At 38.8% G+C, this 548,336-nt stretch overlaps 7 protein-coding genes and 1 long non-coding RNA gene across 66 annotated transcripts; 3 read left to right on the top strand and 5 right to left on the bottom strand.

The window, feature by feature from the left end:
* Positions 1-31: 31 nt before the first annotated feature.
* Positions 32-98,180, bottom strand: OSBPL11 (oxysterol binding protein like 11). 2 transcript variants are annotated; one of them, XM_082699864.1, is made up of 14 exons: positions 97,198-98,177; positions 62,996-63,064; positions 51,827-52,002; positions 50,859-50,938; positions 49,126-49,302; positions 46,130-46,331; positions 41,357-41,502; positions 34,485-34,625; positions 27,311-27,568; positions 27,070-27,253; positions 24,034-24,220; positions 14,537-14,719; positions 5,175-5,328; positions 32-974 (listed from the first exon to the last, which is right to left on the bottom strand). In XM_082699864.1, exons 1-14 carry the CDS (start codon positions 97,392-97,394, stop codon positions 909-911), a joined length of 2,220 nt encoding a protein of 739 aa, XP_082555990.1. In that variant the 5' UTR covers positions 97,395-98,177; the 3' UTR covers positions 32-908. The 2 variants fall into 2 exon arrangements, with proteins under 2 accessions (XP_082555990.1, XP_082555989.1); XM_082699863.1 differs by having other exon boundaries at positions 27,070-27,568; positions 97,198-98,180.
* Positions 98,181-141,291: 43,111 nt separating this feature from the next.
* LOC309848809 lies at positions 141,292-143,506 on the top strand. Its single transcript, XR_014303304.1, has 2 exons — positions 141,292-141,659; positions 142,941-143,506. It is a non-coding gene; the product is annotated as an uncharacterized lncRNA (long non-coding RNA).
* A 16,057-nt stretch (positions 143,507-159,563) lies between these two features.
* Positions 159,564-245,350, bottom strand: LMLN (leishmanolysin like peptidase). Of its 3 annotated transcripts, none has more exons than XR_014303006.1 (17): positions 245,062-245,350; positions 232,596-232,693; positions 231,682-231,712; positions 230,770-230,852; positions 230,152-230,269; positions 227,637-227,815; positions 223,574-223,679; positions 220,362-220,456; positions 215,549-215,666; positions 213,901-214,008; positions 210,166-210,242; positions 196,275-196,385; positions 185,593-185,725; positions 183,188-183,347; positions 180,544-180,674; positions 175,807-176,192; positions 159,564-163,607 (listed from the first exon to the last, which is right to left on the bottom strand). XR_014303006.1 is itself a non-coding variant. In XM_082699911.1 (17 exons), the coding sequence occupies exons 1-17, from the start codon at positions 245,278-245,280 to the stop codon at positions 163,507-163,509; spliced, it is 2,079 nt and encodes a 692-aa protein (XP_082556037.1). In that variant the 5' UTR covers positions 245,281-245,350; the 3' UTR covers positions 159,564-163,506. The 3 variants fall into 3 exon arrangements, 2 of the variants coding, with proteins under 2 accessions (XP_082556037.1, XP_082556038.1); XM_082699911.1 differs by having other exon boundaries at positions 175,982-176,192; XM_082699912.1 differs by lacking the exons at positions 159,564-163,607; positions 175,807-176,192 and adding an exon at positions 177,885-177,964.
* A 15-nt stretch (positions 245,351-245,365) lies between these two features.
* On the top strand, positions 245,366-302,317 carry DRC9 (dynein regulatory complex subunit 9). 6 transcript variants are annotated; one of them, XM_082700108.1, is made up of 11 exons: positions 245,366-245,450; positions 262,158-262,226; positions 263,296-263,563; positions 269,009-269,223; positions 272,149-272,277; positions 278,761-278,842; positions 288,769-288,930; positions 290,135-290,209; positions 299,856-299,987; positions 300,684-300,785; positions 301,852-302,317. In XM_082700108.1, exons 2-11 carry the CDS (start codon positions 262,219-262,221, stop codon positions 301,987-301,989), a joined length of 1,311 nt encoding a protein of 436 aa, XP_082556234.1. In that variant the 5' UTR covers positions 245,366-245,450; positions 262,158-262,218; the 3' UTR covers positions 301,990-302,317. The 6 variants fall into 6 exon arrangements, with proteins under 6 accessions (XP_082556234.1, XP_082556231.1, XP_082556236.1 ...); XM_082700105.1 differs by lacking the exon at positions 245,366-245,450 and adding an exon at positions 252,592-252,785; XM_082700106.1 differs by lacking the exon at positions 245,366-245,450 and adding an exon at positions 252,595-252,762.
* On the bottom strand, positions 248,901-252,583 carry RPL35A (ribosomal protein L35a). Of its 3 annotated transcripts, none has more exons than XM_082700730.1 (5): positions 252,287-252,583; positions 251,509-251,556; positions 250,934-251,086; positions 249,613-249,757; positions 248,901-248,967 (listed from the first exon to the last, which is right to left on the bottom strand). In XM_082700730.1, exons 2-5 carry the CDS (start codon positions 251,517-251,519, stop codon positions 248,944-248,946), a joined length of 333 nt encoding a protein of 110 aa, XP_082556856.1. In that variant the 5' UTR covers positions 251,520-251,556; positions 252,287-252,583; the 3' UTR covers positions 248,901-248,943. The 3 variants fall into 3 exon arrangements, with proteins under 3 accessions (XP_082556856.1, XP_082556857.1, XP_082556858.1); XM_082700731.1 differs by having other exon boundaries at positions 252,242-252,332; XM_082700732.1 differs by having other exon boundaries at positions 252,251-252,329.
* A 964-nt stretch (positions 302,318-303,281) lies between the features above and the next one.
* On the bottom strand, positions 303,282-424,398 carry LRCH3 (leucine rich repeats and calponin homology domain containing 3). 23 transcript variants are annotated; one of them, XR_014302881.1, is made up of 21 exons: positions 423,921-424,396; positions 371,822-371,966; positions 369,768-369,894; positions 366,606-366,711; positions 362,912-363,048; positions 361,519-361,628; positions 352,069-352,162; positions 350,977-351,097; positions 346,081-346,229; positions 342,061-342,137; positions 336,329-336,380; positions 335,778-335,927; positions 332,982-333,032; positions 331,433-331,486; positions 326,980-327,051; positions 325,046-325,094; positions 324,439-324,505; positions 322,596-322,714; positions 321,822-321,959; positions 312,404-312,481; positions 303,282-306,228 (listed from the first exon to the last, which is right to left on the bottom strand). XR_014302881.1 is itself a non-coding variant. In XM_082699415.1 (21 exons), exons 1-21 carry the CDS (start codon positions 424,312-424,314, stop codon positions 306,106-306,108), a joined length of 2,403 nt encoding a protein of 800 aa, XP_082555541.1. In that variant the 5' UTR covers positions 424,315-424,394; the 3' UTR covers positions 303,282-306,105. The 23 variants fall into 23 exon arrangements, 21 of the variants coding, with proteins under 21 accessions (XP_082555541.1, XP_082555538.1, XP_082555527.1 ...); XM_082699415.1 differs by having other exon boundaries at positions 322,596-322,663; positions 324,439-324,546; positions 423,921-424,394; XM_082699412.1 differs by having other exon boundaries at positions 324,439-324,546; positions 423,921-424,392.
* A 4,586-nt stretch (positions 424,399-428,984) lies between these two features.
* On the bottom strand, positions 428,985-462,512 carry FYTTD1 (forty-two-three domain containing 1). Its single transcript, XM_082700443.1, has 9 exons — positions 462,317-462,512; positions 456,557-456,685; positions 446,025-446,173; positions 439,911-440,023; positions 438,265-438,361; positions 437,765-437,826; positions 435,984-436,058; positions 434,619-434,745; positions 428,985-431,809 (listed from the first exon to the last, which is right to left on the bottom strand). The coding sequence occupies exons 1-9, from the start codon at positions 462,420-462,422 to the stop codon at positions 431,711-431,713; spliced, it is 957 nt and encodes a 318-aa protein (XP_082556569.1). The 5' UTR covers positions 462,423-462,512; the 3' UTR covers positions 428,985-431,710.
* Positions 462,510-529,688, top strand: RUBCN (rubicon autophagy regulator). 27 transcript variants are annotated; one of them, XM_082698999.1, is made up of 22 exons: positions 463,056-463,134; positions 491,059-491,212; positions 501,561-501,647; positions 502,954-503,128; positions 503,756-503,862; positions 504,941-505,097; positions 505,727-506,260; positions 507,583-507,627; positions 509,717-509,812; positions 510,518-510,633; positions 511,346-511,556; positions 512,060-512,164; positions 514,710-514,784; positions 521,019-521,079; positions 521,820-521,952; positions 522,830-522,975; positions 523,517-523,581; positions 524,073-524,311; positions 524,849-524,910; positions 525,380-525,533; positions 526,608-526,701; positions 526,925-529,688. In XM_082698999.1, exons 2-22 carry the CDS (start codon positions 491,174-491,176, stop codon positions 527,101-527,103), a joined length of 2,880 nt encoding a protein of 959 aa, XP_082555125.1. In that variant the 5' UTR covers positions 463,056-463,134; positions 491,059-491,173; the 3' UTR covers positions 527,104-529,688. The 27 variants fall into 27 exon arrangements, with proteins under 27 accessions (XP_082555131.1, XP_082555132.1, XP_082555125.1 ...); XM_082699010.1 differs by lacking the exon at positions 463,056-463,134 and adding an exon at positions 474,501-474,767 and having other exon boundaries at positions 501,564-501,647; positions 512,063-512,164; XM_082699009.1 differs by lacking the exon at positions 463,056-463,134 and adding an exon at positions 474,501-474,767 and having other exon boundaries at positions 501,564-501,647.
* The last annotated feature ends 18,648 nt before the right edge of the window (positions 529,689-548,336 follow it).

Below are 548,336 nucleotides of genomic sequence, written 5' to 3'. Positions count from 1 at the left end.
ACTGGGTATTAACCTACGAGTGAAAAAAAGGTAAGGAAAAAGTAACAGTTTTATTCTTTAATGTTTGCTATGTTCTTTAATGCCTCAGTTCTTGAGAAAGGCCAAAATCTCATCATATTGACATGAACACATTTAAAAAAATTGTCTCTCAAGTGTAGTATTTAATAAAACTAGGTACTGAAAAACTGTTCTGAAATTTTTCAAGTCAATGTTGTTTTCAAGTATATTAAAATGCTCAGAAGAAAAAATCCTCCATGGTTATAATTCTAATCAATTTATAAATATACTTTTTAAAAGAGAGTTCCAACAGAGGTGGAGAATGGATAAGCTCCTCAGACACAGGCACACAGTCTCTTTGAAGGAACAGAATGCCTTGTTACTACAACCTGGTTGATTTTTTTAACACTGATTTCAGGCACAATGGCTGAATCCACTTCTGGGTCATCGTCCTCCTCCTCCTCTTGAGTTTGTAAGAGTAGTGAATACTTCAGTTACTGACAGAAAGCAACACACAAACTCTGATAGAGACTTCACTTCTCACTATAAAGAAATCAAAATCACTGAGTTCTCACTGTTGTGTGTGTCTTGCTGCCCCCCTGCAAAGACAGGGGATTCGAACTGAACTTTAGGAGCGGGGACTGGATAAAAGATTAATCACCTAACAATTCCCGTGAAAGGTTTTTAGATGATATTGCTCGTGTCACGTGAACAGGTTGGTGAGAGGCCCATCGTGCTTCTTCAACACTTTGGTCTTGCTGCCGTTCTACGGTGCCTTCACAGGTACATTCGTGTTCAGCTAGATTCAGTCTGTGCGATCAGGAAGCAGGTCACTCAGTGCAATGACTCCATTCTGGGAGGGTTTAGGGTAAACAGAGAAGTTCATTTGGTCGAGTCTTAGATAGCGTGTGTCACTCTGCTGGTTGTGCTGTTGGGATTAGTTTCCAAAGGGGTTTATGATAAACCCAGCCGTCACCCTGAAACAAGCAAAAAGTGTATTAAAGAACGGTTCCTCTAATAGTTTCACAATCGGTGACCAAAACTAGAAGCAACACCTTCCCTGAGGTGGAATTCTATTCTCACATTTAAAAATAAGAATTTTTGTGACAGAGAAAAAAATCTGTGCTTAAGACATTACATGATGCCAATGGTTTAGCTAGGATTAGGGGAGAAGTTCTGGTGGGGGCCCCTAGTTGATGCTCAATGATCACTTTTTTTTTTTTTTTAAGATTTTATTTATTTATTTGACAGAGAGAGAACACAAGTAGGCAGAGAGGCAGGCAGAGAGAGAGGAGGAAGCAGGCTCTCTGCTGAGCAGAGAGCCCGATGCGGGACTCGATCCCAGGACCCTGAGATCATGACCTGAGCCGAATGCAGCGGCTTAACCCACTGAGCCACCCAGGCGCCCTCAATGATCACTTTATTTGCAGGATTCATTTGTAGCAATTCTGCCAGTTTGGCCAAGACGCTGCACACTGATGGGCACCAAGCAGGCAGAGCATAAAGAAATGGTCAAGGTACTAGCTGTTCTCTCTACCTCAACCAGCATCTCTAGTATCTGAGTACTGTGTCCTAGTTCTCTCCTGACTCTATTCCCATTAGTTTTCTCTGGCTCCTGTGAACAGAAAGATACCGCAAGGAGATAAAAGTTAACAGTCAGAGAATGAACTAGAACCAGGGGAATACCAAGTGAGGAAAAGAAACCCATGAAGCTATATACTGGGGGTGCAGGACTTGATAAAGATTACCTGAGTTCCGTGTTCACAGGACTAGGTGAAGTAACACATCCTTAATGCATACTTCCTTCAGTTTACTTGTATTAAAAATTTTCTTAAAAATTTAAATACATGTAGGGCACCTGGATGGCTCAGTGGATTAAGCCGCTGCCTTCGGCTCAGGTCATGATCTCAGAGTCCTGGGATCGAGTCTCGTGCATCAGGCTCTCTGCTCAGCAGGGAGCCTGCTTCCCTTCCTCTCTCTCTGCTTGCCTCTCTGCCTACTTGTGATCTCTGTCAAATAAATAAATAAAATCTTAAAAAAAAAATTTAAATACATGTATTTTATCTTGTTCCTAAAATGACTTGAGGCTGGCAATTACTTGGTTTCTAGTGACAAGGACTCATTCTCTCCTTGACTACATTTCAGTTGGACTACTTTGAGCTCTCTTCTCGACTAGGCCTCAACCATGGCCTACTGAGCTCAATTTTAGCAAAGAATTCTGATAAGCCAGTTAGCCAAGTATCCCCCCGACCCCAAATCCTTGATTTTGAAACTCTTGTTTTCCTACCCTTGATATGTAATCAAGTTCCTCTCTCCCCACCCCAATCCTTGATATCTAACCAAGATTCTCTTTTCTACTCACTCCCTCACATTTCCACTTATTCCTGTACTCAGCGCTGAGTTCAATTCCTCTTCTCTATTACAATAGTCCTGAATGAAAATTTTCTTGATGTTTTTAGTAAGTATCAAAATAATTCTTCTTTAATAATAGCAACCATTAGGGGCATTTGGGTGGCTCAGTAGGTCAAGTGTTCTGCCTTTGGCTCAGGTCATGAATGTCAGGCTCCCTACTGAGCGAGAGGAGTCTGCTTCTTCCTTTCCCTCTGCTGCTCCCCCTCATGCTCTCTTTCTCCCTTGCTCTCAAATAAGTAAGTCTTTAAAAAAAATAATAGCAACCATTAGATTGTTTATATTAAATCACCTGGTTGGTAATTCTCAACTCCTTTAGTACTGTTCTTTGAAAAAGATGTCAATTAATTACATCACAGAATGCCAGATTGGTATATCTCCAAGAATAAATGAGAAGTCTCAACTTTACATGTCATGTTATTAGCAAGAATTAGGGTGCTTATCTTTTAAAATTTCATTAGTTGTTATTTTTCTTTTTTTAAGATTTTATTTTTGAGGAATTTCTACACCCAACATAGGGTTCAAACTCACAACCCTGAGATCAAGAGCTGCATGCTCTACTGAGCTGGCCAGGCGCCACTATATCTTTTAGCCATTATAGCCCCCTGCTCTCGACTCCCAGAGTTCACTTTTAATGATTTACAGAAGTCCTCCTTTAGAAATTCTCCTCCTAGAATCTACTCCTGGTATATCTGCCTTTTTTTTTTTTTTTTAATTTTATTTATTTATTTGACAGACAGAGATCACAAGCAGGCAGAGAGATAGGCAGAGTGAGAGAGGAAGAAGCAGGCTCCCCGCGGAGCAGAGAGCCTGATGCGGGGCTCGATCCCAGGACCCTGGGATCATGACCTGAGCCGAAGGCAGAGGCTTTAACCCACTGAGCCACCCAGGCACCCCTATCTGCCTTCTTTGAAATGAAAAAAAAATCCAAAGCTACTGGACTATAACATTGAATAATAACAATAAAGTTTTATTTTTTCATATAAAAGACTAATGTGAAGTATTTTTCCCTTTATTATTCCTATCCATGAAAATGGCCAGTATTTTTTTTTTTTTTTATGATTTTATTTATATATTTGACAGAGAGAGACACAGCAAGAGAGGGAGCACAAGTAGGGGGAGGAGGAGAGGAAGAAGCAGGCTTCCCACTGAGCAAGGAGCCCAAGATGCGGGGCTCTATCCCAGGACCCGGAGATCATGACCTGAGCTGAAGGCAGACGTTTAACCGACTGAGTCACCCAGGTGCCCCGGACAGTATTCTTAATACTCAAAAATTAGAAAAATAAAGGTAATGAAGCCACTATAATAAACTATGGATTTTTAGGGTTAATAACTATGCAAAAATCAACATCAAATTACTTTTGGCAAAGTCCTCCTGATGGACCAATATTAAAATTCAGTGGACTTTAGACGTGTTTATTGACAAGAGAACATTTTTTTCCTCTCTTTTAAAAATATTTTACTTATTGGGACGCCTGGGTGGCTCAGTTGGTTAGGCAGCTGCCTTTGGCTCAGGTCATGATCCCAGCGTCCTGGGATCGAGTCCCACATCGGGCTCCTTGCTCAGCAGGGAGCCTGCTTCTCCCTCTGCCTCTGCCTGCCATTCTGTCTGCCTGTGCTCGCTCTCCCCCCCCCCCCCATAAATAAATAAAATCTTTAAAAAAAAATTTTTTACTTATCTATTTTAGAGAGAAAGGGAGAAAGAGAGAGCACTTGCAGTGGGGAGGGACAGAGGGACAAACAGACTCCCCGCTGAGCAGAGAGTCCAATGCGGGACTCAATCCCAGGAACCTGGGATCATGACCGGAGCTGAAGGCAGATGCTTAACTGACTGAGCCACCCAGGTACCCTTTTATTTTCTCCACCTAACGTGGAGCTCAAATTCACAACCCCGAGATCAAGGGTTGTATGTTCTTCTGACTGCGCCAGCCAGGCAGCCTGACAAGAAACTTTTTTTGGCGTCAGCTCTGGTCCACTATTCACCTTTCTCTGAGTTCTACCAGAAAGTAATAAACAAAACAAGACAAAACAAAACAAAAATCTTTAAATTTAGATAAGATTCCATAAATCATTTAGTCCAGCTGCAAAATCAGTGCATCAAAGTCTTCCATGTAAGCCATGGTCTCATATAGGACTAATGATGCATTACTATAAAATGTACTCCCTTATTATTGGATATTTTTGATTGTTGTATAATTCCTTCTTATTCTAAACTCAAAATTCCTGGTAGGGTAGGCCTAACTCAGAATTGCTATACAAACTGATAAAAAATTTCTACAAGATAAAGCATACACATATCTGAAGAAGATTACAACAAATGGCCCTAATTTCGGTTTTCTAGGCTAAACACCCCACTTTATTCTTTTTTCCTTAAATGTCAAGATTCCAGCCACTTCATTACCCTTTGTATAGCTCTTTAAGTTTCTCATGTCTCCCCTTAAAATGTGGTCTCTGGAAGTAAACAAAGAGTTTCAGTGTTTTTCAAAAGGTAATAAATTATAAATTGTATCCTCTATTACTGTGATTGAGATTATGTTATTAGCATTTTTGTTTCTGACCAATTTAATCCTGAAATCTACCTCATCTGAACTGCTGCTAAACTATTTTACCTTGGCAAACTGTGAAAAGCTCATGAAAAAGCTCCTCGTTAAGCTGGACTAGTTTCAGAAATAAAGATGTATAAGTGATAACAATTCAAGAAAGCCTAATAAGCTAAAGTCCTCACTAAGTAGATAATGAGTTTTAGTCTGAAGACACGTAGGACAAACCTCTTTAATAAAATACTTGGTTTTCCAGGGTGTGCCTGTTTCAGTTCGATGCCTTTCTTCAGTCCTCTGGCGTTCTTCCAAGGTACGTTTATGCTCCGTGGCTTTATCAATTTCAGATTCCCTCAGAGAGTCTGTCACATTTTTCCACAATCGCCTAAAATCAGAAAAGCCACAGATCTTACAAGCATTCTTTAAAAAAAAGATAATAGAACTGATACCCTTGGAATTAAAAGTAATTTAAAAAAACTTTGTCTCCTGATTCAGATATATAGTTTCATGTATATGAGTTACGAAACCATGGAATAATAGTATGGTGCTGATATTGATGTCCAAGATGCCGCTCCTTCTGCTTTTTCTTTTCAAATAAAAAATAGTTTGTATTATATAAAGTAATAGATTTTTATTTTTAAGACACTTAGGAATTAATAAGCAAAAAGATAAATAAATTTTTTAAAAGCTGAAAGTTTAGAGACTTCTACTTCTGGACATGATAAGAATGTGGGGACCAGATTTAATCCTCCTGCCTTTAATCAGCTAGGAAACCAGACAAAATATATTGAAACAATGGAGACTACAGATATTGAGCAAAAGGCAAGTACAGGACAGTGATTCCTGAGAGTAGGAAATAGATAAGGAGAGTCCTACGGGTGCTCCAACTCACTGGCTAGAGTTTATTGGCACAGCAGAAGAAGGAAAGCTCAACTAACTCCAAGCAAGAGAAAACTGCCCAGACAACTCTGGGAGAAAGAACAGTCTGTTCAACAAATGGCGCTGGGACAAACAGATATCTAAAAGCAAAAAGAGGACCTCAGACCCTCACCTCAAAAGGAAACTTTTACAAGAACACACAGGAGAAAATCTCTGAGGCCAGGTTAGGCGAAGATTTCCTAGATACAATACCAAAACCCTACTCCATAAAAGAAAACATCAACAATCTTATCTCAAAAAAATTAAAACCTTTTACTGAAAAAAACTCACTACAAAAATTTTAAAATAAGGAACAGACAAGGAGAAAATATTTTCAAAACACATATCCAATAAAGGATTTGTATTCAGAATTCAAAGAATTCCTGCAACCCAAGAGGACAATCACACATTTCACCAAACAAGATAAACAAATGTGTAATTAATTAGCACATGAAAATATGTTCAACATCATTAGTCATTTGGAATATGCAAATTAAAACCATAATAAGACTATTTCACACCACCTAAAAGGAGTAGATGGGTATAAGGTAGGCAATAACAAATGTTGATAAGGATGTATGTGGAGAACTGGCACACTTCTACATTGCTGGCAGGAGTGTAAAGTGGTGTAGCCACTTAGGAAAATAGTTCGGCAGTTTCCTGGAAAGTTAAATGTAAAACTTCCAGACAATCCAGCAATTAACATTTCAGATATTTACCCAGAGAAATGAAAACATAGCCACCCAAACAAGAATGTTCATAGTGGTATTAATCATCATAGTCCAAAACTGTCAATGTCCACCAGCTGGTGAAGGGATAGACAGACACAATGTGGTTCCATATGATGGAACACTATTCAGCAATATAAAAAATGAGCTACTGATACATGTTGTATCTTAGATGAACCTCAAAAACACTATGCTAAGTGAAAGAAGCCAGGCACAAGATATCACATATTATATATTCCATTTATCTGAAGTATCCAGAAAAAACACATTTACAGACAAAAGTAGGTTCCCTGAGAATGGGGATGGGAATGGAATGGACATTAGCTATAAATGGGAATAAGGGTCTTATGGGATGCTAAAGGTTGTGAAACTGATTTATGGTGATGACTGCATTGCTCAAGAAAGTTGCTAAAAATCACTTATATATAAACTTGAAACAGGTGAATTTTATAATATGTAAAATATATCTTGATAAAGTTTTTAAGTATTAAAGCAGAACTTTTAGTATTAAAAAAGCAGAGTTTTAGTATTAAAGCAGAATTCAAAGCAAGAACTATCACCAGGGGAGCGCCTGGGTGGCTCTGTCATTGGTATCTGCCTTTGGCTCGCGTCATGATCCCAGGGTCCTGGGTACGAGCCCCGCATCAGGCTTTCTGCTCCATGGGAGGTCCTCTCCCACTCCCCCTGCTTGTGCTCTCTGCCCTCTCCCACAGTGTCTCTGTCAAATAAGTAAATAAAATCTTAAAAAAAAAAAAAGAAAAAAAAGAAAAGAAAGCTATCGCCAGGGATAAAGAAGATCATTTCATAATGATCAGAGTTCAGTGCATTAAGGGGACATACAATCCCAAATGTGTTGTCCCTACCACAGAGCTTCAAATAACATAAAGACTTAGACAACTATGAAGAGAAATATGCAATTATAATTGGTAGTTTCAATAACTGACCTCAACTGATGAAACAAATACACAGAAAATTAGTAAAACAAAGAGTACTAGAAAAATACTATCAACCCAGTTGAGCTAATTGGTATTTACAGAGTACTGTCACCTAACATCAACTGAATACACACTCTTGTCAAGTGTCCACGAAATGTTTACCAAGACAGAATGTATTCAGGGTTATAAAACAAATCTCAATAAAATCTGAAGGACTAAAACCATACCAAGTATATCCTTGGCCAAAATTAAGTTAAACTAAAAATGAATAGTGGGACGATAGCTGGGAATTTTCCAAATATTTGGATATTAAATAATGTATTACTAAATAACTTCATGAGTCCCCCCCCCCCAAAAAAAAATCAAAGGAAAATCAGGAAACATATACCAAAAGTTTGAAATAGCTAAAGCAGGCTTAGAGAGAAATATATTAAATATTTATATTAGGAAAGAAGAAGAAATCGGTCTAATGAGGGGTCAAACTATGGCTGGCTACCCAAATTTTTATTGTAACACAGTGGTGTCTATCCTTTCAAGGTCTGTGGCTGCTTTCATGCTTCAGTGGCAGAGCTGAGTAGTTGTAGTAGAGACTATCTCACCCACTAGGCCTAAAATATTTACTCTCTGGGCTTTTATAGAAAAGTTCGCTGATCCCTGACCTAAGTTTCCCTTTTAAGAAACTAGAAAAAGGAAGAGCAAATGATGTACCAAGCATAAAAGAGGAAATAAAAAAAAGAGCAGAAATCAATGAATAACAAAATAGAAATATAGACAAAAAGCAATGAAATAAAAACTGGCTCTTTGAGTAAAATTAATAATTCTTTAATAAATAATCCTTAATAAAAATCTTTAAACCCATTGATAGGAAAAGAAAATATTACCAACATAAAGAATGAAAGCGGGACATCACTATAGAGATCCTACACACATTAAAGGAAAACTAAGGAATTATTATAAACTTTATGTCAATAAATTTGACAAACTAGATGTAGGTGAAATTAATCAATTCCTTAAAAGACATAAACTACCAACCTTCAATTAAGACAACCTCACTATCCCTCTAAAGATGATGAATTATATAGAAATAAAATAAAAACTCCCTCAAAGAAAACAACAGACCAATATCCCCCATGAATGTAGATATAAAAAATTCTTAATAAAATTTTAGCGAAGAGAATCCAACAGTATCTCTTTTTTTTTTTTTTTTAAAGATTTTGGTTTTTTAAAATTATTTATTTGACAGAGATCACAAGTAGGCAGAGAGGCAGGCAGGGAGAGAGGGGGGAAGTAGGCTCCCCGCTGAGCAGAAGGCCCGATGCGGGGCTCGATCCCAGAACCCTGGGATCATGACCTGAGCCGAAAGCAGAGGCTTTAACCCACTGAGCCACCCAGGTGCCCCTCCAACAGTATCTCTTAAACATTTGTCTGCTTTAGTAATAGCTGGATTCTTACAAATGTTTCTACATTCAACCTGTTCTATTATTTTAGTTTAATTAAAAAAAGAAAAATCTAGGGGTGCCTGGGGGCTCAGTGGGTTAAGTGGCTGACTCCTGGTTTCTGCTCAGGTCATGATCTCAGGGACCTGGGATCAACACCTGCATTAGGCTCTGTGTTTAGTGTGGAATATGTTTGAGATCCTCTCTCTCCCTTTGCTCCTCCCACCCCACCAAGTGTGTGTGTATGCATTCTCTCTAAAATAAATAACTTTAGGAAAAAAAAAGTACACAGATGAAGGAAATCCACAGAGAATAAATGGTAACATTGGTGGCACTCTCTAGAAAATAATAAATAAAAATAAGTCTTAAGAAAATCTGGCCTCACATAGATACAGAGTTGGAAAAGAGAATATTTTAACATACTTCTCAAGTAATTTAATTCTTTGGTATTGTATTAAATTCACCAGGTGGTAGTTTTTTATTCTTATTTATGTATTTATTTACATAATCTTAACCAGGGTCTGTGTTGCACAGAGACCGATATGGGCCTCAATCTCACAACCCTCAGGTAGTGACTTGAGCCAAAACCAAAAGTCCAACATTTAACCAACTGACACACCTGGTTACCACACCAGGTGGTAGTTTTTTAAAAGTTGCCTGCAGTGTGGAAAATGAAAGATGTCAATTAATTTCTTATATTGTGCTACAAGGAAACTCATTGGTCTAACTGGCATCATGACTGGATTTTTCTTTTTTTTTTTTAAATTTAAATTTTAGGTAGCTAACACACAATGCAATGTTGGTTTCTAAATCAGAATTCAGTGATTCATCACTTAAATACAATATCCAGTGCTCATCATAACAAGCGCCCTCCTTAATACCCATCACCCATCTAGCTCATCCCCCACCAACCTCCCTCCAACAACCCTCAATTTGTTCTTAGGAGTCTCTTATGGCATGTTTCGCTCATTCTTTTTTTTTTCCTTTTCCCCTCTCTCATATGTTCATCTGTTTTCTTTCTTAAATTCCACATACGAAATTTTCCAAATTCTGATTTTTGTCTTGAAGCTTAAATAGTTTTTCCAGTTTAACTGAGATACAAATGACATACAGGACTGTTACATAAGTTTAAGATGTACAGCATAGTAAATTGACTTATATACACTGTGAAATACTTACCACACTGAGTTTTGTTAACATTCATCATTGCATATAAATAAAAAAGTTTTTTTCCCTTGTGATTAGAGTTCTAGGATCTACTCTTTTAACAGCTTTCAAATATACCACATGGCGATGTTAACCATAGTCATCATATTGTACACGACATCCCCTAGTACTTGTTTACCTTACAAATGGAAGTCTGTACCTTTTGATCACCCTTATCCAATTCTTCCACTGCCCAACCCCCACCTCTGGTAACCTCAAATCTGATCTATTTTCCTTGAGGTTTTTATTTTGCCTAGATTACCTATAAGTAAGATCATACAGTATTTGTCTTTCTGTGACTTATTTCATTTAGCATAATATACTCAAGGTCCCTCCACATTGTCACAAATGGCAGGATTTCCTTCCTTTTTATGGTTGAATATAATTCCGCTGTGTATATATACTACAACTTCTTTTCAAGTTAAAAAAAACTTTTTTAAAAATAATCTCTACCCCCCAAATGGGGCTCAAACTTACAACCCCGAGATCAAGAGTTACATGCTCTTCCAACTCAGCCAGCCAGGCGCCATATATACTACATATTCTTATCCATTCATCTGTTGACAGATACAAGTTGTTTCTGTTTATTTATCTACCTATTTACTTTCCACTTTCTTTTTTAAAAAATTTTTTTCACTTTATTTCTTCATCACGATATTTCCCCCAACCCTCACCCACCTTCCCTCTTGGAACCATGAGTTTGTTTTTGTTTTTAAAGATTTTATTTATTTATTTGACAGACAGAGAGAGATCACAACTAGGCAGAGAGGCAGACGGGGGGGGGGGGGGGGAACAGGCTCCCCGCCGAGCAGAGAGCCTGATGTGGGGCTCAATCCTAGGACCCTGGGATCATAACCAGAGTTGAAGGCAGAGGCTTTAACTCACTGAGCCACTCAGGTGCCCCTCATTTTGTTTTCTATAGCTAAAGAGTCCATTTCATGGTTTGTCTCTATTTTTCTCTCTGCTCATGTGTTTCGTTTCTTAAATTCCACATATATGAGATTATCATATATTTGTCTTTCTCTGACCTATTTAGCTTATTATACTTTCCAGTTCTATATACAACATTGCAAATGGCAACATTTTCATCTTTTAATGGCTAAATAATATTCCTCTGTGTGTATGTGTGTGTACGTACTATACACACACAGTGGGTTAAAGCCTCTGCCTTCAGCTCAGGTCATGATCCCAGGGTCCCGGGATTGAGGTCCCCATCAGGCTCTCTGCTCAGTGGGCAGCCTGCTTACCCCTCTCTGTCTCTGCCTGCCTCTCCGCCTACTTGTGATCTCTCTCTCTTTGTCAAATAAATAAATAAAATCTTAGGGGTGCCTGGGTGGCTCAGTGGTTAAATCCTCTGCCTTCAGCTCAGGTCATGATCTCAGGGTCCTGGGATCAAGCCCCGCATCGGGCTCTCTGCTCGGCAGGAAGCCTGCTTCCTCCTCTCTCTCTGCCTGCCTCTCTGCCTACTTGTGATCTCTGCCTGTCAAATAAATAAATAAAATCTTTAATAAATAAATAAATAAATAAAATCAATCTTAAAAAAAAAAATATATATATATATATATAGAGAGAGAGAGAGAGAGAGAGAGAGACAGAAATAATGCTCCTCTAAATATACAGGAGCATATATCCCTTCGAATTAGTGTTTTTGTACTTTGGGATAAATACCCAGTAGTGTGAATGCTGGATCATAGGATAGTTCTATTTTTAATTTTTTGAAGAACCTCCATACTATTTTCCACAGTGGCTGCATCAGTTTGCATTTCCACCAACACTGTAAGAGGGTGTCTTTTTCTCTACATCCTTGCCAACACCTGTTGTTGTATCAGTTCTTTATATACTTTGGATACTAACCCTTTATCAGAAATGTCATTTGCAAATATCTTCTTCCATTCTGTAGCGTACCTTTTAGTTTTGTTGTGCAGAAACTTTTTTTATTTTGATGTAGTCCCAATAGTCTACTTTGCTTTTATTTCTCTTACTCAGGAGACACATCTAGAAAAATGTTGCTACAGCTGATGTCAGAGAAATTATTGCCTGTGTTCTCTCTATTCTAGGATTTTTATAGTTTCAGGTTTCACATTTAGGTCTTTAAGCCATATGTTGTTTCCATTTAAATTTTACAATTAGCAAGACATACTGTCCATTGTTTTTCTTGAAATGTCATGTTCATGTCATTAATTTGTGAGAAAAATGTCTGCCCAACATTGAATTAGAATAGTCATAGTGTGCCAATCATTCTTTTCTTTTTTAATTAAAAAAATTCTTTTTAAAAGATTTTATTTATTTATCTGAGAGAGTGAGAGAACACAAGCAGGGGAAGCACCAGAAGCAGAGGCAGGCTCCCTACTGAGCAGGGAGCCCACTTCTCCCTCTGCCTGCTGCTCTCCGTGCTTGTGCTCTCACTGTCTGTCAAATAAATAAAATCTTAAAAAAAAAAAAAAAAAAGAAGTGTTGTTTCATGAAAGCAGCAGTTAATTCAGCTTCTAACTCAAACAACTGCACAAGTGCTTTTCCTCCAGATAACCACCATACTTCTCATTATCTACCACCAGCACTTTATGCATACTACGAATCTGTCAGGTAGACTATTAAAAGATGAGTACTCAATTGTACTGACATAATAAAATTAACAATCTGTACTTTAAAAAAAAACAAACATTTTATTTTTATTGAGAGAAAAAGAGAGAGAGCATGTGCAGAGGGAGGAGGAGAGAGAATCTCAAGCAGACATGCCAAATACAGAGCCCAGTGCTGGGCTCAGTCTCTCATGATCCTGAGATCATGACCTAAGCCAAAACCAAGAGTCAGAGGCTCAAGTGTGCCACCCAGGTGCCCTGGAACTTTTTAAAGGATATTAAAACAAAACAAAACAAAACAACAAAAAACCTGGCATCTTAAAAAAATGCAAGTACGTGGGCAGTGAAGAATACAATGACTTCGTGTACAGTTGTGTGCCACTGCCATGATTAGTGTGAAGACTGGCAGTGCCACCCATCACCGCTTATGTACCACCAACCCAAGTGCCACAGAGTGAAAGAGCAAATAACATCTTAGCATTATTATGAAAATAAAATTCAACCTGAAAACCTCCTGAAACTTAAGGACAGCTGGGGGTCCACAGACTAAACCTGAATGAAGAACCTCTCCTTTTGAATCACTGTATTGTAAACCTAAAACTAGTTTCACATTCTGTTAACTATGCTGGAATTAAAATAAAATAAAAAGAATCTCTCCTTTAGGATAAATCCCTAGAAGAAAACGTTTCCCTCATCATTACTGTTTTGTTTCATGATACAATCTGAGTCTTTGGTTAATTATAAATGGTTAGATTTAATTATATAATTATATAATTATAAATGGCTTAGTTCTATTTATACAATCTTAAGATGTTTAATGCTTCCATTTATTCCATTTTTCTTTTTTTAAATTGATACAGCAATCCTTCCACAAGATATAAAATTTCAACAGTTCAAAGGGGATTCTGTGGGGCACCTGGGTGGTTTAGTCGTGAAGCGTTTGCCTTTAGCTCAGGTCACGATCTCAGAGTCCTGGGATCAAGTCCCAGATCAGGCTCCCTGCTCAGAGAGAAGTCTGCTTCTCCCTTTCTCTCTCTCTGCCCCTCCTCCCCCACCACTGATTCTCTCTCTTTCTCAAATAAATAAATAAATAAATAAATAAATAAAATCTTTAAAAAAATGAGGTGGGGAGGTTTCTATAAAAGGAAGTCTCTTTCCTATCCTAGATCCCAGTACTTCTCTCTAGAAGCAACCACTATGAACACATCTAGGAAACTTCATTTATTGCCAAAATACCCTCTAGGGAGGTTGTACCAACAGTATGAAAATAACTATTTGCTCACGTTTTGTCAAAGGAGGTATTATTTTAGGGATGCCTGGGTGGCTCAGTGGGTGAAGCGTAAGCCTTCAGCTCAGGTCATGATCCTGTCCTGCATTGGGCTCCCTGCTCAGTGGGGGAGCCTGCTTCTCCCTCTCCCTCTGACTCTTACCCCTCTACTTGTGTGCTCACTCTCTCTCTCTCAAATAAATAAAATCTTAAAAAAAAGAAAAAGAAATATTATTTTAAAAACTAATTTATCTTATTGTTTAATTTCTATTTCTTTGAATTCTAAATACACTGAGTAATTTTTCATTCTTAGTGGGCCTTTTCCTCTACTTTTGAACTGCCTCTTTATGTTCTTTACTCCCATTTGGGGCATCTGTCTTTTGTGAATAATTTGTTAAGAGTTTTTCTGATAAAGATAGTAATCCTTTGACTGTGAACTGGTGAAGTGACTTGCCTAAGGCTGCAAACTATGAAAAGACTTAGAGCGTTAGACTCTTTCCGGGATGGATGTGGGGATGACATACCTGGACTCAAATGGATCTTGCTTCTCCAGAGGTCTTACTCTCTTCTTTGTTACTGCCAATTTAGTCAAGTCCACATACTTGGTCTCTCCATTGCTGTAAGTGAACTCAAGAACACTATTCCATTCACCTTGCACTCTGCATACCACAGTATTGGTGATGTTGTGCTTTACTTCACCTGTAACCCTAGAAGCAGGTAAGAAATAAAAATGTGCTCTAATAAGTGAAACTAGGCTTGTTTCTTAGTATTCTGAAACCTAAAGACATACTTTCTGAATTCTGTTTAATTTGGTTAAATAGCTCACTTCAGTTTGTCAGTGCCAAGCCAGAATGTAAATCCCATGACAGCTTACTAGATAATTTTTTCAAATAATGTCAACTTTAATCTTTTAGAAAGAGTACTGGGACTCAAACCAGAGACTAAGTTACCATAAATGGTCACAAAGTGTGATCTTTAAATGCTTGCTACAAATAAAACTATAATACTAAAACTAAATAGAAATATAAAAAAATATTAACATTTCCTTTTTATTACAGTTTTTAAATGTTACAATATTACAATTTAACTTTTTAAAAAAACTAGCCCTACTCATTTAAAAGTTTCGAGTCCCTACATTTGAAGTTCTGGTATAAGCATAATTTTATTTATTTTTTATTATTTTTTAAAGATTTTATTTATTTATTTGTCAGAGAGAGAGTGAGCGAGAGTGAGCACAGGCAGACAGAGCGGCAGGCAGAATCAGAGGGAGAAGCAGGCTCCCTGCGGAGCAAGGAGTCTGACGTGGGACTCAATCCCATGACGCTGGGATGATGACCTGAGCTGAAGGCAGCTGCTTAACCAACTAAGCCACCCACGCGTCCCATAAGCGTAATTTTAAATATAGACACCAGATAAACCAGTAAGAGGCAGAAAAATTGAAAAAAAAAAAATAAAAATTTTAATATTCTCTTGCCAAAAGAGAAAAATTAAAAGAGTATGGGCATAAAAAATTATCATCATCAACAGAGAACTCCAAGAGAACTCAAACACTATTATTGTTGAAAGTTTAATGAAGAGTAAGTTATCCAGCTAGGTTATCAACAGACAGGATGTGGCTCAGATGAAGATCAGAATAAACAGGTCTAATTATTTTTATTAATTTTTTTTAGAGATCTTATTTACTTGTCAGAGAGAGAGCAAGAACTGGGAGCGGCAGGCAGAAGGAGAAGCAGGCTCCCTGCTGAACAAGGAGCCTTGGGACTCGACCCCAGGACCCTGGGATCACGACTTGAGTTGAAGGCAGACACTTAACTGACTGAGCCATCCAGGAGCCCCTGGTTGAATTATTTTTAATGAAGCATTTTGTGTTCACTGTAGGACACAAGTAACAACAGGGTCAGATAAGACAGAGGTTCAGAACTTAGAGAATAGTGGGCAAATGTTAGGGTCTAATCAGTGCGTGACTGTGGTTTATCTGGATTCAAAAGGCAGTCCACAAGACCAAAGCCCAGTGGTTCAGGCTACAGGAAGCAGTATTTGTCAGGAATAAGTCAAGGTACTAGGAACCAGAAGGACACAGCGAAACATAAGGAGCCCATCCATGGTTTTCAATCCGGAGAAGTTAATTAAAGGTCTGCAAACTCAGAACTCAAAGCAGAGATATAGGGACCAATAAGCAAATGATCTATGAACCAGATTTTGGAGATCGAGGTAGGAGGGATTTGGAATCCAAGAGCAAACCAAACGTCCAAAATCAAAAGCTATGCATAATGACAGCTCACTGGACACAAAGAAGACCATGGCTACAAGTCTGCTTGATTACAGCACAGATGGGAACTTGGTTATACTTCAAAGCATATGAACTTAAATAAGTCCACGTGGAGGGTTTCTTGCCTGTTTCTTGTGACATCCGTGTTTCCTCTCTGACCCCACTTGCCAACATTGTTCCCTTCTTTGAAAATCTGTTTCTAACCAAACAGGATATGAGGAGATGGCACTGAGTACTTTATCCGTTCCCTTCTCCATCCACACATACACAGAACCAAATTCTGAGAATTAAGGGACCATCAAATATTCCTCACTTGATCTTTTACTGCCACAGCACAATCTCTCAAGTCATCATCTCCCGCACACGCCTTCCCACTGGAAAACAGCACACACTTGGTCCCCATGCCAAGTTACGTGGGGTCTGTGCTGCTTGGTGCAGCTACACGGCAAGAGCAGCACGAAGAGGGCTAAGGCGGGGAACAAGAATCACACATACTAGAGGGATGGGGAACATGCAAAAGCAACACAAGGACGAAGGGCCTCACCTCATTCTGCTTATAGTAATTGTTCCTAACAGCCTAATGCAGGGCTGGCAAACTTCTTCTGTAAAGGACTGGGAATTAAATACCAGGATTTGCAGGCCAAACTGTCTCACAACTACTTAACTCGGTCACTGTAACATGAAAGCAATTATAGCCAGTAAATAAATGAATATCTAAACGTATAAAACACATAGATCTAGGGGCAGCTGGGTGGCTCCGTCAGTTAAGCATCTGACTGCTGATCTCAACTCAGGTCTTGATCTCAAAGTCACGAGTTCTAGCCCTATGTTGGGTAAAAAAAAAAAGAGAAAGGGCATGTAGCTCTAGACCTTGGTACCAACCAATAACACAGACTATGTGGCCCATAAGATACTAAGAGCTGAATCTTAAGCTATCATCCTACTCATCTCTAAACTGGGAATAATTTGGTAATTGATAAGGCATTATTCTCTCACTTTCTATAAATATGACAACAAGTTAGCCTTTTAGATGGTCTAGACTCTGTCTCTACAGCTATTTGGAATACCAGAAAATCACTGAATATATTAACTTGGCTTCATATATAAAGTTTTCCTTGACTGCGGTGCCTGGCTAGCTCAGCTGGGGGAGCATGCAACTCTTGATCTCAGGATTGTGAGTTCGAGCCCCATATCAGGTGAAGAGATTACTTAAAAAAAAAAAAAAAAAAAGTTTTTACTGATTGAAAGTTAAGATTTTTAACTTTGGGTTTTATTGATATATATATATGTATATATATATGTATAAAATACCCACATGAAGGATAATTACATTTTATGCAGAACTACTGAAGGAGACATTGCCTATTTGTGTTTCTAAATGTCACTTATATAAGGATAGCTGCAACAAATCCCTTTAAATTTTAATACCAGGAAAACAGTTTGTCTCTCTTGAAAATGTGATAGGCTTCCTTTATCAAACAATGAGAGGTATGTTGAGCATCAAGTTTCCTTTTTTACTTTAACATGAGTCAGAATTAAATTTTCTTTTCATGTATAATAATTACCTAATCCCTCCTCCATTGCTATGATTATTATAATAATAGACCTTTTAAATATATGACATTTTTCCAAAAAGCCTTACAAACAGTTTCCAAAGATAGGGTGCTGGGTTCTAACACTACACTGAAAGTTTCTTGAAGGCAGAGGTAGCCTTTCTATACTGTACCTCCAGTAAGCAGGAAAGTGTGTCACTTGACAGACAGTTCACATAATCTTAGTATCATTCCACTAGACAGACAGATGATAGAGTGCTATTTATCTGTACTGCTAATTCCGACCTCACTTTAGGATGACTTTATAAAATCATCATCATCCTGAAGTGAGTGTGGAAAATGGGATCAGGAGATAGACACGGACAAGAGGAATAGTTAAGTAGGCTCACTTGGCTGCATTGGACAGAGTTGTGGAAAATGAGGGAGTAAGGGAAGACAAGTGGAAGATAATATATTTATATCAAATGCAGACAGCAGATAATGTGTCTGCTCTGATTATAGATAGCAGTAAAAAACTAGGCTGTCTGAGGAGAGAGGCACACCATTAATAAAGGCATAAAAGAAAACCTTCATTATAATATTCTTGTAAAATCAAAAAAGAAAAGATATCAAAAACAGAAAAGACAGTTTCTAATAGGAATTTTTTTTTTTAAAGATTTTATTTATTTATTTGACAGACAGAGATCACAAGTAGGCAGAGAGGCAGGCAGAGAGAGGGGGGGAGGCAGGGTCCCCGCTGAGCAGAGAGCCTGATGCAGGGCTCGATCCCAGGACCCCGGGACCATGACCTGAGCTGAAGGCAGAGGCTTTAACCCACTGAGCCACTCAGGTGCCCCTCTCATAGGAATCTTTTGAATGAGAAATTAGATGAAACCACTGGTCCTGGGAGAGATTAGAATGGAAAAAAATGAGGAAACTTTAGTCAGCTTAAAGTATCCATCAACAGTTATGGAAAGAATGTGTATGTGAATCCGAAGGAAAGAGACTTGTTAGAGAAAAGGGCAGTACTTCCAAGTGACAGAAAATCAAGTGAGTGTGGCCTTGTGGAAAGGTAAAGGGTATGGAGGGGAAAAAGAAAGCAAATATGATGACTGACCATTAACAAAACTGAAAATGTCTATTTAAAATTATTAGGGTTCTTCAAAAAATTAGAGTATGAAAACCAGGTATCAACCTGTTTTTGTATCAATACGGCTTTTAGAATATTGGTAGATGCTTCCTCTAGGAATCTAGCTGCCAAGGTGGAAGAAGCTGCAATCATGCAGAAAGGCCACATGTGGGCCCTCTGAATGACAGTCCCAGCTGGGCTCTTGGTCCACAGCCAGATCTACTGTTTCCTCCCACGTGAGTGAGCTAACCTTGGATATCCAGTGGGTCGGCCCCTTAGATGGCTGAAGCTTCAACTAACATGAAGAACATCACGTAAGAATCACCCAACCGAACCTAGTCAGTCCAGAAAACTATGAAAGATAATAAACCGCTATTTCAAACACGTATGTTTTAGAGAAAGCTATCTTAGCTGCCCTCTGACTTCTCTATATCCTGTTAGTTAGTTGACCTTAAAAGGTCAACTCTGAATGTCTAACTGGTTTCCCTTCTAATCTCTCTTCACTCCCCCTGCCCACCAGTCCATTCTTTACCTGCCACCAGATAGGTCTTTTTAGAAATAAGTACTTAAAACATATAATTTCCAGGCACAAAACTGCTTAAGGTATTCCTGCCAAAACTGCATAACCTGAACCTTTAAAAAAAAAAAAGACAAACCCACACTGAGAAGCAGTCTATAAAATTGACCTGTCATTGTCATAAGAAAAAGAGAAAGGCAATGGAAAATACCAGTCGACTCAAGAGACATAACAATAATACAAATGCACGATCCTGGGTAGGAGAAAAAAATACTGCCAATTACTGGGAAAACTGACAAAATTTAACATGGATTGTACTTAGTTATAGTATTAATTTAACATAACAATGTTAAATTTCTTGAATTTGACAACTATTCTGATTGTATGAGAGATGTGATTCTATATATTTCCTTGTTCTTAGGAAATTCAGTCTAAAATATTTTATTTTTAAAAAAATATTTATTTATTGGGGCGCCTGGTGGCTCAGTGGGTTAAAGCCTCTGTCTCTGGCTCGGGTCACGATCCCAGGGTCCTGAGATTGAGCCCCACATCAGGCTCTCTGCTCAGCAGGGAGCCTGCTTCCCTATCTCTCTGTCTCTGCCTGCCTCTCTGCCTATTTATGATCTCTCTCTGTCAAATAAATATTTTTCAAAAAATTTATTTATTTAAGAAAGAGAGAGAGAGATGGAGTGAATGCATTTGCGTGCAAGTGAGGGAAGGTACAGAAGGAGGGAGAGAGAGAGAGAAAGAGAGAGAGAGAGAGAGAGAAAGAATCCTTAAGCAGTCTGACTGATGAGCAAGGAGCCGGACACAGGGCTCAATCCCAGGACCCCAGAATCATGACCTGAATCGAAATCAAGAGTCTGCTACTTAACTGACTGAGCCACTTAGGTGCCCTACACTAAAATATTTTAAAGTGTCAGGAAGTCTATAACTCTCAAATGTTTCAGGAATAATAATAATAATGATAATGATATGTATATAGAAAAAGATTCTGACAAAGCTAATGAAGCAAAATGCTAACAACTAGGCAAGGGATACATGAGAGTTTGTACATTATTCTGGAGGTTTGAAATGACTTCAAAAGATAAAAGTAATTAAATAATATATATTAATTCCATGCTTAACATTTTAATTGGCTCCCCACTGCCTTCAGAATTAAGATCAGAATTGTTGGGGTGCCTGGGTGGCTCAGTGGTTTAAACCTCTGCCTTCAGCTCAGGTCATGATCTCAGGGTCCTGGGATAGAGCCCCGCATCGGGCTCTCTGCTCAGTGGGGAGCCTGCCTCTCTGTATATTTGTCACCTGTCAAATAAATATTTAATATTTTAATAAAATATTAAAAAAAAGATCAGAATTGTTAGCAAAATAGTATACTATATTCTTGTATCAGAGTTAAGAGATACATTTAAATGGCAAGGACTTAACAGGAATACAGATAAACATACTTAATTTGAAAGTAAAAAAAAAGTACTATGACTAGGGTTGGATTTTGAATTAAACATTCCAACACAACTTTCTGTACATGTGGGTGTTTACAAGCATCAGTGACCCCCAAGAGGCTGACCCTCACTGCCCTAGCGGCTGGCACCCATGTTGTTAATATGCACTGATGTACTTTTGCCTGTCACTCTAGCATTTTCATTTCACTTACTATCAACTATTTGGCAATGAGAACATACTAATATCAAAACTACCCTATTAGTTCTTCATGTCATTAAGAATGACTATCAAAGAAATGAAGATGTTAACTGCAAGAAGAAAAAAAGGAAGAGCCTGCAACAGCTGTTTTCAAACCTCTGCAGGGCTCTCCTAGGAGAAGGAAGGGGATAAAAACTGAGTGAAGTTCTAAAAAAATCTGATCTAAGAGTTCATATCTAAGAGATTATGTTAAAGGAGTAATATATTAAAGGAATAGGTACAGTTTGAAAGGGTGGACTAGATTCTATCTCCAAGAAGAGAGAAACTCACTCATAATCATATTTCCAAAGACAAATATGCAAAACTTTATGAATAACTTACTATGTACACTGTATAGATGGAACAGAAGGCCCAAAACAGTACAGTTCTATCAAAAAACTTACAGCCATATTGGGGGAAATAAAACAACTCAATCAGGAGAATAAGCTTGTATATTAATAATGTTTTTTAAAATGTTTTTACAGTTAGTATGAGTCCTGCAGGATTTCAGGTAACACATACATATGCACATACACATATACTCTCAGAATTAAGTTTCAGGGACCAGAAATAGTTTGCAAAAAGACAACTAAAATCACTCCATGACTCCTTATCCAGAAAATAATACTTATAAGAGAAAAAAATAAGCAACAGGCCACTAAGAAATAACTTAGTGTCATGATAATAAAATAGTGCTGGCTTGGGAAGATTTATCACGGTAGTTGTTTCCCCTAAGCATTCTACTCAAGCATATAGAGAGACTGAGGAATACTTTCACCAAGGTAAGAATGTTACAGGGATATAGGTTTCAGCTCTAACTTCATATAAATAAATAACATATAAATAAAGGGAGTCTGAATGGACTGCCTCTCACTTACTGTGAGTTTTGTGTGAATAATAAATGTTTGAAAACACTGAATTATCAGTTTTCAGACATGTTGCAAAGGGATATATGCACCTAGTAAATGTTGGTCTACAACGTCTAGTTTTAAGGTGTGAATCCTGTGATTATTATAATGAGCAGAGTAAGTTGAAGCACATAAAGCAAAGTGTTAACCACAATAATACCTTCTCTAAGGGTAAGAGATGACATTTTGACGTCTAGTGGTTCTGTTTGGGTAATATGTGTGCATATTATAATTCTTGACGTTAGTGTTTTGAAGTCTGTATTTTTGTTTTTATTTATTTTTAAAGATTTTTAACTTTATTTATTTGACAGACAGAGATCACAAGTAGGCAGAGAAAAGCAGGCTACCTGCCAAGCAGAAAGCCCGATGCGGGGCTTGATCCCAGGACCCTGGGATCATGACCTGAGCCGAAGACAGAGCCTTTAACCCACTGAGCCACCCAGGCACCACTGAAGTCTGTATTTTTAAAGGCCCATTTGGTGTCTGGGAACCAATCAATCTCTCTTTCCACTTCTAAAATTTTTAAGTACCCAAGTGAAAGTACTAAGTGAAAAAGTAAAACAGCTATATGCAACTAGCTGGAGGGAGAGTACTTTGGTAATAACCCCTTATAACTGTTGGTCAGCACCTATTCAAGTTCAACTTCCATTTCCTATGACCCAGTAATTCCACTTTTAGGTATCTATCCAACAGAAATTCACACAGACATTCACCAAACAATGTTCTAGAAGCACCATTTGTAATGGCCCCAAACTGGAAACTACCCAAATGCCCATCAGCATTAGACTGAATAAGTGAATTGTGGCATAGCCATACAATGTAATACGGTCTTCAGTAAGGAGAATAAGCCATGCTACACATGGATGAGCCTCAAAAACATAATACTGAGCAAAAGTCAAATCTGAAAGAAAACAGTGTATGATTTCATTTTAATATATAGTTCAAAAACAGAAATAGCTAATCAATGGTGTTAGAAAGCAGGATAGTGGCTACCCTAAGAGGGAAGGGTATAAATGGTTAACGTGTGTGTGTGTGTGTGTGTGTGTGTGTGACTGTAACAGGGCATGAAGAGGGTCTCTAGGATGCTGGTAATGTTCCATGTCTAGATCAAAGTGCTCAGATTTTTACTTTGTGGAAATCATCAACAAGAGATGTATTTTTCAGTGAAGAGTTACAGACAGAGAAAACTATCCCTACTTTAGGGAAAGTCAGAACAGACATGAAGGGCTTAAGGAAAGGAGTCAGTATCCTTTTGAAGATTCTATTAGACAACCTGTCTTCACGAATGTTGGATGATCTGGCCCGTGCTGAAGAGACAGAGAAGCTGAGAAGGGGGTACAGGAACTGGCCATTTCCTGATGGGATTAGAACAAAGGCCTTATTCCATCGCTGCACTACCTCAACTATTTCATATGATTTGATACATTCTCATGCTACCTTGTACCAATAGCTGCCTTCACTGAGTCCTGGATTGAATCTGAGCCCCTTTAAGGCAGAAACTGGGCCAGAGACCAAATGTTCATTTGCTAGGAATTCTACTCTACATATTGTTACCTATTTAACCAGGAAAATTTTGTAGGAGTAGATAGATCTGTCACTCTTCTAAAAACTAGATCAGGATGGGGGCGCCTGGGTGGCTTAGTCAATTTAGTGTCCAATTCTTGGTTTTGGCTCAGGTCAGGATCTCAGGTCATGGGATCAAGCCTGGCACTGGGCTCTCCATTCAGTGTAGGCTCAGCTTCTCCCTCTCCCTCTCTTTTGCTCCTCTCCCCAACTTGCACTCTCACTCTCTATCTCTAAAATAAATAAATAAAATCTTAAACAAACCAACAAACCAACAAAAAAAAACTAGATCAGGATGCCCAGAATGTCTCAAAAAAGTAGAAATAAATAAAACTACAACTCCATCTACATAAAACAAAGCAGGAAAGAATAAGGAGTTATAAACAGTAGAATAAGAGCCAGGTATCATTTAAATGTTCTTACCGGTGTAGTTTGCCACCATAAAATGGCTTAGTATGAAAAGTGATGCTGGCTGAATACCCAGTTTTTGCACAGTTGACACTGACTTTACCACCCAGTTCTACCCAAGGAACAGTTAAAATTGACCGGGCATATGCACACGGTAGAGAAAATGTATACTCTTCTCCATGCTCCAATAGACTGAGGACACCTGAATGTGAAAACATAAAGATGGTTAACATCTTTAAAAAAAAAAAAAAAGGAGAGACAGTTATAAAATATCCATTATTAGTTTTTCTCAAGCCTAATAAACAAACATCACTATTTTGCTTCATTTTCATTTAACTTTGGATTAAACTAATTTCACTTAAAATTGTATTTGTAACATTTCTGGTAATAGTGAATCTGAGTTACATTCATTATGACTTTGCTATCCCTTTGGGGTTCATGGGACCAGAAATGTTTTAGTAGAAATAGAGCAAGATTTCCCTCTAATAGACTCTTAAAAATAAAACCTTAAATCAGATTTTAAGAATATGCTATACTGCATCATGGTATGGTCTGATAATTAATACTAACAACTTTCTTAGTTTGGGAATAATTAATATCTAATGCTGTAGAGTCACAGAACTTTGTCTCAGTTCAATGAAAAAAAGCATTCTTTATTCTATGTATATTAGGAAGAAAAAAAACTAACTCTGTCATGAAAACTATGGTCATAGTAATAACTTTGTTTGCAAAATTCTGAAGAATTTGGTGTGAGGCTACAAGAGATTGAAGTGACAGTTTTCAAACAAATATTATTAGAATAAGACTTGTTTTATATTAAGTGTTGCTATATTAAGGATGGTTTTTTAAAAGAAAAATTATAGGAAGAGAAATTACATTAATGAATAATCAACTTATACCAGATAAAGACGACACACTAAGGATATTTGAGCTACATTACTAACCCAAGCTCATTATCTGGGTCACTAGGAGACTAAATACTGAACTGAACTCTAATGGTATCTTTCTCTTAACGAATGCTCATTAACTACTCTGTTCTTAATGTTTGCAAATAAGGAAGGGCAAGAGTTATAATAAGTATTTTAAGATAGTTAATTCTTAGAATAACCAAACAGATAAACTGAGGATCTCAAGCAGTCTACTTTACATAAAGGAAAACCAACTATTTTCTTGTGTAACCTTTACAGTCTTCACAAAGGGCAATAATAAATCAAGAATTATCAAGCAATTTCATAAGGAACCTGGTTCTGGCTGTAATACATTTATATGTAATGGGAGCTGTCAGAAGACATACAGACAACATACTCGGGTATCCCTGAAGGATTTAATAGTAACTGCTGATTCATTTTAAGTTAGAAAACATAAGTTTTGATTATTTTTCTAAAAATATGTCCCCTTATAACCTGGATTTCTGATCTCTTATTCTGAAACTATATTTGCCATAAGTATCACACACAAAATCTGAGTAATTTAAAATCAGTCAGTTTTGAATGTATATGATAATAGTCTTATTAGGACAACAGATTCAAAGAATTCTAAAACCTCACTTACATCATCATTAAATGGAATTTCCCCCTAACAAATAAAAACATGTTCCTGTTAGAACAAAATTGTCTAACTCCCATTTTCTGATTTTGTTTACTTTTTATTGAGGTTACAAAAGAAATTTAATTTCTAAAAGGCATTCCACAAATATATAACAAGCACATAAATACCAAAAATCACCTATTTTAGACCTTCCTCATGATTAATGCAAGGTTAAGATATTAATGCTTTTCCTTATTTCCTGAAGTATTTCCTTCTTGAAGAGGCTACCATCGGATTCTCAGTAACAGCTAACCGTCCTCAGGGAGAGTGTGTTAAAGGAGGAGGTTCTAAATCTCACTATGCCTTAACTTTTGTGACCTTGAACATGTCTCATCACTATAGACTTGTTTTTTTCATCTATAAAATCAAACTGATTTATGAAGATCTTAGAGCTAATGGTATGAAGCTTATAAGTGAAGATAGCAAAATTCTAACAAAACATTAAGACTTTCTAAAATTACAGAAGCTTTGATTAACTTAAAACATTATTTGGAAATTGCTAAGACTCATATCACAACAGATCTTAACAATGGGGAAAACTGAAAAGGGGGATAATTTTCTTCAGAGGTATTTTAATACTATCTCAAAATGTTAGTATCATATATCATAGGCTTAATTATGCCATGCTAACACTGTAATTTTACATTCTGAACATATTATTTAATGCACAAGGGTTTTCTTTTAACATTAAGATGGTAGGGTTTCTTCTGCCTTTATATTTTTACTAACTTTGTAATGGTTTTTGTGGAAGTTTTTTGTTTTGTTTACTTTTGGGGTATTACCTTAAATTATTTTTTCATAACCTTTTGCTGAAGTAAAATTAAAGACTGGGGATGTTTTAAAATATTACTTCCTCGGAAGCTATAAAAGATCAAACTAGAAGATATTTCTAGGTAATATATTTCTTGAGTGCTTTTTACAATAATGAAAATATAGAAACAACTTCAATGTCCAAATAAAGGAAATGGTTAAATAAAAGATGGCAAATATCTCATTTCATAGGGTATTATACAGTCATCAAAACATGTTTTAAAGTATTATCAATTACATGGGAGGAAAATGAATATTTATTGCAAAAAAGCAGGACACAAAACTATATAGAGAGAACTAATCCCAAATTTATAAAACAAAAATAAAAGTACGAACATAAATACAAAATGTTAGCTAAACTCAGCCTTCTCTGGATGGAGGTATTAGGGACGGTTTATTCTCCCCTTGATATTTTTCTAAGTTTTCCAAATACTCTACAATAAAAAATTTTATATCTAAAATCAGGAAAAAAAATTAAAGAAGATAATTTATATTTCTCCATAAATATGAGGCCCCCTTCCCCACAATTCTGGAACACATTAAAAAATGGAAAAAAGTGGCACATGTAACATTTTAAATTTATATTTATCTAGCTTCCCCAAACTTAAGATTATAGCTTGATACGAAAAATTGGAGAACAGTTTTTCTACTTACCTTCTCCAACCATGGTCACGCCTATCGACATGCCTAAGAATTTGCTCTTAGTCCAGACATGCGCATTTACACACATCTTCCTTTCCGCACATTCTGCATAAAATCCTGAGACTGGAGGATGATGGGAAACCTGCTCAGCAACAAATCTGACTGTATAACAGTCTGATCCCACCTGGCTCAAAGTCTCCTCTGACAGAGGAGTGTGATTTGTGATTGCCTGGGTGGAAGAGCTGCTGACAACACTGGATGCCACCTCGCTTTTTGGCACCCTCCAGGAACAGTGAAATGTTTCTCCAATGATAGGATTGTACGGTTTCTTAGCAATGGCTCCTTTACGGCCTTCGTGAAATGAGGTAAGGTAGTACTCAACAAAACGAATCATTCTATCCTCAGCTGTGGCTCCATTAGTGATGGCTATAAATAGGTCTGGATGAGACATAAAGTCTGCATACATTTCCAGCAAGGAACGCTTCTCTAGGATAAATGTAGGAAGCACCACCTAAAACAACAACAACAAAAAATCAACCAAAGAGGAAAATTTTAATCCATGTGTGTATCTGCAGAAAACTATTCCTACCTTTCTGAAAACATTTCATTCTAGATGAGTATTAAAAACAAAGTCACAAAAGTACCTGGTCTCATTAAAAAATAAGCATGCTTAAAAGGAAATGAAAATCAAGTGGTTAAGATTAAATACCAATGCACGACCGCAAGAGGGTCAGGTAGAAGACATTTAAAAAAAAATCTTCTAACTTCTAGACTGGATATCAGGTAAATGACGACAAAACTCAAATGCTGGCCATGCCTTTTTTCCTTTCCCACTTTAAAAATAAATTACAGAAGACTGATTAAGATAGAAGATAAATTTTAATTCCCTGAAAATAGACTAAAGAGATCACCGATCAAAGCAAATACTTTAACTTACAACTTAATTTTAAGCACAAGAGAACTGTCTTTAAGAAGGGAATTTTTAATTTTATTATTAAAGATTATATTTATTTATTTGAGAGAGAGAGACAAAGAGTGTGAGTGAGAGAGCAAACACAAGCCTGGGGCAAGAGGCAGAGAGAGAAGAAGACTCCCTGCTGAACAGGGAGCCCGAGGCAGGGCTTGATCCCAGGACCCTGTGATCATGACCTCAGACACAGGCAGATACTTAACTGACTCAATCACCCAGGCATCCCTAGAAGGGAACTTTTTAAGTAGGCTCCACACCCAATGAGGGCCTTGAACTCACAACCCTGAGATCAAGAGCCCCTGCTCTTGAGGCGCCCCACAAGAAGGGAATTTTTGTCTTTTTGCCTTTCGTGAAGATGGTGCCAAAGGTGAAGAAGGAATCACCTGCTCCCCTGCCCCAAAGCAAAGGCTTTGAAGGACAAGAAAGCAGTGCTGAAAGATGGCAACAGTCATTCGCACACAAAAAAGAAAATCCACATGTTGCCCACCTTCCCATGCATGAAGACACTGCATCTCTGGAGGCAGTCCAAATATCCTCAAGAGTGCCCCCAGGAGCCAAGCTTCACCACTATGCTGTATCATCAAATTTCCCGGCTACTGAGTCAGCCATGAATAACGTAGAAGACAGCAACATACTTGCATTCAAGCACAAGATCAAACAGGCTATGAGAAAGCTCTAGGACATGGAGTTGGCCACCCTGATCAGGCCCAATGGAGACAGGAAAGCATATGATGAACGGGCTCCTGGCTATAATGCTTGGGATGGTGCCGAGAAAATCGGAATCACCTAAAGGGAAGTCCAGGTGGCTATATCTAATTTTTTCTCATTGAAAACAAAACAAACAAAAGAGGGATACTTTTAACACCTAAAGCCACGTAAGTTTAAGAAAGATTAGTTTTCTTTCTTTTTTTTTTTTTTAAGATTTTATTTATTTTGAGAGAGCGAGAGAGCATGGAGTGAGCAGGGGAAAGGGTAAAGGGAGAGGGAGAAATAATCTATAGTAGGTCCTGAGCCGAGCTCAGGGCCCGATCCCAAAACCCTGAGACCATGACCTGAACCAAGGTCAAAGTTTGACCTTTAACTGACCGAGTCACCGCAGGTGCCCTGTGGATTAGTTTTCTTCAGAGCAGAATTGGAGAGGCACTGTAAACCAGTTCAACAAATTAAGAAAGCAGTCCCGTAAAATTTTTCAAGAGCCCGAAGATGTTCATATCCATTTAGCCTAGTAATTACTCTTCTAGAAATTTAGCCTTAGGAAACAATATGAGTAAAGAAAAAGAAATGTGCAAGTAAAATTAAAATCTATGTTTTTAAACTGTGGTTCTAGCAAACTTAAAGATCGAACTTCCACTTGATAAACTTTATATCATTTAAAAAGACAGTTATAGAAAAAAAGAGATGGTTATGAAGATGATACAACTAATACAAAAGATATCACTGTTTCAGATTCATTTCATGGTGCATTGAACACATACATCTTAATTTCACTTTCTTCTGAAATCCATTAAAATTATATTAAATGTATTTTATACAAAGACAAACCTGAAGATACCAGGGAAGTAGACAAAGCAATAAAAACTTCTTTTTTTAAAGAGAGTGTGCACACGAGCTGGTGTGGGGGGAGAGGGTGGGAGAATCATAAGGCTCCACACTCAGCGCAGAGCCCAATGTGGGGCTCAATTTCATGACCCTGAGATCATGATCTGAGCCCAAATCAAGAGTCAGATGCCTAACCAACTGAGCCCCCCAGGTACCCCTAAAAGCAACAACATTTGGGGAGGTAACTAGAAAGCTGACTCTTGTGCAGTAGTTTGCAGATTCCAGAGAGGGCTCAGGAACTGACAGCATCAGGTATCTCTGGATCTGGGGGTTTACAGGAATGCTAAAATGATGACTGAGTGGAACCTGTGTGCAGAGCAACTGAATCCTTAAATCCCCTCCCCAACTACACACCTCCGGTAACTGTCCCTCTTGCATCCCAGCCAAGTTCTGGAGGTTTTGTCTCCGAAGAGTGAAACAAGGCAGCTTATTCTCTAGTTTGGGGAACATCAGGGACTTCAAAGAGAATGGATACCATACTGATAACAGGTATGAAGTAACTCTACATGAAATAAACATTAGATGCTAAGATCCTCCCCCACCTTACTCTCTTCTCTTCTACCGCTCCTAGTTGCTTTCCCCACCAAGCAGGAGATCAGAATTCCTTCTGGGGTATTTCACCAACCTGAGAGGGAAAATCTAATGATACTAACACTAGGTTCCCCCAACAAATCCAGATTACTTGTCCTGAGAAGCACAGGCTCCACCCATATGTTCAAAAGTTAAAGTCAGGTTTTTAGTTTCCCTAGACTTAAGCGTGAGCAGAAATCCAAGAAATATCAGATCTCTGAGAAAATCCCTAAACAGGATTACAAAGACCAAAATACAAAAGATCAAAAAAAATTGGGGGGGGGGCCTTAAAAATAAAGAGAATTAATATCTTCAGTCTTGAGACAATATTAGATATATGAAACAAATATGCTTTTTGAAAAACAAAATTCAGAACACTTTTAAAACATGGTAACAAAAATTAAAAATCAAGAGAAGGCTCAGAAGATAAAATTGTGAGAAAATCTCTCCACACATAAAAGAGAGAGAGAGAAATGAAGTGAAAAATAAGAGGACCAGAGCAGGGAGTCCAATGACCATGAAATAAAGATTTCAGAGAAAATAGGAAAAAACACTGGAGACAAAGTCATCAGTGAAGAAATTCAAGAAAATTTCAGAGAACCAAATTATGGCTGTCCTGCTACAAAGGCCCACCGAGTGCCCAGAGATAATTTCAAACTTCAGGGGACAAAGGACAGATTCCAAATTTTAGAGAAAAACAAACAAACAAAAGAAGTCACAAACAGAAGATGATGAACGGAAATGACATCAGTCTTTTCACCAGAATGCTGTAGCAATGAGGCAATATTCTAAAGGAAAAATTAACTGCAAGTTAGAAATTCTATCCAAACTAGGAATCAAACATGAGGACAAAATAAAGATATTTCAAACACACATTTTCACATTTTGCCTCCCACAGATCTTTCTCAGAGTTTAAAGGATGATGTGCTCCACTGAAATGAGAGGCAACCAGAAAAGAAGAAAAGAATACAGGAGACGGATGTAGCACAAAAGGACAATGAAAGGACATCCCAGGAAGAAAGCTGTAGAGCAGACACAGGGAAACTGGTCCAGATCAGAGTGATGTGATTCAAGAGACAGATGTATGGAAGACCGTCATCCATGCCCTCCATGCTGCCACTGTTACTGTCTTTTGAAATCTGAGGACAGAATGCTCAAGGGAAACTGGTCCCATCCGCACCTGTATTTGGCCGGTGGTGAGCATCTGTGGAAATGCCAACTCTCCTTTCCATGCCCTGCTGTCTGGGCTGGCTGAAGACATTCATTTCACCCAAAGACATGTTCTGGTTTCAGTCTACTGCTGAGTGTTGGGAAGTGGGTCACAGTTTGCTCAGCGGTAGAAAATACTGAGTAGATTCTTCCCTCTGTCCGCATTCCTGCTGAATGGCCAGTAGCTGGCTCACAGCAAATGCTCTAACTTTTTTAACCACGTATTTCACAAAATTCATTTAGAATTTTGCCTTCTTGTGGCTTCAGAAAGGACTCTTCTAAACTTCCTCAATGATTTATAAGATGCTAAAGCCAAGGACTCGGTTTAGCTCATCTTCTCCTAGGAGGTTTCTTCTATGAACGGCAACAGAGCCCCTCCCTTATACAGCTAAACTTGTGCTGGCTATTCACTTTTTCCTAAATTAAATAACATTGTTATGGGGGTACATATGCAGGTGGTAAAACCATTAAAAAAAAAAAAAAAGTAGGGCTCTACCTAGGTAGGTAGTAGGTTAGATCTAGGAAACACAGGGGACTACAACCAGAAGGGGACCTCAGAGCACATCCTTCTGGCAACGTTCCAAGACCTGATAGGTGAGGACACCTTTTACCATGTTCTTGAAACTGTTCACACACACAGAAGACTGTGTGTAATATATTTCACAAAGAAAGAGTGTTAACTGAAAAAAGAAAATGTACAGAACTGGAAATAAACTACATTATATGAAGAACGATTAGAGGGAATTCTCAAAATTTAAGTGTTGTGTGGTTAGGATAATGAAGTCATAGGAGATTTTTTCCTTTATTTTCTCAAACTTTCTGTGAACTGTATAATTATACTGAATCCATAATATTATTTAAAAAGGAACAAAATGAACAGTTATTACTTATTCACAACACGCAGGCTGGGACCATGGTTACCTTTCTTGCTGCTGTAGTTCCAGCACCTAGCACAGTGTCTGGAATATAAGAGGGGCTCAAAAAATATTTGTTCTATCAGTGTTTTGTTAGAAAAGAAGGTAGATGTGACTGCAGTTTAGTCACCAGATTTCTAAAAGTTGCTCAAAAAATACCGTTTTTTTAACATTATGTGAATGTTCATAATTCATGGTTGGTTAAAGTTAATGATTTTATATATAAATACTATATATGTATTTGCATCTTAATTAACAAGGAACAAATGTCGGGAAGCTGTATTATATATAGTTATCATGCCTAGAGAAAGCTTTACCATCTGGCTTACTATCATAGCACATTCTTTTCAAATGTTCTTATGCCTCATAAACCCCTATACTGTTTTTATGCCTTATAAACAAATCTACTAAAGGACAGCAAACACCAGAATAACAAAACAAACCTTTAATACCATTATTCATTTTAACTGATTTTACAGGTAACAGTCTTTTCTGAACCACTAATATTAAAAATATTTCTAGAGCAGAAATATTTCTAGAACAGAAAATGACACCCAGTTGAAATATTAAGGTTAGATAAAACAGGAAAGGTTAATGGGTTTCTTTAATAATTCCTACAATGTCTATTTCTTAGTAGGCTTTTAATTCAATCCATTTTCTTTTAAACTCCCCTGTAATCACTGCAAGTCTAAATAAAGAAAGAAATGTATTTTGATTTTGAGATGCTTCAAAGTAAACGCTAACGGCAAAATGCTTTCTATTTAAGTTACGTTTTACTTAAGTCACTTTCACTACCTCCACTGACATCAAAACCCTTAATTTGAAATATACATCCTGATGTCAATTCTGAAATTCCTCACTAATGCCAAGAATAATCCCATACTAGTAATATCTAACATACATAGGTTTGGAACCTAATTTCCTTTTCGAATTAACATCATAGGTTAACTGCTAGAATAAATGAAGATGCACTAACTAGATAGCCTGGAACTGGAAAAGACTGATGTAAAATTAAAAACTATAGACTACTGTTTCTCAAACTTTAATGTACATATGAACACATGGGGATCTTATTAAAATACAGATCTGGTCCTCTAAGTTGGGGGATGGGGGCTGAGACTCTGAACTTCTAGCAAGTTCTCCAGCAATGGTGATGCTATTAGTCTTCAGACAACAAATTTGTCTTCAACAAATCAAACTGCAAGATATTTAAAGTGATTTGATATATTTGTACACTATAAAAGAATTCCCATTTCTAGTTAATTCAGACCACACTTTTAAAGTAAGCAAGGCAACAGACCAGAGGACTGCAAAGTATGGCCTTTGGGGAAAATGTGGCCTCTGTTTTTATAAATAGCATTTCGTTGGAACACAGCCATGCCCAGTCCAACATATTATTTATGGTCGCTTTCATACTATAAAGGCAAAGCTGAGTAGTTCCAACAGAGACCTGTGTGTAATATTTATTATCTGGCCCTTTACAGGAAATGTTTGCTGACCTCTGTTACTGATAACACCCAAAATATACAATACAACACGGGAAGAGTAAAGTAGACGTGTCAAAGTCTTTCATGATTTTCTGGGATTATAGCCTTTCCTTTGGATTCTGTATACCAAATGACCTCTTTTATTTGCACAGAAACAAGATTACAGGTGTTTACTTGCCATGTGACTTCCTGCTACACAAGATAACTGTCACATTTTTTTATCAAATAAGAAATGTTGATCAAGAAACTCAGAAACCGGGGCGCCTGGGTGGCTCAGTGGTTTGGGCTGCTGCCTTCGGCTCGGGTCATGATCTCAGGGTCCTGGGATCGAGCCCCGCATCGGGCTCTCTGCTCCGCGGGAAGCCTGCTTCTCTCTCTCTCTGCCTGCCTCTCTGCCTACTTGTGATCTCTGTCTGTCAAATAAATAAATAAAATCTTTAAAAAAAAAAAAAAAAGAAACTCAGAAACTAGGGGCAGCTGGCTGGCTCGGTTCCTGGATCTTGGGGCTGTAAGTTCGAGCCTCCATTAAGGGTAAAGAGATTACTTAATAAATAAAATCTTTAAAAAAAGAGCGAGATTAAGAAACCAATTCATAAAGAATAAAAAGACCTGACAATATTAATAATTACAGGTCGTCCTGACTTACTGCTCACCGCAGCCAGTTATCCCTTTACTTACTCTCGTTAAATCCATGCCCAGCTTCAGCTGTGACAAGAGATGCAGGATGACACTACGTTGCTCTTCCACAGCTCCTAGGTCATCCTCCTTGTTATCACACGTATCCTCTACCTCATCATCTGCACTGATTTCTTCAGGTTCCTTGAAGTCAAACAAAGCAAAAGTCTAGTGTTATAAGTGCTTGCTAATACCCATAAAGAATAAAAGGTTCTTTTCTCTCAGTTTCTTTGTTCAAAAAGACTCTAGTGTTTTCTTTATTTTCAATACAGAAATTGGATTAAACAGCAAGCTTTGCAAACAACAGATAGGACAGACTTCGTTGCTAAATAAAGGACAGATTTCACAGCCACATTAAATAAAAGAAGAAAAGTATAAATAGTAGACTTGAAGACATTTATACTGGGCCTAAGTGAATCTGGATATGAGCAAAAAATCTTTCTAAAAATATAACTTCCATCAGTTGGCCATGAAACAGATTTCCTTCAATGAGTCTATTATCATTTACACTGAACATACTGTGGTTTTGCCATAAAAATAATAAATAAAATACATATATTTTGTAAACATGGGATTTTTCAAAAAGAGTGAAGTGTCTCATCTGAATCTCAGGCTTTGAGGACTGGCTACCTATTTAGGGACACCATGAATACCTATAATTTAAGTTGAAGATGCTTTGGGAATAAAATATTTGCTCCCCCCCCCCCTTTAAAAGATTTTACTTATTTATTTCAGAGAGAGAGTGAGAGAGAGAGTGCGCGAGCACGAGTCAGGGAGGAGCAGAGGGAGAGGGACAAACAGATTCTTGCTGAGCAGGGAGCCCGATGCGGTGCTCAATTCCAGGACCCTGGAATCATGACTTGAGCCGAAGGCAGACGCTAAACCAATTAAGCCACCCAGGTGCCCCAATGTTTGCCCTTTTTAAAAGCTTAAACTAGGGACACCTGGGTGGCTTAGTTGGTTAAGCAGCTGCCTGTGGCTCAGGTCGTGACCTCAGGGTCCTTGGATCTAGCCCCGAAATCAGGCCAGAGAGCCCGCTTCTCCCTCTGCCTCCCACTCTCCCTACTTGGGTTCACTCTTCTGACAAATAAATAAATAAAATCTTAAAAAAATATAAAGCTAAAATTATACAAGTAAAATTTGTAAAAGTGACTGTACATGTTAAGTCTAACTACTATAATCTATATTTTGATATTCCCTCATTCCTGGAGATGTCTGGAAGAAACCGCAGGGCTGAAGAGAATTCTAGGTGAAGGTATGGAAACCCTACGCCTGCTTATGCCATCTTAATGTCACAAAAAGGTTCTCTGCACAGCTCTTTAATTAATCAATAAATCAACTTCTTGAAAAAGTGAAAATGTTTAACCGTCATTTCAACAGCGTCTTAGTTCCAGATAATTGGTTAAGAGAAATTTCTTGTTTCTACTTAAATAATTTTAAGTAACAGTTTCAAATTCCAAGATTCTATAGAATCTTATATTCACCTCTCATGTGTATGTGGGGGGGGGGGGGTCGTGGCCCACCTGTCAGTGGTACCTCTTTTTTAACCTTTATGCAAGAGAGCATTAGTACAGCAGACTTAGGATTTTTTAAAGGAAATGATTTTGATAATGTCTCTTTGATTTTCTCTTCACACAATTAAATTCTATCAAATAAGAAGCCCATCTGTTCTCTGCAGCTAGGCAAAAACCATTCCTAATCAGGCATAAAATCAAGAATGTAACGTTCTCAAATATTAAAAATATTAGAAACAAAATATGAAACACATTAAAAGTGATGCATTCCTGCTCATTCTTTTGTCTTTTTCTCCTTTTCTCTCTTCCGTGTTACCAAGGAAACTACAATGCTCAAATTCTCATAATTTAATTAATGGTCTAGCTCATTTCCTCATGTTAAGACCATACAGACAACTACTGTTTATATATTTCAGAATTACTTCTGTTTTTACAACCTGAAGGAGAAACCCCAAAAGCTTTCTATATCCCCCTTTTCAAAGGCTAGGAAGTCTATCAAGAAGTACTTCCTGTTGCCTACTCTAAATCAGTTGTATAATATAGTCTAATAAAGTTTAAGTGTACTTGTGACTGTTTATTCACTATACAATGGGGGAAAGTTGATCATCCTCCTCTCTACATATGGATACCAAATATAATAATTACTCATTTGAGAAATGTTGAGAAAAGTCCTATTAGGTCTTGATTAAATAATGTTCTCTAACCCTCTGAAGAGATACCATTACATATGAAGTCAGAACTTGGGATACAGATTAGTAATGCAAATATAACTTTAACATTACTACTTAATACAAAGTTTACTTTGTACTTTGGAACTTCCTCTAATGAAAATAATATTAAAGAAATAAAACATAGGGGGAGACTGGGTGACTCAGTTGGTTGGGCATCTGCCTTCGTCTCAGGTCACGGTTCCAGGATCCTGGGATCAAGCTCCGCTTCAGGTTCCCTGCTTAGCAGGGAGCCTGATTCTCTCTCTCCTTCTGCCTGCTGCTCTGTGTACTTGTGCTCTCTATCTCTCTGTCAGACAAATAAATAAAATCTTTAAAAAACAAAACAAAACAAAACATAATCTGGTAGAAAAAATATTTAAGAGTACAGTTCTTGTTTTTTTATAAAAAGTCTTGTTGTTTATTGGAATAGAAAAAAGAGGAATTCTATTAATTACTGATTCTAAATCTTGGTGTAAACGGAAGAACTTGGAAGCTCTCCTTTCTTATCGAAATGTCTCTTCGTAGAGGTCATCATCCCTTTCCTAAAGAAAAGCTTAAGGTAAAAGCATTACCACAATTCAAATGAACGTGCACTGAATGTTTAATAGCCCTACAAACCCAGAATGGTTAGCAGACAGTGGCAAGAGCTGTTGAGTTGCTGGGAATTTATAATATATGGACACTGGATGGCAAAGCAAAACCCCAGTACTCCACCAAATTTATACTAACCTCATCTTTATCTTTCTGATTTCTGACTTGGGCACAAAGGAACTGTGGGCTTCGTTCTAGCCTTACTAGGATTTACTTTTTCCATCACCTGGCAACAAAATCTCCCCTACTAGATATCTGTCTCCAGCTTACATTAACACTCATATTTCAAGGCATGTGTGGTATTTTTAGAAAATCCAGGTCTATTCTCATATGCCTGAGTGTAGTGTTTTTGTAATTAAAAATAGTACCTGTGCATTTATTTCTACTTATACTCAGTGATATATGTGGTCTACTCACTATTTCAAGATTTGGAGGGCGCCTGGGTGGCTCATTCAGTTAAGTGTCTGCCTTCGGCTCAGGTCATCATCCCAGGAGTTCTGGGTTCAAGCCCCGCATGGGGCTCCCTGCTTTGCTGGAAATCTGCATCTCCTTTTGACACTGCCCACCTCATACTTTCCCTCTCAAAAAAATAAGTAAATAATTTGGAAATATAACAATGTTCTTCGCCTTCCCATCTCTGTGTCCCACCTTTAACTCACATCTCTCTAACCCCCAACATCCTTTGTATTCTCATTGGGAAGAGTGAAGATGTTCAAGTGTATAACTTACAGTTTGTAACTTTCACTTGCAAATTGCATCTCTTATCCTGATCGCTCTCTAAAACGTAGGTTTCATTATTTCTAATTGCTTTTTTTTTTTAAATATTTTTTTAATGTATTTGACAGAGAGATCACAAGTAGGCAGAGAGTTGGGGGGAAACAGGCTCCCCACTGGGCAGAGAACCCGACAAGGGGCTCGATCCTAGGATCTCGAGATCACTACCTGAGCCCAAGGCAGAGGCCCAACCCATTGTAAACATGAGCCGTGTTTACAATCATATATCCTCCTCTCAACATAAAATTCAGCATGTTCAGGGGCTCTTGGCTGGCTCAGTTGGCATAGCGTCTGACTCTTAATCTTTGGGTCCTGAGTATGAGCTCCACACTAGGTAGAAAGATTACTTAAAAATACAATCTTTAAAAAGTAAATATGTTGGGGTGCCTGGGTGGCTCAGTCTTAAGCGAATGCCTTTCAGCTCAGGTCATGATCCCAGGTTCCTGGGACAAACCCTGCACCGGGCTCCCTGCTTGGCGGGAGGCCTGCTTTCCCTCTCCCACTTCCCCTGCTTGTGTTCCTGCTGTCCCTGTCTCTCTCTCTCTCTCTGTCAAATAAATAAATAAAATCTTTTAAAAGAAGTCAACATGTTCATAAACCATATCAAATCTTTTCTCTCAAAAGGCTCTTTCCTCCTAATTTTCCTAACTTTGTGACTGACACCACAATTTTACCTAGTCATTTAGGTTCACAAACTTGGGAATTATCTTTCATCCAACCCTACAACCAATCACAAGTCCAACTGATTTACATTTGAAATGCATATTACCTATTCATTTGTCTTCATTTCTACCTCCACAGCCTTCTATCGACACTTCAATTCTAGGTCATATCATATACCAATCTTCTTAAACATACCCCATGCTCATGATTCTATCATCTATTACATAACATTAAATTCTTCCGTATGATTTTATGTTCCCTGGAGGCACAGTTTACGTTGTATTTTATGAGTGGTGGCTCCGGGATTATCACTCCCCAGAGAATGCAGCATGAATGGTCATCTGGATTTGTAAAATCCAATCACCCTATGATAATTTTCCATAATCCAGGTGCTCTGCTATATTCACTATGTTCATAACAATCTTATAAGCCATTATTATCCCGGCTTTACAGATGAGAAAATTGAAACTAAGTGGTTAATTATTGGTCCACATGTTAGTAAACGACAGGACCCGGGTTTAAAAACCATCGGGCACAGGGCGCCTGGGTGGCTCAGTGGGTTAAGCCGCTGCCTTCAGCTCAGGTCATGATCTCAGGGTCCTGGGATCGAGTCCCGCATCGGGCTCTCTGCTCAGCAGGGAGCCTGCTTCCCTCTCTCTCTCTACCTGCCTCTCCATCTACTTGTGATCTCTCTCTGTCAAATAAATAAATAAAATCTTTGAAAAAAAAAAAACCATCAGGCAAGTTTTCACAATAAGCCTTCATATCCCTGCTCCTATTATCCCTACATCGACATTATCCTACTACTCTTCTTCTCTTCAAATCCTGTGTTCTTTCAAAGCCTGATTCCAATTCCACTTTCTCTCCAAAGCACTCCTCTTCCACTCTACTCAATACATCTTTCCTTCTTTCTTTCTCTGAATGCCATATCCTAACAGCCTAAACCATGTCAATTAAGATGAAAAAAAAAATTACTTCATGTTATCCTCTCATTGTCTCCATGTATTTGTAATTGTGACTCCAGGCAGATCAGTAAGTCTCTCTAGTGAAAGAACTAAGTCTTCAAGTTTTTGTGTCTCCTCTAATTCCTAACATTGGACTTCTCATCCATTGGACATCTTAATAAATACTGTTTGACTCTAGAAATGAGCTGGTCAAGAAGTTACAGGGAAAAAAAGAAAGCATTTCGTATTTTTTTTTCTTCTCTCCTATCCATACTGCTGCCATTGTGTGCCTCATTAAGCCAAGGTCTTGGCCAGTTTTGGAAGTCTCAGTGTCAACGTACTATTTCTTTTTCTTCCTTCTTTCTTTCTTTTATTTCATTTTTTAAGATTTATTTATTTATCTGGGGGGTGGAGAGGGAGAGAGAAAAATCTCAAGTAGACTCCCAGCTAAGCACAAAGCCCAGCAGGGGACTTGAACTCATGACCCTGAGATCATGACCTCAGATGAAATCAAGAGTCAGATGTTCAACCGACTAAGTCATGCAGGTGCCTCCATGTACTTTTAAGAAGTAATTTGCTAATGGGACACCTGGGTGGCTTAGTAGGTTAAGTGTCTGCCTTCGGCTCAGGCCATGATCCCAGGGTCCTGGGATCAAGCCCCGAATTGGGCTTCCTGCTCAGTGGGGAGTCTGACAGTCCCTCTCTCTCTCTGCCCCTCCCCCTGCTTATGTGTGTGTTCTCTCTCAAATAAATAAAATCTTAAAAAAAAAAAAAGAAGTAATCTGCTAATATATAAATAACCATAAGCTGTGCATTGTTACTCTTGACTCAGTAATTCTACTTAGGACTATAACCTAAAGAAATAATCCAAAGTAAGAGGAGAGAAAAAAAAAAAAGTAAACAAGATGACATAGTGTTATTTATAGTAACAGAAAATACCAAAGAACCTAGATATTTAATAGCTTACTTCAACATTTAGAGTTTTAATTATATGGGCCAGACATAATGCTTATAAGAAGTACTGAGTAAAAAGAGCTTAAAATAAAACTATCTATGTAATTATGATTATCATTAAAAAATAACACAAAAGGCAAAAGATCAATATAATTTTTTACAGTGTTGGAACTATGACTAGAATAAGACATTCCTTAGTTTCTGAGAAATGTGGAATAAATAATACTACAAAAATATAAAACCCTGAGACCATGCTAATTGGGGTAACACCAAAAAAAAAAAAAAAAAAACTGGTTTGGGAAAGAACTTAAAACAAAAAAGACTTAATAGTAAATTTTTAAACTTGTAAATGTAATAGTTAAGTATCTAATAATGTTAAGATTTAAGAAGAACTGTAAGAGAGAAATACTGTGCAAATAATCTTATATTAGGTAAGTTAACTCTCTAGAAAAATAAAAATAATGCGAACTGCAACTTTTAAATACAGTTTTATCAAGCAAAAGTGAGCCCAAACTAAAAAAGGCACATAACCTGCAAAACACACATGTACAAGTATCATACAACAGATCACAAGTACTGTTTAAATTAGAAAAACAAGGTCTAGAGTCTCAAGAATGTCGTGCTGATGTTAGGATGACTAGCATGCCCTGACAACGAAAAGAGAACTGAACCTTTTTAGTGAGTCCTAGTTTTTACATCAAAACCGTATTTTCACATTACCGTACCCTTGCTAATGGTCCAGATTCTTCAACACACTGCTCTTCGGGGACTGCCATTGGTTTACTTTGCTCAGTTGCAAAAGGCTGGTCAGCTCCATTTTTATAGTGGTTTGATAAAGGTATCTTTGGTTCTAACCACTCGATTGTCGTTCCTGATGAAGTAAGAGAAAACTTTCGCTGAAACTTGCTCATAATCTGGAAAGTTCAGCAGATGTGGATTTTATTAAACAATTTTGTTTTGAGCCCACAAGACTAAAAGCAATTCAACCTGCTAAGAGACTCTGCAAAGCAACCACTTGTATCTCATTAGCATGAGCATCATGATTGGGTATTTTACAACACAGCAACTTGCAACTTGAAATCAGATACCTTTAAAAAAAAAATCAACCCTGAATGGGACTGAATGTCTTCTGGGAAATCTGTAAATCATAATGTATTCCTGCCCTGAATAGCTGATTTGCTACCCTTTCTGTAAAGAACACTGTCCCTCTCTCTAATGATCAAAAAACATGCAATTAGGCTTTAGGGAGTCAGAATTACAGAAGGAGCCTGGGAATCTGAAACGGCAAAATCTTCTTCCTTTTGGGACTGAACCTTATTCTCAGTAGCAATTTTCTAACCATTCAAGGTGGTTACCTTGATCTAACGTAAGTATTGCAAATACAAGTCCCTTCCTCTTGTTTTTTAATCCAATAAAGAAAGTCCATATACTTTTAAACTGAAAGGCTTTTCTACTGAATAAATAATAGCTGACCTAGTGAAAGAAGTGGTCACATTTAGAGACCTGTCATCTTCTCAGTTAATGACTCAAATGTCTCTTATTACCCTCAACTAGTTTAACAAAGTGGATTCTATGCCTAATCAATAATGGAAAATGTTCCATTTGATTTCAGAGGCTGATCTAGGTTTCACAGAAGCCTGATTATTACAGTACTACAATAAGGGATGCTCACACCACTACAGCAAAAATTACAGAGTAGGTAATTTACTCGATCTATACTGAAATGCCAGACTTCAGTGCAGGAGTAAATTACTAAGCACCTACCAGGCTACCAGAGCCTCCTGCCTTGCCACTCAGGCCAGTCTCTCAGGAAATGCCCTGGGGTGGTTTAAGAAGCCAGTTTCAAAATTCCAAAGAAATGAAAATGTTTTGCTCCTACCTTAAAATGTTTAACTCTTACGAGATCTGTTTTGAGAGACTGCTCAATTGACTGGAAACCACAACACTCTTTATCAAACTGATCATCTGGTCTCTCAGGACCCCTCTAAATCAATGATCCTTGGATGACACACATTAAGACCTTATGGGACCGAGCACTAATTTAAACTTAGATTTCATTTCTTGTCATCTCCAAATTTCAGTGAAAAGGTAACTCAGTTTTTCTTTTCACAGTTATATTTTTATTCTCAAGTGACTGACAAATAAATTTCTACAGATCTAATTTGGAAAATGACCACTTATGTAAGAAACACCAATACCGGTAAATCAATTCCACCAAATATCCATGCTCTAAAACATAGTACCAAGGGAGAACAACTTTTACTTTAAACACTTCTATAGAGTTTAAGTCTACTGCATTTTTTAAACTAAAAAAATGCAAATTTATATTGTACATGTTTCACTAATCATGGAGCAATCATTTAAAAATATAATTGTGGGGGCGCCTGGGTGGCTCAGTGGATTAAGTCTCTGCCTTCGGCTCAGGTCATGGTCTCAGGATCCTGGGATCGAGCCCCACATAGGGCTCTCTGCTCAGCAGGAGCCTGTTTCCCCTTCTCTCTCTCTGCCTGCTTCTCTGCCTACTTGTGATTTCTGTCTGTCAAATAAATAAATAAAATCTTTAAAAAAAATAATAATTGTGCATTAAGCTACACAAATGAAATTTATAAGAATTAAAACAATTATACACATTTAATTAATCAAGTATTAAGCATCTAGTATCTAGCACTGTGCTAGCTGATGTGCTTTGTAAAAATTAAGTAGCATCAACTGAAAACAAACTATCATTTTCCTGACAACATTATTATTATGAACACTAGAATTAAATCAAATTTCACAGCTTGAGGTAACTTATCCAATGTTCAACATAGGAGAAGAGTTAAGTAAAACAAAGAACTATCCTTCAAAGGAATGTAATGCAGCCAACAAAAACTCTATCAAAAGTAGGACACAGGGGCGCCTGGGTGGCTCAGTGGGTTAAAGCCTCTGCCTTCGGCTCAGGTCATGATCCCAGGGTCCTGGGATCGAGCCCCGAATCGGGCTCTCTGCTCGGCAGGGAGCCTGCTTCCTCCTCTCTCTGACTCCCTCTCTGCCTACTTGTGATCTCTGTCTGTCAAGTAAATTAAAAAAAAAAAAAAAAGTAGGACACAAATTGGAAAATATTCTTGATATTACGTTAAAAAGTATAAGATAGGGTGCCTGGGGGCTCAGTGGATTAAAGCCTCTGCCTTTGGCTCAGGTCATGATCTCAGGATCCTGGGATCGAGCCCCTCATCAGGCGCTCTACTCAGTGGGGAGCCTGCTTCCTCCTCTCTCTCTCTGCCTGCCTCTGCCTCCTTGTGATCTTTATCTGTCAAATAAATAAATAAAATCTTTAAAAGAAAGTACAAGATAAAAATATTTGTTTTCTAGTAACTATGGGATAAAACAAACAAAAACTAAGAAGGAAAGAAAATCTGGTGGGGTATGTGTTAGTTAACAGTGGCAATTACTGGTTGATAGGACAGTGCACGATTTCTTTCTTTTTGCAACTGTATAATCGTTCCTAAATTTTTTATGAGTGTGTGTTGCTTTAGTTTTTTAAGTAGGCTCCATGCCCAGATGGAGCCCAGTATGGAGCTTTAACTAACAACCCTGAGATTAAGACAGGAGCTGAGATCAAGAGTCAGACACTTAACCAGCTCAGCCACCCAGGCAGCCCAGGTGTATGCTTTTATGTTCTGAACACCCTCTCCCCTCTCACCACCCCTAAGCTTTTTGCAACTTTTCAAGGCCTTTCCCAGACCTTTTTCAGAAGTATTGGTCCATTCATATATTCTCTCAAAGTATTTTGTTCCCATTGTAAACACCACTTTCCATATTATAGTTAAGTATTTACATGTTCATTTCAAAGTAGACTATGAGTTCCTTACGGGAAACATATATAGCTTACTAGCCTATACCTATAATTGACATTAAGCATAGTTTATTAGCTTGAAATATTGATTTAGGTAGGCATACATGAGGATAGAAGCCATATTTTATCAACTCAGATCTGCCTATGGTAGGGGTGTCTGGGTAGCTCAGTCCACTGAGGGTCCAACTCTTGCTTTTGGCTCAGATCAGGATCTCAGGGTCGTGAGATCAAGCCCCACAAGTCTTCTTGGGATTCTTTCCACCTTCCTCACCACTTGCACAAGTGCATACATTCTCTAAAATCAATCAATAAAATTTCTAAAATTTCTTTCACAAGGGGAATTAATTGGGTAAGAGAACAATGAATTGTTGTGAACTATTAAAGCAATGGGGATGGGGATACCTGGGTGGCTCAGTTTGGTAAGCGGTTGCTTTTGGCTCAGGTCATGATCCCAGAGTCCTGGGATTGAGTCCTACATCTGGCTCCTGGCTCAGGAGAGAGCTTGCTTCTCCCTCGCACTCTGCCTGCTGCTCTCTGTGCTTGTACTCTCCCTCACTGTTAAATGAATAAATAAAACCTTAAAAAAATTCTTAAGAAACAAAAAACAATAGGGATGGGAGAATCCAGGAGATGTTAATATTAAAGGGTACAAACTTGCAAGTAGAAGATGAACAAATTCTGGAAATCTAATGCACACCATTGTGATATAGTCAACAATACTATAATATACACTCTCAAGCTGTTAAGAGACTAGATCCTAATATTCTTGCCATAAAAAAGTGATAATTATGTGATAAGACTGAGGTGTTAGCTTTGGTAATCATGTTGCAACATGTATATGTATCAAATCAACAGGCTGTACACCTTCAACTTACACAATATTGTGTCAACTGTATCTCAATGAAGAAAACCAAGAGTTTATTCATCCCATTAAAAAGAAAAACTCAGGGTGCCTAGGTAGCTCAGTGGGTTAAAGCCTCTGCCTTCGGCTCAGGTCATGATCCCACAATCCTGGGACTGAGCCCAGCATCGGGCTCTCTGCTCAGCAGAGAGCCTGCTTCCTCCTCTCTCTCTGCCTGCCTCTCTGCCTACTTGTGATCTCTGTCAAATAAATAAATAAAATCTTAAAAAAAAAAAAAAAAGAAAAACTCATATTTTGTCCTCACATGCAGTAACTTTATTTTCCCCAGTAGATTATTTTCAACAAATTTAAGTGCTCTCAAGTATTAACTGTATACCTTATTTTTCAAACTGAAAAGTGACTGACAGACTTGAATATCTCTGGCCCAATATGGATATAAAGAACAGTTGACTCAACCAAAAGTTAAGAAATGGTCCCAATATTTTTATTAAGGTCCACTGGATGAATAACGATGCAACCGATTTTAGCAGATTTTACTAGATGTAGATTTTGAGTTCAGTTTTCGACATGTAGAACTGAGGTCTCCAAATTCGATTATATTAAACATTAGGCCAAAAATCAGTTTAGATTTGAAAAAAGGCACAATAAGACTTTAACATTAACGTGATAATTAAAAATCAAGAGGCTCATTGTTTTTCTTTTTCTTTTTCTTAAGATTTTTTAGGAGTTAGAATTACAACAAACACATCTTTCCATGCTTTGGCCCTTAATATTAAGTCTTACTTTTTATTTATAACTTACCTGAAGACAGTGAGCCCTTCTGATGTGATGCATGCTGCAACTGGAGAATATGAAAGCAGTCGTTTAAGCAGTTCATAGTTGCCATGGAAGTAGCTTTGAGCATTAAGAGATCCTGGTCCAAGGAACTAAGATGGCCAGAAGCAGGAAGGCATTCAATTCGCCTAATTAAGTCTCTCTGTTGTCCTTCAGCATGAGACATCATCTAAGGAAAACAACAGTTCCATGTGTCCTACTCATGATGTCTGTGTACCATGTATACATACAGTTTCCATTTTAATTACCATACTCAGCTTCTGAGCCATTTTTAGGATATATTAGGCTTAGAAATCTATTTTACATTTGGCTATTCTCAATGAGCACATTTAATAATGCTTATCAATTGTGCAAAAGATGGTAATCTTTGGCAGCTGTATTTTTTCTTCAGAAGCAACAAAGCTCAAAAGCCTTGACAAACCTTTTATTAACAGTATACATTTGTACAAGTCATTAAAAACATTCTGGATCATCTTCAATAGCAGCATTAAATATTTCATTACAAAGTAAAATTAGTTCCCAATCTGGGTTCTTAACCTCTTTCTTCTCAGCACCTCTGGTCAGGCTAGGTTTGAACCTACATTGAGAACACAATGGTTTTCCTGCTTTCTTTTCTCTAATCTAACTTTCTTGTCCCATTAGCCTGATCATGAAGCAAGTACTGGATATAAACTTTCAAGTTAAAAAGAGTTTAATACACTCTGCTTTGATCAAGAGCTCTGTCCACTCTTCCTAAGGGAGCAATAGAATAACAATGCTTGATAAGCAATTCAGTATTTTAAAATGAAAACTGAATTTATTATGATTAATTATTCAATTGTGAGCAGACAGTTCTCAGATTACCTATCTTTTAGACACTATTATAATCCACACAGAACCTCTATAATGGAAAGGCTCTTTCAGCTTTCAGAGGCACTGTACCAGATGAATTTTAACACAGTTCGTCAGTGGGCTAGTGAAAGAGAGACGCAAATATCCTACCAAACAAATCACAAGTGTATAGTACTTGAAATAGTCCCTGAAAACACATGTTATAGCAATGGATCAAACATTCACCTTTATCAGAAAAAAAAAAAAGGTTTCTAAATGAAAAGTGTGGATATAAAGATATCTATATGTACACATGTATGCATGCATATATGTGTGTGCTTTGTGTGTGTAAAGTATTTTGGATACAAATGTTAGGACTAACTTCCAATAATCCAAATTTATGAATAGTACAACCACTCTTGCCAACAGCTGGGCAGTATTTACTAGAGTTAAATATACAAAATTAAATAATTTATAATCTATGATTGAACAATTACACCTTTAGATATGTAACCAACAGATGTGTGTTTAATTGCACCTGCCAACCTCTAGAGTGGAGACGGGCTGGAGGATAAATTAATCACCAAAAGGCAATGATTCAGGCAATCACGCCTACCTAATGAAGCCTCCATAAAAACCCCAAAAGAAGAAGTTCAGAGCTTCTGGTTGGTGAACACTTGGGAGTACCAGGAGAGGGGTATAACCAGAAAGGGCATGGAAGCTCCATGCTTTCCCCCCAACACCCCAACGGGCCTTATGCAACTCTTACATCTGTCTGTTCCTGAGTTCTTTATAGCAGGTTGGTCAGAGGCACAGGTGACAACATCAACTTGCAATTTGTGTCTAAAATGGGGACAGTTTTGTGGCATCTGACGTGATTTCAGGCAGACAGTGTTGAAACTGAATTAAACTGCAGGACACGCAACTGGTGTCCACAGAGAAATAGAGAGTTGCTTGGCGGTGGGAAAACCCCAACAGTTGGTGACCAGATTACAGAACTGTAGAGTGTTATAGCAGAGCAGAGGAGAAACATAGGAGTGTTTTTCCTTTACAGAATGACTGTCAGCCACTGTAGATTATCAGACTTGGAGGTATGCGGTGACATCCCCAAAATAAAAAAAAACCAAGCCTGTCACTTCAAAAAAATCCAAGGGTATTCACTGCCAATTATAAAATCTGAGCTTTAAAATGAAAAGAACTTTGGAAAACCTTTATCTGTTACCATAAGCTTGATTACTTCCCAATACTGAAAGCCTTTTCTAATGAGATTGATGAGGTCATTAATGAATGGGAATTTTCAAGGCTGCATGATAAAACAGATCAACAACTGCAAGACAGGCCTAACTCTGGGAGATGATATTTTCCAATGAATAATGCATGGTGTTACAAAATCATGCATAGGTTAAAGATAAGTTTCAAGTGCAAGACAGATAATAGATTTTCATGTAATAGAACATGAAAAGTTCATGGATATATATCAGATTCCACACTACATCTAACATTTACAAAACTATTACTGTTAAGTTTTCATGAAGCACCAAAGAAGAATAACCACAATTATCTTAAAAGGCAATTAAAATATTCCTCTACTTTCCAATCACACACCTGTGTGGGGCTACTCACTACATAGGTATCTATTTGCTCTACCAAATTTAACTCAGGAATATTTAGGATCTAATAACTACAACCTTTATTAACTAGTATTTAGTACTCAATTTGAAAAGAAACAGGGAAATGGTGAGATAAGGAAACATCGAGGATTTAACTGTTCTATTTTTGTGTATGTTTGAAATTGTCTATATAAGTTTTTTTTTTTTTAATTACTTGTTTGGCCACATAGTCTTCTCAACAGGCTTAAAAACCCTTTTGCTCATAAATGTTCCATCAAAAGAATCTGTACTTTTACTTGAGAAATGCAAGATAACAGACTGAAAAATGAGAATGTACCAAGGAAACTTAGGACAACACAGAAAAGTAACTTAGGACACAACACATAACCAGGGAATCTCTGTGACTTGAAATTGTCTCAGCATAGTAAACAGAAAACACTTCAGGGCCCCAGAAGACACAAACAGGATTTCTAATTTTTTTGTGATAAAACCAAGCAAGTTAGATCATTTTGGCATTTTAATTTGACTTCAATTCATACTTACTTCTCTGACTTCCACAAGATGATCTGGAGGTAAGTTAGCTCTTTTGTTCACTGATTGTAGTTTGGAATGTCCAACATTAAAAAAAGAAATGGCATTTTGACTTGGTCTCCTCTGGGATATAGGAGAATTACCACTAGATGCAAGTGAAAAGCTTCGTGATTTCAGAGGAGGATTATTCTGTCAGACAAACAAAGAAAATCATTCGTTTTCCGAAATTCTGGCTAACCCTTACCTATTATATATATACTTTGGCCTACACATGAACAGTTTAAAAAAATGAATTAACCTCAGAATTGACTACAAGAACATTTCTGAAAAACGCTAAAATTTAAAACACTCCAAGTTTAAACATTTGACACATCCAACAGTAAAGTAGTAATTTATTTAGAAAACTGATTATAGGTTTGTGCTGTTGAGAATATTTTTTCACATTTTACAAATACTAGAAAAGTCTAATTTCAGATTTTTAAATACCATGACTTAAGCAAAAAAATATTCAATAAAATACATTTTCTAATCTCACTGCAGGTATCTTTGGAACAAACTAGTACTTTCTGATCACTTCCAATGACTAAAATCTTGCAGCAAGAGTAAAGCTTTTGTGATTAACTTCCTGAAGACTGGGCAGCAGGCCTAAATCACAAACAACTTTTTAAAATTTACTTATGGGGAAAAAAACACAAGGGGGAAAAAAACCGCCTTTTTTTTAAAAGTCAAGCTATCACCTAGGTACACCAAGGTACAGAATCCTTCAACTATGCTGCCCAGGTATTAGTTTATAGGGATCTCTAACCTCAGATTTCAAGTATTGAGATCATCCTCTCCACCTTAAAAAATAAAAAATATTCCAAAAAGGATATGCAAATGATCACTAAGCATACTGAAAGATCCTCAACATTATTAGTCATTAGGGAAATGAAATCAAAATCACATATACCAGGATGCCTATTACAATTAAAAAGAAAAGGGCATCAGCAGGTACTGGTGAGGATGTGGCAAAACTGGAACCCTCATACACTGCTGGTAGGAATGTGAAATGGTTCGGTTACTCTGGAAGACAGTTTGGCAGCTCCCAAGAAAGTTAAACAAAGAACCACCAGATGACTCAGTAATTCCACTCCTAAATCTCCACCTCAGTGAAATCATGTGTTCACCCAAAAACCTAGACACAAATGTTATTCATAATAGCCACAAAATGGAAACAACCCAAATGTCCACCAACTGATGAATGGATAAACAACATGTGGTGTATCCATACAAGAGTATCATCTAACCAAAAAAAGGAATAAAATGATACATAAAATGACATGAGTGAACAAAGTATTATGTGTCAATGGAAGACTAAAGAACAAGTAAAACTGGGTATCTAATAAAATTTGCTTTTAACTCTGAAAAAAACTATGAGAAGTGTAAAAAGCCAGACACAAAAAAACCATTCTATGATTCTTTATATAAGAGACCCAGAATGGACAAACTCATAGAAATAGAAAATGGATGGGTGTTTGCCAGGGGCTTGGAAAGGCGAGTATGCCAGTGACTGCTCACAGATATGGGTGTTTTGGAGGGTGATGAAAATGTTCCGGAACTCAAGAGTTGTGACTGTTGCACAATCTTCTGAATAGATTAACAATGGAATTGACACTTTACAGTATATGAACAGTCTTGCAATTTAATAATATTAAAAAAATTATTTTCCCTTTTCATGCTTTAATATCATAAACGAATCCACATACCTTTCCAATAGCTTCAGTGTGATGCTGTGTACATATCTGAAGTCTGCTAACCCAATGTTGTCGCTCTTTAGCATCTGTGGCTAATAAAGAGAATCTAAAAGTTACTCACTTTTATATTTATTTTTGAAATTAACTGTGTACAGCATGAGAACAGATAACTAAAAGCCAGGGATTGGCCCTACTCTTCCTAGAGCAAATGTCCCCAGCAGAGGGAGGGAGGAAAAAGGCCAAGCACCAATTCTGTTAAGTAACACAGTAGCTGAATATGGATATTTCAGAAGAAGGATATATTACATGCAGCAAGACAGGAAGATAAGACTTGACAAATCTTAAGTTTCTCATAAAAAATATGCTCTTACTTACCGACTGAGCCACCCAAGCGTCCCTAAAAATATGCTCTTACTTAAAGAAATAACCTTTATTAAGTATTTAATGTGTACTCCGTATTTTCAGATCTCTTGTAGTATGCTCAGTTAGGATTACCATTATATTTTATGTACATTAATTAAATTAAAAAACACAAATTAAATTTACCTAAGCAAAAGTTATACTTTTAAAATGAATGTGAACATTTTAATAAATCCCAGCTATGTGTATTAGTTACTAGAAACTTCAAAGGGGGCATGCAAACCAAATCAAGAAAAGGGGTAAAATACAAATCCATGGCAGACATAAAAAATACCATTTAGACAAGCTATGTTTTTAGATTTTTCAGTAATCAGGGCTTATCTACACAAATATTTTACAGGGGCCAATTGTAAACAGTTGTTCTCTGTACTACTTGAGAAAAGTTATTTATTAAAACAGATTTCATAAATTCATAAGCAATTCTAAGATTTTTGAATATCACATGTACATCACTGATGATAGTATTTTCTATTTCCAAAACTCACATGAAAGCAGGGAAGTACATCAACTTCTCAAGGAAAGAAGAAAATCACATATTAATTCTCATATCTTGATCGTACCTCTGAGTTTATACTGTTCCCCACTGGCAGCATTCACAGTGAAGGTGTGAGAGTCCTCGTCACTAGGTGATATTACAGCTCCTGCAAGCTGCAAAGTACCTCTGGGTTTTTGATTTCTAGACTGTTCATTCACAAAGTACTCCAATAACCCAGCTTCATTGTTTAAAACAAAAAACCTGTAATGATTCAAAAAAGAAAGTCATAATTTTTAAACATTCCCGCTCGCCAAACTAAAGCAAACTAAGTATCAATCACCATACTTTGGAGTTTTTGCTATTAAAAAAAATAAAATTCATAGGGTGCCTAGGTGGCTCAGTCTGTTAAGCGTCTAACTTTTGATTTTGGCTCAGGTCATGATCTCAGGGTGGTGAGATCTTCTCTCCCTCTTCTTCCACCACTATCCTCTCCCTCTCAAATAAATAAATTTCAAAAGCTGTTCAAGAACTTGGACCCTGATTTGAGGAATTTGAGAGGCAGAGTGGGGGTTGGGGGGTAGGGAAGGAAAAATGAAACAAGATGGAATCAGGAGGGAGACAAACCATAAGAGACTCTTAATCTCACAAAACAAGCTGAGGGTTTCAGTTTGTTTGGGGACTGAACAAACTGGGGGAGGAGTTGGGGTTAGGGAGAGGGTAGTTGAGTTATGGACACTGGGGAGGGTATGTGCTGTGGTGAGTGCTGTGGAGTATGTAAGCCTGACGATTCACAGACCTGTACCCCTGTACCCCTGGGGCTAATAATACATTATATGTTAATTTTTAAAAAAGAATAAGAACTTGGAAACATGAGGTTGAATTTCCTAGGAGTTGAAAAACTGAATGAATTTAATAAATGACATAAAACCTTCAGCTGAAGGAGAGGCACTTAATGGGATGAGGCATACCACATAATGCAAAAAGGAAACAAAGATAGAATATCCTCTCAGAGGAAGATTTCTCTCCAGAATTCATTAACAGGGAAGGTAAATTGCCCAAAGACAAATGGTACTGAGAGTTTTTATTTAAAATTCACTGGAAACAAATCAAAACATGAACTCTGAGGATAACTAAATAAGAAATAAATCTGATTTAAGATTTAGTCAGTGAAATATACAATGAGAATAATGTCAAGGTAGAAAGGTTTGGTGAATGTATCACTAAATAGGTCACAACTAAAGATTACTTATCCTGTTTAAAAATGTAAAAGCTGCAACTGGAGATGAAGAAACATAAGGAACTTGAAACTAAATGACGAAATACTGATATACTTTGGAAAAGAATTTGATGTTATGATTTGGTTCCAGATTAAATACTTTATTCAGATTCCAATTTAAGTAATTCAGTAGGTTTTTTTTTTTTAATCTAAAAAGTTTCGATTTAAAAAAATTAATGTTTGAGTTCGGAGCAATTTGGCCTTCTATGTTACTGAGTTCTACAACACTAGACCATAAGATAAGAGTTCATGGTCCTAGAAGATACTGTCTTTTTTTTTTTTTTTTTAAACAGATTTTGTTTTGGGCTTTTTTTTTTTTTTTTTAAAGATTTTATTTATTTATTTGATAGACAGAGATCACAAAAGAGAGAGAAGAAAGCAGGCTCCCTGCTGAGCAGAGAGCCCAATGTGGGGCTCGATCCCAGTATCCTGGAATCATGACCTGAGCTGAAGGCAGAGGTTTTAACCTACTGAACCACCCAGGTGCTCCTAGAAGATACTGTCTTAAGCAACAGCCAACCATATCATATCAAACTGGGAGAAAATGAAATCAGCCTTTTCTTCAAGGAAAAAAAAACCAAAAAAACCAAGAAAGCAAAATTTGAAAGTGGTTGCCTGAAGAGGGAGATGCAAAAGCAAAGAACTATTGTTTTTCTTGTTCATCTTTAAGCATGCTTCTGACTTTTAAAATTATGTTCATATATTTTAATTTTCAAAATTAGCATTTTTCAGAGATTTTAAACTTTCATTTCATTAATTACTAGAAGAGTTATACACCTTTTTCACGTGTTTAATGACCACCCATCGTTCTATTTCATGAACTGTTCATCACATTTTGCCCATTAATAGGGTTATCTTTATTTTCCAAAATATTTGAAGAGATTATTTGAATTAACACAAGATAGTCACTGAAATCATCTTCAGTTTCTAAAACATAAACATAAAACACAAAATGGACATACAAATCTGCTATGGTCTGACTGTGTGCCCTGCAAATTCATTATGTTGAAATCCTAACCCCTAAGGTAACAGTATTAAGAGACAGGGCCTTTGGGAGGTGAGATGATTAGGTCATGAGGGCAGATCCTCAGGAATGAGATTAGTGCCTTTATAAGAGAAACCCAAGAGCTCTTCCTTGACCGTTCTGCTATGTTCTCACACAAGAAGTCTATGATAGGAAGAGGACCCTTACCTAACAACACTGGCACCATGCTCTTGAACTTCCAACCTCCAAAACTGTGAGAAATGTTTATTAGCCACCCAGTCTGTAGTATTTTGTTATAGCAGCCCTAATGGACTAAGAAATGAATCTACTACAAAAAATTCGTCAAATAAACAGAAAAACAAACAAAAGGTGGGTTAGTAAGAAAGCAATTTTGTCAAGATACTAAAAACCACTGAGTTGTATACTTTAAGTGGGCACATTGTATGGACTGTGCATTATATTTCAATAAAGCTGTTAAGAAAAAGAACAAACAAACAAAAATGGAAGGAAGGAAGGAATCTCTTTGCACTGTTCTAAATCTGAGTATAATTCATTTCAAACAGACAAAGGAAAATGGTCTCTTCAAAGTAGTCAAAGAAAATTTAGACAAACACTATGTTTAAAAATCTCAAGTTTGGTGTGAACACATATTTCTTATCCCAAAAGCATTTCCACAAATTTATAATATAGGAGGCAAGCACTTAAATATACAGAAATATGGTGAGGACAGATTGGTGAAGTCATAGAAATAACCAATAACTGAAGAGCATGGTGTCTACAGTTAATAACACTATATTGCACATTTGAAAATGGCTGAGAGTAGACCCTGAAAGTTCTCATCACAAGAAAAAAATTCTGAAATTACATATGATGACAGATGTTAGCTAGACTTATTGTGGTGATCACTTCATAATCTGTTGTACATTGTACACCTAAAGCTAATATAATGTTACATGTCAATTATACCTCATTAAAAAAAATGAGCCAATAACTGATCATCTTTTTCCCCCCCAAGAATATTTATTTATTTATTTATTTATTTATTTATTTATTTATTTGACAGAGAGAAAGGAAGAGAGGGAAGGCAAGCAGGGGGAGTGGGAGAGGGAGAAGCAGGCTTCCCACTGGGCAGGAAGCCTGATGTGATGATCGATCCCAGGACCCTAGGATCATGACCTGAAGGCAGAGGCTTAACGACTGACTCACCCAAGTTTCCCGATCATCTTTTTAATACCAAGATGAAAGCATGGGTCCAATGCAATAAGAGAGCACTTTGGGCTATCTTTCATTATTCATGGATTAATATTCTTTTTTATCCCTTTTATGTAGAGAAATTTTACAAGACATATAGTTTGGAGATATAAAGACAACCCACATAGTGAGGAAACTTAACAAAGCCCTTTTGTTCAGAAGGGTAGTAGACTCTTGATGGAAACATTCTGAGCAAGTTGGCCTAGCCAATAAACAAAGAAAATGTAGAAACGCAGGTTAAATGTTAACAGGGAAACAAGATTCATCATGAACCTTCTTCATATGCAGAAAATTCAGCTAAGTTGTTAAAAGAAAATGCTATTAAAATTGGAAAATAATTTTTTATTTTATGCAATTTCAAAATAACAAAGACTGGGGCGCCTGGGTGGCTCAGTGGGTTAAGCCTCTGCCTTCGGCTCAGGTCATGATCTCAGTGTCCTGGGATTGAGCCCCACATTGCAGCATCGCAGCAGCCATAGGGCTTTCTGCTCAGCGGGGAGCCTGCTTGCCACTCTCTCTCTGGCTACTGCTCTGCCTACTTGTGATCTGTTAAATAAATAAATAAAATCTTTAAAAAAAAATAACAAAGACTGTCAATTTGGGGAAATGACTAATCTTTGAAATAATCTACAATTTAAAGTGAAATATCATCAAAATGCAACTTTAATCTAAAAATATTTTGACTTAGAAATCTATCTTAAAATGACAAAAATAAACTTGAGAAGATTTTGGGGAAGAATTTAATGCTCTGTGTCTATATATGCCAGATGGGAAGTAATCTCACCCTCAGGAATTAGAAGTTAAAGTGGCAGGAAGTAGGTTCAGGAGAGGGTCTTGCTCTTCTGTACTTTCCTAGCCTACTACATTCTAGAACAAGTAGTTATTTATAGAGTATGCCCACAGTGGATTTCTCCAAGCTGCTACAAGTTGACCTTAGTCAAAACAGAAATGGATTGGAAGGAAAGGGTCTTGAATATGCCATAGGTGCAGTGCTTCTGTTAAGCTACACCAGCAGCACATGGACAAGAGTGGCTAGGCATGCCAAAGAAACTGAGCAACTAAGCCTAGGGATGTTAAACATAGTCTTAACCTATCTGTTCACCTTTGATCAGTGTACATGTTTCATGCTGAGGACTCAGTTATCTCTGCTGTACCACAGGACCTCCAGCCCATCTGACATAAAGTAAAAATGGAAAATGGGAAGGGCTTTTTTTAGGTGGGGCTACAGTTGGGCTCCTGGGTGGCTTAGTCAGTTAAGTGTGCGACTCTTGGTTTTAGGTCAGGTCATGTTCTCAGGGTTGTGGGATCCAGCCCCACCCTGGGCTCTGCACTCCCCAAAGTCAGCTTGAGATCCTCTCCCTCTCCCTCTGCCCCTCCCCCAACTCACACATGTGTGCTCTCTTTCTCAAATAAATAAAATCTTTAACAAAATAATAAGAAAGTGGGCTTACAGCAAACTGACAAGGTGAGACCTCTCTCTCTGATGGGTTAAGTCTAAAAAGTTCTGTGCTCTCTCAGTAGCAAACATGGACAAGTTTACAAGCACTGTCTAGAGAGGCTGAAAACTGGTCTCTCATATATCCGGAGGGATCATGTCCGGAGAGCCAGCACCCCTCCCTATCCCAGAATATTTGCTTGGATCTGCTAACTCGAGACAATCAATGGCCAATGCATCGTTTTTTTGTTTGTTTGTTTTTTTAAGATTTTATTTATTTATTTGCCAGAGGTCACGAGTAGGCAGAGAGGCAGGCAGAGAGAGAGGGGGAAGCAGGCTTCCCTCCTAGCAGAGAGCCTGATGCGGGGCTCGATCCCAGGACCCTGAGATCATGACCTGAGCCGAAGGCAGAGGCCCAACCCACTGGGCCACACAGGCGCCCCCCCAATTTATCTTTTTGGCGGGCTTCCTCATGTAATAATAAACACCTGCCATTTCTTCCCATGGTCTCAAGTTGCTGCTCACCTGAAATGACATCTTGAAATTACATTAAATTTGTACGTTTGTATATATATATTTTAAAGATTTTATTTATTTATTTGAGAGAGTGAGAAAGAGAGCATGAAAGCGGAGAGGGTCAGAGGGAGAAGCAGAAATCCCACTGAGCAGGTAGTCCAATGCAGGACTTGATGCCCAAGATTCCAGCATCATGACCTGAGCCAAACGCAGGTGCTTAACCAACTGAGCCATCCAGGCACCCATGTTTATGTATTTTTGGAGCTTTCTTACTCTGTTCCCCTTCTGACAGTTTCTCAGTATTATTCAATATGATATAAACAACAGTTGTTGAATATTGGGGGGGAAAGCTAACCTATCTTCTTTTAAGAAAGAGAACAAAAAATAGTGCTAAAACCAAAGTGAAATTACAATTTTAAAAATTAGTATTCTGGGGGTACCTGCCTGGCTCAGTTGTTAAGGATCTGCCTTCGGCTCAGGTCATGATCCCAGGGTCCTAGGATCGAGCCCCACATTGGGCTCCCTGCTCAGCGGGGAGCCTGCTTCCCCCTCTCTCTACTCACCCTGGTTGTATTCCCTCTTTCACAGTCTCTCTGTGTCAAATAAATGAATAAAATCTTTTTTTTTACATTTTTTAAAAAATTAACTTTCTGGGGGCATCTGGATGGCTTAGTCAGTTAAGTGTCCGACTCTTGGTTTCAGCTTAGGTCACGATCTCAGGGTCATGAGATCAAGCCCTATGATGGGCTCTGTGCTCAGTGGGGAGTCTGTTTGAGATTCTTTCTCCCTCTCCCTCTGCTCACACTGTTTCTTTAAAATAAATAAAATATTTTAAAAATTAATATTCTGTATGACATTTGAATATATAAGCCTTCAAAAAATTTCAAAAACCTAAAGTGAAAAATACAACATGAAAAGACTCCCTTGACTTGGCTTTTTTTTTTTTTTTTTTTTTTTTTAAATATTAAAGATGGGACCCCTGGAGAACTGCCCTTTTAACTTCAATAGGGATTCCCTTCTAAGTCTTCATATTCCCCTCTAAGTCTTCATGCCATATGATCTCTAACTTTCCATGTATCATTCTTATTTAGATTACCTAATGTCACTTCCAACTAAACACAACCCAAACTGCCCTCTCTGTTAAACAATCACCTTTTCATCAGTGCTTCTCCTATTCTTTTAAAGTCTGAAAATCATTCTTTTGTAAATTATGTCTCATTTTCAAGTTGTTTAAGGTCAGAAAGCAAATTCAGCTCCCATTATTTTATTGTGGCCAAAAGCAGAAGCATCCAAATGACATGTGAACTAGAAGCAGCATGATAATAATGTAAAACCATAGACTTTGGAGTCAAAACTGTTTAGGTTCAAATTCCAGTATTATCATTTTTAAAAAAATTTAAAACCAACAGTGAGATACCACATCACACCTATTAGGAAGGTTATTATTAAAAAACAAACAAACAAAAAACAGAAAATAACAAGTGTTGGTAAGGATGTGGAAATAATTGGAACCCTTGTGAACTGCTGGTAAGAATGTAAAATTAGTAGCCACGATGGAAAATGATATGGAATTTCCCAAAAAATTAGACACAGAATTACCATATGATCCAGTAATTCCACTTCTGGGTATATACACAAAAGACATGAAAGTTGAGAATTGAACAAGTATTTGTATTGCAATATTCACAGCAGAATTATTAGCAGCTAAAAGGTGGAAGCAACCCAAGCATCCACTGACAGATGAACAGATAAAGAAAATGTGGTACACACATGCAATAGAATACCAAAATCTTAAACAAACAAACAAAAAAGAGTATTAGTCAGCCTGAGAAAGGAAGGAAACTCTGACACACGCTACAACATGGATGAACCTTAAAGACAGGATGCTCAGTAAAATAAGCCAGGCACAAAAGAACAAATACTGTATGATTTCACTTACAGGAGGTACCAAGAGTAGTCTAAGCATAGACACAGAAAGCAGAATACTGGCTGCCAAGGGCTTTGGAGAAGGAGAAATGGGAGTTATTATTTAATGGTAACGTTTCACTTGAGAAGATGCAAAAAGTACTGTGGAAAGATAGTGTTGATGGCTGCACAGCAATGTATGCATTTAATGTTACTAAACTGAACACTTATACGTGGTTAAATGATAAATTTGTGTATATTTTGCCACAATAAAAGAAAATGAAAGTTTAATCCCCCTGTACCACAATTACCAATTTCTACCCTGGCTTTGCTCCTTACTGCCTGCCTTTGTGACCTTGGACTGGTTATTTAAACTCTTCAAGGTCAGAGAGAAGTTTGAGAATCCTGCGCAAAATGGACCCCTAAACAGAAATTTGTTTGCTGACTCCAAACCAACCTAAAAGCTTAATCACTACAAGTATTTTTAAAAGCCCAATGCAGGTAAACAAGTACCTATAAACCTAGTATATAAGTAACTTTTGTCTATTGTCAACACTTTGATAAAATGTTGGGGAAACTGGACAGTTACACATGAAAGAATGAAACTAGATCACTTTCTTCACCATATACAAAAATAAACTCAAAATGGATTAAATGCTTAACTCTAAGACCCGTAACCATAAAACTCCTAGAAAAAAAAACATAAGCAGTAAGCTCTCTGACACTGATCTTAGCAATATTATTTTGGATGTCTCTTCAGGCAAGGAGAAAAAAAGCAAAAATAAACAACTGGGACTAGAACAAACAAAAAAGCTTTTGCATAGCAAAAGAAGCCATCAATAAAATGAAAGAGCAACCTACTAAATGGGAGGAGATATTTGCAAATGATATATCCAATAAGGGGTCCAATACCAAAATCTTATCCATCTAAAATATATCAAGAATTCATAAAATCCAATATAAACAAAACGAAACAAAACAACCAACCCACTTAAAATGTGAGCAGACAACCTGAATAGAAATTTCTCTGAAAAAGACATATAGGAGCGCCTGGGTAGCACAGTCAAGGTTAAGCGTCTGCCTTCAGCTTAGGTCATAATCCCAGCCAGGGTCCTGGGATTGAGCCCCACATCAGGCTCCCTGCTCAGCAGGAAGCCTGCTTCTTTCTCCTTCTCCCACTCCTCCTGTTTGCATTCCCTCTCTTGCTCTCTCATTCTCTGTCAAATAAATAAATATAATCTAAAAATAAATAATAATAATAAATAATAATAAAATAATAATAATAAATAATAAATTGAAAAGACATACAGAGGACGACTGGGTGGCTCAGTTGCTTAAGCCATCTGCCTTCAGCTCAGGTGATGATCCCAGGGTTCTGGGACAGAGTCCTGCATCGGGCTCCTGTCTGCTTCTCCTTCTCGCTCTGCCCCTTGCCACCACTTGTGCGCGCTCTCTCTCTCGCTAGTTCTCAAAAAAATAAACTTTTTTTTTTTTAAGACATATAAATGGCCAACAGGCACACGAAAAGATCCTAGTACTACCAATCATTAGGGAAATGCACATCAAAACCACAATGAAGTAACACCTCACAGCTATCAGAATCGCTAGGATCAAAATGACAAGAAATAACACATGTTGGCAAACATGTGGAGAAAAGGGAACACTTCTGCACTACGGGGGGGGGGGGGGGATGCAAACTGTTTTTACAGCCACAATGAAAACTAGTATGGAGGTTACTTAAAAATCCAAAATAGGAAAACATAACTGAAGGTATCACAACTCCAGCAAGTTATATTAAAACTACAGTAACCACAACAGTATTGTGCTGGCACAAAAACGCACCCACAGGATCAATGGAATGGAATAGAAAACCCAGAAATCAACCCACAATTATATGGTCAATTAATCTTTAATGAAGGAGGAAAGAATATACATACAATGGAAAAAGTCTCTTCAACCAATGGTGTTGGGAAGACTGGAGAGCTATATGCAAAAGAATGAAACTGGACCACTTTCTTATACTACCTACAAAAATAAATTCAAAATGGATTAAAGACTTAAATGTGAGACTTGAAACCACAGAATCCTAAAAGAAAGCACAAAATTTCTCTGACATCAGCCACAGCAACATTTTTCTAGATGTCTCCTGAGGCAAAGGAAATAAAAGCAACAACAAACCACTGGGACTACATCAAAATGAAAACCTTCTGCAGAGCCAAGGAAACACTCAACAAAACTAAAAGCAACCTACTGAATGCGAGAAGATATTTACAAATGACATATCCAATAAAGGGTTGGTATCCAAAATATATAAAGAACTGATAGAAAAATTGTTGGCGAGGATGTGGAACAAAAGGCACGCTCTTGCACTGTTGGTTGGAATGCAAACTGGTACAGTCACTGTGGGAAACAGCATGGCGTTTCCTCAGAAAATTAAAAATAGAAATACCCTGTGATCCAGTAACCGCACCACTGGGCTTTTACCCCCTAAATACAAAAACAACAATGCAAAAGGATACATGCACCCCTATGTTTACTGCAGCATTATTTACAATAGCCAAATTATGGCAGCAGCCCAAGTGTCTATCAACAGATGAATGGATAAAGAAGATGTGGTGTATACACACACACACACACACACACACACACACAGGAATATTACAGTCATCAATAAGAATGAAATCTTGCCATTAGCAAAAACATGGATGGAACTAGAGAGTATAATGCTAAATGAAATAAGTCAGTCAGAGAAAGACAAATACCATATGATTTCATTCAAACAAAACAAAACAAAAGAGAGAGAGAGAGAGAGAGACTGATTCTTAACTACAGAGAACAAACTGATAGTTACCAGAGGGGAGGTGGGTATGGGGGTGGGTAAAATAGAAAAAAAAAATTAAAATTAAATAAAATTAGAAAAAAAAAAAAGAACTACCATATGATCCAACAATTCCACTTCTAGATATTTAACTGAAAAAAAAATGAAAACACTACATCAGAAAGACATATCACTCTATGGTCATTAGAGCATTTACGATAGCCAAGATATGGAAGCAACCTAAATGTCATCTTTTTTTTCCCAAGTTTTAAAAATATTTATCTAAAGTCTATTTAATCAACATACACAGTATTATCAGTTTCAGAGGTAGTTAAAATGTCTTTGACGGATGAATGGAGAAAGAGGATGTGGTGTAAATATAGAAACACACACACACACACACAAATGGTATACTATAAAAAAGAAAGAAATCTTGCCATTGATGACTTCCTGGATGAACTTAGAGGGTATTATGTTAGCTGAAATAAGTCAGACAGAAAAACAAATAATGAATGACTTCATTTATGTGTGGAATCTAAAAAACCAAACCAACAAACAAAACAGAAAGATTTATTGATACAGAAAACAAACTGGTCATTGTCAGAGGAGAGAAGGGATGGGAGAATAAACAATATAGGTAAAGAGGATTAAAAGGTACAATCTTCCAGTTATATAAAATAAGACAAAAGGATACAATGTCTGGCATAGGGAATGCAATCAATAATACTAAAGTAATTTGGTATGGTGACAGATGGCAACTAGACTTACTGAAGTGATATACATAAATATTAAGTCACTATGTTGTATACCCGAAACTAATACAATACTGCATGTCAATTATTCTTCGATTAAAGAAAATATTAACTTCTGAGGCATTTGGAGGGTGCCATCTGGACAGATGTCAACTCCTCTCAGCCTCTACAAAGGAGAACTTATCAGACTTTAAATAACCATCAATCCTTCTCTAAAAGGTTTCCCATCCATGTCTGTACAGAAGTAATTTCAGAATATAAAATTATCAGCCCCATTTCTGGTCTCTTAGGGATGTGACACAGAATAATCACTTACCTGTACTGCCACCCAGTGACAAGGTTGGTGTACTTCATTAAGTAGCCGTATACATTTTCCATGTGATCACTGTTTCAAAAGATCAGAATGCATCGAAGTCAATAAAAATTAGAAATATCAGGAAGTTAACTGAACAGCTTTAAAAACAGCTATAGATATATATGTTTTACGAATGCCTCAAACTTTCTTCAGAAGATTTACAGCCTCAAACTTTCTTCAGAAGATTTACAGCTCAACGAAGAGGTATTTAATCAACCAAATTTGATATCCATAGGTCTTTATTTTACTAGATTTCTTCAAAACAAATATAATCCCCCATAAGTTATTATATATTATTTCAAATATGAAATCATTATATAAATATAAAATTATATAAATATAAAACAAATATACTATAAATATAATTATAAATAAAAATATTTTATAACAATTCCCTACTAAAGAAATAAAATGGTTTTATGGTTGTAGAAAGCCAAAAAAGGTCTCTAAATTGAATAGTGGCTCCTCACTCTGGTAAGACACATAAGAGGCCAATCTGTTGTCTCTGATTCCTTGGGCTTCCAAAACAATCAAACTGTGACACCTCACTCCCACTCCATTTCAGACAGGTATGAGGCAAAATATTCTCTGTGAGTTTTGCCAATGGAAAGATTTTAATAAAGGCTTATTACAATTGAGTTTGTTTACTTCCTGCCCCATTTTTCACTTATTACACATATATTCTGCTATAGTGGTTCTTAAAAATGCAATATCTCATTGATATTTCTTTTCCAACATTTTAAGGTCCCTTATACTTATGAAAAGTAAAGGAGACCTACATTGAAATATCTTGTTGATACATTCATTTTTTTATTTCATGGCTTACATTGGAATTCCTTTAAAACTCACCTAAAGTTTTAATTTAACACTATAAAATACAATGGATATTCATCATTAATTTTCTTTACTATCCCTAATCACAGAGATACATGGTAAAATTTCAGCTAACCAGCATAACAGAAACTGGAAGTGTGAGGCAACTGGCAACCTTTAAAACGTGGATACATTAAAGGCAAAAACCAAGGAAGAGCTAGCTGACACAACTAACAGAACAAAGTTCAAAACAGATTTAAATTGATCCCAATGACAAATAAAAAGGGCTGAAGATAAAGACTCTCTCAAGAAAATGAAATGACCAAATATAACATTCTAGTGCTACTACTGGGGAGTGAGTAGGGGGATGCCTCAAGAATAAACTCAATGTCGAGTGTCTTTCTAATCTCATTTCTTCAAAGGGTTTGAAAATAAAGATCAAATCTACAAATAAAGAATTGAGCCCATGACTATGCTTTTTTTCTGATATTTTTCTTCTATTCTAAGGCTAGCAAGCAATACTGTCTATTAAGTGAAACTCATCAAGTCCTTTGGGCTTCATAAGGTCACTAAATCTCAAGAAGACAAAGGTTGTCTACTTCTAAAATGCCAACCCAAAGTTCTGTTATATGGTATGTCTTGTTAAAACTGACAGTATCAGCTGAATTCTCATTTCAATACTTTCTAGAGCCCATATCTAGAAGAAAGGATTCTCTGGAAACCCAAGCTCTTGGGTTTTTGCTAGAGTTCCTCTAGCTGCAGCCCAGGTCACAGTAAAGCTTTTCTTTCAGTTCCACTGGTACTTAAAAAAGCATGAAGATATTTATCTCGTCTGGCTCCCACATCTTTCCCAAGCTTCAGTCTTAAACAACTCTTTGGGGTCACAGGAATCCCAATGTTCATGGATTTTGCCCAAAAATAACTTCCCAGAGTTCTTCCTCTGTTCTTCTTTAGGGAAGCTCAGCTTCCCTCAACTGTATTTGCCTTCAAAACTTATTTCTTCACTTATATGTGGACTCTAAAAAAAATAATTAACTTTAAAATAATTTTTTAATTTTTAAGTTATCTCTACACAAAATATGGGGCTTGAACTCACAACTCTGAGATCAAGAGTGGTATGCTCTATTGCCTGAGTGAGCCAGGCACCCCAAAAATAATTTTTAAAAAAGAACTCATAAATACAGAGAACAGACTGATGGTTGCCAGGGGTGGAATAATAAGTAACATGGATGAAAGTGGTCAAAAGATACAAGCTTCCAGTTATGAAATAATTAAGTCTTGGGGATGTAATATCTAGCACATTGAGTATATTAAAAATACTACATTGCATATTTGAAAGATGCTAAGTGAGATCTTAAAGGTTCTCATCACAAGAAAAAAAAAGTATAATATATATGGTGAGAGATGTTTACTAGACACTGTGGTCATCATTTCACAATGTATACAAATCAATATGGACCAAGTTAAGCTGTGCACCAGAAACTAATATAATGTTGTATATCAATTATAAATTAGGAAAAAACTTATTTGTTCATTCTAACCTATATATTCATAACCTGAATCTTTATTTATTTATTTATTTATACATATGATGCATCCATCCACAAAGACTAAGGTGCCACCTAACCTATATTAAATATTTCTTCAAAGTATCAAAATAGTCCATAATTCACCATTTTTAGTTTTCCAAGCCCTTATAATCTAGTTTCTCTATACTAAGCCTTCATAACTATACTATGACTATTAGTACAGAATAAAAACATTACAATTCAATTATAGTTCAATTGCTCTGGTTCTAACACAATTATATTCTTTAAATGCATATGTGAACTGTGGAGAGAATCTTTCTGAAAACCTCAATATATACTTACAACTGAAAAAAAACAAGTAAAAATTTCATTTCTAAGTAACTGAAGAGAATGCCTCATCTCCATAATTTTTGTCCAGTCTCTCTTATTACTAAAGCTAATTCTCATCTTGGTCACATTTTAAGTTATTTATATCAATCATTTAATAGCTACCAATGAATTTTTAATGATACAATTCCAGTAGAATCATTCCCAAAATAAAATCAAAGTATATCCTTGTACTTCCCAGTAATGTTTTGTTGTTCAATTTTTAAATGTTAGTATTTTGTCCATGCTTGTATCCACAGAGTTAACTTTCTCACAAAAGCGACAAGGGCAATATTGATATGGCTATGATACTCAAATGTGCAATTAAGTATAACATGCAGGCCTGCTTTCACTTCATGAAATAGACATCTGAGGCTACAAAGAGTCAACTTAAGAACATCCTGTGCTTCAAAACAGCTGGACGCACTGTTGCTTCTCATCCTTCCGAGCCGCGCAAGCAGCAGATATGGAACAACTGCGCCATCTGGTGGTCAGTATAAAGAGCTTTGTGAGTGAACACCTTTTGTTCACTTTTCCCTTTCTCCTCTTCTCTCCTTGTAACAGCCTCATGTAGTACCACTAACCCTTATGCTCTGCTCCCATTTAAAATGTGTGAATTTTGAAGAGGTAATACGGCTGCAGAGTAGGGTGACCCTAAGCTTACCCCTTTCCCTGAACACAGCTGGATAAATATAAAATCACTATGAATACCCAAGAAATCGACTGGAAGTCTTATAGAACAAAGCTGCACATCTACAAACCAGAAAAACGACAAGTGAAATGTAGGAGCTGCAGTCAGTATGAGAAAAGAGCTATGGGCACTGCCCAGGGGAGGACGCCCTGACAGTGGAGGGAGCATCCAGAAAGGAGGAAGAAAGAAAGCACAAGACAAGAAAGAAAAAAGAAAAAAAAAAAAAAAAAGTGAAAACATATGCAGGGGACTGCACAAGAAAACTATTTCCCAAAATCATGGATGGGGAGAAAGGAGAGGGTTACAATACTGCCAGTTTTCTACACAGTAAAGTGCAGATTTCGAAATTTCTGAAGTCTGAGACCTTGCCAGGTTTGCACCTGGGGAACTAAGCAGTTCTCCAATGGAAGCATAGCTGAGCCCCAGCACCAGGCAGCCTAAGGATCCTCAGGGTCACACAGGGAGAAGTGGTGCCCCTGCTTAGAGTGCATTTGGTAGAGGTGACACGGCCTCTATGTGGGCAAAGGGCCTTGCAGGAGCCATGAAACTGTCCCACTCACCAGTACAGGAACAAAAACTCCAAGTGAGGGCTTCAAACCCTGGCATGAGCTGTGTGTTGTGATCTACCACAAACTCCAAACTGCTGAAACATAGCGCAGCTGTCTCCCGCGACAAGCTGCCACTGGCCACAAGGCAGGGCGACCCTCCCCCAGAGGTCTCTGAAGTGTGAAATTTTGAAACATACCTACACTTCAGATAAAACACAGGAGTGCTCACAGTTTGACAGGACAGCTAGGGCACAGGCAGGGTGAAGGCAGGGATGTGACAGAAACCAGTAACACTCACAGGGCCAATGTTTGGGCATCTGTGAAGGCTTACTGAAGAGGGGTGGCACACATTTCCCCGCTCTGGAGAGAACAGGTCAAAGCCAGCTTAATCCACCTCAGGGAGCTGAACAGCGCCACCAAGTGGAGAACCGAGCCACTACATCAAGCCCCACTCCTCTCTGCAGGAGCATCCCCACTAGGGCAGTTCCACTGAGAATCGGAGCAGCAAGGCCCCTCCACCAGAAGACCAGTACAAACCCCCTCACACACCAAATCTACTGATCACAGAGTGCTGCAAAGCTTCACTGCTAACGAAAACAGGATCCAGCATCCTTTGGGTTTTATTTATTTTACTTTTTGTTTTATTTTTTGGATACAAAAAGCAATTTTTAATGTTTTAATTTTACTATTTTATATATATATTTCTTAATTTTTACTTTTTTCTACCATTTTTCTTTCTTTCTTTATACTATCTTATTTTCTTTCTTTCTTTTTTAAAAGATTTTATTTATTTATTTGACAGAGATCACAAGTAGGCAGAGAGGCAGGCAGGGAGATAGTAGGAAGCAGGCTCCCCGCTGAGCAGAATGCCCAGATGCTAGGCGCAATCCCCCGGATCCTGGGATCATGACCTCAGCTGAAGGCAAAGGCTTTAATCCACTGAGCCACCCAAGCACCCCATCTACCATTTTTCTTTTTTTTCCATTTTTCTTTTTTTAAAAGACGTATTTATTTGTGCTCCCTTCAGCAGCATATATACTAAGGATGACATGCAAATTCGTGAAGCATTCCATATTTTACACAGTTCCCCAGTGAACTGCTGCTCTTCGTGGAGTAACTCCAAGGAACGGTATCAAAGTACAAGAATAACGAAATTGTGACATTTCACTAGAAAAATATTCCTGTAGCACACTCTATGGCCTGTGAACGAAGTTGAACTGCACCTGGAAATTTATGTGTTGTTTCTACATATCTCAGAAATGAGAAAATGTCAACTTGTGATTCCTTATAGAATTTAAAAAAAGAATTAAGATGTATTTGAGAGAGAAAGAGAGAGCATGAGCAGGGAAAGGGCAGAGGGGGAGGGAAAGAGAGAATCCTCAAGCAGACTCCATGCTGAGAACAGAGCCCAATGCAGGGCTCCATCCCAGGACCCTGAGATCATGACCTGAGCCGAAACCAAGAGTTGGCCATTCAGGGCGCCTGGGTGGCTCAGTGGGTTAAGCCCCTGCTTTCAGCTCAGGTCATGATCTCAAGGTCCTGGGACCAAGCCCCGCGTTGGGCTCTCTGCTCAGCGGGAAGCGTGCTTCCCCCCTCTCTCTGCCTGCCTCTCTGCCTACTTGCGATCTGTCAAATAAATACATTAAATCTTTCAAAAAAAAAAAAAAAAGTTGGCCATTCAACCGACTGAGCAACTCAGGCACCCCTATCTTTTGTCAATCAAGCTTTTCGTAACAAGTAGACCAAAACATACCTAGGTTCTAGCTTCCTTTATGTATTTTTTCCTTTTTCCTCGATTTTTAAATTTTAATTTTGTTTTATTTTCCTCTCTCCAAAATGACAAGACAGAGGAATAAACCTCAAAAGAAAGAACAGGAAGAACTGATGATCAGAGATTTAATCAATGTAGATCTAAGTAAGATGTCTGAACTAGAATTTAAAGCAATTATACAAATACTAGCTGGGCTTGAAAAAATCATAGAAGACACTAGAGAATCCCTTACTCCAGAAGTAAAAGAACTAAAATCTGGTTAGGCCAAAATTTAAAATACTGTAACTGAGATGCATGGAGGCTACAAAAATGAGGATGGACGAAGCAGAGGAGCAAATCAGTGATATAGAAGATAAAATTATGGAAAATAATGACGCTGAAAAGAAGAGGGAAAAGAAAGGTAATGGACCACAGAGGTAGACTTAGGGATCTCGGTGACTTATGAAAATGTAAAAACATTTGTACCCCTGGAGTTTCAGAAGATGAAGAGAGAAAAAAAGGGGTGGAAGGTATATTTCAACAAATTACAGTTGAAAATTTCTCTAACCTGTGGAAGGACACAAGCATCAAAACCCAAGAAACAGAGAGAATGCCCATTAAATTCAACAAAAGCTGACCATCACCAAGGCATATCATAGTCAAATTCACAAAATACACTGACAAGGAAAGAATCCTGAAAGCAGCAAGGGATAAAAAAGTCCTTAACCTAAAAGGAAAGACAGGTAAGGTTTGCAGCGTATCTTCACAGAAATGTGACAGGCCAGAAGTAGTGGCAGGAAATATTCAACAGGCTAAATGGGAAAAGCATGCAGCCAAGAATTCTTTATCCAACAGGGCTGTCATTCAGAATAGAAGGGATAGGGACAAGGACTTTCCCAGACAAAAACTAAAGGAGCTCATTACCACTAAACTGGCCGTTCAAGAAATATTAAGGGGGATTCTTTGAATGGGGAGGAAAGGGACCAAAAGTGACATCACCAGAAACACCAACTCTACAGGTAATACAATGACACTAAATGTGTATCTTTCAATAATTACTCTCAATGTAAATGGACTAAGTGCTCCAACCGAAAGACATAGGGGTTATCAGAATGGATTTTTTAAAAAGATCCATCTATACGCTGCCAATAAGAGACCAATTTTAAAACCTAAAGATACCTTCAGACTGAAAGGTAGAAGGGCATCTCGTGGGGCTCAGTCGGTTAAAGGTCTGCCTTTGGCTCAGGTCAAAGCCTTGCCAGGCTAGGCTCCCTGCTCAGTGGGGGGTCTGCTTCTCCCTTTCCTTTTGCCCCCACCCTACCGTGGTCATGTGCTCTCTCTCTGCTCTCTGTATCAAATAAGTAAATAAAATCTTTAAAAAAAAAAAAAAAAAGGAAGAAAGTGAGGGGATGGAGAACCATCTATCATGCTAATGTACATCAAAAGAAAGCTGGTGTAGCCATACTTAATATCAGACAAACTAGATTTTATTTTTTCTATAGCTTTTTTTAAAATCTTATTTATATCATAATTAAGGGGTCTATCATTCAAGATCTAAAAATTGTAAATATTTATGCCCCCAACATGGGAGTACCCAAATATATAAATTAATAATGAAGAAACTCATTGTGGGGCACCTGAGTGGCTCAGTGAGTTAAGCCTCTGCCTTCAGCTCAGGTCATGATTTCAGGGTCCTGGGACTGAGCCCCACATCAAGCTCTCTGCTCAGCGGGGAGCCTGCTTCCCCCCCCCCCCCACTTACTTGTGATCTCCCTCTCTCTCTGTCAAATAAATAAATCAAATCTTTTAAAAATTTTTTTTAAAAATAAAGAAACTACTTGATAACAATACAATAATGTAAGGGACTTTAACAGCACCCCCCCCCCAAGCAATGGATAGAGCATCTAAGCAGAAAATCAACAAGGAAACAATGACTTTGAATGACATACTATGGACTAGATGGACTTAACAGATATATTCAGAACTTTTCATCCTAAAGCAGCAGGATATATAATATTCTTTTCAAGTGCACATGGAACATTCTCCAGAAGAGATAACATACTGGGTCACAAATCAGCCTTCAAAAGTACAAAAAGATCGAGACCATACCATGCGTATTTCCAGATCAACAACAAGAAAAAATTGAAAAGAATTCAAATACATGGAAATTAAAGAACACCTTACTAGGGATCCCTGGGTGGCTCAGTTGGTTAAGCATCTGCCTTCAGCTCAGGTCATGAGCCCTGGGTCCTGGGATTGAGTACTACATCAGGCTCCTTGCTCAGCAGGGAGCCTGCTTCTCCCTTTGCCTGATACTCCCCCACTTGCGCTCTCTCTCTCTCTGACAAATAAACAAAAAATAAACAATAAAAAAAGAACATCCTACTAAAGAAAGACTGGGTTAACCACTAAATCAAAGAAATTTTTAAAAATACATGGAAGCAAAAATGAAAATGAAAACATAGCAGTCCAAAACCCTTGGGAGGCAGCAAAGGCAGTCTTAAGAAGGAATTATATTGCAATACAGGCCTACCTCAAGAAGCAAGAAAAGTCTCAAATACACCTTACCTTACACCTAACAGAGCTAGAAAGAGAACAGCAAATACTACCTAAAGCCAGCAGAAGGGAAATACAGATTAGAGCAAAATAAATGATAAAGAAACAAAACAACAACAACAAAAACAGTAGAATAGACCAAAAAAACCAAATTGTTGGTTCCTCGAAAGAATTAATAAAACTGATAAACCCCTAGCCAGACTTATCAAACAGAAAAGAGAAAGGACCCAAATAGATAAAATCACAAAGGAAAGAAGAGAGAGATCACCAGCAACACCACAGAAATACAATTATAAGAGAATACTACAAAACACTATATGACAATAAACTGGGCTATCTACAAAAAATGGACAAATTACCAAAACTGAAACAGGAATAGAAAAATTTGAACAGACCCATAACCAGCAAAGAAATTGAATCAGTTATCAAAAATCTCCCAACAAACAAAAGTCCTGGGCCAGATGGCTTCCCTGGGGAATCTTTTTTTTTTTTTTTTTTTTTAATTTGCCAGAGAGCAAGAGCACAAGCAGGAGGATCAGCAGAGGGAGAGGGAGAAGCAGACTCCCTGCTGAGCAGGGAGCCCAGTGCTGGGCTGGATCCCAAGACCCTAAGATCATGACCTGAGTTGAACATGTTTAACCATCTGAGCCACCCAGGCACCGCCCCCCCATTAGGAATTCTAACAGATATTTAAAGAAGAGTTAATACCTACTCCTCTCAAACTGCTCCAAAAAACAGAAATGGAAGGAAAACTTTCAAACTCATTCTACAAAGTCAGCATTACCTTCATTATAAAACCAAAGACCCCACTAGAAAGGAAAGTATAGGCCTGATGAATTTGGATGCAAAAATTCTCAATAAAATACTAGCAAATCAAATTCAACAGTTATGTTAAAGAATTATTCACCACAATCAAGTGGGATTTATTCTAGGACTGTAGGGGTGGTTCAATATTTGCAAATCAATCAATGTGATACACCACATTAATAAAAGAAAGGATAAGAACCATATGATGCTGACAATAAAAAGCATAAAAAGATAAAAAGCATTTGAAAAAAAAATAGTATGCATCTTTGATAAAAACCCTCAACAAAGTAGAGACAGATTAACACATCTCAACATCAAAAAAGGCCATATACAAAAGTCCCAAAGCTAATATCATCCCCAGGGAAAAACCGAGAGCTTTTCCTCTGTGGTCAGGTACAAGATAAGGGTGTGCATTCTCAATATTACTATTGAACATTACTGGTAGCCTTAGCCTCAGCCATCAGGCAACAAAAAGATATAAAAGGCATCCAAAAAAAAAAAAAAAAAAGAATCCAAATCAGCAGGGAAGAAGTCAAACTTCCATTATTTGCAGATGACATGATACTCTCTGTAGAAAACCCAGAAGACTCCACCAAAAAATTGCTAGAACTAATACATGAATTCAGCAAAGTTGCAGGATATAAAATCATTGTGCAGAATTCAATAAAGAAGCAGCAGAAAAAGAAATTGAGGAATCGATCCCATTTGCGATTGCACCAAAAACAGTAAGATACCTACGACTAAACATAACCAAAGAAGTAAAAGATCTGTTCTCCGAAAACTACAGAACGATTATGAAAGAAACTGAAGAAATAAAGAAATGGAAAAGCATTCCATGTTCATGGATTGGAAGAACATTGTTAAAATGTCTATACTACCCAAAGCAAGCTACATATTTAATGTCATCCCTATCAAGATGCCATAAGCATTTTTCACAAAACTAGAACAAATAATCCTAAAATTTCTATGGAACCATAAAAGACCCCAAATAGTCAAAGCAATTTTGAAAAACAAAACAAAACTGGAGGCATCATGATTCCAGATTTCAAGCTACATTACAAAGCTGTAGTCATTAAGACAGTATGGTACAGGCACAAAAACAGACTCAAAGATCAACGGAACAGAATAGAGAACCCAGAAATGGACCTAAACTACATGGTCAACTAATCTTTGACAAAGCAGGAAAAAATATCCAATGGAAAAAAGACAGTCTCTTCAATAAATGTTAAGAAAACTGGACAGTGACATGCAAAAGAATGAAACTGGACCACTTTCTTAAACCATACACAAAAAGAAAATCAAAATGGATGAAAGATCTAAATGTGAGACAGGAAACCATCAAAATCCTAGAAAAGAACACAGCCAGCAACCTCTTTGACACTGGCCGTAGCAACCCATTAGACACATTGCCAGAGGGGAAACAAAAGCAAAAATGAATTATTGGGACTTGAGATAAAAAGCTTCTGCACAGTGAAGGAAACTATCAACAAAACTAAAAAAGCGCACCTACAGAATGGGAGAAGGTATTTGTAAATGACATATATGATACAGTGTTAGTATTCAAAATCCAGAAAGAATTTATCAAACTCAACACCCAAAAAATAAATAATCCAGTTAAGAAATAGGCAGAAAACATGAATAAACACTTTTCCAAAGACAAACAGATGGCTTACACACAAGAAAAGATGCTCATCATCACTTATCATCAGGGAAATATAAATCAAAACCATGATGAGATACCACCTCATACCTGTCAGAATGGCTAAAATGAACAACACAAGGAAAAAACAGGTGCTGGCGAGGATATGGAGAAAGGGGAACCCGCTTGCACTGTTAATGGGAAAGCAATCTGGTGCCATCAGTATGGAGGCTCCTCAAAAAGTAAAGGAAACAGAACTACCCTATAATCCAGCAATTGCACTACTAGGTATTTACCCAAAGGATACAAAAATACAGCAAAAATACAAGCACCCTTATGTTTACAGCAGCACTATCAATAATAGCCAAACTATGGGGAGAGCCCAAATGTCCATCAACTGATGAATGGATAAAACTGGTAAGATATACACAGTGGAATATTACTTGGCCATCAAAAAGAATGAAATCTTGCCATTTGCAACAATGCAGACAGAGCTAGAGCACATTATGCTAAGTGAAGTAAGTCAGAGAAAACAAACAGCAAATGATCTCACTCATCTGTGGAATTTAAGAAGGAAAACAGATGAACAGATGGGAAGGGGGGAAAAGGGGAGAGGGAAACAAACCATACGAGACTCTCAAACGAGAACTGAGGGCTGATAGAGGGAGGTGGGTGGGGGATGGGCTAGATGAGTGATGGGCTAGATGGGCTGTAATGAGCACTGGGTGTTGTACATAAGTGATAAATCACTGAATTCTGCTCCAGAAACCAATACTGCACTGTATGTTAACTAAGCAAGATTTAAATAAAAAAATTTAAAAAGGGGCCCCTGGGTGACCCAGTCAGTCAGTTAAGCATCCAATTCTTGGTTTCAGCTCAGGTCATAATCAGTAGTACTGTGAGATCAAGCCCCAAGTTGGGCTCCGTGCTCAGCATGGAGTCTGCTTGAGATTCTTTCCCTCCTCCTCTCCCTCAGCCTGCTCATGCACCCTCTCTCTAAAATAAAAAAATCTTTTAAAAAATAAAATAGTGGTGCCTGGGTGACTCAGCCATTAAGTGTCTGCCTTTGGCTCAGGTCATGATCCCAGGGTCCTAGGATGGAGCTCCACATTGGGCTCCCTGCTCGGTGGGGAGCCTGCTTCACCCTCTCCCACTTCCCCTGCTTGTGTTCCCTTTCTCGCTGTCTCTTCTCTCTCTGTCAAATAAATAAATGAAATCTTTTTAAAAAATAATAAAATAAGATGTGTGACATTTTATTTATTTATTTGTTTTTAAAGATTTTATTTATTTATTTGACAGATGGAGATCACAAGCAGGCAGAGAGGCAGGCAGAGAGAGAGGAAGCAGGAGCGGAGAGTCCCATGCGGGGCTCGATCCCAGGACTCTGAGATCATGACCCGAGCCGAAGGCAGTGGCTTAACCCACTGAGCCACCCAGGCGCCCCAGATGTGTGACATTTTATAGGAGATTTTTAATGTACCTGTTAATATGAATAAAATCTGGTTGTTCAATTGGGAACACACAAGTCTGATCATATCATACTGCTATTTTGTGTTCTATGAAGTAGAAATGATGGTCCAAAAAACTAATACACTAAAAAATAAGCTATGAAAAAGTTAATTTCTTTTTCAGGCCTTCAGCAACTACACTGCTCAACAAATTGGGTATATTCCAATCTTCTAAACTTGTTAACATTCAATTGGGATTAGTACTAGAGGCTGATGGTCTGTAAAAAACAAGATTAACTGAACTATGCCAAGTGGCATTATTATAGTTAATGTGAGCCTCATCTTCTCCAAAATACGTTAATAACAATTATTTCAATTCCTAAGTCTCCATTACTATAACATACTTATTTCTTACCCCTTCTTGATCAGACCGAAGATATATAGAAGCTTTTCAAGTTAAGCTACTTTCTTAACAGTCTTAAATCCTTTCATTTCACTTCAGCGTAATTACTCAGTACCTTCTAAACACAAAGCACTCCAAAATCACTAAAAGGGATGGGGGGGGGGGGGCGTCTGGGTGGCTCAGTTGGTTGGGTGACTGCCTTTGCCTAAGGTCATGATCCTGGAGTCCCAGGGTCGAATCCTGCATGGATTCCCTGCTCTCTGTTCAGTAGGGAGTCTGCTTCTCCCTCTGACCCTCCCACTTTCGTGCTTTCTCTCTTTCAAATAAATGAATAAGATCTTTAAAAAAAAAAAAAAAAGGGAAAATAAAAAAGGCAAATTCTTTCCATCCCCAAATGATAGTCTAATATAAGAGAAATACATCTGCTTGAAGAAAAAGACAATGACAAGGGCTCCTATTAGAGGAGACACACATTGGGACTTTGTTTTTAGCTGTCACACAAATGGGAAAGGTTATTTCACTAGAGACATAGGATTCATTAAACAAAGACATAGGAGTTGATAGTGACTGAGGCTGAAATGACTGCATGGGACTGATCAGATGTGAAGTGAAAAAGAGATTGACAGTGAGAGTAAGGGTGAGACAGAAGGGGCAGGGCCATCCCCGATTTCCAGGTGGAACAACTGTGCAGATACTAATACCTTTACTGGGAAGTTTCGGGTTTGTTACAATTTCCCATGTTGAATTTCAGGGATCTGTGGGACTTACACAGGGAGATATCCAATAAGGTAGCATGATTTGCTTTGGACATATAGATTTGGTAGTCATCAGGGCGCCTGAGTTGCTCGATGGGTTAAGCCTCTGCCTTCAGCTCAGATCATGATCTCAGGGTCCTGGGATGGAGTCCCACATCAGGCTTTCGACTGGGCAGGGAGTCTGCTTCCGCCTCTCTCTCTCTCTCTCTCTCTGCCTGCCTCTCTGCCTACTTGTGATCTCTCTCTATCAAATAAATAAATGAAATGTTTTAAAAAAGAAAAGATTTCGTAGTAATCAGCATATAAGCATGTAACTAGCTTTAAAGCCATGAGAACAAATAAAATCACCCAAGGATTATAAAATGACAAGAGATGGAAAAGAGTCTAAGAAAGAACCCTAAGGAAAGTTTTAGAGGCAAGGGTGTACAGAGAAGAGTAAAAAGTGGCTGAGTAGCAGGAAGAAAACAAGGAATGTTTCAAATAAGTTCGTGGTCAAGCATGTTCAAAGGTAGTGGGGGGAGAAATAAGATGAAAACTAAGAAGTTTCTATTAGATTTAACAACCAAGACACAACAGATCAATGGAATGATGAAGGCACAGCCAGCTGGCAGTATTAAGAGAAGCCGGGAGAAACAGGACTGGTTAAAAGGACGTAGCCTTCAGACAGGGTAGTTGTAAGTACCCAAAGTGAAGGAGATAGAAAGAAAGACTCAAGACAGGAGAAAGAAAATGGGAGAGAGATAGCTTCCAGAACCCAGGTAGAGGAATTATCTTAGACTCCTTACCACATTTAACTGCAGTCAGGAATTTAAGCAGGCTGCAGTCAATCAAGCCACAGATCAAAATTTCTATCTTCTACGAAGCAAAAACTGTCCTCCAAAATTAGATTAGTTTTGGTTCACTCCCTTGATAGCATAAATAGCATGATGAAGGGAGACAGCAGCCAGCTTAGCTAAGGAAAAAGCAACTGACAACAGATGGGAGTGACTGCAACACATGTACCTCCTTCTGCTGTAAAAAGATATTCTGCAGAGCAGTGACTGCTTCTTATTCATCCTAGTGTTCCTTGCAGCACCTAGTGTACAGCCTGGAATATAACAGGTGTTTTAAGAAATCTATGCTGAATGATTTAAGCAATGGGAAGACGGAAGCAGAATGTTTCTATAAAACCACAAAACAATTCTGAGTCACTGGCAAAAAAATAAAAAATAAAAAATAAAATAAACTCACATATATACTCTAATCAATCTCAGATAAAATTCTAATTCCAACTGTGTTTTAGTCTATACTCAAAAGTATGAAGTCAAGTGAAAGGTACTCTCTTCCTGCCAAAACTTTAAAAATGTTAATGCTCTTTGCACTAATGTACAAAATTGTTGAATCACTATACTGTACACCTGAAACTCATATAACACTGTATATTAATTATTCTGGAATTAAAATTTTTAAAAAATGTTACCACTCAGAGCACTGGGTGGCTCATGGGGTAAAGCCTCTGCCTTCAGCTCAGGTCATGATCTCAGGGTCCTGGGATCGAGCCCCGCATTGGGCTTTCTACTCAGGGAGCCTGCTTCCCCCTCTCTCTGCCTGCTTCTCTGCCTACTTGTGATCTCTGTCAAATAAATAAATAAATAAATAAATAAATCTTTTAAAAAAATGTTAATGCTCTTGGGTCCAAGAAATTTACTTCCAGGGATCTAGTCTCAGAAAATGATTAGAAATGAGACAAAAATAATATGCAACTGTGTCCACTGTAGCACTATTTATAATAATTAAAATAATAATAAGAAAGAAAGAAAGAAAAAAGGAAATGGAGAGGAAGAAAACAAACAAGCTCAATGAAGCCATCAAGAGAATGATTAAGAAGTATCACAGATTGGGGTGCCTGGGTGGCTCAATTGGTTAAGCCTCTGCCTTTGGCTCAGGTCATGATCCCCGGATCTGGGGATCAAACCCTGGATTGGGCTCTCTGCTCAATGGGAAGCCTGCCTCCCCCCTCTCACTCTGCCTGCCTCTCTTCCTACTTGTGATCTCTTTCTCTAAGTCAAATAAATAACTAAATAATCTTAAAAAAAAAAAAGTATCACAGATTACACTGTATGTTAAACCCACTGGAATTTAACACTTAAAAAAAAAAAAAAGTATCACAGAATAGTATTCACCAAGTAAAATGTTCTTGAGTTTCTAACAACATGGGAAAGTATTTTAAGATTAAAAACTCAGACTACCAAATTTCATATAGTCTATAAAAATATGCACAGAATAAAACTACACAAAATAGTAACTATGGTTATCACTAAATGGGAAGAATTATGGGTGGTTTTACTTTGCCCCTTTACTGTTTCACATTTTCCAACATAAAATCATATTATTTTTACAACCAAACAGTTTTTAAATGTTCAATTATCTTGAATAGATGGCATAATTCACCTTTTCAGGCACAGAACTATTTTTATTATTAGGTATAGATTAAATTTTTTAAAACTTTCCAATGTGGCCATACAACCACTGCTCTTCTGACCATTTCCTTCCTATATGTCCTTAATTCCCAAATTAAATTACACATACCCAAAACTGGGCTGGGTGGCTGGAAGAACGGGGTAAAACCAGACTGCATTCTAAAGCAAGTTCACTTGGCTGTAAGAAGTAAAAGCATTTTTAATATAAAAACTCTCATAAATGTTAAAACAACAACAACAACAACAAAAACAAAAAAAAACTCCTTGCTCCCTCCTGACACATTTCCACATGCAGAACTTCTCCAAAGAGCTCCTGTCCTCTCTTCCCCTTTCTTACCCTGACACCTTCCACAGCTGGGCATGAATGGTTCACCCTCTTTGAGCACTTTCCCTTGGCTCTGCCTCCTACCCAAAGAAGACATTCTTAACTGCTCTGACAGAGAAAAGACCTGAGTATTCCAAACGCCTGTGACTAGGTAAATAAGCATGCCTAACTCCAGGGTGGAAATAGCAAACCTACCTTACCGCATTAACTGCTGCTGCTTCCTTCAGTGAGCTTTTCCAGTAATAAAAATATTTTTCTTTTTCTTTTTTTAAGATTTTATTTGATTACAAGTAGGCAGAGAGGCAGGCAGAGAGAGAGAGAGAGGAAGGGAAGCAGGCTCCCCGCTGAGCAGAGAGCCTGATGTGGGGCTCAATCCCAGGACCCTGAGATCATGACCTGAGCAGAAGGCAGAGGCTTTAACCCACTGAGCCACCCAGGCACTCTATAAAACTATTTCTTAACATCCATTAGAATGTCTATTATCAAAACCAAACAAAAGAAAGAAAATAACAAGAGTTGGCAAGGATGTGGAGAAACTGAAACCTTTCTGCACTGTTGGTGGGAATATAAAATGGTACAGCTGCCATGGAGAACAGCAAAGGTGGGTCCTCAAAAAGTTAAATGTCGAATTGTTATATGACCCAGCAATTCCACTTCTGGATATATATCAAAAGAATGAAAGCAGGGACTCGAACAGATACTTGTTATACCAATGTTCACTGCGGCATTATTCACAGCAGCCAGAACATGGAAACAAACCCAAATATCCACCAACAGATGAATGGATAAACAAAACGTGGCAAACACATGCAATCAAATATTATTCAGTCTTCAAAAGGGAGGAAATTGTGACACACGCTGCAACATGGACGAAACTTGAGGACATTATGCTAAGTGAAATAAGCTAAACACAAAATGACAAATATTGCATGATTTCACTTACATGAAGTACCTAGAGTAGTCAAAATCAGAGACAGAAGATAGAATAGCAGTTCCAAGAGGCTGAAGATTGGGGTGAGGGATGGGGAGTTATTATTTAATGGGTACAGAGTTTTAGTTTCGGATGAGGAAAAATTCTAACGAATTGTAGCGACGGGGCACCTGGGTGGCTCAGCTGTGTTTAAGCATCTGCCTTTCGCTCAGGTCATGATCTCAGCATCCTGGGATCACGCCCTACGTCAGGTTCCTTGCTCAGCATAGAGTCTGCTTCTCCCTCTCCCTCCACCCCTCCTGCTCATGTTCTCTCTCAATCTCTCTCAAATAAATAAATAAAATCTTTTTTAAAAAAATAGTAGTGATAGCTGGACAACAATGTGAATATACTTAGTGACACCAAACAGCACACCTAAAAAATAGATGGTAAATTTTATATGTATATTTTATCACAGTTAACAACAACAACAACAAAACCTGCCAATTTAATTACATCCTGTCTGATTCCTGTGTTCTTTCTCAACTGGCCCTGAACTCAGGATATTATTTACTGACCTCTGGAAGCAACAGATACAGAGTAGAATATAAAATTGTCATGAATTTTGAAGATAGCATAGAAAATTCTCATGGAAGTTACACCAGCAATGGACTACTTGAAATCACAAACTAGATCCACTTAAGTGACCTACTATCAGGAAGAGGGGAACCTGGGTGGTTCACTTGGTTAAACGTCTGACTCTTAATTTCAACTCAGGTCATGATCTCACAACCCTGAGATCATGACCTGAGCTAAAATTAAGAGCTGGGCTCCGTGCTTAGCAGGGAGTCTGCTTGAGATTCTCTCTGCCCTCACCTTCCCCCTCTCCCCAGCTACACTCACCTTGTGTGCACATGTGCACAAGAGAGAGGTCTCTCTCCCTCTCTCTTAAAAAAAAGAGAGAGAGAGAGAGATTACTCAGCAAGAAAGTTTGAGAAATATAGTTGTAAAATGTTTGCCTATAAAGACCAAAAAAAAAAAAAAAAAAAAAAAAGAATCCTATACATAATCTGATTGTTGGAGACAACTAAGAAATCCCTGATGTAGATAAAAGGCCAGAGCTTCAGTGATGATGGGACAGAAATAATTTCCACGGGGAAAAGTAGAAAGTCACCTCTAACATCTCAAGAAAGCTGAAAAGTTGTTTATTATAATGGAAAGAACATGGCTTAGAGCCAGAAAGATACAGGTAGGAACTCCAGTGTGACCTTGGGTAGATAAAGCATCTGGCCCTGAGTTTCCTCAGCTGTAAGTGGGGATAAGACTATGTTTTACAGATTTACAATGTGGAGAGATTAATATAGTTCAACCCATTTTTTTTTTAAAGATTTTATTTATTTATTTGACAGACAGAGATCACAAGTAGGCAGAGAGGCAGGCAGAGAGAGAGGAGGAAGCATGCTCCCCGCTGAGCAGAGAGCCTGGTGCAGGGCTCGATCCCAAGACCCTGCGATCACAACCTGAGCCGAAGGCAGAGGTTTTAATCCACTGACCCACCCAGGCGCCCCTCAACCCATATATTTTTGAAGTGTATTTCAATATGGTTAATGCTCAACAAATATTGATTCTCTCCCACTGCAGGAAGTCAACTCCTCCATAGGCAAATTCCTTTGATCTACGCTCATTTTCTAGATCAGTTTTCTAGATCTGCCTTATCTTCTTAACCTGACATTTTCAAGTCAGAACAATGGGACCTAAAAAGCTCTAAGACTTCCACTTCTTTTAAGAAATTATTACTGTTAAATGAAACAAGATGGGATCAGGAGAGAGACAAACCATAAGAGACTCTTAATCTCACAAAACAAAGTGAGGGAGGAGTGGGGTAGGGAGAGGGTGGTTGGGTTATGGACACTGGAGAAGGTATGTGCTATGGTGAGTGCTGTGAAATGTAAACCTGGCGATTCACAGACCTGTAACCCTGGGACTAATAATACATTATACGTTAATTAAAACATTAAAAAATTAAAAAAAAAGAAATTATTACTATTAATACCCAGTAGGCATTTTGTCAACAATGAACGGCCTGAGATGTTACCCTGCTTGCAAGGTAACAAGTTAGCCCAGTTTCATGGATGCTGGCAGAAGGCATGAGACTCCTGAGACAGAGACAAGAGACTTCAGCAGCCACAGCCATAGTTCCGATCACACAGGGCAATGCAAAGAGGACCAGAGATGCCTACACCGGCAGAAGGCTGTCATACAGGTGAGGAACCTTGTGTACAGGGAACCCAGATCTTTCAGTGGCCAGTAAGTCAGCCTGACCTCTGCAGCAAGGAGACCTTATGTTTATTGGATGGTAAATAAAGTGACTTTAGTTCACAAGGAAGATACTATATCTTCTAAGACTGTTTGTTATACAAATTTTGGGAGGAAAAAACAGTAAGGGACAGAGGAAGGACTGTCTCCCACAAGCATTACTATGTATTACATTATCCAACCCTGTCATCTAGCCACCAGTTCCCCTCCTCAGAGACAAGGATTTCTCTCAATTTCTTGTGTACTTCTTCAGAGATATAATATGCACCTACAAATGCACATGTACACACACACACACACACACACACACATTTATTTTTTTAAACAAATGCTTGCAATTATATGCACAGTTCTGTACCCTGCTTTTCTTTCTCTTTTTTTTCTTATGGCTTTGAACTTTTTTTTTAATATGAGAGAGAGAGAGACTCCAAGCGAGGGGAGCAGTAGAGGGAGAGGCAAACTCTCTGCCAAGCAAGGAGCCCGATGCAGGGCTCGATCCCAGGACCTCGGGATCATCACCCGAGCCAAAGGCAGATACTTAACTAAGCCAGCCGGGAGCTTTTCCCACAGTTTTCTTAGGGATCGTTTTGTACTGACACATATGGGTCTAACTCATTCTTAACATCTGCACAGTCATCCATTTTATGGCAGTATCATATAGTTAACCAGTCACCTTACGAACGGCGTTGTTTCTAGGCCTTTCACCAACTTGATCTCCAAAGAGGTTACAACCAATTTAACTCCCATCCTTTAAGGAAGAACAAGGAGCTATTTCCTCACACCAGCCGAAGGCAGCATTGTTTGCCAACAAAAATGGGGTATAGCTCTTACCTATGAACAGGACTTTCAGATGTTACTAGTAGGCTTTTCAATACCTCTTATGTTCAAAATTAAGTTTCTAAAACTTAAGTGCAAGGTAATGTTACACTGTGGAATAAACTCATAAAAGATAAACAGGATCTAGTTCTGATTTTCCCACTGACTATTGCCATGAGTGACCTTGGTCAAATCAATCTTTCTGGACCTCAGTTTTCTCATGTGTTAGATAACCCTTAACTTAAATGTGTGTACATCACTCATCTCTTAAAACTCTAAAGGTTTTTCTCAATAGGAAATTGTTATTTCAAAAGTAAAATTTGCAAATAAGAGCAACACTGCATTTATAATTAAAAATTTTTTAAGTAGAAAACTTTTTCTGGTACCATAACTTACTTACATAGTGATACTTACTTATCCCTCATATACTTCTAAAAGGTCTTCACAATAGCCATTTCAGTAAGACCAAGGCATCACAGACCTAAAGAATATTGAGGCAATGGAAGTCTCACTGCCACCCTCACTATCTACATCTATGCTCGCCTTCCATTTTGACATGTATCTCTCTCTGGTTTTATTTTATTTTTTTTTCTCTCTTTCTGTTTTAAACCATACATAGCTCCCAAATATACTCAAGAGTAACATTTTTGTCTGTAATAGAAGAATTCAAGAAATGAGTATAAAGAAATGTTTTCTTTCTTTGGACTAATTCTTTCTAAACTGAAAGTAAAAAGAAAAATGAAATCATTTTTTTTTCCTTCATATTTGAATAAACAAAAAAAGGGGGGGGACAACCACACAAGATACAACAATCAATGTTTGCTTTCCTTCATTTATTACTGGACTAAAAAGAGTTAATTCTTCTTTGGAAAATTTCATATTTATGATCTAAGTAACAACAAATTCAAAAACTCAAGCTCCCCCCTTCAAAGTACCTATAAATGTTATTTTTAAAAATGCAGAAAATAAAAAGGCTCATTCTTTTGTTTAAATAAAAGAAAAATCTTGATTTTTTTTTTAAAGATTTTATTTATTTATTTGACAGAGAGATCACAAGTAGGCAGAGAGGCAGGTGGGGGTGGGGGGAAGCAGGCTCCCTACCAAGCAAGAAGTCCGATGCAGGACTCGATCCCAGGACCCTAGGATCATGACCTGAGCCAAAGGCAGTGCCTTAACCGACTGAGCCACCCAGGCATCCCAGTCTCTTGATCTTTTAAATAACAGTTTGGTAGCAATACACACATATACATACATACATACACATACACACACACACATACACACACACACACACCCTTTCAAACTCCCTATTGCTAGGAAACAGATCACCTCCTAATTATAAATATCTATATAATCAAATGATTCCACAACTTGTATAGCTACAAACTTCTGTAAAAGTTTTTAAATATTACTTTAAAATATACATTGTATATTCTAAGATGAAAGCATACCTTTCTGGGACTCCTGGGTGGCTCAGTCGGTTAAGAATGGCCTTTGGCTCAGATCATGATCCAGGGTCCTGTTCAGTGGGAAGCCTACTTTTCCTCTGCATGCCACTCCCTCCTGCTTGTGCGCTCCCCAACCCCCGATAAATAAATAAATAGTTAAAAAAAAAAAAAAAAAAGCATCTCTTTGAATTACCAAGAATCTAACAGTAACAAAAAAAAAAAAATTAAGGGACACCTGGGTGGTTTAGTTGGTTAAGCCACTTCCTTCAGCTCAGGTCATGATCCCAGGGTCCTGGGATCAAGTCCCACATCAGGTTCCTTGCTCGGCAGGGAGCCTGCTTCTCTCTGCCTCTGCCTGCTTCTGTGCGCACATGCTCTCTCTGACAAATAAATAAATAAAATTAAAAAAAAAATTTAAGACATCAGTATTACATTTATAGAGAATATTCAAAATTAGTTATTTTAAAAATACCATGATGGCAAAACAGGATAAAATCCCATTCAAAACTGTAGCTAAAACCTCACTCATAAGATAGAAGCAAATTAAAACTACAATGAAACACCATTTTCAACATAACAAACTTTTGCATTCTCTCCATTCTAATTAATATGTTACCTTGACAAAGTGTTACCCTGACAAGGCTGACAGAAGGTAAGCACTCAGACATTAGCACTGTACACCCCAATGAAGAGAAATCTGACAATAACTATCAAAAACAAACTAACTCAATAATATCACCACTGGGTATTTTTCTCACAAATACATTTATATGCTTGCAAGATGACATGTGTACAAGTCTGGGGTCCTCTATGAGGAAATTAGTGCCCTTTTCTCTCATGTCCTCCCTCCCTCTCAAATCTGTGTTAAGCCAGCCAGTGCAAAGTATTTTGCTTTGGCAATCTGAACTAATACACACAGCAAAATACCTCTGTGATCAAACTAAAAGTGCAGCAAACATATATTTGCTTAATTCTTTAAAAAAAAAAAAATCTCTGGAGGGATACCTGGATGGTGCAGTCAGTTAAACATCCAACTCTTGGTTTCAGCTCAGGTCATGATCTTGGGGTCATGAGATTGAGCCCAGCCTGGAGTATGCTTAAGACTCTCTTTCCTGGGGCGCCTGGGTGGCTCGGTGGGTTAAGCCGCTGCCTTCGGCTCAGGTCATGATCTCAGCGTCCTGGGATCGAGCCCCGCGTCCGGCTCTCTGCTCCACAGGGAGCCTGCTTCTCTTTCTCTCTCTCTCTGCCTGCCTCTCTGCCTACTTGTGATCTCTGTCTGTCGAATAAATAAATAAAATTAAAAAAAAAAAAAAAAAGACTCTCTTTCCTTCTGACCCTCCCTCAATTCTCTCCCTCTCCCTCCCTGCCTCAAATAAATAATAAAAATAAATAAATCTTTTTTTTTTTTTTAAACCCACCCTGGAAGCATATGCAAGAAGCCATTTTTAGGTAGGAGGAGACCTGAACCAGTAGAGGATGGGAAATGATTTTTCACCTTCTAAGTATTTTTTTAATAAACTGAACATACTACCTATTCCAAAAAATTACATTAAAAATATACTTTTCATTTATGTTATAAATATGTGAAACATCTTCAAAATGATAAAGAAGTTTTCTTTGTAGAAATAATGGTACAAGGGCACCTGGGTGGCTCAGCGGGTTAAAGCCTCTGCCTTCGGCTTGGGTCATGATCCCAGGGTCCTGGGATCGAGCCCCACATCGGGCTCTCTCAGTAGGGAGCCTGCTTCTCCCTCTCTCTCTGCCTGCCTCTCTGCCTACTTGTGATCTCTGCCTGTCGAATAAATACATTTTTAAAATCTTAAAAAATTTTTTTCTAGAAATGATGGTACAGGCTCAGGCACCACTTTAAAAAGGCCTCTATCAAGGATAAGAAAGCTGTTTTAGAAGCAACTACTGGTTTCATCTCACATTTATACCATTCTCATTTGGTATAGTTGTTGGAAGTCTCCCAACTTCTCCTTCTCCCCCATCTCTTATCTCTTTGCTCTGTCCTTTTTTCTTTCCCTATTTTCCTTCTTTTTTTTTTCACTCTCTCCCCCTACCATCCTTGACTAGGTTTTCCAGCTGCAGCCAGCAGCAACCACAGACTTCAGTTTCTCCCCTCCAGGGCCCTTCTGACCAACCTCAAGAACAGCAACGGAAGTAAACGGCAAAGGCAGCCAAAACTTAAATACAGGGAGACTCTGAGTGGGAAATCATGCTTTGTTACAAGACCTAATAAACCCAAAAGAGAATCATTTCTTTTACCACCAAACTAAGTTGTTCTAAACCCAGATGGTAATGCCAAAAGAGTAATTATTAAATCAGGCAATTTGGTTTTAATTTAAACCTGATTAAGTCTGGACACAATCATTTTATTAAGCAAGATCAGTATAAGGGAAGATTCTCAGCTAGGGAAGATGTTCCCTCAAACAAAGGAAACCAAGATCTTCCCTCTCTGCAAGGGTATAATTTACATCAAGAATATTCTCCACTAGGGACGCCAGGGTGGCTCAGTTGGTTAAGCAGCTGCCTTCGGCTCAGGTCATGATCCCAGGGTCCTGGGATCGAGTCCCACAGCGGGCTCCTTGCTCGGCGGGGAGCCTGCTTCTCCCTCTGCCTGCCTCTTTGTCTGCCTGTGCTCGCTTGCTCTCTCTCCCTCTGTCTCTGACAAATAAATAAATAAAATCTTTAAAAAAAAAAAAAAAGAATATTCTCCACTATTTTCAAAAGCAAAAACAGAAGAGTTTAAAAAGACATAATTTCCAACAAATCTATTTATGGACATTTCTTCTGGAACCTAAATTATGCAATTTGAAAAGGATTAAAAAGACTAATTTGCATGTCCTAACATTAACCTATTTGTATAGTTTTGATACACTATAACTTCTATGTAACAAATGGACTGTATTTAGATCTACAGAGGAAAAATATACAACCTAAGAAATTAGAATATTCCATTATTAGCGAAACCTTCTTCCTCAAGGTTTGGTAGAGTTCTCACTAGATTTTTGGAACAATATTTTATACATGCCTCTAAGTTGCCTTTCCCTTATTTTTACTAGCATTGATAGCCAATTTCAGATAAAGAAAACAAAAGCTAGGGTACAGAAATATACATTCAACTTCCCTTTAACCCCTACAGAAAAAAAAAGCAAATATTCACAACTTCTTCAAATCAAACTCAGTCAAGGCTTGAAGACAGTAAATGTTATGTTATATTTAGGCAGATCTCCTTTCCCCATTTGCAAACAGGTATTCTTCCTTGTAACAGATATTTATAGTGGTAGACACCAGGTCTGACCATAAAAATTATTTCTAAACTATACCTTTGTAGACTTCTATCCATTAACTGAAACCCGTAATTATTTGGTAATGAGGAAAGTAGATCTGCCTGTTTGTTAATGGTGCTTAGCCAGCATGGAACCCAAAGTAAGAAAAGCAGGCCTGTTATATACCCCAATGTGCTATTCAGTTCCTCCTCTGGGTAGTTCTCTTCTGTCCATTTCAATAAACAAGTGGCATATTTGCAGATTTGTAAATTTTTCTAAAAACTGACATGAAGAATATGAAAACAATGGAAATAAGCACATTTTATACACTTTAAACATTTATTATAAAAAAAGGAAAAACCCAAAATTAAGAAATCTATTTTCCTTTCAAATGGTGAGCAAGGACCACAACATATAAATATAAATTATTTTGGAAAGAACATTTAAGGCTGATCTAATAAATTTACTTCTCAGCTTTGGTTTTTAAAAGGGTCATCATGATATAAGTTGCAAATGCAGCTGAGGCTCTTCTTTTTTTTTTTTCCTTTTTTTGTTTTTCTTTGGAAGATTTTATTTTTAAATAATCTCTACATCAGTACAGGACTTGAATTCACAACCCCAAAATCAAGAGTGGCATGCTCTACCAACTGAGCTAGCCAGGCACCTCTCTTCTCTTTATGATTCCTGCTCATATTCCTCCCCAAATAAGCCTTGGGAGTCCTTACTTTTCACTGTTGTGAATGTATACATTAATTTGGAATTAACAGGGATTCACACATGGTAGAGGCTCAAAAATATTTGCTACCTGATTTAGACCACTAGTAAATGATGAAACCACAATTTCTAAACAATTTATCAGTAATTCTTCATTCCTTGGGGGCACCAGAGTGGCTCAGTCAGGTAAGCACCCGACTCTTGATTTTGGCTCAGGTCATGGTCTCAGGGTCATGGGATCTAGCCCTGCTCAGGACAGAGTTGCTTGAGATTCTCTCTGCTCCTCCCCCACTTGCGCACACACACTCTCACGCTCTTTCTCTCTCAATAAAAATCTTTTAAAGATAATAATTATTATTAATAAAACACCTGGATTAAATGTCTGCCTTCAGCTCAGGTCATGATCCAGGGTCCTGGGACTGAGCCCAGAATCGGACTCTCTGCTTAGCAGGAAGTCTGCTTCTCTCACTCCCTTTGTCCCCCACAGCTCCTGCTCACTCTCTCTCAAATAAATAAAAGGATTTTTCTTTCCCTTTTTTTTTTTTAAAGATTTTATTTGTTTATTTGACAGAGAGCTAGAGAGCATAAGTAGGCAGAGCAGCAGGCAGAGGCAGAAAGGAAAAGCAGGCCTCTAGAGAAGCAGGAAGCCCAATGCGGGACTCGATCCCAGGATCCTGAGCCCAAGGTAAGACACCCAACTGACTGAGCCACCCAGGCACTCTCAAATAAATAAAATCTTTAAAAAAAATAAAATAATTTTTATTCATTCCTTTAGAGAGTTTATCCACTTTAAATACCTCTACACAAATAACCACCTAGAAATAAAAGTTCTTCCACTTAATAGCTACTTAGCCTTGGCCAATTCATTTGACCTCCATTTTCTTCAACTGTAAAATGGGGATAACAATGTTCTGCCTTCCCATAAGAGTTGTTGTGAGGGTTAAATGAGACAACAGACATGAAAACACTCTGGATACTATAAAGGCAATTATTTACCTTCCTAATGCCCCACATCTCTAAAGTCTAGCTAGATATGCAACTTAAACATTCTGGCAACTTTAGCTCAACATACCTAAAACCAAATGCATCATTTGACTCCCCAAATCTGTTTCTCCTGTGGATTTCTCAAAGGTTCAAATCTGGATGACTGATGCCAATTTTTACTCCCTTCCCTCACTACAACCCTCCAACCAATCACCAAAGTCTGTCAACCTTCCTCAGTTTCCTTCTTTAACAAGTTTCCTTCTTTTCCAGCCTACTAACACCTTTCCTGTATTATCTCATGTCTAGATCATTGCAACAGATCACCTAGTAGCTCCTCTTATTTCTAGACAGTTTTAGTCCCAAACCCTCAGCTTTAGAAACAAATATTCAACTGCCTACTTGTTAAATATATCTCAACAGAAGATGACAATCTAGAGTCTATTTATACTAACATCTGTAATAGGCACCTTCTTAGCCGGATCCTAGCAATCCCCACCCCACTGGTTTTCACACCCGTGTGTGGGCTGACCTTTACCACTTTTTTTTTTTAATAAAGATTTTATTTATTTATTTGAGAGAGAGAATGAGGGCAAGTGAGCATGAGAGGGGGCAGATCAGAAGCAGAAGCAGACCACCAACCCCAAGTTGAGCAGGGAGCCCGATGCGGGATAGATTTGATCCCAGGACTCCAGGTTCATGACCTGAACTGAAGGCAGTCACTCAACCAACTGAGCCACCTAGTGAACAGTGAGAAGTGAGAGGACTTTACTTCCATGGTTAAGTTACAAAAGACTGACTTCCACTTGATAGCATTCTCTTGCTTTCTCACTTCCTCTCTCTGGTGAACATGCTGCCAAGTAGTAAGATGCTCTGTGGAAAGGCCCATGCAGCCAAGAACAAAGGAGGTGGCTGGCGGTCAGTTTATGAGGAACTGAGGTCTTTGGCCAACAGGTCAAAGCAACTGCATTGTGCCAAGAGCCACGAGGTAAGCCAGGAAGCAAATTCCTCCCAGTTGAGCCTCAAGATGACTGTAGCCTTCTGAAAGACCCAGAACCAGTGGATCCACCTAAGCTTCACAACATTGTGGGATTAAAAAATGTTGCTGTTTCAACACACTAAATTTTGGGATAATTTATAACATAAAAGTAGGTAATACACTATCTCACATATTTCAAAATAAATATATAGTTACCAAAACATTTTAAAACCACACAAAAAAGTTAAGTATTTATAAAAAATAACTTTCAAGGGCGCCTGGGTGGCTAAGTGGGTTAAAGCCTCTGCCTTCGGCTCAGGTCATGATCCCAGGATCCTTGGATCAAGCCCCAAATCAGGCTTTCTACCCGGCAGGGAGTCTGCTTCCCCCCCCTCTCTCTGCCTGCCTCTCTGCCTACTTGTGATCTCTGTCTGTCAAATAAATAAATAAATAATCTTAAAAAAAAAAAAAAAACCAACACATCAAACTTTCAGGCATCTGAAAGTCCTTAGTTAAGCATCTGTCTTTGGCTCAGGCCAGGATCCCAGGGTCCTGAAATCAAGCCCTGCATTGGGTTCCCCTGCTCATTTGGGAGTCTGCTTCTCCCTCTCCGCCCTTCTCTACACTAGCTCATGAGCACCCATGCATGCACACTCATTCTCTCAAATTAATTAATTAATTAATTAATTAAATCTTAAAAAAAAAAACACCTTTCTATGGGATCAGTTGGTAGAACATCCAACCCTTGGTCTCGGGGTTGTGAGTACAAACCCTACACTGGGCATGGAAAGTACTTAAAAAATGAAATAATAAATAACTTTCTATAATTCGAAGTGAAAGGAAAAAAGGTAGAAGTGATAAGTTTTCTATATGCCTGAAAACATGTAAAAATTAAAACACAGCTAGGAAAATCTTTGTACCAAGTTTAGCAAGTAATTTAACTATACAAAATTGAATATGTTGTATATGTTTATTATATAAAGAACTAATATAAATTTCTCTGGAACTATAGTGAAGAAATCAGTAAAAGATATTGACTCCAGGGAGGGAAACTGGGCAGAGAGGACAAGTATGCAAGGTAAGCATTTCACTGTATGTACTTACTTCTTTTACCTGTTTAAAAAAAGAAAAAGGCAACAAAATATCTTTAGAGGACTATTGGTATTAAAAATATTAATTGGCATATAATATTTTAAAATATACTTCAAGTATATTAACAAGAAAAATATTGAGAAAAAAACAGAAAAATGAATAAAACATATAAGTAGACACTTCACAAAAGAAACATAATTGATCATGGGCACCTGGGTGGCTTAGTCGGTTAAGCACCTGCCTTTGGCTCGGGTCTTGATTCCAGGGTCCTGGGATTGAGCCCACATCGAGCTCCCTGCTCTGCTCACCAGAGAGCTTGCTTCTCCCTCTCCCTATGCCTGCCATTCTGTCTACTTGTACTCTTTCCCTATCTCTCTGTCAAATAAACAAATAAAATCTTAAAAAAATATATTTATATGTATATATAAAATCATTTAAAAAGTAACTCAAAATGGATCAGAGGCCTAAATGTGTTAATATAAACTCTTAGACAAAAATATATGCATTAACCTTTGCAGTCCCAGACTTAGCAACGGTTCTTAGATGTGACACCAAGTATAAGAAAAAAAATTTTTTTAAATGATTGGACTTCATGAATAGTATAAGTTTTTTGTGCTGTAAACAGTATCATGAAAAAAGTGAAAAAGTATTCCACAGAATAGGAGAAAATATTTGCAAATCATATATCTGATAAGGAAATGTATCCAGAATACATAAAAAACTCTTACAACTCAATAATAAAAAGATAAATAATCCAACTTAAAAATGGGCAAAGGATCTAATAGGCATTTCTCCAAAGATATACAAATAACCATGAGAGATGCTCAATGCTTTTAGACATCAGGAAAATGTAATTCAAAGCCACAATGAAAGACCCCAATCACTACGATAATTAAGACAAGTGCTCATAAGGATGTGAAAAAATTAAAACCCTAATACACTGCTGACAGGAATGTAAAATGGTGCAGCCACTTTAGAAAATAGTCTGGCAGTTCCTCGAAAAGTTAAACATTAAGTTACCATACGAACCAGCAATTCCATCCTAGATATACACCAAAGAGAAATGAAAGCACGCATCCACACAAAACCTGAACACAAATGTTCAAAGTAGCATTATTCATAATAGCCACAAAATGGAAACATCTCAAATGTCCACCAACTGACAAATCCATAAGTGAAATGTGGTATATTCATATAATGTAATATTATTCAACCATAAAAAAGAATGAAGTAATGATATACGTTACAGCATTTATAAACTTTGAAAACATTACACTAACTGTCTAAGTTTGCAAAGCCAAAGCCCAGGGTCTTAATCATAGGGTCTTTACTGAATTTCAACTACTCAGTAAGACATGACCAAAAATCTCCATTTTTAAAATGGGATAGTAGCAAATTACAGGTACAGTTGAATATATTGGCTCCCAAGTTCCAGAAATAGCTGAGGCCATGGAGAACAAAATAACAAACAGAAAACACACAGCTTAAGAAGATGATGGAATATCACACCAGCCTTTTAAGGAAAAGAGCCAAACAAAGATAACTGAGATAAGGAGAAACCAAAAGAAAGTAATCAAGTCAAGAAAAGAGAGGCGCAGGTGCCTGGGTGGCTCAGTGGGTTAAAGCCTTTGCCTTCGGCTCAGGTCATGATCTCACGGTCCTGGGATCGAGGCCCGCATCGGGCTCTCTGCTCAGCAGGGAGCCTGCTTACTCCTCTCTCTGCCTGCCTCTCTGCCTACCTGTGATCTCGATCTCTCTCTCTCTCTCTCTCTCTCTCGGTCAAATAAATTTTAAAAAATTTAAAAAAGAAAGAAAGAAAGAAAAGAGAGGCGCTCGGCTGGCTTAATCAATGGAGTATGCAACTCTTGACCTCAGGGGTTTTGAGTTCTAGCTCAATGTTGGGTATAGAGATTGCCTAAAAATAAAATCTTAGGGGCACCTGGGTGGCTCAGTGGGTTAAGCCGCTGCCTTCGGCTAGGGTCATGATCTCAGGGTCCTGGGAGCCAGCCCCGCATCGGGCTCTCTGCTCAGCGGGGAGCCTGCTTCTCACTCTCTCTCTCTGCCTGCTTGTGATCTCTCTGTCAAATAAATAAAATCTTTTAAAAAAAAATCTTAAAAAACAAAAAAACCACCACCAAGAAAAGAGCTGTAACAAATACACTTACAAAGAAATAAATGGGAATATGAATCTAAAAAACTCATCATTTTCACTCATATCCTTGGGGAGGATAGAGCCAACTGTTGACTCAAGCGCTAAATGAGGATTAAGGAAAAGGAGGCAGCTGAGTGTATATGACTTTCAAGAGGAAAGGATTAGGCTGGATTTTATTATTGTTGTTTTTGAAGTCTAGAGACCCAGTCTCAGGGGAAGAAGCCAGGTAAAGAGAGTAACACAGGACAATAGAGAAACTACTTGATCAATGTCTAATTTGAAAAGGGACAAATTAGATTGGGGGGTAGGTTAAGAATTAGCCTTGGACAAGCCTCATTAAAATAAAAATATGTATGTATAGAAAAGCATTTATATCTGCATGGGGAGGAGTTCCTTCTTAACACAGAGTGTTTTCCTGGATGACTTAGGTCACTGTGACTGATCATTGTACTAGGAAGTAATATAGCTGAGTCTGCATGTGAGTCTGCATGTTAATTTTTCAAATCTTCTTGGACTGTCCTACATTGTCAGTTGCCATTTTCACTGGTACATTTCCCATGATAATCTTTTTCACTTGTGCTTCTAACAGATTCTAGTTTGAAAATTATGTAGCCATTAAATAATACTCTAAATAGGGGATATTACGATTTTGAATCAAAGTACAGAAGTACTTTGTGTATGGTTTTATGACAACTTTCTCCAGGACTAAGAAACCTGTTTCACTTCTCAATTCAATCGAGACTGGGTTTCAAAAAGCTAAGAAAAACAGAAGACTGACTTCTGACTTGGAATATTACTTTATTTTGCTTCCTAAAGTCATATCAAAATATCCCTACCAAGTAACTGCTAATTTTATAGGTTAGTCTTAAGCCACAAAAAAATTAAAAAAAAAAAAAAAAAAAAAAAGGTCATGCTGATTCCAAAAGTGCGCCTGAGCATCTCACAATAACGTAATATACTTTCTTGCCCTATAGTCATTTATCAATAAAAAGTTATAATTTTCTACACTTCATTTCTGTATGCTAATATAGTCATGCATATTTCACATATATGGATATTATTCATGATAAATGTATACCCTTTACAAAATCTTGGTTTTAGTTCTTTCAAATTTCACAAAAATTTCACAACTACAAACAGCACAAGGCTGAAAAGGACTAGAATTAGGTACACAGGCAGTCAGTTAAACAAAATTCATTCCTTTAGTTTCAATACCATAAATTAGTCTGATTTCATTCACTCTAAAGATTCTGGTGATCTAGGGTGCCTGGGTGGCTCAGTGGGTTAAGCCGCTGCCTTCGGCTCAGGTCATGATCTCAGGGTCCTGGGATCGAGTCCCGCATCGGGCTCTCTGCTCAGCAGGGAGCCTGCTTCCCTCTCTCTCTCTCTCTGGCTGCCTCTCTGTCTACTTGTGATTTCTCTCTGTCAAATTAATAAATAAAATCTTTAAAAAAAAAAAAAAGATTCTGGTGATCTAGCCAATTCTATTTCTGGGTATTTATCTGAAAAAAAAAAAAGAAAGAAAGAAAAGAAAAGAAAACATTAACTTGAAAAGATTGTCTGCACCCCCATGTTCAATGCAGCATTCTTTACTATAGCTAAGCCATGGAAGCAACCTAAGTGTCCACAACAGATGAACAAATAAAAGAAAATGTGGTATATAAAATGGAATATTACTCAGCCACAAAAAAAGGGAAATCCTGCCATTTGCAACAACATGGGTGGACCTTGAGGGCATTATGTTAAATGAAATAAGTCAGACAAAAACAACCAAATACTGTATGGTCTCTTATATGTGGAAACTTAAAAAACAAAACAAAATAAAAATGAACTCATGAAAAAAAATGAACTCATAGGTAACAGAGACGGATCAGTGGTTGCCAGAGAGGGGGTGTAGAGTGGAGGGTTGGGCTGTGAACTGGGTGAAGGTAATCCAAAAGTACAAGCTTCCAGTTACAAAATAAGTCCTGGGGGTGTAATGCATGGTGACTATAATTAATGATACTATATTTTGGGGTGCCTGGGTGGCTCAGCCATTAAGCATCTGCCTTCAACTCAGGTCACTATCCCAGGGTCCTGGGATTGAGCCCCGTATGGGGCTTCCTGCTCAGTGGGGAGCCTGCTTCTCCCTCTCCCACTCTCCTGCTTCTGTTCCCTCTCTGGCTGTATCTCTGTCAAATAAATAAATAAAATCTTAAAAAAAAAAAAAAAAGATACTATATTGTGTGTTTATAAGTTGCTTAGAGAGAAATCTTAGAAGTTCTCAACACAATAAAAAAAACGTAACTACTGGGATGCCTGGGTGGCTCATCTCAATTAGGTGGCCAACTCTTGATTGCGGCTCCGGTTGTGATCTCAGGGTGGTGATACTGAGCCTGGAGTCAAACTTCACACTCAGCAGGGAGTCTGAGATTCTCTCCCTCTCCCTCTGCTCTTCCCTTTGCATGCCCAGTCCTGGTGCACTCTTGCACGGGCACGTGTGCTCTCTCACGCTTGCTCTCTCTCTAAAATAAGTAACTATATCCTTAAAAAAAAAATGTTGTATCTATATCTAGTGATGTTCTCTAGATGCACTGTGATCACTTCGAAAACACATGCAAATAAGGAATCCTTATTTGTATGTGTGAATATAATTAAGTTACATGTAAAATATAGCTCAATTAAAAAGATTTTGGATGGTTATATCCCTCTCTACTTTACATATCAAAAACAAAAACAAAACTACCATTGCTTTTCCAGCACTCTTTTCCTGTTCCGTAAATTTTTTTCCTCATATCAATAAAAATGAACAAATGTAGAATTTCTCAACAAGACAGAGCTTGTAAATGGCCCGACCAACTCAAACTGAACCATCTTCAGGCTCCCTGGTCTGGAGTATCAAAGGCAGGAGCATCTGTACCTGTGCCCCTGTATTCAAATTATTTATGCATGGCTCCCCTTTTAAGTCACAAACTGAGGTGAGAATATTCTTATTAAATGATTCCATTCAATCATTCTATGAAGGTTTCTAAGGCTAGCAAGTGCGAGCCTTTGGAGAGAGCTGAGTTAAGCAGTTCCTGCCCTCACAATCTAGCAGGAGAGGCAGGCCTGCGAACAAATTGCAACACGAGCAAAAACAGAAGTTGAGTGCAGAAAAATTAAATCAGAGGAGGGATTAACTCTAGGGATATTAGAGGAAGTTGACGGATACATTTATGTATCCTCCAAAAGGCCTTCAATAAATAACCTGTTGAATGGACGAATGAATGAATAGAAACCTTGCTAATGAAAGATGAGATCCTAGGTCTGAGATGTTGTTTCGGGAAATCAGTGGGTTACTTTACCTTTCAACAGCTGCAGAAATGAAGACTTGTTACCCCCACCTGAGGAAATCACCTTGAAGAAAGTGTCATACCTGTACTGCCAGCCTTTTGCACTGCCACCGCGGCTGCTGCTGCTGCTGCTGCTGCTGATTCCACCCCCACAGCTGCTGTTGCTGCTGTTCTTGTTCGGGGTCACCGCTGTGGCCAGGCCCTCCAGCTTCCCTTCACTCTCTGAGACTTTCATTGTTGCCAGTGGTTCACCTCCCTGCATCTTAACTCCGAAGTCCATTTGCCCTTCTTGGACGGGAGAGAACAACTCTGCAGCGGAGTTTTGTAGGTAATCTTTAAGATCTGATCTGAAGGTGATTCCAGTTACTAAATCAGGCCCGCGGCTGGAGTGGGAATCATCAAATCGTCCACGGGAGGACTACAAGCATTCCTACCAAAGGAAAACTTTTAAGAGGGCAGGGGCAGCAATGAAGACAGAGATCCTTTAAATATGTATCTCCTTCTCGGCAAAAGCAGGGAGGAAAAAACCTCACCCTGCCACACGGTTTGGTGGCATACTGGAAAAAAAAAAAAAAAAGAGGCTGAAGCAGCGTGGGGAGGTCGCGGACTCTAGCCAAGAGGGCTGGGCGAAGGACGGAGGACCATGGACCGCGACCCGAGGCCTGACCTCTGAGCTGACGGCCTGAGCCACCGCGCTCCCTCTTCTCCTCCAGCAGGTCCTCTGAAGGAGGGTTCCGTGCAGCCTGCTCGACGGTTCCCGCCGCAGCCCCCGAGACAGAGCCGCGGCCGCCCGCGCGCAGCCCGGGAGGAGGGACGGGGAAGGAGGCCGCCGGGGGCGGGACGCCGGCTCCCAGGGCCGTCTCTCCTCCGGCCCGTGGCGAGCCTCTCGGGGCGACTTCCTCCAACCCCCCGGCCCTGGGACCTCGACTGAGCTCCCAGGAGCCGGCGAGTTCCTCTCCCTCTCTCCAGCCCCAAACGTGAATGCCACAGCTGCGGCCGCCGCCCCACCCACAGCCCCACGGCGGGTCACCCACCCGCCTGCTCTTTCCCCGCCTTCCCTTCCGGAGTAGTGTGAGCTCACTTCCCCAGAGCAGAAGCGCCTGGCGCCATCTTGGCGCAGGGCACGCAGCCCTGAAGGGGGCGGGGCCTCGGGGATAGTGGTGCTTGGGCGGTTGACCCGGAAGATGGGAAAGGACGAAGGGAGAAGGAGGCTGGACAGGCAAGGAGCATGAAACAAAGAAGTGGTACATGTTGGGCGCTAGTGAAGTGTGATTTCCGGCCTTCCTAACGGGGTCCTGTCCATTCATTTGAAGGTCCATTCCAGCCATTTTTAAAAAGAAGGCTTAGAAAAATAATGTTATTTCTGTAAGAAATTACAAAAAACCTCATTTTCGTGATTTTGCAAAAAAGGCATCACGTTGGTATAGGGCAAATCGGTGTGGAAATTAGAGTTCTCAAAATCAACTTTTTACCCCAGACAACTCTTCTACACTCCTTAGACTTTGGTTTTGGGGTCTGTAAAGTAGGAGTAATTGACAGGTGATTTTTTTATATCCCATCTAATTGTAAATTCTAGTTTCTCCAGTTTCTAACAACATGACCTGTGAAGTAAATGTATACAAAATGCAAAATACTATGGAAAATGCGAAGAAGTATTACTCAAAAGTAAAAAGCTAATGCAGTAAAAATGTAGATCTATAGATAAAGCTATGAAGAAAATTACAGGAGGTGATATAAGAGACAAGTGGGATGGGATAGATAATCTGTTTTAGGAGAAAAGTTGAGAAAATTCATGTATGAGGAGATGACATTTAAGGTAAGAAATGAGGGCCGCCTGAATGGCTCAGTTGGTTAAGTGGTTGCCTTCAGCTCACCTCATGATCCCTGAGTCTAAGGTTGGAGCCCTGCCTTAGGCTCCCTGCTCAGTGGGAAGCCTGTTTTCCCCTCTCCCTCTGTCTCTTGGCTTGTGATCTCTCTGTCAAATAAATAAATAAAATCTTAAAAAAAAAAAAAAAGGTGAGAAATGAAAAAAAGATGAGGAAACTAAGGAAAAACCTAAGTTTTATTTATTCTGGGAAATGAGAGACCCTGCAGCCTGGTGAGCAAGAATGAGAGTGGCATAAAATGAGAGTGAAGAAGTAGGTGGAGAAGTCTGGATTTTATTGTAAGTGCAATGGAAAGTTATTAAAACTTTTAATCAGAGAAGGATTATGATCCGATCTATACTTTTTAAAGAAATCTGTAGTTGTTTCAACAAATATTGCTCTATTATTCTATGTAAAGAATGAAACTGGACGCCCACCACAATCATACACAAAAATTAATTCAAAATAGATCAAAGCCATAAATATAGGAGCTGAAACTATAAAACTCTTGGAAGAAAACAGAGGAGTATATCTCCATGAACTCGAGTTAGGTAAACTTTGAGATGACATCAAAGCATAAAAAACAGAAGAATAAAATAGCTAGATTAGGCTTCATAAAAATTAAAAACATTGATGCTACAAACAATACCATAAAAAACAAGTCAGAGAATGGGAAAAGAATACTTGGAAACCATATTTGAGAAGGAAGTTATGCTTACAATATGTAAAGCACTCTTGTAACTCATTAATAAAAAGATGACCCTATTTTTTAAAAAATGCGCAAAGGAGCTGAATAGACATTTCTACAAAGATGATTTACCAAAAGTCCGATGCCTAGGTGACTCAGTTGGTTAAGTGTCTGCCTTCAGCCCAGGTCATGATCAAGCCCCACATAGGGATCTCTGCTCAGTGAGAGTCTGCTTCTCTCTCTCTCTCACTCCCCCTGCTTGTGCTCTCTCTCTCTCTGTGTCAAACAAATAAAATCTTAAAAAAAAAAAAAAAGATGATATACCAAAAGTAAGTACATTGAGAGATTCTCAACATTATTATTCATCAAGGAAACAGATCAAAACCACAATGAGATGGTTCTTCGCAACCATTAGATGACTATTATAAAAAAAGATAGACAATAACCAATGTTGATGAGGGATGTGAAGAAACTGGGCACCTCACACACTCCTGGTAGAAATGTAAAATGTGTTATGTCCATACAACTGAATATTATTTGGTCATAAGAAATGAAGTGTTGATGCATGCTTCAACAAAGATAGACTTTGAAAGCATTACACTACGTGTCAAAAGCAAGACACAAAAGCCACTTCTGTGATTTCATTTATATGAAGTGTCCAGAATCAGCAAATACATAGAGGCAGAAAGTAGATTCATGGTTGCCAGGGGCCCGGAGGACGGAGGAATGGGAAATTACTGCTAACAGGTATGAGTTTTTCTGAGGCATAATTAAAATGTTTTAAAATAGACACTTTCAGGTGCCTGGCTGGCTTAGTCAGTAGAACGTGCAACTCTTGATCTCTGGGTTGTGATTCAAGCTCCGTGCTGAGTGTAGAGATTACTTAAAAATAAAATCTTTAAGGGGCACCTGGGCAGCTCAGTTGGTTAAGTGTCTACCTTCGACTCAGGTCATGATCCCAGGGTCCTGAGATTGAGCCCACATTGGGCTCCTGGTTCGGCAGGGAGACTGCTTCTCCCTCTCCCTGCTTGTTCTCTCTCTCTCTCTTTCTCAAATAAAATAAATAAAATATTTAAAAGTAAATAAAATTAAATAAACCCTTAAAAATAAGACACTTGCAGCAGTTGCACAATCTTGCGAATATATTAAAATCCACTTAATTGTAAACTTTAAATGGATGTATTTAGGGTGTATGAATTATATAAAAATGAATTTTAAAAAAATTCTCTAGTTACCATGTAAAGGATTGATCTTCATGGGAGAAAAAGAGGAAGCAGGGAGACTTGTTAGGAGACTTCATAGAAAATGAAGTGAGAAGTGATAATGGCTTGGACTAGGGTGATAACAGTGGGGATAGGGAAGAAAATGGATCCAAACTGTATGGATGTGGGAAGGCTATTGCACTGAAAGTTGATTGAATTTGAAACGGTGTAGTAATATTTTTACAGACCTTTCCAATGCCAGTCTCCTCCTCACAGTTCCGACCATGCCCCTTTGAAACTCAGGACCCTCCATAGATCTTTGATTACTTTTGGAATAAATTCCAAAATTTGGAAAAGTTTGGAATAAATTCCAAACTCCTCTGAAAAAAAAAATGGTATTGTAATAGCTACAGGATCTAGAGTTATCCTTTTAGAGTACAGTACTGATCAATATAAAGATCTCTATATAATCAATAAGGTCAGCTACCTGTAAAAGTAAGCCACCCGAAACTGTGATCGTCCAGACTCCAATCAAGGAAAAGTAGCATTGTGAAAGTATGCCTTCATTGGATCAATGACAGGTGTGAAGGAGGAACTTATTAAGCCAAGGACAAGAGACAACATGGAGTCTGGGGAAATCTTCAATTTTAGGGACCCATGAACTATTTTTTCATTTTTCCCAATGGTGATAAGACTTGGGGACTAGCCCATGCTAATCAAATGCACAACAAATGATGTGTAGCAACTGGAAAGACAAGTGTTGCTAATGAAATATGCATTCCAGAGTGTTCAGGTTTGAGTATCTACACTTTTTGTGCAAGACACTCAATAGGTTAAATTTTTATCAGACGTTTACCCAATGTTCATGGAATCAGAGGCAGGAGAGTTGATTGACCGATATTTTGTTTTTTTTTTTAAAGCAAAAACCTTTTTTGTTGTACAGTAGGGTATGAGTCTGTTTCAGTCAATATCTAAAGAGAAAGGAGAACATATGATTTAAACTAAGAAAATAAACAAATGCACTTTTTTGGAAAGCCTTCAAAGAAGGATATGTTCATCCCTGTGAAGAGTTTATTGTGCATTCCTCAGTGTTCTACCTGGATGATGGATCAATGCATCCTTCCACATGGAAAGAAGCTGCATAGCACAGTGGTCAAGAACATTTTATCAACATTCAGTTTAAAAAGCTTTACACACAGGGATACTTGAATGACTCAGTTGGTTAAGTATCTGACTCTTGATTTTGGCTTAGGTCATGATCTCAGGGTTATGAGATCAAGCCCCATGTTGGGCTCCATGCTGGGTGTGGAGCCTGCTTAAGATTCTCCCTCTCCTTCCACCTTTGCCCATCCCCTCATGTACATTCTTTAAAAAAAAAAAAAGAGCTTAACACCCGTGGTATACCAGGATATAGGACTTTTTAAAGAAGTTTCCCTTTAAGGCTTGTTCCTTGGTTTAAAAGTTGTAGGGCTTTGATATTTTGTTGTTGTTATTGTTGATGCTGTTGTTAAGCACCTTCATAATTCATGATTTTGGTTCAGGGCTAGTAATATTGTGCCATTTTCTTCTTCCTCACAAAGATTTTTATTTATTTATTTATTTGATAGAGATTACAAGTAGGTAGAGAGGCAGATAGAGAGAGAGAGAGAGAGAGAGGAGGAAGCAGGCTCCCTGCTGACCAGAGAGCCCGATGCAGGGCTTGATTCCAGGTCCTGACCTCAGCTGAAGGCAGAGGCTTTAACCCACTGAGGTACCCAGGCGCCCAAGATGGTTTTTCATATGTGTCAGACTGACAATCATTGGATACTGATTCCACTGCATGTGACCATGGGCAAATCCCCTGAGCTCTTTGTACCTATTTCCTTACTTGTAGAATGACAGTAATAAGGATATTTCTGCTATGGATTGAACTATGTTCCCCTGAAGTCTGTATATTTAATTCCTAATCCCCAGTGTGATGGCATTCGGAGATGGGGCTGTTGGGCGATAAGATAGGTTCCATGATGAAATTAGTGCTCTTATAATTGACATCATAGAGCTCACACCCTCCCTCTCTTTCTCTCTACCACGTAAGGACACAGGGAGAAGAAGGCTGTCCACAAGCCAGGAAGAAAGTTCTCAAGAAAACTCAACCATGCCAGCATCTTGATCTTGGACTTCTAGCCTCCAGGACTGTGAGAAAATTAATCTGTTGTTTAACCCACCCAGTCTGTGGTATTTTGTTATGGCAGCCAAAGCTCAGACAATCTCCCTTTCGAGGGGTTGTCGGCATTAAATGAAATGATACATGTAAAGCACTTAGACCCATGTCTGACACATAACATGGCAAGTGCTTGGCAACTCTTACCCATTGTTATTAGAAGAATAGGGTCACCTGCTTTTGTTGAAAGGTGAGAGTACCTTTCTCCTGGACAACTCCGAAGACACACCACCTGGCATATTTCTGAAGACACATTCCAACATATTTCTGTGGAAGAGCGACAGCTTTGTCTTCCCAACAAAATAGAGGTCTCCAGAAGTACCCTGATCCAGAGAGATCTGTCAGGGTCTGTAAATATGGAGCCCCAGAAGTATTAGCTGGGATCACCAGCATGCAGGTGTCTGTGAGAAAATGCAGGAGCAGATGGTCCCCATTCTAGTGGGATCCTACAGAGGCCTTCTCTGACCACTCAGTCTGGGTGGAGGAGCCACCCCTGCCCCCTACTCTGGACCCTGTTACCCTGCTTAGCTTTCCTCATGACACCTGAAATTTGCTGTGCATTTTCTGTCTCCTCACTGGAGTGGAATCCACATAAGGAAAGCCTTCATTCTTTGTCCCCACTCCTGTATCCCCAGCACTGGAACACTGCCTGACACATTTGTCGAAAGAGTGAATGAATTTACTGCAGCGGCCAATAACATGAACTTTGGCATCAGTCTTCAGACTTGGCTCTGTGCCACGTAGTGTGTTTGCCTGTGGGCACATTACCTTGGTGAGCCTTCGTTTTCTCATGTGTAAAATGGAAATGGGATAAAATAAGAAAATACATGGAAAGTTGTTAGCACAGTGCTGGTATCTAGTCAGTGCTGAGCTGGCTATTTTCATTTTCTTATTCTCACCCTGACCTGAGAGGAGGGGAGGGTGATATAGTCCCCTAAGTACTGGAGACCGGCTTTCTCTGTGAGCCTGCCACGGTGAACAGGCCACAGAGAAACTGGGCGCAGGGCAACAGGGAGCAGAGAGTGGGGAGCAGTACTGATCCCGGGATCCCAGGATCCCATGGTGAGCACTATGAGAATAAGGCTGCAGACCCACCATTCAAACAAACACACAAACAAACAAACAAAGGCAGAGGTTGGAGAGGAGGAAGGAAAAGGAAGAATTCTGGGAGGACAAAATATTCACACCACAATAGATGCTACTGCTGGGGTGGTGAAACAGTTTCAGGGGCTCAGGCAGAAATCCTTTAGCAATTTCCCACTCCAGTGGGGGTGACTCTGCGAAGGGCTCCCAGTGAGCAAGCATTTCACTGGACACCCTCCCTTTCCCAGCTTGAAGCTGATAGTGGGAGTAAAAGAAATAGACACACTCAGAACTTCTGTTTGATAGCAGGACAGAAGGTGGGGAGGAGAGAACGGACTAGTCGCTGTGCTCACATTTTGATAAAATGAACTTTTTTCTCCCCTTCTTCGCATTTCTCCCCTGAATCCCTGTTGAGCCTACAAGTATTTCACTTAAATACCCAGCAGAGCAAAATTAGCCCTTAAAACTGTATTATAAAATGAGAACACGTGTTTCTTTGAAGTGACGAGTTCCTCTTGTCCATTTTTAGACTCCTTAAGCTAGTACAGGTAGTCTTCTGCTGACAGCAGCCCATAAAAATGCAGAGTCCACTGGAGTCACGTGCCTTTCCATCACCCAGTGGTGAAAGCCATAAGAAGGGAGAGAAAGAAAAGCCAGCTGATGCTCTAGCATGAAATCACCTGGGTATGAATTCTGGGGAGCACTTACGTGGGTCAGCATGCAAATTTATTGTTCCCGTCAAATGAATCAATTGACAGGAAAGTAGCATTTTACTCGACAGGACATAAAACAAATGTTTCTTAGGGGAAAAAAACCCATCCCATCACCAAAAGAAAGCAAATACGAGAATAGCACATTTCCGTTTGTGTGCCACACAATATCACAGGGTATTACTCAGGGTTATAGGATTTAAAATTCTTCCTGCTGTGATTAAACGCATTTGAAAAACACTGATTTTTGTTTGTTTGTTTGTTTGCTTTTCGAAATTAGACTAGTTCCTTTATTGCACAACTGCTTGGAAGATTTAATTTGCTAATCTACGTCCCGAATCTTCATGACAGAGATAAAAGGTGCAATATTTTGCAACATTATTTGACCACAGAAGCCTTTTTACATAAAACATCTCCCAGAAGCAGTGTCCACAGATTTCATAGACCAGGATATCATTAGAAAGCAAGTGGCGTCTTAAGAAGAAATCCATCCATGTTAAGTTTACCTTACTGTGCATGCTTTAGTGTCCTATGCCTCCCCAGTCACCCTGCTTCTGCATGGCTTGGAATTCCTCCTGTGAGAATAATTCCCCTAGATGGTAATTTAGGTCAGATGTGCCCATAAAGCCCCTGGCTGGGAAGGAGTCACACCTTCAAGGCTCTAAGCATTAAAAAAATGTTGATGGGGGCACCTGGGTGGCTCAGTTGTTAAGCATCTGCCTTCAGGTCACGTCATGATTCCCAGGGACTTGGGATTGAGACCCATGTCAGGCTCCCTGCTCAGCAGGAAGCCTGCTTCTCCCTCTGCCACTTCTCCTGCTAATTCCAAATTAAAAAACACCAACCAGAGGGCACCTGGATGGCTCAGTCTGTAGAGCATGTGACTCTCCATCTCAGGGTCATGAATTCAAACCCCACACTGAGCACAGAGCTTACTTAAAAAAAAAAAAAATCAGTCAGTCCTCATCTGTGGCTTTACTCTTCCAAAAAAATACCAGCCTGGGAAACAAATGTAAAAGAGGTTCACAAACTTTGAATTTTCTCCATGCAAGACTGTTTGGAGATGTGTATCAAACTTGAAATCGTTGGGAGGGACAATGCTTTCCTGGAGGGCTAAACAGCCACACAGTTTGCTCCTCAGGCAGTCTAGCACTGGCACAGGGAGGAAATGCCTTGCTGCCTGGGGGAAGGGGGTCCTAAGGATCCCTTGCTGCTCTACCCTGGTACGGATGGACTGGGTTCAATCTCTTTCCCATCTGTGAGAGAAGACTCAGGATGGTGAAGTAGGAGAAAACTTGCAACAGGAAGCCAGGGGGCCAGGACGCGGAGCCACTGAGGACTGCCCACAGCAGTGGGGGACTGGGAGTGGTCTACCTGGATGGTGGGTTGCCTCTTGGATGGTTTTGTCATAGGCCTTCTTTCTAGTCTTTTTTCCAAGATGCTAACTATCTGCTCCTGTGGGTTCTGTGCTTAACGTCTCTGTGGGGTATGTTTGCATTTATGTGGTATCTTTAATGTGAATCTTTAATAAACCAAGAACAGGAAAAATTTATTTTTTTAAGGTTTTATTTTTACTTATTTGATAGAGATCACAAGTCGGCAGAGAGACAGGCAGGGGAGGGGTATACAGGCTCCCCACTGAGCAGAAAGTCTGATGTGGGTCTCAATCCCAGGACCCTGAGATCATGACCTGAGCAGAAGGCAGAGGCTTAACCCACTGAGCCACCCAGGTGCCCCAGGAAATATTTCTTTTAGATAAGAAGTCCTCCAACCCCATCAACCCAGACTGTGAGCACTTGGAGGGAAAATTACTAAATGCCATGCCCCTAACACCTAACCTGGCACAGAGTAGACCTCTGTCAATGTCTGTGGCCTGAAGGAGTGACAGGGTCCTTTCAGAAGGCAAAATACCTTCCCCGTCCTGGCTTGGCATCTCTCCACAGCATTCAGGCCAGGACTCTGCATTCAACAGGCACCCACCTGGATGTTATTTTCTGGGCTGGCTTTCCAGGGAGGTGGCTCATGCCTCTCTTTTGTCCTCAGCACCAGCAGCCCCAGTGCCAACTGTGATGATGGCATTTGTGATATTGTCACTCACAAAGTATCAAAGGATCAAATCGCCTCATCTTCCCTCACATTGGCCACCGGTGCTCCATGGAGGGTAATTTGTTTTTCTAAATACCAAACTAGTAGAGTGTCTGCATGAAAACAAGTTGCTTGTAGTCCAGGTGGAAGCAGGAGGATGGCTGAGTCTGTTACAGCAGGGAACAAAGAGGCAAGGTCATATGATAAACAGTATAAAAAGTAGCTCTTTATGATAAGTTAATTGACAAAAAATTAGAGGTTTGGTAACATGCATGGTAAACAAAATGTGTGATTACACCATGGATCGGAATTAAGTCAGATTTATCTAAAGGTTGCTTATGTAGAACCCAAAGATGAACTATCAAGAGAGTTATGGTTTCTCCTTTTCTGGGGGAGTTTAAGTTGAAGAAAGATCCCCATCTTCCTGAGCTGAAATGAGGTCTTCCCAGAAGAAAGAAGATTAAGAAGGTCTCAGATTTTCAAAGCCCACGAGTGTTCTTACTTCTCTGAAAACCTTTACTGTAGTCACTAAACAAATCCTTATTACACATGGATTCTGTGCCAGCTGCTGCTAATTGCAAAATATACAACCATAACCAAGACATAGTCTCTGCTCTCAAAGCCTACACAGAGAACCACGAAGCCAGACATTCAACAAGAAATTGAAAATAAGAGTGAGAAGTGTCAAGTTGCAGGTAGTATGGAGCCCATGAAGAAATGGGAGGGTGGGCAGCCTTTTTACTAATGTAGCAATAAGAGAAGACCTGCTTGAGAAAAAGTGACCTTCATGCTGAAAATGGAAAGGATGAGCTGAAGGCAGTGAGGCAGTCTTCTGGGTAGAGGGGAGAATGTGTCCTAAGAGGAAACAGAAGAGATATATAAGAGGAACTTAGAGTCAGGGTGGTCAGAGCTCAAAGGTGTATAGTAGAAGATGAGTCTAGGGAGGTAGTCAAAGATCAGAGACTGGACCAAGAAATTTGGACACAAGGAGAACCACCAAATAATTTTAAGCAAGGGAATTAGTTACATGATGAGAATTGGGTTGTGTAATATAGAATGCCATTATTTCCAGGCTGAGCTTCTACTTGGACCTAAGTACAGTTTTGCTCTGAATTAGGTTCTTAGGCAGCCCTATTTTTCCTTTTCCCATTGCTGGATTTCAAGTAGAAAGTTGACATGTGGTCCAACTTCCAGGTCTTGCAAGCCATAAGATACAAAAAGACACTTCCTTCAAGGAAATCTTCCCTCCAACAGTGTATGAGAAGTAAGTGATTTATTTTTGTGGTTGTATTTCACCATTTCCTAATCCCTGTTCAATCAGAAAGAGGCATGAGTTCTTCTCTTCCTCCTACGTGGCTACCATCTTTAAAGTGCTATGGCACAACCTTACAGCCTTGTGAAAAGTTGCTCAATCCAACGGGCACGGCATAAAGGGACACTCTGTTCTTTCCTTCCATCTTTGGAGGAAATGTTGTCTTTGTCATAAGCTGTTCTTTTCACGACTACTGTAGTTGTTCGTAGCTCTTTCCCTTGCAACAAAACCTGTTTTAGCTCTTTGGAGCCATTCCAAATGTTTTAGAATTTCATCCGATCTTAAACCAACTTCTCCAATGGTGTAGGAAGAGAACAGGTAAAGACATTTCATGCAGACTGTAGCTCAACAGCATCAGTACATCTCAAAGCAGCACAATAAGAGACAGCGTGCTAAGCCATGCAGGTGTGATTCTGTGCGCTTTCAATTCTGGAGAGTGTGAAGCAAGATCGATTTCCTTGTTGTTCTGGCAATTTAAATTATCCTTTGTGAATGCAGTTCTGTGGCAGGCCAAGATGGTAATTACTTGGAGCATCTGACTAGGCTGCTGAGGCCAAGGTCAGCTAGTCTTCCAATCTCCTGTCTCCAGTCTTGCCTAAGCCTGAGCCTTCCCTGCTTCTCTGACCTGTTCTCATGGTAGCATGTTCCCAATTTCACACTCAACTTTTGGTCAGGGTCCAAAGAGCCAAATGTGGTATCGACTTTGCTGGTTGAAAGAAGTCAAAGAAAGTATGACACTTACAATTATATATCTCTTGCTATGGAGTGGAAATTCTGTGATGACCTTCTGCCAGGTGAAGAGTAACAGATTTTTGGCCTCTTTAGTTGACAAGAGTCACAGATACAAATCCTAAACAGGGTCAGGTAGATGGATGCAGTCATCCAGGTGGGGACTGTAGTAAGGGGAGAATACATTTCCCATCTAAAGAGAGGACCACTACTTCACTCCAACAGACTATTACAGGGAAGGCCTGGGGAAGCTAAATCTTCCGGTTTTCTGGGAGAAATCAGAAATATGGGCTTTAGCGTGAAAGCCCCTCAAGTTTTAATTATTTGCCATTATGGCAAAAAAAAATTTGTAATATGTGGGGACCAAAACAGAGCATGTTTGTGACCACATTCAACTTGTTTGGATCACAGTTTGGGATCTGTGGTTTAGAGTCTGTTCTAGTTGCAAAAATCTGCAACTAAAGAAAAAGCTTCATATTTCTGAGAAGGATGGATGAAATCTAAGAATAAATCCTGGGAGTATCCTTTTTTTCTTTTTCTTGAGAGAGAGCAAGCAAGTGGGGGCGGGAGGGAGGACAGAGGGAGAAGGAGAGAGAGAATCTTTTTTTTTTTTTAAGATTTTATTTATTTATTTGACAGAGAGAGATCACAAGTAGGCAGAGAAGCAGGCAGAGAGAGAGGAGGAAGCAGGCTCCCCTCCAAGCAGAGAGCCCTGATGCGGGGCTCGATTCCAGAACCCTGGGATCATGACCTGAGCTGAAGGCAGAGGCTTTAACCCACTGAGCCACCCAGGCGCCCTGGAGAGAGAATCTTAAGCAGGCTCCACACCGAGCATGGAGCCCGATGCAGCACTTAATCTCTCAACCCTGAGATCATGACCTGAGCCAAAATCAAGAGTCAGATGCTCAACTGACTGAGCCACCCAGAGGCCCCTATAGTTTGACACTTTTGGAAAAGGTTTCATAAACAAAACCTTCCATTCCTGGGGCGCCTGGGTAGCTCAGTGGGTTAAGCCTCTGCCTTCAGCTCAGGTCATGATCCCAGGGTCCTGGGATCAAGCCCTGCATTGGACTCTTTGCTCTGCAGGGAGCCTGCTTCCTCCTCTCTCTGCCTGCCTCTCTGCCTATTTATGATCTCTGTCTGTCAAATAAATAAATAAAATATTTAGAACAAAACAAAAACAAAAAAACCTTCCGTTCCTCTTCTTCCTGCCATGTGTGCAGAGATGTGAAAATAGCAAGTCTACAAGTTGGCTAGGGCTACTGTAACAAAGTATGGTGAACTAAGTGGCTTGCACAACAGAAATTCATTTTCTTACAATTCTGGAGGCTAGCAGTTTGAGATCAAAGTGTTGGCAGGGTTGGTTTCTTCTGAAGCCTCTCTCCTTGGGTTGCAGATGGCCATCCCCTCTCTATGTCTTCATGGACCTGTCTACATCCTAAATTTCTTTTTTTATTTTTTAAATATTTTATTTAAAAACAATAAATATTTTATTTATTTGATAGACAGGGAGAGAGAGAAATCACAAGTAGGCATAGAGGCAGGCAGAGAAAGGGAGGGAAGCCCACTCCCTGCTGAACAGAGAGCCCTATGCAGGATTCAATCCCAGGATCCTGAGATCAGGACCTGAGCCAAAGGCAGAGGCTTAACCCCCTGAGCCACCCCGGTGTCCCCTAATTTTCTCTTTTAATAACGACACCACTCGTATTAGATTAAGCCCACCCATATGACCTATTCCAACTTAATTAGGGTCTTTTAAGATCCTATCTTCGAATATAGTCACATTCTGAGACATCCTCAGGTACTGGGGGTTACGACTTCAACGTAGGAATTTTGGAGGGACACTATTCAACTGTAACAGCAGATTCTCTCTCCTCACGTAGCCTTTCCTGGAGTGGCATGCATTTTTCCCATTGCTTTCATTTAATGGAACGAGGTAAACTGGAAACAAGTCTGGTTTTTGTGTTTTTTTTTTTTAATTTAAAAAAGATTTAATTTATTTATTTCACAGAGAGAGAGAGAGACAACAAGAGAGAGAACACAAGCAGAGGGAGTGGGAGGAGAAGCAGGCTTCCCACAGAGCAGGGAGTCCAAGTGGGGCTCCATCCCAGGACCCTGGGATCATGACCTGAGTGGAAGACAGACACTTAACTGACTGAAGGCACCCACACACCTGAAACATGTATGCATTAACTCCCATCTGTACCCAGCCTTGAGGGAAAATTCAAAGAATAAGAGATACAGAAATACAGTCTGTTCAAACAGAAAAAGAGCTTGGAGATCAGAGTTCTGCTCAGAGATCATTTTATACATGAGGAAATAAGACACATAGGGGTCCTGTGATGTGCCAGAAAGACAAGGCCATGGCCTCTCTGAACTGGAAGGGGCCTTGGGCATCATCTATTCTGTCATTCTCTGAGGGATGCCTTCCTCCCAAAATGTCCCTGCCAGATGGCTCAACTTCATTCTGCATCTGTATGTCAGAGTTCCCCATATTTCAAGACAGAAATCATGTCACCATCAATATTTTTTCTTTTAGATAAAAATCCTTGGCTCTAGGTAAAATATTGAATTCCTTTGACCATTCCTTTGAAGACATGATTTCAAGTGCTTTTACTGTTCTGTATATACCCTAATATTTGTTTTCTTACAGGGTGTGCCTAGAATCTGTAGACGTGGCCACGCTAGTATAAAGTGGATCAGGTCAATCATCTCCCTGACTGTTGATATGATGCTTCTATAATTATAACCTTATTCATCTCAGCACAACTCTCTGTTCTTGAATATCAACCTAGTCTTAAGTCCTTCACATGCATGCTACGAGAAGCCCATCCTCTCACCTAGTATCTGTGTACTGGCTTTTTTTCCCTTGTCCACTTTCATCCCACCAGGTTCTCCCCATAGCTCCAGGCTGCTGAGCTCTCTTTGGATTCGGATTCTGATATCCTCTCTATTCACGTCTCCTTTGGCATCATGTCAGCTGCAGATTCATCACATTGCCACTGTTGTACTCATTCAAGTCATGGGCAAAAGTTTGACCAGAACTGAGCCCGAGTCGAGTCTGCTTTCTGGATTCACATGGATCCAATCAATCAGAGCTCCGGTGTGGCAGATGATCTCCACTCTCACCCGGTTTGTATTTCTCCACCTATTTCAGAAGGACGTTTTTAGAGATTGGCTGAAATCCTGTGGCTGTAGATGATAAGCCTTTCCCTACCCTATGGCCTAGCAGCCTTAATTTTAAATACTCATTCAACAAAGCCGTGGCTGAGCTGAAACAGTACAGACTCTGCCATCCCGAATATCCCAAATATGTGGAGATACGAGAGGCAGACAACTGGAACACAGGCAAGAGGACTGGGCCCTTCTCTTCTCCATCAGTCGAGAGAAAAAAAGGATAGGAGAAGGGAGGGTTTTAGAGTGACCTGTCCATGAAACATAGTTGCAAGTGGATTAAAATCTCTTTGGCTAAATCTGCTTTGAGCATGCCTTTGTCCTTTCCCACGATTTTTCTCTTCTGTAAATTAGAGAAAAAGGTATCTTCTTGGGGCATCTGGCTGGCTCAGTTGGCACAGCATGCAACAATTGACCTCAGGATTGAGGGTTTGAGCCCATGTTGGGTATAGAGATGACTTAAAAATAAATCTTAAAAGAAAAAGATATCTTCTTTATATATGGGCTGGTAGTCATTTGAAACAGTCAAACATGGATCCCCCACTATAGTTTTAAGATACTTCTTAAGAATCTTCTGTTTTCTCAGGTAAGAGAATTTTTTAATTATCTGACTAATCAGGAGAACTAGGCATTACTAAATCTATATATACTAACCTGCTAGATATGGAGCTTTGCAGACATTTCTATTCTAGTCCAATGCTCAAAAGCTTCTACGCCAGCCTTGAGTTCCATAGTCTGTGATGTTGTAACTCTAATATCACAACTGACCTCCTGTCCTTATTCTTGTCTATTAGAGTTGAACCAAGAAAACTGAGCTCAGCTTTAGGTGGGGGATGCTGGGAAATATACTTGCTTTTGAAAGTATGGGGAACCCTAAAATGAGTCTATAAGGATGATACTGGGAATTCTTCATCCCTGTAGGGCTTAGGCAGAGAATTAACACCAATCTGTGAGAAATGGGGTCGGTACAAAACCTAAGGAAGGTGTGACCCCCAAACAAATCTGACGTCAACCTTGTAAGGGTTTCAGTTCTTTTCTGTTAAGATTTATTTATTTATTTTAGAGAAAGAGAACTCAAACGTGCGAGCGGGGGAGGGGTAGAAGAAAAGGAAAGAGAATCCTCAAGCAGACTCCCTGCTGAGCGTGGAGACCAATGCAGGGCTCAACATGGGGCTCCAGTCCCAGAACCTTGACATCATGACCTGAGCAGAAATACCAAGAGTCAGGCACTTAACTGAGCCACACAGGCACCCCTAGGGTTTCAGTTTTTGTGATGATTAAAGGACCACTAGTAAGAGAGCTGCCACAGAGCAGGGGAAAGTGGAGGGCCTTGTTATAAGTCAATGACCTTCTAGGAACAATGCTTAACAGCCAGCCAACAGTAGCAATGGTGGTCAACTGGCGGAACACCACTTCCTGAATGCTGCCTGGACCATCAGCTTCATGTGCTGCATTGCTCTGAAAGTCTTTTCCACTTAGCCTGATTTCTCCCCTTTCTCACCAGATTCCTCATTAGGTGCAAGCCTTCCTAGGAAAAATATATCACATTTCCATCACTTGTGCCTTCTCTTCCCAAGTGTATCCATGGGAGCTGTCGTAATCCATTTGGGCCACTCTGATAAAATAATATAAACCAGGTGGCTTAAACAACACTTATTTCTCACTGTTCTGGAGCCTAGAAGTCCAAGGTCAAGGCACTGGCAGATTCAGTGTCTAGTGAGAGTCTGCTTCCTGATCCATAAACAACTATCTTCTCACTGTGTCCTCACTTAGCAGAAGGGGCAAGAGAGCTCTCTGGGGTCTTTTTTATAAGAACACTAATCCATGCATGAGGGCTATGCCCTCATGACCTAATCACTTCCCGAAGGCCCTGCATCTTGATACCATCGCATTGAGAGCTAGGCCTTCAACATATGAATTTGGGTTCAGAGCAAGTGCTGTGAAGGGTCCTTCCCTAACTCCAACTGGATTCTGATAGGCTAATGTTATTCTCTGTAGTCCTGGGCTCAGTCATATTTTGGCTGATATTAATTGGGCCTAACGTAATGCTAGAGTTATCTTACCATCTCATTTATCCTTTAAGGCTCGAAAAATCTATTTAGCCACGCCAAGAAGATGGGCATCTAGTTTTTTAAAAGACTATTTTGAGAAGTAATCTTTGTCATAACCAATTTATTGAACACCTGTATAAGCATATTCTTAGTTAATAATAAAAAAATTAGAAGCAACCTAAATATCCATTAGTAGGATAGTGCGTTGTTCCCGAAATAGTTTCTGTATTATTTAAGTATTGGATCATGAAAATGCTTTCATATAATTTGTGTCAAGTTATCATTGGGGACTTCCAAGTAGGCCCTTTCCTTTGCTCCTGCTTTTATAATGGCTCTCACTGCTTTCTCTGTGATTATCAGAAATGAAATATGATCATGGCACTTCGGGAATTAAAGCTTTCTTGTGGCTTGTTGCTCATTATCCATTCATTAAGTGCCAAGCTCCTTGGCATATGCAGTGGCCCTCATGATCTGTCCCTGTTCTCCACAGCCCCGGCGTCGGGGCCTGAATGCTGCTTTCTAGCCACATGCAATTTCTATCAATCCTTTGAACCTGGCAAGTTCTTTCACGGCCATGTGTCTTTGCCCTTCCTCTGCTCTCTGCTTTTAGTACCTCTTTTTCTCAAAATCGAATTTGAGCATCGCCATACTGCTTTACCTTCAGAAAATTTAGGCTTGTTTGTTCCAACTGTGTCTATGGGCTCTTAGGACGCTCTGCCCAAAGCCATGTCCATATGGGTCTGCCCAAATAGATTGTGTGTTCTTGAGAGGGGAGAGTGTATTCATCTCACATTCCCCACTGATGCATGGGCCCTGTCGGAGGCTAAATAATGAACGAATGAATGAATAAAGTACTGTATGAACAAGTGTACAATTCTTCCAACGCGTGTATCTATTTGTTTCTGTTTATTTTAGGCTGGACTTGATCTTTTAAACCATACTCGCATATATGAAAATGTTGGGGGGTGCCGGGGTGGTTCAGTGGGTTAAAGCCTCTGCCTTTGGCTCAGGTCATGATCCCAGGGTCCTGGGATCAAGTCCCACATCTGACTCTCTCCTTGGCAGGGAGCCTGCTCCCCACCCCCCTCGCCTCTCTGCCTACTTGTGATCTCTGTCAAATAAATAAATAAAATATTTTTTTTTTTAAATGTTGGGCTAGGAGAAGAGAGACCCCATGCCATGCCCACTCTCGAGCTCAAACCTTCCTAAGGATGACCCTGCTCAAAATAATAAAGCCCATCTGTAGTCCTCAGTTCCACCAGATCTTCTGTGACATTGGGGACACATCTGGGTATTTCAGCTGGGATATCCTATGTCTCTGGGAGATCAGAATCATCTCGGGATTTGAGCCCAGTCTCAGTCACCCCATTCTTACTTAGTTTTCACCCCAGGCTGGCACAGGTATCTGTTTCCAAAATAATTTTGAAATATGAAAGTATTCCAAGCATGATGGGAATTAGTTTCCCTAGAATGCGTTATCTGCATATGTATGTAAATTAGCCTTAGGAATAAATAGCTAACTGAGACACCAGGGTGGCTGAGTTGGCTAAGCATCTGCCTTCAGCTCATGTCATGATCTCAGGGTCCTGAGGTGGAGGCCTGTGTTGGGCTCCTTACTCAGCAGGGAGCCTGCCTCTCTCTCTCTCTCATAGACAAATAAATAAATAAAATCTTTAAAAAAAAAAAAATGGGGGGCGCCTGGGTGGCTCAGTGGGTTAAAGCCTCTGCCTTCGGCTCAGGTCATGGTCCCAGGGTCCTGGGATCGAGCCCCGAATTGGCTCACTGCCCAGCAGGGAGCCTGCTTCCTTTCCTCCCTCTCTGCCTGCCTGTCTGCCTACTTGTGATCTCTGTCTGTCAGATAAATTAAAAAAAAAAAAAAAAAAGAAATGGTATTCCACTATCTTTAAGAGAAAAAAAAAAAAAAGGAATAAAAGCTGATGTTGATCTCTTGATGTCCCCCGTACTTCTAGAACAGCACCTGTAGTGCTTATAATTGGTTCCCTAAGCCCCACTGGAAAGTAAGCCCCATGGAGAAGCTAGGTTTCTTTGATATATAGAAAATTATATAGATCTATGTCTCATACGTGGAAGTTATGGAGCATAGCACTATTTCTTGTCTTTCTATCCCTCCTGCCTAGAGAAATGTATGGCACAATAAATATGTGTTGAATATATGAATGATTCTTCTATGAATAAGAGGACCAGGAAGACCAGCAACTCCCAGAAAAAATGTCCATCAGTTGTCAGACAAGTGAAGGTTTCATTCTAAGGTCTCCCCTATTAAATCTATGAGAACTAAATTCTATTCTACTTTCTAGACCTATTCTCTTCCTTTCTGCCTTTTGTGAGTTTAGGAGCGTGGCTCTTGCATGGAGCTGTGTGGTGGAGACAACATGGTGCTCTTGCAAGACCATGGACTGAAGTCAGACCGTTCTGAGTCTAAATCCTTGCTTCACTGTTCTACAGTTGCCCCACCCTGAGCAAACTGCATACCAGCTCCACAGATCAGTTCTCTAATCTGTTATGAGTTATGAATACTCACTGCTAGAGTTACAGGGAAGGAAAAGGAAATAACATGTGATGTTAATTAGTTTCTTACATTAGGGGCACCTGGGTGGCTCAGTCAGTTAAACGTCTGACTCCCTCTCAGCTCTTGATCTTAGGGTCGTTGGGTTGGAGCCCCTAGCTGGGTTCCATGCTGGGTGTGGTGGAGGCTGCTTACAAAAAAAAAAAAAAAAAAAAAAGAAGAAGAAGAAGAAGAGGAAGAAAGAAAAGATTCTCACATTATTTCAGGTTAAAAGAAATCTGGTCTAAATATTTCTAGACAGAAATCATCTGATCTCTGCTATTGATGGCATACTAGGAAGTTGATTAAATGCTATCTTTATAAAGTGTCCCCATGAGCCCATAGGCTTCTGCTCCCCTCCTGAATTCATGTGCCTTATGAAACCTTTTTTCTTACTCCTTTTATTTTTTTAAAAAAATTTTATCTTTAAGTAATCTCTACACCCAACATGGGACTCCAACTCACAACCAGAGATGAAATCGCATTCTCTACTGACTGAGCCAGCCAGCCACTCCTCGTTACCTTTTCATTGCACCTTTCCTTGGTGGTTTTATATTGCTTTTTACCCCTTGTGGCAGCTGATTCCTACATATGGCATCCCTGGAGTCTTATCTTTCATGTATTCTTAGTGAGTCACTTTGGTTTTCCCCCTGGATCAAATCCTAAAGACAAATCAGTAGGTAAGTATGGCTCTCCCCCAAGCAGTAAAAGAAAATGAAAAAGAAAGGAAGGAAGGAGAGAAAGAAAGAGAGAGAGAAAGAAAGAGAAAGAAAAAGAAAAGGGAATCCTCTTTGGGGTAGTATCGCATGGTTTATAGTAATGTCATGTTTTTATATTCTTTTTAGAAGTATATACCATAGTTCAAGCAGTTCAGTTTGGTTCTGTCCAAGCAGTCCCCACTTGTAGAGTAGGATCTGTATTCCAAAGTGTATTTATAAAGCCAGTTGTGTAAAACCCACAATGCCAGGGCCCAGAGAAATGAGGTTACACTGGGTCACCGCTTTCTCAGGGCAGTCTCCAAAAGTCTATCTAATCCAAACGCAGCTGATCTGGCACACTAGATGTGCTGTTCACCTAACTCAAGAACCCTGTACAGCCTTGATTCTGCAAGCGAGGGAGAGAGCACTCTGTGTTCCAGTGCTGGGTTCTGGGGACATACAGCCCTCTTCCACTCCCTCCTTGGCTGGGCCCGCAGCTAGGGGTTGGGGCTGTGCCAAGGAGGGGGCTGGGAGAAGGGCAGACAATCCTGGGCACCAGCCCCAGAAATCTGATTCTCCGCCTCAGGACATCTAGCCAGTCCTTTCACTCGCAGGAACTCTGAATAAGGGATATTAGAAATAGTAATGACGTTTGTATAGTGTTTTATAGCTTATGAACGACCTATTTTCATCCCTAATATCTCACTATCTCTTTGGTTCTTAGAACAACCCTGTTGAATCAGTTATTGTCATATGTTATTTAACAGACAGGAAAACTGAGGCTCAGAAATGAAATGGTCTTTCTAAGGCCAGTGCTGGGGAGGAGGGTAGGTCAGGAAGAGGATGTGAGAAGAAGTTCAACTGGTGCCCCAGGATGGTTGCAGCTTCTAACCAGGTCTCCTCCCACACCCACTTGGCTGTATTTTATTCATTTGCGAAACATTTAAGCTATGTGTACTAGGTGCTAGGCACTGTGCTAAGAGTTCTACAAATATTAGCCCACTTAAAATGGCTCAGTCTTAAGTTACGATTTACCTTCTTTTAACCTGTGTCTCAGTCACTATGCAAGCATCTTGGCAATGGGTGGTGACTTTAGCAACATTCCCTCACGGTCCATTTTTTTATTCAGAGGAGTTTGCGCTACTTAGGTGATCTCTGGCTCTCATATTTCAATTATCAGAGGAGTCACTCTCAAGAGCCAGATTCTTGGTCAAATAGTCTTGAATATGACGTGAGATTTTGTACGCTCAAATCTGGCAGGTCTTTCCACCACAGCATTTCTTATTTTAAGACAAAATGAACAGTTTCTAGTCAGAGCTAAAGTGTCAGCCAAAGAAATATGTCTCTTAATCCACTCTCCATTAAATATGTCTTCAGAGCCTGGCAGTTTGTGCTTGTTAGCTCCTTGACAGCATTTGACCGCCCTGAGAGGAGAGTAGCTTAGCAGTTACTAGAATGGGCTCTGAAAAATAGACCTCTGGCTTTGAATTCTGGCTCTCCTTCTTTCTATTTTGTGATCTTGGGCAAGTTGCTTGCCCTGTCTGTGCCTCAGTTTTTCTCATTTTTAGAATGCGAATAACAGGGCACCTGCCTGGCTCAGTCAGAAGAGCGTGAAGCTCCTGATCCCAGGGTGGTGAGTTCGAGCCCCATTCTGGATATAGAGATTACTTCAATATAAACAAACATGAGTGGCTCAGTCAGTTAAGCATCTCCCCTTGGTTCGGGTCATGATCTCGGAGTCCTGGGATGGAGTCCCACACTGGACTCCCTGCTCCGTGGGAAGCCTGCTTCTCCCTCTGCCGGCCACTCCCCTGGTTTGTGCTCGCTTGCTCTGTCAAACAAACAAACAAACAAATAATTAAAAAAAAATACACACAAAACCATTCCATACTATAAAATGGAAATAGTAATAGTACCAACCTTGTAATGTCATTGTGAAGATTATCCCACTCTATAGAGGAGGAAATGGAAGCTCAAGGGCACGAGCAGTACAAGGGATGTTCCCAGGACAACACAATTAGTATGTGCTTAAGCTTAAGTCTGAATTTAGAGCTGCCTGTTTCCAGATCCCCTACACTACTAACTGCAGGGATAGGTTCTACTCTGGGCCAGCTGCTCCATCAGACGTGCCATGTTGAGAACAGTTTGGGACCACATTGGGGCTGGATGGGAAAGAGTATGAGCACTTAGGCAGCAGCTCCTGTGAGGACAGAAGGGTGTATGTCATCTCCACTTGGCACATCCATGGACAGACCTGGACATCAATTAAGAAGAGAATCCCAGCCTCGGAGCCCCTCTAGGGCAGGCACGATGTCTTATTGATATCTGTCTCCCCAGCTCTCAGCAAGCACCTGGCCCAAAGCAGGCAGGAAATACATGTTGGACAACACTGAATGGAGGTGTACAGAGACCTGCCCTCAAGGATTGGTGCTCTCTGCTCTGGGTTTGGGCAGCTTCCTTTGGTTTGCCTTAAAAAGACAGATGTCTAGTCCTTAAATGAGAGATGGGGAGGCTCATATGCCCAGATTTTAAGAGCTTTAATGGCTTCCATTCTTATTTCAAGGGCAAATTTAGTATAAGAAAGATACCAATATGACATTTTGATTATAGTTTACTTGAGTCATTACAGTGAAACAACAGACAGTTTACCCAGCCTCGCCTTTATCTCTACTGTACCTACTCACTCTTCCTCTATTGCCAATTACAAAGGCAAAATAGGTATTACCTTAAGGGTGAGAAGTAAAAAGGATTGACAGGTGAGAGTTTAGAAATAACATCCTCTCCTTGAAACAGAATCAGTCTGGGACCTTTGATTCTGTTTCATTTTTCCTTCCCAATTGATTTATTTAATAAATTCTTTTTTCTTCTTTTCCTTTTTATTTTTTCCCCAGTGGTCTCCACACCCAACACGGGGCTCAAACTTACAGCCCTGAGATCATGAGTTTCCTGCTGTACTGCCTGAGCCAGCCAGGTGCCCTCCTTTTCCTGATTCAGAGAGAGGTGCCAAGTCCAGAGTGTTACTATTTCAGGAGCTTCTAGGTAAAAAGAGCATGTGACTTTCATATGCAAACTCTTCTCACCTACTTTGGTGCAGCCCAAGGTGAGTGCACTCTGGAGCACTTGCCCTTCACAGGGCTGTTTCTCTGGACTGAAATCTCTTGTCTAGTGTGCATTCCCAGAAAGACGCACATCGCCACCATCTTGTTCCTTAAATCTACAATGGTATTTAGATCCTGCAGCGTGAGGAGACTGGATTGATTGTTTTTGATGATGAAAGCAGGAGGCTGTGACAGATAACTTCTTTAATCCTTTTTTACCTCTAAAAAAAATTACTGATCACATCCTATCAGTCAGGTGCTATACTAAATGTTTTTACATACATTATTTCTTTTTTTTTTTTTAATATTTTATTTATTTATCAGAGAGAGAGGGGGAGAGAGCGAGCACAGGCAGACAGAATGGCAGGCAGAGGCAGAGGGAGAAGCAGGCTCCCTGCCGAGCAAGGAGCCCGATGTGGGACTTGATCCCAGGACGCTGGGATCATGACCTGAGCCGAAGGCAGCTGCTCAACCAACTGAGCCACCCAGGCGTCCCTTTACATACATTATTTCATTTAGTTCTCTTAACAGCCTTAGGGAGGAGGTATCATTACCTTCTTGTCCAGATAAAGAAATCTTCAGATTCTAGAAGATTAAGTGATCTGCCAAGGCTGCATAGCTCCCATATGGTTAAAACTCATCTATTCAATAAATGGCTCAGTTGTTAAACATCTGCCTTCGGCTCAGGTCATGATCCCAGGGTCCTGGGATCCAGCCCCATGTTGGGCTCTCTGCTCAGCAGGGAATCTGCTTCTCCCTCTCCCTCTGCCCCTGCTCTCTCAATCTCTCTCTCTCTTTCACATGTGCGTGTGCTCTCTCTAATAAATAAATAAATAAAATCTTGAACAAAAGATAAATCAGATGATCTACTCAGAGGGAGGAAGACCTGTTGTAGCAACCCGGAAAATCATTTCACCTCTAATAGGCTTCTGGGCCATCTCCTAAGGGACCAAGTATCAAATGAGGTAAGCAGCTGAGAGCTAGAAACATGGATTACAATCAGTGTGTAACAGTGGGTGATTCTTCTGAAGCCCACACCCCCACTGAATGCAGCAGTTAACTTCAACTTCCTGAGTCCCCCTTGCTTCTCTCATTCTGGCTTTCTCCCTGTCTCCAGCTTCCTACGAACTATCTATCCATCTCTGCCCTTTTCCTGTGTTTTTCTTTGCTGTTCCTTCTTTGAGTTTGCATGTGAAGCCTGTCAACACTGAGATGAACTGTATGTATGCATCTTGACCTCCAGAACAGTGTTTCCCAACTGAACTACAGCGCCACCAATCAACTATTTAAATCTGTTACTAGGGATCCAGGATTAAGAGAAGATGAGATGGAATCTTCCAAGTGGGAAACATGCAGCTAGATCAGGGTTTCTCAAAGTGTGGTCTGTGGATCACCTGCATTGAAGGTGTTTATGATAAGTAGAGATTCAAGGATCCCAACCCAGCCCTATTGATTTCAAATATCTTGGGATGTAGCCAAGGGTTTTGTATTTTTAACAAACCCCCTGGGAGATTTTTGAACAATACAGTAGGGACGACTGCCTAGAATAGGAATCACAAAATGGCAGCATTAAGTCAAATCCACTTGCAGACATATTTTGTTTGGGCCTTAGAGTATTTTATTTATTCGTTAAGATTTTATTTTTTTAAGGGTTAATCGTCTTTTTTTTTTTAAGATTTTGTTTATTTATTTGACAGAGATCACAAGTAGGCAGGGAGGCAGGCAGAGAGAGGAGGAAGCAGGCCCCCCACTGAGCAGAGAGCCCGATGTGGGGCTCGATCCCAGGACCCTGAGATCATGACCTGAGCTGAAGGCAGAGGCTTAACCCACTGAGCCACCCAGGTGCCCCTTCATCAAGATTTTATTTATTTATTTGAGATAGAGAGAGAGAGAGCACAATGGGGGGAGTGGCAGAGGGAGAGGGAGAAGCCGACTCCTGCTGAGCAGGGAACCCGATGTGGGGCTTAATCCCAGGACCCCAAGGTCATGATTTGAGGTGAATCAAAGGCAGATGCTTAACCAACTGAGGCACCCTGGACTTATACTGTTTTCTTCAAAAATCGGCTTTTCTGCCATCTTGAAAAAATTCTTAAGGAGGCAACCCTGAGCCAATATTCAGACGACAATCATGTAACGCTATGATAGGGACCGTAGCATGGTCACCCAGCAGGCTCTCAGTCCCCAGAGCCTCCAGAGTCTTCCATGGTGTCATGTCCTTACCTTTTGACTTGGGCTCTTCTAGGATAGATACCAGGTTTTGTCATCCATGAATCCTCAGTTCCTAAAACCATATATATATATATATATATATTTTTTTAAAGATTTTATTTATTTATTTGACAGACAGAGATCACAAGCAGGCAGAGAGGCAGGCAGAGAGAAAGGGAGGGAAGCAGGTTCCCTGCTGAACAGAGAGCCCGACTCAGGCCTCGATCCCAGGACCCTGAGATCATGACCAGAGCCAAAGGCAGAGGCCCAACCTCTGAGCCACCCAGGCGCCCCTAAAATCAGAATTATAGAAGAGAATGAATAAATGAGTGCTGAATGAATGAATGGGCACAAGTTTGATGATGTTTCCTGTGGCTTGGATAATTTAACTGTAGATTTTCAAAAAGTCTGTTCCTGGGCATAGGATGGTTGAGTGTCTCATCCTGGTTTTGCTGCTGATACATTTTTCTATTACTTACTACTCAGGTAGGATGAGGAGGATGGATTTGTCCCTAAATTCTTCCATCTCGAACAGTGTGGCTCTCTTTGGCAGCAGGTGGGCATTATGTTTCCATTCTTAAATTGTATGTGGAGAAGAGGCAATTATGAAATCCAGTCCCAGCCAGTCTCTCTCTCTAAAGCCCCATACCTCAAAATGCCATCTGCTGACATGGCGGTTTGGAATCTTAGTTGACCCAAGGAGGTGGCTGACCCTCACACAGTCGCCAAATGGCAGGTATTCATGGAAGCAGACCGGGCCAACTCACAGAGGAAGTTCAAACAGCTCGGCCTAGTGCAGAAGCTTGTCAGCCTCAGATCCCTGCTGATTAACCCTGGGACTCTCCCCTTCCCACCAACAATACTCAACCTCAACAAACAAACAAAAACAAAAAAACCCAGAAAACAACCCAATTTCCTACACTAACCCCAAGCACCATGTTGTTTTTCCCCCTTCTCTGCCCTCGTACATGCTGTTCTCTCTTCCTCAACTCACTCTGCCATCTAGTAAATTCCCACTGGGCCTCAACACGCAATGAAAGCGATGCCTCTGGGAAGTGATCCTAGCCACTGTCCCCGTCCCCTTCCCAAAGACCTAACTTTTCACTCTCTCCCTCCTCTTCCCTTGACCTTTGCCTCGTCCGTGTTCCTGCCATTGCATCTACCACAGTGCTCGCTCCTCTATGTGCTTGTTCCCTACTAGACAGTGATGTCCTTGAAGGCAAAGATGAATCTAGGAAACTTCACAGAAGCGCAACCACTGCCTGTCAAGTGAAGGCTGACCAGCCACAAACCCCAGATATGCTGAGGTGAGTCAGAGAAGAGCTGACCATTAACCCTCGCCCCGCCCTCGCTCCCCTTTCCCTACCACACACACTTCTGCATTTTGAGATGCGGGAGCTCACTGCTGATATTTAAAACAACAGATGAGGTCACCCAGCTGCTGAGCATGCTGGGTCTCAACATCAGAACTGCATGACATGGGTTGTAGGGATTCTGTGTAGGTGATTTTTTGTGGGAAGCACTTAACAATAACAGCATGGTGTAGGGCAGTATTTCCTAAACTGTTATGAAGAATCCTTTAATCCTCTTTTGGAGAATGTAAATAGACACCGTATTTAAAAAGTAATCTGGTCAAAAAAAGTTTGGGAATGTCTGAAAACTATATTCCCCTCCAAGAAAGAAAAGTTACATATGAGCATATTAAAGATTCTAAAGTCCAGTGATATGACCGTATTAAAGACTAGAAGTCTGGGGATAAAGAACATGGTTTAATTTTGTTTCACCCAGCACTTCCAAAGGACAGTGTTGAGGAAGGAATGCTGACTTGGAAGTGAGAAGGCCTGCGTTCTCATTTCGCCTCTCTCACTAATGCAGATGTGCGATCTCAAAACAGACACTTCCCCTTTTGCTGCCTCAAATTCTTCACTTGTAAAATGAAAGAATTGAAAGTGAAAATCTAAATGTCATGGTTGGATTCAATTATTTCTAACAGACTTTCTAATCCACGTTTCTATTCTGCTCCAAGAGATGAACAACTCTGGCTTTGAAGCCTTTGCTGGGGCTAAAAGCCTCACACAATGGGTACTTAGCAACCTACCCCAGGAACAGCTGGGCAGGAGCTTGGCGGTTCTCTTAATGCAGCTGTTTCTGTCAGATGGCTAGATCTGAAGGGGAATTATCTTGCAATTCTGAGCTGATGTGCCAACTCTGGGATGACTTTCAACATTGTAAGAATCAGTCAACCACTTTTCCTCTCCTCCTTTGCAAGACATTCACCATTGCAAAATCATTGCTCAGAATGTCCAAAAAATGATAGATTTGACATGAAGTGAAACTCTGAGTTAAGAAAGAGCTTTAAGAGAGGAGAGATTTGATAGCTATCATCAGTCAGGACTGTGAAAATGCCAAGTCCCCGCAGGGAGACCAGATACCCAAGAATGTAGTAAGGAGATTAAGGCCCCAAGTTCTGCTGGTTTTGAGAGAAAATACAGCCAGGCCCTTTCCCTTTAAAGTGCATTTGTGGAAAAAAAAAAGTGCATCTCACTCAAGTCAGAATTCAGGATCACAGAGTTCACGTGGACAGGTGTCAGCCCACTTCTGCTGATGGCCCTGCTAGCATGATTCACATTCAGAGCAGAGAGTCCACACTTCCTGGGCCAAAAGACAGCCCCCAAATAGGCACCGCTGAAGGCCCATTTTATACATATGCAGAGTGGCATTTCCCTATGAATATCATCTCAGTGAAGTCAGAAATACCATCACTCAGCATAACCTATAGCCAAGATTTCCTTCATGTGTAAGGTCCATCCAGGCCAGGATCCTTCCTTCTTTCTTTTCCGCTGTCCTGAAACATTGCAAAACGCTCCTATTGTTTTGTTTGTTTTAAAAATATTTTATTTACATATCTGACAGAGAGAGGGCACAAGCAGGGGGAGCAGGAGAGGGAGAAGCAGGCTTCCTGTTGAGCAGGGAGCCCGACAGCGGGGCTCGATCCCAACATTTTTGTGGAGCCCAAAGTGGAGCTTAAACCAACAACCCTGAGATCAAGACCAGAGCTGAGATCTAGAGCCAGAAACTTAACCTGTTACTAGCTGAGGACAAAGCACAAGCTGACACCCTGCCACCTCCCCCCAACTCCTGGGTGGGACATGTGGGACACTCTTTCAGGAAACTTACAATGATCTTAATGTTAATGCTTTGCTAGAGGGAAAAATACCCTTGGTTTGATAATAGCAAGGCATTCAGTACCCTGAGGTTCTCCTTTAGCATATGAAAATCTTTTAGACACCTCCTTTTTTCCTTACTTCTCCCAACCCCATAGTAATCGATTGCTCCTCACAACCCCAGGACAGCTCTTTCTGCCCACAGGTCCTGTCCCTGTGATGAAGAATAGCTGGAAGGCAGGCAGGCAGGGACAAGCCACCCGGCTATCCTCCCACCGAGGAAACCATCCTTAAAAGGATCTTACACCCCCCTGGAAGGAGCCCTCCACCCTTTCCCATGCTATAGATAGATGACAAAAACCTGATTGGATGACAGGTGCAGGTTAACCAGATTAAAACAGCCCACCAGGGGCGCCTGGGTGGCTCAGTGGGTTAAGCCTCTGCCTTCCACTCAGGTCATGGTCTCAGGGTCCTGGGATTGAGTCCCACATCGGGCTCTCCGCTCAGCGGGGAGCCTGCTTCCCCCTCTCTCTCTGCCTGCCTCTCTGTCTACTTGTGCTCTCTCTCTCTGTGTCAAATAAATCAATAAAATCTTAAAACACACACACACAAGAACAAAACAGCCCACCAACAAGTCCATAAAAACCCATGGACTTAGAAGACTTAGAAACTCCAGTGGCAACCCTCTTGGCACCCCCTTCCTCCTCAGGAGCTCTTTGCTACCGCTCAGTAAACCTTTGCTGCCCATCACTCTATCTGGCCAATCTCTTCCTTCTTCAAAGCAGTGTGATCAAGAACCACAGAGACCTACAGAGAAAAAATCTTGGAACACCCATGCTTTAATAAAACCACCAATTTGGAATGCCTGGTTGGCTCAGTCAGTTCACCGGCTGCCTTCTTCTCAAAGGGTTGAGATCCCAGGGTGCTGGGAGTCTGGGGATTTCCTTATAAGGCCAGCAGGTCCTGTTTTCTAGGGTAAGACAAACTAGCTAAAGCTGAGTTGGAAGATTGTGATTGGCATTAGGTTTCTTAAACAGGGGAGTGTTACCCTCATTGCCGGGTGTGCTGGGCCACAGGGGCAGCCTCCATTTTGTCATGGTCATGGAGCCAGAGTGGGTGTATGTGGTACTTTTAATAGGAGTTGGGTTCAAAGTTAACATTTAGAGCAAAAAGCAAGTATTATCAGAATTATCTTTGGAAATATTTTAAATCATCCCCATGGATAGTGAAATGGTCCCACTCTGAGAAGCACAGGACGGTTGAGGGACCTGGGTTTTAACTAAGGGATTATGTCGTTCATCCTATATTCCTCCAAGCCATTGATTGATTCAGTGCGTGGAATCATTGAATTTGCTATTATTTGAATTGCTATTTCTTCCCCCCCGCCTTTTTTTTTTTAAAGATTTTATTTATTTGAGAGAGAGCATGCAAACAAGCAAGCACATGCCGGTGGGGCAGGCAGAGGGAGAGGGAGAAGCAGGCTCCCCGCTGAGCAGAGAGCCCAATGAGGGACTCCATCCCAAGACCCTGGGATCATGACCGGAGCCAAAGGCAGACACTTCAAAACTGAGCTACCCAGGTGCCCTAAATTGCTATTTCCTGCTCAGAGTCTTGTTTTATTCTGTTTTGGCTAAAACTGGATTTGCGTAAGTTAAGTATGTATATGACACCATTCGGTGAAATACAGAGAAAAAGTGTCTACATTCATTCTACTGACAGAATTTACCCCTTGGGTGTGGACCAGGATTAGAGGTGCAGGAACCAAAAGGGTCAAAGGCCTTCAGTCTTCTCTGGGATGTGTTTATTGTTATTTAACAAGGAAAATGTATTCATATTTTTCTTCTGTAACAGGCAAAGATCCTTGACTCCAAGTCCCTCACACGTAGTCAGGGAAAGATAAGCATGGAAAGAAAAAAATGATACGATAGTGATAGCAGTGTGCTGTGGGAGGCTTCAGGGTGGGGGAGTAATGAATGCTTCCCTGCTAGTTAATCTCATCACTGTCCTTTTATTCTGTGCTCAGGGAGTGAGCCTTGGTGGAATGAAGCTTTGCTTATTCTGCTTCAAGGTGACCAAGATAAGGCTTGGGCAGTTTGGCGCGTCTTGCCAGGTCCCTCCCCTGCCACAGGGAAGGGCAGTTCTTTTTGTATATAGGTAGGTTAGGAGCATGGACACCAGAAGGAGATACCTGCAAGAGTTTCCAGTCTGCTCTTTTTTTTAAGATTTATTTACTTGAGAGAGAGTGTAGGTACATGAGGGAGAGAGGGGCAGAGGGAGGGGGAAATCTCATGCAGGCTCCCACCATAAGCACAGAGTCCCATGTGGGGCTTGACCTTGAAACTCTGAGATCATGACCTGAGTCGAAATCAAGAGTCAGATGCCCAACCGACTGAGCCACCCAGGTGCCCCCAAATCTGCTATTTCTTTAGCCATCACAGGGTTGTTGCTAGGGGTGAGGGGGGCCTTAGGTCGGATCACTGCAGTGTGGCTTTCCTGCAGGCTCGCCTTTGGCCACGCATTTACCTCCTCTTTGTCCTTTGTGAGGTGGAATGGACTGGAATTATTATTCCCATGTTAGAGACTTGGAACAAAAGCATAAGAATCGGAAGCAGAGTGGTATACCCAACACTGGGTTGATTGGCCCCGCATTCTAGGGCCCTGTCCCTCTAACCACCTTCCATGTTCTTACTAACCACCTCAGAAGGTGGTTATAGATCAACTGAGAATGGAACCCTAAATCCACAGTAACAGAATCACAGAAAGCCCACTGGGTGAATATTCAGATCATTTTCCTGACACAGGCTGTAATGTGAATTCTGTCTCTGGCCTAGTGGGAAAACTCAAGAACTTTTTCCTGTGAGTGAGGAACTTCTCAGTTGAAGGTTGTGCTTGGTATAGTAAAAATTGCAGGTTCTCTAGACTGAGATGGAACCCATCACATTTCACCTGTAATATACTGGACAAGTTACTTGACCTCTCTGAACCCCAGCTCTTTATCTATTGAATGAGAAAAATACTACCCACTTCACAGATGACTATGAGGAATGAAGATAAGACAGACACCTGGCCCACAGCAGGTACTCATTATCCATTAGTCCCTCCCATTCTCTGAGTCTTTCCTAGCAGGGTTCTGGCTACCAAAACATCTGGTAGGACCCAGCTGGTTTGGTGAGTTAGCCTAGCGAGAACAAGAAGACCCACAAGTCATTTGGAGCATTAATGTCCAAATCTATTGAGAGAATCTTCACTCAAATGTGCCTCTTTTTGGGAGAAGTTAGGCCTCTGAGAAAAGGAGGAAGGGGAGAGAAAGAAAGAAGGAAATCCTGAGGACATTGTTTTTACTGCCCCCGACTTTTTTCAAATACATGAAGAGAAATTAAGATTAGTTGGCCATGGCTATGGCCATCCTGTACTCATTTTTTCTTTGGATACATTTTAAGAAAGGATATAATGCTTCTTTCAGTGCTTGATGTTCGCAATGATCATGTAGTTTTTCATAGACCTTTTTCATAGAAGGTTTTCATAGACCTTCTCCCTGATGAAGGTGTTTGATGATAGAGGACTTCAGTCATCAAGATTTTCAGGCATCTGGCTCAGCAATCAATGAGATGAGGGCACAAGGCAGTATTCATATTAAGTGGTTTTCCTCTAGTGTTAATACAGGATGGATTGTGCTATTCTTGATCTTTATTTACAAATTGGCTGAAGCCCTTTGGTCATCATAACAAAATTCAATTAAAGTTGGCTGAGGGGAAAATTGAGAATTTTATATTTATCTATGTTAAAAATGATTAAGGAAGACAATTTAAGTGATATAAACAAACATTATTTCACACTTCATGAAACAAGCAGTCTCCATTCCCAAGGTTCCATAGAAGTGAAAAATGCGAGGAAGGCAGGAAACGATTATAAGATAAAGAATACAGAAAAAGCAGAAAAAAAATAGAAAGTATTGGGCTGAGGCTACATAGGCAACCTCACTTGGGGTAAGAAAGAACAAGGAGATAAGCACAGAGCCCAGAGTTGGCTTGGTGTTTGGAAATCAGCTGACTGGATATACTGTGTTTCTGGTCACGCGGAACTTTTACAAGGACAGGAAAGTAGCCTATATTCCTTTTGCTGACCTGGCAGCCTGGCCAGGAGCAGCTCCATTTTAGGCCTAGAAATTTATCTCAGTATATACATGTATATGCTATATACACATTCATGTATATGTGTATTCTATGTATGTAAATTACATATAAGGATATGTATAGGAGTATCTCATGAAACTGGAATACAAGAATCCAGTAGCGCTACAGGAAAGGGCTAGAACAGGGAATTGCATTGCCATTGGGACATCCCCCTGCAAATCTACTGGGTTCTATTCTCCTCTTCTCCCCCTCCCCTGGTGAAATATGGCTGTTAATCAGCCTCCTGAGAAAGTGATTGATGCTTACGGTTCTAACCATTTCTGAATCAGGGCAGTCTAGGTCACAAATCCCAATTCCTAACTTGGGCAGTTGTCCTTCCTGAGCCAATGAGCTATTAGAGCAAGCAGAAATGAGATACATAGTGCAAACATGGCAGGTGGAGCCTATCCATTGTGAGCAAGGAAGACACAGTCACTACAATTTAAGACCAAGAACTGGAAACCCAACCTAGACTGAGTATCTGTGTTGCATAAAGAAAGAAAAATGATTGGGACGCCTGGGTGGCTCAGTTGGTTGGACGACTGCCTTCGGCTCAGGTCATGATCCCGGAGTCCCGGGATCGAGTCCCGCATCGGGCTCCCAGCTGCATGGGGAGTCTGCTTCTCCCTCTGACCTTCTCCTCGCTCATGCTCTCTTTCACTGTCTCTCTCTCAAATAAATAAATAAAATCTTTTAAAAAAAAAAAAGAAGAAAGAAAAATGATCAAATACGAGCAAATACACCCAAAATGACCAGAATCATGACTGAGAGAAGGATAAACAAAACAGGGGCTTGGCCTCTGGGTGAAATGAGATGGAGAAAAAGAATCAGGGCCTGATGGGGAAAAAGGGGATAGTGCCAAGAGAAATCTTGAGTGTGAAACCTGGAGGTTAAGAGCAGGATTGTGCCACTGAGAGTAGAAGGGAGAGAGAAAGGACAGTCTGGCCTGGTGCTTGGTTTCGTCAAATAGAACCTCCCTTAACTACTCCCACATAAGCATTTTGTAATCCCTTCCCCTTCCAACATCCTGCTTCTAAATGGGGTCTGTGTCTCTGGTCTCTTATCTTCTTGCCTAATTAAAGGAAAGCTTTCAAAAGAAAATAGTGATGTCAAGAATAATAATAGTTTCCACTTACTAAGAGCCTCCTCTACCCCAACTGTTTCACACAGTTTCTAATTTTCACAACTTTGTGAATCAAACATTACTATCCCCACTTTATAGACCTGGAAAACGAGTCTCAGTGTGATAAAGTTACTTGTCCCAAGTCACGTAGCTACAGGGCATGGAGCACAGAGTCAGACCCAGGTCTGCTGATTGCTGCCCACCATGCCAGTGTCCTTGATGAGGGGATAAGGAATTATGTTAGTTTCCTACTGCTGCTGTAACAAATTACCACAAACTTAGTGCCTACAACAATGCAAACCTATTATCTTAAGAGTCTGGAAGTCAGAAATCCTAAAGTCAAGGGGTTGGCAGGAATGCATTCCTCCCAGAAGCTCTAAGGAAGAATGTGCTTCCTTACCTTTTCCAGCTCATAGGCCACCTGCATTCTTTAACTCATGGCCTCTTCCTCCATCTTGAAAGCTGGCCATGTATTGTGCTCAAATGTCTGTGTGACTTTGTTTCCATCTTCACATCTTCGCTCACTCTGATCCTCCTGCCTCCCTCTTGTAAGGACCTTTATAATTACATTGGGCTCACCAAAGAATCCAGAATAATCTCTCCATCTCAAGGCCCTTATTTCAGCCACATCTGTAAAGTCCCTTTTGGCATGTAATAGAACATATTCACAGGCTCCAGGATTAGGGCGTGGATATCTTTGGGGACCATTATTCTACCCCTGTATGGACATCCATCTCTTTGCTGTATCTCCAATACCTAACACAGTGCTTGTCGCATATAAGTGCTTAAGAAATATTTTGTTAAACTGAGGGGTGAGGAACAGTAAACTAGATTGACTCTAAATCTTATCCTCGCTTTTTTTTTTTTTCAAAGATTTTATTTATTCATTTGACAGACAGAGGTCACAAGTAGGCAGAGAGGCAGGCAGAGAGAGAGAGAGAGGAGAAAGCAGGCTCCCTGCTGAGCAGAGAGCCCGATGTGGGGCTCGATCCCAGGACCCTGGGATCATGACCTGAGCCGAAGACAGAGGCTTTAATCCACTGAGCCACCCAGGCGCCCCTTGTCCTTGCTTTTGTTTTAATTTTTATTTTAGTTTTTGGTTCACCTGTCTTGAAGTATGATAGGATCAGAGGGTCTAACTCCACAACCAAGCAATCCGTTCTTCCAGTTGGTCCTAGATTTAAAAACAGACAGCCCTCAACACCAGAGTGTGTCTTCTAAGGCTGAGTGCACCCAGGAGCACTGGGTGTAAATAAAATCCTCAAAGTGTAGACCGACTGCCTGTGACCTACAATGGTGAATGACCTACAGTGGAGAGGGTTTCAAAACTTTAAATTAAAAATAAACCGTGAACAAACAGACCAAATTTTTAAAAAATGGACAAAGGACTTCTTTCTTCCAAAGAAGACAGACAAATGGCCAATAAACATATGAAAAAATGCTCATCATCATTAACCATCAGGGAAATACAATGAGATTACTTCTCCTGCACTATGATGTTTATAATTTAAAAAAAAGAAAGAAAGAAATAAAAGAAGTGTTAGAACCCTCATACCTTGCAGGTGGGAATATAAAATGGTAGAGCCGTTGTGGAAGACAGCTTGGTAATTATACAAAAAGTCAAACACAGAATTCCCATATTACCCAACAATTCCATTCCTAAGTATATGATGTAGGCAAGACATTAGAGTTTGAAGCTGATGGCCAAGAAAGAATTCTTGAGCTGTCTTTGGTGCAAAAAGGTGGTTTTATTAAATCACAGGGACAGAACCTGTGGACAGAAAGAGTAGCAAAGGGGTCATTAGGGATAGTGATTATATACCTCCAAGTTGAGAGGGGGTTAGGGATAGTGTAAGTCTCTAAGGAATTTTGGAAAACAGGGTTTCCAGGACCTTGAGGGGGTTAGCTATTGTTAGGAAAAGGTCATTTAGTACCATCTAATAAAACTTTAGTCACGAGACCTGTCAGATGTATATTGGTGGGACATATGCTTGGGGGATGATTGCCGTATCTTGTCGGGTCTAATTTTAGAGAGAAGGAAATTTCCAAAGGAGTTTTTATTTTATTAAAATATTTTTTAAAAGATTTTATTTATTTATTCAAGAGAGACAGGGATAGTGCCCGATGTGGGGCTCAATCCCAGAATCCTGGGAACATGACCTGAGGTGAATGCAGATGCTTAACCAACTGAACCACCAGGTGCCCCCAAAGGAATTTTTATATGTTAAGGTAGACTTACAGGATCCTGGGAAGTGGGGGGTCAGGTTAAGATTGCCTTTTGCCCTTAGCAAAGTGTCAACATCAGGGCAGTTGAGTCCCTAGAGGAACATCACTTTGCCTCTTTAAGGACTTGTAAGTAGTAAGTTGAGCTGCAAGTAGTAAGGAAATTTAATAATTTTTCTTCTGCCTTTGCTTCTCACATCATATATACCAAAAGAATTGAAATCAGGGACTCAAAGAGATGTCTGTACACCCACGTTCATGTCAGCATTGTTCACAAGAGCCAAAATGTGGAAACACCCCTAGTGTCTACCAACAGATGAATGGATAAACAAAATGTAATATATACATGCTATTCAATATTATACGGCCATAAAAAAGAATAAAGTTCCAATATGGGTGAACTCTGAAAATATTATTTTAAGTGAATAAGCTAGACACAAAAGGACAAATATTGTATGATTCCACTTATATGAATTATCTAGAATAGGCAAATTCATGTAGACACAAAATAGATTAGGTTTACTGGAGCTAGGGGAAGAGGGGTTGGGGACTTATTGCTTAATGGGTACAGAATTTCTTTTGGGGGGTGATAAAAATCTTTTGAAACAGTGGTGACGGTCACACAATATTGTGATATACTCATTGACACTGTATTGTACAGGTGAAAATGGTTAAAATGACAGAATTGATGAGGCTATATATATTTTACACATTTTAAAAAATAATAAAAATTAATGAATGAATAAATCATAAACTTTTTTATCGGGGAAAGAAGGGCTTTCAGTGACTCAACACTGCCACAGGATAAAAAGCATAGGTCCTGTGAATCCCAAGATTCATAAAGGACAGAATTTTTTAATTATAGGGGCTTGATGGAGACAAATTACTCAGAGGCCTTTGTCATGTAACATAGGGAGCAGCTAAACTAGTTTTATCAAACCTCATCAGCCCTAGAAATGATACACATGGAACTGTTTCACAATAAATTGATTTTAGGGTTTAAGGAAATCAAGCAGGAGAAACAAACAAACATCAGATGTTCTGTCTTCCATCTCACCAGGATTTAACATGACCAGGAACAGAGTGTGCTTATGATGACAGATGATAGTAGAAAGTACAAAGGGGGGGGGGCTTTCAAGGAGCATGTGGCAAAGAGAACTGCAAGCAAAGGTCCATAAGCAAAACATTAGAACAAGTTCCATACAGAAATTTTTCATATGCAGTCATAGAAGAGAACTCAAAGCCACATAACCAGAAGATATATTTGGTCTATGCTGTGTTTAAATTAGTAGCTAATACTTAAATTCAAATTCTGTTTATAGCTCCTCTTGAAAAATCAGAAGACCTGGCAAAAGTGGGTCTACAGTCTTGCCTGGAAACTATCCCTGGAGCACTGAGAGGTGGCTGTTCCCTTGGAAGGGCTAAGTGGTCTGTAGGTTGTCCTTTGTCCAGAAAAGCAGGCTTCATTCACCCATGGGTGTTGGAATACCACAGTACTACCAGGGCCAGTCCCCCGCAAAACATCTGGCTCTTTAACATGGAAACTGTTGAAACAAAACAAACTATTGGGTAGGCAAATACATTTTCTTTGGCCTGTGTAAGGAAAAACGTGTTTAATTGGTTTAAACTTCGGTATTGAAAAAGGACTTCAACTTCCTCCATTTTTAAACAAGATTTTATTTATTTATTTGAGAGAGGGAGAAATAGTGAGAGGAGGGGGGCAGCAGAGGGAGAGGCAGGCTTCCCTGGGCAGGGAGCCTGACGTGATCCCAGAACTCTGGGATCACTTAATGGACTGAGCCACCCAGGCGTCCCTCAACTTCCTCCATTTTGACCTCTAACTTTCTAATTCTGTTCTTTCCAGCTTATCTCTCAATTCAGGCAAAAGACTCTGCAGGCAAAGCATCTCCTAATGGGAACCGAAACTACACCCTGGCAATAAGGACTGCCCTGCGCCAGCAAGCCTCCTCCTGTTGGAGGCAGGCCCCTGGCCAGGGCAGCCTCCGCCATTAAAAGATGGCGCCTGGCTAGTTGCCAGGTTAGGATTGCCTCGTGAGACTAAGCGGAACGCCCAAAGAGGAAGCAAACAGCATTGGTTGCTAGCGAAGTTGTTCGTTTAGGTGCACAGCCTGATTCGCTCCCTCCTGTACCCTGCTCGCTGATTGGTCATGTAAGCGTATATAAGTGTGTAGACTGCGGAAATAAAGAGAGAGAAGATGCATCCGAACCAGGGTTCTTGTCGTCCTTGCGGGGCGAGGGCGATATCCTCCCCCATAAGAGTGATCCATTTGACCTTCACTGCCCACCTGCACTACCCAGCAACCTTTGTCTCACATTTTCCGTATATAAACTTGGAACTATTTTCTGTATCTTGCAGACAGCCTTTGAGACTTAGTGCACGGTTTTCCCAGTGTTGGCCTCGCTGAGATAAGTTCCTTTCTTGTTTCACTACCGCTTGTCTCTCTGCCTTTGGATTTTGTCAGCGCCAAGTGGCCAAACCTAGTCTGTTTGGGACTCCCAGAGCAGGTGCTCCTGTACTCTGGGCACCCCAGCTACAGTACCCTGTATTGGTCTAGAACATTCAGGCAAAACAAGGGCAGGACTGTAAGCTTGGGACTGTGTCTGCTTATTTATAGCTGAGTCCCTCATGCTTAGAACATTACTGATGCTCATAAATACAGGAGGAGGGAATGAAGACGACATGTGGTATGCAGTAACCAAAACATTCAGAGGAAAAACAGAGCAAGCTTGCCCTAAGGGGACAGTGCTTGAAGAAAGAAAAACACAGAAGCACAAGACTTTCTGACAGATGTCACTGATTTGGGGGCAGAAGCCCACAGAGATGAGAATCATGACAGAGAACTGAGCTGGACTTAAAACTCTCCGCTTACTAGGGCACTAAGGCAAATGACAGCATCTCCACGAAGAATTTCAGTTATGTGGGGGGAAAAAGGAATATAAATAAGTAAAATGACTCCATAAACTTGTACGCTATATAGAAATGTCCTTGGTAGTAAAATAAAAATGAATCTGGGGATCTCTAGTCATGGAGATGTCTCAGTGTTTCTCTCGGATTTGTAGGGGTCAACCCAAGACAGGCTGCTTTGGCATAAGGATTATTTTAAAAGCAATCAAGATGGCTCACCTGTCTGGTTTGGCAGGGTTGTGAGTTTGAGTCCCACATTCGGTGTGGAGCTTACTTAAAAAATAACAACCCCCACCAAGACCCAGAAGATTTAGGTAAAGTTCTTTATCTCCCCCCATAGCTGCTTAAAAAGAATTTAGATAGAAGACCTACTCCAGGAAGACAGCATGGATAACCACAGTATGATATGAACTAGGTATAGTGGACAGAGGGGAACCTAGCAGGGCCTTTTTGAGCAAAGTCCTCTCTGATGTGGAGAACAAAGGCAAAAGAAAAAATTAAATTTCTTTATAGCTTACAGCCCATGGACAAAAACTTGAGACAGGCAGAGTGATCTGGAGCTTAGCTGTCTCAAAGTTAATACGTTGCTAGAGGCAAAAGACAACCTTGGCTTGTTATTAGCCTGACCTCCACTATCCTATAAAAATCCCTTTGGGAGGGGCGCCTGGGTGGCTCAGTAGGTTAAGCCGCTGCCTCCAGCTCAGGTCATGATCTCAGGGTCCTGGGATCGAGTCCTGCATCGGGCTCTCTGCTCAATGGGGAGCCTGCTTCCCTCTCTCTCTCTCTACTTGTGATTTCTCTCTGTCAAAAAAAAAAAAAATCCCTTTGGGAACTTCCTTTATCTCTCCCCTTCTCAGCCAAATACATGTCAGTAATCATCCTCTAAACACATGGCCCACTGATACCCATCTGAAGGGCCTCATGACTAAGAGTTTGCTATGCTTCATGATTTCTTTTCCTTAGTGCCCATGGTTCTTGGTCACATCGCTTGGAAGAATGAAGACGTAGACCCGATAAAGACTGGTGGGCAGCAAATCAGAGTTTATGGGCGATAGTACAAAGGTCCCAGAGAGGGAGAGGACCCGAGAGGGTTGCCACGCAAGTTCCTAGGTCTAGGGATTTTTATGAGAAGGTTGGCAGGTGGTTTTAATCTGATTAACCCCCCATGCACCTGTCATCCATCGGATTTTTGTCCACTGGCCCATCTACCTATCAGGTAGCTGTTCACTTGGGAAAGGGTGGAGGGCTCCTTCCAGAGTGGTGTAAAATCCTTTTTAAGGGTAGTTTCCTCTTAGGGTGGGGGCCCCTTGTCCCTACCTGCCTTTCTTCCGAGGATCCTTCATTAACATGATGGAGAAGGGCTACTGTGGGTCTGAGATTACCCACAGGTTCAGTTGTCTAGTGAGACAGGGGAACTAAAGGAACCCCATGAAAAACTGCTTTCTTCACTCCTTAACCTGTTTCTGTTCTTGCTAGCATCCACATCCCTGCCTTACACATGCCTCAGAGAACAGATAATGTTATGAACTTGTGAAGTTCAAGGAGATAATGACCTCTCTTTTGTTCCCGGATGCCTGAGTGGACCAGAATCCTCAATAAAAACCCCAGACCCCAAGCAAAGATAAGACTCACCTTTCCTTTCCAGGTCTCCTTGACACTGCACCTGCACTCTCCGTACCTTTGATAAACTCTGCTCTCACTTCCTCTCGCCTCACGTTTGATTTCTATCCTGTGCAAAGCCAAGAACCCTCTTGACTCGTCTTGTGGTACCTCTTCTGGACCCTTGAACCTGGTTAACCTGCATCATCTAGCATGTTTACACACACACACACACACACACACACACACACACACACACATATTCGTTCATTCATTTATCTTCCTGCTTAGTGCTCACGCTGTTTGAATAGCACTGACTCACCAAGACTGAAAAAAGCTCCATTTTGACTGATGAATTTGGGGTTTGAGGTCTCACACAGCCAACATTTTACAGCCAATGCTCCCAGACTTTTCTGGTCACCCTCCTTGCATTTGCAAAGCTGAACCAAGAAATTAGCTTTGCATGAGGTGCCCCCCAAGCCCTCCCCTTGTTCTGTAAACAGGGCTGCCCTGAGAGTCTGGCTGCACAGTCCAGAGTGAAGATACAGACTTTAGGGCTCCTGGGTGGCTAAGCCTCTGCCCTCGGCTCAAGTCATGATCTCAGAGTCCTGGGATCGAAGCCTGCATCGAGCCCCGCATAGGGCTCCCTGCTCATCGAGGAGCCTGCTTCTCCCTCTCCCTCTGCTCCTCCCCATTGCTCTCTCCCTCTCTCTCTCAAATAAATAAATAAATAAAATCTTTTTTAAAAAGACACAGACTTTAGGGAGCAGAGTTTGGTTAATTAGTAAACTATTTCTTGAATTATTTATTAAGCATCCACAGTTTAGGTATAGAGATGTGAGGGTGAACTTTACTGGATAAAGGGTCTGTCCTCATGCAACTGATGTGCTATTGAGGGTGTAAGGAGGGAGAAAAAAATAAAGAGTGATGCTTGTCAATGTCTTCTACAAATAGTACTTTTCAGATTCTAGCGTGCAGTCCAGCTGCTTGGCAAGCTCGTTGAAGCGGATTGCTGGACTCCACACCCAGAAACTGAGTCAGTAGGTTTGAGGAGGGGTCAAAGAATTTGCGTTTCTAACAAATTCTTGGGTGATACCACTCCCAATGGAGTCTGCACAAATCATAGAACTCCAAGGTCACCTGTGAGGTGAAGGATTTCGCACTGTGCTTGCTCCTGTAAGTGTGGTTCCCATGACTCCCTGGTGATCTTTATGAAAAGTACAGAAAGAAGTGAATTCTTGGTCCCTCCCCTAAAGGGAAGCTGCTCAGCTAATAAAAAAGAAGGAATTGCTTAGTTAAATATGGAGAAATGACAACGTACTGCTATGTTAAAACTTTAAGAAATTAAATACTGATGAGAAACAATTTTGTTGATTGATATAAAGGGTGTTTATAATAAAAACATTCAGTGTTATGAGGTAGGATCCTTATACTATTGGCATGAGAATAAATAGCAATCTGTACCACAAGCCTTCAAAATAATGTTTTAATTCAGTAATTCCTCTTTTGAAATGTTATATTAATAAACTAACCATTGGTGTGCATAAATTTTTTCACTTTTAGAAAAATTAAGCCATTTATTTTGAGATAATTGTAGACTCACATGCGAGAAATAAAATCTTTAAAAAACTTTATTAAGTGAAAGTCTCGCAAATGTATTTTTATTTTCTTCTTATTTTCTGAGTTCTACAAGTACCATCTATTATTCAAAAATTGTTTTACTGTGGTAAAATACGTACAATATTTTTTTTAAAAGATTTTATTTATTTATGTGACAGAGAGAGATCACAAGTAGGCAGAGAGGCAGGCAGAGAGAGGGGGAAGCAGGCTCCCCGCTGAGCAGAGAGCCCGATGCGGGACTCGATCCCAGGACCCTGAGATCATGACCTGAGCCGAAGATAGCGGCTTAACACACTGAGCCACCCAGGCGCCCCTACGTACAACATTTTTAAAAAGATTTATTTATTTTAGAGATGAAGAACAAGCACAAGCAAGGGGGAGGAGCACAGGAAGAGGGACAAGCAGACTCTGTGCCAAGGGCAGAACCCAAAATGGGGTTCAATCCCACAACCCTGAGATCACAACCTGAGCTGAGTAGGACACCCAACTGACTAAGCCAGGCAGGTGCCCCACATAACATTTTGAGTGTACAGTTCAGTGGCATTAAATACCTTTACACTGGTGTGAAGCTATCACCAGTATCCATCTCTAGAACCTTGTCATCTTCCCATACAGAAACTCTGTACCCATTAAACAATAACTCTCCATTCCCTACTTCCTCCAGATTCTAGTAACCACTGTTCCAGTTTCTGTCTCTATGTATTTTACTACTCCACAGAAGTGGAATCCTATAATATTGTCATTTGTGACTGGCTTACTTCACTTAACATAATGTCTTCAAGGTTCATCCACGTTGGAGCATGTATGTGATGCCACATTGATTATGAACCCATAAGCTACCACTAAATATAAGGCCACTTATAATAACCCTCATATTTGTGAGATGTTTCCATGTTTATAGCTATGAATTACAAAGTAAGTCTGGAGTCCCAGGCTAAAACATCTTTTGGACTGAATTTGGTGGGGGTGACCTGGTGGGAGACAAGTTAATTTAGGCTGGGGAAATGACACATTCACAAGGACAGAAGAGTGGAGACCCAAGAAGCCAGCTCACCTGGCTATGCTCAGGAGCATGATTAGGGCAATACTGAGAAAAGCATAGAAGATGCTATGGTTTGAATGTTTACGTTATCCCCAAATTAATTTGTTGAAAATCCTAATGCCTGAAGTGATGATATTAGGAGGTAACCCTTGGGAGATGCTTAGGTCATAAGGGTGGAGAAGCTCGTGACTGAGATCAGCACTCTTTCTAAAGAGGTCCCAGAGAGATGCCTCATCCCTTCTGCCCTTTGAGGTTTACAAAGAGAAGTCTGTGACCTGGCAGAGGGCCCTTACCCTACCAGGCTGGCACTCTGAGCTCCAACTTCCAGCCTCCAGACCATGCGAAATAAACTTGTGTTGTGTAAGCCCCCTACACTGTCGTATTTTGTTACAGCAGCCTGAATGGACTGAGACAGATGATAAAGGCAAAGATCGAGAGAAAAATGTACATATGAACAGTTTCCATGTAATAAGAGATGCCATTTCAAGCCAGAGGGAACTGAAGCTGAGATGGAACATGTTCCAACTACTGTTTAGAGAAGGAGGTACTGCTGATTTGTGTAGTTTGGGTGGCAGGAGGCCAGGGCAGCCATACGGAAGAGGAACAACCTCTCCAGTTGGGTTCAGATGGGCTCACACTTGCCCTGTGAGTCTCGTGGATGCACCCACACTCTACCATGCTAATCGGGATTTGTTGTGTGGACTGCATGCCAAGTTGAGAGAAGGAAACTGAATGCAACAAAAGAGAACTGTCAGAAAACAGAGCGGTCAGGGGAGGTCAGGATCAAGTATGATTTTGGAGGGCTGAACTTGAGGCAGGGTAGAGAGACCACTTTCTCAAAATGTTTGCCTGGAGTTCTGGGGCTGCTGGATTTCACTCTGGTCTGAACCAAAAGATAAAGCCTGGAGGACATAGGAGAACCTTGCTTTTTATGGCCATCACTGGGGACGGATCCAAAGGCAAAACCTAGGACAGATGCTGCCCAGTCACCCCAGTCTAGCTGGTGAGTAATGCCCTGAATTCTGAAGGGAGTCAAGAGGCTGGGTTGGGAGTTCACCTGCCTAATCTTGATTTGGTTCCTTGATATTTTCTTCACTGTTGTGTAGAACCACACAGTAAGAGAGTCGAAGGAGCTGGAGCAGATGTGAAGAGGAAGGGCTGGTGGTTAAGGGATCCATGGGGACAACAGGAAGCTCCCCTTTTGTTTCACCCTAACCGGCACAAGGATATAGTCCTGGACTGGGGTATAGCTACTGAAATGGATAGGGAAACATAGACCCAGATGAAGGGGAAATATCAGAAGATTAACAAAAATATCTTACAGCATGAAGGACTTTGGAAGCCACCCAAGGTCGATTTCCCATCTAAAGAAAATGATTACTAACATTTTTGAGAGCTCCCTTCACATTAGGGTGTTCTAACTGCTTTAAATATAAGTCCTTTAATCCCCTCCAAATCCCAGGGACATTAGGGCCCCTGTTTAGAGACAAGGCAACAGAGGTTAGGCAGCCAGCCTGGGATGGCAGATGGTGAATGGTGGAATCTGGTTCACAACCTGTGCATGTGCTCCAACACCTGCAGGTCAGCCATCGAGCAACTTGACTTTCCTTTTGGTATGAGTACTTTCAGAGCCCAACATCGCCATATACTTCTACTCCTGTGTCGCTCCATTTGTGCCCCTTAGCAAATATATTCAAGAGTCTAAAGGACAGAGCAAAGTATTTCTTTTTGTTTGTTCCTCTGTGGTTCCCTTTTGGGTGAGGAGGCACCTCTTTCTTGTTCTCTGTCCTTTTTCTACCCTTCTCCCAATGCCCAACCTTTGGAGCCTACCCGGCTTCATCCTATCACACCATCTGTATTTAGGTCAGCAGGGCCCATTTGCCCCTCATGCTGAGATTGCCAAATCCCTTTGTCCTGGACTTCAGATTCTTTTTTTTTTTTTTTTCAAAGATTTATTTATTTATTTGACAGAGAGAGATTACAAGTAGGCAGAGAGGCAGGCAGAGAGAGAGAGGAGGAAGCAGGCTCCCTACTGAGCAGAGAGCCCGCTGTGGGACTCGATCCCAGGACCCTGAGATCATGACCCGAGCCGAAGGCAGGGGCTTAACCCACTGAGCCACCCAGGCGCCCCCTGGACTTCAGATTCTTACGAGGAGAAAGGCCATATTAAAAGACAATCGCCAGGGCGCCTGAGTGGCTCAGTGGGTTAAGCCTCTGCTTTTGGCTCAGGTCATGATCCCAGGATCCTGGGATGGAGTCCCACATCGGGCTCTCTGCTCGGCGGGGAGCCTGCTTCTTCCTCTCTCTCTTTCAGCCTGCCTCTCTGCCTACTTGTGATCTCTGTCTGTCATATAAACAAAATCTTAAAAAAAAAAAGAAGAAAGACAATCGCCAAACTGTGGAAAGAGCCAAGATGCCCTTCAACAGATGAATGGATAAAGAAGACATGATCCATGTATATTATGGAATATTATGCAGCCATCAGAAAGGATGAATACCCAACTTTTGCATCAACATGGATGGGACTGAAGGAGATTATGCTGAGTAAAATAAGTCAAACAGAGAGAATCAATTATATGATTTCACTTACTTGTGGAGCATGAGGAATAACATGGAGGACATTAGGAGAAGGAAAGGAAAAAGTGAATTGGGGGAAATCAGAGGGGAGATGAACCATGAGAGACTGGACTCTGGAAAACAAACAGGGTTTTGAAGAGGAGGGGGTGGGGGATGGGTAAACCTGGTGGTGGGTATTATGGAGGGCACATATTGCATGGAGCACTGGGTGTGTTACATAAACAATGAATTCTGGTACACTGAAAAAAAATAAAGATGTTTTAAAAAATGATAAAAAGGTAAGCTTCTGGGCTCCTGGAGGCTCAGTTGGTTAAGCACCTGCTTTCCACTCAGGTCATAGGACTCAGGGACTGAGGTTCCTGCTCAGCAGGGAGTCTGCTTCTCCTTCTCCCTCTGCCCCTCCCAACGCCCCCCCCTCACAAAAATAAACAAATCTTAAAAAGACAATAAAAGATAAGCTTCTGCCTTGCTAATATTGCTTACCTTTGTTAGAAGGAACATCAATTAGGACCCAAGCAATCTGAAATGGGCTCTCCAGGCTGAAAATGAAAGTGCTAGATACACCAAAGCTGTATCCTATTATTTAAGGCAGTATTATGAGTTCAGGTCTCTGGCTGGTTCAGAGGGGAATTATAAACTCCTATTTGCCATCAGCAGCCTTCAGTTTTCATGTTACTGGTGCTGGGAAACCAGGTTTCAAACAGGTCCAAAATGGGTAGCATATGATTCCAGTGGGTCTAGGGTCACTCAACAGAGGTGCTGTTATGTGTCATATTTGAAGCTTAGCAAGCTGTTTTCCAAAGATTCTCATAGAAGTTGAATATATCTTTTTGCTGAATGAGAATGAAAGGCAGGAATGAGAATGAAAGAACAAGTTGATGAGATAGGGACAGAGAACCCCAAATGACTGCACTCTAGTCATCCTCAAAGTCATCCTTATGTCCTTATGTTCAGCAGAAATCCACGTCCAATGGATCAAGTCTGCACTTCAAAACCCACAAAGAAAGGACCTTCTCTTCCCAATGACAGCATTTAGGCTTCTGTTCTAAAGGAGAAAACTCCCTATTTCCTTTATATACATATCCTCATTCTACTAGGCCACTTTCCAGACTTCTGTCACCCTGTTCATTCTGCTCTGATTTACTCAAGTTTGCCAATATACTTTTTAAAATATGGCACCAGGAGTTGAAAGATGTTTTCCTCAGAAAAGTTATGTTGTACCCACAATGTCTGAACAAGGCAGAAGGAGACAAGAAATGGAGGTGATTTTAAGGAAGTGAGCTTGATGACTGGGAAGATGGTATTGAACAACTGTGCATAGAGGTTCAGATGTAAGATGATTTGGGGGTGGCTGTGTTTCCCGGTGGGAAACAGGAAATACAGACCTGATGGGAGGAGAGATGAAGACCAAAGTTATAGTCCTTAGCCTAGATGTAGGCAGTGGTAGCAAATCCTCTGAGGAAGGAGGATATTCCCATTTGCAGAAGACAAGGATGATCAGGCGGTGCCAGACACTTCCCCAGAGTCAGTATCATCTAATCGTCACAATTTTGTAAGGCAGGAGTTCCAGCCCTCATGAGGAGGATGAGGCTGATAAAGTTAAGTAACATGCCCAGGGCCACTGAACCAGTAAGTGGAGGGGCTGGACTCCTACTCAAGTGAGTTCTCGGGGAGTGTGATGAGAGCCTTAAGAACTTGTTCCCAAACCTAGAGAGTCAAGTATGAGTCACGAGGAGCACGGGTGCATGAAGGTTTCCCACACAGACAGAGTACAGTTTTAGTGCATAGGAAATACAGTCTACAGTTTGTTGGGAAGCTGGGTGAGCACAGACCTTAATGGTTAGGAACACAGGCTATAAAGAGACCGGGCTTCAAACCATAGCTTTGCCCCTTGCATGTTGTGTGTTCATGGGAAAATTTCTCCACCTTTCTACCTTTTCTTTGTCTATACATTGGTGTAAGTAATACCAACTTTGTAACATTGTTACCAGTATTAAATTAGATCGCTTTTGTAATGGGTATATTTCTATATATATGTAAGCAAAATATATATACAAAGTATATATGAGAAATGCTTAAGTAGTAGTAAGCATTCAACAAAGGATAGCTATTTCTTTCTATGTAACTTATTCACTTATCTTTGGCACTCCACGTTGAGCCTCTTTTTATTATTTAAAACAAGTGTTTTCTTTTTTTAAGATTTTATTTATTTATTTGACAGACAGAGATCACAAATAGGCAGAGAGGCAGGCAGAGAGAGAGGAAGAAGCAGGCTCTCCGCGGAGCAGACAGCCCGATGCAGGGCTCGATCCCAGGACCCTGGGATCATGACTGGAGCAGAAGGCAGAGGCTTTAACCCACTGAGCCACCCAGGCGCCCCTTAAAACAAGTTTTTTAAAGGATTTTTAAATAAGTAATCTCTACACCCGATGTGAAGCTCAAACTCACAAGTGGAGATCAAGAGTTACATGCTCTACTGACTGAGCCAGCCCGGTGCCTGTTGGGCCTCTTTTCAAAATGGAGAACAAGTGTGGTAGATTATAATGTGTCACTTGGCTTAGGTTGAGCTACTCTTCCCAGTTCCTTTCCATGGGTGTTTCCAGTTAGGAGGATCGGTGAGAGTTTCCGGAGATGGAGGACAGAAGTGAAGGGACAGCCGTTGTGTAGCTTGCACATGTTGTCATTTATTTTTGTGAGGAAGCAGCCAGGCCTACAACTCCTCCAGCTTCCCTGTATCCTCCTCCAGCAACTCTGGCTTCTGGGCCAGGAGTATGTGGTTAGCGCTCTGACGAAGGGTCCCAGCTTCCGCAGGGCATCCATACCATCAAGGCTGGAGGCAACAAGGACTGTCCCCGTTTCATTTCATCTTTTGGCTCCAGCACACGCCTGCTCTCTTCCACCCTAGACCCAGCTTCTCTTCCTCACTGCCTGCCTGCTGACTATATATACCTCCTCATTAGGGTTGCCAGACTTAACAAATAAAAATATAAGATGCTCAGTCAAATGGGAATTTCAGATAAACAATAAACAATTTTTTAGTGCAGGTTTCTCTATAATTCACATTTGACTGGGCATCCTGGTGTTTTGTTTTTGTTTCTGTTTTTTGCTTGCTAATTCTGGCAACTCTAAGAATGGAAGAGTAAGTGATTAGAGAAAGATGATTGCTGGGCAGAATCCCATAGAGGATAGTGACTGAGTTTACAATGACACCAATTAATACCCAGCTTTTCTCCAGCTGGGCTCAGCTGCCCAGGTGCAGGTAAGGCCTAGAAAACTGGGTTCCTCCAGAGTTAGGATTTTACCAGGTAGGTGCTGGTAAAAAGCACAAGAGAGTTTAGGGGAGAGGTTTACAAACTTGAATTGGTCACAGTGTCACTCAGAGGACTTTGTCAGAATGCAGACTGTGGGGCCCTTACCTGTCCCTGAAGTTTCTGATTCAGTAGGTCTGGGGTGGGACCCAAGAATGTGCACTTCTAATAAGTGCAGCACTTTAAGACCCACTGGAGTAGAATGAAATGGGGGGCCATGAGACTGAAAGTAGATAAGGGGAGGCAGTGACAGTGGAGGGGCTATTCCCTGTCTGCCTTCACAGTGAGCACGAGACTGTGATGGTGACTTCAGGAGGGTTGTGTTCCTTCAACCTGTTCTTTGCTCTCTAATTTTGGGCTATGCATGCATTATCCCTGTCCGTTCCTAATGCTGGCATCTGCCTCTCTTCTAAACAGGGAACTTTTGGGAACTCTGGTATCATGACACTGGTGTCCAGTGTGATCTATGCGAAGGTGGCCATTAAAACAGATGCACTGATGAAGGCAACATCAACCACAGAGGTATGGAAGTGAAGGTCACAAGATCACAAGGTCACAAGATCCCTATAGGAAAGAGACCTGTAGGAAAGGAGGATGAGAGAGGGGAGAAGGCAAGGAGAACATGTGCACAAGGCACGAAAAACCAGAATGCACAAAGAGAAAAGCAAAACCCAAACAAAGAAAATTGGACAGAGGTAAGAGAAATACAAATATACAAAGGTTAGGAAAGCAAAGAGGCTAACTGCCTCTGAGAGTTATCCCAAAGGGACTGAGTGATGAAGGAGAACAATGAGGCATCAGAAGCCACAGGGAAGATGAATAGAATCTTGTCATCTAAACTGTGTGTTCTGAGAGTGTTTGATCATGTCTCATGTACTCATTCTATACCCTACTGAAAAGTACACTACAGAGAACAAAATTGCCAAATTGAGGGCTATGAGTGTATGGGTGTAGGTGTGTCGTTTTTGATTCTGTGCTTTATTACTCATGCTGTTTTTCCTTTTGCATGTCTCATTTACAATGACCTGGCAAGATAGTGAGAGCCATCATCATCATCATCGTAGGAATAACACAATAGTGACAATAATAGCTACCATATACGAGACCTGATGCTGCTCATATAAATTATCTCAATCAGTCCTTCTTTCCTTTCACAAACCCATGCGATTGGTAAATCATCCTCCTTCTTCAGATGAGGATACTTTCCAGTAATGGGATATGAAGCAAAGTCTCCTCCCCAAATCCTCCCACCTGTCCAACACTGACAGGCCAGGCCTAAGCTCTGTATTTGTTCTGTTATGATCACATTTCTGAATTCAGCAAGGGAGACTTCCACTTGGGAGGTACAAGGGAAGGCTGGTCTGGAAATCCAGGGAAGGTGAGGGTGTGAAATGGGGAGGAGGAGAGGAGGAAATTATTAATCTTACTCAAATTTATTCCGATTTTCCACATTGTTCTCTAGGGTGTATAAATGAGAAAAGGGAAGACCTTTAAGGAACTGTTCAAACCTCCTGCTTTGAAATCACTATGATAGAAGACTGGCACAGAGGATAGAGCTCTATGGGGGTACAGAACATAGAGTAAGGGGATATTGGGGTGTCAGGGTCAGGGCTGAGGAGCTCCCAGAAGAGGAAATCCCTAAAGGCAAATAGCAATGATAGGCAAAGGGCTCCTATTCTTAATATGCATAATGCACTTACTTGCAAATCAGCAAGAAAAAGGCAAACACCTCTAATGGAAAAATGGTCAAAACTGAATATAAACATCAAAAAGAAGAAATATGGTTGACTAATCAGGATGTGAAAAAAGGTCAACAAAAAATTTCTTTTAGATGACATTCATGGTTAGTGGTTGTGAGGCGAAATGCGTTATTTAATCCAGTAGAGGGCAGTCTGCATGTAGGTATTCACATTTACTTTTATTTTTTACTGTGGTAAAATATATACAATATAAAACTTACCATTGAACTATTTTAAGTATACAATTCAGAGGCATTAAGCAAACTGACACTGCTGTGCAACGATCACCACCATCTCTAGATCGTTTTTACCATCTCAAATTGAAACTCTTCACATTAAACAATAACTCTCCACTCCCCGCTATATTCACATTTTAATATGATTTGTGATTTTATTTCATTAATTGCTCTTCTAAGAATCTATCCTAAGGAGATAATCAGAGAAATGTGAAAAACATATCTGTACAAGGATGTTCCCAGTTGAAACAGCCTACATATCCATCAATAAGGATTTGGTGGGCACCTGGGTGGCTCAGTTGTGTGACTGCCTTCAGCTCAGGTCATGATCCCGGAGTCCCAGGATGGAGTCCTGCATTGGGCTCCCAGCTTCACAGGAAGTCTGGTTCCCTTCTGACCTCCCCTCTCATGCTCTCTCTCACTATAAATAAATAAAATCTTTAGGAAAAATAGGGAATTAGTAAAATAAATTATGCTGCTCAGTCAGGTACAATGAACACAATACAGTCTTTAAAAATTATGTTGTTGATTATGTACACTATCAAGAAAACATGTCCATGATCTATTTAATGAAGGACAAAAGATGATAAAAATGGGTTTCATGACTTCATTATATAAAACTATGTATTTGTGTGTCTGTTGTACTTCATTTTCTAGAGAAAAATAAATACTCAGATCCCCAGTTGAGACAATGTCATGTTTCACTTGATTAGGAAATATATTGTCCCTTTGGCATAGATGAGTGAAATTTCCAAATGTATCTGGCTATGCAAAGTAGAATGTCTCACCTGTTGTTGTCTGACACAGAGAAATAATACCAGGTGCCTGACTGACTTCTTGACCTCAGGGTCATGGGTTTAAGCCCCATGTTGGGTGTAGAGATTACTAAAAAATAAATAAAAAACAAAACCAAAAAATCTACTTAAGTAACATGATAGCAATTGTATCATATTGGTTGGCTAGAAATATCCTTTGCTCCTCTCCATCTACTGTTGCATATTAGTATTTGAGCAAGTTATAACAGATTGTGATGTTGCAATACTCTTTAACATGCATAGGTTGGCTATATTGTCTTTAATTGACTTAGGATGCATTTCTGCCCATGCTGGGTACAGCATAACCAGGAAAATAATGTTATCTCATTATAACATTAAAATGGCAACAAATCATATCTATCTAGTAGGAATGTGGTAGTTTTTTTTTTTAATTAATTTATTTGACAGACAGAGATCACAAGTAGGCAGAGAGGCAAACGGGAAGGGTGGGGGGAAGCAGGCTCCCCGCTGAGCAGAGATCCCAATGCAGGGCTTGATCCCAGGACTCTGGGATCATGACCTGAGCCAAAGGCAGAGGCTTTAACCCGCTGAGCCACCCAGGTGCCACGGGAATGTGATAGTTTTAAAATGGATAAATACAGGAGCACCTGTGTGGCTCGCTCAGTTGGACTTCTGCTTTCGGCTCAGGTCATGATCCCGGGGTCTTGGGATCAAGCCCCACATTGGGCTCCCTCCTCAGTAGGGAGTCTGCTTCTCCTTTTCTCTCTCTGCCTTTCCCCTCCATTTGTGCTCTTTCTTGTGCTCTCTCTCAAATAAATTTTAAAAAATCTTTTGAAAAAATGGATAAATACCTCTGTTCAATAGAGGAGATATATACTGCCTTTTTTTTTTTTTTTAACAAGGAAATATCAAAGGTAGGCTTGAGATTTGTAAAATCTTGGGTCCACTTGTGACCAGAAGTGTGGCTGTGAGATTAAAGTGTTTTTGAGAACTTCCCTGAAACCACCAAAGCTTTAAGCCATCACTCTACCCACTTGCCCTGAGAAGAATCCACTGAAATTCTTACCCACAGCTCTTCCCTTGTTCTTCTAGTCTTCTATTTTTTCACCCTTCTGGTTTTTTCTCTCCTCTCCCTATTTATCTTTTCCACCAGGGTGGTTTCTACAATATTGAGGCTCTGGGAACTGGATTCACAGATAGCCAAAGCTACCCTCTGTTGAGACTCATTTTTGCCAGTGTATTCTCCAGGGATCCAGTGGTTCTTTCCACTTTCCTGGAGAGCTGTGGTATAACTGACATTATTATCACTTCACACAGTTTGGGGGTGGTGGTGTTGCAGGGTGGTGTGCAACATAGCGTTCTGGCTGAATACTTCGTGTTCAAAAAGGATGAACCCTTCCAGAGGAGAAAGGTCCAAATGGGAACAGAGTCTCTGGATGGGTTAAGAAGACCACAGTTGTGTCCCTTGGTGGGTGTTTGGCTTAGCTGTGATGTCTGGGCTGAATTTCAGTCAATGTATGGAGGAGACTCACTTAATGCAAAATTTAATGTACTCTGTAGTCACTTTTTCATTTTTATGGAAATCATGTTGGAGAGAGGTTTTGCCACCAGCAAATATTTGTGATCTGTTCCCATGATGCTATGGGGGTTTACAGAACACTAGGGAGAGTTGTCTTTTAAATACTGAGTGATGAGAAAACCAATGCATATTTTATAGAATCCGTGGACCAAAGTGCACCTTGACCAAAGATGGGTTATTTCAGCATCAGCACCAGCTCTCCCTCAAGAGCTGGGACCTACTGGTTCCACCTCTGCCAGGGACCATAGATAGAAGGAAAAAACAAATCTTTCTTTACAATCATAGGGGTAAAGAAGAATTTTCTATTTTACATTTATTAACCACCTCTCCATATGCTGGGGAAAATAACAAAAGCCACCTGCCTTCAGAGTTGCTCAGAGCATAAAGAGGAAGACAAACTACCAAACTTAGAATTACCATCCAGCAAGGGAGCAGAGGAGAAGTCTTCATCCCACACTAAGATGTGGAGGTCAAAAGGCCAGGGAAAGGCTTTCTGCAACAGGTGATACCTGGGCTGAGACTTGAGACCGAATTGAATTTGGCAAGTGTGGGCTAATGGGGTGAGTAAGGGCCTGCTCCCTGCCTCTCTTCTAATAATGCCTCTAAAGGCACCTGGGTGACACAGTTGGTTAAGCATCTGACTCTTGATTTCAGCTCAGGTCATGATCTCAGGGTTGTGAGATTAAGTCCCCTGTCAGGCTCCATGCTGAATGTGGAGCCTGCTTAAGATTCTCTCTCACCCTCTCCCCCTGTCCCTTCCTGCCCTCTAAAGAAAATAATGCTTCTGGGACGCCTGGGTGGCTCAGTTGGTTAAGCAGCTGCCTTCGGCACAGGTCATGATCCCAGCGTCCTGGGATCGAGTCCCACATCGGGTTCCTTGCTCCACGGGGAGCCTGCTTCTCCCTCTGACTCTGCCTTCCACTCTGCCTGTGCTCGCTCTCGCTCTCTCTCTGACAAATAAATAAATAAAATCTTTAAAAGAAAGAAAGAAAGAAAGAAAGAAAAGAATGCTTCTAAGTATAACCATTAATCACTATACCCTTATTTACATAGTGCTTGTCGACTATATTTGCGTACAAATTTCTGAATGCACAAAATCCCCACAATGTTAATTTGGCTACTGGATGGAAAGCTCTTTTCTGTGGTTTTGACCTGAATTCCTTTTGTGATGGACATATAGTGAAGTTCTACGTATGGTTTAGATTCATTGTCTAGATTCACTCCTGTAGGGCTGGGACGGCAGTCACTTTGGATGCCTGGCAATTTTCTGCAAGAAATTTATGGGATGTTCTTCTGCATTGCTCTAGGACCTTGTCACTAGCACTGTGCATGGCAAGCAGGGCAAAGTCACTGCAGCTGACAGAGCAGTTTCATGACTCTCTACCTACCCCTTCTTGTGGAAGAGACAACAGCTCCGATGGAGGCCAGTTCTCCAGGATTGTTCTGGACGACATTCTTACAGAACTACCATAGAACCCTTTCTCCAGTTCTTCCAAGTGTCCTATAAAACACCTTGTTCCCGTAATAAATCACTCACAGCTTAAAAAAGTGGTTTCTGCTTCTTGGAACTGAACCCTGACTGATAAATCTTTAATGAACATTTTTCCTACTTTAGAATGAATGCTATTAACTCCACTGAGAGAAAGATAAAATTTTTTTGAGCTACAATTTTTTTTAGGGGGACAGAAAAAGAGGGAGAGAATCTGAAGCAGGCTCCATGTCCCACATGGGGCTTGTTCTCACAACCCTGCGAGGGTGACCTGAGCTGAAGTCAAGAGTTGGACACTTAACCAACTGAGCCACCCAGGTGCCCCTTGAGCTATAATTTATAAAGACTCTGAGTCACAAAAAACTAGCTCAAGTCTTAAAGCCAGATCTCTCTGCTACCAAAGATTTTGCTATTATTTGCCACATGTTAAAAAACAAAATTCAGATGAGTAAATTTGAAGATCTAATTGGTTTTATTAAGCAATTCATGAATCTGGCAACATCCCATCTAACAAGTAGAGGGGAGTTCATAGGAAGGAAATTGTTAGCAAAAAGACAAGAAAGGGGGCGCCTGGGTGGCTCAGTGAGTTAAGCTGCTGCCTTCGGCTCAGGTCATGGTCCCAGGGTCCTGGGATCGAGCCCCGCATCGGCCTCTCTGCTCAGCGGGGAGCCTGCTTCCTCCTCTCTCTCTGCCTGCCTCTCTGCCTGCTTGTGATCTCTCTCTGTAAAATAAATAAAATCTTTAAAAATAAAAAGACAAGAAAGGACTGTTTTAGCCAAGTTCACCTTCATAGATGGAGAAGGGCAGAGGTCTTGTTATGCAGATTATCTCCTCTTCCTCTGGGAAAGGCCTAGGCAACAGGCGACCAAAAGATTTCTCAGGGAGGTTAGAACTGAAATTAGGTTAGGTATTATGCTCTGGTTTGGTGACTTGGCCTGGCTCAAGAGTTACCATTTTGGGTCTGTGGTTTTCTTTTTAACATACCTTATGTTGATTCCCCAAAATACACGTACACACTACATGACACACAAAATCTTCTCTGCATTGGTGGATAGTGTGTTCAAATCATCTTTTTTTTCCAGGTTTCCTTTGTTTGTCTCTGTCTTCCAAATATGCTATAAGGGGAAACCAGCTAGGGTACAATATGCCTAAAGAATCACTCAGTAAGTAGTAGTGAGTAATTTGTAGGGTCAGCCCTTTAACCCAGTTTAACCACTGACAAAGGGAGCCAAAGCAGAGCTGAAGCATGCAGCCCCATAGGACTAGGCCAACCTCAAAGCCATGCTGCTTTCTAATGATGAGAAAGATATATATGAACCTGGAAAAGAAGGGGGCTAATTTCTATTTTTTTAATTTTTTTTTTTAAGATTTTATTTATTTGACAGAGAGAGAGAAATCACAAGTTGGCAGAGAGGCAGGCAGAGAGAGAGGAGGAAGCAGGCTCCCCGCAGGGCAGAGAGCCCGATGCGGGGCTCGATCCCAGGACCCTGGGATCATGACCTGAGCCGAAGGCAGAGGCTTAACCCACTGAGCCACCCAGAAGTCCCCTTTGGGGTAGGGGGTTGAGAAGAGCCCCCTTTGGGGCTCTTTCTGAGAAGAGGTGAGTTTTGGATTTTTATGTTTGAATTCTTGTTGGCATTTGGCCATTTTGCTTTCTTTTCCATGCAAGTGTCTTCCATGACTCTTCAAAAATCTATTTCTAGTGGTTTAATAAATGACATTAGAATTGTACTTGGGAAAAAAACTAAGAATCTTTCCCCAGACCAAATGTCAAAATTAATTCCTGTTGGGGCACCTGGATGGCTCAGTTGGTTAAGAATCTGACTCTTGATTTCAGCTCAGGTCATGATCTCCGCGTTGTGAGATCAGGCCTGACATTGGGCTCCATGTTGCATGTGGAGCGGGCTTAAGATACTCTTTCTCCCTCTGTCTGTCTGTTCTTCCTACCCTCAATGCATACTCTCTTTAAAAAAAAAAAAAATAATTCCTGGCATATTAAAGAATAAAATGTACAATTAAATGTAAATAAATAAAATAAATAAAATGTAAAGAATAAAATGAATAAAAATAAATAAATAAATAAATAAAATTAAAAGAACCAGAATAAAATATAGGTGAATAGTTAAACTGGAAATAACATAAATGCCCATCAGTAGGGGCAGTAGGGGAATGGCTAAATGAGTGATGGGTACCAAAAAATCATTACAAATCTAAGTTTATAGACCTGGAAAGATGACTGTTGAACCTGTAAGTAATAACTACAAGATACCAAACACTGAGTACAGTGATATCGTTTTTATTTTTAGTAATTGTGTACCTCATCTAAATTTATGTATGTACATAATAGTCAAGTTTGAAAAGTGTTAGAAAAGAAAAAACAGGCCAAAAATTTAGTATTTTTATTAAGCCCCACATCAGTAAACCAAGACTTAATACTAACCTAACCTAATGGCTCTTTCAGCCTTTCCTAGGATTATAACCAACTAGTCAATCTGAATTACCTGGTCAGCACTAGTGAGGTAATCCACCTGATAGACTCCCATCTTTCCCCAAAGCATGGTAACCCTGCCTGAAACAATCCTTCTTTGCTAGAAATGTCCTTTCTTTCCCCATCCCCTTCTGCCTACAAAAGCCTTCCATTTTATACAGCTTTTTGGAGCTCCTTTTTATTTGTTGGATGGAATGTTGCCTGATTCATGAATCTTTGAATAAAGCCAATTAGATCTTCAAATTTAGTCAGTTGATTTTTGTTTTGTTTTAGATTAAAAACAACAACAAAAACATAATCTTTACACACAACGTGGGGCTTGAACTCACAACCCTGAGATCAAGAGTTGCATGCTCCACTGACTGAACCAGCCAGGTGCCCCTTGAATTTTGTTATTTAACAAAGACTATGTACTGAACTGAGGCCCTCCAGGTTACCTTTGGAAGGATAGAAATGGAGGGGCCAGAAGAAGCAGGAGCATTTTTACTTCTTTCTGTATATAATATTTTAAAGAGTGGTAGAACTATAAATTATTTCTATTATTTGTGCTCAGTAATTCTCTGAAGAAAAAATTCAAGCGACCTTTCAAAAGTGAAAAAAATATATAATAGGGGTAAGGAAGTTTTTCTAAGCATAACACCAAAGATGAAAACCATAGAAGAAATCATCTAAAGAGCTAAAACTTTCATCTAACAAATAATAAACTTGTAAAAGGTATTTGCAACCTAGAAAACCGTGGTGGATACTCTTGAGTTAGCTCACTCCATCTCCATTCCTTCCTCCTTCTGGGTATAGAGGGTATAAAGCTTAAAACTACATTTCTGAGATTTCCTTGCAGTTAGGATCCTGGATGTCAATTGGGTTCCGTCAGTCAGATGCACTCTCAGGATATTTAGAAGCAGCTGTGAAGCAGAGCCCATCTGTCAGCTGCTGCTGCTTCTGCTACTGCTATTAGAAACCAAGGTTATGAAAAAAAAAAGAAAGAAAGAAAGAAAGAAAAGAAACCAAGGTTATGGAGACCTCCGTCTTCAGAGGCAGTTGCAGCCACACCCAGAGTTTCAGTGTCGAGTCATCCCCTCTTTGGATACTGAAGGCAGCTGTGGGCTCAGGAAAGATACCAAAGAAAAGTAAAATCACAGAAAAGAGAACAAAAATGAAAGGAGCATAAGGGACAAGGGACATTGTTGCCAATGCCATAAAAAACACAGTGGGCAGAAATGAGAAAAAGACAAGGAAATAAAAAATTAAGGAGTAGAGAAAAAGTGGTAATACTGAGGACAAATATATACATAATTGGCATTCCTAGAGAGGAAAACTGAAAACAGAAAATAAAGATGAAATTTAAAAAAAATTAAATGAAATAAAAGAAGATTTGAATCTATAGAGTAAAAAGGCACATACTGTCCTCCAGGAAAAGCAGACTCAGAACAGTCACCAAAAAAAAAAAGCCTCCTTGCAAAAGCTTAAACCTTCAATATTCTTCAACTCTCAAACCATATGCATGGCAGACAATGAGGACTTCCTTTCTGACCCAGGAGCTTAGCTTCTAGCCACCAGACCTAACAGATGTGCTCCTGTTTCCCTCCATGTCCTATTTTATAGTGAATGGGGCGCTCCATTCCCCATGCTCTGTTCCCAGCTTCTGTCTTCTCAGAGCCTAACTTTATCGGGTGTCTCAGTCTCTTGGATCTTTAGCCTTGCTCTCTCCACTATTTCCCATGCTATACATTTTATCTCTTCATCTTCAAGTGTATAGTTCACCATAAATGCTTGCTCAATTGTCCCCATCCTTCACTGGCTCCAGGACAGACACCATGTCTGTGGGTTTCTTGTGGACCATGGGAAGGCCTGCAGGGCGCCTGACAGGGTTGATGCCCAATACATGTTGAATAGTAAGTACCCAACAGAGACTACTGCAAAATTAAATCACTAGATTCAGTACCTCCACTGAGCTTAGGTATCAGAAAGCACTCTCAGTGCACTTAAACCTGGGAGTCCAGAACAAAAGGCAGCCCCTCCCTGGTCCAACAGAATGTAGTCTGGTTGTTCCGCATTCACTCATTTTCTCTGGTCCTGTTAGCCTAATCTTTGACTAACTCCAGCACTTTTTCCTCTGTGTATAGATTCACCTTCACTGTTTCTGCCTCTGGCCTAAATGATTTCTAACTCTATGCCTTTGGCTTATTGGGCATCTGAGAGCCACAGCCAGGTAGTACCTACCCATCCCCGAGTTGACCCGCTGTGTTCCTCAGCTCCGGAGACTCCAGTCCGCTCATTTTCACTACCATGCCTCCTGGAGCATGTGCATGGGCAGCCACACCAGACACTGCCATTCCCAACCTGGAAACTGAACGGTGGTACAGAGATGGTAAAACAGCAGGAGCAGACCGAAGTGGCATGGGAGAGTCTGGTTTCTACCAGATTAGTAAATTAGTGAGGGTTGCTGGCTCCCTCCCTATCAGTCTTTGAGAAATAATGGATTGATAGGATCCCCCATACCACTTCCAATCAATGATGCCACCAAACAGATATGTACACACACTTGAGAAAACAGGGCTGTTTTGACCTGGTGATAGGGAAGCAGGAGGCATGACTACAGGCTTAAGTGGTGTGAGAGAAAAATGAGGCAAAACTGGAGAAAACCCCCATCTATGGACATACAGCATGGTGCACAGTGCTGGTGCAGGGGCTCTGGGGCAAAAATCCCAGTGGGGCAAAGCCACTAACTCACCTCAGTCTGAGCACTGACTTGCTTCAGACATTTCTTCTTCTTCTTTTTTTTTTTTTTCCCACTGTAAAGATACTTACCCCTAAGGGTTATTTAGCATCTATATAGCACTTAAGTGACTCCTTCTTCACTCCTTTGTCAAACCTATTATAAGAAACGCAGATTTTGCAGATTTTATTTACTTAATAGCAAGCATGAAACTTCACAACTACCCAATAATTTCATTTATTTATTTATTTTTTTAAGTAGGCTCCAAACTAGGCCTCATGAGCCTGAGATTAAGACTTGACCTAAGATTAAGAATTGAATGCTTGGGGCACCTGAGTAGCTCTGTCAGTTAAGCGTCAAACCCTTGATTTCAACTCAGGTCTTAACCTCAGGGTTGTGAGTTTGAGCCCTATGTTAGGCTCCATGCTGGGTATGCTTACTTTAAAAAAAGAAAGAAAGAAAAAAGAGTCAGATGCTTAACCGACTGAGCTAACCATCATGCCACACCCCACCTCGCTTTAGAATAGTTAACCTGTTTAAGATTTAAGACTCTGGAGACTGGGATGGCAAACCGTGGTGTGGTTGTATGACAACAGAGCCAACTCTATTCTTTGTGGTTATCTCACATTAAATTTTCATCACTTCAGCCAAATATATCAAAACCTTTGCTGTATACACATTCATGAACTGTAGGTGTGGCCCATGTAAAAATCTCTCCTGGAGCGCCTGGGTGGCTCAGTGGGTTAAGCCTCTGCCTTCAGCTCAGGGTCCTGGGATAGAGCCCTGCTCGGCAGGGAGCCTGCTTCCCCACTTCCCGCCTGCCTCTTGGTCTTGTGATCTTTCTCACTCCATCAAATAAATAAATCTTAAAAAAAAAAAAAAAAATCTCTCCCAAGTTGATTGTGGCCTTTTTGAAATTCACTAGGGGTGAGGGAGAAAAAGCCAGGAAGTGTTCAGATACTGTGATTTGAGTATTTCCAAATGCGATAATGTCAGAAAGTTGTTGAGTCACTGTTTCTAAATTGAAAAAAATTAACTGTTAGTGGCATTGAACCTAAGATATACTAAAGTCTGTAGGCAGAAAAATACCCATTTCTATACATACAGAATGGGAAATGTGGCTATCTACTGGAACGTCAGAGCACATATTTGGACTACCATCTCCAAATATGTCCAATTTAATTTAAACATTAACAAATGAATTTCTGAGCGAACACTTAACAAAGCTGATTTAAATAAACCCCTCTTTTTCGGCAAATCTATCAGAGAGGCTGTAGACAAAAGACAGCTTATGGATAATGCCTACTAAGCAAACTATATTTGATGAACAAATTGGAAGGTAAACAATGTAACATGTAAGAGGTAGACAGTTTCCTCTTCAGTATGCTATGCAAATAATATTGGCTTAATTCAACTACTTGAAGTAATTTATTACATATAGTTTTAGCTACTTTTATGAACTATTTAACATTTTAAAAATCCAAATTATTATTATTAAAAATTTCCACCAGGGTCTCAGCTCAGCAACTAGGTCACAAAGTGCTTGGATCCATGCACATGAAGGCATGTCCAGGACATCCTTTCTCAAACTACATTCAGGTGATGAAGAAGATTCACACCTCAAGAGTACTGCCACAATCTACTTGCTGTAACTGCACAGAGTATGGTATGTGAATGTGCCAGGGGGCTCTTGCAATGGGACTCGTAGCCCACAGCATAAAACAAAAGGGACTGGGATCATCTGCAGCCAGAGGAGCTTCCCCTGAACTGTTTTAGACTGCTCTCTTATCTACATAACTCTTTGAGGAGGGCTACTCCCTACAGCTTTACATAAAACCTGTCCCCATTCGTTAAGTAGGGCAATTCTAATCCATTAAAGTAGAAATCAAATTATTTCACAATTAACACAAATAGTGCTGTTAACAATTCCCCAAATAGTGCACATGGCTTGTGTTCTTCAACCAGGTTTTAAAAACTGATGGTAAGTAAAGACAAAATACAGATTAGTTTCCATTTTTATTAAAGTTTTTTTTTTTTTTAAACCAAGGAATACATTACACTTGAAGTTTAATAACACAAATAAAGATTAGTTCTTAAATCTTCTATTTACCAAAAATGTAAACATAAAAGAAAATAATTCATCACTTCCAACCCTATTCTGACTGAAAGTATCAAAAAAAGAAGAAAAGGAAGAAGAGGAAGAAGAAGGAAGAGGAGGAGAAGAAGAAGAAGAATTAGAAGAAGAAGAAAAAGAATTAGAAGAAGAAGAAGAATTAGGAGAAGAAGAAAAGGAGGAGGAGGAGGAGGAAGAAGAGAAAGAGGAGAAAAATAGTAGTAGTAGTAATAGTAGTAGTAGTCCTTTCAGGAGATAAGTTCTTTCTTCAGAATGAGTAGCACAATCTTATTAAAATATATTCATCTTCTAGGGCTGCAAGGACATGGCATGAATGACTAGTGCCCACTATGAAATGATCTGTGGGGTTATGACTAAAGTCCACCTCCTTTATCAGGACAGCTCAAATGCCCTCAGAGATGGCTCTTCTCTCTCCACTCAGTGTCCAAGGACATGGGCAGCACCAGGGCACTGAGCCCAAGACACTGTCATGAACATGATGCGCAAGCTGGCATACTCTAGGACACAGATCAGAGCCAGCAGTGACCTACTGAGTCTGGATGAATGTTGGTCATAGAATATTAGAGCTAAAAGAATCTGACAAGGCAGCTAGCCATTTTACAGTTGGGTCTTCTAATAGTGAGGAGAATATTGATAAAATTTTATGGAATACTCAGATATGTTTATTTATGTATCTTCCTAAAGCCATTTAAACTTCACTAATTCATGTTTCATCTTCAAATACTGATAAACTCTAAGCCAACATACTAGGCTGAAACTAATTTTAGGCATAATTTATAACATTTTAAGAACGTCTATTTGGTCTTAACAAAAATAAATATCCTTAAGAAATAAGTAAGGGAAAAGGATATTCTTCAGGAAAGTATTAGAGGAGTCTACCTTAAGACTACCTAACTGTTTGCCAGTTTCTTTAAAGCTGTCAGCTCAAGTCTGCTGACATGGCTTTTGCTGCCTTCTTGTAAATTCTGTTCTTGAAAACCTGAGAGACAAAATCACTTGTTATTTTTGACAATTGGGACCTTAATACTATCAAAATGAACCTAAATCTGAACTGAAAACTGAGGTAGTCTGGTCCATTTTTATATGCACTCCACACTTTTTGAGTCAGAGAGAGACTCCAGTCTATTGTCCCCAAATCAGCTACTTCCACCATGTCCCCCATCTCACTTCCACCATGGCTGCAGTCTGCTAGTCTTCTCGGTGAACTGCTTTTGTTAACATAAAAGGCATCCTGCCACAGGATATCAACATATAGGCCATTTTGAATTCTTCAGTTCAAAGCTGAATTCTAGCCCACTAATTCTGCACGGAAATCTCAAACTTTAAGTCTGTTTTTATACTACGGCCATATTCTAAGTGACTCAAATGCTCCTCTTAACATTTCTTATAGGTTCAGTGACCTTCTAAGTCTTCACGGGGTATACTATGAAGAATCAGTGATAAGCAACCACTCTCAAGACTTGTTGAAGAGGAAGGAAGACACCGGAGCTGTTAGTTACCCTCAGAAACTCAAGATTTCTTAGCCACATACCTTATCAAGTTCCTTATATGTGCAGAGAAAACACTAGGGTATCAGATTCCAAGCTTAATAAATATATATATAGAAAAAATGTCATCTATAATATTTTCTCCAGAAAGTCATTAGTGCAAATATAATTATATCAATAAAAAATAAAGCAAAAATATATTTCAAGTATAAAAAGCACCATGCTCGGAAACAATACTACCTAAATGGCATTACTGCACAACAGTCAAAATATAATTGAACCTACCACTGTGAATCTCAAATATATTATCCATCATACTTTTGGTGAAATTCTTTATACAACTTTGCAGGATGATTCATAATCACAATCAATATATAAGTTTAGAGTTTTATAATTTTCTTTAAAAATATACTCTATACTTTTCCTTGACCTTTAAAGTAATGTGTGACAAAGGCAGAAAACTAAGCACTGGCCTGACACCATTACTATTAACTTCTCTTTAGCTGAAGTCAGCTATGCTAGAGATCCCGAGCTTTTTCTTTCTTTCTTTCTTTCTTCTTCTTTTTTTTTTTACAATGACAAATACCTCCAATTTAAAACTGCTTGCAAATACATATTTAAAACTTATGCATTAGAAAAAGGTGACTTTCCTCTATTCTGGGTTGCAGTTTGGCTCCAATGTCAAATGGTCAGCTAATTACTTTTTAGTAATTATACTGCTTGCTCACTTAGCATAATCTCTTAAATGGAGTGCTCAATAACTATGCTAAATTAAAAGGTGAATGAATGAATGAATGAATAGATGAATGAATGAAAAAATACTGTTCAGGTGTTTGAGGACTTCATTAACTTTAGAGAGAACTGGGCATTACTCATCACTAAAAAACTTTGAATTGAATTACTAAGAGGGGGTGGTAAGCTTTAGTACCGGAGCAGAATTGTTTCTGAGGATGAGAATCTATGTAGTAACAGGAGCAGTGTCAAAAGCAGGAAGCAAAAAACATCACCTCTTTTTACCGTTGGTTCGTTTTTGTTTTTTGTCTGCCAAACCCATTCCCCTGTCTGGTTTCTCTGGATAGTAGCTAGGGACGATGGGAATCTCGTTCATCCACTCATGTGCATTACTAATGTGCATTACTAATTAGATGACGAGGCATTTGGCTACCTTCAGAGAGTCATAGTTACTCCTGCCATTTACCTGCGCTTCACTGAACTTCTTCACTTTGACATTCAGAGCACTGGGCGGAAATCACATCATATCAAGAACATCACCTCCTTTTAAAGCACAGGCAATTTTCTGATTTCTGTGGACCAAGCCTTATATTGTGGGTGATGAATGGGCCCTACAACAAACTTACACTTTGCTATTAGTAAACCACCTTGTTTTGACTTATATTTTTCTTCTTATATATAGTTTTCAGATAGTAGATATTCTTCTGTAATAACTTCTTAGCCTACTTGAAAATAACCGCATATCTCTCTATGTAGTACCATATTTTTTCTCTTCATTGGTCAAAAAAGAATAGTTCTATTTTTCTTGGGTTACAGTTATCATAATTATTATCTGAAAAACATACAATTAGGTTTTCTTTTGTTTGCATGTCTTCAGTGTTACATGGCAGAGTATTTTTCTCTCTCTGCTACCACAGTTTTTCACGTCATGATTAAATTACTGGAGAACACAACTGGAAGAGCTACCAGTGCCTAATGGTTAAGTAGTAAACTGCCACAAAGCTGGTTTGAAAAAGCCAAGCATGGTCAAATCATAAGATTTAGCAAAACATTAAAAAAAAAAAACCCAACCTTTTAGACAATGAGAACAATGATTTAAGTATACCATGCACAGCCATCAAATTCAATATAACAGTGATACAGAAACCCAATTCAATTACTATCTGTAATTCAAACGACAATTTAACTTTTGAGGACAGGATCCATAATTTATAATCTTATAATAGCCATTTTAAAAATTACTGCAGTATTCATTTTAGGTTAATGAAAATGCTGGGGTATGTAATCACTCTGAAAATTTCACCAATTATTCCATTTTCAAAGGCAAATTTCAGGCAGGTTATACATTCTGACAAATAAAGACATGGTGACTTAGAATTCCTTCTCCTCCTCCAAGCTCTGAGGCTGTCGGGCTGCTGATGAAGAGTGACTGCTGTGAAGTTCTGCTTCAAGGTCTGATTGTGGTCAAAGCTTCCAAGCCAAAGTTAGGAACGCCTCTTTTGCCATCTGCCTAGGCTGGCACTCTCCCAGATTTGTGCTTTGTTCAGAGGAACGTGACACAAAGTAATGTCTTGAGAATTCACTTTTCCATTCCTAGTGCCATACACACAGAAGAAATCCAGCCAGCAGAGGAAATAGATTGCCTAGCAGAAGCCAGAGAGTAACCACCAGGCTAGAGGAATGGGAACAAAGATCTAGGATTGAAAACAAAAAAAAATTGACTTTCTAGAGACATTTTTGGAAAAAATCATACCAATTAAAAATTGACAGATAAGTACAGGTGACAATTAAAAGGTGAACAAAGACCACCTTGGAGAGCAGAATCAAGAATAACTTCCTGAAACCTATATATGCAAAGTCATTTTTATACATTTATAGAAAAAGAACAAAATATCTTATGCAAGAAGGAAAGACGATGTACCCACCATATTGAGGTTAAAAGTAGCACCCCAGAAAAGAAAGAAGTATCTTTAGGAAGTATCCCAACAAAGCTAAAGGGAAGTAAATTAATATCTTGGTGATTCTAACACGGGATATAGAATCTTCTTCCTCTATTCTTGTCCTTTTTACATAGGGTAACCCTGAAATTTATCTTCCCAAATCAGGGCATTTTGAGACAAGCATTGCAATAAATTTCCTGAGATGGAACCACTGGTGCCCATGGTGCCATGTCAGCAAACTGAAACTTAGATGACTTTTGTGTTCCCCTGCTTAACCAGAAACACAGTATAACCAGTAGCTAATCTACAACTGGCAAGCCAACTCTGGGACCTGCAGGTATTTCTTTCTTCCTTGATATTTCTAGTAAGGTCAGATATACCACCCCAGCCAATCAAATTAACCCAAGTACTTCTTGTTTCCTGCTTGCAGTTCTGTTCCCTTATTTTGCAGTTCTCTCTGTACTCTTGAGATGGAGATTGCCTATTTTATGAAGTGTGAAATAAAATTAACACAAGGGAATGCTATTAATAATTATACCAAGACCATAGGTACATGGACTGTCCCAAGTAAACCAGCACATATGGTCCCTGATCTCTAAATATCTACCCATCTATCCATATTACCCCAGGCTGATATGGAAATGGTGAAAGAGGGGATCCTGGGTGGCTCAGTTGGTTGAGGGTCTGCCTTTGGCTCCGGTCATGATCCCAGGGTTCTGGAATCAAGCCCCATGCCCAGCTCCCTGCTCAGCAGGGAGCCTGCTTTTCCCTCTCCCTCTGCCTGCTGCTCCTCCTGCTTGTGTGATCTCTCTCCCTGTCAAATAAATAAATAAAATCATAAAAAAAAAAAAAAGAAAGAAATGGCAGAATATTCTATGGGCTTTGGGCACTAGGAATATATTTTAATTTAGCCATGAGTTGTTCTCAGGGGTAAAATCTTCCCAAAACAATTCTCAGAAAGGAAAGCTTTTTTATTGCAGTCAAGAGACCAGGTTAACCTGACTTTATTTCAGAATAAGTTGTCCTTTCTAATATTTTTATCAATAAAGAGCCAACCAAGATTCAAGTCTGACTTGCTTAAAAGGTAGGAAAAATAGGACTAGTCTTTAGCTATGGAACGAATACAGTGATAATGGCAAGATATTTCTGAGCATCATACTACACAGTGTGGAACAAGTATTTTAAAAGAATTATTTTAATGCCCATAAGCCAGGTAAACCATGGGGGAACTCCTATTCTTCCTCAATGGAATCATGCTGGTATTTGTTAAATCTTAAAAAAAATCCCACTTAGAGAGGGCATCAAGATGATAGAGGAGTAGGAGACCTAAATTTTGTCTGGTCCCAGGAATTCAGCTAGATAGTTATCAAACCATTCTGAACATCTACATACTTAACAGCATAGTTGAGTTGCTATTTAGTTGCTTTAGCAGCAACTCTATGAATAGAAAAGCAACCACAGGGGCACCTGGGTGGTTCAGTGGGTTAAAGCCTCTGCCTTCGGCTCAGGTCATGATCCCAGGGTCCTGGGATCGAGCCCCGCATCGGGCTCTCTGCTTGGTGGGGAGCCTGCTTCCCTCTCTCTCTGCCTGCCTCTCTGCCTACTTGTGATCTGTAAAATAAATAAAATCTTAAAAAAGAAAAAGAAAAGCAACCACATTCTGGAAGGCAAGATATATGGAGAAGTGAATCTGAGGCGATATACAGCCAGCTACTAGCAAGTGATGGAACAGAGGAGCACAAAATTAGAACTTTTACAAGTCTGCTCTGCTGAGGGACATTGCTCCAATGGCTACGCCAGGGATGGATCCCTCACTGGGATAGTGTGGAATCAGGGCCCTTGGGGTCACAGAAAGGCCAGGGGTGCCTGACTGCAGTAGAGCTCCCAGGTATCAGAGCGGGAAAGCCAGCTGCAAAGACTAAGCCCAGGAGGGGGCTCTCAGCTCAGGGTTACCTTAAACTGCAATCCCTGGCACAACTGGGCCACTGCTCTTTGAGCAAGGGCCCAACAAGCGGCACATCGGGGAGACTCCCTTTCTTTCCCAGCAAGAGTGGCTTGGGAGCCTCGTGTGGGAGCCTGATTCAGGAGCCTGCCACAGGAATTTGCTAGGTTTGGAGATTCCAAACGTGAACACAGCCTGAGATAGAAACGCTTGGTCACAGGCCAGGTGAGCAAGGAATGTGGCCAGAGACCAGGGAGACAGTAGTGACTGACTACTTTTCTCTGAGGGCTCACTGAGGAGTGCGGACCCAAGCTCTCGGCGCTTAAAGGGCCAGAGTTTGGGAGGCTGCCATTTTCATACTTGTTCTCTAAAGCTGTGCAGAAATCTTCAGGGAAGAAAAGCTACTGAGTGCAAACCCAAGAAGATTATTTAGCCTGGCTCCTGGCAAGAATGGTGCAATTCCACCTGAGACAAAGACATTTGAGAATCAATGCGACAGGCCCCTCCTGCAGAAGATCAGCAAGAATATCCAGTCAAGACCAAGTTTACCAATCAATGAGAACTGCAAAACTCCAGCACTAGGGGAATACACCACAGAGAATTCATGGCTTTTCCCCCATGATTCTTTAGTCTTTCAAAGTTAATATTTAAAATTTTATTAATTTTTTTCTATTTCTTTTTTTTATTTTCCTCTTTTTTCAACCAACTTATCAAGACCTTTTTAAAAATCTTTTTTAATTTTCATTTTTATAGCCATAATTTACCCCTTCATTGTATTTACCCTTATGTGTATGTGTGTGTGTGTGTGTGTGTGTGTGTGTATAAGTATTTCTTTCTTTAAAATTTTGGGAGGCAGTTTCTTCCAAAAGACCAAAATACACCCCAAATCTAGTGTGTAACTCTGTTCTATTCACCAGCCTGATCATAGTCTTCTTTTTTCTTTTTTCCCCTCCTCCCTCCACCCCAAGGTTTTGGGTCTCTTCTGATTTGTTTAGTGCATATTTTTCTGGGGTTGTTACCCTTGCAGTATTTTGCTCTCTTGTTCATCTATTCTCTTCTGGACAAAATGACAAAACAGAAAAACTCACCTCAAAAAAAAAAAAAAAAAGAATAAGAGGCAATACCGACTGCCAGGGTATTGCCTCTTATGGCAATTATATGGACATTAGTAAGATGCCGGAACCAGGGTTCAGAATGATGATTATAAAGATACTAGCTGGGCTTGAAAAAAGCATAGAAAAAGGGAGGGGGGAGTGATAGGGTGGCTGGGTGATGGACATTGGGGAGGGTATGTGCTATGGTGGCTCCAGTGAATAAAAATTAAAAAAAAAAAAAAAAAGGCACAGAAGATACTAGAGAATCCCTTTCTGGAGAAATAAAATCTAACCAAGTTGAAACTGAAAAGGCTATTAATGAGGTGCCATAAAAATGGAGGCTTTAACTGCTAGGATAAATGAGGCAGAAGAGAATTTGTGATATAGAAGACCAGATGATGGAGAATAAAGAAGCTGAGAAAGAGAGAGATAAAAACAAGAACTGGAACACAAGGGGAGAATTTGAGAGATATGTGATATGATAAAGTGAAACAATATTAGAATAATTGGGATCCCAGAAGAGGAAGAAAGAGAAAGAGGGGCAGAAGGTGTACTGGGGCAAATTAAAGCAGAAAACTTCCCTTATCTGGTGAAGGAAACTGGCATCAAAATCCAGGAGGCACAGAGAACCCAATTTACAAATCTCAGAGAAAAGAGTAAATCCTGAAAGCAACTCTGGAGAAGAGGTCTGTAACTTATAATGGTAGAAACATTAGATGGACAGCAGACCACAGAGACCTGGCAGGCCAGAAAGGACTGGTGTGATATATTCAGTGTACTAAACTAGAAAAATATGCAGCCAAGAAGACTATAACCAGCTAAGCTGTCATCAAAAATAGAAGAAGAGGGGCGCCTGGGTGGCTCAGTGGGTTAAAGCCTCTGCCTTCGGCTCAGGTCATGACCCAGGTCCTGGGATCAAGCCCTGCATCAGGTTCTCTGCTCAGCAGGGAGCCTGCTTCCCTTCCTCTCTCTCTGCCTGCCTGCCTGCCTCTCTGCCTACTTGTGATCTCTGTCTGTCAAATAAATAAATAAAATCTTAAAAAAAAAAAAAAAAAAAGAAGAGACAAAAAGCTTCCAGGACAAACAGAAACTGAAAGAATTTGTGATCACCAGGGACGTCTGGGTGGCTCAGTTGGTTAAGCAGCTGCCTTCAGCTCAGGTCATGATCCCAGCATCCTGGGATCGAGTCCTACATCGGACTCCTTGCTCCACAGGGAGCCTGCTTCTCCCTCTGACTCTGCCTGCCACTCTGTCTGCCTGTGCTCGTTCTCACTCGCTCTCTCTCTGACAAATAAATAACTAAAATCTTAAAAAAAAAAAAAAAGAAACAAGAAAGGTCTCAAATACACAACCTAATCCCACACCTAAAGGAGCTGGAGAAAACAGCAAAGAAAGCCTAAACACAGCAGAAGAGAAATAATAAAGATTAGAGCAGAGATCAAGGAAATAGAAACCAAAAGAACAGAAAAACAGATTAATGAAACTAGGAGCTGGTTCTTTGAAAGAATTAGTAAGAATGGACAAACCTCTGGCCAGACTTATCAAAAAGAAAAGAGAGGGGACCCAAATATAAAATCATGAATGAAAGAGGAGAGATTACAACCAACACTGAAGAAATACAAATGATTATAAGAACATATGAGTAACTCTATGAGAACAAATAAGATAATCGGGAAGAAATGGATGCATTCCTAAAGACATATAAACTACCAAAACTAATGCAGGAAGAAAGAGAAAAGAACAGACCCCAAAGCAGAAATGAAACTGAAGCAGTAATCAAAAACCTCCCAACAAACAAGAGCCCAGGGACTGATGGCTTCCCATTGGAATTCCATCAAACATTTAAAGAAAAGTTAACACTTATTCTTCTCAAACTGTTCCAAAAAACAAATATGGAAGGAAAACTTCCAAACTCATTTTATGAGGCCAGCATTACCGTAATCCCAAAACTGGACAATGACCCATCAAAAAAGGGGAATTACAGACAAATATCCCTGATGAACATGGATGCAAAAATTCTGACGAAAATACTATCCAAAGGATTATTCACCATGACCAAGTGGGATTTATTTCTGTGCTACAAGCTTGGTTCAACATCCAGAAATCAATCAATAAAATACATTACATTACATTAATCAAAGAAAGGACAAACACCATATGATACTCTCAACAGATGCAGAAAGAACATCTGATAAAGTACAGCATCCTTTCTTGATTAAAACTCTTCACAGTGTAGGATAGAGGCTACATATGTCAATAACATCAAAAAGTCATCTATGAAAACCCCACAGTGAATATCATTCTCGTCAGAAAGATGGCAGGGATGTCCACTATCATCACTGCCATTCAACATAGTACTGGAAGTCCAAGCCTCAGCATCAGACAACAAAAAGAAGTACAAGCCATCTGAGTTGGCAAAGAAGAAGTCATATGCACTTCTCACTCTTTGCAGATGATATGATACTATATGTGGAAAACCCAAAAGACTCCACTCCAAAACTGCTAGAACTCATACAGGAATTCAGTAAAGTTGAAGGATATAAAATCAATGGACAGAAATCAGTTGCATTTCTATACACCAACAATGAGAGAGAAGAAAGATAAATTAAGGAGTCAATCTCATTTACAACTGCACCCAAAACTGTAAGATACCTAAGAATAAATGTAGCCACAGAGACAAAGGATATGTACTCAGAAAACTATAGAAGACTCATGAAAGAAGTTGAAGAAGACATAAAAGAAATGGAAAAACATTCCATACTCATGGATTAGAAGAACAAATATTGTTAAAATATCTATGCTACCTAGACCAATCTACACATTCAATGAAATCCCTATCAAAATACCATCAACTTTTTTCACAGAAATGGAACAAATAATCCTACAATATGTATTGGAACAAGAAAAGACCCCAAATAGCCAGAGGAATGTTGAAACAGAAAACCAAAGCTGGTGGCATCACAATTCCGGACTTCAAGCTCTATTACAAAGCCGTAATCATCAAAACAGTACGGTACCGGCACAAAAACAGACACAGAGATCAATGTAACAGAATGGTGTGCCCAGAAATGGACCCTCAACTCTATGGTCAACTAATCTTCGACAAAACAGAAAAGAATATTTAATGGAAAAAAGACAATCTCTTCAACAAATGGTGTTGGGAAAATTGGACAGCCACATGCAAAAGAATGAAACTGAACCTCTTGCTTGCACCAGACACAGAAATAGACTCAAAATGGATGAAAGACCCAAGTGTGAGATGGGGATCCATCAAAATCCTTGAGGAGAATATGGCAGCAACCTCTTCCACCTCAGCCATAGCAACTTATTCCCAGACACATCGCCAAGGGCAAGGGAAGCAAGGGCAAAAATGAGCTTCTGGGACTTTAAAAGCTTTTGCACAGCAAAGGAAACAATCAACAAAACCAAGAGAGAATTGAATGAATGAGAGAAGATATTTGCAAATGACATATCAGATAAAGGACTAGTATCTAAAATCTACAAAGAACTTATCAAACAACACCCAAAGAACAAATAATCCAATCAAGAAATGGGAAGAAGACATGAACAGACATTTCTGCAAAGAAGACATCCAAATGGCCAGCAGACACATGACAAAGTGCTGAACATCACCTGCCATCAGGGAAATACAAATCAAAACCACAATGAGATACCACCTCACACCAGACAGAATGGCTAAAATCAACAAGTCAGGAAATGACAGATGTTGGTGAGGATGCAGAGAAAGGAGAACCCTCCTACATTGTTGGTGGGAATGCAAGATGGTGCAGTGACTCTGCAGTGACTTTGAGGAACAGTATGGAGTTTCCTCAAAAAGCTGAAAACAGAGCTACCCTACGACCCAGCAATTGTAGTACTGGGTATTTACCCCAAAGATGTATATGTAGTGATCCAAAGGGGCACGTGCACCCTAATGTTTATAGCAGAAATGTTCACAATAGGCAAACTATGGAAAGAGTCTAGATGTCCATCAGCAGATAAATGGATAAAGATGTAGTGTATATATATAAAATGGAATATCATGCAGCCATCAAAGAAATGAAATCTTGCCATTTGCAATGAGTGGATGGAACTAGAGGGTACTACGCTAAGTGAAATAAGTCAATCAGAGAAAGATAATTATCATATGATCTCGCTGGTATGTGGAATTTGAGAAACAAGGCAGAGAATCATGGGGGAAGAGAAGGAAAAAAGAAATGGGATGAAACCAGAGAGGGAAACAAACCATAAGATGGACACTAGGGAGGGTATGTGTTATGATGAGCACTGTGAATTGTGTAAGACTGATGAACCACAGATCTATACTCCTGAAACAAATAATACAGTATATGTTAATAAAAATAAAATGAAATTGTGAATAAGGAAAAAAAAATCCCACTTAGCTAAGAATGGTTCTTTTTTTTTTTTTTAAGACTTTATTTACTTATTTGACAGAGGGAGAAAGAGCACAAGGAGGCAGAGAGGCAGGCAAGAGAAAGGGGGAAGCAGGCTCCCCAATGAGCAGGGAGCCCGATGCAGGACTCGATACTAGGACCCTGGGATCATGACCTGAGCTGAAGGCAGACATTTAACCAACTAAGCCACCCAGGCCTCCCAAGAATGGTTCTTTTTAAAATGTAGTCTTTGTGTCAACAATATCAGCATCACCTTGTAGTGGACAGTGCAAACTATGGAACATCAAGCCAGAGTTGATGTGGTAGAGTGGTGTGGGCTGCATTAAGGAATAGACCCTGAAGTGACTAATAACATAGGCATATCCCTTTATCTCCTGATTTTCATTTTGGCCCAAAGTAACAGGAGAAGTAGGCAATGTTTATCCACTGTTAGTAATAAAATTTAACAAGCTATTAAAACATTAATGGCAGTTCTGGAACATGTGTTCTTCAAAAATACTGCACTTTCCGTGCTAGTACTAATTAAAATGAAAAGATTAAAAATGAGGGTTTCAAAATAAATTAGAGACAGTAAGTTCTGGGTTTTTATCTGAACTTCATTATTTATTAGTTCATGGATAATACATTACTTAATCTCTTTATACCTTAGTATTCTCAGTTGTAAAACAGTAATTCCTACATCATTAGTTTTTGTGATGGTTAAATGCAATAATAAAGACATAAAGCATTTGGCAAAAGTGTCTAGCATTCAATAAATGGAAACAAAAATAACCTCTACAATCTGAAGAGACTTGAAAGAATTCAGAAAGAAATCTTTCATAGTCACTAATGGAAACGATTTTAGGCAATATAGAACAACTACCTAATCACACTCCAGCATTTAGTAGTGTCAACTAGTAAAAAGAAAATAAAGTCAGAGTTTTACTTTTTTTTTTTTTTTTTAAATTTTACCCACCCATTTGAGAGAGAGAGAGCGCGCAACAAAGGAGAGGGGGAGAGGGAGAAGCAGGCTCCCAACTGAGCAGGAAATCCAATGTGGAGCTTGACCCCAGAACCCTGAGATAATGACCTGAGCTGAAGGCAGACGCTTAACTGACTGAGTCACCCAGGTGCCCCCAGAGTTTTACATTCTAAAAGAAATTACAGTTATTAGAAAAAGCTATGCGAACTAATACCTAAAAACACTAATAACAAAAATCAGAAGAATTTAGGGTGAATATCTTTTACACTTCCTCCAGAATATTAGCATTTTTAAAGTTTTAAAGGCATGCTTAAAAACCTAAAAAAATACTTTACTAAGACAGATTATGGATGATCATTTGTTTATTAATAAAGTTCATTATAGGGGCACCTGGGTGGCTTAGTGGTTAAGCCTCTGCATTCGGCTTGGTTCATGATCCCAGGGTCCTGGGATCGAGCCCATCTCTGCTCCGTGGGGAGCCTGCTTCCTCCTCTCTCTCTGCCTGCCTCTCTGCCTATTTGTGAGCTCTGTCTGTCAAATAAATAAATAAAATCTTACAAAAAAAATAAGGTTCATTATAGGTTAATTCTAATTATTAGTATTTCTCACACAAGCATATTTAAAGCATCAAAATAGTTCTATGACTTTAGTGGGTCATTAAAAAAGTATTAAACAGAAACAAACTATTTACCTGAAAGAAACACTTGTCATTGTTTCTGGCACACAGTTCAATAAATATTCAGTTAAGACTCAATATGCTCAGTGAACCCACTAACAAATATGGTAAGTCAGGATATTTTAGAATTTCAACAGTGATGTGTGTATTTAAAAAGCAATGCCTAAAATGTACCTATTCTTGTAATATTTACACATTTTTCAAAATTGCAGTAGTGATTTGGTGCTTGCAACACTCTTTTGACCATGCTTCCTCATAGAAATGGGCAAGTTAACAGGGAAATCAATCACATTATAGCAGCACCATATTAGAAGGGTGACTGGTCAAGAAGGAGTAGGATAAGCAGAGTATAAGGTGCAGACTGTGCAGGTGGAGGGGGGCAGGTGATTTGCAATCTCCACCTCCCACCTCCTTTGAATAGATTCATTTGTTTTTGTCATGCCCCAAAGACTGGAAATGATCATCTCATGGCCCTTTGACCCGGTTCGGATTTTCTCTCATTCCTAGACACTCTTCTACTGTACTCCTAAGATTCTTACTCCTGAACCAGCAAGAATAACTATTTCAACTCTGTCAACAGCTCAATCCTTGCTCATGTCTTGGACAATGAGATGATGACAGATTGTTACAGTTAACTGGGATTAGGCCTGAGGATAGGAACTCCATCAGAACTACCTAACTTGTGGACTATCAGCCTTCTTATTCTAGCCAAAGCAATTTAACAGTAACAACAAAATTAAGTTACCGTATCAGCTTTGCATTAAAAGTAAAAGTTAACTAAGAGTATTTAACACTACTTATACTATTTACCATACCAAAAGGGCCTAAGATCTTTTTTTTAAAAAGATTTTATTTATTTGTCAGAGAGAGAGAGAAAGAGCCGAAGGCAGATGCTTAACCTATTGAACCACTCAGGTGTCCCTGAGATCTTTTGTTTTAAAGATTTTATTTATTTGAGATAGAGAGAGTGAGAGAATGGGGGGGGGGGCAAAGGGAGAGGGAGAAGCAGGCTCCCTGCTGAGTGGTGAGCCAAGTGGGGCTCAATACCAGAACTCTGGGATCATGACCTGAGCCAAAGGCAGAGCCTAACTAATTGAGCCACCCAGGTGCCTGGAACAGGGATGTTCTTAATGACATCGAGAATGGTGAATCCTTGCAAGAAAGTTTTCAATTTCCTTTGATCGAATCCATCAGAGGAGTCACTATGTATGGCAGTTATAGCTTTATAAAATTTATTTATTAAATAATAAGACTTAAAAGTCAAAATTCCTCCTTGATCTGTGGGCTACAGAATGGATACTGTATTAGCATGTATAAAAACAACATGAATCTCCTTGCTCATTTCCACTGGAGCTCTTGGATGACCAGGTGGATTCACAATGGGCAGTAGTTTTAAAAGGAATCATTTTTTTCTGAGAAGTAAGTCTCAACACTGGACTTAAAATAGTAAACCATGCTGCAAACAGATAGGCTATCATCCAGGCTTTGTTGTTCCACTTACAAAGCAAAGGCAGAGTAGATTTGGTGTAATTCTTAAGGGCCCTAGGATTTTCAAAATGGTAAATTAGCACCAGCTTCAACTTTAAGTCATCAGTTGTTAAATTACCCCCTAACAAGAGAGCCAGCCTGTCCTTGGAAGCTTTGAAGCCAGGCACTGACTTCTTTCTAGCTATGAATGTCCTTGATGGCATCTTCTTCCAATGGAAGCTTCATCTACATTGAAAATCTGTTGTTTGGTGTGGCCACTTCCATTATTTATCTTAGCCAACTCTGTATAACTTGCTGTAACTAATACAACAGTACCTGCTACTTTCCTTTACACTTCTATGTTACAGAGGTGTCTTCTTTCCTTAAACCTCATGAACTCAACTCTGCTAGTTTCTGACTTTTCTTCTGCAGCTTCCTCACTTCTCTTGGCCTTCACAGAAGTGAAGAGAGTTGGGGCCTTGCTCTGGATTAGGCTTTGACTTAAGAGAATGTTGTATCTGCTTTGAACTTCTATCCAGACCACCCAGACTTTCTCCCTTTCTCCATGTCAGCAACAAGGATTTTTTTTTTTTTCAGTCATTCATGTATTCACTGTAATATCACTTTTCATCTTCTCCAAGAAATTTTCGTTTGTATTCACAGCTTGGTTAACTGACAAAACCAGCTGTTGATATGCTTTCTTCACTAAGTTGAATCATTTCTAGCTTTTGATTTAAGTTGATAGACATGTGACATCTCCTTTTACATAACACTTAGAGACACGGTAGGGTTATTAATTGCCCTAATTTCAATATTGTTGTGTCTCAGGGAATAGGGAGGCCTGAGGAAGAGGAGGGAAATTGGAATTGTTGGTTGGTGGAGCAGTCAGAATACACAAAATTACCAATTAAGTTCAGTTTCTAATGAGTGTGGTTCCTGGTGTCCCCAAAGAACAAAATTACAATTGTAACATCAAAGAACACTGATCACAGATCACCATCACAAATATAATAATAATTAAAAGGTTTAAAATATCATGAAAATTACCAAAGTGTGACACAGAGACATGAACTGAGCCAATGCTGTTGGAAAAGTGGTGCCGGCAGAGTTGCTGCCAAGGTTGGCACAAACCCTTCATTTGTAAAAAATGCAGTATCTGTGAAGTGCAATAAAGTAAAGCAGAATAACATGAGGTATGCCTGTATAACTGAAATACATTTAAATGCTTTTTGTGTTTAATGAGCAGAATTTTGTTTACACTTAATTTCAAAACGAATGGTTGAAACATTCAGTTTTTGTAATCTTGAGTGATTTTTTTTTTTTTTTTTTTGCAAATCAGAGGTCTTTAGAAATGTTCCTTATCCTTCCTCTTACTGAACGGAAGTGTCGTTTACTCACCTTCAATTTCTAACAGTGGTGGTAAGGAGGCTTTCCAATAAAACTGCAATTAGAAGAGAAGATGCTCCACCTGTTTTAAGAGTTTCCACCTTTCAAGAGTTTCCTTGAAGGGAATTTCCAACATTATATAAATAAGAAAAGTCTTGTCTTTACTCCAACCACAGAGACTACTCACCTAGTGGAAGAGCTCGGGTCAAGTTAGTAGCTGGGGGATCTCTTTCTGGAGGACAGAGCTCACAGAAGTCCCAACACGATGGGCAGAGCAGGTTACCATCATGAATCCAGCCATTCATCTGAATACTGACAGGGAGGACCTGCCCAGCTCGACTACACAAATATGAAGTGTTCTGAACCCAAACTGTCAGACCTTGAGGAGAACAAGAAACCTTCAAATAGGAAGGGAAAAAAACCAGATTAATAAGATTCTCATATAGGATATATGAGCCTTTTTCATCTACAGGAAAATACATTAGAATTTACTAAAAATACTGACTATAAAACACAATTTGGAATATAGGCATATCTTTAATCTCGTATAAAGAAAGTTAAACTATTCAAGTTCTAAAAGAATTTTCACTCTTTGGTAGTAGCTCTTAGACTTTTTGTTTAGCATTTTTAGAAAAAATCTGAGGAAAGCTACAGACACTACTCTTTAATGATACAAGACAACACACAACTTAACATACAATTTGGATTTATAGACCCTGAAGCCAAGTTGTCAAGAGTAACATTTCTGTAGGGGTGCCTGGGTGGTTTATAGTCTGTGGAGCATGCAACTCTTGATCTCGGGGTTGTGAGTTTGAGCCCCACATGGAGTATAGAGATTACTTGAAAAAAATCAAACCTTAGGGGTACTTGGCTGGCTCAGTCAGAAAAGCATGCAACTCTTGATCTCAGGGTCCTGAGTTCAAGCCCCACGTTGGGTGTAGAGATTAAATAAAACTTTAAAAATATTAATGATAATGATGATAATAAAATCTTTAAAAAAAGAATAACACTTCTGCAGATTATAGTATCCTCATTATATTTCAGCTCAAACCTTTGTCAAAGAGCCATTACTCATGTCATTTTCTCCACAAGTCATAACTTTTGTAAATCAAATTTTTAAATTTTAAATTGTAAAAATAATATCATTGTAAAAAAAGTATTACAGTACAGAAATGTACACAATACAAGTTTTTTATTCTTTTTTACTATCACAGACCCTCTGCTCAGGTATAAAAAAGGTCCTAGTGATTTTATATGGACTGGTAACATCCTTATTTATTTATTTATTTATTTATTTATTTATTTTAAAGATTTTATTTATTTGACAGAGAGAAAGAGAGATCACAAGTAGGCAGAGAGGCAGGCAGAGGAGGAGGGAAGCAGGCTCCCTGCTGAGCAGAGAGCCTGATGTGGGGCTCGATTCCATGACCCTGGGAACATGACCTCAGCCGAAGGCAGAGGCTTAAACCACTGAGCCACCCAGATACCACAGGACTGGTAACATTCTTAAAGGTAGGACTAACATCTTAACTGCAAGGGGTAACTAATAAAGTCAATTTTATTTTATGTATTTTTTAAAGATTTTATTTATTTATTTGACAGAGGGAGAGATCACAAGTAGGCAGACAGGCAGGCAGAGAAAGAGGGGGAAGCAGTCTCCCCACTGAGCAGAGAGCCTGATGTGGGGCTTGATCCCAGGACCCTGAGATCATGACCTGAGCTGAAGGCAGACACTTAAGTGACTTAGCCACCCAGGCATCCCTCAAAGTTGTTTTCTAAAAAGACTTCACATTACTTTCAATTCTGCTACTTCACTTTATAGATTTCTGGAATCTCTCTCCTGGGCCTATATTCAAACCAAGTGTGTGATTATGAATATGTCTAATGGTGGCAAATTTTTTACTTAGCAAGTTAATGTAATTTTTAGAAGTACCTAAAAGTTGGCCAGAACCAAACCTAGTAAAGGTAGTTGAGTAAACTAGGTAACATTAGGTTAGTATAGGTACGGGGATGTCCTTGTGTATAAGAAATACACAAATTTGTGTGTAAGTAGGAGGATGTCCTTGTGTATAAGAAATACACAAGAAATACCTGGGGAAGAGGGTGAAGCATGTCAGCAGTTTGCATTTAAATGACTCAAAAAATTTTTTGTACCATTCTTGCAACTTTTCTGTCAAAATAAATAAAACAAACAATAAAAAAACAAAATAGCTAACCCATGTTAAGTGTTTGGAGATTATACACATTTTCCCACAAAATGGTGGTTAATATTAAGTTAGCAAAATTAACTGACAACTCTAAGTACAGGGAAGCCAATTTATTCAATCTTTATATATAGCATTGCAAATCTGCATAATCCCTTTGCGGTGCTATAATGTGACAGACTTTTTTTTTTTTTAGACTTTATTTATTTATTTGACACTCAGAGATCACAAGTAGACAGAGAGGCAGGCAAAGAGAGAGGAGGAAGCAGGCTCCCCGCTGAGCAGAGAGCACGATGCGGGGCCCCATCCCAGGACCCTGGGATCATGACCTGAGCTGAAGGCAGAAACTTTAACCCACTGAGCCACTCAGGCGCCCCGATGGTGACAGACTTTTAAAATAGCCTGAAGATGGGATGCCTGGCTGGCTCAGTCAGTACAGCATGTGACTCTTGATCTCAGGATCCTGAGTTCAAGTCCCACATGGGATATAGAGCTTACTTAATTAAAAAAAATAATAAAATAAAATAGCCTGAAGAGGTCATCCTTCTCTATCCTGCCACTATTCTAGCCTTATCCCTTTTAATATTTTCACTTAAGGTAATTTATTTCAAAAGAAATTTTTTTAATTAATGTGCTTATGTGAATCTGTTTTTTACACATATACATTTTACATCTTACATAAATGTGCTTGTAAAAGCACATTTTTATCATGAAAAGTAAAAATTAGCTCAATATATAACAGGAAATGACTTCCTTAATTATGATACCTTAAAAAGATGTAATGTCTTGGGGCGCCTGGGTAGCTCAGTGGGTTAATTCTTTGCCTTTGTCTCGGGTCATGATCTCAGGGTCCTGGGATTGAGCACCGCATCAGGCTCTCTGTTCAGCAGGGAGCCTGCTTCCCTTCCTCTCTCTCTGCCTACCTCTCTGCCTACTTGTGATCTCTTGCTCCAGCAAATAAAATAAATAAAATCTTAAAAAAAAAAAAAGATGTAATGTCTCACGGCCATAAATAATAGTAATTATTGGGACACCTGGCTGGCTCAGGTGGTAGAGCTTGCAACTCTTGACTTCAGGGGTATGAGTTTAAGCCCCAAATCGTGGGTAGAGTTTACTTAAAAAACAAAACAATAGTAATTTTTATTATTGGAAAAATTTGGAAAAGGTGTTTTGCTCCACACTAAGTGAAGGCAGTAAAACAAAATTTTGTATTACGATTACAACTAGGTCAAAACTATGAATTTAATAAATACATAAATCTGCAATGTAATTTATCAGAAAATGGTTGCTAGATTACAGCTGTCAGATTATAGCTTAAAAGTTATGTATTTTGAATTGTCTTTTGTCTATTGATATAAAAGATAATTTTATATGAATTGGATAAAATGTGAATTATATCTCAATAAAGCTATTATCAGTAATTTCAAAAGTAACAGTGAAATTACCAGCTATAGAAGTCCATTTAGATCTTGCAGCTGAAATGGTACAAAGAATTCTTATTTTTCAATTCTCAGGATCACACTTTCCTCTCTGAGATTCATAAGCAGAATATGTTAATACTCTTTAAGTTGGATGCCCCTAAGTTAACCCACTGAGCCACTCAGGCGAATTTATTTATTTGACGGAGAGAGAGAGAGAGCACACAAGCAAAGGACCAGCAGGCAGAGGGAGAGGGAGAAGCAGGTTTCCCCACTGAGCAAGGAACCCGAAGCAAGGTCTTAATCCCAGGACCCTGCTATCATGACCTGACCTGAAGACAGACCAACTAAGCCACCCAGGTGTCCCTCTTAATAAGTTTCTAATAAGGTGATGCAGTCATTTCAAATCAGATATGTAAATGAGACAATTAAGAAAAAAGTATTTTGCTACCTTTGGATTTCTAATTACACAGGAGAAAACCTATTATTAATCTGTAGCTGATTTATTAATTCTTTTTTTTTTTTTTATGGTTTCAAATTTGAATTTTTATAAACATATATTTTTATCCCCAGGGGTACAGGTCTGTGAATTACCAGGTTTACACACTTCACAGCACTCACCAAAGCACATACCCTCCCCAATGTCCATAATCCCACCCCCTTCTCCCAAACCCCCTCCCCCCAGCAACCCTCAGTTTGTTTTGTGAGATTAAGAGTCACTTATGGTTTGTCTTGATTTATTAATTCTTAAATCCACACTTTCCTCAGATCTTATGAAATAAAATTGCAAATTTTTTCCATTACAAAGTAGTATTTGTTCAAAAACAAAATTACATACATTCCATTATTTCCTTGGGATATATGTCCAAAATAAAATTACCATAAAACTTGCTGATATATAACAATTATATGTTTTTGTAAACAAATGGAAAACGGTTAATTTCTCAAGGAAATGATAATATTTTCATGAAACATAAGCATCCAAGCTAATATTTACATAAATAAGTTGAAAGCATTAATCAGTACATTATATAAAAATATAAACTATTTTAAAATGTAAAAACCACTGATAACAAGATAAAATTATAAAATATTTTATAATAATTATTAACAATCATATAGTTTACCTGATAACATCCACTCCCCCAGTCTGGGTAACTCAGCTTCCTCTCACACTTTTCCATGACAAATGCTGATTTCTGAATTAGACAAACTGAATGAGGTCCATACTTTTCAGCACCATAGTTTTTAAAAAGATCTGAAACAAACCAAAGAATTTCTCTTAAAAATTGACTTTTGGCTCAAAGAAGTTGAAGCATTCCAGTCTTATGGTTAAAAGTTGCTTTAAAAATGGAGTATGTTTGGGATGCCTGGGTGGCTCAGTTGGTTGGACGACTGCCTTCGGCTCAGGTCATGATCCCGGAGTCCTGAGATCGAGTCCCGCATCAGGTTCCCAGCTCCATGGGGAGTCTGCTTCTCTCTCTGACCTTCTCCTCGCTCATGTTCTCTCTCTCACTCTCTCTCTCTCTCAAATAAATAAATTTTAAAAAATGGAATATGTTTAATGGAAATTATCAATTAAAAAAAATCAAGAGAAATGGGCTCCAAAATCAAATTGGATTTTCAATAAAGGACTTAGTGGGAAGAAATTATTATATCAAAAATAGGAGATAAAACTGGCCTAAAGTATCTAAAGGAGATTTACAGAGGAAATGGCACTAAAAATCATCTTTACTGGTTATCTAAATAGGAATCCCCCCCGAGATGAAGCCAAGTAATTTATCTAACAAAGGCTTTTTTGTGGTGCTGCAGAAAGTTTTTACAAAGTTCTTTTATTTTCATTGTATGCCATCTCCTGGAGGTCCATACCTAACATGCTGATGCAGTCTCAGACTGAGCACAACCATGCAGAGATACAGGATTAAAGGACCTCCAAATATCTAATAGACAAAGGAATGAGGCTCTTTACCCTACTTAGCAATAATTTGTTCTCTTTAGGCTTAATACAGTTTTCATCTTTTGAAAGCAGAGGTCTTTGTTTTTTTTTTTTAAAGATTGTATTTATTTATTTGACAGACAGAGATTCCAACCAGGCAGAGAGGCAGTCAGAGAGAGGAAGGAGCAGGCTCCCTGCTGAGCAGAGAGCCTGATGTGGGGCTAGATCCCAGGACCCTGGCTGGGATCATGACCTGAGCCAAAGGCAGAGGCTTTAACCCACTGAGCCACCCAGGCGCCCCTGAAAGCAGAGGTCTTAAAGATGGGTATTTTATGTCAGTTTTGAAAAATCTTAATTACATAACCTAAGAAAGAAAATATAAAACAGAATAAAATTTTTAAAAAAATTTATGAATACATCAATGTCTTTGAAAAACAAAGTGATCAGTGTCAAAAAAAGAAAAGGGGGTGGTTACCTATCTACAGCCCTCAGGCCAATCCTGAAGGCTACCTGAAGGTTTTTATAAATAAAGTTTTATTGGAACACTGCCATTAATTTACATATTGTCTATAGCTGCTTTTATACTGTAACAGCAGAGTTCAGTAATTGCAACAGAGACCGCATGACCCACCAAGTTTAAAATATTTACTATTTTTGTTTAAAAAAATTTACTATCTTTCTCTTTATAATAAATGTCTGCCAACTCCAGATCTAAAACAATAAAGTGTGATACCATATCATTGGCAAACCCATAATTGACAGATCTCTGCATTTCTTGGCTTTAACATGGAACTGCTGAATAGTTATAAGTTTTTAGATGTTCATTGAATAGATGAGCGATGAAAAAAATGACTGTACAAATCCAGTTAAATCTACCAGGTTTAAATATAAAAGGAAAACCATTTTGAAAATTTAAAATGAAAATAACAGAATCTGTAATAAAGTATAGAATAATTGGGGATTAAAAAGGACCAGGTTTTGGGGTAACTGGGTGATGGACACTGGGGAGGGTATGTGTTGTAATGAGCACTGGGTATTATATTAGATTGGTGAATTATAGACTATATGTTAATTAATTGAATTTAAATTAAAAAAGAAAAAAGGACCAGATTAGAAATTTTGATGACCACAGAGTAAAAAACTACCTATCATTCTTTATGTACGTATCAATGTGATAACATTTTGTTTACACAAGTGAATACCCAATTGGCAATATATCTTACCACAGAGTATTATTCTGATATCCGGAGAATGACATGTTACTTCTAAATTACATAAAATGCACACTCCTCAGAAAAGAAAACACAGGATACCTAATATGATTTAATAAAAAGAGCTCTGCACTGGAGGACCTTAGGCTGGCACCATTAACTGTATTACTTAGTATCTCTTCATTTACTTGTGACATTCAATATGTTCTGTGTGTCTCTCTTCAGGTTTTTAGAAAAATAAAATAAAATGATAAAAATGAAAGTGCTTTGCAAATGGAAAGTGTCATGCAGATGTAAAGTACAACAAAAAAGTAGGGTGTACACATCTGCAAATATATCTAAACAACTAAATACTTGTTATGTGTCATAGTTCTAAGCATTTATTATGTGAATTCATTTAGTTCTCACAAGTACTCTATAAGACAGGTATTATTATTCACTTGGTACAGAGGAAGAAACTGAGGTACAGAGAAGTTAAGTTACTTCTAACAAATGGATACCAGTGGAACCATAATACAAATTTAAATAGTCTGGCTCCTGGGTCTGTGCCCTTAATCCTTACTCTATATTGCTAATATGTAATTTTAATATATATACAACATTTCATTTCACTAGACTACTAACCTGGTTGATTCTCCAATATTCTACAATCTGAGCTGCGCTGATATTCACCACTTAAATGCCAACTGAATTCCTGACTGAAAGGGCAGTAGTCAGCAATTTCTACTGAACCACCATAATAAGGCAAATCTTCTGTAGGTATTCCACTTAGTTCATCGAAGTACTATATAAAAAAAAAATTGTTAGGAAGACAGGAAAGTAAGAATCATTCTGTATAATCAAAACAAAGTCCACAGGCAATTTATAGCAATCCTCTAATGCCACATAATATAAAAAAGATATCACTGTACTTTTCTTCATATATAATACAATATAAAGACAATATACTACCTGAGCAGTATTTCAAGGTTGTCATAGTTTTAGAAATAAGTAAGGTAAGTATCTTAGTCTAAGTTTTTTACTAGATGATAGATTTGACTAGTGTTTTAAAAAGATGAATAGGAAAGGTTTTAAGAATTGAAAAAACACAAAACTGGGGTGCCTGGGTGGCTCAGCAGGTTAAAGCCTCTGCCTTCGGCTCAGGTCATGATCCCAGGGTCCTGAGATCGAGCCCCGCATGGGGCTCTCTACTCCACAGGGAGCCTGCTTCCTCCTCTCTCTCTCTGCCTGCCTCTCTGCCTACTTGTGATTTCTGTCTGTCAAATAAATAAATAAAATCTTAAAAAAAAAATAAAAACTCACAAAACTAATCCAGAGAATTAAGATACTTTAAATATAATGTACTTCAAGTGTTTTTAGAAGACTTAATTTATGTGTTGTTTTGATAAATTTGAAAAAAGTAAAACTGTGATAATATGAATGAGATCATATATATAAAATACTTTGAGGGGTGCCTGGGTGGCTCAGTTGGTTAAGCCATCTACCTTCGGCCCAGGTTATGATCTTGGGGTCCTGCACAGGAAGGGTCTGCTTCTGCCTCTCCCTCTGCCTCCTCCCCGCCCCTCTCTCTTTGCCTCTCCTCTGCCTCAATTCCCCCTGGCTCCCTTTCCTGCTTCCGCTCCCCCCAAATAAATAAATACATAAAATCTTAAAAAAAAATACTAGGAACACCAAAGAATTAAGGCACCAGAAAAAACTTAAAGATTTCACGTTTACACCAACTCCTTGAATTATATTACTATGCCTAGAAATACAGTTGCCATCTTATGATATCTGAAGCATTCAGTGTGGTCATAAACATATACAGGAAGCTCAAAATTTAGCAATAATCATTTTAAATTTTCTTCTAAGATACAACTTCTGACTACAGAATCCTTTGTAAATGTCAGGCAGAACTGAGGTATTTTAGAGATGGCCACTGCAGGAACAAACTTAAAGGTCCAATCAGAGATTCAGACTGAATATGTGGGACCCTGTCCTTCACCCTTTTTTTTTGTTGTTAGAGAGAGAGGAGGGTCAGATGGAAAGGGAGAAGAGACTTTTTTTAAGATTTTATTTATTTATTTGACAGAGAGAGAGAGAAAGAGAGAGAGACAGTGGGAGAGGGAACACAAGCAGGGTGAGTGGGAGAAGCAGACTTCCTGCCAAGCAGGGATACCGATGTGGGGCTCGATCCCAGGACCTGAGTTGAAGAAGACGCTTAACCATCTGAGCCACCCACACACCCGAGAGAAAGACTCTTAAGCAGGTTCCATACTCAGTGTGGAGCGCAGAGCTGGGCTAGATCTCACAACTCTGAGATCATGACCTGCGCTGAAATCAAGAGTCAGATACTTAACTGACTGAACCACAGACAGCCCTTAACCCAAAAGGTGAAGACCTTTTGGAATTCACCTGTCAAACTTTTTCTAAAGAAGAACTTTCAAGACTTTTAATTAATTGAATTAGAGTGTCTCAGTTATTTTCTTTGAAGAATTTTGTCCTTTTGTGTTAATTAGAGGAAACTAAAGATGAAGACTTTGGAAACAATTAGAAAAAAATACAAACTACTTAAAAAAAGATCCGATAAATATTCTAAACGCCTTTTGCCATTACTACAAGACTTTGCTAGATATTAATTGTTGTTGATTAGCACACTGGGTTTAAAGAATTTAAAGAATTCTTCATTTTTTTTTTTAACTTATAGAAAACAAATGAGGACTTTCATAAGTTGAAAAATTCAAGAGAATTCACTCTTCTAACTCAAAATTGAGACTTCTCTTTAAAAAGTTGAGTTGAGGGCGCCTGGGTGGCTCAGTGGGTTAAGCCGCTGCCTTCGGCTCAGGTTATGATCTCAGGGTCCTGGGATCGAGTCCTGCATCAGGCTCTCTGCTCAGCAGGGAGCCTGCTTCCCTCTCTCTCTCTCTCTGCCTGCCTCTCCATCTACTTGTGATCTCTCTCTGTCAAATAAATAAATAAAATCTTTAGTAGATAAATAATAAATAAAAGGTTGAGTTGATTTCTAAAATTGTGCCCAAAACAAGTGTTACCTGGTACTCTGGAGGTAAAGGTTTTGAAAACTTCTGCAAATTACACACTGCAACTGCTCTCTGGTCCTGTCTGCAAGTTAACTGCAATGGATTACTTCTGAGTGTGTCACAGAAAGGGCTCAGCGTCTGTCTCCTGCACACAAAGATAAACACCATGGTATCAAACTCTAAAGAAAATAAAACAAATCCATTTTTGAGCTTATCTTTTCTATTATCATTTCAGTATACTTTTTAATAGCTTAATACTAAGTGCTGCATCAAGTTATGAAGTTATTTTTAAAAGTGTAAAAAGAAATGCTTAATGTAGATATGAAAGATTAGTGCTACATGCACTGTAACATTATTCCACCAGTATTAAACATGATTCTATTTATCTCTTTTTCAAATTTTGCCAGTAAAATGGGAGTTCTGCAGACCTGACCTGCATGTTAAAGACAGATAATAAAATTTCTGATCTTGCTTAGAAATGCAAATCTTCATAACCAATATAATGAAGTCTAAGAAAGAGATGGAGATGGAGATGATGCACTTCTGTCCTGCAGCTACAAAGAATTTTTTCTATGCCACAATCTAGTTCAAATACTTTCTTTTGACAGTTTATTAAACTGAACACATTCACAAGACATCTTGTTTTCATGTGCAAAATGAAGATTGTGTGAATACTCCTAATTATTACAAGTTGTTCTGTTCTGTTAAACCTAATCTTGAAAGCACAATTTGGAAAAAGATGTCTTGTAATTTTCCAAAGACACTGAAATCTATTGCTTTGTTCTGTAGAAATAATCTTCAAATTAGTCATCTTATTGATAATTACAATATATATTAATATAATGGTAATGTTATAAATGAAATTCCAGTATTCTTAAACAATATAAATCCTTTTAAGACTGCCAAATTATAATAGGAATATTGCTATTTTTCCTTTTCTCCCATGTGCTTGCTGGAGAAAAAGGCCTAGGTTAGATTTCTTATTTTAAGGAAAACTGATACTTGCTACATTTAAGTTAACACTGTATAGCAATAAAACATCTCTAGGGGAGTTATAGTTTCTTGAGATAAAATATGTAAAAGTCCTACCACAGTCTTTGATAAACATGAAGCAGCACAGTGTAACAGGAAAGCAAACATCTAGAAGTCTTCACATAGGCTTGGTTTCAAATACTAGCTTATTTGATGTTTATTTAATATTCCTGAGCTTCAACCATAAAGTGCTCCATGTCTAGCACATACAAGTTACTCTATGTAAAATGACCAGTAGTTCTTACTAAGTCACTTCCTCAATACCACAAAATTCTTTTCCTTTTTCTCTAACATAATATATAATTTACCTTGAATTAAAATATGAGTTTTGGCTAACTGGATAAAGAGGAGTAAGGAACTTAAAAAACACTGATTTAAAAAGCTCCAAAGTTAGAGTTGTTCAAGATTCATGACATATAATTCTACAGCAGTTCGGCTTATAGAACTTTCTGTAGAGTGCTGTCCAAATGTTTAATCATATAGTGGCTATCAACCACTGTTGATAATAGCAATGTCCACAATCGCCAAACTGTGAAAAGAGCCAAGATGCCCTTCAGCAGACAAATGGATAAAGAAGATATGGTCCATATATACAATGGAGTATTATGCCTCCCTCAGAAAGGATGAATACCCAACTTTTTTATCAACATGGATGGGCCTAGAGGAGATTATGCTGAGTGAAATAAGTCAAGCAGAGAAAGTCAATTATCACATGGTTTCACATACTTGTAGAGCAGAAGAAATAACATGGAAGACATTAGGAGAAGGAGAGGAAAAATGATTGGGGGAAATTGGAGGGGGAGAAGAACCATGAGAGACTGTGAACTCTGAGAAACAACCTGAGGGTTTTGGAAGGGAGAGGGTTGGGGAATGGATGAGCCAATAGTGGGCACCAGGAGGAGGACACATATTACATGGAGTACTGGTGGTGCTCCATGGGTGTGCTTACATGGGTGTGGTGCATAAACAATGAAACTTGGAACTCAAAAAAAAAACAGAATAAAAATTTTCTTAAAAATCGCAGAGAAAAAAGAAAATCCTGAAAGTAGCTCCAGACAAGAGGTCTGTAACCTACAATGGCAGAAACATTAAAGGGGCAGCAGACCTATCCATAGAGACCTGGCAGACCAGAAAGGACTGGCATTGTATTTTCAGGGTACTAAACTAGAAAAATATGCAGCCAAGAATAATATAACCAGCTAGGCTGTCATCAAAAATAGAAGAAGAGACAAAAAGCTTCCAGGACAAACAGAAACTGAAAGAATCTGTGATCATCAAACCAGCCCTACAAGAAATATTGAAAGGGTCCTCTAAGCAAAGAGAGAGGCCAGAAGTAACAGAGACCAGAAAGGAACAGAGACAATATACAGTAATAGTCACCTTACAGACAATACAATGGCACTAAATTCATAACTTTCAATAGTCACCCTGAATGTAAATGGGCTAAATGCCCCAATCAAAAGACAAAGGGTATCAGACTGGATACAAAAGCAAGACCCATTTATATACTGTCTGCAAGAGACTCATTTTGGACCCAGAGACACCTCCAGATTGAAAGCGAGGGGGACGGAAAACCATTTCTCATGCTAATAGACATCAAAAGAAAGCTGGGATGGCAATCCTTAAATCAGACAAATTAGATTTTAAACCAAAGACTGTAATAAGAGATGAGGAAGGACACTGCATCATACCTAGAGGGTCTATCCAACAAGAAGATCTAACAACTGTAAATATTTATGCCCTTAACATGGGAGCAGCCAATTAATAACAAAATCAAAGAAACACATCAATAATAATACAATAGTAGTACAGGACAGTAACACCCCTCTCACTGTAATGGACAGATCATCTAAGCAAAAGATCAAGAAGGAAATAAGGGCCTCGAATGAAACACTGGACCAGATGAGCTTCATAGATATATTCAGAATATTCCATCCCAAAGCAACAGAACACACACTCTTCTCTAGTGCACATGGAACATTCACCAAAATAGATCACATACTGAGTCACAAATCAGGTCTCAACCAGTACCAAAAGATTGCGGTCATTCCCTGCATATTTTCAGACCACACAGTGCTCTGAAACTCGACCTTAATCACAAGAGGAAAGTTGGAAAGAACTCAAATACACGGAGGCTAAAGTGCATCCCACTAAAGAACAAATGGGTCAACCAGGAAATTAAAGAAGAATTAAAAAAAAAAAGTCATGGAGGGGCACCTGGGTGGCTCAGTGGGTTAAAGCCTCTGCCTTTGGCTCAGGTCATGATCCCAGGGTCCTGGGATCGAGCTGCACATCTGGCTCTCTGCCCAGCAGACAGCCTGCTTCCTCCTCTCTCTCTGCCTTCTTCTCTGACTACTTGTGATCTCTGTCTGTCAAATAAATAAATAAAATCTTAAAAAAAAAAAAGTCATGGAAACAAATGAAAATGAAAACACAACTTTTCAAAATGCTTGGGATGCAGCAAAAGGGGTCCTAAGAGGAAAGTTACATAGCACTACAAGCCTTTCTCAAGAAACAAGAAAGGTCTCAAATACAAGACCTAATCCTATACCTTAAGGAGTTGGAAAATAACAGCAAACAAAGCCTAAACACAGCAGAAGAGAAATAACAAAGATTAGAGCAGAAGTCAATGAAATATAAACTAAATAAACTGTAGAAAAGATTAACAAAACTAGGAGCTGCTTCTTTGAAAGAATTAGTAAGAATGGACAAACCACCTCTGGCCAGACCTATCAAAAAGAAGAGGACAGATCACAACCAACACTGAAGAAATACAAACAACTACGAGAACATATTATGAGTAACTCCATGCCAACATATTATGAGTAACTCCATGCCAACTCCATGACAACTTGGAAGAAATGGATAAATTCCTAGAGATGTATAAACTACCAAAACTGAACCAGGAAGAAACTGAAAATCTGAATGGACCCATAACCAACAGAAAATTGAAGAAGTAATCAAAAACCTCCCAACAAACAAGAGCCAGGAACAGATGGCTTTCCAGGGGAATTCTACAAAACATTTATTTTTTAAGATTTTATTTATTTATTTGACACCCCCAGAGAGAGAGAGAGAGAGAGAGATCACAAGGTCAAGAGCCTGGCAGAGAGTTGGGGGGGGAGCAGGCTCCATGCTGAGCAGAAAGCCCAATGTGGGGCTCGATCCCAGGACCCCGAGATCATGACCTGAGCCGAAAGCAGAGGCTTAACCCACTGAGCCACCCAGGCGCCCATTCTACCAAACATTTAAAGAAAAATTATTACCTATTCTTCTGAAACTGTTCCAAAAAACAGATATGGGGGCGCCTGGGTGGCTCAGTGGGTTAAGCCTCTGCCTTCGGCTCAGGTCATGATCTCAAAGTCCTGGGATCGAGCCGCACATTGGGCTCTCTGCTCAGCGGGGAGCCTGCTTTCCCCGCCCTGCCTGCCTCTCTTCCTGCTTGTGATCTCTCTCAGTCACATAAATAAATAAATAAATACCAAAAAAAACCCCAAAAAACAGATATGGAAGGAAAACTTCCAAACCCATTTTATGAGGTCAGCATTACCTGGATCTCAAAACAAGATAAAGACTCCACCAAAAAGGATAATTACAAACCAATATCCCTGATAAACATGGATGCAAAAATTTTGACCAAAATACTAGCCAATAGGCTCCAACAGTACATTAAAAGGATTATTCACCAAGACCAAGAGGGATTTATTCCTGGGCTGCAAGTCTGGTTCAACATCCACAAATCAATCAATGTCATACACTAAATTAATCAAAGGAGAAGAACCATGTGATACTCTCAAGAGATGCAGAAAAAGCTTTGACAAAATATAGCATCCTTTCTTTTTTAAAAAAATATTTTATTTATTTATTTGAGAGAGAGAGAGAGAAATAGTGACAGAGAGCATGAGTACGGAGGAGAGGAGAAGCAGACTCCCTACTAAGGAGGGAGCCCAACGTGGGACTTGATTCCAGGATCCTGGGACCATGACCTGAGCTGAAGCAGATGCCAACTGACTGAGCCAACCAGGCTCCCCTCCTATCTTGATTAAAACTATTCTCAGTGTAGGGATAGAGGTTATATACCTCAATATCATAAAAGCCATCTATGAAAAGCTCACAGTGAGTATCATTCTTAATGGGGAAAAACTGAAAGCTTTTCCCCTAAGGTCAGGAATACAGCAAGGATGGCCACTATCATCATTGCTATTCAAAACAGTACTGGAATTCCAAGCCTCAGCAATCAGACAACAAAAAGAAATAAAAGCCATCTGAATCCACAAAGAAGAAGTCAAACTGTCACTCTTTGCAGTTGATATGATATTTTATGTGGGAAATCCAAAAGAATCCATTCCAAAACTGCTAGAACTCATATAGGAATTCAGTAAAGTGGCAGGGTATAAAATCAATGCACAGAAATCAGTTGCATTTCTATACACTAACAACAAGACAGAAGAAAGATAAATTAAGGAGTCGATCCCATTTACAACTGCACCCCAAACCACAGGATACCTAGGAACACATCTAGCCAAAAAGGCAAAGAATCTGTACTCAGAAAACTATAAAGTACTAATGAAAGAAATTGAGGAAGACACACAGAAATGGAAAAATGTTCCATGCTCATGGAATGGAAGAACAAATATTGTTAAAATGTCTATGCTAGAATGATCTACATATTCAATGCAATCCCTATCAAAATACCATAAATATTTTTCACAGAACTAGAACAAATAATCCTACAATTTGTATGGCACCAGAAAAGACCCTGAATAGCCAGAGGAATGTTGAAACAGAAAGCCAAAGCTGGTGGCATCATAATTCTGGACTTCAAGCTCTACCACAAAGCTGTAATCATCAAGACAGTATGGTACTGGCACAAAAACAGACACAATGATCAATGGAATCAATGGAACAATCAATGGAACAGAATAGAGAACTCAGAAATGGACACTGAACTCTATGGCCAACTAATATTCGACAAAGCAGGAAAGAATATTCAATGGAAAAAAAGACAATCTCTTCAACAAATGGTGTTGGAAAAACTGGACAGCCACAAGTGGAAGAATGAAAATAGACCATTTCCTTATATCATATACAAAGACAGACTCAAAATGGATGAAAGACTTAAAGGTGAGGCAGGTATCCATCAAAATACTAGAAGAAAACACAGGTAGCAACCTCTCTGAACTCCGTTGCCACAAGTTCTTCCCACATACATCACCAACTGCAGCAAGTTCTTCCCACATACATCACCAAAGGCAAAGTAAACAAAAGCAAAAGTGAACGGACTGGGACTTCATCAAGATAAAAAGCTTTTGCAGAGCAAAGGAAACAATCGACAAAACCAAAAGACAACCAACTGAATGGGCGAATATATTTGTAAATGATGTATCAGATAAAGGGCTAGTATCCAAAATCTATGAAGAACTTATCAGACTCAACACCCAAAGAACAAATAAACTAATCCAGAAATGGGAAGAAGACATGAACAGACATTTCTGCAAAGAAGACATTGAAATGGCCAACAGACACATGAAAAAGTGCTCAACATCACTTGGCATCCAGGAACTACAAATCAAAACTATAAAGAGATACCACCTCACACCAGTCAGAATGGCTAATATAAACAAGTCAGGAAATGACAGATGTTGGAGAGGATGTGGAGAAAGGATGAAATCAGAGAGGGAGAGACAAACCGTAAGAGACTTTTTAAAAAAAAATTAACATATAATGTATTATTTGCCCTGGGAATACAGGTCTGTGAATCATCAGACTTAAACAAGACACAGCACTCACCATAGCACATACCCTCCCCAATGTCCATAACCCAGCCACCCTGTCCCTCCCCTCCACCTGGCAGCAACCCTCAGTTTGTTTTGTGAGATTAGGAGTCTCAACCCTAAGAGACTCTTAATCTCAGGAAACAAACTGAGGGTTTCTGGAGTGGAGGAGGGTGGGAGGGATGGGGTACCTGGGTGATGGACATAGGGGAGGATATGTGTTGTGGTGAGTGCTGTGTATTGTGTAAGACTGATGAATCACAGACCTATACCCCTGAAGCAAATAATACAACATATGTTAATAATAAATAGATAATAATATTAGAAAACCAAACAGTGTAATTGATCATATTAAGTTTTTTTAAAAAAATCACATGATTATATCAACCAGAGCAAAAAAAGGACTCGACAAAAGTCAACATCCATTGTGATAAAAACTCTCAGAAAAATAGGTAAAGAGGGGAACTCCAACTTGAACAGAAGCATCTACAAAACACCTACAACTAACATTATACTTAATAGTGAAAAACTGAATGCTCCCCTCCCCCAACTGTGTTCATGGATTAAAAAGCTCAATAGAGGGGCGCCTGGGTGGCTCAGTGGGTTAAGCCTCTGCCTTCGGCTCAGGTCATGATCTCAGGGTCCTGGGATGGAGCCCCACATCGGGCTTTCTGCTCAGCAAGGAGCCTGCTTCCCCCTCTCTCTCTGCCTGCCTCTCTGCCTACTTGTGATCTCTCTCTCTGTCAAATAAATAAATAAAATCTTAAAAAAAAAAAAACTCAATAGAGCTAAGATGTCAATTCTCCTAAAATTGATATATAAATTTAACACAATTCATAGAAAAATCCCAGCAAGATTTTTTGTAGACACGGTTATTCTGAAATTTTATGAAAGGCAAAGGAACTAGAACAGCTAAGATAATTTTAAAAAGAGTAAAGTGGATCAGTTTACAGATTTTAAGACCTAGTATCACTACAGTAATCAAGGACTGTGCAGTATTAATGAAGTGACAGACACACAGACCAATGGAACAGGAAGCGAGAGCACAGAAATAGACCCATATAAATACACCCAGCTGATTCTCTGACAAATGCAAGAAAGCAATAATAAAAGAAAGACAGCCTTTTCAACAAATGGTGCTGGAGCAACTGAACATCCATACACAAAACAAAGAACCTTGATCTAAGTCTCTCACTTTATACAAGAATTAATTCAAAACAGATCTCAGACTATAATATACAACATAAAGCAATTAAATTTTTGAAAAAGAAATACAAGAATCTTTGAGATTTAGGGCTTTGCCATTGACTTGATATTGAAAGTATGTCTCAGAAAAGAACATATTGATGATCTGGACTTTATCAAACTTAAAAACTTTTACTCTACAAAAGACCCTATTAAGAGAATAAAAAGGAAAATTATGGATTAGGAGAAAATGTATGCAAACCACGTATCTGACAAAGGACTAGTACTTAGACTATACTAAAAACTTTCAAAACTTAACAGTAGGGGCGCCTGGGTGGCTCAGTGGGTTAAAGCCTCTGCCTTTGGCTCAGGTCATGATCCCAGGGTCCTGGGATCGAGCCCCGCATCGGGCTCTCTGCTTGGTGGGGAGCCTGCTTCCCTCTCTCTCTGCCTGCTTCTCTCTACTTGTGATCTCTGTCTGTCAAATTAATAAATAAAATCTTTGAAAAAAAAAAAAACTTAACAGTAAAAAAAAAAACCAAGGAAAGAGAAAAGCAAACATTTCAATTAGAAAATTGGCCTAAAACATGAAGAGGTATCTCATCAAAGAGGCTATACAGACATCAAATAAGCACATGAAAAGATATTCAACATCCTTAGGCATTAGGGAAATGCAAAGTAAAACCACAATGAGATACCACTACTATCTTTTAGAGTAACTAAAATAAAAAACAGTGACAAAATTAAATGCTGACAAGTATGTGGAAAAACTGTCATCACTTATACATTGCTGGTAGAATATAAAATAGTATAGCCATTCTGGAAAAGAATACTGGAGCTCTAGAAAAGAGTTCAGCAGTTCCTTAGAGAACTAAACTTCCAACTACCATATGACTCAGCAATTGCTTATCTTGGAGAAATGAAGATTTCTTTCCACACAAAAACCTGCACACAAATGTTTACAGCAGCTTTATTCATAATAGTCCGAAACTGGAAACAACCTAGGTATCCTCCCACATGTGAATATTTAGGGCACCTGGGTGGCTCAGTCCATTAAGCAGCTGCCTTCAGCTCAGGTGATGATCTCAGGGTCGTGGGAAGAGACTGCAATGGTCTCCCTACTCAGTGGGTAGTCTGTATCTCCCTCTATCCTTATCCCCTGCTTGTGACCTCTCTCTCTCTCTTTCAAATAAATCTTTAAAACAACAACAACAAAACATGTGAATGCTTAAACAAACTGTGGTATATCCATATCATGGAATATTATTCAGCTACTAACTTGAGGAAACTACTGATATACACAACCCAGAAAATTATGTGGAGTGAAAAAAGTCAGCCCCAACAGGTTATATATAGAATGAATCAATTTATGTAACATTCTTTAAATGGCAAAATTATAGAAATGAAGAACAGATTAGTGGTTTCCAGGGGTGTAAGAGGGGCTGGAGTGGGAGGGAAGTAGGTATAAATCTATAAAATGGCAAGATAAAGGATTCCTGCGGTACTGAAATGTTCTGTGTCTGATTGTATCAACGTCAACATCCTGGCTGTGTTACTATACTACAGTTATTACAAGATGTTACCAATTAAGAAAACTGGATAAAGTATATATGGAATCTCTGAATATTTCTTTAAAACTACATGTAAACCTATAATTATCTCAAAATAAAAAGTTAAAAAAATATACATTTACAAGGGTACCTGCTGGCTCAGTCCATGAAATGTGAGGCCCTTTTTTTTTTTTTTAAGATTTTATTTATTTATTCGTTAGAGAGAGAGAGAGAGAGAACAAACATGCAGAGGGAGAAGCCAGCTCCCTGCTGAGCAAGGAACCCAATGCAGGACTTGATCCCAGAATCCTGGGATCATGACCTGAGCCTAATACAGCCACTTAACCAACTGAGACACCCAAGAGTCCTGAAATGTGAGGCTCTCGATCTCAGGGTTATGAGTTCAAGCTTCACAGTGGGCAAGCTTACTTAAAAAAAAAAAAAATGCATAAACATATGAATGTGTGGGCATACACATCCCCCAAACTTGATGAGTGGACTTTTAAAAAGTTTGCTAGGTGATTTTGATTTTCATTCAGATTTGAGAGCCATTATTCAAAAGTATTTTCATGTTTTTGGATACTGATCAACAGTTGCATCTATGTTTATGAGTGCATTCTCTGAAAAAAATAGTAAGAATGATAGAATATGTAAAAATTTTACAGTTTATAATTTATTCATTATAAACTAAATAGAAATGCTTATGGCTCTCATTCCCACATTGTGGATTCTTTTCATATATGATTTAAAACAATAATGTACCAGGACGTCTGGGTGGCTCAGCTGGGTAAGCAGCTGCTTTCAGCTCAGGTCATGATCCCAACGTCCTTGGATAGAGTCCCACATTGGGCTCCTTCCTCAGCGGGGAGCCTGCTTCTCCCTCTGCCTCTGCCTGCCACTCTGCCTGCCTGTGCTCACCCTCTCTGATAAATAAATAAATAAATGAATAATCTTAATAAAATAAAATAAAATAAAACAATAATGTATCTACTTATTATATTACCACAAAGCACCACAGATGGTTTTCTGTACATTTTGAAATTGAACTGTTTAGGTAACATTTTCAAAATAGTGACATTTTAGGTTTAGGATAAAGAACAAAATCAGAAATCAACCATGTTATCAAAGATATAATGAGGAAATGTGTTCTTACTTTTGTTTCTGCTGGTCAATCCAGAATTTGCAGCTCTTCCTGACGAAGTCACAGCCCATTCCTCGGCCCCAGTCTAACTTCTCAGCCATACTGTAATTAGCCTTATACCAGCTGTGGAAATAATTCAAATAAAGAAGTTATTACTGTCATTTTAAAAACAATTCCAGCATACTAATTACAGGTCTCAACAATGAGCAAACCAGGACCTCAAGACAGAGGAGCATTTATAAGCAAAGCACTTATACATGAGAACTGTTGCACAAAATCATGTAAAATAAGCACTTGTCTTATGGTGAGGGTACTTTTGTATTTGAAAAAAAAGAAAATCAAAACCAAAATATGTTGTCACTGTAATTTTCAAAAATGACAGAAGTCACAGAGTAGATAGTGGTTAAGGTGTGAGACAAAGGGATTAAGGGCCAAAGAAACAAAAAGAGAATGAGAAAAAAAAGACAAGGGAGTAAACTAAGGAAGAAATAGTGGACTTACTAGTTGGATAAACATTACCTAATCTGATTCAGTTGGCCCTAGTTTCTTGCTTTGTGGCCTTGAATTCGTGATATTCCATCAATACAGGTTCTGCTTGTGACTAAAAATTAAACTATTATAATAAGACATAGGAATATTTTTGTCTAAAATTAAAAATTTTTTTAAATGTTCTAATTTCAGAAAAAAAACTCCACATTTATTTGGTTTCCTGGCAAATTTATTTATTATTTTTTTTAAAGATTGTATTTATTTACTTGACAGACAGAGATAACAAGTAGGCAGAGAGGCAGGCAGAGAAAGAGGAGAAAGCAGACTCCCCGCTGAGCAGAGAGCCAGATGCGGGGCTGGATCCCAGGACCCTGAGATCATGACCTGGGCCAAAGGCAGAGACTTAACCCACTGAGCCACCCAGGTGCCCCAGTTCCCTGGCAAATTTAATCAAAGCCTAGGAACCTACTTTTATTAGTTTTTCTTTTTCAAGATTTTATTTGCGAGAGAGAGAGAGCATGAGAAAGAGCACAAGCAGGAGGAGTGGCAGAGGGAAAGGGAGAAGCAGGCTTCACGCTTAGCAGAGAACCCGATGTGGGACTCAATACCAGGACCCTGGGATCATGACCTGAGCCAAAGGCAGACCCTTAACCAACTGAGCCACCCAGTTGCCCCTTTCTTCTTTATTCTTAATAATAAGATTAGTTTACAAAAACTATAAAATTATAAAAAATAGATTCTTACCATATATACACACACGCACACATACACACATATATGTATATATATATTTGTTTGAGAGACAGTGAGAGTGTGCACATTCATGCTAGAGGTTGGAGCAGAGGGTGAGGGAGAGGAGGGGGGAAGAATCTCAAGCAGTCTTGGTATGAGCCTGATGGGGGGCTCAATCTCATGCCCCAGAGATCATGACCTGAATTGAAACCAAGAGTTGATGCTTAACTGACTGAGCCACCCATGTGCCCCAGTTTCTAAACTTTTCATATTATATCGGTCCCTTTAGCATTACCAAAACAGTACATAAAAACAAAGGCTCAAAGGCCAAGGGAATGACAAGAATTTTTCTCTCCATTCCGGCTACCTTCCCACAAAATAAAAATTTAAAAAGGAGCATCTTCAAAACATTCTCTTCTTTAAATTTTAATTTAAAAAATTTTTAAGATTTTATTTATTTAGGGGTGCCTGGGTGGCTCAGTGGATTAAGCCGCTACCTTCAGCCCAGGTCATGATCATGGTCTCAGGGTCCTGGGATCAAGCTCCACATCTGGCTCTCTGCTCAGCAGGGAGCCTGCTTCCTCCCCTCTCTCTGCCTGACTCTCTGCCTACTTGTAATCTCTCTTTCTCTGTCAAATAAATAAATAAAATCTTTAAAAAAAGAAAAGATTTTATTAATTTATTTGAACGAGAGAGCACTTGGGGAGGCGGACAGAGAAACTGAGATGGAGAGAGAGGGAGAAACTGAGAGACACTGAAGACATGAATCTCAGCATTCCAATAACCAAAATGCCAGCAACCTCTGCAGCTATAACATGACTTATGTTAATCAGTTAACGTAGGTCAAGTTGTCCAGATAGTAACAGATGCCCTCAGTACAGTATTGCACACTAGCAGTCATTTTAGCAGTGCTTAGGTTAGCCACTCCTTCTCCCTATGGATAAAATGTAAAGTAATAAGATTTCCTTGGGAATTAACATATCTAATATAGGTTGAGTACAGAGCATACTATCAGCACTATGTCACTGAATCGCCAGCTAAATACTCCACCTACATTTCTTGAAACCCTCCTGATACCTTCTTTGCAGCTCTTCCTATGCTATGAGTCAACAGTTATTAAGCATTTCTTCTATGGTAGGCCCTTTGTTTAATGATAAGCCTCTACCAGTGAATAAACAGACACAGCTCCTCCCTTCATGAAGATTATAATCCAGTGGGGAATTCCTGACTTTTTTTTTGTTTGTTTTTTTAAAGATTTTTATTTAGGGGCGCCTGGGTGGCTCAGTGGGTTAAGCCGCTGCCTTCGGCTCAGGTCATGATCTGAGGGTCCTGGGATCGAGTCCTGCATCAGGCTCTCTGCTCAGCAGGGAGCCTGCTTCCCTCTCTCTCTCTCTGCCTGCCTCTCCATCTACTTGTGATTTCTCTCTGTCAAATAAATAAATAAAATCTTAAAAAAAAAAAAAGATTTTTATTTATTTATTTAACAGACAGAGATCACAAGTAGGCAGAGAAGCAGGCAGAGAGAGAGGAGGAAGCAGGCTCCCAGCTGAGCAGAGAGCCCGATGCGGGCCTCCATCCCAGGACCCTGGGATCATGACCTGAGCCGAAGGCAGAGGCTTTAACCCACTGAGCCACCCAGGCACCCTTCCTGACGTTTTGTTTTAAAACAAATGATGCTTTAAAAAAATTACAACTGGGATGAATGCTACAGAGATTAAGTATAAGCTGGTAATAGCAGCACATTAATAGGAAAACCTACATTAGTCTGGGGAATTAGGAAAGATCTGAGGAAGCAGTTTTAAGCTAAACCCAAAGGATGAGCTCGAGTTAGCCGAGGGAGCAGGGGAAGCACTGGAAAGAGAGTTTCTTAGGGGCATTAGAGGGTTGTGAAATCAATTTATTGTATCTTAACATTTATTTCTCATTCTTCTAAAAATAATAAAATAGGGAAAAAATGAACTGAATTGTTGGTAGTAGGGTAAATATATTTCCATGAACTTTGGGTTAGCTTTGTATACAATAGCTAATACCTGAAGTGGCACCTACATGGGCCAAACACTTTACTAAGGACTTTACATGTATTAACTCACAAAACACTGAGGTATGTATCACATTTTCCCTTATTTTACAGATGAGAGAACTGAAAGAAAGAAACAGCAAGTAAGTAGCAAAGACAGGACTTGAATCTACGGTTCTGGTTTCAATGTCAATGTTCTTTATAAAAAACTGGGATATAATTCATATCTTATAAAATTCACCCTTATAATGTATATAATTCAATGTTTTTAGTATATTCACAGGGAAGTACAACCATTACCATTACAGGCATATCTCCTTTATAACATTTTCCACTTTATAACATTTTGCAGATACTGTCTTTTTATTGTTACAAATTGAAGGTTTATAGCAACCTTGTGTCAAGCAAGTCTACTGGCACCATTTTTCTGACAGCATTGGCTAACTTCCTGTCTTTGTATCACACATTGGTAACTTTCACAATATTTTGAACTTTTTCATGATTATTATATTTGTAATGGTAATTTGTGACCAGTGATCTCTCCGGTTACTATTGTTAATGATCTTGGGGCACCAGGAACCACACCTATACAACAATAAATGTGTGTATTCTGACTCCTGCACTGACTGTTCCCAGTCTCTCTCCCTTTCCTCAGTCCTCTCTATTCCCTGAGACACAACAATATTGAAATTATGCCAATTAATACCCTATGGTGGGCTGCCTGGGTGGCTCAGTTGTTAAGCATCCAACTTCTGATTTTGGCTCAGGTCATGACCTCAGTGTCTGGGATCAAGCCCCATGTCAGACTCTGGACTCAGCGCAGAGTGTCCTTCTCCTTCTCCTCCTCCTCCCACTCATGCTCTTCTCTCTCTCAAATAAGCACATAAATCTTAAAAAAAGAAAATAACCTAATGTGGCCTTCCAAGTGTTCAAGTGAAAGAAAGAATCATGGGCACCTGGGTGGCTTAGTGGGTTAAAGCCTCTGCCTTTCGCTCAGGTCTTGATCCCAGGGTCCTGGGATGGAGCCCTGCAGCAGGCTCTCTGCTCAGCAGGAAGCCTGATCCTCCCGGCACAACACCCCCCACCCCGCCCCCGCTCTGCCTGCTTCTCTGCCTACTTCTGATTTCTGTCTGTCAAATAAATAAACTCTTTTTTTTTTTTTTAAGATTTTATTTATTTGCTTGACTCAGAGAGAGAGATCATAAGTAGGCAGAGAGGCAGGGGCGCCTGGGTGGTTCAGTGGGTTAAGCCTCTGCCTTCGGCTCAGGTCATGATCCCAGGGTTCTGGGATCGAGCCCCCCATCGGGCTCTCTGCTCAGCAGGGACCCTGCTTCCCCCTCTCCCTCTGCCTGCCTCTCTGCCTACTTGTGATCGCTCTCTCTGTCAAATAAATAAACTCTTTAAAAAAAAAAAAAGAAAGAAAGGTAGAATCACATGTTTCTCACTAAATCAAAAGCTAGATATGATTTAGCTTAATGAGGAAGGCATGTCAAAAGCTGAGAGAGGCCAAAAGCTAGACCTCTTGCACCCATTAGATAAGCTGTGAATAAAAAGGAAAAGTTCTTGAAGGAAATGAAAAGTGATATTACAATGAATACATGAATAATAAAGAAAGTAAACAGCCTTATTGCTGATAATGAAGAAAGTTTGAGTGGTCTGAAAGAATTCTACTGTGGGTAAAATGCTACCAAACAGCATCCCATGCTATAGAGAAGTTATTCATTAAAGGAAGAGTCCAACAGTGTGACGAAATTCATTGCCTTCTCTTAAGAAATTGTCACAACCACTCCAACCTTTACTGACCACTGCCCTCATTAGCCAGCAGCAATCAACTGACTGAGCCACCCAGGCACCCCCTATTTTTAAATTATGGCATGTACATTGTGGGGTGCCTGCTGGTACAGCATGCAACTCTTTATCTCCAGGTCATGAGTTCAAGCCCCACATTGGGTGCGGAGATCACTTTAAAAAAATAAAAAGTTATGTATGTTGTTTTTTTAGATATAATGCTATTGCACACGTAACAGACTACTGTATATTTATATGTACTGGGAAACAAACCAAAAAATTCATATGATTTGCTTTAGTTAGTTGAATGGTGTGGAACCAAACATGGTATTTCTTTAAGGCAAACCTACATCTAATTTCATAACATTTACAACACCCCTCAAAAGACTATGTCCCGGGGTGCCTGGGTGGCTCAGTGGGTTAAGCCGCTGCCTTCGGCTCAGGTCATGATCTCAGGGTCCTGAGATCGAGTCCCGCATCGGGCTCTCTGCTCAGCAGGGAGCCTGCTTCCCTCTCTCTCTCTCTCTGCCTGCCTCTCCATCTACTTGTGATTTCTCTCTGTCAAATAAATAAATAAAATCTTTAAAAAAACAAAACAAAACAAAACAAAAAACTATGTCCCCATAGTAATCACTAATAATTACTTGTGATCTCAGGGTCAAGAGATCAAGCCCTGTGTCAGGCTCTGCACTCATTGTGGAGTCTGTTTCAGATTATCTCTCCCTATCCCTCTGCCCCTCCTGCTTGTGCTCTCTCTCTAAAATAAATAAGTAAATCCTAAAAAAGAAAAAAAAGAGAGAGATACTAAAGTGGCTATACCATTTTGCATTCCCACCAACAATGAATAAGAGTTCCTCTTGCTCCATGTCTCTGGCAGCAGATGTTCCAGATTTTGGCCATTCTCACGGGTGTGTAGTAGTATTTCATTGTTATTTTAATTTGCATTTCCCTGATGACCCTTTTTTTCCTCTGCTTTTTCTTTAATACGATTGCCATCTTCCCTGATATATAATTAGGTGCCTTCTTAATGACACCAAATCTACTTTTCTGTTGCACCAGATAGCATCCTAGGATAGAACTCTGATTACCAGTCATGTTCACAGAGTACTGTTCTTACATATAGTACAGCTAACTCATGGTTGGGCCATAATTAATGGATAATGGTCTTTTCAAAAAATGGATTAATGTACATATCTAAACCACATTAAATTTTAAACTTAGAAGTTCACAAACAGGGGCGCCTAGGTGGCTCAATTATTGGGCATCTGCCTTCAGCTCATGTTATGATTCCAGGGTCCTGGGATTGAACCCCTTGTCTTGGGATCGTGTCCACTTTCAGGCTCCCTGATCAGCAGGAAGCCTGCTTCTCCTTCTCCCTCTCCCCTAGCTTGTGTTCCCCCTCCTGTTGTCTCTCTGTCAAATAAATAAATAAATCATTAAAAAAAAAAAAAACCTTAAAAAACAAAAAAATTCAAAAGAGTTCACACATAGTCTATTTCTTTCCTATAGTTGCTATCACTCCAAATTATAGTTTTGAAATCCAGAAGTGGGAAGAATCCTATTGTTGATGCTTCTTTCTTTTTTCCCTTCCTTCCAATCACCTTCTCTTCCCCTTTTATTTCTCCTTCCTTTCCCTTTTTCCTATTAAGATGAAAAGAAATGGTTTATTAAGGAAATCAAAATACAGTAAACATAAAAAACTTAGAGTAATTACAAGTTCTTATTTTAAGATTTATTTATTTATTTATTTGACAGAGAGCGTACAACCAGGGGGAGGAGCAGAAGAAGGGTTGAGGGAAGCAGGCCCCCTGCTAAGCAGAGAGCCTGATATGGGACTCAATCCCAGGACTGTGGGATCATGTCCTGAGCTGAGGGCAGATGCTTAACCAAATGAGCCATCCAGGCGCCCTATAAACTCTTTTTGTAATGATGTTAAAATTACTGACAAAATATTTGTCATTAAATAAAACATGGAGCATTTCTTCATATGCTTATCTATATACCTTCTTTGGTGAAGGGTCTGTATAGCTCTTTTGCTTGTTTTTAATTGGGTTGTTCATTTTCTTATTGAGTTTTAAGACTTTTTTTTTTAAGAGTTTATTTGTCAGAGAGCAAGAGAGAGGGAGAGCAGGAGCAGGGAAAACGCAGGCAGAGAGAGAAGCAAGCTCCCTGCTGAGTAAGAAGCCTGATGTGGGGATTGATCCCAGGACTCTGGGATCATGACCTGAGCTGAAGGCAGATCTCAATCAACCAAGCCACTCAGGAGTACCTTGAATTTTAAGTTGTTGTTTTTTTATATATTTGGGTAATAGTCCTTTATCAGATGTGCCTTTTACAAATATATTCTCCCTGTCTCTAACATGTCTCTTCATTCTCTTGACTTCATCCCTTTTATGGCTGAATAATATTTCATCATATGTATATACCACATTTTGCTTGTCCATTCATCAGCTGATGAACATTAAGGCTTTTCTACTTTTTGATTATAAGTAAAGTTGCTGTGAATATTCATGTCCGGGTTTTTATGTGGACATGTTTTCAGTTCTTTCAGACAGATAGCTGGGAGTAAAATGGCTAGATCATATGGTAAATCTCATTTAACTTTTTGAGGAACTATCAGTCTGTTTTCTAAAGTGGCTGGATCATTTTACATTCCTCTTAGCAGTATATGAATTCCAATTTTCCCACATCCTCATCAGCATTTGCTATGGTCTTTTTTATTATAGTCATCCTAGTAGGTGTGAAATAGTATCTTGTTGTAATTTTGATTTGCATTTCCCTAAGGACTAATGATGCCGAGAATAACTTCATGTGCTTACTGGCCATTTCTGTATCTTTTTTAGAGAAATATCTATTCAAACCCTTCACATATTCTTAAATCAGGTTGCCTTTTTATCATTGAGTTATAAGAATTCTTTATATTTTCTGGGTACTAGATATAATATCAGATAGATTATTTGCAAATATTTTCCACATTTTGTGAGTTGCCTTTTCCCTTTTTTGATAGTACCCTTTGAAGCACAAAAGTTTTTAATTTTGATGAAGTCTAATCTATCTAATATTTCTTTGTTTGCTTATGCTTCTGTTATCATATTTAAGAAATCACTGCTGGGGGGCGCCTGGGTGGCTCAGTGGGTTAAAGCCTCTGCCTTCGGCTCAGGTCATGATCCCAGGGTTCTGGGATCGAGCCCCGCATGGGGCTCTCTGCTCAGCAGGGAGCCTGCTTCCTCCTCTCTCTCTCTGCCTGCCTCTCTGTCTACCTGTGATCTCTGTCTGTCAAATAAATAAATAAAATCTTTAAAAAAAAAAAAAAAAAAAAAGAAATCACTGCTGGGACACCTGGATAACTCAGATAGTTAAGCACCTGCCTTCGGCTCAGGTCATGATCCCACTATCCTGGGATCAATGCCCTGCATCAGGCTCCCAACTCAGTGGGGAGTCTGCCTCTCCCTCTCCCTCTGTCGCACCCTCTGTTTGAGCTCTCTCTCTCTCATATACCTAAATTAAGTTTTTTTTTTTTTTTTAACCTAAATAAGGTCTTTTAAAAAATTACTGCTTAGGGCGCCTGGGTGGCTCAGTGGGTTAAGCCTCTGCCTTCAGCTCAGGTCATGCATGATCCCAGGGTCCTGGGATCGAGCCCCACATTGGGCTCTCTGCTCTGCAGGGAGCCTGAGTCCTCCTCCCTCTCTCTCTGCCTGCCTCTCTGTCGGATTGGGATCTCTGTCTGTCAAATAAATAAATAAAATCTTAAAAAAAAATTACTGCTTACTCCAATATCATGAAGATTAATACCTAGGATGCTAAGAGTTTCCTAATTTAAATTCAATTAACATATAGCGTATTATTAGTTTCAGAGGTAGAGTTCAGTGATTCATCAGTCTTATAGAATACCCAGTGCTCATTACATCATATACCCTCCTTAAGCTTCATCACGCAGTTGTCCCATTCTCCCACCCTCTTCCACTTGAGCAGCCCTCAGTTTGTTTCCTATGATTAAGAATCTCTTATGATTTGTCTCCCTCTCTGGTTTTGTCTTGTTTCCTTTTTTCCTCTCTTCCCCTATGATCCTGTTTTGTTTCTTAAATTCCACATATGAGTGAGATCACATGATAATCGTCTTTCTCGAATTGATTTATTTTCCCTAGCATAATACCCTCTAGTTCCATCCATGTCATTAAAGATGGCAAGATTTCATTTTTTGATGGCTGCATAATACTCCACTGTATATATATACCACATGTTCTTTATTCATCCAGCGATGGCTAGCTGGGCTCCTTCCATAGTTTGGCTATTATGGACATTGCTGTTATAAATATTGTGCTGCAGGTACCCCTTCGGGTCACTACATTTGTATCTTTGGGGTAAATACCCAGTAGTGCAATTGCTGGGTCATAGGGTAGCTCTATTTTCAACTTTCTGAGCAACCTCCATACTGTTTTCCAGAGTCACTGCACCAGCTTGCATTCCCACCAACAGTGTAAGAGAGTTCCCCTTTCTTCCCATTTTATTTTATTTTATTTTATTTTATTTTATTTTATTTTATTTTATTTTATTTATTTGACAGGGAGAGAAAGAGGAAGGGAAGCAGGTTCCCTGCTGAGCAGAGAGCCTGACACGGGGCTGGATCCCAGGACCCTAGGATCATGGCCTGAGCCGAAGACAGAGGCTTTAACCCACTGAGCCACCCAGGCACCCCCCTTTCTTCCCATTTCTTGGTTGGGTTATTTGTTCTTTGTGATCCAGTCATTTTTTCAGTAGGATGCTCTTTAGCCTCCATGTATTTGAGTTCTTTCTAAATTTCTTCTTATGATTTCAGTTCAAGTTTCAAAGGAATGTGGTCTGAAAATATGCAGGGAATGATCCCAGTCTTTTGGTTCTGGCTGAGACCTGATCTGTGACCCAGTATGTGATCTATTCTGGAGAATGTTCCATGTACACTCAAGAAGAATGTATATTCTATCACATTAGGATGGAATGCTCTAAATATATCTGTCCTGTGTCCATGTGGTCCATGTGTCATTCAAAGCCCTTGTTTCCTTGTTAACCTTCAGCTTAGATGATCTGTTCATTGAGTGGGATGTTAAAGTCCCCTACTTTTATTTATTAGTATCAATGTGTTTCTTTAATTTTGTTATAAATTGGTTTATATATTTGGCTGCTCCCATGTTAGGGGCATAAATATTTGTAATTGTTACATCTTCTTGTTGGACAGACCCTTCAATTGTGGTAATAGTTTCCTTCCTCATCTCTTACTACAGTCTTCAGTTTAAAATCTAATTTCTCTGATATAAGGATTGCTACCCTAGCTTTCTTTTGCTGTCTAATAGCATGATAAATGATTTTTATCCCTCTCACTTGCAATGTGGAGGTGTCTGTGGGTCCAAAATGAGTCTCTTGCAGACAGTATATTGATGGGTCTTGCCTTTTTATCCAATCTGATACCCTTTGTCTTTTGATTGGAGCATTTAGCCCATTTACATTCAGGGTAACTGAAAGATATGAATTTAGTGCCATTGTAATACCTATAAGTGACTGTTACTGTATATTGTCTCTGTTCCTTTCTGGTCTATGTTACTTTTGGGGTCTCTCTTTGCTCAGAGAACCCCTTTCAATATTTCTTATAGAGCTGGTTTGGTGACTGCAAATTCTTTCAGTTTCTGTTTGTCCTGGAAGCTTTTTATCTCCCCTTCTATTCTGAATCACAGCCTTGCTGGATAAAGTATTCTTGGCTGCATATTTTTCTCATTTAGCACTCTGAATATACTAGTCTATCCTGGCCTGCCAGGTCTCTGTAGATAGGTCTTCTGCCAGTCTACTGTGTCCACCCTTGCTACTTTTTATCTTGAGCTACTTTTAGGATATTCCCTTTTCTCTGAGATTTGCAAGTTTCAGTATTATATGTTGAGGTGTGGACCTATTTTTACTGATTTTGAGGAGGGTTCTCTGTGCCTCTTGGATTGAATGCCTGTTTCCTTCCCCAGACTAGGAAAGTTCTCTGCTATAATTTGCTCCAATATACCTTCTGCTCCCACTTTCCTCTTCTTCTGGGATCCCAGTTATTCTAATATTGTTTTACTTTATGGTATCACTTCTCTCTGAAATTCTCCCCCTTGTGATCCAGTAGTTGTTTATCTCTCTTTTCCTCAGCTTCTTTATTCTCCATCATTTAGTCTTCTATATCACTAATCCTCGCTCTTGCCTCATTTATCCTAGCAGTTAGAGCCTCCATTTTTAAAAAGATAGATAGATTTATTTATTTATTTATTTATTTATTATCAGAGAGAGAGAACACACAAGCAGGAGGCATGGCAGGCAGGCAGAGAATGGAGCCCGATGTGGAACTCAGTCCCAGGACCCTGGGATCATGACTTGAGCCGAAAACAGACACCTAACTGACTGAGCTACCCAGATGTCCCAGAGCCTCCATTTGTTAACTGTTTCTCATTAATAGTCTTTTAAATTTCAAAAGGTTAGATTTTAGTTCTATCATTTCTCCAGAAGAAATTCTCCAGTGTCTTCTATGCTTTTTTCAATCCCAGCTAGTATCTTTATTTATAATTGTTATTCAGAACACTAGTTTTACAATCATACTTATGTCCATACTGATTAGGTCCCTGGCCATCAGTACTGCCTCTTGTTCTTTTTTTGAGGTGATTTTTTTCTGTCATGTCATTCTTGCAGAAAGTGGTCACTTTTCTGTTTGTAGAACTGCCGCAATTCTTTTCTTAGATCTCCACTTGAGTTCATAGGCATTCAGAATTACTTAATAGCTCTCTAGCTGAACTCCTAGAACAAAACTAAGGTCTCCTACTCCTCTACCATCTTGGACTCTTTGATTCTAAGAGTTTTATAGTTTTAAGTCTTATATTTAAGTCTTCAATCCATTTTGAGGTAATCTCTGTATATCATATATAGTAGGGTTTATTCTTTTGCATGTGGATAACCAGTTATCCTAGCACCATTTGTGGAAAAAATATTCTTTCATCACTGAATGCTCTTGGTACCCCTATCAATATCTTTGCTCTTAACATACAAATAATTATATGTGTGTGTGTGTGTGTACACGTACGTACGTGTGTGTACACTTTGGTCATCTTTCTTTCTTTTTTTTTTTTTTAAAGATTTTCTTTATTTGTCAGAGAGAGCGAGCGAGCGAGAGCGAGCACAGGCAGACAGAGTGGAAGGCAGAGTCAGATGGAGAAGCAGGCTCCCTGCGGAGCAAGGAGCCCGATGTGGGACTCGATCCCAGGACACTGGGATCATGACCTGAGCCGAAGGCAGCTGCTCAACCAACTGAGCCACCCAGGCGTCCCTGGTCATCTTTCTTAACTGTGTGATATGTTATTAAAAATAAACTTCTAAAGAATATTTGTGAAGCGCCTTTGGGCAATAGAAAGGATCATTTAAAATGTAGTGAGATAGATACGAAAAAACTACTATGGTAATCCAGGCAAAAGATAATGGTGGCCTTGATAAAGGCAGTGGTGACCAAAAAAGTAGACAGATTCCAGGGATATTAAAGAGCTAAAAATCACGGAACACTTTTGATTGATTGGATGTAAGAGGTGGGAAGAGGGAGTTGTCAAAGATGATTTCCAGGTTTCTGGATTGATAAATAATAATGTTTTCTACTTAGAGAAGCAACTTAGTTAACCTATATTTAAGTCTTATGGATTTAGGAAAGTTAATTTCCATGTCTATAACTTTAAAATATTGCCATATATTTAGAAACATCTGGCTATATTACCGTTGTGGTGCCCCAGAAAAAGGAAAAATGCCATAAAAATCACCACTGCCATGATTTTACTAGTGACTCACACACTCCAGTGTTTCTGTAACCTCCTGGTATCTTAAAGAAACTAGCATTGTTTATAAAAGGGCTATAAATAGGTTGTTAAACAGAGCAGCAGGACCACTTTTGTTGGCCATTACTTGCCCAAGAATAAATGGGAAAGAGTTATAATGGTACTAAAAGAAATCCAGTGTTTTCTTCTTTCTTTTCAAAAATATGGATTTCCCAACTTGGTCCGCTAAAAACTATGAGAAGCAATGGTAACCTAGTAGGAATGAACATGGTGCCTAGGTGGTGGTGGTTTTTTTTGTTTCATTTTTAGGTAGGCTCCATGTTCAGTGTAGAGCCAAACAGGGGACTTGAACTCATGACCCTGAGATCAAGACCTGAGCTGAGATTAAGAGTTGGACACTTCATCAACTGAGCCACGCAGACACCCACAGGTTGTGGTTTCTAAAATCTCTTCTCCACTAAATGGAACCAGTGATTCTTGGAAGACTGGCTGATGCCCAGATCTAGGACAGGATGTTTGCCCATGAGCCTGGCACATCCTGTTATACCAAAAAAAGGAAGGAAGGAAGCTATCAAAAACTAGTGAGTCTTGTCAAAAGGACTCAGGAGCCCACAAAGAAAAAGACTCCCATTGGAGTAATTTAAAAACAGTATTCTACTGCTTTACCAGAAAGTTCTATTGCTTTAATAATCAGGAATCTACATATCATCAGTTTCATTTACAACTTTAAAAACTTTAGTAGTTCCTTTATATTAGCATGGCCTCTATTCATTATAAAATAAATCTTACAATGCCTGGAATTTTGATCTATTCATTACTACACCTAAGGGACTTAAAGATTTATTGGAAGGCAGCTATGCTCACCACTATACCACCAATGCAGACCCAAGATTTATTGAATGAATGAATGGAGTTGGTATAAGTAAAGATAGCTAACTGCACAAAATTCAAATATTTTACTTCAGGGTAAAATATATTTTCTTAAGCTAATATTAATTTCATCTGAATATTAAATTCAATATTCATTTCATTTTAATAAACAATGCATGTAATATTCTCATAGCTGTCTTACCCAGTGTCTTCCATTAATGCCAGAGTGATTCGAGAGAAGACTCGGTTCTGGGTGTGAGAACCAGTCATTGCTTCATTCTGAAAATCAACAGATTTTAAATTAGAAGACTAGACCTCCTAAAACTCCCAATAATTTCCATTATTTTGATGTATATGTAAAATGTCTCAAGTGTGAAAGGCTGACTTATTCACTTAAACTAGTGAAATATAGAAACCTTCTTTAAAATAACAAGGAAGTTTAAAGAAAGATTTGCTTTCTGACTTAAATATCTACATTGTGTACAGTTTCCTAAAATGGCAGATAACCACCATTTAGGACTTTGACGAAAATGAAGATAAATATAAGCAAACAGAAATACTGTAAAAATATTACCCAATCTAGACAAAGTAAAATGAGTGGTTGAAACAGATGCCCATAAAATATTGGAAGGGATGGTTTATTTGTCTGAATTTTTTTAAAAATGGTTTTATAACCCTCAATCTTATGATCACAGAAATATACATTAACATGCAAAGTAAGTATCACAAAATCATAGGATCAAAGAGTTCTATGAGGGACCTAAAATGTCATCAAGGTCTACTATCTACTCAATGTTTTTACTCACATCCTAAAATTCCTACAACAACTCTGAGTATTCTTCAAATCCTTATGCTGAATGCTGGATGGTCACCTCAAGTACTTTAATATCATTAAAAAAAGTAGTTCATGGGGGCACCTGGGTGGCTCAGTGGTTAAGTGTCTACCTTTTGCTCCAGTCATGATTCTAGGATCCTGGATCAAGTCCCAAGTCAGGCTCCCAGCTCAGCAGGGGCATGCTTCTCCCTCTCCTGGCCCCCCACTCATACTCTCTTGCTCTCTCTCTCTTTCTCTTAAATAAATAAATAAATAAAATCTTTAAAAAAAATTAGTTCAAAGACACAAAGTTGATTTCAGAGAAGGCAGCTGTTGATGAAATTAATACTCTCAAGTTTCTACTGCAGAGTGAATAAATTTTCATGTGTGACTAATCTATGGTTTTCTAATGGGAATCACTTGGGAAATATGCTTAAATAAAATTAAAAAAATTAAATTCCCATGGGAGAAATGAATATAATGTGTCTTTCATAAGTTTCTATCACTATTGATTTATGGTCACCTGATAAGAATAGTCAGCACAAAGCATTAATTTCACTCTTTTGTAAGCCACAGTTTGGAACTTCCCCATGTGCACTGACTCTTATGGGGATGTCCCTTACAGAGATCTGGAAGTTATATCTATGGAACTGTTAAAAAAAACAAACAAACATATATTAATTCTTATTTGGGACATAGTACTTCTAAGCCAGGCTGGTTCTTACATCCCTCTGTTATGGCCTTATGCTCCTGTATTTGAGCTGTAGTAGGGTGGGGGAGAGGCATGGATGACAGTCCCTAGTCTGCTGTGTGGAGCACAAGAGAAATGCCTGACTTCTGTCATGCTCCCATGCTGCACATTCTTTCCTGTATCCTTCTAAGTGAATCTTTCTTCATTGTGGCCTGTTAGGTCTTGTGAGCTTAAATGCTGCTGCTTCTTCGTTTTGTTTTTTGTTTTTAAGATTTTATTTATTTATTTGACAGAAATCACAAGTAGGCAGAGAAGCAGGTAGAGAGAGAGGAAGGGAGGCAGGCTCCCCTGAGCAGAGAGCCCGGCAATGGGCTCGATCCCAGCACCCTGGGATCATGAAGGCAGAGGCTTTAACCCAATGAGCCACCCAGGGGCCCCACTTGAATGCCTCTTTAGTTGAACCTAAGAACACCCACTGGAATGCCACTCCTGAAAGGTATCACAGATATAAATAAACTGCTCACCACAACATTTTAATTTTTTAAAAGATTTTATTTATTTGAGAGAAAGTACGAAAGACAGTGAGCACAAGCAGGGGGAGCAGCAGGCAGAGGGAGAAGCAGACTCCTCACCAAGCAGAGAGCCCAATGTGGGACTCAATCCCACAACCCTGGGATCATGACTGGAGCTGAAGGAAGATGCTTAACCGAGTCACCCAGATGCCCCATCACAACATTTTTAAAATAAAAAATTTAGGGGTGCCTGGTTGGCTCAGTTGGAAGAGTGTGCAACTCTTGATCTCACAGTTTTAAGTTCAAGCCTCACACTGGGTGTAGAGATTACTTAAAATCTTAGAAATAAAATAAAATTAAATTAAAATATTTAAAATGTTAATGTTAATGTTAATGTTGCTCATTAACATAGGTCTATTGTTACATTTCATATAATACTATGTAATTGTTAAATCATGTTGGTTTATAATGACTTTTCCCTGGATTTTAGTATTTTGTGGAACAAAGCAATAGCAGTTAAATATAAAATACACTAAGACAGCTAAACACAGCCAACTGAGGAATGCTGGTACTATGCATGACCCATTCACTCCATGTTCTTCCACTTGGTTCAATATGACCAGAGGCTCTGTTTTAAAAGTGGTTATTGCCTGGCTCCCTCTAATTTTGTACATGTTAGGCTTGCCCCCATTACTCAATTTATAGCCTTCCTTACAATTACCATGGCTTTTTGTTGTTGTCTAAGGTAAAGAAATACTATAGTAAATACAGGAGCTTACTTATTGGAAATATCTTTAAAACTGAGCTAGTACTTTTATTATGACTTACTGCTTTTCTTAGTGGTATGTTATTTGTTTTTTCCATGAGTCTTGTTATTTTTAGTGTTTAATTTTGAAGAAAGAGTTTTTTTAGGAAAGCATACATTGCATTATAGGAGGAGCCCTGTACTGCTTGGAAAGATGTCAAGATACATCATTAAGTGGAAAAGAGTTCACAAATATATGACTCCATTAAAAAAACAAACTGTGTGTTGGTGTGTATATCTCTACATTTATATAACATTTCTGGAAGGATATACAAAATATTTAAATAGTGATTACATCTTAAAGTAGATCTGGAGCACTAAGGGAAAAAGGAACTTTAAGTTACCATAGGTTTTTAAGTATACATAGGGTCCACCTTATGGAAAAGCAAGGGAAGTGAGTGGAAAAGAGGAGGAGGACTTATTTTAGTGGCTACCTATCAAACATTTCAAGTTTTAAAAAGAGACAAGGAGTTAATTAACAAACAATAATCAGGAAGGACAGTTAAGATTCATTCTAGTTCATTATTGAACTAATTGACCTTGTTAAGGGGGAACCAAACAGAAAAAAAAGAGAAAAATAATTTTACTTCATAATCCATTATACTGTTTGAATAACCTGAATAAGAATTACTTTTATTTATTTATTTTTAAAGTTTTTTATTTTTTTAAGGATTTTATTTATTTACCAGAGAGAAAGTGAGAAAGAGTACGAGCATGGGGAGTGGCAGGCATAGGGAGAAGCAGACTCCCTGCTGTGCAAGGAGCCCCATGTGGGACTCGATCCTAGGACACTGGGATCATGACCTGAGCAGAAGGCAGATACTTAAGTGACTCAACCACCCAGGCGTCCTGAGAATTATTTTTATTAAAGAAAAAATATGTCTTGTAACATTTTTAAAAAATATTTTGTTTATTTATTTGACAGAGATTGTGATTAGAGATCACAAGTAGGCAGAGAGGCAGGCAGAGAGAGGGGGAATCAGGCTTCCTGCAACCAGACAGCCTGATTCAGGGCTTGATCCCAGGACCCTGAGATCATGACCTGAGTCAAAGGCAGAGGCTTAACCCACTGAGCCACCCAGGTGCCCTCTAGTAAAATGTAAAAATAAACTGACCTCTAATAACCGCTTTTCCCAATGATTGAGCTCAGTGCCCATACCGCCTTGATTTTCAAGTTCCATTCCCTCCAGAATTGGACAGTTAAAATGTTTTCGTGCTTCATCCTGAGAATCAGAAAAAATTAAATAAACCCTACAGAAATATGATAACAGCAGATTCTTTATCTAACCTAATCTAAATATAATAAAGTAGCCATTAAAGAACTACTTTGGTGAGAAGTGAGAACATCTTTTAAAAATATGGTTTTTACTATAATTAAATAGAATATTCTGATACTATTACACTCTTCTTTGCTAGTAAATTATTATTTCTCTTAATATTTTCTTCCTCTATTTGAAGATTTGGGCTTTAAGTGACATTTCAAAAAGGATACAGACTAACATGATTGCTATTTGTAACTACTGTATCAACATTTTTAATGAAGGTATAAACTGCTCTTAGTATAGATACAGTCTTTGAAACAAAAATAAATTCTTCATTAGAATATAATTTTGCTCACTTGGTTTTTTCTCTCCTTTGGTTAGAAATTTCCAGTGATGAGAAATATCCCAAGAACAATGCAAAAGTTCCAAAGGCAGGGGTGCTGGCTGGCTCAATCAGTAGAGCATGTGACTCTTGATCCTGAGGGCATGAGTTTGGGCCCCATGTTCGGGGTAGAGTTTATTTTAAAAATAAAAGTGGGATGGTTAATTTTACATGTCAACTTGGCTCAGCCACAGTGTCCAGATATTTGATCAAACATAATTCTGAATGTTTGAGTAAGGGTGTTTTTGGATGAGATTAACATGTAAATTAAGTAAAGCAGATTACCTTCCATAATATAGACAGGCCTCATCCATTCAGTTGAAGACTTAAAAAGAACAAAGATTGACTTTGTCCAAGCAAGAAGGAATTCTGCCTGCTTACTGCCTTTGGATTCAAACTGTAACTCTTCCCTGAGTGTTCAGCCTTCCAGCCTACACCCTCAGAGTTTGAGCTCCCCAACCTCCATAACGGTAGGAGCTATTTCATTAAAATAAATTTCCTTTTCTCCCTCCATCTATTTTCCCCCCTCTTTCTCAGTCAACACATTCTGTTGGTTCTGTTTCTCTGGACAACCTTGACTAATACAGACAGCATAGGAAAGGATCAGCAATTACACAAACAGTACCAGTGATCCTAAGAGGTACGACAGTAGAGGAGCACTGGCTTAAAGCAATGATTTAAAATGGAGCCATGAGAATTACTGCCAAATTTCCATTTCTTCATATTTCTCTTGGCTTGTAGCTTTACTGTACTGCCTTTATATCATTTTTCTTATTATAGGTCCTGAAATTTAATCTTAAATTCTTTTTTTAAAAAAGATGTATTTATTTATTTTAGAGAGAGAAAGACAGTGTGCATGCACAATTGGGAGGAAGGGCAGAAGGAGAGAGAATCTCAAGCAGACTCCATACTGGGCACAAAGTCTCACGAGGGGCTTGATCCCACAATCCTGAGATCATGACCTGAGCTGAAACTAAGAGTCAGACATTTAACTAACTAAGCTACCCAGGTGCCCCTAGTCTTAAATCCTTAAACAATAATGATCAGTAAAGAAAGAACTATAAGAAAGGAAAAGAGGAGATGGGTCAGGAAACGTGAAGAAGTTGGGTTAATACGTACAACAACACGAGGTGTTACTAGAAGATACACAGTGTGAGAAATGATCTTATTATCTCGAACATTCCACAATCTCTCCACTTTTCGAACTACTTTATCACTCCATTGATATAATCCAAGACTGCAATTAAAGAATAAAAGACAGTCATTTTGCAAATTCAGCACAACTTTAAATAGTAAAAGTGTTTATGAACATCAATATGAAATTAAAATATTGGACTTTACTATGTACCAAGTCTTTGCAAAGTACTTGACATTTTCTAATTTAATCTTTTCAACCTTCTGAGGTTATCACTATTTTGTAGATAAAAAGACAGAAGTTTGGAGAGATGAAGAAACTTGCCTAAGTTCACATAGCTAATACTTCGTTCAGATGACAATGAATTACTTCCTTTTAATAAATTTATTGGATAAAACAAAAGCAAGTCCAGAGATATATCCAAGTATATAAGAAAACTTAATAAATAATAACAAAAAATGTCATTTTAACTTATTGGGCAAGGGTAATTTACTTAATAACTGTGCTGTAAAACTGGTTATCCATTTAGGAAAAAAGTTAAATCCCTATTTCAGACCATATACAGAAATAAATTCCAGGAAAATTGAGCAAAAATGGCAGACCTCTGAAAATTCTATTCATGAAAACAATGAGGAAAGTGGCAAAATGCCTAATCAACTTTTTCAGAACTTTGTAAATTAACTAAAGACCTGCAGCAATCCAGGAAAGATTTATTTTTTTAAAAATGGATAAATTCAATAAGAACAGTAAGCTTTGTAGCATTCTCCCATGCCCTCACTCCAGTCATATGGCAGCCCTGAAACTTAGAGCCCACAATCATGGTGAAAGCCAGCAACCTGACAGCCACTATAGAGTGGGCAGATCATGGTTGACTGGAAGAACGCATTTAAAAAAAAAAAAACCATAATCCAACCATGTCCACAAGAAACACAGCTCAGACTCAAGGACAGAATTAAGTTGAATGTAAAAGAATGAAACAGATATACCATGCAAACTGTACCCGTAAAGAAAGCTGGAATGGCTATACCAATATCAGACAAAATAGACTTAAAACAAAAATTGTTAATAGAGATAAAAAGGGACATTTTATAGTGATGAGTCACTCCACCAAGAAGATATAACAGTTATAAACATATATGTATCTTACAAAAGAACCCCAAAATACATGAAGCAAAAATAAATTCTGAATGAATTAAAGCTATGAATGTAAAAAATTCAAATAATAATTTAATTGAAACTATGAATGTAGAAAATTCAAATAATAATTTACCAGAAAATATTTAGGAGAGTATTTTTATAATCATTGAAGGGCAGAAGTTTCTTAAGCAACAGAAGAAAAAATATGATAAACAAAATAAGTAAATGGGATAAATATTTGCAACAAATACAAAAAAAGGATTAATATCCTTAAATTATAAAGTACTCTAACAAAATCATTAGAAGAGGAAACATAACCCAAGACTAGCCAAAAAACATAAATAGGCTGTGATCAAAGAGAAAATTCAAATGGCTAAAACCTTAGCAGTAGTCCTAGAAATACAAGATAACATCTTTTACCAAACTGGCCTAAAAAAAAGATCTATACTATCCAGTAATGTAAGGTAAGCATTCATACAACATTGGTAAGATATAACAACATCAATTATAATAGACATCAATTTTGCCTTTTCCTATAATCCGTATCGCTTTTTTTGTTTTTTTTCCCTAGATGACTTTTTTTTTTTAAGATTTTATTTATTTATTTGATAAAGAGAGATCACAAGTAGGCAGAGAGGCAGGCAGAGAGAGGGGGAAGCAGGCTCCCTGCTGAGCAGAAAGCCCGATGCAGGGCTAGATCCCAGGACCCTGAGATCATGACCTGAGCCGAAGGCAGAGGCTTAACCCACTGAGTTACCCAGGTGCCCCAGTTACTTCTATCATTAACCCTATGAATCTCATTTCCACCACTAAAACAGAACAAAGAAGCTATATATTTTCCAGCATTACTTTACAAAAATTTTAAACAGACATAATGTTGACAGAATTGTAAAGAGAACACCTGTATCACTGATAACCATACAATTAATACTTTGCTATATTTGCTGTATCATATATCTGTTCATCTACCCATGCCTTGATGTTATTCTTTTTTTATTAGTTTATTTTTTTATTTATTGTATTTAAATTCAATTAGCTAACATACAGTACACATCATTCGTTTCAGATGTAATGTTCAATAACTCATCAGTTGTAACACCCCAGGCTCATCACATCATGTGCCCTCCTTAATGCCCATCACCCAGTTACCCCATCTCCCCACCCACCTCCCCTCCAACAATCCTCAGTTTGTTTCCTATAGTTAAGAGTCTCTCATGGTTTGTTTTTCCCCCTCCTTGACTTCCCATTCAGTTTTCCCTTCCTTCCCTTATGATCGATCCTCTGTACTGTTTCTTTCCTTTTTTTTTTTTTAAGATTTTATTTATTTATTTGACAGATAGAGATCAAAAGTAGGCAGAAAGGCAGGCAGAGAGAGGAGGAAGCAGACTCCCCACCAAGCAGAGAGCCTGACGTAGGGCTCGGTCCCAGGATTCTGAGATCATGACTGGAGCCGAAGGCAGAGGCCCAACCCACTGAGCCACCCAGGTGCCCTCTCTGCACTGTTTCTTAATTGCTTTTATCTTTTTCCACGGCAAAGTCATGTTTAACCAACCATAGCAATCAAATGCAGCAAGAAAATAAAGAGCTTTTACCTTATTAATAATTCCTAATATCCTCTTCACTATCTACATTTCTAGACAAATAGTTTCTCCAAATAGATATGGAAGGGACAATCCAACTCTTCATATGTTTACCAACTGTATTTCCTATTATCCTCTTATATCCATTTATACTTTAAGATTTCCTGCTTTTGAGGAATATCCTGAGTACAAGAAAGCACTGCAAATTATCAGCTTAACAATAGTTCTTATGAGTGGCATAAGGAGGAGGCTCTCTCCTCCTTACCTACATCACTTATGTATTTGATGCCTACTTCACCACTTATGTTTCCCATGAAGACCACAATTTTAGGAAAGGCCAGACTCCTCCTACACCACCAAATGAATATGAACTATCTAAGAAGAAAAAACATATTTCCAATTAAAATTTGTTTCTTCACATGTACTTTAAAAAATATCATGATGAATAAAACATTATCTGCTTTAGTATTTAATTCTAGCTATTTTAATAGAGATCTCTGTAATTAAAGCAAAATATACATCAAGTGAACAAATTTTAAGTGAAAGGTTTAACTGTTTATTTCATATCCATATACCACTAATCTGATAAAGACAGGGAACACTGTCAGTACCACTGGAAGACTTCCTTGTGCCCTATCCTAATCTATACTCAACTTATATGCCATTTAACAGCTTGGGCCTTCAAGACCACTTATCTGCCTTTTATCATTGCTCTTTTTTAACTCCATACAAACGGACTATCTGATCTCTTTTGCCCAAAATTCTATCTGTGATATTGATATATGCTATTGCATGTAACAATAGTGTGTTCTGGGGCACCTGGGTGGCTCAGTGGGTTAAAGCCTCTGCCTTCAGTACAGGTCATGATCCCAGGGTCCTGGGATCGAGCCCTGCATCGTGCTCTCTGCTAGGCGGGGAGCCTGCTTCCTCCTCTCTCTCTGCCTGCCTCTCTGCCTACTTGTGATCTCTGTCAAATAAAGAAATAAAATTAAAAGAAAAAAAAATTAAAAAAAAAAACAATAGTGTGTTCTTTTTTAGTGCCTTATAAGTTTTCTTTTTTTTAAAGATTATGATTATTATTTTATTTCATTTATTTGACAGAGACAGTGAGACAGTGGGAGAAAAAGCAGCAGGCTCCCTGCTGAGCAGGGAGTCTGATGTGAGATTGGGTCCCAGAACCCTGGGATCATGACCCAAGCCATGTGTCCTATAGTTTTCATTTATATGAATACATCATAACATATTTATTCATTCTTCTATTGATGGATCTTTTGATAGTTTCTATTCTTTGGTAATTAATTACAAAACTGCCACAAACATTTTATTTTATTATTTATTTGACAGACAGAGATGACAGGCAGAGAGGCAGGCAGAGAGAGGGTGAAGCAGGCTCCCTGATGAGCAAAGAGCCCGATGCATGGCTCGATCCCAGGATCCTGAAATCATGACCCGAGCCGAAGGTAGATGTTCAACCCACTGAGCCACCCAGGTGCCCCCGAACATTCTTGAGCATGTCTTTTTGTGCACATATCCTCTTAATGTAAAGATCTAGAGAGCTTATATAAATGTATGCAAATAGTTACAGTTCTGTGATTGATATGCTATAAAAATTTTTTTTGATAATTTTTTTTTAGTGTTTCTTAGTATTATTTATTTTAGGCCCTGACTCTATAGATTGCTGGTAACATGCTGTGCTAAATACAGTTTCAGTTCATATATAAATATTGCCATGAGAGGCAGTAATTATTAATAAGCCAAAATATAATCAAACTACATTTTCCTATGGCCTAACTATACCGTATAGTGTTAGAAGTTACAACGTGGTAAAAAAGACCTCTGCTGGCAAGAAGAGTCCTGGTTCTTTGGACAAGTCACTTAAGTTTTCTGCATCTTAACAGCTTCATCTCTAAAATGAAAAGGTAATGCTAAGTGACCTCTTTTATCCCATTTTAATAGCTACAGCTTTTTTAGGTTAGTCATGAAGCCACTATTATTTATGGCACCTAACATGCCATGATTCTAAGATTTTAGTCTTAGTGCCCTTCTAAAAGAGAAGAACAAGAACAAAAATAACAAATACCTGTAATTAAAAGGTGGGAGACCATCTGCAAATCTTGAAGTCAAAGGATTTCCATCTTTATCATGGTAAAACGCAAACAGGCCAGCAGAGAAACCCTATAAAAAAAAAGTTTAAAATGTCTCACAGAGAAAAATATCAAGACTGATTATACACATCATAGCATGCTACTATCAAAAGAGAACACTGATAGAACCTCATAAAAGCACGTGGCCAATATTTTTAAAGGAATTTGCCACATGCTGGAACTAGACAAAACTTCAGTATTCCGTCTTATGAATTTTAAATTTCAATTACCTGAGGTAATTGTATGTGAAGAAATCCAAAGTACTAGTGACAACATTCTTTGGTACTGGTATAAATAAGAAATACATGTGTTTAAGAATGATTTGTATTTATCACAGTTTATCCCCTTCTCATGAACTTATTACATAAACTCTACAATTGCATCCAGGGAATGTTACCACTGAGAACAATTAACAATATAGTTTAGAGTAGGGGGTAGGCAATCAAATGCATTCATAAAAATTCAAAGTCTTTAATCCTAAAGTCCACATTTAATATATATCTGTACTTAACAAGACTAGAAGTGTGTGTGTGTGTGTATACTTAGGAAAAAATGGAAACATATATCAAAATATTAGCTGTGGTTCTTTTGATGGTAGGGTAATGTGTAAAATCACTCATATTCCCCCAATTTTTTGGTAATATAAATTTGTTATATTTAGAGTCACAATTTAAATACTATTTTTAAGAAGTCTTTAATGAATGAGATAATGGATACTTCACATAAAGGTTCCCATTCACTATCCTTACCCTCCCATAACAGATGGGCACACACACATAAAATTATTACCATTTGATATCTCTTATTTCATTAGTGAGATTTCCTTTCTTGCTGTCTTTCCTAATCTAGTAACTCAGACAAAGTACTTTTGTAACTACTTCTTTATGTATGTTTTGTACACTGAGAATATGTTATAACTTATATCTAAATAACTAACAATCACAAATGATCATTTAATTAACCAATTCCTTTGGCAAATTACTTTGCTTCACAACTGGGGCCTCTGTGTCATTCAAGGCTTGACAAAATGATTAATGGAATCAAAATTATTCTTTTATTCCTGCACTTCTTCTTCTTTTTTAATCTCTGAAGATGCAAAGGACACTTAATTGAGTCAGCTAGGGAAATCTGAATTGTTCTTTATCTACAATTCACTGAAGTTATACAAAGCTTAAAATAGTATGATTTGCCTCATCCTGTATAATATTCTAAATACACATTTTTCCCACTCTATCAGCTTGAAAATTCTTCTAAACACTCACATCTTGAAAGCTTATTAGGTATGTAAAGCACCACTGTAATCGATAGCTATTAGCATATATAACTTTAGGGGGAATCTCTGTTAAAAATATAATTCTTGCCATTGTCCAAGATGGGTTTTGAGACTTAAGCTAATATTTAAAATTTCTTAGGTTTTTACAATTTTTAAAACAATTCAAATATGCAGAAAGTAAAAGAGAACTGGAGGCTTATGTGTCTTCTTTAAGGTTAAGGTGTTAATTTTATCGTATTTTCTTTAAACTTTTAAGAAATAAAACACTGCAGAGTAAATATGGTTGAAGCCCCATTACCTAACTCTTTCCTCCCTCTCCCTAGAAGTAACCACTACCAAAAAAAAAAAAAAAAAAAAAAAAAAAAAAGTAGGGGCACCTGGGTGGCTCAGTGGGTTAAAGCCTCTGCTTTCGGCTCAGGTCATGATCCCAGGGTCCTGGGATGGAGCCCCGCATCGGGCTCTCTGCTCAGCAGGGAGCCTGCTTCCCTTCCTCTCTCTGCCTGCCTCTCTGCCTACTTGTGATCTGTCAAATAAATAAATAAAAAATCTTTAAAAAAAAAAAAGTAACCACACCTTGAAGTCAATGTGCATAACTTTCATACATGCTTTTACAGTCAATGATATCTAGCTTTAATTTGTGATTCCTTGCCTGCTAAAGTAAGTCTGAATACCTTCTCACACATTTTTCAGTCAATTGGAATTTTTTCTTTTGTGAATTGCCTGTTCATAACATTTATAATATAATCTATCTCATGCCTGGGATCTCTGCATTTATGTTCACTTACGTATTCACTTAAAACCTGTTGTTCTTCTTTGTTTCTCTCAACATCAAATAACTGTAGTTTTTAGGTCTTACTTAGAATGATCCTTGTCTTTCACCTCAATTAGCAGGTTCAGTTTACTTTTTTAAATAAAAGAAAAAGACATGATTCATGTTACAATCCCCTCCCCTAAAGGACATAAATGCTGTCTGGTTACAATGGAGTTTCATGGAGTCATTCAATGCTGATTTTAAGACAGGTTTGCTTTTCAAGGTCATACATGACAGCTCACTAAGTAAGACTAACACATAATTACCACTAATTTTTTTTTAACACCCTACTATTCATAGCATGGTCCTGGAGCATTTCTATTTTATCTTATTTAATCTCCAAGAAGAAAAAATCCACTCTAGTATGTACTACCATTATCATTTAACAAATGAAACTAAGGCTTGCAACAGCTAAATAATTTATACAAGAGCCCAAAGATTTTCAGTGGTGGAATTAAGAAGATTCACACCTAAATCTGTGTGATCTATTCTCTCCCAATGACTACATTTTACTACCATCTATTTTCTAAATACATAAATGGCATCAAGACAACATTTCCTAGGGTCTTAGATAACTTTAATTAATTTCCTGGACATATTATAAAAGTTCACTAATCTGGACAAATAGGGTAAATGGAAGGAGAGGTTCTGAATAAGTAAATTTAAATTTTAGAAGGCCTAAGCAGCTCAAGAGGCCTTTTGCACTCAGATCTCTGTAAAAGATAAGAAAGATCTACAATAGCATTATCAATTATCACTTTAGAGGAAAGTAAGTTTCTCTAAATTACTGTTTTTTTTTAAAAATAGTAATCATTTTCTCAAAACTCCTATTTACCCAATGAATTTACTTGCTTAATTATTTTAGGTAGTATAACTCAACCAAGCCATTATCTTAATCATTAAAAATTCTCTATTGGCAAAGGCCTAATAATCTAGGTTTTACTGACATAAATCTAAGAATCCAAAATTTAACATACACATCAACATGACAGCATAATAAGCAGAAAATCAAAGCACCAAAAAAAAAAAAAAAAAAAAGAACAGTAGTTAACAGCAAAATTTACCAGGGCATGAATAATCTCATGTTTTACTGTGGACAGCATCCCAATAAACTCCTGAGGCTGGGTAGAGATCATATTTGGACACAGGTTAGCATATCCTGCTATTGGCCTGTTAAAATAGACATTGAATTTTTTATTATATTCCAGAAAAATATGTATTATGATATTTACTAACCTCTACTTTTATCACACACCCCCAAGTTTTTATTTAAATTCCAGCCAGTTAATACACAGTACAATATTAGTTTCAGGTACTAACCTATACTTTTCTATAAAACATTGACAAAGGTAAGAAAAGTCTTTGCTAAATATCGAATGTCGTTTTGTACCATAACATCTAACTCACTGTCTTATACTTTCAAGACATATACCTCTGTTTTCCTATGGTGTGGCTCATTAGCACCAGTCCTCACAAAAGGAAAGTTAATATAAAAAGTAAAATACATTTCAGTGTGATTTTATAAAGTATGTTAATATATACCAAAAGAGGACTGAGAAACTTAAATTCTAACACTAGTTTACTTGCAAAATCATTTTTGACTTCAGCATTTAACTATATTTACAGGCACAGGGGTAAACAGGTTGGTGGAGAGGGAAGCTAGATGTACAATAGGATAATAAGCAAATCATTTAGGGTGCTCACCTTTCTTATGACCATCTTGCTATTCCCTTACTAACATGGCCTTCATTCACATAAAGTTTTTTTTAATCTTTCCATCATCTTCTTTCAGAGTCTACATTTAATTCTATCACTTTCTGAGCCTAGAACCTGAGAGTGAAAGAGCTGATTCACCCTTGAATAATTCAGTCAGTTCCACCACGCACCTACCTGTTTTTCAAAACTGTGGCAAACAGACAAGAGTAAGGAAATCCAAAGTCCTTTCTCCCACCACTACCCTAACATTTTACCCTTTAAAATGTAACCATCTTTTCCAAAGTAACATTTGCCTTATTTAAGTAAGAAACACACAGCATACTTTGTTCACACTTGAGAACAGACTTATACCTAAAAAGTATGACTGTTACTTACTTACCAGAACACTGCCACATGACCTCTAAAATACAAAATGGATGTCATGGCCAGGCTTAAAACCCATAGGGACCTCCCACAGCATTTACAATAAAACAGCCCTATCTCTCCGATGCATTTCCTTAAGTTCTCATCCTCAAACCCAGTGTCCACAGAAGTGGCTTCTAACAGCAACAGGCACACATGGATTTTTCCTAACTTACATCTTTCTCAAGCTCTTTATTTGGCTGAAGCTTACCAATGCTCAGGTTACACCTAAAGTTTCCATTTCAAAGAGGCTGTCTTTGCCATAATTTAGATTATGTTTCCCCCTTTTTTCCTTTTATGTTACAGCACCCTTTTCCCCCCTATAATTTATCACGTTTTGAAATGACATTTATTTCTAAGTATATTTGGTATCTGTCTCCCTCTGGAATTTGTATATTCTGTGATGCACGTACATGTGTCTGTTTTGTTCACCTAGTCTGCTGGCAACATATTAGGCACTCAAATATTCATGGAGTGAATTAATGTGGCAGTTTTGAAGGAAAGTTTCTCAAGTAAAAGATTAAAAAAGAACTGAAGATACACTTTTTCTTCCAACATCAACATCAGAAGAAACCAAATTCTTTTCCCAGATATGAGAAGACAAAGAAGGGTGGCTTCATATTCACGGATACAAATAACACTTACTCTTTTTCTTTTTTTTAAATTTTATTTATTCATTTGACACACAGAGAGAGAAATCACAAGTAGGTAGAGAGGCAGGCAGAGGGAAAGCAGAGAGCCTGATGCGGGACTCGATCCCAGGATGCTGAGATCACGACCTGAGCCAAAGGCAGAGGCTTAAACCACTGAGCCACTCAGGTGCCCAACACTTACTCTTTTAGTTACTCATTTATATCAAATATGAACTGAAAGTTAAATTGCTTTAAACATAATAGCAGTGCAAAGAAACTGAAACACATCTCTGGGTTATGGGATTCTCATCTGTGTGATGGCTCCTATGCTGGATTCTCTCACCAAAAGACAACTAGATATTTTACGTATGTTCAGCATTGTCAGATGCTGACAGGAGATGAACTAATCTACAATATCATCTCAACATGGAATTTTATATCCCTCTCCCAACTTTTCCAAGGAAGCCACTCTATTCCCAATACATAAGGTTCACTTTAATATCTTTTATTAAAAAAAAAAAGTAATAAAAACTCATTGTGAAAGGATATATATCAAAACAACATAGAAATATATAAAGAAAAACATGAACATTCTGTTCTACAACCTTCTTCCCTCTAAATTTCACTATCAGAATTAAATGTTATCAATAACTTTGGGGGGGTGGCACCTGAGTGGTTCGGCGGGTGAGGCCTCTGCCTTTGGCTCAGGTCATGATCTTAAGGTCCTGGGACTGATCCCCACAACCAGCTCTCTGCTCAGGCAGGGAGCTTGCTACCCACCCCCTGTCCCTCTCTGCCTGCCTCTCTGCCTATTTGTGATCTCTGTCAAATAAATAAATAAAATCTTTAAAAAATAATTTGGGGTGCTTTATTTTTTAGCATAACCAGTCATCCCAGTTTGTCCAGGACTGAGGGGTTTCCCAGGATACGAGATTTTCAGTTCTAAAACAAGGGAAGTCCAGGCCAAATTGGAATGGCTGATAATCCTAATTATTTCTTTTTCCTTAGCATATTCAAGTACATATATAAACATATATAAATATAAAAATCCTATTATATATACTGTTCTACAATGGTTTGACTCTCAATAGTATATTGGAAATGAAATTGTGTGTGTAGGTGTGTGTGCACAATCCATATAGTTTAGTTCAAATTAAGGTAACCATGATTTTGTAGCACTACTATTAGGAAGGTATATTTCACACAGACATCTACATTAAGAAAGTACCTCATTTTATGAGATAATTTATCATTCATTTAGCACTCCAAATACCACATTTCCTTGGTACTGAGACACCATTAATTACAAAAAATCTTAAAGCCAATGACAACTTCTCAGGAAAAAAGGAATACTCTATTAAATACATGTATTTTCACTAAATAATGGGGTGTGTGTGTGTGTGTGTGTGTGTGTGTGTATGCAAAAACATATAACACTTTCTTTTTCAGTATTACATTCAATCATTTGACTCTAAGCTTTCCCAACATTTAGAGGCTAAAGATTTTTGGGTAGATTTCACAGATCATCAGTTATACAGCATCATGGTAACAGACTATTTTGCATAATCCATGAGGATGATTTTGACCATATCTTTAACACCTTTAGGTAAACATATACCAGTGTTTCCTTTGTATTGCCTATTTGATTCAACTAATTATTTCTTTTTTATTTTCCTCAAATGAACAACACATCAACAGAAATGAAATAGCTCTTTAAATTCAGCTAGTCTTGACAGAGGAACATTCAAGACCTCAGCAATGGTCCTAATATACACATGAACTGGTCACATTAACTCTCCTAGATTTGAGAATGTTACAATCTATCCTGAGACATGACGATTTCTACTATCTTCAACTGATCTGTTTGGAGTATGACAGGCAATCTTCTGCATATACAATAACATTTTATTTCAAACCTGCTTCACTGAGAAATTTTTTAAAAATCTTTTGTAAATAGAGAGCCTCTAAATATTTTAAGTGATAATTTATCTAAGTGAAGGACACAGCAAGTAATGTAACAATTAGATGAACAGTTATTTTGAACATCTTACAGATTCAACAGAGGTGCCAAATTTAAGTTAAAATTGTTTCCTTAGGTATTTATTTACTTCCAAAGGACTCTCCACAGTAGACTTTTTCTCTGGAGCTGGTACTGGCATTACCATAATGATAACAGTTCTATCACCTGACACTCTCCCCTTCCCCCCCATCCCCCCCTACGCCCTGTCACCCCCACTCCTCCATCCAAGCAGGGTACAGTTTCTTACAACTGGAGGCCAGCTAGAAAATGCAAACATCCTGTATTCTAAATGCTTAGGACTCTTTTTAAGAATTCCCATATTAGATCTTGGAAATTAAGTCTCAGGGGAAAGTTTACCTGTCCATTTTTGCTTCCTGCTGACAATAGGCTGCATAAGAGATGATGTTTTCATGGCTGCACCTCTCGGTGGCCAGAGCACCAACATACAGAACAAAGTCTGCATCCCGGACGCCCTCTTGGTCTTGCACACCCACTGTCACACAGGACCACTTACCCCCACGGCAGACCCTGCATCGCTGCGCCCGTGGTGGGCAACGGAAAATCAAACCAGAGACAAGATTAGTTGTAGAGATTTTTATTTTATGTGAATCCAGATTCTAAATTCATATGATTTAACAGTTATTATCCTTCAACTTTTATCAAAATCCATTCCTACCTCTACTCAGTTCCTATCTCTAATTCTGAATTTATTTTGCTAAAATTTCTACTTTATGAGTGATAATAAAAATCTATAATCTTAATTAAAACAATCAATTGTTTTTTAAGGGGAGCTAACCAGGACGTAAAAAAAGACAGAAATAGATAAGGTTTTAAACTTTTAAACTTTGACAGTGAAAATTACAAAGGACCTTCTTGTGTATGTGTATATATATATGTGCATATTCCTAGGAATCTACAATTATTTCAAAATTAATTAATAAAAAGCTTTTTATCTAATAGAAATGTATTTTTCTATTACAAAGCAATTTGTGTATCTTGTTAAAAATTCATATAATACAAACATACACAAAGTAAAAAGTTAAAGTCATCTTTTACCTTTTAAAGATGAGTTTAAAGGGTAAAGTCACCTCACCATCACTCTTGTTTCTAGTTTTCTAATCAAATCTTTGCCCTTGTAACATCTGTTTTTTAGAGAACTTCTCTCAAGCTCCTAAACAATTATGAACTCCAACTTACAGTTTAAAAAATCAGTAAATTGTGATTTTTTTGTGTGTAAATAATGTTTTCATAGAGAGAAAAAAACAGAAATCCTCATTTTATTATATTGTTTACTCTTGTTTCTCTAATACATATATTTATAATTTTTCAGTTCAATTACTTTAACCTATTAATAGCATTAAAAGAAGTTGTGATTTTTAAACACTCTTTTCCATGATCACTCATGTATTAAAAAAAAAAAATCAGGACACCCTCAACCCTTCTTACATCAAGATGTAAGAAGCAGAATTTGGAGAAACCAAGAGAATGAGAAATAAAAAATACTTCAGAAAAAAAGGAAAGCAATGCCTTTTTTTTTTTTTTAAGATTTTACTTTTAAGTAATCTACACCCAATGAGGGGCTCAAACAAACTCATGACCCAGATTGATCTGCATGCTCTTTTGACTGATCCAACCATGTGCTCCAAGGACTTCTTAAAATGTCTACAAAATGCCTCTAAATTTCTTGGGGAAAAAGTTGGATAGGCAATTAACAAGTTTTTTAAATTTTTAAACGTGTCCCTAAAATCTTTTATACACTATCAAGAACTCTGAGAAAAGAAATAAAAGCTGAGTAAATTAGTTGTATGAGGGCCAACATATAAGCCTCTAAAAGCCTTATGGAGCTTCAAATAACTTAATAAAAAAATTACAAAGAAAACTTCATCTAAACGTAAGCTTAATTTTGGTTACAAAGTAAACGTTCAAGTAATATATTCACTTTCTAGAAGTAACCAGAGAACAGTTCAATAGAGAAAAACAGCTACAGCAATAATCATATTTACAAATGTATATGTATAATAAATTGGTTTTCCGGTATACACATTTAAAATTTTTATCTTTTTACTGATAAGTAATATATCCTTAATATGAAAAATCAGAACATTACAAAATTACATAACTTACCAAAGAAAAGCCCCCCCACTCCAACTCTTAAAGAAAACCATTAATATTTTGGTATGGCTCTAGATTCTTTAGTGTGTGTGTACACCTCTAGATTGTTTCATAATTTTTTATTATATATGTACATACGTTTTTATTTTTTATGTTTTTCAGTTTTATTAAGTTTAATTATCGATTATAATTCTTAAATAAAATAGGCTAACTGATTTTCAACCTTTTTTTCATTTAAGACCTAAATATCTTTCCAAGTCAGTAGATGGAGATCTACTTCATTCTTTAATAGCTGCACAGTATTCCATTATAGGATTATACCGTAATTTAATACTAATATAGGATTTATAGTTTTACAAAGAATATCCTTGAACACATATTGCATATTTGCAAGTATTTTTATGGAATACATTTCCAAATTGGGTTGAAGCACACCATACATATTTTTTATTTTAAAAGATAATGTCAAATTGCCCTTCAAATATACTTAGTATATACCTGCTAAAAGATGTTTTGGAAGATAAAATTCTAAGCTGAAATGATTCAGCAGCCCCAGAGACAAGTTGAAAAAAAGAGAAAAAAAGGAAAGAAGGTATCATCAAATTCATTTGAAAATAAATGAAAGAATAAAATGAGAAAAATGAAGCTTTTGAACTTAAAACTATAAAAACTTTTTGGTTACACTCACAGATTCAAAATCTCCATCTCTCAGTTTATTCTAAAGAGTAAAAACAGAGCTGCTAAGAGTAGGGTGAATTACCTGGAGGTGCTCCTCAGGCACTATAACTGGGCCACATTTTGTATGCTCTGCAAATTCCCCAGTACAGTATCTATGGGGATCATTTTCCTTCTGTAGGTATCGGTTTGTTGCACGTTGTCTTCAGTCATTTGTACATCCAAATTCAATTACAAAAAAAAAACCCATAGAAAAAAGAAAGAAAACTAGTTCACAGCAGTTAAAAACATTAAAAAAAAAAGCTATTATACTAGTTCATTAATAATAATTACTATTTTTGTTAGAAAAGTGGACTAAGAAAGAATTTTGGTTGCATGGGAAATTCTCTAAAACTAGGTTTTCAGACACCCAAATAATTCATAAGCCTCTACTGTAGACACATGAGGGAGGGAGGGGATGTGGAGAATAAGCAATGACACCCCAGAAAAAGATCTAGCAGGTCACCTCATCATAGAAAATCAGGGAAAGAATGATCACTTAACAGATGCTTTCTTATTCCCTTTAAATACCTTGCAGTTCGGTCACTAAGGACAAACATAATAAAATATCCTATATGAGTTTCATAATTTGTCATACTGACAGAATGGGGAGGTCAGAGTACCAAACAACGAAAGAAAATGACCTGTATAGAATGTGACATACCTGCTAAGTAAGATAGTGCCCGCAGGTCTCCGAACCTGAAAAGTCTTCTCTAAATAAGAAATAGCTTGTGGAAAAAGTTTATTCTAAATAAAAGTTGAAAAAAAAAAAGTCAGAATTATAGTTAAAGGACGAGTATATTTAAAACAAGTAAGCTTAGGATATTAATGACTGAGGGGAAAATTTTACAATTCTGGAATACAAACGCTAATTAGTCAAAGATTGTGTGGAAAGAGAATGAGTCTAGGAGCAAAGGAATTTCCTTACTTTCTTAGTTGAGCTTGGGGAAAGAAATGAAGTGAAAAGTTCCTTCCCCATCTCTACTGAAATAGAATGTAAGAATATAGAAGTCTCAACTAATCTAAATTACTTCAAATTTGGGAGCAAATTAGATGACTCCAACATTAAGGTAATTTATGTTAAAATCTTATGTTTAGAAGATCTACTTTAATTTCACTGTATGTGTGACTCTGTAACAGCTAAGACACTGTTGACGTTAGCACCTCTATACGCAACTTCAGCATGTCATATATCAGACACATCCACCTGCAGGGGAATGAGTATTTCTACAAGACAATAGTGTCCTCGATGTATTTCAAAAATTGTCTTTTTCACTCTATCTTTAGCATGTTCTATTTCCACAAAACATAAGAGAACAAGGAAGAAAACAAGAAGACTGATTTACTATTAAATGGTAAAATGAGAAGACTAATTTAGCATCAAATAAGGACAAAATTTTGGTAAATGCATCACAGAGATGCCTTTGAAGAAAATGATAAAAATGTTCACTACCAATACCTTCTATTCATTCATTAAATAATCAGTGTATATTTTCTTTGTTGAAGTATAATTTATATATAATAAAGTGTACCCACTTCAAGTATCAAATTCAAGCCGTAAGTATTTATGACATACCTTTACGAGGTATCTTTTCTCAGGGAGTAATCTGAAAATCAAGACATAAAACATAAGAATTGCCACGGTGGGCACAGCACTGTCAATGATCATTAGTTCAGAGTGTATCTGGCAGGAGCCCCAAGGAATGCTCTGTGGAAGATCTAGTATCAGTCCTCTAAAATCTTAATTTACCTCAAGAAACATTTGAGCTTACTCTGTACCAACACAATGCTAGGCATGATCATGTTATCCCATTCTTTTGGGAAATTAAGGAGAGGGAAAGACATCAGTTACTCCTAACAGCTCTTCATACATGATTACAGATTCATAATTTATCTATTTTTTTTTAAAGATTTTATTTATTTGTCAGAGAGAGCGAGCGAGAGCGAGCACAGGCAGACAGAGTGGAAGGCAGAGTCAGACGGAGAAGCAGGCTCCCTGCGGAGCAAGGAGTCCAATATGGGACTCGATCCCAGGACGCTGGGATCATGACCTGAGCCGAAGGCAGCTGCTTAACCAACTGAGCCACCCAGGCGTCCCGATAATTTATCTATTTTCTGAACCCCTCTTACACTAACTGAAAGATTAGACTATCATCCCTTTGGCTAATAATTTTGTAAATGTTCTTATTATATATATTAATACTTTTATTTTTCCTCCAGGTACTTACTGAGGAGGTGCCTTCCAGGTATGTTATGACCACAGACAAGTAGATACATACTAGCTCTGTTTAAACTGTTTATGATGTATAGATTGATTTTAATCATATCCCATTATCATCATCCTTCCAGACTAAAAGGCATTATTAGATTAATTCCATCTTGAAGGTGCATTAGCATGTAGTTCCATGTATGGATCTTCAGGTAACAAATGGAAATATCTTCACTACTTTGATTCTTAATTTTAAAAAGAAAAAATAATGGTGTACTTACTCGTCAATACTTTTATCATAGACAGTCTTGATTCTTAAATGTTCATCAACATCTCTTTTTACAACATGATTTGCCTTAAGATGAACCTTATTTATGACCTGAAAAAAATAGATTTGAAAAATGTTTAAAAGGTGTTTTAAAAGGTGTTTTATAGACTAGCTAATGGAGATTCTAACCAGAAAAAAAATAAAAGAACTAAATAAATGAAGAGTTGTTTCATGCTCACGGATAGGAAGACTCAATATTGTCAGAATGTCAGTTCTTCCCAATTTGATCTGTAGATTCAATGCTATTCCAGTCAGAATCCCAGGAAGTTATATTGAGGACACCAAACAAACTGATTCTAAAGTTTATATGGAAAGGCAGATCCAGAATAGCCAACACTATGTCAAAGAAGAAGAACAAAGTTGGAAGACTGATACTATCTGACTTCAAGATTTACTATAAGCTATAGTGATCAAAACGTGGTACTAACAAAAGAGACAAACATTTATTGCAGCATTATTTAAAACAGCTAAGATACAGAAGCAGCCTAAATGTCCTTTGACAGATGAATGGATAAAGAAGATATGGTATAAAAAAAAAAAAAAAGAAGATATGGTATTACACAATGGAATATTACTCAGCCATAAAAAAGAATAAAATCTTGCCATTCCTGACAACACAGATAGATCTCCACGGTATTATGCTAAGTGAAATAAGTTAGAGAAAGGCAACATGATTTTAGTTATATCTGAAGTCTAAAAAACTAAAAATGAACAAACATACAGTACAACACATATAATAAATACAAGATGCATATTGTAATCACTAGTGCAAATACTCAAATATATTGCATTTTATGGTAATTTAATTACAACTCAATTTAAAAAGTAAAGCAGGGGTGCCTGGGTGGCTCAGTGGGTTAAGCTGCTGCCTTTGGCTCGGGTCATGATCTCAGCGTCCTGGGATCGAGTCCCGCGTCGGGCTCTCTGCTCGACGGGGAGCCTGCTTCCCTTCCTCTCTCTCTGCCTGCCTCTCTGCCTACTTGTGATCTCTCTCTCTCTCTGTCAAATAAATAAATAAATAAATCTTAAAAAAAAAAAAGTAAATCAAAGAGATATAGCTAAAAAGTCAACAGAAGAATCAAAATAGAAAAGAGAGGAAACAAAGAAAAAGTGGAACAGAGAAACAGCTGAACTGCAGACCCAAATCCAACTCTCAATAATCATATTAAATGTAAACAGACTATAGAACATTTCCATTAAAAAGCAAAGATTGTCAGACTAAGTAACAGAGCAAGATCCAACAATTTATTTTTATAAGAAACCCATTTTAACTATAAAGATCTAAAGGGATTGAAAGTGTAAGAATGGAACAAGATATATTATGTAAACATTGATTAAAAAAAAAAAAAAAGCCAGAGTGGCTATACTAGTATTAGACAAAGTATATTTTGAAACAAGGAATACTATCAGGGATAAAGAGAAGGGCAATACGTAGTGCTAAATGAGTCAATTCAACAAGAAAACAACGATCTAAAACATGTAATCACCTAACAGCACAGCTTCAAACTACATGAAGCAAAAAGTAAAAAAAATAGACAAATCCACAGTTATAGCTAGAGGCTTCAACACTTACACCTCAGTAATCAGTGCAGACCAGAGACAAAATCAGTAAGGATATAGGAGACCTATGTAGCACTACAACTAACTTAACTGAACTGACATTTATAGAGCACTTGCCCCAATAATAGCAGAATGTACATTCTTCTCAAGTGCATATTGCAACATTCACCTAGATAGATCACATTTTTGGCTAAAACAAATATTAAGAAATAGAGAAAACCTCGGGACGCCTGGGTGGCTCAGTTGGTTGGACGACTGCCCTCGGTTCAGGTCATGGTCCCGGAGTCCCGGGATCGAGTCCCGCATCGGGCTCCCAGCTCCACGGGGAGTCTGCTTCTCTCTCTGACCTTCTCCTCACTCATGTTCTCTCTCACTGTCTCTCTCTCAAATAAATAAATAAAATCTTTAAAAAAAACAAAAAAAGAAATAGAGAAAACCTGAATCATACAAAGGATGTTCTCTATCCATAACAAAATTAAATTAGAATGCAATTACTGAAAGAAAACAGGGAAATTTCCTAATATTTAAAAATCAAACAACAAACTAAATAATCACTAGGTTGAAGAGGAAGTCACAAAAGAGATTAGAAAATATTTTTATAAAGATGTTATTTTTAAATCATCTCTATACCCAACGTGGGACCTGAACTCACAACTCCAAGATCAAGTGTCACATGGTCTACCAATTGAGTCAGCCAGGTGTCCCTAGAAAATATTTTCGTTGAATGAAAATCAAACTACAGCAAATTAATATTTGTGGAATACAGCTGAAGCAGTGTTTACAGGAAATTTTATTTTTAAAAACCCTCTAATTATCTAAGCTTCTATTTCAAGAAACCAGAAAAGGGGGGCACCTGGGTAGCTCAGTCAGTTAAGTTTCTGCCTTGGGCTCAGGTCATGATCCCAGAGCCTTGGGATCAAGCCCCACACTGGGCTCCCTGATCAGCAGGGAGTCTGCTTCCCCCTCTCCCACTCCCCCTGCTTGTGTTCTCTCTTTTTCTCAAATAAATAAATCTTTAAAAAGAAAGAAAGAAAGAAAGAAAGAAACCAGAAAATGAGCAAGCTAAAAAAAAAAAAAAAAAAAAAAAAAGAAGAAAATAATAAAGAGTAAAAACCAATTAAATGGAAAACAGAAAAATAATAGAGAAATCAATAAAACTAAGAGCTAATTCTTTGAGAAGACTAATATAACTGATAAACCCCTAAGCAGAGAGACCAAGAGAAAGAGAGAGAACACCAATTACCAATGTCAAGAATGAAACAGGAGATACTACTACAGACTTTACAGACCGTGATACTGTGATTTACAATAGGAAATATGTGTTTGGTTTTTGCCCCATTACTGGCACAGATTTCTTAAAATCTTAGAATTTCCTAAGTGATGAGAGTGATAAAGGTGTATTTTGTTAAATTAATGAGGCGACTTTTGGAAAGCACCTAAGAATGGGGACTGATTGCCAGTGGAGCCAACCATGTGATTAGAGAGTTGGAACTTTCAGTCTCCACCCCTTCATCTCTAATGAGGAGAGGGGCTGCAGTTGAGTTCAATCCTAATGGGTGATGATTTAATTAACCATGTCTATGTGATGAAGCTTCTATAAAACCCAAGATGATGAGATTTGGAGTTTCCTATTGGTGAACACTGTTAACCTTAAAAATAAAACTGCTGGTTATTTTTCCAGCAAAAATGGATTTGGGAATAGAAAAAAACTGCAATCCAGGACAAGCATGATACAATAAAACCATAGGCAAATCTGAAGAACAAAGGAGAGGGATAATACTCTTACAGAGAGAAAAAGGAAACTGGGAGGGCTATTACAAGCAAAATGTCTACTGGAATAAACTGGGAGTTCAAAGTATAAAGGCTTTTCTTTGGCTTAGTTGTGAGTCTCTCATTGGCTGGACTATTGCCAGGGAAGGAGCGAAAATATTCTTCCTTCTGCTGGGATAGTAAAATAGTATACACATGCAAGGTCCATCACTTCCTGTTAGGTCTGTAATTGACAATGAATGGCAGGGCATGAGAGTTCCCTCTTGCTGGCCTCCCAGCTCCACTCTAAATGAGGTTTCCCCTTTTATTGATTTTCAGACCATATGAAAGAGATTCCTAGAGAAGGGAATGTTCTGATGGGGGGCAACTCCTTGCCCTTTCTCTATACCTTGCCCTATGCACGTCTTCCATCTAGTTGTCCTTGAGTTATACGTTTGTTTTTATAATAAACCAGTAATCTAGTAGTAATTTTTTTTCTCTAAGTTGCTCTAGCAAATTAATCCAACCCAAGGAAGGGGTTGTTGGAAACTCCAATCTATAATCATTTGGTCAGAAGCTCAGATGACAGTCTGGACTTAACAACTGGTGCCTGAAATTGTGGAGTGTGGGCCAGTCTTACAGAACTGCAGAATCTGATGCTATCACTGGGTAGATAGTGAGTTTCGGTTTGTGTAGGAGAGTTACTTGGCAGTGTGTGGAAAACCCCCCACATGTTGGAATTGATACCAGAACACTTTATTACAGACATTTAAAAAATCAAAAGAGAATACTAAGAAAAACGTTAAGCCTATAACTTTGACAACTTCAATGAAATGAAATTCTCTGAAAGATATAATGTAATCAAAACACAACGAAGAAGAAATAACTTGAATAGTTCATAGTTTACAACTCCCCACTAAAAAAAATTCCAGGTTGAGATGTCTTCATTCATGAATTCTATTAAACATTTAAGGAAGAAACAATAGTAACTGTATGCAAGCTCTTCCTTAAAATGGAAGGGGAAGGAATATTTCCAAACTTATTCTTTGAGGCTGGCATTACCCTAATACTGAAACCAACAGTTATCGGAGAAAAAAAAATCTATAGACCAATATCCTTCATAAATATATACGCAAAATTATCAACATCAGCAAGTTAAATCCGGCAAAACATAAAAAAAGGGTAATACATCATAACCAAGTGGAATTTTAATCTAAGGAATGCAATGCTAGTTTATCATTTAAAAATTTCAAACAATGTAATTCACAACATCAACATACTAAAGAAAAAAAGTTACACAATTATATTAATTAATGCCAAAAAGACATTTAATAAAATTCAGGGGTTCCTGGGTGTCTCGGTCAGTTAAGCATCTGCCTTCAGCTCAGGTCATGATCCTGAGGTCCTAGGATCTAACCTCTGACAGGCTCCCTACTCAGCAGGGAGTCTGCTTCTTCCTCTCTCTCTTATCCTTCCCCATGCTTGCGTGCTTGCTCTCTTTCTTTTGAAATGAATAAAAAATCTTAAAAAAAAATTCAATATCCATCCATGATAAAAACTAAGAATAGAAAGTAATTTTCTCCACATGGCAAAGCACATTTGCCAAAAATCTAAAACCAATACACTTTTTTCTTTTAAAGGGTTTTTTTAAAAAAAGATTTTAATATTTAAGATTTAATAATATCTACAACTAATATTCTTCTTTTAAAAAGATTTTATTTATTTGAGAGAAAGACCACCAAAGAGCACAAGTGGAGGGGTAGGGGCAGAGGGAAAAAGAAAAGCCAACTCTCTGCTGAGCAGGGAGCCCAGACCTGAGGCAGGAGTGGTATCAATCCCAGGACCCAGGATCATGACCTGAGCTGAAGGCAGACACTTAACTGACAGAGAAACTCAGGTACCCCTACAACTAATTTTTTTTTTTAAGATTTTATTTATTTATTTGACAGAGATAACATGTAGGCTGAGAGGCAGGCAGAGAGGGGGTGGGGGAAGCAGGCTCCCTGCTGAGCAGAGAGCCAGATGCAGGACTCAATCCCAGGACCCTGAGATCATGATCTGAGCCGAAGGCAAAGGCTTAACCCACTGAGCCACCCAGGTACCCCAATATTCTTAATAATAGAAGACTGAATGCCTTCCTAAGATCAGTAACAATGCAAGAAAGTCTACTCTTACCATTCTTATTCAATGTCATATAGGAGGCCACAGTATGATAAAGCAATATTAATATTAAATATTTAATATAAGCAAAAGATACATATTGTAATCCCTAAAGCAAATACACACACACACACACACACACAGGTTAAAAGTAAAAGAATGAAAGAGATATACCACATAAGCTCTATCATAAACAAGCTCAACAGACTTCAAGACAGAAAGTATTACCAGAAATAAAGAGTGACATTTTATAATGATAAAGGGTTAATATATCAGGAATTGTAAATATGAATGTATTTAATAACAATGGATTCAAAGTCTACAAAGCAAAAATTGATAGAAGTAAAGAGAAAAAGAAAAAATTGGGGCGCCTGGGTGGCTCAGTGGGTTAAGCCGCTGCCTTCGGCTCAGGTCATGATCTCAGGGTCCTGGGATCGAGTCCTGTATCGGGCTCTCTGCTCAGCGGGGAGCCTGCTTCCTTCTCTCTCTCTCTCTGCCTGCCTCTCAGTGTACTTGTAATTTCTCTCTGTCAAATAAATAAATAAAAATCTTTAAAAAAAAAAAAAAAGAAAGAAAAAATTTACAATCTTAAGAGATCTTTAAGACCTTTGTCTGAGCATAGGAAGTGCTTAGACTACCATCAATCACTTTACCTTACTGACACGTATAAAAAGCTATAATCAATAACTATAGAATATATATTCTTTGCAAGTATACATGAAAAGTTAAATAGGATACAGCATATGCTGAGGTATAAATAAATCAATCTCAAATTTCAAATTTCTGTCTTACAGAAGACACTCTCTAAATAACAGTAACAATAAGATCTAGAAAAGGACCCAAAATTTAGAAATTATATTTAAACATTTTTAATAACCCTCAGATTAAAGAAGAAATTACCAGGGAAAATAAAAACACTTTGGATCAAACAACAATTAAGCTCCCCTACTCTTGCTCTCTCGCTCACTCTCATTTACCTAAATCAATACAATCTTAAAAAAAAAAAAAAAGACAACTCTCAATTAAAGATAAATAAATAAATAAATTACCAAAGCTAACAGTTGGTTATTTAGGATGTCTTTATGCCAAAAAATTTAACAGTTCAGATGAAATAAAGACCTTAAAAACACAAGTTACCAAGACAGGCACAGAATCAAATAGAAAGTATGAACTGACTTGTTATCAGAGAAATTGGATTTATCTAAACTTTTCTACATAGTGGTTGCTTGGGGCCAGAGGTAAAAACAGGGACTGACTAGATAGATAGGTAGATGGATAGATGGATAGATTTTTAGTAATTTCTACACCCTACATGGGGCTCAAACTCATGACCCTGAGATCAAGAGTCGCATGCTCTCCTGGCTGAGCTAGCCAGGTGCCCCAGGGATTGACTAAAAATGGGCATAATGGATCTGTTTAAGGTGGTGGAACTATTCTAAAACTGGATTGTGCTGATAGCTACACAATTCTGCAAATTTATTAAAAGTCACTGAATTGGACATTTAAGTGGGTGAATTTTATGTTATATAAATTATAGCTCCATAAGAGTTGGTTTTTTTTAAAGATTTTATTTATTTGTCAGAGAGAGAGACAGAGAGAGTGAGCACAAGCAGGGGGAGTGGCAGGCAGAGGGGGAAGCAAGCCCTCATCGAACAAGGAGCCTGATATGAGACCCAATCCCCGGACCCCGGATCATGACCCAAGCTGAAGGCACGCCTAACCAGTGAGCCACCCAGGTATCCCTCAATAAGAGTATCTTAAAAACTCTCTACAAAGGCCCACCCAGGTGGTCTCAACTATGAATTATACTAAACATTTAAGGAAGAAATGATTTCAGTTTTATACAAACTCTTTTAGAAAATACAAGAGGAGGGCGCCTGGGTGGCTCAGTGGGTTAAGCTGCTGCCTTTGGCTCGGGTCATGATCTCAGGGTCCTGGGATCAAGTCCCGCATGGGGCTCTCTGCTCAGCAGGGAGCCTGCTTCCTCCTCTCTCTCTCTCTGCCTGCCTCTCCGACTACTTGTGATTTCTGTCAAATAAATAAATAAAATCTTAAAAAAAAAAAAAAGAAAATACAAGAAGATGGAACACCTCCTAATTCATTATGTGAGACCAGTATAATTCTGGTATCAAAAATGAACAAAGGGATGCCTAGGTTGTTCAGTCAGTTAAGCGGCTGTCTTCTCTCAGGTCATCATGTCCTGAATCAGGCTCCTTGCTCAGTGGGGAACCTGCTTCTCTCTACATGCCACTCCCCCTGCTTGTGTGCTCTCTCAGTAAACAAAATCTTTAAAAAAATGAACAAAAACTTCACTAAAAAAAGAATTTATAAATCAACATTACTCATAAACATAGATGCATAAATCTTTAACAATCTATTAGCAAACTGAATTCAGAGATATATAAAAAGGATAATACATCTTTAAGTTAGGACCAAGGAGGGTCTATCACAAAAAGCAACTGCTATTTACACAATTTACTACTGGAAAATTCAATGTATTCTATCATATAACAAAATATTTTACATAATTCCATTTGTATAAACTAAGCTCTAAAAAAGACAAAACTAATCTCTCTCTCTCTCTTTTTCTAAGATTTTATTTATTTGTCAGAGAGAGAGAGAGAAAACAAGCGGGGGGGGGGGGGCGGCAGGCAAAGGGAGAAGCAGGCTCCTTGCTGCGTAAGGAGCCCGATGCAGGACTCAATCCCAATCCCTGGGAACATGCCCTGAGCTGAAGGCAGTTGCTTAACTGACAGAGCCACCCAGGAGTCCTGAGACAAAACTAAACTAATGTTAAAAAAAATAAATTAAAAAAAGGGAATAATTGTCGCCTGGGGTATCTGGATAGGGAAAACTGACTGGCACAAGATGGGGCAGGGATCTTTCTGGAGACATAGAAATATTCTGTTATCATGTGGCTACAAGCTTCTCGTGAACTACATGACTGCATTTATTATGTCCCAATACATGTAAATTTAGCAGAAAGCTTTTAGGGGCACATGGCTGGCTCAGTTGGTAGAACATGCCACTCTTGATCTTGAGGCTGTGAGTTCGAGCTCCATACTGGGCACACAGGTTACTTTAAAAAAAAAAAAAAAGTTTAAAATAATATTCCTTCCTTTCTATTTTCCTTCCTTTTTGCTTCATTTTTTAGAGCACTGAGGAGCAGAGAGAGATGGAGAATTCTCAAGCAGGCTCTACTCCCAACACAGAGCCCCAAGTAGAGCTCAATCTCACAACCCTGAGACCATGACCGAAGCCAAAATCAAGAGCCAGAAACTTAACCGACTAAGCCTCCCAGGTGCCCCAACCACAAAACTTTTAAAAGTAACAACAAGTGGGATGCCTGGGTGGCTCAGTCAGTTAAGCGGCTGCCTTCAGCTCAGGTCATGATCCTAGGGTCCTCTGATCGAGACCCGCACTGGGCTCCTTTCTCGGCTGGGAGCCTGCTTCTCTCTCTGCCTCTGCCTGCCACTCTGCCTGTGTGCACGCTTGCTCTCTCTCTCTGACAAAGAAATAAATGGAATCTTTAAAAAAAAAAAAAAAAAGTAACAAGTGAGAGGATGGAGAATGGGCAGAAGTATATGAAATATGAATGAGAGAATATGGTAAGAGTTAAAGCTGGGTGATGTGTCCACGAGCGTTCATTATACTATTCTGTTTTTTTTTTGTTTTGTTTTGTTTTCATTTATATAATTAAAAAATGAAACTTAGAGGTTTGGGTTGAAAACAAGTTAAATATGTCAAAAAAAATTTTTTTAGTTGGTTCTATACCCAACATGGGGCTTGAACTCACGGATCAAAAGTCTACATCCAACATGGGGCCTGAACTTAGAGATCAAGAGTCTCACACCCTACCAACTGAGCCAGCCAGGCGCCTCCCTACACCTCCCCTCCTACTTCCCTCCCATCCTCCCAACATGTTTTGTACTTCCCACCACAACCCCAAAAATGTTACATAATTTCCTATAGCATTTAACAGAGGTGTAGTCACTAGTATGAGTACAATGAATAATTCTTTTTTTTTTTTAAGATTTTATTTATTTATTTGAGCATGAGTGGGGAGAGGGGCAGAGGGAGAGGGAGAATAAGACTCCCTGTTGAGCAGGGAGTACAATACTGGGCTCATTCCTAAGACCCTGGATCATGACCTGAGCCAAAAGCAGATGATTAACTGACTGAGCCACCCACGCACCTATAATGAATTACTCTTGCCTGTACTTTATGTTTAGGTTAAAGCTAAGACAATGGTTAGGAGGACTTGCTATTATATAGTCTATGAAAACCGGGAGATTTATTAAGAATGATAAGTCTCAAAAAGAACTTAATAGCTTGCTTTTAGTATCTGAAGCACTATCACAATTGAGTTTGTTTAGCCAAGAGGCATGAATAGGAATAGTGGGTAAAAATTTCCGGAAGAGTTTTCAGCTCTATAAAAAGAAGAACTTTATACTGGTGATCTCCAAAAGTAAAGGGGCCACCTCTGGAGATACTCTCTTTCCACTGAGATGTTCAAAAAGAAGTTGGAGTTTTGAACACTGGCAACATGGCAACAATCACTAGATGAAACTGCTATATGTTTCCTCCAATGGAGGGATTTTGCAATTCTTTGAATAGTTTTCTCTTCCTGTAATCTAAATTCAAAGAAAGAAGCACAGGGTTTTGCAGGAATGGCTTTGTTGTTTTAGATGTTTTTAAAGAATTCATCGGGGGTGGGAGAATTGTGGCTATATTGTTAAAGGGTACAACCTTGCAACCAGTAAGTAAATAAGCCCTGGAGCTCTAATACAGCATAGTGACTATAGTCAACAATACTGTATTATAAACTTAGAACTTGCTAAGAGACTAAAAAAATAAATAAAATTCAGCCAAAATGCAGTGTCATGATAAAAGCTGAAATATAGCTGTAAGCCCCAAACTTAGTATTTTGGCACATATGGTTATAACAGTATGCATAGAACATTTTGGAAATTATCACAAAAATGAGTGGTCTTAGATTTCTGGGCTGAATTGAAAATTTCAAGATTAGTCTTTCTCAATAAAGTAATAAGACAATTATAAAATCAATCATAACATGCCACCCTGCCCCAGGTACTCTATCTCCTTTCTACAAAGAACACTGATTATTGTGGGCTCTCTAAATACTGCTGAGGAATCAGATATAAACCTCATCCAAAGGAACCTTACAATTTAACTACAAAAGCAAAACTACAAAGAAATGCCTGAGAAATAAACCTTCCCCACACAGTAGTACTTGGTTAAGTGCCAGAGAGATTACAGATAAGACATACTATGAAATGGAAAAAACCATTCTGCTGGAGTCGTTTCAGCTGACTGTCTTGAAGGTAGGGAACTTTAACTAGGATTAAAAGAACGTAGGGCACCTGGATGGCTCAGTGGGTTAAAGCCTCTGCCTTCAGCTCAGGTCCCAGGGTCCTGGGATCAAGCCCCGAATCGGCCTCTCTGCTCAGCGGGGAGCCTGCTTCCCTCTCTCTGCCTGCCTCTCTGCCTACTTGTGATCTCTCTCGTCAAATAAATAAATAAAATCTTAAAAAAAAAAAAAAAAAAAGAATGTAGAGAGGGAGAAAAATGGAAGGAGGCAGGCACTTGCAGGGTAGGAGAACAGGGTAAAGCAAGCAATGTGGTGAAGTAACTTGAAAATAAGCCTGAATTTTGTCTTAGAGAGCCCCCCAATAGCCTTCCAATGCCTTTAGCTCTCCTAACCTTTGGGTCAGTAGTTTCCAATGTGTGGTCTTTGGACAAGTATCATCATCAACCACCTGGGAGCCTGAACTGCAAATTCTGGGTACCATCCCAGACCTAATGAGTTAGAAAGTGGGGGAGTGAGACAGCAAACTGTGTTTTAACAAATCTTTTAGGTGATTCTGATGAACTCTCAAGTTGAAAACCACTGCTCTACAATTGCCTAAGTAGAACTCTCAGCACAGGAAAGCCATCATGTTCTGAGTGCCTAACTCAGCCACTTTGCTGGGTGCAGAAAGGGAGTTAACACTGTTAGAGTAGGCAGTTTGTGAGGTTCTCACAAGATGCCGCGAGGCCAGCAAAGAGGAAGTCATGGCCATCTATGAAGGAGAGGCCTGTCCTGGCACCACTCCAAAAGAAAACCACAAGGGACTGCCATCTTGACAGCTTGAGTGACCTCAGCTCATTATACAGTTGTTTTATCATTAGCACTGCGGTTATGAAGGAGCTCCGCCTCTGAAATCTCCACGAGAGTTCTTTATCGGGCAAATAAGGCAAGAAAAAGGGCATAACCTACATTCCTGGAAGAGACCACCCTGTTTCCAAGAAATCCTCACTTCAAGTAATCAATATTCCACCCCTTTGTTAACAACTGTCAATAACAGAAACGGAAACCCAGTAGGCTCAGACCTTCCTTGAGCGCACCCTCTCTCACATCTCTAGAATGTAGTTTTACTTTAAGAAACTTTCCTGCTTGGGGGCGCCTGGATGGCTTAGTCTTTAGGCGCCTTCGGCTCAGGTCATGATCCCAGGGTCCGGGAATCAAGCCCCACATCGTACTCCCTGCTTGGCGGGAAGCCTGCATCTCCCTGTCCCACTCCCCCTGCTTGTATTCTCTCTCTGTCTTCCCCTCTGTCAAAGAAATAAAATCTTTAAAGAAAAAGGAAAGAAGGAACGAAAAGAAAGCTTCCTGCTTGTACTGCTTATGTACCCTGTTGTCTGTCCTTGAATTATTTCTCCTGGCAGACCAAGAGCCTCCAGCGACATCTTTTGCAGGGGCTGGGTCAAGGGCTCAGGACCAAGGATCACCCGGTAACAAGGGCAGGTCCAACCCCCAAGAGTTCAGTTTCCGGTCCAACTTCGCTTTCTTCTCCAACACACCTTGTTCCAGCAACTACCCTCTACATCTTCGCCTCTTGTGTTACTTTACCCTCACAGCGCCCGTTCCCGCCCCTCCGTCGCCCTACCTCAGTCTCAGAGGGGACGTGGTGCCGGCAGGGAGGGGAACTGTCCAAGGAGACAGGAATTGATGTGGAGCTTGCCCAGAGGCCGCCCAACAGGAGTAAAACGCCTTGGACCCATAAAGACCTGCTCCAGCGCCACTGGCTAGGGCCAGGGCCTGAACCCGAGAAACCTGCAACTCCGTTCCATTCGGCCGCCATCTTCTGGCCGAGCGTCGTTACCATGGAGTACGTGACGTCTTCACCCTGGCGCCAGCTCCGCCCCTCGCTGCCGGCGGAGAGACGATTTTCGATTGGCTAGCATTACCAACCAGATCGCCCCGGATGTGAACTGCATCACGGTCGTCGCATCTCAATTCGGGAAGCCTGCCAATAAATGGCCTTTCGCGGCCCACGTGAGTTGGGCTGTAGGAAGACTAGTGGGTGTCGCTCGGCAATTATTGTATAAGGCCATTTCTCTTTAATTCAGTTTCTCACCTTAAAGGTAGGCATCCATACTGGGTGCCATGTAGCTTAAACAAACTGATGTAGAACCTTTAACGGTTTAGCCCTCTGTATAAAAGATAAATGGAATGTACTTTCATTTTTACTTTATTTTCAGTCACCAATTTTAGCACCATTTAGTCATTTCTTATAAAATCAGTATGTTCGTTCCTATTCAACCCCATCCCTTAACTGTTATAAAACAAAACAAGAATTAGGGGTGTCTGTCTTTGTGCAGCATTTGACTTGATTTCTGGGGTACTGAGTTCAAACCCCACAATGGGCATGGAGCCTACTTAACACAAAAACTGCAAAAAACAAACCCAAAACAACCCACAAGAATTGCAACTGCATTTAACCCAGGAAGAGACCAGGTGGATCCTTGCCATTAAGGAAACTACCTTCAATCTAGGCCAGGAGTAACTATAAAAAAACTGAAAATTGGGATATTACCCCCAAGGCCCTTTAAAAATTAAAACTAGTAACTGTAAGCACTGAACTGGGACAGTTTATTTATTCAGAACTGAATACTGTAAATTACTATACTAGGAACTGGGGAAAGTAAAGAATAGCCCCAAGATCATACAATTCATTGGTCAAGATCATGTACTCAAACTGAAAGGTGGGGCATTCTACCAGTAAAGGCTGGTAGAATGAGTCTATCATCCTCCAACTAGTTGAAATTGGGACTCCAAATCAAATTTATCACTTTCAAGACATGTGCTTTTTCCACTACAAGATGACAATGAACCTGTGAATTCTGAACAGAGAGTAGCACCAGAAAACATCAAGTTCCTAGTTTTAACAGTTGTGTCATGCTGGGGACAGGCTGTTTCAGATCCAGCCAACCAACTGATAGCCATTTGAGTTCATTTCTCTGAAACACAGGATTCCTCCAATGGTGCCTCTGGCTTGAGGACCATTTTTGTACTCACCAAATCTCATTATGGGAAGAGAAATGCATAAAGCCCTCTCTCATTTACTAAGTACTGTATTACTAAATCAATTCAAGAGGATGAATTTCCATGCAAGGTTGTCTTGCCTCTGCATTTACTCAGGTCATCCTAAGGATTCTTTTTTTAAAAAAAATTATTTGACACACAGGGGGAGAGATCACAAGTAGGCAGAGCAGCAGGCAGAGGGGGAAGCAGGCTCCCTGCTGAGCAAAGCCCCATTCAGGAGGGCCCTGAGATCAGTACCTGAGCCACCCAAACCTCTCTTCTTTGCTCAACTGTCCACTTCCTGTTTATTCACCTCCATTATTCTATCATCATCCTACTCAATACCATATTCACTTAATTCCTACAAAGGTGACAGCTTTAAATTTCCTCCACTGTAAGCCTAATCCAGGCACAAATGTCCAGCTGCCTTCCTGGACGTGCTCACAACATCCTATAGCTTCCTCAAACTCATCACCCTTCCACTGAAAGATCTTCTAGTTACCCAACTTTGTAAATGCACTCACTATTACCCACCCACAACCCAAGGTAGTAATGTTACCATTGAAGACAGTTGGTCTTTGAATTCTCTTAATCCTTAGTACAGTTTATAAGACCTGGCATAATCCGGCCATTTCTACTTATTTTCCAATTATTGCCCACAATTAGGTTTCAGTTACACTACACAACCCAGTTGAACAGTTCCTTAAATGCCTTCTTTCACATAAACCCTAAAGGTCAATTTTTATGAAATACCTCCCTAAGCATTTCTTTCTCTATTCCTAATCACTCTTAAGAGTACTGATACATCTTTGGGGCAACTGGGTGGGTCAGTCTGTTAAGCAGTCCACTTGATTTTTGGTTCAGGCCATCTCAGGGTTAAGATGCGAACCCCAAATCTAGCTATGAGCTCTGCAGGGTGTCAGATTCTTTCCCTCTGCCCCTCCCCCAACTCATGCACTCACAAATTTTTAAAAAGTACCAAAACATCTACTTAAATGACATATTAATGAAGTTACTATTAGATTATGCTGTTTCTCAACAACTAAATCTCACTGGAGTACGTCTGTGGATTGGTACTTCTTGCCAGTGACCCAATTTATCAATGTCAATTTCCTTAGGATTCTAATACACAAATTGTGGCCCTGAAATACACTGCTTAGACCTTGTGAAGAAAACATTAACACTGGACCAAAGCTGCATCTGACCCAACCACCTCTTTTTCCTTTAAGTCATTCTTCCCAAGTAAGCCCAAATGAGACTACAGTACAAATACAACCCATTTCTGTGATACCTGGTATTTTTCCTTCTAACAACTTTGGCTTGAGGACCACCATTGGGCTTGACACACCATTCTTAGAACTGCTGTATGCTACTCTAAATGTGATTAAAAACTGTAAAAGGGCTCAGTTTGACCAATTCCCAGGTTTCATGTCGGTATCTTCAGTGGAGTGTCAAGATTTGGTGGTTAATAAAAGGACTGGCTGGCTGCTACTGCCAACAATCAAGTATTTACAGCCACCATACTGCGACCTGATGCCTTATTTAAACTTTATTTCAACAATTCAGAGAACTGAAATACCTTGCAGCCCAGCTTTAGTTTCATCTTACACTAAAGTGTCTCAATCCTATACCCTACTACATTAAAACATGGAACCAATCTACACTATCTAGGCAACCTCCCCCTACCCCAACTCACTACAACTTTTTCTTGAGGCATGTATTATTTTGCTATTTTCAACTTACAGATTATTAGCAGTCAAGTGTTTTATACTGGCCTGCTTTGTCCAGTAACACACCCCAAGAATAATCTCATCCTTGCCTATCTAAACAAGCTGCCAAATACCATCAATACAATCCTCATTTTAAGTTCTCACAAGTTTCTTAACCAATCTATACTGAACAAGTGCATACATGCAAGTAATTAAGGAGGTTGTCAAGATAATCATAAGTTTCTTTCACTGACTCTCAGTCTAAAGAAGGCAATCACATGTAATAAACCACAGTACAGCGTTCAAAGAAACTTAAGTTATAGATCCATTTTGATGTGGGAACCTGGGAAAGTGTTATGTATTTGTATTGGCTAATATTTCTGGCTTCTGTCCTTCCTGGAATACATGGTCTCCACCTGACCAAAAGCTTTTCAGAGAACATGTGCTCCATCGCTTTAAAAACTTCCAACATACTCCTTCCCACTGCCTCCAATCAAAGCTTGTTTCCCTCCCCCATCACGTGATGCTTTGTATTAAGACACTCTAACCTCCCTACCCTCATTAAAACCCTCCTACTATCTAAATTATTGTAACTGTCATTACATATAGCTCCCTGGCTTCCTTGTACTATGAAAATGCTGGATAGTCGTCGCCATTTAAATATAGCAACTTGTATTTAGGAAAAAGAAAATGGTAAGCCATTTAACAAAAATACAAGAGAACAAATCTACACCTTTATTTACTTTTCATTAAATTTAAATCCTTGAGGGGTACAGCATCTAGGAAGAAAAAAAAACACAGTGTAATTAGATGCATGTTCCACAACAAATCTGAAAATGTCAGTGCGTACAATATGGATCTGCTCCCACTGTCATATTACTCATCTCTAAAAAGGGATCCAATGACTACTTATATCCTAGCAGGGAGAGAACTAAGTTCTTATAGTATCTACATGAACACACTTTAAGAACCAGTACAGGGAACACTGAAAATCCATTTAATTTTGCTTCATATGAGTATCAGTTTTCTTATATAAAATACAGCTATTAACACCTTTTCTAACAAAACTGTCACAATGGAGATGGGAATATCATGAATTATGCCAGGAGGTGAATTTTTTCCAATAACCACTTCTGTGTTCAATAAATCTTTCTCAGAAAATTGTTCCTTAAATACTATCCTCTCCACCCCAAGCTTTAGCAAAATCTGCAATCTAGATACAATCCATTTGAACACTTTGCCTTCACTTTCCCCCTAATGCCAGGAAATCTGGTGTTTCATAATACATCTACACAGTAGTGGACGATTCTGAAGCACAACTCATGGGGTGATTTTAAAAATCACAATAGTCTTTAGAGGTCAGAGTCCAGACCTCTGAGCTTAGTCTGACCCCAGAGTGTCATATTGCTAATAATTTTACTTACCACACGGATTCTGTGGCCAATGGCTTTAGCAGGAAGGTTGCTTCGGAATTTGGCACGAACCATGCCGCTGTTTCCATGAGCACGAGTTACTTTTCCCCAGATTACTCTGGTTTTGTTTGGTTTGCCACCAGGAGTCACTGTGTTGCTGGTTTTAAAAGGGGATACAAGAGGTATGAGAACATAGCAACAAGCGTAGGGTGATACAAATTCAAGGTGACCAGTGGTCACCAACTCAACAACTGTAATTAACCACTAAGTCACCTGAGAAATTAAAAAGTCTGGGACATCATTCATTCAACAAGTATTTGAGTACCTACTGTATGCCAGACACTTTAATAATGTATTTTTTGTTAAGTCTGTAAAACACAAAATTGCAATTTACAAAAAAAATCCCTTTCAGATAACCAAATAGTTAAGTAAAACATACTAATGTCAGAAGCTAATAGATGCAATATTTTTTAAAAAAATTATGGAAAAGCATAAGGTATCATGGAATGAATCCTAGATGGGCTAAGAGTAGAAATAGAGAGCCCTGAATGCCTTAAATGTCTTAAAGCCTCCTTAAAGACCTTTGTTTTTACTAAAGATGGGGGGGAAATTGGTTATCTGAGAAATGGACAGGTGATTTGAGTTATAATTTTTATTTTTTTTAGAAGACTTTATGTATTTATTTATTTGACAGAGATGACAAGCAGGCAGAGAGAGAGGAGGAAGCAGGCTCCCCACTGAGCAGAGAGACAGATGGATCCCAGAACTCTGGGACCATGACCTGAGGGGAAGGCAGAGGCTTTAACTCACTGAGCCACCAGGTGCCCCCTGAATTATAATTTTAAAGGTCTTGTTGGAGGAGGAATGGGTAACAAAGATAAAAGCCATGTCCAGAGATTTTAACTGGTTCCGTGAGTTTGAGAATCAACGATCCAGATACATTTTTTAAGCATGTATACAACATAATTTCAAGAGAGCAACAAAATGAGTTAAAGTACATGAAAAACTGCTCTATTAAGAAGAGACTTGAAGGAGTTGGTGGCTTCCTTTAAACAATTAATAGCTGTCATCTTTCTAAAAACATTAAGATACCTAAAATCATTTAATAATGTACTTTTTGTTAAGTCTGTAAAACACAAAATTGCAATCAACACTGCCCACCCAAATTAACATCCTTCCATAACCTTCCACGAAGCTTCTTAAAGATCCAAAGTAGAAAACACAACAGTATCAATTACTTTACCAGTATCTTTTGACTATTATTCTTTGAATAGGAAAATGAGACACATCTTAACTAAAAATTTAAAAGCCATTATTAGTACTATAAACTTACTTCTTTGCTTTGTACACGTAAGCACATCTCTTGCCTAGATAGAATTCCGTTTCATCTCGAGCATATACACCTTCGATTTTAAGAAGAGCTGTGTGCTCCCTCTGGTTGCGGAGACCCCGCTTATAGCCAGCAAAAATGGCCTTGGACCACAGCCTAAGACAAAATAGACGGTAACCGTTAAGTTGTTAAAGGATCGTTTCCCTTCACTGGTAAAGATGTGACTTGCAATGAGCTCTACTCAAAGGTTATCTGCAGCAAACATCTAAGTTTTTCCCACCAGCCTTTTTTTTTTTTTTTTTTTTCAATTTTTATTTATTTATTTGAGAGAGAATGAGTGAGAGAGAGCGTGAGAGAGAAGATCAGAGAGAGAAGCCGACTCCCCAAAGAGCTGGCAGCCCGATGCGGGACTTGATCCTGGAAGTCTGGGATCATGACCGGGGCTGAAGGCAGTCGCTCAACCAACTGAGCCACCCAGGCGCCCTCCCACCAGCTTTAAGCTCACATTTATGTTCATGCTTGACAGACAAACAAACAAAAAACAACAAATACAATGCAATTATATTTAAAACCCGTACCTTCCAGACATTATTCGGCGTTTTAGAGGAGTCCTGTTCCCAGCAGGCCTTAAAACAAAAAGAACCAGTTTAAAATGTTTCAACGCACGTTTCTCACGGGGTCCTCTCTACGTTTCTTAAATTTGTTAGGCACATTCCTTTTTGCTCGGCATTCCACTTTAAGAGCACGGGGAGACCTTATTATCCCGTGACATCTACATGAAACACAGTCGGGCAACACTTCCCAACCTCAGAGAAAAGCCTGACACCAGCTAACTCCAAAACGAAAGCTACAACGAAACTGTCAGGATTCCACAGGAAGACTAGTAGCTCCTGGAAACCCCAGAAGGAAGTCCTGAGAAAATCCATAGCAGGACCAGCAGGAAAAAAATGAAGAGGGAGGAATCCGAGAAGCGCGCAGAAAGTACGACTGAAGCACTGAGTGGGAAAGGAAATGCTGAGGAAACGGAGACCAGATCTGGAGTGGGAACACAAGAAAAAGAACTCATCGTAAAGGAGCCACTGCTTCCAAAGGGGTACTACATACAGGCAACATGTGTCTATGAGTCCGCCAAGGCCCAGGAAGCAACACCGATTACGGGAGCTCCCGTTCTCCGGGCGTGCGGGGACCAGCAGAATCAGTCCCCCATCTCCTCAATCCTGTCCTTCCTGTTGCTGGAATCCATAAAAATCACTCGCCGACACGGCCTCCGAACCGCACCACTGCCCCGCCGAGGCATATTGCTGAGCTCACCTCACTTACTTGCGCCCAAAGTTCAGCAACAAGAATTCCACTCACCTCCACAAGCCCCAAGATGGCGGAAAAAGAAAGGCGAAGTCCCCCCGCGTGGCCTTGTGGGATAAACACCTCTAAGCCCCGCCCCAAGTTTAGGCATCTTCCGCAATCGCCAGAAAGGGGGGGTGGGGTGGGGAAGGAGCCTCGGATGTCTTTTTCGACTGAAACAAACCATATTCAGAAGCATTCTAACAGTTCTTTCTCCAAGTTCTTTCGTCCTTTTGATCTGTAACGCGTATTATTTTGAAACAGAGGGAGGCAATATGGTAGCCAGCTAGAGGCTGAGCGTTGCCCGGGAAACACCAGAGCTTGGTTTCTTAGGTGGAAAAAAACTGAAGCCGGACTGGAGGATATCTCCCCGACTCGGGTATCCCAGATTTGATTCGCCGGCATGGGGGTATCTTCCTCTGCTACTACAGAGGAGTAGGTGAACCGAGACTCCGATCCTAGCGTGGAAGAGAAAGGCCAGGAGCACGAAGGCAGGAGGAGTTCTTCCTTTAAGGTTTTCCCGCTTACTCCTTTCCTCCTGCTCCTTTATCTCTTTCAAGAAGTGACCTAAGTTCTTACCTGCATCCTTCGTTTTTACTCCAGAGTAAATAGGACTGCCCTGAAAAGCCTTTAATGCTTTTTAAAGATAACTCATTCCTCTGCCAGACAAACTCGCGGGGCGCCCAGCACCGAGCCTACAAGAAATGGGTCTTCGGTAAATACTTGCAGACGAGATGGATTAGTGGATATCAGATTTACGTTGCCTAATTATTGCACATTTATTTGGGTTTCTCTATGGTCTCGTTCATTTATTCAGCAATTTATTGATGAATTACCATGTACCAAGCTTTGTTCTTGGCTCGGAGGACACTGCTATAAACGAAAAACCACAGAAGTCTCTGCCCTCATAGAGCTTCCTTACATCCTAGTAAGGGGAGCAAGACAATAAGCAAGCAAATTATATGGCACATTAGAAGGTGACGTGAGGAAAATTTTCTCTATGGAGAAAAAAAAATTAAGCAGGGAGGGAGGCCACTATTAAAAAAAAAAAAAAAAAAAAAAGGCTTTTACTCCGAGATGAGAAACCATTCGGAGGTTCTGTGTGGAGGAGTGACTCCATTCGACTTCCATTTTAACAGGGTCACTCTGTTGAGACTGAAGGGAGCAAGAACACCAGCAGGGAGATCAATTAGGAGACTATTGTAATGAACCTGATAGATGATGGCATGTAGACAGAGTGGATAAATACTGGAATTCCGAATATATTTTCAGTGTAATCCTGACATGGTTCGCTGATGGATAAGAAATGGGAGAGAGGAATAAAGGATGGCTCCAAATTTTATGAGATATCTATAAATCATATTTGAAGTCCTTTCTTAAATACATCAGGATGGAATGTTCATACCTTATAACCCACTCTGTCTATCCAGTATTCTCTGTCCCAGAAATACACTAAAAATCCTGCTATTAAATGTACTAGAAATCCAAATGTAAGTAGTCCTGGGAGGAATAATGCATTAAATGTGAGTTTTATTTCTTTGTTCTTTCATTCACTCTATAAATACTTCTTGAGCACAGTGCCTGAAACAATGTAACAGTGAGCGTCTCCATCATCCTCCTGCTTTCCTGACACTTAACAGTTTAATAGGGGAAAATATCAAATAGGAGTGCAATGAGTGTTTGAAGAGTGGAGTCCTGATCCAGCCTGTTGAGTTAAGTAAAGTGTCACTTACAGAAGTGTCATTTAGGGCATTTTTCAAACTGCAGGTAAGGGCCAGTAGTAGATTGTGATTATAATACTTCATGGTATTATAGGCAAAATATGATAGAATCTAAATTATCAGAGTATCATACATATTAAGGGTAAATTGTTATGTGAAACTTGTTTCGGTTATTTAATGTATATATATTTATATATATATATATGCATATGCACACTATATTAAAAAAAAACTATGTAGATAGGCCATTGCATCAGTCACTGTTGCTCTGGATGAAAACAGTGATAGAGTTCAGAATTTCTTTTTTTTTTTTTTTAAGATTTTACTTATTATTTGACAGAGAGAGATACAGTGAGATAGGGAACACAAGCAGGGGGAGTGGGAGAGGAAGAACCAGTCTTCCTGTTGAGCAGAGAGCCCAATGCGGGGCTCAATCCTAGAACACTGGGATCATGACCTGAGCCAAAGGCAGACACTTAACGACTGAGCCACCCAGGTGCCCTGAGTTCAGAATTTCATAAAGGGTTTGCTTACAAAAATGTAGGCAGGAGTGAAACTATAAGGGATGACATAGTGTCCAGGGAAATGGAGCAGAAATAGTTACCCAAGCCCCCAAGAAAGAGCAATGTGGAGAGGATTGCCTGCCAGTTGCCATGGCCTTTGATAGAAACATAGCCAACCCATGGTGATCTGGCAGGGAGGGAGCTGAGAGGATAAACACCTGGTCTCACTCTTCTACACTTACCAAGTCTCCTGTTGATGCGTTCCATTTGGGTCAGTCTTTCAGGGCATAAGAAATGGTGGAGACTGTTCACCACGACCAAGTGGGATTTATTCCAGGGCTGCAAGGTTGGTTCAACATCCGCAAATCAGTCAATGTGATACAACACATCAATAAAAGAAAGAACAAGAACCATATGATACTCTCAATAGATGCTGAAAAAGCATTTGACAAAGTACAGCATCCCTTCCTGATCAAAACTCTTCAAAGTGTAGGGATAGAAGGCACATACCTCAATATCATCAAAGCCATCTATGAAAAACCCACCGCAAATATCATTCTCAATGGAGAAAAACTGAAAGCTTTTCCGCTAAGGTCAGGAACACGGCGGGGATGTCCATTATCACCACTGCTATTCAACATAGTACTAGAGGTCCTAGCCTCAGCTATCAGACAACAAAAGGAAATTAAAGGCATCCAAATCGGCAAAGAAGAAGTCAAATTATCACTCTTCGCAGATGATATGATACTATATGTGGAAAACCCAAAAGACTCCACTCCAAAACTGCTAGAACTTATACAGGAATTCAGTAAAGTGTCAGGATATAAAATCAATGCACAGAAATCAGTTGCATTTCTCTACACCAACAGCAAGACAGAAGAAAGAGATATTAAGGAGTCAATCCCATTTACAATTGCATCCAAAACCATAAGATACCTAGGAATAAACCTAACTAAAGAGACACAGAATCTATACTCAGAAAACTATAAAGTACTCATGAAAGAAATTGAGGAAGACACAAAGAAATGGAAAAATGTTCCATGCTCCTGGATTGGAAGAATAAATATTGTGAAAATGTCTATGCTACCTAAAGCAATCTACACATTTAATGCAATTCCTATCAAAGTACCATCCATCTTTTTCAAAGAAATGGAACAAATAATGCTAAAATTTATATGGAACCAGAAAAGACCTTGAATAGCCAAAGGGATATTGAAAAAGAAAGCCAACGTTGGTGGCATCACAATTCCGGATTTCAAGCTCTATTACAAAGCTGTCATCATCAAGACAGCATGGTACTGGCACAAAAACAGACACATAGATCAATGGAACAGAATAGAGAGCCCAGAAATAGACCCTCAAATCTATGGTCAACTAATCTTCGACAAAGCAGGAAAGAATGTCCAATGGAAAAAAGACAGCCTCTTCAATAAATGGTGCTGGGAAAATTGGACAGCCACATGCAGAAAAATGAAATTGGACCATTTCCTTACACCACACACAAAAATAGACTCAAAATGGATGAAGGACCTCAATGTGCGAAAGGAATCCCTCAAAATCCTTGAGGAGAACACGGGCAGCAACCTCTTCGACCTCTGCTGCAGCAACATCTTCCTAGGAACAACGCAAAAGGCAAGGGAAGCAAGGGAAAAAATGAACTATTGGGATTTCATCAAGATCAAAAGCTTTTGCACAGCAAAGGAAACAGTCAACAAAACCAAAAGACAACTGACAGAATGGGAGAAGATATTTGCAAACGACATATCAGATAAAGGACTAGTGTCCAGAATCTATAAAGACCTTAGCAAATTCAACACCCAAAGAACAAATAATCCAATCAAGAAATGGGCAGAGGACATGAACAGACATTTCTGCAAAGAAGACATCCAGATGGCCAACAGACACATGAAAAAGTGCTCCATATCACTCGGCATCAGGGAAATACAAATCAAAACCACAATGAGATATCACCTCACACCAGTCAGAATGGCTAAAATCAACAAGTCAGGAAATGACAGATGCTGGCGAGGATGCGGAGAAAGGGGAACCCTCCTACACTGTTGGTGGGAATGCAAGCTGGTGCAGCCACTCTGGAAAACAGCATGGAGGTCCCTCAACATGTTGAAAATAGAACTGCCCTATGACCCAGCAATTGCACTATTGGGTATTTACCCTAAAGATACAAATGTAGTGATCCAAAGGGGCACATGCACCCGAATGTTTATAGCAGCAATGTCCACAATAGCCAAACTATGGAAAGAACCTAGATGTCCATCAACAGATGAATGGATCAAGAAGATGTGGTATATATACACGATGGAATACTATGCAGCCATCAAAAGAAATGAAATCTTGCCATTTGCGACAACATGGATGGAACTAGAGCGTATCATGCTTAGCGAAATAAGTCAAGCAGAGAAAGACAACTATCATATGATCTCCCTGATATGAGGAAGTGGTGATGCAACATGGGGGCTTAAGTGGGTAGGAGAAGAATCAATGAAACAAGATGGGATTGGGAGGGAGACAAACCATAAGTGACTCTTAATCTCACAAAACAAACTGAGGGTTGCTGGGGGGAGGGGGTTTGGGAGAAGGGGGTGGGATTATGGACATTGGGGAGGGTATGTGCTTTGGTGAGTGCTGTGAAGTGTGTAAACCTGGTGATTCACAGACCTGTACCCCTGGGGATAAAAATATATGTTTATAAAAAATAAAAAATTTAAAAAAAAAATGGTGGAGACTGGATTTGGAGCAAATGACAGATGCCTAGCCAGATGCCACTGATTTAGGTTGGTACCTGATGGATCAGTGGGACCTTACAAGTTGAAGAATGAAGGGAAGAATGGCTCAAATAGAAGAAATAGCATGTGCAAAGACCCTGAGTTAGAAGGGGTCATGATTCCATAGAAGAACTGAAAGAAGCCCCTTAAGCCTGGAGCCAGGAGAACAAGAAAAGGGCAGTGCCAAGTGGGTATCTGAAGAGGAATAGAGCAGGCCAGATCATACAGGCCTTATGGGCCAAGTTTTGAATTTTAGCTTTTGTCCTAAGGCCATGAGAAACCACAGAAAGGTTCTAAGGAAAGACATGATTAGATTTTCAACTTTAAAAAATTGATTTTCTATTTTTTATTTTAAAAATAAAACAAGATGAAATCAGAGAGGGAGACAAACCATAAGAGACTCTTAATCACAGCAAACAAACTTGAGGGTTGCTGGAATGTAGGCAGGTGGAGGGATAGGATGACCCGGTAATGGACTTTGGGGAGGGCGTGTGATGTAATAAGCACTGGGTTTTATATAAGACTGATGAATCACTGACCTCTACCTGAGAAACCAGTAATATAAGTTAATTGAATTTAAATTTTTACAATGGGGGGGAAAAACAGTTTGGACCTGGATTTAAGAGAAACGAAAACCATTAGAAGTGTAATTTCAGTTTAAATGTGCCAACTATTTAAATAGACTAAAATGAAACATTTGGAAATTTGATTACATATTTTTCCCTTTGAAGTAATAGTTTTTTGTGTGTGGTTTTTGTTTTTGTTTTTTTTAAATACTGATTTTTAGAAGAGGATATCAAGGTAATTGCATATTTGGGAAATGACAGTTTTTCTGAGAATCATGAGAAGTCTAACAGCCCATTACAAAGTTAGAGCTGGAATACTCTAGATTAAATAATAAGCTGTCTCTTGTAGGTATTGATACACCAGCCATCTCCTTAGAAAACAAAGAAATGTTATTATTCCACCTTATGGACCATAAGAAACTTGCTGTGAAATGCTATTTGCTAGGCCTTCCTGTTGATTTTCATAGGTAACTCTTGCTTCCTTATTATAACTTATCTCCAGTTCCTTTACATCATCACTTGTAGTTCCATCTACAAAATTAAAAATAATATATAATCATTCTTTAAAAAGAAAAAAAGATCACTTCTAACTTGGAGGCTATTAGAGTTGTTCAAGTAAGTAACAGCATCAGTTCCAGCATGGCATTGGGGAACATGGAAATAGAAGATAAAGCCACAGGACTTTGTGATGGTTTGGATTAAGAAATGCTGGTGTCACAAAAAGATGGAAGATGCTCTTGGATCGGAAGAATAAACATTGTTAAAATGTCTATACTGCCTAGAGCAATCTATACTTTTAATGCTATTCCGATCAAAATTCCACCGGTATTCTTAAAGAGCTGGAGCAAATAATCCTAAAATTTGTATGGAATCAGAAGAGACCCCGAATTGCTAAGGAAATGTTGAAAAACAAAAATAAAACTGGGGCCATCACATTACCTGATTTCAAGCTTTACTACAAAGCTGTGATCACCAAGACAGCATGGTACTGGCATAAAAACAGACACATAGGGAACCTGGGTGGCTCAGTGGGTTAAACCGCTGCCTTCAGCTCAGGTCATGATCTCAGGGTCCTGGGATCGAGTCCCGCATCGGGCTCTCTGCTCAGCGGGGAGCCTGCTTCCCTCTCTCTCTCTCTCTGCCTGCCTCTCTGCCTACTTGTGATCTCTCTCTGTCGAATAAATAAATAAAATCTTAAAAAAAAAAAAAAACAGACACATAGACCAGTGGAACAGAGTAGAGAGCCCAGATATGGACCCTCAACTCTATGGTCAAATAATCTTCGACAAAACAGGAAAAAATATACAGTGGAAAAAAGACAGTCTCTTTAATAAGTGGTGCTGGGAAAACTGGGCAGCTATATGTAGAAGAATGAAACTCGAACATTCTCTTACACCGTACACAAAGATAAACTCAAAATGGATAAAAGACCTCAATGTGAGACAGGAATCCATCAGAATCCTAGAGGAGAACATAGGCAGCAATCTCTTCGATATCAGCCACAGCAACTTCTTTCAAGATATGTCTCCAAAGGCAAAGGAAACAAAAGCGAAGATGAACTTTTCGGACTTCATCAAAATCAAAAGCTTCTGCACAGCAAAGGAAACAGTCAAGAAAACAAAGAGGCAACCCACAGAATGGGAGAAGATATTTGCAAATGACAGTACAGACAAAAGGTTGATATCCAGGATCTATAATGAACTCCTCAAACTCAACACACACAAAACAGACAATCATATCAAAAAATGGGCAGAAGATATGGACAGACACTTCTCCGATCAAGACATACAAATGGCTATCAGACACATGAAAAAATGTTCATCATCACTAACCATCAGGGAGATTCAAATTAAAATTACATTGAGATATCACCTTACACCAGTTAGAATGGCCAATGGATTATTTGCTCCAGCTCTTTGAAGAATACCGGTGGAATTTTGATCGGAATAGCATTAAAAGTATAGATTGCTCTAGGCAGTATAGACATTTTAACAATGTTTATTCTTCCGATCCAAGAATGGCAAGACAGGAAACAACATGTGTTGGAGAGGATGTGGAGAAAGGGGAACCCTCTTACACTGTTGGTGGGAATGCAAGTTGGTGCAGCCTCTTTGGAGAACAGTGTGGAGATTCCTCAAGAAATTAAAAATAGGGGCGCCTGGGTGGCTCAGTGGTTAAGCCGCTGCCTTCCGCTCAGGTCATGATCTCAGGGTCCTGGGATCGAGTCCCGCATCGGGCTCTCTACTCAGCAGGGAGCCTGCTTCCTCCTCTCTCTCTCTCTGCCTGCCTCTCTGCTTACTTGTGATTTCTCTCTGTCAAATAAATAAATAAAATCTTTAAAAAAAAAGAAATTAAAAATAGAACTTCCCTATGACCCTGCCATTGCACTCCTGGGTATTTACCCCAAAGATACAGATGTAGTGAAAAGAAGGGCCATCTGTACCCCAATGTTTATAGCAGCAATGGCCATGGTCGGCAAACTGTGGAAAGAACCAAAATGCCCTTCAACGGATGAATGGATAAGGAAGATGTAGTCCATATACACTATGGAGTATTATGCCTCCATCAGAAAGGACGAATACCCAACTTTTGTAGCAACATGGACGGGACTGGAAGAGATTATGCTGAGTGAAATAAGTCAAGCAGAGAGTCAATTATATGGTTTCACTTATTTGTGGAGCATAACAAAAAGCATGGAGGACATGGGGAGTTAGAGAGAAGGGGGTTGGGGTAAATTGGAAGGGAAGGTGAATCATGAGAGACTATGGACTCTGAAAAACAATCTGAGGGGTTTGAAGTGGTGGGGGAGTGAGACGTCGGGGTACCAGGTGGTGGGTATTATAAGTGGCACGGATTGCATGGAGCACTGGGTTTGGTGAAAAAATAATGATACTGTTATGCTGAAAATAAATAAAAGGAAAAAAAAAAGAAATGCTGGTGTCAGATGAAGGAAGAATGGGGGTGCCTGGGTGGCTTAATCAGTTGAGCCTCTGCATCTTGGCTCAGGTCATGATCCCAGGGTCCTGGGATGGAACCCTGAGCTCAACTCCCTGCTCATCTAGGAGTCTGCTCCTCACTCTCCCCATGACTCTCCCCCTGCTACTTCTCTCTCACAAATAAAGAAATAAAACCTTAAAAAAAAACAATAAGAAAAGATGAAGGAGGAATGATTCTTAGATTTCTATCATTGAGGAACGAAAAGGCATAACAGTGTGAGCACAATGGATGCCGCATCAGCAAGCCCTATCTTACCTGCATGAAGCACATTTATCTATGCCCCAGGCCTAAAAAAAAGGAAAAATAGAGAAACAACGAGACATCAAAAGGGCAAAATGTTCTTTACACAATGATACTTCCTCTTAAGACCACCCTTGTACCAGAAAATTAGGCTAGTTTGGAGTATCTTTTTTTCAATTTACATAAAGATTCTGTTTTATATGTTTTCATTTTTACATATGATACTTCTCTTGTATTAGATATATTTGTATCCTCCTTCTTAGAGTCACTTTGTTGTGGACAAAATCATACTGGAAATTTACCATTATTCATTTAGCATAGAACAAAATTCTCCATAGGGTGTTCTTCTTGTAAAGCTTGTTTAAGCAGAACAGATTTTGGCTTATGGAGGGGTAATGTCTTGATAGTAGTCTTAGTAAACTGATTTTAAGGAGAAATACAGCTTTTCTAAATAAAATCTCAAGTGTTCTTCTAAGTCCAGATACAATAAACTTTGTTATCTGGCAGGTCAGTGAGATGGAATGATCAAATCAAATATTTTAATAATCAGAATAACAGAAAAGTAAATCTATTACATAGATATTGCCAGTTAAAAAATCAGAATATAATAAAGTATGAAAACCATGTTGTATATTAATTTACCATAAGAAGAGATTCAAGGGGTGTCTGGGTGGCTCAGTAGGTTAAAGCCTCTGCCTTTGGCTCAGGTCATGGTCCCAGGGTCATTGGGCTCTCTGCTTAGCGGGGAGCCTGCTTCCTCCTCTCTCTCTGCCTGCCTCTCTGCCTACTTGTGATCTCTGTCAAATAAATAAATAAAATCTTTAAAAAAAAAGAAATTAAAAAATTGCATTTATCAATAGTTGCTTTTGTCAGTATTTAAGCTGACTACTTAATAGTTCTGCATCACATGATGTCAGGGGTTCTTCCATCTCTGGGGCTGCTCTAATAAGCAAAGAGAAGAGATCAGCTGTAGCTCTTATAATTCTTTAATTTTCTCTTATTAAAAGGTATAGGAGTAATTTAATTGTCATTCAACACTCCCTTAAACTAATCTCAATGTTTTCTTCTCATTTTAGGTGACTGGGTTTTTTGTGAGATTGTAAATGTACCACGGAAGTTACAATTAATTTGAGAAGAATGGAAGAGTATGTTCAAAATTCCAATTTATTTTGTTACCTATTTATTTATTAACTATTTATTTAAATTATGCCTTATCTTGAATTTATTTATCTATTGCTATGAACAAATTACCCCAAAGCTTAGTAACTTAAAATATCAACATTTATTATTTCACATAGTTTCTGTAGGTCAAGAATTTGGAAACAGCTTTGCTGGATAGTTCTAGCTTTTCAATCATAAGACTGAAGTTGGCCAGGGCTGCAATCATCTGAAAATTTGATGGGCTGGAAGATCCATGTCCAACATGGTTCATTTACAGAGCTGGGGAGTTGATGCTGGCTGTGGGCAAGAGGCCTTAGATCTACACCCTCACAAACTTCTCCAAAGACCTGCTTAAGTGTCCCCATGGCAAGGCAGCCAACTACTTACAGACTGAGAGATAGGAGAGAGAGAGTAAGGGAGAAGCTGCAATGTCTTTTATCACCTAACCTTAGAACCCAGAGTATCCTCCTGGTTACATAGGTTAGGTGGTCCTATTAGTGTGGGGGAGACTACAAAAGGGTATGGATACAAGAAGGTGAGAATCCTATGGACCCATTTTGGAGACTGGCTACTACATACTGTTTTTGTTTTTAATGTATTTATTTTTTTAAGTAAACTCTGTGCCCGATGTAGGGTTCGAACTCATAATCCCAAGATCAAGAGTCACATGCTACATTGACGGAGCCAGCCAGGCACTCCTGCCAAATTCTGCTCTTCATTAATCATGAGCCACTTATGATTAGCATTTAAAGATGTTGTTAAAAAAAAAAAAGTTGATTTGGCTCAAATTCAAATTGGTTAACCCATAGTATGGGTTACATAGAGTTATTAAACAGCTAGTGGCTTGCCTTTGGTTGGTCAGGATGTCAAAGGGAGATATTTAGCAGAACCACATGTAAACTCCTACTTTCATTCTTTTTCTTGGTTATATGACAATATGGATGTCACAGAGGCCAACCTATATGCTGCCTATGCATTTGAGTTGAAGCAACTTTTAAACATTTGGTGACTGATTTACTTTTTTCTTTCTTTCCTTTTTTTTTTTTTTTAAAGAGGCCAACTAGAAGGCTCAAATCTTCCAGCAAAAGTCTGGCATTCTGAGGTGACAGTGTCAGTAATAGGCGAGCCACCCAGTGCTGTAGAAGAAGAAAAAGAAATAGCTGAAGAAACAGACAGAGAAGTCATCCCGGAAATCATAGAGCCACTCTCCATTCTAGATGTGCTGAGGATCTCTGCAGTTCTGGAAGATACCACAGACCAGCTCTCTATTCTAAACTATATCATGCCAGTTCAGTATGAAGGAAGACAAAGCATCAGCATGGTATATACACTCACCATTATATAACTTTTGCTTTCTTGCCTTTTTATTTCTCTATCACTTAGAGTACTTATGCTATCAAATTTAACATGGGACATAGCACCTTTATCTCAAATAAAAAGGACTGTAATAATTACCTGAGATATGTACTCTGAACTGATGGAGTAAAATAACTATAGCTCAAGATACATTGCCAGTCAGAATATACTTTTCTTCCAGTATGTTGGCATTATTCAAAAAGGCCTATAATAAATCAATATAAATATAGTACATGTACTGAGAGTAGCTAGTTTACTGAATTGCCCCACCTGTCTTATATTTCTTAGCTGCTGAAAGCTAACTGAACCCTCTGGGGAAGAAATTCAGCTAGACCTTCTCAATGTTTCTTTATTCTTTTTTTTTTTTTTTAAGATTTTATTTATTTATTTGACAGAGATCACAAGTAGGCAGAGAGGCAGGCAGAGAGAGAAGGGAATCAGGCTCCCCGCTGAGCAGAGAGCCCAATGTGGGGCTCGATCCCAGGACCCTGAGATCATGACCTGAGCTAAAGGCAGAGGCTTAACCCACTGAGCCACCCAGGTGCCCCATGTTTCCTTATTCCAAAAAGACTGTGGTACTGTTGAATATGTTACAACCTGTTTTTGTGAATAGCCAGCTGGGTCATTATGTCAGCCTTTCCATTTTCGGTGATGTTATGGACTCCTCCTCAAAATGCTATTTGAGTTATCAAAAAACTCAGCTTGGTAGTGAGCAAAATCTTTATAAATTTTTAACTCTTTTAAATTTTCTTTAAAGATTTGTGTATGTGTATTTATTTGAGAGAGAGAGTGCATATGAGCCATGGGAGGGGTAAAAGAAGAGGGAGAGAGAATCCTCAAGCAGATTCCCTGCTGAGCGCAGAGCCCTACACAGGCTTGATCCCAGGACCCTGAGATCATGACCTGAGCCAAAACCAAGAGTCCGTCCCTCAACTGATTGAACCACCCAGGCACCCCAAGCTCTTGTAAATTTTTAAAACTTAGGTTATAGATATAAAATGAAAAGAACTTATTATCTTTTTTTTTTTTTTTTGAGAGAGAGAGAGTGTGAGAGCAAGCAGGGGACAGAGGGGCAGGAGAGGGAGAGGGAGAATCCCAAGCAGGCTTCATTCCCAGCACAGAGCTGGACGTGGGGCTTGATCTCACAACGTTGAAATCATATAACCAAGCTGAAATCAAGAATCGTATGCTTAACCGACTGAGCCACTCAGGCACCCCAGAAAAGAACTTATAAGTACAAATACCCATTTATTACATTCAGCAAAATTACATTATATACTTTGTACAGCATACATTGTTTTTGATTCTCTAACAAATGAAAGTTGCTATATAAACAACAGAGTAAATTGCTTCCCACATCTAACAGAAAAGAAGTTTATATTTATTGTAACTAGATAAATTTCCCTTTCATTGCTCCTTACCACTTTTAAATTGTTGTTGTTATATGTATAGTCTGGGTGTGAAGCTTTGCTTTTTTAATTTTTTGTAAAGCTTTTATTAAAGTTTAAAAATTAAAATTTTAAAAGGACACTAGATTTTGAGTCAGGTTGTCTTTGCAGTTTAGTTGTATACTATGTGCAATTCATTTCACTTTCTGGATTTTCATGTTCTTATTTGTAAAATGTGATGGAGCTTTTTGTGTTTTTTTTTTTTTAAGATTTTATTTTTAAGTAACCTCCATACCCAACATGGGACTTGAACTCACAACCCCAAGATCTAGAGTCGCATGCTCCACTGACTGTGCAAATCAGGGGTTCCTAAAGTATAATGGAATTTTAACTAAATGATCCATATCATCCCTTCCAGTGCTAACATCCTATGAGTTTTTGGGTAGTTTTAAAATGACATTAATGGGTATATCAAGAATTTTGTAACAAATTAATTTTTTTAATCAATTTATGAAAGGTAAAGAGATTGGAAACCCAAGAACTAAGGCTTTCAGTGCATTTAAAACAAGAGTCTAATTCATACATTAATCTAGTAAACAAACAGTAAAGAAGAGTCTAGTGTTTCCTTCTATTTATTGTCTCCCTCAGTAGGAATCAAAAATAAAAAGATAGTTAACAAGATAAAGTTACTTATCAATGATAGTTACTGAATCAGGCTAAAAAAGGGTAATTTGCCTTCAGAGAAACTCAGGAGAGGATGGAAAACCCAAATTTATAAACAATTCTGCAATGATCACCACTTCAGTAAATTAAAGAACAAAAATTTTGCACTGTTTTATTCTGGTTTATGATAGTGATCTTAACCCACAAAATTTTCCACCTTAACAGAGGCCCTGCTTATGATTTCATAGTAGTGTATATAATAAAGACTTACATTCTTACCTTTTTTTTTTAAAGATTTTATTTATTTTATATAGAGAGATCACAAGTAGACAGAGAGGTAGGCAGAGAGAGAGAGAGAGAGAGAGAGAGAGAGAGAGAGAGAGAGAGAAGCAGGCTCCCCGCTGAGCAAAGAGCCCAATTTGGGACTTGATCCCAGGACCCTGAGATCATGACCTGAGCCGAAGGCAGTGGCTTAACCCACTGAGCCACCCAGGCACCTTCCCCCTTTTTTAATTTTTTTTACCCCCCATCCACTCTTATCTTGATTAATAGAAGCCTAACAGCCCTTTCCTCAATGTAATTTAGTTCCACAACCTTTTAAAATTGTGAGCCTTTTAAAATAACTTTTTGTTTTTTACTTCATAATACTAGTTCTAACTTACAAATTTTACAATGCCATTGCTCTGTAAGTACATAGGATATATATTTTAAGTCCTTAGTAGGTATGTGGATGTTTTCTTTCTCCAAAGGCTTCATTCATATTGTTTAGCCTTAGAACAACCTTGGGATGAAAGGTTAGTTAGCTTTATGCCTCCTTTATAACTATTTTTATAGCTAAGGACATCTCCAAATAGATTTTCAATGGTAAATCATGGATTTGATGTAATGATGAAAAAAAAAAAAATACTAATATACCAGATTCTACCAGAAGTGGGAGTAATTTGACCAAAATTTGAGAAGAGCTCCCATGAGATACTGTTTCTCTTACCTTTTCCCTTAGGGTCTAATACCCTACCCTGTGCATAGTATATACTATACAAAAATATTTTTAGTGAGTGGACTAAAACATTTAGCTAGTTCTTTAAGTTCTCTCTTTAAAAAATTCATACTTATTTGTAGTAATCAGTAAATCAGGCTGCCTGACATAGTTGTCTCCTTTTCCAGATGCCCAAGTATAAAGGTAGAGGAAAAATAGAGAAATAGAAACAGCTTCCAAGGCCTTACACTTTTCCTTTCCTATCTAAGTAAAATCTGAAATAATAACTATCCTTAAGGTTTTCTTATGTCCAGGTAAATGTCAGCTTAACTGTTGAAATTCTACTTTTCTGTACTCTTTGTAGCCAGTCAAATTAATTTTAATTTAAAAGAGTACTTTAAAATATAATTCTTGGGGTGCTTGGGTGGCTCAGTGGGTTAAAGCCTCTGCCTTCGGCTCAAGTCATGATCCCAGGTTCCTGGGATCAAGCCCCACATCAGGCTTTCTGCTCAGCAGGGAGCCTGCTTCCTCCTCTCTCTCTGCCTGCCTCTCTGCCTACTTGTGATCTCTGTCAAATAAATGAATAAAATCTTTAAAAATAAAAATAAAAATAAAAATAATTCTTAATTAAGGCAGCATTTTGTTTTGTTCTTGCCTACAGATGTTTTCCCCTGATCTGAATCTTTGCTTATTGTTGATGTAAAGAAAAATGCAGTTGAGTCTGTTTATTAACCTTTCATGGATTGTTTTTTTTAACATTTCTGGGCTAGTTGAAGTTTAGCTAAGGAAGATTGAGGCTTTATCAATATGCAGATAAACCTTCCTTCTGTGCATCGGGTCAGCACAAGAATTTAATTAATCATAACAAGTGCAGAACTGACATAATTCTGTGTGCTTTTCTAAATGCTTTATGTATATTTATTTAATCCTCATAATAACTATGAGGGCAGGTATTCGTATCGCTGTTTTTTACCAATGGGAAAATGGAGGCATAGTGATATTAAATAGTTGTCTAAATCAATCTGGCTTAGTAAGAAATAAAGGCAGGATTCAAACAAGGAAGTTTGGTTTCAGAGTCTATAGGCATAATCACTATGTTATATGGCTTCTCAATACCTAAAGCTTTTAGCAACAGATTAAATAGGAATCATCAATTAAAAGACATGTGCTGTTCCTCAGGTTGATGTCTACCCCTTAATGTTCAAGTTTGGTTCTGCAATGAATTATTTTAGCCTTTTCCCACATGACCTTTGAAAACTATAGTGCACCACTAATGTTACCAGTTTATGCTCTTTGGTATGATATTCTTTTCGTTCTTTCTATTTCATATTCATGTGTTCAATGAACACTCGAGTTTTCTATACCCTAGGCATTGTTCTAGGCAATGAGACTATAAAGATGGCTGCATTTCTTTCTTTTTTTTTTTTTTTGAAGATTTTATTTATTTATTTGACAGAGGGAAAGATCACAAGTAGGCAGAGAGGCAGGCAGAGAAAGAGGGGAAGCAGGCTCCCTCCTGAGCAGAGAGCCTGATGCGAGGCTCGATCCCAGGACCTAAGATCATGACCTGAGCTGAAGGCAGCGGCTTAACCCACTGAGCCACTTAGGCGCCCCTCTTTTTTTTTTTTTTTTTAAGATGTTATTTATTTATTTGACAGAGAGAGATCACAAGTAGACAGAGAGGCAGGCAGAGAGAGAGGGAAGCAGGCCGCCTGCTGAGCAGAGAGCCCAATGTGGGACTCGATCCCAGGACCCTGAGATCATGACCTGAGCTGAAGGCAGCGGCTTAATCCACTGAGCCACCCAGGCGCCCTCTTTTTTTTTTTTTTTTTTTTAAAGACTTTATTTATTTGTCAGAGAGAATGAGCACAGGCAGAGGCAGAGCAAGGTGCCCGATAGGGGCTCGATCCCAGGACTCTGGGATCATGACCTGAACCAAAGGCAGCCGCTTAACCAACTGAGCCACCCAGGCATCCCAAGATGGCTGTATTTCTTATGCCATCTTGTTCCAAAAAGAATTTGAGGTGAACCAAGATCTCTAAGACACTGCCCCTCCCCTCACAGGGAGACATAAATACAAATAATTACAACATGGTAAATATCTGCTCGTGAGACATTTCACAAAGAACTTTACCTTTGATCTTAGTCTTAAAGTTTACCAAGTGGTAAGTTGAGGAAAGACAGGCAAAAGGAATGTTGTCTCAAGGCAGGAAGGCACAAAATAGCAGGACGTGATCTGGGTTGCTGAAGAAAAGGGTAATTTTCTTGTGTTTTGAGTACAAGTGGCAGAAGGTGAGGTTGAAAAATGTAGGCAGAAGCCCTGGTATAGCATTGTTTCCTTATTTTTAAAATCTGTCTTACACAGAACATCATTTCTTTCTAGAAGAAAAACAAGAGCTTAGAAAAACTTCCAGAGGCTTCAAGACCCTTAAAAATAACCAGTCCATTCTTACCTAAAGAAGAAACCAAGTTGCCAGAAATCCAAAAAGGAAGCCAGTTTACCAACGAGTTTAACAAAATGCAAGATCTTGTCTTCAAAACACCTACAAGACAGACCATAATGTCTGTGGAGATACTGAAGAAAATTCAGATTGATAGGTAAAGAACGCATGCATATTTGGAAATGTAATAGTATATTTATGATGGATGAAAAATGGGTGCAGGGGTGGCTGACTGCTGTCTTCTCTTAGGGATTGGTAATTAGATGCAAAGGTACTGCTGATAACAGGATTAGCTAAAGACTGCCTGGAGGGAGTCTGGTACAGGTATGGTGGCTTTATGATCATAGGCAAGTTGTTGAGACTTTGCATCCAGTTTTTAAAAGTGAAAATAATTATAGCAACTTTGCAACATCAGTGTGAGGATTAGAAATAAGGCTGCAGCCAAGTGCCTGGCACAAATAAAAGTAGCTGTTATGATGGCTTATCCACGAGTAAGAGATGCCATTCAAGTAGCCCACTTTTTTTTTTTTTAAGATTTTATTTTATTTTTATTTCTTTTTAAGATTTTATTTATTTATTTGACAGAGATTACAAGTAGGCAGAGAGGCAGGCAGAGCCAGAGAGAGGGAAGCAGGCTCCCCGATGAGCAGAGAGCCCGATGTGGGGCTCGATCCCAGGACCCTGGGATCATGACCTGAGCCAAAGGCAGAGGCTTTAACCCACTGAGCCACCCAGGCACCCCTATTTTATTATTTGACAGAGATCACAAGCAGGCAGAGAGGCAGGCGTAGGGAGGTGGGGGTGGGAAGCAGGCTCCCCGCTGAGCAGAGAGCCCGAGGGGGGCGCTTGATCCCAGGACCCTGGGATCACAACCTGAGCCGAAGGCAGAGGCTTTAACCTACTGAGCCACCCAGGCGCCCCTAAGTAGCCCACTTTTAAGCTGAGTTTTAATCCTGAGAATTTCTTAAAGGCAGTCTCAGTTTCCACTGTCTCATTAATCAGTTTTTTATCAGGCTTGCTGACAAGGAAGTCTGTTAAGTTTAAAAGAGGATGTAACATTATGCTAAGAATTGTTAGTAAATGAATGTTTATAGTAATGACCCAGGGTCACTAGCCATATCCAGCCTGTAGTCTGTTTTTGAAAATAAATTTTATTTGAATACAGCATTGCCTGTTTGTTTACATATTTCTTGCTGCTTTCGTGAGTAGCAAAGCTGAGTAGTTGCAACAGAGAATTTATGGCCTGCAAAGCCAAAAATATTTACAGTTTCCCCCTTTATAGGAAAAGTTTGCCAACTCCTGCATCAGAGAGCTAATGTTTCTTGTGAAATCAGTCTGGCTCAGATTTGCATACATGACAGAAAGTTGTCCTGCTTATAAATACCAATCTAGTTAATGTCCTTTTCATTCTTTGTGGGATGGCTCATATCTTTTCAATTTTTTTTTTTTTACTTCAGTGTACTTAACTTTTTTCTTTTTTTTTTTTTCTTTTTTATAAAAGATTTTATTTATTTATTTGACAGACAGAGATCACAAGTAGGCAGAGAGGCAAGCAGAGAGAGAGAGAGGGGAGGAAGCGGGCTCCCCGATGAGCAGAGAGCCCGATGTGGGGCTCGATCCCAGGATCCTGGGATCATGACCTGAGCCAAAGGCAGAGGCTTTAACCCACTGAGCCACCCAGGTGCCCCCTTAACTTTTTTCTTAATATAGTTATTGAATCTTTCTGTTTGAACGATTGTTAGTAAGTTATTATGTATAATAGTGAGTGTAATTCTTTCTGACTCTATATGAAAACATTAAATAGCAGTTTTTAAAATTCTGTACCCACTAGAGTATTATAAAAAGTAATGGAGCTACCTGGGTGGCTCAGTTGGTTAAGCGTCTGCCTTTGGCTCTGGTCATGATCCCAAGGTCCTGGGATGGACCCCTGAGTTGGGCTCCCAGCTCAGTGGAGAGCCTGCTTCTCCCTCTCCCTGCGACTCTCCCTGCTTGTGCTCTCTTGCTCTGTCCCTCAAATAAATAAATAAAAACCTTTAAAAAATAAAAGAAAATGAAAAGTAACAGACTATGAGTCAGGACACCTGAATTATAGCTCTACCTTTTCTCAAATTAGTTATGTGACCTTGGGCAAGTCATTTAACCTTCTTGAGACTGAGTTTACTCATCTCTAAAATGTGAGTGTTTTATTAGCTCTTTTTTTTTTTTTTTTAAAGATTTTATTTATTTATGGGAGAGAGAGAAAGAGGGGAGGGGCAGAGAAAGAAGCAAACTGCCTGCTGAGCAGGGAGCCTGACACAGGGCTTGATCCCAGGACCCTTTGATCATGACCTGAGCCAAAGGCAGGCACTTCACCGACTGAGCCACCCAGATGCCCCTATTAACTCTTTAAATTTTTTAAAAAAATGATTTAAATTTTGCAAAGTTACAAAATATTTTTAAAAAGCAGAAAAATATAAAGAATGAAATAATGAATACTTAGGTACATAAACACCAAATCTTAACATTTTACCATAATTACTTTAGAGGTTTTTTGGTTTTGTTTTTAAGTAAAATATTTAAGATACAATTGGAGCATCTTCAATTTTATCTTCCCTCAAAGACAAACTCTCTTCTGAATTTGGTGTTTATTATTCTCTTATGTTCTCTTGTGACGCTTTTATTAGGTATGTATGGGTCTTATTTAAAAATACAGTTTTATATGTTTTTAAATATTATATACATAATATCATACTATATATCCAGGGTTTGTTAGTCCTTGGTATGTAAGGTTAAGGAAGTTCTCTTTTATTTTTAGTTTGCTAGGAGTTTTTGTTGTTTATTTTCAAATGAGTGGACATTGAATTTTGCCAAATGTCTTTTCTGCATCTATTGGGATGGCCACATGTTTTTTCTCCTTTGCTTTTGTTTATGTGTTGCATACTATTAGACTTTCTAATGCTAAACTATTCTTGCATTCCAGGAGCAATTCCAGCTTAGTCATGGTTTTTCATCCAGGGTCTTAACCTGTGTGACTTCTGTAGCCCTTTGTAAATGTAAGAAAAAATATACCTTATTAACTCATTCTTTTTGTGTCTCCTTACAGGCAATTTCTCAGCGATATAATTACAGATACCAGGCAGGAGTTGGAAGAGTCAGGCACTTTCACTAGTCTCAAGAAAGCCCTGGGCAAAGAGAGGGAAAACAAAATGCATTTCTATGATGTCATTGCCAGGTCTGAGTAATATTAAGTTTATTTGTTGTGTTGTATTTTTTTCTATAGATTTTTATTTATTTGAGAGGGAAAGTGAGCATGAGTTTGAGAGAGAGAGAATGAGAGAGCAAGCGAGCAAGAAAGAGAGCACCCACAAGTTGGGGGTGGGGCAGAGGGAGAAACAGATTCCTCCTTAGGCAGGAGCCCAATGTGGGGTTCACTATCAGGACTCCAGGATTATGACCTTAGCTGAAGGCAGACCCAGGTGCCCCTGCTGTGTTGTATTTTAAAGTGCCATAAAACTTTTACCAGAGTTCTTGATTTCTAAAGCAAATCAAATTTGTGCCTTCCAGGGAAGATAAATAGAACTCAGAAATTTAGGTGCTAATCCTAGTTCTGCTGGGACAATAATTCAGATTTCTGGGCTCCAGTTATGTGTATCTACAGTATGTCAAGAATAGTCTTCCTACTGTACAGTAACCTTTCTTTTTTTTTTTAAATGTTAATTCCAGTTACTTAACATACGGTGTAATATTAGTTTCAGGTGTACAATATGGTGATTCAGTACTTCTGTACAATACCCAGTGCTCATTATGACAATTGCACTCCTTATTCCCCATCATCTATTTAACCCATACCCACCCTCTGATTACCATCCGTTTGTTCTCTGTAGTTAAGAGTCTGTGTCCTAGTTTATCTCTCTTTTTTCTTTGCTTGCTTGTTTTATTAAATTCCACATATGAATGAAATCCTATGGTATCTTTCTTTCTCTGACTGATTTATTTTGCTTATTAGTTTGATACTCTCTAGCTCCATCCATGTTATTGCAAATGGCAAGATTTCATTCTTTTTTATGGCTGAATAATAGTCCATTGTATATATACCACATCTTCTAACCCCATTCTTCAATCAGTGTTCACTTGGGCTGCTTCCATATCTTGACTATTGTAAATAATGCTGCTATAAACAGCAGGTGGATGTATCCCTCTGAATTAGTGTTTTGTGTTCTTTGGGTAAAAACCTAGCAGTGCAATTACTTGATCATACAGTAGTTCTATTTTTAACTTTTTGAGGAAACTCGATACTGTTTTCTGTGGCTGCATCAGTTTGCATTCCCCCCAAGAGTGCAAGTGGTTCCTTTTTTCTCCACATCCTCAACCAACACCTATTGTTTCTTGTGTTGTTGATTTTAGCCATACTGACAGGTGTGAAGTGATACCTCATTATAGTTTTGAATTTCATTTCACTGATGGTAAGTAATGATGAAATTTGATGAACATCTTTTCAAGTGTCTGTTGGCCATCTGTATGTCTTTGGAGAAATGCCTGTTCATGTCTTCTGCTCATTTTTAGAAAAATATTTATTTTTAAATATTTTATATTTATATATAATATAATATTATAACAACATTATTTATAATGATATATAATATGTATTTTGTATATAATAATAATGTTATATTAAATATATAAATATTTTAAATAAATATCCGAGGACCCTGGGATCAGGACCTGAGCTGAAGGCAGACGCTTAACAGGCGTTAAGCCACCCAGGCGTTCCTCTTCTGCCCATTTTTTAACTGGATTATTTTTTTGGGTGTTGAGTTTTGTAAGTTCTTTGTTATGGGTATCAACCTTTTATCAGGTCATTTGCCAATATCTTCTCCCATTCTATAGATTGCCTTTTAGTTTTCTAGATTGTTTCCATCACTGTGAAGATTTTTTTTTTTAATGCAGTCCCAATAGTTCATTTTTGCTTTTGTTTCCCTTGCCTCAGGAGACCTATCTAGAAAAAGGTGCCGTATCAGTGTCAATGTCAGAGAAGTTACTGCCTATGCTTTCTTCTAGGATTTTTATGGTTTTAGGCCTTACATTTAGGTCTTTAATCCATTTTGAATTTATTTTTGTAGTTGATATAAGAAAGTGATCCAATTTCTTCCTTTTGCATGTTGCTGTCCAGTTTTCCCAGCATCTGTTAAAGAAACTATGTTTTTCCCATTGGGTATTTTTTCATGCTTTGTCAAAGACTGACCGTATATTTATGGATTTATTTCTGAGTTTTTTATTCTGTGACATTGATCTTTCTGTCTGTTTTTGTGCCACAACCATCCTATTTTGATTATGACAGATTGTCATGTAGTTGGAATCATATAGTACATAACTTTCCTGGATTAGCTTCTTTCACTTAGTATTATGCGTTTAAGTTGCTTCCATGTCTTTTCATGCTTGACAGTTCATTTCTTTGTTAGCACAGAATAATACTTTATTGTCTGGATAAACCACAGTTTATCTATTCACATATTGTAGGACCACTTGGTTTTTTCAAGTTTTGGCAATTGTTGAATAAAGCTACTTTAAACATCTATGTACAGGTTTGTTTTTTTTTTAAAGACTTTGTTAGAGAGAGAGAAAGAAAGTGGGGAGGAGAGGGGCAGAAGGAGAGAGAGAGAGAGAAACTCAAGCAGACTCCATCCTGACTATGGAGCGTAATGCGTGGCTCAATCTCATGACTCTGTGATCAGACCTGAGCCCAAACCAAGAGTCAGACACTTTAGCCGCCTTCAGCATGCCACCCAGGCACCCCTCTATGTACAGGTTTTTGTGTGGATGTAAATTTTTAACTTATTTGAGGAAATACCAAGGAGCGTAATTGCCAAATTGTTATGGTAAGAGTATGTTTAGTTTTGTAAGAAGTTGCCAAACCAATTTTGCATTCCTGCCAACGATGAAAGAGAGTTCCTGTTGCTCCACATTTTTGGCAGTATTTGGTGGTGTCAGTCTTTGGGATTTCTGCCGTTCTATTCAGTGTATCGTGGTCTCATTGCTGTTTTATTTTGTTTTTATTATTTATTTATTTATTTATTTATTTTTATTTTTATTTCTTTTTTAAGATTTTATTTATTTATTTTTTAAAAGATTTTATTTATTTATTTATTTGACAGAGAGAAATTACAAGTAGATGGAGACGCAGGCAGAGAGAGAGAGAGGGAAGCAGGCTCCCCGCTGAGCAGAGAGCCCGATGCAGGACTCGATCCCAGCACCCTGAGATCATGACCTGAGCCGAAGGCAGCGGCTCAACCCACTGAGCCACCCAGGGGCCCCTGTTTTTATTTATTTATTATTTTTTTATTTTTTTAAAGATTTTATTTTTTTATTTGACAGAGAGAGATTACAAGTAGGCAGAGAGGCAGGCAGAGAGAGAGAGGAGGAAGCAGGCTCCCTGTGGAGCAGAGAGCCCGATGCGGGACTCGATCCGAGGACCCTGAGATCATGACCTGAGCCGAAGGCAGTGGCTTAACCCACTGAGCCACCCAGGCGCCCCGCCCCTTTTTTATTTTTAAAGCTTTTGTTCATTTATTTGACAGAGAGAGAGAGTGAGACAGGGGACACAGCAGGGGGAGAGGAAGAGCGAGAAGCAGGCTTCCCACTGAGCAGGGAGCCAGACATGGGGCTTGATCCCAGAACCCTGGGATCACGACCTGAGCTGAAGGCAGACACTTAACGACTGAGCCATCCAGGAACCCCTATTTTTTTTTTTTAAGCTTTTATTTATTTTCCAGATAGAGAACACAAGCAGGGGGAGAAGCAGGCTTCCTGCTGAGCAAGGAACCGAATCATGAGCTGAGTGGAAGGTAGACACTTAACCAACTGAGCTGCCCAGCTGTGCCTTCATTGCTGTTTTAATTGGGCATTGCTTTTGAATGGGAATAAAAAGTGATCTGACTGGCCTTTATCTCTTTTTTTTTTTTTTTTTTTAAAGATTTATTTGAGAGAGAGACAGTGAGAGAGAGCATGAGTGAGGAGAAGGTCAGAGGGAGAAGCAGACTCCCCGTGGAGCTGGGAGCCAGATGCGGGACTCGATCCCGGGACTCCAGGATCATGACCTGAGCTGAAGGCAGTCGTCCAACCAACTGAGCCACCCAGGCGACCCGGCCTTTATCTCTTAATGTGCTGAAATTTCCATTCATTATGATGATGAATCAAAGTGTAGTCGGATCCAGAGAGATGAGACATCTTTTGATTTGGCATATCTAAAAATGATAGGAAAAGACAGTTCACTAAAGGGGACATATGATGGGCCAATAAACATATAAGAAATGTTTACCTTCAAATCAATAGTACATGGGGCACCTAGGTGGCTCAGCTGGTTAAGTGTCTGCCTTTGGCTCAAGTCATGATCAGCCACCTTGGGTGGGCTCCTTGCTCAGCAGGGAAACTGCTTCTCCCTCTGTTTGTGCTTTCTCTCTCTCTCTGACAAATAAATAAATAAAATCTTTTAAAAAAAGTATCCATTTTTCATTTCTCACACTGGCCAGTTTTCTTCTTTATGGCAAACAACACCAGTGGGGATATAGTTTTAGATGTAATCTAGTGGGTTTTTTCCATGCCCCTAGTATAGTTAGAGCATCATTTTTGGTTAAATTAATACTTAGTATTTTGATTATTACTATGTGTGAATAGTTCACAGATGAGATATACAGTATATAATTATTAAATTTCCTTTCTTTTTTTTAATTTTTTTTTTTTTTAGATTTTATTTATTTATTTGACAGAGAGAGATTACAAGTGGACAGAGAGGCAGGCAGAGAGAGAGAGAGAGAGAGAGGGAAGCAGGCTCCCTGCGGAGCAGAGAGCCCGATACGGGACTCGATCCCAGGACCCTGAGATCATGACCTGAGCCGAAGGCAGTGGCTTAACCCACTGAGCCACCCAGGCGCCCCTAAATTTCCTTTCTTGAACAGCTTTTTTTCTTCCTAGAGTTAGATCTTGCCAATTTTTTGTTTGTCTGTTCTGACACTTCTGTTCCAAATCCAGCACCCAGCTCTTCACCAGAGCCCTAGAACTCCTTAAGGATAGTCATACATATTAAGCCTTTTCCCCTTATTTCCTTCCTTCCTTCCTTCCTTCCTCTTCCTCCCCTTCCTCCCTTTCCTTCCCTCCCTTCCTTCCTCTTTCTTTCTTTCTTTTCTTTCCTTTTGGGACTTTGTTCTGTTCTTTTTCACTTATTTATGTAACTGAATTGACCCTAGGGTTCTGAATTTATTATGAAATAAATATTTTACATCTTTCTTATCTATTTCTTGATAATCTATAGATGGGAATTACATCATCTATAGTTTGGCAAGACAATCTCAATCTCAAGATTCTAGTTAAGTATATGCTTACTAAACATTCCTGAATGGGAGTACTTATCTAGGTGCTACTTAGTGGTAAGGTGTTTTGGTTGTTGTTATAGACAGAATGTTCTGTGTACCCCACTCCACGTCCAATTTATATGTTGAAATCCTAACCCTCAATGTGATGGTATTAGAAGGTGGGACCTTTAAGAAGTGATGAGGTCATGAAGGTAGAGGCCTCAGGAATGAGATTAATGCCCATATAAAAGATAACCCATTCCATCATGTAAAGATGCAAGTGAAAATGACCATCTGTGAGCCAGGAAGCATTTTCTTAACTAGACACTGAATCTGATGGCACCCAAATCTTGGTCACAGCTTCCAAACTGTGAGAAATGAATTCTGTTACTTATATACTACCCAATCTGATATTTTTGTAATGGCAGCCTAAGCTAAGATAGTTTTTATTTTGTTTTGTTTATTCTTTTTATTTTTTCTTTAAAGGTTTTATTTATTTATTTGACAGAGATCACAAGCAGGCAGAGAGGCAGGAGGAGAGAGAGGAAAGGAACAGGCTCCCCACTGAGCAGAGAGCCCGATGTGGGGCTCAATCCCAGAACCTCGGGATCACTATCTGAGCCGAAGGCAGAGGCTATAACCCACTGAGCCACCCAGGCGCCCCTTGTTTTGTTTATTATTACATTATTTAATTTATTACATGGCTTCATTATTTTGTTTTTCTTTAAAACTAGATAATGGCATTACTAGAGGTAAGCAGAATTCTGTTTCTGAGTACAAACAGAAACCTAAAGTAGTTACGTTCTCCTTCAGAGAGCACTGAATTTGAATCCTGCCCTGCCATTTACTGCTTGTGTGCCCATGGCAAGTGTGTTAAGTCATGTGCTCTGAGAGCCGCCAAGATGAGATTATTCATGCAAAGATTTTTATCAGGGGAAATACCCATGTGAGAGAAAAGGTGGAGGGAACCTTCGGACTCAATGCTGATCCGACCCCAAGTGGGAGAGAGAAGGTTAGGTGGAAGAGAATGTCCTGCCCTTCCTTTCCCCACTCCTGTTCTCCTCTTCGCTTCTTCTCAGCAGCAGCTTTTTGAGATACAACCCATACACCAAAATCTCGCTTCTGGTTTACTAAAACAAATTGCAGTGATCTGTAAGGTATGACTAAAAGTGTGTTCCATGAACCAGCACCACTGGCAACATCTGAGAACTTGTTAGAAATGTGAATTCCAGGGCCTGGTCCTAGACCTACCGAATCAGAATCTCTGGGGGTAGAGCCCAGGAATCTGTTTTTTAACATTGGGGGTGAGCCTTGTGCATGCTGGAGTTTGAGAAACACCCCTCTAAACAAATCATTCTCACTTCTTCTAGGGAGGAAAAAGGAAAAAAACAGATAAGATCTCTTCAAAAACAGCTACTTAATGTCAAAAGAGAACGGCAAGCTGAAGTGCAGGTAAGAATCACCCGTCCAACACCGGAAGTTACTGAGCCAAAACGGCCATGTAAGAAGCCATCTTTCTTTTCTTTTTTTTTTTTTCTTTTTTCTTTTTTTTTTATAAACATATATTTTTATCCCCAGGGGTACAGATCTGTGAATCACCAGGTTTACACACTTCACAGCACTCACCAAAGCACCTACCCTCCCCAATGTCCATAATCCCACCCCCTTCTCCCAAACCCCCTCCCCCCAGCAACCCTCAGTTTGTTTTGTGAGATTAAGAGTCACTTATGGTTTGTCTCCCTCCCGATCCCATCTTGTTTCATTTATTCTTCTCCTACCCACTTAAGCCCCCATGTTGCATCACCACTTCCTCATATCAGGGAGATCATATGATAGTTGTCTTTCTCTGCTTGACTTATTTCGCTAAGCATGATACGCTCTAGTTCCAGCCATGTTGTCGCAAATGGCAAGATCAAAAGCTTTTGCACAGCAAAGGAAACAGTTAACAAAATCAAAAGAAAACTGACAGAATGGGAGAAGATATTTGCAAACGACATATCAGTTAAAGGACTAGTGTCCAGAATCTATAAAGAACTAGCAAACTCAACACCCAAAGAACAAATAATCCAATCAAGAAATGGGCAGAGGACATGAACAGACATTTCTGCAAAGAAGACATCCAGATGGCCAACAGACACATGAAAAAGTGCTCCATATCACTCGGCATCAGGGAAATACAAATCAAAACCACAATGAGATATCACCTCACACCAGTCAGAATGGCTAAAATCAACAAGTCAGGAAATGACAGATGCTGGCGAGGATGCGGAGAAAGGGGAACCCTCCTACACTGTTGGTGGGAATGCAAGCTGGTGCAGCCACTCTGAAAAACAGCATGGAGGTTCCTCAAAATGTTGAAAATAGAACTGCCCTATGACCCAGCAATTGCACTATTGGGTATTTACCCTAAAGATACAAACGTAGTGATCCAAAGGGGCACGTGCACCCGAATGTTTATAGCAGCAATGTCCACAATAGCCAAACTATGGAAAGAACCTAGATGTCCATCAACAGATGAATGGATCAAGAAGATGTGGTATATATACACAATGGAATACTATGCAGCCATCAAAAGAAAAGAAGCCATCTTTTTTTTTTTTTTTAAGATTTTATTCATTCATTTGACAGACAGATCACAAATAGGCAGAGAAGCAGGCAGAGAGAGAGGAGGAGGAAACAGGCTCTTCGCTGAGCAGAGAGCCCAATGCGGGGCTTGATCCCAAGACCCTGGGATCATGACCTGAGCCGAAAGCAGAGGCTTTAACCCACTGAGCCACCCAGGCACCCCAGAAGCCATCTTTCTTAAGCAAAGAAAAACTACAAATGAGAAATGGTTGTTTCTCCTGGGATGCCTTTACTAAGCAGAGTAATGTATAAAGAGAGTAACTAGAGAGCTGTCTGGGATATGTAAGTAAGTCCCCAGTAGAACTCGGGGAGACCACAGCACTCGGGAATGCTCAGTTTGTTCTTATTCCTCCCACCGCACTCAAGCATACCACTGACCCCTTCCTACAGGAGACCTTATCTCAGGCGGTCTCCTGTATTCCAGCATCCCAGATGCGAGACTAGTCCCAGATGGGACATTAAGCACATTAGAAACCTCCTTATACATGATGGTTAGGTTTGATAATGTCATCTGTATTATATTTCAAGTACAGAGTGGATTTGATGGGCTTTTATGGTCATTAGGACCTAATCTGTTATTTCATTTACCTCTTAAGAAAATGCATCCCAAGTTTTAAGCAGTAACTTTAGAAAACAATGCTTGGGATACACAGTTAGAAATTCTACTAGGATTTCTAATACAGTTAGCAGTTTAGAAAGTTATAAAATAACTTAATGTCAGCTTTTGCCTAGCTATTTGGACAAGTTTATGCTTCAGATCAGGGAGTCTTCATTATTTCTTATATAGAAGTTAGAAGACTTTTTTTTTTTAACTCTCTTTTTTTTAAGATTTTATTTATTTATTTGACAGACAGAGATCACAAGTAGGCCGAGAGGCAGGCAGAGAGAGTAAGAGGGAAGCAGGCTCCCCACCAAGCAGAGAGCCCGATGCAGGACTCGATCCCAGGACCCTGGGATCATGACCTGAGCTAAAGGCAGCGGCTTAACCCACTGAGCCACCCAGGCACCCCAGAAGTTAGAAGACTTTTTTAAAAAAAGATTTTATTAAGACGGAGAGAGCATGAACAGGGAGAGCGGCAGAGGGAGACTTCCGCGGAGCAGAGAGCAAAATGCAGGTCTTGACTCAAGACCCTGGGATCATGACCTAAGCCAAAGGCAGGCACTTAACCAACTGAGCCACCCAGGTGCCCCAGCCAGTATGTTTTCAGATAGTTTTAAAGTTCCATTTTGTTGCACTCTTCCTACTAGAATTCCAATGATCCCTATTTAGACTTTTTGATAGTGACCTTTAGGTCTCTCTGTTTCTTAAAAAAAATTTTCTCTTTGTTCATGTAATTGAATAATCTCTGTTTGTCTGTCTCCAATTTCACTGACTTTCCATCATCTCCATTCTACTATTAAGCCCTTCTAGTACTTTTTTTGTTTTAAAATTTAGAAAATTAGTTTTAGAATTTCCATTTAGTTCTTTTTTTATAGTTCTATTTCTCTGCTGAGGTTTCTTGTTTTTTATTTATTATGAGCATATTGCTCTTTATTGAGCTTTGTTTAAAATTCTTATCTATTGGGATGCCTGATTGGCTCAGTTGGTAGAGCCTACCAACAGGGTTGTGAGTTTAAGCCCCATGTTGGGTATAGGTATTACTTAAAAAGAAAATCTTAAAAAAAAATCCTTGTCTGCTAGTTCCAACCTTTGGCATCTTAAGGTTAATCTCCCTTGAGAATGGTTCATAGTTCTCTTTTTCTTCAATATGGAGTCATTTTGGAATGTGTCCTGGACAGTGTGAATATTATGTTGTAGAGGCTCTGCATTCTGTTTTATCTCCCAAAGTGTACTGACATTTTTGTTTTAGTGGTCAGTTAACTCCATTAAATTAAAACTAAAAACTCTCACCGACATTGGGCAGTAGCTCACTTCAGTTCATTTCCTTTTCTCCTTGGCAGGGCTGCCTATGTTCTTCCTGGCACCATTGTGCCTCAGGAGTGAGCCAAAGATATGCACAGAATTTATACAACAAATGTGAAGCTTTTTCTCTCCTTTTCAGCATTATTGAAAACTATTTGGCTCTAGTTGTCCAAAAATCTGTTTTCTGGTTCTTCAGTCTGAAAAGACTGCGATGAGGGTTCTCACTGCTTTACACAATCCACTGCTACCCTCCACTCTGTAGTGCTGACTATGGTCTAATCAAGGTCATGGAAAGTTGGAAACTCAGCACATGCTGTACCTCTCTTACAAGTGTCTCCTTCCAGATTTTGCCTGATTTTGTACACTCCAGTGTTTTTATGTGATTGCCTTTTGTATTGAGCCCAGAGTTTATAGTTACTAGCTGTGTGAAGGTCATACTGGCAGGAACTTATTGGCAATAGTGAAAGTTAGACTTCTAAATATTCAGTTAGGAGACAGAACTTGGGATTTATAAGGAACTAGAAGAAGGCCAGTTTATAGCTGCTGAAGTTTGAAGAGAAACGGAGAGGATAACATAGATGAACTTAGAATAGGAGAAGGCAACAAATTATGGAGGGCCTTGTAAGCCATGCTTCTCTGGGGAAACACCATCAATGGGTGTCCTGTACATGGGGGAGGCTCGTCATGTAAGACATCTGCCTTGTCCCTGGGGGTCAGGGTTTGGACCATGTTGAAGTTCTAGGTCTGTAATCTTTGTTGTTGTGTTTCTTAGGGCTATATCTAATCTGCTCCAGACCTGTGGCTTTAGGTTGACCAGGAGTTTCTTTAAGCAATTACCCTTACCTCATCCTGCTGCCTCTAGAACATACCATAAACCTTTCCAGTGCTGGAGCTGCCACTAAGGTATTTAGCATTGAGGAGATATTCTCAAAACAAAATGCCTCGGAGGATTTATTTTTCTCCTGGGCCTAGGGTTTCTCATTTCCCTTAAATTTATATATTTATGTAAATATATAAAAATATATAATTATATATAATTTATAACATATATATTATATAGTATTTATTTACAATTATATATAAATACATATATGTACATACATATATTACATATATATACACATTCCTTCAAGGAGATTATATATATATCAGTGCTTGGGATACACTGTAGGCAGTTAGAAATTAGTTCTATTAGGATTTCTAACACACTTAGCAGTTTACAAAGTTATATATATACATATGTGTGTGTGTGTGTGTGTATATGTGTACATATATAAGCAATTATAATTGCTTATATATGTACACATATATACACACATATATATACCACACACGTGTATATATATATAACTTTGTAAACTTGTAAACTATATATAACTTTGTAAACTGCTAAGTGTGTTAGAAATCCTAATAGAACTAATTTCTAACTGCCTACAGTGTATCCCAAGCACTGATATATATATAATCTCCTTGAAGGAGATATATATATCTTCAAGGAGAAGGTTGGCTGATAAAGAAGAGTCCTTCACTTACTTCATCTTTGCCCTGATTATTGAGGTTAAATGAGGTAACAGTGAAGGATATGAACCCATTCCAACTCATTTTGACTGGTTACAGAAGGGGCCAAAGGGCACAAAGCTGGATGCCCTGTAACCCTAAAGTTTCTTGGATCCAGATTCACATGAATGTCTAGACCGGGTGGCCCTATGCCAATGGTAGCACCACTAATTCCTCAGCTTTTGGTTCTTTATTCAGCAATCACATTGCCATCCATGGTCACTGACTATACTTTGGAAAGCTCAGTGCTATGCAGAAGCTTTGCATAATTTTTTTTTTTTAAGATTTATTTATTTGAGAGAGAGAGTACGTGCTCTTGGGATGAGGGCAGGAGCAGAGGGAGAGAGAGAATCTCAAGCAGACTCTCTGCTGAGTGCAGAGCCTCAGCACTCAGGGGCTCAATCTCACGACCCTGAGATCATGACCTGAGCTGAAATCAAGAGTCAGACACTTAACCAACTGAGCCACCCAGGTGCCCCTGCTTCTTATTTTAAAACAGGCCTGAACTACTCCATCCTCCAAACCATACTTTGGTTTTTCTCTGGCCACACTATTACTAACTTTTGCATGTTACCCAGTTCTTTTCTTCACTTAGCCTCTCGGCTTTTTGTACTCTCTTTGATGACACTGATTTCCTTTTTGGGGGGACTGGATATAGAGTTGAGTACCTAAGACAACAGGTTGAGCTGACTCTGATGAACTTTAGGCTCCAAAATGGGTTAAGGAAGTAGATGAAGATATAGAAGGCACGTTTGCTAATTTGCAAGCAACTCAAAGCCAGTATATGATAAGCAATAGATAACAGAATTCAAAAGCCTTTTTTTAGAGCCTGAACTGACTCCAAGAGGAGGCAAAAGTGAAATGAAAGGTCTCATTTTGTTTAGAAGACTCCTGTAAATTGAGAATTGTGAAGACCTAACTTGTCTTCAATAGTTTCATTAGAGGCTTAGCCAGGTTTTAACATGAATCCCTGAGATTAGGGTCTTATCACTTTTGTGGTAGTAACAGCATTTTTTTTTAAAGATTTTATTTATTTACCTAATAGATCACAAGTAGGCAGAGAGGCAGGCAGAGCGGGGAGGGGGGGAGCAGGCACCCACCAAGCAGAGAGCCTGATGCAGGGCTCTACCCCAGGACCCTGAGATCATGACCTGAGCCAAAGGCAGAGGCTTAAACTACTGAGCCACCCAGGCGCCCAGTAGCAGCATTTTTAAAAGCTGTCTGCCTTCCCATCATCTGTAGACTTCGCAAAGTCTCCCTTTTATAGTGCTGCTTCTACTGGATTGTCCTCAGAAGCCTGACAATCATGATCAGTCTTGTGAAAAACATCTGAAGGGCTTCCTCTTTGTTTTGATTACTGCATTTTGTGGCACTCTATTGTGTTTATACAACGGAAAAAAATACTTCCTTGTCCTCTGTTGTAGTTAGACATGTATAATATTGTGTATAGTATAAGGCATTACATTTAAAAGAGTTTACTCAGCGGAGATCCGTCAAGACAGTGAGGTGTACGGAAACTTTATCACAAAAGGGAAGAGGAAATTGGTACAATTGGAAAGGAAATTGTTCAAATGGAAATGAAGGAATGGGTGGAATTGGAGCCTGAAACTTTAGAAATCTGGATCTGTTTCATCTGCATCTTAGAATGGGGGACTGTGGGGTGCCTAGGTGGCTCAGTGGGTTAAGCCGCTGCCTTCGGCTCAGGTCATGATCTCAGGGTCCTGGGATCAAGTCCCGCATCAGGCTCTCTGCTCAGCGGGGAGCCTGCTTCCTCCTCTCTCTCTCCCTGCCTGCCTCTCTGCCTACTTGTGATCTCTCTCTGTCAAATAAATAAATAAAATCTTAAAAAAAAAAAAAAAAGAATGGGGGACTGTGTAGCTCAGATTTTATTCAGAGAGTATTCTAGAAGCTGCCACTGTTAGTCATAGACAACTACAGATGTTAACTTAATACAGAACTGTATTTTTTCTGTGGCTTTTGCCACTTAAATAGACCACATTCCCATTTTCCTTTTTCCCTCCAATCAAACCCTCATCTCTGCTTTGTGTTCAATTATGAAAACAGACACCACCATTAAAATCCTTTGGCTCAAACTTTTGTGGCAGCTGTTGGAGCCTTATTAACTGTAATTGGTTGGCTGCTTGTTTCCATTACTAAATTGTGCTCCTCTGAATTCAAATAACGAGTACAGATCTGAAGACAGTTTGGTGATTTGTAAGTCAGGTTTGGTCTGCTTGTGATCTCTCTCTGTCAAATAATAAATAAAACAAATAAATAAATAAATAAATAAAATCTTTAAAAAAAAATGCCGTTGCTATGGGGACGCCTGGGCAGCTCAGTAGGGAAATTGTAGACCAATGTTTTAAGATCTTATTAGGTTACATAACATAATATCTTTTTCTTGCCAGAGGTGGAAACTCATAGAGTTTTAATTCTGCATTTATGATCTTCATATTTTTACTCCAAAAGACTCAATATTTGGTTTGATAAAGAAAACTGACCAGAACATTTTCTTGAGTCTTTGAAAGTATATCTGTGTGTTGATGCTATTTAATGAATACCTGACTGTTCAACACCGTTAGATTCTGTGAGAAACAAAACTGCAGTTATTTATATGGGCTGAGGTTTTCTAGAAAAGGTTTTCTGGGCTTAAGTGGTATATAAGCAGGGTGTCAAAGAAAGACTACATGGTTAGATAGGTATAAAGATTCCAGCCGATGAGGAAGGGAAGCTGTCACATTTCGCTCTAACTCAAGTCTTCCTAGAAATCCAGACTTTATCACTGACCACCATACAGCTTGAATCAGAAGGGAGGAGGGAAGCAAAATGGAAAGAGATGGGAAAAGGAAATAGAGTGTAGAAAGAAGGGGAAAACGGAGCCAAAAAAGACTTTTCTTAAAATGCATTTAATGAACATTTATTGAGTAGCTAAGTTGTGCAAGACACTGGCAGGATTTTACAGTTGAGAAAGGTCTTAGGTTAAGTAAATTGCCCACAATCCTACAGCTTTTAAGAGGTTAAGAAGTACTGCAATGTATTAGCCAGCTGGACTGGTAACATGTTCTCAGCCAGAGATACTCATCTCCTTGGAAGGCTCTGGTACTGGCGGAACAACTGAATAATTGGAATGATTCCATAGTGTTTACACCAAGAAGTCAGACAAAATGAGTTGAAGGAAGTCTGACTAAGTTTAGGGGCCTATGATCCTTTAAACCATATTTGCTTTTCATGGTGGATAATCCTGATGGATTTCTGCTGTTTCTTCGAATGCTTAGAACTAACTCCATCCAGCTTACACGGCAGAACTAAAGTTGGTTGGTATTTAGAGAAACAGCGATCTCTGACTAAAGCAGTGTGTTTTCATTATTAATTGTGTTTGCTTGTCATGCTGTCAGCTAACCAATCATCTCTCTGTGAAATTACTCCTGCTGCATCTGTTCTTCTCAAATGATCAGATGTTATCTCCCCGACTAAAACCCTTCTGAGGCTTCCCATGGCCCTTGGATTACAATTCAAACCCCATACTAGTGCTTCGGAGGGCCTACATGGTCCGTCTTACCTCCGTCTCCAGCCTCATCTTGTCCTACTCTCAACCCTCGCTGGGATAGTCTCCAGAGTTTTCTTTCAGTTCCTGGAATGTATCCAGGTTTTTGCGGCTTCAGGACTTGGGTACTTATTTTTCCTCTTTCTTAGACTCCTCCTTGATCCCTTTTCATGTGACCTCCATACTTACCCTTCAGGTGTCAGATTTAACATTCCCTTCTCAGAGAATCCTTCATAGACTACCTGATCTAATGTGGGCCTCCCTTGTCACTCTCTCCCATGGCCTGTTGTCCTATTGAGTGTTGTCTTTAAGAGTGTTTTGTGCCTTTAAAAACGTTTGCTTTCTTTTTTAAGACTTTATTTACTTAGTTAATTTTTTAACTAAGAGAGAGAGAGAGCGAGAGAGCAAGTGGGCAGAAGGGCAGAGGGAGGGAGAATCCTGAAGCAGGCTCCCTGTTGAGCAGAGAGCCCAACATGGGGCTCCCTCTCCCAACCCTGAGATCATGACCTAAGCTGAAATCAAGCGTCAAATACCCAACTGACTGAGCCACCCATGCACCCCTTAAGATCTTATTTTTAAGTAATCTCTATACCCAACGTGGGCTCGAACTCATTACCCTGCGATCAAGAGGTGCACATTCCACCAACTGAGCCATCCAGATGCCTCAAAAAGTTTGTTTTATTTTAATCACATCTCTATCACTAGACTGTAAGCTCTATGAGGGCAAAGACCACGTCTATTAGTTCTCCACTATTTAGCTTAGTATGGTACTGAATGAATAGTTTTTAAATGAATATTAAAACCTTAAAATTGCCAAGCACTTTGGGACCTGCAAAGAGTTTTTACATATTCTTAATTAACTCCTTACAATCACTTGCTGAGATATTCCAGACAGGGCAGATATTAATGTTATTATTTTATAGCAGGTAAAACGTGCAGAGTTTAACTGACTTGGCCAGGCTGACACAGCTATTGGGGGCTTGGGTGAGAAGACAGGTCTTTTGATCATTTAGAGCAGTGCTTTTTCTACCAAAATGAGATGGTAATGAGAAGTCTTTGTGTATACAGACTATCCAAATAGTGTACTAGGAAAAAAATCTCCCATTCTTGATGCTTAGAACTACTTAGCCTTCGTTTTCATGTATACTGTCCATGATTATTGGCTAACTTTCCTGTAGTGCAATAATAGTAAAATAGATCCATTTTCTTGTTGATTTATAGATACAAAAGGTAGGCTTTAGCCATTGGCTGAACTGAATGGAGGTAGAATATTTTTTTTTTACTTTATTATTTTAAAAATTATTTATTTATTTTTATTTATTTTATTAAAGGATTTTGTTTATTTACTTGACAGAGAGAGAAATCACAAGTAGGCAGAGAGGCAGGCAGAGAGAGAGAGGGAAGCAGGCTCCACACTGAGCAGGGAGCTCAATGTGGGGCTTGATCCCAGGACCCTGAGATCATGATCTGAGCCGAAGGCAGATGCTTAACCCATTGAGCCACCCAGGTGCCCCTGATTTATTTATTTTAGAGGGGGGGGGCTGGAGGAGGGGCAGCGGGAAGGGAGGGGGAGAGAGAGAGAATCTCAAGCAGATTCCCTACTGAGCAGAGAGCCCAATGCCAGGCTCCATCTTATGACCCTGAGAACATGACCTGAGCCAAAATCAAGAGTTGAATGCCCAAGGAACTGAGCCACCCAGGCACCCCCTGCATGTATTTTAATTTAGAAACTTGGTCTTACCTCTACAGAGTCGGAATGAATATATTGCTCACCTCAGGGACCAGTTGCAAGAAATGAAGGCAAAAACCAACATGGAAAATCGCTATATGAAGAAAAACACTGAGCTGCAGATCTCCCAGACCCAGAAGAAATGTAACAGAACTGAGGAGCTTTTGCTGGAAGAGATAGAGGTAATCACTGCTGCTTGAGGAATGAACACATTTGAGCTGTCACTCTTCATATTGCTTCAGCTAACAGAGGAGGAAGGAGAGGGAGAGTATCTTGATCTTTGCTCCAGCTCTCCTGCAGCTCTCACATTTGAGACCAGAAGTAAAAAGAGAATGAAGTCTTGTGTATTTGCAGGCAGAGATTCTGATGGGCTGTAGCCGACATCCACTGTTTTTTGTTTGTTTGTATTTTTAAAGATTTTATTTATTTATTCGACAGAGAGAGATCACAAGTAGGCAGAGAGGCAGGCAGAGAGAGAGAGAGAGGAGGAAGCAGGCTCCCTGCTGAGCACAGAGCCCGATGCTGGACTCGATCCCAGGACCCTGAGATCATGACCTGAGCGGAAGGCAGCGGCGGCTTAACCCACTGAGCCACCCAGGCGCCCCCATCCACTGTTTTTTTGTGACGACTGAAAGTCAGTTGTACTTTCTTCCCTTGGTCACTTTATCCTTATTTTATAAAACCACTTGCCATTTCTCCTGGTAACGTGGGCAAAACAAGATGCTTATTAAGTGTGGGTTTTTGCTGCTGCCCAGCTGGTACCTTTTATCCCTCTATTAAGAAATATAAAATCAAAAGAGCTGAATTTCATTCAAACCTAAATTTATATAGCTGGAAAGTCACCGCGGAAAAGAGTAGGAGAAAGAAACAAGGGGCAGACCCTCACTAGAAAAGGAAGGCTCCAATGGCTAAATGAACAGTAGGTAGGTGGGAAGGAACAAACATGTCATCCCTGGGGAGGAGGACTGCTTTCCCTGGGCCCCACTCATTTGAAAGCTTACTCCCCTGGGTTAGTTAGACAACCCTGACTACAAACTTTACTTGCACTCTGGAATTTCCTTTTCTAGGCCTAAGAACCTTGTGCCCTTGAAGCATGGTTTCTCTCCTTCAATTGACATCACTTTATCCAGGCAAGCGGATCATAGTCCTTTTGTCCTGGGCACTGGCATGTGTCCCCTACAATGCCAGCAAATGGCCTAGCGACATTTGTGAACATGAACTGGGTTGAAGGGAATGACTTCCCAGCCCTAGAGCAATATGGCAGGATTCTTGGGATCTCAGCTGGTAAAGAAAATTGAGATCTGGCCACAGATCTCTAATATTGAGAATTTCTCATTCCGAACCCTGCTGGCAAGATTTCCTGATACTGGTTTATTGTTGTCACAGAAACTGAGGTTGAAAACTGAAGAAGAGAACAGGATTCATCTGGAGATTGAAACGTTCCTTAGAAAAGAGCAGCAGGTGGGTCCCCAAAACTTTTCCATGCTCTGATGGGTTTGTGTTTCACTTACAAAATACATATTTCTTTATTCATCTTATTTCTTCTTGTGTGAATTATATGTGACTGAAGTGGTTTTAATTAGTACTTCTAAAACTAATAACAAACTAAGCTGAGAGGAGTTTTAAAAAAAATCCCTGTTGGGATGAATAAGGAAAACATTTCTAGCTTAGAATTCAGTTTACCTTTGAAAAAGCTAATAAATTTTCAGTAAACAGTTCCAAATTTGTGGTTAAAGAAAATAATTTATACCTGCTATCTCACAGGGCTTTACTAAAACCAAAATCTAAATTTCTAATAAGGAATGGGATCTTATACACAGGCAGTTTAAGGATTATGTGCCATGTTCCTTGTTCAGTATTAGATGCCTAGTTAGCACGTGTTTAATGACAATCCGATGAGTTAGTTGGTGGGTGAATGGATAATGGATGGGTGAAGTCAGTGTTTCCCAGATTGTCAGCCCAGTAACACGACATAGATTTTTTTTTTGAAGATTTTATTTATTTATTTGACAGTCAGAGATCACAAGTAGGCAGAGAGGCAGAGGAGGAAGTAGGCTCCCCGCGGAGCAGAGAGCCCGATGTGGGGCTCAATCCCAGGACCCTGGGATCATGACCTGAGCCGAAAGCAGAGGCTTAACCCACTGAGCCATCCAGGCACCCCCAGAAAGACATAGATTTTGAAAAGAAAGAGTGAAAGCTCTCATAATCACCCCCAAATTATTCCAGTAGTTCTTCCAAATCTTTTTCTTGATATACATACTGGTTTATGTACCTAAATACTTACATTTTTAGTATTTATCTATCCATCTATTTATTTATTTGTTAATATTTCTGACATAAATAGGATCATACCACATATATTATTCCAGACTCTTTTTTAAAAATATACTTTGTCTTACTGTTTCCAATAGCAATACAACTGCTATATAATATCCCATTGAGGGGTAGACCAAAATTTAGTTAGCCATTCTTCTGCCACTGGACATTCAGGTTGTTTCCAATTTTGCTAGTATAACAATGCTAAACATTCTTAGCTATGTCTGTAAATGCATGGTATATGGAAAGTCTATTCATTTTTGCATATCACTGTAGATGCCTTATGCCCTCTCATATTAGTTTTAATGTTTTTCAGTTAATTCATTTAGATTTGCTTTCTAGAAAATCTTTTCGACTGCAGACAATTTTACATTTTCGTTTTTGTTATTTATATGTGTTTCCATTTTGTTGCTTATAGTATAGCTTGAGTGTCAAGTGTAATGTTGACTAGTAGTAGTGATAATGGGGCACCATTGTTCTGTTTTTGGTTTTAGTGGTATTTCAGTCAATATTACATATGAATTCATAGTCTAGCCCAGGTTCTCATGTGCAGGTTAGGGCATTCATTGGGAAATAATGGGACACTGAAACTCATAATAGGAATATCTCAATGTATTCAGAAGTAATTAATATTCAACTCCCAAGTAACTCTGAGCCTCCCTTCCCAGTGGAAGTAGTATGCCTTTGCGGGTTTGGGAGATTAGTCTTACTTTCTGTGAAAATGCCATAGTAATAACTTCATCTAAGTCAGATGCTCTCTCTCAACACCCAGCACAATCACTCCTCTTGTCCCTGGACCCATAACTAGAGTCAAATCTCAGCAAGCTTCAGGGTACAGGTAATTCAGATATCTATAATTCAGAGGGAAATAGCTTATAAACCTAAAGAATTACAAGACTTTGCTTGTAATTGGGAGACATGTGTGGGAATGGATTCTAAGGGTGATAGACCAACGAGGGTGGAATGTAACGCTAGACTGAGTCACGTTCATTGATATGGACATACTTACTGGAGATTCTGGATCCCATGTGATAGCTTGTGAAGCTGGACTCTAACGGTTCACTTGAAACTGGACTCAGCGACTCGGCAGTGGCCCACATTTAATGAGGTGGAGATGCCACAGCTTCCCTAGTAGGATTTAGTGGAGAGAATCTAAAGACTTAGGGAAATGGGAATATCAGAGTGAATTTGTGTGACCTACAGATCTGCTGCTGAACACCTACATGTAATGAGTTAGTGTGAGACATTTCTTCCCAGAGGACACTCCCATACTAAGACATTGAGAAATTTGTTCGTGAGGGAAGCACTCACATCCTCAAAAAGGTCTTTGGTTGCTTTCCTAGGTAGGCCACGTAAAATCATGGGTGACATCATCATTGAAATGGCTTCCCTGCTTTCAGTGGTGATGATGGGATTCTGCAGAGCCAGAGGACATGAGGCAGCACTTAACTGCCAAAGAAAGGTGAACACATTTACCATGAAGGACAGCGGGGATGTACCAGAAATCAGAATGCCTTTGCTCTTAGTGATATTTGACAATGGCTAATTAATCGGTACCCCTATGAACAAAATTCATGAGCAGCCTGATAAAGAATTACTTGATGTATGTAACAGAAGAAAGCCAAAACCACAATAAAGAGTCATGGTTTCTCCTCCAATTTCCAGAACTAAATCAATTCAAAGACCAAATCCCCTTAAGTGGAAGGGCCAGGTCCCCCTGAGGATGAACTCTACATCATTATGGAAGGTATATACTGTGAATCTTCCCCTAAGCCTACTCAAAGGGACCTGTGGCTATTATTAGAGTTACTGTACACTGGAAAACAGAAAATATCCAGACCCTTTCAGATTACTAAACATTGGCTCTGATTTAATATTAATTCCTAGGGACCTGAAACAATACCGTGGTCATCCCTTCTCAAAATGAGAAATTATAGTGCTCAGGTGATCGGCAGATCTGCTTTACTCCAGGCCCACTTGCTCTGTGGATCCACCCTGTAGTTATTTCCCATTACTGAACATAGAATTGGAATAGACATACTCGGCAACAGACAGAATTTCCACATTGATTCTCTGATTTATGGAGTGAGGGCCATTATGGTAGTAAGGACCAAGTAGAAGTCTCTGGAACTTCCCCTTCCTACCAACATAGTAAATCCTAAGCAGATGCTGCACCCGTACTGCAAAGGCAGAGATCAGTGCCAACAAAAAATAAAGCAGCAGAGGTAGTGATACTTACCACATCCCCATTTAGCTAAGCAGTGTGACCTGTTGAGTTGAGTGATCTTGGATAATGACTGTAGACTATTGTAAATGCAATCAGTTGATGACTCCAATTGCAGCTACAGTTCTAGGTGTAGTATCTTGACTAGGGAAATTCTTCAGAGGCCACTGGCAATCGGTAGGCGGCTGACCAAAGCCTGTGTCTCCAACCCAATTTGGAAGAACCTCCAGAAGCAGTTAGCTTTTTTTTTTTTTTAAAGATTTTATTTTATTCATTTGACAGAGAGAGATCACAAGTAGGCAGAGAGGCAGAGAGAGAGAGGAGGAAGCAGGCTCCCGCTGAGCAGAGAGCCCGATGCGGGACTCGATCCCAGGACCCTGAGATCATGACCTGAGCCGAAGGCAGTGGCTTAACCCACTGAGCCACCCAGGCGCCCCCAGAAGCAGTTAGCTTTTACCTGGCAGGGTCAACCGTACATCTTCACAGGCTCACATCAGGGCTGTGTCCCTTCTGTTCTTTCTGCCATAATATGGTCTGCAGAGATCTTGCTTGCTTTGACTTTCTACAAAACATTGTAGTAGTCCCCTTGCTGATTCTATCTGCTGAACAGGACAAAGCAAGGACTTTGGGTGCCTTAGTAGGACTTATGAATGAGAAGGTGGGACAGAAGCTACTTTTGGTACCAGTTTTTTTTTTTTTTTTAAAGATTTTATTTATTTATTTGACAGAGAGAAATCACAAGTAGGTAGAGAGGCAGGCAGAGAGAGAGAGGAGGAAGCAGGCTCCCTGCCGAGCAGAGAGCCCGATGCGGGACTCGATCCCAGGACCCTGAGATCATGACCTGAGCCGAAGGCAGCGGCTTAACCACTGAGCCACCCAGGCGCCCTGGTACCAGTTTTGAATCACTGTTCAGTTAGGTGACAGAAAACACAACAGTTCTTTCAGCAGGGAATGTTTAGCAAAAGAATCATTAAGAGTAAGGGATTGGCTACAAAGAAAGGATAAAAGAGAACTCTAAAGAAACTCCCTAGGGTCAAAGGATGGTATCCAAGGAAGGGAGGAACAGAGATGTTTGCTTCATTGCCCTGGGTCAGAGCAGGTTCATAGGTAGTGGGATAAAGTGGACAAACTGGGAATGGTGGGTTCTTTGGTAAGCAAGAATCCTACTGTTATGTCAGCAAAACTTGTTGGTGAATAAGTGGCATCAGTGTCCCCCACACAGGCCACTGTCAGCTCTGTGCCCCAGGAACAAAAGAGGAAGGACTTGAACAAAGGAGAGACGCTTTCCTGTCATGTCCCTTTAGCGCCCTCTACTGACAAGGCTTATCACTGTGCCAAGTGGCAAAAGAACCAAGTTAGAGCAAGCATCCTGGTTGACAAAGTTGGCTGGTGAAGGATTCATTTAGAGAGGCAATAAATTGATAACTGGCACAAATGGGGTTGTATGAGGTTTACTACATAGGTTTACGGTAGATAAACTTTTATCAAGTTAAATAAGTTTCCTTTCGGTCTTGCTGAGTTTTTTGTTTTTTGTTTTTCGTTTTTAATCTGGAATGAGTTTTGATGTTTTATGAGATAGATTTTTTCCATCCATTGAGATAAAGGCTTTTTATTTTTTAATATGCTAATAAAGTAAAATATAGTAATCATTTATTGATGAATCATCTTTAAATTCTTGGGATAAACCCTGCTTGTTCATAATACATTATTCTTTTAACAGACTGCTAGATTGGTTTATAGATTTTTATTTTGTATTTATATATTCCATAAACAAGTTTAACCTATAGATTTATTTTTTAGTGTTCTTTGTATTGTAACAGTTATGGTAGCTTAGCAGCTTGAGTTGGGAAGCTTTCCATCTTTTTATGCTCTGAAACCTAAAAATACCAATAGAACAAATAGATTATTATCTGTTCCTTGAAACTTTACTAAAATTTAGTCATAGACAATCTTTTTGAGTACCATTTTCAAGGGGAGATGGTTAGCTACCTTTTCAATTTTTCAATTATTGATGTCTTCACTTAAATAATCTTTTTGAGTCATTTTTGGTAATTTCTTCCTAGAAAGAACTCATTTCATCTAAAACATTCATTTCAAATTTATTAATATAAAGATGTGCTCCACAGTCTCTCACAACTTAAAAGTTCCTTTATTTATGTAGTTATTGTTTTCATCTTTATTTTTTAAAGATTTTATTTATTTATTTGATGGAGAGATTGAGAGAGAGCACAAGCAGGTAGAGCAGAAGGCGGAGGGAGGGGAAGCAGGCCCCCCCGCTGAGCAGGGAGCCCAACATGGGGCTCAATCCCAGGACCCTAGGATTATGACAAAGGCAGCAGCCTAACTGACTGAGTCACCCAGGCGCCCCTCATCTTTATTTTAAGAAATTTGTGTCTTCTCTCCCTTTTTCTTGCTTAAATGATTTGTCAAAGTTTTGACCATTTTATTGGTCTTTGCAAAAACCATCTTTTGGCTTTATTGAGCAAATACTTTTTCATTTTCACTTTGGTTTTTGCTTCAGTTTTGAGTAGTTATTTTCTTATACTTCCTTTGAGCTTATGTTGTTAATCTTTGTCTAGTTTTTAAAATGCTCTGTTCATTGACTTTTGAATTTTATTATTTTCTACTATATTCATGTAACCCGACATATTTTTCTGGGTACTGTTTGGCTGCAGTATACAGGTTTTGATACATAATGCTTTTTTAAAAAAATATTTTTATTTATTTGACAGACAGAGGTCACAAGTAGGCAGAGAGGCAGCCAGAGAGAGAAGGAGGGGAAGCAGGCTCCCTGCTGAGCAGAGAGCTGGATGCAGGTCTCGATCCCAGGACCCTGGGTTCATGACCTGAGCCGAAGGCAGAGGCTTTAACCCACTGAGCCACTCAGGCGCCCTTGATACATAATGCTTAAGTTATCATCCCTTTTTTTTAATTTTAAAGACTTATTTATTTATTTAGAGATAGAGCAGGAGAGTGTGTACAAGCGAACACAAGCAGAGGGAAGGGCAGAGAGAGAGGGGGAAACTGGCTCCCCACTGAGCAGGGACCCTGATGTGGGGCTTGATCCCAGGATGCTGAGATCACAACCTGAGCTGAAGGCAGACTCTTAACCGTCTGAGCCACCCAGGTGCCCTTAAAAGTGTATTTCTTAAATGTCCAGGTAGCTGGAGTTGGAGAAGAAATGTGTAGGCTTTCTGTTGCTGACAACCCTTTGACGTCTACACTGTCTTCCATTGTGGTGTCGTTATGTGAAATGTAAGACTTTATGCCTTTTGGCATTTGTTGAGCCCTCATTTGGGCTTCATATATGCTCAGATTATATGAATATTCCATGGGTATTTGAAAAGAATTTGTATTCTCTGTTAGGTATAAATCTGGGGTGCCTGGTTGAGTGTCTGCCTTCAGATCAGGTCATGATCTCTGGGTTCTAGGATTAAGGCCCATGTCGGGCTCCCTGCTCGGCAGAGAGTCTGCTTCTGCCCCGTTCTTCCCTGGCTAGTGCTCGCTCTTGCTTGCTGTCTCTCAAATAAATAAATAAAATACAATCTTTTTTTTTTTTTTTTAAGGTCTAATAGTCTGTCAGATTCTTCATGTTATTTATTTTGATCTAGCTGAGCTGTTAATTTCAGAGAAGTATGAGAGCCTCCCAAGATGATTTCGAATCTGTCAATTTCTTATATTTCTAATAATTTTTGCTTTATATATTCTAAAATGGCATTAGAATATAAAACTTCATAACTACAATATCTTTTTAATAGAACATGCCTTTTCTCAGGATAAAATATCCCTTCTTGTCTCATTTAATTATTTTTGGCTTGAATTCTGTTTTTCCAGATACTACTTGCCAACCTGCTTTCTTTTTGCTATGATTATATTGTTTTAGTTGTGATTTTTATAAATCGTTCATAGATTGACTTTTTTTAAAAATTGGACACTATTTTGATAGGAAAAATTTTAAAAAATATTTTATTTATTTATTTGACAGACAGAGATCACAAATAGGCAGAGAGGTAGGCAGAGAGAAAGAGGAAGGAAGCAGGCTCCCCGCTGAGCAGAGCCCGATGCAGGGCTCGATCCCAGGACCCTGGGATCATGACCTGAGCCGAAAGTAGAGGCTTTAACCCACTGAGCCACCCAGGCGCCCCTATTTTGATATGGAAATTTACCACAGTTTATTTTTATTGTGATTTTTAATTTATTTGTATTTACTTTTTTCATCTTATTTTATATTTCCTGCTTTTCAAGCTTTTTGGTGTTTCTTTCCTTCTTCTGTTGGATTGATGGAATTTTTATTGTTTGATTTTTTTTTTTCTTAGTTAATTGTTTTGAAGATTTTGTTTGTCAGAGAGAGTGTGTGAACAAGCAGGGGGAGCGGGAGGCTCGGGGAGAAGCAGGCTCCCTCCCTGCTGAGCAGGGATCCTGACCTGAGCTGAAGGCAGATGCTTAACTGACTGAGCCACCCAGGTGTCCCATATTGTTTGGTTTCTTGCTGTCTAGTGCAAATTCATCATTTGCATACCACTTTCTTAGTTTTGTAATATCAGCATACCACCGGTGTTATTATTTTGTATATACTCACTTCAACAAAATTTTTTATATTACTATAAAATAAAAACCAGTATCATTTGCCATAAATAGAAATTAATATATCTAGAAGTTCAATAAATATCAAATGATGTTATTACATTTTAGCCATTTCTTTTTACCTGCCTGGAGACTGTTCTTTTTTTTTTTTTAAAGAAAAAAATGTTAACAAGACTTTGAAATGTTAAAGACATGATTGCACCAAACTGATGTTCTCTTTAACTTGATCAGAATAATTGACTCACGTTTTTAAAAAATTCCATGTCAATGTACAACCTAAAGACTCCTCTTTTTTTTTTAAACTTTTGATTATTTATTGATTGATAATTAAAATAAGCACCATTTATTGAAATCCTTTTAGTGCCAGGCACCGTATACATTATATCTATTCTTCATAATATTCACAGGACATAAGTAGTAATATTCCCATTTTACAAAAGAAGAAACAAAGCCTCAGAGGTATTAATTAACATGTCCAATATATACAGCTAGAAAATGGGAGATTGAAGATCTGAACAGGCCTCTGATAGGCTCTGAAGCTTGTGTTGTTTTCCTTGCGTTATGCTGCTGTTTTTTCTTATATTCCACTTGTTCTATTTTTTAAAATTTAAATTCAATTAACATATAATGTGTTATTAGTTTCAGAATTATAGGCTAAAGACTCCTCCTGAGGTTTCATTCTTGAGGTACATGATCTAGTAGTTTGGAAGTTATGCATTATATTCTTGGAGTGGTAACCCTTCACATTTTAACATACTTATACTTTGTTCAAAGTATATTCTTTATACTTTGTTCTGTACTTTAACATATATATGTATACTCTGTTCATCTTAAGTCTAGAGTTAATCAATACTTATATCTTCTTTTCTTTAATAAAGCAAAGTTTTACCTCTTCTCTTCCTCTCTTACATCCCATATTGAAATCATTCATTACGTATTTCCGTTTTATAAATGAGGGAACTGAGGCTTAAAGAATTTAAGTTAACATACTTGAGGGCCAGAGCTTAGGAGCGAAACCTAGGCATTCTGTCTTCAGAGCCTATCTGTTTTTTCCAGGAGACATAGTGCCTAATTTAGGATTTTAGTTCCAGATTATGGTTTACTTTAAAAAAAAAAAAGTATTTTATGTAGCTTAAATAAACATGCTGTCGTTTCTCACATGTACTATCTCTAAAATGAAATTTTAGATTTCATTGCTAAAATACACTTTTGAGTAACTCTTTTGGAAAGACCAGGTATAGTCTTTCTTTCCTCACAATTGAATGCTAGGTTAGCTAAGTACAGAATCTTAGATTCACATTTATTATTTTCTAGGATTTTGAAGACATTGTACCCTTCTCAATTGGCATCTACTGTTTTTTTTTTTTTTAAGATTTTATTATTTATTTATTTATTTGAGAGAAAGAGAGCATGAGAAGGGGGAAGGGGCAGAGGATGGGAGAAGCAGATTCCCTGCTGAACAGGGAGTCCGACGACGCAGGGCTCCATCCCAGGACCCAATAATGACCCGAGCTGAAGGCATATGCCCATCTGACTGAGCCACCAGGCAGCCCTGGTATTTACTGTTATTAATCAAAGAACTATCTGATGCCATTCCTTATCCTTTAGAATTTTCTACCTACCCTTTATTCCTTCCAATTTCCCTTATCCAGACCCCTTGGAAGGCCTTCTTCCTTCTGTTTTTAAATTGAATAATAATATTAAGTATACAAACATTAAGAATATACTTTGATGAACATTTGCATGCGTGCACACACACACACACATCCTGTAACCACCACCCACATAGAGAACATGTTTACAACATCCCAGAGTCTCCCTCGTGTCCCTTCCTGATCCAATCAAGCAACCTGCCCCTAGAGGTAGCCATGATTCTGCCTTTTTTCACTATAGGGAAGTTTTGCTGGTTCTCGAACCTTATATAAATGATTTCATAAGGCTTTGTGTCTGATGGAACCATGTTTTAATGTTCTTTCCAAACAGAAACTTGAGGAAAAGCTAGAGTTCTGGATGGAGAAATTTGATAAGGACACGGAAATGAAACAGAATGAACTAAATGCTCTCAAAGCTGCTAAGGCCAGTGACTTAGCACACCTTCAAGAACTTGCAAGGACGGTAAGGAAGCAGTCTCCACAGTCTAAGGCTGAGCACGCCTGAGGAATGGGCGGTAGCTGAGCTACAGTAGCTGCGTGACAAAGTGGAGGTGTGCCTGTAAACCACTGAGCCTCTTCTCCCATGATGATGACGAGGATGACGGCATCCACGATGGGGACAGTATTGGCGGCATCTGACAAGCCTCCATTGTGCTCGTTCTGTCCCAGGCACTTATTAACATTCCAAAGGACTTACTTCACCCTCACCACCTCTTGAGATAGATACCATTACTATTTCTACTTTATGGTCTCTGAAGCTAATCTGTAAATTATGAATTTTAAAAAGCTTCTGATTATTGTCTCATCATTGAATAACTGTAAAACTTCCCAAATATCTCTTTTAAAAAAAAGATGACTGCTATTTGTATGTGTACTTTCTATGAGTTTAAGAAACAGTACTTTGAGGTCATTAAGCACACAAGTTACTAGTTCATTTTTATGCAAGATTTTACAGCAAATTTGCTCCAAACGGAAACATTTTTATATAGTTAGTATATGAATATTTATACCATAGGAATCCACTTAGTTTTTCTTTTCGTTGGTTTATCTTTAGGTTTGGCAGGCTTTATTTTCAAATTTTATATTAAAAGTGCAAGGCTGGCTGGCCATACCTTGCCAGGACAGTCTTATAACCTAGGGTCCATGTTTACTTTTACAGATAAGGGAATATGAACAGGTCATCATTGAAGATCGGTTAGAAAAGGAGAAGACCAGGAAGAAGAGAGAACAGGATGACTTGGAGTTGAAGAGCATCATAAAGGTAGAAAGCCAGAGTTGGCATCTTTTTTTTTTTTTTTTTAAAGATTTTATTTTTATTTGAGAGAGAACACAAGAGAGGGGAGGATGAGAGAGAAAGGAGCAGGGAGCCCAAAGCAGGGACCTGATCCTGGGAATCCAGATCATGACCTGAGCCTAAGGTAGTCACTCACCCAATGGAGCCAGCCAGGCGTCCCACAGTTGGCATCTGAGGGCACGTTCAATTCATAGCTGGCCTAACACTGAGCAACACAAAGTCTCTTTTTCATTTATTATGAAGCATGAAACAGATCGGTATGGAAGGATGGCTTTTTGTTATTACTGGAATTTGCCTGCAGTCCTTGGTGCAGGGAGATGGTTCACATAGCAAGGGGCATATCCCTAACTCTTAATCCAGGGGAAAGTGGTGGTCAGCAGAGGAAGCGGGACCTAGAATTTATGCCTGAAGGTCGTATTTAAGAATATTATTTATAGTCAGAACAGCTCTTGGAGAAGCTGTTTTTTTTTTTTTTTTTTTTTTTAATTAACTCTATCCCCAATGTAGGGCTTGAATCATGGCCCCAAGAGCAAGGTCACATGTTCTACCAACTGAGCCAGCCAGACACCCCGGATGATCTTCTCAGAATCCTATTTATCTAAGTTATCCCAGGCTATCTGCTAGGTTCTGACAAGACCTGTTTTCAAAAAAGGGGGGATGGAATAAATAGAATTTAGCATGCATGGCGGCTTCCATGCTTCAGACACACACCATTCTTTTTTTTTTTTTTTTTTAAGATTTTATTTATTTATTTGACAGAGAGAAATCACAAGTAGATGGAGAGGCAGGCAGAGAGAGAGAGAGGGAAGCAGGCTCTCCGCTGAGCAGAGAGCCCGATGCAAGACTCGATCCCAGGACTCTGAGATCATGACCTGAGCCGAAGGCAGCGGCTTAACCCACTGGGCCACCCAGGCGCCCGACATACACCATTCTTCAGACATAAGTTACTTTATGACAAGACAACTCCCTTATGCAGAAAGGATGGGGATTGGCATGCCTGTTCTATCGTACTCACTCCCCCTTTCTCTTCCAGCTCCAGGCCTGGTGGCGAGGCACTATGGTACGGAGGGAAATTGGTGGCTTCAGACTGCCTAAGAAGGAGAAAGATGATGGCAAGGATTCTAAACGTAAAGGCAAAGACAAGGACAAGCGGAGAGGCAAGAAAAAGTGACAGAGTTCTCATCTTTTCCTCTGGTCTTCTGGCAATGGGAGGATTTGGAGGAAGAAACATTTTAGCAGCACAGACAAATTGTATCTACAGGTCGTTTCTTATTGAGCATTCCCAGGCGCTGCCTGTTCTCTCCCATTGCCTGTTGTATTAGTTTTCAAACCCTGAATTAGGACTATACCATCAACTTAGGGCTTCTTCGTATTTTGAAAAACTTTCATTGGGAAGAAGTATTTCTAGGAGTCTTGTGAGAAGATTCCTGTTGCTTTTTCTTAACAGAAAAAAGTTCATGGGCTTATTAGTTGTGATGCATTAAAACTTCAGTAATTTCTGTAATGTCTCCAATTCTATATTTTGACTACAGTGAAAAAACTCTTGAGCAAAAGTCAAGTGTTCATTCAGAACTACAAGATGATGTTTATAAAGTGTGTGGCAGAATACAGACACTGTAAGGTCAACATTGGTTCCTTCCTGCCTTTTAGGTTAGTATCACCTGAGTGTTTTTTTGAGGTGGCGGGGCATGGAATACATATCTTAAGTTGCTTCAGCTCTTTTTCTGGGCAACAGGTAGGCATATAAATTATAAATTAAAAAAATAATAAATTGGAATCAACGGAAATGTTAGGACGACAATAGTATAATAAAGGCGGGGACCCAGGCCTGCTGGAAAACTAGCCTGCAGGGAGTTTTGATTAGTGAGACACCGGGGTCTATGCCTGTTTTGCTCCCTCAACAATTCTCACCTTCAGGATATTATGGCTAAAAGAGTAAAGATAATCCAAGCAGAATGTCTTGGGAAGCTAAAGCTTTCCCTATTGCACAGTTGGTAATTTCTTAGAGAAAAGTGTCCAAATGCATCTTGTGTATATCACAAATTAAGCCTTATATGTAATCCCAAATGCAGGGCAATACGGTTATCTATACTTCCTTGGAAAAGTTTTAAAAAAAAATTATCTCAAGGGCCTGTTATGAGGACCCCGTTTCTCCTGATGTTCTTTCAGGGAACTAAATAAATAACCTTTCATTTTTTGCCAAGGAAACCATGCTTTAGGTATGAACATTTTCTTTTCTTTTTTTTTCTCCCCCTAAAGATTTTATTTATTTATTTGAACGAGAGAGAACACAAGTAGGCAGAGAGGCACACAGAGAGAGGAGGAGCAGGCCCCCCGCTGAGCAGAAAGCCCAATGTGGGGCTAGATCCCAGGACCCTGAGATCATGACCTGAGCAGAAGGCAGAGGCTTTAACACACTGAGCCACCCAGGTGCCCCTAGGTATGAACATTTTCAATTCAGCCTTTATTTCATGCGATTGAAGTGCTGGCTTTTATTTTAATGTGAACATGTAAGGTGGCGTACAGGCAATTTAAAATAACATACATGATACTGACATATTTATACTTAGAACTTATGCATTATATTTACAGACATACAAATATAGGACAATGTTTTACAAAATCTTTTACTAATTACATGTTTACAACATTTCAGAAATAAAATGAAATCTGCTGTAAATCATCTCACTGCAATACATATATAAAAAGGTTTCTAAATATCCATGTTTTCCTTCATTTCTATAACCATTTTAAGTACTTGGTTGCTAAAAATTTGTCCTACTCATCAGCAGAGTCACACATCATTAGTCACTGCTAAGCTGTAGCAAGTAAGAGAAATCATCGACTCCTCGGTTAGCTATGAGGCTGTATTTAAGTAAGCTATTAAAGAGAGTGACCTCCTAATAAGCTCCCTACTCTCTTCTAGCCAGACAAAGAAAGGCTCCTGCACCCAGCAGAGAACCTGCTGACTGCCAGTCTCCAGGGCTGTCAGGGGCCCTAGTGGGTGGGCACTTAGCCTCCTCCTGTTCAATGATCAGCCATTGCTTCAGTAGGAAGGAATCTCATCAACGCTCAGTGGAACCCCTACAGGGTCTTTGTCTTACACTGGAGTCTAGCAAGGCTAAATGTTACATTTTCTTTCCAGTTTATCAAAAAACAAAAACACAAAAAAATGGTACGTACAGAACAATGAATATAAAAATTTTCTAGCAAAAACATCTTGATTTAGGAAAGAAATTCAATATATTTGATATTTTTTTCTTTATCAAGCCAAAACTGTACACAATTTTTTCCTAGTAATTCAAATATAAATTTGCATTAGTTTGATGAAAATATGTGAATAAGGTTGCACGTTATGTGTCAGTTGTGAAATAAGTGGTAACTTCCACTTACTCCTATGGGATAATTAGTTGCAGATGTTCCAAATGTTGCATTATGTATGTCTTCTGGGATTATTCCTTACATAATAAGTGATAAGCAGTCCTCTTCTTTGCTGAGTTTCATTTCAAATGGCTTCTATTATTTGGAAATTGTACTGAGGTGTAATGTTGAGTAGAAGGAAAAATCCTTATAGTTTAAAAATGTACACAGCTAAATTCTAAACAAGTCGCTCTGATTGGTGGGTCTGTTTAGAACTGTAAATTTAATGGGGTCTGGCTCTAAGCACTTAAAAAACATTTTACTTTTGTTCTGAAAAGGTCAGTGAAGATCAGTGGGCTTTGAGATCAAATGTTTTATGTTCCTTAATTTTAAACTTTGACAAAGTGGTAATGTTCTGCTCAACTTGTTTCCCAGTGAGAACAGGGAGAAAACATTATTTTGACCAGATGTCAATATGATTTTACCCAGTTACTTTTAGATGTTGCACTTACATGATAAAGAGTGAACATTTTGCTCAAATGCATGCATTGGTAAAGAAAGTCCAGAACAGTTTATAACCCAAAAAACCTCAGATTAACTACTATCTTCAGTTACTCTATTTACTTGATTTATAAAGGCAGTGAATACCAAAAGATACACTGACAACTAAAAGGGGTTCAAAAAATAGGATAAGAGAGACTTTCGTAGTTTAAGCTTGAACAAAGGCTCCTGGCTTTGTGTTTCATGAGCCTTGGGCCCTCCTACCTGGCCCACAAATGAGTGAAGGCACCAATGGTAGAATTTGAAGAGCTAGATACAGAGACAGCACATGGTTTTTTAAAGAAGCCCCAAGTGCCTTATTTCAAGCATGTAACTGGCAGTTACTTGAAAGAAATTAAGAAACTTGGCTACTCTTTTATTCCTTTTGCTCTGTTTTCATAATCTTCCATTAGTCAGGGAGCTAGAAGTGTATCGGCCGTGAGTGGAAGGTATCTGCAGGCCCTGGTATCCTGCGAGCAGTGTGGGGGGAGGTGGTGGGGGAGCTCAATGCAAACGATGCTGAGTAGTGCATGTTACCATCCTAAGGATTTGGAACCCTTGTGTAGAGTGCTTGTTTACAATATTCAGGTAATAGCAGAATGTCACAGATGAGAACCAAGCTTTAGGTGGTGGTGGACAGAAGTTGGGAGAACGCCTAGGACACTGGCCTTAAATACAACTTACCTCTCTCATTGCTATACCGTGCAAAAATCTAGGCCTTCTATATCATATCTGGTTTGCTTTAGACATAAGGTTTTTTTGTTCTGTTATTTTTTGTTTTGTCTTGGACAGACAGTCCAAAGTAATATAGCTTCTGGTTTTAAATGCGGCTGATGAACACAGTGGAGTCACTGCTCTCCACATCATACAAAAAATACCCAGCTTGGGAAAGTGGTCTCACTATGTCTGTTGAAAATGCAGATACCCAGGCCCCGCTCTAGACCTCCTGGAATGAGAATCTACACTTTAACAAATGTTCCAGGAGAATCTAATGAGTCACCAGTTCCAGAAACAGGAAACGGGTAAAGATAGTAGCATGTCTGTGCTTTCAGGAAAGCTAACTATCCCTCTGAGAGGCTGTCTTTCTGGAATGGGAGACAAGCCTGCTCTCTAGGAAAGCCCAGCCCGTTTAGGCTTCGATGTCAGGTTCTCAGTGACGAAAGGACGAAGTTTCACCTGCAAAAACCAACCGTGTCTTCCTAAAACTATTCAATGGAAACGGATATAACCTCCCCTAAAATGGAGAAATGAAGCAAAATATTCCTGTCAGGAATCATGGAAACAGTCCTTTTTAAGAACACGTAAGAGCTTTGTGGAAGCAGCCAGCTGGCAGCGGCGCTCACGTCCTGCTCCAGGGTGGCCGGGCCAGTACCCGCGCGCAGGGTCCTCATGCAGCAGACAAGTGGTGCTGCTGCTTGGGCGGGGCAAGCTCCAGGAGAGCCTGCACCGTCACTGCGACCTGGCTCAAACCTTTCTCTTCTAAAATGTGCAGAGGCAAACATAATTGCTCCTGAAATGGGACAACGTAACATAAAAACAAACAAAAGAGAAAACAGGATGAACATCAATGAACTGAAAAAACAAAAACAAAAACAAAAACATAAGCACCTCTTCTCTCTTTCCTAAAGGTCAACTGAGATAGGACAGGTCAGCACCTGGGGAACTGACCTCTGTTCATACGAGTTACACGGAGATGGCATCTGACACTGTCACTTTATTAGAACAAGTAAAACATACATACAGGTCATTTGGAAACTGGAATAAGGACAAGTTACAGACATAATACATACAACAGAGGATAACAGAATCCTATGGGGTCAAAGAAACATCTTTCATCCCCAATAAATAAAAGAGCAATGCAGATCAACAAAATGAGGCAGGGAAAACGGAAAAGCAGTTCCAAGTTACCAGACGGCCCAAGCCCAAAAGATCTAACATTGTAAGAGAAAGTGCTCCAGAAATTACATAACACGGGAATGCGAGATGGGTTCATGCCATAAGCCAGACTGCACGAGGGAGGGAGGGATGCCCTCCAGCTGCCATTATAATCCTCTTTGTGAAAATCAGGGCTCTCGTGCCAAGTAGGGGACACAGGAAGAAAGTCACTATTTCATATCCTCGTACTGAATGGATTGAATTATGTTGGAGAATGATGACGTGAGTTTAGTCAGGAATGTCTTAATTACCATATATGTAAAAGGTGTTTAGAAGTTTCCTAAAGGAAGTCAAAATACTTCTATTGTGTTTGCCTCGTTAATGTTTGGTTAATCCTTTCTTGAAAAAGAAAAAGGCAGAGCTCAAGAATAGCACCTATCATTGGTTTTTCTTTTAAGACTAAATATTCATAAAAACAGACGCTACTCATAAGGGACAGAAAGTAGAATTCTGGTTCCAGTAAAAAGGAGACTATACATGTTTATTAAAGAAGACAGCTGGACTCTTCATTGGCACTTTACCTTATTATTAGGAAGTTTTACAAAATTAGTTGCAATAAAAAATATAACATTTATTTTGAACAGATAGTAGTACTTGTGCCTCTTACTCAAAATATTATCTTGATAAAACAATGTAATTATGATCTTCTGACCTTATAAAACTAGCAACCTTGTATAAATACTTTGAGTACTTTGTCCATGCAGATGAACTACCCCAAGAACTACCCCAACATGGACCTGCAGGGTGTTTTGCTCTTGGGAGAGTCCTATTTTCTCTGAGGCCAATTCCCTGGTCTCTTCTCCAAAGCGCCCTGCCCTGCGTGTGGTTTAGCCATTCCTCCCGAGGCTTATGTTTTCCAGACGTACATTTACCTTCCAGGGGGCTTACAGGGAACGCCATGTGCTCTGAAGAGAATGTACAACTACTTCCTCCCAACCACACACAAGACCACATGTTTTTTTATTTCCTAAAGGGACAAAACTCCACAAAACTGAATGGTCTTTGACTCAAGACATCTTAAAATCAAAGCAAAGCAAACCTCCCAAACTCTGGAAGGTACTACTACTGTATAAAACTGGCCTTCAACACAGTGTTCAGTGTTTCAGCATTAACAGGAGATAGGTTTTTAATGTGTTAAAATAACTGTTGCATTTGATATGGAAGAAAACCAAAGCAATCACACCTTTAGGCTTATCACTTCTACAACAGGGTGTTCTGTTCCCTGCTTTGAGTTCAGTAGATTCCTGAATGTTCAGAAACCCTATCTATGAGCAGTAGAATTTGAGTGCAATCATAAAGTAGTTGCAAGTATTAAGGCCAGCAGCTCACATACTGAACATTCTGAAGAAGACAATACCCGCTCACAGCCTTGGGGACAGGACAGAGACTGCTGCCTGGTCCTTAACCTGCTACCGTTGTTCAGACATAACCTCCTCAATAGCTTAATTCAATACCAGCTCACCCACTAAGAGTTCAAGTATATTGGAAATTACATAAATTTCACTTTTAAATTCTCAATAGGACTCTAGAGGTGAAGCTCAGTTAATGATAACAAGCATAGTAAATCTGGACAGGCGCCTACTCCTGAAAGGTCAGCTCCAGATCATCTGCTTGTCACGGACCATTTTACATGCACACTGGGCTCAGAATAGCAATCTAATGAACCTGCCTGATCTTTGAACTGAACATCCTGATCAAATTAAAAATTACTGATTAAATGGCCAATGCTTCCAGACGCAGACAGTAAATGCTTAGGTGGACCCACGCCTTCCAATACAGGGACATCTCAGGAGTTTAGGGCAAAGCTCAATGCAGAGATCTAAGTGACCAGGTGCCTTTCCAACCAGAAAGGGTACAAATATGTTCCTTATGTGTTTAAAACGCTGGAAAAACGGCCACATGGGAATTTTATTAAGTCATTTGGAAATAAAGTTCTAAGTCACAGTCTAAGAACAGGTCCAGAATTCTATGAGAGATACCTCAGCACTTTTGAAAAGAGAAACAAGGCCACAGGCCAGGAGAATGGACAAATGACCAGGAGAAAAAAATGCTGGTCTTTTAGTCTTTGTGAACAATCATTAATGATTACTAATGTGATGGGCTGTTTATCTGGACATATGAGGGCATTATCTACTTTACTGGTTAACTCTTTGATGGTCGTAAATAAAGCACATATGTAAGTACTTTGTAACAAGAAACAAACCTCCTTCACCAAGCACAGGAATGAGGTGGGAAATCGCTGGATACGATCTTTCAGCTAGAGGGGGAAGATCCAGTAATAAAGCAGACAGAGAGTTAACATTAAAGTACAATAAAATGCCACAAAACCCAAAAGCTGGATAGACAGAGAGATAAAACTGGATTCTTCTGAATGTGCCCCAAGAGAAAGTAGGGTTTCAACAGTTCTTTTAACACGGAGGTTTAGCTGAAGGATGTCAGAAGGGGAACAAAGATTGTCCTGTCCAAAGTGTGAGCAGAAAAGGAAAACAGAAAAACAAAGTTAGTGGATTGGAAACACAGATTTGAGTACAGAATCCAACACGATCATCTCAATCATACTCAGAGAAAGACATCCTAGAAACATTTGTTTACTATGAGGAATGAAAATAAAATACTGAAAAACAGAACTACAAAAAGACTCCCTCTGTGTGCTGAGCTTGATTTTACTATTAAACGGGCTGGTTGGTGACCAGTACACACACTCAGCATGCAGAGAACAGACTGGGTGCTGGCTCAGGGTTGTGGGAGGTCTCTAAGTGGTGAGGTCTGCGCCAGGCAACAGCTTCTTTCCCAAGGCTCATTCTTTCCTATTAACAAAAAAAGAATGGGCCAGAAACCAGAACAAAAGCTGGGGGTGGGCTGAAGACAGGGAAGTATTTGGAGAAAGCCACGTAAATCAGGGTGGTCCCAGAAGAGGAGAGCCCAATGACGGAGGAAACTTACTCCCTGGAGGCCAGGTGGACCAACTGATTTGATGTACGAAATGAATCTAGAGGGGTAAGGGGCCTAATAGACCACCCAGACCCTCCAGCTCACAGACAAAGAAATTAAATAAGTAAATAAAAACACAATCAAACTGGAGAACAAGAAAATATTCTTCAACACATAACATACAATAACTAGGACATGAGATGCTGGACTCAAACAGATGTTTTTGTCACCCATTACAGTTTTCTGAATGTAACATACTTAATAAAAGCAGAATAAGAGAATACCCACATGCCCAGCCTTATCAGAGGTTTTCAAGAGTCGTCTTATTCTTCAGTGTTTCATTCAGAACTTATAAAACACTTCAAAACTTGTGCTGAGAAGGGAAACTGTTCACCTTTCTAGTTTCTAGACAGAATTCTGACAAATATTTACAATATTAAGTTTTATGTTACACATTTTCAAAAGTGACCATTATTATATCCCTGATTTAGTGTTACTCTAAAGTTTAAAAAGAGAAGTGGGGGTGTTTAGGTAAAGGTCAGAGGGACCTGAGAAGGCCATTGAGAATCTATGAGTTGATGTATTCATTCATTTTCCTTCACTTCGTTCTAAGCAAATAACTAACTTTTTAGCAGAAGTAGCAGCGTACGAGGAACCTGTCTAAAAGTGGTGGTGGTGATGGTGACAGCGGTAGAGACTCAGGTGGAAGGCAGAAGGGGAGAGGCAGAGGGGGCCTCCAGGGATTGTCCACTTCCTCTTTCATATCGGGAAGACTGAGAGGAAGGAAGGTGGTGTTAAGAACCCCAGTCTAACCACCCTAGAAAAATATCCCGTCTTTTAAATTTGAATTTTTTTTTTCTGTTTCCTGCCTTCAAATAGTGTGGCTCTGGTAGGAACAGGGACAGGCTAGCCCATAATCATCCCTAATAACCATCGCTTGGCAAATGCTGAATCAAATGCACATTTTAAGGTAGACTGTATTTTGCCAATTGTTGGCAGGTACCTTTGGAAAGAACTTCAGTGTACGGAGTTTAAGTCTGAGACAGATGATGGTTCTCTAAAGCCCAGAGTGCAAGTACAATGACTGTAAAGCTGGTGAACAGTACTTTGCATGGGTCTGACATTTGCCAGGCGTGCTCCCATGTCGTGCTGTTTGGGGCAGGCTGTGGGCATGCGTGTGTGATGTGATGATCATGTAGGAACAACTTCAACAGACGGAAGGAAGTACTGACAGATGTTAGTGTGTACCTATGAATATTAGAACCTGCTTATTAGTATGGAGAAAATGCATGCTATTTGATTAGTAACCTTATTAAGGCTCTCTATGGTTAAAAGTGGTTTGTTCTAAATGATAGGATCAGTCTTTAGAAAACAGCAGGATATAAAAGTGAAAAATCTGCTCTGGATTTGTCCACAAAAACAAACATAAAAAGGTCCTTGCTAATACCACAAATGTAAATTTCAGTTATTTTTATAACTCAGATTTGAAAAAATAAAACACAAAAGAAAACAGTGAAAAACAGATTTACAACCTACTTAATAAAAGGGGAAAAAACAATGGTGGAAATTCACTGTGGCTCACAGATGCTCTACAGAACCGGACGTGTTCTCTTCCACCTTTTGCAGCACATATATGAGCTGCCACGGGAAGGCTGCCCATGGGACGAGTGGTGCTGTGACCTCCTCAAGGCAAGGTTAGCTGCGAGAGGACCAGGGAGCCACGAAAAGGGAGAATCACTGGCGTGAAAGCTGTTAGGACAAGGGCTTAATTTCAAGAGCAACACTGGGGTTGAGTCCAGGCCAGTCCTGGGGTTCTGACAGGAAGGTGACAGAGAAGAGTCATGATTTTCTTCTTGAAGGTTGGACACCAAATATGACAAGAACTGTTAGGGTTATGGATAATGGAACAAAGTATCAAATAGCACCAAGTGGTTATTTCTTTAAGCGGATCTGTGTCTGTGGCATTAAATATAGAATTTTTTTTTAAGAGTACCATGCTTAGTTGGTTTAGCATCATTGTTTTTAAAAGGATAACGGAATATAAAGTGCATCAAGTTCATGTCTCTTAATTGCATCTATAAAGTTTAACTATTTGTATAATAAAAGGCAAGAAAGTTGTAACTGAGGAACCTAGAGACAATAAATCTCAAGAGCAGGACAAATGCCTAGAAATGGCCTCCTGTATGCTCAATTCCAAAGGATCAGAGCTTAGTGAAAACAGCTAGTGAAATCTGAGTGTGGTTTCTGATGTGGTTAACAGCATTGTCCAAGCGTTTGTCAGTTTGGATGACATACTGTGTTTATGTAGACGATGTTAACAGGACCGGAACAGCAGCACAGAGAGTGACTATTCTAGATCTGTCCTATTTTTACATTTTTCTAAGTCTAAAATTATTTTCAAGTAAACATTTTTAAAATGTATTAAAGTAAATGTCAAAAAACCTGAAACCAAAGGAAGCATTCTCAATCTGAGATGCACTCATTCTGAAGCCCGGGGTCTTATGTATGAAGATGTATACAAGCAAGCAGGAATGTTTCAGAAAATGTCAAAATATCTATTTTTGATTACTTAGCTTTAAGTATTACAATATATTTAAATTTATATGTATATTACTTTTTTTGCTTGGTCCTTGGAAATAATTAAGGAAAACCGCTCACCAGTATACTGACTGACTCTAGTAACACAACATCATGTTAGTAATTACCAACTTCATTTAAAGTGAGTCCTGTAAGATTTTAGATACTCTCATTTCCGAAAAATTTTAGAAAAATAATACCCAAGTCTCTTTAGGCAACATAAGAAACGATAAATTTATTACCTGAGGTACACCAATTTTTCTGCAAGCTTCTAGGAAATTCTCCACATTCCGCCTGCATTTCGCCATAGTTAACTTAGGCTACAAAGGAAGGAAAATGTGGTGTTACTCTAAAGTTTAAAAATACCCTTGGCAGTTGCTTTGTAAATTCAACATTCTAGAATACAGGGTCAGCAAACTTCTTAAAGGATCAGATAATAAATGTTAGTCTTCAAGGCTATAGGAGATCTGCTAAGAGCTTGAAAGCAACCACAGGCAATATATAAGCAATGGGTATTCCAGTAAAACTTCATTTACAGTACTATGCTGTCTAAAGATACAAACATAGTGATCCAAAGGGGCACGTGCACCCGAATGTTTATAGCAGCAATGTCCACAATAGCCAAACTATGGAAAGAACCTAGATGTCCATCAACAGATGAATGGATCAAGAAGATGTGGTATATATACACAATGGAATACTATGCAGCCATCAAAAGAAATGAAATCTTGCCATTTGCAACAACATGGATGGAATTAGAGCGTATCATGCTTAGCGAAATAAGTCAAGCAGAGAAAGACAACTATCATATGATCTCCCTGATATAAGGAAGTGGTGATGCAACATGGGGGCTTAAGTGGGTAGAAGAAGAATCAATGAAACAAGATGGAATTGGGAGGGAGACAAACCATAAGTGACTCTTAATCTCACAAAACAAACTGAGGGTTGCTGGGGGGAGGGGGGTTGGGAGAAGGGGGTGGGATTATGGACATTGGGGAGGGTATGTGCTTTGGTGAGTGCTGTGAAGTGTGTAAACCTGGTGATTCACAGATCTGTACCTCTGGGGATAAAAATATGTTTATAAAAAATAAAAAAAAAAAAACTTCATTTACAAAAATGGGGGCTAGCCTTGGGCCATAGTTTGCCACTGCCTACTTTAGACATTTTACTTTGATTTTTTGTAAGGCAAGAAAAATTTTAGAGACAGCTGTTTAATTATATCCATTTTAAAACAATATTGACTGAAGAAAATTTGTAGTGACAGCAAAGAAATTACCCACAACCCTATCATTCAAATATAATCACAGCCAAACTTTATTTCCTTGCAGTCTTCATGAAAGAAGATAATTAAAAAAAAAATCAACATCTTTTACTCATAAATATACTATGGGTGCATCACGTCTCTACTCAGTGATAATCCTGGAGTGTTTTTAAACATATGAATTTTATTTTTATTTTTATTATTTTTTTAAAGATTTTATTTGTTTACTTGACAGAGATCACAAGTAGACAGAGAGGCAGGCAGAGAGAGAGAGGGAAGCAGCCTCCCTGCTGAGCAGAGAGCCCGATGCGGGACTCAATCCCAGGACCCTGAGATCATGACCTGAGCCGAAGGCAGTGGCCCAACCCACTGAGCCACCCAGGCGCCCTAAACATATGAATTTTAAAAGACTGGATTAAAGAACCTGTTTTCCAAAGAATGCAGATTTCCCAAAGTTAATTTCCCTAACTTCTACTTAGTAAGCTTGTTTCTGGAAAGGTCTCTTACTAACAACAAAGTGTTATCACATGACCTAAAGTTGTGAAAAAAAGTTTTTAACCTAGTGGGTTATGTATAGATTATGATATAAGGTAGAAATATGAATTCCATTTCCCAGAATGATTAACAAATTCAAATGTTCAAATTCATTGGCTGTTCTCCAACATGTTTAAGCATTAGGCACAGAAACCAAATGTCTGCACGAACTCTGCCTTCGCGTTTTTACCCAAGTAAGCAGATGGAAGCCTGTACCACCTCTAGAAAACAAAGGCTTCACTTGTGAATACCTGGGTTTTTCTTCGAAGATGGAATATGATACTCCATCACAAGCAGAGGGGAAATTAAATAAATATAAAATAGTGTCTGAAGAACTATAATCTCAGCCTGAGAAAAGGAGCAGGGGCTAGGACTGGCTTTATTATAACAAATAAGAATGTGGGATGAAAGGAAAATAATTTTAAATTTTTTAAAGGAGTACTTGGGTGGCTCAGTTGGTTAAGTGTCCAACTGACTCTTCATTTTGGCTCAGGTCATGATCTCAGGGTCGTGAGCATTGGGCTCCGCGTTCAGAAAGCAGTCTGCTTGAGATTCTCTCTCCCACTCCCTCTGCCCCTCCCCACTGCCCTGCTTTCGTGCACCCTCTCTAAGTAAATCTTTAAATCTTTAAAAAAAAGTTTAGGGGCACCTGGGTGGCTCAGTGGGTTAAAGCCTCTGCCTTCAGCTCAGGTCATGATCCCAGGGTCCTGGATTCAAGCCCCGCATCGGGCTCTCTGCTCTGTAGGGAGCCTGCTTCCCCCTCTCTCTCTGCCTGCCTCTCTGCCTACTTCTGATCTCTGTCTGTCAAATAAAATCTTAAAAAAAAAAAAAAAACAGTTTAACTGAAAATAAATTTAAAAAAATTTTTTTTTTAAGATTTTATTTTTTTATTTGACAGAGAGAGATTACAAGTAGGCAGAAGATTTATTTTTTAGAAGATTTCATTTATTTATTTGACAGAGAGAAAGACAGCAGCAGCAGAGGGAGAAGGAGAAGCAGACTCCACTGCTCAGCAGGGAGTCTGATGTGGGACTCGATCTCAGGACCCTGGAATCATGACCTGGGCCAAGAGACAGATGCTTAACCAATTGAGCCAGCTGGGTGCCCTAAAGATTTTATTTTTAAAGTAATCTCTACACCCAAATGTGGGGCTTGAGCTCACAACACTGAAATCAAGAGCTGCATGTTCCACTGTCAGCCAGCCAGGCTCCCCAATAATAATTTTTGAATTTCAAATCGAAGCACTTTCCAAAAGGTCCTGAAAGGGGATAGGAATTAGGTTTCTAGGACAGTACCCATTCTTGCCTCTGCCAAGTTGTTTCATCATTGAGGTAAAAAAGGTTTTTTGTTTTGTTTTTTAAAAGAGAGTGAAATATTAATGGCAGAAACATTAACGGTAGAATCATGATCTTAACAGAAGGAGGAAAAACACCATGGGAGTTCACACTGGCTAATTCACACTGGAGCTGGGCTCCTTCTCTTCCACTTTTTACATGTGAAAGAGCAGGTGTTCATTGGATAAGTAATGTGGTCTTCTCAACTCCTGGCTAAAGAGGGAGACATAAGGTAAACTGAGGCACAAAAGAAAAATCACTGTGGTGAAAGCTATTAGGACAAGGGCTTAACTTTAAGGGAAGTTGGGCAAGTAAACACAAGACAAATGCATTTTACAAATGCTTTTAACTGGCTAGACATTCCCGCTCCCTATACCAGTTTCCCTTTCTGCCTTTAAAAATGGAATAGAAACATGTAAATAGCTTCTCTTATTATAAAAAGACCTTAGCTAAACAAACCAGGATGTTGGTCTGGGTTTGCAGAGAAGGCCAAGGGTGTGTCAACAGGGAACCATGGACTTTAGCAGAAGAAAGGAACTGGGCATTTCATTCTACAAAAGAAGAACCCCCTTTAAAAAGGTATTTAAAGGGCGCCTGGGTGGCTCAGTGGATCAAATCCTCTGCTTTTGGCTCGGGTCATGATCCCAGGGTCCTGGGACCGAGCCCCACATCGGGCTCTCTGCTCTGTAGGGAGTTTGCTTCCTCCTCTCTCTCTGCCTACTTGTGATCTCTGTCTGTAAAAAAAAAAAATATATATATATATATATATATATATTTAAAAAGGGGTGCCTGGGTGGCTCAGTGGGTTAAAACCCTGCCTTCGGCTTAGGTTATGATTTCAGGATCCTGGGATTGGGCCCTGCATCGGGCTCTCTGTTCACTGGGGAGCTTGCTTCCCCCTCTCTCTCTGCCTGCTGCTCTGCCTACCTGTGATCTCTCTCTCTCTGTCAAATAAATAAATAAAAATCTTAAAAAAAAAAAAAAAGAACCCCTAAATTTCTGAAACTCTACCATTCAGATGTCAACATCCATGGGAGGGGAGAGTGAAACAGGTCCAACTATCTAGATGGAAGAACAAGGTTTCTATGTAAGCAAAAGGCTAAAGGGATGAAGAGTTCATGTTGCTAAGTTAAAACTGGTCCAGGAATCACCACCATCTCAGAATAATGATCATGGAAACTAACCAAACATTACCTCCATGAAGGTTACTAGCACCCGAAGACATAAAAGATGTCTCTGTTTGCTGGGGGTGGGGACGTGAGGGAGGCAGCAAAAGAGAAAATGTCCTTTGAGATTTCCCCTACAGGCAGCACGGTTCTGACTGACAAAGGTGAAGAGGAAGGAGGAATAATCAGCCCTCTCCCCAGTCATTTCTTCCTTTACATGACAGTATTTCATAAATGGGATTAAACTCCTTATAGTCTGGTGAAAGCTGTGAATCTAATATTGAGAAAAATACAAATGTATGCAAATTACGGAGTTCATGGAGCCTGAAGAGCCCTAGGAATGCCTGATCCCAGGCTACAAATGTGTCCAACAGAATGGCTAGTCCAAAGGACCCATGCCGTAGACTCCCCATCACCATGGAATGCAGGACTCATGATTTTGCTTTAAGTCAAGTCTCAGAGAACCTGCTATCCCCAAAAGGTTTTCCAGAAGTTTGGGTGATAAGTTGTGTATAGCCTGTTCTAATTCTCTAATGTACAGCCTGATCTGAATAAGAAATCTTATTTTCCACTTTTCTGAAATTTGAAATGATTCAAGAGTTTTTCAGGTCATTTACCTTGGAGATGTGGTTCATTCAGTGAGTTGTTGATGATTTTTTGATAGGATTCACTAGTACATTTCTAAGAATGTGAACCATACTACATAACACCTATGCCTATTAAACCAAACAGCAGTTCAGCAAACATCATTGACCCTCTCCCAAAATAGCAAAAAATGATGAATTATAACCTATTATGCCTTTCTGAGTTTCTTTTTTTTTTTTTTTTTTTTTAAGATTTTATTTATTTATCAGAGAGAGAGAAGGGGAGAGAGCGAGCACAGGCAGACAAAATGGCAGGCAGAGGCAGAGGGAGAAACAGGCTCTCCGCTGAGCAAGGAGCCTGATGTGGGACTCGATCCCAGGACGCTGGGATCATGACCTGAGCCGAAGGCAGCTGCTTAACCAACTGAGCCACCCAGGCGTCCCCTGAGTTTCTTTTGAAATGCCTGGACATGAGACCTCCCCTTATAATGAGGTACCATTTTTTTTTTTTAATTAGGGAAAAGAAATCCTAGTTCTTACAATATATCAAGAAAGTGTTTTGTTTTGTTTTTTAAGTTATATACTCAGCATTGTCATTAGCCACTTTTCAAAGAATTACAATAAATCCCCATGCTTTAATGAGCCATAAAGAAACTTCTACGGTTTTCCATTTGTATGTGGCTTTAATTTTATAGTCCCCTCACAAAATAACTTCTACTAAGAAAGTAAGTTACAAAGCTCTCTGTATGGCCAGAAGAACAAAATAAGCAATATAGTATATAGTCTAAGACAAAGGAAGGAAATCCACAGCAAGGAAAAACAGATGCAAATATTTATACTGAAATAGAGTATTAGAAGAGAAACCTCATTAACACAATATTAACTTATTTATAAAATCATTATCACAATTTCAAAGTAGGGTTTTTGGTCTGAGGTGTTTTTTGTTTGCTTGCTTTAATTAAAATGCTGGATAATTTTCAACTGGTTGACTCAGAGTCCTTTTGTTTTTAACTCCCAAATATTATCATTTGGGAAGTGTTAGTATTTACATTTCTCTTAGCTGTGTATGTCATTTATTAATCAAAAAGGTCCCCTCTTGGGGCGCCTGGGTGGCTCAGTGGTTTGGGCTGCTGCCTTCGGCTCGGGTCATGATCTCAGGGTCCTGGGATCGAGCCCCACATCGGGCTCCCTGCTCCGCAGGAAGCCTGCTTCTCTCTCTCTCTCTCTCTCTGCCTACTTGTGATCTCTGTCTGTCAAATAAATAAATAAAATCTTAAAAAAAAAAAAAGATCCCCTCTTGAATAGTTTTATTTAATAGGCCTCCTTGAATTTTTCTTTTTTTAAAGTAATCTCTTCACCCAGTGTGGGAATTGAACTCATAACCCCGAGATCAAGAGTTGCGTGCTCTACTGACTGAGCCAGCCAGGGACTCTTTAATAGGCCTACTTGCTTTTAAATGTCAAAGATATTTCATGAAAGACTTCTTTTGTTTTTGGTTTCTAAAAGAGAACTTAATGTTCTTGGGAGACTGCACCACTTGTATCTCATCTCTGTACCTTCTGTCCTGGCTGAATGCCTGGCACTGGATAGGTACTCATAAACAGGAGTTAAGTTTTGTTGTTGACTTCAGTAGTATATTTTAAATTCTCTCATCTCATGTTATACCCGTATTTCTGACTAACAAGAATATCCACGTGTTTTATTTCATTAGGCAGTTAAGTATTTGTAAAACAGTTTTATTCTTCCTCTGTGTACTTTACACTCTTACACGGAAGGCAGTTTTCTGGTAATCAACGCAAAGAACCTCAGTCACCCTTACTCTCAATACTTTCTGTATTAGCTGTTTGTTACTTCCTAGGCATCCTCTCTGGAAATGAAAAATGACAGGTTTGCCCTTTTTCGATTATTAAAACAAATTCTCGCCCCTAACTCAGTTGACAGAAATGGGGAAGAACGCCAAGTAGACATAAACCCTTTCCTTACTAGTGTTGTGAAATAGCCTGTCAATGCCTATTCCATAATCACCTTTAGGACCAAAACCAGGTCCTTCCAGTCTCTGAGAGCACAGCTGATTTTGGTAGGACTACTGTTCCTCTTTGCCTCTCCTACACAAAACTGAAGGCCTGTTTTCAGAGGTCACTGAATAAAAAAAAAAAGTGGCTACCAGTCTTCCTTAGAAGCAAATGCAACTCTCTATTTGTAGATGTGCCAGAGGGGACAGGGCCACATCATCACCCCTGGGACCTTGGTAACAAAGCAGCTTTTATAATTAGAAGAATATAAGGTCCTTGGGAGGGATAAATGATTTTGTATCTGGAGGGGCAGCAAGCTGAGTGTCCGAAAGAGGCCATCTACAGGCCTATATAAAAGAGTCAAGAATCTGTAACAGGAAGTGCCTGCTAAATAATAACAAATAACCAGAAATGAGATGAGGTCAAACCTTCTGAAAGGTCAGACAATGTTTTAAGCATGTTAGAAATGAATAGCATCCTTGGGAACCTTGATTATATTCTGGTGTGTGTGTGTGTGTGTGCGTGTGTGCGCGGCGCGCGTATGCTGCGTAGGGGGAGAGGAGGGAGCACAGCTGTGGAGGGTATTCTTAGAGGGGCGCCTGGGTGGCTCAGTGGGTTAAGCCTCTGCTTTCGGCTCAGGTCGTGGTCTCAGGGTCCTCTGCTCAGCAGGGATCCTGCTTCCTCCTCTCTCTCTGCCTGCCTCTCTGCCTACTTACGATCTCTCTCTCTGTCAAAGAAAGAAAGAAAGAAAGGAAGGAAGGAAAGAAAGGAAAGAAAGAAAGAAAGGAAGGAAGGAAGGAAGGAAGGAAGGAAGGAAGGAAGGAAGGAAAATTCTTAGAACTGGAGAAATGTGAATATAGCTTATGGATGCTGTTGGTGTTTTATGCAATAACACTTCATCTTACCTTATACCCCAACTCCCACTGGCTGCTAGTGGCTCGCTATATTCCCTCCTCTTTCAGCCTGTTCCCACAGGAAGCTTCTCCTCCACCTTAAGGCAGAAGGACTTGGCCCCCATGCCAGACAGTCATTGGCTATAGGCTACAGAAAAGAGCAAGATGGCCTAGGACAATTCTCTGAAATATTTTGGGGGTAAAGTTTTATATTATCCGCAACTTTTATTTTAAGATTTTATTTATTTATTTGTCAGAGAGCAACAGAGCACAAGCAGGGGCAGTGGCAGGTAGAGAAAGACGCAGGCTCCCCCACTGAGCAAGGAGCTGGATGCAGGGCCCTGGCATCCATGACCTGAGCCGAAGGCAGACACTTAACCAACTAACCCAGCCAGGTGTCCCTATCTGCAACTTTCAAATAGTATGACTGAAACACACCACACACATACACACACAACGCAAGACTGCAAAACAAAATGAGTGTCAGATCTAGGTAGATGCTTTAAGAGTGTTTCTCGTATTAGTTTCAATTTTTCTGAAGGTTTGAAATCTTTATGAAAATTTGAAAGGGAAAAAAAAAGGAGAGTGTGTCAACCCTAAACCTGCTCCTGTTGTGGATTACCAGCCTGATACTGACTTCCAGATCTGACCGGCGGTTTTAAAAAAAAAAACCTGCCAGTCATCCTGAATGTATATTTTCCCTCCTTTTCCACCCAAAGTTGGTCACTAGATCATGCCAATTCAACTCCCAAAATAGATTCATCATTCTAAACTGTAATTATAGTTACATTTTCCCCCTCAAATTCTTTCATTGTTTTTTCATTGTCTCCACTAAGATAAACTTCTAACTCCCCGACATGGTACATAACACCCTTATCACATGGCCCTACCACTTGTAAACACACTGTGTGTATCACCTACTCTAAACAACTTAGGAATTCCTTGAATATGTCATGACTGTCCCTATCCTTTGAATCTAGGCACATTATGCCTAGGATGCCTTTATCCCCTGTTATGCTGGCAAATTTATTTTTTAAAAAATAATCTTCTGAGTCATTTTGTTTTTTGCTTTTTATTTTTATTTTTAATTTTTTGCGTGTGTCCCAAGATTCATTGTTTATGCACCACACCCAGTGCTCCATGCAATACGTGCCCTCCTTAATACCACCACCAGGCTCACCTAACCCCCAGCCCCCTCCCCTTTAAAACCCTCAGTTTGTTTCTCAGAGTCCACAGTCTCTCATGGATTTGTCTGTTTTTTAAAAAGTAATCTCCATCTTGATGAAGTCCCAATAGTTTATTTTTGCTTTTGTTTCCCTTGCCTCTGGAAACATGTCTAGTAAGAAGATGCAGTGACTGAAGTCAAAGACGCTGCTGCCTGTGTTCTCCTCTAAGTTCTGAGGGGATTCCTATCTCAAATTTATATCTTTCATCCATTTTGAGTGTATTCTGAATGTATGGTATAAGAAAGGGGTCCAGTTTTCTCAATACCATTATGCCCAACGTGGGCAACTCAGTACTAACTGAGCCAGTGAGGCGCCCCTATGCTGGCAAATTCCTACTCACACTTTTAAGAACAAATTCAAATTTTACCCCCTCTGGGCAGGCTTGCCTGAACTCTCCAGGCAGAGTTAAGTGGTCCGTTTTTGTATTCCTAGAGCAACCTCTTACATGGCTCTCTTATAACAACTGCTACTAATCGTTGTTACCACGCTCATCTTTTCTCTCATAGAAGTGAGACTTGGGAAGACAGGGACTGGACTATTCCCATTTGTATCCTGGGCATTCTGTACAATGCTTGCCATTGTATATAATAAATATCTGATTAATAGCCAGTTATTTATTTATTTATTTATTTTAAGCATAATGTACTTACCACAGCTGGTGAGGGGACGTGGATGCTGGGGACAGATCGAGGCCGCACATGATTGGCCAAGTGGCAAAGAACAACACCATCGGTTAGAGCTGCTCCAAGGTCACAAGGCAGTGATACTTTCAGCCGGTACTCGATATGCTAAAAAAACAGGAGAATGTGTAACACGTTACCTGAAGAGTGGCTGACAGGACATAATGGAGTTACAGTGAAATATATTTAATTAGGAATCAAGATAAAAAGCAAATAACTTAAGTACCACAATCCCTATTTTATCCTTCTATGTCAAGTCAGTAACTTAAGAAGGAGATCTAATACATATATACAGCAGCCAGGCCACAGTATGGGCAAAATACAGGAGAAATTCATTTATAATTTTCTGTAATTACAATTAAAAATACAACAGAACTAGATTTTCTTTCAATTCCAAAATAAACACTACAATGACGTTGTATGTATACGTGCTTGTGTTGTCCATACAAACAAATTATTATTACTCTTAAAAAATGTCCTTACATGAGGCAGAAAAAACTTTTAAATGAGTAGGGCCAGGAATTGAGCTTTATAGAATAACTCATCTCATTTTCCTAGTAAAAGCTGAAAAGAATATCCTTCATAGCAAAATCTCTTTTACATTTATCACACAATGGCCAGCACAGTACACAATAGGCACTTACTGATTCTATTAAAAATTGTAAGCCAACAAACAGGTGATTGCAGGGTTATGGGCTCTAGCAATAACACTGCAGAAGTGTAACTGAAAGTTAAGGTACACACTTTTCGAAGTTGATCTATTAATTCCAGCTCTTCTTCTCTCTGTCTTGAATTCGGTCTCATTATGGGATCTGCAGAATCAGTGGTAGGAGCAGAAGATGAAAGAAGGGGTGAAGCATGACCTAAAAAAATGTGAATATGTAAGACAGAACGGCAATTGCTAGTGATGGAAAGATACTTAGATCCACGCGGTCACAGGCTCTGCACAGTACAGTGATTCCCACTTCTGGGCTCTTAAAAAAGTTTTTATAATGAAAAGTTTCAAATACACATAATAACAGGAAGAAAATTGTGTTAAAAATTACCAAATGTCCATTACCCATTTAGTTCGACTACTTTTGCCTGATTAAAATGTTTTTATTGAAAAATAACATACAGACAACTATGCAAATAATTAGCAAACAGCCCAATAAATTATTATCACAAAGTGGACACAGTCAGGTCAATAAATGCAACATTACCAACACCCAGAAGTCCCTCTCATGCTCCCTGCCCATCAGTACCTAAAGGTTACTTCTAATGACACAGGCTTTAACTATGACTTGTAATACCAGGATTAGTTTTGAGCTTTCTATAAATGAAGCTATAGTGTATATATATATGGTTTCTGTGCTTGGCTTCATCTGAATGACAATGTTTATAAGGTTTATCCATGTTGCTGTATACATTAATCTGTTCACTTTTATGGCTTACATGGTATCCTATTATACAGATATGCCACAATTATTCATCCACTCTATTATTAATGGATATTCTGTTTGGGGCTATTATGAATAACATTGCTATAAATATTTTTGTACCTATCTTCTGGTAAGCATGTTTACATTTTTCAGAAAGCAAAACTACTGGTCACAAGATATACAAATGTCAACATTATTAGATAACGTAAATAGTTTTCCATACTAATTTACAATCCCACATGCAGTGCAACTCTGGTTTGATTACAAATCTCACTGTGAGGGCACCTATCAGTTACACCAAAAGTAGTTATTTTTCTTTGTTTAAAAAAATATTTTATTTATTTATTTGAGAGAGAATGAGTGAGAGAGAGCATGAGAGAGGAGAAGGTCAGAGGGAGAAGCAGACTCCCCAAGGAGCTGGGAGCCCGATGTGGGACTCGATCCTGGAAGTCCGGGGTCATAACCTGAGCCAAAGGGAGTCGCTCAACCAACTGAGCCACCCAGGTACCCAAAAGTAGTTATTTTAGACTTGAAATGTTTGTTCCTACTTCCAGGTAATCTCTTTGGAGGCCAGGCAGATCTATGTCACATTAACTAAAAAACATTAGACTGAGTAGATTTAAAAGAATTACTTGGGCACCTTAGTGGTTCATTCAGTTAAGCATCTGCCTTTGGCTCAGGTCATGATCTCAGGGTCCCGGGATCGAGCCCCATGTCAGGCTCCCCTCTGAGCAGGGAGTCTGCTTGTCTCTCTCTCCCTCTCTCTCAGTGCCCCCTCCCCGTCCCTGCTCATGATCTCTCTCTCAAAAAACAAATGAATAAAGTCTTTTTAAAAAAGTACTGATTCATTTCTTTAAGAGCAGATAAAACACCTTTTATCACTAGAAAAATCTGAAAAGGAGCTCATTACAGAAAAGAGGAACATTCCCTAAAGCCCTGAAAGAGTATTTAATTTTTTTCAAACCTATAATCTCCTTTGGGTGTTACCAAGAAACTAGTTAAATTCAAACAAGATTCTCCTGCTTTAATATTAGTGAGATCACAGACAAATGCAGAGTTTAAAGCTTTTGCCAAAGTGACATCTCACAGTAAAAGTTGAAAAGTTATATAATAGTTAATGTTATTATATAAAGCTCCCCCCCCCCTCCGTAGTCACTGTGACCTACCTTTATTTGCTTCTGCCCTGACAGCTGCTCGGAAAAGGAAGCTTTCAGGGCGCTGGGCCTGGTTTCTCTGAATAGCAGCAGGAAAAGAATATGCAGGGGAATGATGAACTACATCAGCATGGAAAAGCAAAATAAGATTAAAGGAGATGGAAAAAAAAATAAATATAACAACAGACACACATGTCACAGAAGTTCAATAAATGGTACAAAGATATCGAATCAAACCCAGTAATGAAATAAGATGGTAATTTTGAATCCGGTACACAAAAGTAACCTTGAAATCAGGAAGGCTGCTTATATATATATTTAACTGTCATGTGATTTTTGCTATCTCAATCAAGGCAGAATGAATGTTACGATATTGAACAGATTCTCTTGTTGCGAGTGATAGCCCTGCTAGCTCATGCTCATACATTCATATCATATGGCTGAGTAGTTAAAAAACCAGTTGAATTAAAAAATGGAAAATGTGCAGGAAGTTCCCAATTTGGGGTCTGGTTTCTCCTCTCAGAAAAGGAAGCCACAGCTAGCTAAGAGGTAATTTATCAAGAAAGTCTTAGTAAAGAATTATTCTTCGTGTGGCTAACTGTACCTTTGTGTCTATTACCTGTTTCTGTTGTAGGTGAACTTGTTATGGCATTAGATCTGTCATCATTCTGTGGAGAAACAGAGATATGCCAATAATTATTCAAGAAAGGGTACTTTCCACATTTATGATTACCTGGAATAAAAGAAAAACATGCAACTTTCCTTCAAAATTAGGTCTAGAAATGAGAATCTGGTGTAAAGATTTTTAAAATCTAAGTGACTTGCATTCTAGGATATGGACATAATGAGTTCAAATCACTTCAAGCCCATGAACTATATTTGAGAACTCTTGGAGAACTGGACCAAAAAATAGAAATTGGCAGGAACACGACTTTTACTTGTCTGGTTAAGCAATAAAGAAATAAACCCATGCCTAGATATTTACCTGCTGTAAAGTAACTGGGATACAAAAGAAATAGTCTTTTCAAACTAACCATTTACACTGCAGCAGGTCTTGACAGACAGAAAGGTAGACTTAACATACAACAGCTGGCACATTCAGATTGGGCCTCTTTCAACTATGACTCTGGGTGAGAATAAGCATGAGGTAATGAATGGAGTGTAATGAATTAGCTTCTCTCCTATACATCTCCTATACTAGTTATACACCTTCCTTGAGAATTTTGAGAAGAATCCCTCAATTTTCCGTGTTGTTATTCAAAAAGGAACCTAGCTGAGAAAGTCTAGCACAGGGTCAACATCGAAGAAAATTCTAAAGTTTCTTCCAAAGCCCTCCAGGTAGGTGGAGCATTTTCAGTAACAACTAGAGAGAAGGCTTCTCAGGTTTACAGATGTTATAAAGCCAGGGCCAGCATTTAGAAGGACATGACACAAGAATGTGAAAGTATTCTGCTAAATCAGAGAAATAAAAATGTTCAAAAAGCAAAATTAAGTATTTAGAAAAACAAGGTACAAGATATGGGAGTTAATGATCATCTGGGAATGTAACAGGAACATGAGAATTACAGTGGATACTGAACAAAATGAGAAGAGCCCACCTAATGCTAAGACGTGAAAAACCTTGTTTCATGCTCAGCACCACGTGGGCTCGAGTGAAGGATATGTTTCTGGTTGGGGACTGTGGAGCCAAAATGGAAGGCAGAGAACTTGAGAAAGCTCAAAAGAATTAAGAGACTGAGAAAGGCACATAAAATAACTAGAATTTCTGTAGTGAGAAGACAAAGGCAGCATTGTAATAGTTTTCAAATATAATGATTCTTACGTAAGGGACTAGAAAATCTCCACAATGGAAAGAAAAAAAGAAATAAGTATATACCACAGGGAGGCAGACCTACTAAATCAGACAAGGTGAGAACTTTCTAACAGTGAAGATTATCAATAATTTCTTATGTATCATATGATAACAAATGTGGAATTACCATTCCTAGGGGCCTTCAAGAAATAAAAAGCTCTTTCTATAGGCTAGCCCTATTCTAGCTCTGCTAGTAAGCTCGAAAGCAACCACAGACCACACATGAACAAATGGGAGTGGCTGTGCCAATAAAACTCTTTGCATAAATAGGTGGCCTAAGTGCCATACCTTGTTGACTTCTACTACATGAGGTTTTGAGTGGTGACACTTTTGGGGACTGGGACTGAAATTATTTTGCATTATCACATCAGAGAGCCAAGTTGAGTTGACATTATTTATCAGCCAAAGTAAAATAACTTATGACAAAAAAATAACCTCTGATAGGAAAATCAGAGTGACATTTCAAACAGAATCTCAATATAAAGAATAACTGCAGGCCTCTGTGAGTTATCTAGTACAGTAAATCTTTCAAAAATTTCAAGGGGAATTAATGTTAAATTCACAAACAGTTTCATAAGCTTACAGATATTTCATGCATTCCTATATTTTATATTGCCATTGGACCAATCTGTTGGAAAACTTAAGACCTCCCATGCACAACCCCTCCCCAAAGCTCCTGGTGCATTACAGGAACAAGATACCTTGATAGGCATGAAGGCAGAAGAATGAGGCAGGGCAGCAGCACAGCCCGCTTGATACAACCCTGACAGCGACTAAATTTTAAAAGAGAAAGAGAAGAAAAAGAAGGCAGCATTTATGTTAGCAAAACATCAGCCAGGCAGGGCAGATCTGGTCCATGAAATTAGAAAAGGAAAGGTCACGGACAAACTTACAAATGGTTTACTAAGATTTTGATAAGGCAGAAAGAATATTTTTGGGGGAAAACCCATAACTTATAAAATGGTTTTCCCTCTTGTATAATTTAAACTATTTCAGTACTTTATAACACATGAATCAAGAAATGAAAGGGCTTTCAGCTGTCAGCTTGCAGGAGGCCAAGGTGCACTCTTTTCGGTCATCTTGAATCTGGGTTCATCCAATACCAGCTGCCTCCACCATGCCGCCTAAGCGCAACCTCAAGAACTTCATACCTGAGGTACACCGCTGGGGAAGTCAGTGCCCCATCTGCCCTGACCCCCAAGGGCAGCCCTCTAGGTCTGTCTCCCAAAAAAGGTTGGTGATGAAAATACCAAGGTGACCAGTGACTGGAAGGATGAGGATTATAGCACAACCGACCAACTGGCCATGCAGCACGGATAGGCCGAGATTGAAGTGGCACCTTCTGCCTCTGTCCTGATTATTAAATCCCTCAAGGAACCATCAAGAGACAGAAACAAGCAGAATAATAAAAAGCACAGTGGGTATCACTTTCAATGAGGATGTCAATACTGCCTAACTGATGCGGCACTGATCTTTAGCCATAGAACTCTCTGGAGCCATTAAGGAAATCCTGGGGACTGCTTAGTCTCTGGGATATAATGTTGATGGCCGCCGCCCTCAGGACATCATAGATGACATTAACAATGGTGCAGCAAAATGCCCAACTAGTTAAGAACCACAAAGGAAAATATTTTCATAAATGATTATGTGACAACCACCCCCCCGAAAACAAAACCCCAAAATCAGACACGAGTTATTAAAAATGGTTTTATGCAGAACTAAAACTGAAAACATCAAAATTTTTGAGCATAGTCACCTTAGAAACTGAACTATTAAGTCCTGAGTTCTTCCTATGATGGGGAAACAAATACAGTCAAAGAGCTCTCATTTTAACTGAGCAGAACTGGCATGAGTAAGAACAATATTTTTTCAATGTTAATCCAAATTACATATATTATAATTCAATGTAACAGCTCTGATGTGAGAAAATAGGATACGAGAATTCTGTGTCACACCTTAAGGTGAATTTCATTTCTGCCTCTGTGTCCAAACGACCTATAAGAGGGTAAGTGGAATTTTCTTTCTCTTTGAATCCTTTATTTCTTCACTAACCTATATACAACCAGCAATATTCGCTGTCTCTATTAGGTAAATTAGAGGTATAATTAGAGACAATGTTATTAGAATCTACTGTACAGAATTTTGATTACAGATAAAACTCAAAACGTGTCAGTTTTTTAATCTGGCAAAGATCAGAAATCAAGGAAGACAGCATTATAAAGAATGGGCATTGGTAAGACTGTACCTATGAAAACAACAAAATGCCAAAGGCTTAAATATATTAAAGCTTTTATAAGTTAAATAACTTTGAAATATGTAAACTAGGATCACAAATTATGTAGATTATCAATAAAATAGAATTATTTTTAAAGACAGTGGATAGCAAGGTTTCTTTCATGGAAGGTGGGCAAAAAACAAGAAACAAACAAACAAACAAACAAACAAAGAAAAGTAACACTGCAGCCTAATCTATCTTAAGGCAGAAAAAAATGAAGGAAATGTACCAAAGAACAGGACTGTGAAAACAGTTAACACTGTGTATGCTTCACCTCTTCAATTTTCTGGGCCTCTTTATAATCAAATATACTGGGATTACTGTCAATCTCAAACATGAAAAGGCTAAATAAAAGCCACTACATTGTCAGAGGACAAAAGGAGTGGAGGGAAGAGGAAGAGGAAGTGAAATGAGCCTAGCATAGTCTCTAGTTTCTGAGATGAGACACAGATGCAGATGGGATAGAGATGAAAGCAACAGACGCCTAAAGGGCAGCCCTAAAAGAAGGTTCATGTCATGGATATTAAACACCACTGATAGTTATTTTAAATCCTATACTTCAAGGTCTTTAAATCAAATTTAACATTTACACCTTGCTGTATCAGCAGACCTTTTCATCATGAAACAATTTAATGAGTGATTATTACATAGCATTTATGTGTTCACTGAGGAAATATTTATTGAGCACTTAACACATCCCAGGGACAACAATAGGGACTGAGTATGTGCAGGTAATTGCAACAGAGAACATCCCTGTGCCCAGGAAACTTACAGCCTGTAGTCTAAGAGGGAAGAGATATAAAACAATAAACGCCGACCTAAAAGTACAAGAAAAATGACCGTGGTGGTTTGGGGGTTGTAGGTTGCAGAAAAACCATTTTAAAAAAGTGTGACATTTAAGCTGATAGCTGACAAACGAGTAGGAATTACCCAATGGATATATGCAGGGAGGGAGATGCAGTCCATGCTGAGGAAAACTGCATCTGCCAAAGGTTGTGAGGTAGAAATGAGCTGGCCTTATCTGAAAAGCTGAAAAAATGCTGGTATAGCATAAGCCTAGAGAGATGAGACCAAGTGTGCAGGAACTTGTAGGCCATGTTAAGAAGTTAGGACTTGGGGTGCCTGGGTGGCTCAGTCGGTTAAGTGCCAGCTTTTTGATTTCAGCTCACATCATGATCTCAGGGTCACAAGATTGAGCCCTGCGTCGAGGCCAAAGTTGGGTTCCATGCTAGCAGAGTCAGCTTAAGATTCTCTCTCTCCTTCAACCTCTGTCCCTCCCCAGCTCCCTCTCTAAAAAAAAGAAAAAGTTAGGACTTAATTCTATCATATAAAGTCATTAAAGAGTAGTCTTGAGAAAATCAGAGGTATGCTTTGAAACACTCTTTTTGCATAGTGTTGGCCATTATTTGGCATACAAAAGTACATGAGATGTGGTGCTTGCTTTTCAAAGCCATCTCATTTAGGTCAAACAAGAATACTGATGAGAAAAATACAAGTGTGTGTGGTCTATAAATGGCTAAAATTCACTTTAAATTTCACACTGAGGGAATTCAGTTGCTTTTCCAAGTTCCACTTTTTCCTTGACAAAGAAGCGTGGGCACTCAGACTTCTTTCACTTCCTATATGTGTTATAAATCTCACCTCAGTCTCCTAAGTTGTTTTCAATTACAGTACGAGAGGCAATACACCGTGGTGTTTAATGCAGGTTCTCAAGTCAGCCAGATCAAGATTTGAACTCAGTCTTGCACTTACTTACTTAAGAGATGTGACCTTGAACAAACTGCATTCTGGACAAAACATTCTGTGCCTCATTAACAGTTTGTAAAATGTGACACATTTAACCTTCCCTGTTAAGACTGCTGTGAGGAATAAAAGATAAATTCCGGTAGTGTCTCTCAATATTTTTCTGCATTAATTTAAGTTACTTGCTTTTCATGACAATTAATTTCCACTAAAACTCCAGAGGGTGGTGGTTTTATTTCGCTCTAAGACTGCCCAGTTAAAATGTGCTTTATCCATCTCAAAGGAACTTATCATTGCAGAACACACAGAAGCAATGGCAATGGAAGTCTATGTGAGAAGATGCTCACACCCTAGTCTGTAGCCCACGCAGCGGTGCGCACAACGGCAGCACGTACCAGCACGGAAGCCAGGAATTCCTACACACACTGCACTTTTGAACTGCTAGTTTTTAACATACTGTAAAAAATATCATAAAACATGATGGGTAAAGCAGTTTTGTAAATGTTAGGATTCTCTTGCAAGGCTGATAAAACTTTCTAAGATCTTCAATACAGCTCTTATGTTGATGAAAGGCACTAAAAGTAAACCAGTGTTAAAAATGAGCATAGGTAACATTCCAAGTTAATGTTTTCCCAGAATTTAAAAAAGGGGCGTGGAGGGATAATCCTGAGATGTAAGTTTGGGGTTTTCAGTAGCTTAAAATAGATAATAAAATAGCACAGCAAATACACAGTTGTGTAATTAGTCATGGAGTAAGTTAATCACTTGACACACAGGTGATTCACCAACCAAATTAATGATTAATAAAGTAAATGCACCTGGAATTAGAAATGACATTTATAAAACAAATTATGCCCCCTCCTCCTAACCCACATACAAAGCCAACATGGATCACAACGTGAACATTTTGCTTTTGGAAACACTAACAAAGGTATCTGAATCAGAGAGGCAGATTGCTGAAACACTGGGTAAATCATGAACAGTAATGTAGGAAACTGTTCTATCTGTAAAGCATTTAGTAATGATGCTCATCATGTTTTATGATATTTAGATGCTTTCTAAATGAGAAGTATAATGACTGTTCTCCAATTTCTAGACACAGCAATATATAACTCCATTTCGTGCAAGGCTCTTACCACTAACAAGGCACTATCATCAGTGTGCTGAGACCTTCTGGATGGGAAGGGACACTGGAGAGGTGGAGAGAAATGGAGCAATGTCAAAAACAAACTATGCACACATATGACATATTTCACAAATACACAAGCAAAGAGATATATTAAGACACACTGAAGATGCTAACATATGGGATCACATTCACAATCATTTTGAATTCATGTATCCTCACAGCTAATAAACTGATTCTGAATCACGATTCTCTTTTAAAGAGTTTCAACAATTTCAAATATGATCTTATTGCTTAAAAACTGACTAAAGCAAGGAGGGAACAGGGGTTATTTTCTATTCACAGAAGAGAAAGCTGAAATATAGTTGTAGCAGTAACAAAGAATTAGCAGTCACTTAATCAGTCAGTAACAAAAACAATAAACCCAATAGTCATGAGTTCTAGTCTATGCATCTCTTCATTATTTTTCTAAAAGTAAGAGTACACCTGGAAAACTTAAAAACTGTACCTTATTTTTCAGAGAAGTTTAAATTTTTAAATAATGACTTTACTCCAGAATGACCATTAAGAAGGAAATTTGGGGGTAAAAAAAGAAGACGGTATTAACTTTGTCTGTGAAAGGTTTGTACCTTTATTATTACCTTGTGAAGAAAAGACTACTGAAAAAGCTGAGTTACTCTTTCAGGTATTATACCAATGGCTAAGTTCTGAGATAACCAGAAGTAGTGACTATATGTCCACTGAGATAAAGAAAAAAAAAAAAAACCTTTATAATGGATAATTAAAAACATTTCAAACAATGCATTTTACCATTCCAGTAACACCTGTGCTTTAAAAACCTCTGTGCTGAAACTTATAAAGTCCCTTGTTAGGTTTTTAAGTAGTTTACTTTATAGAAAGCAGATTCAAAAGTCATATTAAACATGCCTTTATGCATTTTTAAGGGAACAATGATTGTAAACTGAAAAAAACAAGAAGGCAAAGAGAGAGAAAAATGGCTTTTAATAAAAAAGCCAACTACAATAAAATATTCAGTAAGTTTATTTTAACAGATCAAAACAGGTACATTTTTAAAAGGTTAAGCAATTAATTTTACATGTTTACTTATAATGAAAATGTACTACTTAATATTATAAAACTGTATGCCATATAATCAGTAACATAAACATTCGGGAAGTGAGCCCTGGAGCTGAAATCTATGTAGTATCTTTTACTTCAATACCAATAGCATTAAGGCCTGTCACACACAGCTCTCAGGTCTCCCTCTCACTACACACTCTGCTTTGAAATGGATAAGGGAGATGATACTTCTGGTGGGCATACGGGAAGGGAATAAATAATCTCCAGATGCATTAGTCTAGATTAAAAAACCCCGATCTATAGACTTGGATAAATTCCCTGGCCCATGTCACCTCCTCCCAAATAAGTAGAATTTTGTGAGGGGTAAGGAAAATGGGAATATTTTGACCACTGAAACACATGATAATCACATATAGAACATTTCATTTCACAATGCAATAATAAAAAATTCCAAAGAAAAAGTGATTATATAGACTTACCTCACCATCTAAGGGGGGTTGTTGTTTTTGTGGACTTTGTGATGCTTTGTGCTACACACCCCCAAGCCCCCAAGAAAGGGAAGTTGGTTAGAATCTGGAACACTGGAAATGATAAATTCTTTTTACCAAGATAATCACCCACATTAACTTCCGTATCTCTCACATGCAGCACTTTCCTAGATTTACTGGTTAGAAGATGCTGCCCTTTCCCTTAAACAGCTTATAATTTAAAAAAGGAAGGCAATAAACTGACAATATTTCATAGATCTATAAGCATCTATAAACAGAAATAGAAAAAGTGTGTTTTTCATATATACATGCACACACATGTTCACAACCAGAATGGTGATCTCTCACTCTATTCTCTCAGGGAAACCATTCTCTCTTTGTCTAGTGTTAACACCTCTAGCTCTCTCCTTCAGCCAGTCTTCAGGTTTGCATTTTCATCAGCCTGTGGATATTCTATTTGTAAACCCACTGTCATGTTATGTTGAACATGCTCAAAAACAAACCCAGTTTCCCATACTAACTGGCTCTTCCCCCAATTTGCTAATTTCTGTTACTATGTCAAATAAAAATACTATATACCATCTCTATAGTCACTGTTTTACAATGTATTCTTCTTTTTTAATTAACATATAATGTATTATTTGCCCCAGGGGTACAGGTCTGTGAATCATCAGGCTTATACACTTCACAGTATTCATTCTTATACACATTATCTTAAGTGAGTCTTTTTACTCTCGGAGATAAATGAACACCATAATCATATTTATTCAAAGACAAAAGAACTGAGACAAGAGAGGTTAAATGATATATGCAAGATAAGTCACAAAGTTGGCAAGTAGCCTAACTGAGAATGCACCTACATCTTTTGACTCTGAATCCTATATTCTTTCCACAAAGCTAGCCTCCTAGTCAAACTATCCTTTTAACTCAAAATCTTGCTTTGGAATCTTCTTTTTTTTCATTCATCTTCAATGATTTATTCAACATTCACTACATTTATGTATAAAACATACAGATGCTCCTCTTGTGGTGGTCAGGGGTGTGGCACTCACCACATTAGTAAAAGTTCTAGGTGCACCCATAATAATTCCGAGTTAATATTTAAAAATCAAATACTATACCTATGGGGAAATTAAAGGCACAGAACCATTCTTTCCCAAAGTCAAGCACATACTGAGTAGCTAAGCTGGATTCAAATTCAGATTATTTTTGAGGCTAAGCTCTTACCACTGTGTAACACTGCCTCTCTTTAGGAAACTCAGAAATCATGTGGTTCTACGCCTTCATTTTGCACCCTAATTATTGTCAATTACTCTCTATTTCATTTACCTCATCTTTCCTTCTAACATATTCTAACTCAAGTAGATTAGTTTTTTGGAAGTATCTTTTCTTTTTCTCCTGTTTTAGAACTCCTAATTGTTCTCTTCTATCTAATAGATCAAGATCAATCCCTAATTTAGCATTTAATCAAGACCATCTACAATGTGATTCTCTCTTACTAGCTATGTTGCTTTTAGAGAAGGCAAGCTAAGTGAATTATTGATTAGAATACACAGAACAGTGCTTAGGATACAGTATGTGTCAGCTGTCATTACTTACGGATAGTCAGTATAGCATTGTGATCACAGATTATCTAGGGTTTGGAGCCACCTTTTATCTTTTTTTTTTTTTAAAGAAGGTTTTCATCTTCTGCCAACCTAATTTCCATTTTCTGTTCAACCTGTCTTGATCAAAACAGTGCTCTGCCACTAACTAGCTGAGTATTTAACCCAGGCAAATTGTCATCCTCTCAAAGATCATCCTGGGTTTGATACATTTGGAAAAAAATAAAAGAATTTTATCATGTGTATGGTACTTATACCATGTTTAAGTTATGGTACTTTCACTCATGTGTATGGTACTTACAAAGAGGGTCTTTGGCTAGAGTTATGAAACACAAGAGAGAAAGCTCTAGAGGCCAAGAGTGATTCCTTCATTCAATCATTCCTTTAACAAATATTTACTGAGCTTTACTGTGGGTAAGACCTGCTAAGATCTAGGAATGTAGCAGTGAATAAATAAGACAAACATACCCCCTGTCTTCATGGGGTTTACAGATAAATGGAGAGACAGATCTCAAAGAGACAAACAGAAAATGATGATAAAAATCCAAGGTGATTCCTGAACAAAAAGACTTTAAGTGATACAAGCAAGAGAAAAAAAAAGAAAAAAGAAAAGAAACAGGTTTAGATGCAACTATAGAGGCTGTAAATTTAAAAAAAAGAAAGAAGTATTAACAAGGGTTGTTGCCCAAATAGGTGCAGACAGAAAAGAAGGGAAAGCCTCAAAGATGACTCTGAAGTATTAAGCCTGTTAACCTCCAAAAGTTTGGTACTCAGTAAAGGAAGTCAGAGACGGGCTTGGATAACAAGAGTTTACATGTGCATGGCACTTTACGGTTTATTTGGCACTTTCCTGTCTTATTGATCTTTATTAATGTATTAATGATTGAGGAAGTGGCAGCTGGACAGCAAAGTGAGACGTCTAAAGACAGACTGCTAACGAAGAGGAAGAGACTACTGTCCCAAGAACAAAATGATCACTTCTCAGCCTACCTACAGGAGGACAATTCATTCAGGACAAGTAGGAGACAATTACACTACTTACTCAAGATTCCTTATAGTGACATAAAAGGAAGCTGACACTTTAAGACAAACACTGATAGACTCAGCAAAACAAATAAGCACTTACTTATTTGTGCTTATTTGGCACTTTAGGAATTTCAATGAAATATGGCAAAAGTCTCACCTTGACAAAGTCCAGGACAGCATCTCTCTGGATCTGCTTGGTCCTTATTTTCTCCTCCTCATACTGTAGGGCGGCAAGCTGGGCCTCTCTCCGAGTTCGCTCTACTAACTGTTCTCTTCTCCGATGAAGTTCCAAGTCTGTATGTGATAACTGGAACAAAAGTATTTCACACATGCAAGTGGGGATAAAGGTCCACTTGTCAATATTCCTAAGCAATTCAGGAAACTACTGCTGACCCAAACAATTTCTACTTTGCAGTCGCCTAGAATTTCCTTAACTGTGTTTACTGTGCATCTTTTCTCATCTTTGCACTGTGTTCTTGTATGTGCTATAAAGCCATCATGTCAGTAAAAATTTACCTTCTGTCTGGTGTCTAAAAAACACTGCTAGCAAGTATTAGCTGCACATGTTGTATTGACTGTATTTTGGAGGAGACAGGTACTGAAATTTACACATATCTGGCAATCAAGGGTAACTTAAGTGTTATAAAAATAGAAAATCATCTTAGTTTAAAAAAAAAAATCAAAACTGAAATAGAATTTTTTTTTTACCTGATTGTGACTTGGTGATAGTGACATGACAGAAGATGGCTCAACTGGAACCCTGACCCAAAAAGGGGGGGGGGGGGAGACAGAAGAAACTCTTTGATAAGATAGGTAGATATATAAAAGCTAAGTAAAATTTTATTGTTAATGTAGCATACTATTAATCAATAGGCAAACTGTCTAGTCAGCAATGAAAGACTGAATGCATTTTGTAAACCTGAGCCCAAGTCTTACATGAAGCTACAGGAATATGAGATGCCTCCAACTCACATTTCACGTGACGGTATCATTGATCAGTCTACAAACAGCTAACAACAGTCTATGTCAGCCAGTGCTGACCAGACAGATATTTGAGATCACTTTTCAAACAGTATCATTTCTATATAGCATACATAATTATTATCTCATTACCATGATTGAAACAAGACACATGTAAATGAGATCATTTTATATACAAAGTCATTTTACCCATAGGATTCTGGAAGATGACAGAATCTGGCAACTGTTCTTGTAAAGCACTCCTATTCCCATTTTCAACTGATGCAGCAATTTTAATAATAAAAGTAAATATTCTGATTTTTATTTTTAAGAAAGAGATAAAACCTGATTTGATGCTTTAAAAAAACCAGCAAAAGTTGCTTCTGTTTTATTAGTACTAAATCTTACAGTTTGGTATTTATCTTTTTCCTGAATTGGATTTAGTGTTTCAAGAGTCTGTTACTCATTTGTGTCTCATCTAACAATGTTGGGAACAGTGGCACTGTGACATTTAGGACCTGAAATTTTAAACTATGATTATTGGCCTGTCAGGTTGACTTAAATGCATTAAAACAATGTGTTACCAGGGAAATAAAAATGAAACTCCGAAAGCTCTAGTAGTTTCTTATTACCAACTAATAAAAAACCAAATTCTTCAACCTGGATTTCGGGACTCTTAGCCCATTTCAGAAACACACCCACCATGGAATCTTTTCTCTAATAAGATCTCTTCACTTATCATACACTAATTCCTTACTTCAAGCCCTTTCTATAGATTCCAACCTATAGAGAACTTCTTAGAAAAGGTGTTTTTTAGAACCTTCTTGTTCTTTAGAATTGGGACTTTTCCTCTTGATGTACATGTGTAATCAATACTTCTTCTGCATTTTTCATCTACGATTTGTGTCATTTTTTGGGCAAAGTTCTGCAGAGGCACATAGAAACTAACAATCTTTGAGCTCCTACCATGTACTATATATTTGATACACAGTGTTTCTCAATTATTCTTCATGCAATTTTAGGAATAGAACTAGTATAATCCTCATTATACAGTTGAGAAGATGAAGCATGGAAGTTAAGTAACTTTCCCAAGGTGATACAGCCAGTAATCCTTATCTACCTGATTTGAATTCTTATCTGACTAAGTGGTAGTCCGATTTTTCTTCTTCTATGTATGCTGCCTACAAGAACTGGAGGTACCTCAGAAATCATGGAGTCCATGCCACTAACTTTACAAAAGAGAAAACTAAGGCCCTCAGAAGTTCAATGATAGCTACTAGGGCCAGAGCCCGGGTCAGAATTCAAGCCCCCTGACTTGGAGATTCCACACTTCCCCACTTTACAGTGGCAGAGTGTAGGAAGGAGAAAGCGAAAAGCATGGAGACCTAAAAGCACATGGGCACACATATAGAAAACAATTACCTGCAATGGCAAAAACTAAGCTGTGAAAAGTTAAAGATGGTGGCAAAGAGTGAAGCATGGCATACGGGAGAATAAAAGTGGCAGTGAGAATGGACAGCTTCCTCAAGCCAATTACCAGGTGCTAAGGTGGGCTCGTCACAACTTGGCTGCTCCAAGGAACAACCTTAGAGCCAACGCTGGCACCAACCTTGGTGCCACCATGCTACTTCATGCCATATGGCCTTTTCATCTATGAATATGGTTCTCAATAGGATTGTCACAACATTTCAGATAATTTTTTTGTTGCACAAGATTGTTCTGCACATTATAGGCAGTTTAGCCTTAATGCCTGCCAGTAACACCTATAATCATTAGGGCAACTAATTCCCAAATCAAATAAATACATTTCAAATATCCACTAAGAGTGGTGCTAGAACCTATTGAGAAACACTGGCCTACATTATACTTCCCTAAATTTAAAAAAAGGTAATACGTAAAAAAGTAAAACTTAAGCCATACTCTTGTTCTCTTTCTCTTCACATTTCTTTTCTTATATTGGTTCCACATCTTTGAAGTATTCACAAAATTCTTTTTTTTTAATTTCCAGACATTAAAAAATAAGTTTAAAAAAATCTGTTTTTTGTTTTTGTCTTTTAAATATTTTAGTTATTTGACAGAAAGAGAGAGCACGAGCAGGCAGAGCAGCAGGCAAAGGGAAAGGGAGAAGCATGCATGCTCTCCACTGAGCAAGGAGCCCAATGCAGGGCTCGATCCCAGGACCCTGGCTGGGATCATGACCCGAGCCAAAGGCAGCTGCCTAACTGACTGAGCCACCTAGGCGCCCCTAAAAAAACCTTGAGTTTAAGGCATACAACATGATAGTTTGATTTACATATGTTATGTATGTCATATGACCTCAAGAGTATAGCCACATTTCTTACCTTTACTAAAATAATTAAAATACCACCCCCTAGGGGTGCCTCGGTGGCTTAGCTGTCAAGTGTCCACTTTTGGCTTGGGTCATGATCCCAGGGTCCTGGGATGAGCCCTGCATCAGGCTCCCTGCTCAGCGAGGGGACTGCTTCTACCTCTCTCACTCCCCCTGCTTGTATTCCCTCTCTCGCTGTCTCTCTGTCAAGCAAATAAAATCTTAAAAAAAAAAAAAAAAAAACCTAAAAAGCTTTGACGGAATACATCATAGTTTTTTTCTAAGGTATAGAACAAATTACTTAATAACTCCCATAGACAAGGTTTAAAATAACACCGAAGTTTGGGGAAAAAAAAAAAACTTCCTTAATTTTTTTTTAACTAATCCTTCCCAACATTTATCTTATTAGCACTCCCAGGCAGTACACTCTTAGTCAAAAATTTTCAAGAGAAGAGTAGGTTGGTAGGGTAAGATTTCTGGCTGAAATATAACCAATAAAGAATGAGACACAAGTGAGTCCGGTACTGTGACTAGTCATGAGGTAATTTTTAAAATTATGGACTTTAGAATTAACTGTGACCTAGTTTGAATCCAGGATCTGTCACTTTTTAAATTTTTTAATGATTTTATTTATTCGAGAGAGAGCACAAGTGGGGAGAGGTGCAGAGAGAGAGAGGGAGAAGCAGGCTCCCCACTGAGCAGGGAGGCCGACATGGGGCTCAATCCCAGGACTCTGGGATCATGACCTGCGCCAAAGGCAGAGGTTAAACTGACTGAGCCACCCAGGCACCACCAGGGTCTGTCCCTTAATAGAGGGTGATATAAATGAATATAGATGGAAAACTACTAGGTCTGGAAGCACAGGCTCCAATAAGGGAAGATTCCCTCAGTGCTGGCAGAGCAAGAATTTCTAAGAAAGTCATAAATACAAGAACACTAGGTTAAGGTTAAATAGGCAGATTTTTGGCCCCTATGATTTCCACCCCCTGGTGTTACTCCAGTAAATGTGTTAAATGCCAAAAAGGACTTTGCAGATGAAATTAAGGTTCCTAACTGGTTGACCTTGAAGTGGAAAAATTATCCAGATGGGTCTAATGTAATCATGGGAACTCTTAAAAGCAGAAGGTGGGGGTAACTGGAAGGAGGTGGCCTAAGCTACAAACTTCAGCTATAAGATAAAGGAGTACTGGGGATGTAATGTACAACATGATGACTATAGTTAGCATCGCTGTGTGATATACAGGAAAGTTGTTAAGAGAGTAAACCCTGAAAGTTCTTATCACATGGAGAAAGAAAATTTGTTATTGTATTTATATGAGATGATGGCTATTAACTAAACCTATCGTGATCACTTCATAACATATGTAAATCAAACTATCATGTTGTATGCCTTAAACTTATGCAGTGACTTATGTCAATTATTTTTCAATAAAACTGGGGAAAAAACAGAAGAAAGCAAGAGAGTTTGTGGGATGTGACAGAAAGGGAAATCAGAGACTGAAAATGTGAGAAGAGATTCAAAATGGCTTGCCATTGCTGACCTGAAGATGGAGGGAGCTAGGAACCAAGGAATGTGGGCAGACTCCAGAAGCTAAAAATGGAGTCTCAGCTGATAGTCAGCAAAGTAAGAGGGACCTCAGTGATATAACTATATGAAATTGAATTCTGCAAACAACATGCATGAGCCTGAAAGTGGATTCTCCCCCAGGATCTGCAGGTAAGAACCTAGGCCAGCCAGTGCCATGCCTTTATGAAACTCTAAGGAGAAAATAAAGGCAAGAATGAAGGTCTGCCCACACTTCTATCCTATAGAACTGAAACATTATAAACTGAAATATTATGTCTTAAGCCACTAAATATGTGGTAATTTGTTACATGAATATTAGAAAACTAATATATAAGGTAACTAAGGAAAAAAAAAAAGCTGGCTTTTACCTTGGGAGTTTCTATTAAATTCTAGAAATCTTGAACTTTACTTATGATGGATGCAGGAGGTAAGAGGGACAGGAGATAAAGCATGGGACCTCCCAAAGTGGAAAAACACAATAGCAAACCCCACTCAATATAAGGATTCAAGGCAACTAAAAAGCCATTCTGAGATAAATTTCAAAGATATGAAATTCAAGTAAATCCCCAAGAACTAACTGAGAAGACTAAAGAAGGCCAATTAAGAGATTTTTCTTTCACTCTTCTCCCCACATTTTCTTTACTCATCTATATCTCAGTTTCCTAAACAACGTTAATATCCCATCAAGTGAAGATCTATGAATGACACTTTCTACAGAGGAAATTTACTGTTGTTTAAGAACAAGTTTATCAAGTCTAATGCTTTAAGACTTCATAAAAAGAGAGAGGAAGCAAAGACCCAAAGGCTGTGAATTTTTCAACTACTGTGATATAGTGTATGCAAGAAACGTTTGGAATTCAAGAATAAGCAGCAGTGCTCTAATTGGTCAAGTTAATTTCAGAAATATTCTGTGAGGTACTAAGTGTAGTGAGAAGATCGTATCAATTGAGATAGGAAGGAGGAAACATACTGATGTCTCTGGCTGGCTCCCCGTTTCTAGTCAAAAGTTTAAGCAAAAAATGAAAAATAAAAAATTCAGGACTCCTGGGATGGCTGGGTGGCTCAGTTGGTTAAGCGGCTGCCTTTGGCTCAGGTCATGATCCCAGCGTCCTGGGATTGAGTCCCACATCAGGCTCCTTGCTCAGCGGGGAGCCTGCTTCTCCCTCTGCCTCTGCCTACCATTCTGTCTGCCTTTGCTCACTCTCTCTCTCTGACAAATAAATAAAATCTTTAAGAGAAAAAAAAAATTTTCAGGACTCCTGCAACTCATTTAGTCTTCTTTATGCATAAATTCAGACATATCACCATAAAATCTCACTGCCATTAAGTACCTTCAAATCACATAATTATACACGTAATGGTTTAGGCAACCTGAATTTAGAATTGATAAATCGATTTTACTTCTTGTTCTATTACATGAGCACAAAGCACTCTTTCACTCAGCTCTACAAACACGGTATCTAAAACAGAGTCTAAATATCTTCAACATACATACGTCTGCACAAAACCAAAACCATAACCATTTCAATGCTCTTACTAATGAGTTTTAAAGACTGAAACAAATGAGAATTGGTTTTTTCAAACCTGTTTTGATGTGAATATCTTCTCATGTCCTCTGTTTTTTGAAGCTCCCTCAGAGGTACTGGCTTTATGGGTGACCCCTAGGCCAAAAAAGCAGAAATAAATGAATTTAACAGACGTATTTAAAACATTGTTGTGGCATAATCCACATCTGACTTGGCATTTAGGGATCTACAGATTACACTAAAAAATATTTTAACAAAATTTTCAAATGTGAATTTTTTTTTTAAATGTGAAATTTTTATGTTTAAAATATTCATTATAGGCTATGTTACTGCTTTGGTAAACAAAACACTATTCATAATCTCAAAATACTCTTTAAAAAAGATTTCCTTCTCGGGGCGCCTGGGTGGCTCAGTGGGTTAAGCCGCTGCCTTCGGCTCAGGTCATGATCTCAGGGTCCTGGGATCGAGTCCCGCATCGGGCTCTCTGCTCGGCAGGGAGCCTGCTTCCCTCTCTCTCTCTCTGCCTGCCTCTCCATCTACTTGTGATTTCTCTCTGTCAAATAAATAAATAAAATCTTTAAAAAAAAAAAAAAAGATTTCCTTCTCACTCTATTATATAAATTACACTAAATTACAGTAATATCTACTATATGCTAAGATGCTAGAGCTTGGAGAGGATCTTAGGGGTCATCTAGTACAAACTTCCATCCAGACAGGAATTCCCACCTGCCCTTCCCTGACTTGTGCTCGACCTCACTTGTGTATTTCTAGTAATAAGGAGATCACTGGATAGATTACATTTAAAAAAAAAAAAAAAAAAGATTTATCTGAGAGAGCACAAGCCAGGGTGGACAGAGAAGAAGCAGATGTCCTGCTGAGTAGGGAGCCCGACATGGGGTCGATCCCAGGACTCTGAGATTATGAAGTGAGCCAAGGGCAGACACTTAACTGATTGAACCACCCAGGCACTCTGGGCAGATTACATTTCTTTACTTATTTATTTATTTACATTTCTTTACATATCATCACAAATTGTTACTTATGTTAGTCATACAAATAGCCCTGGGGATATTGGTGGAATATTAAGATACAGCAAAAAGTAATTTCTATTTATGGTAAAATAGGGTGTTAACCAAAAGAAGAATATTGACAATTTAATTTATTTATAAAGAATTAAGGTCATTTAAAAAGACATGACTGAGGAAAACTGAACTGTCCTCAGTGATATGGACCACATATTGAGAAATAAAATTACAAAGAGGCTTATAGGTAATCACAGCATTTATTTTGTCAAATAAGAATGGATAGAAACAATAAAATCTGATTTCAACACCAAAAATAAACATTAAAATGGGTATTCTTTAAGAGCAAGAAAACAACTTATCCAAAAAAGTATCTTAAAAAAATCAAATGTAAGGGATGCCTGGGTTGCTCAGTCAGTTAAACATCTGCCTTCGGCTCAGGTCATGATCTCAAGGTCCTGGAATCGAGTTCCACATAAGGCTCCTTGGTCAGCGGGGAGCCTGCTTCTCTTTCTGCCTGCCGTGCCCCCTGCTTGTTCTCTCTGACAAATAAATAAATAAAATCTTAAAAAGCAAAAAATAAAAATCAAATGTAAAACTATTTAGAGTCTATCTCCAAGAAATCTAGGTAATCATATAGAACTAGAAAATCTTCTTTGGTGAGCCCAGCAAAGGGCTAAAGAAAACTGTTTTAAAGTCAGGCATTAGGATCATATAAAATGAGATATAATGAGAGAACTCTGATCAAACAATAATTACTCTAATTTAAGTGAATATGCCTTCTTAAATAAACAAAAATCTCTCCTAGTATGTTAACATCAGTAACTCAACACACTGGTTTTACATACTGCCATTATCTAAAATTACTGCAAGAGGTACATGAAATTTTCATGACGAATGTGACACTGGCTTAATTTTAAAAGTAAATGTAATACTGGGCCTCCTGGGTGGCTTAGTTGGTTAAGCAACTGCCTTCAGCTTGGGTCATGATCCTGGAGTCCCAGGATCGAGTCCCATAATAGGAATACCTGCTCAGTGGGGAGTCTGCTTCTTCCTCTGACCCTCCCCCCTACATGCTCTAATAAATAAATAAAATCTTTAAAAAAAAAAAAGTAAATGTGCCCTATAAACATGTTATACCCTATTTCATCATAATACCTCTAAGTATGAGAAGTACTGTAACAGAATTACATAATAGCAGAGTGTTTAAAATCTCAAATAGATCCTTTTTTGTAGCAACCCATTCTTAGATAGTAATCAAGAATGTAACACTTTAGGGGTGCCTGGGTGGCTCAATCATTAAGCACCTGCCTTTGGCTCAGGTCATGATCCCAGGGTCCTGGGATTGAGCCCCACATTCGGCTCCCTGCTCGGGGGAAGCCTGCTTCTCCCTCTCTCTCTCCCCTGCCTTGTGTTCCCCTCTTGCTGTCTCTCTCTGTGTCAAATAAATATATAAAATCTTAAAAAAACAAAAAACAAACAAAAAAAACCACTTTAGGTGGTTGTTAAACTATCTAAAATAATGTACCTGGGTGGCTCAGTGGGTTAAGTCTCTGCCTTCTGCTCAGGTCATGATCTCAGGGTCCTGGGATCAAGGCCTGCATCAGGCTCTCTGCTCAGCAGGGAGCCTGCTCCCCCCCCCCACTCTCTTCCTGTCTCTGACTATTTGTGATCTCTGTCAAATAAAATCTTTAAAAAAAATAATAAATAAATAATACTGCTTCATCACATTTTTATAGATGCCAAATTTTAGAAAACCTTATGACACAGAAGTCATAAAGAGCGTTATGACCGAGAATCATAAAGACTACCACACAAATATAGCTGGAATTAAAAAAAATATATTATAAAACAGCAAAAACAATGGATTAAAAAAAAGATACAATTTTTCAGTAGTAGCATAACAGGCATTTTTATATTTAGTAGAAAATCTCATCTATACATAAAAAAATAACTACCCATAAAATAAAGAGAAAGACCACAAGGAAAAAAACTCCCTTTAAGATTACAATGTGCATTGTTAATCTTCATTTTTTGGCAAAGTAGTCACCCTTTGTTCTAGTAAGAATGTTCATATCCTGAGTCACATATAGTTTCATTAATTTCCTGGTACACTATTGCTGGGCTGCAGGACTTTGATTTAAATATCTTTATCCAACTTTAAATATAAGAGTGTCTTCTGAACACCAACAAAAAATACTGTTCAAAAGTCTTTAGACAGGGAAACTGAAGGATTTTTTTTTTTTTAAAGAATGATAATATCGTTCCACAACACATCCCACTTGAGTGATTATCCTCTATTTCTAAAAGGCTAAATACATCACTCTCTAAAAAGGCCCCAAGTGTTTCTCAAATAACCCCTGCTCAGAGCTTGGGACCAACTCCAGACATTAACATCACACACACTGAAGTGGAGCCGTTTCATTATGCTGACTAGATACGCTGAAGAATGCAATTTCCACTGGAGCCCCTTGGGGGATTGGCAGCGATTCTACTGTGGGCTGAATGCTCATTTGTTTTCTAAGGCAACTCAATGCTTCACTATAAGAGATACCCAAGAACTATAATGGCAAACAATTTATATTCTGTGTGACTTAGATAAAAGATCCAATATAATTAAGTGCATTATAGAAATTCTATGGTTAACTTTGTATGTTGCTCCAAAGTCTGCAGTTTAGTTTGATCCTTGTAATTACTAATGAAGCTATGATGTACCAGTTGGTAACAATAAAAAAGCAGTAAGAACAAGATGAATGAAAAGCATTACATTCATTTGCATTTTCTTCAAGGGTATAGAATACTCTTAGGACTCCTCTTATTCCTTCTCCAAGTTCTGAAATCTGTTTTTTTATTTGAAAAATAAAGTTAAACCCTATTAAGTAGGGTGACTTTTTACAATAAATCTGAAAAATTCAGTCATGAAATTGGGACTGAACTTTATAAAACAAATAATTGGGCCTACACCAATAAATCACTAATATGACAGAAATTTATACCATCATGAACTAATTTTACTAGGGGACAGCAACATATTTAGGCTTAAAAGTGTGTACTACCTCATGAGAGATTCGCCGTTGTTCAATGTACGCCATAAACTGGGAACTGAGGCTGTCTGGTTCCAGGCCCTTGGGCTGTCTGATCTCATCCTCTTCCTCCTCTGCAGTACAGCTATCGATGTAGTCGATCTGGTCCAGATCATGGTCCACTGTCCATAACACACAAACACACACCAGAAAAGAATAGTCAAATTCAACAGCCAATAAACACATTCAGTTGCATCCTTTTCCCTAATATTTTCTATTCTGAAAGTGGGAGGAGTGAGAAGAAGTGTAAATTAGGTAACCCTTTCTTTTTAAGTCCATAGACACTCACAAAAATAAGTTCTAGAAAAATCTTAGTCCTAATTCACTAAAGAATGCAGTAATTGATACTAATTATGGAATTATAGACCTCTAATATTTCTTTTTTCTTTGGAAAGCTCTTTACTGTTTTAAACCAGACAGTTTGAGTTTGTGAGACAAAGAGAGGAAGAATAATTTTTAAACACTGGGGGGTACATATTCTTTTAAATTGCCCCCTTCCCCCCGTTTTAGTTTAAGGGCTTAATTCTACCCTTCAAGGAACTGGGAGGCAGGAAACCTAACACAGTCAAGTCAAAATGAAAGAGAAAGGACAGGAGGAAAGTGGACTCAGAAATAAAGAAACAGCTGTTGGGCGCCTGGGTGGCTCAGTGGGTTAAGCCGCTGCCTTCGGCTCAGGTCATGGTCTCAGGGTCCTGGGATCGAGTCCCGCATCCGGCTCTCTGCTCAGCAGGGAGCCTGCTTCCCTCTCTCTCTCTCTCTCTCTCTGCCTGCCTCTCCATCTACTTGTGATTTCTGTCAAATAAATAAATAAAATCTTTAAAAAAAAAAAAACAGCTGTTGACCACTGTTTCTCTTCCTGTAACTGTTGTCCATACTTAGAACAATGATTTTCTTATTTAAAAATTTATTTTCTAGAGGTCAGCAGTGTAGATATTTTGTAGCAGTTTGGAGACAGATGGAATCATTTGAGAATTTTTGCTTCTCAAAATGCTTTGGGGTAAAAGGCCTATGAGTAAGATATAGCCATCTCATTATTCTAATATGTTTGGGAGTTTTCTATTATGTTTAAAAAGTAACATTTTTCTTTTTTAAGATTTTAATTTTAAGCAATCTCCATACTCAGCCTGGGGCTCAAACACACAACCCTAAGATCAAGAGTTGCATGCTCCATCAACTGTGCCAGCCAGGAGCTCCCAAGAGTAACTATATTTAAAAGCTGGCTAAAATGGCATAGTAGGGGCAAAAACCTTGCTACTAAGCTTTCTAAGGTTTCTCCAGAGACTAAACCCCAACCATTATTGTATGATGTTCTATAGACTACTTATAAGTGACAGTTGCTGGGAATAAAGAACTCAGAGAAGTCTATTTTTCTGTTTTCAGATTCAATTATTTCTTCCCTCTTTAAAACAAGTTTTTATTTATTTGAGAGGGAGAGAGAGAAAAAGCAGGGGCAGGAGCAGAGGGAAAAGGAGAGAGAGACTCTCAAGCAGATTCCTCATTTGAGAATGCTGACCAAATGAGGCTCAATCTCACAATCCTAAGATCATGACCTCAGCTGAAATCAAGAGTCAGACACCTAACCATCTAAGGCACCCCGGACCCTCAGATTTACTTATTTCTAAAAATTTCTATATTGGCCATTAATAAAAGAAAAGGAATTTTGAGTTACCAGAGTTAATAATAACAGGTAAAAGGACACAAAGGTTATAAATCTATAACCACATTAGAAACCAGGTACATAAATCCATCTTTTTCAATGAGCTACAATTTGTGTGACTAAATAATTAATGGTTCATTTTATGACTACTTCTCAAGAAAGCAACATCACCTTTACACAATATCTAGATCAGTACAGTCCAAGAGAAACAGAATGCAAGCCATAAAAGTGAACCATATAAGTAATAAAAATTATCTAGTAGCCACATTAAAAAAAGTCAAAAGAAAATGTGACACTAATTTTAATAATAGATATTACTTTGCCTAATATATCTAAAATAGTGTCATTATAGCATGTAAGTAATATAAAGTATTACTGATATTATACATTCTTCCCCCCACCCCATGTAAATTCTTCAAAACTCAATGTGTATTTTACAGTTATAGTACATCTTAATTTAGAAAGGCCTCATTTCAGGGGCACCTGGCTGGCTCAGTAAGAAGAACAAGTAACTCTTTATCTCAAGGTTGTGAGTTCAAGCCCCAGGTCAGGTGTGAAGATTACTTCAATAAAGAAAAGTAAAAAAAAAAAAGTTAGAAAGGCCTCATGTCAAATGTTCAATAACCACATGTTTCTAGTGGCTGCCATACTAGACAGCACTGATCAGAACAAAAGTATTTTAAGTCTGAAACTAAGAAGGAAGATATCTCATATGAAAGCAAGATTAAAAAGAAAACCACTGGGGCGCCTGGGTGGCTCAGTGGGTTGGGCCGCTGCCTTCGGCTCAGGTCATGATCTCAGGGTCCTGGGATCGAGTCCCACATCGGGCTCTCTGCTCAGCGGGGAGCCTGCTTCCTCCTCTCTCTCTGCCTGCCTCTCTGCCTACTTGTGATCTCTCTCTGTCAGATAAATAAATAAAATCATTAAAAAAAAAAAAAAGAAAACCACTAAAATGTGAATGGAATGGTAAGTAACAGGAGTACAGAATATAAAATGATAAGGAAAAAAAAGAGAGCAAATCACTTAATTGAAATCATCATTCAAGGATGAAAGCTCTTAAGAAGACATCCAGGTGGCCAACAGACACATGAAAAATGCTCATCATCAGGGAAATGCATATCAAAAATACAATGAGATAGCACCTCATACCTATAAGAATGGCTAAAATCAACAACACAAGAAACAACAGGTGTTGGCAAGGATGTGGAGAATATGAACTCTTATGCACGACTGGTTAGAATGCAAACTGGTATAGTCACTGTGGAAAACAGTATGGTGGTTCCTCAAAAAGTTAACAATAGAACTATCTTATTATTCCACAATCCCACTACTAGGTATTTACCCAAAGAGTACAAAAACACTAAGTCAAAGGGACACATGCACCCCATGTTTTTGCAGCATTGTTTACAATGGCCACATTAAGGAAGCAGCTAGGTGTCCACCAACAGATGAATGGATAAAGAAGATGTGGTGTGTGTGTGTGTGTGTGTGTATGTGTGTGTGTGTGTGTGTGTGTGTGTGTGTGTCTGCTGAGCAGAGAGCCTGATGTGGGGCTCAATTTCAGGACCCCAAGATCATGACCCGAGCTGAAGGCAGATGCTTAACCAACTGAGCCACCCAGGCCCAAGAAAAAGACGTAACTACAGAGAATAAAGTGATGGTTACCAGAGGGGAAGTTGGATGGGGGATGGGTTAAATAGGTGATGGGAGTTAAAGGAATGCACTTGTGATGAGTACAGGGTGGCTCAGTGGGTTAAGCCTCGCCTTTGGCTCAGGCCATGATCTCGAAGTCCTGGGATCAAGCCCCGAATAGCGCTGTCTGCTCGGCAGGGAGCCTGCTTCCTCCTCTCTCTCTGCCTGCTGCTCTGCCTACTTGTGATTTGTCAAATAAATAAATATTTTAAAAAAGAATTTTTTAATTTAAATTACACATTTTTATTCATTTTTTTATTTTTTAAAGATTTTATTTATTTGACACACAGAGAGACAGAGAGAGAGGGGAACACAAGCCAGGGGAGAGGGAGAGGGAGAAGCAGGCTTCCCCCTGAGCAGGAAGCCCAACGTGGGGCTCAATCCCAGGACACTGGGATCATGACCTGAGCCAAAGGCAGACACTTAATGACTCAGCCACCCAAATGTCCCTAAATTACACGATTTTGATATTTAAAAATATCAAAATAAATAAAACTTAGATTCAGATGCTGTTGAAGAATATAATCCAAGATGAATGAAAAGGTGAATATTAAGAAATGCACTGAATTCCTGGAAGTGGTCAAAGAATGACCAAAGGGAGAATCTTAAAAAGGGAGAATAGTGGGGCGCCTGGGTGGCTCAGTGGGTTAAAGCCTCTGCCTTCAGTTCAGGTCATGATCCCAGGGTCCTGGGATCGAGCCCCACATTGGGCTCTCTGGCAGAGAGCCTGCTTCCCCCTCTCTCTCTGCCTGCCTCTCTGCCTACTTGTGATCTGTCAATATATAAATAAATAAAATCTTAAAAAAAAAACAAGGAGAATAGTACTTTAAAAGAGAATCACGATGAAATCAGGATTAACAAAGATCTATTCCAGGTAAATAGTCTTTAATGAAGTTTCCTTCCAAAATAAAAATAAGTGAGAAACACTGTATTTTTTTTTTTTAAGATTTTATTTATTTGACAGAGAGAGAGAAATCACAAGTTGGCATAGACGCAGGCAGAGAGGGGGGAAGCAGGCTCCCTGCCAAGCGGAGAGCCCAATGTGGGGCTCGATCCCAGGACCCTGAGATCATGACCTGAGCTGAAGGCAGAGGCTTAACCCACTGAGCCAACCAGGCGCAAGAAATACTGTATTTTAACTGCAAGCCTGAAAACTTAGAGAAATTAAAATTTAATACCAATGGAAAACAACTTTTTCCCAATCATATGAGGAAGTCTTTAAAAGAAGAGCTGCAGGGGCACCTAGGTGGCTTAGTCACTTAAGCGCCTGCTTTCGGCTCATGTCATGATCTTGGGGTCCTGGGATTGAGCCCCACGTTGGGCTCCCTTCTCAGTGGGGAATCTGCTTCTCCTTCCTCAGCTCCTCCCCCTGCTCGTGCTCTCTCTCTCAAGTAAATAAATAAAATTAAGTAAGAGCTGGAGAAGCTACAGATATACAAACAAAAGAAATGAATGTGAAAATGATCACTTAAAAACACCAGTGACTGTAAAGACTGGCTGTGGTCATGAGTTCCACTCACCTCCACCATTTGTTACTATTAAACTGCTCCGAGTCTCCTGGTACTGGCTTTCTCTTCGCAGTCTTTGTTCCTTAGTTATTTCTGCTACTCGAAGAGGCAGATCTGAAAATTCATCTGTAGGCTTAAAAAAAAAAAAGTGGTACTGTTTAAAAACATCATTTCAAACTTTAGACAACACAGTACTGAAAGCATGGATATGAATTTATACTTAAGAAGAAATAGCAAAAAACTCCTGGAAATGAATAGTACAGTAGTAACACTGTCTCAACAATGTGAGTGTACTTAATGCCACTGATATGTACACTTAAGAATAAAATGGTATATTTTATGTTATGTATATTTATCTTACGTAATTTAAAAAAAGCGATGGAGGGTTATATATCACTTTACAAATAAACATGAATTTAAACTATCTACATATATGTATCTGCATGGATACAGATATGATTATGAACACATCTCCTGGTACATACACAAGCAATTCCAAATTACAAATGGGCTGTGGTCTGAAGTTCATTTGCTTTGGAATGAATGAAATAATGCTACAAATGGGAGGTTATCAGTCTTGCTAATAAAAGCTTATTTCATCATTTAACCCAACTGAGAGCAAAAAAAGATAGAAAGCATAACAATAACTAAACACAAGAGAAAAAAGATATAATTAATTAGGACAATTATTTATCTTGATCATGTTAAAAGTCTTCACTAAGGTTCCTGTCCTACTACCCATCAGCCTATAGTCCTATCCTGTCACCTTGCAGCACCCCTTCTGCAACCTCTGCTCAAGGTCACCCAGCCCTACAAACTTAAGGCTTCAGTTATAATTGGCTCAATTCCCATTTGGCTTTCTAGGATATTAAACTATTTATACAAGACAGTAAGGTAACAAACATGTAAAACACATGGTAAAAAGATGGCAAAGAAACAGAGCATCATTTCTGGATGGCAGTACTCTGTGATTTTACATCTTCCTTGGGTTTTCCATATTTTATGTAATGAGAAACTGAATCCAATTAAGATACTTTTCATTTTCATCATTTTATTGTCTCTTAATCAGGTGTTACAACATGCAGAATAAAAGAAACAACTTACTTCATTCCCTGACCATCTCTTATCACCACTGTCCACACTATTGAAACCTGAATCAAGGGCTCCATAAGGGCGACCTGAGTACAGTTCTTCATGGCTGCCAAAGAGAGACTCTAGTTGTTACTGGGTAGTTTGAGGTTTTAAAATTAACATTTAAAATAAATTAAATGCAATTTTACTAATAAACATTACCATGGCATTTACTGATTTAATTCATTTAGAATTAAATGGGCATTCTTTTGACTTAATATTAAAAATTCCAAACTAAAATAAACAGTATAATGTATACCAGTATACTAATATAACAGCATTCATTCGGTTTTCAAAAATGTCAACAGGGCCATTCTTGTTTCATCTATGCTTCTAACCCATTTACCATGTCCCCCAAATGCAGGGCTTGAGCTCACTGCCCTGAGACAGAGACCTGAGCTGAAATCAAGAGTCAGACACTTAACCAACTGACCACCCAAGTGCCCCCCTCAATTCCTTTTATTTATTTATTTTTTTAAGAGAGAGAGAATGAGGGGCGCCTGGGTGGCTCAGTGGGTTAAAGCCTCTGCCTTCGGCTCAGGTCATGATCCCGGGGTCCTGGGATCGAGCCCCACGTCGGGCTCTCTGCTCAGCAGGGAGCCTGCTTCTTCCTCTCTCTCTGCCTGCCTCTCTGCCTACTTGTGATCTCTGCCTGTCAAATAAATAAATAAAATCTTTAAAAAGAGAGAGAGAGAGAGAGAGAGAGAATGAGTGGGGAAGGGAAGAGGGAGGGAGGGAGAATTTTAAGCAGACTCCACACCCAGCATGGAATCTGACACAAGGCTCAATCTCATGACCCTGAGATTGTGACTTGAGCTGAAATCAAGAGTCAGACACTTAACTGACTAAACCACCTAGGCACCCCTCAATAGTGCTTTTTAAAGATAAAATTCATATCCACTGAAATGCATACACCTTAGCTACATACTTGATAAATTAATTCATCTTTGTAATATACACTTCTCTCATGATGTAGGACATTTCTACTTTGCCTGAAAATCCCCACACATCCCTTTTCACAGTCAGTTCCCCTCATCATGCTATAGTGTGCTCTTAAGAGATAACCATTCTTCTGATTTTTTCACATTAAATTAGGATGAAAGGCAAAGTAACAATCCCCAAAGATGTCTAAGATCTAACTCCTGGAACCTATAAATATGTTTCTTTACATGGCAAAGGGGAACTAAGGTTGAAAGTAAAAATAAGACTGCTAGTCAGTGATCTTAAAATAGGGCGATTATTCTAAATTATCTGAATGGACATAATGTAATCAAAAGGGTCCTTAAAAGTGGAAGAGGAAAATGATGGCTTGAAGATGACTTCTGGTTAAGAGACAAGGAATGTGGACAGCTTCTCTCTAGTAGCTGAAAAATGCAAGGAAATGTATCCTATAGTCAGAGCCTACAGAAAAGAACAAAGCTCTGCCAGCATCTTGATTTTAGCCCAATGAGACCAAGACTTAGACTTGTGACCTAACAAAACCATAAGATAATAAATTTGCGTTTAAAAATCTTAGTTTGTGGTAATTTGTTATGGCAGCAATGAAAAAGTAATACAATTAGTTTTCCTTATTCTGGAACTCAAAAAATAGAATCATATATAATTTTTTTCTAATCTGGCTGTTTTTGTTTAGCACTCTGTCAGTGAAATTCTTGATGGTTTTAATACCTTCAAGTAGAATGGATAAATTATTTAAGTGTAGGCATCACTTAAAAACAAAAACAAAAAACCTCCCAATCTGCTTTTGAAAGTAGCTGTACCATTTTGCACTCACACCAGCAATGCATCTGAGTTCCGGCTGCCAACACTTGTGTTGTCAGTCTTTCATCTCAGCTCTTCTGGTGAGCGAAAAGTGTTATCTCACTGTTGTTTTAATTAGTATTTTTCTGATGACTGAAGATATTGAGGCTCATTTTGTGTGGGTGTTGGCCATTCATTTATCTTCTTTTTGTGAAAGGTCCATTCTTTTGCCCATTTCTAAATATACCAGTAATCTCAAAAATAGTCTGCTAAAAAGCCAGCCACAAAAACACTACATAATGTTTGATTTCATTTATATGAAACTCTAAAAAAGTAAACCTGTACTGACAGAGCAGATCAGTAGCTGCCTGGGCTGAGTGAAGGGGAAAGGACTTATCTACTGTAAAGGGGCCCACAAGATGATGGAAATGGTATCTGTCTTGTTGTGTTGGTAGTCTCATGACAGCATCATTTACCAAAATTCACTAACTGCACACTTAAGAGATAAATGTTATGATTTGTACATTATATCTCAATAAAGCTGTTTAAAAATCTTCCAAATTCTTTTGTCAAAGGGGATGTCCCATTTTACAATTTTGCAAGCAGTGTATGAGAGCACTCATTGCTCCACACCCCTACTAAACATCTGGTGTTGTCAGTTTTTAGTCATTCTAGTAGGAGTGTAATAAAGTCTTGTGCCTTAATTTACATTTCGATGATGATTAATGATACTGAGAACTTTTCTGGGTGCTTATTAGTCATTTGTATATCTTTGTTAAATATCTAATCAAGTCTTTTGTCCAATTTTTAATTGGGTTGTTTGTCTTTTTAGCATTAAGTTGCAGAGACCCTTTATAGTTTGGATATAAGTCCTCCGTCATATGTATGTGTCATATACATATATTGCAAAATTATCTCCCAGTTTGTGGTTTGTGTACTCATTTTCTTAGTATTTTCTTTTTATGAAGATACACTTTTCATTTTGCTAAACTCTAATTTATCATTTTTTTTAATGGTTATTGCTTTCTGTATCCTCAGAAATCACTGCCTATCCCATGTCATAATGATATTCTTTTACACTTTCTTTGAAAAGTTTTATAGCTGTAGTTTTTGCTTATTCTTAAACATACTTTTAAAAGTTAGATGAATTAGAAATTTAAAACACAACAGGCTTATTTTTAAAAAATGGTCTATTAGCATTTTATTTTATAAGCATGGGGTTGAAAAGCAACTTTCAAAAGTACAAATTTAAAATTATATTCTTCTGGTACTGCATTTTGTATTCTGCATATTCTTACATAGTTCATGCATGTAACTTTAATTTTTTTAAAAGGAGGTTAACCATTTCTACTCACATGCCTTTATATAAATGAAAGCTTTATGTCAACTAAAAACAAAACAAAACAAACAAAAACCCTATGTGAACAAAAGACAGTCTTTGTAACATCACTTTACGGATAAAGATTCTATTTTTAATGTAGTAATTAATATATACATCTATTTGTCCAATGTACTAAATATGCTCTGATTATGAAGATCCAAAAATACAGGTACCTTCTGGTTATCTTCCTCATTTTTCTACCCTCTCCCATTGAGATAATTTAGCAAAAGAAAGTCTCTTAGCAGAATTCTAAAATTATTTTTCTAGCAGTGTCTGGATGGCTCAGTTGGAAGAACATGTGACTCTTGATCTCAGGGTCATGAGTCTGAGCCCCATGTTGGATGTAGAGATTACTTAAAAATAAACAAACAAAAATTTACTTTTCTAAAAGAAAGTAGTTAATTTCTCCCTACTTTTTACTTTGGAAAAATTCGTATCTATACAAGAGTTAGGAGAGCAATACAATGAATATCCATTTGCCCTTCATCTATATTTCCTAATTGTTAGTAGTGAAGTAAAATGTCTTATTTATAGCGTCTATGTGATAGGTCTGCTTTTATGCTTATTTTAGAGTCCAGATCTTACACATAGGTACTATATATGTTTTATCACAGCAAAGGCAGGCCGAGGTACCCAATTTTAAAAGCTTTCTAATGGGGACGCCTGGGTGGCTCAGTTGGTTAAGCAGCTGCCTTCGGCTCAGGTCATGATCCCGGCGTCCTGGGGTCGAGTCCCACATCGGGCTACTTGCTCTGCAGGGAGCCTGCTTCTTCCTCTGACTCTGCCTTCCACTCTGTCTGCCTGTGCTCGCTCTCACTCTCTCTCTCTCTTACAAATAAATAAATAAAATCTTAAAAAAAAAAAAAAAAAGCTTTCTAATGAAATTATACATTAAGCCACACTTAAAATTCTGCAGCTGCGAAAAGATGTATGTATATTTTAAGGGCGCCTGGGTGGCTCAGTGGGTTAAAGCCTCTGCCTTCGGCTCAGGTCATGATCTCAGGGTCCTGGGATCGAGGCCTGCATAGGGCTCTCTGCTCAGCAGGGAGCCTGCTTCCTCTTCTCTCTGCCTGCCTCTCTGCCTACTTGTGATCTCTGTCAGTCAAATAAATAAATAAAAATCTTAAAAAAAAAAAGATGTATGTATATTTCAAGATTTACTGAAAAGTATTTTAAAATATTATGTATTTCTTCAAGTAAAGGTTTTCCAGTTTCTAGAGGACACTGTTCTATATAACAATTATTCGATCAAGTGGCTGACTGAGATAAGCCTAAATTTACTGCAGTATTTTTCAAGTGGGTAACCTAAACAGAATTAATAGAATCTCTGCATTAGCTATCATTTCATTTATCTCCTTTATTTGTTACTTTTAGCTTCTCCACATACTCTTGTTCAGAGTTTAAACTGATAAGATTAAAATGGGATATGCAGGTTTACAAACCCCTGGATTTGCTCAGGGTTTTCTTGGTTTTAGAACTTGAAGTCCTGTGTCCCAGAAAAACCCTTAGTCACAAGCAAATCAGGACAGATGGTCACCCAATGAATAAATGTGGCCCTCAGGAAGCCTGGCAGAGTTCTGCCAGCCAGGCTCCAGCTATGCCCTATCTGAAAGTCCAAACTCCTTAATAAACTACCTAGCATAACATAGACTCAGATGTGTAAGTGCCTTTTCTGTAGCAGGAACTTGCACTGCGAGTCAGTCAGTAGAGTACAGTGAGGAGCATAAAACATGGCTATTTTCATGGCTTAATAGATCTGGACCGATGACATGGCACCATCATTTACTAGCTTTGTGACGTCAATTAACTTGCTTAACTTCTCTCAACTTGTTTCCTCGTAAGTTAAAGGAAAAAAAAAAAAGATTAATAACACCTACCTCACGGATTTGCTATAAAGACTGAGAAAATACAGGCTACGGATTTCCACAAATACTATTACAAAGGACTAAATAAAACTCATTATTATTGTTTCTATAAAAAATGTACCCTAAAGAGAGCATTTGCTGTTACAACACGTCACTATATCTGCTTCATTGGGGTTTAGTTCACCAAACATTTACCAAATGTCACACAGTATTCTAGATGCTAAGAATACAAATATGAGTAAAGGATGATCATTGCTTTCACAAGCTCGAGCTTGCTGGAGAGAATTAATTCTGTTACTCAGATTGCAGAATCAGGGCTTTTCTTACTAGTGGCTTAGTCTTTCCTCAGATTTGCTTCCCTGCCATACTACCGTACATGAATATATTTAGTCTGTTATAGCTAGTCAGCAAAAAAGCATAGGTCACTATAGATGACTACTGAAAAATACATGTGCCACAGTGTAAAACTTAAAAGTTACCACAAAAGTGCAACTTGCTAAAGGAGTTAGAAACATATCTAGAAATAAATAAAACATTTGTGACCTTTATAAAATAAGGAAGACTGGTTGTACTTTATTTATTATGCAAAAGTAATTAGGAAGTTACATGTAAGGAATGAAAGAAAGTACCACCTAATTTGCACTGAACACCTCAAGAGCTACAGGATTAAGAAAAATTCTCTTTAGCCAAGACAGGACTCTTAGGACTAAACTGGTTCTAGATCACCATGGATATCTAGAAACTATAATGCCTAATATTTACATAGGACTTTATGGTCAGCCAAGCATTTTCAGAAACAGGTCATTCAATCCTATAACTACTGTTAGGTTATAACTGGGGTAAATAAAGATCATGTTGAAGAAACTGAAATCCAGAGAGGTTAAATGAACTGCCCAATAGTAAAGACAGTCTCACTCCATGGTGGCATTTTGAATAAAGATACTGCTAACTGTAGTGCAATTTCATGAATCAGTATCTCAGTAAAAAAGACATGAAGGTACAATATACCATTCGCCACTGTATGAGGAGTTGAAGGAAATGTTTTATTTGTATTATATATAAAAATATTATCTAGGACATTCTGAAACAATTACAAATATTATAACATAACTCCAAAAAAAAAAGGGAAATACAGAATACAGATTAATCTAGTAAGCATGGTGAGGTATTACTATAGGGACTGAAAGACATCAGATCTATAATTACTAATTCCTCTGGAGAGATACAACATGTTTATGCTATTTAGACTTTCCTTTTAGGATATACTTCTCCACGGATTCAAGCCTTCTTTTTGTCTTAGGAAATACACATGTCTCTTGCCAGGCTTTTTTGAGAAGTTTTATTTTTTTCAAGTATTGTGATGAGAATTTCTATATTAAAAAAAAATTAGGCCAAGACCAATTACTTCTCAAGACTAAGGAGAGCATGACAGAAAAAAAAAACGGGCTCTGCAATTAGTACCACTGGCCTTAATCAAAGCTCATTATCCAAATACAGGGTAGGGCTTCCTCTTTAGTCTTTGGACATACCCTCATATAACATGTCCCCAGTAATCTTCATGAAATGACTGACACTCAAATCTCAAAGGCCGCAGTAGCAGTTTTTGTTCCTACTCCCCTATTTCAGGAGAGGAAAACATTTTCTTAACAAAGATGATTAACTCCAAGGGGAAAAGTCAATTAGTGTAGATGTAAAATAAAAGCTACATTTTTTTTAAAAGATTTTATTTATTTATTTGACAGAGAGAGCAAGAGAGAGAAAGTACAAGCAAAGGAACAGCAGGCAGAGGGAGAAGCAGGGACCATGCTGAGCAAGGAGCCCAATGCAGGACCTGAGCCAAAGGCAGACCCTTAACCAACTGAGCCACCCAAGTGTCCCTATGTTTATTTGCTGTACATTTTTCAAGAGCACAGGACTAGAACACATTTAATGAAAATTTTGAATAGGAAAGAACAAAATTTTTTCAACAAATAAGACAACAGTTCTATATTATAAATAAGCCATTTACCAAGGTAAGAGGAAAAAGACTTGTAGAAAGGAAAGGATATAATGAATAGAGAAAATTTTAAAATTCTTGGCAATATAATGGTCTGGATCCCTTCATATTCTCTCCACTGTTGAAGTCCATTCTCCAGCAGAAGCCTAGAACTAGCACAGAGTATACCAGAGCTAATCCCTACCATCTGTCAAAACCTTTTATTTCTTAACCTTAAACATCACATACCTGCTTTTAGTCTTTTCAGAGTTAAAAAAGTGTTAGGACTGAGATATTCTTGTAGGAATCTTTTATGGTATGTATAACATTGGTTAATTTCTCCTTGTGTATTTGTATGAATACGCTAAAACTTGTATTACTGTATGCTTAAACCACCAGATTAGAACTAGTATTTTAAATACCCTTCATTCTGTCTATGAAACTTTTCAATCTAACAGACAGACCAAAAAACCCCCAGAATGTCATTACAAAGTTGTTCTTTTTTTTTTTTTTTAAAGATTTTTATTTATTTATTTGACAGAGAGAGGTTACAAGTAGGCAGAGAGGCAGGCAGAGAGAGAGAGAGAGGAGGAAGCAGGCTCCCTGCCAAGCAGAGAGCCCGACGCGGGACTCGATCCCAGGACCCTGAGATCATGACCTGAGCCGAAGGCAGCGGCTTAACCCACTGAGCCACCCAGGCGCCCATTACAAAGTTGTTCTGATAACTTTTAAGCAGAGGAAAGTTAGGAGGTAAATAACATTTGTGTGACCAAACTCACTGTTTATTCCTTTAATAAATACTTGTTGAGTATCTACTGTGTGTGCCAAACACTCAGGTGAACTAAGGGATACAGCGGTGAAGAAAATGGTCTGTGGCAAAGGGCAGAAGTCAAGTTCTTTTGGAGTAATACATAATTTTCTTGGTTCTGGGGGCACCTGGGTGGCTCAGTCAGTTACGCATCTGACTTTGGCTCAGGTCATGATCCCAGAGTCCGAGGATGGAGCCCTGTGTTGGGCTCCCTGCTCAGTGGAGAGTCTGTTTCTCCCTCTGCCTGCCCCCCCACCCCAGCTTGTGCTCATTTTCTCACTCATTTTTCTCTAATAAATAAAATCTTTAAAAAAAAAAAAAAGGTTCTGTATTTTCAGACAGCTTGAAATTACTCCTTTATACCATAAGCACTTATTTAATTCTAACAATTTCTGATGAACAAAATTTAAACTAAATTTAAAATTTAAACGTAATGCACATTTCCCTTTATTGGAAATGATATATCTAACATACCTTAGCATTTACATGATGAGCATCAATTATGGTACTATGCTCTAACATGGCAATTACTTAAAATATTACTGAAATATGGAAGGTTCTTTGCATATATGCCTAATGGCATCAAGGCACTGTTTTTAGAGTGTTACTGCTTTTAAATATCTTGTTAAAATTATGAAATATGTCATACAGATAAAAAATGAATAAAACAAGCATAGCTCTTAAAACATTATGAGATATTAATACCTTTAAAGCCCCCTTATGCGTCTCTCAGACTGAATCTTCCTTCCTCTCAGAGTTAGCCAGTAACTTGAATTTTTTTATATGTGTCTGCTTTTTATAGTTTTATTTTTCCTTTCAAATTATTTTTTGTGCTTTTAATATGTCTGCTTTTAGAAACTCTACCAAAAGAGAAATCTGTTGATCTGTTTTAGACTAGGATACTGAGAAGCAAGCTCATTAGGACTGTGCTCTTACGTAAAATGTGACAGATTCAAAGAGAAGGCCAGAAGGGTTCTCTTTTGAATAAGGCCTATATGCATTATGGCACCTTCACTGAGATTTCTATTTTGTCTGTTAAAAGGCCTTTTGAATTTATTTACTGCTGCTTAAGATTGTTCCAGATGGATGGGAATGCCAAAGAGATAACCCTGTAATTCAAGTGTTATATAGCTGAAGGATTCATCAACTAAAAGATCCTGAAGTGACATTAATGGTCATCAAACCCAACCTCTCCACTCCCTAAAGAAAAAATGAACCCCCAAAAGTTTGAGTGACGTGTTTTAAGTCACAGAATTAACACAGAATTTAAAAAGAGCCAAGGTTGGCATTCGAGTCACTGAGACTTCAAGTAGGTTTTCAAGTAGGGACCCCTCAGCGGGTATTTGGCAATGTCTGGAGTCATTTTTGTTTGTCACACTGGGAAGGTGCTACAGAAGCCAGGAATACTAATAAACATCTTCTGATGTACAGGCCAGCTTCCCAAAACAGTTATCTTGCCCAAAATATCAACAGGTGTGAGGTGGAGAAACCCTAACACTTTGTCAGATATCTGTAATCGACTGTTTACTTAATACAAACATTCAAAATAGGTTATTTCTCTTTAGTTAAAAATTCAGGCTGATTTAAGGGTCCAGTTTGACTCCCTATAAGATGGACTACATTAAATTAAAAAAATATATATATATATACTCACCAGGAGCCAAAACCCAAGGGTCTCCTATCATAATCTGGCAGATCTGGAGCAATCTTACATGCCTGTATGTTCAGGTACTTAAATATGTGAATTTTGCCTTTAATACATATCTAAAAAAAGTAACATATACACACAACCAAATTATTACTCATCCGAAATGTAGGTGTTCCCTGTTAACAATCACAATCAGCTTTTTATTTATTATATATTAGAAACAGCAGGCATTTCTATCAACTACATACAGCGATATTAAAAATCAAATACTCATTATAACATATTTTTAGTTATTCTATGTGTTTAAGTGATATAAATACAGATTTTTTGTTTTCTGGTCAAGAAAAATTTTCAGTAACATATAAAATAAGTAACTTATGATTATAAACACTGAGAGAATACTAAATAAACTTATCATCTTGACTAGTTAGGCATAGTCAGGGATTTAAAGCATTGTACCCCACGGATTACACTGGCAACTTTTGCTTTTAGAAATTCAACAATCATGCACAATTATGTTTTGAATCCTACTCTGTAAGAGAGAAAAGCAGAATGATTAATTATTAAAATTCTATTTCTGTTGATGAAAGTCAAAATACAAATTCTTTAGGATTATGAGATCCTTCTATAGGAATGAAGGTTACTCATAAAGCTTTATAGTTGCCATCTAGAGGTCTGAATAAGACCATCATCAACTATAGAGTTCAAATGCTACAGTGAAAAATATAGGCTGGCACGTGTTGTGATGAGCAATGGGTGTTATATACAACGAATGAATCACTGAACACTGTATCAAAACTAATAATGCACTATATGTTGGCTAACTGAATGTAATAAAAGAATAAATTAAATTAAATTCAAAAATATACAGGCTGGCAAATTTTTTCAGATCATGGGATGGCTGGAATCTATATGTAAAATTACCTTATAATTATTATTAAATAGTCTCGTATCTGTCACTGATAAACAAATGATCAAATTAACTAAACGACGAACTTAAGATTTTAGAAATAAAAAGGGACAAAAACAATGGTCAGAAGAAACGCACTGATAATCTTTAATTCTGAAAACCAAGTATTTTTATGTGTCTCTAATGTTTACATTTGCCTACATGCAAATTTTACTAGAAAGGAATTAACTCAAATTATATTAGAGAAACTTCAAGAAGAACCCTTCAGCCTAAAAAAGTAAGTCAATTTAATGAAAGCCGAAACACTTCTGGAAATATTACCTGCCCTTCATCCCATTTATTCAGGGCTTCTAAAGAATACATATGTGTGTGAGTTTATTTTAAAAGAATTTCATTTCCAACAAAAAGATAAATGCATAGAACTTCAATTTGTAAATTCACCCTTTGTTGAAAAAGTTTCCAACATACTTCAGACCCACTAGAGTTTACCTGTGCAGGAGGAGACTGTAGTGGATTGTTATCTAGGGTGATCATCTGTAGGTGCCTGAGGTTCCGATAACAAACAGGGATTGCTGTAATTTTATTGCAGGAGAAGTCTAATCGTATCAATGGCAGTTCTGCCAGCTCTGTAGGGTGATAAGAAGGAAATGAACAATTCATGATATTTCAAAACTGGACAACTTTTACAGGAGCTTCTAGTTAAATAATAACAAATTTAATGTATTTATCTCCTTTCTTAATAATGAACTGATATTGTAAAATGAAATCTAGTTGCTCACAGATGGGAATACTAGTGAAAAGCGCTCACAGAACTATAGAAACCAGAGGCCTGATACCACAGAAACGTAGGCATAACCAATGGATTAGATGATAGTGTGTACAAAGAACAAGTTAAATGCCTAAGTTCCCAATCTCAACTCAAGAAGCACAACCCCTCTCCAATCACCACAGGGGTCAATAAGTTATTCTCTAGTGAAACTGAATCAAAAGCCTTTGAATTCAGGAATCTCAAGCAAAATGGAAAGTCAGGATGAGCAGCCAGTTGAAAACAGAGGATTTAAGAGGAAGACTACATAGTGAAGAGACCTCAGCACTTTCCTACCCAACCCCATCCCATCCTTCGCTCTTGAATGCCTGTAGTCAGTCCCCTCTTATCTATGGGGGATATGTTTCAAAACCCCTAGCGATGCAGCAACTGCAGATAGTACCAAATCTGATATATACTATGATTTTTCCTATATATACATACCTGTATACATATACATGATAAAGTTTAATTTATGAATTAGGCATGGTTAGAAATTAACAACAATAACTAATAATAAAATAGAACAATTACAATAGTGTAATAAAAATTACATGAATGTGGTCTCTCCACTAGAAAAGGAGGGAGGAATTAGCCATAGGCACATAAAAAAACTAAGCAAAAACAAAACAAAAAAAGATGAAAACAGCAACAAAAATAAGAGAAAAAAGAAAAAAAATCAGAATATATCAACTGAATTGGCAGGGAATAACATTTATATAGTTGTAGTAACATAAACAATAATACTTTGATCAAAAGTCGTGATAAAACTACACTGGGAAGACAGTAGGAGGGAAATAAAGCTATGATCGTGATAGTGTGTAAGAAAGTTAAACCATCATCTATCAGATCGCCTGGATGGCTCAGTCAGTTAAGCATCTGGCTATGGCTCAAGTCATGATCCCAGGGTCCTGGTATTGAGCCCCGCATCAGGCTCCCTGCTTAGCAGGAAGCCTGATTGTCTCTCTCCCTCAGCCTGCCGTCCTGCCTACTTCTGTGCATTCTCTCTCTCTAATAAATAAATACAATCTTAAAAAAAAAAAAAAAATCAAGTCATCTGCCATAACAGGAGCTGACATAAATAAATGTCAAGACTGATAAATCCAGTAAAGCTGTTAAAGCCCACTATTTAGAAATATGTCAGCAAATGCTAGTGGAAATAGTCAAAGGCAGAAAAGGTAAATGTTTCCAGACATTAAAACTGGGGAGGTGGAGGGGTGCCTGGTGGCTTAGTTGGTTAAAGGTCCAACTCTTGATTTCAGCTCAGGTCATGATCTCAGGGTCATGAGATCGAGTCATGTGGCAGCTCCATACTCAGCAGGGAGTCTGCTTGAGATTCTCTCTCTCTCTCTCTCTTCCCCTCCTCCATGTGCACATGCAAGCATACTCTCTCTAATAAATAAAATCTTAAAAAACAACAACTGGGGAGGGAGATGGTTGAGGCAGCAGAATGCCATTCTTGATTTTGAGCTTTTTATACTCAACTTTCTGAATGATATATTTTTATACTATTTTATACTATATATATTTTTATATTATTTGACTTTCTGAGCAATATATTACTTTATAACAATTAAAATTTAAAATCAAATGGCAATAAAAGACATACGTCTTATCTATCAAACCAATTAATGAACATGAACTCACACACTAACATATATAGCTACTGGAATAAAGCTTTCTTCCCATCTCAGTTTGGCTGAATATTCTGAGATTACAAGATAAGCTTTAAAGCCATTTAAAATTATATGTGTGACTCACCATTTTCTTATAACATATATTTAAATTTTGATAGAGAAAACAATTAGATGATAAAACTATTAGACTGTAACTGTCATTTAAAACTCTGAATTTTCATATTCACTAAAATCCCAATGTTTTCATTAATTGATTTTTTTTTAATTTTTTTTTTTAATTTTTATTTATTTGTTTGACAGACAGACCACAAGTAGGCAGAGAGGCAGGCAGATAGAGAGAGAGGAGGAAGCAGGCTCCCCGCCGAGCAGGAAGTCCGATGCGGGGCTCGATCCCAGGACCCTGGGACCATGACCTGAGCCGAAGGCAGCGGCTTTAACCCACTGAGCCACCCAGGTGCCCCTCATTAATTGATTTTGTAGTAAGTCCATATTATTATATTAATAAGCCTTTAAAGATCAATCACCGTAAGTGGGTCCTGAGTAGAAGGGTAATCTTGGATAGAAATTTTGGGTTATGAGACTTATGGCATGATGTTGATCAGTTCTGCTGGGGGCCTTCATTCATATTCCTGAGGGGGTAAAAGTAGACCCAGGAGGAAATGAGGAAGGGCTCTAAAAATAAAAGGTGTAGAGGTTACTGAGTAAGTGAGTAAGATGAAAGTTATGCAGGATTTTGGCTAGTCTGACCGCACTAAGTGTATAAAAGTGGACTAAAAGGTCACTTACTAAGATAGTTTGACATCCAAAATGTCAGTCATACTTGTATGAACTAAAAATTTGTTAGAACTAAAAATCATACTGGATTAAACTGGTGTTAACATTTGGATTCCACAGTGAAGCAAAAGTTTCATTAGTTATTTCATTATTTACTAAACAAGTCGATTTTTGTAGAAGAACCTACAGCATCATAGTCATGAATATACCTTCTAAAGGACAAAGGTAAGGTAAAGTGGATGGGAGTACAGATGAAGTTTCCCGGAGCTGATCACTACTTTGGCTGGATTATTCATTGCTCTCATCTATATATAAAATTTTCCATAATAAAATTAAAGAAATATATACTCTGATCTAAGTTCTCCCCATTTTTCATTTCTTTTTATGGCTTCTTTCATGAATTCATATTTTGAAGGATTGATAAATTATTCTTAATTTGTTTAATCATTTTTATCATTTAGATACATATACCAGAGCCTATAGTAGGCCTAGGAGAACCAGCCTCCCAGTGCAGTCTCTCACTGCATTCATTATTCATTCTACACATCACCTCATTAACTAGCCACAACCATTAATTAGCCTCTATCTGAACATTTCCAGGGAAGATTAAGTTCAAGTTATGTCTATTTTAAGTCAGTGCAAATTGCAGGAATATTTTTCATCACACTAAACTATTTCCTAATGAAAAACATGATCTATTTCTCCCAATAGTTGCAAGTACTAAAACTTTCAGGGACCCTACCTTGCATTATGAATTAATTCTGACACGATCTAAAAATACAATCACTGGTTAATAGCTATTGGAGTTTTTCACTGAAGACTCTAACTTTAAAATCTATTAAGTAGCTGAACCACTGTATCTCCAACGTTGCCTATAACTCGTATACATTTTTGTCTTGTACCTATCAGTCTGAGAGATCTTCAAAATAAAACAAAAAATAACAAAACAATTATTTCAGTTTCTTACCTTCAGGCAAACGTACTAAGTGGTTTCTTCTTACATTAAGGTCTCTCAAGGCCTCCAAATTACCAATTTGGGAAGGTATTGTTTGAATTTCATTGCAGCTCACATCCTATCTCAAAAAGATATAAGGTAAAGAGTTGTTCTAATATTACAAATTTGTCCACTTTAAACCATGTGTAAAATGAGGTTTGATAAAGTAATACTATGATCTGTCTTAACAGTAAAAAAAAAAAAAAAAAAAAAAATTCTGTGTCCCCTTGTTAATTCTAAAAATGTAGAGGCCTCTGACTGATTTTACACATTTTATATGGATCTACACTAATTTTATGAGCAGAACAAAAATTAAATGACACGATATGGACAGAAGGCCTAGGATCAAATCAAATGAAAATTCTAGTGAAAAGGTAAATTAGAAAAAAGTATATCAACAGATCTATTTAGGACAATATTTTATATGTGTTTTAATGAAATTAGAAGAAAAAAACAAAACAATAATAAAAATTATAATGATAAAAAAATTGAAAGGAACTCCTATTTTCAAAATACCAGCTCACCTGCTCAAAAATGTAAAATAAAAATGCACTGAAGAGGGGCGTGTGGGTGGCTCAGCTGGGTGAGCGATTGCCTTTGGCTTAGGTCATGATCCTGGAGTCCTGGGATTGAGTCCCGCATCAGTCTCCCTGCTCAGCAGGGAATCTGCTTCTCCCTCTGCCCCTTCCCCTCTCATGCTCCTTCTTTCTCAAATAAATAAATAAAATCTTTAAAAAAATGCATTGAAGATAGCTCAAAAAATTCTTTATCAAACTGAAAGTGAGGGAAAAAATACTGAAGTACACATAACTCATAGGCCATGGAAAAAATAGACACTGCTCTACTGGCATTTGATCAAGCTGGTACCAACACAAGTATTATGTGGGCCTTCTGGTATAGTGGTCAACATCTTGATTCCACTAGTTCTGAGAAGAGGCTGACTACAGATTCCAAGACTGACAAATTCAGAATTCCTTAATTCTGAGACCAGCCAGAAAAATGTATAGCATTTTTCCATGTATAACAGCAGGAAGTTGTCTAGCTTAATAAAAGCTCCAAGATGCCACATTAACACTTAGAACTCCTTTAGAATATGAGTAAAAAGACAATATTAATAGACTATTTGAAAAGACCACTTACCAAAACTTTAATAATCTTCAAACATTATTTTTATATTTTCCCATAATATTCTTAGAGAAAATATTACTTTACTTTTCCTACCAATTAATGACTGAAGTAGAATCAGTAGCTATACTTTTTAATCCAATGCTCTGGGCATCAAAATTAAAAGGAAGAGAAGTTGAAAGGATAGGGAAAACTGAACCTGAGCCAGAAGGTAATAGTAATTTATAATATTTCTCTTGGAAAATGTATATCTTGAAAGACTAAAGTTTACTTTCACTTAAAAATGAAGGGAAGGGTGGCTCAATCAGTTAAGCCTCTGCCTTCAGCCCCGCATGAGACTCCCCACTTAGTGGGAAGTCTGCTTGTCCCTCTGCTTCTGCCCTTCCCCTTGCTTGTGCTTTCTCTCACTCTCTTGCTCTAATAAATGGATAAAATCTTTGAGGAAAAAAAAAAAAAAACAATGAAGAGAAATAGCGGCACCTGGCTGGCTCAGTTGGAGAAGTAGGTGACTCTTGATCTTGGGGTCTTTAGTTTAAGCCTCATGTTGGCTATAGAGACTACTTAAATAAATAAACTTAAAAAAAAAAAAAAGGAAAAAAGCAATAAGGATGTTGTGAAAACCTGTTTTATCAAGTAGAAATCAGGAGCTTTGGGATTATTAATTCTCACTCGGGCGCCTGGTGGCTCAGCTGGTAAGGCAACTGCCTTCGACTCAGGTCATGATCCTGGAGTCCCTGGATCAAGTCCTGCATCGGGTTCCCTGCTTGGCAGAGTCTGCTTCTCTCTCTGACCCTCCCTCTTCTTATGTTCTCTCTCTCTCTCTCAAATGAAAAAAAAAATAATAATAATTCTCACTCTGGCACAAACTATATGACTGAGGGTATCGATTTACCTCTTCTGTAGAAAGCTAAAAGCTCCTTCTACAAGATATAGCTTAGGTATTTATGATTCAATAAGCAGATACAGAAAGTTCTGGTTTGAAAAATCAGAATCTGAATCACAAGCAAAATTTACTGTTAGTTCATGTTAATAACCCAAGCTCTGAAGAAATGCCAACAAACCTGTATTTTGGACTTTATTTCCTAGATCTTATTGTCTCTAAATAAATAGTCTAAATACTCCAGATTTAATATATTTGTGTATTTTTACATGTGACCTTTTATATTTATAATTCACCTGAAAAAAAGAGAGAGCTAATGTGTGGTCCAGTTAAATTACATGTGCATTTTTTGTTTATGATGTCTATCTTTGTTAATAAACCTACATGAAACTATCCTTCCAAATCTCAATGGATAAAATTGTATTTGACCATTTCAGAAATACAAAACATGGGCTCTGAAGTTAAGGTAGGCTGATTTCAAATTCTATTTCAGTTATGGAACCTGGGGCAAATTATCTAAGTGCTACTTTCCTCGGGTTTAATATGATAATTATAATACTTAATTCATAATGTTACTGTGGTGTTTAATTGGAAAAGTTCCATTCCCATGCCCAGAACATAAGTACTAAAGAGTAACAAGGAGTAGTAAATGAAAGTCAAGCTTCTCAGAAACTATAAAGCAGTAAAGAACAGCTTACTTTATGGAAGGAGAGGGGTGCTAGAGATAGCACATAAGACAAAAAAATAAGCCTGATCTTTGTAATGCCTATTCCCCTGTAGGGGCTAACCAAAAATCGGAACACTGACACTATTAAGATTTTGAAAAATTCAAATGCATTATTAACTTATATCTCAAAAGTTTAGTAACGTGGAAATCAATGAATACTGGTTAAAATTTAATTCTAATGATTTTCTCCCAGTCCACGTGGGTCTATTAGACTTGCACTTTAAGTACTTTAACTCTGTCCTGAAACACTTTAGTACTGATCAATCAGCAAAACTTCACTATTCATACCTGAAGAAAACTAAACAACACACCTTAATAATGGGTCTTTATCACCTGACAGATTATGGTATGACTATGGATATACATACATGTGGGACAGTGAAAAAGTAAAACATTAACTTACAAGTTCTGTTAAATGTCTGAGATGTCCAATTTCCTCTGGAAGTGACACCAATTTGTTATTACTAGCAATTAAGACTTTCAGTGGTAAATTACACAAGTGCACTGGTAACGTTGACAGTTGGTTCCGACTAAATGGATAAGTAGAAAAAGAAAGGAGTAAGAACCCACCACTCAAGAAAGAAATTTCCATCTTTCCTATTCTAAACTCAGTAAAGTAACAAACCTAAGTCTTGGAAGGAACAAACAGGATATCAGATTTGGATGCTGGCCTCCATTTCCTCACGTATCACCTTTGTGATTTTAAGCACAGCATTATTCATTTTTTACACAGATTCCTCATATATAAGTTGAGGATCTTAATAACTCTTCTACCTATCCTACAGGACCCTGTACCATAAAATTCCTTTGTAAATAATGATGTGCTATATAAACACAACATATATTATTTATTTAAATTACTGTTATGAATGATAAAGTGATTTAAAAATACAGTAGATGACTGTTATCCTCTCCTGTCTTCCAAACAAGAGTTATAAACATAAAAGTAGTTGTATCTACTCCCTCACCATTACATACATTATAATCAAATGTATATAAATGATCCAAATATAGTTCTATGGAAAACAAGTGACAGGCTGTGATTTCAAATATGTCACACCAGCTGAAGTATAGGTATATAAATCTTTTATGGGGCACTTGGGTGGCTCAGTTGGGTAAGCAACTGCCTTCGGCTCAGGTCATGATCCGGGAGTCCCAGGATCGAGTCCCACATTGGGCTCCCAGCTCCAAGGGGAATCTGCTTCTCCCTCTGACCTTCTCCCCTCTCATGCTCTCTCTCACTATCTTTCTTTCAAATAAATAAATAAAATCTTAAAAAAAAAAGAAATCTTTTATATATATATGAAAATATGCGAAATCAGTACTGAAAATATACATCTATCATTAGGATAAAAATAAGTTAAAATTTTACTTATATAGATTTAAGCTTTTCATCTCTAGGGTCAGTTCACCCCATTTCCAAGACCTTTTGCTGATTTGACTAATATAGATCACGAGTCTTTAAAACTTTTTCAATCAGTCATTCTATTCCGGGATGCCTGGGTGCCTCAGTTAGCATCTGCCTTTGGCTCAGATCACGATCCTGGGGCCCTGGGATCAAGCGCAGGGAGCCTGCTTCTCCCTCTCCTCCCCACTTATGCTCTCTCACTATCTCTGTTGCTGTCTCTCTCTCAAATAAAATCTTAGTAATAATAATAATATTAAAACAATTCTATTCCTAGACATTTATCTTAAGGAAAGAGAAAGATAAACATTTACATACAAGAGGCAAAAACCTGAAATAAACTAAGTATCTTAGAGGGAAAATGAGTTTTAGAAGTATATAAACTATAGAATATAATCTTCACATACAAAAATACTTCCAAAGAGTATATCATGCCAAGGGGAAAAATCTCATTTAGAAATTTGATTGAAAGCCTAGAGAAAAAGGAAAACATCACCTATAATTATAACTCAGATGCAACATTTTGATGAATTTTCTTCATACTTTTCTACATTTGCTCATTTTTTTCCCAGTGAATATAACTTTTATAACCAAAAAAATAGTGAAAGAAGTATTCTAAAATATGAAAAAATAGAAAGGAGTTAAATAAATGCATTTACACATTCAGAACTTAGTACACAAAAATGCAAAATCACAACAATGAAAGTACTTTCAGATCTATTCTCATTTGAGAAAGCTTATTTGAAAATGTAATTGAAGAATCACTACAAGACTACTGTAAGCCTATCAGGCCAATGATCCTTACAGTTTCTTAATTATTGCAAAGCTAAAGGCAAAGGGAGAAAACTAGAAGCACATAGGAAATATTGTTAATTCAGCCTAAGAATGAATATGAATAGATAATGTAAATATGAACAGATAATGTAAATTTCAGTGATACTGCAGATATGAATAGATAATGTAAATTTCAGTGAAAGGGAAGAGAGAACTGAAAATACCATATAAAACTAAAAATTAAAAAAAAAAAAAAAAGAAAGAAACAGCATCCTTACCTAATATTTAAGAATGTTAGAGCTTGTAAGTTTAGAATTGCCTCTGGTATATACCGAATACAATTTTGGTATAAGTTGAGATTCTCGAGAGAAACAAAATGACATGCTTCTATGGGAATCTCAGAGAGACGATTTCGTGACAGATCTGAAAGAAAAAATAAATTAAGTTTTAAGGTCAAACATTAGAACTTATTTTACCAAAATGTTAGATAAATAAGCAGGTTTCATGATTGTCTGAATTCCCAAGTGTTTCCATCGTGAAGAATGGTCTAGAGTAAACATTCAAATATTTATTATTCAACTGAAAAAAACATTTTAACATACTCCTCTCCATCTTTTTGCTGGGAAATACTGATTCCTTCTCTGAGTACCCACATATACTTAAAAAATAAAACCAGTATTTTTTGTAAGTTACACAAATTCTAAGGCATATCTGTCTACAATTACACCAAAGATCATACTAAGTATCAAATATCCTAGGAAACAAATAGATCCTAAAAACCACCTTCCCAAAAGCATAGACAACATTCTGGGATTTAAAAAAAAAACAAACACACACACACACACAAAAAAAACTTAAAAAAAAAAAATACTGCCCCCCCCTAAGATTTTTTTTATTTATTCATTTGAGAGAGACAGAGAATAAGCAAGAGCAGGAGTAAAGGAGACGGTCAGAGGGAGAGGGAAAAGCACACTCCCTGCTAAGCTGGGTGCCTGACATGAGCCTCAAACCCAGGAACCCTGGATCATGATCTGAGCTGAAGGCAGATGGTTTGACTGAGCAATCCAGGTGCCCCATTATACTGCCCCTTTCTTTATCGTCAAAGATTATCAGGGTCATATCAAAAGGAGTCAGGAACCATTCTGCTTCTAGGCCAAAGATGAGACAAATCTCAGCTTCAATGGAGACAATAATTGCAAAGGACTCCAATGTATCACATACGTTGAATTATATTAGTTTATAATGACATCTAGCCCTTTCCCCCAAAAGATGATAGAGAACCCATTCATTATCTCATAAACTGATAAAGTAAGGGGAAAACATTTAACTTGCCTTTCCTCTATGAACTGTATCACTGAGTAACCAAACAGATAAAGTGTCTGTAAGTGTTCGCCTTATAAATAAAAAATGATAGAATGTTACCATTTTGCAACCCTCAATGAATTAATGGATCTAGAATTGAGTATTAACAGTTTTTTAATAATTTTTTTAAATTTTTAATTTATTTGACAGACAGAGATCACAAGAAGGCAGAGAGGCAGGCAGAGAGAGGAGGAAGCAGGCTCCCTGCAGAGCAGAGAGCCTGATGCGGGATTCAATCCCAGGACCCGGAGATCATGACCTGAGCTGAAGGCAAAGGCTTAACCCATTGAACCACCCAGGCGCCCTATTAACAGCTTTTTTTTTAACAACAAGACAATCAGAAATTGTATGCCTCCCTCTGGAAGAAAAGAAAATCACTTATGGTCTTGCCAGAGGGACAGAACCCACATCTACTGAAGCTTTTGCTAACTTCCAGGAAATGGAGAAGACAAAGGCATCTGCTGACATAAAGTCACTCTGTCATTATCCATTTAGAGCTAGTTAAATATACTGTGAGATTCACTTGCTTACCACTGTTTTCTCTCTTCTTCTGCCCTATCTCAAAGTCTCTGTTGGCAATTATTGGTGAGAATCATTTACTGAGAACATCTCCTAAATGGAGGACTTGTATTACCTGTGTGTCCACAAATATCTTGCTTTCACCACAACATGTGAATAATACCTGCTTAGGTATAGGCACAGGTCCTTTCTTAGGAACGTGTAGATGTTATATTACTACCGTCTAGCTTCCAGGGTCACATGGAGTAGTCTGGCACATATACGATGATTTTTTCCTTTGTAAACAGCTTATTTTTCTTGTCTCCCCACCATCCTCAACAGTTTGGTCTGGAACTCAGCAGGCTCTTTCAGTTTTTCTTCAAACCAGAGACATGCTTGCCTAGTATAGCTTTAGTTACTGCACCTCCTTCATTTGTTCTCTCTCCTTTCATAGAAACATATATCTATATCTATACCCCCACTGATTACCCCATTTGGCTATACTCTTCTACTCAATGTATCAGACCAGGAATTAGAGTCTCACCAATAATCACCCTTTCCACAAGTTAATACATAAAAAAGCTCCCCGCTTTTTGTTTTCTTTTACCCTATGATTAGAAGCACGTCTCTCTATTTCTCTTGAAAATCTAAGATAATTTATTTTGTTTTGCCTGTTAAATCTGTCAATAGAACAAGTTTCTACTTCTGTTCTATTTCACTGAAATCACTTGTTGCAGATGCAATCCTTGTTCATCCTGTCTCTGGCTGCCGGTGTTCCTTTAATTGAACTGTTTTCGTTTGCCATTCATGGCTTGCATCATCGTCATCTTGGAGCTCATCCTTCAAGCTGCTTGGAGTCCCTTGAAAGGCAGTTAACACCAAAAGTGTAGAAGCAACCTCTACAATGGGATGGAAGTAAGCTTTTACTCAAGTGCAGAGTTCATTCTGAGGACTCAAAAATTTTGATAATTGCCCCACAGGCTATTGCCTTTTGTTTTCATTTGGATCACATTATATTCCCCAAACTCACATATTCCCTCTAGGCCCCTCCAGCCTACATGCCGCAGAGCTGTTTCACTCTCAAGTGATAGTTAGTAACTGAAGTTGGGAAACAGATCACTATCTTGCCAAAATGCCTCCCCATATTGTATTCATTAGGAAAAAGTTTTAATGCCCTAGTTAACACAGACCATCAAATACTTAAGACTAACATTTTCCTATAAAATCACATTATAAATAGTTTCTTTCATACTAAATGCAGTAAGAATTCTTTTTTTTTTTTTTTTATCAATTCCTATTTAAATTTTATTACTATAATTTTAAAAGTTGAAGAAATGAGGAGTGCCTGTTTGGCTCAGTTGGAGGAACATGTGGCTCTTGATCTCGGGATCATGAGTTTGAGTCCCACATTGGGTGTAGAGATTACTTAAACAAATACATAAACTTAAAAAGTTGAAGAAATTAAAGAAATTAAATTCATTGCAAACTGCTCCTTATTTAAATTTAACCCTCCAAGATGACAGCTCCAGGCAACAGATTAAATTTAGGCAGGGATTACGCTACCTAATTGATTTAAGCTTAAATTGAACCTTAAACATGATTTAAGCTCAGTCTGTTAAGCATCTGCCTTTGGCAGGTCCTGGCATCCAGCCCTGCCTGCATCAGGCTCCATGCTCAGCAGGAAATCTGCTGAGTCAGCTTCTACCTCCCTCCCCACTCAAGTGCTCTCTCTCAAATAAATAAATAAATAAATAAATAAATCTTTAAATTACTTAAAATCCAGGAAAATGAAACAAATAACTTCCAACATTTTTTTATCCCCATGTTAAGCAGGGAAAAAATAACAGCAAGATATATACTAGGCTTAGATGCATTTCAATAAATGGGTACTCCTTAATTTTTTAATATTTAACAAATTTAAGATATAATCTATTTTTGACACCAGAGTTTTGGATAAGGGTTCTTACAAGTTCTTCCACTTAAATTGTATTTTTATTTCAATTTGAGAAGACAAGTAGCTACTTCCTTATGTTAACTAAGTAATTTTTTACAGGCTATAAATCTATGATCATATTACAGAAAATACTGCAAAGTACTAACAGTTTATAAAAAATATTTTTTGTCACACTCCCTCAAGGAAGAAATAATTTTATAATCAAAGAAATGTGTTTTAAAAAGCCTTCATGGGTGCCTGGGTAGCTCAGTTGGTTAAGTCTGACTCTTGATTACAGTTCAGGTCATGATCTCATGGGTTGTGAAATCCAGCTCAGCAAGGAGTCTGCTTCAAGATTCTCTCCCTCTGCCCTTACACCCACTTGTGTGCTCTCTCACTCTCTCTCTCAAATAAATAAATAAATTTTTTAAAAAGCCTTTAAGAAATAACCTTCAGTTTAAAAAACTATGGGTATGTAGTATTCTTAAAACTCTTTTTCTGGTTATAAAAGCAATGATGCTAACTTCATATGGAGAGAAGACTACATAAAACATATACGCATTCAAAGAAATAAAAATATTGCCAGTACCCTAGAAGCTCCAATGTAGCTGTTCCTGATCATAATCTTTTCCCTTGCCAAAAGAGAAACTAATCTGATTTTAGTGATAATCATTTCCTTGATAGTTTTAACACTTTATAATTTTTAGTACTAACTACCTATTGTTTTGGAGATCAGAAGTCAGAAATAAATCTCATTGGGTTAAAATAAAGGTGTGTTGGCAGGGCTACATTTCTTTTGGAGATTTAGGGGAGAATTTGTTTCCTTCTGTTTTCATGTAAGGTATATCATGCAGTAGTTCCTTCATTTTCACTGTCTTCACAGTTCTCTTTTATATAAACATGCCACAGTTTATTTGCTTATCCTACTAATGATGAACACTTCAATTACACATTGATCTAGATGAATATCCAGGAGTGAAAATTCCGTAATAAGATGTAGGGATCTTCAGCTTCACAAGAGAATGACAAATGGTTTTCCAAAGTGGTTACACGTTTTGTAACTATTGTGTGGAAGACTTCTTGTGGCTTCACATCTTTTCCAATACTTGTTATTATGAGATGTCTTAATATGTTTATTTTGTTTTAAAGATTTTCATACAGTGGCATTTCATTGTGATTTTAATTTTCATTTCCTTTATTATTAATGAGGTACTACAGCTTTTCATTTGTTTATTGGCCATAGATTTCCTTTCTTATAAAGTCTTTTGATTTGTTGGAGATCTTTATAAATTCTGAATATGAAGCTGGTATCAATTATATCTGCTGCAAATCTCTTCCCTCACTTTGTGGTTTGAAGTTCCACACTCTTTGTGGTATCTCTGATGACAGTCTTTAATACAGTAAAAATGTCTTATTAATGTTTTCCTTTATGGTTAGTGGTTTTTACAGTTTTAAAGGAAAACCTTCCCTTAAGTTTATAAAAAGATATATTCTTCTGAAAGTTTTATAGTTTGACCATCACATTTACCATACCAGGTATTGTTTTTCTAGTATGATATGAAGTTAGGAGGCCAATTTCAATTTTTCCTACAGGGATATCCATTTATCCCAGTGACCACTAATGAAAAGATCATCTTCCCTCTTATTATTTGCCAATAACACCTTTGTCATATACCAGGTGTCTATATTTGTATGGGTCTACTTGAAAGCTAATACACTGCACTATTGTCAGTATTACTCAATCTTAATTACTACAGCAGGATAATAATTCTTGCCATCTAGCAGAGTGATGTGTTCCTAAACTGCTAAGGTATTCCTACCTCATCGTTCTTCAAGTATTTCTTGGCTTTCTAGGTCCTCTGCATCTCCTTTTAAACTTCAGAATGGGCTTGTTTAATTTCATGAAAACACTTGCTGGGGATTGCAGTGAGTCAAATATCAATTTGAGAAGAAATAACACCTTTACAATATTGAATTTTTCAATCCACGAACATCTCCACTAATTAATAAAAGTCACCTTTAATTTACCTATTAATAAAGTTTTATAATTTTCCTAAGGAGGGCTTTACACATTGTTTACTTGCTTTATCCCCAGTTCTATTGAGATGATCATAAGATTTTTATCTTTACTTATATTAATGTTTTATAAGTATATTAGATTAGAAATATTTTCTAGTTTCCATTATGAGTTCTGTCTTATTCTGTCAGAAATATATTCTTTAATTTCTGAACACGTAAGGACACTAATTACCTTTTTGTTGATTTCTAACAACTTTATTATAGTAAAAGAATACTCTTGGGGCGCCTGGGTGGCTCAGTGGGTTAAAGCCTCTGCCTTCGGCTCAGGTCATGATCTCAGGGTCCTGGGATTGAGCCCCGCATCTGGCTCTCTGCTCAGCGGGGAGCCCGCTTCCTCCCCTCTCTGGCTGCCTCCCTGCCTTCTTGTAATCTCTGTCTGTCAAATAAATAAATAAAAATCTTAAAATGTTATGTTATTTCGGGGCGCCTGGGTGGCTCAGTGGGTTAAAGCCTCTGCCTTCAGCTCAGATCATGATCCCAGGGTCCTGGGATCGAGCCCCGCATCAAGCTCTCTGCTCAGCAGGGAGCCTGCTTCTCCCTCTCTCTCTGTCTGCTTCTCTGCCTACTTGTGATCTCTGTCTGTCAAATTAATAAATGAAATCTTTAAAAAAAATGTTATGTTATTTCAATCCTTTGATATTTATCTGCATTTTCTTTATGGATCAGCATATGGTCCACTTTAATAAATATTCTGTGTGAGTCTGAAAAGAATGTGTACTCTACATTTCTACATTGCACATAGTATTTTAGTTAGGTCTATCAGGTCCTATTTGTTTGACGACATTGTTCAGGGCTCATCTTTACTTTTTGGGGGCAGTTTATTTATATCAATTGCTGACAAAGGTATATTACAGTCTTCTGTTACTATTACTATTGCTATCTTGTCTATTTCTCTCTATAATTCTTTAGCCTCTTCTTTATATATTTTGGGATTTTGTTACTGTGTTCCTATGAAATTTTAAATTATTAAATTTTTCTGATAAATCAAATTTTTATAATTCTTAAGTTACTTCTTTTTTTTTCTTTTTTTTTTTTTCTTAAAGATTTTATTTATTTACTTGAGAGAGAGACAGTGAGAGAGAGCACGAGAAAGGAGAAGGTCAGAGAGAGAAGCAGACTCCCCATGGAGCTGGGAGCCCGATGCGGGACTCGATCCCGGGACTCCAGGATCATGACCTGAGGCGAAGGCAGTCGTCCAACCAACTGAGCCACCCAGGCGTCCCACTTCTTTTTTTTTTTTAAGATTTTTTTTTTTTAATTTATTTGACAGAAAGAGAAACAGTGAAAAAGGGAACACAAGGAGGGAGAGTAGGAGAGGGAGAAGCAGGCTTCCCCACAAGCAGGGAGCCTGATGTGGAGTTTGATCCCAGGATCCTGGGATCATGACCTGAGCCAAACATAGACACTCAACTGACTAAGCCACCCAGGTGCCCCTTTAAATTACCTCTTTTATTTCTAGTATTGTTCTTTGCTTTGAAATTTCTTCATTTGGTTGGTTTGGGGGACTGATTTTAATGTGACTCCCATTAAAATCAGTCCCCCAAACCAACCTGTTCATGTCCTTGTATAACAACCCCTCCAACTGAGTATGGGTGGGACTTCATAAGTAGCCAATATACATTTGACCCTTGAACAATGTGGGTGAGTTAGGAGTGCCATCCCCCAACACAGCTGAAAACTGGGTATAACTTTTGACTCCCTCAAAACTGAACTCCTAATACTCTACTGTTGATCAAAAGCCTTACCAACAGCAGAAACAGTCAATTAACATACACCTTGTATGTTATATGTATTATATACTGTATTCTCACTATAAAGTAATCTAGAAGAAAGAAAATGTTTAGAATATCTTATGGAAAATATATTTATAGTACCATACTATAAAAAATCTGCATGTAAGTGGACCCAAGCAGTGCAAACCTATGTCTTTAACCAAAGATTGCAAAGAAAATGTATGTCATTCCTGTGGTTATAACTATCTGTTTCTCTCTGTTGCAGCTTTCAAGAGTCAAGCTATCATGAATTTTACCCCTGAAAGGAAATAAATTCTGCCAACAACCTGAAGAGGCTGGAAGCAGACCCTTCCCTAGTCAAGCCTCTTGATGAAAACGCAGCCCCTGTCAACACCTTGATTGGAACCCTGCTGCAGACCTAGCTAAGCTGTGCCTGGACACCTGATCAGACTCCTGATCCAAAGGAACCATTAAGCTCTTTAACTGCTAAGTTTATGATAGTTTGTTAAAGCACAGGGAACAATATAGTTAATTTATCTATAGAATATCTTTCAACACTTCTCAATCATGTTTTGAATGTGTCTCTTATAAACAGCATATAGATTTTGCTTTCTTTTTATTGCCCAACAATCTTTATCTTTCAACTGAAACACTCTATATTTAACATAATTACCCAGTGTATTTGTATTTTTAAAGCAGTCATGTTATTTCTAGCTCTTTGATTATCTATGCTCTTTTCTTTATTGCTAAAATCTCAATTATGTTCAAAACAGTGAGGTACTCAGCTAGAACACAGACTTAGTTTCCAATTTTTTTAATCACTCAAGTTCAAACTAGTGGAATATGGATATAGAATTTAACTACATTTGACTTATTGACTAATTAATGTAGGAAAATATCATTTACAGGCAGTGTCCTGAGTCCTGTATATAAACCAAATGCTTCAAAAGACCTCATGTTTTTCTGAAGAGGGAAAAAGATTTCTCAGCTTTGAGAACTATCTTTACACAATAATGCCAAAGAAATGCTATATATTTGCAAATATATCAGTTTTCCAGTATTTTCTATCTCATGATGGAAATGCTTTTGCCTATTCAGTTCTTTAGGACAGAATTCTGGAATCACTTTTTTCTAATCTAAACCTATCAACAAACACTATCAGTTTATTGGTCCAAATGTATCTTGAACCCATTCATTTCTCTTTATCTCCTCTGTCACTGCCTAATCTAAGATTCAAATAAAACAACACATGGAAAATTATTTCATAAACTATAAAACACAAAAAGGCACACATAAAGTGAGCTTCCTAGGGTTGAGAGCAATACAACAAAAACAAGTAACAAAACTCCCCAAATTATATGGAATTGTGCAAGGTCAAAGTGCAATATAAAAATTTATGATCTTTGGTCACCAAAATGAAGCAATATTGCATTCAGTATACCCTACTTCTAAAAGACAAAAATGCAGAAAACATTTACTTAATGATTTACATTAAAATGTTTAAAACAATTTTCTTATCTTTCAGTGAGGTTAAATAAGCACAAAGGTTAGTGTATCTTTTTGTTACTGGAGTAAGTTTTTGATTTCACACATACTCACAAGACTAGTTATTGTCACACAAACCTCCTAAGTTTCCAACTCTGTGTCTGTGTAATCAATCTTAGCTTGTTTTCTAGACTGCTAATTCAATTGAGATTTGCCAAGTACTACAAAAAGCCACAAACTGGATAATAAACAACTTTGTAATTAAGTTATTAAGTTACTCCTATGTATCATATCCTCCATGTGGCCTTGGTCTTTCACTAGCCATTATCTTTTCTTCTAATGCTAGTGACATGAGCCAACAACTGTACCACTCTTTGGCACAGACCTTGGATGTATTATTCAGTTGAGCAAAGCATAAAAAACCCATTTTGGCCTGATAAAAATATGAGAAAAGTTTTGGCTAAAGGATAAATCATGAAGTCTCAATAACTAAACTAATGTTCAATAAAAAAGTTCTAGAGTATTATGTTTGTAATAAAATGACCAATTATTTTCCATATTTATGAAAGTCTTACCCTCAATGTCAAATTCAACTCAGAGATACTGCTGAGTTTTAAAATAATATGTTAGTTAAAGAAAAAAGCCTAAAAAAATAGTAAAAAGCATCCTAAATATTAATGGAAGGGGTGTATAAGAATCTAGATTCATACACCAAATATTTAATGAGTCTCTTACGTTATAAGGGTAGGAACTACGTCTGCTTTGTTCGACTCCGTACAATTGGCACTCAGTAGTTCCACTGCACATAGTATGGAGCTCAATAAAATATTCGTTCAAAAAATGAGCAAATAAATGGATAAAACAAAAACTGTCAACTCAGAAACGAGTAAGATTCCTGTCCTCCCTTATCCTTAGAGCTTCAGCTATAGTAAGACTGTAACATGACTAACATAACTAAGAAAGGCCAAATCACAACTTTATCTTCCTTAATTTTTTTGTTGTTTTAAGAAGTATTACATAACCTGGATTGAAAATAACTTACTTCTTTTTTTTTTTTTTTTAAGATTTTATTTATTTACTTGACAGAGAATCACAAGTAGACGAAGAGGCAGGCAGAGAGAGAGAGAGGGAAGCAGGCTCCCTGCTGAGCAGAGAGCCCAATACGGGACTTGATCCCAGGACCCTGAGATCATGACCTGAGCCGAAGGCAGCGGCTTAACCCACTGAGCCACCCAGGCACCGGAAAATAACTTACTTCTGAACAAGTACTTGGGGGCGCCAGGGTGACTCAGTGGGTTAAAAGCCTCTGCCTTCGGTTCAGGTCATGATTCCAGGGGTCCTGGGATCGAGCCCCGCATCGGGCTCTCTGCTCATTGGGGAGCCTGCTTCCCCTTCTCTCTCTTTCTGCCTGCCTCTCTGCCTACTTGTGATCTCTGTCTGTCAAATAAACAAATAAAATCTTTTAAAAAATAAATAAATAAACAAGTACTTACATAAAATGAATCAAATTCAACTTTACAGGGAAAAACTGTTATGTCTATCAAACTATAGATAAGCATCTTAGATTTATTTATTTGAGAGAGAAAGACAGAGAGAGAGACAGACAGATAGTGGGGGGAGGGGCAAAGGAAGAGGGAGAGAAATTGTGGAACAGACTCCCAGCTGACTGTGGAGCCTGACATGGGACTCAATCCCAGGACCCCAAGATCATGACCTGAGTTGAAATCAAGAGTCGGATACCTAGGTGCCCCAAATATTTTATAATTTTTTAAAAAGGCTGAAATAGGTTACAGCTGTAAAAGACTGCTTTAGGTATATAAAATAATAACACTGGACCTTTGTTTCATTTTCAAATATAAAATTTTTTAACTTATGATATTCCATATTCCCTTTCTTCCTATTTATAAAAATTACATGCACATTGGTTTATAGTCCTATTTGCTACATGGATGCAGATTTTCATCTTATTTAAAGGGTTATAATCCATTATGAGCCAGATTTGATTATGAGAACCCCTGTATCTTTTTGATATGCCATCTTCATTTTTTTGCTTTTGTTTTTGTTTTTAAGATTTTATTTATTTGACAGACAGAGATCACAAGTAGGCAGAGAGAGGAGGAAGCAGGCACCCCACTGAGCAGAGAGCTCGATGGGGGGCTAGATCCCAGGGCCCTGGGACCATGACCTGAGGTCCTTCAACCATTTTGAGTCTATTTTCGTGTGTGGTGTAAGGAAATGGTCCAAATTCATTTTTCTGCATGTGGCTGTCCAATTTTCCCAACACCATTTATTGAAGAGATTGTCTTTTTTCCATTGGACATTCTTTCCTGCTTTGTCGAAGATTAGTTGACCGCAGAGTTGAGGGTCTATTTCTGGGCTCTCTATTCTGTTCCATTGATCTATGTGTCTGTTTTTGTGCCAGTACCATGCTGTCTTGATGATGACAGCTTTGTAATAGAGCTTGAAGTCCGGAATTGTGATGCCACCAACTTTGGCTTTCTTTTTCAATATTCCTTTGGCTATTTGAGGTCTTTTCTGGTTCCATATAAATTTTAGGATGATTTGTTCCATTTCTTTGAAAAGGATGGATGGTACTTTGATAGGAATTGCATTAAATGTGTAGATTGCTTTAGGTAGCATAGACATTTTCACAATATTTATTCTTCTAATCCAGGAGCATGGAACATTTTTCCATTTCTTTGTGTCTTCCTCAATTTCTTTCATGAGTACTTTATAGTTTTCAGAGTATAGATTCTTTGCCTCTTTGGATAGGTTTATTCCTAGGTATCTTTTGGTTTGGGGTGCAATTGTAAATGGGATTGACTCCTTAATTAGAATGGGTTTTTTTTTTTTTTTAAAAAAGCTTGAAAATAACAAGTATTAATGAGGATGGGGTTAACTGTAACCCTTGTTCTTGCTGGTAAGAAGGCAAAATGATACATACAGCTGCTACAAAAACAATATGGTGGGGACGCCTGGGTGGCTCAGGTGGTTAGGCAGCTGCCTTAGGCTCAGGTCATGATTGGGACTGAGTCCCCCATCGGGATCCTTGCTCGGCGGGGAGCCTGCTTCTCCCTCTGCCTCTGCCTACCACTCTGTCTGCTGCCTGTGCTCGAACACACTCTCTCTAACAAACAAATAAATAAAATCTTAAAAAAAAAAAAAAAAAACAGTATGGTGGTTCTTCAAAAACTTAAACATAAAATTATCTAGCAATTACATTTCTGAGAACTATACCCCAAAGAACTAAAGGCAGGGACTCAAACAGGAATTTGCACACCAAAGGCCTCTGCACACCAGAGGCTTTAATCCACTGAGCCACCCAGGTGCCCCCCATCTTCATTTTTTTGAGCATTTCCTCATATTCTAACACAACAAGATGTTCCAGGTTTATCTTGTAAGCTTCCATGTCCCAGTTCTGCAATCAGCGATTTCTCTTTCACCCTGTGTAACAAACTTCTGTGGCAAGTTACATTTGGAGGATGGGGGTAGGAGACAGAAGGGAAAGCCTCCAACCCCTAGGAAAGTTACAGAATAAAGTTACAGAATAAATGGTTGTTGGGGTTTTTTGTAAGCCACTAAGCTTTATAGTGGTCGGTTACACAGCAATAACCAAGAAAACAGAAATTGGTACCTGGAACTGAAGTGTGCTCTAACAAAAACTTAGAACACCTGGTGTTGGCTTAAAAGAAGGCATCAGGGGGGCACCTGGGTGGCTCAGTGGGTTAAAGCCTCTGCCTTTGGCTCAGGTCATTATCCCAGGGCTAGGATCAGGCCTAGGAACAGGGCTCTGTGCTCAGTGGGAAGCCTGTTTCCTCCTCTCTCTCTCTCTCTGCCTGCCTCTCTGCCTACTTGTGATCTCTGTCTGTCAAATAAATGAATAAAATCTTTAAAAAAAAAAAGAAAAAAAGAAAGAAAGAGAAAGAAGACATCAAGAAGTGGCCCTAAGGGCCTCGCAAAGCATGTTAGTGATGCATGAAGGGCAATGAAAAAAATGCTACTGAAGACTGGAGAAAAGGGCACCCTAGTTCTGTCCCAGCATAACAATTCTGGCAGAACAATTAAAGAAACTAGAACCTGCTGTAATTTGGTAGGTAGAAAGGGTACCTAATGGGTTTATATCACCATAAATATATGTGGCTATCTCTAGTGAAACACATTAGAGTTAAGAAATATATGACAACAAGCGCGCCTGGGTGGCTCAGTGGTTAAGCATCTGCCTTTGGCTCAGGTCATGATTTCTGGGTCCTGGGATCGAGTCCTGCATCGCGTTCCTTGCTCAGATGGGAGCCTGCTTCTGCCTCTCCCCCTGCTTGTGCTCTCTTGCTCTCTCTCTCTCAAATGAATAAATAAAATCTTAAAAAAAAAAAAAAAAGAAATAGATGACAACAAAGTATTATTAAATCTTAATGAGAAAGGATGTACATATATTTACAACACACATATAAATATATTCCTGCAATTTACTAATTACCCTCCCTTATTTTTAGAAATATATTACAGGGGCGCCTGGGTGGCTCAGTGGGTTAAGCCGCTGCCTTCGGCTCAGGTCATGATCTCAGGGTCCTGGGATCGAGTCCCACATCAGGCTCTCTGCTTGGCAGGGAGCCTGCTTCCCTCTCTCTCTCTGCCTGCCTCTCCATCTACTTGTGATTTCTCTCTGTCAAATAAATAAATAAAATCTTAAAAAAAAAAAAAAAAAGAAATATATTACACATTTTTCCTTTTCAAAAATAATGTAGAGAAAGCAAAAAACATTAACCAACTTAAAAGATCCTTTTGCTCGCATAGTAAAGAACATGAATTTCTGGGACGCCTGGGTGGCTCAGTTGGTTGGACGACTGCCTTCGGCTCAGGTCATGATCTCGGAGTCCCGGAATTGAGTCCCGCATCAGGCTCCCAGCTCCATGGGGAGTCTGCTTCGCTCTCTGACCTTCTCCTCACTCATGCTCTCTCTCACTGTTTCTCTCTCAAATAAATAAATAAAATCTTAAAAAAAAAAAAAAAAAGAACATGAATTTCTGCCTAGAATGGATTTCAGTTTCACATAGTATTAGAAAACAAACTCAATTATTTAGTCTATAAAGACCACCCCTAACTGTAACTGAATTCTTATAATACAGTGTACCCCTGAACAACTTGGGTTTGAACTGTGCAGGTCCACAAATGTGGAGATTTTTTTTTACAAATGTAGAAAATGTATCTCCTCTTATGATTTCAACATTTTCTATCCCCTAGATTTATTGTAAAAATACTGTATATAATACACATAACATATAAAATATGTGTTAACACATTTATATTATCAGTAAGACCTTCCATCAACAGTAGAGGATTAGTAGTTAAATACTGCAGGGAGTCAAAAGTTAGACATAGATTTTCAATTGTACTGGGGGTCAGTTTTCTTAACCTCCATGTCGTTCAAGGGCCAACTGTGTTTGCTTCCATCTTGAAATAGTGTTTATCACATACTATGCCAATAAAAGTTTTCAAAGCCAGGGGCGCCTGGGTAGCTCAGTGGGTTAAAGCCTCTGCCTTCAGCTCGGGTCATGATCTCAGGGTCCTGGGATTGAGCCCGCATGGGGCTCTCTGCTCAGCAGGGAGCCTGCTTCCCCCCCGCTCTGCCTGCCTCTCTGCCTACTTGTGATCTCTGTCAAATAAATAAATAAAATCTTAAAAAAAAAAAAAGTTATCAAAACCATACCCAGAGGGGTGCCTGGGTGGCTCCGTGCGTTAATAAGCCTCTGCATTCGGCTCAGGTCATGATCTCAGGGTCCTGGGATTGAGCTCTGCATCAGGCTCTCTGCTCAGCAGGGAGCCTGCTTCCCCCCCTCTCTCTGCCTGCCTCTCTGCCTATATGTGATTTCTCTGTTAAATAAATAAATAAAATCTTAAAAAAAAAAAAAAAACATATCCAGAAACAATAAAATTTAGAGAAACACTATTATCTTAAATGAGACATAATCTAGTCAGATTTTAGTCCTAGTTCTACCATTTTTTTTTTACCATCTTAATCTCTAGAACATCTCCGAATCTCTTACTCTACACTTTCACTGAGATGTTTTCAATTATTTTACCTTTTTTTGCAGGGAAGAAGCATACTAAGAGGTACTTTCTCCCAAGTCTATCTTTTCCATTATCTGTTTAAGAAACTTATAATTTTATGAATTAGAAGTGGTTAATTCCTACTTTCAGGGGACAAACTTAGAGCCCAAAGACCTAACAGTAGTATGGTTCCTTAAACAACATTTATCTATTTTCCTCCCAGCTAATTTATTAACTTTTCATTAATGTAAAATGAGAATGTTTGAGACTATGAAAGTCACAAGATCCAGAAAAAAGAACATAATCATTTTACTAATATAGTATTTATTGCTCACTTCTGATAAGATAGCAAAAAAAGAAAAATCCCTAATCTTTATAACACAAAAACTTATTAATAACTTAAATCTCTTAAAAGAAAACAATTATAAACATCTAAGTGGTATTTCAAACGTTTAATTCAACAAATTCTTTTTCTCTTCTTAGGAATCTGCTCAGTGTTGCTCCTTCTTTCAAACTGTTACATTGCCGTTCTCCACAGAGGACAACTCCTAGGACAGCCCAAAGCCCCACACAACCTTGTTTTTTCTCAGACCAGTGTCCGACTTCTATACTAAACTGCCTGGGATCATTTCCTTTGACCAACCAGATCTAATTCAATCTCTCTTCTGACCCTCCGTTTTACTTCCTATTCTCATGTAAGCTATCAGAAGAAATAATGTGATGGTGTATCTGTTAATAGGGCCACTTATTTGAATCACAAAGTAAGCTAAATTCAATTGAATCAATTAATACAAATATCTTGAACTTAAACTTAAGTTTTCCATATCATGACAGATCGGCTTGAACCTACTCATCTATAAAGAACTTTTTCAAGTGTTTCTAGCTCTTATGCATGAACAGGTTACCTAAAGCATACAGGCGAAAAAGGGGAATGCCTGGGTGGCTCAGTGGGTTAATAGGTGGTTTCTTCAATAAATATTTTTTTTAAAAGATCTTATTCATTTATTTAACAGAGAGCGAGCACATGCAGGGAGAGCATCGGAGGCAGAGGGAGAGAAAGAAGCAGACTATCCACCGAGCAGGGAGCCTGATGTGGGGCTATATCCCAGGACCCCGGGACCATGACCCAGCTGAAGGCAGATGCTTAACTGACTGAGCCATCCAGGCATCCCTCAAATAAATAAATAAATCTTTAAAAAAAAAAAAAAAAAAAAAAAGCACATAGGGAAAATGGACCAAGGAGTATCTTTCCCAAACTTCTCTTTTTAAAAAGATGCTTTGGGGGTATCTGGGGGGCTCAGTGGATTAAGTGTCTGTCTGCCTTCCCCTCAGGTCATGATCCTGGGACCCTGGAATCCAGCAGAGGCTCCCTGCTCAGTGGGGAGCCTGCTTCTTCCTCTTCCTCTCCCCTCTGCTCACTCTCCCCTCTGCTCACATTCTCTCTGTCTCTCTCAAATAAATAAATAAATAAATAAAATCTAAAAAAATTAGATGCTTTGGCCATTGTGTACTGCTTATTAGCATACACACATACAGTAAGACATTTTTTAGGGTGTTTGCTTAGTTCACAATGTTCCTAATTCATCTCATTCACAGGGGCTGGCTCCCTCCTTTTCAGAATTATATAGACCAGTCATTCTTAATCCTAAAAACATTCTCAAAAGAAGTCACTGAATTTTGGGATCTCGTCAATCTCTATACCTGGTAACTCCTGTCCCCCCTTCAAGAGCTATCTCAAACATAATTTCCTTATACCTTCCTTGACTTGTCTAGGCATTCAAAGGATTTTCTATTTGTTTCTATTTTCTGTTTCTATTACCCCACTACAGTAATCACCACATGGTACTGTTAATTCTTCATTAGAATTTAAGTTCTTTGAGACAAAAAGCTTTGTGTCTTTTGCATCTAACACAACATCTAACTTATTAAAAGGTCAATTTTAATTGCTAGACGTAAGGTAACTCAGCCTGCTAACATCAGTTATTTCATGCTGAACAAATCTCTACCTAGCTATTTTGTTTTTTATTAAAAACTGAAAAATTAATCTTTTCTAAATAAAAAAAATTTTACTTGGTAGGTAACTAGTTAATTTTTAAAATGTGGGCTCCATGAAGGGATTTATAAGAAAGGATCTTTAGTAGAGGAAATGTAGGAGACATACCTACAGACCAGGTCAGATTCCAACCACATCACTACCAACCCTCTGCAACACAACTTAAAAATGAATGGATTATCGGATAAGAGATTAATATTCAAGATATATTATTTTTAAAAATCCTAAAACTCAACAGCAAAACAACAACACAATTAAAAAATTGGGCAAAGGAGTCAAACAGAAGATACACGAGCGGCCAATAAGCACAAAACAAGACAGTCAACATCACTATTCATTAAAGAATTGCAAATCAGGGGCGCCTGGGTGACTCAGTGGGTTAAAGCCTCTGCCTTCAGCTCAGGTCATGATCCCAGGGTCCTGAGAGGGAGCGGAGCAGAGAGCCTGCTTCCTCCCCTCTCTCTCTCTGCCTGCCTCTCTGCCTACTTGTGATTTCTCTCTCTCTGTCAAATAAATAAAATCTTTAAAAAAAATAATTGCAAATCAAAACCAAAATGAGATTCCACTTCACATCATTTAGAATGGGTATTTTTAAAATTTTTTTTATTTTTTATAAACATATAATATATTTTTATCCCCTGGGGTACAGGTACATGAATCACCAGGTTTACACACTTCATAGCACTCACCATAGCACATACCCTCCCCAATGTCCATAACCCCACCCCCTTTCCCCCAACCCCCCTCCCCCCAGTAACCCTAAGTTTGTTTTGTGAGATTAAGAGTCACTTATGGTTTGTCTCCCTCCCAATCCCATCTTGTTTCATTTATTCTTCTCCTACCCCCTTAACCCCCCCCCCCCGTTGCATCTCCATTTTCTCATATCAGGGAGATCATATGACAGTTGTCTTTCTCCGCTTGACTTATTTCACTAAGCATGATACCCCCTAGTTCCATCCACATCGTCAAAAATGGCAAGATTTCATTTCTTTTGATGGCTGCATAGTATTCCATTGTGTATAACTATCACATCTTCTTTATCCATTCATCTGCTGATGGACATCTAGGTTCTTTCCATAGTTTGGCTATTGTGGACATTGCTGCTATAAACATTCGGGCGCATGTGCCCCTTTGTATCTTTAGGGTAAATACCCAGTAGTGCAATTGCTGGGTGATAGGGTATTTCTATTTTCAACATTTTGAGGAACCTCCATGCTGTTTTCCAGAGTGGTTGCACCGGCTTGCATTCCCACCAACAGTGTAGGAGGGTTCTTCTTTCTCCGCATCCTCGCCAGCATCTGTCATTTCCTGACTTGTTAATTTTAGCCATCCTGACTGTTGTAAGGTGGTATCTCATTGTGGTTTAATTTGTATTTCCCTGATGCCAAGTAATCTTGAGCACATTTTTATGTGTCTGTTGGCCATCTGGATGTCTTCTTTGCAGAAATGTCTGGTCATGATCTCTGCCCATTTCTTGATTGGATTATTTGTTCTTTGGTTGTTAAGTTTGCTAAGCTCTTAATAGATTTTGGACACTAGCCCTTTATCTGATATGTCGTTTGCAAATATCTTCTTCCATTCTGTCAGTTGTCTTTTGGTTTTGTTAACTGTTTCCTTTGCTGTGCAAAAGCTTTTGATCTTGATAAAATCCCAATAGTTCATTTTTGCCCTTGCTTCCCTTGCCTTTGGCGATGTTCCTAGGAAGATGTTGCTGCAGCTGAGGTCGAAGAGGTTGCTGCCTGTGTCTCCTCAAGGATTTTGATGGATTCCTTTCTCACACTGAGGTCCTTCAACCATTTTGAGTCTATTTTCGTGTGTGGTGTAAGGAAATGGTCCAAGTTCATTTTTCTGCATGTGGCTGTCCAATTTTCCCAACACCATTTATTGAAGAGATTGTCTTTTTTCCATTGGACATTCTTTCCTGCTTTGTCGAAGATTAGTTGACCGCAGAGTTGAGGGTCTATTTCTGGGCTCTCTATTCTGTTCCATTGATCTATGTGTCTGTTTTTGTGCCAGTACCATGCTGTCTTGATGATGACAGCTTTGTAATAGAGCTTGAAGTCCGGAATTGTGATGCCACCAACTTTGGCTTTCTTTTTCAATATTCCTTTGGCTATTTGAGGTCTTTTCTGGTTCCATATAAATTTTAGGATGATTTGTTCCATTTCTTTGAAAAGGATGGATGGTACTTTGATAGGAATTGCATTAAATGTGTAGATTGCTTTAGGTAGCATAGACATTTTCACAATATTTATTCTTCTAATCCAGGAGCATGGAACATTTTTCCATTTCTTTGTGTCTTCCTCAATTTCTTTCATGAGTACTTTATAGTTTTCAGAGTATAGATTCTTTGCCTCTTTGGATAGGTTTATTCCTAGGTATCTTATGGTTTGGGGTGCAATTGTAAATGGGATTGACTCCTTAATTAGAATGGGTATTTTTTTTTTTTAAAAAAAGCTTGAAAATAACAAGTATTAATGAGGATGGGGTTAACTGTAACCCTTGTTCTTGCTGGTAAGAAGGCAAAATGATACATACAGCTGCTACAAAAACAATATGGTGGGGACGCCTGGGTGGCTCAGGTGGTTAGGCAGCTGCCTTAGGCTCAGGTCATGATTGGGATTGAGTCCCGCATCGGGATCCTTGCTCGGCGGGGAGCCTGCTTCTCCCTCTGCCTCTGCCTACCACTCTGTCTGCTGCCTGTGCTCGAACACACTCTCTCTAACAAACAAATAGATAAAATCTTAAAAAAAAAAAAAAAAAAAAAACAGTATGGTGGTTCTTCAAAAACTTAAACATAAAATTATCCAGCAATTACATTTCTGAGAATTATACCCCAAAGAACTAAAGGCAGGGACTCAAACAGGAATTTGCACACGAATATTTGTACCAGCATTATTCACAAGAGACAAAAGGTAGAAACAAGCCAAATATCCATTAAAGATGAATGGATAACCAAAATGCAGTAAATGCATGCAACAGAATAATATTCAGCATTAAAGAGGAATGAAATTCTGATACATGCTACAATGTAAATCAACCTTGAAAATATGTGCTAAGTGAAAAAGACTAGACACAAAAGGCCAAATAGTGTATTTCACTTATATGAGATACCTAGGACAGTCAGACCCACAGAGACAGAAAAGTAGGGTGGTTACCACAGGCTGGGAGGGGAGGTAAGAGTTACTGTTTAACAGATACAGTTTCAGTTTGGGAAGATGAAAAAGTTCTAGAGATAGCTATAGTGGTGATGGTTGGAAAACAATGTGAATGTACTTAACTGTACCTTTTAAAAATAGTTAAGATGGTAATCAATTTTAGGTTATGTACATCTTACCACACTAACAGGTTGAATGTTTAGTACGCAAAGTAACAAAATCAATGTAATCTGCCTATATTTAAAAATCTATCTTAAAAATCTCTTTATAAAACCATGATCTTTTATAATAATGATATCTTACAACTCAGCAATAAACTAAATAATACAGAAATGACAGAAACACAAATTCCAAAATCCTTGAACATCAAATCTCAAAAGTTAGTCTCACAACTGTGTAAGAGAATGTCAGTTGTTTATTAACTTCTTTCCTTCCTAATTCCACTTCTCTTTCCCAGAGAGAAAAATGGCCAACATTTCATTGTATTCAGTTATGTAATTACGACAGAATTTATCTCTAAATCTTTAGAGTCAAGCCAGGATAACCTAAGTTCATTCTAGTCCAAACACAAATGAATGTTTTCAACAGTATGGCATTTATTAAGAAACGTTAGCAGTCAAAAGTTCTATGTTCTTCTAATAATTCCTTCAGGCCATCCCACGCAATGACATCATCCTTACCAGATAAAGCCCATTATGCAATACCCACATATACAGTACTATCACTTTCTATGAGAACAGTTGCTGTCATGAATGTTAAAAAGATTATGACAAATATTCTCTGTTAAGAGATTTTTAACGCTGAACAATGTAAACTTTAACATAATATAATAATAATATCCTTTAATAAGAAAAATTTCTAAAAAAATTCTAAAATACATATTCAAGATGAAATATAAGATCAAGTCCCTAAAGAATTATGTAAAAGTATTAATTTTAAATGTGATTTGATAACCATTTAACAAACCACAATGATACTGTGTATGGTGTTTCCCACAGACTAACAAATACCAAGGAGAAAAACCATACACAGTTGTCCATTAACTGAAGATACTGTGATACCTGATAAAAAGTTTGTTACACTTTTGAAAACTTCTTTTAAATTTGCCACATTTAAAAAAAAACACACACCCTATACTCAGGTATTTTTCCTTTGTTTTCAACTGCTATGTCATTCCCGTGAAAATTTTACTGAAAGATAATGCAATAAAAATCATTTTATTTTAACTATTAATAAAATTATGTAACCCAGGGAGGTCAAAAATGAGAATATTTTCTAATGTTTTTCATTCTAAAGTCACAATATTTGTATATAATTCTTGGGTTTTCTTTTCTTTTTTTAAGGTTTTATTTATTTATTTGACAAAGAGACAGCAAAAGAGGGAATATAAGCAGTGGAAGTGGAGGAAGGGAGAAGCAGGCTTCCCGCTGAGGCAGGAGCCTGATGCGGGCGGGGCTTGATCCCAGGACGCTGGGATCATGACCTGAGCAGAAAGTAGACACCTAACGACTGAGCCACCCAGGCACCCCAGGTTTTCTTTTTTAAATTGTTTTTAACTTTTTATCAAAGGCAGTAAATTTATACAATTTTAAATGCTAAGTAGATTTCTGCTTCCAGTAAGAACAGATATATTGTTCCCTATTCCACCTGTTAAGTGCAAGTTAAACCGTGACCACTGTCTCTAACATAAACATAAGAAGACTCTAAAGGGTTAAAAGAAGGAACTTCAAGACCCAAGGAACAACATAGTGATCAATTCCCTGGGTTTTCTTTTTGCCTCATTTATCCTAGACTTGGGAGTTGTTGTCTCCAAGTTGGCAACCCAAAAATATCCATGGGCAGAGACCCAAAAAAGAAGAAGCAGCTGCAAAAAGGTCCCAACAAAAGCCTGCTCTCTCTAGCCAAAGGACCATGAAAAGGGCAAATTAAACAATAACTGCCCTACTCCAGCCAAATGCCTCAAAAAAACTGTGGTCTCACCCTCACCTATGCCAAAAAAGGCTGAGTGGGGAACCTAAATTTGATTTTCCAGCCTTGCAGGACTAGATAACTCAGGATTTCTGTGGCTCCTCCCCAGTCTCCACTGGTGTGGGCAAAGGTCTGGTAGGGAGCTAGGACTTTCACTCCTGCCAGAAGGTCATGTGGCCCCCCTCCCCACCATGCAGAGTCAGTGGAGACCACATGAACCTGGACATCCACCCCTACCCAGAAGTAATGGGGCACCCTCCAACTTGTACTGGTGTGATGTCAGAGGAGGACTAGTAGAGTCAGGACTTGGGCCACTGTCCAGGAGTTGGAGAGGCAGAAAGAAAAGACAAATGGCTTCTTCTAAGATTACCATTCCTTTTCGGAAAGTAAGGGCCATGAAGAAATCTCAGTCCCTCAGAGGAAAAAAAAGAGTGGGAAGTATATAGGGTATGTAGTTAAAATGTCAAGGACTGAAAATTTTTCAAAATCTCAACATGATGCTAATTTTAAGTGTTCTGCATTAGAGTTTAAAAATTCAGACCACCATGACTATGGTGTCACTACTGAGATAGTGCGAAAAAATCAGAGAGGCATATTCCAAAAGAAAGTACCACTGAGCCTATTTGACTGTTGAGTGAAGCAAATACTTTAACAAGATCCAGTCCCTGTAAGTCATAACCCCAAAAAGTCAAAAACAACTTGAACTAGAAGGACCCAGGAATTCAATGATGGAGATGCTGATAATCACATTTTGAAGCAGAGTATCAGAATAGGGAATTAGAGAAAATCCATTAATGTCTCACTTTACTTATAATATTGGAATTCATACTGAATGATGACCACTTGATATGACCAGTTCAGGGAATATCTATTTTTCTGTGAAAGCTATGAATTTAACTATCACAATTTATCTTCCTTATTTTATTTTCATGTAGTATTTACAGAGATACCAAACTGTGCCTCATTATGTGGCAGGTCTTACTTTTAACCAGTTGGAAAATAAAAAGTATATCTTGTGATCATAACAGTCATGTTTTTAAATGATGTAATGACATAGTTTCATGTTTAACAGTTCTAACTCAGAAATTAGAACTTTATGAATGCTTTGAACAAAAATATTACAATCTCATCACAACGAAGTAATGGCAGCAAGTCTGGCCTACTTCACTGTGGCCTTTGCTAGGATTAGAAAATCTGGCCATGATTCTATAAAAAAATTTCTTTGCAAGGAGGTTCAATTTGTTGTTAGCAGGTATTTGTTCAAATTAAGATCATCACATTAAATGAATCTGCTGTCAAATCTTTTTAACAGAGTAAGTAAGATATTATCAGAAAAACAGAGGCAACTGGTCCTCCCATTTTAAAATATCTGTGAATATTAGTATTAGTATATGACTTGCACATGTACATCTGAAAAAGTATAATATAGAAACTTAAAGATTTCTACATATCACTTTTTCATTAAAGACTAATACGTACTTTTTGGTATAAAGACTGACCAAGGAGCACCTGGGTGGCTCGGTGGGTTAAAGTCTCTGCCTTCGGCTCACGTCATGATCCCAGGGTCCTGGGATCGAGCCCCACATCGGGCTCTCTCCTCTGCAGGGAGCCACCTTCCTCCTATCTCTCTCTGCCTGCTTGTAATCTCTGTCTGTCAAATAAATAAATAAAATCTTTAAAAAAAAAAAAAAGACTGACTGAGTATCTAGATTACTGATTACTAATCAGTAATTAATCAGCAAAACAGATTATTAATCGGTTTGTGGTTGCATGTCTGTTTTAACCCAAAAAAAGGCTTTGGTAGGGGCACCTGGGTGGCTCAGTGGGTTAAAGCCTCTGCCTTCGACTCAGGTCATGATCCAACGGTCCTGGGATTGAGCCCCACATTGGGCTCTCTGCTCAGCAGGGAGCCTGCTTCCCCCCCACCCCTGCCTGCCTCTCTGCCTACTTGTGATCTCTGTCTGTCAAATAAATGGATAAAATCTCTAGGGGGAAAGAAAGGCTTTGGTGCGGCACCTGGATGGCTCAGTCAGTCAAGTGTCTGACTTCCGTCATGATTTCAGGGTCCCGGGGTCAGGCACCCAATTTGAGCCCTGCTTGGGGCTCCCTGCTCAGTGGGGACTTTGCTTGTTCCTCTCCCTCTCTCCTTCCCCCTACTCATGCTCACTTTCTCAAATAAGTATAAAATTTTTTTAAAAAGAAGAAAAAGGTTGGGGCGCCTGGGTGGCTCAGTGGGTTAAAGCCTCTGCCTTCGGCTCAGGTCATGATCCCAGGGTCCTGGGATCGAGCCCCACATCGGGCTCTCTGCTCAGTGGGGAGCCTGCTTCCTCCTCTCTCTCTCTGCCTACTTGTGATCTCTCTCTGTCAAATAAATAAATAAAAATATTTTAAAATAAAAGAAAAAAAAAGAAGAAAAAGGTTTTTGTTGTTACCAGTATTACCTTTTTCTTAGCATAAACTATAATATTTCTAAGCCATAGAGTCTGTAATCCTTTGCTCTATTTATGGTATACTTTCATCTAAAATACTGATACCAGTATCTTGTTACTAGTGCAGGTAAGAAAGGGAAGAATTTACAATAAACTGGTAATATATTTAGGTGCATAGGGTTTATCTCTAATTAAATGTTTAAACCTATTTTCAAGTCCTATATTTACACTTAATTTCACAGAAATTTCTTATTGGATATGTTATATCCTCAATAAATACCATAAAATGAAAATATTTAACTCTCACTTTAGACTATTTTATGCAAAATTTTGACATTTCAGTTTAATGAAAGGATTTCAAACTTGACTTTATAATTTACTATGATTGGATTAATTTCGGTCTCGTACTTGATATTGTATCAACAGTCTTCTTTCATATTGGTATTAGTATTCTGGTATAGTATTTAATTTGAATATATATTTCCCCCGACCCAGGCCCCACATTGGTTTTTAAATATTTGGTCTAAATTTATTTTAACTGCATGAAATAAGCATTTGTTTAGAACACCATTCATGTAAAACTCTCTCTGAAATGTATGCAGAATTTCTCTCTTGGCTAAATGTATTATCATTACCTTCTTTATAATTTTAATCAGTTTTCCAGAAATGATTTCTTCATAATATAATTGTGAAATCAAATTGAGCACCTTGGCCAACAGACACATGAAAAGATGCTTAACAGCACAGATGGTCAGGGAAATGCAAATCAATAACAATAAGACATTACCCCACAATTGGCAGAATAGCTTAAATAAAAACAGAAGAAATAACAAGTGTTGGTGAGGATGGGGAGAAAAAGGAACCCTTGTGCATGTTGGTGGGAATGCACACTGGTACAAGCCACTGTGGAAAACAGTATGGAGGTTCCTCAAAAAAAATTAAAAATAGAAATACCATATATCCCAATAATTCCACGATTGGGTATCTACCCAAAGAAAATGAAAACACCGTAATTTGAAAAGATGTGCGTACCCCTATTGTTTACAATAGCCAAGATATGGAAGCTACCAATAATGTCCAACGATAGATGAATGGATAAAGATGATGTGAGATACACACACACACACACACACACACACACACACACACACACGATGGAATACTACTCAACCATAAAAAAGAATGAGATCTTGTCAACTGTGACAACATGGATCCAGAGGGCATTATCCTAAGTGAAATAAGTCAGACAAAGACAAATACAAAAACAAAACAAACAAAAAGCAGAAACAGACCCATAAATACAGAGAATAAACTGAGATTTGTCAGAAGGGGGGGGTGGAGGGTGGGAAAATGGGTAAAGGGAGGCTTCCAGTTGTGGAATGAATAAATCATAGGGATGAAGTGTGTAGCCCAAGGTATACATTCAATGGTATTATAAAAGGGTTATATGGTAACAGACGGTAGCTGCACTTGCCGTGAGCATAAAATAATGTATAGACTTGTTGAATCACTCTGCTGTATAGCCAAAAGTAATGTAACATTGTATGTTAACTATACTGGAAATAAAAAATATTTTAGTATTTTGGCTATTGTGGACATTGCTGCTATAAACATTGGGGTGCATGTGCCCCTTCAAATCATTGTGTTTGTATCCTTTGGATAAATACCTAGTAGTGCAATTTCTGGGTCTTAGGGTAGTTCTATTTTTAGGTTTTTTTTTTTTTTTTAAGATTTTATTTATTTATTTGACAGAGAGAGATCACAAGTAGGCAGAGAGGCAGGCAGAGAGAGAGAGGAGGAAGCAGGCTCCCTGCTGAGCAGAGAGCCCGATCTATTTTTAGTTTTTTGAGAAACTTCCATATTGCTTTCAACAGTGGCTGTACCAGTTTGCATTCTCACCAACAGTGTAAGAGGGTTCCTTTTTCTCTGTATCCTCACCAACATCTCATTTCCTAAAAGTTGTTCACTTTAGCCATTCTGACCAGTGTGAGGTGGTATTTTGTTGTGGTTTTGATTTGAGCTTGTTACATTCTCCCTGATGCCAAGTGATGTTGAGTATTTTTTTCATGTGTTGGTTGGCCATTTAGATGTCTTCTTTGCAGAAATGTCTGTTCATGTCTTCTGCTCTTTTCTTGACTGGCCAATTTTTTTTATTCCAGTATAGTTAACGTAAGTATTATATTAGTTTCAGGTATACAATACAGCCATTCGACTCCATACATCACGCACTGCTTATCACAATGTATACTTCTTAAACCCCATCACCTATTTCATCCATCCTCCCACCATGTTTTCTCTGGTAACCATCAGTTTGTTCTTTATAATTAAGCACCTGTTTCTTGGTTTTTCTCTCTCTTTTCCCCTTTGCTCATTTGTTTTCTCAAATTCCACATGAGTGAAATCATACGGTATTTATCTTTCTCTGACTGATTATTAGCATTATACTCTCTAGCTCCGTTCATGCTGTTGAAAATGGCAAGATTTCATTCTTTTTTATGGCCAAATAATATTTCACTGTATATACACCACATCTTTTTTATCCATTCTTCATTCAATGGACATGGGCTGCTTCCATATCTTGACTATTGTAAATAATGCTGCTATAAACACAGGGGTGCATGGCATTCCTTTGAATTGGTGTTTTGTATTTTGGGGGTAAATACCCAGTAGTGTGATTACCAGATGGTACAGTAGTTCTATTTTTAACTTTTTGGGAAACTCCATAGTGTTCCAGAGTGGCTGCATCAATTTGCATTTCTACCGAGAGTACACAAAGGTTCCTTTTTCTCCACATCCTCACCAACACTTTTTGCTCCTTGTGTTTTTTATTTTACCCATTCCTACAGGTGTGAGGTGATCTCATAGTTCTGATCTGTAGTGCCCTGATAATGAGTGATGTTGAGCATCTTTTCGTATGTCTATTGGCCATCTGGGTGTCTTCTTTGGAGAAATGTAGAAATGGAAAGTTTTTAAAAAGAAGCAACTGTTTCTGCATGCTCATAAAATCTTTAGGTCACATTGACAATTGTCACTTTTGATATGTGAATTCTTATTGCCAGAGTAACGGTCTCGTTTTTGTAATGCCATGAAGCACTGTATTTCTTTGGACACTCCCATCCAATTTCTGTCCACCATCTGGAGGATGCACCAGGTCCAAGAACTAATACCTGCCTGTGAGCAGTCAAAGTTTGGATCTGGGTGCTTAATAAACAAACACAAAAAAGGGCTTACTGGAAGAGCTATTAATAGTGTCTAAGTCCAAGAAGGCCCGTGCATCATGTTTTATCAGTTTTCATACATTTTCTCTCAGGAAAATAATGTACACTGAATAACTTAAAAAAGCAGCTTTTTTTCCACAGTTATGTTTTTCACATATCCTAGAAGAGTGGGATGCTGAAAAATGCATGTAGGCTGACAAAATTTTGGTACATAGTTCTAAAGCTGGGCTGTGAGAAAAATTTTAAAGAAATTTAACAAGAGGAATGAAAAAACAAACTTTGAACTGTATGTTAATTTATCTAAGAAAACTATCCTTGTATTTTGGAGACCTGCGTCCTACTCTTGTTTTGCTGGTGACATAGGCTGGACTAGGATGATACACAAATCACTTAATTGTGAAATGCAGAAATTAGGTAATGAAAAAGGATAAGACCTCCATTTTTAGAAAAAGTTACTATATAAACACAAGGCATTATTATTAATGACAGAAACCTTGTTGCCAGCATAAAATTACTATTTGATAACTTCTCATTTTAAATAATGAAAATTCTAAAGATAACGAAGATAATGATTTTTTCCAAAAAGTTTTAAAAGAAAACCTTAAAATGATAATCAAAAAGTACAAAGTAAAATACAACTCTTAAAGTAAATTCAGGAGGAAATTAAATCATACATTACAAAAAATGACCAACAAAAAACTTGGGGAAAATATGATACCAATTACCAGTGCTAACAATCAACCATCTTACCCCTTGGTGCGGGGGCAGGAGGGGGGGTATGTCAATTCCAAACCATGGCAATACAATGTACCAATTTAATCCTGGTATACATAGATCCGGGACAGAACCCAGTAATATGTATTTCTAACAATTTCCCAAGTGATGCTGTTGCTGCTGGTCTTGAGCCCTGTACTGGGCTCTCTGCTCAGCGGGGAGCCTGCTTTCCCCTCTCTTTCTGCCTGCCTCTCTGCCCAATAAATCTATCTTAAAAAAAAAAAAAAAAGAATCCAATTTCTAGCCCAAGACAATAATTTTAGTATTATCTGAATATTTGCAATTTGCATATTTGCATGTTATTTGAATATCTGCAACCAAGAGCAATAGTTTTTTTTTCTTTTCTGAGAAAAGCTAAAAGATTGGAATTCTATAATTATTTTTGTTTCTGTATTTGCCCACATTAGGAAATATATCAAGAAACTTGAACACGTATTACTACAAAGCTGTAACCGTTTGTGGCAGTAGGTTTCTTATTCCAGAAACATATGAGAATAAAAAGAATTCAAACTTTATATACTCTAATGGTAATAGCAATACAAAGAGTTAGAGAAAAATGGAAAGTTATGAGTCATACCAAGAACCTGGAAGAGTAAAAAACTGCTTTTGGGACAAGACAGCATAACATATGAAGCAAAGAATATATTGTATTCTGCTAAAACTGTAATTGCTCACAGAGGAACAGATAATATGAAGTAATTCAGTATTATTTATTCTGGATAATAATATTATTTTATACTAATTTAAGTAAGCATTGTTAAATTAATTACTTATTGTTTAAATATCTTTTTCTATAAAGTCATTATGCATATGGACTATAAATACTCCTTTTGCTTAAAGAAAAATATTAAATCTTTAAAGAAATTGGTCTTGATTAAACTGCTGGAAACACATGTAAAATTTGACTTAGTGTTGAGGAAAGGAAATTAAACTCAGGAAACTTCAAAAATATAGTTTCGGTGTCATCACATAAATGAGATTTATTGAAAATGAGCAGCCACAAGTTGGCATTTAGATGTTGTTATTTCTAAAACTTTTAAGATTATTTATTTACTTATAATAAAGTATTGAGGGAGAGAGCAGAGTGTGTGAGAATGTAAGTCAGGGTGGGGAGCAGAGGGAGAGGGAGAAGGAGGTTCCCTGCTGAGCAGGCAGCCCCCATGTGATGCAGATATGGGGTTTTTGATCTTAGGACCCTGGGATCTGAGCCAAAGGCAGATGCTTAACCGACTGAGGTACCCAGGTGCTCATCTAAAACCTTTGATAGTATTTTAATTCAAAATACAGTTTGGTATAGTAATAAACAGTAACACAGTACTAATAACTAACACAAATAAATTTGACTATACTAGTATGAAAGATAGGAAAGGCTGTTAACTCAGATGAAACATAAGTAAGAATCAACCAAAAAGCTTTAATGTTAGAGTAAGAAGAGGATTCGGTCAGATGAGGGTTAAAATTGTCCATATCCATGACTTTGAAAGGCTCCTGCTCCTTCACATAAATTATCTAAGCTGTCCCTGATGCCATCCTATCTGGTATCAGTTGTCATGTGAAATGATACAAAACAAGGTTCCAGGAGACAGGCTATATAATCCTGTACCCTACTGTTCACTAAAAGAAGTCATGGCTCCTTAAGGATAATAAATGCCTTCCCTAGGGTAGGGGGAAACAGGATGGATCTAGAATATCTTTCTATTCTTTTTTTTTTTTTTAAGATTTTATTTATTTATTTGACAGAGAGAGATCACAAGTAGGCAGAGAGGCAGGCAGAGAGAGAGAGGAGGAAGCAGGCTCCCCGCGGAGCAGAGAGCCCGACGCGGGACTCGATCCCAGGACCCTGAGATCCTGACCTGAGCCGAAGACAGCGGCTTAACCCACTGAGCCACCCAGGTGCCCTATCTTTCTATTCTTGAAACACAAGTTTTAAGTTCTCAGCAGCAGTGCTGGCTGGCATGGGGAAAGAGGCCTGTCCAAGAGGAAGGTCACCACACATGAAGGATACAGGCAGTGACACTAACATATAGAATACAACAGTTAGAAACAGCCCCGTGTAAACATCTTCAATCTCTAAGAGACCGTAAGTCCAGAAGGATCCTGAAAAGGAAAGATAACATGCAGGGAGCTGTAAAGAAATCAGTACCTATTCTTTTGTGACAAAAGATAAGGATAATCAAGACATACGTTCTATAGAAAATATTTTTAGGTTCTACTTGTCATTACCTTATGTTGTAAAATAAAGAAGTATTTACAAACTGTATGTTCTATGATAAGACAGAAAATTTAATAAACCTATGCTGGTCATTGTTGATCTGTTCATCTCAGGAATGTTCAGTTCCTATTGTTATTAAACAACGATAAACAATTTGTCATTAAACAAATCAAACAATTGAGCTAGTAATGATTAGGCCTCTAAAAAGCAGTTATCAGGGTACGTGGGTAGCTCAGCCGGTTAAGGGTCAGCCTTTGGCTCAGGTCATGATCCCAGGGTCCTAAGATATGGGCTGCTTCTCCCTCTCTTGCTCCCCCTGCTGTGCTCTCTCTCTCACAAATAAATAAATATAATCTTTAAAAAAAATTTTTTAAAGCAAGTATCAGAAACAAACATACCAATGAGAATTAAAGGCCTGCTTATAGTATAACAATTCTGACAGAAAGCCCCAATTCTCATAATAGAAGTAGGGAGAAAATAACACAAGGAGATTGAGCTCTGGACACAGGCTGGGGTGTTTCCACCTACTAAGATGACATAAAAAGGCTTTTTTACCTTTTCAGCATAAACTTTGGCAGGAGCCCAGCTAAGCCAAGGCACAGTTCAAAAGGATTTGCTGATATCACAATTAACTCCAGCCATATACATATCCATGATATGACCAACGATAAGGATATATATAATATCCTAGGAAAAGGTAACTAGTGTCATAACTTTGTTCTCTGACTACTGTACTCCCCCAAAGAGTCTTTTCTCTTTAAAAAAAATTTTTTTTAAAGATTTTATTTATTTATTTGACAGACAGAGATCACAATTAGAGATGCAGGTAGAGAAAGGGGAGGAAGCAGGCTCCTGCTGAGCAGAGTCTGATGCAGAGCAGAGGCTTTAACCCACTGAGCCACCTATGGCGCCCCTCTTCTTTTTTTTTTTAAATAGACTGGTGTCAAAGGGCTCAATTTAGTCAGTATTTGTGGCATAGGGTTAGAATAATTGGGGGCAACTGTTTGCTAGAGAACCTCTGGGAAAAGAGAGCAACCTCGATTACCTGATTAACTTTAGAACAGTGCTTCTCAAACTGTGCTGTTTTAATTTTTTTATTATTTTTTTAAATTTTATTTATTTATTTGAGAGAGAGAGAGAGGGCAAGAGAGAGCATGAGAGGGGAGAAGCACACTCCCCATGGAGCTGGGAGCCCGATGCACGACTTGATCCTAGGACTCTAGGATGATGACCTGAGCCAAAGGCAGTCAGTTAACCAACTGAGCAGCCCAGGTGCCCCTCAAACTGTACTGTTTTTAGAAGATTTTATTGAAATGCAGATTCTAATTCTACAATAGGGACTGAAATTCTGCATTTTTCTCTCTCTCTTTTTTCAGGAAAGCTCCACGCCCAGCATGGAGCCCAACTCAGGGTATGAATTTACCACTCTCAGATTGAAATCCGAGCTCAACCAACTGAGCCACCCAGGCACTCCTAAATTCTGCATTCTTATAAGATCCTAGGTGATGCCCTGTCTCTGGTCCTTAGACCATACTTTGAATAACAAAACTTTAAGACCACAGAGCTTCCTGAAAATTTCAGAAGAAAACACTATGTAGTAGTATCCCAGGAAAAGCAGGGCAGAACAATTTAAAAGAATAATCATGACTGAACAATATTTATCAACCAAGAAAACAGAAAAACTTCTATTACTGAAACCAAATAATGACTAAGAATTATTCAGACCACAGATGTAAAAGGCTCATCAATCCTCAAGTAGGATAAATACAAAGAAAGTCAAAGACAAAGAAAAAAAAATCTTATAAGCAGCAAGAGAAGAAACATGTTATCTTAAATCTATCATTAACAAAAAGTTGAAACTGATTTTTCAAAAGAAATTATGCAAGTCAGAAGATGATGTATTGCTATTTTTTTCTTCTAAAGATCCTATTATTTGAGAGAGAAGAGAGAAAGAGAGAACACACTTAAGTAGGGGGAATGCTAGGCAGAGGGAGACGCAGACATGAGAAGGCTCCCTGCTGACCAAGGAACCTGAGGAGGAACTCAATCCCAGGACTCTAGGATCATGACCTGAGCCCAAGGCGGATGCTTAACTGACTAAGCCACCTGAGCATCCCATACTGATACTTCTAAGGTGCTGAAATGAGGAAGGGTGAAAGCCCTGCAAAGCAAGAATTCTGCACCAGAGGGAAAAAAAAAAAAAGGAAAATTATGTTTTTTCAGAGAAAATGAAACAAAAATTCTGAATGAATTCAATGCCAACAGACCTAGACAAGTTTATGATACATCAAGTAAGGGGTCAATCATTTATTTATTCAAAAATCTAGGGACGCCTGGGTGGCTCAGGCGCTTAAGCAATAATCCCAGGGTCCTGGGATCAAGTCCCACATCGGGCTTCTTGCTTGCTTCTCCCTCTGCTTGCAGCTCCCCCTACTTATGCTCTCTCTCTCTCTTGCTCTCTGACAAATAAATAAATAAAATCTTAAAAAAAAAAAAGTCTAGTCTACTGTGTGGCACACACTATTGTAAATGCTAGGGCTACAGACAGACCAGGCTGTTATTCTAATGAAGCTTACATTAAAATGGAGTAAGCAGGGACGCCTGGGTGGCTCAGACAGTAAGTTGCTATCTTCGACTCAGGTCATGATCCCAGGAATTGGGATCGAATCCTGCATTAGGCTCCTTGCTCAGCAGAGAGCCGGCTTCTCTCTCAGCCTCTGCCTGCCACTCTGCCTGCTTGTGTGCTCCTTCCCCCTCTCTCTTTGATAAATAAATAAATAAAATCAATCTTTTTAAAAAATTAATAAAACTAAATAAAATAAAATGGAGTAATCAATCAACTTAATAAAACATCCCCAAATAGGGACATACTAAGAAGGAAATAAAGAGCAGCACTAGAGGGAAAGTGGTTCAGGACATCTCAATAGGGCTTATCATTAACCTTTCCAAAGAGGTGAGTTTTGAGGGTAAGGGACTCATAACAGTTACTGATCATTTACTATGGGCTAAGAATGAACTCTAAATACTTTATATGTATTTATTCATGTTTGAGCTAAAAATCTAAGGATGAGAAGCATCCAGTCACACAAAGATTTGGAAGAAGGGCATTCCATGAAGATCCGATAGCAAGTACAAAGGACACGGAAGGAAAATAAGTTTGATGAAAAGGAAGAAGTGTAAGTGAACTAAAATATACTGAGCTAGGCCCAAGAATGAATCAACTTAAGGCTTATGAAATAGGCAGAGGTCACACATAAAGCCTATCAGGCCCCGATAAAGCATCTGCATTTTATACATATGGCAGCAGATAACTACTACAGAATTTTGTTTGATTTTATAGGGAAGTGACATGATCTGATTGACATTTCAAAAGTATCATTTTTGGCTGTTGTATGTAGAGTGCTTTCGAGAGGTGAGAGTAGAAACTGGAAGAGTAGTTAGGAGGCAACTAAAGCAGTTGATGGCAACAATGATAGGGCTTGCGCTAAAACTTAAGCAGGGGAGACACACAGGTGGACAGATTTAGGATCCACTGAGGTAAATATGTTTTGTTATTAGACTGAAGAGGGAAGGAGAAATAGAGAATAAAGTATAACAGGGCCTGAGCACAAATGGTGGTAACACTCATAGACATGAGTTCCTACTTCAAGAAATGGATAGTAGTATCATTTACAAGGAGAACAGGGTGTTGATGTTAGTTTCTTCACTCCATCTCTCTTTCTCTTTTGGTTTTTTTGGTGGGGGAGAAAGTAGGAGCAGCAAACCAAGAGTTATTTCTGGGGGCGCCTGGGCGGCTCAGTGGGTTAAAGCCTCTGCCTTCGGCTCAGGTCATGATCCCAGGGTCCTGGGATCGAGCCCCACATCTGGCTCTCTGCTCAGCAGGGAGCCTGCTTCTTCCTCTCTCTCTGCCTGCCTCTCTGCCTACTTGTGATCTCTGTCTGTGAAATAAATAAATAAATAAAATCTTTAAAAAAAAAAAAAGAGTTATTTCTGTTCAAGGTAAATCTGAGAGGCCTCTTAAAACATCTAGTGCAAATATCAAGTAGGCAACTAAATATGTTAAGTCTGGGGCTCAGGCACAAGGTCAAGGCTAAAATTATTTGTTAAATGAATACAACACAGATTCAAAATTGACTAGCTGAAGTCAGTCTGGGGGAGAGGGCATAACCTAACTCACACCCAGGCCAAAGCACAACCTCTGAGGAGATTCCCCCAAACCCCTAGGCCTCCTAAATCTTAAGAGCTCCAATCCAGCCTACCTTTTTATTTTCTAAATGAGGAAAGATAATAAAAGACTGTCTTAAACCAAACAATTAAGGTAATGAATCAAGGCTAAAACATGTAAAGCACCTTATTTCCAAAGTAACATTGCCCCATCCCCCCATCAAATCTACATAAACAGCTCAGTCATTACTAAATATCTCATCCCTCACTTCATTTACACATTGGTTTGTTTCACCTGTGCTATGCAAGGAGTCCATCCTCCTGTACAGCATTGCTTCAGGACATTTCTTCAATCTTTGTCTTCTTACATCCTTTTCTTTTTTTTTTTTTTTTTTTGAATTTATTTTATTTTATTTTATTTTTATTATATTTTTATTTTATTTTATTTGAATTTTATTTATTTATTTATTTGCCAGAGAAAGAGAGAGTGAGTGAGCACAAGCAGGCCAAATGGCAGCAGAGGCAGGGGGAGAAGCAGGCTCCCCGCTGAGCAAGGAGCCCGATGTGGGACTCGATCCCAGGACGCTGGGATCATGACCGGAGCTGAAGGCAGCCACTCAACCAACTGAGCCACCCAGGAGTCCTACATCCTTTTCTTTTGAGCAGGTAATAGCTCTCTATTCTTGGACTCCATATCTCAGACTATCTCCCCTTTCCCAAATTGCCTCAAAGTAGAGCCTATGATGTTTTCAAAGATTAGTAAGAGGCTAAACACTGTTTGAATCAATAGTCTCTAAGGGAGGAAAGTGAGACTATTATCCAGAGGATACACAAAATGATGCCCCCTGGAATATGAAGGAAAAACATAAGAACTTTTATTTCTATTTATATTTAATTTTTCCTTTAAAATTTTGTATTTTATATATATTTTATAACACATATAATTTTAGTACTTTAGTACATACATATTATTTACACACACACACACACACACACACACACATACACACACACAATTTGTTGTCAAAAATTTTTTTACTATAGGGACCACTGGCTAAAATGACAGCATACTGTCCCGAGGTATTGGGATTAGGGACACTGCAGACATCTGTAAGAATAAGAGCTAAGCAACATTGTTCATCTTTTGTCTCCCCAAGTTAATGCAGGCTAAAAAGATATTCAAGATACTCTCCAAATTAAAAAAGAAAAGAAAAGAAAAGAAAAACTGAAGGTACTCCTAGAAAAAAATCTAATTATTAAATCTTTCCTCCTCTTCCAGTTGGACCAAGAAATAAATTCTGGCTATAGAAAAATCATTATAATTACAGTCAGTAAACTGCTTATCATTTAAAGCTTGTTTAGTGTTCATTATAATAATTATATACTCTATTAAAGGCTTACTTGGTTACTTGATTTTAGTAGTAAATACAACTTGTAGTAGACACATGCCATTTTTTAAGGCTACTCAGATTCTAAACATTATTATTATGTTTGGGCAATCCAAGCAAGACTTTATCAAATAGAGTTCTTTCCTCAACAGAAGCTGAAATCAGCCACACAGTATAGTTGCTTTCTCAGCCTCTCTTGGGCCTAGAGATATGGCTATATAACCTAGGTTACCCCAAACAGACACATCCTTCCCCAATTTTGAATTGAAAGAAGAATAGTAATAATACATCCCAGTATCCAGAGGCAGTGGCAGCAAAAGTTCCAGTGCTGGTGTGTGGTGTCTGTCCATTATCCCTGGTGTTGGTGATGCAAACTGAGGGGTCTATCATAGTAGCTGGGGACCCTGCTGGTGGTATCTTCCAAGGGCAACTTCTGCCATATGATTTTGGGTATTATTTCTGGCTACCTATTCTTCCAGCTTGGTTCCCCAATCCTTCCACAGATTTGGTAGGCTACTCACGACCACAGTTGATTTCTGTTCCTTATAACTAAGAACGCTAAGTAACCATTAATGCTCAATTTTAGCAGTTTACGTCTCATGTAATTTGATTTTGTCAACAAAGTTTTTCAGTGACACTTCCATTAAAACAAATCAGTCTTTCAAGTATTTATTCTATACTAAAGTGCCCAATGCTGCAAAATGATGGGTCTTACACTTTTAGAAAAATTACTGGAAATAGAGAAAATTTTAAAAATAGAGAAAATTTAAAAAAATACATGGAGAAAAACAAAAATGGAAACATAATGATGGTCCAAAATCTTTATGATGCAGCAAAAGCCGTTATAGGGGGAAGTTACAAGAGAGAAGTACCTCAATTAACAAGAAAAATTCCAGTCTAACCTTACACCTATAGGAACTAGAAAAAAGAAGAACGAAGCCCAAAATTAGTAGAAGTGGGGAAATAATTAAGATTAGAGTGAAAATAAATGAAATAGAGACTAAAAATGCAAAAACAAACAAACAATGAAACTAAGAGCTAGTTCTTTGAAACAATAAACAAAACTGATAAACTTTTAGCCAGACTTAATCAGGAAAAGAAAGAGAGAGGACTCAAATAAAATCAGAAATGAGAAAAGTAGAAATACAAACAGCACCACAAAAATTTAAAGGACTATAAAAGAATACCATGAAAAATTACATGCTGGGGGCTCCTGGCTGGCTCAGTTGCTACAGCATGTGACTCTTGATACTGGGGTGATGAGTCTAAGCCGCATAATGGGCATGGAGATTAACAAAACAAAACAAAAAAAGGCAACCATATTGGTAAGGAAGAAGTAAAACTATTTGCAGATGACATGATACTTATGTACAGAAAACCCTAAAAACTCTACAAAGACCTATTAGAATAAATGAATTCAGTAGTTTCAGGATACAAAATTAATATACAAAAATCTGTTTAGTTTCTATACCTGAAAGAGAAATTAAGAAAATCCTATTTATAATTGCACCAAAAATAATAAAATACCTAAGAATAAATTTAAGCAAGGAGGTGAAAGACCCATTCTCTGAAAACTACAACACATTGATGAAAGAAATTGAAGATGACATTAACAAATGGAAAGATATACTATGCTCATGGATTGGAAGAATTAATATTGTTAAAATGAACATACTATTCAAAGCGATGTACAGATTCAATGCAATCCCTATAAAAAAAACCAATAGTATTTTTCATAGAAATAGAATAAATAATCCCAAAATTTGTATGGAACCAGAAAAGATCCCAACTAGCCAAAGCAATCTTTAGAGAAGAACAAAGCTGACATTCTCACAATCCCAGATTAAAAGATACACTAGAAAGCTACAGTAATAAAAACAGCATGGTACTGGCACAAGAACAGACGCAGAAATCAATGGAATAGGTCGGAGAGCCCTTACACTTTAATGGTCGATTAATCTATGAAAAAGGAAGAAAGACTATACAGTGGGAAAAAAGTCTCTTCAATAAATGGCGCTAGGGAAACTGGACCACTTTCTTATACCATACACAAAAATAAACTCAAAATGGATGAAATGCCTTTTTTTCACTTTAATTTTTTTCAGTGTTCCAAAGTTCATTGTTTATGCACCACACCCAGTGCTCCATGCAATACATGCCCTCCTTAATACCCATCACCAGGCTCACCCAATCCCCTACCCCTCCCCCCTCCAAAAGCCTCAGTTTGTTTCTCAGAGTCCACAGTCTCTCGTGGTTTGACTCCCCCTCTGATTTCCCCCAACTTGTTTAAGACCTGAAAGTACAAAACTCCTAAAAGAAAACATAGGCAGTAATCTCATGGACATTTGGCCTTACCAACATATTTATGGATGTCTCCTCAGACAAGGGAAATAAAGCCAAAAATCAACTACAAGGACTACACCAAAATAAAAAGATTTTGCACAGCCAAGGAAACACCAACAAAATAAAAAGGCAACCTATTGAATGGAAAATATTCACAAACAATATATCTGATAAGGGGTTAACATCCAAAATATTTAAAGAAATTATACAACTCAACACCGAAAAAACAAATAATCTGATTAAAAATAGGCAAAGGAAACAGAAAAACAAAGCTGGCATCACAATTCTGGACTTCAAGCCTTATTACAAAGCTGTAATCATCAAGACAGTATGGTATTGGCACAAAAACAGACACATAGACCAATGAAACAGAATAGAGATCCCAGAAATAGACCCTCAAATCTATGGCTTACTAATTTTTTTTAACATCTTAATTTTATTTTTTTCAGTATTCCAAGATACATTGTTTATGTACCACACCCAGTGCTCCATGCAATATGTGCCCTCTGTAATAACTACCACCAGGCTCACCCATCCCTCCACCCTGGCCCCCGGCCCTTCCAAAACCCTCAGTTTGTTTCTCAGAGTCCACAGTCTCTCATGCTTCGTCTCCACCTCTGGTTTTCCCAATTCAGTTTTCCTTTCCTTCACCTAATGTCCTCCATGTTATTCCTTATGCTTCACATGTAAGTGAAACCATATGATAATTGATATGGTCAACTAATCTTTGACAAAGTAGGAAAGAACACCCAATGGAAAAAAGTCTCTTCAACAAATGGTGTTGGGAAAACTGAACAGCCACATGCAGAAGAATGAAACTGGACCATTTCCTTACACCATACACAAAAATAAACTAAAAATGGATGAAAGACCAGGCCCCTGATATCATGAACCAAGCTGAAATCAAGAGCTGGATGGTTAAATGACTGAGTCACCCAGGTGCCCCAAGAGACTGACTTCTAGCACATGCACTATCTTTCTTACCCTCTATGACACCAATTAAAGAGGGTCTGAATGCTTGACTTAACATCAAAGGGAAATATATTCACTGGTATTATCCTTAAGAATGTTTTGACTGAATTCTACTTTATCACTGAAGTCCCAAGGGTGTCCACTAAATCTAGTCACACAGAAGTCAAGTTGTCATTTTCAAAGCTAAGGAAGTGAATAGACTAAATCATTCCTGTTTTCACTTTCTCATTCACTCACTTATCCATTAATCCATCCACTCATCCTCTCAAAAAATTCTCAAAGGGCATCTGACATTGTACTACCTGTTATACAATAAAAAGAGAAAAAGACAGAACTCTCTATGGTAGGCAGAATCCTAAAATGGTCCTCCAAGATTTCCTGCCCAATTCCCTGGGACTATACATACAAAATATACTCTGATTTTGTTCCATACATGGCAGAAGGGATTTTCTAGATATAATCAAAGTTACTAATCAGTTCACTTTGAATTAAACTAAGGAGAGATGATCTGGCTAGACCCAGTCTCATCACACAAGCCCTCTGGCTGGTAGCAAAAGTCAATGATTCTAAGCATGAGAATTTGACATACCACTGCTGGCTTGAACGTGAAGAGGGCCACTGTAAGGAATGTAGGTAGCCTCCAAGATGCCAGAGTGACCTGAAGCCGACAACCAGCAAGAAAATGGAGACCTCAGTTTTATAACTGTGAAGAACTGAATGAATTTTGCCAAATTCTGAAGGATGCTGGAAGAAATACTTTCCCCAAAGTTCCCAGATTGACCAACATACTAATTTAGGCCTTGTAAGACCCTGAGTAGATAACTCAGCTGAGTCCAGTCTTCTGATCTATAAACTGAAAGATAGTAAATCGGTGTTGTTTTAAGCTAATATACCCTGGTACACTTATACACAACTTGACATATACATCTCAGAATCTGGAATTTCTGGGTATTGAGTATGTGTATTTTTAATTTTGCTAAGTATTTTCCAAAGTCAACATATCAATTAACATTCTCATCAGCCTTGTATATGTGTCCCCAATGCTTCACATATTTCCAGTATTTGTATTGTCAGTTTTTTAAGTAGTACCTCAGTTTGGTCTTATTCTCCATTCCTCTGATTACAAATGAGGTTGAGTACTTTTTCACATATTTATCAGTCATTTAGGATTCCCCTTTAGTAAATACTAGTTTAAATCTCTCCTCAATTTTCTACTAATTTGTCTTCTTGTTTGCAGAAATTCTATACATATTCCAGATATCGTTTGTTTAGTGTGTCTACTCAAAATCTTTTGTTTACTCTGTGGTTTATCTTCTCACTCTCTCAGATGTGAGATCATTTTTTTTAAAACCTGTATTTAGGGGTGCCTGGATGACTCAATTGGTTAAGTATCTGCCTTTGGCTCAGGTTGTGATCCTGGAGTCCTGGGATGGAGCCCCACATAGGGCTCCCTACTCAGTGGGGAGTTTGCTTCTCGCTCTGCTCCTCCTCCCTCCTCATGTTCTCTCTCAAATAAATAAATATATTTTTTAAAAAAGTTTAAAACCTGTTTTTAATGGAAAAAATCTATTACTTAGTTTTTGCAAGAAATAAGTTTAATAAATCAGTTAAAATCCATGGCTTAAGAATTTCTTCAGGGACACCTGGGTGGCTCAGTCGCTTAAGCATGTGGCTCCTCATTTCAACTCAGGTCTTGATCTCAGGATTGTGAGATCAAGCCCCAGCACCAACTTGATACTGGGTGTGGCACCTACTTTAAAAAAAAAAAGAGGGAAAAAAATACTTTCTTCGAAAAATAAAACTCTAGAAATTTAAAAGAGCAAGGAAGAAAGCTAAAAGTGAATAAAGAAATACCTTAAATTTTTAGGACTAGTTATGATTCTAAAATTAGCTACATTGCATTTGATATTGCTGGCTACTTCAGGAACTCAAAATAATGTTCCTTTGTGTGAATTACCATATTTACCATATTTTTTTGTCAGCTTGAATGCAATAACTGTTTCACAAGTAAACTGAAAAAAATAATAAACATGTTCATTTTATAATATTTGATAACATTAACCGTCCAGCCCATAAATACAACCATAGTAAAAAGGAAATCCTTGACCCCAATATTGCTGCCATTCTTCTAGTCTTAACATTGATTTAGTGGTGATCCAAGACAAATCTTCTGAACCCATCTGAAGGTGCCATCTTAAAATTCACCCTTCATATTTCTAAAAAATGCCAATACAATTGAGTCCAGATTTCCCCCTGAAACAAATTCTAGTCTTATTTCAGGTGCCTTTATACCTAACAGCCGTGATTTCTCCATGGTCTCTGCCTAACTATATAAAGCGCACATGCCTGTATACGTGTGTGCATTGATAAATAACAGGTCTTTTTACCTCAGCCTTCCCTATTGGGTTTTTTTTTTTTTAAGTATGTATGTATGTATGTATGTATGTATTTATTTATTTATTTATTTCAGAGAGAAGGAGCACAAGTGCATGAGCAGGGAAAGGGGATGAAGGGGAAAAAGAGGGAAAGGAATCTCAAGCAGACTCCATGCTGAGGACAGAGCTCCATGCAGGGCTCAATCTTGTGACCCTGAGATCACAACCTAAGCAGAAACCAAGGGTTCCACGAGTAATCAACTTGGACACCAGTTGTTCCCTCAGTCTTTCCTACTGTGTTGGTATAATATAGAATTGTGCTGCTTGTCAGGCAGAAGAGAAAGAAAGAAGCATGTGGATGAGAATATATTAGAGCTATAGGATTTCTCATTTCAAATGGAGGTTAAGTTGTAAGAAGAATATGAATGTTATTTTCTGAGAAGTATTCTGTATCCCACATTCCAATTCAATACACATATTTTCATAGCAACTTTGTTACAAAGAATAATAGTATATATAATATTATATCCATGCTTCTGAAACTGGGATATGAATTGGCAAGGGGGGCAGTGTTACAGAAAGGCAACAAAATAAATACAGAAACTTACTAGGTTTGGTTTATCCTAATGGCTGGTAATTTGAAGCCATAGATTTGTCATTAAAACAAGCATGAAAATATAGAATGGAGGGGCATCTGGGTGGCTCAGTTGTTAAGCATCTTCCTTTGGCTCAGGTCATGATCCCAGGATACTGGGATCAAGCCCCACATCATCCTCTCCCACTCCCTCTGCTTGTGCTCCTTCTCTTGCTCTCTCTCTCTCTGTCAAATAAATAAATAAATAAAATCCAGAAAGAAAGAAAGAGAGGGGGAGAGGGAAAGAGGAAGGAAGGAAGGAGGAAAAATATAGAGTAGAATTCTTCAAGAGTTATTTATTTATTTATTTGATAGACAGAGCTCCAAGTAGGCAGAGAGACAGGCGGGTGGGGGGGCAGAGGGAAGAGCAGGCTCCCCGCTGAGCAGAGAGCTCAATCCTAGATCCCAGGACCCTGGAACCATGACCTGAGCCGAACCCACTGAGCCACCCAAGCACCCCTAGAGTGGAATTCTTAAGAAAATTCTAAGACTTCAAATTTCAAGGTCCCTAGTGAGGCAATTTCAAGCTCTGCACCCCAGACCTTCTGAGGTTAGAAGTACTCCCATCTTTATACAGAGAGAGATACGTGGGAGACCATCGCTATTAGGTATAAACAAGTTTGAAATGTGAGTTAAGCCAACTTTCATGTTTAGGAAAAAAATACTAGGTTTTTGTGTGTGACCTATAAACCTATCCAGGCTACATACAATATGTAACACTATTTCTGTGAGAAATAACACTATTTCTGCTTTTGAATTTGTTTGTAAACTGCTTAAGTTTTTAAGGTTACATATAATTTGTTAAAACAATTCCACTTCTAGGAATTAACCCAAAGGAAATAATAAGAGATATAAGCAAAGAATTATATTTTAAAATGTTCATAGTGTTATTTATAATAATGAAAAATCTGAAATAGCCTAAATGCCCAATAAAAAGGGTCTGGCTAAGTACAAAGATTTAATTAAATTCGCCACAGCTATTAATAAGAAAATGTTAACAGATGTGACACAGTATTTCTAATATGCTATAAGATGGAAAAAAAATAAACTACAAAAAGCTGATACCATCTTCTTCAATATATATATGTACATGCATTAAAAAAAAAAAAAAAACCCTACAAGAAGAAACAAACAAAAGCCTAGAAGAATATGTCAAAATGTCCACAGTGGTTATCCATACAGTAGTACCATTCTCTTTTTTCCCTTTCTCTACCTTGTGTATTGTGTATTGTGTATTGTTTTATCAGATTTTCTACAGTAAACATGTATTACAATTATAAGAGTTAAATTAATATATAGTTATACATAAACACAAAGAGCTCCTAATTCTTTGCTACCAGCTGGTTCTATGACACAAGGTAGAAACAGAAAAAGTAAATCTTTTCTCCCTGAATTTATTTTCTTCTTGTAGAAAAAACTACACTCCTCAAGATGCACTGAGTACAGAATGAAGAGCTATCATCTCTCATCTATCAGAATGAAACAGAACAAAAGGAATGAGAAGATCAGCGGGTGCAAAGTAAAGACAACTCATGCATTGTTGATACAAATCAAAGCTGAACAATCCTAGGACAATTTTACAATGTGTATTTTTCAGAAAACCTAAATTGTGCATACCCTTTGGCCAATCAATTCTATTTCTAGGAATTTATCCTGAAGAAATAATTAGACAAGTATGCAAATATATACCTACTAGGATGTTCTCAGGAATACCACATGTAACAAGGTTACATGAAAAAATAATCACAATGTGCATCAAGAGGATAAATTAAAAGACAGCATATCATACAGTGTACTACCATTAAAAATTATGTACTGGGGGCACCTGGGTGGCTCCATCAGTTAAATGAGGGACTCTTAGTTTTGGCTCAGGTCATGATCCCAGGGCCAAGATCTAGCCCTGTCCGCTCCACACTCAGGGAGCTCAGGGCAGAGTCTGCTCAAGATCTGTTCTCTCTCTCTCTCTGCCCATCCCTCTGCTCCTGTGTGTGTGCACATGCTCCCTCTCTCAAACAAATAAATAATCTTAAAAATAAAAATTATGTTACAGGTCTCTATTTTCTGGTATTGTATCTCATATAGTAAAAGATGATAAAAGAGCCTTTTGTGATCCCATTTTTATATTTTAAAAAGTAACAATGCATATACATCTTTTTTTTTTTTTTTTAAGATTTTATTTATTAATTTGACAGAGAGAAATCACAAGTAGACGGAGAGGCAGCCAGAGAGAGAAAGAGAGGGAAGCGGGCTCTCTGCTCAGCAGAGAGCCCGATGCGGGACTCGATCCCAGGACTCTGAGATCATGACCTGAGCCGAAGGCAGCGGCTTAACCCACTGAGCCACCCAGGCGCCCCTGCATATACATCTTTTAAAAAGATTTTATTTGTTTATTCTAGACAGAAAGAGTGAGCACAAGCAGGGGGAAGGGCAGAGGGGAATGAAGAGGGATAAGCTGAGCACCCCCTTGCCGAGGACAAAGCCCTAATGCAGGGCTCCACCCCACGACCCTGGAGATTATGAATAGAGCTGAGACTAAGAGTCTGATGCTCAAGAATGCGTACATTTATGAAGAAAATGTTTGGCAGCATTCCAACCAGTGTTCACTACTAAATTCATCTCTGGTAAGTGGAATTACAAATGATCTTTAATGTCCTATTTAAAACTTTTCATATCACAATGAACATGTAAAACCTGTAAAATCAGAAATGATTTTTAAAGTCTACTAAACTGAACCAGTCTCATTAATCAAATAAAATTAGTTTTACTCTTTTCTATTCTTTCTTCATTTCTGAGGCTCTTAGAATATTCTTCCGATTTGAACAACTAATGCTCAGTGGGTGGCAAATGTGTCAAATATATATTAATGCTGCTATTAACAAAAATGACATGCTTAAAAATGGCGGTCTCCATGAACAAGATCTTATTTCTGAAAGAAAAAATTATATATCCCCCAACATTGAGATGCTCTCAAGTATCAAGTAAGTATGATTTGATGCCATTTGCTACAACCTCCTCTCTTTGCCTCTGCCTTCTCATCATTACTGCACAGTGTTTTTAGCTCTACACACCAGGATGTCTTACTGTCTTCGTGGATATAGAAAAACTTTGCCAAAAGAAATATGATTAGAAAATAAATGATACAGAAAACAAATTTCAATTCTCGTCAAAGCAGTGCCCCGACATCACTGTCCAATATAACTTTCTGTAATGATGAAAAGGTTCTACTGTCTGTGCTGTCCAATATGACAGGAAGTGGATCTGTCTAATGTGCTGTGTCCAATGATACATGTGGCTACTAAGCACTTGAAATGTGGCTAGTGTGACAGAGGAACCAAATTTAAATTTTTAACCCCCCCCCTTTTTTTTTTAAAGATTTTAGCTATCTATTCGACAGAGAGAGAGACATAAAGGGCCCAAGGGCAGGGAACAGCAGGCAGAGCGAGAGGGAGGAGACTCCCTGCTGAGCAAGGAGCCTGATGTTGGTGGGGCTCAACATGACCTGCACTGAAGGCAGACACTTAACTGATTGAGCCACTCAGGCACCCCTAAATTTTTAACTTTAATTTTAATAACCACGTATAGCTAGTAGCTACCCAACTGAATAGCATTACTCCAGAAAAGTTCACTGTACATATTGTGGTCAATAAAGATATATGTAAGAATCCAAGAGCAATATGATTTCCACTTAAGACCTACACTCCAGAGGTGCCTTGGTGGCTCAGTGGGTTAAAGCCTCTGCCTTCGGCTCAGGTCATGATTCCATGACTGCCTTGGGGTGGGAGGGGGGGGGGGTCTCTGCTCAGCAGGGAGCCTGCTTTCCCCTCTCTCTCTGCCTGCTCTCTGCCTACTTGTGATCTCTGTCAAATAAATAAATAAAATCTTTTTTTTTAAAAAAAGAAAAAGACCTATACTCCAGTGCATATTTCAAAAACTAATGAAACCATAATTTTATAGATTACCACCTTGAAAAATTATAGGCTGCTTCCTGAAAAATTAAATTGTCTTTTAACAATCCTCATTCTTCGTTACCTAGGAAATAAGCATCCATTTCTTAAAAGTCTCAATTCTTGTGGCGTTAGTAACACTGCATTATCTTGGCTCGCCCACTACATCTAAAATTTGTTTTCTTTTGTGGTGTAATCTTAGTCTCTCCCTCCTGCCTTCCACTACAGGCTGCTCCCCAAAGCTGAGTCCTTAATTTCTTGTTTTCTGTCTTCTACTCCGAAGAGATTTTTCACAGCTTCAACAATGACCACTTTTTGCCTTCTGTGAAATATCATGAAATACCATGAAATACCATGTCACTATATAATCTTAAAAACATCATTTAACCTCTGAGATACAAACTTTTACAAACTTCTCGTTTGTAAAATAACTTAAATGGTTATTATGGTTCCTTCAGCTTTAGGAGTCTTTGAATTCTAGTGAAGGTCTAGTTATGGCACTTTATTTCTGGGTTTCTTTTCTCAGGCAGATTCTATTTCTTCCCTTTTTAAATGCTGGTGTATCCCATGACTTAAGAGTGACCAACTTTTCCATTCTCCACACTCCTTCTCCAAGAATCTCATAACTCTTCATTAGGAGTCTCTGAAATAAATGGGGGTAGCCAGGACTTCAGATTTAGGGGCACCTGGTTGGCTCCTTCGGTAGAGCATGTGACTTTCTTGGGGTTATTAGTTCAAGCCCCACATTGGGCAAAGAATTTACTTAAAGATTTTTTTTAAAAAGCTCCAGATGTACATTTCTATTCATTGCACAGAATTAACTAGATATGCTACCAACCCCTTTAAAGGTGTCAAATAAATCAAAGAAATTCTGTGTAGCAAACTTCTTTGTCAGTATGGCTTAGTGATCAAAAACCAAGTTTTAGGATTAGATGTATCTGAATATGAATTCCAGTTTTGTCACTTATTAGCTGTGTAACTTTGATCAAATTAATGTCAAGTCTCCATTTTTTTATGTAAAATTGGGTTTAAAATAGTACTTACAACTCATATTGTTGTTGTATGTGCACATTTTATATATACAGCTTAGAACAAGACCTGAAATATGCTAACAGCTCAATAAATATTAGCTATTATTATCAATAGCATCACCATCTTCCTAGTTCTCCAGATTTAACAACTCAGTCATTTTTGGTGCATTCTGCCATTAAAGAAAATAAATTCAATCAGCGTTTGTATATTTTCATTTTCCAATATGATCTCTATTTTTCATTCCTTCAAAGATTTAATTATTATTGCAGCCACCCAACTAGATTACTAGGTTTCTTAATTCTTATAAGTTAAAGCCTCTTCTTATTTTTCCTTTATATTAGCTAGTACAATGCCTTACCCATAAAAGTTTTGCTGTTACTAGACGAGTCACATAATTTTTACATTTATTTACGTATTCCTCCATTAGATCCCTTGAGTTCACTGAGGGCAGAAAGTGTTGTTCTTTTTTGTGTATCTGCACCTGCCAAATTCCTTAGCAAATGTCTGTTCAACGAATGAATATTGATTAGTCTCCCTATCTCAATCCCAATAAACCTATCCACAATTTAGCTTCCACACATACAGAAGGTAGCCCATATACTCTCAAATCCAACCATTTATTCTGACCAAACTGGCCTGACCACAATATTATCAAGAGCAGTTTCACAGTATCAGTCAGGACTCTTGATTTTGTATCAAAAAATTCTGCTCAAATTAAGCAGAAAAGGGAATTTATTAGTTAGCATAATTTGAAAGCTCAAGGACAGCATTAACTTAAGGCCTGACTATTGATCCAAAGATTCAAACATTATCATCAGAACTTGGTCTCATTCTTTCCATCTTTTGGCTCTGCCTTCTAAGTTCCAGGCTTACACTGTATTCTCTCAGCAACTGCAGAGTCCAAAGCATGCCTCTTTCTCAATAGTTTCAATAAAAGATTCACAATTAACAGACATGTGCAGTGACTGGAAATGTGCCCATCTCTGAACAATCACTATGGCCAGAAGGATGGCCTTCATTGACTGGTGAGGCCTGCCTCAGTCATGTGCACACCTTTGTGTTAAGGCAGGGCACCCATAAAACTGAGAGGGGTGATTTCCTAGGAAAACTGGAGTATTGTTATCAAATGAAAGGGGAATGCATAATGGACTGGCAAAATTAACTTATGTGCCATATACTCCAGGATTTATTTTGCATGTTGTCCACCACTGCCTGCAATGGCTTTCCTTCTTATTCCTGCCTATCCAAATCTAAGCTACATCCCTTCTGCCCTAAAAAATCTTCGGTGATCTCCAAGATTTTCCTTATCCACTGGATCAAGTTACCTATTCCCAAATAAATATTTCCCTTTTCCTAAAGAGCTATTTTTTTTTAACAAACAAGAGTGAAAAACCTCAAGAAAATGTTCCTGATGAATTCTAATCATGTAAAGTTATAAATGGTATGGCTAATATATGCTGTTTTCTTAGAACGTAAACTCTTGAAAGACAGCAGGCCTACCAGATACAGTCTATACATTATGAGAGAACAGAATGCATGGCAACTTTGATATATATCTGTATCTCTATATATTATACATATATACCAGATACATACATTATATATAAATATATATTATAATTATAGGTATTATACTATCTATATTAATGCTAGATATTATAATATTTGCCTATGCCTGTATCTACCTATATATATCTCTATATATTTATATATAGATAGAATATTCAAATAATTTTCCTGGTTTTAAATTTTAAATAATGTAAACAAAATATTTTAGCTAACATAAGTTATATTTGAATTCATCAAAGTACCTAATACTACAGGTACACTATGGTTTTGGAGTTACTTCACACTAGGATCAAATCCTGGCTAATACTGCCTCTCCTGGCCTTTAACTACAGGTCTTCCAGCAAATTATCTAACATCTCCAAACCCTAACAGCAACAGTAATATCTACCTGCACCCAGGGAGGCTATATGGTACAGGAGACAGAAAAGAGTTATTAGATGGATCTGGGCTGAAATTCTACCACTAATACTAGTTACAAGACTTACTCTGAGGGATTCCTCATCTGTAAATTCCGAGTGCCTCTTCATATGTAAATTGGGGATAATAATGCTTAGTCCATTGGTTATTTTGAGCATTTAACAAGGCAATGTATTTTAAAACACCTAACAATGAAGAGCAAACAGTGTATACTCAATAAATGATGATATCCACATTAAATTATCTGCTTAAAATAATTCAAAGGGACACCTGACTGGCTCAATCGCACGTGACTCAATCTTAAAGTTTTGAGTTAAGGCCATATTGGGTGTAGAGATTATTTAATATTAAAACATTTAAGTGGCGCCTGGGAGACTCAGTCAGTTAAGCAACCAATTCTTGATTTTGGCTCAGGTCATGATCTCAGGGTTGTTGAGATCAAGCCTGTCAGCTCCATACTGGGTGTGGACCCTGCTTAAGATGTTCTCTCTCCCTCTCCCTCTCCAAAAATAAAAAATAAAAAATTTTAAAAATAAAATAATTCGGGGCACCTGAGTAGCTCAGTTGGTTAAACAACTGCCTTCTGCTCAGGTCATGATTCTGGAGTCCCAGGATCCAGTCTCGAATCTGGCTCCCTGCTTAGCGAGGAACCTGCTTCTCCCTCTGACCTTTCCCCTCTCATGCTCTCTCTCTCTTTCACTCTCTCTCAAATAAATAAAAATTAAAATTAAAAAAAATAATAATTCAGAGCACAGTAAGGGAAAAATTTATTGGGATTAGTTATTTTTCTACATAAATAGCTCTGGGTTTTCTTTTTTAATAAAATATTTCTTCAAAACAAAACATGTTAGTCCTAGAACTCTTTAAAAGCAGGTGAGATGGGGCACCTGGGTGGCTCAGTGGGGTGAGCCTCTGCCTTCGGCTCAGGTCATGATCTCAGAGTCCTGGGATGGAGCCCCACATATGGGGCTCTCTGCTCAGCAGGGAGCCTGCTTCCTCCTCTCCCTCTGCCTACCTCTCTGCCTACTTGTGATCTCTCTCTGTCAAATAAATAAATAAAAATATTAAAAAAAAAAAAAAAAGCAGGTGAGATAATGAACCAGATAAACTCCTGTAATCAACTTGTTCTTTAGCTTCAGGCTCAATATAGTGATACTGAAATGACTCACACCAATATAAAATCACTATATTACCCATCTCCTGAACAATCATATGCCATATAATCATCTCCTGAATAGAATCAGGAAATCTGGGGATGACTGACAATTTTAGATGTTGTCTATCAGAACATATGCAAAAGGCACATGGCTGTTCATATTTACCTTAGCAAGAAAGTTTAATTTCTGTAACATTCTCTAAAAATACAAAATATCTTCAGCACAACTGTTTCCAGAAAGAGATTAAATAATTAGACATTTAATTTTTCCACTTTACACTAGAGTGAAAATTTCTCTAGAAGTTTCTTGAAGTAGTTTAACGGTTCCATTTATCTTTTTTTTTAACACGAGTAAATCATATGTAATACTCATCAATCTTTAACGAGTGCACAAAGAAAATTATTGAATCAAATTTTAAAATAAATTTTTAATTTTATTTTAAATTTTATTTAAATTTATATTAAATTTTCTCTAAATTTTAAATTTCTAGAATAAAGTAAAATGGAATAAATGTAAGACATAAAGTACTACACATTCTTTCACTATATCAAAAAACCACTAAATCAAAACCAAATACTTAAATACATCATACTATACAAACCTGTAAAAGGGATTTTTCCCCTCCTTTGTGTTAAACATGAATAGACTCGGTTTTTAATCTACTCCCTAAGGAAGCTATATTTTAAACACAAGAAAAACATTACGTTGAATGCCTCAGTCACCAGACATTGTTCTCTACAACTAAGAAAACCAAATAATACCCAATTCCTTATTACCCTTCCTGTGTTCAAACCATGTAAAAAACAAAATAATGTTTATTTTTAAAAGCATTAAATACAGATACGGTAAACAATATGTGTCTTTTCTTCCCTCAACTTTTCTGGGAGGCGTGAGGAGGTAGAAAAGTAATGGGAGTCTGAAGTTATTTTCACAACTCTCCTAAGCCAACTAGATAAAGGTAGAGAAAGAAAAGTTACAGCCTAGGGTTCACATTAAAAACAACTCTCAAAGAAACGTCAGTGCTCAGATCAATGCTTCCCCGACAACGCAGTGACCAACGCTGCTCTGCTCTATTAAGAGAGATAACAATCCCAAATCTGAAAGGCCTGCAGAAACCGGGGCGGGGCAAGGGTCCACCTTAAGCAGCGGCAGAAGTTAATTTTCCAGGAGAATAAAACAGTAGTCCTCTATCCCTACGGTCCTCTTCCCCGAGAGATGCTGCAGTCTGCCGCCTCGCCCCAGGCTCGGGGTCTGGCCCGCAGGCCCGGGGGGGCTGGCCGGGTTGGGGCAGTCGGCTTTGCCCCGTTACCCGGGTCCCAAGCAGGCGCTATGGCACCGGTTGCTCTAACTATCTCCGAGTCCTGCCACCGTCTGGGGGCGCCTCCCGCCGCGCCCCGGGACCCACGTCGGCAGGGATGCCCCATGCCCCACTCACCCGCCCGGGTGGTGTCCGTCAGGTCGTGGTTGGCCGCTCCCCGGGGAAACTCCCTCAGTTTCCGGCCGCTCAGACTCAGCACCCCGGTCACTGCCGCCTCCTCCAGCGCTCGATCGAGGGAGCGGCTCCACGAACCCGGGCCAGGACCAGGGCCTGTCCCGGAGCTTGAGCCACAATTAACACCGGAGAGGTTACCTCCCGATGCTACTGGGCCAGAATACTCTGGAGCCGTGGCCACAGCAACCAAGCCCGCGGCCGCCATTTCCAGCCGACAACTCTCGAGCCCCCGGCTCAGCGCATGCGCTGCCAGAACTGATGGGTGGGCGGGGAAAGGGGCAGACAGACCCCGGACGGTTCTCTTGAAGGGCAGGGCTTGCAGCGCCCCTCCGCACATCCAGGCGCTTGCCTCCGCCTACATCGACGTTTTCAAGGGAAATTAAAGCGGAACTCACATATCTGGAGCAGCCCCCTCCTCTAGACTCCCCGTAGCATTTTTACCATGCCTCTACGAAAATATCTTTTAGAAAACGCTCCTCACAGAAACTTCTCTGCCTTCCTCCCGCAATACGGGAGGGTTAGATTAAACATTAAATTAAAGCTTCTCAACACTGCTGCTACCAGAAACATACGCATTGAGAGGGAACCCTGGGACGCGACATATAAAACGTTTTCCCAACTGCTGTCATTCTACACGCCAAGTGATCTAGATGGAGACGTGGATTTATTAACTATTATTGTCAGAGGTAAAAGTAAGTGCTAACCTGGCTACCAAACTCATGATCCTCATTGAAAGGGTTATATAAATGTTTTGGGTACTCCCTCCCTTAAAAAAAAAAAAAAAAAAAAAAAAAAAAACTTTACAAAAATAAAACAAACATTTTAAATAGTATTTGTCCTTTAGGCGAGATTTTATTGTTGAACAAATCAGGATGAACAGCATTCATGTCTAAATTTTTTGTCTGGAACCAAAACCGAGGAAAAGAAAATATGACTATAATCTACACGTGGGAATTAGAATGGAAGAAATGATTAAAAAAAAAAAATCACTGTTAACTGAAAAACTGGAAACTTCACTTTAAACCAGTTAGGTCTCATTTACATTGCAACCAGTCTCTAGCATATTCTTTCACACATTTAAGCCATTCCTGCTACATGATGTAAATTTCCCTACAATGAATTAACTAGTATTTATGGGATATAAAAGAGGCTTTCCCTAGGAGATTACAATCTAATAATCAGACAAATATACCAATTTGAGAGTAAGACAAAACAAAAGGCTAAGTAGAGGTAGTGGGGTTAAGCTATCAGAATTCAGAGAAAAACAGGGGCGCCTGGGTGGCTCAGTGGGTTAAAACCTCTGCCTTGGGCTCAGGTCATGATCTCAGGGTCCTGGGATCGAGCCCCGCTCGGGCTCTCTGCTTGACAGGGAGCCTGCTTCCCCCTTTCTCTCTGCCTGCCTCTCTGCCTACTTGTGATCTCTGTCGGTCAAATAAATAAATAAAATCTTAAAAAAAAAAAAAGAATTCAGAGAAAAACAGCAACAGTTAATATCTATCTGCACACAGGGAGGTTCTATGGTATAGCAGACAGAAAAGAGTTAGATGGACCTGGGCTGAAATTCTACCACCAATGCTAGTTACATGACTTACTCTGAGGGATTCCTCATCTGTAAATTCCCAGTGCCTCTTCATATGTAAATTGGGGATAAGCCATTCCTGCTACATGATGTAAATTCCTCTACAATCAACCAACTAGTATTTATGGGAAATAAAAGAGGCTGTCAGGGGCCTTTCCCTAGGAGATTACAATCTAATCATCAAACAAATATACCAATTAGAGAATAAGACAAAACAAAAGGCTAAGTAGAGGTAGTGGGGTTAAGCTATCAGAATTCAGACTTTTCTCTGAATTCCTTTTCGAATCTATCATGGATGAATGCTTTTGAACTAAATCTGAAGGACTATGAAATAGGCAAGGTAAGAGCAATATTCCAGATTGGGGGCGCCTGGGTGGCTCAGTGGGTTGAGCCGCTGCCTTCTGCTCGGGTCGTGATCTCAGGGTCCCGGGATCAAGTCCCGCGTCGGGCTCTCTGCTCAGCGGGGAGCCTGCTTCCTCCTCTCTCTCTCTCTGCCTGCCTCTCTGCCTACTTGTGATCTCTCTCTGTCAAATAAATAAATAAAATCTTAAAAAAAAAAAAAAAGAAAAGAAACAGATTGGGAGAAGTATCAACATGAACACACACAGGTATGATTTATAATGGTCCATGTGGAGAACATTTAGGGCCAAAGCCAAAAATTTCATGAGCCAGCAGAAGAAAATAGAGTTGGACAGCCTACCTATCATTCAAAGCCCAACTCTTCAATGAAACTTTGATTAGCACTTCCCCCAACTACTAGACGGAAGAGATTGCAAAAACATTTAATTTTAGAGAACAAAGTTGGGTTAGTAACAGTTGCTCAGAGAGTTGTTCTATGAACTCTTAATACTGCATTCCAGGTTCTTCAGCAGCAAGTTGCATGACTATTATCAATGTCATAATATGAGTATGGGTTACACAAGTGATGTGTCAGCTCAAAACAAATCCAATGTATGATTTTTTTGTTGTTGATATTCTGATCTTTCTAAATGTTTTGTTCTTCTTAGAAAGATTTTAAGGTATTAAAGAACAGGAGCTCATTTTGTATTTTTTTTTAAAGAAATATTTCAATCTCGGGAAATGTTTCAACTACAATGACTAAAGCACCATCATATATTCCATATTAAATGCTACAATGCTAAAGTTATCAGATCTTTATAAAATGTACCACTGTCATCTGAATTTGATTACCTATTACATTCTACATTTACACTAAATTCTTCTAGCAAGTTCTCCATAATATGGCCTCATTTTCCTACCTACCTACACATGTATCTCATAACTGCAACATCCATGCTAATCCTGGTCTCTAAACTTCTGACCAAGTTTATAGACTGACATTACTTTGCCTATTAAACTGGATTTTAAGGTCATTAATACATTAAAGTCTGTAATTACCTTCCATACTCCAGAGCTGAGTATTTTAATAGGAGCTAAGGATGAATGGAAGCAGACACAGATGAGTTAGGTACTAATTCAGCAGAGGTTATATATTACTATGAAAATGGCAACTTGGTTAGAGAGAAAAAAAAATTTTTTAGAACAGGGTAGATAAACCTATAGGTATTTGAAATCCAAAAGAAAAGTCTGTGGATAGGAAGAGAAATGAAGATGCTCTATATATCACGAGAACAAGTCCTAGGTAAAGAAAGGCTGGAAGAAAAGTAATCAAGGTGTTAATTTTTAAGACATAAGGATTTCAGTTATCTACAAAGGTAGATTATGAGGGAATTCTCATCCTACTCCTTCAGTCTTCCCCAGAAATTAAGTGAGAAGATCCTCTTGTGAAAATAAGATACAGGAGGAATCACTGTGAGGATTTCACCAAAGTGTCTAGTGATGAATTAAGGTGATGAGAAACAGTTGCAAAAAGGCTAAAAGCAAAAGGGCTACAGGGGCCTCTAACTTATTCTACAGCTGCTCTGTGGTTTGGAAGCAGGAGCTGAAAAATACAGGCAGTGAGGGTTAATGAATGTTAGGAATTGATACAGAGAACTTCCTGATTATCTGAAAGTTAACTCATTGAATGAATACCAGGGGCAATAGTTTCACTCTAATCTCAAGAGTTTTCCAGTTTTGTATCTCACTACCTCATGCAGAAACAGACTTTTCCCCTTCCTACTCGCTAGATGTATGTTGTGGTCACTCCTTTAAGACTCCATTTTTATAAACTCAAAGCAGTGGGATTAAAATCTTGACCAATCTTACCCTCTTCAAATGTAAAGCACAGAAACTGGCTTGATGAATACATTTTATAAATCCCTTTCTGACTCTTTTAATAAGCAGTGCTAATAACTGATTTTTTAAAACTTTATATAAGAAAATTTAGATAGTATGATTTTCTTCTCATTAAAGGGAAGTGGAAATAGTAGAAATCAGACACATACACACTAGGGAAATAATTTCCTATTCATCTTTAAACATCAGTAAACCTCATCCAAAATATAACTCAGAACAAGGGATTTCCAGCTCCAGCATGGTATTACTTCCTGGTTTCACCAAGCTTTTTGGTAATAGATAGAAGTAACATAAAGCAGGGAAAAAGAGGTGTTAAGAAGTCAACCATTTATAAGAAAATCTTTAAATCCCTATTCAATGGCCTACAATATTATAAAATTCCTGTTATAAATGCTTGGGGTTTATTGTTCTCACTTTTAAAAGGGAATAGCTTCAAATTGATCTATGTAAGAACTGTCTTTAAAAGGAAGCTTAAATCTCCTCTTTTATATACAGTGACAACAGAACAATAATTCTGATGAAACTTCAAAAATCAGAAATGAAGAAATCATTTTCTGCCCTGATAACTGCCTGTATTCAGAATGTATGGTTTTCCTTTGTAGTCCAAAGTCAGCTATTTTTTTTTTTTTACCTCTTTAAAGTAGTAAATCTAGACACATTAAGAAACAGAACAAAGGAGCAAAGGGAAAAGAGAAAAAACAAGAAACAGACTCCTTTACTATAAAGAAATGGTTACCACAGGTGAGGGATGGGTGAAATAGGTGATGGGGATTAAGGAGGGCACTTGTCCTGATGAGTACTAGGTGATTAAAATATTTTTAAAAAATTAAATTAAATTAAAAGTTATCCTGAAACTGTGTATACTGTGTGAATTATAAAGCTGACAGTAAAACATATTTAATTGAACAAAAAATTATCATTGGGCAATGCAGCCTACAAATTTCTTCATACTTAAAAGTATTTTATGATGTGTTTGTAATTTAAATTGTGAAATTTATGCCTATTAGAAAAAAATATGTAATGTCTAATTAGGAACACTGGCCTTTTCTAAGACATTTACATAACTTTAATACCAAAATAATTAAGTCTCAAAAATCATGGTAGAGTAGATTTACTTGTCATGCTACAAATGCTAAAGCACGGCTATTACCATTTCTTAGGTATCTGACAACCAAACATCATTCCACTACTTTCTTTGGATGTTCAAGTCACAGAAGCAGTTTATTATGACATGAGAATTAAAAGACCTGAGCTCAAAAAGTGACTCTGCCACATGTAAGTCTTGAAAAGCTGAGTCTCACTTGGCTAAGATACAGACCGAGAAGTTGAAATGGACGATCTTGAAAGGTTCATCTAGCCTGAAATTCTGCATTCTAAGTAAATTTCATTCTTTATTTTAAACTCCTCCTGGCTTCCTGTTTGGAGCTTACAGATGAAATGGTCAAAAGGCAGTCAGAATAGGAGTCTAGACTGACTTAACAATTTAACTGGTAGTTTTTCAAGCCCCCAAAATTATAAATATAATCACTACAAAGTTCTTTGTAACACAGAACAATCTAAAAATCACAACTCGATCTTTATAGCTAAGAATAAATGTGAGACCTGTAAGATTTTATTTGTTAAAAATGAACAGCTTCAGAATAGATCTAAATTTGTAACTTTTCCAAAAAACACCATAAAGTACAGTGTAAAGCATCTCCTCATTAAATACAAACTTTCATTTTGTGATGCACTGCATCAATGTTTTGCATACACCTTGATGCAAAGGAAATTTTAAGTTGTCCTGTTTAAAAAAAAATTTAAGAACTGAAAAAGGATGACTACAACCACATCCCAAGAAAGGAAATTTTCCTCCAATAAACCATATTCTTTTGTTTATATACAATGTTAGCACTCAAGAATTTTAATTTAGTTATAACAAAGGCAAAATTTCATATTTAAAACAAAAATGAAATTAGAGATGCACAAAGAGCAAAAGTTTAATATACCAAAGACACTGTTGTTTGATGCAATTAATGTCAGTATTTGGGACAATTTGTAAGGTTTTCAAGAAAAATGGAATTAATAATAGCTCTGTACAGTATTTAAAATTAAAAAAAAAAGAAAGCATCTTTATACCATATTTTCATGAACTGTTCTAAAGACAGCAAATCTGTGCTCAGTTGTTTTTCCTTTGCTTTAAAATAAGCTATCAGTAATTCTAAACCAGTCTAAAATAAGATGGACTGTTAATGGATGAAATCTAAGCATCTGTACTTGCAAAAATGTTTTGCAATGAGTCCTTGGCCTAAGGAGACTAGAGTTTATTTTCAAATTGTGTGACTGGCTTCCAATAATCCCTTATCAGTAGACTTAACTGGCAAAATACCAGGTATTAAGGATCAGATTTAATTCTTTGGTATAAGCATGAAACTGTTAGGTGATACTTTTCCGTGGCTAGCATAAACCAAAGTAACCCAAGTAGCATGAGAGAAAACAGTGACATCTAATATGCAATGCAAGGCAGGCAAGAGTGATGACTTAATGTTTTGTTTTGTTCTATAGGGAAAATCAACACCAATACACTCCAGGGAAACTAACACCTATACTTAGAGGTTTTAACATTATAGCAAAACAAAAGGTTAAGCTTCAAAATGACTGGACTTGTAGCTGGACCGTGTTACTGCATTTTGGCATTATACTGTAACTTATAGTATACAACCATCTGAGGACTTTCAGCCTAGCTTGGCACAACAGATTAATTCCTCCCACTCCTCTAGTGTGTGGGAGAGAAAAAAAAAAACCCTCTCACCATAAATGCCTAAACTTTATACATACAAGAAAGGTATGAAACAAGGTTACAATGTAACTCTATTACCATTTCCGATATTTTTCTTTGTGACATATACAAGTGTTTTTTATTTTGAAACTGCATACTGTGTCATTAGCAAGCTTAAAAAGCTTATGAAATTTAACTTTTTTGAATAAGTCTAGGACTTTATGGCTATTGATTTTAACCATCAAAGTATCTAAGGGAATCAATCCATTTTGGTAATTTTAATTCTTCTAAATATTGTTCGAAGAATTCTTCATGGACACTAGATGCAAGGCTACATTAAATTCAAACAGTATATCTGTGTCCTGGGTTTTGAAGTTTTTCACCTCAGTTCTCTGTCCTCAACCTGCTACTTCCTCCTGTTTTCTTCATTTTCTAAACACAATTTTCAGGTTTTTACATTGGACCTTCTCTTCCAAGGTAATTTTGTAAACACACATTTATTTATAGCCTTTAAATATCAACATTTTAAACAAAGACTAATGCCTAGAGTCACATTTCTTGTTAGAAGTTCAGTATTAAAAATTAACAACTCTGGAGGATTAACCTAATGTCATCTGAAAAGAACCCAAATTCCAGATATTCCCCAAAATCTTAAAACTCAAAACTGGAATTCTAGTGATTTTTTTTTTAATATATCTAATGAAGAAAAGTCAACTGCACTTATTACATCAACACTATTAAAGGATAGGTGACAGCAACAAAGAGACCTACTCATATCTCTGAAGACCAAGATTTACCATGGCAAAGTGTAAAAAATGAACAAAAGTGATGAGATCCTAAATACCACTATCATAAAAATAATTAATTTCTATCATTCTGTGTTCTTTCTGCTTCATGAGGAACCAAAGAAGTCAAACAGAATTGTTCTGTCTGGACTATGAAATCTTAAGAACAGATACGTATATTCCCTGTTACTCTTTCAGGGAGTTATTTATACATGTTTAAAAAAAAAACAAAACACACTTCAAAAATAAAAATAAGAGTTATTTAGCCTTGTGAATATTTTGAAATAAAGTTTCTTGAATTTTTGTGATGAACTCTTCAAGCAATTCAACTTTTAAAACAGAGGCATCACTCAAAAGTCCCTTTGACATGGATCTATCCCACAGTTACAAAACGGCTTCCTCCTTTGTTGAATGTGAGAGTAGCTCTTTGTTCCTTCAGGATCCCAAATCGCTCATTCAAAGTCATCCCTGTCTAGAGAAAACAAAATAAAAAAATTAACAACTTGACTATTAGCCGTATTTGCTTAAGAACAATAATGTGATCATAATGGTAATTCAAAGCAACAACTAACATTTCCTAAATATTTATGCATACAAACTCATTTAACTCTAACAAAAACCACATATATGAAATAGGTGAATTTAGTGAGGTTCAGAGAAGTTAGTTAACTTGCCTACTTGCAGCTCCAGAATTTCAACCTAGTGATCTGACTCACAATCTCTACCTCCTAACCCCTATAAATGCCTACATTATACACTACATAAAACTCATTACCATAATGCCCAAAAGTCATAAATCCAAGAGTTTCTCTATATGAATTGTTTTTAGGCTCTACAAACATTGCCACAAATTCTAGTGATGTCTCTGATAAAAGACAAAATCTATTTGTGAATATTTGAAACCTATTTTTTTTTTAATTTTTTTGTTTGACACAGAGAGAGAAAGACCACAAGTAGGCAGAGAGGCAGGCAGAGAGAGAGTGGGGGAAGCAGGCTCCCTGCCGAACATAGAGCCTGATGTAGGGCTCGATCCCAGGACCCTGAGATCATGACCCGAGCTGAAAGCAGAGGCTTAACCCACTTAGCCATCCAGGTGCCCTGAAACCTATTTTTTTTTAAAAGATTTTGTCAGAGAAGAGAGAGGGAGAGAAAAAGTGCAAGTGTGCACACTAGCAGGGGAGCAGCAGGCAGAGGGAGAAGCAGGCTCCCTGCTGAGCAAGGAGCTTGGTGTGGGACTTGATCCAAGGACCCTGGGATCATGACCTTATCCAAAGGCAGAAGCTTAATTGACTGAGCCACCCAGGCATCCCTGAAATATACTTTCTTGAATCTCTATGAGTTTTTGAATTCCTCACAGAAATTCAAATCAACATCTGGTTTTTGATTAACAACCAAATTATATGTCACCGTTTCTTTTTTTAAAAATATGTATGTATATATACATATTTTTAAATTTTATTTATTTAAACGACAGAGAGAGAGTGCACAAGTAGGCAGAGTAGCAGGCAGAGGGAGAGGGAGAGGTGGGCTCCCTGCTCAGCAGGGAGCCCAACACAGGGCTCAGTCCCAGGACCCTGGGATCATGACCCAAGTCGAAGGCAGTCACTTCACCAACTGAGCCACCCAGGTGCCCCTATGTCATCATTTCTGAAAGAAAAGTAACCATGACAAAATAAAATAAAAAGTAAAACAAACTTGGTCAAACTTCTGTCCATACTCCCTATTTCAATTCCACACACATCAATGGATACAAAAATAAAAAAAGCATTTGACAAAATCCAACATCCATTCATGATAAAAATTCTCAGTCAATTATGAATAAAGGGAACTCCCTCAACCTGATAAAGAGAATCTACTAAAAACCCACTGCTAACATCATACACAATGGTGAAATACTTCATGCTTTCTCCTCATGCCTGGGACAAGGCAAGCATACCATGCTCTCACCACTTCTATTCGACACTGTACAGAAGGTTCTAGCCATCACAATAAAGAAGAAAAAGAAAAGGTTTAAAGATTGAGAAGGAATTTGAAGGATGACATGATTGTTTACAAAGAAAATCCTAAGGAATCCACAAAACTGAAGTAGTTAAGTGAATTTTAGCAAGAATCACAAGACACAAATATAAAATCTGTCAAAACCACAGTGAGACACACCACCTACATGCACTTGGAATAATCAAATGACAGGCAACAACAAGTGTAGATGAGGATGTGGAGAAATTTAGAACTCTCATACATGCTGGAAGGAATGTAAACAGTGCAGCCAAATTGGAAAACAAGTCTGGCAGTTCATAGATGATAGAATCTAGGAATTCTGCTGGTAGGTTTTTATCCAGGGGAAATGGAAACACCTACTCATACAAAAGACATGTACGGGGCACCTGGGTGGCTCAGTGGGTTAAAGCCTCTGCCTTCGGCTTGGGTCATGATCCCAAGGTCCTGGGATGGAGCCCCACACATTGGGCTCTCTGCTCAGCAGGGAGCCTGCTTCTCTCTCTCTCTCTGCCTGCCTCTCTGACTACTTGTGATCTCTGTCAAATAAAGAAATAAAATCTTAAAAAAAAAAAAGACATGTACATCAATGTGCAGATGACCATTATTCACAACAGCCACAGAATGGAAATAGCCCAAGTGTCTATCAACTGATGAATAAAAAATTAAATACAGTATATCCATATGATGGAACATTATTCAGTAATAAAAAGATCATACCCTATGGATGAAACATGAAAATACTATGCTAACTGGATGTGGTGCATAAACAATGAATGTTGCAACACTGAAAAAATTAAATTAAATTTAAAAAAAGAAAAGAAAAAAATACTATGCTAAGTAAAAGAAGTCAGTCACAAAAGACCACATATTTTATGATGCTATTCATATGAAATGTCTACAATAGGCTTATCTATGGAAACAAAAAGTAGGGATGCCTGGGTGGCTCAGTTGGTTAAACGTCTGCCTTTGGCTCAGGTCATGATCCCATGGTTCCAGGATCGAATCCCACATTGGGCTCCTTGCTCAGCAGGGAACCTGCTTCTTCCTCTGCCTCTCACCGCTACTTGGCTCGCTTGCTCTCTCTCACAAATAATTAAGAAATCAAAAATTTAAAAGTTAAATAAAATAATAATAATAATAAAAAAGAAAGTAGATCCATCAGTGGCTTCCCAGGGTTGAAGAGACTTAGGACACCCTATTTAATTCATTACACACTTTTTAAAATTAATTAAGATATTCTCAATCAATGGCCCACAGAAATACAAACTAACAAAAAAATTTACCTGTTTTCCAACACTATTTATGTCAAATTGTAAGGGGACACCTTTAGGGACTTTCTTTACATCAGATTGTTCCCGTTTTGTCAAGAATGAGGGTACAGCAGCACGAGTTAACCGTGGTTTCTGAGTTCTGTTAGGAAAAAAGTTAGTATGAAATCAGATAAGCTTAATAATCAAAAACAGAAAAATAAATTATCTGGTACATAAGACATCTTGATTTGTACACATGTTCCAATGGATAGGGCTATTCTGTGTTCTCAAAAAAGTACACCAGTCCTCCCTTTTCCATAGGGTATACATTCCTGAACTGCCCCTCACCCCCACTGGCAGATACCTGAAACTGCAGATAGTACTGAACTCCTACACATACTGTGTTTTTTCCTATACATACATACCTATGATAAAGCTTAATTTATAAATTAGGAATGGTGTGAGATTAACAATAACTAATAATAAAAAAGAACTGTAGCAATATACTGTAATAAAAGTTGTATGAAAATGGTCTCTCAAAATGTTCTCCTCATTCAAAATGTTATTGTACTCACCATGTGAGATGATAAAATGCCTAAATGATGAGATGAAGTGAGGTGATTAATGTAGGAATTGTGCTGTAGTTGTCAGGCTACTACTGACCTTCTGACAATACATCAAAAAGAGGACCATCTGTTTCCAGAGCATGGTTGACTGGGTAACTGAAACCATGAGAAGTGAAATCACAGACAAGGGGGTACTACTGTACCTGGTTCTTGACTAATCTAGAGACTAATATTTATAATCACTCATAGAATACCTCTTTAAGTAGAATTATAAACTTTTCAACAATCTGGAATGATTGGGGACTCAACCTCTGTTTTCTTCATTTACTAAAATGGCTGAAGAGATAAAATTCAAAACAAACCTATAAAGTTTATAATGCAATAAACATAATGGAATGGTTAACTAAATTAAGGTCATCCAGATAAAAGAACACACGAGGAAGTCTTTAAAAAGAAGGCAGATCTGTAGGTACTGAAAAGTAAAGACACAGGAGAAAATAGCAAATACATATATAGCATTCCCTCATTTATCATTATACATAAAAAAGAAATGTATATACTACTTAGTATATATGCACCACCTTTTTTTTTTTTTTAATAAAAACATGAAACTGTTAAAAGTGGCTACTTTGGGGCTACAGAACCAGGAATCAAGAAAATTTTAACTTCATAATATACTATTTCCACCCTGTACTACAAGTATTACTTTTATCTTTGCCGCAGTTTATCTTAACTTAAATATCATGAGCAGAAGTCCAACACTTTTCTATTACCTACTGAATAGGTAACAACTGAGAGGTTATAATTTCTGCACAATAAAAGGAGGACTTACACTGGACACTGCACTGCTCCAGGATTATCAATAGAGACAGTCAAAATTCCTCCATTTGTGGTGGAAGTCCGCCATCTAGTTTCAAAAAACCAAAAACTTCATTGAAGTGCAAGTTTATAAAACCTGTAGTGTATTTCATTAAAAACATGCATTTTAAAGTAGATATCACTTTTTCTTAGCTTTTAAAAAATACTAAGCCCCACAATAATATAATTAATCAGCATCTTGGGTATAGGAACCAGACACTTAAATTTGTTAAGTATTTTTCAGTGTAATAAATATATGTACATTAAATTAAATACAGAAAAGATTCTAATGAAAAGTAACAGTTCCCAGTTTTCTCTCCCAACTTACTGCTCCCCAGAGGCATACCTTTCCTGATCTCCAATGGCAGCAATTTTCACCTTTCCTATTTTTACTGTTTGCTAGTTCCTCCAGTTCACTGTTCAAGATGTGTATGTAATATTTTGGTATGATATAGTTTTAGGTTTCACACTATCCTCTCGTTTCCCCACCTACCTCTGAACATTTTGATATCTATATATCACTATTTTACCTCCATTATAACTTCATATATACTTAAATCTCTCTCTGTTTCTTAAATCTCTTTCTTTTAATCTCTCTCAACACCATCCCCTCCCAACTTTGTATGAAAGAACAGTAGTACCTCTACTCCTTCCTTCCACCTCTTCTCCCACTTTGCACCCATTTTTTTATCAGCTCTACTTTTATATTTATGTTACTCAAAATCAGACACTTTCACCATATTGTTAACCAAATAAAGTATTATGTGCTTTTTTCCCCCTACAGGTTTATTCTCAAAAGTTCAAAACAGGGGTGCCTGGGTGGCTCAGTGGATTAAGCCTCTGCCTTTGGGTCAGGTCATGATCCCTGGGTCCTGGGATCGAGCCCCGTATTGGACTGTCTGCTCAGCAGGGAGCCTGCTTCCTCCTCTCTCTGCCTGCCTCTCTGCCTACTTGTGATCTCTCTCTCTCTGTCAAATAAATAAATAAAATCTTAAAAAAAAAAATTCAAGACAAACAGCATTTATATTATTACAATTATATAGGCATTGTTCATTGCAGAAGCAAACAGCTTATTATTATTTCTTTCCTTATGGTTCCCAATGTCATGACTCCCATGCAAAAGAGTATTGTGAACACCAAGTTCAAACAGTTTCTTTTCTTACACTCTGCTCATTTATAGCTGGCATCACATCTGGACTAACACCATGTTTTATACATTTTGTTTTTCAAAAAGTAGCCATAGTTCCAAATAATTTAATCTCAAAACCTGATCTTATTGATGGAATTAGAGTATTACAACTCACACGTCAGAAGTGCAATTCTAACAGACAAAAAATGTATTTTTAAAAAATTTTTATGGGGTTGGGGATAAAAAAAGAATATGTGAGGAGGAAAAACATCCTATTATAAAATTAAAGGTTTACAAGTTTTCTAAAATCTCTATTGGATTTTCTTATATTTATTTCCTGAATAGGTTCACTTATATAAAGGCAGTTACAGATAATAAAGATCTATTTCATTAAAATGGAATAGGTCATTATTTTTTTTTTTTAATAGAGTGATGTATTTGTTGTTAAAACTCATAACATGGACATGTGAAAATATAAAAGGCTCTTAGGGGAAAAAAACAAAGAACAAAATGGATTCATCTATTTCAGGTCAAGGGTTAATACACTTTTGGTCTCATTTAATTTCTGGGTTGCTAGTATTCTGGGAATTTTGAAATGACATCTTGAAAAACAAATTGAAACTTACTGACGAGTTCTCTTTGCTACTACATCGTCTAGCAGTTGTTCTGTGTTCAACTGGGCCTGAACCTGAAGGGGAAAAAAAAAGCAGTAGATCCCATAGAAAGCAGAGGATTTGAATCCAAAAAGCGATCCTGCTCTGTAACTTTATAACCCAGTGTGGTGTGTGTATGAATGCAAGAGAGGCATGTGACTATTCTGGCAATACCTCTTTGTTGGGGTTCCTATATCAGAACAAGTGGTAAAACAAATTTATACCTAAGTAGCACCTTAAACTCCTAAGATGCTGCTACTGATGACAACAAGAGAGAGAAAAGAAAAAATAAACAACCAAAAGAACTAATCTAATGTCACCGTCTCCATATCCCAAACCCAACCCCTACACCTCAACCATGGGCTATGATTGAGGATTATTCAATCCTATGATTGAGGATTATTACTAAAGGAAGATGTTCAAGATCCCTTGAGTAAAAAGAAAGCAGCAGCAAGGGTTTTTTTTTTTAATACCTTTAGGCCTCTTCTGAAAAGAAAAGTTGCCTGACGAGTATCTTTCTGATGACTTAATTTATTTCCACTCCTGGTAAAATTGGCTGGAATGTTATTTCTGCAACAAAAACACACACATAGTGAATAGTCTCATTCATTTAACAACTCTCAAACATCCTGAGAAAAAACAAGCAAAAATAGTTAAATTCATAGGTTGGACATTTGAGGTATACTAAACATAAAGACTCTGAATTATTTTCTTATTTATATAAAGCTATTGAGATTCAATTTTTAAATATCTTTCTGTAGCATGCTACATAACAACCTAGTTAATTCTGAATATTCCAACATAGAATATCTCTTCTGAAGACATTAAAAATAACATTTTTAATGCTATTTCTTAAATTTGCTGAAAAACATATGTACAGATTTATTTACAGGATTAGTAAAAAGAAAATCACAGCTAGGTATATCATAGTCAACTGCTGAAACCCAAAAGTAAAGAGAAAATCTTGAAAAATAACAACTACAGTTTTCCATTCTCCCTCAGAAACTTCTATATATTAATATAAATCACACAGAAACTTAGTCTTCCACTGCTTGCTCTTTCACACACGGCAATGTACTCTCAATTATGTTTGACTTGACTTTCACCAATTCCCTTCTAATCTCTATGTGAGGTCAGTAAAATATGAGAGAACAAATTTTTCGTATTTATCTAGTATGTATTTTTTATAAACACTTAACAGACTGCCTAGTCTTATCTCCAGTTTTAGAGAGACTCAAATTTTCCTAGCTAGCACAATTAACATGGGTCATTAATGCCTCATGTAACAGACAAGTTCTTATTTAAGAAGTTACCATTTTCCAAAAGCTACTACACCAGATGATTCTCAAAAGAAAAAGAGACGGTAGTTAAGTGAAACTGAAACTCCAGCCATTCCACTTTACTTAGTTTTTGTTTTTGAATTATCTTCCACAAGAGATGAATAAGTGGTATTTGAAACTAAAATAATATAGACACTTCAGTTTATCAACTTCCTTTCTGCCCATTTTATACTTACAGAAAACAGAATGTCATAACAATAGGTCACATTTTTAAGTTTCTGTTATGCTTTCCATTTAACATAATAATCTCAGCTATGGAGGGCCTGGTTGGCTCAATAGAGCATGTTAACTCTTTATCTTGCTTGGGGTTGTGATTGAGAGCGCCACATTACACATCAAGATTACTTTTTTAAAAATTCAGCTTAAGAAGCATTCATGAGGAATTCTTTGTAGTTTGCTTTTTCAACAAGTACACTGTTCTCTTAAGAGTGCTTGAGACCAAACAGCAATTTTAACTTTTAGAATTCCCAATTTTGAATAATTCCTGCAGAGTTGTTTTTACCTAACAATCAATTTTATAATTTTATTCTATATGCAAACAGAGATATTAAAGCAGACAGATGCTTAAGTTTATAATTTGTTAAATTCATCAATAATAGTGGGTCTAAGAAATAAGAAAGCCATTACTGAATGCTTTCACGTTGGATGTTCAAAGAGACATCCCAAATATGTGTCTTGAAAATGACCACTACAAATATATTCATTTGATCATTTAGGTGCATAAAGTGTTATCTTTATTTATTCAGGATAGCACAGTATTACCATATTTGAATACTTACTTTCTATTTAACTGGTTAGGTCTCTTGAGAACTGCAACTGCTTTTCTCTGTACTTCATTTTGTCTCAGAAGGCTGGCCTTCCTTTTTAATGCTGGAAAATATCGTTCTATATTCTTTCAGAAGGCAAAAAACTATGTTAAGAGATTGCTTTTTGCTATACACCCTACTACAATAAACATTTCTGAAGCAGAATAAACAGAGACTGCTGAGATGTGCACGTTATTAGAGAAGCTAAAATGACTTGAAAATCTCCAGTCTAAGGGACTAAAAAGATAGCAACCACATCCATACTTAAAATACTTTCAGCAAAAGAAGAATCCTTTTTTCTATTTTGGATATGTTCACTTAGGTATTCTGGGGGATGCACAGGGAAACATAGCCCTAGAGCTCAAGAGAAGAATCAGGAAGCCAGAAACATAAATTAAGGAATCACTTATATAAACATGATTTTTGATTACCAAGTGATGGATAAGAGGGCCAAGTTCCAAAACAAATGTGTGAAAAAAAGGAGGTTACGACAGCAAAGAAGTCTGAGTAGAGAGTTACAAGGAAAAAAAGGAATCAAGAAAATAAGCACGTGAAATGTACACTTTTTCTCCCTTACATATATAAATTCAATCCAGCATTAAAGCCTAATTCAGACTGTCATATTTTCCATGACTTTTCAAAAAGTTCTTGGCAATACAATCTGTTCTCTTTTTTTCCTAAAGATTTTATTTATTTATTTGACAGAGAAATACAGCCAGAGAGGAACACAAGCAGAGGGAGTGGGAGAAGCAGGCTTCCTGCCAAGCAGGGAGCCCAACGTGGGACTCGATCCCAGGACCTTGGAACCATAACCTGAGCTGAAGGCAGATGCAGGCAACCTATTAAACAGTATCTTAAACTTAATCTAGATTACTTTATTGTATTTCAAAAACATCAACTGACTAAAAAAACATAAAAATTGTAAGTCTTCATTTTCATGAACATTTGGAAAAGAAGTAAATGTAAAGTCAAGGATAAAGAATATCAAGAGTATAGAGGAAATGTTAGGAAATTAGACTAATAACCCATTTCAAACTTTGTATTCTGTCTTTAATAATAACACCAAGTATCATTTTATGGGTAAATGTAAGTTCCCTCTATGCTGCTGTCACATGTTTTCTTCCTTCAAAGTACCTCCCATATTAAACCAGTTATTTGTATGATAATTTTTTTTTATTTATTTTATTTTTTTTTAATTTTTTATTTATTTATTTATTTTTTTTAAAGATTTTATTTATTTACTTGACAGACAGAGATCACAAGTAGGGAGAGAGGCAGGCAGAGAGAGGGGAATACAGGCTCCCTGCTGAGCGGAGAGCCCGATGCGGGGCTCGATCCCAGGACCCCGGGATCATGACCCGAGCCGAAGGCAGAGGCCCCAACCCTCTGAGCCACCCAGGTGCCCCTGTATGATAATTTATTTGATGTTTATCTCAGCTCTCCATGAGGGATTTTCTACTGAGCTACTGCAGAATTCCTTACATCTAGCACATAGTCAGTACCCAATCACATTAATTAAATGATAAAAACACAGACTAAGATAATAACAATCCATTAATACATGCCGAACATATTCCATGGATCTAACGTTTGTATATATGCATAAATGTGTTTTTTTAAAAATGTAGGGGGGTGGCACCTAGGTGGCTCAGTCGGTTGAGCGTGTGCCTTCGGCTCAGATCATGATCCCCATGTCCCAGCTCAGTGGGGAGTCCACTTCTCTCTCTCTCTACCTGCTTGTGCTCTCTTTCTCCCAAATGGATAAATATAAATACATAAATAAATAAATAAAAGTGAAAAGGTAAGTTTTTCTTTCACAATAATTTTGATATAAAAAATTATACCTTGAGTGGAAAAACTTTAAGGTATTTAAATTTTATGTCAATTTTACTAAGGCATTATTTAACATACAGTAAAATTTTAGGTGTACAATTTGATGAATTTGAGTTATTACATATAATCATGTAATGACATCAAAATCAAGATATAGGGGCGCCTGGGTGGCTCAGTGGGTTAAGCCACTGCCTTCGGCTCAGGTCATGATCTCAGAGTCCTGGGATCGAGCCCTACATCGGACTCTCTGCTCAGCGGGGAGCCTGCTTCTCCCTCTCTCTCTGTCTGCCTCTCTGCCTGCTTGTGATCTGTCAAATAAATAAAATCTTTAAAAAAAAAAAAATCAAGATATAGAATACTGCACTCATCCTAAAACATTTCCTTGTGCCCCTCTGCAGTCAATTCCCTTCCATGACCTTACTCCCCACAAGGCAATGACTGATCTGTCACTACAGTTTAGCCTTTTCTACAATTTCAAATAAATGGAATCATACAGAACATAGTACTATGTTTTCCTTTTGCTTAGCATGATGTTTTGAGGTGTGTCTGTGCTGTCATATACATTGATGTATTCCTTTTTTATTGCTAAATAGAATTCCATAGTATGGAGACATTTATTTTCACTATTAAAACCAGACAAGTGATTAAAACCACCCATTAAGGGGTGCCTGGGTGGCTCAGTGGGTTAAGCCACTGCCTTTGGCTCGGGTCAGGATCTCAGGGTCCTGGGATCGAGCCCCGCATCAGGCTCTCTGCTCAGCGGAGAACCTGCTTCCCCCTCTCTCTCTGCCTACTTGTGTACTTGTGATCTGTCAAATAAATATTTAAAAAAAAAAAAATCCCATTACTGGGAAATAGCTTCTATATATACACAACAGCAACACAACTTTTTTTTTTTTAAGATTTTATGTATTTATGTATTTATTTGACATACACACACACACACACACACACAGATCACAAGTAGGTAGAGAGGCAGGCAGAAAGAGAGGGGGGAAACAGGCTCCCTGCTGAGCAGAGAGCCTGACGCAGGACTCAATCCCAGGACCCTGAGATCATGACCCAAGCTGAAGGCAGCAGCTTAACCCAATGAGCCACCCAGGCACCCCAGCAACAAAACTTTTTAAGTTGACATTAGACTAAATGGTTTACTATTACCAAAGTCAAGTTAAAAGTAATACAAAACAGGGGCACCTGGGTTGCTCAGTTGGTTAAGTGTCTGCCTTCAGCTCAGGTCATGATCCCCAGGTCCTGGGATCAAGTCCCGCATCAGGCTCCTTGTTCAGTGGGGAGTCTACTTCTCCCTCTCCCTCTCTCTCTGCCTCTCCCCCATGCTTACGTGTTTTCTCTCTCTCTCTCAAATAAATAAATAAAATATTTTTAAAATTAAAAAAATTTAAAAACCATTTTTTTAAAGTTCTATGGGGAAAAAAAATAAAATTCTATGGAACATAACATACTCTTCAAGCTTTGGGAAATTCTGAATCAAACAGAAAAAAGTTACAGAATTGATACTGACGAAATTATATAGATCACTGGAAAAACCTCTAAAGAACATAAACACAACTTTAACCTGATGGGTTATTTTTAATTGACTCTAAACAACAAAGAGAAAAAAAAATTCATTACTGGAGACAACCATTCCCCTGTTGGCACAGCTACTTGCTCTCAGTAAATACTAGTTACATAAATGGTAGGCTATCTTCCCAGTCATTCCCTTCACAGATAGAAAATGTATTTTTGGGGCACCTGGGTGGTTCAGTAGGTTAAAGCCTCTGCCTTCGGCTTGGGTCATGATCCCAGGGTCCTGGGATCGAGTCCCAATCGGGCTCTCTGCTCAGCGGGGAGCCTGCTTCCCCCTATCTCTCTGCCTCTCTCTCTGCCTACTTGTGATCTCTCTCTCTGTCAAATAAATAAATAAATAATCTTTTTAAAAATGTATTTTTATCAAAATAACTATGGAAAATGAGAGATAAAGTAACAACATCTAATTATCGTCAGAACTTTTTTAAGGTGTAAAATTCCTAAGTACATATAACAATTCAAGGCCAATTAAGCTATTATGGTAACTTATTTAAAGAATAAAAAAAGATACTGAGTTATTTATATGGAAAAAGGTTTCTAATTTGCTAGAAAATAATCTGCTTCACAAGTACTGTATTTTATCCTAATCAGACTATTAATCTTATTCAGGCTGAGGAAAGGGTTTTAAGAAACAGCACTTTTCAAACTTTACCTTTGCCAAAATCATTCAACTATGAATAAATAGATCTTACTATTCAGTACATTCTTACATTCTATAATTAACATTTTCAATTTTCACTATTTTCTAACAACTCAAAAGACCACATGTAGTAATTTAATATTTTTACTGGGTAAAAGTAATTAGATAGCAGTTAAACCCAACCTCCCTTCCAGTATCCATATCTCATTAACGTTTTCCTATTTTTAACAATTAGTAAACTGTGTGATAAAAGTTTTAGAGGCGGGACGCCTGGGTGGCTCAGTTGGTTGAGCAGCTGCCTTCGGCTCAGGTCATGATCCCAGCGTCCTGGGATCGAGTCCCACATCGGGCTCCTTGCTCAGCAGGGAGCCTGCTTCTCCCTCTGCCTCTGCCTGCCATTCTGTGTGCCTGTGCTCACTCTCTCTCCCCTCTCTCTCTCTGATAAATAAATAAAATCTTTAAAAAAAAAAAAAAAAAAAAAAGATTATGCCTGACTTCATATTCTTTGGGCTCCTGGGTGGCTCAGTGGGTTGAGCCGCTGCCTTCGGCTCAGGTCATGATCTCAGGGTTCTGGGATCGAGTCCCGCATCGGGCTCTCTGCTCAGCAGGGAGCCTGCTTCCTCCTCTCTATCTCTGCCTGCCTCTCTGCCTACTTGTAATCTCTGTCAAATAAATAAATAAAATCTTAAAAAAAAAAAAAAAAAGTTTTAGAGGCAAAAACGATTGCTGGTGGTGGCAGAACTGAAAAGTTATGGAATCTAAGACAGTTGTGGTTCTTAACCAGAATATGCACATTAAAAATAATATAAAGAATGAGGTCCTGAATTTTTTTTAGAAGTATGTATTACACCTGCATGATCAGAGAAACCAAAAAAATTAAAAAACAGAAGAGCAGAATATGGACATCCTTGGTGGCTTGGACTTACTAAACTTAAGAATTGAAGAAAAAATACTTGTGAAACTATCTGAAGGAATGCTTCAGCCAATTCAAAAATTACTCATTGAGAAGTAAATAAACCTTCACTTAAAATTTGAAAAGTAAGGGCACCTGGGTGACTCAGTGGGTTAAAGCCTCTGCCTTCAGTTCAGGTCATGATCCCAGGGCCTGGGATCGAGCCCCGCATCGGGCTCTCTGCTCAGTGGGGAGCCTGCTCTTCTCTCTCTCTCTCTCTCTCTCTGCCTGCCTCTCTGCCTACTTGTGTTCTCTGTCAAATAAATAAATAAAATCTTAAAAAAAAATTTGAAAATTAGTTAACTTACAATGGGTAAACCATTGTAATCTAATTAAAAATTGATATCTATCCCAAAGAAATAAAAACCTATGACCATACAGACTTACTTACATTCACAGCCACATTATTCACAATACCCCAAACTGAAAATAACCAAAATGTCCAGCAACTAGTGAATGAATAAACAAAATATGATATCCATAAAACAGAGTATTATACAGTAATACAAAAAGGAAAACATCATAACTAAATGCCAGATCACATATTGTCATATGATTCCCTTTATATGAAATGTGCAGAAAAGACAAATTTATAGAAAACCTACAGAACGTACATTAATGGTTGCCTGAGGCAAATGATGAGGTATGACTACAAATGGACATGAGATTTCTTTTTAGAGTGACAGAACTGTTGTAAGGTTAGATAGTTGTGATAATTGTAGAACTCTGTAAATTTTCTAAAATTCACTGAATTATACACTTAAAAAGATGCATTTTATAGTATAAAATTATACCTCAATAACCTGTTAAAAACTGTACATACACAAACACACACAGGCAAAGGAAATCAGAAACCTATAAAAAATTTCACATTGATTTTATATAAGAACATGGAAATTTAGGTATTCTTCATGAATGATAATGATTTATTTTTTACATAAGATCCAAAGCACTTCATTAAAAAAATCAAAATATTCAAATGAAATACTCTCTCAAGGAAACATTGTACTCATTCACAGAAATATTAACACAACTAAAGGGAAGGGGTACCTGATGCAGGATTAAGCCATCATCCTACCTTATCACTTAGAGGTGGTCGATTCATAGGACTAATTCCTTTTCGAATTCCAGTTGCTTTCCTAGCTGCAAGGCCAGTGATAACTCCATAAGGACGTCTCTTTCCAGGCATTACTCTTCCTCTACGGCTCAGACTATTCTTGCCAAAACCTGTAGGTTTGGAAAAAAAAAAAATCAATCTAAGAATGCAATTGAAGGGCACACAGGTCATAGGGTATTCTATTTCTTAAGCAGAGTGGAAGGTACGAGGGTTTTATTTTTCATTTATTATTTATATTTCTTATATCACTATTATATGATATTATTGCATTATTTACAAGTACTTCTTTTGAAATTACATATTTCATTTTTTTTTTAAAGATTTTATTTATTTATTTGACAGAGAGAAATCACAAGTAGACGGAGAGGCAGGCAGAGAGAGAGAGAGAGGGAAGCAGGCTCCCTGCTGAGCAGAGAGCCCGATGTGGGACTCGATCCCAGGACCCTGAGATCATGACCCAAGCCGAAGGCAGCAGCTTAACCCACTGAGCCACTCAGGTGCCCCACATATTTCATTTTTAAAGAGGTAATAAACTGCACCAGCAAGGGTTCTGTTGGTGTAATGGACGGCAAAGGACTATAAGATTCTCCTGTCTCCCTGGTAGCTACCCTCTCTCTTGTGTTACTTTCTCAATGAACAACTTTCCCTGTGCAATGTGGTGTCCACACTTACCAAATACTTGAAATATGACTAGTTTGAATTAAGATGTAATAAAAAGGTACAGTATTTCACTAATAACTTTGTATTTATTATATGCTACAAAGATATTTTGGATACACAGCATTAAATAAAATATATTATTCATATGTGGCTCACATTTTACTTCTATTGAAGGACACTGAACTTGAGTGGGTCACTATCTCATATCCCATTTACTATGTTGCAATCTGGCTTATTTTCATTTCTACTGTATTTAAACTACTTTTGTTAAAGACCCTATTGAGTTCCAATGAATATATCTTAATCTCTGTGCCATGCGACACAACTTGACTTTTGTCTTTCCACTGTATATGTTATTTATTTTAATATATTATTTAAAGATTTTATTTATTTATTTGAGAGAGAGAGAGAGACAGCCAGAGAGAGAACAGGGGAGAGAGGGAGAAACAGACTCCCCACTGAGCAGGGAGCCTGAAGAGGGGTTCTATCCTAGGGTCCTGGAACATGACCTGAGCCAAAAAGGCAGCTGCTTAACTGACTGAGCCACCCAGGTGCCCCTAAGTATTTTCTAATTACGAAAAAACGAACATGTTCATTGCAGAAATCTTAATATAAAGTACAAATGAAAATAAAAGGCACCCATTATCCCACCATCTTGGGACAACCACTAACATTCCAGCTCTTGCTAGTCTTTTCTTTTACTCCTACACATTTAAAAAATTAATGTTTTCAGTTTCAACTATTTTTTAAGCAACTCAAAAGACTATCACGGAGCTAATTCACAATTTTGTAGTACCGTCTAGAAGGTACTACATCGATCTTCCCGGCAACAATACTTCATAGTCTATGTATTATTTTGTAGTGTGCATTAACACTGCATTGTAATATTATCCCATGTTTTTAATATTCTTTCATTGTATTATTTTTTTAAGCAGGCTCCAAGCCCAATGAGGAGCTTGAACTCACGACCCTGAGATCAAGAGTCACATGCTCTACAAACTAAGCCAGCCAACAGGCTCCCCTCATTGTATTATTTTTTAATGTGCCTTACTTGATCTAAAAACCTCACAATGACCACTTCAATTACTTCTAATATTAAATTATTATAAATAACATTTTTGGGGGGAGGTGAAGATGCAACAGACTTTTATTTAACTCATTAATAAAAGCATAGCAGGGAAACGAATCCAGTTCCAAAGGATTTTATATTCAGTGGCAGAATTTAAATAAGATAGCTATAAGAAGACACAAAACCGGTAAATGTCTTATGGGGGTGGAGGGAGCATGATTTTCAGGATTATTTTTTCTACTGGACAATTTCAAAAACCCTACTTTATCAATTATATATAAATTTACCTCTGACTTTACAGAGTTGCAAAGTATCAATAATATGCACTAAGAACATTGTTACAATGACATGTTTATTTTTAAAATTTTTTTAATTTTTAAAATTTTTAAAAAAGATTTTATATATTTATTTAACAGAGATCACAAGTAGGCAGAGAGGCAGGCAGAGAGAGAGGAAGGGAAGCAGGCTCCCTGCTGAGCGGAGAGCCCGATGTGGGGCTCGATCCCAGGACCCTGGGATCATGACCTGAGCCGAAGGCAGAGGCTTTAACTCACTGAGCCACCCAGGTGCCCCGAGAAGGACATACATTTAATCAATACTATATAGCAAGTCAAATTTACATTTCTTTAGATTTCCAGAGGTAATATTTTCATATACATCCGATCATTTCTTCAAGATATAAATTTCTAGAAGTTGAAATGCTATATCAAATAGTAAAACAAATTAAGGAATTTGGTTCATGTAGTAAAAAATCTTCTTTAGAATGACTATATTTATTCATATTACCAGGAACATAAGGGTGCCAACTTTTTCCACATCATTGACAATGCTGAATGTTCTTTTTAATCTTTCTCACTTAGTATTTTGAAAAAAAAAAAAAAAAAAAAAATCTTGTCTTCTTTGGTAGTTCACTATTGAGAATGAACATTTTCCATGTGTTTTTGGCTACTGCTATTTACCATCCATGAACTGTCATGTCATAAGCAGGTTTCCTGGGGTCAAGTTTTAATATCCTTTGATAGTTTTTTTTTAAAGATTTTATTTATTTATTTGAGGGAGAGACAGAACAACCAGTGGGAGCAGACAGAGGGAGAGGGAGAAGCAGGTTCCCCACTGAGCAAGGAATCCAATGCATGACTCAGTCCCAAGGACCTGGGATCATGACCTGAGCGAAGGCAGACACCCAAGCAACTGAGCCACCCAGATGCCCCAATATCTTTTGATACTTGGAAAGAATTTTATTAAATTTATAATTAACATCTTTATAATATTCATGAACAAAGTAGGTCTTGCCACTTTATTCAAGTCTTCTCATCACTAAACTCAGTAAAGCTTTAAACTTTTCCTCACGTAAGTCTTATGTCTTTCTTGAGTTTATTACTATGTATTTTATGTATTTTGTTGTCAATCACAAAAAGATCCCTTTTCTAACAATAATTTTCATATTGTCATTCCTGGGATACCAAGAGATATTAAGTTTTTAATTAATATCTTTTAATCAGCCATCCCACTGAACTTATTATTTTATAATTTTTAAGATTTTATTTATTTGACAGAGAGAGAGACAGCAAGAGACGGAACACAAGCAGGGGAGTGGGAGAGGGAGAAGGAGGCTTCCCACAGAGCAGGAAGCCGGATGCAGGGCTTGATCCCAGGACCCTAGGATCATGACCTGAGCTAAAGGCAGGTACTCAATGACTGAGCCACCCAGGAGCCCCGCACTGAACTTATTTTTAGTTCTATGGTCTTTCAAATTATTTTCTTGGGGGAAAAGTGAATATTTTCTTGGGATTACTGAGCAACAACTGTTATCACCTACAAATGATAGTCTTTTTTCTAATTGCACCCCAAATTCTTCTATTTCTTAATGCAATGGCCAGAAGTTCTAGAGAACCATACTAAGTAACAATTGTGGTATTGGGCACTTTTATTTTTATTTTTTTCTTAAGATTTTATCTATTTATTTGACAGAGAGAGAACACAAGCAGAGAAAGCTGCAGGCAGAAGGAAACAGAGAAGCAGACTCCCCACTCAGCAAGCAGGCCAATGAAGGACTCAATCCCAGGACCCCACGATTAAGACCTGAACTAAAGGCTTAACCAACTGAGCAACCCAGATGCCCTGTGCACTTCTATTTTGGAATTCTAATTTTGGGAGGGAATGTCTTTAGAATGGTATCCTGTATAGTACGACACACCTGCAATATGTAACAGGTCTTCTAAGGGAGAAGTTTCACAGCCAAATGGAAAAACAACAACAACAACAACAACAACAACTGGCTTTCTTTACTATAGGATTTCTTAGGACTAATGTGTGTGTTCCATCTCTAAGTTGGGGATAACAGGATATATATTCCCAAACTTACCTAACTCCAGAATGCTTTTGTGTAGTGTGCGTATTTTGAGAACGGAGTTCAACAAGACAGGAAAACTTGTTTTAATGGCTGAACCATTTACCAATTTACTGCCCTTCAGCTCCCAATTCACTCTTTACTGCCCTGCTTCTATTATAGGAACATTTCTCTTATCTGCGGGCACAATGTTAAGTTTTCTAAATAGAGGGCACTGGAGAGACTCTAGAGAAAGGATTTTTTTCTTTCAGTTTCCAGTGCACCCCTCAAAGACTTATTCTGGGGCACAGAACACCTAGTGGCAGTTATTATTCCTCCCCTGTAAGTGAGATTGGTGAGGCACAAGAAGCACTAAAGGCACAAAATCTAAGTGTGAATTACACCTTAAATGCTGGGCCCTAGGCATCTGTCTGGATCTAGTCCTAGCCATCACTAGTTCTGGCCCTACTCATCCTTCATTGAATTTAAGTTGCATCACCTCCACAGGTGGCTTCCTAGTGAGTTCCACCAGAACAGCAACTCGGTGTGACAGAGTTCTTCCAGATTTGTTCCCTTGTTGGGTACTCTGCCTCAGTCCTAAAGTACGGATTACTTTTATAACCAGAGGAAAAGCAATAAAGACACAACTATTTAAACTGTAAAATCAAATTACTGGGTTTTTTAAAAGTTTTATTTATTTAAGTAATCTCTACACCCAATGTGGGGCTCGAACTCATGACCCTGAGATCAAGCGTCACAGACTCTTCTGACTGAGCCAGCCAGGTGCCCTTTGAAACCAAATTATTGATATTCTATGTGTGATTTCCTTCTAGAACTGAAACCAAATAAAGATTAAGCATGTTGAGGGAACCTGTATACTTAAATTAAATCTACAACTACTGTTATTTTTATTTGTATTAAATATGAAACAGATACCATTAACTCTGTTAACACACTGTGGTTTTTTTTTTTTAAGATTTTATTTATTCATTTGACAGACAGAGATCACAAGCAGGCAGAGAGGCAGGCAGGGAGAGAGAGAGGGGGAAGTAGGCTTTCCGCCAAGCAGGGAGCCCAACAAGGGGCTCGATCCCAGGACTCTGGGATCACGACCTGAGCCCAAGGCAGAGGCTTTAACCCACTGAGTCACCCAGATGCCCCTATGCTGAGTACTTTAAACAAGAACTTGATGGGCTGATGACAACATTTTAGGAGATGCAAAGTGAGGTGAAGCACAGTAACTACCCACATGTCACAGTTACAAAATGGCACAGCCATCAATCTGGGTGCAAGTTAGTGTGGCTCCAAAACCTGAACACTATCAAAACTGTAATATAAAAACTAAAGAATAAAAGGTAAAAAATATAAGCTAGGATACATTTCCAAAGAGAAAAAACAATTATTACAGAAAACGTGGGCTCTCAGCTAGGCATTATAAAACAGCAAAATTTAATTAGGAACATAAACATAAACTTACAAGTACAAAGACATGGTTAACCACAACATAATGAGATACAGTGTAGGGAAAAGAATAAGAAATAAATGAATGTTGTGTCCTCAAATCAGAGGGCTTCATGTGGGGATAAAGAATGTATGTGACAAGGAATGAGGGGTCAAAGAATTCATGATCAAGTTACATCAGTCTTGAAGCAATATCTTTGAATCAAAGAGGGAGAAAGAAAATAAAAAATAAAAAAAAAAGAATTAATAATCTTCCTTATTTTTTTCAAATATGTACTATAATAATTACTTCTGGTTTTAAATGATATTTTTAAATAATAAACTTCTGTTTTAAGCTCTCAAAAAAAGAAAAAAAAAAGAGGGAGAAAGAAGGCAATGAGACCATTTCAGATGCTACTATAGTACTCAAATGTGACATGATAAAAAATGCAGAGTGGAACAAAGAAATCTGAAACTATTTCAAAAGAATGAATGAATTAGCAAAGAGAAAGATGAAAGTGAGAAGGAATCCATTATTATACCAAAGCTTTCAGTTTAGATGAGAAAGACTCATGAGAAAAGTCTCACTAACAAGAATGAAACTGATTAAAAGGAGAAAGTAAGAGATAGAATTCTATTCCTGACTGCCTTCTATTTCTGACTGCTGTAGTCACTGTTACCATACTCATTATCCTTTCCACTTTTATTTCTATGAGTGGCTTCTCTACCTTCTAGCAAGTTTAGATCATCCATTTCCCCTTCCTCCCTTTATACCTTTAAACAAACTTCACCAGCTGTACCTCAATTTTAGCAATGGTTCTATTTTTCACCCTTTCAGTGTCACATTTCATAAAGACAGACCTATACATACTGTCCAATTCTCTCCCCTCTCCCCACTTACCTCCTGTGTCTTATATTCTAAAAAGCATTATAGGATACTAAACACATCATCTAATATAGTAAGTCCTTTCTTAGTTTTGTTTTTTTAAGTAAGCTCTATGCCCAACATGGGGCTTGCACTCACAACCCCAAGATAAAGAGTAGCATGCTCTATGAACTCAGCCAGCCAGAAGCCCCACCTGTTCTTAGTTTTCATCCATTCCAGCCCCTCTACAAAGTTCTCTCCTGTCTTTTCAGAGCATCTTCATTCTTATTACTTCAACTACTACCACTATGAAGACCCTTTCTTTCACATTTTCAGCTATACTAGGGCAGCAGTTTAACCCTAGCCATGTATCAGAACCATGTATGGAGCTTTAAAAAAAATCCCTAGGGACGCCTGGGTGATTCAATTGGTTGGACGACTGCCTTTGGCTCAGGTCATGATCCTGGAGTCCTGGAATCTAGTCCCCCATTGGGCTCCAAGCTCCATGGGGAGTCTGCTTCTCCCTCTGACCTTCTCCTCGCTCATGCTCTCTCTCACTGTCTCTCTCTCAAATAAACAAATAAAATCTCTTATAAATAAATAAATAAATAAATAAATAAAATCCCTAGGCCCAACTTCTGCAGATTCTGCTTCAGTAAAAACAGAGTGTAGCCAGAACATCAGTCTAGTTTATAAAGCTCCACAGGTGTGACAATGAAAAACTAGAGACAGGTATTTTCATTTTACGTTTGAATCCTTACCCCAATCCCTTCGTGAATTTCTCTCATATACTTATCAACTTGCCTCAGTAGTTTATGGAGTCTGATCACTTACACAAAGATTTGAGGGGTTTTGGGGAAATGTCAAATCACAAAGTGAATGCAATATTACTGGCTCCTTTCCAAAGCAACATACAAATATTCCCCAATCTCTTCTACCTCTAAAAGAAACCCCATCCTCAAACTTTTTGGTCTCAAGACCTCTTTTTTTTTTTTTTTTAAGATTTTATGTGTTTATTTGAGAGAGAAAGAGAAAGACAGTGCACAAGTAGGGGGAAGGGCAGAAAGAGAGGGAGAAGCAGACTCCCCACTGAGCAAGGAACCTGATGCGGGGCTGGATCCCAGGACCCTGAGATTATGACCTGAGCCAAAGGCAGCCGCTCAACTGACTGAGCCAACCAGGCACCCTCAGAACTCCTTTATACTCTTAGTTATTGAGAACTCCAGAATTTTTATTTCTGTGGGTTTATATTTATTGATATTATCATACTAGAAATGAAAACTAAAACATTTAACTATTTATTTCATTAAAGCAATAATAAACCCAATACAGGGCAAATAACATATTTTTAGTATATGTGCTGCCGAAGCGAGCACGCAAATAACATATTTTTAAAGAAAAAGAACAATTACTTTCCAAAAAAAAACCCAGCACTGTTCTGTACTTTTGCAAATTTCTTTGGTGTCTACACAGCTAGATTCTCATATATGCCGCATTCAATTTAATTATCACAGGTCATGTAGACTCTGGAAAACATTTGTGAGAGAATAACAGTGAAAACCCAATTAATGTCTTAGTACTATTATAAAAATAGTTTGACCTTGTGAATCCCTTGAGTGTTGGGGATTCCCCAGGATCCCTGGACAACACTTTGAGAACTAAAACTGTATACTATTCTACCACCGAAGAATATTCAGGTTGTTTATACAAATATTTAAGTAAGTGACTAAATTACATTTTGGGCCAAGAGTTTTAAGATTTTATTCACTTCTTTGTTCAGCCATCAAAAATAATTCACTCAAAGGGGCACCTGGCTGGCTCAATCAGTAGAACATGGGACTCTTGATCTCGGAGTTGTAAGTTCAAGCCTCAAATTGGGTGCAGAGATTACTTAAAAAAAAAAAAAAAACTTGATAAATAAATAAATTAATAAAAATAATTTATTGAGAGTCTGCTAAAGGCTATCTATCTTATGTGTTATTTTACCTCAAGCTAACATGCTCATTGACATTACAATGTGGAAATCTGAACTTTCAACCAATCAGAGTTTGAGACAATCTTCCATCTCTCTGCACATTCAGTGACAGAAGCAGGTGTTCTATTTTAGGCTCTGCCACATGTAACTGGAGAACAAACAAGCACAAGTTCAATCTTACAAGATCCTAAGCTGCCCCTAGGTATCATTTATCATAACCCCCATAAAAGGAAAGCTTTTCTGATCCTTCATGGACCAGATCCTATTTCACCTTATCCATAATCACCACTGATTTTCTTAGTAAAAAATCTATCTGAAGTCCTATAATGCCGTTGGAATTTCTCTCATGACATTTCTCAACTCCATGTTTTTTGTCCTATCTCTGTTACTAGAAATTCCTTGAAGTAAAGAATCACAACTCTAAGTACCCAAAGAACCTGGTCAGTTCAGGGTATTTATCATGTATTTAACATGTGGCTAGTGTAAACAAATATATTTCTGGCTTCTGTGAACTCTGAAATTATTTTAAAGCAAATCATGTATAAAATATGGTATTCTGAGTAAGTTTTAAGAATCTTTAAATATAAATCACTGGGATTAAACATTCATTTGCTATAGCTAAGTATCTTTCCAAAATTTACTTGTTCATGTTGAACTGTTCAAGAAATTACTAGAGAAGGGGCGCCTGGGGGGACTCCGTCACTTGAGCATCCAATTCTTTATTTCAGCTCAGGTCATGATCTCATGTGACATGGGATTTAGCCTTGGGTGGAGTTCCTAGTCGGGCTGTGCATCTGGCTCTGTGCTCAGCAGGGAGTCTGCCTGGGATTCTCTCCCTCTGCCCCTCCTATCACTCACGTGCACACATGCATGCACAGAACATGTATGCTCTCTCTCAAATGAATAAATCTTTTTTTTTTTTGTTTAAGATTTTATTTATTTATTTGACAGAGATCACAAGGAGGCAGAGAGGCAGGCAGGGAGAGAGGAGGAAGCAGGCTCCCCACTGAGCAGAGAGCCCAATGTGGGGCTTGATCCCAGGACCCTGGGATCATGACCTGAGCCAAAGGCAGAGGCTTTAACCCACTGAGCCACCCAGGTGCCCCGTCTTTTTTTTTTTTTTTTTTAAAGAAAGACATTAGAGAACAATAAAATTTTGTGTAGGGTCTAACCTCAGTTACAGACATATTTTGAGGGTATGATGGCATATTAACTATTAGATAATAGAACTAGTTATAATCATCCTCAGCCCACAGATAATTGTTTTTTATGCTTTTTAACATACAGGATAAAAGTCAACTTAGGCTCTAGTTCATCAAACACTTTTTACATGTGTAAAAAAGAGCTAGAGTTTTTTGCGTTAAGGTTTATTCTAAAACACTGATATAACTGCTAAAAAATTAATGAGTCATTAATAGGGTTCTGTTACCACCTTAAATCCACTTTGGAACAAGATGGCTGTAAATAAGTAAGCCTCCAAACCGCCAAAACTAAGAGTTCCAAGATCATTAGGTCACATCTGAGGCATCCAATTCTGAGTGTTACCTCTGGAATATTTAACAAATCCTAAAGCCTTAGATGATAATAAAAAGAATCTGAAAGTATTTTCGAAGCAGAATTGTCTCCACATACTTAAAAAGTTCTCTTATAAGAAAAGAGAGTTTGCTTCCTGTAACTCTATGTAGAGTTAACCGTTGGGAAAGATTTAATTCAAATTAAGAAAACTTCCTAGTAAATCGAGTTGTCTCCAATAATGGAGTTGTCTTATGAAGTAGTATGCTCATTCACTAGATATATGTATGCTGGAGTTATGTAATTACCCACCAGATAGACTGTTAAAGAAATACCTAACAGGGAAGGAGATAAAACTTCATGCTATGTAAAATCCTTTGTAATCTGTAGCCCTAAATATAATTTATACTATTTATATACTGAGTGTACCTTAAAAATATTTTTAAGAAACAGGGCTATCACCTACTTAAAGCAACTTAAAATGTTTACCAGATTTCAAGATTAAACAAAAACCTGAGAGTAGAAAAAATGCAAATCACAGAGGGTACTAACATATTTCCTCCATGTTTTAAGTATGTCCTAAAAATAGCATTCTGTGACCCAAAGGAATAGCTCCTTATTAAAGCTTACTTGTAAAACTTACCAGAATTCTGTTGGAGTCCCCATCGTACTCTCATCCTGAATTGCCGGGCACTACTTTGTTGGAGTTTTCTATTTAGTCTCGGAAAATTCTGCTTCTTTCCTTCCTTTCGATTCAATTTGATGATATCATCTGTGATATAGGAAATGTGATGATTATTTTCATTTTAACCTAATGACTCAATTACTCAGTCTCATTTTCTTGTTAATAGTCCTATGTCCCTAACTTCTTTGCTACTTTGAAAGCACTTTTGTAAGAAAAAAATAAGATAAAAACTCAAATCAGCCAAAATACTTGCAGTACCAAAGAAGTTTTATAGGAAAAGTTCAATTTAGTAACCCAAAGCAGGTCTACCAATTAATGAAGATTTCTGTTATCCACAGTATATATTTTTTTAATTTTATTTATTTATTTGACAGACAGAGATCACGAGTAGACAGAGAGGCAGCACAGAGAGAGGAGGAAGCAGGCTCCCTGCCCCGCCCAGGATCCTGGGATCATGACCTAAGCCGGAGGCAGAGACTTTTACCCACTGGGCCACCCAGGCGCCCCTATCCGCAGCATTTCTTTATCTAATGCACATAAATAAGCAAAAGCCTATTTACAAAAATTACTCATATTTACTTTCCATAATCACAGAAGTGTCTAGTTTTTAAAGACCACCTTCCAATAAAACCACAGGCAGTAAAAAATAAATAAATCATTCAATTAATAGTACACTTCTGAAGAAGTCCACCTCAATTCAGCAAATATGTATTGAGCATACCTGTGTGCAATGAATGTATGTGACAGGCTGTGCTACAGTGAAAACAAACAAAAGTAAAATATGGTCCCTATCTTCAGTTAAGTTTAAAATTATTGATGGAAACAGACAAGTAAGTAGCTAATATGAAATAAAATAAGTACATAATAAAGGTATAATACAAAAAAAAATCCACTCCTCTAGCAAAATAATTCAGGGTTACCTTACTTTGCTTTCTACCTGATCTTTCAAATCCTTATTGTTTTCAAAAACACTTTTAAACTCTCCCAAAGTAATTTACAAACATCACACTGCTCTAATACCACAGCACAACAATATTAAGATCAGGAAACTAAATGTACTTCAGATTTCTATTTACAAATTTAAAAGATTTCTAGAAGCCAAAAATACTCAATTAAGAAATATCCAAATACTCTGTCCACAGTCCCAACTCCAATATTAATTTTGATGACTGATAAAGAAAATAAGCCTGGTCAACAACTTAATAAAATTTCACAAAACTAATTAACCTCAATTATTTTTTCCAAACTGCTCTAAACACAAGAACCTAACAATTATATTAATATAATTAGTCTTTTCTGAAGTAAAAGTAGTAATTACATATTACAGGACCCCTTTCTTATATATTACACTACCTAACCCATAAGTAATCTTTAAGACTGTTAACACAGATATTCATTAGAATAACTGAAATCTCCCCAAAATACTTTGTTATCTTCTTGAGGTCAGCCCTTCCCCTAAAATAAATTTGTCCAAGTAAAAGACACTCAAAAAGATTTGTTTTAAAAGGGTTTTGGGGCCCCTGGGTGGCTCAGTTGGTTAAAGGTCTGCCTTCAGCTCAGGTCATGATCTCAGGGTCCCAGGACCCATCCCCACATCGGGCTTCCTGCTCACCGGGGAATCTGCTTCTCCCTCTCCAAGATCTTGCCCCTCCTCACCCCCCATTTGTACACTCTCCCTCTCTCTCTCAAATAAAGAAATAAAATCTTAAAAAAAAAAAAAAGGTTTCATGAAGTCAGATATATGAACGTGTATATTCTCGGGGCGCAGAAAGGGAATACTTTTAAACACTTCTGAAACACTGCTTTCTTCTAACAGGGTGCTACTTACTCTTTTTTTTTTTTTTTTTAAGATTTTTATTTATTTGACAGAGATCACAAGAAAGCAGAGAGACAGGCAGAGAGAGAGGGAAGCAGACTCCCTGCTGAGCAGAGAGTGGTAGGGGGAGGCTCGATCCCAGGACTTGGCATCATGACCCAAGCCGTAGGCAGAGGCTTTTTAACCCACTGAGCCACCCAGGCGCCCCTGTGCTACTTACTCTTCACCAGAAGTCTGAAACCTCAGAGCCATGAAAGTACACCAAAAAAATGAATTTGCTGGGAATCATTTTTTTTTAAGATTTTATTTATTTATTTGACAGAGAGAGATCACAAGCAGGCAGAGAGGCAGGCAGAGAGAGAGGAAGGGAAGCAGGCCCCCTGCTGAGCAGAGTGCCTGATGCGGGACTCAACCCCAGAACCCTGAGATCATGACCCGATCCGAAGGTAGTGGCTTAACCCACTGAGCCACCCAGGCGCCCTGCTGGGAATCATTTTTTTAAATTTAAAAAAAAGGGGGGGGCAGAGGCACCCGGGTGGCTCAGTGTTAAGCCTCTACCTTTGGCTCAGGTCATGATCTCAGGGTCCTGGGATCAAGCCCCGCATCAGGCTCTCTGCTCAGTAGGGAACCTGCTTCCCCCCCTCTCTGCTTGTCTCTGCCCACTTGTGGCCTTCGTCTGTCAAATAAATAAATAAAATCTTAAAGAAAAAAAGAAAGGCAAAATATAATTTTGACTAATCAGGTTAATTTTAAAACAGCATTTTATAAAGAATAAACATAACAAAACTAAAAGTAACAAAGCATATAAAATATGAAATTGCTTTATTTTTAAATGTTTAAACATAAAAATAAAAGTAACAAAGCATTTAAAATATGAAATTGCTTTATTTTTAAATGTTTATTATCTAAATCCTCATGTTAAATGATCAACTGCATTCTTCCAATCTAAAAGAAAAAAATGACTTTCTCCTGCTCAGGTAGACAGATTATGTATCAAAAACAAAACAAAACAAACAAAAACCCAAAATAACCATTATGATGAGGTATTTTATGAAAAAGTTTCTTCCATGACATTAGGAGTATACATACATGATAATAAAAACAGTAGTAACTAAGAAGTGTTGCTCTCACAAGTACTCATTTAATTCTCACAATAATTCTATTAAGTATTATAACACCCATTTTCAAATTAAGAAACTGAGCCAATGAGGCCAGCTATTGGTAACCTTGGTAGATATTCTATATGAATATTTGTACAGCCACAATTTAAAACAAACAAAAATCAGATTCTAAACCACTGTAGACGTGATAAAGTGGAATATTCACAAAGCATAATAACTGCCTAAAATAGGTATCATCTCATGAATCAACCATGACTGGTTGATTCAGTCAGAAAAGCATGCAACTCTTAACCTCAGGGTCATAAAAATTGAGCCCCAGGTCAGGTGTAGAAAGTACTAAAAAAATAAATAAATAAACTTAAAAAAAAACAGGTACCATTTCTTCATCTCTTTTCTGTAAAATTCTTGTTAAAAAAAAAAAAAGGAACCTGCGTGGCGCCTGGGTGGCTCAGTGGGTTAAAATCTCTGCCTTCGGCTCAGGTCATGATCCCAAGGTCCTGGGATTGAGCCCCGCATCGAGCTCTCTGCTTAGCAGGAAGCCTGCTTCCGCCTCTCTCTCTCTCTGCCTGCCTACTTGTGATCTCTGTCTGTTAAATAAATAAATAAAATCTTTTGAAAAAAATTAATAAATAAAAATAAAAAATTAAAAAAAAGGAACCTGAAAGAATGCTATATATTATTGGAAGAAAGAAAAGACACCAATGTCTATTTTAACTGTCTATCATAGTGCTTGATTTCTACCTTCAAGGACAATTATTCCTCCATTTTCTTCACTTGAACATCCTAACCACCAAACAAAATACATACAAAAAAACCTAGAAACTTAAGATATGTATTGGTTTGGGGCGCCTGGGTGGCTCAGTGGGTTAAGAAATGTATTGGTTATGATAATACATGTTTAAAACTCCCTGCAACATCTATACGGCTTTCTTATTTGTATGATTTGGGGCAAGTTATTTCTCTATGCCTCAGGCTTTATACAACAAGAATAACAGCAAAGGCTTATCTAGCATGTTCATGTAAATATAATGCAAACCGAGGAGTTTGGGGGGAGGCAGGTGGGAGGTTGGGTGAGCCTGGTGGTGGGTATTATGGAGGGCCTGTATTGCATGGAACACTGGGTGTGGTGTATAAACAATGAATTGTGGAACACTGAAAAGAAACACAAACACACACATACAGCTTACTCTATACCAGGTACTGTTCTAAGCAGATTATACGTGCCTTTTGACTCATTTAATAGGGCAACCTTCTGAGACAGACAAGCACTGTTATCACTTTTTACACATGAAGCACTGAGAAATACTCTGCCTGTAACCACATGGCTATTAAATGGCAGAGGATTTGAACTGAAGACAGTGTGGTTCTGGATTCCATGCTCTTTATCACTAGGAGCACATAGTTATCTCTAATAACTCACAGAGTTATAACAAAGCTAAACCGAGTTAACACACAAAATGTTTAGGTCAGTGCCTGCAAGATGGTAATCACTCAATAAATATTCGTTATTAAATTCCTCTTGGTCTTAGCTGAAAAGATTTCTCATTTCTTTAGAGTTCACGATTATCAGTTAGACAAGACTTGAGGCCAAACCTATTATTTCTGATGATTTACTTAATTCATATATTAGATTCTGAAGTGCGGTAATCGCAGCAATCCAAGAGTTCTTGATATTTTACTTAAAACTTTGCAGATAAACCACAGCAAAAAAAAAAAAACAAAAAAAACAAAAAACAAAAAACCTTCCTTGGAAAAGTTAACACCTCTGTACCCACCTGTCAGGTAATTTTCAAACACTTATCCTAAAAACTAATGCTCACAGAAACAGCAGGCAGAGAACCTCATATGATAACAGTAACTTGAGTCTTGACAAAAAGAGAGAAAATTTTAAACCAGCTCATCCAGAGGCTAGTGCCTCACTAGGATTAGATCTGTATGCTTAATTGAATCACCGACCCTCCTACCTTTTACAAAATCCTCCCCAAACCACCCCACTCTCCCTTACAGGGGCTGGACCCCATGCTTCACCCGGTTTCCTATTAATCCATGCCAATCTCTGCTTCCGTTTTTTCTTTTTTCCTAATTAGCTAACTTTGAGGCTTAGGTAAGGAGAGCTCGCCTTTCTAGGTACCTCCTAATAAAACACCATCTGATGAAGCCCTTGCCTTGTGTTTTCTGACAAACGCCCAGGGTGGGCGCCCGAGGTGGCCCCGAGGTCTGACGCCCCGCAGAAATGGCCAGCTCTCGGGGGCGTCTCTGCGCTGCCGGAACCGCGCCAGGCGTCCAGGCCTGGCCGCACAAAATGCCCAACTAAGCCCTCCGCTGAACAGCGACTCTAACCGAACGCAGACCCAGCCGGGCTCTCCAAGGGCTTCTTGGGCGAGGATGGCTCGGTCGGACCTCTCCCCTCGATCCCGACAGCGCCAACGAACGAACACGCTTGAGAGGAAAGCCGCCGAGTTTTCCTCACAAAGAGCCCGGGTCGTCCGCGAGTGGTAGCGCCCCTCGACCCTCCAAACCCCGCCGGCCCGCAGCGCCGCCCACTCCCACCGCCCCTCCTCAAACACAGCCCCGCCGAGGGGACGCCCGGGTCCCTCTGGCTCAAGCACCGCACCAGGTGGCGCTCCCCGTGTCCCCGCGGGCCCTCACTTGGTTCCGCCCACCCGCAAGGAAAAACTCGACCGACAACTGCGGCCAACCGCCCCTTCCCCCACAAACCGCGGTACTTGGTTCCACCCACACCCTCCCCCCACTCCAACTCGGTCCAACTCGGCTCCTTACCCAAAGACATATCGATTTTGTCAAGGTTTTCATTGCTGCGGGCTTTCGGCTGCGGCGGCGGCGGGGTCGCCGTGGCTCCCACTAACCGGGTACCAAACCGGTTCATGGCTGGGGACGTCGCGCTGGAACAGTCAGCGGAGAAGGCCGGAGACCAAGGCCTGCCACCTCCCACTCACGCACGCAGACTAGCTGCACCGAGGGAGCGCGCACGCGTGCTGGCGGAGCCCTAGCTCTCCCACCCGCGGCTGCGGCCGGGGGGAGTGGCTACAGAGACGAGCGGCCGGCGAGAGCGGCCCCACGCCCGCGCTTGCTCCTAGCGGCCCTTCCCGGACAGGAGGAAACATTGCACACGCGGCTCTGGACGCTTACAAAGGCGGCTATTGTAGCTATTCGCCTTTCTGCCCCAACTGGGGGATACTGGACCTTGAGCACCTCGGGATCGCATACCCTATATGAGATTGTGTTCCTCGGACACCTTCCATTCGTCCTGCTTCAGAAAGGCTCCCTAAGCTTTGGTACACGCGAAAATTTCACACCCCACTGCAATGCAGCCTCAGAGGCAGGAGAGACCCCATACAGCTTAGAATGCAGAACTACATCCCAGCTCCCCTCTTCCAGGCAACTCCTCCACCTGCAACATGCGAAGTCTTAACGTCTGGATGCAGAGCAAAGCTGCAGTAACAATTCTTGCGTCACCTTACCAATAAAAGCAAATGCTAACGTCCCCCGCATCTGTACCACTTCTCAACTGACACTCCCAAAATACCTGACACGGCACTAGCTACCTTAATAACACTTCACCTTCCCTTAGGAGAGGGGTAAGTACCTCTGCTTGTTCGGCTGCATTTTTCTCTAATTCATTTGCGTTGGGAATTGATAGGATTCGCTTTTCTTTCTAATCATCCTTGTAGGAAAACTGAATATTTGATGAATTCCTGCATAATAACTTTTTTTCCTATTTACAAAACACGATATTCTCTCTCTTCTTACCTCTTTCTCTTCCCCCAAAGCAATGTGCTTGTATGGAAGCATTTAGGTTATATCACCCTCATAAAAGTTTACAACTATCTAAGACATTTGCATCTAAGGAAAAAAACAGGGACAGGCATTCCCTCCATTTAGAAATCTCTGCCACCTTCCTCCTGTCCTCTTCCTAAAATTTCTTTTTGCATGGAGATGAACCAGTGACCTTAAGCATCCCCAAAACACGGTAGCCTGTACTTAATTATTTTCCCGAAAACCAAATCTATAACCATAGGAGAGTGAATCAGGTCAGGACACACCTACGAAGGGGTGCAAGAAACTTTAATGGTAGAGGAAAGTTTGGATGAAAAATCCCAAGAACAATACTTGGCATGTCAAGGAGAGTAACATATATGCTCTTAGGACAATGTGCATGATTTTATTACTATTCCACCCAACAGCCACCACCCCTCCCCCAACTACTGAAACCAGGGAAAATGGGTTCTAGAGAGAAAAGTATGAGAGATCTAGGTTTTACTGAGTGGTACCTTTTTACTCACTTCAATCATTCATTGTACGAACTTGGGAAGCTGGGTCTCATACTCATCTGCAAAACAAGAAGTAGTTATACTAACTACATGCATTATGGGTAATTATTCTTGGATTTCTTATGGTTCTAAAATCTTCTATGCATGAAACATTTTTCTTCACACTATCATTCTCTCCCTAGAAATAATTTCTGTAATCTCTGCTAATTTGTGGGAATAATCTACAGGGAAGAATATTAAGTTCTTAATGTTGTGGAAGAAAGGTAATGCATTTAGAATATGGGTGCATTTTGTACTTCAGATAAGACAGATAAGAAAAATCCCAAATGTATAAAATCCCACCCTCCACCAATTCATATAAAGATTCCCTTTTATCCTGATTTTCTCCCCAAAACTGAAGCTCAACTCCAAATCTTCTTAACTTTAAAGGGAACATGCTCCAATATTTCATTAAGCAACCCTAGCTGTTGCATTTCAGATTTTGAGATTTCCCCCACAGGCTGAGGTTCTGAATCTCAGAGCAGTCACCCAGATTCCAAAGGGAAAAGCAAGGAAATGAGTAGCATTGTGTAAGGATAGATCGATCACACGCAAAATAGTAGAAACCAAAACAGCAGCCTGAGACATATGCAGCAAAAGTGAAGTGGAAGACAAACTGAGAAATCGGAACTTGGGATTGTCTAAGAAGTTCATCTGCCAGCCACAAGGGCTGGAGGTAAAAGGCCAATCCTGCATTTTCTGGGGCATGAGAGGCAGGTATTCATTTAATTATACACATTGAGCCCCAGACATTGTAATGGGCTCTGGGGATAAAATGTAAGTGAAGATGGATTCAGCCCCTATCTTCATACAGCTTGCAGAGCAAAACAAAAATTTTTTTGAGCACCTACTGGGAATAAGTACAGTACTGTGCCAGACACTGAACATATAGCCATTGTCTGGAGTACATTAACTCAGCAGCTTCATCTAAGTCAGAATAAACACGGAATTCAAGTAACTACCCTTTTTAGAGGCTTGATTTCATATACTACACATAAGGCAACATCTAGGATTGTCAGATAAACTACAATATTGGCTACATTTGAATTTCAGATAAACAATGAATAAACAGCAAATTTCTTTACTACAGTGTGTTGCATGCAATATTTAGGATATATTTATATTCAACAATTATTCATTACTTATCTGAAATTTAAATTTAACTGAGAGTCTTGTATTTTTACTTTCACTAAATCTAGCAACCTTAACATCATACCTTTCTATCAACATGTTGTGAGTCTCTTCTCACAATGTGCATGGAAATCTACATTCTATTCAAAGGTAAGCACAATTCATGTGTTTCAGTCATTAAGTAATTTCTATCAGTTTTACATTTCTCCTAAGTCCCTCTTTTTTCAGCTTAATTGAGGGGTAATTGATAGACAATAAAAGACACATTTTTAAAGTGTGCAGTTTATATATGGGCGTATGATGTATAAACCTGCCAAAACACCACCATAAAGAGAATAATAAATATATCTATCATCTCCAGAAGTTTTCCTGTGCTCCCTTATAATCCTTTCCCCAACCACTACTTAAGCAACCACTGATCCCACAGATTAATTTGCATTTTCTAGAATTTTATATAAGTAGAGTCATACAGTATATACTCTTTTTTTAAAATGTATTTTTTTTAAAGATTTTATTTATTTATTTGACAGAGAGAGATCACAAGTAGATGAGAGGCAGGTAGAGAGAGAGAGAAAGAGAGAGAGAGAAGCAGGCTCCCTGCTGAGCAGAGAGCCCGATGCGGGACTTGATCCCAGGACCCCGAGATCATGACCCGAGCCGAAGGCAGCAGCTTAACCCACTGAGCCACCCAGGCGCCCCTAAAATGCATTTTTAAACTCAGCATAATTGTTTCCAATCTGTACGACTTTTATTCTTTTGCTTGCCTGATTGCACTGACTGGGGACTCCAGCACCATATTTATTTATTTATTTAAAGATTTTATTTATTTATTTGAGACAGAGAGAGAGAGAGAAAGAGCATGAGTAGGTGGGGAGCGAGAGGGGGAAAAGCGGACACCCTGCTTAGCAGGGAGACTGATGAAGGCTCGATCCCAGGACCCCGAGAACATGACCTGAGCTAAAGGCAGGCACTTATATACGACTGAGCCACCCAGGTGCCCTCCAGTACCATATTAAAAGGAGAGGTGAAAGTGACAATCTTTCCCTTATGACAAACCTCAGGGGGAAAGCATTATCTTTCACCAGTAAGTTAGGGGTTTTTTTGGTAGATGCCCTTTATCAGGTTGGAGAAGTTTCCTTCTATTCCTGGTTTGTAGAGTTTTAATCATGAGTGAACATCAAATTTTATCTATATTTTTCTGCACCTATTGAGATGAGCAAATGGGGTTTAAAAAAAATTTTTTTTTCAAATGTTGAGCTACCCTTCCATTTCTAGGAGAAAGTTACTTGGTCATAGTGTACTATCCTTTTTATATATTGCTGGATTTGGTTTGCTAATGCTTTGTCAAGAATATTGTTTTTCTTTTCATGAGTGATTTTTTAAAAAAGATTTTATTTATGTATTTGAGAGAGAGCAGTGGGAACTGGAAGGGCAGATACCCTGCTGTGCAGGAAGCCTAACGCGGAGCTGGATCCCAGGACCCTGGGATCATAACCTGAGCCCAAGGCAGACACCCAACCGACTGAGCCACCAGGGCACCCCTCATGAGTGATACTGAGGTATAGTTTCCATTCCTTGTAATGTCTGTCTGATTTTGGTATCAACACTTGCTTTTCAGGACAGGATTTTTGTATTATTGGAAATTTGTAAAATTTATATTACACTGGCATATTAAGTGAGTTAGGTATAATTTTTATCACCTGTAGGTATAGTATGTATTAGGTAGGTATAATTATTATCAGTATACCTGACTCCCTTAATCTACTTGCATCCAGAGTACAGTTTTTCTTCTCTTTGCCACTCAGTTTTTATTCTACCCCATTTGTCACTGTCTCTGCTGCAGTAGCTTTTTCTTTGTCATTTTGCTATAGCTTCATGTTCCTCCTTGTGTTGCCCTTTTCCTTTGTGCTAGCTTTTCGAGCTGTTCTAGTCTTCTGCCTTTTAATCTTAGGATTCATTCATTTGTTCAGAGTTTGAGTTCCTACTATGTGCCAAATACTGCTACAGTACAGTAAGAAAACAGAGTAGAACAGCAGATACATCACAGGCTGGGTTTCAGGCATAGCCAAAGGCATCACTGGTCTCCATGTCCTTGACCATCACTTTTTTCTCTGACTCGAGAACTTAATCTAGGCGGGCAGGGGAACTTGAAGGGGGATTCTTCATGGACTCATGGGTTGGATCTCTGGTTCACTCCTTATTAGGCTTTGTCTTCTCTGGGCAGGGTAGGCATCCTGTCAATCAAGAATTCTAGTCAGTTCACTGAATGACTAGTTGTGGAATTTTCTAAAGCTACACATATTTATGTAAGTCACAGTTTCTCCTTGTTTACACCATGGTTTCCTTTAAAAAGTATACCCTTGATTTGTACTAGACAGTTTGGTGGTCTAGGAAGGCTCTAGAAATTCAGGATTCCAGAGTCATGAGGCCTTGAGGCATTCTTTCTTCTCCCCATGCTTCTTCTCCCTTTGCACTTTGGCCTCCTTTTTCTGGGATCAAGAGCCATGGCTGGACTCTCAACTTTCTCTTTCCCTCAGGAGAGGATCCATTCTCTTGGCTCAGGTTTATTCAGCTAGAGTTTCAGAGAGCTGAGACAGAGACATATAGAATATTCTTCAAGTGTGTTAAGGATTTCCTTAGCCCTGAAATAAGATTTTTTAAAATTTCTTAATTTCTGAATTTGTATGTATTACTCATGGAAGACAATGAGCTTTCCCATATAATTGAATAAATGAATGAATACTAAATACTTAAAGTGGGTGGAAAAGTTGCTGTGAAGACAGAATAGAACCAGTCAATAAAGACCTCACAAAATTCTACAAAAGCTTTAAAAATCATCCCATTTGGGAGGTGCCTGGCTGGCTCAGTTGGTAGAACATATGACTCTTGACCTTAGGGTTGTGAGTTTGAGCCCCCCCACTGGTTGTAGAAATTACTTTAAAAAATATAATTTTTACCAAAAAATAAAGCTTATAGCAGTTCATATCAAATGAAACTTTTTAAAAAAGTTATCTCCACAGCCAATGGGGGACTTGCATTCACAACCCTGAGATCAAGAGTAGTATGCTTTGCTGACCCAGTCAGCCTGGAAGCCCTGTAAGCTTTATTAAAGAAGAGAAGAGAGGGAAAAAAAAGAATTTTGGTAAATCAGTAAATTCAGTAAAGCCAGTGTATTGGTTTTGGCAAAATCGGCTAAAGACTTCTTAAAATAAATAAATGCTAAATAAAATAAAATGCTAAAGTGTGGGAAAATGAAAATTAACTTAGAAAGATATTCAAAATTAATCATTATAAATGAAGATATTTCCATGTGAAATACTAAAACTTTAATTACATTGATTTTAGGATGCAGTTACGAGAAAACAAAACCATATTAAAATCCATGTTTATTTTCAAATCTAGAAAAATGTTGTAAACATAGTGTAATACCCCTATATCCTTCACTAAGATTCACCAGTTATTAAAGCTTAGCCACATGTGCTTTCTCTATACAGACAATCCCCAACTTATGGTTTGACAGAATTTTTTGACTTTAGGATGGTATGAAAGTGATACGCATTCAGTTGAAACTGAACTTAGTGTTCTAAATTTTGATCTTCTCCCAGGCTATTGATACTCTCAGTAGATACTCTCTCATGGTGCTGGGCAGCAGCACAGCTCCCTTTCAGCTAGGTGACTTGGAGGGTAAACAACTGATGCATATACGTCTGTTCTGCACTCATACAGCCATTTAGTTTCTCACTTTCAGTATTCAATATATTACATGGGATATTCAACCCTTTATTATTAGATAGGCTTAATGTGTTATAGGATTTTGGCTAGCTGTAGGCTAATAAATGGATATGTTCTGAGCATTTTTAAGGTGAGCTGACCTAAGCAATGATGTTCAGTAGGTTAAGTGCATTTTTTAAAAAAGATTTTATTTATTTGAGAGAGAGAGAGCATGAGCAGGGAGTGGAGAGGCAGGCAGAGGGAGAAGCAGACTCCCTGTTGATCAGGTAACATGATGCAGGTCTTGATACCAGGACCCTGAGATCATGACCTGAGCTGAAGGCAGATGCTTAACCAACTGAGCCACCCAAGTGCCCCAGTTGAAGTCTATTGAGTGCAATTTCAATTAATGATATTTTCATTTCAGAATGGATTTATCAGGATGGAAACCCATTGTAAGTGGAGGCATATTAGTATACAGATACACTGATAGCTGTAATTCTTTTAATTTTTAAAAAGATTTTTAAAAATTTATTTGAGAGAGGGAGAACGAGGGAGCAGGGGCAGGAGGAGGGGCAGAGGGAGAAGGAGAATTAGGCTCCCCGCTGAGCAGGGAGTCCAAAGACTTGTGGCTCCATCCCAGGGCCCTAGGATCATGACCTGAGCTGAGGCACACACTTAACTGACTGAGTCACCCAGGCATCCCCAGATGGCTGTAATTATTATTTGTTTTTGTTTGACAATAAGAGAGTAAATTGCAGACATCATATAGAATATATCTCTAAGGATATTCTTTTACATAACCATGCTAAAATGATCAAATTCAGAAAATAGAACATTGATGCAATTCTATTCTCTGATATAGTCTATATTTAAATTTTGCCAATTATTCTAATAAATAATTATCCTTTATAACTTTTTTTTTCAAACTAAGATCCAACCCAGGTTCACATTTTGCATTTCTTTGTCCTGCCTCTTTTGTCTCCTTTAATCTCATAAAATTTGTCAGCTTTTCTTAGTTTTGTATGATATTTATATTTTTGAAGATTGAAGGCATTTGTTAGACTGTCCTCCATTTTAATTTGTCTTATTGTTAGCCCGTGATTAAATTCAGGTTATACACTTTTATCACGATTACTATGTATGTGATGTTGTGTCCTTCTCAGGACTTAACATTAGGAGGCACAAGATGTCATCTTGTCTTATGGGTAATTTTAACTTTGATCACTTAAGGCTATGTCTGCCAATTTCTCCATTGTAAAGGTACCTCTTTTCCTCATTTCTAGTGAGTAAATGATCTGTGGGGAGATACTTTGAGATTGTATAAATATCCTACTTCAGAGCAAACTCACTAATGGCTTTAGCATCCATCCACAATTCTTGAATGAACCAATTATTACAGTGATGGCTACAAAATAGTGATTTTCTCAGTCTATCATTCATCTGCATTCATTACTTGACATTCTACTGCGGAAAATAGTTTTTCCTTCCCCCCTTTCTTCCCTTTTCTATTTATTTATTATTTGCATACTTATTTATAAATGCATGTAAGTTTCCATAGAAATTCAGACTCATCCTGTGTTCAAAAATTCTCTTTTGAAAAGTAAAGGGGTAAAGAGTGTAAGGGCCATGCTTGCCTTTTAAAATATTGCAGATATGTATACATTTCATGGATTAACTCATTTTGATGCTCAAATTCATTTGACTTGGCCAGTGGGAGCCATTCCTTAGCTTTTAAAATTTAAATATTTTTTTAAATGCTGCTAAGAGTAATTTTAGTGAATATAATGAAAAGAACATATTCATGAATTTAATTGATATTTAATATATTTAAGAAGACTACTTTTTTTTTTTAAGACTATTTATTTGTCACAGAGAGAGAGAGCGAGAGCAGGCAGAGCAGCAGGCAGAGAGAGAAGGGGAAGCAGTCTCCCTGCTGAGCAGAGCCCAATGCGGGGCTCAATCCCAGGACCCTGAGATCATGATTCGAGCCAAAGGCAGATACTTAACCCACTAAGTCACCCAGGAGCCCCTAAGAAGTCTACTTCTTTTTTCTTTTTTTTTTTTTTAAGATTTTATTTATTTATTTGACAGAGAGAAATCACAAGTAGGCAGAGAAGCAGGCAGAGAGAGAGAGAGGGAAGCAGGCTCCCTGCTGAGCAGAGCCAGATGCGAGACTCGATCCCAGGACCCTGAGATCATGACCTGAGCCGAAGGCAGTGGCTCAACCCACTGAGCCACCCAAGCGCCCCAAGAAGTCTACTTCTTAAAGTGAGATGAAAACAGAGGGGGAGGCAAACCAGAAGAGATGCTAAACTCTAGGAAGCAAACTAAGGGTTGCTGGAGGGGAGATGGGTGGGAGGATGGGGTAACTGGGTGATGGGTATTAAGGAGGACACTTGTAATAAGCACAGGATGTTATATGCAAACGATGAATCACTCAATTCTATCCATAAAACTAATATACAGTATATGTTAACTAAATTGAATATAAATTTAAAAAATTAAAAAAAGACCATTGAAACCAAATTTTAGCAAATTGGTAAATGTAATGAGCTTTAAAAATCCATTATTTGAATAATTGATTTTTAAAAAAAGATTTTATTTATTTATTTGACAGAGATCACAAGTAGGCAGAGAGGCAGTCAGAGAGAGGACAGAAAGCAGGCTTCCTGCTGAGCAGAGAGGCTGATGTGGGGCTTGATCCCAGGACCCTGGGATCATGACCTGAGCCGAAGGCAGAGGCTTTAACCCACTGAGCCACCCAGACACCCCCTGAATAATTGATTCTGAGTGAATTTGGCCTTCTGCCATTGGTACTCTAGGACCTATTACTGTTTGTATAAAACTAGCATCTTGAAAACATTGATCAAGATTAAACAATCTTCTTCAGGTTTTTTGACTTCTAAAATATTACCTTAGCAAGCAGTTCTAAGTAAGACCATTACATTTATGTGACTTATTGAATACTCATGCTAGATATTTTTGCATATTTGGCAATTTTTGCATTTGGGCCTCAGAAGCACAATATTGTACTAACAATCCTTGGTTCATGACATACTTTGGTCATCATCTTCCATGCATGGCCCATTTTTATTTGGTTAGTTAATTTTTTTTAAGATTTTTTTTATCTGACAGAGAGAAAGGGAGAGCGAGAGCGAGAACACAAGCAGGGGGAGCATGGGAGGGAGAAGCAGGCTTCCATCCAGCTGAGCAGGGAGCCAGCTGGATGGGCAGCTTGATCCCAGGACCCTGGAATCATGACCTGAGCCAAAGGCAGTTGCTTAATGACTAAGCCAACCAGGGGCCCTGATTAGTTAATTATTTTATTTTATTTCAATTTTTGGGTTATTTTAAATAACCACTTATAATTAGTTATGACATCATAACTAATTAGTTATTTTGAAAACTGTGTACCTACAAACCCACTCAAAACAAAAGCTAGAATAAACAATAGCCCTATGACCTAGCAATTCCACTTCTGTACCCAACAGAAACCTTTGTTTACATACAAGAGGGTACAGTAAAATAATATTAATAGCAGCACTGTTTACAATAGCAAAAACCTAGAAACAACCCAAATGCTTATCAATGAAAGCATGAATAAACTGCTGTATTCACACAATGAACTACAGTAACATATGATAATGTGAATAAACCTTATCAATGTAACATTAAGCAAAAAAAAACCTAAGGCCTCAAAGAATAAATACAGCTCACTATACTTTTTGTGAAGTTAAAACACAAAAATTTAAAAAAATAATAATTTCTAGGTATGTAAATTGATACAAAGAAACTATATAAAAAGGGAAGCAGTGAGGGACGCCTGGGTGGCTCAGTTGGTTGAGCAGCTGCCTTCGGCTCAGGTCATGATCCCAGCGTCCTGGGATCGAGTCCCACGTCGGGCTCCTTGCTCAGCGGGGAGCCTGCTTCTCCCTCTGCCTCTGCCTGCCATTCTGTCTGCCTGTGCTCGCTCTCTCCCCCTCTCTCTCTCTGATAAATAAATAAATACATCTTAAATTTAAAAAAAAAAAAAAGGGAAGCAGTGAAATCATAAAGCAAGGATTCAGGATATGGCCATCTGGGGTGAGGGAAAGCGGAAGGATAGGACAGGGGGACGGACACATGGCTAATGTAAGTAATTATCACATTTATTAACTGCTTTAAATATGTTTAAACCCAGACTTTCTCAGAACTTTTACTATAGAACTGAGACTTTTTACAATATTAGTTCTAGAATTTCCTGATAAAGTGGTCTTTCATGTAAATATGCTAAGATCATGTGGCGTTATTTTGGGATTAAACTGCCTGCCAAAAATAAAGTTCATACATTCGTAGAAATAGAAGTGAAATCCCAGTGATTAACACTGCCACTTTCTGAAAAAGTATAACCCTTTAGTAGAATAATATGAAAAAGTTTGAATGAGGTCTATTTCTTATATAAATGGAAGTTGAAAATCATAACTTACATTAGAAACCTCCTTCATTTCACTTTTAATTCACGAAAAAGTTTTTTCAAGTTTGAAAATTCCTTTAAGTCATATATTATTTTTAATAGAGTAACTAGTTTTCCACGGAGCTTACCTAGAGACTCCTCTCACAGAGTAGTACAGATTCTATTGCTTTACCATTGCACTAATCCCAACCTCCTTATTCCCTACTGCCCCAGTTCAGGCCTGAACTTGCAAACTAGTAATCCAAAGGCACATTTAGCCTATAAACTTTTTTTTTTTTGGACTGTGTAATGTTTACAATTAAAAAAAAATTGTTACCGATTTTTTCTAAAAATTAAAAGTTGTACTTAAAAATGCAGACTCCAGCTTCTATTGCAAAATCAGAGTATTAGGCAATTCTAAGCCTATATACCCATTTTGCAACATTCAATTGTAGAAAAGGTAAGACCTCCCTTCTTGGACGAACTTTCCAGTTCAGAGTTTCTGCCACTCTCCAACAACCAGCTCACTTTTCTCATTGGCATTACTTGCTTGGCCTCTATGGGGATTTTCAATTTTCTCTCATATCCATTTTTCCAGTCTTACCTCCAACATGGTACATTCCCCATTCCCTCTCCACATTGTCAAAAGTAGTTTTCTAAGCAAGTTTGGTCAAACCACTTCTTGATTTGCATATTCTTAATTTGTTCCTAATTGTTTTAAAGATAAAATCCAAATTCTTTAAAATGGCGCTTCACGATTTAGGGTGCTTGCTCACCAACACCATTCTGTTCCCCACCTCTTCCCAGGCCTTACTACTACTCAGAACTAGTACTTCCCAAACCAGCATGCTTCCTTATGCCCGGGCCACTGTTTCCACTTTCTCTTCTCCTGGCTAATTCATACTTATCCTTAAAAACTCTGCTCTGATCAGTTCTGCAGGAAAACTTCCCCGCAGAGCCTTTCCCTCCTGCTTTTCCTTTGCGATCCCAAAGCAAGCTGTGCTCTTCAGTTTGTGAGCTCTTCATTAAAATGCTTGAGGTCCCCAAACATCACCGACAGGTGTTAAGCCCGGGTAGGCTGAAGCGGGGTTAACTGTACTTGGATTAAGATCAGCGTTATTTCCTAGTCTAAACTTCTGATCCCATCCGGCACTGAGTATGAAGCACGACCTGAGTGTGTAAGGATTTGCACCCATACGTTTTCCACAACCTAACGCTGGTATTCCCCGCCTAGTGTACGGTCGCGAGCACGCAGCCAGAGGCGACATTCGCCGCGAGCGCGGCCTCCGATTGGACCGGGCGGAGCATGCCGGGAGCGGCCGAGTCTTCGAAGTGCTTACTGGGAGTTGTAGTTCTTGGAGCCGGAAGTGGGGGTGGCTGGGCTAGAAACCGCAGCTGAGACAGCAATCACCGCTCCTGCTGTCATCCCAAGTGTAGTGCATCACCCTGAGCCCACCCACCGAGGGTGCCTTCCTCCGCTTCTTAGGGCTTCGGGAGCCCTTAGGGACGAAGGGGCAGGGGCGCCTCTCTTCAGAGAGGAGGCGACCTCGTAGTCCCGGATGCGGCCGGAGGGCGCGGGAATGGAGCTCGGCGGCTGCGAGGAGCGCCTGCCGGAGGAGAGCAGGTGGGTTGGGAAGGGCGCGGGGGGGTCCAAGGCCGATGGTGCACCGAACCACCGGGAGGATTGTGAGGGCTCGAGACCACCGGCAGAAGTGTCGGGCGTGATGGACTTTGGGAGACTTGTTTGGGAAGAAATTGTGAGAAGAAGGACTGGCAGGGCGTGGATAGGACGGGAACGGGTTTAATATGGGTATGATATGCTGAGGGCAGGGGGAGCAGGAGAGGAGGTAGCTATTGAGAGGTGCTTTTGTGAGACTTTTGCAGGCGAGAGTCTATAGATGGGGGTAGGGCACAATGTTGGTAGCCTGAGTGAAACTTGAGGTGACAGCATATCAGACCAATATTAAGAAGGTTGGTGTTGTAAGAATTTCTGGGCGCAAAGGTTAGGGCACTATGACTGGCCTAGAAAGCAGCTTAGGCGGAGATGACTGTGAGGAAGACGACGAGAAGGAGGGCCTGTGTATGAAAGTGGACGATTGTAATGGCCATGGTGTGGGGGAGCGGGCTTGCTAATGAAACTAGAAATTGTGTGCGTGCCTCTGTCGGTGGCAGGATCTCTCTGTCATTTCCTTTTCGTCTTCAACCCTTCTCTCTTTCCCCACAATGCAATTTAGCAATTTCACATTTATTTATACGAAACTATTGACATCTTGTTCATACCCTTTAGAAATGGAGGATTTAAGATTTTACAGACTACTTTGATTAAATGGTGACTTGTTCTCTGTATAGGTGCTTCCCATATTTAGGTGTTTGCTTCAGTGAGAAAACATCAGCAGGGGGGAAATTAATGAGATAATGCGCCCAGGTGAAGACCTGGCTGTTTTTAAGTTTGACTCCTCTTTTATGTACACTGTTAACTTGTGGCCTGTGTACAAAATGTGGACTGACAAGCCTGGGTTCCTGCCTGAGATGTATGAAAGATGAGTTCAGTGAAATTGAACATCTTACTTCCCTTTTCCACGTTTCAGTTTCTGCTTGTGTATATTTGGCTATTTATTCTTCCTCCAGATGTCTGTGAAATGCTTCGTGTGAAAGGTCCCATATAAATTTTAAATAAGGTTTTGGTTCAGTTTTCTTTTCCTTTACCAGTTCATGTGGGAGAGGCTAGGCTGGAAATTTCAAATTCACATTTCCTCCCCATCTAGCTGGGTTAGTTATTTATTTGATGTATTTAAATAAACACTTATCACATGCCAGGCACTACTTAGGAGTCTTACAAGTATTATTTACTTCTCATGATGGCCAAACAAAACAGGTATTATTATTATCCCCGTTTAATAGATGAGGAAGCTGAGACATGAACAGGATAAATAACTTGCCAATTTCCTACAGTGAATCCTGGTGGAACTGGGATTCAAGCCCAGGCAATATGGCTCCAGAGTCTGAACTTTTAATACTTATGCTATGCTGCCTCATTGTGTTAATATAGTGGGACAAAGAAATGTATAAGATAATGAATTTTATAGCATTCTTTGCCTATCATTCAGGACAGTAGGGACAGCTCCTTTGCAGGTATATTTTTCTCTCTCTTATTTTTTCCATGCTTACCTTTTTTTCTTTTTAAGATTTATTTATTCACCAGAGAGAGAGAGAGCACAAGAAGGGGCAGAGAGAGAGGGAGAGAATTCCAAGCAGACTCCCCGCGGATTGTGGAGCCCAACATTAGGCCCAGTTGCAACCCCAGTTGCAACCCCACTTGGTCGCTCAACTGACTGAGCCACCCAGGTGCCCCTCTAATGCTTGCCTTTTAACCAAGCAACTCTAGTCAAAATTTAATTTCTGCAGTGGGACTATCCCCACAAGGTCACTAGTATTGTTGCTATAGCCTACTCTTTGTTGGTGGCTGAGTTAACTCAGAATGTGTTGTTTGATGAAGTTTCATGGCACCAAGGCCTCCTTAGCTCCAAGTAGACAACTGTCATATACATACCGGTGCCTGAGAATTGAGGCATTGTGGCTGGGTCACTCTTAACCTAACTTTCTATGGTCAATAAAATACCCAGTTCAGAAAAAATCTTCATGATGAGATGGGATCTTTTTTTTTTTTTTTTTTAATTTTATTTAATGGGGCGCCTGGGTGGCTTAGTCAGTTAAGAGTCTGCTTTTAGCTCAGGGCATGATCCCAGGGCCCTGGGATCAAGCCCTGCATCCGTCTCCCGTCTCTCCGCTCGGCGGGGAATCTGCTTCTCCCTCTGCCCCTACCACTCTCTCTCCCTGTCTCTCTCTGTCAAATAAAAAAAATAAAATCTTTTAAAAAGAAAGATTTTATTATTTATTTGATAGAGTGAAAGAGAGAGCATTAGTGGGGAGGAGCAAAGGGAGAGGGACAAGTAGACTCTGTGCTGAGCACAGAGCCCAATGTGAGGCTTGATCCCATGACCCTGAGTTCATGACCAGAGCTGAAATCGAGAGTCAGATCTTAACCAACTGAACCATCCAGGCATTCTGAGATGGCATCATTTTTATATACAAAGGATAAACTTATCAATATATTTCTGAAAATATCAATATATTTTCTGAAAGCAGTTGAGGTAGTGAAATGTGCATTATCACCAGGTAGACCTGCCTGTGAATCCTAGATTTACTGCTTAATTTGGCTCATCCATCTGAGTAGGAAAAATAATGCCCTGCTGACTGGTAACTTGTGAGATTTTGAAAAGATAATTTCCATGAAACTCTTCATGGGGTGCTTGGTATGTGCTAAGTGCAAAAAGTGTCTACTTGCTGTCTCCTCCCCAGTTTTCTTGAAATAAGGTGGATATGTACTTTTCTGGTTGTTGTTCTCAATTGTATTTCTTGTTCTTCTTCCTTCCATGGCTCCTCTGAGTTCAGCACTCCACTCTGAGGATGGGGGGGGGGGTGTTAGCCTAGCTTTTCACTTTATCCTTGGAGTTTAGTTATTTCGTAGGTTCCCTTAATTTTCATCTAGCTATTTATCACTCTAGCAAAACACTATACTGCTTAGGGATAATGCTTCTCTTTCTTTAGTTGGGTAGTAAGTGCCAGGCGTTTGGAGGTTGTTCGGTGAAACTACTAAACGATGAAAGGAATGGTTCTTCTGGCTTTACTCTGCCACCCTATACTGCCTTAGGCTGTGCAGTCTGAACTTGAAACCCAGCTATATGCAGTTTTTCCTGGTGCAGTGATCCAGATAGAGTCAAAATTGAAGTATTGAAATCCTTTTTAGTGTCTCCAAACTGAGCTCAGTCCATTGGTTAAAACTGTTCCATCTTCTGTTCTGTATCTCAGTTAATAGCATTTCCCATTCAGCAAACCCAAATTCCCTCAAAGTGAAATTTTACTTTCCTCCTCATTCCCCTTATCAAGGTAGTTTCCAGGTCCTATGAATTTTGTTCCTGATTTTTCTCTGGGAGCTTTCTTTCTTTCTCCATTTCCAAATATATTTGCTTGTATTACTGAAAAATCCAGGGAGTAATATTACTTCAGGCCTGACCAAGTATAGGCTTAAATAAGAATTTGTCCCTCTCTGTGGGCTCTTCTTCCCTATGTGTTGTCTTCATTCAGACTTTTCTACAGGATAACCCTAATCAAGCCCAACCAAATCAAACCAAAACAACAAACAAACAAACAAAGCAATCCTAATAGGTATAACAAAAACAAAAATTTGGAGGCTGAGTATTTTTGGATTGACCTGAGTTATGTTCCCCTTCTTATAATCAGGGTATGGAATATGCCACTCTGTCAGGCCCAAATTATGTGCCCAACCCTGGATCCTGAGGCAAGGGTATACTTTCTTGGGACTTCATGTACCTGAGTATATGGCAGAGGGGTGATTCCCCTGTGGAAAAGGAGAATTCTGTTACCAAAAGAAAGGGACATGAATTCTGGGCACATATAACCAATATATTCATCGAGGACCCTTTATGATCTCTCATTGTGGGCCGTCTCAGTAGCCTCCTAACTGACCTTCCAGTCTAAACTCTGGCCCTAATTCCAGACTATCTCCACATAGCCACCACTTTAATCTTTTGCAAGCAAAGTTATTATACTATTTTACTCGGAAATGTTTAATCTTTTCTTCTTGAAAAATAGAAAATAGTCAAAACTCGTCCCTGACATTTAATCCATACTTTAATCCCTGCGACATTCCCAGTTACAAAACCATGGCATTCACTCCCTCCTACATGTTCTTCTTCACCACTCTCATCCTTGTGTCTCCACATTCCCTGCAATCCCTCCTCCTTCACCTGGAAGGCTATTAGTCATCTTTTAAATAATACTCCTTTAGAAGGCATCCCTGACCTGCCCTTCTCCATCTCTCTTTGTAACATATCTCTCTGCAGAACATAGTTATGTAAGTGCCCATTTCCCCCATTTCATTCTGAATACCTTGAGAGATGGAGACTCTTCATCTTTTTTTTAAAGATTTATTTATTTATTTATTTGACAGAGAGAGATCACAGGTAGGTAGAGAGACTGGCAGAGAGAGAGAGAGGGAAGCAGGCTCCCTGCTGAGCAGAGAGCCCAATGTGGGACTCGATCCCAGGACTCTGAGATCATGACCTGAGCCGAAGGCAGCGGCTCAACCCATTGAGCCACCCAGGCACCCCAGAGACTCTTCGTCTTTAACCACCATAAGCCCAGCGCCTCGCCCAATGCCTAATGTAATCGACATTCTGTGAGTATTTATTCAAGGAATGGAAACATTAACAGTTTGGTCACGAGTCTTATAGTTGGGCAGCTGCCAGTGGTACTGTTGCCTTTGGAAGGGCCTCTTTTTTCCCTTTATCCCTATTCACTTTCACTTTTTTACATTTATCTTCATTTTCTATTTTCTTCCTTCCTTTCTCTTTTTTCTTTGACTGAGGTAGGGGTTGACAGTTTATATAGAACTTGTAGTAAAGCAGGAGGATCAAATAATTTTTGAGCAATTCATACTGCTAGTCCAGTTATTAGTATACCTACCCACATTGTCCACTGTCCCCCCACCCCCAACAACATATTGTTGATGCTTTGGGGGGAAATGCTATTGTGCAGAACACAGGAGAGGGAGGCCTATCAGCAAACAGCAGGGACCCTAAGCTGAAGCTTATCCCAGTATCTATCCTCCCCACAGCTGGTCTGCTTTTTTTTTTAAAGATTTATCCATTTATTTGAGAGAGGGAGAGAAAGAGAGAGCACAAGCTGGCGGGGTGGGGGGGAGAGGGAGAGAGAGAATCCTGATGCAGACATCATGCTAAGTGTGGAGCCTGACATGGGGCTTGATCTCAGGACCCTGAGATCATGACCTGAGCCAAAACTAAGAGTCGGCTGGTTAACTGACTGCACCACCTTGGCACCCCTGATCTGTTTTTTATAGCTCCTTTATCACTTCTTTTATTAAATGGAATCTTTTTGTGTGTGTTTTGTAATCTTTCCTTCCTAAGTTTCACCAGCCTGCCTATCTGGGTGGTTATAGACCAGCTCTGTCCAACATAATAGCCACTGGCCTCATGTGGTGATTTAAGTTTAAATAATTAAAATTAAATAAAATCTAACATTTCAGTTCTTTAATCATACTAACCAGATTTCAAGCCCCTGGGGCTACTGGCTGCCATACTGGACAGCACACATATAGAACATTTCCAGCATCATAGAAAATTCAATTGAACAATGCTGTTACAGATTAAATTCTGAGTTTTTCAGTAAACAACTAGGTCATGCTTACATGTTTTTAGTTCCTCTGCATCAGGCTGACTTGAAGTTTAACCCACACTTGATTGAGAGGAGAGAGGATTATTAAAGGAAATCATAAATTATTAGCGACTAAATAGGGACTTGGCACTTCCTTTGTAAGGCCATGAAATTTACAGAAATCCTGCTAGATCATAGGAGTGAAGAGATGATGATTTTTTTTACTAGAAAATAGCAAGATCCCATAATTTCTAAAAGATTCTAAGACAGTCTCCCTATGAGCTTTCTCACTTGGATGCTTTGGCGAAGAAAGCATTCAGAGCCATAACATCATTCCATCTCCACCCCCTTCAATACCATGATTTTATTTTTACCTTCTCAAGAATCCTTTGACAGTTTTAAATTTTCCAAGTTTTTTTTTCCCCCTCTTTGTTCTACTTTTGTTATCTGCTTATTGTCTTATTGCTTTGTGCTTTTATTTGTCTTATGCCTTGGAAGATTGAATAACTTTTTTTATTGTGTGTACTTTAGTACAAGGCTAGTTTTTTGATTGTCCTATGCTTAAAAAAAAGTGTTCTTCAGGATGTAGTTTTCTAAATTTAAAGAACAACCTTATTATGTATAATATTATTCAGCTCTTCTAATCACTTTTTTACTTTTGATTTTTATGAACTGATAATTAATCTCCCATTACCATTGTTTTTTCTCTTCTATTTTCACTTTTTTAAAATTTTATTTTTAAGTAATCTTTATATGCAAGGTGGGACTTGAACCCACAACCCTGAGATCAAGAATCTCATTCTCCACTGACTGGGCCAGCCAGGCACCCCTCGATTTTCTTTGTATGTTTTCTGTAGTTTTTGCTTCATATGTGTGTTTTGTTTTATATGTATATATATGCACATATATGTAAAATTATATATGTAATTTTTATATATAATTTATATATTTTTAAATTTATATATTATATATTTTATTTATGTATATTTTATATATTTCAATCTGTATTTTATACATATATATTTTAGATATGTACGCATATATAAAATTTAAAATTTAATTAAGATAAAATTTAAAATTTTTTTAAATTTTAAATTTTAATTTAAAAAAATTTTTTAAAAAGATTATTTATTTGAGAGAGAGAAAGAGAGAGAGAGTGCATGAGTGCACAGGATGGGGAGGGGCAAAGGGGGAGAGGGAGAGAGAGAATCTTTTTTTTTTTTTTAAAGATTTTTATTTATTTATTTGACAGAGAGAGAGATCACAAGCAGGCAGTGGCAGGCAGAGAGAGAGAGGGGAAAGCAGGCTCCCTGCTGAGCAGAGAGCCCAATGCGGGACTTGATCCCAGAACCCTGGGATCATGTCCTGAGCCGAAGGCAGCAGCTCAACCCACTGAGCCACCCAGGCACCCAGAGAGAGAGAATCTTAAGCCAACTCCTTGCTGAGCATAGAGCTCAAAGCAGGGCTGGACCTCATGATTCTGAGATCATGACCTAAGTTGAAATTTAGAGTTGGCCACTTAACTAACTGAGCCACCCAGACTCCCTTGTTTTATATTTTGAGGCCATGTTATTAGATACATAAAATTACTGAGAGCTACATCTTCATTATGGCTTCTTTGTCTTTTTAAATGATTTTTGCCTTAAATGCAGTCTTGATGTAATATCATAATTTCTGCCTACCTTTTTGCTTGATTGGTTCTTTGGTTTTAAATAGTTGTGTTTATTTCATTGACTTTTATTTTTATTTCATGTCTATTTTATCTTAATTCTGTCATCTTTTAAAAATGACTTTTTATTATGTTCTTTTGCTTTTTCTTTGCCTTGGCAATATTTAAGATAATCTAGTTTTAGTTGTAATGATGATTAGCTTTTACTTTAAAATAGTGTCCCTAAAACGGGAAGCAACTGAAGCACTGTCTTTCCTCCCCTGCCTTTGCTCTCGAAGGTGGGGGGTGGTGTGCCTCCTTGCTCGTAAAGCATTGTGCTACCCAGATGTGACTGTAAGGTAATGAGATTGGCTTTCTTCTATGACTCAGGAAATTAACCTTACTGTTTTACAATAAAACCTTCTATGTTTCTACCATTCTATTAAGTAAGCAGATTTGAATCTCTGTTATATACAAGATACTTCCAAGAGTCTTCTGAGGAAGTCTTTTTAGCTTTCCTGCTTAAGCAAGAGTACCCTGAGCATGATCAGGCCTTGGAATCTATGCTTATGAAGAGGAGATTTAGCCTGGTTTAAAATCAGTTGAGATATTCTTAAGATGCAGAGCACAGTGACAAGTCTTAATTTGTGTTACAGCCGGTCCTATCCTGGATAGTTTTGGCAGATTTTTCTCTGAGCAGAATGAGTAAGAAGGCTTTATTCAGGTACCCCTTCTGATGTAGTTTGACTTACTATATTTATGCACTGGAAATTCAAAGAGGGAAAAGAAAAGAGAAAAGGAAAGGAATATCATTATCTACCCTATGATGGTGCTTTCTGTAGATTATCAATCACACTGAGGGAGCTGAAGCTTAGAAAATTTAAATGGCTTACCTAATACTGCTTGACTAGTTTGTGGAGAGCTAGGATTCAAATTCAGGTTGGCCTGACTGTGAACCTTGCTCTCTTTCTGCTGCATGACATTTTCTCCCTCTTTCTAATAACAGCACATAAGAAATAGAAAAGACACGGTTTCTATCCTTAAGAAAACAAATCACATACAACAACAATTAAATAGCATTTTTTTTTAAGGATCATCAGGAGGAATGGTATATTGACAGCATATATTATGGGGTTTCCAACAAGGGAGTTATAGCTGGTCAAATTATTTAGTACTTCTTAGGAGAAGGTTGAACGAGAGCTGAACCTGAATCCCTGAATGAGACAAGAGGAGAAGCATTTTAAGTGGAAAGATCTGTTAAATAAAACCATGGAAGTAGGTATGAGGTTGGCATGTTATAATAGAGTGTGGTGGGTAAAGAGACTGTTTTCAAATTGAGGAGTACCGAGTGGGAACATTGGTATTTAGACTGGGGCTACATGATGGAGACTTTTTGAATTCCATACCAAGGAGTTTATATACCATCAATGGTTAGGTTTCTGACATAAGGGATTTAACTTTTGGTAAATCTGCTCATTGTTGAAATTAAATAAATTTAATATTCAAATGTAGTGTGATTGGTGAAGGATTTGTTGAATAGATTTGAAATTATAGGCATGCCTAGGAGGACCACTTATTCCCCCCAGACATTAAGATTCTGCTGTCAGCCATTAAAGAGATGGAACTAGCCAATGATTGGGTTCTCCCAGGTGCCCCAGAGCTGAGAAACTACAGTAAAGTCAAGGATGTTTTTTCCTATGAGCATTATTTATTTAAAAACATCATAAATATTAACTGCATGCTGTACTCATTAAATACTATATAATTGAAACCAGGAAGTATGGAGCCAGATAAGAAAATTAAACAAATTAAATGTAGTAGTCTATTGTTACTTAAGTATTACCAATAATTATTTCACTTAGCAATGTTTTCCTCTACTTTAAAGATCACTTCTTTTCAGGGAGTGCTTTTTGGTATTAAAAGTCCCAGGTGTTTGCCTGACCACAATCTTTCAGCCTAAGATGCCCTTCCCACTTTGGGGATTTAAAAATCCTTGATGGTACTTTCCAGCCTCTTGTTAGCTAATTTTGTTCAGATTCTTGATCTTTTATTAATTGCTAGAATTGTTTAGGAAGGGCTCAACAGGGATGCCTGGGTGGCTCAGTTGGTTGAGCATCTGCCTTCAGCTCAGGTCATGATCCCAGAATCCTGGGATCGAGTCCCTATCAGGCTCCCTGCTTGGCAGGGAACCTACTTCTCCCTGTGCCTGCCACTCTGTCTGCTTGTGTGCTCCTGTGCTCTGTCTCTCTCTCTCTCTGACCAATAAATAAGTAAAATCTTTAAAAATAAAAAGAAAAGCTACAAAGAAGGAAGGGCTAAACAGTTTCTCTCCTCTGTATTTCCCTCACAGAACTAGAGGTAACTATTATTACATATCTCCATTTCTCTCAATATTTTTACCTGAGATCATAAATACAATTTTATATTTTATACTTTATATTTTATACTTTAATATATCATTAACTTTGGGAACTTTTTTTAATCAAATATTTTAATGGTTTTATGATATTCCATCATTTAGATATCACATACCTGTCTTCACATTTCAGGGATCAAATCATAATCTGACTTGGGACAACCTGACCTTCAGTCTTGATTTCAGGTAGATACCACAATTCATTGCAGATAAACGGCACACTGTGGAGGGGGTATGCCAATAAATTGAAGCTATTTCCTTGTCCTTCCTAAAAAAGGCACTGGGGATCAAAGATATGCTTATATGTATTTCTTGGATTGAATCTCACTTTACAATAACTTATTATGTGTATATTATTTGTCATATATTTCACTTATTTTTAGTGATTATGTGTTAGTTATATGGCATAGCACTTTTCATTTATTTATTTATTATGTTTTCATTTAAATTCCAGTTAGTTAAATAGTGTAATATTATTTTCAGGTGTACAATATAGTGATTGGACACTTCCATATATCACCTGGGGCATTGCACTGTTTTAAAGAGATAAAATTTGTGGGGCACCTGGGTGGCTCAGTTGGTTAAGCATCCAGTTCTTGATTTTGGCTCAGGTCATGAGGTCAGGGTCATGACATCCAGCCCTGCACCAGCTCTGCGCTAGGTTGCGTATATCTTTTCAAATTAGTATTTTCATATTACGTAAAGAATATGGGTAGTAGAATTACTGTATCTTAGGGTAGTTCTATTTTTTTAATTTTTGAGGAGACTCCACACTGTTTTCCACATTGACTGCACTACTTTGCATTTCTACCAACAGAGCAGGAGGGTTCCTTTTTCTTCCACATCCTCACCAGCACTTGCTGTTTCTTGTGTTTTTGATTTCAGCCATTCTGGCAGATGTAGAGTGATACCTTATTGTGGTTTTGATTTGCATTCGTTTCATGATGAGTGAGGTTGAACATCTTTTCATGTGTCTGTTGGCTGTCTGTATGTCTTCTTTGTAGAAATGTCTGTTCATGTCTTGCGCCTGCTTTTTAATTGGATTATTTATTTTTTTGATGTTGAATTTTGGAAGTTCTTTATATATTTTGGATACTAACCTTTTATCAGATATGTCATTTGCAAATATTATCTTCCATTTTATAATTATCTTTTAGTTTTGCTGATGGTTTCCTTTGCTGTGCAGAAGCTTTTTATTGTGATGTAGTCCCAGTAGTTTATTTTTGCTTTTGTTTCCCTTGCTTCAGGAGACATATTTAGAAAAATATTGCTAATGTCAGAGAATTACTGCCTGTGCTCTCTTCTAGAGCTCTCAGGTTTCAGATCTCACATTTAGGTCCTTAATCCATTTTGGGTTTATATTGTGTATATGTAAATTGGTCCAGTTTCATTCTTTCGCATGTAGCTGTCCGGTTTTCACAACACCATTTTTTTAAGAGACTGTCTTTTTCCAGTTACATATTCTTGCCTCCTTTGTCAAAAATTAATTGACCATATAATCCTGAGTTTATTTCTGGGCTCTCCATTGTGTTCTATTGATGTGTGTCTGTTTTTGTGCCTGTACTATATTGTTTTGATTACTATAGCTTTGTAGTGTATCTTGAAATCTGGGCTTGTGATATTTCCAGTTTTGCTCTTCTTTTTCAAGATTGCTTTGGCTATTTGGTGTCTTTTGTGTTTCCATGCAATTTTTAGGATTGTTTGTTTTAGTTCTGAGAAGAATGCTATTTATACTTTGCTAGGGATTGCATTAAATCTGTAGATTGTTCTGGATAGTATGGACATTTTAACAGTATTTGTTTTTCCAGTCCATGAGCATGGAATATCTTTCCATTTGTTAGTGTTATCTTCAATTTCTTTCATCAGTGTTTCATTGTTTTCAGAATATACGTCTTTCACCTACTTGGTTAAGTTTATTCCTAGGTATTTTATTGTTTTGGTGTAATTGTAAATAGGATTTTTTAAAAATTTTCTCTTCCTGCTACTTCATTATTAGTGTATAGAAATGCAGCAAATTTTTGTATATTGGGTTTGTATCCTGTGATCTTACTGAATTCATTTATCACTACTAACAGTGTTTTGGTGGAATGTTTAGGATTTTCTGTAAATAGTATCATGTCATCTACAAATAAGGAAAGTTTTACTCCTTTTTTTTTTTTAAAACCAATTTGGATGCCTTTTATTTCTTTTTGTTGTCTGATTGCTGTGGCTAGGACTTGCCCTACTATGAATAGAAGGGGGTGAAAGTGGACATCCTTGTTTTGTTCCTCTTGTTCCTGATCTTAGGGGAAAAGCTCTGCACTGAGTATGATGTTTGTTGTGTTTTTCATATAAGACCTCTATTGTGTTGAGGTATGTTCCCTCTAAATCTTTTTTGCTGAGCGTTTTTATAATAAATGGGTGTTGTACTTTGTCAAATGCTTTTTCTGCATCTATTGAAGTGATCATGTAGTTTTTTAATTCTTTCTCTTGTTGATGTGGTATGTCATACTGATTGATTTGTGAATATTGAACCACTCTTGTATCCCAGAAATAAATCCTGCTTGATTGTGAATGATAGTGAATGATTGTGATTGATAGTGAATGATTATTGTAACATATTGATGCTTTTGGTTTGCTAATATTTTTTGAGGATTTTTATATACATGTTCATCAGAGACATTGGGCTGTAGTTCTCTCACTCTTTCTCTCTCTCTCTCTCTCTTTTTTTTTTTTTTTTTTTTTTTTGTAGCATATCTGGTTTTAGTATCACGGTAATGCTGGCTCCTTGATATTACTTCTGATTGTGACATGACATGACATGACATTACAAGCTTAAGACTGAGCTGGCTTTTTGGAATACTTTTTCCTTGAATAATCTTATTTGAGTTGCTTAAGCAATTTCTGTTCCTCTTTAAAGGAGGAATGAAGTCAAAATTCTCCCCCCCCCCAAAAAAATATGTGGGACTTTATTCTGAGGTTTTTGATGAAAGTGATTCGGGTAGGGATGGATTATGCTGTCCCTTGCCACTTAGGCCTGATTTTTTCCTTGGCACAGGGTGAGATGCTTAGAAAGACTTTTAATTTACAATGATTAAGGGAGAGCACTCTGTGTACTTGCAGAAGTGGCTCTGCAAAGAACTACTTTGAACCTAATATACTTCAAAGACCTTACCTTTGCCCAGGTAAAGATTACATATGAATCCAAGGTGATACTATTCAAATAATTATTACCTAGGAGGTTTGCCCCAAGAAAGACTGACCTTACTTGCTGAAAATGTGGTTCAAGAATGCAGAGTCATATTTGATTTCTCATGGTGATCTATTTACTTGCATCCAAGATTCAGGTATGAATAGATTAGTCCCACCACTGTGTATGGGCTTCAGTTGAGTTTATCATTTCAACTCTCTGAAAGTGGTAACTGTATCATTAGGGTAAAGGAACCTCAAAAGGTAAAGATACTTAGACTATGTAAATCAAAATTTTAAAAGTTTACTTTTCTTTGAGCATATACCAAATGTAAGTGATTTGGTATATCTTAGAATAAGAGCCACATTCTTTTGTAGCTTTGGTACCTTAGGGACACTATAGTATGGGGAGGGAAAGTTCCTTAGCTTTGTCCAGAAGTTGGTAGTAGATCTGAATGCTCAGGTTTCTTGGATTTCAGGATTCTTTATATAATTTTGGAATCACAGCCTAGTAGGATGATGGGGTATTTGGTGTCTGCTTTGAGAATTTATCACAGTAGTTCTTTGACAGTTAAGCTTGTAAGATCAAGAATAAATCAGAAGTGTAAAAAAAAAAAAAAAAAAAGAATAAATCAGAAGTATTGCTCAGCCATCAAAAAGAATAAAATCTTGCCATTTTCAATGACATTAATAAAACTAGAGGTTATTATGCTAAATGAGATAAGTCAGAGAAAGAGAAATACCATATGATTTCACTCATATGTGGAATTTAAGAAAAAAAATAGATGATCATAGGGGAAGGGAAGGAAAAATAAAGTAAGATGAAAAAAGAGAGGGAGGCACACCAGAAAAGATTCTGAACTCTAGGAAATAAACTGAGGGTTGCTAGAGGGGAGGTGGGTTGGGGAATGGGATAAATGGGTGATGGGCGTCAAGGAGAGCACCTGATGTAATAATGAGCACTGGGTGTTATATGCAACTGATGAATCACTAAATTCTACTCCTGAAACTAATAATATAGTATATGTTAACTAAACTGAGTTTAAATAAAAAATTTTTTAAAAGATTAAATCAGAATAAATCAGAACATAGATATGCAAAGTTGCTTTAGTAAACAAACTGCTCTCAGGCCTACAACACGTGATTGTAACCTGTTGGAATGTGAAAACCATGTCTATCTGAACAGATAACCCTAAGGAAGCATAGGAGATGGAGAATCACTGAAGCAGAAGTTGGTAGTCAGTTGGCCTCTGTGATGGTAGTTTCTCACAATGTAACAATAAGTGGCATTTTAATGGCCATCTTAGTTATTTGAGATATCTCTAAGGACTGGTATGGAAATAGAACAGGGAAGTGGCCAACAAGTACATGGAGGGGTGCTCAGCATCATCAGTCATCAGGGAAATGCAAATCAAAACTGTTATGAGTTATCACCTTACACCTCTTAGAAGGGCCGTTATCAAAAAGATGAATGACAGGTGTTGGTGAGAATGTAGAGAAAAGGGAATCCTTGTGCACTTTTGGTGGGAATATAGTGGTGCAGCCACTGTAGAAAACAGTATGGAGATTCCTCAAAAATTAAAAATAGAAATACATTTGATTCAGCAATTTCATTTCTGGGTCTGTATCCAAAGGAAACAAAAACAGGATACTGAAGAGATATCTGTACCCCAGTATTCACTGAAGCAGTATTTATAATAGGCAAGACATGGAAACAACCTTAGTATCCACTGATAGATGAATGGATAAAGAAAATGTCACACACACACACACACACACACGGGAATATTATTCAGCCCTAAAAAAGGGAATCCTGCCATTTTTGACAAGATGGATGGATCTTTAGAGCTTTATGTTAAATGAAATAAGTCAGTTCGAGAAAGACAAATACTGTATGCTCTCACTTATATGTGGAGTCTAAAAAAGTCAAACTCATAGAAACAGAGAACAGATTGATTGGTGGTTGCTAGAGGTGGGGGTGTGGGGAATGAGGGTGAAGGTGGTCCAAAGATACAAACTTCCAATAATAAGATAATAAATTCTGGGGATGTAATGTACAGCATGTATAGTATAGTTAACAATACTGTATTGTATATTTGAAAGTTGCTAAGAAAGTAGATCATCACAAGAAAAAATTTCTAACTATGTTCGGTGATTAATGTTAACTAATTTTATTGTGGTAATCATTTTACAATATGTATATCAAATCCTTATGTTATATACCTTAAAGCAATATAATATGTCAATCATATCTCAATAAAAGTGGGGAAGAAAGAAATGGCTCAAGTGAGTTTGGTGACTTGAATGTTGAAAGGTGTCAGGTTGTCTCCCAGTTTGAATAAATTCTTGGTCTTAATGTCTTGAGAGCGGAAGACCAGATTGAGATTCATCTGACTTTCTCTTTTTAGATGACACTTTTATACTGGACCTAGCTTTGTTCATCTTATTTTGTCTTACTGTACTCATCCACTTTTAAAAATGACTCAGAAAGTGTACAAATAAGTTATAAATAGTTTTGTATACATATTTTTGTATAAATAGTTTTGAATAAATTTGGATAAATTTTGTATAAATAGTTTTTATATAAATAGTTTCGAATACAGATAGAAAAGATTCAGAATGCTTCTACCCCATAGGTATTTAAATGATGTAAAGTAGTATGATGAAAGTTACCTGAAAAAAATTATTCCTGTGACTGTCCTTGGAAAGTATTAAGAGTAGTATTCTAATGAGAAATGGAAGGGCAAGGTAAAGTGTGCAGTATAACAATTTTCAGACTTTTCCTCTTCAGTACTTTAGATTGTTCAGAATAAGCCAAAAGTTGACTGATTTGGGGGCATGTCCCTAAATGACTTAGTGCAAACAAAACATTTTTGTCTTTATTTTAGCTTAAAAAACTATGGGGGGAAGTAATGGATAATTTAGATTCTTAACCATAATACTTGTGTACAGGTATGTGTACTCAGTGCATGGAAATATAGTGAATAAAAATTCATTTTTGACTTTTTTACTTGGAAAAAGATTTCTGGTTTTGAGCAATGCCCTCATCTCTTTATATGTTGCTCATGTACTATCATTTCCAGAAATGGATCTTAATGGGTCACACTCCTAGAAATGTGGGTTATAGGTTATTTATGTGAGAATTAAATGAGATAATAGATGAAGATCACCTTACGATGCATAATATGCCACATTAAGATTGAGGGAGTTTTCTTTGTTTTGTCTTTTTTTTTTTTTTTTTTTAAATCTTAGTGTTCTTTACAACTTAAGTTCTTCCAGAATTGGGTTTTATGCCCAAGTAAAAAATTAATAGGGGATAAAATGTTAGGATATAGGGCAGGAGGCTTCTTGGCTTAGACTTTCTTTGACATGATTAGGATCAGATACAACAAAGTTAACTAACCATTGATATAATTGATGCCCTTGCAGGAGGGAGCACTGGCAGTTGCTGGGTAATTTGAAGAGTACCGTGGAGGGTTTGGTGTCAGCCAACAGTCCCAATGTCTGGTCCAAGTATGGTGGCCTGGAACGGCTTTGCAGGGACATGCAAAGCATCCTCTATCATGGGCTCATCCATGACCAGGTATGTGAACTTCTTTTCTTCCAGATTGACTACACCACTTGTTGGAAAGACAAAATTGCATTGAGGTGTTGGCAGGGAGAAGATGAAGGCTCCTAGTCTGAGAGTCCTTGAGGATAGGACTGTAACATGATGATCATGAGGAGGACAATAAGGACAATAATGACGAATCACTAGGATTTTTCTCTTAGGAGCACCCTAAGAGAAGTATTTACAGAATATTGTCATTTTTATAATATCCTTTGAGCATCATTTTGTAGGTAACTCGTTGATTCTTGGGAGTGGTAGTTTAAGTTATAGCTTAATTTTTTAAAATATAAAGTTTATTGATGTTGAGTTTCTTTTCTGTAATATCCTCAAACACTCTAATAAACTTGGAGTATTGATAATGAGTAGAATGTAATAATACTTAATGGTTTTGCTTCATCTTTGGCAGTTACTCTATTTGCAGTGTTTTAGATAAGGTTCATATCTGGGTATAATTGTCAAGTGAGTCATTGGCTCTGCTATGCTACTTTAAAAAAAAAATCAGACCTCACAAATATGTGCATAATTATGTGTTCCCAAACACTCATGCTCATCCCATGTCAGGGTCTAAGTATTCTTCCCTGGAACTCTCTCCCTTGAGCCAAGCTTGTCTTTTTCTTTTTCTTCTTCTTTATCTCTCTTTTTTAAAAAAAGATTTTATTTATTTATTTGACAGAGAGAGAGATCACAAGTAGGCAGAGAGGCAGGCAGAAAGAAAGGGGGAAGCAGGCTCCCCGCTGAGCAGAGAGCCCAATGCAGGGCTTGATCCCAGGACCCTGAGATCATGATCTGAGCCAAAGGCAGAGGCTCAACCCACTGAGCCACCCAGGCGTGCTGTCTTTTTCTTTTTTAATCAGAATTTATTCTCAACTAGACTAGCAGTCACACTGAAAAAGAGCTAATCAAATAATTAGCGTTAAGGAATTCATATGCTACCCTCCCTTCTAAAAATATGTGTATATTCCTAACAGTATCTTTAAACTAATGTTCTTACTGGATATTTTCAGAACTCAGTGGAGAAGTTGGCTTAGGTGAGATTTTCTTTATTCAAAATAAGTTCTGAAAGTGAGGCTCTCTCAAAGGGTTTCTTTTTCTTCTTTTAAAGATTTTACTTATTTATTTGACAGAGAGAGACAGATCACAGGTAGGCAGAGAGGCAGGCAGAGAGAGAGGGGGAAGCAGGCTCCCCGCTGAGCAGAGAGCCTGATGCGGGGCTTGATCCCAGGACCCTGAGATCATGACCTGAGCAGAAGGTAGAGACTCAAGAGTTTCTTAATAGTTACTGTTATTCAAACACCGCTCTAGGATTTGGAAGCAGCATTGTGTAGTAGAATGATAAAAGTCTTTGGAATCAGGTAGAACCCAGATTGAAATCTAGACACAACGCTCGGGTCCTTGGGGAAAAAAATGAAATAGTAGTTACCGTTACAGATTTCTGAGTTAAACTGTTCATATTTTAATCCCAGCTTCAGCACTATGTGGTATGGATAAGTTACTGCTTTATGCCTCTGTTTACTCATTTGTAAAATGAGATAACACTGGTACCTACCTCATAGGATTATTGTGAGAATTGAATGAGATAATATACATGAAAAGCTTTAAGAAACATAAGAAATTGACAGTTGATCTTAACTATTAGGTAATATTAATTTTTTGAGCCTTGTTTTTCTCATCTATAAAAATGAGGATAATATTTACATCATAATGTTTGATGGAAAGGTTAAATAAACTAGCATAAAAATTTGCATAGTACAGTTTGTGGCACACAGAAAATAATAACTGTTTCTTTCATTTTTTAAGTTTCAAGTTTCATGTAGTCTGATGGGGAAAAAATAGTTATAGTTATGAAGACAAATTAGTTAACCCACTACAGTCTGGTTTTTGGCCATACCACTGGTGATCCTGCTACTGAAATTTAGGTAAAATGATGTCCATGTTATCAGATACATGAACGTTTCTTCTCCTTTGAACCCTGTCTGATGTTCTTTACTGTTGACCATCATCACACCTTAACTTATACAGCATTATTATCTTCTAATGTCATAGAGTCTTCCTACCTCTATGACCATTCCTTCTTACTTTCTTTCCCTGGAATCTCTTCTTCTTGGATTCTAGCTTTTAATGGGATTCTGTCCTACATCCTTATCTTGTCTTACTTTGTACATTTTCCGGAAACAGCCTCATCCACTTGCATTGTTTTAACTATCACCTGTGTACTAAAGACCCCCAGCTCAGACACCTCTGCTGAACTCCAGATCCATAAGACTAGCTGTCTGCTATACGTTATCATCTAGCAGTCTGTTGTACAGGCCAAGCAGAACATGACCCAAAACAAACTTATTTTCCTCATTAGATTGCCCTTCCTCCTATTTTTTTTTTTTTAAGATTTTATTTATTTATTTGACAGAGAGAGATCACAGGTAGGCAGAGAGGCAGGCAGAGACAGAGGAGGAAGCAGGCTCCCTGCCGAGCAGAGAGCCCGATGCGGGACTCAATCACAGGACCCTGAGATCATGACCTGAGCCGAAGGCAGCGGCTTAACCCACTGAGCCACCCAGGCGCCCCTTTCCTCCTATTTTTAACACTGATTTGTGACATTGCCAAGCCAGAACCTTGGGAATCATGCCACATGTTGTATAAAAACTCAATATAAGTTTCCCAGGCTGATGACCAAAATAACTACCAGATTAGTGTCGCTACCATTTAGTGGTTAAGCACTTGCATTTTGATAGCAAAAAGGTTCTTTTCTTGGCTCTGTTACTAATTTTACATCGTCGTCTAGAGTAATCACTTCCCCATATTACAAGACAGTTTTCCCATCTGTGCCAGAAAGAGAAAATGTCATAATGAAATAGTAAAGTAATGGGATTCCAAATGAAGGATGCTTGGTAAATGCAAAACAATATTAGCGTATCTTGTTAGAATTATTAACGAATGATATCTGTGAAAGCATGTGGTTATCAGAATGAAAAATATTAAAGTATATGGTCATCTGCAGAAAAGCATTAGTGTTAATAAGTGAAAACAGAGTAAACCAGGCAAAGCTGTCTTGAACACACTTTTCAGCTGCAGACTGTAATGGAAAGAATCATGACCAGAAGATCCATACCAGTTTCACTGCTACCCTCTTCTGCCTTGTGAAGACCTAACAATTAATGGCTGTGTCAGGGACTTATTTTTCCCCTCTCATTTCCTCCCGAAAGATTAATGCTTTCAAAGGCTTCTGGCTGCTGCGTCATCAGGAAGCTATTCTGGGTGTTGTGCCCTTGGAGAGGGGGAAGGGATACAGTGATTCATGCTGGTCATATCTATTCTGTGCTTTCATAAGGATGTGTTATGGAATGTGAACTTTATTTTTTAAATCACTCAGGGCCTTATGAAAGCTAGAACATCATGATCATATTTTTAGAGAGATCTCATTTTTCTTGACAGCCTGCATCTGGGCTACCTTTTAGTTTTCCCGTAAGGCAAGGCATATTTGATCTTTTCCTTTCTACTGCTTAGAAATGTGGAGACATTCAGTCCCTAAGATTCCTCAGCTAAATACGAGAAATAAAAAGATCTCCCCTCTTTTCCACTGCCAAGAAGAAGCCTCTTCTTGGTAGTCTATTTTAAAAAATAACCATAACAACACAAAGACTTCTGTGTGTTTTTTTTTCCTGAATATATTAGTTAAATATTTTTATTTGTTGAAAATTTGGAAAATAGCAAAAAAGAATTTGAAGAAAGTAAATATCACCTTCAAGTCAACACCAAGTATTATTGCTTCTTAACATTTTGGTAGATCTTATTTTTTTTCTACACATTCATGTGCTTTTTAAAATATTAAGATTTTATTATACATATCATTCTGTAACTTGCTTTAAAATATTTAATTTTTTAAATAAACAATACCTTTATATGGTTTTAAAAAAGCATATAACTATAGTCAGTGAAGTATCTTATTTCCTTCCAGTCCTGCAGGTAACTACTGTTTACCAGTTTCTTTCCAGAGAATTTTTATGTTTATAAAAGACTTTATGAATAATTTTCTTTGCTATATTTCCTGATTGTTTTCACACAAATAAAAGCATGCTGTAATTACTATTCTGTACCTTGGTTTTTTTCTCTTGATATATCTTGTGATTCATTCCAAATCATTATATAAAGCATTTTTTTTCTTTTTTACATGGATCATTTTATAATATTCAATTGTATGTGCCATAATTTATGTAGCCAGTTCCCTGGTAATGGACTTTTAGATTACTTCCAGTCATTTATAGTTAGTAACAGTGCTATAATGGATAAATCCTTTACAATAGGATATTCCTAGAAGTAGAATTTTTAGGCTAAAGGTTATGAGCATTTGAATTCTGATAAATATTGCTAAATTACCCTTCAGGAAGTTATGCCTATTTACATCCTCACCAACAAGGTATAAGAGTATTTGCTTCGCCAGTATAGCGTGTTATTAAACTATAAACTATCCCCAATATGATAGATAAAATGTTACATTTCTCTCATTATGAAAGATGTTTATGAGAGCCTTTTCTGTGAACTTTTTCCAATTTTCCCCCATTTTCCTTAGATTGTTAGTCTTTTCCCAGGGATTTTAAGAGTTCTTTATTAATGGTATTAATCCTTTGTCTGTAATGTGAATTGCAAATATTTTTTCCTGGTTTGTCTTTTGCCATTTCAAATGGTGGCTTTTATATGCAGAAATATCTGAGAGGGGTGGCAGAGGGAGAGGGAGAGAGAATCTTTTATTTATTTATTTATATTTATTTTTATTTTTTTTTAAGAGAGCGCACACACACATATGCACTCGTGGTGGGGAGGTGCAAAGGGAGAGAGAGAATCTCAAGCCGACTCCCCACTCACTGATCATGGAGACCCACAGGGGGATTGATCTCACAATCCTGAGATCATGACCTGAGCCATAATCAAGAATTGGACACTTAGGGACACCTGGGTGGCTCAGTCAGTTAAATGGCTGCCTTCAGCTCAGGCCATGATCCCAGAGTCCTGGGATTGAGTCCCACAGTGGGCTGCTTGCTATGTGTGTGGAGTCTGCTTCTCCCTCTGCCTGCAGCTCCCCCTGCTTGTGCTCTCTCTCTCTCTGACAAGCAAATAAATAAAATCTTAAAAAAAAAAAAAAAAAAAAAAGAGTTGGATGCTTAACTGATCCACCCAGGCACTTCTCTGATTTTTAGTAAGTCAAATTGATCATTTCTCTCAGGGCTTCTGGGCTCTGTATGATGCTTTGAAAGGGCTTCCCCACTGTACGATTATTAAAAACATTTCTCCATGGTTTCTTCTATTAATGACCCAATTTTTTACATTTAAACTGTTTCATCTGTAATTTACTTTGAATATACTTAATTCTCTTGACACACAGATCTATTTCTGGTTTTTTATTATGGTCTCTTGTTCTTTATTTTGTGTCATCACCACTCAGTTTTAATTATTGTAGCTTTTCATTATGGTAGAAATAGCCCCTCACTTGTACAAAGACATATGTTGTTGATTTTTTCCCCCGACATTCAAACATTTGTCATTCTATTTACCCCTTAACTGCTTCATCATTTTTGGATAAGGACAGGAAAATCTTATACAGTGTGATCTGAATCATTTTCTGATTAGTGAGGGCAGTTAAGGAGTCATTCACACATTTTATTTTAAAACATCTAAAATTACATTTGTTCAACAGTCTTTAGATAATAGAGCCAAAACCTTTTCTGGGAGTGTGGAGCCACTGATGAAGTTTCGTATCATCTTTCTCGAATACCTTGTACTCATAATATGTGATACAGGACTTATGATTTTAATTTCTTTATTCTGGACTGGCAATTTAAAGATCCTATAATGTGAGTATAAAACCAACATTTTTAGTTTTTTTTCCTTCTAACTTTGAAAGTCATTTTGCCTCTACATAATTTGACATCAAGTTTTTATAGAAGTTTTTTTGTGGGCATAAATTTTCAGCTCCTTTGGGTAAATACCAAGGAATGTAATTGCTGGATCCTATGGTAGGAGTATGTTTAGTTTAATTTAGTTTTGTTTTTTTTTTTCAAAGTTGGTAAGTATAGTTATTTTTTTTTTATTAATATATAATGTATTATTTGTTTCGTGGGTACATGTCTGTGATTCATTAGTCTTACACAATTCATAGTACTTACTATAGCAAGAGTATGTTTAGTTTTGGAAGAAACTGCTAAACTGTCTTCCCAAGTAGCTGAACTGGGTTGCCCGGGTGGCTCAGTGGATTAAGCCTCTGCCTTCAACCCAGGTCATGATCTCAGAGTCCTGAGATAGAGCCCCGCATCGGGCTCTCTGCTCAGCGGGGAGCCTGCTTCCCCCCCATCTCTCTGCCTGCTCTTCTGCCTACTTGTGCTCTCTCTCCCTCTGTCAAATAAAAAAATTAATGAAAAAAAATTAAAAGTCCAAAGTAGCTGTACCATTTTGTACTGTCACCAGCAATGAATGAGAGTTCCTTTGCTCCACATCCTCACCAGCAATTAGTGTTGGCATTGTTTTGGTTTTGGGCCATTCTAATATAAGTATATAGTGGTAGTGTGTTGTTTTAATTTACATCTCCCTGATGATATATGATGTGGCATGTCTTTTCATGTGCTTATTTATATATCTGTATATCTTTGGCAAGGTGTCTGTTAAAGTCTTTGGCCCATTTTTTAAGTCATATTGTTTGTTTTTTTATTGTTGTGTTTTTAAGAGTTCCTCTTATGTTTTGGATAACATCCCTTTATCACATGCGGCTTTGCAAAAATTTTCTCCCAGTTTGTGGTTTGTCTTTTCCTTCTCTTGGCATGTTGGTCACAGAGCAAAAGTGTTTAATTTTAGGGAAGTCTGCCTTATCAGTTCTTTGTTTCATGGGTCATCCTTTTGGTCTTGTATCAAAAAAGTCATTACCATACCCAAGGTCATCTAGATTTCTAGCTGTGTTATCTTCTAGGAGATTTATAGTTTTGCATTTTACATTTAGGTCTATGACTCCTTTTGACTTAATTTTTGTGACAGGTTTAAGATCTGTGTCTAGATTCATTTTTTTGCATGTGGATATCCAATGTTTTAGCACCATGTTGAAAATACTATCATTGATCCATTGTATTGCCTTTGCTCTCTTGTCAAAGATTAGTTGATTTTATTTATGTGTCTGTTTCTGAGCTCTCTATTCTGTTTCATGGTCTGTTTTTCTGTTTTTTTCCCAATAATACATTGCCTTGATTACTGTGCCTTTATATAAGTCTTCAAGTCAGATAGTGTCAGTCCTTTTTGAAGAAAAACTTTGCTCTTGTCTTTCAATATTGTTTTAGCTATTCTGGATCTTTTGCTTTTCCATATAAACTTTACAATGAGTTTGTTGATATCCAAAAAATAACTTGCTAGGATTTTGATTGGATTGTATTGAATTTATAGATCAAATTGGGAAGAACTGACATTTGACAATATTGAGTCTTCCTATCCATGAACATGGATTATCTCTGTATTTATTTAGTTCTTTGCTATCTTTTATTAGTGTTTTATAGTTTTCCTCATACAGATCTTATACATATTTTGTTAGATTTCTATCTAAGTATCTCATTTTTGGGAGTGGTAGAGTAAATGGTAATGTGTTCTTATTTTCAAATTCCACTTGCTCATTGCTGATATATAGAAACGTCGTTGGTTTTCATATTAACCTTGCATCCTATGATCTGGCTATAATTACTTACTAGTTCCAGGAACTTTGGGGTTGATTATTTAGAATTTTCTACTTAGATAATCATGTCATCAATGAAAAAAAGCAGTTTTATTTCTTCCTTCCCAATCTGTTTGTCTTTTAAGTCCTTTTTTCCCCCCTTAATGCATTAGTTAGGACTTCCATTAAGATGTTAAAAAGTAGTGGAGGGGCGCCTGGGTGGCTCAGTGGGTTAAAGCCTCTGCCTTCAGCTTAGGTCATGATCCCCAGGTTCTGGGATTGAGCCCCGCATTGGGCTCCCTGCTTAATGGGGAGCCTGCTTCCCTCTCTCTCTGCCTGCCTCTCTGCTTACTTGTGATCTCTGTCTGTCAAATAAATAAATAAAATCTTTTAAAAAAAGAAAGATGTTAAAAAGTAGTGGAAAAAGAAGACACCTTTGCTTTTTTCCTGATCTTATTAGAAAAGCTTTGAGCTTCTCACCATTAAGTATAATGATAGCTGTAGGTTTTTGTAGGCTCTTTATCAATTTGAAAAAGTTCCCCTCTATTTCTAGTTTACTGAGGATTTTTATTATAAGTGGGTGTTGGGTTTTGTCACATGCTTTTTCTGCATCTACTGATATGATCATGTGTATTTTTTTTTTCTTATTTAGCTGTTGATGTAATGAATACCATCACATTCCATTGATGTGATTTGATGTGTTGGTTTTGGAATGTTGAACCAGCCTTGCATACCTCTTGTAAATCCTGGTTGGTCATGGTGTATAATTCTTTCACAATTTTGGATTTGATTTGCTAATTTTTTTTGAGAATTTTGCATCTATGTTCATGAGAGATAATGATCCATAATTTTCTTGTGTTTTTTTTTTCCCTGGTCTTGGTGTTAAGATAATCCTGGCCTCATAGAATGATTTGGAAAAGTATTTTCCTCTGCTTGTATTTTCTTCAAGGGACTATAGGGAATTGGCATGATTAAATGTTTCACCAGTGAACCTATCTAGGCCTGGTGCTTTTGGTTTTAGAAAGTGATTAATTGTTTATTGCATTTTAGGAGATATAGGCCTACTTAGGTTATCTATTTCTTCCTGGTAAGATTTGGCAGATTGTATCTTTTGAGGAATTGATCTGTTTTACCTAAGTTGTCACACTAGTGACTGTAGAGTTGTTGATAGTATTCCTCTGTAACGTCCATAATATCTATAGTGATATCCCTAGTTTTATTTCTGAATTAGCCTAGAATTTTATCTAAAGAAAAGAAACCAAGTTTAGATCCTATTCGCATAGATGTAACTAACCAGAGGACATGCTGGAGTGGATATTCCACTGCTGCCCATCCCTGGCCACTCAGTGTTCACTAAGCCACAGAACAGAGATCAGAACACTGCCACACTGCTGCCAAGATCTTAAAGGTCTCCATGACTCCAGTTGGCAAAAGAGCCTGTACATTGACACCTCTTATTATCACTTCTGCCTTACCAGTCTAGGTGAGAACCCACCCATTTGAGATGACATTTCAGTTGCTTTTAGGGTCATATATTAAGTTCCAATTTAAGGACTCTTTCTAGGCTGTTTGTTTTGTAATGTTGGTTAGTCTGTCTCTTGATGCTTGTGCTAGGTTTGTGCTTCTCAATTATTTAGATTTGTTTTAATCTGTGCCCAGTAATCTTAGAAAGGATTCTCAAAAAATAAGAAGTAGATTTTCCTACTATAAACATTTGCCTTCTCCAGTTCAGGCCTTCTCCAGTATGAGACTATTTTATCTAGCATTGATCATTTCTTTGACTCTAAATACAGCCCTTTCCTGACCTGGATAGCATGGGAAAAGCAGGTCTTTCCTTACTTGGTTTTGCAAGTAAGGAATAACTGAAGACATACATCTCTAATTTTTAACAAATAACTTAAACTCTTCACTAGTTTTAAGACTTGCCTTCTAGGGCTGAATGGTGGAGAGATAAGGGAGAAATCAGGTTATTTTCATTGTGTGACCTTCTATGTTATATGCATGCATTAGCTGATCAAAAGAACAATTAAAATGATTTTGGGGGTGCCTGGGTGGCTCAGTCTTTAAGCATCTGCCTTCGGCTCATGTCATGATCCCAGAGTCCTGGGATCGAGCCCGCACTGGGCTCCCTGTTCCATGGGAAGCCTGTTTCTCCCTCTCCTACTTCCCTTGTTTGTGTTCCCTCTATCACTGTGTCTCTGTCAAATAAATAAATAAAATCTTTTTAAAAATGGTTTTAACATTATCCTTAAAAAGGGTGAACAGAGGAAGACAAACCATAAGTGACTCTTAATCTCACAAAACAAACTGAGGGTTGCTGGGGGGAGGGGGGTTGGGAGAAGGGGGGTGGGATTATGGACATTGGGGAGGGTATGTGCTTTGGTGAGTGCTGTGAAGTGTGTAAACCTGGTGATTCACAGACCTGTACCCCTGGGGATAAAAATATATGTTTATAAAAAATAAAAAATTAAAAAAAAAGAAAAAAGAAAAAAGGGTGAACAGGTGTTTTTCTCCTGATTGCTGCTGAGAACCTTTGTTGAGGCAGGGAAGGTTAGGCTTTTTTTCCCTTCTGTCTTTGAATGTCAACACCAGAACTAGATTTGGTCTAAAGTGGTAATGATTTCTTCACCTTGTATGGTCCCACAGCAGGTTTGTTGCCGCCAGACTGATTACTGGCAGTTTGTGAAGGACATCCGCTGGCTCAGTCCCCACTCAGCCCTTCATGTGGAAAAGGTAAGAAAAGAAAAGTAACCACAGGGCTTTGTTGTTTGATGATCTGTCTGAAGAGTCTGCTAGGCTAGAAAGATGGTATGTGTCAAGGTTCCTATTAACTGAGGAAGTTATTCCTGTAGGACTAATTTGGAAGGGAGGATTATTTGCCCTAAAAAACAAACCCCATTAGACCCGTTGCCCCAGACCTACTTTCTCTCCTCTGGGGAAGGGGTGGAAAAAGCTTTGTTATTTTTAAAAGATCTGCATATTAGGATCAGAAAGAAGCTGTTCAAAAGCCTAGGAAAGTGTCAAGAGGTTCCCTGAAAATGGTTGGGGAAGTGAGACTGAGATTTCCGATCAGGGTAATAGCTCATGGAGGTTAGTGACTTGGCCAGCTAGTTCCAGAGCAATCACTGCCTAATGTATGTATTTATTTACTTAACTTTTCATGATGGAAGATTTTAAATATATGCAAATTAAGAGAGCCCTGAAATATCTATCTGTTATACTTATCATATCTAGCCAATTTTGTTTCATGTATATCCCACCCACTGCCAGGTTCATTGCTGAGATGATGTCAGGAAGAGTAATTTGTATTTAAAACGTTGGGGAACCAAATCACAAGGTGTCAGACTGGCCTTTTTTTGTGAGAAAAATCTAGAACCCAGCATTTTCTTACGTAGACTCTCTTTGTCCTTCACATAATTTTTCTTATCACCCCTCCCCTTCACCTCCAGCTAACTTCCTTTTCTAAAATATATTGCTAAAGTCGTTACTTCTTAGAAGCTGCCTGTGAGACCTTACTTTTAGAAACAGCCAAGTAGAAGGAGCTTCCAAATAGAGAATGCTATGACTAGAGCCAAACAAGGTGCTCAGATGGCTTCTCTTTGGTGGCAGATCTTAGGTGACATCTTCCCAGATCCTTTCCCCCCAGGTTTTTGTTGCATTATTTTCCATAGACCACCTGAAATGAACGACTCTGTGAGAGCAGCCAAGAGGTCAAGTTTATCCTTCCTCTGAGTACCGCAGGCTAGATGTCTCTTCAGATCTAGAACATAAAGATACATATGTAGCAGCTTTGTCCTCTCCTGGAGCTGCATATCAGGTCACAACTGCTTCAGTCTTCTCCAGTGGTCTAGTCCAGCAATGGGGCCGCTAATCCCTTCCTCCCCTGTCCTCCCTCTGTAACTTTTAGATGCTCCCTGGAGGCAGAGTCCCTCTGATCGTTGCCTCTTCCCTGTCTCCATTTAGTTCTTGGGTCCTTAGGCCTTAGTCTTGCCATCTTTACCAGGATGCATGTTTTGACTCATGCCTCCTTGCCTCCCAGTTCATCAGCCTGCACGAGAACGGCGAGAGCGGTGCGGATGGTGAGAGCGGGGACAGTGACAGCAGGCGCGCCGTGGCCGAGCTGTGGCTGCAGCACAGTTTGCAGCGGCACTGTCTCTCTGCCCAGCTCCGGCCTCTGCTGGGGGACAGGCAGTACATCAGAAAATTCTACACTGGTACGTGGAGTCCCCTCACCCAGGATCCTCGCACACTCTTCTCCATCTCTTCCACTTTACTCTTCCTAGAGAGGCTGACTCTCCCCCCAGGGCCCGATACTTTCACTTGGTGGAACAGAGATTCTAATCAGAAGGATGCATCTGGTCTTCTCCTTCTTGTGCAGAACACAGTCCAGCTGGATGCCAAGATCTTCCCTGACTCCCACAGGTGCAAATCAATAAGAACCACCACCATTTACTGCGAGTTTCCTAGGTGCCAGTCACTGTAATGTTCTGTTTATACATGCACCCCTCCCAACAGCCCTGAGAGCTGGGTATTAGTACCCCTGTTTTCCGATCAGGGAAGCAGAGCCTGGGGAGGCCAAGTCACCTACAGCCAGCATTCAAATCTGGGACTATGTGACTTTGAAGCCTCAGGGCATGGCCTCTCCTATATTGCGTGTGTATCACTTAGCCTCTCTTGTACTTATGTATCCCTGATTCCTCTTTTCCCTGCAGTGGCGTGATTCTCCTTAATTCATTTTCACCTGTTGTGTCTTTCATTCCCTGAGCCTCTCCCAGGCTGTACAGGGAAGCTAAAGATCTCCCTGTTGGGCTCCATTGCAACAGTAGCATTTCTCTCCCCAGACACTGCTTTCCTGCTAAGCAATGCCCACGTCACGGCCATGCTCCAATGCCTGGAAGCCGTGGAACAGAACAACCCCCGCCTCCTGGCTCAGCTTGATGCATCTATGGTAAGGGGGCAAGGAGTGATCTCTATGCTGGGTCCCTGGGCCTCCCCATGATAGAACCTTCTGTAGCAAACTCTTTCTTTGCTTAGGCAGTTATGAGCTAAAAGGCTTTCGTTTAAAAAAAAAAAAAATACTTGGAGAAGAAGGGGAGGTACCATTAAGTATCTACTGAAGTAAAAAGTCTAAGCATAAAGTCTGTTTAAGGAGGGAGGTGTATATTTTTTTTAAATCCTTTTTTAAAATCTGTAGCCTGAGTAAGCACTTCCGTAAGGGCAGGTTTGACAAGCCAGAGGAAGAGGATGATTTTGAATGAGGGGTAGGATTGAATCCAGAGTAGGATTGTAGAGTGTCCTACCTGGTAGGACCTAGTGTGACACAGGAATGGTCCTGTGTCCATTTTCATCCTTGAAGTATAAAGAAAATTTTGTTGCTTGATATTGCTTATTGTTAACCGTCCAGTTCACTCACCCCATCACTAATATCAGTGCCTCAGCTAGAATAGAATCACAATCCCGACTCCATCACTAATATCAGTGCCTCAGCTAGAATAGAATCACAATCCCGACTCCTTTTCAGGAGGGAGGCCCTCTCTTTCGTGGTTTTAAAATTTTGATTCTTAGTTACCACCTATTAAATGCTTTCTGTGTGCCTGGAACACATGTGTCATCCATTGAATTCTCACAACTCTATAAGGGAGACATTAATCTTTATTTTATAAAGGAAGTCAGCTGAGGGACAGAGCAGGTAAGTCACTTGCTCCAAGTTGGTAAGCAGTAGGGTCTGGACATGAACACTGATCTGATTTCTGACTCTGAAGAATTTTGTTGTATTGCTTCCATGATAAAGCACTCCCAGTGTCCCACCTGGGGTTCCAGTTTCAGAAGCTGTGCTGTATCACAGGACTTCAAGGTTTCACAGTTGTGTCCTCGAATAGAGCAGAAGGGCTGTATGTCCAACCTGCGGGCTCTGGCTGTAGTTCCAAGCCTGCTGCCAAAGGTCAACTTCTACCAGCATTTCTGTGGGGCCGAATGTTCCTCCTCACAGGGCCTCTGTCCTCAGCTCAGACACGTTTGTTTTGTAGTTTGCCCGGAAGCATGAGAGCCCGCTGCTGGTAACCAAGAGCCAGAGCCTGACAGCTCTGCCTGGATCCACATGCACGACTTCAACCAGCTACGCTCAACATCCCTACTTTGGGTCCTTCTCTAGCCTCCACCAGTCTGCACCCAACCACAGCTCAGGTATGGGGGCAGGAAGGGGTAGTCAGTACATGCATGCCCAGCCCCGGAAAGGAGGAAACTTTGTGGGTGCACAAAGGTCTAGATAGAGCTGTGGGTTGGTGCAGTTTGGTCACATTCTGTGTCTTGATAGTGGATATCTTAAGAAGTTGTATAGTAATTAGCCTAAAGTAATTTAGCAGAATCATGAAAGTAGTAGAGGAAAGAGAGATGTTTTTAGATTCTCCTGGATTTCTAATCCTTATTGACAAGAAGGTATTCCAGTAATAATAGCTAACACTTACTGAGGGCTTGCCCCATGCCAGGCTCTGTTATAATCAGTTTATATGTATTACTTCATCTGATCCTCAGAACAATCCTGTGCCATGGATGTTGTTGTCATTGCTCATTTTATAGGTGGGAAATGTACACTAAGAAGCACCGAAGCCACTGTGTCAAGAGCCCACGCTCTTACCCAGCTTACCTGCTTCTAAGCAATTTCTGCTTATTTCGCATGGTGCACCTTTTCTAAGATGATACCAATGTCCCGGGCACCCAGTCACGATAGGGAGTTTGGCCCTTAGTTGTCGAGAAGTCCTTCCTATGTACCAAAGCTTTCCAGCTCACCTTTTTCTCCCCTTTTTATATCCTAGAAAGAAGATCCACTTCCTTTTCACTCTCTGGCCCTCCCCGGAAACCTCAAGAAAGCAAAGAGCATGTCTCACCAGCGCAGGATCAGACCTTCCAAGCCCCCCTGCTTGCAGTCTCCTCATTAGCTGGGGATCCCCCTTCAACCCCAAATGAGATGAGCTCTAGCACTCTGACCAGCCCCCTAGAAGCATCCCAGGTCAGCAGCCAGAATGATTCTCCAGGCGATGCCAGCGAGGGGCCGGAGTACTTGGCCATTGGCAACCTGGATCCCCGAGGCCGGACTGCCAGCTGTCAGAGTCACAGCAGCAATGCTGAGAGCAGCAGCTCCAACTTGTTCTCCTCCAGCAGCTCGCAGAAGCCCGACTCTGCTGCCTCTTCCCTAGGCGAGCAGGAGGGAGGTGGGCAGAGCCAGCTGTCCAGCATCCTTCGCAGGTCCAGCTTCTCAGAGGGGCAGACACTCACTGCCACCAGCGGAACAAAGAAGAGCCACACTCGCTCCCATTCGGACACCAACATTGCCTCCAGAGGAGCCCCAGGTAATGACTGTCACCAGCCTCTTCTTAGTAAGTTAGGTTTCTGATGACACGGTGGGCTGTCCTGCTTATAAAGAAAGAGGAAAGTTGGTAGTGTGATATGAATACCCAGGAGATCTCTCTGAGAATATTGATGTTTGTTCCTTTATACATTGCCAAATAGTAAACATTTCCCTGGTTTCTTGCGGCAGTTCCTTAGCATCAGAGGATAATGCGACTTGTCACAGTTTGAGTTTTTAATGTTTCTCTCAGACAGAGGGGAAATTCTTAGGAGCTTTGAAAATAATCCCATTAAATTCCTCCCCTTTCTGTGATTCCTGAGAAATGCGGTCAGGTGTAATATGAGAGAGGCAAAATGATCTTGGGGTTTCCTCATTAAAACTAGGATATATGAGTGTGGGATGATGGGACCGAGGAAACCAGTTAAGGGGGCTGACTGTTGTATCACTAATCCAGGTTGGAAGGCAGCCTGGTAAGGAGGCCCTGGCCACTGAGCCCATCCTCACGCAAACACCAGCTGCTAGCAGAGGGCACCCTCAGCATGGGAGACACGGGGCTCGTTGCTTTTGCCATCTCCCTGCCATCTTCTGTCATGGGTTGTTAGTGTCTGGCAGGCTTTGGTTGGGTTTCATTTATAGGAAAACTTCCATAACAGCAAGTGTAACATGGATCTCTGTGCTCAAAGCCAGTTCTGGGTAGGAAAGCTCCGGAAATAAAATACAAAAAAATTTTAAAAAGAGGAAGATTTCCTGTAGCAATTGGAGCTGCCATTGATTTCTCATTATAATTTCTAGAAAGGTGAGATCTGAGGCCCTCATCTGAAACTTGTGAGTGACAAACTTTTTTCTGTTTTCCACTCAAGATGCAGTTTGCCTTATTGGAACTCTCTAGGAAAAAAAAAAATCTCCATATCAAAGCCTGTCTTCCCATGAACTTTCTTAGATGTGAAGAGTACTTGGGTTAGCTCCTCACTTCACATCTCCTGCTGCAGGCCTGCTCTCTGTGTAGTCCAGGCCGCTGGTCTTTGAGCATGGAAAACTTCCCTGCCCCCATTCTTGAATCCACATGGATTCCAGAAACCACGGTAACCTGCATTGGAAAGGGGAGCCAGAGAAAACCTAAGCAAAAGGGTCTGAGGAAGAGAGGGTCATGTGTAGCTTCTTGTGAGTCAGCTGCCTCAATTCAGTAGCTGAGGATTTCAGCACTACGGTCCCCTCCTGGGGGTTAAGTCCCCACCTCTGCTAGATAAAAGGACGCTCTTTTCCTCACTCTATTCTCATTTCCTCTGTTTGGACTCTTCTCTGCACCTGTCTGTCTACGAACAGGAGGCCCCAGGAACATCACCATTATAGTTGAAGATCCCATTGCAGGTTTGGGAGCCAGTCCTTTCTGTCTGCCACCTCCTCCTCCTCTGTGCCCATCTTGCTTAGTTCAGAGCCTCCTTTTCCGTTCTGGTGTCAAATCAAGTCTGGCGAGGCTGGGTAATCCTGCTGTGGTTCTTGGACCTGTCTCTGAGATGCCCCCGATATTTTGCATCTTACGTTTTCTGCCCATGACTTCAAGATGCCTCAGTCAGTCTCCCAACAGCTTCTGGGAGGCAGAGTCAAGATTTATCAATCCTGATTTGCCCAAAGGTGAAACCGAAGCCTGCTATTTGTCTAAGGCATCATGATGAATTGGTGGGAGAATTTTTTTTTTTTTTAATAACTGAGTACTTACTATGTATTACTTTATTTTCCTTGAATTAACACCAGAATGTGTTTTTCCCCCTTTCTGTGGTCTTGGATGTGGATGCATGTTTTCTGCCTCTCCCAGTCCATTTCCTTTTTCTTTCACCTATTTTCCTTCCTCCGTAAGTCCCATCCCACCCCCATTCCCGTTATTGCACAGGTGTTTTCTAGTGACTTAAGTCTGTTTCTTTGGTTTTCCCGGTGGTGTTCAAATTAAATACTGTGTTCAGTTCCGGGTTCATGGAGATAGTAGTAGTAGTAGAATATGTCTGCACGACAGAATAGGGAGGGAGGGCTGAGAGCTGTGGCCTCCTGGGGAAGCCACAGAGTAGATTAGCTTGGAAAGGGGAAAGTTAAAGAGGAGGAAGTTGATAGGACCACTGTTTGGAAGAGCATTGTTGTGCTTAAGGAGCTGAGAAATTGTAAGAAGTCTCAAGTGAGGGTGAGGACTAAGAATCAGAGCTGCACACTTGAAGGAGCAATATCAGGAGGTAGTAAGCTCAGGAAACAAAGGCTGGATGGCCTTTACATGTTGTAAAGGAATAGGGTGCTGGTGTTGGAGTTTGTGTTGGGCACTAAATTTTATTGGGCACCTCAAAGGTCCCCTCCAAGTCATAGTTTCTTACCAAGGCATCTTGGTGACTGCTGGTCTGTCTTCAGTAGTGAGGAGGAGAGCCTACTGCCAGGACCAGCAGAAATCTTGGAGACCCAAGGAAAACACAGAGTTACCTCTTATCACGTAGTAGCATTTTTCTTTTTTTTAATTAAGAGGAGCAGCTGACAAGCTGGCACCATCTGTGGGGGATGTGGGTTGGATGCAGCTCAGTCATTCTCTCTCCAGAGCATCCTGCTCATTTCCCAGGCACCCACCTGCTTTTCTGCCTGCTCTTCCTTAGGTAGCGCTGGGAATTTTGTGTTTTCCTTTGGAGAGTATCATTTTCTCATTTCCTGCGAGCCCTGCCTGCTGCTCTTTCTCTACTCCAACCTCTCATTGTTTCTTAAAAACTTCTACCCCGCCACTTCCTACTTTGCCAGGCTTCTCTTGAAACCTCTCCCTTCCTTCTCCAAGAAGGCTGGGTGTGCAGCCCTGTGGCCGAGCCGTTTGGATATAGGGCCATTGTCCTTGGCTTCTCGAGCATTTTCTTGATGTTTCTTTTAAGGAAATTGCTGGATTTTATTTTGTTTTTCTAATTCAGAAGCGGGTTAAATACATGGGTATGACAAATTTCAGGTTCATTTCCGGTTCAAGAGAGGCTGTGTCCTAGTCTTCCTAGTGTAACCTTTCTGAGATTGTTTAAAATCCCAGTGTCAAGGTATTAGAAAAGTTTCAGTGTACCTACCTTTGTTTTACCATATGAGGACTGTTTTCTACATTGGTTCTTGTCAAAGGGATGGAAATTGGCCAATATTCCTAGAACATTTGGTAAGAAGGTGGAAGAAAAAAGAACTAAATTCATGAGTCCATTTTGATTTGATTGTTTTTCACCTTTGTGTTGCTGCATTCTGGATCATGTTTTCTCTTCTCCTCTTGGAATATACCGAGTCCCCATCTCCTTTCCTCCATGTGTTCCTGCATTCTTGGACTGTTCCCCATTAGTGTGCCACCTCTCTCCTGCGTGGGAGGGCATTGGGAATGGGAGCAGTTAAATGTGGAAACTCCTAAGTTGGGAATGTATGTGTTGCTCACCTCGTATGTGTGTTTTTACTCCCTGGTGGTCACTGACACTAGAATCCTGCAATGATAAGTCGAAGTTGAGAGGCCCCTTGCCTTACTCTGGCCCAAGCAGTGAAGTCAGCACACCCAGCTCTCTGTACATGGAGTATGGTGAGTACTAGGAAGGCCAGGGCTGCAGCTGTGTCTTTCCTCGGCTCTCCCCTCGTGCCTGCTAAGCTCTGAGCTGTCTGGCTCACATCGGCTCCGTGGAGGGTACGCACCGTACAGTCTCACCCTTCCTTTCATCATTTATAGCCCCCGTGCTAGAAATCACACAGCCCTGTCATTTCTCTTGCTCCTTTCTGACATAAGGGGTACCACCCTCTCTTAGGCTGTGGGTGTTATCACTATGAATGTCTGTCGCTCCAGATGGAATGGCTCTCTGAGTGGGTGAGAGGGACCTTGAAAAGAAGCTTTGAGTGTTGAGGCTGAGTTACCAGAAGATAAGCTCCACATAGAAATCATCCACAGAAGGAAGCTATTTGTTCCCTTGTCTGATTCTCAGCACAGGTTTTTTTATTTCCTTTTTTGTAGGGTAAGAGGCCAAGTGTGTCGTCTTTACATTTTGATGGCAAAAGGATTGTCTCTGGGCTCTCTTCATTTATTCTATTCTTTAACCAAGAGGCTTAGTGCTTGGGGATTTTGAGATTCAGAGAAATTCCTTTAGAAGGTAGACATCTTCTTTCCAACCTGTTACCTGGGAGAACTTGGGAGTGTCTCTAGTGGTAAAATGATCAGACTTCTTAAGAAGCTTGTCTGTTACTGATTTGCTTTCCAAGTCAGAGCTTTTCACATCCACTTTCTGTTTTCCCACAGAGGGTGGTCAGTACCTGTGCTCTGGGGAGGGCATGTTCCGAAGACCATCAGAAGGACAGTCCCTCATCAGCTATCTGTCTGAGCAAGACTTTGGAAGCTGTGCAGACCTGGAAAAGGTGAGGAGTCTAAGGGACACTGAAGAGCTCGTGAGTTAGGGCATCTGGCCTGAGGGGCTCTGGGGCCATTTGTTCTGAAGAGGTTTTGGATACACAGCAGGAAGATGAGCAAAGACCACAGGTGAAAGTGAGTTCAGAGTAAAGATGACCTCAACAAGTTCAATCTCTAGAGAACTTTTCAGGGGGTATCTGCTCCTCACTGAGTCCAAAATACTACTAATTTTGTGTTAGAAGCTGCCTTGGGAAGTATTGAATTTTAGCCACGTGGTTGTCATTTCCTTGACCCTGGAACTTAGGTCAAAGCTGTTTCCAGAATCAGCTTCTCTCTTTTGTTCTAATATGTTCAGATATGTAATGAATAATGTCTCTGTAGCATTTTAGAACTTATAAAGTACTTTATCCTGAGCTATTACATTTACCTTAATGCTTTGTCTACAGGAGTATGGTTTTAGGAAAGACCTAAAAAGAAAGATACCAAATTTTGGATGTCTTCTCTGTCATAGTTTTATGTAGAAAGTAGGACAGAAAGGCCAGGCATGGCAGTTTTGAGAGCAAAGAGGAAGTAGAACAGTTTTTTGGTGTGTTTTTTCACCCTGAGTGTTTTGAATGAAAGCAATGTGTAAAGCTCTGCTTTCCAGCATTCCAACCAGTGAGGGGTTCAACACATCAAGCCCCTCACTCATCAGCTTCTTTGGTGCTCTCCTTCCCCCAGGAAAATGCGCACTTCAGCATCTCAGAGTCCTTGATTGCCGCCATCGAGCTCATGAAGTGTAACATGATGAGCCAGTGCCTAGAAGAGGAGGAGGAAGAGGAGGAGGACAGCGACAGAGAGATCCAGGAACTGAAGCAGAAGATCCGCCTTAGGCGCCAGCAGATCCGCACCAAAAACCTACTCCCCATGTACCAGGAGACTGAGCATGGAAGTGAGTGGGGCTTCGAGCACCTTATTTCTGCTGCTGCAGAGCTTCGGGCCAAGACTTGGTGCCTCGTGCGCTTCCTTTCTTGTCTCTCTCTGAGATGTAACCAAGCCAAGGGTTCCTCTGCTGACAGAAAGATTTTTTTTTTTTTATGTTGTTCTAATTTTTTTTTCCTGTCAGACCCAGAGTCCTAGAGTTCATCCATTTTCTACTTCAGAAATATCTTCCAAAAAATAGGTTTCTAGTATGAGAACTAAGATTGCTGGTCCCAGAGCCACTTCCGAGACAGTAGTACCTCCTGTTTCTGTGAAACTTTCAAAATTTGGGGAATAAAATGGGGGACACCCAGCAAGAAGAGCTGTTTCCATTTCCCCCAGCATCACTCCTGGCCAAGGTTCTATTTTCTTTGCTGCTGAAGGCATACCAGGTGCCTTTCATTGTGACCCTTGCAATAGGTAGCCTCCCTCTGTCCAACTTACTACCTTTCTTTCTTTCTTTTTTAAACATAGCAGGCTTTCGGGTCACTTCTAGCAGCTCCCAGTTTAGTTCGCGTGATTCAACGCAGTTCTCTGACTCTGGCTCTGCAGACGAGGTTGATGAATTTGAAATCCAAGGTAAGGAGTGATGCTATTTCAAGCCACATTCATTACCTGTTTCTTTCAATTTGAAGTCATAGACTGAGAAGCTTTCCCTAAGTATAGAGAATCTTCAATTTGGCCCATTTTGGAATGTTGTCAGTGGTTGTAAGAGACAGCCTCTTTTGCCAAAAACAAAACCCTTCTAGTAAAATTTAAGCAGCAGAGAACACTGAAAGGAAGTGCTTCAGAGTGGTCTGGCTGCTGGAGTCACCTTGATGGGTCTCAGTTGCACCTTTCTCTTGGATTTTCACTCTGATTTCTCCTGCTCACAGCCTAGGGCTGGCCCATACCTGCTTGAAATTAGAATCCTTTTCTCTTGTGTTCCATAACACAATTGAAATTGTTCCAAAATGTTTAAAAGGAGCTTTGTTATAATCCTAAGAGAAAAGGACAAAAAGAGTCATTGTGGGGGAGAAAGCAAAACAGGGGGAAAAAATGAAGTTTAGGAAGTAGAGCTTTATTCTGTTCTATCAGTGCTACTTGCTTAGCAGAATCACAGACCCTCATTGTCGTAGTAGTAGTTGTTGTAAGTATATGCACAGAGAAGGGGAAGGGGTCTAATCTGGGAAAGCAGTTGCATTAAATCAGGTTAGCCCATGATTAGTGGATTAATCCATTACTGCAAATCATAAATTTCTTCAAGTTCCCATCAGTGCAACAAACAAACCAAAAAGCAGTTCTGGGACATAAGTTTTCCTCCAAGAGTTATTTTCTTATAGAGGTGAATTGTATCTGTAATTCCCCATTGTAAGATGATGATGAATAGATCTTTTTTTATAGATCTGTTTATATCAATCTAGGGAATTGAGGTAATTTACTTTTCACCTGCACAGACTTCCAATAGTAGTATTGGAAGTACCTGATGGTACTTGGATTTCCTCCCCATTCAGAAATACAATTTTTAGACATATTTTTCCAGGTCTCTAGGTAGTCTTCCTTCTTTGTTCTCTTTAACATATCTGATTTCTGTTCATGACAATAATCGCCACTTAAAACTCCATTTTGGGTTTTTTTTTTTTTTTGTATGTGGTTTTCCAATATTTCTCCAGTTCTCTGACACCAACTGAGTATCTTGCAATTTAGTTCTGACATGAACACGTGGAGGTAGTATAGACCCCACAGTTTAAGGGCTCAATCCCACAGAATACTCCCATTGCAGATGTCAACCACAAATGGGGTCCCCAGGTTACCTGCTCTTCTCCCTAGCCAACTACAAATGCAGGGGTTTTCCACAACCCCCATTTTCCATAATTTGCTAGATAGACTTACAGAACTCAGGAAAACACTATAGTTAAGATTACTTTTTATCACAGAAGATACAAATGAGCAGTCAGATGGAGAGGTACTTAGGGCAAGGGCCCAGTTTCCCAAACACAGGAGCCTCTGTGTCCGTGCACTCAGGGTGGGCCAGACTGCCAGTCCATCAGTATGTTCACCAACCAGGTAGCTCTCCCACTGACAGTCACCGTGTCAGTGTTTTTTCAAGATTTCATTCCATAAGTAGGCATGAGTGCTTAAATCATTGGTTATTGATGATTGAACTCAATCTACAGTCCCTCTCCCTTGCGGGGCAATGGGGGAGGGACTAAAAATTCGAATCCTTTAACCTGGTGGTTGGTTTTTCTTCTGGCAACCAGCCCCATCCTGAAGTTATCTGGATGCTCCCCAAGCTTACCTCATTAGCATAAATTCAGATATAACAGAAAGGAACTCATTATGAATAACAAAAGACATTCGTATCACTCTGGAAATTGCCAAGATTTTAGGAGCTCTATGCCGGAAACTAAGCAGAGACCAACTCTATATTGTTTCTTACACCACAATCTGTGATTGACTTGATCTCCAAATTAGAAAAAAATAAAGGGTTCTGCCCTATCTCTCGGATCAGCAGAATCTCATGAGGGTAATATTAAGGTAAATTCAAAACACTGCTTCATTATGTGTGGAGCAGCCCACTTGACTACTAAGTGTTCCTTGCAGCAAAGCAGGGAGCCCCGGGAAGCTGTTCAGTCTGGAAGGAACCCCATTCGAAACAGCCTGTGGCGGAGGCATGGAATGCATTCCTATGGGAAGCTGTTGTCGCACTTGTGGCCCCAGAGGAGTTGTTTAGGCAGCTAACTGGTCAGCTCAGGATGGAAATCCTTAAAGGAAAAGACTTTAGGGGAGGGTCTCTCACCTCTAGGCCAGATAATTCTTTGTTGTAACAGACTGTCCAATGCATCGTAGAATGTTTAGCTTCCTCCCCGGCCTGCACCCAAATATCTGCAAGGGTGCAAAATCTCCCCTGATTGAGAACGACTGTCTTCGAGGTCTTTAAGGCCAGGCTGGTTTGGGGAAGCTGCAGTGACTGTGTGCCAGGATATACTGAGTGCCCACCTGTGGATGTGATCCTATAAGCAGTTCATCTTTTGGAGCAACGTCAAGTCCTGATTCTAGGAACATATGGTACAGAACTGTCATTCTCATCAATTTACCTCCTGTCTGAATACTAAAGGGCCCCCTTTTATAATCATTATCACAGATGGTAGCGAAGGATCTAACCTGACTCACATGTCAAAGAACGGACTCTCAGTGTCAATGGCCTCGATGTTTTCAGGTAGCCTGTGCTGGAAGTGTGGGTGTGCTCATACATGCATGTGTGTGAATGTTCGCATCAGCTTATGTACATCCTCTATCTTGTGACAACTGTCTATAAGGGTTAGAGAAGTAGTCGGGGAAAACCAGACTTGAGCCAGCAAAGAATATTTCAAAAGCTCATTTTCTTCTTCTTCATATGACCCCCAGTAATCCTCCTTCCTGAGATCGTCCTTGTTGATCCTTCCCTACAGTGATATTTAGACTGAGTGGTCATTACGACTGATGGAGGTAGTAGACAGTTTAGAAAGCAATGGTCAGGTGAAGAGGTTTTAGTTCAAACCACTAGCTAAGCCACGGCTACATGTTCAGACAGCAAAAGTCAGATAGAATGGTATGGAAGCGGAATGTGTCTTTAGTTTTGAATTTGCAGAATCAGTTTGCAGAAAGCTATCTCTTCTTGGTATTTTGTATATGATTAGGATTTACTGTTGCTTTATGTTTCGCCTTAGTAATTGTTTTATGATTCAAACGGGTAGGCTTTCTGTAGGTGGGGTTAAATGAAAGGAGCAATTTTCAACTCAAAATGCTTTTAAACACACACCAGCAAAACTCAGGACTTTTTATTAAACAGTTCATTTAAAAAAAAAAGTCTTTATTTATTTATTTGACAGAGATTACAAATAGGAAGAGAGAGAGGGGGAAGCAGGCTCCCTGCTGAGCAGAGAGCCCAATGCCGATGCCAATGTGGGCTGATCCCAGGAGCCTGGGATCATGACCTGAGCTGAAGGCAGAGGCTTTAACCCATAGCCACCCAGGCGCCCCTAAACAGTTCATTTTTTTTTTTTTTTTAAGATTTTATTTATTTATTTGAGAGAGAGACAGTGAGAGAGAACATGAGCGGGAAGAAGGTCAGAGAGAAAAACAGACTCCCCGTGGAGCTGGGAGCCTAATACGGGACTCGATCCCGGGACTCCAGGATCATGACCTGAGCCAAAGGCAGTCGTCCAACCAACTGAGCCACCCAGGCGTCCCTAAACATTTCATTTTAACTGTTGATGGTGTCAGCCTCTAGAATTTGAAATACTTATGTAAGATTAGGTAAAGATTTGAAGAAATAAGGGTATTTAGGCTCATTTTTCTCTATCTCCAAACAGTTGTAATTTATTCCAACATCATCTTCCCTTGCTTGAGAAGTAATTATCCTATCACTTGTTTAACTGGTTTCTTATGTGTTTACAACCACAATCCATTTGTGGGTGCATTGATTGACTGCCAGCCATTTGTCAGAGCGTGTTCAGTCTGCTTTAGCCATAAGGCAGACTTTTATTTGGTCTTCCTGGCATCTTTTCTTCCCCCATTTTGGGAGCTTTAAAGTTTTTCATACATTTTTATACATTTATACATTTTACATATATGAAACATTTTTCAGCAATCCTAGCACATTATGGGAGTTAGAGGGAAAGCAATCAGAACAAGTTCTCTCGAAAGTAGTAGCTTGTTTTACCTTCTTTCTACATATGGATTCTTATTTATGAAAATAACATTTACATTTCATCTTTCTTTACTCTAGACTTCTTTATTGCTTTCTGTTCCTTTTCATCTGTTTCTGGTTTATTAACAGTACAAAATTCTTTCTAAAAGGTGTCATTATACTTCTCGTTAGCAGTCTTCTGATTATATTCGGAGGTTTACAGATGTGTATCTTTTTTTTTTTTAAGATTTTATTTATTTATTTGATAGATGGAGATCACAAGTAGGCAGAGAAGCAGGCAGAGAGAGAGGAGGAAGCAGGCTCCCAGCTGAGCAGAGAGCCTGATGCAGGCCTCGATCCCAGGACCCTGGGATCATGACCTGAGCTGAAGGCAGAGGCTTTAACCCACTGAGCCACCCAGGCGCCCAGATGTGTATCTTTTTGATCATCCAAAGTGATTTATGCTGTTGAAGAACCTCTCAGGATACTTTCAGAGGAAGGTCATTAAAATCTATAACACCCTTGGAAAAATTTAAATGCTTAAGCATCATTATGGATGGTAATTTCTTAGATCCTGATTCATTGAGTAGAGCATATGGAACAGAAGTGTTTCTGAAGGAAATAGATTTGGAAATTACTTCCTCCTAGCAATAAAGTAGATATAAACCTTGTGATCACAGAAAGCTTATTCATAGAAAGCTATATATTCATCAACCTACTCCTTTCAGTAATTTTTAGTAAATTTACCAAGTTGTGCATCCATCACCATAATCCAGTCTTAGAATATTTATATCATCCCAGTAAGATTACTTGTGTCCATTTACAGTTAATTTCTGTTCCCACCCCAAGCCCCAGTCCATTGTTAATCTTTCAGTCTCTATAGATTTGCCTTTTCTGGACATTTCCTATAAATGGATCCTACAACATGTGATCTTTTGCTTCTGGCTGCTTTTATTTCATCATTTTCTTCTGATGGTATCTGCCACACTGGTATGAGGTTGTTCATAAGCTCCCAATGCCAGACAGTCTTTTCAGCCTCTTGAGGTTTAGGGTTTTGTTCTCTATCCCACTTTCCCTTTTATCACAGCTTTATCAATCGTTCTTTATCTTCCTTTGTTGATTCTTCTAGAATTTCAGTCTTCCACATGCACATATCTGGTCATGGTCCAATCAGGAAACAGAAACCACAGAGTAATTTGAATAGGGAAGATTTAAAATAAGAATTGTTAACTGTTATGGGGGACTGAAGTAATAGGAGACTGGCTCATAAGGCATGAAAAGAACTCTAAAGAATAGAGGAATAGCAGATACAGGTAGCAGTCAGTATCCCTGGGCCCGAGGGAGAGCACCCAGGAAGGAACACATGTAGAAGATACCCACATCCCCAAGGCTGAGATCCAGACCTCCTGGCTCCCTAGAGGTGGATACGTTCTCTAAGGCTGCAGAGCTGCCCTAAGAAAGGGCCTGGGGATGCTGTACCAGGCCAACAGCACCAGAAAACCCTTCTGTGGGGAGCTGGCAGAGGCAGCCACGAGGGAGGTGCCGAGATACTCAGAACTGAGCTGAGAGACGCTGGGGAAGGTGGTGCATGGGAGGTGCCAAGCCTGTGGCACTTGCCTGAAGCTTTCCCAGGAGGTGCCGGGGGAAGCTGTTTATGAGAAGTTCCGCCGGGGGCACTCTGCTAGAACGCCACCTTCATGAAGGTGTGCTTCCCCAGGGGAAAGTCATGTGTCCTATATGCAGGAGTCTGCCTAGAGGAGCACAGCAGACTCGGCAAGAGAAACCCCTTCCTCCTCAATGTCCCCACAGTGCCAGCTCCTGACAAAGCTTAACATGGTGCCGTCTGGCGGAGGGCCACTCTGTGAGTCCGGTTCCATCATCATGGAGCAGACAAAAAGGAGGGCAGGTTTGGAGCTGAAAGGCAATTAGTTGATAACTGGCATAATATATAAAGACAGAAGTTTATAAACCATGTTTTCTGACAAGTTTTTCAATTATGTCCAATTCAGGTAATCAGTTGCTTCTCCCCACACTGCCCTTCTGAATATTTTTTTTCTTTTTTAAAAAGCAGAGTAATTGTGATTCTCCATTTTTAAATGTTTCCTGTCTAGTCAGCAGTTACAGAAAATTCAATGGAGTTAGGCCTTCTAGTGCGTTGGGTATCACCTTATCTGCTGGAAGGAAAGCAGGAAGGAAACCAATGTCAGACTGGCCAGTAAATTCTGAAGTCGAATCTCTTCCTGTACCTCACTTTGTTTAAAAATTTGCAGATTTTGCTGAGGTTTTAGCCAGTTCTTTCCTGATCATCCCAATACCAGTGTCTGGGCATGCAAAATTTCTTATAGCATGTCATTTTGAATTTTTTCAGTCAGCAGTAATAACCTTATCTAAAGCATCAGGTGCGTTTGAAATCTTTTCTCTTAGGAACAGATCCTTTTCAAAGAATCAATTAAAAGTTTCATAATTAGGTTAACATAATGGTCTCCTCTGCTCTTTACTTCTTAATTTTCTGTCTTGGACCCTGGAAAAATCCTTAATTTTCATCCAGATCTTCAACTAGTGTACAACCACATTAATGTAATTACATGCTTGAACTGACCAGAGAGTCGGCAGAATGCAGCAGAGGCCCAGGACCCACAGGGCCTTCGCGGTACTTGGCCAGTGTCAGGTGGGATGTCTCTTTTGATGTCAGGGGCTACTTCTCCCTCTCTGCTCCCAGGGTGAGAGTGTCACAGCCAAACCTGTGTGGTCCTCCATGCTCTTGGAAGTATTCATGATTAGGTAGGAAGCCATCATAACCTCTGGTAAAAAAGAAGAAAAGTGGTAAAGTAGGACTAGACTGCGTATTCCAAAGAGCAGAGAATGATTTTTTTTTTTCCTCTCAAAGAAAAAAATAATTTCTTTTCTCTGAGGTTGAAGAACTACTAAATAGTTTTTCAAAGACTATGGTTTCCTTAGCAACCATGAATTATCACCACTTCTCTCTGATGTGCAGAATTTTCTTTAATAGCCTGGGCATACAGTAGCAACATTGGTTAGCTCATTATTCAAGGATATCTAAGATTTTCTCTCATTTTTCTTTCTGTCACTCCCAGCAGGCTGGTATTTGCTTTTTTCTTTTAGCCAGTTAATCATTGATTTAGGAAATATTTTCTGAAAACTTATTATGTACAAAACAGTCAGGCTTATAAGAGCAAGACAAGACTTATGTACAAATTCAAAGCAGTATAAGTATTATTCATATAAATGCTACAAACCAAATGGTCTGTGAAGGTCTGCTGTTGCCTAGAATTATTTTTTCCTTCACTAGTACTATTTAGAATGGAATAGGCAACTAGCAATGTATTGAGATCTGGATTTTGGTGGTATAAAGTCAGATAGAAAATGTGATATAGGTGAACTTTGTTAAATAAAATAGAATTTGCTATTTACTAATCAAAAATTTTGTTGCTGTCTTAAATCTTTTCTGTGCTTAGAGAGCATATGAAAATTCATTGACAGATATCATTTCTTCTCTCTTGTGTATATAGCTTTGAAAACATTGATTTGTTAGGAATATTCTTTGACTATACAGGGCGTATATACAGAGCCCTGTACTAAGTATTTTGGGTCAAGCAGAAGAATTAGACAAGCTCTCATTTCCTCACAAGGAGATTTTATGATCTAGTGGCGCATATAAAAATATATATACAGAAGAAGCATGAAGAACAGTTGAGCTACTTATGGCCAATTGCCAAGTGACAACTAAAGCTCTAGTGAGGGGCTCAAATGCAGCAAATTGATCATTGTGTAGCTTTAATTAGGAAAAGAATGTCTTTCCAGCGGGCATCAAAGGAAACGAGGGATGAGACTTACCACAACAGTCTTGTTTTCATGACGTGAATACACTCTATCTGCCTTTCTTGAACATGAGTGTTCTCTTTCACATTTTCCCCATCAAACATATTTGGGAAGACAAGGTCCTTGGAGTTCAGGCATATTGTTATTAGGAATCCTCTTCAAAATCCTTTAGCGGAAATGGGCTTTGGAAAGTCTGCCATAGATTTCTGCCATTATGCCTTAGAGTTCTATAGAAAAGATCATGTTGAGTATCTCCGTGAACATTTGTTGATTACCAGACATCCAAGGAGCTGCCAAGTCATAGAGAAGTTCTATTCCCGTTCCACCAGACAGAAAAGAAATCCTTCCATGAAGCTTTTATAAGGATACAGAAGACTTCGCACATTCGGAAGCAGTAGCAATAGCAGTCAGACGTTAGGAGCAAAGCTCCAGTTCCACCTAACATCATATGAGTTACCTCCATGATCCAACTTCTGCATTAAGTCCGATTTTGATATAAAAAAGAGCTAGACAGTTCTTATCTTGAGATTTTATCATTTAAGAGGGCTTGAGATTTAGAGAACGAGGGAGAGATTGGAATAATTTCTTTGTGTTTCTGCTTGATAGAGGGTGTGTCCCTGTGTGCCTTAGGTTGCTTCCTTTTCTCATTCACTGTTTTGCACCAAATCTGAGTTTGTGTTCCCACCTCGATTTGTAGCCATTTTGACTGTCTCCATGCTGTGCATAATGTCACTAACTCAGCCTTGTTGTGACTTGAACAGAGCCAAACTATAAATTACATGTAGAGCTTCACTTGGTCTCTGCTCCTTATCCTGTGTAGAATGTAGCTTGTAGTCCCTACCCTGAGTGCTGGGCTGGCAAAAGCTTGGCATGGTTTCCATTACTATCCCTTACCTCCCCCCTTCCCATTTCCTGCTCTCCTTATTTCTGGTTTCCATTTAGATGCTGACATCAGAAGGAGCACAGCTTCAAACAGCAAATCCTTCACTTCTTCTCAATCCTTGTAAGTACTCTCCCTACCCCCAATAAAACCTTAGGTATATGGAGAAACAAACCCAGTTCTTGGTGTATGGATGGGAAAGGCCATAGAGGAAGTAGCCACATTCACAAAGAGACAAGGTAAAAGTTAAAGTGATGGGCCTACCTGATGGTGGCAAGCCCCCTGGGATCATTCGTTTAAACGGAGTAGGCTCTGGTGGAGGCAAAGTTTGCAGTATGGATTGTTTCTTCTCTGCTGACGATGCTGATACCAGAGGCCCCCAGAAGATCAGGTCCCCAAAGAGAGAACAGTGATCATGATTTCTGATTATGAAATCTAATTGAACCGGTCTCACATTGTAGATACAACTAGGGAAAATAATGGGCCATTTGGGAGCAACAAATCGTCCTTTATTGTTCGCAAGGCAGCTTTACTCTATTGATTTTGTAAACAGGTTTTATAACCCCAATTTTGCAGTTAAAGAAACTGAAGCTTTGAGAAGGGAAGTGATATAGAATCCTTAACTAACAGTGCTGTATAATGCTGTTAAGTGGGATTTGAGCCAAAGTCTTCAGACCATAAGATCAATATATTTTCCTCTCTTTGTGTGTCTGAAGATGATGAGAAAAGAAGCCAAGCCGACTGGGGGTGCTGGCAATGTTTTCAGCCTGGAAGTCACAAGGCATAATATCAGATCCTGGAGGGAAGGCTCCCATCTTCCTGTCTTTTCTCTACACTCAGCCTTCCTTGAATCTCCTTTCTAGCTCTCACTGCTTTCTTCACTCCACATCTGCGGAGGCAGTGGCCATGGGACTCTTGAAGCAGTTCGAAGGCATGCAGCTCCCAGCTGCCTCAGAGCTGGAATGGCTAGTTCCAGAACACGATGCCCCTCAGAAGGTAGACTGCATCAGCTTTTTTTCTTTCCTTCTTTTTTTTTTTTCCCCAAAGGATTTTATTTATTTGACAGAAAGAGAGAGTGTGTGCAAGTATGAACACAGGAAGTGTCAGAGGGAGAGGGAGATGCAGACTTCCTGATGAGCAGGGAGCCCCATGTGAGACTCGATCCCAGGAGCTGGGATCATGACTTGAGCCGAAGGCAGATGCTTAACTGACTGTACCACCCAGGCACTCTTCTTCAGCTGTTTTTTCTCCCACTGTCCAGCTCCAGGAGGGTGTGAGCCTTTCTGATGCTGTTCTCTTTTGTCACATACCCCTCTTCTAGAGTGAGTCTATATATTTCTTTCCTTACTCATAGAAGCCATTTGTTACAAGTGTGTTGAGTGAAAGAAAGAATGAATGAATGAATGAATACATGCTTGCCTGGGTTTTCCCTGGCAATATTCAAAATAAGAGATAATGGCTCCTTCATTCTCCTTATTCCATATGACTGCTTACCAGACCCAGAGGTGGAAGTTCTGTGTTGTGACTACCTTTGAGACACTGAAAAAGTGAACTGTTCATATTCTCCTTTGCTCTATAAGTTGCATATAGCATAGCAAGGGCCCTGGGGTAGGTTCAGGGACAGCATCAGCAATGGGTACCACCGCACTGGAATGCCGTTTCTGTTCCTTTTGCTTCGTGGAACACAAGGCCGACCTTTCTAGTAGCCTGGTGCCTTCGTGGTTTGTTTTGAGGGCCAAGGTTCCTCGAACACCTTTACCTGAAGTGTTCTTGAAATGTCTGTCATTAACTGTGTTTCTGTGATGGCCAACGGGTCAAGTCAGTGTTCCCCCAGACTATCTGTGTTTGATCACCCTGTGCTTTTCTCCTGCAGCTCCTGCCCATCCCTGACTCACTGCCCATCTCACCAGATGACGGGCAGCATGCTGACATCTACAAGCTGCGGATTCGTGTTCGTGGCAACTTGGAGTGGGCCCCACCCCGGCCTCAGATCATTTTTAATGTTCATCCAGCTCCGACGTGAGTAGCCAGTGTCTGTGTCCTTTGGGAAATGGATACATCCTCTGGGTTATTGGGGCAGTCTTCTCACCTTTTTGTCTCTGCCTCCACCCGTAACTCAGTAGCAGAGGGAGGGGATTGTCCGTCTTGTCACAAGTCTTACTCCTGCCCCTCCTGTTGCTTCCCAGAGCTAACCAGAGATGAGGTCTGGTATCACTGGCCTTCCCAATTATTGCTTTCCTCCCAGTAGTTTTGTGAGATTTTCTTGGTTTTCTTCTCTTAAGATGGATGCTTTTCTTTCCTCTTGTTCTTTCCCTGTGTCCTATTCTCATCTCATATATTTGTGGTCCCTGCCTAGACCTAAATCCTCACCTAGTAATCCTCAGTTTGAATTGGTTCTCCCAGTGGGTTTGTTGGGTCCAACTCTAAAACACAGTATGTGAGCTCCCCCTCTCCCCATACTTATTTAACAGGAGCCCTGTCTTTGCCTCCTTATCCTTGACATGCCAGAGGCCTTATGTAGCTGGTATCTGCCAAAGCTATCCCCTCCCTCTCTCCTCAGGAGGAAGATCGCGGTGGCCAAGCAGAATTACCGCTGCGCAGGGTGTGGCATTCGGACCGACCCTGGTGAGCATCTTCTCCCACCCCCCTAGGACCCTCATACCACCTCCAGCAGCTGTACCACCTCACACACTCAGCAGAGGGGCTGGTCAGGGAGATAGTGAGAGGGAGGCGGCAGAGCAGAACTAGGAAAGGGAAAGAAGGGGCCTGGACCTGGAAGGTAGGTCTAGCCAAGGTCACTGGCAATCAGAGAGAAGTTATTTCTGTGGGCACGTTACCAGCATTGTGCACTGAAGAAGACTGGGTACTTCAGGCCAGGTGCTTGGAAGTTGGATCTTACCATCTCTGGCAAGGTTTGCATCCTCAGTGGCCTTTGGGGGGACACAAAAACCACAGGCCACACTCCGTGGGTTTCTACTAGCTTTGGGAGCACATACTGAGGTGGATGGAGCTAGGTGGTCATCCCTTCCTGTTCTTTGAAAACGGCTAGGGGTGCTGCCTCACCGGCTTGTAGATAGGAAAGCCACATCTGACCTTTGATTATCTGGTTTTTCCAGATTATATCAAGCGGCTGCGGTACTGTGAGTACTTGGGCAAATACTTCTGTCAGTGCTGCCATGAAAATGCCCAGATGGTCATCCCCAGCCGGGTTCTGCGCAAGTGGGACTTCAGCAAGTACTATGTCAGCAACTTCTCCAAGGACCTTCTCATTAAGATCTGGAATGATCCTCTTTTCAATGTGCAGGACATCAACAGTGCCCTGTATAGGAAGGTCAAGCTGCTCAATCAAGTCCGGGTGAGAGCCTTGAATTGCAACATCCTAGATTACCCTCCTCAACCCTCATCCCCTCCCTCTATTCATACAAGCTTTGCCCGGGTCACCACACCCCTCTGTGTCATCCTGTCAGAGCTGGAACCATCTCCTCACTCATGCTTTCTCTGCATACGTCCTCAGTCCCCGCCCTTCCCCACCTCCACTCTGAAGCCGTAGATGGCACTCAGTGACAAAAACAGGAGTTCTCCCTGCACTGAACGTATACTCAAGGAAGGAGAGGGTAGCAGCTGGGAAATTCAAATTCTGGATTTCTCAGTGGCTCTCAGTTGTGTATGTGATTTGGGAGCCGAGCCAAGCAGAGGGGGGCGCCTCTCTGACGGGAGGTCATTTTAAAGCAAGTTGTTGAGTTACGGATATAAAGAAACGTTGGGCTCTGGCTGCTGTATGCAAAGCTTCTGGGTCCCCTTGGTTCAAGGGTCTTGGTCATTCTAATGATTTTTTCTCTCGTCTCCATACCTGGTCTTACCCCCCACTCAACCACAACATCTTCCTCTTCAGCTGCTGCGGATTCAGCTGTATCACATGAAGAACATGTTCAAGACATGCCGACTGGCCAAAGAGTAAGTCTTATGTGGAGGCCAGAGGCCTCTTGCTGGGTTAATGTCTCTGAAAGAGACATGCCCCAGCAGTTGTCCCTTATTATGTGAAGAGGGAGAATAGAGAGATTTGCAGACAACTCCAGAAATGGTAAACAAGAAGCCTATGGCAGGAACTGTGTCTCTGTTCTTCTCTCTGGAAGGGGGAGTCTCTGGTTCTTCTATCCAGGGCAGACCTACCACGCTTTGCAAGCTGGCGTGAATCACTTGCAGAAGGGCATAAAAGGCCCTTCTCTTATCCAGATACCTAGCAGTGTGGAGGGTCTGGGGTGGTCTAGAACACCTAGGCTGGCTGAGTGTTGCCCACCCTCATTGCTTCTGCCTGGGACCCTTCTCTTCCCTGTCCTGCTTCTGAATAGGGATCCTTCTGTTTTGATGGACTGCACAAAATGTTCATTTTCTGTGCCTGCTTACTTCCCCTCACTTCCTGTAGGCTTCTGGATTCCTTTGACACAGTTCCAGGCCACCTGACCGAGGATCTTCACCTGTACTCACTGAATGACTTGACTGCAACCAGGAAGGGGGAGTTGGGGCCCCGGCTCGCTGAGCTCACCAAGGCAGGGGCTGCCCACGTAGAGCGATGCATGGTGAGATGGTCTCCCTTTAGCACGGAACTGGGCTCTTCCTTAAGGATATGGAGAGTAGGATGGACTCATGTTCTTGCCATGCATTTCTAGGAAGTTGACATGGCCTGTCAGCACTATGACAGAAACTGGGCAGGATTGCTATTCCCTGGGTTGGGGAAAGGCTAAATCATCCAGATCTGAAGAACCTGGAATTCGAAGAGGATGTGGTGCTGGCATAGCCCCTGGGTAATGGGCAGGACTGAGTGGGGCCTTCCCTATAGAATTGTCCTCATGTGGGAGGAGAACCTGGAGCTAGAATCTAGACCGGGTCTCTGCTTTATCATTTTCGATCGGTGTGACCAGAGGAAATATGTTGCCCTCTCTGCAGTAAGCCTCAATTTTCTTGTCTTTAAAGCAAAGATAATAATACCCCTTGTCCTTTCCTCTCAGGATTTTTGAGAACTGATGACATAATTTACGTGAAAGCATTTTGTACGCTTTGTTCTATAGATGCAGGTTATTATTGTCCTTGATATACCCAACGTGCCAGAAATTCAGAAGTTCCATTTTTAGAATTTCACATCTTAGAATATGCCTGATGTATGTTCCTGTGACAGTCCCGGAATTAAAGCCTAAAACAGGGCATATGTAGAGATCCTGTGTAGCAGGGGGAATGAGACTTCGCTCTAACCTGACTCAAGGCTGGGTGTTATTTTGGAGAAGTGCCCTTGTCTTCACATTTTATCTTAATTGGCTGTGGTTCCTATTTCAAAATAGAATCATCACCCACACTGGAATTTTGACTTCAGGAAGCCCTTTGTGGCACCATTCCTTCCTTTTTGTCCCCACGTCGCAAACCACTCTTGTAGCTGGAGTTGCTCAAGCTCTCTTAAAGCTACTTCAAAGCTCTGTCTCACACTGCCCAGTCCTGGCCCCAGTTTGGCTCTCAGGCTCCCGAGTCCAACTGGCACGAGAACCCCTGAGAACCCACTCAAGTCTTATTTATATTTTGCTCTTTCCCTCACGTGTTCATCCCCTGGTCCCCGTCCCTGGTATGAGGCCTCTCATTTTGCTGCCTGTCCCTTTCCTCCCCAGCTCTGCCAAGCCAAGGGCTTCATCTGTGAGTTCTGTCAGAATGAGGATGACATTATCTTTCCTTTTGAGCTCCATAAGTGCCGGACCTGTGAAGGTAAGGGCCAGTGCCCGCTGTTGAGTGGGCAAACAAGACTGAACCCAAGGCTAATTGATTTCCCTCAGCCTTCCCTGTTAACAGGAGTTGAATTTGACTCCACAACTCCCTGTTTTCAGCCTGGACGTACCAAGCCTTGGTGGTGAGAAGTGGCTGTGACAGTGACTTACTTCCAGCCTGAGATAATACAAGTTTTTCTCTGTTCTCTTCCCAACCCGAATAGAGTGTAAAGCGTGTTACCATAAAGCTTGTTTCAAGTCTGGAAGCTGTCCCCGGTGTGAGCGGCTGCAGGCCCGGCGGGAACTGCTGGCCAAACAGAGCCTGGAGTCTTACATGTCAGACTACGAGGAGGAACCCACGGAAGCCTTGGCCCTAGAGGCCACCGTCCTGGAGGCCACCTGAAGAAGGCGCATTAAACCCTCTTTCCAGGGGCCAGGGTCACATGTAATGCAGAACTGAGCCACCCTTTCAAGGACTTTCCCCACTTGGGTTTTTTTTTTTTTCCTTTAATTCTTATCATTATGATTTTTTTTTTTTAAATGACTTGTCTAACGTCCATGTAAATCAACCTTTGTTAGGTTGGTGGGGTCCAATCTGTGTGACAATTTGTAGGTACCGGGTATTTCCATCAGAACTGACATATGAGTCTTTATGTGAAGCTTCTAGTGCCTCTGTCGGGAATGGACGGTGAGACCTGATTCTTCTGACATCCGTGGCCTTCTCTACTTGGACCAGATCTGGTTTCAGCTGCATTTCAAGTATCATTTCCGGTTTTATTTTGTTTTAGTTCTGGAGCTTCTGAGTCAGGTCTTTTGCAACCAACTGACTTCTCCTTTGCTGCTGAAATAGGAGGATGGAGTTTTCTCTCTCTGTCCTGGAATGGAGTCAGACTGGGCCCTGAGGAGAAGCAGCAGAGAATGGGACTGCATCGTGGGCATCCTGTCCAATTTATGTAGGTCTTGGTGAGGCCGTGGAAATAGCATTGTTACCTGGAATCCTCAGTGACCCTGAGGCCACCTTGACCTCCTTGTTTGATATCGTCTAGGCATTGAAGTGTCACAGACTGACTTTCTTTACCCCGGTGGGGTTGAAGCAAAGAAGCATAACTGTTACTTAAGCCAGGCCCCTTCATGGCCTTCCACCAGGCAGAAGCGAGGCTGCAGCTCTATTGCTTCGAGAGCATTTATTCAGTCAGAGGAGCTGTTGGCTTCCTTTTACGTGATAAGCTCTCTTTTAGTCATCCTAGCTCTGGTGCAGATATGATCTTTCAAGCTCAGGCAAGTCCCCGATATCACCCTAAGTTGCAGACAGAAACTCCATCCACCGTCTTAGTTGTGGGTCTCTTACCACTGTGTTCTCTGTTAGACGGTCATTTTGGTTCTGAGTGAAGGTATGGCTCCACTCCATTCTCATCCCCTCCCTGCATCAGAGCTGGGACCCTCCTTGGTGGCTGAACTCTTGCCTTAGTTTCTTTTGTTAAAATCAAGGTGGGGGCAGGGAGATTTCTCCATTAGTGGGGTGTGAGTGTGAGTGTGAATGTTCTTATTATGCACTGAGTTCTGTAGTCTGGTGATATCCATATGTTCACTCATTCTTTTCATATTACTAATTTTAAACACACCTTTAACATACCTTTTCTTAAAATCTGCATTTTGATGGGACTGTGAATATGTCTGTGGTATTCTTTACGTTGCCGTAGCCCCGACCCCCACCTAGAACGCCAGTCAGGGCTGCTGTTCTGAGGGCTGGTAGCTCTGTGAACAAGAGCCCACAGCACTTTTTCCCTGGGCCTGACTTCTTGTATACCTGTCTTTCCATAATTGGCTGCTGGTAGAAAAAACTTGGTTTGGATGCTGCCCCAAGAAGCTGAACAGAAAGCAGCACACAGTCGGCGGAAGCTGATGAGTGACTGAGCTGGAGATAGCCAGGAGTCTCACAGGAAGTGGAAGGGGCTGTAGGGTAATGACCAGAGCTTGGGCTTCACCTGGGCCAGAGGGAGCAGGGAACAAGTGACCCATGGCATTGGTCTCTCTTCCTCAGACTTAGGATCAGGCCAGAAGACCCTGAGGCTCTTCTCCCTTCAAGTCATAGAGAAGGCTCTGAGGCCAAGTCCTGTAGCCCAGCCCGGTTTTGAGGGGCTAACTAGGAGCTCCGTTGTCCTTCAAAGAGCTTTGGGAATGGCCCCATACTACTCAAGTCTTACTAAGGGTTAGGCCTCAGATTCAAACTCAGGGGTTTGTTAAAGAAAAAGCTGAGCTCTGTGTCCAGTTTTGGTATACATTACATATCTAGCTCCTCAGTCTTAAGTCACTACACTGGAGGAGAGAGGCACTGTCATTATTATCCCACCTGTTTTGTATTAGCAGAGGACCAAAGGATGGAAACCCTGACAGTTTCCAAAGTTGAGCTCAACGATCTTACAGGCTCTTGGTTTTTCACTTATTTTTCTCCACCTTCCCCATTCCATCTTCTTAGATTGCATAGCTGTTTTAGTGACCCTGACACTCTGCTGTCATTATTGTCCAAATACCCATTTATTTATTTATTTGAGAGGAAAGAGAGAGAGGAGTGAGTATGGGATGTTTTGAAAGCACTTTGCAACTTACAGCAGTATCTAAAAACCCCCAGCTGTTGTGGGGAAAAGTCTGAATGCACTGAAGAGCATTCCTTCTAAATGAAATGGGAGGGAAGAAGTTCTTTTTTATAAATAAAGGGAAAAAAGTTATAAGTTGGCTTACAAGGTAGAGACAAGGTTCAAGACATAGCAGAAGAGTGGAAGGCAGGTATTTTCCACTTTAATGAGGCTGTTATTGACTTTCTCTGCCAAAGCTTTAGAGCTTCTGTTAAATTAACATAAAAGGAGCAAGAGTCTAAATAGAGATGTTCTGTTCATGTACAACTTGTGTTCTGAACTGGATTTCTACTCGCTGTAATTCATACACAGCCTAACAGTCTGTTGTCATCTTCAATAAACTAAGGAAATGAAATTCCTGCCTGTTATTTTTCTGCTTTGATTATCAGGAAATGGTATTGAGTGTCTACTGTAAAGCAGGCATGTTTGAAAATTCAGAAGCTTCCTGAATTCTGATGCAAAGAAAACTGGACCTTCCAAGTCAGGAAAAGTGGGTGTGAGAATATGTTGTCACTGACTTGCTGTGTGACCTTGAGCAGATCACTTTGCTTCTCTGGATTTCTGTTTCGTCATGTATCAAAGATACGGGTGCTAGTCCTTACCAGTGCACGAGGTGTGCCCCCTACCCATCCTTTTGATGTGAATATCTTATTTTAAAATGAGGTAGGGGCACCTGGCTGGCTCAGTCAGTGGAGCGTGCGACTCTTGATCTCAGGGTGGTGGGTTCAAGGTGCAGAAGGTACTTCAAAATAACAAATTTTATTAAAAGAAAATTAACAATAAGTGAGGTGAATCTTTCTCTGATTCTCACTTCTGTGAACAACTTGCTCTGAGTTTCTCTCTTATGTTCTTGGCCCGCTGGAGCTCCAGCTTCCCCTTTGCAACTTTCTGAACAATTCTGCTTTGATGTCCCTTGGTCATCTCCCACTAATGTGTCCAAACCCAACATAAATATCGTATTCCCCCTAATCTAACCAATAATCACCCCAGCTTGAAAATTTGGTTTTCTTCAACTCCTTCCTCTCCAAGTTAGCTAGCGTGTTTAGCTAACAAAGCATTATCTCCTTCCGACCACCTGTCTTCAAGTTCTGCTGATTTTTCTCTTGAAAATAAATCTACCTTGTCCTTTCCTATCATTCGCACACAAATTTAGGTTCTTATCTTATATCTCAACCATCTCTCGCCATGCCAATCTCTTCCTATTTAATCATCTGTCAAACATTTGGGTACCTGCTCTCTGCCAGTTTCTCTACTAGGCCCTATGGCTATTGCTGGGAGAAAAATGGAAGCACCAAAATGAATATTGTAATTATAAGCTCCAATAAGAGCTGTGAAGGAAACGAGTAGATGCTACTACATTAAAAAACATCATAATTTAAATTGGAGACAAGTAAGTCCCCTGATGAGGCAGGGTAGGGAGAAAAGGATTCCAGATGGGGACTGTCATATGTGTTGGTGCTGACACAGGAGGAGTTTGGGCAAGGAACTGCAGGAAGAACCAAACTGCAAATTTTAGCTTTTATTCTTAGAACACTGGAAAGCCATCGAAGAGTTCTAGTCAGAGAAGTGACTCAGCTGGTTAAAATGTCAGTGTGTACTTTCCAGAGAATAAATAGAGTAAAGCAAGAGTAGAAGCAGTGGGATCTTCTAGAGGGTTGGCTCTAGTGACTCAAGAGAGGAATTATGTTGATTTGGACGAGGGTGTGGAATATTGTCATCACTGTCCACTCATTACCCCAGACCTCTGAAAACAAGACGCATTCCAAATGTTCTACAATGACTTGGACATTTTAAATCAGTGAAGGAAAGGCTGAGGATCAAGAGATTGGAAAGATACTGGGAGAAATGACACAACCCATGAAAATTAGCAACTAAGTGTCAGAAAGCACAGAGACCAGGACAACCCTAGGAACCTCCGCTGCAGGATTTGCAAACCACTTGAGCCTGGCTGCCCATGAGGCAGGCCAAAGGGTAACAACTGTGCTGGGGACTCACTTCCAAGTATTAGGACACATCCCAAAGAAAGGGGAGTTATGAGTTGGGGAGTCGTCCATTGGGGCCTTGACTATGTTATCAATCCCTGTAGCCCCAGGAGTGTGTACATTTGCTCTATCCTCTAATGGTACAGAATAGGCATAGTTTTTATAGCATCTTGGTTAAAGTGAGGCCCAAGCTTGCTTCCGTTTTCCTATGAACTTCTGGCTTAGAGTGTGGGGAAAAGGGATCACTCTGCCCATCCCATCCTGCTGACTGCCCTGGTCAGCTACAGTCTTCTCCCATATTCAGTCTCCAGGATATCCAAATGCTTGCTTAAAATATTATGGATAGCAGCTGCCAGATGGCCTACGCTTACCCATTGCAAGCTTGATGTTCTCAGGATCAAAGATGAATGTGATTAACAAGGAAAGAGAATCTGCTTAGCACTACTCCTTTAGGAGTATGGCGAGCATTAGGCTGTGTTACCCTTGCCGCCTTCTTTTCTGTGAACTACTTCTGGAGGCTTTGGAGGGACATCAGAGATTTAGTCATTAATTTTCCATGGATTCTGTCATTTATCCCAATATCATGACCGTGTCTTCATACCAGACAAGCGAGGTGAGGGTTAGTGGGTTAAAATAAATCTTGAGTGGTGGGAGGGTTCTTAGGTAGGTGGGAGTTTTAGGGATCAGCCTTCTGAGAGGCTGCAGTAGGCCAGTAAGATGCAAGACTGCGACCCAGCAGTGTAGCCCAGATGACCTGGAATCTTTTTTGGCCACTTTGTCACTGTAGGTACATCCTGTCATTTTTTCTCACTGCCCTGGGAATATCTCACTTGTTTTCCTTTTAAACAGTAATGCTTGTAGTTCTCAACTTGCTTTATCACCCTACTGGCCCATGGCAGGAACAGAAGCTAGCCTCCCAGCTTCTCCCCCAAACCCCTGTTTCCACAGCCAGCCCCCAACGGCTTCAGCACTAGAAGTGGCAGGGGGGTGGGGGGACAAGCAAGTAGAAGGTTCTTTCTCTCCTTTCCCTCCTTACCTCCTAGCCTTTGCCACTTAAAATCTGAGGAAAGAAATTCAGCCTAGATGCCAGCCATAGGTCTCCCTGCGCCATGGACTAAAAGATTTGTAATCTCTGACTTAACCAACCACTGGAAGCCCCACAACTACACATCTACCTAAAAGAAAGTCCTGACACAGAGAAAAGCAGGAATGAGCCTACAGAGGAAAAGGGAATGAAAGAGAGCTGCTTCTCTCTCTTTCTCTTTTGTTTGTTCAATAGTTAGATAATTTCCAATACATTCACATGCTTAAAGTACACAACAAAGTATACAGTGAAAAGCCTCCTGTGTCTAGCCATCCATGTTGCCCAGTTTTTGCCTCACCCCCTTTAGTAGCCCCTCATTAATTTTCCATCTATTCTTAGAGAGTTTCTTTATGGAAAAATAAGCAAATAATATATTCTTTTTATTCTGGGGGATCCTGGGTGGCTCAGTTAGTTAAGCATCCGACTCTTGTTTTCGGCTCAGGTTATGATCTCAGGATGCTGAGATCAAGCCCCATGTTGGGCTCTGTGCTCAGTGGGAAGTCTGCTTGAAGATTCTCTCCCTCTGCCCCTCCCTCCAATAAATAAATCTTTAAAAAAACCCAAATATATACTTTTTTTAAAAAAAAGTTTTATTTATTTGAGAGAAAGAGAGCGAGGGAGAGAGAACATGAGTGGAGTTGGGGCGGGGGGAAGAAGGAGAGGGAGAAGCAGACTTGCAGACTTCTGGCTGAGCAGGGATCTAGGCTTGGGGCTCGATCCTAGAACCCTGACATCATGGCCTGATGTCTGAAGGCAGACATTTAACTGACTGAGCCACCCCGGGGCCCCCAAAATATATACTCCTTAACCTTTACCCTTAAAAAAAAATTGGCCTATTATATATACATTTAAATACCTTGCTTTTTTAAAAACAGTACCTTAAATAATTTTCTGTATCAGTACATGAAGAGTTTCCTTATTCTTTCTTATAGCGGCGCATTTTCCATTGTATGATTGGACAATACTTGGTTCAACAGTTACCTATTGATGAGCACTTAAGTTGTTTCCTATCTATTGTTGTTACAAACAATGCTGCAATGAAAAATCTGGTCGTACATTATTTTATATGGGTGCAGGTATTTATAGGATAAATTCTCCAAAGTGGAACAACTGGCACAAAATACAGGTGCATTTGTAATTTTGGTAAATATTGTCAAATTGCTCTCCAGAGTGGGGATGAGGAGATTGGAGCAGGGGAGAGGATGGAAAACATTACTGTGAGGTCACACTGCTTTGGCTAAAACTCACCACTATTTCTGTCTACAAGATAAAGTTTGGTTCCTGACCCTGGCACATACAGGATCTTCATAACATGGCCACACTTTAACTTCCTAACGTCACTTCCTGCCATTCCTTGAACTACTCGCAGTTTCCCAACTATGCCTTGATCCTTCTTCCTTTGAAGAGCTAATTCAGCTATATCCTGGTTTTCTCTGATTTATTCTCTACCCATCCTCCAAGAGCCCTTAGCACTGTCTCTGGGCCTCTGTTAGAACACTTCTCACGCGGTCTTGTCATTTAGCATTTTCTCTAAGAGCACAACGGACAAGTGAATGAACGGGATGAAAGCATGAATGGCCAGGTGGCCATCGGAATGTAAGGAACTGGCTGTTCTACATGGGAACAAGAATGGCCAGAAGTACACTGTGGGACAAAGGACAGGAATGTTCTGACTTTGCCTCCAACTCCCACCCCTCTTAGCTCTCTTATTTCTTTCCTTGGGACCATATCTTTGCAGTGGTTACTTTCCTAAATCTTAAAGTGATAAAAATATACTCATATCCCTTCTCTTCCCTCAGCTGCTTTGCAACTGTTCATGTGTTGTTTTGTCCAGCAGCTATTATCAGGGAACGTAACATTCCAACTGCCCTTTACTCACCGTATTATTAAACAGCCAGCCTTTCCTTGCCAGGGACTAAACTGGGAGACAGGATGATATTTAGATTCCCTAAAAACACCCTAGGGATTGAAAAATCTTCATGTCTACACAGTAATCTGAGAGAATGATAAAGCCACATGAAAAACTACTGAAGCTGTTAAAATGTCCAAACATTTTCCACCTAGAGATAGAAAAATAGCTTATAGTACAAAATCTTACTTGTTCTAAGAAGCATAGTTTATTGTTACAAAGTAGTTGTGGTTCACACAAAGTCAAAGCCTGACAGCCAGCAAGTTCTCAAGCTTCTCTTCTCAACATTTAACTTAGACTTGAGATCTGCATAGGCTAAGTTCAAGAACACTGTTGAAAAGGTGGGGGGAACACCAGACCAGCAACCAACCAACCAACCAACCATCCATCCATCCATCCATCATGCTGGATGTGAAACCTGCTGGAGACTCTATCTCTTTCCCTCTGCCCCTCACCACCCACCCCCAACCCCACTCACACTCTCTTTCTCTCTCTCTCAAAAAAAAAAAAAAAAAAAAAAAGTATGGAAATAGAAAAGAGCTAGTTTACAATGGAGAAACCTAGCCAATACTACCTTAATTAAGTGATTGAAGTTAATACCACCAGTGACAACATATGGATATTATGCATTCTGGATATAATGTGAGGGGAAGGGCATATCACTTCTATGGTGTTCTTTCCAAAAACCCATACCCTCAATCTAGTTATGAGGGAAACATAAGACAAAGCCTATTTGAATACTTTCTACAAAATAGCTGACCTGTACTCCTCCTCAAAACTGGCAAGGTCAGGAAAAGCAAGACTGAGAAACTGCTGCACACCAGAAGAGGCTAAGAAGACATGATTAAATACGGTGTTCTGTCCTGAATTAGATCCTGGAACAGGAAAAGGACATTAGCAGTAAAACTTGTTAAATCTGAGTAAAATCTGAAGTTTGATTAAATGTAATGTAAAAATGTTGGTTTCTTAGTGTTAAAAAATGTAAGATGGTAACATTAACGAAAACAGAAATTTTCAAGAACTCCCACATTATCTTTGAAACCTTTCTGTAAGTCTAAAATTATTCAAGAATAAATTCATATATAAAAAAAATATATATAAAGAGTGCACTTGTGATGAGGCAGGTGTTGTATGGAAGTATTGAATCACTAAATTGTACATGTGAAACAAATATTACACTGTATGTTAACTAACTGGAATTTGAATAAAATTAAAAAATATATATATATATATGTCATTATTACAACTATGAAAAAATATCCCTGGAAAGAAAAAATACATAAAGGAAGAGAAGGAAAGAAATAAAAAAAATACTAAAATACATGAGTTTCTATTGAAATGATGCGATTTTGCAGTAATTTTTTTCCCTCTTTGTGTACATATTGAAGTATTTGCAAAGTTGTCATTTTATGTTTTAGGATGTAAAGAGCTAATTTTGGTTTGGTTTGGTTTGATTTTAAGGAAAAATAATTATTTCCCATGAAATGCAGGGGGAATGTACAAAAAGTATATAGATATTAAAGGACAGTTAAGACAGCTGTTGCTTTAAAATACTATCTAAACATTCTTTAGCACAAGATAAGGTGACCCAAATTGGCCCAGAAGATATTCAGGCCTCCTCCCTTCTTGATCTTCCAGTCTTTTGCCCAGTCCCTCTGAGAACTGGTGTCTCTCTCTAGGCTTTCTGACCCGAGAGCACACCAGGAAGAGGACAACTTGGAGTTTCCAAAAACGATTTGCACATCCAGACTTAGAAATCTTGGTTTCTATACTTAATGGTTTGTAGGGTCCCCATCATTACCTTAATCCTGGAGGAACTTTGGCTTCTGGGTTCGTTCCAACTAATTATGGTCCCTGTGAAGGCTGGGGCAGGATGAGGTAGGGGCAGAGACAGGACTAGTGGGATGCAAGAAAAGTTCCCGTTACTGCCAAGTTTTAGAGTGGAAGGCCCAGGCAATTTCATCTAACCAGTTTTCCACAGACTTATCAGATTCTAGCTATTTCAGACTACAAACAACACTATTTGACTCTGGCATGACTCTCTCATCGTAAGCACAAACTAATATGGGCAGAAACTACTCCTTCATTTGCACTTACTTGCCCTTACCATGCCCCCTTTGGACTCAAACAGGAGTAAAATCTTAACACTCAGAATGAAGAGTTTACTAGTCAAACAAATATTTATGCAGTCTGCATTCTTTCCACAACATACCAGTCAACTCAGAAGCCCCAGAAAAAAGCTAGACAGAGCAAGGCTTCTTTTTAATCCTTAGTTAATATCTTTCCCCACAAAAACCTTACCAGATTTTTGTTTTTAACCTTCTGACAAGGGGTGGGTACCTGGCTCAATCTGGATTGCCTGAACGCATTCCCTAGACTATGAACCTTAACAAGTTAACCAAAGACCAAAAAAATGGATGGGCACTTATTCAGTCTAGCATGACCATGAGACTGTCTGCCTGCCTCTCAGATTCTGGGGCTGCCAGGTTCTTACCCTGTTCTGAGTCTAATTCTTTAGCCTTCCCTACAAATCTTTTTAGTATATTTCTTTGTTTCTTAAGTTAGCAGTTTCTGTTTCTGGCCAAGTATCCTGGTATTGTCAAAGAACAGGTGAAAGAGAAGGCAATGATTGGAATAATCCACAAATTATGCAATCAAATACTGACTTTGTCTGATTTAAACTGTTCCAAATCGAAGATGGTAGAGAAGTAGCAGGCTGAGACAACATCAGGTAGCAGGAGATCAGCTAGACAGCTTTTCAAACCATTCCGAACACCTACAAATCCAACAGGAGATCAAAGAGAAGAAGAGCAACAATTCTAGAAACAGAAAATCAACCACTTTCTGAAAGGTAGGAACAGCGGAGAAGTGAATACAAAGCGATGGGAAGATAGACTGTGGTGGGGAGGGGCCGGCTCCTGGCAAGTGGCAGAGCAATGGAGAACAAAATCAGAACTTTTATAAGTCAGCTCCACTAAGGGATATTGCTCCAGAGGCTAAACCGGGGTGAAGCCCATGCAGGGTCAGTGTGGCCCACGTCCCGCGGAGTCACAGAAGGATCAGGGGTGTCAGAGTGTCGCAGAGCTCACAGGTATTAGAGTGGGGAAGCCGGCTACAGAGACAGAGCCGAGGAGTGAGCTCTCAACTCCGGGGTACCTTGAGCTATAATCCGTGGCACAGGCCACTGCTCTGTGAGTGGAGACCCCGGGGAGACCCCAACCTGGAAGAGCTCAGGGATCTGTGGGGTTTGGAGACTCTAGGCGGGGCCATGTGCCGGAGACAGTAGATGCTTGGTCACAGGCTGGGTGAGCTTGGAGCATGGCCGGAGGCCAGGGAGACAGGAGTGATTGAGCGCTTTTCTCTGTGGGCGCACTGAAGAGTGGGGCCCCGAGCCAGAGATTAGGAGGCCACCATTTTCATTCCCATCCTCTGGAACTCTACGGAAAGAGTTCAGGGAAAAAAAGCTCCCGAAAGCTTAGCCCAGCCCCTAATAAGGGTGAGCAAAGACACTTGAGAATCACTACAACAGGCCCCTCCCCAAGAAGATAAACAAGAAATCCAGCCAAAACCAAGTTCACTTACCAAGGAGAACAGCGGAATTCCAGAGGAGAAGAAAGCAAAGCATGGAATTCATGGCTTTCTCCCCATGATTCTTCAGTCTTGCAGTTAATTAATTAATTTTATTTTTTTCTGCTAATTTTTTTTAACTTTCACCCTTTCCTTTTTTAACGTTTTTTAAATTAGTTTATCTTAACAATACCTTTCATGAAAAAAATCTTTTTGAACCTTCATTATTATAGTCACATTTTATCTAACTTTATTTTTTGTATACACATGGGTTTTTTCTTCTAATAAATTTGGGGTACAACTTCTTCTAATAGATCAAAATATACCCTAAATCTAGCTCCGGGCTTGTTCTAATCTCCAGCCTGAGTAAATTCTCTCCACTTTCTTTTTCTTTATTCTCCCAACCAACTTACTTTATCAACTCCCTTTTTAGAAATTAAAAAAAAATTTTTTTTCATCTTTATAGGCACATTCCATCCCTTCATGGTGTTTACCCTTATAAATGTTTTTCACTCTTCAAAATTTTAGGAGGTAGTTTCTTCTAAGAGACCAAAATCCTCACAAAATTAAGTGGGTGGCCCTGTTTTAGTCACCAGTATTTTATATATATATTATATATATATAATATATAAATATTAATATAGCAATATATTATATTACTATATTAATTATATAATTAATATATTAATTATATCACATATAATTATATATTATTTATATAATTGATTAATATTAATATATATTAATATATATAAAAGAAAAATATATAAATCTATATTTTTCTTTTTTATATTTTTCTTTATTTGTTTTCTTTTTCTAATTTTTTTTTCTGAATTTCTTTTTATCCCCTTTCTCCCCACCATGATTTGGAATCTCTTCTGATTTGGATAAAGCACATTTTCCTGGGGTCTTTTAGTATTTTATTTGCTCCTTCATATATTCTTATCTGGACAAAATGACAAGGCAGAAAAACTCACCACAAAAAAAGAAAAAAGTACAAGAGGCAGTACCGAAGGCTAGGAACCTAATCAATACAGATATTGGTAATATGTCAGATCTAGAGTTCAGAGTGATGATTCTCAAGGTTCTAGCCAGGCTTGAAAAAGGCATGGAAGATATTAGAGAAACACTCTCCGGAGAGATAAAAGCCCTTTCTGGAGAAATAAAAGAACCAAAATCTAACCAAGTTGAAATAAAAAAAAGCTATTGATGAGGTGCAATCAAAAATGGAGGCTCTTACTGCTAGGATAAATGAGGCAGAAGAAATAATTAGTGATATAGAAGACCAAATGACAGAGAATAAAGAAGCTGAGCAAAAGAGAGACAAATGCGGGACCATGAAGGGAGAATTCAAGAGATAAGTGACACCATAAGACAAAACAACATTAGAATGATTGGGATTCCAGAAGAAGAAGAAAGAGGGGAACAGAAGGTATATTGGAGAGAATTATTGGAGAGAATTTCCCTGATATGGCAAAGGGAACAAGCATCAAAATCCAGGAGGTTCAGAGAAACCACCCTCAAAATCAATAAGAATAGGTCCACACCCCATCACCTAATAGTAAAATTTACAAGTCTTAGTGACAAGGAGAAAATCCTGAAAGCAGCCCAGGAAAAGAAGTCTGTAACATACAAAGGTAAAAATATTAGATTGGCAGTGGACTTATCCACAGAGACCTGGCAGATCAGAAAGAACTGGCATGATATATTCAGAGCACTAAATGAGAAAAACATGCATCCAAAAATACTGTATCCAACTAGGCTATCATTGAAAATAGAAGGAGAGATAAAAAACTTCCAGGACAAACAAAAACTGAAAGAATTTGCAAACACCAAACCAGCTCTACAGGAAATATTGAAAGGGGTCTGTTGGGGCCCCCAAAATTGGGTACCCCAATAATGGGTTCGTGATTAAAGGCGTGAGACTGATACAAAGCGAAGGTCAAGCAAAGCTTTATTTTGTGCCAAGCATCAGGAATCAGACCGACCATCAAACAGACCGGTCGGGGCCACCCCTACAGAGAGGATGACCCCTCCCTGCTTTCCAGACTAATTTTTATAAAGCAAAGGCCATGTGGTTGGGCCTGGCCATGCACAGGTGGCCAATGAGATTGTAACACACAGAGAAAGCTGCACAGTCATGCTAGGTGACCAATTGAATTATAATTTACCCTAGTAGACATTTGATTTAGCCTATCACACCTTGGTTAGGATTGGTGCCAAAAGGCTCCCAAAGGGTGGGGGCCCATACTCCTTGGTAGCTAGGAGACAGTATGCACCCCCACTGATTGAATACCTCCACCTGGCCTGACCACCCTTGTACTTGGACTTTGTTACCTGGGACTGGTTTCCGGGACTTGTTTTAAAGTAAGTTCTCCTGGGTGGGGGTGGGGGACGGCGCAAGGTCAATTTCAGTTTTACAACAAAATGGCAGTTCAACCGGAGTGGGGCCGCTCTGGCTGAATAGGCCCTTACAGGGTCCTCTAAGTAAAGAGAGACCCTAAAAATAGTAGACCAGAAAGGAACAGAGACAATATACAGTAACAGTCACCTTAATTCATACAATGGCACTAAATTCATATCTTTCAATAGTTACCCTGAATGTAAATGGGCTAAATGCCCCAATCAAAAGACACAGGGTATCGGGGGTGCCTGGATGGCTCAGCGTGTTAAGCCTCTGCCTTTGGCTCTGGTCATGATCTCAGGGTCCTGGGATCGAGCCCCATATTGGGCTTCCTGCTCAGCGGGGAGCCTGCTTTCCTCCCTCTCTCTCTGCCTGCCTCTCTGCCTACTTCTGATCTCTGTCTGTCAAATAAATAAATTTAAAAAAAAAAGACACGGGGTATCAGAATGAATAAAAAAACAAAACCATTAATATGCTGCCTACAAGAAACTCATTTTAGACCCGAAGACACCTCCAGATTTAAAGTGAGGGGCTGGAAAACAATTTACCATGCTAATGGATGTCAGAAGAAAGCTGGGGTGACAGTCCTTATATCAGATCAATTATATTTTAAGCCAAAGACTATAATAAGAGATGAGGAAGGACACTGTATCATACTCAAAGAGTCCGTCCAACAAGAATATATAACAATTTTAAATATCTATGCCACTAATGTGGGAGCAGCCAACATATAAACCAATTAATAATAAAATCAAAGAAACACATCGACAATAATACAATAATAGTAGGGAACTTTAACACTCCCCTCACTGAAATGGACAGATCATCCAAGCAAAAGATCAACAAGGAAATAAAGGCCTTAAATGACACACTGGACCAGATGGACATCACAGATATATTCAGAACATTCCCTCCCAAAGCAACAGAATACTCATTCTTCTCTAGTGCACATGGAACATTTACCAGAATAGATCACATCCTGGGTCATAAATCAGGTCTCAACTGGTATCAAAAGATTGGGATCATTCCTGGCGTATTTTCAGACCACAATGCTCTGAAGCTAGAACTCAATCACAAGAGGAAATTTGGAAAGAACCCAAATATATGGAGACTAAGGAGCATCCTTCTAAAGAATGAATGGGTCAACCAGGAAAGTAAAGAGGAATTGAAAAAATTCATGGAAACAAATGATAATGAAAACACAACGGTTCAAAATCTGTGGGACACAGCAAAGGCAATCCTGAGAGGGAAATATATAGCAATACAAGCCTTTCTCAAGAAACAAGAAAGGTCTCAATAAGCTGTCACAAGACATGCCTGTGTGATTCTTTTCATCTACTTTGTTTATAACTCAGTGCTTGGATACTGTTCCTGTCCTTTAGGAACATATTTTCGTTATAAAATAGGACTACAGAGAGGCATCTGGTTGGCTCGGTCCATAAGTGTCTGCCTTCAGCTCAAGGCATGATCTCAGGGTCCTGCTCACCAGGAAGCTGGCTTCTCCATCTCCCACTCCCCAGGCTTATGTTCCCTCTCTTGCGGTCTCTCTCTGTCAAATAAATAAATAAAATCTTAAAAAAAAAATAGGACTGCACAAATAAAACCATTGGATATGGAATATTTACTATGTGTTGAGAACTCTGCTGAGTTCTTTATATGTATGACCCATTTTGTCCTCCGAACAACCCTATAAAGTCAATACCATCAGTGTTTCCATTGGGAAAAGCAATCGAGGCACAAAGAGTTTAAGTAACCTGCTCAGAGTGACACTGTTAGCAAACAGTGGAGATGGAGCCCAAATACAGGCAACCTGTCTTCATAAACCCCACTCTTCACCACTCCCTTATGCTGCAATGAACGACCATGATGGAGTTCTAGAAGGTCAGAAAAGGGGAGATGAATGTGGCCAGAGTGACTAGGGGAGGCCTCAAGGACTTCTTGGTTCTGGAGCTGACTCCCTTAGGCTGAGTGGGATTTCATGTTAAGAGGAGAGGGAAGAGCCTCTTGGGGAAGAGAGGAGTCAGTACAGCAGGAGCGAAAATACAGAGCTGGGACTAAAAATAGCCTTTAGACAACTAGGAAAGTACAGAGAGAGTTTCCTTTGTTAATTGTTCAAGGAACAATTGGATAATGATGGGAGGAGGTCAGATCATCAGCGGTCTTGAAAGACCTATAAACCGTTAGGACTTTACCCTACAGCGTTTATAGGGAGTGACAGCAAACAACTTTTTTTTATGATAGAAAATTGCAAACATGCACAAAGATATTGAGAGTAGTATACTAAACCTGTGCGTACCTGTTATCCAGATTTAGCAATTGTCAAGTTACAATTGTATTTCATCTATATCCCTAACCACTACTCCTACCAAGGTTATTTTGAAGCAAATCTCAGACATCATATTACTTCATGTGTACATATTTCAGTGTTATGTAGAAAATTCCAAGAAATATATTTTTTAAACCCTGTTAGAAATAATAAGTGAGTTAGTTTAGGGGCCCTGGATGGCTCAGTTGGCTAAGTGTCTGCCTTTGGCTCAGGTCGTCTTCCCAGGGTCCTGGGATCGAGCCCCACATCGGGCTTCCTGCTCAGCGAGGAGCCTGCTTCTCCTTCCCCCTGCTCTTGTCAGCTCCCTCTCTCTCCCCTTCTCAAATAAATTTTTAAAAAAATAAAAGAAAGAAAAGTAGTAATAAGTGAGTTTACCAATATTGCAGGATATAAAGTAATCATACAAAACCCAATTGCCTTTCTATATTCTAGCAATGAACATGAAAATTACAAATTTATAATCACTAAAAAAAAAAAACAAACAAAACACGTGTAGATCAAACAAAATATGTACAGGATTGGGGTGCCTGGGTGTCTCAGTCATTAAGCATCTGCCTTTGGCTCAGGTCATGATCCCAGGGTCCTGGGATCAAGCCTCACATCGGGTTCCATCTCCCACTCCCCCTGCTTGTGTTCCCTCTCTCGCTATGTCTATAAATGTTTACAGATAAATAAACTCTTTAAAAATATATACAGGATTTTTATGCTGCGAGTACAAATTGCTGATGAAAGAAAGATCTAAATGAATGGAAAGATAGATTATGTTTGTGGATTGGAAGACTCAACATTGTGAAGATGTCAGTTCTCTCCAAATTTATACACAGATTTGAGGCAACTCCTATCAAAACACCAGCAAGATTTTTTGTCTATATGAACAAGATTATACTAAATTTTATATGAAAATACAGAGAAACAAGAATAACTAAAATAATTTTGAAAAAGAATAAAGTGGGAATCAGCCTGTCAATTTCAAGACTTATTATGTAGCTATAGTAATCAAGGACTGTATGGTATTGGTGGAGGGACAGACATATAGATTAATGGAACAGAATAGAGAACCCAGAAATAGACCCACACAATTCTGCCTACCTGATTTTTGACAAAGATGCCAAAGCAATTCAATGGAAGAAAGATAGTCTTTCATAAATGGTGCTGAAGCAATTGGAAATCCATAGGCAAAACAAAACAAAACAAAACAAAACAAAACACCTTGACTTGAAATTAATTCAAAATACATCACATACTTAAATGTAAAATTATAAAACTTTTAGAAAAAAAAAATCTCAGGATCTCTGGTTAGGCACAGAATTCTTATATTTGACACCAAAAGCACCATTTATAAAGGGAAAATCTGATAGATTGGACTTCATCAAAATAAAAACTTTTGATCTGCAAAAGACCTTGTTAAAAAGGATGAAAAAGCATAGCTGCAAATCAGGAGGAAATATTTGCAAACCACACATCGGACAAAGAGCTACCATCTAGAAAGTACTCTCAAAACTCCATAATAAATGTTGTATGTCCATTACATCTCCATGGTAAAAGAATTAAAGAAAAAACTCAACATAATAAAACAAACAATCCAATTAGAATATAAACAAAAGAAGAAACATTTCACTGGAAAAGGTATACAGATGACAAAAACAAGCACATGGAAAGATAGCAATATAATTAATCATTAGGGAAATGAAAATTTAAGCTACAAGATATCACTGCATATCTATCAGAATCACTAAAATAGAAAATAGTAAAAATTCTAAAGGTTGGCAAGGATGCAAAGAAACTATCACTCATTCATTGCTGGTGGGAATATAAAATAGTATAGCCAATATGGAAAACATTTTGTCAGTTTCTTGTAAGACTAAACGTGCAACTCATATACAACCCACCAATTTCAAACTTACATATTTATCCCAAAGAAGCAAAAGCATATATTCACCCAAAAACATGTGCGTGAATGCTGATGGTGACATTATTAGTCAAAAACTGGAAACAACCCAGACTTCCTTCGATAGCAGAATGGTAAAACAAACTGTACTATTATCGATATTTCAGAATACTACTTAGAACTAAAAGGAATACATTACTGATACACACAACAACTGGATGAATCGCCAAAGAATTATTATGCTGAGGGAAAAAAGCCAATCCCAGGAGCCCCTAGGTGGCTCAGCTGGTTGAACAACCAACTCTTGATTTCAGCTCAGGTCATGATCTTGGGGTCCTGGGATCAAGCTCCCGTGGGGCTCCCTCCTCAAGGGTGAGTCTGCTCAAGGATTCTCTCTATCCCTCTGCCCCTCCGCCTCCTTACACATGCTCTTTCTTTCAAAAATAAATTAAATCTTTAAAAGAAAATAAAGAAAAAAAAAAGCCAATCTCCAAAGGTTACATTCTACAGGATTCCATTTATATAACATTCTTGAAAATTACAAAATTATAGAAATGGAGAACAGATTAGTGGTTGCCAGAGGTTAAGGAGAGGTGGGGGTAGAAGGGAAGTCAACATGGCTATAAAAGGACATGCAGGATCTTTGCCATGGCAATGCTCAGTTAATATCCTGTTTGTGCTATAGCATTAAAATTTTCATGAGATGTTATCCTTGAGGAAACTAGGTAAAAGTATGTGGACTGTCTCTGTATTCTTTCTTAACAATTGCATGTGCATCTATAGTAATCTCAAAATAATTTAATTGAAGAAAATTAACATTATAAATAACTATGAGAAAGAATCAGCAGATGCAGTGGGAAAATTCGTACCCCAACTATGGAGAATAGAGCAATATGAAAGAGAATTCAAAATTAATTTACATGCAAGTGTAAAGAACCAAAATTAGCCAAGGAAATTCTAATAAGTTTGCTGTAACAGATATCAAAATGTATTCTAAACCTATCATGGGGCTCCTGGGTGGCTCAGTGGATTAAAGTCTCTGCCTTCAGCTCAGGTCATGAAGCCCCACATCTGGCTCTCTGCTCAGCAGGCAGTCTGCTTCCCTGCCCCTGCTGCCTGCCTCTCCGCCTACTTGTGATCTCTCTCTGTCAAATAAATAAATAAAATCTTTAAAAAAAATAAATCTATTGTAATTAAGATAGTGTGGCACTTGTACAGAGAAAGACAGACAAATTAGAACAATGAAACAAAATGGAAAGTTCATAAATGGATCCATACATGTAAGGAAATTTGATATATGACAAAGGTGGTATCACAAATTAATGGGAAAGGGATGCATTATTTGGTACATGACTGTGTCATGCTGCTTACTCATATGAAAAAAATCATTTTAGATCCATACCTCAAATCAACACAGAAGTTAATTCTAAATAGATTAAAGACCTAAATTTGGAAAATAAACTTTTAATACTGGTGTGGCTTAAACTGTGTCCCCCAGAAAGATATTTGAGCTCAAGTCCTAAGCCCTGTATCTATGAATATGATCTTTTTGAGAACAGGGTATTTGCAGAAACAGTCCAATCAAGTTTGCACTAGAGTGGAGTGGGTCCTAAGTCCATCATGACAGGTATCCTTATGAGAGTCAGAGACCCACCAGGAGAACCCCATGTGAGAGCAGAAGCAGAAACTGGAATGATGAACCTATAAACCGTGGAAGGCCAGGGACGGCCACCAACCAGAAGAGGCAAAGAAGGACCTTTCCCTAGAAACATCAGACAGTTTGGCTCTCTCAGGACCTGGTTTCAGACTGGAACTTCCAGAACTGAGAGAACACAGTTTTCTTGTTCTCAGCTATCCAACTTTGTGGTAATTTGTCACAGCAGCTTTAGGTAATGAATACATTTATTTATTTATTTATTTAAAATATTCTTTTTTTAAAAGATTTTATTTATTTATTTATTTGAGAGAGAGAGTTAGAGAAAGACAGGTAGTGACAGAGACAGCAAGAGAGAGCACAAGGGGGGAGGAGAGGGAGAAGCAGGCTCCCCACTGAGCAGGGAGCCCGACATGGAGCTCCATCCCAGGACCCTGGGAGTATGACCCCAGCCAAAGGCAGACACTTAAATGTAGGCAGGCACCCCTACAAATACTTTAGTAGAAAGCCCAGTTTTACTTAAAAAATTAGAGGTAAAGAAAGATTTTATTTTCACTAAGAACACTTTTAATAATGCACATAAAAGTAAAAGTCTTCATCTTACAGATTTTCTGCACTCCAAAAATACAATAGCTTGGAAAAGAACGTTGAGAAAACAAAAGCCAGTGTCAAAAGATGGATTGAAAGAACTAAAACCGTACAGGTTTTATGTAACCGATTTTATATTTTTCCTACTGTATCATCAATGTCAGAAGTCTGTTCCTTCAGCTGGTTCCGTTGCTCGGGGTTTAAAGAAACACCTGTTCTTCCAGGTTTCATTTCACCTTCTGGATCCATCCAATATTCTTTCCTATCCATCAGGACTTTCCCTCTGAAGTCCCGAATGCTGACGTCCCTCATTTCCCCCAACTGGAAGCATGCTGGCATCGCCATTGCTGTTGCTCTGCTCAGGGGCCCACAGGGTTCTTGAAGTTTCACCAATTTCTTGCTTCTTCACAGGTTTTTCTGGAGCTCGCTTTTTCCTCTTTAACTTTTTGTCTACCTCACCATCATAATGGCTCTCAGAATAGCTTGAAGGAATGGGGTCCCTTTGATCAAGGCACCGCCTGACTCTTGCCTCCAAGGTGCCTTCTGCTCGCTTGCCCCTGATGGAGAACCCAAAGGGATGGAAGCCTTCAAGGCAAAGATTTCTTAAAACAACTTGCAGAAAGCACAAGCCACAAAAGAAAAGACTGATAGATTGGCCTTCAATTAAAATATAAAGCTTCTGCATGGCAAAGAAACAAGAGGAAAAGGCAAGCCAGACACAGGGAGGAAGATATTTATAAGACCTGTAACCTGCTGAGGGCTAGTAACTGGAATTTATAGAAGAGTTTCTTATCCTCAGTAAGAAAAAGATAACCTTATATACATTCATGAAAACAAAGTGATAAAAATGAGCAAAGGCTACAGATAGACAATTTGAAGAAGAGACACCTCGATGGTCAGTAATCTCAAACTTGGTAGTAGTCATGGGAATGAAAATTAAGGCTAGAATTAGTTGCGATGTCACACCCATCAAATTGCAGGGAGGGGAAGTGAGATTATCAAGTATTGATGACTATACAGAGAAGAGCAACAAGAAATCCTTCAGCACTGCCTGTGGGAGATAGAGCCCTGTAACCACCTGTGTACCCTCTATGACTGAATAATTCCATTTCTAGATGGTGGAGGAGGGGAAATGTCTAGGAATTTTTATAGCATCATTCCTTATAGTTATGGAAAACTGGAACCAGACCAAATGTCTATCAATAACAGAATGGCTAAATGTTGAAAACTCATAATACAGGGTCATGTGGGTGGCTCAGTCAGTTAAGTGTCTCGCTCTTGGTTTTGGCTGAGGTCGTGATAATAGGTTCATGAGATCAAGTCCCGTGTTGGGCTCTGTGCTTGGCATGAGTCTGCTGGAGATGCTCTCTCTCTATCTACCTTTGTCCCTCCCCCTGCTCGCTCTCTCTCTAAAATAAATAAAATCTTTTTAAAAAATACCCTCATAATGCAATAGATTTTATTGTGATAACATATACATAACAAAAAATTCCATTTTATTTATTATGTTTTAATTGAAATATGTTGGCATACAATATAATACTGGTTTCAAGCCTACGACATAATGATTCAACATGTATATACATGACAAAATGCTCACC

Source organism: Mustela nivalis (assembly GCF_964662115.1).
Source record: "Mustela nivalis genome assembly, chromosome: 1".
Lineage (NCBI taxonomy): Eukaryota > Metazoa > Chordata > Mammalia > Carnivora > Mustelidae > Mustela > Mustela nivalis.
This window is presented reverse-complemented; position numbering and strand designations above follow the sequence as displayed.

What these genes read in the sequence shown, in the direction of transcription:
- OSBPL11 (XM_082699863.1), bottom strand. Translation starts at nt 97,394, where the DNA reads ATGGACTTCGGAGTTAAGATGCAGGGAGGTGAACCACTGGCAACAATG. An exon ending in GTCACTGGGTGGCAGTACAG is followed by an intron (nt 52,003 to 62,995) that starts GTAAGTGATTAT and finishes GAATCATTACAG; the next exon opens with GTTTTTTGTTTTAAACAATG. An exon ending in ATCTTGTGGAAGTCAGAGAA is followed by an intron (nt 46,332 to 49,125) that starts GTAAGTATGAAT and finishes TGTTTTCCTTAG; the next exon opens with ATGATGTCTCATGCTGAAGG.
- LMLN (XM_082699911.1), bottom strand. Translation starts at nt 245,280, where the DNA reads ATGGTAACGACGCTCGGCCAGAAGATGGCGGCCGAATGGAACGGAGTT. An exon ending in GGCACTATCTTACTTAGCAG is followed by an intron (nt 230,270 to 230,769) that starts GTATGTCACATT and finishes AAATGACTGAAG; the next exon opens with ACAACGTGCAACAAACCGAT. An exon ending in CAGGAAGCAAAAATGGACAG is followed by an intron (nt 223,680 to 227,636) that starts GTAAACTTTCCC and finishes CTATTTTAACAG; the next exon opens with GCCAATAGCAGGATATGCTA.
- RPL35A (XM_082700730.1), bottom strand. An exon ending in TACGTGTACAAAGCAAAGAA is followed by an intron (nt 249,758 to 250,933) that starts GTAAGTTTATAG and finishes TTTTAAAACCAG; the next exon opens with CAACACAGTGACTCCTGGTG. An exon ending in TTGGCCACAGAATCCGTGTG is followed by an intron (nt 248,968 to 249,612) that starts GTAAGTAAAATT and finishes TTTTCTTCCTAG; the next exon opens with ATGCTGTACCCCTCAAGGAT.
- DRC9 (XM_082700108.1), top strand. An exon ending in AAGAAAATTCAGATTGATAG is followed by an intron (nt 269,224 to 272,148) that starts GTAAAGAACGCA and finishes GTCTCCTTACAG; the next exon opens with GCAATTTCTCAGCGATATAA. An exon ending in TTCAAGAACTTGCAAGGACG is followed by an intron (nt 299,988 to 300,683) that starts GTAAGGAAGCAG and finishes TTACTTTTACAG; the next exon opens with ATAAGGGAATATGAACAGGT.
- LRCH3 (XM_082699396.1), bottom strand. Translation starts at nt 424,314, where the DNA reads ATGTGCGGAGGGGCGCTGCAAGCCCTGCCCTTCAAGAGAACCGTCCGG. An exon ending in TACAGTCTCCTCCTGCACAG is followed by an intron (nt 361,629 to 362,911) that starts GTAAACTCTAGT and finishes TACTTTTTTTAG; the next exon opens with ATATGTATTAAAGGCAAAAT. An exon ending in TAATAGATCAACTTCGAAAA is followed by an intron (nt 321,960 to 322,595) that starts GTGTGTACCTTA and finishes CTGTTTTTTTAG; the next exon opens with CATATCGAGTACCGGCTGAA.
- FYTTD1 (XM_082700443.1), bottom strand. Translation starts at nt 462,422, where the DNA reads ATGAACCGGTTTGGTACCCGGTTAGTGGGAGCCACGGCGACCCCGCCG. An exon ending in GACCACCTCTAAGTGATAAG is followed by an intron (nt 440,024 to 446,024) that starts GTAGGATGATGG and finishes GCCTTCTGAAAG; the next exon opens with AATATAGAACGATATTTTCC. An exon ending in CCTAACCAGTTAAATAGAAA is followed by an intron (nt 438,362 to 439,910) that starts GTAAGTATTCAA and finishes TTTTTGTTGCAG; the next exon opens with AAATAACATTCCAGCCAATT.
- RUBCN (XM_082698989.1), top strand. Translation starts at nt 474,703, where the DNA reads ATGCGGCCGGAGGGCGCGGGAATGGAGCTCGGCGGCTGCGAGGAGCGC. An exon ending in CGCCTGCCGGAGGAGAGCAG is followed by an intron (nt 474,768 to 491,058) that starts GTGGGTTGGGAA and finishes ATGCCCTTGCAG; the next exon opens with GAGGGAGCACTGGCAGTTGC. An exon ending in TGATGAATTTGAAATCCAAG is followed by an intron (nt 512,165 to 514,709) that starts GTAAGGAGTGAT and finishes TCATTATCACAG; the next exon opens with ATGGTAGCGAAGGATCTAAC.